The 576716-nt window shown below is 40.1% G+C and overlaps 7 protein-coding genes and 3 long non-coding RNA genes across 53 annotated transcripts in view; 6 read left to right on the top strand and 4 right to left on the bottom strand.

Annotated features, from left to right (window-relative positions):
- Positions 1–18056, bottom strand: part of ATP6V1A (ATPase H+ transporting V1 subunit A) — a 65369-nt gene extending 47313 nt beyond the window's left edge. Inside the window, exon 1 of one of the 4 annotated variants that reach the window (XM_025477319.3) lies at positions 17778–18056. The gene's annotated coding sequence lies outside the window, so the exon portion shown is untranslated. The other 3 variants (XM_025477329.3, XM_049105179.1, XM_035710100.2) reach the window with 3 other exon arrangements.
- Positions 18057–18666: 610 nt separating this feature from the next.
- NAA50 (N-alpha-acetyltransferase 50, NatE catalytic subunit) lies at positions 18667–58823 on the top strand. Of its 5 annotated transcripts, XR_007407877.1 has the most exons (7): positions 18667–18978; positions 19368–19440; positions 41543–41679; positions 42073–42192; positions 42659–42725; positions 43729–57368; positions 58645–58823. XR_007407877.1 is itself a non-coding variant. In XM_025477346.3 (5 exons), exons 1-5 carry the CDS (start codon positions 18971–18973, stop codon positions 43904–43906), a joined length of 510 nt encoding a protein of 169 aa, XP_025333131.1. In that variant the 5' UTR covers positions 18678–18970; the 3' UTR covers positions 43907–46773. The 5 variants fall into 5 exon arrangements, 2 of the variants coding, with proteins under 2 accessions (XP_025333131.1, XP_025333139.1); XR_004811643.2 differs by lacking the exons at positions 18667–18978; positions 19368–19440 and adding an exon at positions 19910–20126 and having other exon boundaries at positions 41546–41679; XR_007407878.1 differs by lacking the exons at positions 18667–18978; positions 19368–19440 and adding an exon at positions 19910–20126.
- A 2798-nt stretch (positions 58824–61621) lies between these two features.
- Positions 61622–111946, top strand: USF3 (upstream transcription factor family member 3). 7 transcript variants are annotated; one of them, XM_049105175.1, is made up of 8 exons: positions 61622–61921; positions 64729–64783; positions 87901–88017; positions 90000–90064; positions 90575–90603; positions 92922–93004; positions 97033–97129; positions 99907–111946. In XM_049105175.1, exons 4-8 carry the CDS (start codon positions 90018–90020, stop codon positions 106362–106364), a joined length of 6714 nt encoding a protein of 2237 aa, XP_048961132.1. In that variant the 5' UTR covers positions 61622–61921; positions 64729–64783; positions 87901–88017; positions 90000–90017; the 3' UTR covers positions 106365–111946. The 7 variants fall into 7 exon arrangements, with proteins under 7 accessions (XP_048961132.1, XP_048961133.1, XP_025333157.3 ...); XM_049105176.1 differs by having other exon boundaries at positions 87901–88026; XM_025477372.3 differs by lacking the exon at positions 64729–64783.
- A 6904-nt stretch (positions 111947–118850) lies between these two features.
- LOC112678235 (uncharacterized) lies at positions 118851–119950 on the top strand. The gene is made up of 2 exons (XR_003147474.3): positions 118851–119253; positions 119655–119950. It is a non-coding gene; the product is annotated as an uncharacterized LOC112678235 (long non-coding RNA).
- A 5742-nt stretch (positions 119951–125692) lies between these two features.
- SIDT1 (SID1 transmembrane family member 1) lies at positions 125693–221122 on the bottom strand. 2 transcript variants are annotated; one of them, XM_025477403.3, is made up of 26 exons: positions 220913–221122; positions 191318–191439; positions 190003–190173; positions 181564–181609; positions 178252–178353; positions 177550–177633; positions 175772–175859; positions 174504–174575; positions 173997–174090; positions 163299–163342; positions 151325–151396; positions 149839–149984; positions 148899–148972; positions 147839–147905; positions 146090–146163; positions 144728–144851; positions 144401–144518; positions 141642–141778; positions 140892–141000; positions 137800–137814; positions 136672–136748; positions 133711–133757; positions 130394–130499; positions 130210–130320; positions 129287–129400; positions 125693–127642 (listed from the first exon to the last, which is right to left on the bottom strand). In XM_025477403.3, exons 1-26 carry the CDS (start codon positions 221105–221107, stop codon positions 127580–127582), a joined length of 2472 nt encoding a protein of 823 aa, XP_025333188.1. In that variant the 5' UTR covers positions 221108–221122; the 3' UTR covers positions 125693–127579. The 2 variants fall into 2 exon arrangements, with proteins under 2 accessions (XP_025333188.1, XP_025333196.1); XM_025477411.3 differs by lacking the exon at positions 137800–137814.
- A 12912-nt stretch (positions 221123–234034) lies between these two features.
- On the top strand, positions 234035–291692 carry SPICE1 (spindle and centriole associated protein 1). Of its 6 annotated transcripts, XM_049105170.1 has the most exons (20): positions 234060–234170; positions 235300–235469; positions 240388–240486; positions 243391–243438; positions 247774–247917; positions 252233–252335; positions 253146–253252; positions 255573–255685; positions 268078–268214; positions 268426–268563; positions 268927–269192; positions 270549–270680; positions 275292–275439; positions 276303–276527; positions 277325–277480; positions 282884–283374; positions 285753–285936; positions 288650–288752; positions 289718–289805; positions 290965–291692. In XM_049105170.1, exons 3-20 carry the CDS (start codon positions 240388–240390, stop codon positions 291016–291018), a joined length of 2736 nt encoding a protein of 911 aa, XP_048961127.1. In that variant the 5' UTR covers positions 234060–234170; positions 235300–235469; the 3' UTR covers positions 291019–291692. The 6 variants fall into 6 exon arrangements, with proteins under 6 accessions (XP_048961128.1, XP_048961127.1, XP_048961126.1 ...); XM_049105171.1 differs by lacking the exon at positions 235300–235469 and having other exon boundaries at positions 234035–234170; XM_049105169.1 differs by lacking the exons at positions 234060–234170; positions 235300–235469 and adding an exon at positions 234278–234422.
- On the bottom strand, positions 275288–296822 carry LOC125754219 (uncharacterized). Its single transcript, XR_007407876.1, has 2 exons — positions 296642–296822; positions 275288–275364 (listed from the first exon to the last, which is right to left on the bottom strand). It is a non-coding gene; the product is annotated as an uncharacterized LOC125754219 (long non-coding RNA).
- Positions 296515–422928, top strand: CFAP44 (cilia and flagella associated protein 44). 11 transcript variants are annotated; one of them, XM_049105150.1, is made up of 35 exons: positions 296515–296648; positions 303522–303626; positions 308955–309113; positions 309664–309823; positions 313498–313660; positions 317663–317765; positions 322990–323206; positions 324939–325053; positions 328983–329147; positions 331068–331223; positions 331627–331674; positions 332421–332520; positions 333039–333133; positions 336322–336531; positions 337161–337271; positions 341116–341277; positions 350319–350552; positions 358425–358570; positions 359168–359438; positions 362558–362613; positions 362772–362934; positions 364630–364760; positions 372160–372356; positions 374199–374373; positions 394458–394635; positions 400595–401086; positions 403396–403599; positions 404544–404739; positions 411874–411984; positions 413229–413359; positions 414387–414503; positions 415529–415730; positions 419362–419522; positions 420659–420793; positions 422425–422928. In XM_049105150.1, exons 2-35 carry the CDS (start codon positions 303527–303529, stop codon positions 422614–422616), a joined length of 5556 nt encoding a protein of 1851 aa, XP_048961107.1. In that variant the 5' UTR covers positions 296515–296648; positions 303522–303526; the 3' UTR covers positions 422617–422928. The 11 variants fall into 11 exon arrangements, 10 of the variants coding, with proteins under 10 accessions (XP_048961107.1, XP_048961111.1, XP_025333265.3 ...); XM_025477480.3 differs by lacking the exon at positions 296515–296648 and adding an exon at positions 296846–296962; XM_049105147.1 differs by lacking the exon at positions 296515–296648 and adding an exon at positions 297201–297425.
- Positions 422929–426424: 3496 nt separating this feature from the next.
- On the bottom strand, positions 426425–547917 carry BOC (BOC cell adhesion associated, oncogene regulated). Of its 15 annotated transcripts, none has more exons than XM_049105155.1 (23): positions 547535–547913; positions 499106–499186; positions 495407–495531; positions 492765–492855; positions 466826–467080; positions 461581–461756; positions 460648–460926; positions 445553–445699; positions 443208–443351; positions 441497–441790; positions 440876–441148; positions 439275–439585; positions 435440–435602; positions 434890–435000; positions 434171–434377; positions 433627–433808; positions 433060–433165; positions 432375–432497; positions 430051–430272; positions 429121–429356; positions 428833–428909; positions 428169–428362; positions 426425–427146 (listed from the first exon to the last, which is right to left on the bottom strand). In XM_049105155.1, exons 5-23 carry the CDS (start codon positions 466858–466860, stop codon positions 426959–426961), a joined length of 3468 nt encoding a protein of 1155 aa, XP_048961112.1. In that variant the 5' UTR covers positions 466861–467080; positions 492765–492855; positions 495407–495531; positions 499106–499186; positions 547535–547913; the 3' UTR covers positions 426425–426958. The 15 variants fall into 15 exon arrangements, with proteins under 15 accessions (XP_048961112.1, XP_048961124.1, XP_025333385.3 ...); XM_049105167.1 differs by lacking the exon at positions 466826–467080 and adding an exon at positions 481762–481821 and having other exon boundaries at positions 547535–547912; XM_025477600.3 differs by having other exon boundaries at positions 435440–435599; positions 547535–547912.
- On the top strand, positions 529060–546786 carry LOC112678345 (uncharacterized). The gene is made up of 3 exons (XR_003147523.3): positions 529060–529209; positions 543106–543203; positions 544263–546786. It is a non-coding gene; the product is annotated as an uncharacterized LOC112678345 (long non-coding RNA).
- Positions 547918–576716: the final 28799 nt, after the last annotated feature.

Below are 576716 nucleotides of genomic sequence, written 5' to 3'. Positions count from 1 at the left end.
AACAATGAAGCTACATATGTAGTACCTGAGTGAGAAATTCCTCTTATTTTTCTTATTTCTTAGATAAACTGGAGTGTAATAAAGTCCCTTGGTTTATATCCTAACTTTTTTAGGATGTAAAAGCCAAGAAGAGAGTCAAATGATATAAATATAGTAAAAAAAAGGGATCCCTGGGTGGCGCAGCGGTTTGGCGCCTGCCTTTGGCCCAGGGCGCGATCCTGGAGACCCGGGATCGAATCCCACGTCAGGCTCCCGGTGCATGGAGCCTGCTTCTTCCTCTGCCTATGTCTCTGCCTCTCTCTGCCTCTGTGTGTGTGTGTGACTGTCATAAATAAATAAAAATAAAAATAAAATATAGTAAAAAAAAAAGCATTTATTACATACTTTTCTTTAAAATTTATTTTCAAAAGCAAAATGCTTACCATTTTTAAAATACTCAAAGGAAAGTCTCATTTCTTAAATAGACTTATTTCCTCACAAATAATCTTTGACATACTTGTAATTAATACTATAATACATTTTCACATATTGTTATTTGTAAGTATCATCTTAAACTATTTCATTAAAGAGATACCATAGCTTGCCTAATAATTCTCCTTACTGGGTACTGAGACAGCTTCCCATTTTTTGCTATTCTTATCCTTTATACTTTGTTAGTATACTTTTATTGATTTTTAACTTACTGAGTGAGTAGGAGAAGCCAAACTAAGGCAACCAACTAAGTATCCACAAGGATACTCTTTATGCTAATTTCTCATAGCAGCAATTCTTATACATACACACTCCCATCTGGAAGTGATATCATATTTCATCTAATCTAAGATACTATCAATTATAACATACTCTTCTATTACACTCAAAAAATTACAGGACAGACATTAATTTCACAGTTGTTAAAATACAGGGCAAAAAAGTATTTCCTAGAAGCAATAATATATGGTATTAGACTAAATACAGTACAATAATATTTATACAGGAGGCCAGACTTGGCAACCTTCATTAGAATAAAGACTAAGAAATAGAAAAATAGACTTCTAAACTGCTAAAATGACAATCTACAGGTTTCAAGAAACCTTCATATTGTCTTACTGACACAACTTATGCACAAGTAAAAATTATTACATAATATTTTAGATCACTGAAGATTAAAAGCAACAAAATACCAAAAATTAGAATTATCTTTAAGATCTAACAACAAAATGAAGTATTCGTTTATTTGAAATCCTATACTCTACCTTCCAAACTCCAATGTATTTAATAATAATAATGAAATTTCTTTTGTTAAAAAGTCTGCAAGACCAAGTTCACAGTATAAAACACTGTCCTTAGAAAATTTTCTTCTGAAAGGATCCTTAACCTTCATGGCCTTTGAGCGCTGTCAGTGGCTTTTTTGGCTTTTCTTTTTTTTTTTTAAGATTTTATTTATTTATTCATGAGAAACAGAGAGAGAGAGAGAGAGAGAGAGAGAGAGAGAGGCAGAGACACAGGCAGAGGGAGAAGCAGGCTCCATGCAGGGAGCCTGACGTGGGACTCGATCCCGGGATTCCAGGATCATGCCCTGGGCCAAGGTAGGTACTAAACTGCTGAGCCACCCACGGATCTCCTTTTTCAGCTTTTGGATAGTTGTCTCACATAAACTGCTGACAGAGTGACTATACCAATTTAAAAAAAATGTCAGCAGTCATGTATGAGAATTTTCCCCTTCCAAAGTAATCAACCTAGAAATTTTGCTACTTAAAAAAAACAAAAACGAAAACAAAAACAAAACAAAAAACAAAAACAAAAAAAACTCTTGCTCAAAATACTTAGAATCTTCTCTTGAAAACTGCCTACAATTACCATATCACTTTTTTCAATGTTAATGAGAAATTTTCTGGATTGCTTTGCAAAGCAAATATATCACAAACAGCCAAAGTGGCCAAATATAAGCAAAACACATATCTGAGAACAATGTACTTAGGAGAGTCAGCATCAACAGTGTTGCAGTAAAAATGCAATACAAATTGCATTTGTATTTAATACATCTGCATTGCATTTAATACAAATTGTATTTGTATTAGAAAGTGATATTTATATATTCAAATGTCCTGTCATTTACTTCATGGATGGAATAGAAGAGATAGAAGGTTTACAAACTGTGCAGACACATTAGCCTAATGTTTAAAAGAAGTATCATCATAAACAGTTTCACCTTCAACTCAGGAATTCATAAAATCTCTGCAATGAAAATATTACCTAGAGAATAAAGAATGCACAGAAGTGGGGAAAAATGCTGCCTAATATAGGTGACAAAACACTTCACAACATGGATATAAAGGTATGACTTTAGTCAAAAGTTCATAGACATTTCCAATTCAGAGGGCAGGAAGTCTGCATTTCTAATGGTTTGTCTAGTATTCCATGATTAACTAACGACCAGGGTTTATTTAAGTAAAGTAGCTGTGGGGAGAAAAGGATTTAACCAGAGACAGAAATTTTCAACAGTATGGTTTGCTAAGGAATTAACTTCCAGTTCCTCCTGGGACATGCTCACAGTCTTCAATATTGTTCTTTGTCATACTTGTTACTATAGTCATTAAAAATCTGTGAACAGAGTTGTTCATTGTTCGTCTCCACCACCAGATTGTAAATGCCAGGGAAACAGGGACCATACCTGTTTCATTCGTTGAGTACTCCAATTACATAGTAAAGCCCCCTGACACATAGTAGGCAATTACTAAATATTGCTCAGTAACAATATTGGCAAAGGTTGTGTGGGAAATAAGCATGCTCAACCACTAAGTGAAAATTGATATAACCCCTTTCAGGTGCACCGATACACATTTTGGCCTAACGCCCAAAGGCCAAGATCTAAAAAAACCAATATAGCTGACACCAAAACTGAAACCAAATATCATCCCCATGGAATGACCATCCAATATAAAAACTTTTGTTATATAAAAACTTTTAACCTGCTCAGCAGGTTATTCTCTGCCTTCGGCTCTGGTCGTCCCAGAGTCCTGGGATTGAGCCCCACATTGGGCTCCCTGCTCAGCAGGGAGCCTGCTTCTCCCTGTACCTATATCTCTTCCCCTGCTTGTGCTCTCACTTGTCTCTCTCTCAAATAAATAAAATTTTAAAAAACAAAAACAACAACTAGGAAGGCACATGATGAGATGAGCACCAGGTATTATATGTTGGCAAATTGAATTTAAATATTAAAAACAAAAACAAAAACAAAAAATAAAAAAAGAAAAGTTGAAAATCTTGAAATTTTAATGGCTAAAGGCTACTAATGTTAGAACACCAACCAAATCATTCCACAAAGAATAGATAAAAATCTCTATTGTTCTGCCTGGCACTACTACTTAAAATTCTATAAACATTTATTAGCTCAAAAAGGCTATATGACACAGGCATAAATGGACAACTAACTTTTGACAAAAGTGCAAAGGCAATTCAGTGGAGAAAATTAGTTTTTTAATAAGTGGTAGTGGAACAAGTCTATATACAAATGCAGAAAAAAGGTACTTCAATCCATACGTTGTATCATATATAAAAATAAACTAAAAATGGATAGTAGACCTAAATGTAAACCTAAAACCATAAAACTTCCTTTGTGATCTTGAACTTGGTGGATTAGATATAATATTGAAAACATAATCCATAAAAGAACAAATTGATAAATTGTACTTTATGAAAATTAAAAACTTAGCTCTTCAAAATATCATTAGAACAAAAAGCCAAGGGATGCCTGGGTGGCTCAGTGGTTGAGCATCCACCATTGGCTCAGGCCATGATCCCGGTGTCCTGGTCCACACTGGGCTCCCTGTGAGGAGCCTGCTTCTCCCTCTGCCTATTTCTCTACCTCTCTCTGTGTCTCTCATGAATAAATAAATAAAATCTTTAAAAAAAAAAAAAGAACAAAAAGCCAAGTTCCAGACTGGACAAAAATATTTGCAAAGCATAAATGTATTAAAGGACATATCTGGAATATATTTTAAAACTCCCAAAACTGGATTAAAAAAATTAAAATGATGTGCAAGAGATTTGAACATATACCTCACCTAGAAAATATATGGATGGGGGTTGCCTGGGTTGCTGAGCAGTTGAACATCTCCCTTTGGCCCCAGGTCATGATTCTGGAGTGCCAGGATTGAGTCCCTCATCAGGTTCCCTGAGGGAGCCTGCTTCTCCCTCTGCCTGTGTCTCTCTCTCTCATGAATAAGTAAAATCTTTATTTTTTATTTTTTTTAGAGATTTTATTTATTTATTTATTTATTTATTTATCCCAAATAAAATCTTTTTTTAAAAAAGGAGAATATATGGATAGTAAATAACTACATGAAAGATGCTTAACATCATTAGAAAGATGCAAATTAAAACCAAAATAAAATGCTACTCCACACATAAAAGAAGGGCTAAACTTAAAAAGACTGACAGGAAATATTAATAAGGATATAGAATCAGAACTATCATATATACTGGTGGTAGGAATGTAAAATGGTACAACCACATTGGAAAACAATTTGGCAGTTTTTTAAAAAGTTAACACATACTACATATGATCCAGCTGTTCTACTCCTTGGTATTTACGTGTTAAGAAATGAAAGCTTATAGGAGCGCCTGGGTAGCTCAGTTGGTAGAGCAGGAGACTCTTGATCTAAGGGTTTTAAGTTTGAGCCCCATATTGGGTGTAGAAATTACTTCAAAATAATAAGATCTTTTTAAAAAACACTTTAAAATAAAAACTTAAAAAAAAAAAAAAAGGAAAGAAAGCTCATATCCAAAGACTTCGATATGGATGTTCATAGCAGCTTTATTCCTAACAGCCAAAGTGGAAAGACAATTCTAGTATCTATCAACAGATGAATGGACAAATTGTGGTATACTCATACAATGGTATAACAGCAATGAAAAAAATGAAACATTGAAATGCTGAACAATCTGGAAGAACTCCAAAATAATTATGCTAAGTAAAAGGCAGATGGAAAAAAAATGGTTCTATTTAGGTAAAATTCTAGAAAATGCAAACTAACCTACAGTGTCAGAAAAAAGAGGAGTGGTTGCTTGGAAATGGGTAGTGGGGAAGTATGGAAGGTAGGGATTACAAGGAAGCAGGAGGAGAAACCTTTTGGAGTGATGACATTTCACTATAATGATTGCAGTGATGGTTTCACAGGTACGTGTGCATACATCAAAACATCAAACTGTACACTTTATGTGCAAGTATGTCAATTATATCTATAAAACTTTTTTAAAAAAGCACAAAGTATTAGCAATATGACTACGGTAAGGTATAAAAGTTTATATACTACACATCACATTCATTTTTTTTACTTATCAACTAACAGTTATAAAAGACTACGTGGGTTATGAAACTCATAAGAGAATCTTAAGCCCAGGAGCATCACAGGGGGAATTGTTTTTTTTTTAAAGGTTTTATTTTATTTTTTAAGATTTTATTTATTTATTCATAGACAGAGAGAGAGGCAGAGACACAGGCAGAGGGAGAAGCAGGCTCCATGCAGGGAGCCCGATGTGGGACTCGATCCCGGGTCTGCAGGATCACACCCCAGGCTGCAGGCGGCGCCAAACCGCTGGGCCACCAGGGCTGCCCCAGAGGGGGAAAAGACAGGCTTTTGTCTGTTTGTTTAGAATAAGTTTATGTGGCGGCTCTTGATAAGACTGTTCTGAGCACACTTCAAAACTGTAAAGTTCAGCAAGTCCTGGGAACCTTTAACAGCTCAGGAGTACAGAAGTCAGATATGTCTTTTTTTTTTTTTTTTTTTTTTTAAGATTTATTTATTTATTCATGAGAGACACAGAGAGAGAGGCAGAGACCTAGGTAGAGGGAGAAGCAGGCTCCTCGCAAGGAGCCCGATGTGGGACTTGATCCCGGATTCTGGGATCACGCCCTGAGCCAAAGGCAGACGATCAACCATTGAGCCACTCAGGCGTCCCAGATACATTTTTAAAGTTCTTCCCCGTCTATGCTTTCAGAACAGGACTTAATGGCAATATCTTGGATGAGGATTTGGGAAATCTTAACTCTATCTTGAATGAATTTTTGAAATATGAGGTATAGAAATGTTTGTCTTCAAGGTGCAGGCTAAGCTCTAATATCTTGGATATCAAAGTTGCTATGGTTCAATGACTCATTTGGAAGATAAAGGTTGAGGGAGAGTTATTGTCTATTGTTTTATACTGCTCTAATTTGGAAGTAGAAATAGTTCACAATAAAGAACTGATAGACTGTTTATCTGTTTCTTTATAGGTATTTCCCCCCACCCTCATTATCCAACAGCATCTTTGGGTGAGGATGAGATCATATTTAAAACACACACACACACCCCCCACTGAACAACAGCAAGTACTATATAAATCTGCATTCAAGCACTGTAGGTACATTACACTGAGACCTGAGCAGGTTCTGTATTTTAAGTGTCTGCTTTGGACCACATTAAATAATTTGGTGTTGGGACCCCTGGGTGGCTCAGTGGTTGAGCACCTGCCTTTGGCTCAGGTCATGATCCTTGAGTCCCGGGATCGAGTCCCACATCGGGCTCCCTGCATGGAGCCTGCTTCTCCCTCTGCTCTCTCTCTCTCTCTCTCTCTCTCTGTCTCTCTCTCTCTCTCTGTGTCTCTCTCGTGAATAAATAAGTAAAAACTTAAAAAAAAAATTTGGTGTCAGCCAGCCTGCTTTTTGATTTAATGATATTTTCGTTTCTTAAAACAAATGAGACAGAAGACTCTGAGCAGAAGTATATTTAAAACAATTTGTAGATGATGTAACTCAGCTGAATAACCTCCCCCCACACTGCCTAATTCTGCATTACCTAAGACTAGTAGGACTTACAGATTACTAGAAAAACCCATTTCTCACTAGAAAATATGTAATTATTCGCACATTTTAGCTATCACTCTCAATGGTCTTATTAACTGGCATTCTGAAAGCACTTACATAATTGTTATGGTACATAAAATTGGCGACTTTCATAATTACTAACAATCATAGCATTTTACTTTTTAAATAATACACATTGGCAATTTCAACATTTTGTTCTTTCAATTGTACACATTAAAACTTCAATTTATATATAGCATTTCAATGCATAAATCACATAAGCAGCACTTCAAATGATATCCAGAACACTTAACATTATTTGAAAGTAACAAGAAGTCCAAATGTCATACTTTGTTCTTATACTGACATTGCTACACTGATTAGATATAATGGATAGCCTATGCTATCACAAGATGGTAGATCACTCATAATTCAGGGATGCTAGAAATGTTCAAGGCATTTAGCTATTCAGCGTCCCAAAGACTCAAGCTAAATGATTTGGCAGATTTCAGGACAATACTAAGGATAAATCTGAACTTCTGTGCATTGCTAATTTGGAGAGTAATTTGACCATACCCACCAAATTTCCAAATGTACATATCCTTTGACCTAGTTCTTGCATTTCTAGGAATTTCCTTTATGTATACAAAATGTCCTGTTATCAGAGGCACCGGGGTGGCTCAGTTGGTAAAGCAGCTACCTTTGGATCAGGTCTTGATCCAGGATCCTGGGATGGAGTCCTGCATTGGGCTCCCTGCTCAACAGGGAGCCTGCTTCTGCTCCTCCCCCCACTCATGCATGCGTGCTCTCTCTGTCTTAAGTAATAAAATCCTTTTAAAAAAATCTTTTACTAAAAAAAAAAAAAAAAGTCCTATTATCAAAATATTATAGCCCATTTCTTATACCATAGTTTGGAAATGAACATTACTATAGAGACTAGCTAAATAACTTGTGGTAGTATAAGAGGCTGTAATATGTAATACTCAGCAGTATTAAGACAGATTCTCTGGAAAGATATGTCCTGGATTCAAATCCTGAGTCCTGGGCAGCTCAGTTGGCTAGGCAGTTTAGCGCCGCCTTCAGCTCAGGGACTGACCCTGAAGACCCGGGATCGAGTCCCACGTTGGGCTCCCTGCGTGGAGCCTGCTTCTCCCTCTGCCTGTGTCTCTGCCTCTCTCTCTCTCTGTCTCTTTTGAACAAATAAATAAATAAAAATCTTAAAAAAAAAATCATGAGTCCTATTACTTATGAGCCATGTGACATTGTTGGGCATTTAACCACTCCATGCCTAAACTGCTTCATTTGTTAAATGGGGATTAATATAGCACCTATCTCATAAGGTTGCTGTGAGGCTTCCATGAATGAATACAAGTAAAACATTAAGAAAAGTGCCTGGATCACTAATAAACTCTAATAAATGTTACATACAATGATAATGACACTGTTATTTAAAAGAATGCTGTAGCTTTAACTGCACGAATGTGGAAAGATCTCAAAAATAACATTGCTAAGTAAAAATGCAATGTCCAGAATAATATGAAAAGGTACTACCTTTATGGAAAAAAGGAAAAAGGATTGGGGAGGAGAAAACACACACATATAAGCACAAAATTTTTTGCTGCATTTGTACATGTATTATTCATTCAATTTGATTAAAAATATTACTGAATGATTCAATGAGTGCTAAAACAATTAAGCCAAGTAATAAAAACTACTATCTATACCTAACTGAACAAAGAGTATAGTAACTATATAATAATGGCAAATACTTATACAGATCTTACTCTGTGCCAATAGTATTCTAATCACTTTCCTTACATAATTCATTTAATCCTCACAACATTTAATGATGTAAATACTCTTATTATCTTTATTTTAAAGGTGAGAAAATTGCAGAAAGATAAAAGGAACTTCCCCCAAAGTCACACTGCTAGGAAGTAGCAGAGCCAGCATGTGACCCCGCTTGTCTCCAGTACTTATGTCTTTAACCTACTTGCTATGTTGCCTTTCAATATACTTGAGAATTACTTTTTTATTTACATATATTCCAATTCTTTTCAAAAAGAAATTTGTATACTTTGCAATAAAGAACATATATATTTATATATCTGTATATACCATAAGTTAATAATACTGGTAACAAAAGAAAACAAAAAGCATTGAGGTGAGAAATATAGATGCTTTAAACAAGCAACAAGTTAAACTCTAAAGCATCTGTCATTTTCTTTGTCTTTTTTTAATATTTTCTTTATTTGAGAGAGAGAGGGAGAGAAGAGGGGGAGAAAGAGAGAGAGAGAGAGAGCGCACCAGCAGGGCGAAGGGCAGAGAGAGAGAAGCAGACTCCTCATTGAACAGGGAGCCTGACATGGGACTCGATCTCCGGACTCCAGGACCATGACCTGAGGTGTCAACATATGCTCAACCAACTGAGCCACCCAGACGCCCCAAATCTGCCATTTTCTATCACAGCCTTGAACGATGTATTAATTTCAGCCTCTTAAAAGGACTGAAATAAAGTAGTAAATAATTCTCAATACTTTTAATTTTGCCTCTTTAAAGACAGTATTATGTGAGGGGCAGTTGGCTGGCTCAGTGGGTAGAGCATACGACTCGATCTCGGGGTTGTGAGTTCAAGCACCACATTGCCCTTAGAGCTTACTTTAAAAAAAAAAAAAAAAAAAAAGATAGTCTTACCTGAAGCTTTCCTAAGCAGATTTGCTCATGTAACTAGTTTTTTTTTTTTTTTTAAATTAACTAAACTGAAATGTGGACTTTTCCTTATTCTGTCATATGATTAAGTCAGGTGATACACCCCATATTCATGCAATATGCTCTGTATCTCCCAGGCATAAAGGATTTCTGGAAAACCTAATATCCACACCAAATCTGATCTGGTAATGTCTATCATTTCCCTGCACATTTTTTAAAAGATGTATTTATTTATTTTGACAGAGAGCACAAGCAGAGGGAGCAGCAGGCAGAGAGAGAGAGAAGCAGGGAGCTTGATGTGGGCCTCTACCATGACCTCAGCCAAGGCAGCTGCTTAACCAACTGAGCCACTCAGGCACCCCTCCCTGAACATTTTTAATGACAATTTCTTATTGGATACACAATGGTTATCATATACACACAATTAAGGGGAACTTATGGCATTATCAGGGTAATTTAAACACTTTCCCCTCAGACATCAAAGTAAGTAAGTCAAAAATGTATTTCAGATAATTGCCATTTCTGGTATTTCAGGCAGTGTTTTCCCCTTATTAATTCCTTCTTTGCCCTGTCAGAATGTTTTTTAAAATGTCAATGGTTTTGTTTTTTGTAATTACAGAAACATTACATGTTCATTGTAAAAATAAAAACATGTAATATTAAAAAGTGTAAGGAAGAAAGTAAAAATCACTTGAAATGTCCATCCAACCACTGAAATGGCCACTAAACATTTTGGTGACTATCCTTTCCTGCAATTCATCTAATATAGACATGGGTAAACAGGTAGTTTTACATGCAATGCTATTGTAGATACTCTTTTTTTCTTCCCTCCTTTTTTCTTTTGCTTATTTCTTCCAGCCGTTAACAGCTGTTTAAGCATATACAAAACTCAAAGTATTTTTTCAGCCATTTTACAAAAATGGCATCTCATTACATACATTTCTTTAACTTTGTCTTTGTCACTTAAGATACATGATTGAGGGGTGCCTGGGTGGCTCAGTCAGTTAAGCGTCTGCCTTCAGCTCAGTTCACGATTCCACAGTCTTGGGATCAAGCCCCGCATCAGGCTCTGTGCCTGCTTCTCCTTCTCACTCTGCCTGCCACTCACCCTGCTTGTACTCGCTCTGTGTCAAATAAATATAAATCTTAAAAAAAAAAAAAGATACATGATGGAGATCCTTTCAACTCATCAGTATAGATTTAAGTCCTATTTTTTAATAACTTCAAAAATATTCAAGATATGCTTGTGTCATGATTTATACAATACTCCTATTGATAGGTATTCCCTTTGTTCCCAGGTTTTTGCTACTATAAAACATTGCTGCAAAAATATTCACATAAGTGCTTGCATATCTTTATTTCTTTTTTTTAAAAAGTGTATTTATTTGAGAGAGAGAGAGAAAATGTTTGCTTGCACATACACATGAATTGGGAGAGGGGGAGAGAGAGAAGCAGACTCCCCACTGAGCAGGGAGCCCAATGCGGGACTCAATGCCTGAGCCAAAGGCAGATGTTTAACCCACTGAGCCACCCAGGTTCCTCCAGTTTGTCTTTATTTCTAAGAAAAAGATTCCACAGAGTGAGACTGCTGGATGGAAGAATGTATATTTCCAATTTTAACAGATACTGTCTGATTGTTTTCTAAAAAAATCGTAACAGTTCACATCTCCATGAGCATCCTATTAGAAAATCCTATACCACAGATCCCTACTAGCAGTAAGGTTTACCACTTAATTTTTGTTAGTCAGAAAAGAATACTTCATTGTTAGCATATTGATTACTAAAGAGTCTCTATGTCTTTTTTTACATTTATTCAATGTTTGGATTTCTCTTCTATGAAGCTCTGGTCATATGCTTATCCATGTTTCTACTATATGAACTTTTACTTATTATTAACATAATAATTCTTACAAATGGTAACTCTTTAGCTGTTATACATATTTCAAACACTTTTTTCCCAATCTGTATTATTTTGTCCTTTATCTTTGCCACTGAAAACTACCACATCTAGGGGGCACCTGGTTGGCTAAGTCATGATCCCAGAGTCCTGGGATAGAGGCCAGCAGGGAGCCTACTTCTCCCTCTCCCTCTGCCAAGCTGCTCCCCCTGCTTGTTTGTTCTTTCTCTCTTCTCTCTCTGTCAAAATAAATAAATAAAATAGTTTTTAAAAAGTCAAAAAAAAATTTTACTGTGCTCATATAAGCCTAAAAATATATCTGCACTGATAAAAAATTTGAATAATTTAGTTATCTGACACATTTACAATTAAGATATTCAATATTCAGATAATTAAGAAATCATTATTTAAATATCTTAATTCTCCATATCAAATTGAAAAAAATTCTGCTGCCCAAAGCAAACTATTGATTATAAAAATTCAAATACACAAAAGGTAGAGTAATAAATTCTAAATCTTTAATCTCTTAATCTAGATATAATCATTTATTTTGATGCATTTCCTTCCAGCTTTTCATATACATATATATAAAATCACTACTACACAGTATTTTTATCATGCTCTTTTTTCAGTTTTACAAATATTTTCAGAATTAGTCTTCTCCATTTTACTTCTAAACACTCCTTTTTAAAAATTTAAACAAATATAACTAAAACAAAACATGAAATCCGGCATTTTTCATTGCTCAAACACATTTGGAACTCTTCTGCATCAGACCTGGCACTATTCATTTTATTTTCAATGAAATATGCTTATTTTTCAGAAAAGAAACAAAACATTGTATGTTGTAGGTATAATTTTTTAAAAAGGTTTATCACCAAAAGAACAATAGTTTTTACAATTGATAGCATTAGGATTCAAAACTTAAAATGTTTTGACACCAAAAAAATAGCACTGGTTAAATCTGAAAATACCTATGAATATCAATTTTTAAAAACGGCCTAACTGTGGTTGTAGAATTTATTAAATAGAACTAACTACTAACTACAAACAAACATAAAGGAGAGTTTTAAATAAATTAGTCATGGTTATTTTTACTCAGCGCAAATAATTTTTTAAATGGCTTTGAGGGACACCTGGGTAGCTCAGTGGTTGATCCTCTGCCTTTGGCTCAGGTCGTGATCCCAGGGTCCTGAGACTGAATCCTGCATCAGGCTCCCCACAGGGAGTCTGTTTCTCCCTCTGCTTATGTCTCTGCCTCTCTCTGTGTGTATCTCATGAATAAATAAATAAATAAATAAAATCTTAAAAAATAAATAAAAATGGCTTTGATAGTTTCAAGTAAAATGAATCTATACCATGAAAATATACATCCATTCCAGTTGTTTTTGTAAATACACACAAAAAAATATGTGTATATATGTATTCACTATATACAGAATATGTATACACTATATGCATAAAAGAACACACTTATACAAACCAGAGTCACTTTTGTTTCACAATAGGAAAAAACTATTTGTAAGACTTTTAAAATCTCTACAGAAGGAAATTAAATGGAAAACACTGACCAGTTTATTTTACCAAAATACAGAAGTTGAATTAAATTCAATAATCTCTGAATAAAATCTTCCCTTAGAACAAATGAGTAATGATTTTTTCAGGATTAAGGTGAAACATAAACTCATGATAACTGTATTTCAATTATTGTTTAATTTACTGGTATTTTCCGATATAAAACCACTAATCTTTGTGAATCATCAATTTACAATTTTTTTTACTCCAGTTCATCTCCCCATTTTATCTCTACATTCCCCTTTATATGAGGACAAAAATGAGATATAAAGGAATTTAAAATAAAAGGCAAAATTTGTAAACATAAGCATAAACAAGTCTCTGTTCTATAGAGCTGTATAATTTTAATATATTTCTATAACCTAATGTAGGAATAAAAATTTAGAAATGGAAGAACTACCTCCTTAAGTTAATTCCACATATTAATAATCATAAACTTTGGAAAGTCTATAAAAAATATTAAGTCACTGGGACACCTGGTGGCTCAGCGGTTGAGCATCTGCCTTTGGCCCAGGGCGTGATTCTGGGGTTCTGGGATCGAGTTCCACATCAGGCTCCTTGCACGAAGCCTGCTTCTCCCTCTGCCTATGTCTCTGCCTCTCTCTGTCTCTCATGAATAAATAAAATCTTAAAAAAAAAAAAATTACACCACTGCAATTGCCAAAATAACAAGACTTATGTTGAGATTTCTAGCTTATATTGATAAATCTGTTTTAGAATCTTTGCCAAAAGTACATTTTTCTGACTCCTCTATTTCTTGGTAATAGCCTCATTTCAAATTCTACTCATTTCTCCATACCCCATACCTGTTCCTCAATTTATTTATTTATTTATGATAGTCACACACACACAGAGAGAGAGAGAGAGGCAGAGACATAGGCAGAGGGAGAAGCAGGCTCCATGCACCGAGAGCCCGACATGGGACTCGATCCCAGGTCTCCAGGATCGCGCCCCGGGCCAAAGGCAGGCGCTAAACCGCTGCGCCACCCAGGGATCCCCTGTTCCTCAATTTTATAGGCTGCCTCAAGTCTCCTTTAAAAATTCAGTATATAGGGCAGCCCGGGTGGCTCAGTGGTTTAGTGCTGCCTTCAGCCCAGGGCGTGATCCTGGAGACCCGTGATAGAGTCCCACATCGGGTTCCCTGCATGGAGCCTGCTTCTCCCTCTGCCTGTGTCTCTGCCTCTCTCTCTCTTTCTCTCTGTTGCTCATGAATAAATAATAAAATTTTAAAAATTCCATATATAAAACCAACTAGATATGAATAAAGTTAACAAAAATTTACAAAGTATATACTAGGTCCCCCGCCCCCTGCATTCATGATCTAATTTAATAGCACCTATGGGATAACATTGACTATGAGAAAACTTAAGCTTACATTAACTGTCCAAGGTCACACAGCCTAAATAAGTGGTAGGGCCAGAACCTAAACCTCAGGACTATCATGACTAGGAAATGTATTCTAATATAGTCTATACTATATTGCTTTACATGAATACCACTTAGTTTTTAAAATACTTTTACATAGATTACCTGGGGTTTATCTCACTTGAACTCACAATACTGTTGAGAGGAAGATTCCCAAGTATTAAATCCTAAGCCTCCACTCCCAACTTTACTTTAAAAAAGAATATAACTAATGTGGCAAGGCTGAATGATTATCCTCTGATTTTCATTCTACTGCTCTATCAACTTGTAGCCTATACACAACCACATTAATGACAACTCACTCTTCTTCCCATCCCTTCCATTTATGATAACCATACCTATTAGTAAACATATATGCTGTGAAAATAAGCTGGTCACTGTATTAATAAAGTCTAGATGTTTATGTCTATTCTTTTGACCATGATTTGGATGGATATTATTACCAATTTATATTTGAAAACTAATACCTAGTATACAACCTTAGAAGGAGCTATGATTTGTAAGAAGTTTATAACTAGTTTGATCTTCCTAATTGTCAAACATTCATTCAAAAAACAAATTACTTCAGCACCCTGGTTCTAAAGACATAGCAGCAGAGGCACAATTCTTGAACTCCTAGGAGCTTTATGGTTTACCGAGGAACAGCCAGCCAACAGTAATCATACAATCTGCTAGAAGTAAAAACAGGAAAATAGAAAATAATGTGTGTGCTAGAGGACTAAGTGGCTAGTTCTGCCAATAGGGGGACAAAGCATTCTTGGTGGTGGTGATAATCTATAAAGGCAGAGAAATGTTAAGAAAGATGTCAGAGTAAGCCCACAAGAGGTGTCAAGGACCTTAACACAAAAACTCTTGTGGGTCATTTGCTGTTGGGACTACAACACAATTCCCTAATGAATGTTAAGGTTTCTCAGTGTAATACTCATAAACTGATAAAAAGCTAGCTTCAGGGACGCCTGTGGGGCTCAGTCGGTCAAGCCTCAGTTTAGGCTCAGATCACGATCTTAGTGTTGTGGGATTGAGCTCCCCCACTCCTCTGGCTCTGTGCTCAGCATGGAGTCTGCTTATCCCTCTTTCTGTGCACCTCCCTTACCTCTCTCTATCTGTAAAACAAACAAAATCTAAAAAAAAAAAAAAGCTAGTTTCAGAAATGGCTTCCTAGCTTCAAATCACTTGTTTGTGTATAAATTATGCTAAATAACATTAAAGCTCTTTTTCACATTCAACTTTAGTAGCGATTTAGTCACCAATTCCTGCTGCTAATTTCATTAGTGGTATAAGCTACTCTTTCAGAGTTCCCTAAAATTGGGGAAATTGTGAAGTAAAACTGCAGACTCATTCACAACCTCTTTCATACTGACATTTTCCCCTCTAGTACTCAATGCTCTTTAGCTGGTTTTCTCTTTCCTACTTTGGTCTCACCCAGACAGGACTGGTTTGGACTTCCAGGGCTCTTAAAAAAAATGTGTCGTCTTTGGTGGAATGTCACCTGGTCAATGAAGGAACACTGCTTATGTTTTTCTCCCTAGAGATTGTACAACTTCACTCTGGAGCAAATTAATGGATGAAACTATGTTTATACTGGTAGCAGGCATAACTACATAAGCATACCAATAAATTAGGACAATATCAGAAATTGCTGAAACTGTAAATCCAGGATACTGGTCTTGTTTATTACTTAGGGGAAGCAAGAAACATTTTTAAAGTTATGTTTTCTAGCGAGGAGCATCAATAGCTCAGTTTTTCTATTTTGAACTTACTATAAAAATATTTTGTTAAATTAATATTACACGAGAAACTTAACTTTTTGTTCCCCTTAACAAAATCAGTTTATTGTAGAGAATTTGGATGATACAGAAAAACAAAAACAAATAAGTCATATCCACTACTCAAAGATAAAGATTCCATTTTCCTCACTTTTCAGCCAGCTTTCTAATGGATACTCTTATTACATTAGCTAGAAAGCTACCAGGTTTAATAGAGAATCCATGACTTTCCAGATTTTTTAAAAGTGTAATTTAAATTTTAAAAATCAAATTTGTAATTTCTGTAAGGCATTTCAATGTAAAAGAACCAGGGGACTTTCTGAGTTTGCAGTATAAATAAAAGAGTTTAACCTCAAAACTGAAAAACACTCTTCCCTTAAAGCATATTGTTTGGGGTCAAAACATTGGTTACAACATTACACATGAAATGGGAGTACACTGGGCTGGGCAAAAACCTAAGCAAAATAATGTTCACAATACACTATTCATCTAAATCTGAAGAAATCAGATAGGGAAACCTAAGGAGGATGTGCTAGTTACTATAAATTTACCACCGGTCAGGGACTTGATTGGGAATGGCAATTAAGCAGGATTTTAGGTAGACACGACAATAGAGAATGTCAAAGGCTGAAAATATGAAGTAAGCGATATCTCGACTTAGCCTTCTTACCTCTAAATTTAAGGTCAATTACAATTGATTTCATTATATTTCCTGCTCAATCGGTTTCTTAAGAATTACTTCCCTGTCGGGGAAACCCAGTCACTTTTCCATAAGCTAGTCTGGGTCTCCTGCAGAGCACGAAACCGCAACACCATCATCTTTCAACGCCTCCCCATTCAATGGAGACTGTCGCATTACCCACACCTCCTGTTTTGAAGCTAGTGTATCTTTATTATTTCAACCGTTTTCTCCCTTCCTGTAGCGTAAAATCAGACAACAGAAAGGTAAAACGGCTGCCTCTACTCTTTCAGGCCCAACCAAAGTATATGAACATCTACAGAACGCCTCACACAGGGATGCCAGATTGAAAACTCAGAATTACTGAGAAAGCACATTCGGAGCAAGCTTTAACAGTGACTCCGCAGTGAGGGCCCCATCAGTGAGAGTCTCTCCCAAGCCTGTCTCACCGGAGACGCCTCTGCCTCCAGGGTGTTTCCTACCTCCCAGCTTCCCAGCCCAAGGCTGAAGATAAAGACGGAGCAGGGCCTCTGCAAAAAAAAAAAAAAAGGGGGGGGGGGGGCTTTGGGGAATAGGACCTGGAGACTACCGCGGACCCCGAGAAATGGCTGAACCAAACCCACTACCCGAAGCCCCAACGACTCCGAATAGGCAACCATAGTGGCCGCAGTCACCCCCAACCCTGGGAAAGGTGGACAGCTCACCCCTAAGTGGCGGGGGCGACCCCAGTGGGGGAAGCGAGGGTCAGGAGAACTGGAGAAAAGAGGTCCTAGCCAGTGCAGGATGACAGCAGGGAGGAAGCCCCGGACAACGGAGGCCGCCGTTCACACTTTCCCTTCTCTTCCTCTTCCCACCCCTTCTCCTATTCCCACCAGTCGCCGGTTACCGGTCACCGCTCACCTGCCGGGGCGCGAGGTGCACAAACAGTACCGACCACGGACCAGAGGCTCTGTCACTGCGGGAGGGGAAGTCTTCAGCTGCAGCGGGGGGCGGGCCTAGGCAGTCACGTGACCTCGAGCTCCGCCCAGCCGCCCCCGGGGCGAGCGTGCCGCATCCTCGGCGCCTGTCTTTTCGCGAGTCCTTCAAACATTCATCTCCTTGCGATGAGGTCGGAGGAAGAACACAAAAAACAAAACCAGAAAACTTTCACAAAGATTGTGTCGTAAAGTGTAATACAGAAGGCGTGCGTGAGTGAAACGGGTTAAAGTGCATTTCCAAGGAAGTGACGTTTCGGCTGGGATCCAGGGACCGGAAGTGGCGAAGGCGTTCTGCCGCCGGTAAAATCCCAGGCTTCAGCCCAGGCGATCACGTGACCTCAAAACTTGGATCGTGCCGGACTGCAGCCAAGTTATCCGGCCGATTGCTCGTTACGTTGGTCTTAAAAAAAAAAAAAAAAAAAAGTCTCATTTGTTTGAGTCTTCCACAGATGTCTTTACATTTAGAAAAACCATCTTTATAAAACCGTATTAGGAGGCGGGAGCGTTTGAAGGTCATTCTGGAAATTACCAACTGGAAGAACAGGACGGGGCCGGGGAAGGTTGCTCTTGCTGACATGGGAGAAGAGAGGGAAGGGTGGAAAAATCCGGATTTTACCGCCGGGGCCTACCGGGCACGCCCCACGAGGAGGTGTCGTAAGGGATGGGAGGAGAAAGGTGACGCCAGAAGCCACAGCCCAGTAGGAAAATGGAGGTCCTGAGGTGGAGGGGGAGGGGCGCGCGGAGGGCAGCAGTGCGGCTGCGCGCGAGGCGGCCGGCGCGCCGGCGCGCAGAGGGGGCGGGGTGAAAGGTCACAGCGCGGCGGCGGGTCTGGCGGCGGCGGCGGCGGCGGGAGCGGGAGCGGGAGCGGGCTGCCCGGGGCGCACGTGTGGAGGAGCGGCGGCCCAGCGCGGCGGCGGGACGCACCCCCGCCCCCTCCGGAGACGCAGGGCTGCGCTTGGCTCTCGCGGCCTCCGTCACCCGCTCAGCTCCCTGCCCTAGGCGGGGAGGCCGGCTGGTGGGGGTTGAGCGGCCCGAGCTGCGGGCGCGGAGAGCTCAGGTCGGCGACGACAACGGCGTTGGTAGCGGCGGTAACGACGGCCTCAGCAGGCGGGGAAGATGAAAGGGTGAGGAAGGGCAGCCGGGCAGGGCCCGGCGGGCGAGGGCGAGGGCGAGGGGCTGCGGAGAAGGGGAGAGAGTCTGGGCCGAGACGCGGCGGACGGAGGCTTCGGGGCGCCTCTGCTCGGCGGAGGGGGCGGGTGCTCGGCGCGGGGCTGTTGGCGGGCTCCGGGGCCAGCAGCGGCAAGACCCGGGACGCCCAGCACCGGGGCCCCGAGGACGCGTGTGGGTCGAGCGGAGACTAGCAGCCGGCGGGGGTGGGGGTGGGGTGGGGGGGGGCACGGCTGGGCCACCCCCGCCCGCCCCTCCGCTCCCCTCCGCTCCAAGCCGAGTGGTCGGGCTGCCCTCTTGAGATCCAGGCTCACCCCTGGGACCTGCGATCTTTGACACCTTCCAGCCGTGTTCACGCTTGGGAGCAGCGCAGAACCTTCTGGAGGGAGAAGGAATTGGAATAAAGAGCATGGAGATGAGTATGAAGAGCTAGTGACTCAACTGGATTTGGGTTGGGTCAGGGCGCGTGGAGGAGGGGGAGAGAGCGTGAGCTCTGTAGTCTTGGGGTGCCAAAATGTTTAAGGAAGTGTTGTTGATCAGTAGGTGGAGCTATTGCTCCAGTGGTGTGCTCTTGCCCCTGTGCGGTGGGGGGGTGGGGGGGCCCTTGGTTCCTACTACCAAGCTTTTTTCAGGTGATAGCAAAACTAATATTTCTTTTTTCACAGTTTCCTTCTTGGATAAAATCAGAGACTATTTTGGCTCAACTCTTTTCCACTTGGATAAGGTGTCCCCTTACTGTTAAAATTATATACAGTTAAAATATTAATTACATAACACGACGTCTTAAAATAATTTCCTAAATTAACCGTTTTGGACCTCTCCTTTTATCAGCGTTAAAAGCTCTCTGGAAGAAAACAAAACAAAACAAAAAAAGCTTTCAGAGATGTCTGAGGGTTTTTGTTTGTTTTTTGTTTTTTGTTTTTTTTCTATTATAGCAAGTCAAAGACTTGGAACTGTGTTTTGAGTTAGTGAAGCCTTTCAGATGTTCAGCCTTTTGAGAATAAAAGCCAGTCTCTGAAATAATCTCATGCCGCCTAAAACAAGGCCCTCGGTGTGTGTACGTGATTGGGGTTGAAGAGGTCCAAGAAAGGTTAATTGGCTGTAGGTCTGTAATGTGATTCCTTAACTCTGATTTTGCTTTAAATATTGGACATTCAGTCTACTGTTGAATTGTCTGTTTCACGTTAAAGCTCAGAAATGAAATTTTCATAGTACATGCACTACAGAACATCGAGTTCTAAAGAGTTCCAGTCGGGATACTCTTTAAAGTATGGGAAGTATTTGTAGCACTTGAATCACGATCTGGGAAGTTTGACTATTATTATATATGACCCAACATAATTTAGTGGGGTTTTTCTTTTTTCCCTTGAGCATGGATGCTTTCTCTTACTGGTTTTTGTATTCTTAATCAGCACACAGTGTTTCTCATCTTGTTCTGTTAGAATACTAAAAATGAGGCTGAATAGTTCTTACAGTTGAGGCTCTACATGGGTTTATAAAGGAGGGCTTCCAAGAAGTTATTCTGGGTGTTTAGATCCAAAATCTTTGGTCTAGCTCAGTCTTGCTAGGGTGTAATGTTCTTTCGGATACCTACCTTGGCAATAGAAATGGGGTCAAACAGTGCTATTATTCACAATCTACCTTCAGTTAATACACTCATGAGGCAATTATCTTTTTATTTAAACTGTGATTTATATGTAACAACACGATGGTGGCAAATCCCCAGAAACAAGTAACTGGCCAAATCTAGAGGAAATTAATAGTTACTGAATTTATGCCGCAAGCCAGCAACCATCCCTAAAATGAAGAGTCCTTACGTCTAGTTCCTATCATTTTTTATCGGGAATTTAAAGTTATGTTCCTAATGTTAAAAACTTTTAAGATGATTTCACAGGAATAGTCCCTTTAACTTCCCAGATGAAAAATTACTAGATAAAATGGGACTTTAAATTTTTTTAAATTTCTAACTCTTGTATTTAAGGCACGGAACAAATGAAGACAATTGACATTATTTAAAAGATTCTGAGGTCCTGGGATCCCTGGGTGGCTCAGCGGTTTAGCCCCTGCCTTCGGCCCAGGGCATGATCCTGGAGTCCTGGGATTGAGTCCCACGTCGGGCTCCCTGCATGGAGCCTGCTTCTCCTTCTGCCTCTGCCTCTGTCTCTGTCTCTCTCTCTGTCTCATGAATAAATAAGTCCTTTAAAAAAATAAATAAAAATAAAAGATTCTGAGGTCCTTAAGTTCAAAGACTTGTAACACATAGTGTGGTTAGCGTTATAGTCCTGACTCTTGATTTGGAAAGGCCTATGAAAATGAAACCGTGGTCCTGAGTATTTACTAGAAACATGAAGAACATCTACCTCTAAGTCGATCTATTTAAATGTTTTACGTCATTGCCTATATTCCCCATCATTTTCAAACTTTTTAAATGTACTATTTTATCAGATTTTTCCATGTATTTATATTTATACTTTGTTTTTATTAGTAGTAGCAGTAGGACATTTAATAGTGTTGGCATGTACTTGCCTTTCCACCATAGCAGATAAATTTCCAGTTTTTCATTACTGCATGTATTTATATGCATGGTCTAGAACTTTTGAGGGTATATTACAAGATGTTATTTCCTTTGCACTGAAGCTGCTTGTTTTTATGGACCAGGAATGTTGTAGGTTGAATTTGTGGGTAGTAAGCTGATCATTTTTATCTAGTATTCCTCTCTAGGGAAGGTGATATTCAGGCAAAAAGTTACAGCCATGACTGAGATGGCAATATAGTATGATAGAAAGTAAAACTGAATCCGTTTACCTTTGAATTGTAGCAAAGAGGTGTAAATTAGTTCTAATAAAAATGTCTTTAGGATGCCTGGATGGTCAGTCTGTTGAGCTTTTGACTCTGGATCTCAGCTCAAGTCTTGATCTCCTGGTTGGGAGTTCAGACGCATGTCGAGCTTTAAGCTGGGTGAGGAGCTTACTTTAAAAAATAATAGTCTTGGGATCCCTGGGTGGCACAGCGGTTTGACGCCTGCCTTTGGCCCAGGGCGCGATCCTGGAGACCCGGGATCGAGTCCCACATCGGGCTCCCGGTGCATGGAGCCTGCTTCTCCCTCTGCCTGTGTCTCTGCCTCTCTCTCTCTCTCTCTCTCTCTCTCTCTCTGTGACTATCATAAATAAATTAAAAAAATAAATAAAAATAAATAAAGTCTTTAACAAGATGTGAATACATGTAATGTAAAGATGGGGAAGTAGATAACAATATAAATACAGTATATAGGACAGTCTAGTTATTAAAATAGAAGATTCTGCAGTGAAAAGAAACTATGTTGAAGAACTAAGAATAATGGTTATCTCTGACAGCATATGACAGAAGGAGCACGAGAGTTTTCTGAAGTGCTAGAAATACTCTCTTCTTTGGGTATTGCTTGCATAGATGTATAACTACGTAAGAAAAGTTATCAAGCTGTGAACAAGATCTGTGCTCTTTACTGTACAAATTCTGTACTTCAATAAAACAGTTTTTTTTTTTTTTTAAGGTTGTATTGCTGTTTTTGTAGGGGGGACAGACGGTGAGACTGAAGGAGAGTTCAAGAGCTTTTGTAAATCTCCAATTCATACTCCTTCTGTAAAGCCAATAATTTGTGGGGCATGGATTGAGATACTGTATTTTAAAAATACTTTGTAATGTTCCCTTGCTTTGTTGAAATGAATTCACACAAAATATAACCTACCTGTACCATGATTTTTTTTTTTTTTTTTTTTTTAGAAAATCAGTATAATGATGTAACCAATATAAAGGAGAACTAAGCTATGTTTATATCAATATGTAAATGATCGGGTACAACTATACCATAAATCATAATATCTAGATGTTTGTATCTGTCTGTAAATAAAACCATTATATAATTTAGAAAGTAGATCTGCTACCAAGATAGGTGTGTGCCGTGGTGACTAATGCTGTGTTGCCATCGATGTGATTTTTTTCCCAAAACTGTGGACAGCTGTTGGTAAAGTTCTGAACAAAGAATAATCATAAATTTCTGGGTTGAAAAAGATTTTTAAAGGTTATCCATATAAAGCATTATTTTTCAGAGCCAGTGTTTTTCCAGACCAAACTAATCATCTATATTAAATTTCACTTGGCTATGTTTTCCATTTTGGCCTGTGGAAATCCTTTTGACTTCTGATTTTCTCTTATGCATATTAGCTATGGCCTCTAGCCTCTGTGCCATCTGAAAAGATACAACTTCTCAATTTATTTGAATGGTTGTCCTTTTTTTTTTTTAAGCACAGTCTGCAGAAACCATTTAAATACCAGTTGTAACCAATGGAAACTTTTTCATCACAGAAATGAATACTGTATGTATTACAGTTTAATTACTAGAAAATATGTAATTTTCATGTCATTAACACTGCTTTCTCTTGATCTGAACTCTCCTATCAGTTCTATATATATATATACATCTCCTAACTTATTGGAAAAATGTTAATCCTGTCCTGTCCAATACAGTAATGACTAGCTATAGTAGGCTGTTGAGCAGTTGAAATGTGGCTTGTGTTACTGAGGAAGTGAATTTTAATTACATTTTCAATTTTAAAAATTGATATTAAGAGTCAGTTGGACAATTTTCACATGTTTCGAACAACCTGAATATGTGAATCTACTATAAAGTTTATGAAATGTAAATATAGATAAAATATTTCAAAGGAAAATTAGCATCTGAATTGAGATTTGCCGTGTAATACACACTGGATTTATTCTTTTTTTTTTTTTTTTAAGATTTTATTTATTTGAGAGAGAGAAAGAGCATGAGCTGGGGGAGAGGCAGACTCCCTGCTGAGCAGGGACCCCCCCCCCAATGTGGGGCTCATCCCAGAAACCCTGGGTGCCTGGCTGGCTTAGTCAGAGGAGCATGCGACCCTTGATCTCAGGTTGTGAGTTCAAGCTCCATGTTGGATGTAGAGATTACCAAAAATAAGTAAACTTTAAAAAGGCTTAGTATGAAATAAATATTTTTTAAAAAGATGAAATTAATAATTTTTATTTTGATTACCTTTTGAAATGATTTCATCTGTTTCTTTTTGGCTTGTTAATGTAGATACTAAAATATTTAAATTATGTATGTGACTTGGATTGTACCTGTTTTGGACGGTGCTGTGCTAGACCCTGAAAAAAAATTGGTGTAAAACATGATCTCTTTCCTTAGGATCCAATTCCCAGAAGGTGTTTCTAAATAGTAAATTTGCAAGCCAACAGATAGTGCGTGTCTGGTTATACCTCTGTGGTGAAGGATTCTGAGGAACTCTTGGTCTTAGATTAAAATACGGTAATTCAGTTACCTTGTTTACCATAAAGGAGAAAGCATAGTTGGAAATATTCGCTTGTCTTTGCTCAGCTAGTGCAACCTGTATTCTGCCTCTATCATTGCTAAAGCTGTTAATGGAAAACCTTATTTTCTAAGTCCAGAGGCTTCTCTCAGTGCTCAATAATGCTGCAGTGAATGCTTGTTTACAAAACTACTTGACACACATCTTTCTTTTGAATAATTCCCTAGAAGTGAATTTTTTTGGATCAGAAGGTACTGGCATTTTAAAATCTCTGATCTTTGTTGCCAAATGACCTCTAGAAAGATAGTAGCAATTCATACTGCCAACAATGTATGAGAGTGCCCTTTTTTCTTCTCCAAGGGCTGATGGGGAAGGGTAGGGACACTTAAACCTTAAAGAAATGAAGGAAGACATTACAGCTTCCATTTCAGCCATTGGTAGTATAATTTACCTTCTGGGATGAGTGGAATACATTGAACATTTATTTGTAAAATGGTAGAAATAACAGTTTCTTTACAAGTTGGGTTTGAGGACATAATCACATAATAGCTTAACTCCTAGCTTTATAGTTTTACTTGCTGGTTAGATGGTGAATGGTATCCACACCCACACCCACACCCCCGTTTTTTGTTACTGTTGGGTTTGATTACTTGGTGAAGTTGGACATTTTCCAGTTTCACTAGCCATTTGTATGTCTGTTACTTACCTGTTACTTGTGTAACTTAACAGTTTTTAAGTTGGATATTAAGTGTGTGGACTTCAAATTGCAAAACAACTAAAGGTAATTTTTTCAGAAAATGGGGTTGAGACATTCAAATTGAAAAGATTTTATTTATTTATTTGAGAGAGAGAATGCACACAAGTTGGGCGAGGGACAAGCAGACTCCCTGTTGAGCTTGGAGCTCCACTCAGGGCTTGATCTCACAACCCTAAGATCATGACCCCGGCTGAAATCAAGAGTCAGTTGCTTAACAGACTGAGCCACTCAGTATAATTTATCTTCTTAAAGGAGACTTTAACACAAAAAGCATTGAACTAAAAGCAACCACATTTTGTAGTTCAGCTGTGACAATCCAGCTAACTAATGTTAGTTAGCAGTGTGGTCACTAATAGGTTTTTTTGACCTCCGGGCCTTCGTTTGTCTTTAGAAAGCACAGCTTAAACTTGAACTGGAACAGCCAAAAGTTGAAATTCATGTGCTCATTTTAATCTGCTAATAGTACTTAATCAGTATTTAATCTGCTGATAGCTTTGATGAGTTCTCAGATTCCAAAAAAAAAAAAAAAAAAGAATGATGTCATTGATTATTAATATCAACCATGACTGCTGTGGCATGTGTGTCACATGTTTGCCATCCCTGGTCTCTTATTATCTCTCTCTCTGATACCAAGAAACAAAACTTTGGAATCCTATTTGAACTGTTCTCTTTTAAGGTGCTTTCTTCATTGCTTTTATGTCTGTCTGTTGAGACCTGCTCTCCCATCCTTCCCCCTAATGGCACTTTTACTTTTTATAGCTACCTAGTACATGTCTTTCAGGCAATGGATTCTCACTTAATACTATAAAAGCTCTAAGATAGCATCCATAATGTACTAATGTATCTTTAGGTATAGCATCTTTAGTCTGCTAATGAAATAACATTATGGAGGTGAACCAAGAAGGACAGAAAGCTTGGTGGGTTCTAGAATCTTTGAAGTTTTATATGGCCAAAAAACAAGGTAGAGGAGAGAGAGCTACACCAGTGGCCACAGCTAGGTGATGAGAGTTTTATATGTAGTGCTATTCTAATTTCATTTGGGAGGTTATGTATAGCTATTGAAAGATCTTAAGCATTAGAAGTGAAGTGATCAGGGGATCCCTGGTGGCTCAGTGGTTTAGCGCCTGCCTTTGGCCTGGGGTGTAATCCTGGAGTTCAGGGATCGAGTCCCACATTGAGCTCCCTGCATGGAGCCTGCTTCTCCCTCTGCCTTTGTTTCTGTGCCTCTCTCTCTCTCTCTTTCTCTCTCTCCCCCCCACCCCCTGTCTCTCATGAATAAATAAAATCTTTTTTTTTTTTTAAGAGATCAGATTTGTGTTTTCAAAATATTATTCTGACTGCATTGTGATGGCTTTGCCTCCTTAGCTCTAGGTTTTTTTTTTTTTCTTCCTTCATTAGGCTATTCAAATTTGTGTTGAAAGGATGATTTGAAGCATACTGCTTAGAGGGGGGTATAGGAACAGTTTATGAAGATATTTGGGGAGCAGAATTAACAGGAATTAAAGTGGGATATAAGAGTACATAAAAAACTAAATTTTTGTATTGGATGGGACTATTCATAAAGATAGAGGATACAGGTGGATGTTCTAACTTCCTGAGGAGGATAGTGAGTTCATTGTGTTGAATGTGAGATTTCTGTAGAGATAACTAGTAAGCAGTTTGAAATGTGTGCTTGGATTCCGAAATTGAGAAGTAAAAGCAACATTTAGGTGGTAGTAAGGGAAAAACCTTGGCTGGGAAGGAGCTCTCCTAATTGAACATATGGATGGATGACCATGGAAAATTTTTTCAAATAATTTATTTTTAGGTTATGACCTTAAGTAGATTATATCTAATGTGTGTTTAGCATTTCTGGTATCCAAGCAAATAATTGTTGAGATTTTTGTGCAGTTGACGCTTGGACTCACACAGCTTGCAGAGCTAATCCATCCACCACCACTTTTTTGATAACTGCTAAACTTCTAGAACAGTGATTCTCAACCAGGGTCACACCTTCCATCCCTGGATATCTGGTAATGTCTAGAGGCATTTTGGGTTGTCACAGTGTGGGGTGGGGCATTTAGATGCTAGAGATGTTACTAAATATCCTACAGTGCTCTGGAAAGCCCCTCACAAAGAATTATGCAGCGCTTAATATCGGTAGTACTAGGACTAAGAAACCCTAAAATCTAGATGAGATGAGAAAGAGCCCATCAGTTAAATTAAGGGTCTAGAGAGTCTTGGAGTAATTCATCAATTCCTTGAAATATTTGAGGTCCTGCTCTAAGTCTTACAGTTCAGTAGAAGAGGTAGGGTATAAAAAATAAATGCTTACAGCAGCACAGAGGTGCTCTGCCTTGGAAGGGTACTAACAATATGATACAGTTCAGATGAGGTGGAAATCTCAGCAGGATGACAAGTTAAGGCCTCATGAGCAATTAGTATTTAAGCTGTGCTTTGATAAATTCTCAGTGGACTTACTTTTAAGTTAAGGGAATTTAAACTTTAGAGGAATCACTCTTTGATGTAATTTACTTGAAGGCAAGAGTTTAGAACCAAATTTACTGCTAGCTAAGAAAAAATAACGTACTCTAAGCCCCTGGAAATTTTTTATCAAAGGGTCACGGGCATACTTTGATCCTTGCTAAAATACTTAAGTTTTATGCAAATCTTCTTTATCATTAGTATACGTTAGATAAGTGTTCTAGGTTTGGTATTTCTCTCTTAATAACCTTGAGTAAAGATGACTCCTTTGAGGGGAGTCATGGTATGGCTGATCTTGCAGTATAATGAAAATTTGTAGATTTAGGCCTGGTTCTGGCTTTATTGGTAATTGGCTGTATAACCACAGGTCCATTTGTCTGGGTTTCAGTTCTGTCATCTGAAATGAAGAGGGATGGACCCAGAGGCTTCTAAGGTCCCTTCCAGATCAAACACTATGCACAAGAAGTTGCCACGCAGTTAAAATTTTGTGCTACGGTGTATTAAACTTTAAACTTTCTCTCTACAGTATTTCATTTTCTCCTTTTGCAGTATAACTTAAAAAGTCAGACTTTGTAGAGAAAGACCAACTTTTGTGTAGTCATACCTCCATCTTGTGGCCCTTCAGAATATTACCACTAAATTTTGTTTTTATAATTATGGCTATAATTGACATTAACTTTTAATAGCTAAACATTTGAGGGCTTATTATCTGATGTTGCTGTGCTAAATCTTAAACGTGTGTTATCATTGTATCACAGTGCTTATTTTAAGCCACAGGTAAAGGTTTTCTGCTACCATATTCTAAGCGTGAAGTTGATAGATTTGACTGAGTAACATTAATCTTGTGGTGCTGATACAAAATAAATAACTAATGGGCTCTATAAAGTAGAAGGCAAGTAGCTGTGTTCAGATCTAAGAACTTGGTATACATGGTCACTTTTGCAATATCAGTTTTCCCCTTTGACATCCTCATTCTAAAATCTTTGGTATGAAGAAACTTTGGGATTTATTATAGATTTGAAAAACAAGGAAAAAAGACATGCCATATGAATTTACTTGAGCCAAGAGAATAATTAATTTCTTTAATTACTACTGTATTCAGTTTTTTACAGGTAGGGTTGTAAGTGGATACCAACAGGAACCTGGGACCAGGCAGATAAGATAAAAGAATTTTTAAAAAAGAGCAGAAATGTAGGCTTTATGTAAAAGCTTCTGATATAAATATTTGCAGTCGGGGATCCCTGGGTGGCGCAGCGGTTTGGCGCCTGCCTTTGGCCCAGGGCGCGATCCTGGAGACCCAGGATCGAATCCCACGTCGGGCTCCCAGTGCATGGAGCCTGCTTCTCCCTCTGCCTGTGTCTCTGCCTCTCTCTCTCTCTCTCTCTCTCTGTGTGTGTGTGACTATCATAAATAAAAATTTAAAAAAAAATATTTGCAGTCAACTTAAAAACAGTTGAGTCTAATAGATGTGGCAAATACTAATGCTAAATTAAGATAATTGTTAAATTGCATTAAAATCTGGAGCACTAGGGTGGCTCTGTGGGTTAAGCATCTGACTCTTGATTTTGGCTCAGGTCATGATCTCAGGCGTGAGAGATCAAGCCCCATGTCTTACTCAGTATGGAGTCAGCTTGGATTCTCTCTTTCCCTCTGCTCCTGCTCCTCTTCCTGCTCCCATGTGTCCTCTGAATCAATAAATAAACCTTTAAAAAAGAATAAATTACAATGAAATCTAATCTGAAGTAAACAGTGTAGTGATTAATAATCAGTTTTCAAGAGTCAGGCCAATTTGAGTTTAAGACTTAGCTCTCAACACTAGCTATGCCATAAACCTTAAAGCTGTAGTGTAATATATAGTGTGTTACTTCCATAGGGAAAATGATTTAACATTTTATATGAAATCTCTATGCCCATCTTTAGCCTCTCTTTCCCTCCAGAGTTCTTGGATATGGAAATGTACCCATATGCAGTGGGAAGTTTATTTATTTAGGTGGATGCTAAATTTGTGTGGTTAACATAAGAGGCTTTAATTGTTAAAGATTCCATGGTGGGATGTGGAAGTCTGAGTTTTTAACTGACAAAGTGATTCTGGTATATAGGCAGATTTGGAATCCATTCTTCCATTCTTAGATTTTGTGACAATGCTTTTCCAGACTTTTTCCTTAACTCTTTTGAAAATTGTTTCTTGGGTTTCTTTATGGGCTCCTCTTTGTTTACCCTAAAATTCAAGTGTTTCTTTTAGTAGTTGTGTTTTTAGATGTTCTAATTCACTGTGATTTTCTTGATAACGTGATATGTTCACATAATCAGAGATACATATTATGCAATATTTGTATTACAGGAAATAGCTCTCAGAGTGATGTGTTAGAAAAGGGAATTCTTCCCTCATGAGTTAAATTAATGCAAAAAACTCTGGATGCATTCCCCCTACTATCTAATTGTTTTCAGCTACCTAACACCAACATAGCTTTTAGTCACATTAGGTAGCATTTAAACTACATTGTATAAATAATTTTTTAAATGATCATTCTTACCTAAAATGCATTTGACTGTAGTTTTAATGGGGGGAAAAAAAAAAGTGTCAGGACATGTAGCCATTTACACCAAAGACAACGACTATATAACAGGCTGCCCTGTGACTGAAGTTAGAAGAGGAGGTCTGTACCAGAATGGAAGGCTCATTCTTGTCTAGATCTGGTTCAACTTCTTTTCTGCAAACCGAAGGCTTGGTACAGCTGGAAATTGAGGGATTGTCAATTGTTAAAGGTTTGAAATTCTTGCCTTTTGTGTTTTTCAGATAGTAGAGATTAAATTAAGTCTGGCATCAAAGTGCTTTCTACCATGAGTTTCAATATCAAAAATAGCATGTCTTTGTCCTTTTTCAGCCAAAGTTGCTACAAAACTTAAATGCAAAGTGCTACAACTTGTAGTACCTTATGTAATAAGTAATGTATGTTTGTTTTATTTTTTTGTTGTGGAAATTTTCAAACACCTATGAAAGTAAATAGTGCATTGAGCCCTCGGTGCATTCAGTTCCAATAGGTGGTATTAATTTTCATGGTTTTTCATCTTTGCCTGATCATTACTTTCCCTTTTTGCGGTTACTTCAAAGGAAGTTCTTGATATGCTATCCTATTCTATCTGTTAATACTACAGTATAAGTCTTTATCATGGAAGACCTTAAAAAAACAAACATAATACTCTTAAACCTAATACCATCTTATGATCTGATACTCAGTTTGTATTTGCTTTTTCTCATTTGTCTTATAAATATCTTTTTCAAATCAAAATTCAAAAAGAGGTCCACACATTTTAATTGGCTGAAATGCCTCATCATCTCTTAATCTGACAGTTTCTCCTCCTTTTTTAAAAAACTAACTTTAAAATCGTTTTGTAGTTTTTAGATTTACATTTGTGAAGATGGTACAGAGAATTTCCAGTTCCACTATTAGTAACAGGTTACATTAGTGTGATATGCTGTTAGAATGAAAAGGCAAGCCATAAACTGGGCAAAAATAATTGCAAGTTATATGTCTGTTAAAGAACTTGTATCCAGAGTATATAAAGAACTCTTACAATTCGATAAAATAAGTAATCCAATATAAAAACAGGAATTCTTATTAGTTAATGTAAACATTTTAGGTTTATTCGCAGGCCTAAAACATGGGCAAAAATCTTGGACATTTTATCAAAGAAGATGGACAAATGGCTAATAACCATGCAGAAGGATGCTTGACATTAGTCATTAGAGAAATGCAAATCCAATTTGATTATCACTTCATACTACTAAAATGGTTATAAATAGAAAGACAGTGAAAAGTGTTGGTGAAGGGGCACTTGGGTGGTTCAGTCTGGTTAAGCGTCCAACTCTTGATTTTGACTCAAGTTGTGATCTCAGGGTCCTGGGATGGAGCCCTGCATCAGTCTTCATGCTCAGCAGAGAGTCTGCTTGAGGATTCTCTCTCCCTCTGCCCCTCCCCCCTGCTCTCATGTGCACACACACTCTCTCAAATCTTTTTGAAAAAAGTGTTGGTGAGGATGTGGAGAAACTAGAACCCTAATGCATTATTGGTAGGAATGCAAATGGTGCAGCCACTTTGGCAAACAGTTTAGCAATTTATTAGTTTTCCATTACTGCTATAACAAATTACTACAAACTTAATGGCTTGAAAACAAATCTATTAGCTTAGTTCTTGAGATCAAAAATCTGAACTGGTTTTTACTGAGCTAAAATTGAGGTGTTGGTAGATACAACAATTTTAAATAGTACCCTCCCCCCAAAAACAATTCATGTCTACTTGGAACGTCAGCACATGGCCTTATTTAGAAACAGGGTCTTTGCAGATGTAATTAAGATGGCCATATTCCATTAGAGTGGACTTTAAATCTGATGACTAGTGTCCTTAAAGGAAGAGGAAGGAGGACATGCACACAGAACACCAAGTGAAGGTGGAGGCAGACATTAGAGTGATTACCACAAGCCAAGAAGTATCTGAGGACACTAGGAGCTGGCAGAGGCAAGGAAGGATTCTATTCCAGATTCAGAGAGCATGGCTCTGCTGACCTGATTTTTGACTTCCAGCCTCTAAAACTTTCAGAGAATAAATTTCTGCTCTAAGCTACTCTGATAATTCTTTAAGGCAGATCTGTGAAACTAATACAAGATGTTTCTTCTAGATGTTCTAGATGAGATTCGTTTCCTTAGTTTTCAGCTTTTTAAAAAATATTTTATTTATTTATTCATGAAAGACACACAGAGATAGGCAGAGGAAGAAGCAGGCTCCCTAGGGGGAGCCCGATTTCAGGACTCAGTCCAAGGATCTAGGGATCACAACCTGAGCCAAAGGCTGGCCCTTAACCACTGAGCAACCCAGGCATCCCAGTTTTCAGCTTCTATAGGCCACATGCATTCCTTATTTCGAAGGAATAACTAAAGAGAAAAGCTAAAAGAAAAACTAAAGCTTATGTTCACACACAGACTTGTATACAGTATTCATAACAGCATTATTTATAATGGCCATTGAAGTTAATATTAATACTGTAAAAATCAGGTGGTGAATGGATAAACAAAATGTGGTATATCCTTACAATGAAATCTTGTTCAGTTGCTGACGTGTTACCTCATGGATGAACCTCAGAAGCATTATGCTGCGTGAAAGAAGTGTAGTGCAAAAGATCACATTTATTTTATGATTCTATTTATATGACATGTCCAGAAAAGACAAATCTATAGAAAGAAAGTAGATTTAGTGGCAGACTTTGGGTAGGAATTTACTTCAGATTTGCACAAGAGATTTTGGGGGTGTGATGTGAATGTTCTAAAACTGAATTGAGGTGATGGTTACACAACTCTGTAAATAGTCTAAAAACACTTAAAACAAACTCAGATTGTTTGCAGTTGTACTAGTTTACAATAAACATTGTATCCAGGGCAGCCCAGGTAGCTCAGCGGTTTAGCTCCGCCTTCAGCCCAGGGTGTGATCCTGGAGACCTAAGATCGAGTCCCACGTTGGCTCCCCGCATAGAGTCTGCTTCTCCCTCTACCTGTGTCTGTGCCTCTCTTGGTCTCTCCTCTGTGTCTCTCATGAATAAATAAATAAAATCTTAAAAAAAAAAAAAAAAAGAACATTGTATCCATAATAAATACACTTAAAACCCAGTTAGAGAACCCAGTTTCCTTTAAATGGGCAAAAGATTTGAACAGCTCCTTTACCAAAGAATGGGAAACAAATAAATGAAAACATGTTCAACATCATTTGTTATTTAGGGACATGCAAATTAAAACCACAATGAAATATCTTTACACACCTCTTAGGATGGCATAAATTTTTAAAGGTTAATAGTGCATATGCTGAATGCAGAACAACTAGAATTCTTACACATATATGACCCAGCATTACATCTCTTAGGTATTTACTCAAGAAATTTTAAAAACTTATGTTCACACAAGAACCTATAGAGAAATGTGTATAAAACTGTAGATTTTGGAGATTTCAGCAAAAGGATAAACTGGTAATATCCATACTATGGAATACTACTTAGCAATAACAAGGAAAGACTGGTTGATACAACAGTGTGGTAAATCTCAAAGACATTATGTTGAATGAATGAAGCCAAGCAAATGGCCTTGTATTATGTAATTCCATTTATTTTATTTTTTTTTTAAGAATTATTTATTTATTTATTTATGATAGACATAGAGTGAGAGAGAGAGAGAGAGAGAGAGAGAGAGAGAGAGAGAGGCAGAGTGTGTCACAGGCAGAGAGAGAAGCAGGCTCCATGCCGGGAGCCTGACGTGGGACTCGCTCCCGGGACTCCAGAATTGCGCCCTGGGCCAAAGGCAGGTGCTAAACCGCTGAGCCACCCAGGGATCCCCTGTAATTCCATTTATGTGACATTCTGGAAAAGACAAAGATAGGAGAAACAGAAAACAGATTGTTTGCCTGGGAGTGGGGGTAGTTGAACTACAGAGGGTCATGAGGGAGATTTGGGGACTTGATGGAACCATTCTGTATCTTGTTCTAAATCTTGATAATTATCATTATACATGTTTGTCAAAACTCAGAACTATAGAGCAAGAAAAGTGAATTTAATTTTATATTAACTTGAAAACATAGAAGCTAAGAATGAAAATTGATTCCCCCCCCCAAAAAAAAAAGTCCTGAAAAATAGAGGAACAACCAAGAGTACATGTAGAAAATTTGTAAGCTGGTAGATTTGAATAGACTACATCAATAATTGTATTAAGTATGGACAGACCAAATGCTCCAATTGTCATTGCTTGCTTTGGCAGCACATTACACTAAAATTGGAATGATTAGCATGATTCAGTGTGATGACATTTTCCCTTTTTTTCTTTCATGCTCTTTTTTTTTTAATTTTTAAAGATTTCATTATTTATTTTTGATAGCCCATGTTTCAGCAGGGGGTCTGAGGAGAGAGGGAGGGCTAGGGATAAGTAGACTCCATGCAGCAGAGCTTGAAGCCAGAAGCAGGGTTCATCCCATGATCCTGAGATCATGACCTGAGCCAAAAACCAAACCAAGAGTCACTTGCTCAACAGACAGCCACCCAGGCACCCCTGGTACTATTTTAATAAATAAAAGTAATACATGCACATTTGTAATATTTAGAATGAAGAATTGTGTAATAAAAAATACTCCAGTTGTCAGATTAAAGGAACAAAACTTAAGTATATGCTGTTTACAAAAGACTAAATACAAAGAGAAGTTGAAAGTAAAAGGTGGTAAAAGATACATGATGCTGCATTGATTAGAAGAAAGTAGTATGTCTATTGATGAACGAAGTAGATTTTAAGATAGGGAATATTATAGCATAAAGAAAGACATTTCAAAGTGATAAAAGGACCAACTCATTAACAGTCCCAAATATTTATGTTCTTAATAATATAACTTGAAAATACATAAAGTGAACATGGACAAAACTGAAGAGTAAGAAGGAATACTTCCAAACTTTGTTCAAGGTCAAACATAATCCTGATTGATAAAGCCTAGCAGATGTATTACAAAGAGAGAAAACCAGATTCCTCAGAATAAGCTTTCTTGAGGTAACATTCAAATAAAAGAGGTAAGAGTAACCTGCAGCCCAGGTTGGAGAGGCTATCAACAGAGAAAGCCGCAGGTGAAGCAGATTTGGGGAGGAAGATCAGAGATCTGGTTTTGGATATGCTTAATCTGAGGTGTCTACTACAGACGCTTTGAAGGTGGCAGCGTTAAAGCCATAAGATTATGAGATTGAGGTCAACTAAGAGAATAAGTGTAGATAGAGAAGACAGCCAAGTACCATCTTGATGTGCATGCCCCTCATAAAATTGATTCTTCTTCCTCTCCAATCCCAACTTCCACATTTACACAAAGCACACTTGTAGTTTTATGGTTTTATTTTTTTTAATTTTTTTTTTAGTTTTATGGTTTTATTAACACAACTGTGACGTGCATGTAAGCTGTCTATATTCATTTTCTTTGCTGCGCAGCCTGGCATTGGCATTGGTAGCTCTGATGGCCAGCTGGTTACTCTTTCTACAATGGCTTGCTTTCTGGAGGAGACATTGTGAGCAGTCCCTGCACAGTAAAATTTATTGGATGTTAATAGCACTTCAAGCTTCTTGACATTATGGACTAGGAACTTCGGGAAGTCACTGGACAGCATGTGCCTTGTTTTCCTGTTGTTCTTGTAACCAGTATTGGGCATCAAGTTCTGGCCCTTGAATCTTCTGCACACCCTGTTGTCAATGCCTGAGTTTTGGCCTGTTGTGCTTAATTTTGACATAGCAGTTTAACTGGTGTGCCATGAACTTCTTGGTCCACTTGTTAATGATCGTGGACTTTACCAGAGGTCTGAGGGTGGCCATGATGCCCAGTAGAGGAAGAGACGGCTGTCCCCTTAGTAGGAGCCCCAAGGAAGAGAGCCACAAAGTACACTTAATTTTACCAAATCAAACTGCCTGTAATTTGGGGAATACACTGTTGCTATTTTGTTCATATTCTACCTTCTACTTAGAATTCATTTCTTTCCTTCTCACAGCACAAACTTAGTCACCCTTCACATCTGTTCCCAGGATCACTTTCATTCTAGTACTATTTTTGTACTTCATGTGCATGTGCTATTACTAAGACATTATATTTATATATATATAATTATATGTATGTATGTAATTGTGTGTTGATACATATGTAATCAGACACTATTTCCTACTAGGTATAAACTCCTTTGCATTCCAGGTGTTAGCGCATAGGTGTTCATATATTTATTGAAATAGACCTGATTTATGCTTTGAATAGGCAACTATTCATAAGAACTTTGAAAATTATAGATTCACAGATAGAACTCTTGGACACCCTGTTTAATTTTGTAATGGAGACTTTGGAATTCCTTTTGACTTACTGTAGATTTTTTTTAACTTCTAAAAGCTTGTTGGTTGTTTGTAATCATGTTCTCATTTTCTTGACATTTCTACTTAGCACTCTATGTTTATGCCTTTGATATTTACACATTCTTTGCTAAATTATATTTACAAGTTGCTATTACTCTGATATATTTAGAATATCTACATCTTAAAATAATTCAGAAGTGATCAAGATGACAGAAGTATTCCATTTCAATCAGACATATCATGTTCGTGAAAATGAAAACTGTATTGAAGGTGAATTTTGCTGACAAAGATATTTAATAGATACTTCTTGAACAGCTTCCAAACAGTATTCATAGTATCCCAATTTTGTTTTGAAATCTATATGTGTATATACATAGAAAATATAGAAAGAGTATATGTAGAACCTATTTCTGGTAGTAGTCTTATAGGATATTTTCACTTCCTAAGTCATTTCTATGGTGATAAACTTTTTTTTTTTTTTAAATCAAGACCTGTGGGGTTTCTTTTGTTTTGTTTTGTTTTTTAATTAGGCAGGGAAAGATTAAGCTGCCTATTCCGTAATTGATTTAATACAGTGTTCTTTATTTAGCCTTGATCTGCCTACTCTAATGGAAACTTTTTTAGTCGTGAATTTTTATTAGATTTAACCTTGCACATTGTATCATAACCATCTTTTCCTTCTCTTAAAGTTTAAAAATACTTGGTTATTGTCTTTTTAAGAATTCTAAAGATACTAGAAGCCTGGCAATAACCTAGAGATCTTTTTAGTTTTTATTGATTTTTAAGTAATCTCTGCCCCAGCATGGATCTCAAACTCACAACCCCAAGATCAAGAGTTGTGTGCTCTTCCAACTGAGCCAGTCAGGCGCCCCACCTGGAAATCATTTTTAAACTTTTTTTTTTATTTTTTTGAGATCTTTATTTGAGAGAGCGCACGGGAACCGTGGGGCGGGGGGAGTGCTGTTAAGAGAGGGAGAAGCAGAATTCCCCACGGAGAAAGGAGCTTGACATTGATCTCCATCCCAGGACCCTGGAATCATAATCTGAGCTGAAGGCAGATGCTTAATTGACTGAGCTATCCAGGCACCCCCATTCTTAAACTTTTAAAAACCCACGTTGTTTCACTTATAATTTAGAAACTTGACTTCCCTAGGTTAAGTTTTTCTTTATTGTTGTTGTTTTTTTTTTAAAGATTTTATTTATTTATTCATGAGAGACACAGAGAGAGAGAGAGAGAGAGGCACAGGCAGAGGGAGAAGCAGGCTCCATGCAGGAAGCCTGATGTGGGACTCGATCCCGGGTCTCCAGGACCACGCCCTAGGCTGAAGGCTGGTGCTTAATCGCTGAGCCACCCGGGCATCCCTTTATTGTTGTTTATAATTTGACTTTATAATGTAGTTTTTCAGTGACTTTTAAAATATAGAATCTCTTTTTTAATTGCAATGGATAATTTTTAAGTACTGTGCTCTAAATATAATAAATACTATATTTTATTTCAAATAAATTACTGTACCCAATTTGGGGTGCTATACCCAGTTAAAAAGTAGTAGTATGCCAAGTAAAATAAGCCAGACAGATAAAGACAAACACTGCATGGCATACTTATATGTGACATTTTTAAAAAAAGTCAAGCTCATGGAAACAGTATATAAGTGGTTGCCAGGGTGAGGGGAATAGGAAAAGTGCAGACTTCAGCTGTAAGATTAATAAGGTCTGAGGATCTAATGTATATAATTGAAAATTGCTAAGAGAGTAGAACATAAATGTTCTTACCCACCGCCCCCCCAAAAAAATGCAAGGCCATAGATGTGTTAATTAACTAAATGGTAGGAATCCTTTTTCTAAAAAAGGAATAGGCAGTGTAGGTGAGATGTGATCCCTGTACTGCTTTCTTTTCTTTTCTTTTCTTTTTTCTTTTCTTTTCTTTTCTTTTCTTTTCTTTTCTTTTCTTTTCTTTTCTTTTCTTTTCTTTTTTCTTTTCTTTTTTTTTTTAAGATTTGTTTCAGAGGGGTGAGAGGGGCCAAGAGAGAGGTAGAGAGAAAGTGCTAAGCCAACTCAGTGCTCAGCAAGGAGCCTGTTGTGGGGCTTGATTTCATGACCCTGAAATTGTTGATGTGAGCAGAAACCAAGAGTCAGAGGCTTATTAACCAACTCTGCCACCCAGGCACCCTGTGTTCCCTGTATTTTAAGGGTTCTGTATTTTACAGCATAACAATATCTGCCGATAAAAGTCTGTGAGTGGTAGATGGTGGATAAGTGAACCTAAGTAGCTATTTAACCAGAAAGGTTTTGGGTAAAATGTTATTTACTTCAGCCTTAAGGGAAAGCCAGAGTGTGCTTTAATGAAGAGGAGAGTTGTTCTGTGAGATATAATCTAGTTAAAGAGGACCCGAATCTCACAAAAGGAATTCATTTTAATTGTGAAATAATACTTGAGAGACCGTGTTTACCTGTATTTAATGTATCTACAAATCGAAAGAAAATATAACAAAGAAATCTTTATATTTTTTACTATGATTTTTGCATCTTAAGAACTTGTGTGGCTACTAAGAAACTGTGTACTCAGATTTTAAGAAAATATACAAGATAATGAAAGGGTAGTTGGTCACAGTAAGTAATAAAAAAACAGCATAAAAATGAAATAATGGAGTCAGGAAGGCTAAAGTTCCAAATGAGTATAATCGTTTATATTCTATTTTCTGATCATCTGAATTGTGACGTTTCAGAGAATTACCTACCATTCTTTTTTTTATTTTATTTTTAAAAATATTTTAAGTAACCTCTGCACCCAAGAAGGGGCTTGAATTTACAACCCTGTTATCAAGAGTCCAATGCTCTATTGAACTGAGCCAGGCAGGCGCCACCCCCAATTTTGATCACAGATTTTTTTGTATGTGCTTTAAAGGATTTTTTAAATTAATAAAAGCTATTTTATATGTTTATATATTGTATATATTTGGAGTGTGTGTGTTCCCCCCTCCCCCGCCCCCGAAATGTGTCATGCATGCTTTATTTAACGAGTTCCCTGATGGGGACTATGTAGGTTTTTCTTTTTTACCATTATAAAAGTGTGATGATTAACATTTTCGTTTAGTCATTCTCCAGCAGTTTTTTCAAAACCTTCTGCATATGATGCAAATGATTGATTAAGGTGCGTTGTTTGCATTTCCCTGCTATTTACTAATGCCATTATGATCTGGAACTAGCACCCAGTGAGTAAGACTCACCTTTTCTAGCTACTTGGATGACGACAGATTATTTTGTTTCTCTCTCTCTTTTTTTTTTTTTTTTTTTTTTAAGATTTTATATATTTATTTGAGAGAGCGCAAGCAGGGTAAGAAACCAAGGGAGAAGCATACTCCTCCTTCAACAGGGAGCCAGACGAGGGGCTCAGTCCCTGGACTTCCAAGATTATGACCTGAGCCGAAGGACGCCACTTAACTGACTGAGTCACCCAGGCGCCCCGTTTTATTTTTCAACTCATTTTTTAGTTTGATGTTTTCTCTGAAGGATTTTATAACCTACTGTTGTGATTTTTAAGAAAGACAGTAATGTATGCAAGCAACTCGACTAATGATATTGCTAGTGTTAATAGGGGAAAAAGTTGTATATTTGTTCAGATTTGTCTTTCACATTTGATCAATCTTTAGTTTATGGTAGTGATATTGACTTGAGCTATTAAAAAATCCTTTTGTTGATGGCATTATAGGCAACACAGCTTTGTTACTATGAGTCTGAATCTTTTAAGCCTTAATTCCTTGTCCCATGGAACAAATTGTTTTGATTACATATGGTTTATGTTGCATTCTTGGTAAGTAGTTTTCAAACAGCACCCTGCCCTGTCTGGGTTCCTTTGTTTAATTTCCAGAGATTTCTTTCTTTTTTTCTTTTTTTCAAGATGTTATTTTTATTAATTTGTGAGAGACTCAGAGAGAGAGGCAGAGACAGAGGGAGATGCAGGCTCCTTGAAGGGAACTCAACATGGGACTCAGTCCCTGGACCCAGGATCACGCTCTGAGCAGAAGACTGATGCTCAACCACTGAGCCACTCAGGTGTTCCTGTTTCCAGAGATTCTGCTCCTGAAAGTGGCATGAGACCAGGAATCTGGATTGGGGGGGGGGGGGTGTTTTTTGTTTTTTAAGATTTTATTTATTCATGAGAGACACAGAGAGAGAGAGAGAGAGAGAGAGGCAGACAGGCAGAGGGAGAAGCAGGCTCCATGCTGGGAGCCCGATGCATGCGGGACTTGATCCCTGGTCTCCAGGACCAACACCCCCACCCCCACCCCCACCCCCACCCCCACCCCCGGGCTGCCCGGAATCTGGATTTTGAATACCACCCCAAGTGACTGATATGAGTGGTTCCTAGTTTAATTAATACAATATACATAATTTTTGTCCGTTTGGATTATTTTCTTAATAAATTTCTAAAGTAGGATTACTTCCATAAAGAAGATGTAACTTTCAGGCTTTTTTTTTTTTTAAGATTTTATTTATTCATGAGAGACACACAGAGGCAGAGACACAGGCAGAGGGAGAAGCAGGCTCTATGCAGGGAGCCCGACATGGGACTCGATCCCCGGTCTCCAGGATCACGACCTGGGCTGAAGGCGGCGCTAAACCGCTGAGCCACCGGGCTGCCCCCTTTCAGGCTTTTTGATACATAGTACTAGATTGTCTTCCAGAGATACTCTATTTACATTTTCACCATTTTCATTTGCCACCCCCTTGCCAATATTTGGTATCATCAGTCCTTTTGATCAGTAATAGATGTCTAAATTTTTCTGAACTGTAAACTACAAGGAAAATTCTGGGATTTATATAGAATATTAGTCTGGCCTTTTTAGTAATTGTTTACTGTATTTATCTCTAAATGTATAAAATTATATGAAAGCTGTGAATTGAATCTGGATGGAATGGCCAGCAGAATCTTATAAATGGTAATCTGCAGAGGATTATAAAGTCATTATGAAAGGCTGGATTTATCAGTCATGAAGAAAAAAAAAGCTTTAGTACTCTTCTAAATGTGTTCATCTTAACAGATGAAGCTAATTATATTTTATTGAGTACATTTTGGTTTGTTCCAGTAGCCGGATCGAGCTGGGAGATGTGACACCACACAATATTAAACAGTTGAAGAGATTAAACCAGGTCATCTTTCCAGTCAGCTACAATGACAAGTTCTACAAGGATGTGCTGGAGGTTGGCGAGCTAGCAAAACTTGGTATTATACAGTTTTTCTCCCTTCATTTGTTTGTTGGTGTTCTTGACCCTAGTTTTTAACATTAGAGCAGAATTAAATGATTTAATCCCCTTATTTTACAAGTAGGAAATGGGGGGTGATTCAGATTCTTAGCAAAATCTCAGAGAAACCAAGACGATATTTGAGTTTTAAAAGAAAATGCTAAATATCTTCTCTTATTTATTAGTGTGTCTTTTACTAGAAGAGGCTTAAATCCCTAAAAAGAAGTAGGAAATTTTTGAAGCTGTCGATATTCAAAGTAGCTGATAAAATTTAATGGCAATAACAGTTATTTAGTTCTTATAGAAGGGGGGAGATTGAATAAAATGTGTTATTCTGTCTTTGAACTTTATATTTTTATGTTTTCCATGGCAGCCTATTTCAATGATATTGCAGTAGGTGCAGTATGCTGTAGGGTGGATCATTCACAGAATCAGAAGAGACTTTACATCATGACACTAGGATGTCTGGCACCATACCGAAGGCTAGGAATAGGTAAATTTATTTTTTTTTTATTTGTTTAAAGAAGCATAAATACATAGTTACTGTTTCTGACCCAGTGAGTCAGACTGTTTGTATTGGGAATATTGAGAAAGAGTTGCTGAATTATATAAGGTAGGAAATAACTTTAATATATTTCGGCTAGAAGCGCTATATAGATTTGTTATCAATGTCCCTTTTGCTTTTTTTGTTTTCCTTTTACCTGTAAAAATATATAAAATACATAAAAAACTTTTATATACAGGTAAAATATATATCTGTATATAAAAGTTGTTTTTCTGCTAGGAGTTTAAAACATCTGTAGATAACGTTGAGAGAAAAAATTTTTAAAAATCAGGTTGTCTAGTGTTTACCTCAGATTCTCTTAGGACCCAATAAATGTTAAGATGGCAATTAGATATATAATGTAAAGATTGATTTTTATGAGATTACTTATTTGTTTGTCTTGTCTTGTTAATAGGAACTAAAATGTTAAATCATGTCTTAAACATCTGTGAAAAAGATGGCACTTTTGACAACATCTATCTGTAAGTAAAATAATATTTAATGTCCTTAAAGATTTTAATAGATTGGCAATAAAAATCTTTACTAGAAACTTTAAAATCTGGTTAGTTATTTCATTGTCTTTTGGAAAAACCATGGAAGTTTAATGGTTATGTTTTGTTTTGTTTCAATAATAGATATGGAATCTGACTTAAAACATTCTCATTTTGCTTTATTATGTTGGAATGGGAGCTCCAAAATCACAGAGATGAAACCAAGATTAAAACTCAAGTGTTCAGAATTGGCGAATTAGTATCATTAATACTACTTTTCTCATGCTGTTTGCTCTCTGGGTTTTGTTTAAGGTTCTTAGTGCTATGTTCATTAGTAGTAGAATTCAGTAGTTAAAATCAGAGAGTACCTAGCTGATATTTCTATCTTAAGAGAACTCAAATTAAGAACCAAGGCTATATCACAAGGGTATTAAGATTGTTCTCATTTTAACTTTGTCGGTGGGAGAGATTATATAATGCTGTTTTAAGGAGCAATTGAGAAAGCTCAAATTATTTATTATCAAAATCTGGCATTTTTTAAAATAAATCCGTGAGGATATATTCAGGCATTTGAAACTCTAGTTATATTATTTTTCTGTATTTTTTCCTACATGTGTAAATATGGCTTTTGAATTATCCCTATGGTTATTTACCCATTTTTAATTACAGGAATCTTTTTTTCCCCTTGAAATGAAAAATATTATGCTAGCCTAAGGTACTTTGTCCTTTGCTGATTGTAAAAGTAAACACTATTTCTGAGTCTCCTAACCTCAACCAGCTGTCATGCAAATGTAGCAGGTTAATAGTATACATTTGTCATCAAAGGTTTTTCTGAGATGAATACTGACCTTTGTTGATTACCAGTAATTATGAGAAGAATCTAACAAATGTGTGCAGTATTCCAGCTCTAACCAATTGGAAGCTATTTGTGGAGAATACACAAAAGCTGACAAAATCTTATTTATTTTTTTTCTGATACCCTTCTATATCTCAGGCATGTCCAGATCAGCAATGAGTCGGCAATTGACTTCTACAGGAAGTTTGGCTTTGAGATTATTGAGACAAAGAAGAACTACTATAAGAGGATAGAGCCCGCAGATGCTCATGTGTTGCAGAAAAACCTCAAAGTCCCTTCTGGCCAGAATGCAGATGTGCAAAAGACAGACAACTGAACAAATTAGAAATGAACTTTCTTGCACTTGCTTGTCGCCAAATAAAAGAGAGGCCCATTGATTTTTTTTCCCCCCTCTTTCTTTTCCCCCTCCTTCCTTATTCTTGTTTGTCCTCCCTTCTTTCTTTTTCTTTCCTCTGAAAAAGGTTTAATACTTCCAAGGACTTTCAAAATTAATCATGTTTGGATTGTTTTTAGTTTTCTTATTTTTGTGAGGTGGTTTGATTGTAGAAAAGAGGAGGTATAGATATGTTTGGTTTCACAGTTAAGATATATATGGTCCCAAAAAATTGGGTGTCAGTGTCAATTTTTTTTTTATGTCCTGCTTTCACATTGAAGGGCAGAGTCTACAAAAATGTTGTATATATCAAAAGACAAAAAGAAATAGCAGCAATATCTTGTTCTCTAATTCAAAGACAAGTTTAGTGTGTTTGTGGTACTTTGGGTTTTTCAAGACTGTGGGATACTAATCCCTAGACATTGCCTTCACTCCACCTTTTGTCCTTCTGAGTGTTATCTCAGGAGTTGGACCATTGTTATCCTTGTAAGAAATACTAAGCTTATCTTGTTTTTTTTTAAGCAATTATTTCTTTATTCCTTGCTGAGGGTGGGTGGGACAGTTTGGGTAGATAGTGTTTTACTTTGGTCTCAGTATTTGAGTTAAACTGCTTTTTGCTAATGAATGGGCTGGTTGGTAGCAGGTTTATTTTTCCTGCTGTTGATTGTTCTTAGTGGCATTAACTTTTAGAGTGTGGCTGGTGAGATTAATTTTTTTTAATATCCCAGCTAGAGATATGGCCTTTAACTGACCTAAAGAGGTTTGTTGTGATTTACTTTTTCCCCCCTGTCCTTTTTCATCAGTAAACTCACAATAGTTAGTCTAACCTTAAAAATGGGAGTTGATGTCCTTATAGGTCAGTACCCCTAAATAAACCTGAAGCAGGTATTGTCTCTTGGACATACTAGAAAACACCTAAAAGGAAGCTTAGAAGAACTCGTGGCACAATAAATGCATTTAATGTCAGCTAATGCAGACTGTTAAAAGTGTGGCCACTGAGCATTTGATTATATAGGAAAATATATCTAGACAGTATTTTTGAGAATAACATAGCTGTGCTATTGCTTATCTGTTGGAGAACATCCCAGATTTGCTTATTTTCTGTGCCTATGATACTGAGTTTAAGGATTTGGGGGAGGGGAAATTGTTCAACATTTTGCTTCTATTGTTGGAAAAGTAGAAGTTCAGAAGTGTTAATAATGTAAATGTCACTGTGACCTCCTCTACTGACAGGACTGGTTTATGCCAGATCATTTTCTGGCACATAGGGAGTGGCTTGGACGGGTTGGTAACTTTTTGTAAGATAGGAGACATCTGAAATTTTCATGTTTTCTTCTATAGTCCCATATCCAATATTTAAAATTTTCTAGATTGCCAATACCAATGGCCCATGAAATGTTCTCATTAGACTTTAAAACAATGCAGAGGGCTTGGATTTTCTTGTCATTTGACTTTAAAAGGAAATTTGATTCATAATATTTATCCTCATGTAAATTGTGGTAATAGAAGTCTCATCTCTCCAAATATGTTAAATGACAAAATTATTTCACACAATGTTTATGCACATTTTATAATCCTAAGTTCTATTTTGAGAATGTGAAAGTACAAAGTACAGTAGATTTCAGCAGTCTTGAGTGCCAAGAGTAATACAGGAAAAGGAAGATAGTTGAATGAGTTTATAGAATTTGAATCTTAAGGTAGTAAAAATGTAGAAGGACCATGCTGGTTTCTTGGGTATCAGTTTCTTAAGCAGTCCAAATATAAGCTTAGAAGAGAAAGTTTAGTATTAAGCACCTTTACCTTCATGGATAAGCTTCAGCTTGCTCTTGCCAAGAGAAGAGTGCTTGAGTTACACAGAAGGCATACTTAGTTTGAAGAATTCAGCCTTTTTGTAAACTTCCAGATATCAAAATAGATTTTGATATATAAATGAGTTTTCTGAGATGACACTGCCTCTATTTCTATAACCATTTCACCTGGACTATCTAATCAGTCCTATGAATGTATCCCTAAATGTGGTTATTGAAAACTGAATAGCTGCCTCATGACAATTAAGTACATTATTTAAGGAGGGGAAAAAAGTTAAATTTTGAATTGAGTATGTAGGCTCCATATTGTTACAGTTTCTTTTTCCACATTAGACAATGACTTTATGTCTAAATTGTGTATGTTTGAAAAAGTTAGTTGTCCTACATCAAACTTGTTTGGAAAGGATTAATTGTCCTACATCAAACTTGTATTAAGTAATTCCATCCATTTAAGGAAGAGGAGGATGTAAGAAGCAGTAGAAGCTGGGCACTAGTTCATATGCCTGTGAGTCAGTAGAGACTCAAGTAATGTCCCTTGTTGAGTTGGTTATTTTGGAACATAAAAATTGTTGAGGTAAAACAATTCTATTAACTGGAAGATCAGAGGATATATCGATCATATTTTTTAGGACAGATGGTTTTTACTATGGGGTAAATAGGTAAAAAAAGTCCTTATGGTAATTGCATTTAGGTCCTAAAGAAAAGAATCTGCAGAGAAATCTATGCAATATATAATTTGTCCAAATTAGTTTCTATTTGGGGAAAGAAGTTCTAAAATATCCCAAAGCAGTTTACTCATCAATTGAAAGTCCTCCAAAAATAGAACTATTGGGAAACCGTGGTTTGTGGGGTGGAAAAGAAAAGCTCCCTCAGTTTTTTGGAGGGAATAACTTTAAAAATACTTAAATGGCTAAGTTTACTTGGTGCAGTTAAAAATTAAACTTGTTGATTTTAACATTGCTGTTACATCTGAAATAAACTTATGTGATGTTCTAGTAGTAATCTATGATGTCTGGTAAATGTCAAAGAATACCCTGCACTGTGTTGAATCCTGAGATCAACAGTTATATGTAGTAATTGCAGTTATATGTAGTAATTGTTTACTTTGGTCATACTGTTTTATTTACTTTAACATTTCTTTAAGATCTAATGTAAAACATTGAAATAGGCCAAATGCAATCAAGGCCTCCTCATTCAGACTTTTTGGAACTTGCTAGGAATACTGCTAAGTATCTACAGTTCTGTCCCAGTGAGAAAAAGTAAGATCTAAAGAGGAGTCTTAACTGCTGGGAAGTTTTAAATGTAATTGTTAAAAACAACTGACACTGTAAGCTGTGATCCAGTTAGTGTGCATTGAGTACAGGTAATGTATTTTCAGAGTTTTTTTCTTTTTGTTAGCAGTGAAGGAGTTTAGTAGTTGAGTAAGTTGGGAATGGCTTAAGTTTTTTCTGATTATCAAAGAAACAAGAATTTAAAATTTTATTAACAAAGTTAATTCAGTATCTTGGAAGTGTTGTAATTAGAATTTTGCTTATTCAGGGAACAACAGGTGATCTTTGCCCAGTGTGTCTCAGTTATCAGTATGTAGCACATCCCAAAATTTAGCAGCTTAACCACACATGTGTATGGTCACCCGCAGTTTCTGAATCTGGAATCCAGGAGCATCTTAGCTGAATGGTTCTGGCTTGAGGTATCATCAGGTTGCAGTGAAACTCAGCCAGTGCCACATCATTGAAGGCTTGACTAAGGCTGGAGAAGCAATACTTAAAATGACTCCCTCCAATGGAGGGACTCCGTTTTTTACTATTTGGGTGTCTGTACAAGGCTACCTGGGTTACAAGTGGTGTCTAGCTTCCCTGAAAGCAAGTGATACAAGAGAGTAGCAACCATATTCTTGTATGACCTATGTCCAGAAGCAACACCATTTATTTCTGCCATATTCTGTTGGCAACCCAGACCAACCACTTTACCATCCTGCTACAGTATGGAAAGGCAATACACAAGGATATGATTTGCAGGAGGTGGAGATCAATGTGGACCTCCTACAACATCATACTTGGAGAAAATGTTGGGTTTTATTGTCATGCAAGGCAAAGTAGTTGGAAAGCTTCTGTTACTCTCTGAAGGGTTTAGTTTCCTAAATGAGGGTTAGAAAACAATTTACCATTCAGAGTGTAAAAGAACAGAAAGTGAGCTTAAAAAGTTCTGTTCTATTGGTTGAGTTTGGCTAGGTGGAGGCATACAGTAGTCTATCTCCCAGGTTGTGCTTTTCTAGCTGGATGTTTTGAACATTCCTGAGTGGAGTACAGCAGTAGTAAGGAGTGGTGAGCCTCTAATAAGAATATTGAGAGAATAAATCATGGCCGAGGGTCCTGAATTGGATTTCCCCTATTATAAGCCTATACTGTAGGAATTTAGTCCTAGTTTATGATACAACCAAGTAACAGACACGGGAGAAAAAGGACTTGAGTCAGATTTTACAACCAAGTAACAGACATGGGGGAAAAAGGACTTGAGTCAGATTTTTAAGTCCAGTTACCTTGATAGAACGTTGAGGGGAGTGAAGTCAAATAATCAGTTACTGGGACAAATTCTCAACTTTTCCAGTTTTCTAAAACACTTGATTTCTTAGGTAAGAAAATGTTTTATCTAGAATCAAAGTCTACTCAGAAATAGTTGAGAGCATAAAGTTATTACGAAGCAGTCACTACTTAACAACATAGAATTTACTTTAAAAAAATTATTATCTTTACACTCAACGTGGGGCTCAAACTTAAAACCCCCTGAGATCAAGAGTTGCATGCCCTACCAAGTAAGCCAGACTGGCACCTTCAGCATAGAATTTTAAATCTTGAAGAATTAATGGCCTGTTGTATATTAATTTATGGTGAAAGCTTAAATCCACCATTTCAGAAGCTATCAGGAGGGAATATTTTGCAGTTTGTGAACTCTGATATTCCTGATTTGCCACAGAGTTCTCTATATAAAGATTTGAACAATCTTTTGGCTCCTATTTGTCATTCGCAATCTCCTACACTAAAGTATATTGAAACTGTTAGATTCCACACACAGGTGAAATTTGTATATATAACAATAAAATCTGGTAGGGTGAGGGCTGTATTACAGCACCCTCAAAGCAGTTTCACAACTCTTTGTTTTTACCATGTTCCTGTGTGAGAAAGTTACCTGCCTTTTGCTGATATAAAAGTTATAAATTGTTCCTGAAAATTAATATTAAGCACCTATTCTAAGCTTCTAGGAATATGTGAGTAAGCTAGGCAGATTAGAGGGCCTCTTTAAAAGGAAGTAAAAGTCTAATTATTTAGAATTCATGTCTTAAGTAAAGGCTTACCTCTACTAAAATAATGAGCAGAGCCTCCAAGGATGTTGACTTCAACTTTGGAAGGAACTTGGTGGAGACAAATATTCCCTACATTAACTTGCTTTCTCATAACACTGGTTTGAGTAAAAACAATATCTAATTCCCATAGAAGGACTGGGACTAGAGTTATGAGAGGGAGTGGGAAAGGAATATGCAATAAGCCATCAAATTTACTTTGTAGAGGTTCCACTTGTCCCCCTGGACTCAGGCTATCCCAGTCTAAACTTCCTTGAGGAAGCTACAATTTAGAAACTGGACTAGCTCAAAACTGGCATGTTTAAAAAACAAAAACAAAACAACAACAACAAAAAAAAACTGGCATCTTAGCCAGAGATGTCAGGCAAATTAAGAATGACCTTCCACACAATTTGACCTTTTGCATCAGAATCCAAAGCATAAACTTCTGCATCCATAGGTCTCCATCATTTTGGTTTCTGATCTATTTTTTTAAAAGATTTTATTTGTGACAGCATGAGCAAGGTGAGCAGACTCCCTACTAGCGGGAGCCTGATACCCCAATACCCTGGGGCTTGATCCTGGGGCTCCAGGATCATGACCTGAGCCAAAGGCAGATGCTTAACCAGTCGAGCCACCCAGGTGCCCCTGGTTTCTGATTTTTAACATTTCTTCCGCTGATGATTGATGTTACGAATGACCACCTACTGGGGACTTTATTCATTTATTTGACATATAAGCAGATCTATGTGACCTTTGTTTACATTTTGTGCAAGATTTTGCATAACCTTATTTACGTGGTTGTGGTTAAAATACTGTTAACTCCTGCAGTTGTAACTACCACAACTATGCAGTACTTACTGGCTTCCCCTTTTATCGCCAAACCCTATCTGCCTACAAAGAATTGTCTAGGATCTTCCCTCTAAATCAAAATTCATCTAATATGTAACCTGGGGCAAATTTAGGGCACGGTTCCTAGATTATTGTCACCCTTTAAAGTTTAAAAAATAAAGTGCTTCCTAAAACATAGGGCTAAATTACACTGCCTTACATGACATTTGGTCAAGGAGTGTACCCACAATGGGTCAGGCTCTAACAATAGAGCAGTGAAAATAACGGGCATGACACCCTACCCTCATAATCTTTAATAGTCTGGTATAGTGAACAAACATTTGAGATGCCATGGGGTAGTATGTCGGAGTGGGAGGTATAATATATTTTACAGAATTTGGGGGAAAACATTTAAGACAATTTAACTTTGGTTCTCAATACAAAATGACGTTAATATTTTTTACATCTAAGTAAAAAGATAATCACTGTAAATGCCATAAAGCTTTGGAGTTGCAAAAGCCAAGATATCTTAGCAGTATTTTGATACAGAACCAAGTAAATTTAATAAAAGCTAGACACAAGAAGCTCCTGGGTGGTACAGTTGGTTAAGCCCCTGACTCTTGATTGCAGCTTGGGTCATGATCTCAGGATTGTGATGTCTTGCCCCACGTTGGACTCCACACCCAGTGGGCAGTCTGCTCAAGCCCCTCCCCACTGCTCTCTCTCAAAAATTAAAGCTAGACAAATATCAGGAGCATCTGTCAGCACTCACCAGCTAGAAAATGGAAAACTATCACAAAGGAAAAGGAGTAAATTAGTAAAAACAAGTTATACAAGACATGAAGTTCCTTTGGAACTTAATGAGGGAATTGATGGAAGAGAAAGTAATGGTATATACCACATTCATGGGTGTAAAAAGTATAAAGTGCGTCTAAAAATGTCTGCAGAACAGTGAAGTCCAACAATATTCTGGCAGGTGTATCCCTCGGGGAAATTACAGAAATCACAAAGTTTTTAAAAATACGGTCAGATTTAACAATTACACATGTCTGTAGTAAAAGACTGGAAAATATATTAAATCAACTCTAAGGAGCTCATATTTAAGAAAAACATTGAGATCTTAGTAATTTACCAAGCAGACTATCAAAAAGGAAATATAATTAACAATGGGAAAGGGAATTCTAATAAATAGGCAGTTTATTAAAAACCACGGCTTTATTTTTGCCTGATGTTGAGAATTTGAAAACATTTGTGTCCTGCCAGGCCTAACCCTACTTCCTTGCACTGGATTCATTCATTGCTTTAACATGTATTTAAAGTTTACCATGTATCAGGCACTGATCAGTGCTCCATACCAAGTTACCTTACTTAATTCACACAGCAGTCTCTGGTGATAGGAACTTTAGCTTCATTTAATAGCTTCAGAAACAAGCTTAGAGTAACTCTCAAGGTCACAACTAGTTAAGGGGATGAGCTGGGATTAGTGTACAAGTTTTATGACTCCAAAGCCCAACCCCTAACCACTCACTACTTCATTTTTTTTTTATTTTTTTTTTAATTTATTTATGATAGTCACAGAGAGAGAGAGGCAGAGACACAGGCAGAGGGAGAAGCAGGCCCCATGCACCGGGAGCCTGACGTGGGATTCGATCCCGGGTCTCCAGGATCGCGCCCCGGGCCAAAGGCAGGCGCCAAACCGCTGCGCCACCCAGGGATCCCTCACTCACTACTTCAGATTTGGAGAAATACATCTTAATGGTATGACCAAATTAAGGAAAGCCACTTGTATAATAATGTTCACAATGAATAATGGGAAGCAGCCAGAATGCTGAGTAATAAGATTAAAATACAGTATGTCAGTATTACCTAGCTTTTGAAAATAATATGATCAAAAGTGAAAGAAGGCAAGATATAAAATTGCACACAACAAAGAATAGATGGGACAAATAACAAACCAAGATGAAACTTTAAATCCAATCACAATCATGGCATTGAATGTAGATAACCTAAATGCTGATTAAAAGGCAAAGATTCTTCATACTGCATATTAAAAAACAACAAAATGCTCCCTATAAGAAATCCACTTTAAACATAAGTGAGGGGTTTCCGGTGGCGTCGGTTGTGTCTGACTTTTGGTTTCAGCTCAGGTAGTGATTCTCAGGTTCCTGAGCTTGAGCCCCACCTTAGGCTACATGCTCAGCACTGAGTGGAGTCTGCTTGAGGTTCTCTCTATCCCTTTGCCAACCCCCCCCCCCCCACACACACACACACTCTCACTCTCAAATAAATATCTTTAGATATTCTTTAAGACCTTTTTTTTTTTTAAGAGGGTGTATGCGTCTATGTGCAATGGTGGCAGGGGTAGGGGGATGGGGGAGCCGTAGGGAGGAAGGAGCAGAGGGTGAGGGAGAGAGAGATTCTTAAGCTGCTCCATCCTATGCCTGGACTCAGTCTCAGGATCATGACCTGACCTGAAATCCGAATTGGACGCCTAATCCATTGAGCCACCCAGACCCCCCCAGCAGGTTCACTTTTAAAGACAAAAGAGTGGAAAAGATATTCCATGCAAACACTAATGAAAGCTGGGTTGGCTAAATTAATACCAAGGTAGATTCTGGAACAAAATTGATTTCCAGGGATATATATGATAAAATAATCAATTGGTCAGGAGAATATAATCTTTAATGTGTATAAAACCTAGTAACAGGGCAGCCCGGTGGCGCAGCGGTTTAGCGCTGCCTGCAGCCCAGGGCGTGATTTGGAGACCCTGGATCGAGTCTCACATCGGGCTCTCTGCATGGAGCCTGCTTCTCCCTCTGTGTCTCTGCCTCTCTTTCTCTGCATCTCTATGAATAAATAAATAAAACCTTTAAAAAAAAAAAAACCTAGTAACAGCTTCAAAATACATGAAGCAAAAACTGACAGGTGAAATAGACAAATCCACAATTATATAGAGATTCCAAACTGCTGGTAAATTATAAGACAGGTAGAAAATAAGTAAAATTTAGAAGAATTGAATAACATTTTTAACCAATGAATTAACATGTATGAAATATTTCACCCATCAACATCAGAGTAGACATTCTTTTCAAGTGCACAAAGATGGTTCTCCAAAATGGACCGTATCTTGGGCCATAAAATAAGTCACAGTCCCTTTAAGAGAATTAACACCATGCAAACCATCCTCTTTAACCACACCAGACTAAATCAATAGCTAAATTGTCAAGAGTGAACCTATCTGGAAAATCTCCCAAATACTTGGAAATTAAACAACATGCCTCTAAATAAGTCTTAAGAAATTGCAAGAGAAATTAGATTTCGAACAGAAGGAAAGTGAAAACAATATATAAAAACTATGAGATGAAACTAAAGAATTGCCTAAGGGATTGTTTATAGTATTAAATGTATTATTAAATAATTTATTAATGTATTAAAACTCTTGAGGAAACTCAAGAATATAAGATTCCATCTTAAGAAACTAGAAAAAGAAGAGCCAGTTAAACCTAACATGAGCTGAAGGAAGGACATAATAAAAAAGTAGAAACCTGTAAAATTGAAAGCAAGAACAATATAAAAAAAAATAAGGGGCACCTGGGTGGCTCAGTTGGTAGAGTATGTGACCCTTGATCTCTGGGTCGTAAGTTTGAACCCCACATTGCACATAAAGTTTACTGTAAAATTTTTTTAGTTTTAATTTTTTTAATAAAGATTTTAAAATCTTTAAAAAATCAAAAGCAACTTATTTGAAAAAATAAAATTTATAAACCTTTCTTCTAGCCATATTGACCAAAACTGCTCCCCGAGACACACAGAAGACAGAAATTACCGACGTCAGTAATTTAAAGACAGGGCACATCACTAAAGAACTTACTGAGAAGATAATGGTAATAAAGGCATATTGCAAACAACTTTATTCAATAAATTCAACAGTTTAGATGACATGGACACATTTTTTTTTTTAAGATTTATTTATTTATTCATTCAGAGAGAGCGAGAGAGAGGCAGAGACACAGGCAGAGGGAGAAGCAGGCCCCACGCAGGAAGCCCGATGCGGGACTCGATCCCGGGTCTCCAGGATCACACCCCAGGCTGCTGGCGGCACCAAACCGCTCCGCCACCGGGGCTGCCCTGGACACATTTTTTGAAAGACGCAAATCGCTGAGGTCACTCAAGAAATAAAGTCTAGCAGTTATACAAAAAGTCAAACAATTACCATATGACTTGGCAATTCCATTCCTACATATATACATAAAAGAAATGAAAACATGTCCACACAAAAAACTTGCACATGGATGTTTATAGCAGTATTATATAGTAGCCAAAGAGTAGAAGCAATCCAAATGGGCATTAACATGAATGAATAAATAAAATGTTCCGTGTCTATGCAATGGAATGTTACTCAGCCGCTGTGGATAAATTGCATGGTATGTGAGTTATAACCAATATACATATCAAATATTTTTTTAATTAGTAGCTATAAAAAATTGTAGTTAAAATCCTTCCCACAAAGAAAATTTCAGGCCCAGATGTCTTGTGAATTCTATCAAATATTTAGGGAAAAAAACAACACACTTTTCAAGAAAATGGTAGAGGAAAGAATATTGCCTAACTCATTTTATGAGAACAGCATTATACCAGTTATTGGTTATCAGTATACCATAACAAGAAAACTACAGACTAATATTCCTCAGGAAGACAGGAAAATCCTTTAAAAAAAAATTAGCAAATCAAATCCAGAAATTTATTAAAAAGTTTTATCCTGATCAAATAGAATTATTCCCAGGATTAAAAGGTTAATTTAACAATTGAAATTCAATTGGTATAATTCATCATATTGACAATTTTTTTTTAAAGATTTTATGTGTTTCTTCATGAGAGACCCAGAAAGAGAGAGAGGCAGAGACACAGGCAGAGGGAGAAGTAGGCTCCATGCAGGGAGCCCAACATGGGACTCCATCCCAGGATTCCAGGATCACGCCCTGGGCTGAAGGCAGCGCTAAACCGCTGAGCCACCCAGGCATCCCATATTGACAAGTTTAAAGAAAAAAATGTGATTATCTCAATAAGATATAGAAAAAAGTATTTGAAAAAATTCAACACTCATCCATGATAAAAAACTATAAAAAGTCTACAGCTACCATCATACTTAACCAAGTGAAAAACTGGATTTTATGCCTTTGGGAAGAAAGCAGGATGACTGTTCTAACTTTTCTACCATAAGGCAGTGGTAGCCCTAACCAGTCCAGTAAAACAAGAAAAAGAAATAATGAGCATGCAAATTAGATAGAAAGAAAGAAAATGGTCTTTATTTGCAGATGACTTAATGAAGTAGAAATGCTATAACTTTTTTAAAAAAGCTACTAGAACTCTGTATGTTGGCAAATTGAACACCAATAAAAAATAAATTTACTATTAAAAAATAAAATAAAATTTAAAAGCAAAAAAAAAAAAAAGCTACTAGAACTAATAAGGGAGTGTAACAAGGCAACAGGATACAAACATCAATTGTATTTTCAGCTATAACAATTAGAAATTGAAATTTAGGGATCCCTGGGTGGCGCAGGGGTTTAGCGCCTGCCTTTAGCCCAGGGCGCGATCCTGGAGCCTCGGGATCGAATCCCACGTCGGCCTCCCGGTGCATGGAGCCTGCTTCTCCCTCTGCCTGTGTCTCTGCCTCTCTCTCTCTCTCACTGTGTGCCTATCATAAATAAAATTAAATTAAAATTAAAAAAAAATAAAAGAAATTGAAATTTAAAAGATAACATTTAAAAATTGAAAGAACATTTGCAGTAGCATAAAATATGAGATATTTAGGGATAAATTTAATAAAATATATGCAAAAGCTGGATATAGAAAGCTATAAAACACTTCTGAGAAAAATGTAAAAGATCCAAATAAATGGAGAGAGATAACGTTAATGAATCCAAAGACTCAATATTAAGTTGTAACTTCCCAAATTGAATTATACATCACCTCCATCAAAATTTTAGCAGGATTTTTTTTAACTTGACAAACTTGAGTCTATATGGAAATGCAAAGGACCTAGAACAGTTAAAGTAATTTTTAAAGGAACAAGAAAATTGGAGGACTTACACTATTTGACTTCAAGATTTATAAAGCTTCAGGGATTAAAATAATGTGATATGGGTATTAAGATTGACAAATAGATCACTGGAACAGAAGAGTTCAGGAATACAAGCATACGTACATGATCAATAGACTTTTGTCCAAGGTAGAAAGGCAACTCAAGAGCGGAACAATGGTCTTTATAATTGGTGCTGGAAAAATTGAATTTCCCAATTCAAAAACATAAACTTTGATCCATACTTTCACAATATGCAATTAATTTAAAATGCACAATGGATCTAAATATAAAACATAAAGCCATAAAATTTGCAGAAAAAAATAGGAGAAAAGGGCAGCCCTGGTGGCGCAGAGGTTTAGCGCCGCCTTCGGCCCAGGGCCTAATCCTGGAGACCCCGGATCAAGTCCCACGTCGGGCTCCCTGCATGGAGCCTGCTTCTCCCTCTGCCTGTGTCTCTGCCTCTCTCTCTCTCTCTCTGTGTCTCTCATGAATAAATAAATAATCTTTAAAAAAATAGAAAAAATCTGTGTGACCTTGTATTAAAGATAACTTAGATATGACACCATAAGTATGACCTATAAAAGAAGTAATTGATATTTCGGACTTAAAATTAAGAATTACTATTTGAAAAATTGTGTTAGGAGAAAGAAAAGACAATCCATAAAGAATATGTATCTAGAATATATAAAGAACTCTTGAAACTCAATAAATAACAATAACAAAAAAACAATAAAAATAACCAAAGATTTGAAAGCAATTCACAAAGGATACACAAATGGCTAATAAGTACATGAAAATATTCTTAATATATTAATAATTAGGGAAATGCAAATTATATTCACAATGAAATACCACTACAAACCTATTAGAATGACTAAAATTTGAAAAGAATCACCATATTAAGTGTTGTCAAGGATATGGTACAATTCAAATTTCATTCTCTCCTGGTGGGAACATAAAATGATACAACTTTGGAAAACAGTTTGGCAGTCTTTATTTATTATTTTAAATTGAAGTATAGGTGATATACAATATTACAATAATTTCAGGTGAACAACATAGCGAATTGACATTTATATACATTAAGAAATGCTCACCACAATAAATGTAATACCATCTGTCACCACCATAAAGTTATTGCTATATTATTTCTATATTTTCTATGCTGTACTTTTTTTTTAAAGATTTTTAAAACTTATTCATGAGAGACACAGAAAGAGAGGCAGAGACATACGCAGAGGAAGAAGCAGGCTCCCTGCAGGAAGCCAGATGTGGGACCCAATCCCAGGACCCCAGGATCACAACCTAAGCCAAAGGCAGACACCCAACCACTGAGCCATCCAGGTACCCCCTTATGCTGTACTTTTCATCCTTTTGACTTCTTTCATCCTTTTGACTTAGATTTCAAGAGATGACCATTCGCTGGAAATTTGTACCTTTAAATCTCCCTCTATTTCTCCCATTCGCCCACTACCTCCTCTTTGGCAACCACCAGTTTGTTCTCTGTATTTTTGAGACTGTTTCTGGTTTTTGTTGTTGTTTGCTCATTTGATTTGTTTTTCAGGTTCCACATATGAGTGAAATCATATTTGTCTTTCTCTGATTTATTTTACTTAGCATAATACCCTCTAGGTCCACCATGTTGTTGCAAATAGCAAGATCTCATTTTTTTTTTTTTTTATAACTAGGTTTGGCAGTTTTTAAAAAAAGATACACTTACCTATGACTGAGCCATCCCACTGGCTATTTACCCAAGTATTAACCAAGGAAAATGCAAGGAAATGTCCCTAAAAAGATTTGTGCACAAATGTTCTAGCATCTTTATTTGCTTTTTGTTTTGTTTTTTAAGATTTTATTCATTTATTTTTGAGAGATAAGGGGGAGGGGAGCAGATTCCCTGCCCAGCAGGGAGCCTGGTGCAGGGAGCCTGATGCAGGGTTCCATCCAAGGACCCCGGGATCATGACCTGAGCTGAAGGCAGATGCTTAACTGACTGAGCCACCCACTCACCCCTAGCATCTTTATTTGTAATAGTTAAAAATTGCAAACAGCCCAACTGTTCTCCAATCTGAATATATATATAATGTATCCATACATTTGAATACAACTTAGCAACAAAACCTAAAAAATTATTGATACACACAACGAGGTAGATGAATCTCAAAAAAAGGTATGCTTTTTTTTTTAAAAAGGTATGCTTAATGAAATAAAGAGTTTACATTGAATGATTCCATTTACATAAAATTCTAGAAAATGAAAATGAATTATAGCAAGACGCAGTTTAATGGTTGCCTGGAGAACAGGATGAGAGCAAGAGGAAGGAATTAATAAGGAGCATGAGGAAATTTGAGGACAGGATGGATATATTATTTTTGATTGTTGAGATGGCTTCAAAGGTGTATAACTATATGAAACTTAACCAGTTTGTACATTTTATTTATGTATTCATTTTTAATGTGAGTCTACACATTCAACATGGGACTTGAACTCAGGACCCCAGATAGTCACATGCTTTGTGGACTAAGCCAGTGAGGGGCCCCATCTTGTACATTTTAAATATGTTCAATTTGTTTTTCGTCAGTCATACCTCAGTAAAGCTATTTTGTTTTTGATTTGAAAGTCACAGATGGGTGAAGATATTTGCACAACACATACCTGAGAAAGGACTTTCATCAAGAACATACAACTTTCACAACTTAACAAAGACAAGCATCCTGATTTTTTTCATAAAAAGATTTTAGTTATTCATCACAGACACAGAAAGAGGCAGAAACGTAGGCAGAGGGAGAAACAGGCTCCCTGTGGGGAGCTGGATCCCAGGACCCCAAGGTCACAACCTGAGCCAAAGGCAGCTCAACCACTGAGCCACCCAGGTGCCCCAGGCCTCCTGATTTAAAAGTGGGCTGACGATGTGAACAGTACCAAAGATGCAACTGGCCAATAAACCGGCAAAAATATTCTTGACATCACTAGTTATTAGAGAAATGCAAATTAAAACGAGAGGAAACCATGTCATACCCGCTAGAACGGCTAGAATTAAAAAGACTGACAATATCCAGGGTCGGCGATGATGTGGACCCTCTGGAATCTGCATACGTAGCTGTTGAAAATGCGAAATTTTGCAACCACCCTGGAAAAACAATCGGGCAGTTTCCACGGGAAATACGGAAGTAGATGTCAGGAGATGATCACTGGCTTGCATCTCTGCCATGGACTTCAGAAACCTTCTGTAAAGAAGACGCCAGCTTGGAGCCTCTCTTGCCCAGGCTGCAGATCCGCGGCCCGGGCGCCAGGCGAGACCCCACGGGCCTGGCACCAGGGGGCGCGGGGCGCCCAGAGGACGCGCGCACCGCTCGGGGTCGCGCCCCAGCAGGCCCCGCCTCGGGTGCCGGGGAAGGACACACGCTGCACAGCCCCTGCTTTTGGGGACACGAAGCAGGTGGGTGGAGCAGGGCCGAGAGCAGCTCTTTGCAGCCCGAGCCGCAACCCCAGACCACGCCCTCCGGCTGGCTGTCAGCGCCCCCTTCCCTAGTCCTACATCCCCAGCAATAGAGAAAAGGAGCTGTTAGGAATTGAAATTGCGGATGCAAAAGCAAGGGGCTTGCAGGTCATGCAAACAGCCTTTCAGAGCCATGGAAGGGCCTTAAGCATGTGGGTGAAAACCAGAATCACCTGGACTGTGTGAAAAGTGGACTTGGCCTGGAGGCAAGGAGACCAGTTTCGCTTGACCACCGTGTTTTATCACTAGTATATGTTCGTCAAACACATAGCAGCGAGCCCGAAAATTGGGCTTGTGCAATTATTTGATGTCATCATCCTCTCATACCTAGTGCAGCAAACCAATGCTGAAAGCACAAAGCCAATAGAAAGATCTATGATTAGGACTTCAGCTTCAGTTATGAATGAGGATAAAATAAAAAAGCTGACATTTCAGATCTTTTCAAACAGAAATTCCTCTTATTTGTCACTTCTAAATTGTGCTAGAAAGGCGTTAACGTGTGTTGTTTTTAACAGTGATCCAAAGAAACCCTTAAGTTCTGTTATTCTTGAACCGTCAAAACTGTGTTATGTTACCTTAGGCTTGATAAATTGCAGTTGTTTAGAAAAATCACACACCCCCTAGACGTGATATTTATTAGCCAGAATAGTTTCTTAACATGAATACCTTCTATTCTGATCACAATGGAAATTACTTCCCAAAGCTGGACAAATCAATACTATATAATTTCATGGAGGTGCTATTAGCATTATTAACTACCAGGTTCTGAGCTGTAGGATCTTTTTCAGCTGCAGCTTTGATTTGGTTGTACTAAGTCCATCCAGAGACTAATTAGAACTACACAGGGCAGGACAGATGAAAATTTTAAAGCACCAAAGTGCAAAAGTTCCACAGTTTATAAGCAACGTTAAAGGCTTTCTGTTTCATCAAACCCTTTAAACCGCTGTGCCAACATTATGCAGCTACTGTTTGACTTTACACTTTTCTTCTCAGTTCAGGGTCAGCATCTTCTGCACACTTGGGCTCAAGTAATCCCCATTATGCCATGTTCTGGAAGTTACCTGGTCCTGCCCATGGACATCTCTAGTATCTGGGACCTTTTCCAAACCTGGTAGTGGAAGCGCTTGGAAATCCTCCACCACCACTAGGTGGAGGACACCTGTTCCAAGGGTGGGAGAGGCATGAGATACGAAGAGAAAGGAGGAATAGGTTCCAGGGCTCCCAACCCATCCGGGAGGTAGGGGACCCTCAGGTCCCCTGCTGCTCTACACCTGTCAGCTCCAGGTCTCCAGGAGCGCCAGCTTGGGGCCCCAAACCCCGCCCCCCAATGCCACATACTGCAACCCCCCGCCCCCCAGGGGGGCCCCAGGACACTGCTGAGCACCGTCATCTGCAGCTCAGAGGAATCCGTGCTTTGTTGTAAGTGAAGGATGACAGGTTACCACGACCTACAAATTCGAGCACCGTCAGCTCGGCAGGGATCCTCCAGGGAAAGGGGCAATCGGGGACGTCTGCGTTCCCTTCTTTCTGCCCCGCTTCCCGCGACCGGGGCATCATCCTTCATTCCCCTCCCTGCCCCGTAAGCTCAGAGGAGCTCTCTAATCGTTCTTGAAAGCCTTGCACGCCCTCTTTCCCTTTCAGCTTTTCCAACTTTCCAAACTACCGAAGGACGCGCGACGAGCAGCGCGGAGAACAAGATACAAAGAAGTTTTTCTTGTTAAAACACCTCCTTTTTCCAGGTTCTCAGGGCGGCCCCTTTAAGGAACCAGGCCCACCTCCCTCCCAGGCACCTACTGGCTTCCTCTGCTGCCCATCACTCTACCTTTAAGAATATTTCCTGTTCCTTCAACCCAACTTGCGCACCTCCGTCCCCGCCGGCCCTCCCCATTGGGCCGCGCGCCCGCTTCTCCCTCCGTCTCCTCCCGCCCTCTAGCCTCGCGCAGAGGCGTCCGGGCTCTGATTGGCTGCCGCGGCAGCCTCCCCGGGGCCGGATTGGCGGGCCGGGCGGCAGGGGCGGGCGCGCGGCGCAGCCAGCGTAGGCTGTCCGCGTGCCGAGCGGCGGCCGCGGGAGGGGCGGGGAGGGGCGAGGGGCGGGGGGAGGGGGGCTGGGAAAGTTGAGGCCGCGCTGCCGCCGGGTCTCCGGCCTTGAGGGCTCGGGCTCGCAGCGGCGGCGGTGGCCGCAGGAAGAGGCGGCGGGGGCGGGGGGAGAGGAGGGCCTGGGCCCGCGCTCCCCCAGCCCCAGAGGAGCAGGCGGCGGCCGCGGACGGAGAGGTTCGCCCCGGCGGCCGGACGCCCCTGCCGTCCCCGCCTGGGACCATGACCCGGGCGGGGGGCGCCGCCGCCGCCGCTGCCGCCGCCGCCGCCGCCGCCGCCGAGGCCGAGACCGCGCAGCCCGCGGGTGAGTGACTGCGGGAGGGGGGCGGCTGACAGCCGGGGCGGGGGCCGGGGGCGGGGGCCGGGGCTGCGGGGGCGGCTCCGGGGGGCGGCCCCGGCTCCGCTCCACCCACCCCCACCCCCCGGAGCCGGAGACCCGAGCGCGGAGCCCGGCGGGGCGCGAGCGTGGGCTGCGGCTGCAGTGCCCTCCGCGACCTCCGGCGGCCCGCGCCCCCTGCTGCCCGGCCCGGCCCGGCCCGGCGGGGGGGACTCGCGCGGCCGCCCGGCCCCCAGCGGCGCGCGGGGCGAGCGCGGCTCCTGGCGGCCCGGGCGCGCGGGGCTCCGGCCGGAGGGCCTCCGCCCGCCGCCCGCCGCCCGCCGCCCGCCGCCCGCCGCCCGCCTCCGTCACCCCCGTCTCCTTGCCTTGCTCCCCGAGCTTCCTCGGACCCCGCTGGTCGGACGCACGCGACCCCAGAGTCCGAGAGTCAGGCTTGCGTCTCCTCTGTGCGAGCCTTTCCTGTCCTCTGGTAGGATGGGTGCAAGCGGGTGGCCAACCCTCGGAACCCGGCTCCAGGTTTCTTGGCTCTTTTTCATGTTTCACATTTTGATGGTTGGGTTTTCCCTCTGCCCACCCCCCACCCCCTCCCCGCCCCGTGGCTACGTTGGGAGATGGTCCTTGGAGTTTGCGGACTTTGTCAGGAAATACGAGGCTGCGCGAACCTGCGTGTGTGCCACGGGCTTCCAACTTCTGTTCTCACACCATTTTTACCTTTAAGTAGATATAGTGAGTGACCTAACACCCTCCCCAAAAATAAGACAGTTGTGGCTAACTTAAATTTCGCATAAAGAAGACAGTTGCTTACCTATGAGCAGAGTACAGATTTCTCGAATACACACTTTGTGAGGGACATGGACCCTGAGGCATATTTCATGCCTTTGCTTTTTTCCTTTAAAAACAAGTGACCAAACAAACCAACCTGCTTTTTAAAGGATCAACAGGCTGTCATACTCTCTAATCACCTTTTTTTTTTTTTTTAAGATTTTTAATTTATTCGTGAGAGATACAGAGGGGGAGAGAGAGAGAGAGAGAGAGAGGCAGAGACACAGGCACAGGGAGAAGCAGGCCCCATGCAGGGAGCCCGATGTGGGACTCGATCCCTGGGACTCCATCCCTGGGACTTGATCCCTGGGACCCGATCCTGAGCCTGACGTGGGACTCGATCCCTGGGACTTGATCCCTGAGACTCGATCCTGAGCCGGACGTGGGACTCGATCCCTGGGACTCATCCTGAGTCCGACGTGGGACTCGATCCCTGGGACTCGATCCTGAGCCGGACGTGGGACTCGATCCCTGGGACTCGATCCCTGGGACTCGATCCTGAGCCCGACGTGGGACTCGATCCCTGGGACTCGATCCTGAGCCCGACGTGGGACTCGATCCCTGGGACTCGATCCTGAGCCCGACGTGGGACTCGATCCCTGGGACTCGATCCTGAGCCTGACGTGGGACTCGATCCCAGGTCTCCAGGATCAGGCCCTGGGCCCAAGGCGGCGCTAATCCGCTGAGCCACCCCGGCTGCCCCCTCTCTTATCATCTTAATGCGTTTGTTTGTTTTTCCCACAAACACTTGTTTAACGTAGCACAGAGTTGTTGTATGGGATACATTTGTTTCCCTTCATTTGTGAAGTATTCTGACCATATTTGTTACAAAATAAGCAAAATACTTTGTAGTCCTTGCACATCTGAAACCAGGACTAGTATAATGTCTCTAGGTACTGCAAGAATGACTACTTGAATCTCACATTTTGCTCTTCATATGTCTCTTGTATATGTAGGTATTACATCCTCTCTATATTTAGGAGAGAACATTTGTAAAAATCCATCCATGGATGTAGCCTAGAACATTCCTTAATATGAAAGCATTTCACTGCAGGGATGTAAGGGCAGCATGGGATGGAAATGTTTTCTAAGTTAGTTGTCTGTAGGACATCATGGAAATAAAACTCTTAAGTTTCACACCGTGCAGTCAATGAACCAGTCATGTAAGAGAAATTGATGGGTTGTTTTCTGATTTTCGGAGATTAGCATTGTCAACAAGGGAAAAGAAACACTAAGAAAACAGAATGTTTAACTCAGGTTGGAAGATAAGCTTCAGTAGGTAATCAGCTCAGAATTGTTACTTATAAACAGGAACTGAGATCAAGTGTAGACTTAACCATATCTGTCATGCCTTATACTTCTCTATCCTCAAGCCCAGTGGTTCTGAATCTGGACTATCGAGTAGAATCACCTTGTATGCTTTTACATTTTAACATCCTTGCCGCTCCCCTCAAAGATTCTCTTGCTTTTGATACGGGGTAAGCCCTTGCCGGAGGTACAATTTTTAAAGATTTCCAGGTGTTTCTGTTTAGCAGTCATGGTTGAGAACTACTGAGCCTAGAAGTGTCCAAGCTGCTAGGCTTGTGTTCTAGGCTCTGTTAAAATCAGGCCCTCACTCATGCGTCCACTTTTTACCCAATGCCTTCCAAACCTTTGGACCTTCTCATGGTCCCACAACTATGTGGTTCAGATCTCTGCTTTTCTTAATGACATTGATCTTTGCAACCCTAGTTTCAGGTTTGATTCTATCTCAGATGTTTCTGTTGTAGCTTTCTCCCACCTTGACTTGCATTGAATTCATGTATGGATGTCAGTGTCTTCCATATCTTTTCCTGATTTCTTCAGAAGATTGATTATTTTCTCCTCTGTGGCCCCATAACATCTTGTACTTATTTCTGGGTTAATGCTAATCACGTTGCCATAAATATGTGTTTCTCCACTCTTTCCACCAGACTGCTGCCTCGAGCCTCCATGTTGAGCAACTCTACTTTGTATTTTTTCTTTAAAGTAGGTTCCACACCCATTACATTGTATTTTTAAATACCAGTGCCACATAGCAAAGCTAGAACCCCCAACATAGGAACTGTGTTCTCTTCGTCTTTGTAATTTTATTTATTTTTAAAAGATTTTATTTTTGAGCAATCTCTACAGCCAGTGTGGGGTTTGAACTTCCAACCCTGAGATCAAGAGTCGCATGCTCTATGACTGAGCCAGCCAGGTGCCCCCATCTTTGTAATTTTAGACCTAAGGTAACACTTGTCATTACTAGGGACTTAGTAAATGTTTGTTGAATGAATAAATGACTGTCATTGTTATATGGCTGTATAGAGACAGCCCTATACATCTTTACGTAGGTTAATTTGACATTGAGTGATTTGCTATTAAATATTCTTATGTCTCATACTTACATTAGGAACTCGTTAGTGGAATTTAAGTAATTACAGTTGTGGCAGATCCCTTAAACTTGTAATCTTCCTTCCAGTATGTGTGGGGATATACAGTCTTTTACCCTGAGCTCTAGAGGTTGACTCTTGTTGTCCATAAAATATTTGTGGAACTCTCACTAAGAGAAAGGCTTTTAACTGTCCAATTGGATAATTTTTCTTTTTCTCATTAAAGTTTCCATATGAGTACAATTGTACTACTTCAGAAGGCCAGATCTTTTAATTAGATTAGTAGAGCATGATAAGTTACTCCTATTAATGTGCTAATACTGTGTTTTAAATTCAGTTCATCAAGTATTTATTGAGTGCTTACCATGTGCCTAATACTCATAGGTGCTAAAGAGAATACAGAAATAGTAAACACGGAGAACTCAGCTCTTAAGAAGTTTTTAGACTTATAGAAAGGATTGGAGAATACCATATCAAATAATTAAGGGACTGAACACAGTATTCATTAGATGCTAATTTAAACATAAGTACCCCAAATCTAATTTTCTATCCACTATGGAAAATTAAGAAAGACCAGATATTCTTCCAATAGACATTTATTACTCCCATATATTGAGTAATAATTGTTGAGGATACAAATCTAAAAGATGTGGTTTCTACCATTTAGAAGCCTAACAGGCTAGTGGGAAAAACCAGTAAGCATGTAGATTATATTTCATGTTAAGACTTTGTGGAATATTATGTCAGGATGTTTGGGACTAATCTCTAGGGATCAGAGAAAGTTTCAAAAAGGATAATTAGGAGTTTTCAGTTGGAAGGTTGATCCGAACATTCCACACAAACTAACAGGTACAAAGGCTGGAAATGAGAGGGAGCATTTCTTAATTAAGGTGCTGAAAATAGATGGGTATCAGTGGAAAGTGCTATGTTAGAGAGTATGGACTTTGGAGTCAGACAAACTTTTATTCCCAATTGCTTTGAGCCCTTATAGGTCTTGCCTGTGTGGGGTAGCAGTAGTCTACTGGTTACTTCACTGCTAGTGTTAGTACAAAGAGGCACCCCAGGATTCTTCCAGTTTCCATCTGTGCGCCTGTACTTTCCCTTTTAACTATTGCCTGGCTCTGTGTGGAGCCCCAGATAACCTTACCTCGCAATTAGTGAAGCTGTTACTGGGTCTCTGGTTGAAAGCTTTCTCACCTTAGCTATTATAATTTCTTACAGCAGGAGTCACGGTGAAAGGAGACAGGGAGAAGAAAGTTGAGGTGTAACCATTAGAGGAACCACTTCCACCTCCACTATAATTTCTCTTAGGTTATGAGCAATAGAAATTGCCTTTGGCTAGAAGCAGAAAATTTATGGGTAGATTTATGGATAGATATTGGGTATGCTCACAGAAGTGAGGAAAAGCAGAATAAGCAACCCTTGGAACGGCCTAGGGACAGCAGCTTCTAAGATTATATGGGCCTATGGGGCTAACTCAGCTCTAGCCACCTTCCTGCCTTGTATGGTCTTATTGGTCATCCCTGGGCTAACCCCAGAGATAAGCTCATGTTTGATGGTCCTGTCAGATCTCAGAAATCAGGCAGAGAGGTTCTCCAAAGGAAAACTTAGGTATTGTTGTCATAAAGCCAAAAACAACAGATATTTCCTATAGAGTTCATCGGATTTTGATAATGTGGAGATCTTTTGCAAGCAGTTTAATAAATAAAAGCCAGGTAATGGTGAGCAGAAGAGTGGATGGTGAGGAAGAAGGGACATTGAGTATGAATTACTTGTTCAAGAAGCCTGATGGGTGGGAGGGAGAAATAATGGGAACACATAGAAGGTGTTGCAAGGTCAGAGAAATTTTTTTTTGCCTTTTAAATGAAGAAAAAAAAATGGAATAAGAATGTATTTTAATGGAAAAGCACTAACAGAGAAGAAGTTAATAATATGAGAGAGAAGAGATATTACGTAACAAGATTACTAAGAAGTGAGAATGATAGAATCCAGAACAAAGGTAGTGGGTTTAGTGTTAGCTGGAAATATTAGGGAAAGTTTTAGAGAGGAGGATGGACTTGCACTGGGCCTCAAAGGGTTAATAGCATTTGAAAAAGCTAAGCAAAGTGGAAAGGTCATTTCAGTGGGCAAATAGCAAGATTTAGCAAAAAAATGAACAGCTGATAAGGAGCACAGGGAAGAACCTGTCTGGAGGGCAGAGGAGGGAAGGGTAGATGGCATGATTAGCTTGATAGTCCTGCTCCTGTGTGTGTGTGTGTGTGTGTGTGTTGTATTAAGTGTAAGTGGATGAGTGAGACTGGCCAGTGAAGAAGGTGGTGTTAGGTAGAGTCATGAAACCTAGGACCCAAGAGTTTGGATTTGAAACAGTAGATGGTAGAAAATAGTACTGTGGATTCCGGAGCACGGGAGGTACATGTTGAGTACCATGAATTGGAAATATTACCAAGACATTGAAATATGAAACCATGGAAGAATAGGTGAAAGACTGGGAGCTAAAAAGACTTGGGGACGCCTGGGTGGCTCAGTGGTTGAGCATCTGCCTTTGGCTCAGGGCCTGATCCCGGGATCCTGGGATTGAGTCCCACTGAGGATCCCCTCAGGGAGCCTGCTTTTCCCTCTGCCTATCTCTCTCTCTCTCTGTCTCATGAATAAAAAAAAAAAAAAAAAAAATTAAAATTAAAAAAAAAAAAAAAAGAGCCAGACATGTATAAAACAGGGCCTAATCTGAGATGGTAGGAAAAAACAGGAGGAGATGAGCATTGTGAAAAGAATTGAAAGGATTTGGTGAGAAAGTTTGTAGATTATTTTTGGGTTTAGAGCCAGGTTAAAGTTTTGGTGTCATTGACAAAATGGAGAAATTGGAAGAAAGTCTCTTAAGAGGCAAAGCAATTCAACATGTTGCAAAAACCTGTTAATTGGTATTGAAATGAAATGTTCTGAAGAGAAGTTGCCTAACCAAAGGTTTGGAGCAAGATCTGTGTTGAAAGTTGGCTTTATTATAAAAAAGTAATGCCTTTTACACAGAAACTGTTTGAAACTATGTAGAGAGAAAGCAAATAGAAAAGCAAACAGTATGGAGCCTTGGAAGTCAAAGTGAGAGACAGGGATTCGTGTTAGAGAAAGATGATGCATAATTGGGGACAAGGAAGGGAACGTAGGAGAGAAAATGTGGGGAAAAAACAGCAGCAGCCTCCAGTCCTGCAGAGAGGAGGGGAAGGCAGAGAAAGACCTCTGATGTGGACAACAGTAGTCCTCATCTCTAAGAAAGCAGTTTTGGTTGGTGGAAACAATCAGAAGACTCTGCCCGGGGTTTAGGAAGGATTGGCCAATGAAGGAAAGATGAGAAGCTTCAGAGGATAGAAAAGACAGTGAATTCTTATTTAATAAGCTCCATAGTTTGGAAGCAAAAGAGAAATGGCTAAGAAGAAATGAAGTGCTAAAGAGAAAGGAATCAAGTATAGAGTCCCACCATAAACGGAAGAGTTAGCTTTAGGATGTTCTGGTGGGCTGAAGGGACAGATGCACGGGCAGAGGTCTCTTATGGTATATGTAGGATACAGTTAAGGAACTCACACTAGGTGACTCCGTCTTCCCAGTGAATTAGGGGGGAAATGGAAAAAGGCAACTATTGTGTAGTGAGCTCTTGCTGTGTACCAAACACTTTGCTTGATCTATTAAATGTATTAACATGTAAACTCACAACAGTCCTCCCAGATGGTGGTGATAGTCTCTCAGTTTTAAATGTGAGGATGCCAAGACTTTAAGGAATACTTATTTTTTTATGGAGGAACTTAAAACAATTATTATTATTTTTAACTAATCTCTACACCCATCATGGGGCTTGAACCTACAACTCTGAGATCAAGAGTTACACACTCCGTGGACTGAGCCAGCCAGGCACCCCAAGGAATACTTACTTTATTTTTTCTTAAGACTTTATTTATTTATTTGAGAGAGTGAGCACATGAGAGAGAGAGAGAGAGAGCACACATGAGTGGGGGGAGGGGCAGAGGCAGAGGGAGAAGCAGGCTCCCCACTGAGCATGGAGCCCAACATGAGGCTGGATTCCAATCCTGAGATCATGACTTGAGCCAAAGGCAGACACTTAACCAACTGAGCCACCCAGGGGCCCCAGGAATACTTACTTTAAAATCAAATAGCTAGTGAATGTCAGCTTTAAGATTTGATTCTAGGTCTGATATCAAAGGCTATTCCCATTCACCTATACCATTCATTCATTAATATGAGGTAGCAAGTATATATGGGGGTATTATAGTGATTAGAGTGACTTTGCCTCAGAATTACTTTCGGGGCCTTAAAAAATTCCTGCACCCTGCCTCAGTCTTTCACTCCTTCACCAACATACTTACTGATTACCTACTATATTAGCATTCTCCAGAGAAACAGAACCAATAAGATACATATCACAAGATGAGCCCAGAGCATCATATAGTGCAAAAAAGTAAGGAAGCACTAAAAAAAAATGAGGGTGAGAGAGAGGTGAGGGTATGTGAAAAGGATATAGGAGCCAGCCTGAAAGAGTCCCCAATGACCAGAGCTTGAACAATTTTAACAACAAAATAACTGTAGCATTCTATTTTGACACAAAGGATAAAATATTTCCTTGACTCCATACTGATATAAATAAATGATTGAATAAATAAATTGGGGGAGAAATCTCCTTTGCAGAATAATTGTAAAAAATATATTTAGATACTCCCTTCTCCAAGAGGTGGGTATTAGTTCCCTTCTTGTTGAATGTGGGCTAGACTTAGTACCTGCTTCCAAAGAATAGAGTATGGAAAAAGAAGAATAGTAATGTAGCAGTAATTACTCGAGTCTTGTTAACAGGAAATTTCAGGAGGAAAGTTGGTGTGGGAGACTACATCTTTTATAACTTAAATCCTTTAATGTGATCTAAGTCGTTTAATTTAGGGTGTTTTATTTATATAATGAAGAAATCTAAGGCACCTGGGTTGTGTGGTTGGTTGAGAGACCGACTCTTGGTTTCCGCTCAGGTCATGATGATCTCAGGGTCATGAGATTGAGCTGTGCATTGGGCTCTGCACTCAGCAGAGTCCACTTGAGACTCTTTCTCCTTCTGTCCCACCCCTTAAAATAAATAATCTTTAAAAAAATCTAGTTAAGTAACAAAAAGAATTAAAAATAGGAAAATAAGAACACATCATTATTAGTGTTCAAAAGCTGGGAAGAGTGTCATCTAAAGATCAGAAACATTGAGGAATTTATGAAAAATGCAGTGCATATGGGATCAGGTTGATGGCAAAACCATACGGTGTGGAGAGATCTGCAACCCAATATGGACATAAAGGGGAAACAGTAGGAAAGTGAGTTTTCCCACTGCAATTCTGGAAAAATCCCAAAGCTCATAGACTGTGGAAAGTAGGAGAGGGTAGAGGTTGACTGTCTTAGTCTGTTCAGGCTGCTCTAACAAAGTATAGACTGGTTGACTTGTAAACAAAAGGCATTTATTTCTCACAGTTTTGGAGGCTGGAAGTCCAAATCATGGTGCCAGCATGGTTGGATTCTGGTGAAGGCCTTCTAGATTGCAGACTACCTACTTCATGCTGTATACCCTTACATGGAACAGGCAAGCTTTCCGGGCCTTGTTTCATAAGGGCACTAATCCCATTCACGAGGACTTTGCTCTCACGACCTCAACATTTCCCAAAGGCCCTGCCTCCTAATACCATCACCTTGGCGGTTAGGATTTCAACATATGAATTTTGGGGAGACACAAACTTTCAGACCATAGCAATGGTCAAAGGTAATTAATTAGTAGACTTCAGAACAACCATAGCAGGGCAATTAGAATACCTAATTACAGCGCTTACTCACAGGGCTAAGCTACTAGCACATATTTGTATGAATTGAGGGTATCTCCATCATGGACTTTAGGGGCAGAGAGAGAATCAGGGTTATACTTTAGAGAACTTCCAGTTTTCACTGTGAATGTGGTGCTCCTTTCTTCAGAAGGCACTCATCTAGTTGTTTACCTCATCCATCAATGTGTGATAATTTTGATAGCCAGAACTCTTATTTTTTTTTTTTTTAAGATTTTGTCTATTTATTTGACAGAGAGAGCTTGCACACAAGCGGAGCGAATGCCAGGCACAGGGAGAGGGAGAAGCAGGCTCCCCTCAGAATAGGGGGCCCAATGCAGGATTCCATCCCAGGATGGTGGCCTGAGCCAAAGACAGATACTTAACTGACTGAGGTACCCATATGCTCACCCAGAACTCTTTTTTTTTTTTTAATATTTTATTTATTTATTCATGAGAGACACAGAGAGAGAGGCAGAGACACAGGCAGAGGGAGAAACAGGCTCCATACAGGGAGCCCAACGTGGGACTCAATTCCCGGTCTCTAGGATCAGGCCCTGGGCTGAAGGCGGCGCCAAACCGCTGAGCCACCCGGGCTGCCCATCAGCCAGAACTCTTAAACTCAGCATGGACATTCATGGCAGAGAAGACTAATTTTTACGTGTATTAAAGTACTGATTCTTAGTAGTAGATACACATTAAAATCAAATAGGGAGCTTTCTTTAAAAAGATGATTTCTATAGTGCCTGCAGAATTGAGAACCACTTTGTTAGGGAAACCAGCTTCATCTGCCAATTCAGTTAACTGACTCTCACTAAATATTTTTTTTTTAATTTTTATTTATTTATGATAGTCACACACAGAGAGAGAGAGAGAGGCAGAGACACAGGCAGAGGGAGAAGCAGGCTCCATGCACCGGGAGCCCGACGTGGGATTCGATCCCAGGTATCCAGGATCGCGCCCTGGGCCAAAGGCAGGCGCCAAACCGCTGCGCCACCCAGGGATCCCCCTCTCACTAAATATTTAAGGAAAACCACTCTTTCATCAAGAAAGAGTGACATCAAGCTGAACAGAAGGAGGAATTGACCTTTGAGAAAACAAATTGAATATAATAGACAAAAGATAACATTTTTGTCCTAAAATATCCTAAAAAATTCGAGAGCATGTAATCTCCATAAAATAGCAATGAGTGCTATGAAAAAGAAATGAGAACAAGAAAGTTTTTGGAAATTGGAAACATGTTTTCTGAAATAAAAACTTCGGTAGCAGGCTGAATAGCAGCATAGTTATAGTAGATGACTAATGAACTACATAATGAAACCAAGGAGTTCTTCTAAAATATGGTACAAGAAGACAAAGAAGAAAATTATGAGCTATTGGACTTGCAAAATAATTCTAGAACTAACGACTCTAGAGCTAAAATTCTACACAATTGTAGTAAGTATCTGGCATGGGAGATGGGCAGTGGACAGTTGGTGGGTAACATAGAGTATGTTAAAACTTTTAGTGGGAGGGGAGGAGATCATACTGTTTTAATAGGAAGAAAGTATATTTAAATTTTAATATTAAGATACTTTATCATAAGCAGTTCCTTTTCTCTCAGCTTTATCCTCTCAGCTTTGCTTTTCTTTGTGTACACTTTCATCCTTAAACTGGCGTCTTTCTTTTGCAAGATGTCTGTATTTGAAATTATATGTTTTCTCTTTAAATTGGAAAGGGAAAGAGCATAGCTACCCGCACCATCAAAGAAAAGTCCTGAAGTTTGTTATGTTTGGACCAATTTGAGACCAGTCACTGTGCCCAGAAAAAAAAATCACTTGCCAAGGCCTGCCAGCCACTACCACTGAAGCACAAGGGCTGATTTAGAGGTACTTACGTAAGTGAAAATGGGGGGATTTCATGAAGTGGAGAGGAGAAAATACCAAATAAATGTCCACTGTAGTATGTTTCTCAAAATTGTTAGGGAGATTCATAAATCAAGCAGATAAAGTAGGAAAACAGGTATTGAGGAAAATAAAGTATGAGGCAAGGAAAAGTAAAAAAATGGTGGTGGGGAGAGAACAGAATATGACCATCAGGGACAATATTTACAATAAATATGACTGGAATAAATTCTCTCTTTTTTTTCCTTCTTTTTTCAAAAAGGCTCTTAGATGGTATAGAACCAAATCTCCAGGTGACTTCAGACAAATATAAAACAAAATAACGCAGGAAGTTTTAAAAAGAAATATGCATGCTCTGGGGGCGAATGTTGAGTAGAAGAAAATGCACAGTAATTTTTTTTTTTTTTTTTTATTCATGAGAGACACAGAGAGGCAGAGACATGGGCAGAGGGAGAAGCAGGCTCCATGCAGGGAGCCCGATGCGGGACTCGATCCTGAGAGTCCAGGATCACACCATGAGCCAAAGGCAGGCACTAAACCGCTGAGCCACCCAGGGATCTCCATGCACAGTAATTTGTTATCAAAATTTATTCCAAAGAGCAAACATTGACTTTTAAAAATATTTAATATAACTTTTTACCTAAGGAGATAATAATACACACTCTTCTCAAATACTCATGTAACACTTAACAAAAATACATCACGTAAGAGGACGGTAAAGAAACTCTCAAATTCTAAAAATTAGATACTTTTTGAAAAAAGTTTATTTAGGTAACCTCCACACCCAAATGTGGGGCTTGAATTCATTACCCTGAGATCAAGAACCGCATGCTCTACTGACTGACCAGCCAGGCACCCCTAAAAATTAGGTACTATTTATTGCCAATCATAATACAAGGGAACAGTTCACATACACACATATAAATTAACAAAGGTGGAGCCAAAAAAAGAAATACAACTACTTGGAAAACTTTATTTCAACTCAGGTTGAAGAGGATGTGAAAGTTGAAATTACAAGGAAGAAAAAGTCAAGATAATAAAAAGCAAATCACAGAAAAAAGTATAAAGGATTCATGACATGTGAAAGGGTATTCAGTCTCACTAGTCATCAAGGAGATGCAAGTTAAACAATAATAAGATATCTTGTTGCCCTTTGGACTGAGAAGAGCTCAAAATATGTTGATTGCAGTCTTTTTTTCAGGATAGTCTTTAGTAGCAAAAATAATAAAAGAGGAAAAGGGAAAAAATGAGTAATTGGTCAATGGAGAACAGCTAAATAAAGTATGGCTCTGTGCTACATAACACTATGTACATATTAGAAAGAATAAGGTAAATTCATATTTACTTACCTAGAAAGATGTTTATATTTCTAACTAAAAATAAAGCATGTTTCAGAGTGACATATATGGAATGATTTCATTTTTATAAAAAGTTTATGTGCATGTGATAATATCAAGAAAATTGGTATCAAATTGATTCCCAACTAGGAGAGTAAAACGGAATAGATGGTGGTGGGGACTTTAATTTCTTCCCCACAAAAAACGGATGTAGTTTTTTGTTTTTCAATATAGTATTTTTTAAAATAATTTAAAATTTAGCTGAAACTACATACTATTTAGAAATTAATGACTATTCGGCGATTGACAAAATTGTACCTTGAGTAAATATTATAGTCTTAAATACATTTGTTAGAAAGACTGAAAAGTTAATTCATACTGTAGAAGAGAAAATGCATACATGTGGCAGAGGATTAAAATTCTATATAAGGATATACAGTAGGTTTTTCTCATGCCCTTTCCCCATTCCCCTTTTCAAAGGTGATCCTTCCAGAGAAATTCTGTGCATTTGTAACATATACATATATATTCTCCCCATCCCAGAGGATAGGTATTATGTATGTTTATAGCTTTTTAAATAAAAATATATACATATAAATATATATGTATATGGGTGTGTGTGTATATATATGTATATTTATATATACTATATGTAAAATACAGTTTGCTAGGGCTGACATAAAATACCACAGACTGGGCAGCTTAAACAAGAAATATTTTCTTGTAGCTCTGGAGGCTAGAAGTCCAAGATCAAGGTGTAAGTAGGTTTGATTTCTTCTGAGGCCTCTCCTCTTGTAGATGGGTGCCTTCTTGGAGTGTGTCTTCACTGGGTCATTCCCATGTCTGTGTGGTCTGTGTTTTAATCTCCTTTTCTTTTTTTCTTTTTAAAAAGATTTTATTTATTTGAGAGAAAGCGTGAGCAAGAGAGAAAGCACAGGAGTAGGGACAAGGAGAGGGAGGGAGGAGCAGACTCCCCACTGAGCAGGGAGCCCGACTTGGGGCTCCATCCCAGGACCCTGAGATCATGACCTGGGCTGAAGACGGAAGCTCAACTGACTGAGCCACGAATGCACCCCTTAATCTCCTTTTCTTATAAGGACACTAGTCATACTAAATTAGGGTCCACTCTAATGACCCATTTTAATTTAATTACCTCTAATGACCCTATCTCCAGATACAGTCACATTCCAGGGTACTAGGGTTTAGGACTTAAACATGAATTTAGGGGAGACACAATACAGCCCATTTTATAATTATACATATATACATATATTTTATTTATATTACACATATGTACAGACATACATATATATTTAGAGTGAATATTTAGACATTATGATTCAATCCAATTTATTTAAAGATTTTATTTATTTATTTATGAGAGAGAGAGAGAAGCAGAGACTCGGGCAGAGGAAGAAGCAGGCTCCATGCAGGGAGCCTGACATGGGACTTGATCTTGGGTCTCTAGAGGACCACACCCTGGGCTGAAGGCAGTGCTAAACCGCCGAGCCACCCGGGCTGCCCAATTCAATCTATTTTAGATTGAACCATCTGACATGTAGTTTCTAGAGGGAGAAAAGGTCAAATGTGGGCAATTTCAGATGATTCAAAATAATACTGACATATTTAATCATTCTTTTAAAAAAGATTTTATGTATTTATTAGAGAGTGCGGGGGGAGGTGGGGAGGAGCAGAGGGAGAGAATCTCAAGCTGACTCTGCTGAGTGCAGACCCAGCCCAGGGGCTCAATCACATGACCCTGAGATCATGAACTGAACCAAAACCAAGAGTTGACGCTCAACCAACTAAGCCACCTAGGCACCCCTCTTTATTTATTTAGCAGTGAGGAGGGGCAGAGGGCGAGAGAGATTGACTCCCAAGCAGACTCCCAGCTGAGCGTGGAGCCTGATACAGGGCTTGATCTCACAACCCCGAGGTCATGATCTGAGCCAAAACCAAGGGTCAGCTGCCTAACTGCCACCTGAGTGCCCCCAATCATTCTCCTCCTAAAAACAAAAAAGTTCTTTTGATGAACTTTTGGGGTGTTTCCTTGTCCTTTGCTACTTGAAACAATTTTATAAAGAATGTCCTTGGGGTGCCTGGGTGGCTCAGTGGTTGATTGTTTGCCTTTGGCTCAGGGGGTGATCCTGGGATCCTGGGCTCCCACAGGAAGCCTGCTTCTCTTGCTGCCTCTCTCTGTCTCTCATGATAAATAAATTTTAAAATCTTAAAAAATATATCCTTGAATAATGTCCCTTTGCACATACATGAATATGACTTATATAGTAAGTTTCTAAACATTGTTGCATCAGAGAGGTACATGTTTCTGCATCAGAGAGGTAACAGATATGGGTCCACAGTATGTCAGGAGGAGTTGATCCAGGTACTCTGCCACAGGCCTTCCATCAGCGGCAGGGTGACCTCAGCAGAAAGAGACTGGAGCCTTAAGGACAGAAGCAGATGCTGGGGGTTGGGGAGAGAATGTAAGCGATAGTATTGGGAGAGGCATTACCCACATCAAAGGAACCATATTGAAATATTCTCAATGGATTGTGACTAAAAATGACTACGGGACTTTTATTGTATAATTGTGATCAGTAAAGTCATGGGATCCACCCTAAATTTTACCCAAGGAGCAGGATCACCCCATAGAGATTTATATTGGCAATGGAAGGTATTTTGTAGTTATTGCATTTTATGTGTCCTGCTCTTTCAGTGTTACAGTTACTAATATGTCCTGTATATATGTAATTGTTTGGACTTAATAGGTAAATGTCTGGAATTAAACCACCAGACTGTTAAAAGCAGAGGGGTGTTCATACTTCATATACTTTGTGCTTTTAAAAATTTTTACAAAGAGCAAGGATTACTTTTACAACTGAATTTTTAAAAGATTATTTATTTTAGGAAGAAGTTGGGGAGGGAGAGATAATCTCAAGCAGACTCCCCTGCTGAGTGCAGAGCCTGATGTGGGGCTCGATCCCACAACCCCTATATTATCACCTGAGCCAAAGTCCAGAGTTGAACACTCAACTGACTGAGCCACCCAGCACCCCGAGTTTTTAAAACTTAATGCATGAAATCTAGATATAATTTCTTAGCCAGGAGTGTTTGTAGTTTGTATGGATAAGAGCAAGAAAAGGATCTAACAAATTCCAAACTGTTTACAGTGGGTATTCCTGGAAAGCATGATTGTAGAGCAGAATAACTTTTCCATTTAACTTTATAGATTTCTGTACTCTTTGAAATTTATTTATTTATTTATTTTTATTTTAAAGATTTATTTAATCATGGGAGACACAGAGAGAGAGATCTCGGCAGAGACACAGGCAGAGGGAGAAGCAGGCTCCATGCAAGGAGCCTGATGTGGGACTTGATTCTGGGCCTCCAGGATCACACCCTGGGCCGAAGGCGGTGCTAAACTGATGAGCCACCCTGGCTGCCCTGAAAATAATTTTTAAATAAATTGGTTGCTTGTATAGTTTGTAAATAAACATTTAAAACCTTTGGCTTATTTCTTTTTCTTTGAGGGACAGTTTGATTCAACTTCACAGAGAAAGCTCCAGGGGCAGGACTTTGTTCATTTCCTTTTCTTTTATATGTTGTAGTATCTCTGGGTTGGCATTTGGGAACCACCCTGACTAATTAAGCACCAAGCATGGATGGTGATACGAGTGACAGGAAGGAGCCAACAGATAATGTTAGAGGATGTAAGATGTCTGTAATGGCAGAAGAAATGAGGACTTCTGATAGCAGTTACACAAAGCAGAAGACAACATAGCACACTCATAAATTTATAAGTCCTCAACTACCCACCATGATGGAAAGCAGCTGCTGAAACCAAACAGAAAGGAAGGATTCTTTGGGCTCTAAAAAGCACCCTGTGCTGTCTCTGAACTATATAACACAGATGTGCCAGATTTCATGATATAGTGAGTTGAACAGGTAGACCAGGTAATAAGACATTCTAGGTAGAGGGTTCTTAACTTAAAATATGCTGAAGGTGGTAAATGCAAATAATAACTCATACAGCACAATATGGAAAGCAAAGATGCCTAAAGCATTAAATAAGAAATTAGAGCATATGTGTCCATAATGTCAAACATAAAAACTATAATCACGATTTTGTATATTTAATGACAGAAATGCTCACCTCAAGTAAAGTGTAGAATGCAAAATTGCTTATGGTCTAACATTTGTAAAAAATCAGTCTTATGCAGGAAAAAAATCCATAAGAAATATATAAGAACATCAGCAATAATTCTTGTGAATTCTGGTCAAGTGATGTGATTGAGAGTAGTTTCATTTTTTTCTTTATGTCTGGCTTTGTTTTCTAGGTATATGTTCTTTTTATTATAAGGAAAGTGTTAAAAACTGTTAAATAAGCAGTTATAGAGTATAAAATTATATTTATTTCAATTACATTAGGGATATAAATGGCTGTGATTCAGACCAGAGATTTAAGCTTAGTTATGTTATCATTTCCATGGATCATGCTCTAGTTCAGTGGGTTAAGTCATTTTGATTGGAGAGAGCTAAGGATTTGCTAGAGATCTCAGATAAAGAAATAGAACACATTTAAAAACTGCCTATGTAGGCATTCCATAAAGCATTATAAATAATTGTAAATACTTAAGAATACATTAAGCAACAATAAAATGGAATTAAGTATAGCAGTTAAAAAGATTTCCCACAAACTATGGACAAATTATGTTTAAGCAATGTGCCAAAAAATGTTTTCAACTAAGACCTTTTAATTCTAATTTGAAAACTTGATGCTAAGAGTTAGATTTTTCTTCATTGTATCAAAGACAGAATTTAATCTTTACCACTAATTTGGTTCTTGGTGGAAAGAAAACACAATTTGCCCCTGAACAATTAGACCTACTTTAAAATGCTAGTACTTATTTTTGGTAGCTTCACATTTCCTCTGTAGTAGGAAAATTGGGGATGATTGGTAATGAGATAGAATTTTATACTGAAAACAATTAGATGTATAAATAGATTTTTTTAATTAAAAAATTTAAATCTTCATAAATTCTGGGTTTTTTAAATTTAGGAAACGGAGACATGGAACTGTACAATGAGAAGGGGGCTGTCTTCAGTGGGGGATGGGAGCAGTTAAAAGTCCTGTCAGGAGAAAAATCACCCTGAATCCACTGATTCCTGCTATTCCATGCCATGAAAATAGATTGAAACTGGTCCTATGAATAGCGAATCCAGGCTGTAAGAATCTCAGATTCAGTAGTTTACACTCTGGGTGTTTCAGAGCTTCACATAATAAACTGATGAAAAAGATGAACGAGAATTTCAAATTACCCAAAGAGATTTGCATCAAACAGTTTCTTTTCCTTTTTAAACAGAATGATTGAGATACAGTTCACATACCATAAAGTTTAAAGTGAAATTCATTGGTTTTTAGTATATTTGCAGAGTTGTGAAACCATCACCATAATCTAATTTTAAAACATCTCATCATCGCCAAAAGAACAAACACTCTCCCTATACTCCCAGACCCCCTTAGCAGACATTCCTCATCTTCCTCAGCTCCTGGCAAACACTAATTTACTTTCAATCTCTATAAATTTTCATGTTCTAGAATTTAAAGTAGATGGGATCATACAATATGCAGTTTTCTGTGGTTGGCTTCCTTCACATTGCATGAGGTTTTCAAAGTTCATCCATGCTGTAGAATGTATCAGTACTTCTTTCCTTTTTATTGCTGAGTTATATTCTGTTGTGTGAATATATCACAATGATAAAGTTCATATGCATTTGGATTTTCTCTTTTTCGAGATGACGAATATTCCTGCATGAATCTTCATGTACAAGTTTTTGTATGTGAACAATTGTTTTCAGTTATCTTGATAATATCTAGGAGTAGAAATGCTTGGTCATATGGTAACTATGTGTAACATTTTGAGGAACTGCCAAATTGTTCCATAGTGGCAATATATGAGAGCTCCAATTTCTCTACATTTTCACCAATACTTGTTATGGATTGTCATTTTTATTTTAGCCATCCTAGCATATGTGAGGTCATATCTCACATGTTTGTTTTTTGTTTTTTAAGATTTTATTTATTTATTTGAGAAAGAGAGCATGAGCAGGGCAGAGTGGAGGGAGTGCAGAGGGAGAGGGAAAAGCAGACTCCCCACTGAGCAGGGAACCCCATGCTAGGTTGGGCTCCACCCCAGGACCCTGAGATCATGACCTAAGCCAAAGGCAGATGCTTAACTGACTGAGCCACCCAGGTGCACAATACGTGGTTTTTATTTATATTTTCCTAATGGCTAATGTTACTGAACATCTTTTCATGTGTTTATTGGCCGTTTTTATATTTTCCTTGGAGAAACATCTATTCAGATTTTGTGCCCATTTTTAAATTGGGTTGCCTTTTTTTCTTTAAGATTTTTTTTTTAAGATTTTATTTATTTATTTATTTATTTATTTATTTATTTATTTATTTATTTATTTATTTATTATAGACATAGAGAGAGAGAGAGAGAGGCAGAGACATAGGCAGAGGGAGAAGCAGGCTCCATGCACCGGGAGCCCGACGTGGGACTCGATCCCGGGTCTCCAGGATCGCGCCCCGGGCCAAAGGCAGGCGCTAAACCCCTGCGCCACCCAGGGATCCCTAAGATTTTATTTATTTGAGAAAGTGAGCAAGTGAGAGAACATGAACAGGGGACAGAGCTGGGCGAGAAGCAGGCTCCCCACTGAGTAGGGAGCCTGATGCAGGACTCAATCCTAGGACTCCAGGATCATGACCTGAGCCGAATGCAGACACCCAATGAATGGAGCCATCCAGGCGCCCCAAATTGGGTTGTGGGTTTTTTTTGGGGGGGGGGTTGTCTTTTAATTATTGACTTGTAAGAGTTCTTTACATAGCCTATATACAGTTTCCTTATTAGAGACATGATTTGTCAATATTTTCTCCCATTCTATGGATTATTTTTTTCACTTTCTTGATGGTGTCCTCTGAGCATGAAAAATCTTTAATTTTGAAATCTAATATATTTATATTTTTCTTGTGTCGTTGTGCTTTTGGTTTCATATCTAAGTTTTAAAGTGTTAGCTATTATGTTGAGCCATGATATGATTCTTTCTTTCTTTCTTTTTTTTTTTTTGATATGATTCTTTCCAAGTTAATTTTTGTATGTGTTATAAGATAGGGATCTAACTTTATTCCCTTGCATGCGAATATCTCATTGCCCCAGCATCATTTGTTGAAAACGTTATTTGTTCCCCCATTGAATGGTTTTGGCACCTTTATTGAAAACTACTTCGCCACAAATATAAAGGTTTATTTCTGGGCTCTTAATTCGATTCCATCGATCTGTGTGTCTTTCTTTATGCCAGTACCACACTATCTTGGTTACTGTAGATTTGTAGTAGTTTTTAAAATTGTGAACTCTCTTTTTTCTTTTCAGTCTTTCTAAATAGTGCCTGACAGTAGAATTCTACTTCAAAAATTTAACACCTGTCTAAAGCAGATTATTTGAATATTTTGTTTTATGAGAAAACTATAAATCAAGTTGCTTTTTATTTGCATATGGCCTCTGATTGAGGTTTTATTTTCTGTGAGCAGGGGCCTTATGAGAAAATAAGTTTTCTGGGCTAGATATTACCACTATATTGTTCAGGACAATAAGATATAAATTGAAACAGAAGGAATATAATAGTTGAAGACATGGTTTTGCTAAAATGTACCATACTGTGTTTTCTTTTCTTTTCTTTTCTTTTCTTTTCTTTTCTTTTCTTTTCTTTTCTTTTCTTTTCTGTTCTTTTCTTTTCTTTTCTTTTCTGTTCTTTTCTTTTCTTTCTTTTCTTTTCTTTCCTTTTTTTTTTTTTTTTTTTTTTTTTTGCTGCATGGGGTAGAGGAGGTAGAGAAGCACTATGAAAATAGTTAAGGACTTAGTAGAGTCAGATAGTATTAAATTAGAATCCTGCCTCACCATTTAGCTGTGTGATGTGGACAAATTACTAAATTATTTCAATGCCCCTTACCTTATAAATTGAGATGAGGTTGTGTGTATAAAATAGTTATAACATTATTTGTCTCAAAATAATTTTTAAAGTGTTTATGAACAGAGCATTGATTAAATCTGGAGATGTCAAACATTTTATATTTGTAGCACAATTTTTTGCTTTCCCTTTTTTCTCTTTTTTTTCCCTTTGTTTTTTATCTATATTTTTTATTAAGGTATAATTCATGTGTCACAAAACTCACTCTTTTAAAGCATATAATTCAGTGCTTTTGAGCACATTGACAAAGTTCTGCAGTCATCTCCACAATCCAGTTCAAGAGCATCATCCCTAAAAGAAACTCCTACCCATTAGCCATCACCCTTTGTTCCCTCTCCCCACTCCTGACAACCACAAATCTACTTTCTGTCTCTATGGATTTGCTTCTGGGCATTTCATATAAATGGAATTATACAGTATGTGACCTTTTGCGTCAGGCTTCTTTCACTTAACATAATGTTTTCATGTGTTACCCAGGCTGTAGCATGTATCTGTACTTTATATCTTTGTATCGCTGCATAATATTCTCTTGTGTGGACATAGCACATTTTACATATCCATTCGTTATTCATTGGGCATTGGGCTTGTTTCAGTTCACTTGCTATTATGAGTATTGCTGCAACAAACATCTGTGTACAAGTTTTTGTGTGAAGTTTTTTTCAGTTCTTTTGGGTATATACCTAGGTAGCATCGCTGGATCATAGAGTGATTCTATGTTTTACCTATTTGAGGAACTGCCAAACTGTTTTCCAAAATGATATCATTTTACATTCCCACCAGCAATCTGTGAGGTAAAAGTACACTTTTGAATATAAACATGTATTTTTGCCAGTTTTATTAAGGTATCATTGACAAATATTGTATATATTTAAGGTATACAGTGAGAAAACATCTGATATCTATTTATACATTATGAAATGATTACCACAGCTAAGCTAATTAATATCCATGCACTACTGGGTATTTACCCCAAAGATATAGGTGTTGTGAAATGATGGGACACCTGCACCCCAATGTTTATAGCAGCAATGATCACAATAGCCAAATTGTGGAAGGAGCCATGATGTTCTTCAACAGATGAATGTATAAAGAAGATGTGATATATACACACACACACACACACACACACACACAGACACAATGGAATATTCCTCAGCCATCAGAAAGGATGAATACCTACCATTTACATCCACAGAACTGGAGGGTATTATGCTAAGTGAAATAAGTTAGTTGGAGAAAGACAGTTACCGTATGGTTTCACTCATATGTGGAATATAATAGTGAAAGGGACCATAAGGGAAGGGGGGAAAACTGGGGAAGAATTACAGAGGAAGACAAACCATGAGAGACTCCTAACTCTGGGAATCAAACAAACGTTTGCAGAAGGGGAGGGGGGTGTGGGGAGTACCGTAATTGTGTGACAGACTTTAAGGAGGGCACATGATGAGATGAGCACTGCGTGTTATACTATATGTTGGCAAATTGATAAAAACAAAAAATAATTATAGTTTAAAAAACAAAAAAAATCAATAAATAAAATAATTATAGATTCAAAGTTACAAAAATGTTATGTACTATTGAATCCATGCACTAGTGATGTTCTTTCCCCTAGTAGTGACATATATCAAAACTAGGAAGTTGACATTTGTTAACCAACTTTTAAATTTATCTTCTTTTAAATGATTTTTAAAATTCCCTGTGCTGCCCAATATGGTAACCGCTAGCTACATGTAACTATTTAATTTAAATTACTTAAAATTACATAAAATTAAAAGTTAATTCCATGGTCTCACTAGCCACATTTCAAGCATTTAATAATACCCACATGTGATCAACGGCGACCATATGGACAGCACAGATACAGAATATTTCCACTTCACAAAGTTCTTTTGGAAAGCCCTGATCTAGACTGTGTTCTTCCTGAGGGAAGACTTGCCTTTTTCATCTTTGTAATTCCTACACAGTGTGGGCATTCAATCCATACCTATGATTGAGTCTAGTCCTCTCCTCTGTTTTACATGTTAAGAAATTTGGGCCCTAAGTGGTAATAAATAAAATAATACCTAGCTTTTGAGTAGCAAATCTAGAGAGCTCATTTCCCTAATTCCAGGTTCACTGTTGTTCTCATGTGGATTCATTGGTTTGTGAGCTTATTGATTTGTATCAGTTTTAGAGGAACAGTATTAAAATAATGCACTTCTCAAACTTTATAGTGCAAAAAAATCAACTAGGAAGCTAGTTAGAACATCATATTTCTGGACTTGTCCTTTCTAAGATTACAATTCATTAGGTCTGGGGTGGGGCATAGGAATCTATATTTTATTTTATTTTTTGGAATCTATATTTTAAACATATGCTTAGTACTGTGTGGTAGTAGCATAAGGAAGCTCAGAAAAGATACAAAAGAACAGAGAGCCTAGAAATGGAACTGCAGTAATAATACACATTTGATTTTTAATAAAGTAACCATTGAGGAAAGGAAATCCTTTCAACAAATGGTGTTGGGACAACTAATCCTATGGAAAAAAAATGAATTTTAACCCCTACCTCCTGCCTTATATAATATGGATCATTGATCTAAATATGACAATATCATAAACCCTGTAGAAGCAATCATAGGAGAATATCTTGGGGATGAGTAAAGGTTTCTTAGGCACAAAAGGAATCATCATAATTAAAAATTGGTATAAGTTTTACTTCATCAAGAACTTTTGCTTACCAAAAGACACAATTAAGAAAATGCATAGGTATACCACATAATGGGAGAAAATATTTGCTGCAAATTATATTTCAGACAAAGGACAAATATCCAGAAGATATAAGTGACTCAGTATATATATGAAGATTTTCTATAAGTCAATAATAAGAGGATAAACAGTCCAATTTAAAAAACTGGCAAAAAGATATGAGCATACAAAATAAGACCTACAAATGGTCTTGATATGCACATTAAAAAAGTATTCAATATTAGCAGTCATGTAGGAAATGAAAATTGAACTATAATGAGATTCTACTATATACCGACCAGAATGGTTGAAATGAATAGGCAGGCAGACACAACCCAGTGTTGGAAGGATTTGGAGGAACCTGAACTCTTAATTTTGGATGGGAGTGCAAAATGGTAGTGTCACTCTGGGGAAAGTGTGACAAACCTTCTTATAGAAGTCTTTTTGAGGGGACACCTGGGTGGCTCAGTTGGTTAAGCATCTGTCTTCAGCTCAAGTCATGATCTCGGCTCAGGGTCCTGGGATCAAGCCTTGCATCAGGCTCTCCACTCCGGGGCGAGCGAGTCTGCTTCTCCATCTCCTTCTAAGATCTCTCTTGCTCTCACTCTCTCTCAAATAAATAAAATCTGCAGAAGTCTTTTTTGTGGAGATACTTTTTTTCTCTTGGGTAGATCCTTAGGAGTAGAACTGTAGGGTATATAATAAGCATTTCCATTCCTAGATATTTACTCAACAGAAAGAAAGACTATATCCATGAAAAATGTTACACAAGAATGTTCATGGGTGGCCAAAACTTTATTCATAGTGGCCAAAACACAGCCCAGGTGTTCATCAACAGAAAAGTGAGTAAACAAACTGAACTATAAACTCCCACACAATTATACATTGATACTTAGCAAAAAAAAGGAACAAACTGCTGAATAAATTTCAGAAACATTATGCTTAGTGAAAGCTTGACACAACAGAATCCTCAGTTAATGCATTATAAAGTTCAGTGCTGAAAAAAATGAGAACACTGGTTGTCTTTGTGGGTGTAGGGGAAGGTATCGATTAGGTAATGTCATGAGAACTTACTCCAGTGATGGTAATGTTCTGTACCTTGATAGGAGTTGGGCACACAGGTGTGTGCATTAGTCAGCACTCACTGAATGTTAACACTTAAGAATTGTGCATTTTACCATGTGTAAATTTTCCTGCAAGGGTCAAAGGCAGTTTTAAAAGTTGTGATTTTGATGCAATTGATCTCAGAACTATGCTTTGAGAACCGTTGGATTTAACTAACTTCAGAAATAATTCTTTCTTCCTATAAAAAACAGTAATTCATAGATTACTAATTAACATTTTGAAATTTTTCTTTAAAAATTCATGGTGGCGGTTTGGCCCCTGCCTTTGGCCCAGGGCACGATCCTGGAGACCCGGGATCGAATCCCACGTCGGGCTCCCGGTGCATGGAGCCTGCTTCTCCCTCTGCCTATGTCTCTGCCTCTCTCTCTCTCTCTCTCTCTCTGTGTGACTATCATAAAAAAAAAAAAAAAAAAAAAATTCATGGTGGCACTTTAAATATTTTAAAGTATTTTGTAGCAAGATTCGTATTTAATTATATAAATATTGTATTAAAAGTAACATTTCCTTATTAGGAGGTTAATGAATCCGTGGATAAAGATGTATGGCAATATTATATAGTTTATTATTTCAATAAGTGTTCTTTTTTAATGTGAGGAATGCAATTTTAATATCAGGAGTAATGTATGGAAACAATTGTGCATTGATAGATGTAATTGAATTGGTTAAAATGTGGTTTGAGATAGATCTTTATAGTGACATTGTGTAAACTGGCTGATATACCTTTCAGGTAAATCCCTGCCTCCCACCTCCCCCCACCCCCATGCAATGAATATGTTTACTTATGTGATAGGCCTCTAGTATTACTTAATTTAAGATTCTAGATGTTAAGAAGATTGGAACTTCATGCATCTTAAATGGAACATGAAGCTACAAACTTTCAAAAGTGCTCCAGAGGAACAACTAGAACTGTGACACAAATGACCAAATGCTGACTCATGGATATACAGGAAATCTGACCTTATGGGTTTATAGGTGAAATTATATGTTCAGCTCTCTTGACACATCCCAAATAATATGCCCCCTTCCCCTGCCCACCCGCCCCCAGGATAGGCTATCAGTCAGATGCCTGAAATTCCACCAACTAAAGATACCTGCCTTTCTAAATTTTCCTGATAGGAATCTCCTGGGGGCATTCATTAAATTTCAGTCTCCTCCCTTAAAGATTAAAATACGTCCCTTAGTGACTGATTCAGTGGGTGGGGTGGGGGATGGGCTGACAATTTGTAGTTTTTAACTAGCACCTTGTTGAAAATACAGATTCCTGGGCCCTACCCAGCACTTCTCCTTAGGGAAGAAGCCCCCAAATGCACATGTTTCAGAGCCTATAGAATGCACCAATCTAAAGGCTGTCTTCTAGTGTCACTGCCCTCCGGGGAGACCCTTGAGTAAATTCTCAGTCACTATCACAACAGAGAAGAGGGAAGTAGGAAATTGAGGGAAGATAATTTTAGAATTGAGGTCAGAGCTTAGCGTAGGACCCAGGTGGAGTAAAGTAAGAACTTGAGGGGCAGGGAGCATGTCTGAGAGAAAAGAATCTCCTGGGAACCATCCAATGGCTATAGGTACTTGCTACCATTTTTTAGGGGGGTGGGGCACATGGGCAACCCACTGGAGAGTGACTTTTTATAGCAAGTACATTCATTAGCTCTCAAGTGGTAGGGAGAATTCAGGGTCCTTCTGTATGCCACTAAAAATCTGCATGCCATAGGTTGCCAGACCTTGTTTTTATGTGGTGCTAATGGAAACCTAGCAACTATAAACATCCACTGATTTTTCTCTTGTGTAGTAAGAAGAAAACAGAACTTATAGACCATCTTCTGGCAGAAGATGATAGATTTGGATCAGAGACGGGAGGCGTTGGAAGCCAGGAATCAAAAGTGAAAGAAATTCTGCAAGCCTTTGGGTGAGAAAGGTGACAGGGATTTCTTTATTGACTCATATATCCCATGTCATCATTATGTGTTTATCTAATGTGAGTGTGTTGCTTATAGGCAGATGTGTGCCATCCCAGATGTTAGGGAGAAGGTGAAATAAGCTGCTGGCAGTGAGTCTTGAGTGCACACTTCTCCTTGGGCTGCTTCAGCCAGTACTTCTGTCATTAGCTTGTCAGCATTCACTTCTACTTATTTTCCAGGACCCTTCCTCCACCTTTCCAGGGCCAAAGCTACACCTGAAATACCTTCGTTATTATTCATAGCTAACATTTGTCGAATTCTTTTTGCTGCTAGGCACCGTGCTGCTGTGTTCCCCCTTCATTTTTCATTCCTTTCTCAAAATAAGCCAATGGTCTAGATGCTTTGATTATGATCCATTTTGTAGACGAAACATCTGAGTATCTGAGATTCCAAGAGGCTATCTAGCTTGCCCAGAACCTCACAGCTAGGAAATGGCAGAACCAGATTTGAAACCCATGCTTTCTGTTTTTCTTTCTCATTTATTTATTTGTTTGTTTGTTTATTTATTTATTTATTTATTTATTTATTTATTTATTTATTTATTTATAAAGAGAGAGCCTACATGCAGGTGCCTGCACACTAGAGAGTGGGAAGAGGGGCAAAGGGATAGAGGATCCCAAGCAGGCTCCATGCCTAGTGAGGGACCTACATGGGCTCGATCCCACAACCCTCAGATCATGGCCTGAGCTGAAATCGAGAGCTGGACTCTTAACCACCAAGTCACCCCTAAGCTCATGCTTTCTGACTTCCAATTCCACACTCCGAAAATGGGAAACTGCACTTGCACCTCCTTCAGTGTACCAGAACAGGTATCCCAACTGGACAGACCACTTTTAAAAGGCTGTCAGTCCCTGAGATCTAAAAGCATTCAGGTTTTCATTATGAAATTCTTGAAAATCAGAGAAGAGAAAGAAATCACCTATAATTTTGTTAGCCTTACATAACTATGACTAATTTTTTCATGTATTTGCATTCATGTATTTGGCATATGAATATATTTCCCTATAATACGTATATTCTTTAGCATCCTGACATTTTTTTTTCAATTTTTAAAATTTTTTTTTAAAGATTTTATTCATTCACTCATGAAAGACATAGAGAGGCAGAGACATAGGCAGAGGGAGAAGCAGGCTCCACGTAGGAAGCCTGATGTGGAACTCCATCCCAGGACTCCAGGATCACGCCCTGAAGCAAAGGCAGATGCTTAACCACTGAGCCCCTCAGGGCATCCTGTATCCTGACATTTTATTTTTATTTTTATTTTTTTAATAATAAATTTATTTTTTATTGGTGTTCAATTTGCCAACATACTATCCTGACATTTTAAATACAAATAGAATTTTCATACTTCTACCCAGAGTTTAATGACTCCTGAAGGATAACATAAGACTTCTAGCAGTTTGAGAAAGGCTAGCAAACAAATGAATGAATTGAGTGAGTGGCTGCTTCCATGGATAGAATATTACATGTTTGTGTGCCTGTCACTTTTGTTTTTTCTGTGTTCAGAGAGGAGGACCATTGTTCTAGTTTAAATTCTGTAGAACACTTCAAACAGTATCATGAACAAAGAACATCCTCTGCCAACTCAAGTATGTTTTACCTGTCTTTCCAGGTCTTGCACAAATCCACACTGCCTTTAAACCTTTCTAGATTTCTAACTGCATAATGATCTTTTTCTATTCCAGTCTTCTCAAGCACTTTCTGGATACACCTCACATTTGACTTTCACCATGCTCTCCATCTGCTGATTATGTTTTTTGTCCTGTTTTCTTATACTTTTTTTCTCTCCACGACAGCTAAGCCAGTGCTTTTTCATGATGTCACTTTTATTTTTTAGCATTTTGATATTCAAACCAACTTACTATTAATCAATTTCTCTAACATATTAGTATAACTTTAAACTTTCTGGTGGTCTTTCCATGCCTTGTAGGTTCCTATCACTGTAATCATGCCAGAAATGACAGAGAATGAGACTCCTACAAAAAAACAGCACAGGTATGTAGTTTTGGTCCCAAAATAATATAGTTTGGGCAAATAAGCAGAATGAATCCCTACTTTGCTAAATAGGTAATCCTTAGGGAACTTATATTTGGTGCCTGGAAAACTGTTACTCTTCAGAAATATGTGTGGATAAATAAATACAGATTTACAGAAAGGAGTATAAAGTTAAAATTTACCTGTCTTTAACTAGTTCTTTAATTACATTTTTCAAATAGTTAAAGTTTTTTCAGTGATTAATTTACTTGCCAACCAATGATTTCTGGGTGTGGAAGAATAGAGAATTAGTTACTTCTAGAAATTGTAGATTCTAAATTTGTATCAATTTATCTGCAGTTAGGTTTTCACACCATAATATATATTAAGAAAATGTTTCTTCAGATGGTTTCTTGTTAATACCACAAATACAAATTCATAAAATTTATTTTTATGGTTCTCAAAATAAAAAGTGGTTAAAAATATATTCCCATAATTTTCATGTTCTTTTATCTGTACTTTCTGTTTCAGAAAGAAAAACCGAGAGACACACAATGCAGGTAGAAACAACAATTTAAATTTTATTTGATAGCACTTTTTGCACTCAAAATGAAGGCATACTGTAGTTGCTTGTAAGTTTCTATGTTACAGGGCAGCCCCGGTGGCGCAGCGGTTTAGTGCCGCCTGCAGCCCGGGGCGTGATCCTGAAGACCCTGGATCGAGTCCCACATCGGGCTCCCTGCATGGAGCCTGCTTCTCCCTCTGCCTGTGTCTCTGCCTCTCATTCTCTCTCTGTGTCTCTATGAATAAATAAATAAATAAAATCTTTAAAAAAAAAAAAGTTTCTATGTTACAAGCATAGAATCATGATTCATGATATTTTAGGAAAATGTTCCTTACTATTTTTGTTCCTTTATTGTTTAATTGACATAACGCCCCTCAAATCTCATGAAGATGGCCTCCTTCTTACTATCTTCTGATTCATTGTCTATTTAGATAAATTAAAGATTAATATGCCCCTGGAACTAGTGTTTTAAGTGATTTCACTCACTGAAGAACTCCAGTTCTACCTCTTCCAAATGGAACAAAGAGTATGTGTCTTTGCAGAAATTCCAGAGGTGGCTGGTTGCCTAGAGGAATAGGGGAGAGATGAGCAGCAGGCTGTAGATATTAAAGGTCCTTGAACTGTCAACAGTCTTTTTTTTTTTTTTTAAAGATTTTCTTTCTTTATTCATGAGAGACATAGAGAGAGAGGCAGAGACATAGGCAGAGGGAGAAGCAGACTCCCTGTTGAGAGCCTGATGTGGGACTGGATCCTCGGAACCTGGGATCATGACCAGAGTAGAAGGCAGACGCTCAACCACTGAGCCACCCAAGTGTCCCGAAATGTGAACAGTCTTAAATGAAGTTGTGGAGTCCTCAATTATAGGAAAAAATGTAGAAAAGAAAGATTTGATTTTATGTCAGATATCAAAATTATTGGCCAAAGCTGGATAAACATAGAAGTAGTTGTGCATGCTTTTAAAATTTGGTACATTTTAAAACATTTTATTTTTTAGGGGCTATAGTCCAGATCTAAAACAAAATATTTTAGAAGTTAATATCTATTACTCTATAAATGATATCTTTCTTTCCTTAAGGAAAGGTCCCTGGGGAATTTTTGTCTATGGAAAGAGGTGGTGAACACTGTTGGAATTATTGCTGGTCCCCAAAATGGGAATTTCCTGCTTTTGAATTCCCCTTTATCACTGTGGGTAGAGTCTTAATGTTGGGTTTTTTTTTTTTTTTCCACCTCCACACATTTAAAATCCACTCTTAGATAAAAACAAATACTATTGTTAGAGAAGTCAGAAGAAAAGTGAGTTATACTTTATTGCTTTGCTGTCTTTTGGCCAAATGAATTTAATCTTTCTTGACCATAGAAGCTAAATATTTTTATTGGAATCAACTCAGATGGTGTCATAAATATGTCCTGATAGTAATTTATTTTGAGAGAGTAATTAGATATCATTGAAAAGCTATCTTTACTGCTAGACTACGAAGCAAAAAGTATGTATTTTACAAAACAAGGCCTGCCTATGGTCAATATGCAAGATCATCCTCTTAGAAGTACTGGCATCTTGTAAGAAAGGAAGGTTTCAGAACCTTTCTGAGAGAAAATAACCAAGACTATAATGTTTCTACTTATAGTGTCTTATTGAAAGTATTTAGATCATCTTGTACTCTCTTGACCCTTCCGTATGATCTTTAAAGTCTTAGCATGTAAACCCAGAATACTTGCTTAATTTGATTAAGATGTTGTCAGTTGCTCAGTTTCTTAGATGAGAAAAATCCTATGTGGCCAAAATGAATAGACAAAGCTCTGTAGAAATTTTGAGGCATAAATAATAGTTATTAGTTCTATATGAAAAATGCCTTCTAATCATCCTGAACAGTGTTTTAAGGTTCTGGAATCTAACTAAGTAGGTCTCACTTGCTCATGTAAAAAGGCAGCTGCTTAGTAACTTATCCTGTAAGGGGTTCTCAAATTTTAGTTATCACTAAAGCATTAGAGTAAAATCTCTAGTAATTACTTGAGACACAATAATGGCTTAACAGTAATGTCATGTTAGCAACTTCTGTTTATATTTTAACTTAATTATTATAGATCACGTTTTTAAAATGCTAATAAAAGTATCACTTATGTCAATTCCTATAGTACTAGACTTAAAATACGACATTCTTAGAAATCTAATTGTAGTTATTTGTCTTCAGTAGAAACTGTTTGATAAAATTTTGTTAGGGATTTCTTTACCTAACATTTCTTTACTCAAGGAAAAAAACGAACTTTGGCAGTGGTATCATGAGGTTTGATAAATGGATTTTCTCCCCTATCTAGTGGAGAGGCATAGAAAGAAGAAAATCAATGCTGGAATAAATAGGATAGGAGAGCTGATCCCATGTTCCCCTGCCCTGAAGCAGGTAAGAAGTCCACTCATATTTTCATTCATTCCTTGTGAACAGATAACTCCCCAAGTTTTTTCTTTGCTCAGAGTGATTATTTTTGTTTCCTTTCCTTTATGGTATATAGTTAGCTACATGCCACACATACATGCTGGTATATAGTTAATAATTGCTTCAATGTGTTTTTTTTTGCTTAATTTTCTATATATCTATTTTTAATTTTTCCCATACTTATAGCAGTCTTCTAGTGGAGCATTCTACATGATCAAAAGGATCATATAATTTCTAGATCTTTAAGGTCTTGAGTTTTTCAGTCCCATGATTACATTTATTTATGTGCTATTGTGTTTACCAGGCATTTCTTTTATTTTTTGTCAATCATATTTTTCATCTTTAAATTCTTACCTTGAATCTTCTAAAGATCTCTATTTCATTCTCTGTGCCCTATCATCCTCCAGTGGTACATAAATCTCAGCTTATTAAAGTTTTGCTTTAATAAACTTGAGGGAACAGTTTTCCCTCAAGAAGATAGCTTTTGTTTTCCTCTTATAATGAGGATAAAATGTGCTCACTGAAAACAAAACAAAATAAAATGGAAACAATATGGAAGGCATAAAAAAGTTTGAAAAATAAATTGACATTCTACTCCCAAGTCATAACTACTATTAAAATGTTGTAAAAAAATAAATTAAAAAAATAAAATGTTGTTACACATCTCTTCAGACATTGCTTTATGTATATATATATGTATGTGTATATATATATGCATGTGTATATATATATTTGTAAAGCAAGGAATATATATTTATGTGAATACATACATATATATATATATATATATACACACACAAAAAAAAATACACACACACAAAGTGCTGTTTTATGTTCTTTTGAAAGATTTTATTTATTTATTCATAAAGACACAGAGAGAAAGAGACAGAGACATAGGCAGAGGGAGAAGCAGGCTCCATGAAGTGAGCCCAATGTGGGATTCGATCCTGGGACTCCAGCATCACACCCTGAGCCAAAGGCAGACATTCAACCACTGAGCCACCCACGTATCCCCCAAGTGGTGTTTTATAACCTGTCTTGTCATTTTCACTTACTGGTATATAGTACATCACTTTTAGTTATGGATAGTTTTCCTCATAAGATTACCTTTCTTTTTGATGGATATATAGTTTTTCATTATAATGGGATATCATAATTTGTGTTAGCCTTTTTTTTGTGCATGTGTGTTAGCTTTTTTCAGTTAATTTTTAATTAAATTAATATACATGAAAATTAATATATAAACATAACAGCACTAAAAAGCTTAAAATGACAATTAGTGTCTGACCTGCTTGCTTCCCAAGTCCAGTACAACAACTTAAAAGCATCCATTCTCAGCTGCTTCTTCGGGTATTCACTTTTATATTTTCAAATAATATGCTTATATTACTATATCTTCATTTTTCTATTTTAGATTTTATCTATGGACTTCCTATCATGCTTTTCCCCTTTGCTTCCCTAGTCTAATCCTCCAATATAATTCTACTCCAACTTTTAATTAAATCAGTATTCAGTTTTTATGTTTTTAAGACTGAAAATATTGTGTGTGGTAGGCCAAGGAGTACTATTATTATGTTTTGTGTTTTGGGGGTTAATAATTGCCTTGTTATTTTCATTTGCTTATCATATACCTATCTTGTTATTTATTTATTTAAATTTTTAAAATTTATTTTTAATTTTTAAGTAAGCTCTTTATCTAGTATGGGGCTTGAACTCACAACCCTGAGATCAAGAGTCCCATGTTCTACTGACTGAGCGATCCAGGCACCTCTCTATCTATCTTTAGTTCTTTCCACACTTTCAGTAGTCCCATGCTGACTGAGCCATCCAGGCATGGCACCTCTCTCTGTACCTATCTTTAGTTCTTCCCGCACTTTCAGTGGTCTCTTTAGAGTTTCTACATAGTCAAGTGTACCATGACTACCATTTTCTCTTTTTCCTTTGAGACTTCTGGAACCTCTGCCCTTCTTCAGTCTCAATTGATTGGTCTTTTCCAACTCTTCTGTTTTTAATTTCAGCTCTCATATTTTTAATTTTCAAGAGTCTTTTTCTTATTTTTTTTTGTTCTTTTTCATATTACATATTTGGTTATGAATACAATACAATATCATGTCATTTCTGAGAATGTTGTATAGGTTTTTAAATTTTTTTCTTTTTGTTTTTGTTTCTTCTGATTTTCTTTTTTCCATTTTGTTTTGATGTTTTGTCTTTGATTTGGAGACTTTCCTTAACTGTTTAGTGATACTTAGCTGTTTTCTTATATTCGAGAATGAAGCATTAAAAAACTGCTTGGATAGGCTTGACTTCGGTGCCCTAACTTTTGAGTGATTAAGTAGTAGGCTAGTGTTGTTGTTTTTATGGCACTAAAAAATATCAATATTGGTAGCTTGTTTAATTTTGGGAATAACTATTAACTTTTATTTTCCAAAGAAGAGTCCTTCAGCCCCTTATCTAGAAGTGGAAAGGGTGGGAAGAGGCGTATAAGGCTGGTTGCCATATTCTGGGACCTGGGTCAGGGAAGGGGTGCAGGAGAGTCTCATGCTTTAGCAGGCAGAATTTTACTTTACCCTCCTGTCTTCACTGAGTTGCTTAATCTTGTCCACTTCTGTGCCAAACATCCCTGAGGTCAAAATTCTCTGATTCAAATTTCACAGAAAATAAACTTGTCTCCTGCAGTTGGGGCAAGAAGGGGAAGTCATCCAGCTTCATAGGGTGTGTGTGTGTGTGTGTGTGTGGGAGGGGGTTAATTTGTATTACTGCATAAGAAGAATCTTTCTACTGGTCCCCTCAATTTTTAAAAATGATTTTATTTATTTGAGAGAGTGAACAAAAGAGTGCAAAAGTGGGGACAGGAAGAAACAGACTCCCCTACTGAGCAGGGAGCCCAATGTGGGGCTTGATCCCAGGACTCTGAGATCATGACCTGAGCTGAAGGCAGATGCCCAACTGACTGAGCCACTCACTGTCTATTTAAAGGATCCATGTATCAGCATAGAACATTTCAGGACGGATACACAAGTAACTTTAGGGCAGTTGCCTCTAGAATGGGTCTAAGTCTAAAATCTTTCCATGGCCTTGAAGGCCCTTTCTGGTCTCTTCTACTACCACTCTTCCCCCTGGATACTTTACTTTTGTTCCACTCACCTCACCACTGTCCCTCCAATATACGAGCACAGCCCCGCTTGGGGGCCTTTGCCCTTGCTGATCCTAAGACCTGGCCCCTCTTCCTCCATCTATCCAGGGGGAATACTTCCTTGTACTTCCTTCAGATTTTTGCTTTGCCTTACAAGAGAGGCCTTTTCCAACCTCCATATGCAAAATAGATTATAGTACAATGTCTTAGCTTGGGCTCCAATAAGGAAAATAGCACAGACTGGGTGGTTTAAACGATAGAAATGTATTTCTCACAGTTCTGGAGGCTGCAAAGTCTAAGATCAAGGTGCCAGCTGATTCAGTTCCTGGTGTATGCTCTTTTCCTGGTTATATTCTTGCATGACAGAGAGTGCGATCACTTCTCTCATGTCTTTTCTTCTAAGGGCACTGATCTCATTCATGAGGGATCGATCTATCTGCCAAAGGCCCACCTCCAAATACCATCATATCAGGGATCAGGGTTTCAACATGAATTACAGGGAGACAGAAACAGTCAGTCCATAGAACAGAATGACCTCTGCCATCTCTCTGGCCCCCTCTTCACCTTGCTTTATTTTTTCTTCATAGCACTTAGCACTACCATCTGATTTTATATATATATATGTATATATATAAAATTCCTGAAGGTCAGGAATTTTGTCTTTATTTTGTTTATTATATTCCCCAGTAACTAGAACAGAGCCTGACACATAATAGATGCTCAATAATACTTAATAAATGAGAAATGAATAGTAGGAGCATTTGATGATGAAATGCTGGTGATGAAAACCAAAGCTTTAAGTTTCTTCTGGCAAGTTCTTACTCCTCAGTGAAACTTTTAAATGGTTAATTCTCTCTGGCAGAGCAAGAATATGATCCTGGACCAAGCCTTTAAATATATAACAGAATTGAAAAGGCAAAATGATGAACTCCTGCTTAATGGAGGAAACAATGAACAAGGTAAAGATTTTAAGATTCTTTTTGTTGTTTTTTTCCGTGTTCAGGTCTTTGTGTGGCAGGACAGTTTATATGAGGATAGAGAAGGCTTTTTTGACCCGAGACATTATTAAGATTGTATATTCTGTGGGTCTGAGAGAATAGTGCTACAAAATAAATTCATCTTAGTTTACGTCTTTCCCCTACTCTGAGCAACTCTAATCTTGCAGGCATACAGAATTCTGATTTTGGACTCTTCTGTGTACTTCATGTTTGCTTAACTCATGACATAAATAATGCTGGAACTCTCTTATTCCACTTGGATCCTCCAGCTGGGGGAATCCCATAAGAGGATGGAGGGGAGAGTCCTGCTCAATGTAACTTAAAAACAAAATAAATATATGCCTGGGCCAAGACTTCACTGTGAATTAGCTCAAAAGGTCAAAACATTCTGTTCATAATTGTTTATATTGCATGGCATGTGTGCATCAGACTGCCTTATCCTTTGATGAAATTTGGTTTTTGTTCTTCATTATTTTTTTTTAGTTAATTGCATTGTAAAAAACTTAATCAAGTTTAAGTTGATTAAGTTTTTTTTAATAACAGCTTTTACACCCAGGCGAGTGTAAAGCTCAGAATGGTAGACAGTATGAGTTGTTCTTTATTTATGGCTCTGACAGGAACAGAGAAAGAATTTCCTGTGACAAGTCAGTAGGTCACCTTAAGAGGAACAAAGGTAGAATTTACTGGGGTGGGGGCAGGGTTGGGTTGCCTTCATTGTGTATCTGGAAGGTTAGCGTTCAGAATTCTCTTTGCTTACTTTAGTTAGACGACAGCTCATCCCTTCACCCAAGTCAACTCTCTTTCACAATCCAGGCCTTGTTTTATGATGCTGGTAGGTGGGTAGTTTCATAATACAGGTTTGGTAACCTATCTGAGGCCCCACAGAAGGGATGTGAAGGCTAGAATGATGTGTAGACTTTTCTAAGGAGAGCTCCTTTGGTTTCACAGCCCAGAGGCTGAGGCAGTCAGGTTGCCGTAGGGAAAAGGGAACCTGTTAGAAAAACACAGGTTGCATGGGGCTCAGGACAAGAGCAGGTAGGCCAGCTTGAGGCGGCTCAAGTTTGACTACGCTGTCACCTCTGCCACCATCCTTCCTTTGGTTCTTTATTGTGCATCCGCTCTCTTCTCGTTTCTTCCCCCAGCAGCTCCCTCATATACTTACTGTCCATATGACAGCCTGGGCCGTGGTCCGAGCAGTGGCCTGGGGAGTTAAGCCCAATGGGGTTGAATCTTGTCTTCACTTACTCATTTAGTATCTGTGGTGATTTACTTACCCTCTTTCCGTCTCAGTTTCCTTATCTTAAAATGAAGATAATCTTAGCATGTGTGTGGCTGACTTTCGACACATTTATGTGATCATTCCAAGCCTGTTTCTCACACTTCAAAATAGTGATGACAGTAGGTAGTTCCCATCTCATGGTTGTTATGAGGATGAAAAGAAATAATATAGTAGCAGTACTTAGACTCGAGCTGGCATAGAGTAAATGTTACCTGTCATTGTTGTTGTTATGAAATGAGATGAAGAATGAAAAGTGCCAGGTGTGCCAGATGACAATAGTCATCATTATTATTTGGTCCATAGTAATTGTTCTTTAGTCTTTCTTTTTCTTTCTTTCTTTCTTTCTTTCTTTCTTTCTTTCTTGATTTTATTTATTCATTTGACACAGAGAGAGAGAGAGCACAAGCAGGGGAAATGGCAGACAGAGAGGGGGGGGGAAAAGCAGACTCCCTGCTGAGCAGTGAGCCCAATGTAGGGCTTGATTCCAGGACTCCAGGAGCATGACCTGACCCAAAGGCAAACTCTTAACCAACTGAGCCACCCAGGCGCCCCATGTCCTTTACTTTCTGATGTCCATGACACATCGGCATCTTCTGTGTCTCTTAGTTTAAATAATCTGCTAGTCTCAGCTCATCCTTGTCAGAACAGAACTTTTTATTCCAGGCCCCCACACAGGGCATTAGCTTTGAAGATTGACTGCCATTGGTGGAAGGAGAGGGGAGAGTACAACTATGGCAAGACAGTAGAATTGTAGGGTCACAGGCATAAATACCAGCAGCCAAGGCTGCTGCAGTAGTAGGATCCATGGGTAAAGTTCTCCCCCTTAAGAAAGAGTAAGGTTGTGACAGTAGTGTATATACATTGACCCTACCAAGGAAAATTCAAGTTCCATTATTGACACTTTCTTTGGTGCTCTACTAGATTACTTTTTAAACATTCCACTTGGGCTCTGTTATTTCAAAGAGTAAAATAGAAGCAAGTTTAAAACCATTTTTAAAGAGATTATCTATTACCACCTCAAGGAAAGTTTGAAGTTAGAGCATTTAAATGCTATTCTATTGATATTCAGTGTGATTTTCCTAACATGTTACCATGATATAAGTATGTCTTTCCTCTTTTTTCTTTTCTTTCTTTCTTTTTTTTTTTTTTTTTTTTTTACTTTTGTGACTGTGCTATTGGCAATTTTTGAATTGGGAATTTTGAGATTTCTACATTGTAATTTCTGACCTTTGGGTTATTGACCTTAATGATACATTCTTTAAAAAGGATGGGATAGAGGCTTAAGATATCATTGTAAAAAGGAGAAAGAATTTGCTTTAGAGAAGAACTGAAAATTCTCAGTTGAGGTGTTTAGAAATACTAGAACTAGAATTCAGTGGTTAGCACACAGCATTTTCTTAGTTACTATTAATACTGACAGTAACAGGTAATTGTTTCACTTTTATTTTTAATATTGTAGCTGAAGAAATTAAAAAGCTACGTAAACAACTGGAAGAAATTCAAAAAGAAAATGGCCGGTATATTGAATTACTAAAAGCAAATGACATATGCCTCTATGATGACCCCACGATCCACTGGAAAGGAAATCTTAAAAACTCAAAGGTCTCTGTTGTTATTCCCAGTGATCAGGTTCAAAAAAATATCATTGTTTATTCCAATGGGAGTCAGCCTGGTGGAAACAGCCAGGGAACAGCTGTTCAGGGGATAACCTTTAATGTTGGTCATAATTTACAAAAGCAAACCGCCAATGTGGTGCCAGTACAGAGGACTTGCAATCTTGTGACTCCTGTGTCTATTTCTGGAGTTTACCCTTCTGAAAACAAGCCATGGCATCAGACTACAGTTTCTGCATTGGCTGCCAACCAGCCTGTTCCTCTTTGTCTTCCTGCTACCATTTCTGCTCAAAATATTCTTGAACTTTCCACCTCCGAAAGCGAATCGAGTGTGCTTGGTGCCACCAGTGCCTCATTGATCGCTGTTCCCATTGGGCCTGAACCTCCCCAACGTCGTTCCTTGCACACATGTCTAAATGATCAAAGTTCTCCTGAAAATAAGAATGGGCAAGAGAGCCCCAAATTAGTGAAGAAGACAGTCTCTTGTGCCACAAGCATCCCCACCGCCTCCTCAGCGACTGCCACGAAAGTGCACCATGGAAGCAAGTCCTGCCTGAGCGTACAGGATTTCAGAAATGATTTTCAAACCACCTTTGTTGTTTCAGTTACCACCACGGTCTGCTCCCAGCCTCCCAGATCTGCAGGTGATTCTTGTCCAGCGAGCATTAGCAAGGGTGCAGACTCGGCAAGTGTTACCGCAGTGGTGGCCCCTCCTGCCCCCGGAGGAGGGAAGACCACCACTCCGATAAGCACTGTCTCTGCAAACCCTTTGGACAATGGTTGGACTCTTTCTTGTTCTTTGCCTTCTTCAAGTGTTAGTGCTTCAGATTTAAAAAACATTAATAGCCTTACCCGAATTTCCTCCGCTGGAAACACACAGACCACGTGGACTACTTTGCAACTGGCGGGAAACACTATTCAGCCCTTAAGCCAGACACCTTCTTCTGCTGTGACTCCGGTATTAAATGAGTCTGGTACCAGCCCTACCACAACCAACCACAGTAGACACGTCGCCACAGGCGTCAACTTGAATAATTCCTTTCCAGCAGATGGGCAGGCAGTTGAGCAAGTAGTTGTAACCTTGCCTTCTTGTCCATCTTTACCTATGCAGCCACTGATTGCCCAGCCACAAGTTAAATCTCAGCCTCCAAAAAATATCCTTCCATTGAATTCAGCAATGCAAGTGTTTCAGATGGCTCAGCCAGTTGGGTCGGCTGTTAATGCAGCTCCAGCTAATCAAAATGTTATCATTCTTCAGCCCCCCAGCACTACCCCATGCCCAACAGTGATGAGAGCAGAGGTTCCCAACCAAACAGTAGGTCAACAGATAGTGATCATACAGGCAGCTAATCAGAACCCCTTGCCGCTCCTCTCAGCTCCACCTCCTGGTTCTGTTCGACTCCCTGTCAATGGAACCAGTGCTCTCATAGGGTCTAATAATTCAGTGCAAAATGTTTCGAACCCACAGACTTTTGGAGGAAAGCATCTTGTCCATATATTACCAAGACCTTCATCTTTATCAACATCTAGTTCAACACAAACTTTTTCTGTCACCATGTCAAACCAACAACAGCCTCAAACCATTTCTTTAAATGGACAGCTCTTTGCTTTGCAGCCTGTGATGTCCTCATCAGGAACTACAAATCAAACCCCTATGCAAATTATCCAACCCACCACCAGCGAAGATCCAAATACCAATGTTGCCCTGAATACATTTGGAGCTTTGGCCAGCCTCAATCAAAGCATATCACAGATGGCTGGGCAAAGCTGTGTACAGTTGTCTATTAGCCAGCCTGCCAATCCTCCAACTGCTGCAAATAGTCAGACCACCCCAGTCAACTGTGTTTCATTAACAACAACTGTAGCATCTCCCATGACAACTGATAATTCAGCCACACTACCCAGTACTTACAGTCTAGTAACTACTCCCTCAGTGAACACTGTAGCTTGTTTACCTAACGTGAGGTCAAAAAGGTTGAATAAGAAGCCAAGTGCCAAGAAACACTTAGGAGCTAACAAGTCAGCATGCCCCCTGAACCCAGTCAGAGATGTGAGCAAGTTAGACTGCCCCAGCGCTGAAGCCACTGCAGAGCCATCGTGTGCCGATGGGCTGCTGGAAAGCCTCCCTGTTGTGTTACCATCTGTCACCGTGTCCCAGGCAAATAGTATAAGTGTTTCTGGCTCACATTCTTTGGATGTTCTGAATTCTGAATCAGTGATACCTGAATCTGTACCCAAATCTAAGTCAGCAGAAGAGACTAGCTCACCCTCCCAAGAACCTGTAACAAGTGAACATTTTGTAACGGCCCCAGCAAAATCCAAAGATTCTGCCCCCATTTTGCAACGAGAGACATCTCAGGATAAGCCACCAACTAGTTTGGCATTGTCAGACGCTGCCAAATCCTGCACTTCGGCCAACGTGTTGATTCCATCTCCAAGCGATCCCCACATTTTGGTTTCTCAGGTTTCTGGTCTGTCATCTACCACTAGCACTAGCACCGACTGCGTTTCTGAGGTCGAGATCATTGCTGAACCTTGCAGGGTGGAGCAAGATTCCACGTCTGAAACAATGCAAACGACAGCTCTCTTAAAGGGGCAAGGTTTGACTGCATTGCTGTCTGGTCTTGCTAAAGAAAAAGACCCTCAGAAACTCTCTCTTTCAGTCCAGGTGGACCATCCTGACTTTTCTTCTGACAGTTCTAAAATAGTTGATTCAAGTGTCGAGTTACATCCCAAACAGGACCTCTTGCTGATGAACAGTGATGATAGAGATCCAGGGCAGCATCACTCCTGCATCCCTGATCAGGAGGTTATTAATGGTTCCTTGCTTGGCAGCAGGCAGGCTGACTCTCCCATGTCAACCAGTTCTGGCAGTAGCCGCAGTTTCTCTGTGGCGTCCATGCTTCCTGAAACGACTAGAGAGGATGTCACCAGCAATACGACAACTAATACTTGTGACAGCTGTACCTTTGTAGAGCAAACTGATATAGTCGCCCTTGCAGCAAGAGCTATTTTTGACCAGGAGAACCTTGAGAAGGGAAGAGCTGGCAGCCAGGCTGATATGAGGGAAGTTGCTTCGAAGCCTTCTGAAGCGTCACCTTTAGAGGGAGACCAGCCTTTCAAAACACAGATATCTAAAGAGGGGGGCACGGGACAGACGGAAGCAACACCAAATGAATTTAATTCTCAGGATTCGATTGAAGCGACTGTGGATCGGCCCCTTGGAAAACCAAGTTGTTCTGTAGGAATTAAAACATCAAATGCCTCTTTACAGGTTTCGACTTCTCAGCCACCGAGCATCACCAGTTTGAGTGTGAACAATCTTATCCACCAGAGCAGCATCAGCCATCCCCTGGTCACCTGTGCTGGTTTATCCCAGACTTCAGAGCAAACAGCTGTTCCTGCAACGGTTAACCTGACTGTTGCCTCCAGCTCCTACACCAGTCAGCCTCCTGGACCAGCTCTGATGACGGAATATCCCCAAGAACAGCTGAATACCATTGCTGGCACCATACCAAATCCACAGATTCAAGAGCCACTCTTAAAGCCAAGTCAGGAAAGCCGCAAAGACTCTGCTAAGCGTGCTGTCCAAGACGACCTTTTATTGTCTTCGGCTAAACGTCAAAAGCATTGTCAGCCCGCCCCGCTGAGGCTTGAAGCTATGTCCCTGATGAGCCGAACCCCAGACAGCATTTCTGATCAAGCTCAGATGATGGTCAATCAGCTCCCTCCCAATTCGGCAAACTCTGTTGGGCCTATTAGCAACCCAGCACACGGAGATGGCCTTACACGACTATTTCCACCTAGTAACAATTTTGTTGCCTCTGCACTGAGGCAAACGGAAGTCCAGTGCAGTTCTCAGAATTCAGTTGCTGAGCAGCAGCAAACCCAGGCCAGTCAACATCTCCAGGCCCTGCAACAGCATGTTCCAGCCCAGGGGGTATCTCACCTGCATAGCAACCACCTCTACTTAAAGCAGCAGCAGCAGCAGCAGCAGCAAGCAGGGCAGCTAAGAGAGAGGCATCACTTGTATCAGCTGCAGCATCATGTACCTCATGCAGAGAGCTCTGTCCACTCTCAGCCCCATAATGTCCACCAACAGAGAACTCTACAACAGGAAGTCCAGATGCAGAAAAAGAGGAATCTTGTTCAGGGCTCTCAGGCCTCTCAGCTTTCCTTACAACCAAAGCACCACGGAACTGACCAGTCCCGACCCAAGAGTGGGCAGCCCCACCCCCACCATCAGCAGATGCAGCAACAGATGCAGCAACACTTCGGAAGCACCCAGCCGGAGAAGAGTTGTGAAAACCCTTCAACCAGCCGGAACCACCATAACCATCCCCAGAACCATCTCAATCAAGATATCATGCACCAGCAGCAGGATGTGGGAAGCAGGCAGCAAGGTTCAGGGGTTTCTTCGGAACATGTGTCTGGGCATAATCCAATGCAGAGGCTTTTGACATCAAGAGGCCTAGAGCAGCAAATGGGGTCCCAGCCGAGCATCGTGACCAGACCTTCAGACATGACCTGTACTCCACACAGGCCGGAGAGGAATAGAGTTTCAAGTTATTCTGCTGAGGCACTTATTGGAAAGACGTCTTCTAATTCAGAGCAGAGAATGGGCATATCAATTCAGGGTTCCAGAGTTTCAGATCAGCTTGAGATGAGAAGCTATCTTGATGTCCCCAGGAATAAGAGTTTGGCCATTCACAATATGCAGGGTCGCGTGGACCACACGGTTGCCTCGGATATCCGCCTTTCCGACTGTCAGACCTTTAAACCAAGTGGAGCCAGTCAGCAGCCCCAGAGTAATTTTGAAGTACAATCTTCAAGAAATAATGAAATAGGTAACCCTGTATCATCATTGAGGAGTATGCAGTCCCAGGCCTTTCGAATTAGTCAAAACCCTGGTCCACCGCCAATCGACCGCCAAAAGAGATTACCTTATCCAGCAGTTCAGAGTATCCCGACAGGAAATGCCATCCCACCAAGGGACAGTGAGAATCCATGCCACCAGAGTTTCATGCAGAGTTTACTCGCCCCTCACCTTGGAGATCAGGTCCTTGGAAGCCAGAGGTCCCTCTCAGAGCATCAGAGGAACACACAGTGTGGCCCCTCCTCTGCAATTGAATATACTTGCCCCCCGACTCATGAAAGTGTCCATATTAGAAGAGAGAGTGAGAGTCAGAACAGGGAAAGTTGTGACATGTCCTTAGGTGCAATTAACACCAGGAACAGCACCTTGAATATTCCTTTCTCGAGTTCTTCTTCTTCAGGAGATATTCAGGGTCGAAACACAAGTCCCAATGTTTCTGTGCAGAAGTCCAATCCCATGAGGATAACTGACAGTCATGGGACCAAGGGCCACATGAACCCTCCAGTCACAACCAACATGCATGGGGTTGCAAGGCCAGCTCTACCCCATCCGTCTGTGTCTCACGGAAATGCTGAGCAAGGGCCTCCCGTACGTCCGACTAATTCTTCAGTTCCCCAGCGATCAAGGCATCCCTTGCAAGACAGCAGTGGTTCCAAAATTCGTCAGCCTGAACGGAATCGTTCTGGAAACCAAAGACACAGTAATGTCTTTGACCCAAGTCTCCCCCATCTTCCTCTGTCTACCAGTGGCAGCATGATCCTTGGACGCCAGCAACCCACTACAGAGAAGAGAGGAAGTATCGTTCGTTTCATGCCTGATAGCCCACAAGTCCCTAATGATAATTCAGCGCCTGACCAGCATACACTATCACAAAATTTCGGTTTTCCTTTTATTCCCGAGGGTGGCATGAATCCACCAATAAATGCTAATACTTCTTTCATTCCACAGGTTACTCAGCCTAGTGCCACTCGAACGCCAGCTCTCATCCCTGTAGACCCCCAAAACACGCTACCCTCCTTTTATCCCCCGTACTCTCCTGCTCATCCTACACTGTCCAATGATATTTCCATCCCCTATTTCTCCAATCAAATGTTCTCAAATCCTAGCACCGAGAAGGTAAACAGCGGAGGCTTAAATAACCGATTCGGATCAATTCTGTCTCCTCCCAGACCTGTCGGTTTTGCTCAACCAAGTTTTCCTCTTCTCCCTGACATGCCGCCCATGCACATGACCAACTCTCACTTGTCCAACTTTAACATGACATCTTTGTTTCCAGAAATAGCTACGGCTCTTCCCGATGGCTCGGCAATGTCACCTTTGCTTACGATAGCAAACTCCTCTGCCTCTGACTCTTCCAAGCAGTCCTCAAACAGACCTGCCCACAACATAAGCCATATTCTAGGTCATGACTGCAGTTCAGCTGTTTAAATACTGACAGACTAAATGTACATGTATCTGCTGAGATTGCAAATGTATTGGTGTGTGCATGCACAGGTAATGCACATGGAGAGGGAGGCCGTGTGTGTGTGTGTGTGTGTGTGTGTGTCTTTGTGTTTGTATAATCAATTTCCAGTTACCTTCTGAATGTAGGGAAACTACGTCAGAGATGATGTGAATCCTGGGTTGTCCAAAACAATTATCTCTCCTTTTTAACTGCACAGTGTGCTTTTTAAAACTTTCCAAGCGGAGTTACATTTTCAAGTTTGATTTGTAATCTTATATTCCCTAAATGCTAGTCAGCTGGAAGTTGGGGGGGGGGTCCTTTTGGCATGTGCTGGGTAGTAGGAAAGAACCTGGATTTTAAACTTGATTGTTGATTATTTATTAAATAGATACTTGAGATAGTCAAATTGCTTTCCAAAAATCCAGACACTTTGATACAACACAGTGGCTCATCACCAAATGTTTGGCCAATGTCAGCATCTAGAACGGTTCCTTACCCATGGCAGGTGTTGCATTAACATGGAATGGATGTCCATGGTTAGAGTCAAGCAGTCAGCAAATACATGAGTTGTTGAATCAGCTTTCATTTCCAAGGTTTGGTTTAGGTAGAGGCTTCTTTCTTAATTATGACAATTCATTGGTTTTCTGAATTTAATGTCTTGTCCTTCAAATTAGAGAGCCATTTTATATTTTAATGTGCCAAGATGCTGGAACACAAAGGTCTTCCTTACTTAGCCTTAAAAATAGCAATCTAAAAAAGCAAAGTACATAGATGTTCTCCATTTTGCGCTTGCATTTTGCATCAGGTCATAAAGATAGAAGCAGTTGTATTGCGAAGTTTTGCTTGTGTCCAGTTAAAGATGGTTGTTTCATCAATTAAATTTTGTTTTAGTGTTCTTTTTTCTGTTTATTTGATCTTGAAATAGTTTCCTTTATATTTGTTTAATCATTAGGAACTGCTCAGTAAATAATGTGTTTGGAATCTACACAATTATTTGAGCCTTACTTTTTAAATATTTCTGAGCAGGGTCTTGAGCTCTGTCAGTATTTTCACTTACTGATATTTATATTTAAAATATGGCATTGTATGTTACATTGTTACCCTCCTTAGTAATTATAATGAGAAGATGAATTTGTTCATTATTTTTCCTGATGGTAGATGTGAAACGGTGCTTCAGAAAATTGTCTATGTATATATCCGTGGGTGTGAATGTGTGTGTGCGTGCGTGTGCACGGGTTCACAGACATAGATTTTAAAGTATAAATTGGTCCTTTAAAAATTGGCCTGCCATCTGGAAATGGAAATTGTGACCTGAGACCTGCTGAAGTATTGGAAAACTTGACATAAGGGTTTTTAAAAGCCCCAGAGGAGTGAGTTGTGTACACACACACACACACTCACACAGAGACAGATACATTGAATCTTAAAAACTTAAAACCTATGAAAACAACCATATATACTCATATTCTCAAACCTATTACTCTTTGTTGTTATATTCTGGGCCAAATAGAGGAACGAGTGGGAGAGAGAAGTATAAATGATGTTGTCTGCTCTGTTAATAAAATGAACCCAAGGACCAGCATTTTATTTTATTTTTTCCTCCTTAAAAATGCCTCCTCAGGCTGGGTCAGAGCAGTTAACTCTGGCAAATACCTCTTGTGAAGACTCAGTAAAAGGGTCACGTGTGCCTCTTGAACTGTCCTTACCAAACCTTCCTCCCTCTTCCTCCTGCCCACCCAGCAGCCTCCTGGGGGCAAAAGAGAAAAAGAAAAAGAATTGCAAACAGGAAAAGCTTCTGTATTTTCTCCTTCAAATTGGTCATGGTGAAGAACAGGAGTTACTTAAATAAGACCACAGAAAAACACAGTAGTTAAAAGTCTCAATTGGGAAAAAAGTGAGATTCATGGCCTGTTTTTTAATTTTCTTAACTGGCTTTTAAGTTACAACATTCAGATTTTTCTCTGTACTTGAAAGGCCCAACCTGCCAATTTCAAGAATAGTGTTCAATATGCTTGGCTATTCATCCTCCCTCCCTCTGCTCTCCCTGTCGCTGTCGGTCATTCTGTCTCTCTCACATACACATCCAGACGCACGCACGCACGTACAGAGAGGTAGCCACTGCGTTCTGAGGAACTGGGCACCGTTAGATATAATTAGAACTACGGTAACAAGCCAAGGAGAAGATCAGTTTGAACACTGCAACAGGAAGGCCTCAGAGCCTGGTACTTTCAGGTATTTCTCTGTTGCACTGATTTTCCTTTTCTGCACAGCCCTGTTCAGAGGTAGCATCTGCATATTTCAGAGCTTTCATTCCAAGCATGTAATACTTTGATCCCAAATGAGCCTCTACCCCTAAGTAAGGCTTATTTGACCATCTCAAGAAAGATGTGACCACCTGCCAATTATTTGGCTCCTGCTTACATGTAGCTCTAATTATCTTACAGACGTGCATGAATATGTAAGAGATCACTGTATATATGGACTCGATTCTGAAAGTGTTCGAAGCCTAGTAGTCTTACTTGATTTAAAAGCACGAGTGTATGAGCTTTACCAGCAGTATATTAAATATTTGATAATCAGAGCTACATGATTTTGGGGAGGAAATTTATTATTTAATATCCAACAATCTCGATACAATTTTTGGCTAAAGTATGGCAGGAAACAGTCCGTGTTGGTTATAACAAATTTAATGTTATCCTTGGCTTGCTAATATATGACTGTAGAATGTAAAACCATTTCCACAAATAATTTTGTAATTTCTGGAAATACACAAACATGTATAAATGTATGAATCATAAATGAGTCATTAATTAAATTATTTCTCTTTTAGTGTTACAGATCACATAGAATCAATTAGAGAAAGTGGTTGATTCCTCTAAATATTTAATGCAGTAATTCCTAATGAGGTGAAAATTTCAGATTCTCATGTATAATTTTTAATGTGTGAATCATGGAAAAAAGAAATCAAGTGTGATGTCATTTGTTTTTTTGGTACATAGCAGTTGTTTGGGGGTATTTTATACCATTTCAGGAAATTTATTTTTATTTAAATTGTAAGACCTTTTGGAGGGACCAGGGATGGCACTTTTTTCCAAAGGTGGAAAAATACTCCACAGTGATCATGCTTTATAAAATTTAACATTTTAGAACTGTGGAAAAAGAAGAATGAGGAAGGAATATTCTTTTATAGCAGTTTCCAGTTACATATTAGGGTGAACTGCAATAAAGATCAATTTTTAAAAATCAGCCTTGTTTTTTCCCCCCTGATCAGCCTTCTTAAAATACACAATTAATTAAACATTTTAAAGATAATTAATTTGTCTTGCTCTTGCCTTCTAACATCCATGTCATAGAGAGGCTAAAAATTCATACCTCCCCCCCAAAATGTAGAAACACATTTTAATGGGAGTGAAATTTTAAAAATTTGAAAAAGCACCTTCTTAACCTTGTCCTTCCTTTGAACCATAGGTACCTGGGCTCCTCTTTTCTTCCACCTGCTCCGTGTCAAACAGGTGGCAGGGAACCTGCTCATTTCCTTAGGATGATTCCTCCTCTGCCTTGAAATGTTTACTGGGCCCATTGTGATAGTGAGGCATGCTCCTAAATCAGTGATTCCCAATTCCTGGCTTTGGGAACCAATATATCTCCTGTTCTATCAAGGGACAGCATGATTTCTTGACACAAAATTAGTTCAGAGTTGATTTAAAATATTGAATGTGCCATACAGTTCTGCTCCTTGTTTTGATGAACTTGGTTTTTTTTCCCCCCACGGAAGAGTTTAGGAAGCGCAAAGGTGGTACCAAAATCAGATGGCTTTGGGTTGATACCTTTAGGAACCTGGAAGTCATAATTCTGTTGTCTGTATAAGTTCTACCTTTGCCCGGAGAGAATCGCCTATGGCTGTGTATATCCAGAGGGCAATAATAATAAGCCAAATAAACTAGTGTGAAGTTAATCTGTGAGTGATGACTTTATGATACTTATATGCAAATTAGAGACCAGAAATTCGTTTCTTCTCGAGCTACCGTTTTGGCTAAATGCTCCCAACAGAAAAGGGTCCTTTTTTTTTTTTTTTTTTTTTGACTTAACCATAGTCTCCCTGCTTTCTACACTTTCTGTGTGAGCCTGACAGTGTTTTAATCCAGAGTCTGTGGGGGACAGACACCAAGTTTAGACTGAGGCAGTCCAGCATGAGGACCTTCTTGGACATAGAGCTTCTAGTTCTGCCCACGTGCCTCTATCCTGGCACTGCACTTTACCTGAAACTGTGCCTCTGGTCCTAAGACCAGTCATTGGAACACATCACTCACCCACTCCTCTGTTAAAAAGCAAAGGGCCAGCCAGAATGGTACATGCTGTGTCATCAAACACCTAGAAGACTAGAACAGCTGATATTTCTCACGGTTGCCTTATCATTCTCTGAGCCATCTTCAATGCAGATCTTGTAAAAAAAAATATGTACTAGTTAGAAGCATAACTCCTTTTAAACTCAGAGCTTGTAGGTGGTGGTCATTCAACATTGTTTCCATATTTGCCCAAACCTTATCAACTGTAGGGCTGTGGTGCATGCATGTGTTCTTAAACATGAGCCAACCTGGGTTGAAAGTATTGGATCTAATATTCAAATTGCTGTTGTTTTGGATGATAATCTGTCATGAGAGATCTCATGAGACATAGAAGATAACTCTTGTGATTTAACACTTTTTTAAAAAAGTGATCCTAAGTTGTGGGTTTTTCAGGTTTTTTGGCTCAGTTGTGTGTCTAGCTCTCCACCATACTATGTCATAGGAACTTAGAGTTTTCTCCATCTAACTCCTTCTTCACTTCTCTGGATCTCTTTATCCCCAGCCCTTAAGTCTTAAAACCATTTTCATCTGTGAGGTCATCGAGGCACTGGACTTGACTATAATGGTAACCTTTAAGGGAGTTGAACTGTTGATCTTCCAAGAAGAAAGGGACCAGACAGTGTTGCTTAAAATGCTGCAGTTGTGTTACTGTGAAGAAAAGATTTGCTTCCACTTTCAGCAGGCCATATATATATATTATATATATATATATATAATTTGTATATATACACATTTTGGTAAAAATAGGTGGAAAAATCTGAGAACATAATTACCTTCACAAATTATTTATAGATACACTGGGTGAGAGGCTTACTGTAGGGCAGTCACCAGAAAAAACCTAACTAGTCTTTCAATAGTGTAATATTTGGATCTATTCCCATGCCAGCGATGTCTGCTGTGTACTGTGTCCTATTACTGTAAATCACCTGGTTTATAATCCTAATGGGAACTAATTTGTTTTATAATGGAATCCAGAGCAGATATGTATAATACGATCAGGATTGTCCTACAGTTGTAAATAAGAATAGGTCCTGTTTATTTTGACATCTTTTTACAAATGCATTGTATTAGGGTGTGAATATTCTGAACCATGCTCTTGTTTAAAGTTTTGAAATTTTTATTGGTAAATGTAACATTTTAATGGTTGTAATAATTATTTGTATAGATATGAATATAGTATTTTATTTAAGAAAATAAACTTTGCATTTTTGCATTGTGAATTCTGTTGTTTCTGATCATTGCATATGCCGCCTCAAACCTGGTATTAAAATGACTTGTCTTGCCTACCAAAGTTTTCTTTTCAAGTAATCTTTCAATTTTACCAAAATGTCTGAAAATGATACCATGACACATTTCCCATGGGAAGTGTGTTCCTGGTCAAAGAGTCAACCTCAAATAAGTCATAATTATGACCAGTGCCATATTGTCAGAGCAAACCATACACCTTTGTACCTATTGTAAAACGCAAAATTAAAATTTTAGATCTAGAGGTGCCTAGGTGGCTCAGTAGGTTGAGCGTCTGCTTTTGTCTCAAGTCATGATCCCAGGGTCCTGGGATGGAGTCCGCATTAGGTTCCTTGCTCTGTGGGGAGCCTGCTTCTCCCTCTCCCTCTGCCTCCCGCTCCCCCTGCTTGTGCTCTCTCTGTCAAGTAAATAAATAAAATCTTAAAAAACATTTCAGATCTAGAAGAGTACTGAGAGATGATTCAGCTAAACTCACGTACTTTTGTGGAGGAAACAAGCATAGACCTTTGGAACAAGAAATGGGTCTTTTTTATAGCTACCCACATCAACTTGGTTACATATTTTTTAAAAAGATTTTTATTTATTTGAGAGAGAATGCATGGGAGCAAGGGGGAGGAAGTGGAGGACGGGAGGAAGCAGAGGAACAAGCAGACTCCCATTGAGTGCTGAGCCCAACGCAGGGCTACATCTCACGACCCCCCGAAATCATGACCCTGAGATCATGACCTGAGCCAAAATCAAGAACTGGAAGCCTAACCAACTGAGCCACCCAGGCGCTCCCAACTTGGTTACAAACTTCAAGCATGAAGTTTGAGGGAGAAAACAAGTTGCAGGAGAGCTTGAACAGCATAAGTGATATAAGTTTAAATGCCTAGAAATCAATTTATTTTTTAGGGATACCTACAGCTGTGATAAAAATGATAAATTAAGGAAATGATAAACCCAAAGTTCAGGATAATGAGTGCTTCTTAGGAAAGGAGGGAGGGGAATTTTATCAAGGAGGGATACTTCAAAAGCACTGGTATGTTCCATTAAACTGAATAGCAGGTACTCAGGTGTTTATCTCACACCTGAAGTGTTCGTTTTATGAATGAATAAACTACATCCTAATATTAAAATGGGTAAAATGAGGATGTTAGAGATCATTTATTCCCATATATTAATAAAGCTGTTCTTTTAAAGGTCTTTCCAAAAAAAATAATAATAAAGGTCTTTCCAATAAATAAATAAATAAATAAATAAATAATCTTTCCACTTCAAGCCCAAGTGATTTTAGTGGAAAATTCCTCTAAATATTAAAGGAAGAAATAACACTGATCTACCCATACTCATGAAATAGAGAAAGACGGATCACCTACAAACTTTTTTTTTTTTTTAAAGGAAGTCTAGTTCCTTTTTTTTTTTTTTTTAATTATTTATGATAGTCACAGAGAGAGAGAGAGAGGCAGAGACACAGGCAGAGGGAGAAGCAGGCTCCATGCACCGGGAGCCTGACGTGGGATTCGATCCCGGGTCTCTAGGATCGCGCCCTGGGCCAAAGGCAGGAGCTAAACTGCTGCGCCACCCAGGGATCCCTACAAACTTTTTTTAGGAAGTTAACATAACCTTGGTACCAAACCTGTACAACATTATATTATAGCAAAAGAAAAGTATAGGCTGGGGCAGCCCAGGTGGCTCAGTGGTTTAGCACCGCCTTCAGCTCAGGGCGTGATCCTGGAGACCCGGGATCGAGTCCCACAACAGGCTCCCTGCATGGAGCCTGCTTCTCCCTCTGCCTGTGTCTCTGCCTATCTCTCTCTCTCTCTCTCTCTCTTATGGATAAATAAAATCTTAAAAAAAGAGAAAAGTATAGGCCAATATTCTAATGAACATGGATGTGAAAATTCTGAAGAGAATGTCAGCAAATTACATCTAGTGATATAAGGAAAGAATTGTACATCATGACTAAATGGGGCAGGAACACAAAGTTAACGTTTTACAATCAATTCATGCACTCATGGTCTCAGAATAAAGGAGAAAAAACATATAGTAACTCAAACATTTGATAAAATTCTGAATCCATTCATGGTAAAAACTAAACAAAATAAGAAGAGAAGGGAGCATTCTAAGTCTCATGAAGCATATCTACAACCCAAACAAAACACCAAAGCACAAACCAACAAAGCTCACATTATACTTAATGATTTGCCCCTGAAGTTAGGAACAAGACAAGGTGATCATTATTTAACAATCTATTCAACATTTTATTGATGTTGCCAGCCGGTGTGTTATCAAAGAATAAAGCTACTCACCCCAAACTATACAATGTTGCTGGCAGAAATTAAAGGATATGAATATCAAATCATTTTTGTACACCTGAAACTCATGCAATATATCAATTATATCTCAATAAAAAATTGAAAACTTACTTTAAAAGCTCCCACACTTAAAACAGTGTGATACTGGCACAAGGAAAGACAGCAGACTGATGGAAGGAAACAGAAATTTCAGAAATAGATTACATATTATAGTCATTTGATTAATGACAAAGGTACCAGGTACATTTCAGTGAGTAAAAGGTGGTATTTTCAATAAATGAGCTGTAGCAAGTGGATATCAGTATGGAGGGGGAATCCTGGACCTCCCTATTTCACACTATATGCAAAAATTAATTTGAACTGGGTCACAGACCTAGATGCAAAAGGTAGAACCCTACAGCTTCTAGAGTAGTTGTCCTTAAAATGTAGTCCCCAGAACCCGGGGGCTCTCTGAGACCCTTTTAGGGAGTCTGTGAAGTCAAAGTAATTTTTTTGATATCACTAAGATGTGACACGCCATAACCGTATTGGCATTTGCACTGATGGTGCAAAAGCAATGGTGTGTGAAAACACTGGTGCTTTAGCACATATCAAGGCAGTGGCATCACTACTGTGCTATTAGCCATTGTATTCCTTAAAAAATTTTTTTGAATATAGTTAACACATGATGTTATATTAGTTTCAGTTATAGAACATGATGATTCAACTTCTTTTTACGTTAAGCTATGCTCGCCACAAGTGTAGCTTCCAGCTGTCACCATACAACCCTGTTACAGTATCATTGACTCTATTCCCTCTGCTGTACCTTCCACCCCCGTGACTTGTTCATCCCATAACTGGAAGTTTGTCTCCCACTCCCCTTCACCCACTTTGCCCACCCCCACCCCCCTCTTCTCTGCCAATCATCCATTTGCTCCCCTTAGTTATAGATCAGATTTTGCTTTTTGTTTGTTTATTCATTTGTTTTGTTTTAGATTCCACATGAGTGAAATTATATGGTATTCGTCTTTCGTTGTCTGACTTATTTCACTTAGCATAATGCCCTCTATGCCCATCTATGTTGTCACAAATGTCACAGCCTCATCCTTTTTATGGCTGTGTAAAGTTCCAGTGTGTGTGTGTGTGTGTGTGTGTGTGTGTGTGTGCATCAATCGTATCTTCCTTATCCATTTGTCTGTCAATGGACAGATCTCTTCTATATCTTGGCTATTGTAAATAATGCTGCAATAAACATGAGGGTGCAAATATCTTTTTGAATTAGTTCGGGCACTCTTTATTGAAGAGACTCTTTTCCCTTTCATATATTCTTGTCTCCTTTGTCATAGATTAATTGACCATATAAGTGTAGGCTTATTTCTGGGCTCCCTGTTCTGTTCCACTGATCTATGTGTCTATTTTTGTGCCAGTACCATACAGTTTTGATCACTACAGCTTTGTAGTGTTTCTTGAAATCTGGAATTGCGGTATCTCCAGCTTTGCTCTTTTTCTTTGTTCTTCTTTTTCAAGATTGTTTGGGCTGTTCAGGATTTTTTGCAGTTCCATATAAATATTTGTATTTGTTTTGGTTCTGTGAAAAATACTGTTGGTATTTTGATAAGAGATTATATTGAGTATTGTACTTTAAATTTTTTATTTATTTGAGAGAGAACATGAGCAGCGAGCAGGAGCATAGGGAGAGATTGGAGCAGGCTCAATGTGGGGCTTGATGCCAGGACCCTGGGATCATGACCTGAGCCAAAGGCAGATGCTTAACTGACTAAGCCACCCAGGCACCTCTTAAATTGTTGTACTTTTAAGCATCATAAACTCACAGTAAAAAAAGAAAAAAAAAAAAAAAAGAAGGCCACTTTCACTTTAGAATGTCCTTGATCAAGTAATACAGATTAGTAATTTTGTTAAGTCTTGGCTCTTAAGTACAATTCCTTTAATATTCTTTTTAAACATTGCATTAATACTTAGTATTCTGTAAGCACATGGAAAGCAAACGTATTGCACTTCTGCTGCAAACTAAAGTTTGTTGTAGGAAAAAGTACTAGTCTTTGGATTATGGAGTGAAATAGTGGCTTTCTAGTGGATGGAATACTAGTTTTAGCTAAAAGAATTATTGAAATCTATAGTTATTCAGACCTTGGTTTCTGGCAGACATTTTTTCAAAAATGAATGAAATGAGCTCATCACTATATCTAGTACTATGAGCTTGAAAATTTTCCATTAAGACCTTTCTGTTAAAACCATTGATGGTATCAATGAATATATATGTTTTATTAATAATTATATAATTAATGTGCAAATGTTTGGAAGATTTGTACAATTCAGTGAACCAAGGTTTTCAAAACGACCAAAGCATGCTGTTTAAAGATCCATCCAAATTGCAACTAGAAAAAAAACAAAAAACAAAAAACAAGTTGCAACTAGACCGGGATGCTTGGGTAGCTCAGCAGTTGGGCACCTGCCTTCAGCCAAGGGAGTGATTCTGGAGTCCCGGGATCAAGTCCCACATTGGGCTCCCTGCATGGAGCCTGCTTCTTTCTCTGCTTGTGTCTCTGCCTCTCTCACTGTGTCTCTTATGAGTAAATAAATAAAATTTAAAAACAAACAAACAAACAAATTGCAACTAGACCAAGGGATTTTAATGTTACAAAACATGGCAAGTTTACCGGTGGTAGTTTTAAATTACATTAAATAATTAAATTATTAGTTTTAAATTAGTTGCAACTAATCTTAGGGAAACTACCAATTGTTGAGCTTTGGTAGAGTATTAAGGAAGAATATCTGTAATTACTTGGAAAGGCTGCTCCCTTTTTATTTTTTATTTTTCCCCCTTTTCCAACTACATATTTCTGTGAGGCTAGATTCTCTTCCCATGCTTCAAGCAACACACATACTGCAGCACAGTGAAGGCAGAAAGTGATATGAGAATCCAGCTATCTTCTAGTAAGCCAGACATAAGATAGATTTACAGAAATGTACAACATTGCCATTCTTCTCACAACTATTTTTTGTTTTGGAAGATGTAGTTATTTTTCATAAAATATGTTCTTTGTGTTCTTTTGTTCTGTAATGCGCTTATTGTTATCTTTAAATGACTTGATAAATGTTTGTAAATTTCCCATTTTTATTTCTAACATGGTAAATATTAATGGTAATATCAATGACTATAACTCATAAAACCTCTTTGGGATCCTCAATAATTCTTGAGAGTGTACATAGGTCCTGAGACCACAAAATTTGGGAACTAATGTTTTAGGAGGAACCTTAGAAAATATGGTCTGGCCATATCCATAAAAAAGTTGTTGGATGAGACTTCATTAAAAGTGAGATTTTCTCTTCAGCAAATCACACACTGGCAAAGATTATATATATCAAAAATAAAAATACTCATAAGCCGATTTTAGAAATCAGCAAAGAACGAGAAAGAATCATTCACATAAATGGCCCAGAGGTTTATGAAAAGGTGCTCAACATCAGAAGTCACCAGGGAAATGTGAAATAAAATAAAATGAGATACTATTACTCTCTCACATAGAAGAACTAAAAATGAAAGAGCTGACAAATGCAAATGTTGGCAGAAATATGGAATAATTGGAACTCTCATATTGTGCTGGTGCGAGTATATTGGTGTGACCACCTTGGAAAATTGTTGGCAGTATCCTTTAAAACTAAAAATTTACCAGGGGTCCCTAGCTGGCTCAGTTGGTAGAGTGTGTGACTCTTGATCTCAGGGTGGGGAGTTTGAGCTCCATGTTGGGTGTAGAGATTACTTAAAAAAATAAATAAACTTTAAAAAATCCACTAAAGACTTACCTACCCTATGATTCAGCAATTCCATAGTGTACCCTGTATGTAGCCTGGAAGAAATGTTTGTATAAGTTCACAAAAGACATGTATAAGAATATTCACAGAAGCTTTTTTTACAGTAACCAAAAATTGGGAATGACCCAAACATACGTCAATAGGAGAATGGATAAATGAAATATCATATATTCACAAAGAGAAGATATTGATACATATGGATGAATCTCACAAGTTCTATTGAATGAAAGAAGCCACACAAAAAGGAGTATACACTGCATAATTCCACGTATGTGAAGCTCAAGAACAGGCTATACAGCAAAAAGCCAGAACAGTGGTTATCCCAGGGGCAAGGATTTCACTTGAATTAGGCACTAGGATGTGGGGAAAAGTTTGTATCTCTGGGTGGGTGCTGGTTACACTACTGGATATGTGTGTGTGCAGGTGCACATACCTGCGTTCCTTAATATATTTTATATGTGCCTAAATAAAAAGGTCAAGAAAAAACTATCTATGGAAGTCCGAATTGATGTTGGTTTTCTCTTGATAAATTTCTTGAACTGGTAAATTCTATTTTTTTTTTTAAGATTTTATTTATTCATGAGAGACAGAGAGGAGAGAGAGAGAGAGAGATTGGCAGAGACACAGGCAGAGGGAGAAGCAGGCCCCATGGAGGGAGCCCGACATGGGACTCGATCCCAGGTCTCCAGGATCAGGCCCTGGACTGAAGGCGGCGCCAAACTGCTGAGCCACCCGGGCTGCCCTTGAACTGGTAAATTCTAAACGCTATTTTACTGTCATTCTTTAGGAAAAGCAAAAGCAATGGCAGGATTTTGTATCTGGCTCTGTTACCGGGCTGCATGACTTTGGGCAAGCATGGTCATCTTTGCCTCGTAGTTTATTTGTTGGAACATTATCCATCCTACCTCACAGGGTTTGTATCAAATAAGGGACAAATAAGGGTTTGATATTTGGAAGTGTTTTCACACAGTTGCAAAGGAATATTCGAATGTAAAGTGGTAATTATGTTCCATGACCTTCCTCATTTCCACCCACCCTACCCAGGACACTGAAATGCAGGGAACGCTAGAATCCGGTCTTGTTCAATGTCAGCAGCCCCTTTGACCTCTTCTTTCCATGAGACATGAAGGAAATAATGCTAATTTGCTGCCTACACAAATTCAGAAGTTCTGGTAGGTTGGTTCACTGGTATCAATGTGCCACCAGTGTTCACACGATCAAGTGAACTGCAGATTTGGGGGAAGAAAATGAAAATCCAACTTTTTAAACTACGTTTGTGCTGGACAGGTCTGGTTTTGTTTTTGTACATTGCTTAATCATATTCAGATCTGTGGTTTGGAAAGTGGCTGAAGCCAAATTGCAGTGGTGGGGAACTTACTGTTTCAGGGAAGCTTTCTGGGAACTCATGATTCAATTAGGTTAAATCCTTTTTTTTTTTTTTTTTAACGTTGCTGAGTGGCAAATGTGCAAAGTCACATTAAATACAAATAATATATATATGAAAGGAGACAACTTATTATAGGTTATATCACTGCTTCAAACCAAGTCATGTTCTTTTTCTGTCTTAATTCAGGACACATTTAGAAGCATTTACCACTATTATCACTGTACTTCCAAGGAGAATTCTGATGCCCCAGTTCAAGGTAGGCTGGTTCCTCTGCCTCAGTTTGGCAAGATGAAACCACTCCGCTATGGGAGGTGAGAGCTGGGCCCGGTCACTGCGTATGAAGATGGTTGAGCCACTGACAGGAGCAGTAGATTTCGCCTGAATCTGATCTATTGTGCTGGCATAGATTCGTCTGAGAGGCAGCTGTGGAGCACTTTCTGACTTGAATGTTTTCTAGGAAATAAAGACCTACTACGTTCTTATGCTTTTGCTTCATTGTTAACTTTGTTTCTGAACCAGCAGGCTTCCGGTGGACACCTGACACCCTATGGTACGTGTATTTTAATTTCAAATGGATCTTTGGGCCTGTAGCCCTTTGCCAAGTACAATCATTGAATTTATAAAACAGACTTTGGTTTTTAACTTTACAAGCTCAGAGATGGAAGCAGCAGTGGTCCCATGAGTCCATCTGTTCTAGTTGTAGAGAGCCAAAGGGATCCAAAGCCCCGATTTTATCGGTTGGCTTTCCTAAAAAGCACAGTAGGTTTCATTGTTATTCAGGCTTACATAACAGACACACATCTTCTGAATTTTGCTGGAACCTTCTCTGTTTTGTTAATAAATTCAATAGTTACATAATTCTAGGCTACGTGGTTTGCATCTATAATCCACACATAAATGAGAGTTGAACCTTCCATATGACACAATCCATCTTCTCTCTCTCTGGTCTCTTTACCTAAGCTACTCGTTTCGGACTGTTAGCCAGGTTCCTGCACCATCCACTTCATCTAGTGAACGGTGACTTAAGTGTCAGTTTTCCATCTGGCAAATGTAGTAACAGTGTCCACTTCTTGTGGGGTGGGGGTGGGGGGTTCAAGATTAAATACGGTAATACATATAACACTCTTGACAGGATGCTATGATGACAAAGTTTGCTGTTTTAACGATCAGTTCCCCTGACTCTAATGTTCTAAGGATAGAGGTGGGAAGACAGTTTCCAACAGCAAGACCCCATTAAAAGGGCATATGGATAAGCTCAGTCTCTTGCTCATCCTCTAGCAAGAATGGGTTGTTGTGGTTCCTCAGAATTAGGGAGTTGGAGCAATTTTTGTTTCTTCAAGAATGGACTGAGATGATCCCCACCCCAGCTCTCTCTCTTTTCCTGGATCTCTGTTCTCCACTAGCATTGACATTGGACTTTCATTTTTCTTTTTCTTTTTTTTTTTAATTTTTATTTATTTATGATAGTCACAGAGAGAGAGAGAGAGAGGCAGAGACACAGGCAGAGCGAGAAGCAGGCTCCATGCACCGGGAGCCAGACGTGGGATTCGATCCCGGGTCTCCAGGATCGCGCCCTGGGCCAAAGGCAGGCGCTAAACCGCTGCGCCACCCAGGGATCCCGACTTTCATTTTTCTTATGAAAAATTGGAGGTGGTCAGTTCCAGGTCTCTCCCTATTTTTCTGACTTTTCTCCTTTCATCTGAGGAAGATACATGATTCTCCTCTTCCGGGCATGACAGGGCAGGCTGTGAGAGTCCAAAAGGTCATGGGATTCCCTCTTAGTCCAAATATGACATTCTAAAATACTGCCCAATTTTATAGCCTCAGCTAAGTGAACCCCAGGACCTCTTCATTTGGCTTTCAGTCTGCCTGGAAACAAGCAAACAACATCAAACCCACAAGGGCACCACATCAAAGCTTATCCCTCCCACTTGAGCCTAGTCTCTCTTTCTTACAGGGTCCTCACCAAAACGACATTCTGGTAGGCTCTATCCATCATGTGAGCCACCAACGCCATTGCCACTTGAACTCTCTCTCCCCTCTAGTTTACTCTTTCCCCTTCGTTATTCAAAGAAGCAGCTATCTTTCCCTCTGCATCTCAATCAAGTCTTGATTTACCCTCTTATTTAAAGCCACTTTCCACATTTATAGCTTTTAGGGATGGTGCAGGCCTGCATCTCATCTGTTGCCTTCCACTTCCATTTTCAGAGAACACTACTGCTTGAACCTGGCCTTTAACTGGATCTCAATTGGGTCTTCCAGGTTTACACATCTTATTCCTGCCTCATCTCAGTTTCCCTTCTCTGTAGTGCTCCACTCACCTACTTGTTACGTTGTTCTAGAACTCAGAAAGTCAGTTTGGAATTCTCAGACATCTTTGGTGCAGTATTGTCAATAAGCCTCTTCCTTCAAAGTTACCCATCCCTGAAGATAGCACCCACCTCTCTGATGCTGAGCAGGGTCCCCTCTAATTATTTTATTTCTTTGTGTAGTAGGATTGGGAACCATACAGGGAGAAAGCCTGCACCTCCCTGAGGGCATCTCATCTCTTCTGGGGACCCAGAAAATATTCTTTCCAGGAATTTGATTGCAGGGGAGATGCTATGTTGTATCAGCAGCAAGTTTCGGGCCTCACAGCTGGTGATAAAAATTGCTGATACCTATTTGGACTTTTTTCTGCTTTGCATCTAATGGCAAGATTCTCAGAAGGCCACTCTCTTGTTGGAGCTCTTTGCCCACTTATAATTGACAAATTGTAATGATGTACTTCGTGTCTATCTTTCCCTTTGGACCACCGATCCTGTGATGGAAGAGACTGCGTGTTTTGCCCACTGTTGCATCCAGCTCCTCACATATTTCTTGATTGACTATTAGCTGAAGCAGTATTTTGGATTCTCTTTAAGCGGACAGAGAAGAGGTGAGGAAGAAGAGGTTAAAAGAGAAATGGATCCCCTGAAAAGAAGGTTACTTTATCTGGTATCCTATGTTGAGAGAAGCAGAGACAACCTCAGGTCCGAATTTGTCCTCTTCCCTGAAGGGGCCTGCCTATGACTGGGTACTACTGAGCCTTATGAAAGACTCAGATAGGCAACATAAAAAAAAAAAATCATAAAATGCAAGTCAACATTTTTTCTGTGATGGCCCCCTAAAATTGAGGGCTTTTGAGATATTTTGGGTAACCTTCGGTTTAAATGATTTAGAGTCCTAATTCATGAAGAATATGGGAAGATAGGGCAGACGAGGGTCCCAGGAGCTAGCTATAGTGGGATTGGGTGTCAGACTTCTCTTGTCCTGACTTGAAAATCTTTCACTGTTTAAATCTCTTATTTTCTAAATCAAAACTATAATGCGGGGGCACCTGGGTGGCTCAGTGGTGGAGCGTCTGCCTTTGCCTCGGGTCATGATCCTGGGGTCCTGGGATGGAGTCCCACATCTGGCTTCTCCCAGGGAGCCTGCTTCTCCCTTTGCCTATGTCTCTGTGTCTCTCATGAATAAATAAGTAAAATCTTAAAAACAAAACAAAACTATAATGCTGTACAAGAGATAAAACACCTAGACTGTATTTAGCCCTTGACTGAGATGTGATATGACTTCAAGGCTATTCTATGTTAAAATATGGCAGCTAATTATTTTTCATCTCCAGTGAAATGGGAAAATCTGAGATGACAGAACCTTTAAGGTGATGAAAAGGATGGAGGAGAAAGCCAACAATTTTTTTTTAAATTTGAAGTTCAGGGGAAATTACGAAGTCTCCTACTCTAGGGGTATTTAGGAAGAGGGTAGAGCCCGTTTCCCTGAGATTGTGAGAAAAACAAAGGGCAATTCTATGTGAACAGTGGCAACCACTTAGTCTTTTTTGTGTTTCAATAAGAACAGCAAGACCACACTTGTAGGAAAACTCTAAAAATCTGCCTTTGGAGTTCACAGAGTGAACAAGTCTCTTCTTACAGAGGAGTCCCATCCAAGCCAAACTATTCCTCTGGCCTTTTAGAAACTCATGGAGAAGGCTGGTCTGTGAGTCCTGTGAAGCTTATTTGAATTAATGTGTGTTAAGTCCTACGATTTAGCAGGCACTCTATCTCACTGGCGATGGTGCTCTAATGCTAAGGGGACAGGAAAACCTAGTCACACAATATATCTTGTCTCCGTCAAACAGCATTAAAAACCACCACACAGAGCCTACCATAAACTGGACGGAATCATGCTAAGTGAGGGTTTTACATCGCTTCAGGCAGAGGCAGATCCTAGCTTCCTCATAATGCTTTTCCTGAGTTTGACCAGTGATATTGGTCATTTCAAAACCTGGGTGACCTTCCCCTGCTTCTTTCTGGGGCCAGTTACGTTTCCCACAGGCCGAAGCCCATCTTCATGCAGGGCTTTCCCTACAGAACATCTGGTTATGGGGCAGGAGGTGGAGGGAGCTGGTGGGGAACATCTGCACATGGCATTCCCTGAACCACAGCAGTAACAGCTACTCCACAAAGGAGAACATCCAGGTTTTCTTTAAGATTTCCAGGGCAGAGATGGCGGTAATGAGGTGTGACCCACTTAGCTGGATTTTCCACTTGGCTGTAGTTTTGGTAGTGATCTCTCTCTCTCTCTCTCCCTCCTTCTCTTTTTAAAAAAGATTTTATTTATTCATGAGAGACACAGAGAGAGAGAGAGAGGCAGAGACACAGGCAGAGGGAGAAGCAGGCTCCATGCAGGGAGCCCGATGTGGGACTCGATCCCAGGACCCTGGGATCCCGACCTGAGCCAAAGGCAGATGCTCAATGACTGAGCCACCCAGGTGCCCCCAGTAGCGATTTGTCCTCCGGGTTGGAGTAGGAGCCTTAAGAGCCAGAGGCAGTGACAGGCAGGGTAAAGGGCCAGGGCCTAGACGGTTCCTCTGAAGGTGAAGAGGTCCCCCAACCCCTTCTGGGCTTCCTGGCACTGATGGCAGGAAAGGAGCAGTGGGGTTCATTGGCCAGGCCCTAGAGGAGAGTGGCCAGCCCCATGGAGACACCTGCTCTTGCCCTGCCACCCCACGGGGCTCAAGGGGGGTGCAGAGGGGACAGTCTCCTCCTGCCCGCCACATCGCCACCTGTGTCACCCCCACAGAGCCGGCGTGGTAGGAGAGGATCAGAGACTTCCAGCGACTTGCCCCGGGTCACACAGTGAGCACGTGAACATATTTGGACTAAAATCAGACTCCGGAATCTTTCTCAGACTCCACGGTTCCTTCTACAAATAATGTTTATCTTGGTGTCTCCCTTGCGCCCAAGTTTTCCAAAGATCTCCCAGAATGAGAAACATTTGGACGTTCGTTTAGGTCCCTGACACATGCATTTCGTGACCCCGGTGGAACATTCTGGTGGCTGCTCAGGGCTCTGAAGGGGGCAGCTGCCACTTCCTTGGCCCTGGGAGCTGGCCTGGCGATGGCCTTGAGGGGACAGTCCCCTCCCCACGGGGACTCTGGCTTTCCACTGGCTTCTCCTGCTGCTAAAAGAAGCCCGGGCTGATGCTGAGCCTGGCGGCCCCAGGCGGGCCTGCCTCTGCGGCACTGGTCACCGGTCACCTGTCTCTGTGCGCAGCCTTGCTCCCGGGCTGCCAGGCCTGCCGCTGCCCCCGCTGGCCTGCCCTCCTTCCCTCTGGGCCTGCCCTGCCAGCAGCCTCTTCCAGGGGCTCTTTGCTCCCGTTACCCTCTTGCTGAACTTGGCTTTCAGAGTTCCCTTCCCTTCCCTTCCCTTCCTTCCCTTCCCTTCCCTTCCCTTCCCTTCCCTTCCCTTCCCTTCCCTTCCCTTCCCTTCCCTTCCCTTCCCTTCCCTTCCCTTCCCTTCCCTTCCCTTTAAAGAGCAAAGTCCATGAGCCCAGGCAAAAGTTGCGTGGGCCCTGTGCCACCTGTGGACGAGGGGCCATTCTGCTGCGCAAGGGTCTGGTCCCCCACCCCGGTCCCCCAGCATTCGTGTCAACCCCACGGATGCAGTCGGGTGACTTCCTCATGTCCCCCGGCCGTGACCTTGGCACCGTAGGAAGGACTAGCAGCAGGCACATCTACAAGTGACAGCTCTAGGAGCAGCCTTGCTCTGGGGTTTTAGTCCTGCGGCTGAGAAGAGAACTGACCACGATGCGTGAGTGCACAGCACAGTACAGACGTGCTGGGAAAATTCAAGAACACCGCAGCCCGTTTTAGAGCCCCCTGTCCATTCCCAAGGACACATTTCCCAAATAAGCTACTGAACGGGTAACGCATCTCACAATTTATTCACTTTGGACCACAGGGCCACTTGAACAGACTTTGTCCATATTTTCTTAGGGTATCTTTCTTTCTTTCTTTTTTATATTTGAAACCAGCAGTGCATTAAAAATAAAAGAATAAGGTCAAATAAACCATAGTTAAATAGATTTGAAATTGTTTTAGGTGTTAGACTAACACAACCATTTAATAGGTGGCCTTCAGATGGCCTATGGAAGCCAACAGTTTTTGAGGAATAAAGAATAACAGAAAGCCAAATATAAATTTGGGGGCGTTTAAGAAAAAAGCCAAACCATGAAAAGCTTCATTAAAAGCATCTCTGTGGGGAAAAAAAAAAAAAAAAGCATCTCTGTGTTTTTAAACTTTTCAAACTTCCAAAACTGTGATTTTGAGCATTATGCAAATATTTTAGAGACAGAAGAATAATTTTTTTAAAGGATGCTCAATCCATTTCTCTAATGAATGATCAGGAAAGCAGAGGTGACAGGTGACTTCAGTTTCACAGGCAAGTATATGTGCGTACACATTCGTAGGTCTATTTTCTGATTACATCTTACTCCAGGTAATAAGGGTGCTTGGTTGAAATGGGGCTGTTTAGGGGAGAGTGAAGTGGGACGTGGAGCTTTGCAACACCCTCCTGGGGAGAGAATGAGAATCAGGTGCAACCTGATAATCCTCAACCGTCCTGCTCTTTGCAACTGGAGGATGCGTAAAATGTTCATATGGAGAGTTACTTCTAGAGAATTTGCAGGGAGAAAATCTGGAGCCCCTGATCTGCATAGAGTGACAGGTAGGAGGCTTGGTGGGTGGTAGAGGGCCCCCCAGTGCAGTGCTGCTGGTTAGGGCAATTACTTCTTCCCCACAGGTGATGTGGGCACAGAATTGAGCTCTTGACATTGGAGGCAGAAGGAAGCGATTTCGCCTTTGCTGGATTTGCCCCAGGAGCTGACGTCCTGAGGGGGAGGTCTGTTTGCTTGATGCTGATGTCACCAGTGTCTTAGGCCCGTTGGTCATCTCCCTCCTCCAGCTGCTAGAAGAGTTTTTCCTGTTTCCCCCTCAGCCTCGGAGCTGGTGGGGTGACAGCCTTCCCAAGAAAGCAGAGCCTGAGATGTGGGGTCAGCACACAGTGAGATGAAGACACTAAGAAGTAGGTAAGCACCCAAGCCTTGGTCCCAGAGACAGTTACCTGTTAGGACAAGTGTCCTAACAGAGAGAGCCCAATCCTGAGCCCTTCTAATGGGGTCAGGAACCTAGGGGGCGGGGACACATCCGGCATTCCTTCCAAGGAGGTGACTAGCTGGTCCTACTAAACCCGGATGGGTAGGGTGCTGGGTTCAGCCGTCCACCAGACTCTGAGCAATCTCCGTCATCCCTGGACCTCGGAGAAGTGAGCTGGTGCTCTGGGATGTCTAGAGCAGCAGATGTTGTGGGGCGCAGGGGTCGCCCACCTGGTGTCTGGGCAGGAGATCTGGGCTGCTGGCCTCTTTGGGCCTGGAGGCAGCTGGACAAAGAGTGTAGCGTCGCTCTGCCCTTGCTGGCAAATCTCAGGTGAGGGTGGGTGGGTGGGGGTCCCAAGACAGCAAGTTGACGTTGATGCAGCTTTTGTCCACATCTAGCTCAGGGCTGCAAATGGAAGGGGGGGTTTCTCTCGACTCTTCAGGGCTTGCTCTGTCCATACCCGCGGGTTCCCCTCTGCCTCGCTTTCTGCAGGCTTGAATCTCCCTCCAGCCCCACTCCTCCCTGGTGAATGCACGCAGAGTTGACTTGACAGAGGCAAGTGGAGCGTTTGGCAGTGGTGACTTTGCTGCAGCCCCCGTATTTTCATGAAACAGCACCAAGATTGATTGCTCCCTCTCCCTCTCTGAATGCTGGAGGCTCAGAAGACAGGGATCTGGTCTCTCCGGACCACATCCAGGTCATCATCCAGGGTTAACAAAACCTGGAATGAGAGGGGCAGAGGCTGAAGGGAATGCACAGTCACGGCCACAGTCAGCCCCTACTTTCTTTCTGACGCTCACACAGGCTGACCCGACAAGCGCCCTTACTTGCCTTCCTATCCCCTCCGGCTCTCTGCAGCGCGGCGCTCTGTACAGGCAATTAAGCTCACACAGCTCATTTATTAATCAATTCAGATGTTTATCAAGGGTCTATATGTGCTATTCTAAATACCAGAGATATAGTCTGGAACACAAGAGACAAAACTCCCTACCCTTCTGGAACTCTTACATTGAGAGGCAGCTTCAGACATGAAGCAAATATGTGAGAACAATGTAGCAGGTTAGTGACACATGCTAAGTACCTATAGCATGTCAGTGGGGTGTGCTAAGTACAGTGTCCTAGATCATAATATGTAATAAAAGCAGTGATGAAAATTAAACTGCGGGGGGAGCATAGGAAGTATGAAGGGGGAAGGAAAAAAAAAAAAAGAAAAGTGCTGATAGGGTGGCCAGTGAGGTCATTACTTAAAAAGGGACATTGGGCTCAAGATCCAGAGGGAAGGAAGTTTGTTGCATAGAGTATTGCTGTACGAGAAGTGCACACCCCCTCCTCAATTATTAGTTCCCTCTACCGCCACTCTCTTCGCGTGGAAACTTTCACTCTTTTGTGGTCTCTGTCTCTCAAAAGAAATTGTTTATCAAAAATAAAAGTGAGGAGGCACGAGGTTTATGGGGCTTGTTGAACTTCCCCAGCTGGCCACCAGGGGGCAGCCCCGCTCCACTCCGGTGGTTGCGCGGCGGCAGCGCGGAATCCGAGTCCCAGGCACCGCAGACTTCGGAAAAATCTAAATGAGGCTGAAAGGATGCCAGTGAGGGGATCATCCAAGGTTGTTGGGCTATGGATGTATAGCTCCTGAAAAAGGTGTCTGGGCCTCAAGAAATGGAGGGATCACAGGAGAGGTCTGGGACAGACTAGTTAGAAGCAGCAGAGGCCTGGCTGCTCTCCGGGGTGCTCTAGGAATTTGTAAAATATTTGTAAGATATTCAGTGAGACTGGAAGAGGAGGAGGAATGTGAGTGCCGCACGAGAGGGAATAATAAAATATTACTGAAATTTGAGTGCATGCTGAAAGGGACTCCTGGGGCGATTCAGGGCATGGGAGTTCTAATAACCAATTCAGTCCAGGCGTTGTGCCATTTAAGAAAGGTCATTTTGTCACTCTGTCCTAAAATATTAGAGTAAAAGGGAAATGAAAATAAATATCTAACAGAAGGGGATGCCTGGGTGGCTCAGCGGTGGAGCGTCTGCCTTTGGCTCAGGTTGTGACCCCAGGGTCCTGGGATCCAGGCCCACATCGGGCTCCCTGCATGGAGCCTGCTTCTCCCTCTGCCTGTGTCTCTGCGTCTCCCTGTGTGTCTCTCATGAATAAATAAATAAAATCTTTAAAAAAAGAAATAAAGAAAGAAAACCTTAAAAAAAAGATATGACTGAAGGACACAATGTAAAATAAAATCTGTATATTGAATTACAATGAGGAATTGGAAAGGGAAATTGGAAAGAAATACAAGGGTAAGGAAGAGGGGGAGAGAGAAAAAAGTATGGGATGTGAAGAGAAGAAATGAACAAAGAGGTATTTATAAACTCACCAAGAATGAGAAAAACAGGGCAGTGGCCGAGAGGAAGTGCCAGACGTCATGGTCATCAAAGAAATCCAGCAGGATACACTCCCGGTTCTTCTCCCGGGACTCTGCTGGGGTTCCCTGGAGGAAGGTGAGGCAGGAGGTGGGTGAGCCTTCCCACTGTTCAACTGTTTAGAGGGCTGAACATCCAGGAAAGCTACCCAAATGCTATAGGATGCCCTGCTCCAAAAATGAGCTTCCAAGAAAACATGAGTCCACACAAAAACTTGTACACCATGGTCCCAGTGGCATCCTTCACAAGAGCCAAAGAGTGGAAATGATCCAAAGGTCCATCAATCATGACAGATGAAAAGTGCTGCATGCACACAACGGAGTACTATTCAGCAGTAAAAAGTAATGCGTACTGATACGTGCTACCACCTGGGTGGATGCGTAAGCCAGACTCAAAGGCCACAGATTGCATGAATCCGTGTACATGAAACGTCCAGAACAGGCAGGTCTCTAGCGGCAGAGTAGATCAGTGGCTGCCTATGGCTAAGGTGTTAGGGAGAAATGGGGAGCGACGGCTAATGGGCATTCCTTCCAGGGAGATGCAAATGTTCTAGAATTATGGTCATGAAAAAAATAAAAAATAAAAATGAGATTGTGGAGATGGAGGGCCGAGCTTCCTCTCCGCTGGGTGTGTCCCTGATTTCCTAGGCCTCAGCCCTCTGCTCTATGCCCTGGATTTCTAAGCACCAGCAGCTGGGTATTTGTTTAGGGCCGGGGATTAGGAGAAGATACACTCATTTAACCTGTTTGCACACGTTAAACACCCGCTGGGAAGAGGATCGTGGTACAGCGTGAGGATCACATGACATACAAGGAAGATCAGGTCAAAAAGGCAAGTGGGAGGGAGACACTGTTTGGAAAGGAAACGGCCCTCTTACCTCCCAGGTGCTGAGATTCTGGAAGAAGAAGTACAGGGCGGCGGCCCACATCACAGCAGTGGCCACGATGCAGAAGAGCGGGATGGGCAGGAGCTTCTCGGAGCTGCGAAGCTGTGGGGGGAAGCGGGTGCTGCCAAGCTGCTGGCACGGCAGCTGGAGGCCCCAGGGTTGCACCCCCTCTTACCTTCATGATGATGTAAAAGGCCAGATAGAGCAGCAGGTTACAGATGAAGATCCCCAGCATGTAGGAAGCAAAGTCCCTGGGCCGATAGATCAGTCCAAAGAGGGCGCTGAACATAAGGAGGAATTACTTGCAGCCATAAAGGGGGCACTGGTAACCTTCTTGGCTTTTTCACCCTCCCCACTCCATTTTGGGAAGGAGGGGAATTAAAAAAAAACTTAAACATAAGTAAATTACTACACCTCCTTCAGCCCTTGCATTTTTGATGATTATAGGGTTCCCAGAAGTAGATGCACCACAACCCGCTTTCCCCTCTAGTGGAAATAAAGCTTTCTTTCCCTTTGCCTTGCAGCTTTCCATTATCATAAAGAACACTGCGATGAATAAATGAATACCTGCAGACATTATGCTTTCCTTTTCTTTCCTTTTTTTTTTTTGGCATTTAAGATTAATTCATTAGACTAGATTACTAGAAATAGAATTATCTCCGATAATTGGCTTGACAACACATTATCACATTTTTGCTAGCCGTCTGTGGTTTTTAAACGGAGTCTATTTTGGTTGGGGCTTAGCATTAGCATTTAGCATGTTCCAAATTTCCGTTCAGTTACAATAAAACTCTTTATCACACAGCCCTTCCTATGTCCTTGTTTTGGAAAGCTTAGTTTTGGTAAAGAGATACACGCACAAACACACACACATAATTGGATTTGTATCCTCTCCATTCTGATTCACTAATTTGTTTCCGATTTCTAATCTTGGATCACTGTGTTTCTGTTTTAGAATATGTTAGATTATTTGGTTAGGCTAGTTTAGACTACCCGATAAGGTAGCTACATGTGGCCGTTTAAATTTAACGAAAATTAAATAAATTTGAAAATTCAGTTCCTCAGTCACACTGGCCACATTTCAAATGTTCAGTGACCGGGATCCCTGGGTGGCGCAGCGGTTTGGTGCCTGCCTTTGGTCCAGGGCGCGATCCTGGAGACCCGGGATCGAATCCCACATCGGGCTCCCGGTGCATGGAGCCTGCTTCTCCCTCTGCCTATGTCTCTGCCTCTCTCTCTCTGATGACTATCATAAATAAATTAAAAAAAAGCAAATGTTCAGTGACCATACTTGGCTAATAGCTATCGCATGGGACAACGCAGTGTAGAACATTTACATCATTCCAGAAAGTTCTGTTGGATAATACTGGACTAGTCACTGCCTCTCCTTCCTTCCATTAATCTTCTTTTGCAGAGACCTTTAGAAATTTTGTGTAAGTAGGCAAATAATTTCAGAATAAAACCCTGTTAACTTCATTCCAATTTTAAGTCGAAATTTATGCATTGAGAACTAATATCCTTACAGTAGTTAACCTTCCCACCCAGGGGACAGCATCTCTCTTCCTTCACTTAAATTTTCCTTTATGTCTCCTAATAAGGTAATTACATTTTCTGCAGAAAGAGTCCTCCTGTCTCTCAAAATTTATTCCTATTTGATGTGTAAAGCTGTTACTGATGAACTCTCTTTTTGTTCCCTTTGTATTCCAACCAACTTTGTTCTATACAACATAGGAAATTTCCTCCTCCCAGAATTTGAATTCTTTAACATATCAAAAACCCTTGTATACTTTTTAGCATTTGCCACGTTTGGTTTATCATTCTCTCTCTCATTCTGTATGTGTCTGTGTACTGACATATAGATATATACATCTCTCTATATATGTACAGACACACACACACCATTCCTCTTCATGACCGTATGAGTGTGATTCCTTTTATTTTTATTTATTTTTAAAAAATATTTTATTTATTTATTCATGAGAGAGACACACACAGAGAGAGAGGCAGAGACACAGGCAGAAGGAGAAACAGGCTCCATGCAGGGAGCCCCATGTGGGCTCGATCCCGGTTCTCCAGAATCACACCCTGGGCTGAAGGCAGGCACTAAACCACTGAGCCACCCAGGGATTCCTGATTCCTTTTAAAATAACATTCAAGATTCATATTAAATCACTCCATGTCTTATAATGTCCACAGAAAACTGAGGATGGAGGAACAGAGAGGAAGGCAACCTTCCACCTGGTCATGACAGTGCTGGTGTGTCATCACAGCTCATTCATCCCTGTAGGCCTTGGTGCCATTCATGCTGTCTTGTGAGCGGATTGTGTGTTTGGTTTTGGTTACACGAGAGGCAGGGACAAGCCAGGTGATTGTGAGCACTGGGGACATGGTGATCGGTTGCTCCTTACCAAGCAGTTGTCTAACCCTTTTCCCCTACCAGCACCCAGCACCCTGTCTTACAGTCACAGGATGGTGGGCTCTGCCCTAAGAGAGTAGCACCACAGGCCACCACCAAGAATCACCCACCTCGACATATCCCTACATAAAGGCGGGGTCCTTCACAGCTGTGGACCTTAGCCGGAGGTAATCCCTGGGTGATAACATTATGGGAAGATCTTTCCAGAAGCATGTGTCCCAAAGAAGCTTCGAATTCTCATGACCAGATTCTGGTTTCCTCTGAAGGTGTGCCTCTTTTCCATTCCTTTCATGTCATAAATGGGGCAGGAGTAGGGAGTCATCTTTCTATCAAAGGTCACTGACCTTTTTGGCACATCAGCTAAGAACCACTAATAAAAGCGATTAAACTTATTGATATTTTTGAGGGATTAATAAAATGTCCCATTCACATTTTAAAGTTGAGAAGAGGTTGCATAAAATAGTTACAGGTAGCAAAATAGATGTCTGCTGTACTGTTTTGTTTTGAAGCCATTTGGGAAAAAAAGGCCAAGGTGATAATGACGGGAAAGAGGAAAAAGAAGGATATTGATGTGGCAGGAAGATTGAGACCTACGGGGAAAGAAATAAATAGGAAAGAGACTTGTACACACACACACACACACACACACACACACACACACACACACAAACACAGAGTAAGAATGGGAAATGTCCCCTGGGTAGCCTTTATGGAGAGTTCTACAAGAAATTAAAACTATGCTTCATTTGTGCATCTACTGGCCTAATCCCTATCATCTGTCTACGAGTCTATCCACATAGATAACACATTTGATGTTGGTCTTGTTGAGCAGCTGAACTCAATACCTCAGTGTGTTGAACTCAGTGCTTTAAGAGAGTCCACTGTTGGTACACAGGCTTCCTAGTGTATTCTTTGCAGGAGGAAAAATACCTTTCTTTCAAGTCCTAGGGCAAGCGCAGTCCTCCACTCTCCTTAGTTTCAGATTTCTTTATAAAAATGACAGCCAAGGGAAACCAAGTCACAGTGTTACAGACATCAACAAAGAGAAAGACATGTCTTCTCCTAAGACTACTTACAAGGACCAGTTAACCAGATTTCCCACGATGAGCAACACCATCCTGTCCTGGTGAGAAAACATCAAATGAAAGGCTGCGCGTACCACTTTTCTTTTCACCTACCATAGGGGAGGCATCAATTACAGGAAAACAACTGTCTGGTGGAAGAGTTTCCTTGGTTCTAAGAGAGTAGTCAGTGCTCACAGTCAGACACTAATCCCCTACGAGAACAAATGGCAAGACCTATTCAGTCTGAGGACCATGAACAGACATGGGTTTATTAAAGAAAATGTGAATAAAGTAGGACTTGTAGTATTTCCCTACAGGCACCGGGACCCACGTCCTGGTGAGTAGGTTGGTGGTGCGTGCAGGTGACTTGGGAGGTAAAAGCATCTGCTGCGGGGGTTCCCCTGCAAAGTGCTACTCCGTGGGCCATGAGGCAGCTCTTGGGACTCAGCTGTGAGGTGCTGGTTTCCTACCATTACTCTGGCTCCAAGGAAGCCCTGCAACTCCCAGGCTCCCAGTTTCTAAACAGCCTCAAAACAAAAGATATTGGTAGTGGGGAAAATAGGAAAGGTCCATCTCAAAGGAAAATTCCTCTGCTGGAGATTAATTCACAATCTGGTCCTGCACCTTCGTGTACCACTTAAAACTCTTAGGTGGTATCTGATGACACTTTAATTTGCATGGTCTCGTTGACTATCTAAAAGTGGTGATTCTCTTTATGGGTGATCCATCCGGTTTGGAGGAAATACTTTCGTTTAAAAAAATTAATTCATCTCTTAGAAAGGCTAAGACGTTGACACCATCAAATATCAGTGAGGATGTGAAACAACAGGAACTCTCATTCATTGCTGGTGGGAATGCAAAATGGTACAGCCACTTTGGTAGATAGTTTGACTGTTTGTTTGAAAACTATACTTATAAAAAAAAAAAGAAAACTATACTTATGCAATACGATCTGGAAACTGCACTTCTCGGCATTTATCCAAAGCAGTTTAAAACATGTGCCCACACAAATACCGGCACATACATTTTTTTTTAAGTAGGCCTCATGCCCAGCACAGAGCCCAGTGCAGGGCTTGAACTCATGGCCGAGAGATCAAGACCAGAGCTGATATCAAGAGTCAGACGCTCAACCAACTAAGCCACCCAGGCACCCCTGCACATAATTTTACTTTATAGCAGCTTTATTTGTAATTGCCAAATTACGAATTGTCCTTTAGCAGATGAATGTATAAGCAAAATGCAGTAGTACATCCAGACAGTGGAATAGTATTTAGTGCTAAAAAAAAAAAAAAAAAAATAGCTACCAAGCCATGAAAAGACACAGGGACATCTTGAATGCATATTATTAAGTGAAAGAAGCTAATCTGAAAAGGCTAAATTCTATATTATTCCACCTATCTGACATTCTGGAAAAGGCAAGACTATGGGGATAGTGTAAAGATCAGTGGTTGCTGGGCATTGGGGAGAAGGGAGTGTGGGAAGAATAGGGGGTGCACAGAGGATTTTTAGGGCAAGGAAACTACTTTGTATGATATTAAAATGGTGAATACTGTTGTTATAAATTTGTCAAAATGCAAAGACTCTACAACAGCAGGAGTCAGCTGCAAACTATGGACCTGGAGTGATTACGAAGTGTTAATGTAGACTCATTGACTGTACTGAATGTACCGCTCTGGTTGGGGGTTCTGATAGTGGGAGAAGCTGTGCATGTGTGGGGAAGGGATTGATGGGAAATCCCTATATTTTCTGCTGAATTTTTTTGTGAGGCTAAAAAACTGCTCTAAAAAAATAGTCTATTAGGAAAAAAAAAGATAGCGTCCATCACTTAATGTAAACAAACAAAACATTAATTGCTCCTCATGGCTCACAGATAAGACATGCTTCCCTCTCAAAATACTTACAGGTCCTCCTGGATTTTTAAGTTCTCATGTGAATAAAACCCGTTAGCCTCAATCCCCTCAATTTTTAGTGCCTATAGCTCCTGCCCATGCTCTAGAGGGCTAAAACACTCTCCTATTCCTTTATGTAAGCATTCTTTGATCAGAAGCTGTCAGCAGGTACTCCGTGAACTCCTGGGTGCCAGGCCCGAACAGCAGCACTAGCTCTGGCCACCGTACTCTGTAAAGGGCAGGGTAGTGGCTCATAGGACGTATGTGGCCTTCCTAAGCCGGCAAGCCAACATATAGCTGGGACCAGGGCCCCAATCCCTCTGCTCAGTGTAGGAATGTAGATATATTGAAAACAATGATGGCAAATTTTTAGGACTTTATATTTCAACCGTTGAGTAATAACCACAATTTTGAAAAAATATTCTTGCTCACTGTGAAAATCAGTGTATAAAAATCAAACAAATGTATAATGTAGAAATTATAATCATGAAATTATAAATGTGAAATGTATAATTACATTAAAATTAAAAATTTATGATTATATTTATTATTATTATGAAAATTTATAACTAAAATGATAAATTACGAAATGTACAATTTCGTAAATTCTTCACGAAAGTAACTGGAGCGACAGATGTCCCAGTGAGCTTGGGACAGGACTGGTTTATGCATGCTGTCCTGGTGCTATTATTGTGTGAGTGGCCCTTTCACTTCCACAAGTGAAATAATCGGATTTCTTTGGATGATTTTATACAGGGATGCCCGGCCTTGATCCTTCCCCAAGGCCATGGTCACTGTTTTGTGGCTTTCTATGTATACACACACATATTTTTTCTTCATACGCTAGCAACATTTCATGTAGAAAAATAGATCCATCACAGCTTGTTTTTTTTGTTTTGTTTTGTTTTTTCATGCGCGAGAAGAAGAGTAAGTAACAAGCTTCTTCCCCCTAGCTGGACCTCAGCCACCTGGGCCATCTGGCTCTCTTGAGTTAGGGAACCTGAGTGTCTGGCCCGAGCCTGCCCCTCCTGCTGCCCCCTTCCTCTCTGGGAGAAGGCCAAGGCACACAGGAGCACGCACGTACCATATACAGCGGCCGGCTGCACTGCTGCACGAAGTCCGTGTAGAACACCAGAGCGGCCCGTCGAAAAATCCCCAAATCTGTTGATGACACAATCGCATGGTGAGGCTGAGCCAGAGGTAGCACAAAATACTCCCATACGGCCCAAGCGTTTAGGGTCAAGATGATGCCGTCTTCACTTTATAAAAATGATGCTTTGCACCCAACAGGTCAGCAATAAAGGTTTGCTTTTTTTTTTTTTTTTTAATTTTTTTTTTCTAAAGGTTTGCTTTTTAAAAAAACGGGCTGTCCCATGAGGCTGCAGAAAGGCAAGTGAGGTGGGCACGAGGAACAAGCACTTAGGCAACAATCTGGGCGGCTGGCCAGCCCTTCGGTGGGCTCCTTCAGCTGAGATTCCCTCTGGGTATCCTCTGGTCCGGTGGCGTTTCCTGCGGAGCAGAGCTGGGGTGGTGCCCCTGGAACTGCCTTCAGACATCTGGTCTCTCTAGACGCTGGGGAATCTCAGCTCGGAAAAATTCTATTCTACTTTTCTCTGGTTATAAGTCAGTCAAAACTGAACCAGGGGGGACTGAGGTCTACTAAGCACGATCAGAAAGTCTAAAATTGTACCGAAACTGTAATCAAGGGGACGTAAGTGAAGATGGAGAGAAAAAGAGGATTTTTAAAAGCAATCCTTCAAAGGCATAGTACGAAACGCAGCAGGTGTGGGGTGCAGCTGTTATGCCAACAGAGTGAGGGTCACGGGGGGCTGCCTTTCTGTGGACCGTCTACCCAGCAGACATCACAGGCCAGGCTGGGGTCTGCTCGGAGCAAGCGGTCCAGCCAGGGGGGACCCCAGCTCGGCTGTGAATGCTATTCCTCTTCGTGTCTACTCTTGGGGTCAACATAACAGACTCCCCTCAAGCAGATATAGGGAGGGATGGAGGAGGGAGCCATGGGTCCTCGCAACAGCCCCTCAGAGGTGCAGGCCAGGCGGGGCTGGAGTGTATCCCTGCCTCTGAGCCCCTCTGGGCCCCCCCACCCCCCAGCCAATCCTGCCCAGCCTGGAAGGGGAACGTTCAGGAGCAGAACTGGCAGGTCACTTGGTTAAGAAAACAGCCTCGGGCCCTGGGAAGGGTGGCCAGACATTACCTGTCTCAGACACGTCTGAATCAGTGGGAAGCAGAGAAGAAATGAGAAAAGAAAATGATATAAGAAGGTAGTCAAACAGGTAAACCGCTGGTCATTTTATTTTTCTCTCAATACGATGACTTTCATTTTATTTTCTAATTAAAAAAATAATGTTTATTCATCATAAAGAACAAAAGAATCTTTCCACCTGTCTCTCATAACATTCGATGTCAACTACTCCTCGAAGAGGGAACCGGAAGTCTGTCTGTCCCTATCTCCTTGGGGCACCACTGGCAACTTCAGTCCATCCTGTCTTGTCACAGGCCCTGCCGCCCTTTGCTCGGGCTCTCTGCTGGCACAGTCATGATCTGGGCAGGTGGCTCATCTGTCTGCCTATGGAATGCTCTGCTCCATCACTGCTGCCTTTCCTGTGGCCACATTTATTTTCAGGTGTGGCCTGAGGGTCACTGACAGGGGTGTCTGTCGTCCTAGGAAGCAGAGGCAGCTTATAACATGGGCAGAGAGCCCATGGTGTTGGCTCTGTGTGTTGGCTGAGCCACTGTCCACTAACCCAACTTCCTGCCTTTGGACTAAATTTAGATGTGATCATTGTCACCATAGAACAGCACATTTTCCTTTTGATGCTGGCAAATCTGTGACCACTTGGGGAAGACCCTGGGTAAAGAAATCGAAAATACTCGGTTATGCTATGCGCTGGCTGTCCTCCATTTCTCCTTGCCACATCTCTGTCCTGTACCATGACCCCGGGGAGGCCGAGTGAGTGAATCTGCTCACTCTCCAGGGATTTGGACAATGGGAAACCACAGCAGGGGACTGGAAGGGCACAGAAAGGAGAGTGAGCTCGGAGTATTTATCCACCTGGTGACCTCCCTGGGAGGTTGCCTCAGACTCCCCGTGTCTGTCAACTAAAGGTCACTGCTCCTTTCAGAGTGACTGCCTCTCCTTCCACGTTTTGGTCACCACTCCCTCTCTGTCCTTTGGGCTAATGGATAGAAAGCTTCTCTGCTCCTGACCCCAGGTTGCCAGCTACCCCTTTCATGCTCCTCTACCCTGACCTTGCCCTATGAATGGTCCCTCTGTGATTAAATCCTCCATCTTTGTGTGTGACATCTTTTTCCTGTTGAAACCACCCCTCCAGACTATTACATGGTCCTAATAGAATACATCACATTTCTCCTTTTTAAGAAAGTAAACTAATACAGTATGGCAAAATTGTATGGGGCAAAAGTTGTATAAATATACTAAGAGCTCCTTTATGTATCATTAACGGTCACCGCTGTTACACATATCTGTATTCAAGTTTATTTTTCTAACTCTGGGAGAACCTGACAACAGCCAGAACAACTGTCCTTCAAATTATTTTCCTTTTCAAGGCTGACGTTTTTTGTGTTTAAAGATTTTATTTATTTATTCATGAGAGACAGAAAGAGGGGCAGAGACATAGGCAGAGGGAGAAGCAGGCTCTCCATTGGGAGCTCGATGCGGGACTTGATCCCAGGACCCCAGGATCACGACCTGAGCTGAAGGCAGATGCTCAACCACTGAGCACCCAGGTGCCCCTTCAAGTTGACGTTGGATGATGATTTCACTCACTTTTGAGTCTGGGGGTTGGGGCATGACCAGAGCACCACACCAAATGCTCTACACAACCAGTTAATAATGCTTCCACTGGGCAACTTGAAGATGCATGGGCTGTGTTAATGCCAAGGGCAAATCTACTGACTGTGCCCAAGGGGAAAGGTAAACTGCCCAAATAAGAAATTGTTTTATTCAGTTTTCTGATCTTAAAGCTACTTGTTTATGTAAAATCATACTTAGACCTGGCCATATTTTAAAGGCCTTTACTCCCCAGTGAGTAAGGCGTCTGCCGGGTGAGGGAACTACTCCTTCTCCTTCTGGGCCACATTCTGAATTCCCAGACCCCAGAGTCCCCTGCCCAGATGGACTGGAGTCTGCTCACAGAGCCTGCATAGCCCCTTCCTCAGTCTACCTTCCTGAGGGCAGATGGCACTGCTAGAGTGGACATCTCTATGGGCAAGGAATGGCCAACTGAATGTTGGGCAAGAATGTTTATGTACACACCTGGGAGACCCCTTAAGATGCAGGACAGAGCCAGAGTGGAAAGAAAAGAGGGTCAGGGGCTGAGGACCAGCTCTCCTATACATCTATGTTCTGGAGTGTTCTTCTGAGGAACTGGCAATTTTAAATTTGAACCTGAACCTTCCAGGTTGTAATGAAGCATATTTTATTTATCAGTTTATGGTCGTCCTTGCTTCCTCCTTTCTTCCCTCCCTCCCTCCCTCCCTTCCTTCTATGTATTTAAGAGTTTCTTTTAGTCTGCTTTACAACTTTAAAATTTTTATCCACACAATATGTGGGTTTTTATTTACAATCTTGCTTTGGACTCTGCAAATATTAGGGATGGGCCTATGTTTGTATATAATTCTTTTTCTTGAAATACACAAAAGAATATTTAAGTCTGACTGCCTGGCTCTTAACAGGACTGGGGAAATTTAAATGCTCTAAAACGACTCAAATCTGTTCGCACATATAACAACTGGCAGCAGCAGATCAGAAGCTGAATTCCATGGAGCACTCAGTGCTCTGATGTGATATGTTCACATTGCTGGGGGTTGGAAGGAGTTCAGCAGGTGTCCTGCCTGTTAAGATGGATAAGTCTCAAAACATTCCAGTCTCAGATTTTGGGAACAATATACAGTTCATTCTGGACAACCACTTAGCCTGCTCAGAGAAATGCTCCCTTCAGTTGCTACAAACTGAAAACTATTTCTGTAGGTGGAACGAGTGGCGTGATGACTGACACCATTCCTCAAACACACTTTCAAAGTTCTGCTAGGTGTAAGGCACCGGGATTTGGAGCTGGAGGTCTGCCTCAGTCTGAGGTATGGCAAACTTAGCTTCCTGGTTGAAAAGAGAATTAGTGGCAATAAATAGCTCATTGTATCCTCTACAGGAGACTCAGAGCACGTGTTCATGTTGACCAGCAACACTTCCGTTTAGGGTAAGCAAAGACAATGCTTCCTCGGGGTAAGTTCATCAGTGTGTTTAGTATAAAGTAACAGGTGACTCACCTATCTTGAAACGACCCATGTAGTAGATCTGGGTGCTGAGGGCCAGAGACGCCAGGATATGAATTGCAGAGAAGATGACCCAGAACCACAGGTCATTTTTTCCAAACACCTAGGAGTAAAGATGGAAGATACCTTCATCTGGGGTTTTCCCCACATAACTGACGAAAATCATCCCGTCTCTCATGTACGCATAGAGTCAAAAACCAAGCTGTGCATGCATTGGGGTTCCCCCCAACTTTTGTGAGCCCACTGCACAAAAACGAATGGCTACCTGGCCAAATGAAGATGGGAGAGGGAAGGAACGGGGAAGGCACCGGACAACAACAGGTAAGGGGCAACAGGTCTGGGGCTGGGGGCTAACGCTCTTCAAATAACTGCACACAACCGACGTGTGTCCCTGCAGATTTAGCAAGTGGTGTCTATTAAATGTCTCCTCTCTCTCTCTTCTCTCTCTTTTGCATTAGCTTGTACATCTTTATGCCAATCCATGGCAGTCAGGTCCTAGCTTGACAGTGAAACTCTCCAGGGGTAGTTTTACAGGTGCCTATTACATGATTAGAGATGACTAGCTAATTAAGCCAATAAAATACCATGAATCGACCCACGATGGCCCTGGTATCAGGAGCCAAGGATTGTGATTAATTCAAAACTGTTCCCATGAGGTCCAACAAACAAACAAATAAATAACAAAAAACCTCCCCAGGGGGCACCTTTGGAGAGCCGGGCTGGGGGCCGTGGGGAGGGACGCACCACTCCGAGGACGGTGAGTGTGATGACCACTGCGAAGGAGGCGTAGGCCGAGTAGGCGCTGGCATTGATGTCAGGGTGGCGGGTTTGGTAGAGCTTCAGCATGCACAGGCCCGCGATCATGTACATGAAGGAGGTGTCTGAGGGCACACAGGAGGAGCCGAAACAATCAGGATCCAGTAGGCCACAGACAGTTTCTCTTTGGCCTGGGAAGCCCCTGCCTTCAGGCCCTGGAGTAGTTGCTGCCCTCAGACAGTGTGGAGACCTCCACCATGGCAGGCTCCGCAGGCACATCCCACACCCCACATGTACACACTTCTAAACCCCTCCAAGGCTGCTCCTAGCTCGCAGAAGAAAAGCATCTGATTGATGACTTGATAAATAACTATCCTCACTCACAGGGGAATTTGGGTTTAAATGCTGGTGTTGAGCAGCTATAACAGGAGCCCATACTGGGTGACAGGGCACTGTGACAATCAAAAGAATCCTAGGTGAGCGTGGAAGGGTCTTATCAGCGTCCTGAAATATAACCACGCTGATTGCTGCTCGTCTATAGCTTTATAGCCTAGGGATGGAAAACAGCTGGAAACTAAATGTGGCTTAGCTGCATGAGAGGTATGGAAATGTTAATTAAAACAACCAGGCAGAGTGAAATAAGTCAATCGGAGAAGGACAAACATTATATGGTCTCATTCATTTGGGGAATATAAAAAATAGTGACAGGGAATAAAGGGGAAAGGAGAAAAAATGAGTGGGAAATATCAGAAAGGGAGACTCCAAACTCTGGGAAACGAACTAGGGGTGGGGGAAGGGAGGTGGGTGGAGGGTGGGGGTGACTGGGTGATGGGCACTGAGGGGGCACTTGATGGGATGAGCACTGGGTGTTTTCTATATGTTGGCAAATTGAACACCAATAAAAAATAAATTTACCAAAAGATAAAATAAAAAATAAAACAACCAGGCAATGTCCCGTATTACTCAAGACTGTAGCAAAACATTTGAATGTCTGACAATAACACTTTAGTGATGATGTAGGGAAATGGGAGCTCTCAGACAACTAGCAGGAGTGGGAATTAATAATCTGTAGAAATCTGGACGTTTTTGGTCAAATGGAAGATGCGTAAGCAAGGCAACTCCAAAATTCTACTTCTAGGTGTCCCAGGGAACCCCTCTCACGTGGGTGCAAAGAGAAGTATGTAAGGGTGTTCACTGCAGCAGTGTCTGCCGCAGCACATCCTGGAAACATCTGAATAGTGTTTGATAGAGGGACTGATAAATGTAGTCTCATATTTTTATTATAGAAGATGACAATGCTTAAAAATGAGTGAACTGTATGTCCTTGATTCAATATTGATAAATCTTGAGAACATGTTGGATGAAAAAAAAGTTACAGAACATAGTGTGATAAAGTAAATATCAACTCACTACAAATGTAGTAAAATTATAAAAACAAACAAATATCAAATTTGTTATAGCTGTTGCCTCTGGGGAAGGAGGCAGGGGAATAAGTTTGGAAAGCAGTTCAAAGAACCTCACCTTTATCACAGCATTTTATTTCTTAAAAGGTAGATTTAAGGCAAATATTTTTAAAATGTTGGCATTTGTTCGGCAGGGTGACTCATACTGTTCTCTGTAATTTTTTCTATTAAAAATGTTTCTAATTTAACAAAAATTAAACCTGACGGAGAATTTCTGTGATGTTCTGGGTTCACGGACAGAGGTTGGAGCACAAATATAAAAATGACTGTTTCTAAAATTTGTATCCTCGCATGTGGAGGTCACTGTTAATTGCCTACTACCAGCATCAGCTCTTCCCTTCCTCCTCCCTGACCGCGGATCAGTACTAACTCAAATATCTTAGCCCCATTTTCAATTCAGAAATGCATGCCTTTCCAGTCTATTTGTTTAAGCAAAGCTAATTCCAACCCCTGGTTCCATGAATGGGTCTCGTTGGTCTAAAGATAATCTCCCTCTTTTGCTGCCATGATTGCCAACCCATGCTTGAGCCAACCAGCATCTAGGGAATAATTCTGGAATGGGCTCAGGACTATTGTAACTACTGAGATGTGGAATTATATTATGGCGGGGGGGGGGGGGTTGACAAAGAACTTCCTTTGCTCTTAAATGAAGGCTCCTGGAAACCAGCTTGCTGCAGCCACCAAACATCATGAAGTAGAGACAGGAAGCCAGGACCTGCTGTAGCTACTTTTGTCATCATGAGTTTCCTAAAAGCCTCAGGATAAACATCAGCCTACAGGCTGAGGACAACCCTAGGGATCACAGAGAACTGGACCCAGAGCCACCTGATAAGTCACCTACAAGCTTTTTATATCTTTGGATTTTCAGAAGGCAAGCCGATAACTGTCCTTATTATTTGGCCCAGTTGGACCAGGCTTTCTATTATTTTCAACCCAAAGCAGTCTAGTTGCTAAGTTAGGCCAAATTATACTAAGGGAAATTACCAGATGTCTGTTGGTGGACATTATCTGCCTTGCTGCCTAACGCTTAGCCCAATGCCCACCTGCAGATCTAACCATGGGATCATCATTCAATGTTGAGGCTTTTCTAGTCTGAAAGGTGGTCAGAGAGAAAAGATGGTACAACATGTGGAAACTAGGCCCTGTGAGGAGGTGCCCTCAAATCACTTTAGCTCACATAACATTTAGCTCACATATCATTTAACTCTTGCATGCATTTGGGGAGGGCCCCAGGACAAGACTCCTATAACTCAAATCTGTGTGATTGATGAAAATTCTAATTACCGAATTGGAAGTTGGAGTAATTAGGGCAGACATGGTAACATGCACTGAGCACTCCTTCCATCATCAATGCGATGCCCATTGCATAGAAAACACCAAAGTGTTTAGGAATCCCATACTCCTGAAAGGGGAGAAAGTGTGGTCAGTGGAGAGACACCAATTGGTGATAGAGGCATAGAATCTGGAAACCCAAGCTTCTGGCCTCCTGTTGTTCATTACACACAATCCAACACCACACCATCAAGCCAGATGTCCCTCCCCTTGGCAGATACTGTTTGGAACCATGACCCTTCCCAGCATCCATGTCTGATTTACCCGCCCTCTCCTCACCATGGCAAAGATGTCCTTGGCTTCCAGGGCTCTGCGATGGAGAATGTCCCGGCGCAAGACTATTAGCAGGAAAAGGAAGCCCAGGAGCACATGGCCCAGGTTACTGAGAATGTTGTTGAAGGCACTGCGGGATGAGAGGGAAACCATGAGAGTGGCCAGGCGATCCCAGAGATCAGAGAAGGAATGAATGAATGTATGAATGAGTACTCTAATCATTCCATGTTTTCTGCCCAGCCCAGCCTTTTCATCAGACTTAAGGACTGGTAAGTCATCAGAGATCATCTTTAACCTTACTCCTTTATTTTAGGATGCCTAGCCTGTGATAATGTGTCTGTTTCTTCTCTGAGATGCCTGACTGGCTTCCCTAACACTTACTCAATCCTCTCTTATCCTGATGGCACTGGCATGAAATGAATCCTGGGAAACAGTTGCTCCAAAGATGGGCAGTTTGGCCAAGAGTTTCAGCTACACTGTCACAGGGAATTCTCATAGATGGACCCTCATAGACAGACCCATGCTATGTGTGTTGATATTCAGCTTTGTAACTGTGAAGTGTCAGGTGGTCATAGCCAGCTGCTTTATTTCAAGAAACTGAGGCTGGTTTAATTCTGGAACAAGAAGCCTGGCTTCCAACTGCCAGGTGAATGCTCTTTCCATTTTTCCATGTTCTGGTGGGTAGAGCATAGCCTTGGAGGCAGCAGGCCAGGTTTAGTCCTGACATCACTAACAGTTGAGGGACTTTCCAAAAGTCCTTCCTTTCGATGCCTTAGCATCTTAATCTGAAGATGGGAGTAAGGATAATGCTATTTATTTAATGAGGTTGTTTAGTGGCTTAACATATGAGCATCTCATGCCCATGGAAGAGTGTCATCACAACTAGGATCTGATATTTTATTTTATTTTATTTTATTTTATTTTATTTTATTTTATTTTATTTTTAAGATTTTATTTATTTATTCACAAGAGACACACACAGAGAGAGAGGCAGAGACACAGGCAGAGGGAGAAGCAGGCTCCATGCGGGGGACCCGACATAGGACCCGATCCCAGGATTCCAGGATCACATCCTGGGCCAAAGTCAGGCTCCAAACCGCTGAGCCACCCAGGGATCCCCTAGGACCTGATATTTTAAAAAACAACCCTGCCCTCTTCTCAGCTGGTTACTCTTAGGAATGTTTCGTGAGGCCCCTATACAGGAATGAGAGGCACATATCTGGTCTCAAAACTTCTTGATTTCATCCCTCTTTACCCTTGACTGGGGTAGTTTTCCATGGCTGTCTTTAGTATTTTTAAAAACGGACATCACATCTCACAGAAAGGAATCTCTAAATGCCTCCTGGGCAGCCAGAGGACCGGGCTCACCTCAGGACACCCAAGGGGTGAGCACAGAGGAAGTTGTAGTAGCAGATATCCTGATTGCCAGTGACATTCGCCACCTGCAAAATCAAGAGTGAGAAGAGGAGATGCAGAGTTTCTCCATCTGTTGAGCTCAGCCTGAAATCACAAAAGACAGGCACTGCACACATTGATTTCCCACATAACCAGTGTTCCTTCTCAGCAGGGACGGGTCATTGTCTGCCACCTTCATATAGCACAGGCTTATTAGAACTGTCATGATATGTTCTATTTTCTAGATGCATTTGGGAGGGTATGGAGCTGTCCCATTCTGTGTGTGGAAGTGATAACCACAGGACAAGGAGACCTGAAGAAGTAAGTGTTCAGTTTATTGCCATCTCTATCATTAAGAACCTTCCTAGACCATAGCACAGCTCTATCTTCCGACAGGGCCCTGAGGTACTCAGAGAATATTGGGATTATAAGCAGTGTGCCCAAACCTTATAAAAGTCCTTGTTCTCATTGCATAGTAAGTATGGAATTGGCTAAATATTGGCTAAATGGTGCCATAAGACCATTGGCCTTCAAACTTGGCTGTACATTAGAATTGCTGGGGGTTTAATTAATATTGATGCCTGGTTCTACTCTCAGAAACTTGGATCTAATTTGGTATAGGATACAGCCTGGACACTGGGATTTAAAAGCTCCCCAGGTGATTTGGATGCACAGTAGTTTGAGAGTCACTGCATTAGAAACACCGTCACCCTTATGCTTTTAAAGTAGGCTTTCTGTATGTAATAAATGCTAGAGAAGGTCATTATGTGATCTGGACCCTAGGGTTCTATGAAGGAGCAATGAGGATTCTCAGGCTGCTTTAATTATCTCAGTTCATTTGTTTTTACTTTATTTTTGTTCTTTTTTAAAAGATTTATTTATTTATTCATGAGAGACACAGAGAGGCAGAGACACAGGCAGAGAAAGAAGCAGGCTCCCCGTGGGGAGCCCGATGCCGGACTCAATCCCTCGACCCGGGATCACGACCTGAACCGAAAGTAGATGCTCAACCGCTGAGCCACCCAGGTGGCCCTATTTTCGTTCTTATTTTATATTTTCTTAATTAATAATATCTTATTAGTTTTGTAAAGCTGTTTTTAGTTTTGCAAAAAAATATTTACCCTCAATAGAGGTACAGGCTAAATTAGACACTAGGTTTCTTTGTTTTGGTCTGGAACTTTATTTATTCTATTCATTACCCCTTGATATCAGAAGTTCAGCCTGGCAAATAACAGATATATTGATAGATATTATGACTGAATAAGCCTAAGGTAATAACTTCAAATTGAGTTAGAATGATACAAGAGGTCCCAGGCCCTTCTGTGATAAAACAATTGGGAGCTAGGTTTAAAGGTCCGTCAAAGGGACACCTGGGTGGCTCAGTGGTTGAGCGTCTGCCTTTGTCTTGGGATGTGATCCTAGGGTGCTAGGATTGAGTCTCGCAACAGGATTCCTAAGGGGAGCCTGCTTCTCCCTCTGCTTATGTCTCTGCCTCTCCCTCTCTGTGTCTCTCATGAATAAATAAATAAAAAAAATTTTTTTTTAAAAAAGGTCCATCAAAAACGAAGCAAAGGAGAAGTCCAACAGGAACTAAAATGGGAAATTAATTACTGGACTGAGCTCAAGTTATATATATATATATATATATATATATATATATATATATATATATGACACCTGCAGTACGAAAGCTGGGGTTCTAGGATTCTGGGCAGCACTTACTGTCTGGTAGGTGATGACCAGCTGGATCACAGGCAGTGCATAAAACACAGCGATGGTGATGATGTTCCTAAGCAGGCAGAAAGAACCGGAAATAGTGATTTCCAAATTAACAATGGAATCTTGGCTCAACTTTTAAAAAAAGAATCCTTCTACCCCATAACTCTTTAGTTAATTTGTAAAAGTAATTAGAGACTGATTACACAGTTCCTGTCTCTCCAGCATCCTATTGCTGCAATCATTAGTAAACCTAAAAATAAAACTTGTTTCTGCTTTACTCAAATTATGGATGAGGTCCATTGCTTTAGGATATTGTCTGATTAAAAGTGATCAGAGTGTAAGTAATGGGAGATGGATCACATGAAGGAGTGTGGCTCTCTCAGAGACCTCTTAGTTCCAAAACTATGATCCCACTCTGAAATTCCATGGGGCGCCCCCAGGCTCTTGCTTGCCTCAAATATTTGTATCCAAGTAAAAGGGAATCCTTCCAGAGGAAAGGAAGGGCGTGAGCTTGAGGGGAGGGGGGCCTCCTGCCAGGCAGATCAGCACCTCGACTTGGAGAGAGGCTACCTCTGGGTGCTTGACCACCACAAGTCTATTTATCCCTGGCTGGGGTATCCTCTCTCAGGGTGGTTTCCAGCTCCTCTGAGATGCTGTAGACCCTTAGTCCCTGAAATTACCGGCTCTTCTAAGAGCAAGGCCGGGTGAGAAGATGGAATATTAACATATTAAGAACATAAAGGCTCAAGAAAAAAAAAAAAGAACATAAAGGCTCCAGTTTAGTGTGTCTCATGGAAGGTAGTGACACGTTATTGTTATGTTGTCTTTCTGGAAATGGATTTGGTGTGCTCCCTAAGCATATGGGATTTTACTACCATTCTCATTTTTACTTCATTTGTATTTAATTTAGGGATGGCTGCCTTTTGTAGTTCATTTTTGTTTTTCTTATAGAACGTGACATGAATTATTAAATGGAAACTGGTGCCATAAGTGATTGTGGCTTTTACTAAGAAAACTTTCATTTTACTTAAAGGAACCGTGGTCCTAGTAGTCATCTACTCACCAAAAATAAATCTTATATTTTTTGCTGACAATTCTCCGGTCCTTCCTGGACAGATCTGACAGGTAAAGGAACATCTAGGATACCAAATAAAAGGAGAATGCAAGACTGTACTTGGCTTTTTTTTTTTTCCCCAGAAAATACAAAGGAAAGCTTTACAAAATTTCAATCCAATTCCTCACTTAGGGATTAAAATTATTTAATAAAACTTTTCTTTCCATTTTTTTCCCCCAAGACACCTTAATAAAAATCCAAGTATTTTCTCTGAAATTGTAAGAATTGGCTGATGCGGAAAACCTATGGGGGGTGGGCAGGGTCTCAACTGCTTCTTTTATCTCAGGAATTGGTTTTCAGTTTTCAGAGATGTCTACTCTGTGGTCCTCGAATGATAGGATTGAAACTGGTTACTGGATACAACACAATAAATATATGCTGGAAAGAAACGAGCTTTACTCCTGAGGCCCGGTGTGTGCACAACCAAGGACTTTTCCCGGGTATACCCCTAAGCGAATCTTTTCTTCCATCTGCTGGATCCCTTCCTCCTATATGGTCCTCAGTCAGCCACTTCAGACCCTGGGTGTTGCTGCTGTTGTTTTTTAAAGTTTTATTTACTTAGGTAATGTCTACCCCCAACGTGGGGCTTGAACTTACAAAGAGATCAAGAGTCCTATGCTCTTCCGACTGAGCCAGCCAGGTGCCCCCGGGCCCTGAAAACCCCCGAGTAAATGCTCTACTCTCCTTGATGATCTCACTTTCTCTCTCCAGAGAGAACTGCTAATTAGCAGGGTATTGCTTTTAGCCTGTAGTTATGTTTGATCTCAAAAGCCCTTAGGGAAGTCCAGTTTCCCTTGAAAGGAAAATAAAATAAAGGAAACTGAGGCTTGCTGGAGGTGTATTTGCTGAACTTTCAGTGCTTGTCAAGAGTATGACCAGGCTGGGGTACCTTGGTCCGGATGACGTTCTTATCACTCTCAATGTCTGGCATGGTGTCGAAGTCACTCTCCTCCACGGAGCTGTCTGTGTCTGACTGGCACGTGTGCCCACCGTCGGAGGAGGACACCTGCCTGCCAGGGCTGGAGCTTGATTCCTCTGAAACAGAGAAAACTCATCTGCCTTCCAAAGCTAGGAAAGACCCATGCAGCCCATTCCTCCTCTCTGCAAAAAGCACAGTGCTGACTCATTCTTGAAAATGTTGTGTTGGTAAAAATGAACTCCTTACCCACAACACATGTTCTTTCTCTCAATTCCTCCTCAATGGACTTCTAATTTTCCCCTTCTCCTATTCATATATTTAAATTGTCTATGTCTAGGGCCAAATACATATCAAGAACATAAAGGCATCTGCTCTGTTAAGTATTTGGATGCAAAAAAATAAGATTATGCTTATATGTCATGTTTCATATTTTAAAATATGAACATAAATATATAAACATATACATGCACAGTTATGTATAGCATCCACCGCATATACGTGTAAGCACACACATATCCAGCAGCTATACATTGCTCGTGGATCAAGTATTAATACAGTGAAATCCCCCACATGCCATATCTATGATTACATAATGAGAACAACACTCTTGGGGAGAAGAATCCTTGTGTTCTCGTGAATGTTTCCCAGAGCAGATGGGAATTTGTGCAGCTTGATAAGCACATGAGCTGAGCCTACCTTCCGCTTTATTGCTTCTGTTCAGATAGTTAAAAAAAAAAAAAAAAAAAAAGCCCACAACAAACCCAGTTCTTGCAGAGCCAGAAATAAGTAGCCTGCACGAAGCCCACATGCTTCTCCAAGTTGCAGCACACCAGAGCAGGAATAAGGACTCCCAGCCCCTCTGCCCTGACATTTTAAGCGAACCATTCATAGACCCACAGGAATTCTGTCTTTCAGGCCGCACAATGAACACGGGGGGCTGCCGTGTGAATGACTAGGTTCAATTATGAAGTTGGCCAAAATGAGCAACTGTCAGGCTACAGCCATGTTCACCTGCAGCAGAGCCTTAGTCTTCTGATCGCCCTTACTCCACTGAAACCTGAGAATGAAACAGCTCGTCAATCGATGTCGGGCCCCCTGACCTCGACTCTGACACACTGTTCGTGCCCCAGACTCGGGCTGGGTTTGAAGACACCCCCATGGGGACCTTGGGAGTCAATGGCAACCATGGTAGGGCATTCTGCTCACATGTGGCTAGCACAGAAGAACAGGACTGGAGACAGAGCTGGAAGGAGCTTTCCAGATCACCCAACCAATGCATCTTATTAAAAAAAAGAACAAGGAAAAAAAAACAAAAACAAAAAGAAAAACAAGGACAATCTTACATGATGACTGCCTTGCCCACTCTCACAGCCAGTAGGGGCTGGAGGACCCTTTGTAGCCTACTCTCTGGAGAGTTAGGAAATACTTCAATGAATGGACTCATTGTAGGAAATACCTATTGCCCCGTAATTGCTTCCTTCAGGGGTGCTGGCAGCAATGGGACGTGATACCGCCGTATTACCAGAGCCTGTTAAAAAGAAACACAAAGAGGCAATGCTTTATGTCCACTTGCTGGGTAGTTTGAAGCATCAGGCCACATTTTAGGCTTTATTGTTCTTCTTACTCTACTACAAGACGCGCTAGACTTGACCTGCAAGCCAAATCCCGTCTGCCACCTGTTTTTGTACGGCCCTTGAAGTAAGAATGGTTTTCAATTTTTTAAATGGTTGGGGCAAGAAATCGAAAGAATATTTCATGATAAGGTAAAAATGATATGAAACTCAGAGTTCAGTATTCATATCTAAAGTTCTATCTAAACACAGCCACAGTCATTGGGGTACATCTGTGGCTGCCTTTGGCTATAGCGACAGAGTTGAGCAGTTGTGACCGAGACGTCTAATGTATTTGCTCTTTGGCACTTTTTTTTTTCCTTTGGCACTTTTCAGAGAAACCATCTTCTGGTTCCTGCCTGATGGGATTGCAGAATCACAAGAACAAAGGAGCACAGGTCCTGAAATCACTTTGAGGAAGGCCGCCACTGAACAGAAACATAGAGATAAACTTCTCTGATGAAAGCCCTGTAATTTGAAGGTTTTCCTTTTTTTTTTAAGATTCTATTTATGTATTCATGAGAGACACAGAGAGAGAGGCAGAGACACAGTTAGAGGGAGAAGCAGGCCCCATGCGGGGAGCCTGATGTGGGACTCGATCCTGGGACCCCAGGATCACGCCCTGAGCCAAAGGCAGACACGCTCAACTGCTGAGCCACCCAGGGGCCCCAATTTGGGGGTTTTTTAAATAGCATTTAGCAATACCCTGACTATTGGCAGGCTGAGCCCAGATAGAGAGGAAATTACTGCACTCCTTGGAGCAATAAATGATGACAACTGAGCTAAGGATATGGAAAAATATGAGATATTTTGAGATTTCTGGATCTGTTGCCAAATGTTTGTTGGCAGTGAGAGAGAAGCAGAATAAGATAATGCTCCTCAAACTTTTCCATTGAGGTACTCCTTGTAGCAGCACCGGGAGTGAACTCGTTCCTCTGAGTCTGGCGTTGGCATCTGGAACCATGCCACCGCCAGCAGCAGAGAAAAATATCTCCCAACCATCTCCTTGGTTATCAGAAGAGATGCTACCATTGGCTTTGTCCGCCTCTGAGGATGAGGCAGGGCTGAACAAGAAGAGGGGAAACCACGACTAAGTAGGGTTTCTAGGCCATCTCTCGGACTCTGACTTAATGCTACGGTATTTCCAGCAGCCACACTCGTCTGGGGAGATGCATGAGAATATTTCTTCACTGCCTCCTGAGTTTGTCAAGGATCCTGGATATTGTCAGGCTGGTGGGAAGTTCGATATGGCCTCTCTCTTCTGAGGTGAGACTGCCTGTAGCACATGCAAGCAAGACACACTGTGAGTTAACTGGTCGGTCTCGTATACTGTTGCAGGGAAATACATGTTCAGTGAAGACACATAACTGAGGATATTCTATAACATCCTCACTGTGAATACATTTCCATTTCTTCATAGAAAATACAGTTCGTTATTACACTCATGCTCCAGGACGTAACACGTAAAATGGAACCAAAGCCTCCAACAGTTCATCATTTGTCACAGCCAACCCTTCTCATCCAGTGCTTAGCCTTCCTCCCACCGGTGGGTAGTGAAAAACATTAAAAAACAATCTTATTTGTGGGCTTTATCTGTTTTTTACCCTTTGTGTGTTCACTTTCTTCATGAAGAAAAAGAATTAAATCCCGAGTTCAAAATATTTAGCCAGGTGATGAAAGACGGCCCCTGGAGACTCAATTTCCTTCTCCTTTTGGTAGCTTAGCCAAGAGTTGGCTCAGCTGGAAGGCCCCAGCAAGGCCTTTGGCTCACACAACATTCCTGGCAGGCAAGGTTGTTCCCAGGCCCTCAGAATGCAGACTCCCTGGCACTGTCCCTAGGCCTGGAGATTCTCTGATATATTTCTTATTACTTCAAGAAAGCAGACATTCCTTGGCCTTTCTTGGGCTCACCCATAAATATGGAACATGGTGTCGATACTGTCTCTGCTCTTCATCCAACTTCAAGGCAGAGAAGTAAGTTATTTTCAGACTTCAAAGTTTGAGATACTATATTTTTGTGTGTGCAATAGTAGTGTCAGATGGAGATGTTGTGTATGATTTGATTGACTCTTTGACCTAGGACAGACTTGGCCATAGTTCCAGCCCAGAGCTTTGCTGCCTTGACTACTAACTATAACAAATTCCAATTACTATTCTCACCACCACTAGTACTGCTACCATAACTCATGTTCCCATTGCCGTTACTACTGCTATGGTTGCTGATGGTATTACTACTACTACTGCTACTACTACTACTATACCCCGCTAGCGTTCACTGAAACTTCAGTGTATGTCAGACACCCTTTTAAGTTCTTTACAAGAATTTACTCTTTTAATTTTTTAACGGCCCTATGAGGTAGGTACTATTATCATCATTTTAAAATAACAAAAGGAAGGCATTGAGAGATTGAGTAATTTGCCCAGAGTCCTCCAGATAGAGAGTGGTTCATTGTATTGGTTTCAGTTAAAACTTTTTTCTTTTCTTTCTTTTTTTTTTTTTTTTTTTCTAGAGAGAGACAGAGTGTGAGTGTGAGTAGGGGAGGATCAGAAGGAAGAGAGAATCTTAAGCAAGTTTCCTGCCCAGCATGGAGCACAGCATGGGGCTCAATCTCATGACCCTGAGATCATGACCCTGAGCTGAAACCAAGAGTCAGATGTTTAACTAACTGGGCCACCAAGGTGCCCTAAAACTTCTTCTTTTTTTAATATTTAATTTATTTATTTGAGAGAAAGAGAGAGAGAGAGAGCATGAGTAGGGTAGTGGTGGGAGGGCAGAGAGAAAGGAGAAACAGCCTCCCTGCTGAGCAGGGAACCTGATGTGGAGCTCAGTCCCAGGACCCAGACATCATGACCTGAGCCGAAGGCAGACCCTGTAACTGAGTGAGCCACCCAGGTACCCCCAGAAGTTATCTTCTTAATTGAAAAATAATACAGGGATTTTCCTTCAAAATATGAACAACTGGCAGCAAGGGTATTACTTTTATGGAATGTCCAAGAATATCTTTCAAAAGAGACAAGAAGTATAAGACTTATTTGCATCTCTACTTTAATAAACTGATACTTTAAAGAAGTATCTAAGCACAGCATTTGCTTTTTAGGTTGTCTGCTGCTGCTTGCTGATGATTCTCTATTGGGTCATGTTAGTCAGTATCTTCCTTCCGTCTAGCTCACTGTGAGGAGTCTCACAGAAACCGTGTCGTGGTCTCATCTCAGGTGATGTGGTCTTTTCTATTTTTCTCCTTTCAAGCTTAAGCTCCCTCTTTTTAAAACTTTCTATTCAAGTATAATTAACATACAGTGTTATATTAGTTCCAGGTGTACAACGTGATTCAACAATTCTATACCTTACTCCGTGCTTATCGTAAGTGTACTCTTAATCCCCATCACCCATTTCACCTGTCTCCTCACCTACCTCCCCTCTGGCAACCAGCAGTTTATTTTCTGCATTTAAAACCTGTTTTTTAATTCATCTTTTTTTTTCTTTGTTCATTTTGTTTCTTAAATTCCACACAAGAGTGAAATCATATGATACTTGTCTTTCTCTGACTGACTTATTTCACTTAACATTATACCCTCTAGATCCATCTATGTTGGTGCAAATGGCAAGATTTCATTCTTTTTTATTTATTTATTTATTTAATTTATTTTTTTTTCATTTTTTCATGGCTGAGTAATATTCTTTCTTTTTTAAAAAAGATTTATTTATTTTAGAGGGGGAGTGAGAGAGAGAGAGAGACAGAGAGCAGGGGAGAGGGACAGAGGGAAGAAATCCTGCTGAGCATGGAGGTAGACTCAGAGCTCCATCTCACCACCCTGAGATCATGACCTGAGCTGAAACCAAGAGTTGGCCACTTAAAGGAATGAGCAACCTGGGTAATATTCTTTTTTTTTCTAGTAGGAGAATTTATTTTATTATTATTATTATTATTTTTAATAATAAATTTATTTTTTATTGGTGTTCAATTTGCTCCCTGGGTAATATTCTAGTATATATATATATATATATATATACACACACACACACATATACACACACCACACACACACATCTTTTTTATCCATCATCTACCTATACACACTTGGGCTGCTTCCATAATTTGGTTATTATAAACAATGCTGCAAGAAACATAGGGGTACATATATCTTTTTGAATTAATGTTTTAATTTTCTTTGGGGATTACATGGCAATTCTATTTTTCAATTTTTTTGATAAACCTCCATACTGTTTTCTACAACAGCTGCACCAGTGTGCATTCCCACCAATAGTGCATGAGTGTTCCTTTTTCTCCAAATCTTTACCAACACTTGTTATTTCTTGCCTTTTTGATTTTAGCCATTCTGACAGGGGTGAGGTGATGTCTCATTGTGGTTTTGATTTGCATTTTCCTGATGAAGAGTGATGTTGAGCATCTTTTCATGTGTCTATTGGCCATTTCTATGTCTTCATTGGAGAAATGTCTGTTCATGTCTTCTGCCCATTTAAAAATTGGATTATTTGGGGTTTTTTGGTGTTGAGTTATATAGATTCTTTTTTTTTTTTGAGTTATATAGATTCTTTATATATTTTGGATATAATCCCGTATTGAATAAATCATTTGCAAATGTCTTCTCCCATTCAGTAAGTTGTCTTTTTGTTTTGTTGTTTTGTTGGTGGTTTCCTTCGGTGTGCAGAAACTTTTTATTTTGATGTAGTCCCAATAGTTTGTTTTTGCTTTTGTTTCTCTTCCCTGAGGAGACATATCTAATGTCACTCAGGCTGATGTCAAAGAGATTACTGCCTATGTTTTCTTCTAGAAATTTTATGGTTTTAGGTCTAACATTTAGTCTTTAATGTATTTTGAGTTTACTTTTGTATATGGTATAAGACAGTGGTCTGGTTTCATTCTTTTGCACGTAGTTGTCCAGTTTTCCCAACACCATTTGTTGAAGAGACTGTCTTTTTCCCATTGCATATTCTTGACTCCTTTGCTATAGATTAATTGACTATAAAAGCGTGGGCTTATTTCTGGGCTTTCTATCCTGTTCCATTGATCTATGTGTCTATTTTTGTGCCAGTACCATACTATTTTGATTACTACAGCTTTGTAGTATATCTTGAAATCTAGGATTGATACCTCCAGTTTTGTCATCTTTTTCAAGACTACTTTTTATTCGGGGTCTCTTGTGGTTCCATATAAATTTTAGGATTATTTGTTCTAGTTCTGTGGAAAAAAGCTGCATCTTGATAGGGATTAAACCTGTAGTTTTAAGGTCTCTCTTTTTAACTGTTAACCTATGTCCTCTTATAAAGGTGTAATTAAAAAAAATATCAAATGTGTAAATAGTAAGGGAAGAATGACACTAAAATCAACCCAGAATTTTTGGCATTTTGGGGTTACTGAGAAGCCCTCTGCTATGAGAAGTAGAAGTGCGCATAGGAAAATGCTTGAGGCTGAGTGAAGTAAGTCAGTCGGAGAAGGACAAACATTATATGTTCTCATTCATTTGGGGAATATAAATAATAGTGAAAGGGAATATAAGGGAAGGGAGAAGAAATGGGTGGGAAATATCAGAAAGGGAGACAGAACGTAAAGACTGCTAACTCTGGGAAACGAACTAGGGGTGGTAGAAGGGGAGGAGGGCAGGGGGTGGGAGTGAATGGGTGATGGGCACTGGGGGTTATTCTGTATGTTGGTAAATTGAACACCAATAAAAAATAAATTAAAAATAAAATAAAATAAAATAAAATTTATTTATTAATAAAAAAATAAAATGCTTGAGTTTGGTTATGTATGGTAGGAGGTTGAAATGGTTTGTGGGAAGCAATGTTTTTGTGGGTGTAAACACAGGAGAAAAATCCCCACAATAGCTAAAATTAAAGCATACGAGTGAACAAAAACAATCACTGTTATGTTAGTTGAAACCTCATTAAAGCAAAAGCCAGCTGTGTGAGTCTGTTCAGACTTGGATGTGTTACTGATTTCTGTACTCAGCTCTGGCTTGTTAGTGAGCAAGCTGTGGTTTTGATGTATCACTAGCTGCTGTTCTCACTCTGAGGCATCTGCAACACCAGTGGTTCCATGATGGACAAGAGCATCAAGATTGTCATGGGCAATACCATTGCCAGCATATAAAGATGTTTTACCTCTGTGGATGTCTACAGGCACAATTTAAGTATGAGACTGACCAACATTGGATAATAATATTCTACTAATGTTTCTAATGCCTAAGGCCTTCACCGAATGCAAAAAAACAAAGCATTATCTCCCAAACTTCAAATATAATTGTTGCTCCCAGAAGGGGCATTATATTTATATTTAACTCTGTGGTGTTTAGAAAGAATTAAACACAGAATATCAGTTTATAGGACAGGCCAAGCAAGATGTTCTGGCTGGGAATAAGCAAACATAACAAAGTTGTGAATGAGCTCATCTTAATGAAGAAACTTGTTCAGGCATCTTTTTTTCTGAACATGAACCCTTTGCCATCTGCTTACTTTACCAACGTTGAATAAAACACGCTTGCATGCTGGCTTTTTATGGCAAGTGCTCAGTGTGAGGAGAAAGACTTCCCTTCGTTTTGCACATGTTTGAATCTTTCAGGGACTTCATATTTATAACTGTCCTGCCTTCTTCTGTCTCTGGACTCAGGAAGTTGGAAGCTGAAGAGGGAGTCAGAAATGATGTGAACTCACTGCCAAAAATTTCGGTTTATGCCAATGGGCTACCTATCCCCAAAGTCTTAAAAGTTGAGGAGGGAGTTCCAGTCCAAGATGGCAATGTGGGAAGACACTGAGCTCACCTCCTCCACAGACACACCGAATCTACACCTATTTATAAAGCAATTCCTCCTGAAGAACTGAGGACTGACTGAGCAGCTTTTGCACAACTAAAGATAGAATAGCAAGAAACACAAAGACACAGTAATGGAGGGCACTATGGGAACTGCAATTGGAGGGATAGTACTGAGGGACCAGGAGCAGATTTGTCTGTCTTGGGGCACAGACAAAAACTATGGTTTAAAAGTGCAACCAGAATGTAAAAGATCCAGTCTTTGAACTCCACCAGTGGTGGGAGAACTACTGCAACTCTCTGCTGGGAGGGGCTGGCCAGGGCCTCAGGTCACCATCCCCCTCCACCTGGATAGTGCACAGGGGAGCAGGGGCCAGGTGTCAGAGCTGGCCTGCCTCCTCAGTGCACATTGGTTTTAGGGCTTCTCTCTTCAGAAAGCTAAATAAACTTTAAATACAAATATACATATGTATATAATGTATATGTGAAGCCTTTCTACTCTATTAAAATTCGCCACCAATATTAAGCTTATCTATCAAAGAGAATGTGAGGAAAAAAAGCAAAAAAGACAGGCATCCTGAGTCCCCAATGACAAGTTGGGTAAAATCTCCTCTGTTTTGGCATTCCTTTTAACCTATCACTACTCCCCAATTTCAGCAATGAAGAGGAAAAAACACAAGTCATGCTCACCTGGTCACTCTCATTGTCCCCACCCCACTGCCATCTTCTTCCCACCATCCTACTGCACTGAATGAAATGGGCTGCTTCTCTCTGGCAAGAGTTTTCCCTGCCTCCTCTTCTTGTGGTAGCCTCTGACCTCTCCCCTTCTCTAGCGTCACAATGGCACATGCAGTGGGATGAGATAACAAAAAATAAGCCTGGAGGTATTTAAAAAAAAAAAAAGTTGAGGAGAGCATGAAGAAAACCACTAAAATAAAATTTCTGTCAAAGAAAAAGTGGCAGGAAAAGTCAAGGAAATTTGGAAGAAGAAGAGGCAGGACTCGAGTTTGAGACCCACTGCCACAGAGACTGATGATGGCCTGTGCTCCTTGACTCCTCCAAACTCACACCATTGGCCTTATTCCCTCTGGACCCTGCTCTTGGCCAAGAGCAGGATTCGTCAATGGTTCCATCCAGGGAAGGATTTGAATGGCCATTTGGTTCTTCAATCTAGCAACCTGTCAGGTTTGTTTAGTTCTCTCTCACTTGAGAAAATGACCTTCTGGTATCACCAGGTTCCATGCTGACAGCTCGTGTGGCCCTGGAAGCCTGCGAACACGCCCCATTCACCTATCTCTCGTGCTGTAACTGAATTTCTATATGGACTCTTGAACAATGATGGGAAATGTGGGATTTTTCCACTGACAGAGGAAATGTGTTTAGATCACAGGGCCTTTCCTAGCAGCCCTCAGACTACCACAGAGGCCCCTGTCTTCAGTACTAAGTGGTGAGTGGAGAATATGGTGTCCGGCCCAACATACCACAGTAAAAAAACAAAAAAACAAACAAAAAACCCAAAAAAACCCCCAAAACCCTTCGTGGCCTGAAGCAGCTCTTTACCAACACTATTTCAACTTCAGCTGGCTCCACAGTCTTTTTTTTTTTTTTTTTTTTTAAATTTTTTTTAATTTTTATTTATTTACTTATGATAGTCACAGAGAGAGAGAGAGGCAGAGACACAGGCAGAGGGAGAAGCAGGCTCCATGCACCGGGAGCCTGATATGGGATTCGATCCCGGGTCTCCAGGATCGTGCCCTGGGCCAAAGGCAGGCGCCAAACCGCTGCGCCACCCAGGGATCCCTGGCTCCACAGTCTTATTTCCGTCTTTATCTCATGAAGTATGAAAGATAGCTCTTTGTTTTATGGCACAGTTGGGGCCAACGTCAACATTTTTCCAATAGAATTTAAGAAAGACCGGCAGGCAAATGAAAGAAAAACAAACACCAGGACGCTGACAGATCTTCCAAATGAAGCCTTCCTGTTGTCACAGAACTAACACAGGGCTGCCCCCCTCTGCTGGCCGGTAGGACCTGGCTCCAGATCTTCCACCTCAAGCGCACGCAAAGTGAAAGCGTGAGGCCAAGCTCCTCGGATGCCTAGGTCCACACTACTTTGGGTGGACCCCGTGAGGAGTCTAATGGGATCCTCCCCTTTCAGACGCTGCGCCTAGCATCTACTCTGGCTGCCAGCCCCCAGGGCATTTCCGGTAGCTCTGAGCACCCCTGAACTTCTGGTGGCCCCCACAATCACACTCACCCTGGCCCTTGGGTGACATTTCTCTATCCTTGCTCCTCGGCAAAGGTCCCTCCCCAGAATGTCTCACATTAGCTTTCAGAGACTGTCCCTCACTTGCTTCTGTCTCTTGCTCCAGGCTGGTTTCTCAATGCTCCATCTGATAGGCTTAAAAGAGTCGCTAACTGGTTCTTTCCTAGGGTGGAATGTGTCTTCTCTGCTCTTGTCCTCAGCACCTGGGTCTTGTCTCACTTGTCATGTGCATGTTTCCAGTGTAGCCTGTCTGCGTAACAAAGGCTCCTTATTTCTTCCCATTTCAAAGCCCTTTGTGGTGAAGCATCCCATTCCCTACTTCCTAACTAAGCTGGGATTCTGTTCAGGTAACCTCATCTGGCAGTCTGTGTGCTTAAGTCCGATATTCTCAATTGGGGGTAGAGATGGGGAGGGGTGGCATTTTGCCCCCAAGAGGACAAGTGCCAATGTCTGGAGACATTTTTATTTGCCACCAGGAGGGAGTGTACTACTGGTTTCCAGTAGGTGGAGGTGCAAAAGGCAGTTAAACATCCTATAGTATATGGGTCAGCCCTAACAACAAAGAATTATCTGGCCTGTAATGTCAATAATGTTAAGTTTGAGAAACACAGGTCTTAGAGGAAGATGATCTCATCTTAGCTCTGTAAGTAGGCTTGATCCATCTGTAGATAAATCTACTCCTTTGCAGCGACTGATTTAACAATAAGCAAATAATCTGCTCTACGCCAGTGAAACATGAGAAGTAATGGGAGCTTCTGAAAAAGTCCTTCCTTTTGGACATTGTGTGGTGAGAGCGTCATCCTAATTCACCTCGCCGCCAGCACTTGGAAGCAAAGCAGAGTCAAAGGAATGGTGGGGAAAACGACCAGGGCCACTAGACTCAGTCAACCCTGAAGCCCACCCCTCTGCTCAGCCTACAAGGAGAGGAGCCTCTTTATTGTTTAAGCATGTTTTGGGATCTATTTTGCTGTTATTTGCAGCCACGTAAGTCCTAACTGATGCATCTTTACTCTTTCTTCCTTTCTCCTCACCTTCCTCCTTCCCTCACTGCCTCCCTCCCTCCCTTCACTTCATTTCCTCTTTCTTTCTATTTTTCTTTCTCTTTCTTTCTTTTTCTTTTTTTCTTTCTTCTTTTTTTCTTTCTTTCATCATTCATTCATTTTTGCTTGTCACCTGAAGGGTACCTGTAGCTCCTAACTAATTTTCACAGCCTTCTTGATCTTGGACAATGATCTGGCTAAAGTCTCACCTCTTTCTACCTACACTTCACTGTTCAGGAAACTCTTCTGAACACGAAAATTCCTTTAATAATCATTGCAATATAAACATGTTTTCACTCATACAATAAAAATAACAGACCATCATTTCACAAGCACCAGTTGGATCTGACATATCAGGCTTTCTAAGTTCAACTAGGATCAAAATAAGAGCAACACTTGGAGAGCCCTAGAAGAAAAGGATGAGATCCAGAGAGAAGACGAATTTATTTAAACAATTTATGAATACAAGGGAAAGTAGTACTTTGTATTTTAAAGATACTAGAGTGAGTGTCCTTTCGTAGTCTTTCATACTGCTAGTTGGATGTTATCAAAACCAATTGCATAGGTGGCTGGAAAAAATAAACATGCTGACATTGTGAAGAAACAAGTCAGAGGAAGGCTGGAGAAGCAGCCCTCCAGCACAGTGAGAATGTTCCTGCTGGGTGGGTGGGGGATCAATTTGTGTCTTTCTAATATTCTGTATTAAGTACAGAAAAGACAGAACTAAACATCTGCTGCATGTGACTGAAAAATCAAGTCTTGTTTCATCGTTCCTTTACCAAATAATCACTCTATGCCAAATAATTCATGAACACTGAGTAACTCACACTGATTTAGAGCTCAAAAATGAGGACATTTACAAAAGGTATACACTTCCAGTTATAAAATAAATACGTTCTGGGGATAAAAGGTGTGGCCTAGTGACTGTAGTTAATACAAATATTGTATATTTGAAAGTTCCTAGGAGAGTAGATCTTACAAGTTCTCATCACAAGGAAAAAAAGTTGTAACTATGTGTGTTGATAGATGTTAAGTAGACTTATCCTGGTGACCGTTTTTGCAATATATACAAATATCAAATCCTGTGTTGTGCACCGGAAACTTATACAATGTTACATGTCAATTATTTCTGAATTAAAAAAATAAGGACATTTAATATTTTCTACGTTTTGATAAAAAGATCAGGTAATTGAATTCCTTTGTTTAAATTATCAGAGTGGAGGAAAAGACATATTACAATGGTCAAATAATAATCAGTTACTCCGGATTTCCCAAAGTTATTATACTCTTTATTATACTAACTAGTCTCAAATATTTCAGACTTAATATTTAAGCCTCTATCTCAATTTGAGAAAAGTGAACTCTGTATCAGAGCTGACACAATAAATTCTTATTATTGTTCACAAGTCAGTTTTGGGATAACAGATGTGAACAATTTACATCCAAGAAAAGATTAAACTTAAAAAAAAAAGATGCATGGCTGATAAGTGGGCTATGGGTAACTGCAAGGAATACTGTGAGCAAAGGTTCTTAGTATGAGCTCCATATCTCAGTAATTATCAACTACGAAGGCTGGTTCTCACTAGCTCTGCTTTCTCTAAAAAGTGCAGGTTAGATTACTCTGTGGGATAGGAACCAAGGGAGGCTTTGGAAATTACAAAAAGCAGAGAGACAAAAGAAGTACCAAATGGGATGTTGCCACATACTTGATATCTTTTGAATTTGAAACCAGCAGTTTTTCTTACCATCACTGGAACCAAAGCTTCCACGGATGGATTTTCTTTGAAACCTGTAAACAAACACACACACGTTTTTAAGAAGACAGTGAAAACCTCAGCATTTTACATTTGTTCCGTATAGACTTTGGTGCAGAGTTGTCTGCTAGGATCTCTTAACAATGAGCCTTTGCAATAAATAAATAAATAAATAAATAAATAAATAAATAAATAAATAAATAAAACAAAACAAAACAATGAGTCTTTGCAAGTGGAGAAACTGTAATTCTGATACGTTGCTGGCGAGACTGTAAAATGGTTGTGCCACTTTAGAAAACTCTTCAGCAGTTCCTCAGAAAGCTATACATAGACTTACCTTATGACCCAATTCCACGCCTAGGCATGTATCTACATACATAAATTCATTAATTTATTTTCGGATTCATTTGTTTTCATATAATTCACATATCATAAACTTCATCCTTTCGTGTGCACATTTCAATGAATTTTAATATGTTCACAAAACTGTACAATCATCACTATTATCTAATTCTAGAACATTTTCATAACCCCCTAAATTAAAAACCTATTAGCAGTCATTCCCTAATACCCACTCCTATACTTTCTGGAATCCATGAATCTACTTTCTGTCTCTATGACTTTGCCTATTCTGGAAATTTCATATAAATCATACTATAAGGTGTTCTTTTCTTATTGGCTTTATTCATTAAGTGTAATCTTTCAAGTTTCATCTATACTCCAGTCTTTTATGACTGAGTGATGTTCCTTTGTATGGATACATCATGTTTAATTTATTTGTTTACACTCAATGGACATTTGGTTGTTTCCATGTTTTGACTGTTGAATACACTGCTATGAACATTTCTGAACAAGTTTTTGTGTGGACATATGTATTAAGTTCTCCTGGATATACCTAAGTATGGAAGTGCTGGGTATGAACTAACTCTATGTATTTTTTTTTCAAACTTTTCTACAGAAGCTTTATAACAGGAACTATTATTCCAACTAGTATTGTATAAAGTTTCAATTTCTCCACATCTTTATCAGCTCTAGCTGTTTTTCATTAAAAAATATTATTGCCATCCTAGTGGATAAGAAGTGATATCTCATTGGTTTTTTGATTTGCATTTTCCTGACGGCTAATGATGTTGAACATCTTTTCATATGCTTATTGGCCACTTGTATATCTTCTTTGGATAAATACCTAATCAAAGTCTTTGCCCATTTTATTTTTCTTTGTATCATTGGCTTGTAAAAATTCTTTATATAGTGCGGATACTAGACTCTTATCAGATATATAGGTTGCAAGTATTTTGTGTTGTATTTTCATTTCCTTGACAGTGTCCTTTAAAAGAACAAAAGTTTGGCAAATCGAACGTCAATAAAAAATATGTGTATATAAAATTTTTTTTTAAATTTTTAAAAAGCACAAAAGTTTTGGGGCCCCTGGGTGGTGCAGCTGGTTAAGCACCTGACTCTTGGTTTTGATTCGGGTCGTGATCTCAGGGTCGTGAGACTGAGCCCCTTGTTGAGCTTCATGCACAGTGTGGAGCCTGCTGGAAATTTTCTCTCCCTCTCCCTCTGCCCTTCCTACTTTTGCTCCTCACACTCTCTCTCAAACAAAATAAATAAATCTTAAAAAGAAATCATAAATGTTTTAACTTTGATGAGGTCTAGTTTATCTCTTTTTTTTTTCTTTTGTTATTTGTGCTTCTGGCGTCCTAAGAAACTATTGCCTAATCCAAGATCACAAAAGATTTACACCTAAGATTTACACCAAGATTTGTTTTCTTCTAAGAGTTTTACAGATTTGGCTCTTATATTTATGCTCTTTGATTTGTTTTGAGTAAATTTAAAAAAAAGATTTTATTTTTTTATTTTTAAAGTAATCTCTAGACCCAATGTGCACCTCAAACTCACCACCACACAATCAAGAGTTGCATGCTCTTCTGAGTGAGCCAGCCAGATGCCCTTTGAGTTAATTTTTTCATATGGTGTGAGGTAGAGGTAAAACTCTGTTCTTTTTCAGGTCAATACCCAGTTGTATCAATATCATTTGTTGAAAAGAACATCCTTTCTCCATTGAATTGTCTCAGTACCCTTGTCAAAAATAGATTGATTATAAATGTGAGGTTTTATTTCTGAACTCTCAATTCTATTCCATTGATTTATATGTCTTTGTAGAATTTTGATTATATAGTTTTGTAGTAAGTTTTGATATCAGGAAGCATAAGAATAAGATCCCTAGTTTTGTTCCTTTATTTTTTTCATGACTACTTTATTATTATGGATCCCTTGCATTTCCATATGAATTCTAGGATCAGTTTGTCAATTTCTACAAGAAAGTCAGGTGGGACTTTGATGGGGATTATTTTCAATCTGTAGATCAATTTGGGGAGTATTATCATGTGTTTCAGTTTCTATTGCTGCTGTACTAAATTATCACAAACTTAGTGGCTTAGAATGATAAAAATTTATTGCTTTACATCTCTGGATGTCATAATTCCAAAATACATCTTATGTAGTATCAAGCAGAGCTGTATTCCTTCTGGAAGCTTTTGGGGGATTACCCTTTCCCTTCCTTGTCTAGTTCCCATAGGCTGCCTGCATTCCTCAACTCATGGCCTCTTCCTCCAGCTTCCAAGTGCACTGCTCCAACCTCTGCTTCCATCATCACATCTCCTTCTTCTGCTCTTGACCTTCTTGCCTCCCTCTTACAAGGACCTTTGTCATTAGATTATACCCACATGGATAATCCAGAACAATCTCTTTAACTTTATGACATCTATAAAATCTCTTTTGCCATGTAAAGTAACATGTTCACAGGTTCTGGATATTAGGATGTGGACATCTTTTGGGGGCCATTATTTTACTACACCAACTGAACAATATTAAGTCTTCCAAACCACAAACAGGGGATGTCTTCCCATTTATTTAGGTCCTCTTTAATTTCTTTCAAGGGCCATTATTTTACTACACCAACTGAACAATATTAAGTCTTCCAAACCACAAACAGGGGATGTCTTTCCATTTATTTAGGTCCTCTTTAATTTCTTTCAAAGATTTTAAACAAATCTTTATTTAGTTTGTTAAATGTATTCTTTTTTTTTTTTTTTTTTTTATGATAGTCACAGAGAGAGAGAGAGAGAGGCAGAGACACAGGCAGAAGGAGAAGCAGGCTCCATACACCGGGAGCCCGACGTGGGATTCGATCCCGGGCCTCCAGGATCGCGCCCTGGGCCAAAGGCAAGCGCCAAACCGCTGCGCCACGCAGGGATCCCTGTTAAATGTATTCTTAAGTACTTTATTATTTTAAAAATATCTTTATTTTATATATAGAGTGAGCGGGGTTGGGGGTGGGGAGGCAGAGGGACAGAGGGAATCCTTAAACAAATTTCCCACTGAGCGCAGACCCCAATGCCGGGCTCGATTCCAGGATCCTGAGATCACGATATGACCTGAGCTGATCAAGAGTCAAACACTCAACCAACTGAGTCACCCAGGTGCCCCAAATATGTCATTGTTTTTGATGCTATTGAAAATAAAATCGTTTTCTTAATTTCATGCTTGGATTGTTCATTGCTAGTGTATAGAGATATAACTGATTTATTTTTTTTAAATATTTTATTTATTTATGAGAGACAGAGAGAGAGAGAGAGGTGGAGACACAGGCAGAGGGAGAAGCAGGCTCCATGCAGAGAGCCTGACGTGGGACTCGATCCTGGGTCTCCAGATCAGGCCCTGGGCCAAAGGCAGGCACTAAACCTCTGAGCCACCCGGGCTGCCCTATTTTTTTATTTTTATTTTTATTTTTTTTAATTTTTATTTATTTATGATAGTCACAGAGAGAGAGAGAGAGAGGCAGAGACACAGGCAGAGGGAGAAGCAGGCTCTATGCACCGGGAGCCCGATGTGGGATTCGATCCCGGGTCTCCAGGATCGCGCCCTGGGCCAAAGGCAGGCGCCAAACCGCTGCGCCACCCAGGGATCCCTATTTTTTTATTTTTTATATCAATCTTGTATCCTGTAATCTTGATGAACTCAGAGTTCCTTTTTGGAGGTGATGAGAATTAGATAGTGGTGATGGCTGTTACAACTGTGAATATACTAAAAACCATTGAACTGTATATTTTAAAAGGGTGAATTTTATGGTCTGTGAATTACATCTCAGTAAAACTAACGCTAAAAAAGCGAGATATATCATTTGTGAATGTCTATCAGACACTGAAATGTGAATTACTGTCTTCTCACAAAATGAGCCTCTTTTGGATGTGAGGTTGGACTCAGGGAGGAGGAAAGTTAGGGAATATATGTGCTTGTGTTCTTTCAGTACGTGCTCTTATTTACTTCCAGATGGCAACTCTAGAAGTTGCACACTCCTGATCCTGCTATGTTTGGTGGAAGAACTTCTCTTCATATCCCTTTTGTTCCTAGACACAGCAAACTCATCCCTGCCTCAGGCCCTTTGCTCTTGTTCTCTGCCTGGGCCACTCTCTCCCCACGTCCTTCATGGCTGGCTCCTTCTTGCTCTTAAAGTCTTGCTTCTGAGGGAACTTCCTTGCTGAACAAACCAAATCTAAAGTAGTTTCCCCAATCTAATCATTCTCTATCACACTATAGAGTTGTTTTTTACCCCTCCTGTCACTAGCTGAAATCATTTGCTTTATTAATTGCATGCTTGCTTATGTGTTTCTCCTCTGTACAATATAAACTCTATTAGAGCAGGGATCTAGACTGTCTGTTCACCACTGCATCCCTAAACTCTGGAATGGAGCCTGGCACATAGGAAGTGATAACTATATATTTGTTGAATGAAAAAGGCATATCATTAAGGAGAGCAATTAGAATTTGGCCCAACTGTTCTAGGCTCTGGTAAAGTCCCTGTTTTTTAAAAAAATTAAGTTTAAAATTTTAATTCCAGTATAGTTAACATACAGTGTTTTATTAATTTTTTTTTTTTGGAGAACCTATTTTTATTCCTGGTTGGGACCCTGAGTCTCTCTTCTCTCCATGTAGAAGGGTACAGCAGTGTCAGGGCACAATGAGGTCAGTATCTGCTCCTCACCAAACCACCCCCACCAGCCTCTGGGCCACTGCTCTAATGCCAACTGATGAGGAGCTGAGCCAGCCAGCTTTCCTCAGGACGGACGATGGCTTCATGAGAAACACAAACATATTCGCAGTAAAATAAGGAATCTATATAATAATATAGGGGTTCAATAATTCTATACATTACCCAGTACTCATCATAAGTGTACTCTTTAATTCCCAAGCCCTATTTCCCCCATCCCCCCACCCACCTCCCTCTGGTAACCATCAGTTTGTTCTCTATAGTTGAGAGTCTGTTTCTTGGTTTGTCTTTCTTTTTTCCTTCCTTTGCTCATTTGTTTTGTTTCTTTAATTCCAAATATGAGTGAAGTCAATGGTCTTTGCCTTCCTCTGACTGACTTATTTCCCGTAGCATAATACTCTTCAATTAGTGCTTTTGTACTTTTTGGGTAAATACCCAGTAGTGCCATTACTGGAGGAGCCTCCATACTGTCTCCCATAGTGCCTGCACCAGTTTGCATTTCTGCCAACAGTGCATGAGGGTTCTTTTTCTCCACATCCTCACCAGCATTTGTTGAACTCCCCTTTAAAAACAACCTTAGTGATATTAACTGGCAAGCAATTATATGGACTCATAAAAGATGATGTGTTTGTGCTAACAGGTTTTACCCACACTGTAAAGGTTGGTAGATTGCTGCTGTAGGTTTTGGAACTGATAAAACTCTTCAGTAGAGGAGTTAAAGGATTTAGAAAGCTAGGCGGAGGCAGGCAGTATCCAGTGAGCAAAGGAGAAAATAGTAAATGAGAACTATGCCAGACTGATTACAAAATGGCTACACTTCCTCTTGTATTCAGCTCCTTAAATCAAAAGGCGGAGTCTGTATCTTCACCTCTTGAATCTGGACTGGCCTCATGAATTGTTTTGACTAATAGAAAGGAGAAGTGATGCTATGCCACTGCTGAACCTACGTGTTAAGGAGGCCTCGCACTCGGGACACCTGGGTGGCTCAGCGGTTGAGCGTCTGCCTTTGGCCCAGGGCGTGATTCGGGATCGTGTCCCGCATCAGGCTTCTTGTGAGCAGCTTGCTTCTCCCTCAGCTTGTGTCTCTGCCTCTCTCTCTCTCTCCGTTTCTCATGAATAAACAAAATCTTTAAAAAAGAAATAAAAAAGGAGGCCTTGCACTCTTCTGCTATCTCTCTTGGAGATACAATAAGCCAGGGCCAGCCCCCTGGAATTTGAGAGACCAAGTGCAGCTGAGGCTGGTCTAGAAGAGTCAGCGCCTAGCTGACCTGCCAGGTGATTGCACTCTATGGCCACACCCAACTGAGATCTCTGAGCCTACTCTGGAGTGGCAGCAGCATCCTGCTGATTCACAGATTTGTAAGTAAACTTAAATATTTATTGATGTATGTCATTGGAGTTTTTGTGGTTGGTTTTTATGCAACATTATAGTGACCATAGATAACTAATACAAGAATCATAGAAGGATGAATACTCTCAGGATTATGCAGTTTGAACTCAGTGTCTGGCAGGGTGTTTGGGAGAAACGAGTAAGAGAACCTGTATCCAGTGTTTGGCTCAGTGTCTGCACATTGATTGTAGTGGCTCCTTAAATACCTGTTGGATGGATTGTGGCTGGGAATGAGAGGGGAATGGTGTTTAGGTTCAAGCCAGTGCAGCTAATACATTCGATTCTTAGCTCCCTGAGGTCAGGCGCCATGTCTCTTATCCATGTTTCATCTTGATTTCATAGCATGCACTGCAAACCCCATATTTATTAATAACAAAATACAGGGAACTCATCAAGCAAATGGCTTTATGCTCCAGGACTAGCTTCATTTGGTTTTGTAGAAAACTTTGTTATTTCTCCTCAGCTCAATGAGGGAAGAGTTCTGTTAGCATTTTTCCTCAGTCTATCCTCTCATTAAGAATGCCAAATAGTTCTTATGTCTCCAGATTTCTATTTTAAGTTTCTCTATACTTGGAAAGAATCTATGCTTGTGCAATTGACTGTAGCAAAATAATCTGGCAGAGGTTTCAACAGAGCTTTATACCACAACTTTCAAAAACTGTGCTTGCTTCTGTAGACTAAATGACAATGTTAGGGAGATTGATATCCAGCTCTTAATTTTTTGTCTGTATGTTGATAATTGTGTGCTAGTTAACTAAAGAGGTGAACTTTTATTTTCTGAAATTTATATCATCAGGAGTAGAGACAGTCTTCCTAAGAGAGGCAGAAGAGATGAACTTCTTTGATCATGATCTTGGAGCTCATCAGAGTCAAAATTAAGAGCTTTTTGGGTCCTTTTCCAATAGAATCCATGCTGGGGTGCCAGGCTTTTGGTTTGGCCTCCCTGATCAGGACTGCCCTCCCTCACATGTCCTGACCACTCCAGACCCGTCTTAAGCATACCCAGTCTGCTTAAGAGGTAAGGCTCTAGAGCCATGCTGCCTGGAAATCTAGACAAATCTCAGCTTCCCCATTTACTGGTTATGAATTTTTGGTCAAATTGCTTCACATCCCTATGCCCCAATTTCCTTAACCATGAAGTGGTGATAATACTAATACTTGTTGTAGGGCATTAAATGAGATAACCTGGGACATCTAGGTGGCTCAGGGCATGATCCCGGAGTTCTGGGATTGAGTCCCACATCAGGCTCCCTGCATGGAGCCTGCTTCTCCCTCTGCCTGTGTCTCTGATTCTCTGTGCGTCTCTCATGAATAAATAAATAAAATCTTAAAAAAAAAAAGACATAACTTGCTCAGAGAGCTCAGCACAGTGCCTGTTAATGGTCAGCTATTATGATCTAGTAAATTAAGTGGGCCGATAATCAGATACTATTTATACTTCCCAGATATAATTGCCTATAACCTGGAGTTTTTGTTTTTAACTTTTATTAGAAAATAACGTCAGATTTAAAAAAAAAAAAAAAAAAAAAAAAAAAAAAAAAAAAAGAAAATAACGTCAGATTTACAGAGAAGTTGTAAAAATAAGAATATAATATAGAACACCTATACACCCTTTATTTAGATTCACTTATTGTTAGCATGAAACCCCATTTGGTTTATCATTCTGCATGTGAATAATATATATGTGCATGTATATACACACATATACATGATACACATATACACACATGATATATACAATTTTTTAACCATTTGAAAGTAAGTTGCTTATGTCATGAACTTTTATTCATAAGTATTTCCATTTTTTTAATTGAGCTACCCAGGTGCTCTTTTTTCCATTTTTTAAAAGTAAGTTCTATGCCCAGCATGAGGCTCAAACTCATGATCCTGAGATCGAGTCACATGCTCTACTGACTGAGTCAGCCAGGTGCCCTAAATAATCTCCAAAGAATAAAGGTATTCTGATATTCTCTGACCTAACCGCAGTATCATTGTCAAAGTCAGAAAATTTAACATCAATATGATACTCTTATCTAATCTGTCTGTATTACAATTTTGTTAATTGACCCAATAATGTCCTTTATAGTATATTCTTCTAGTAAATGATCCAATCTGAGACCAGATATTGCCTCTAGTTGCGTATATCTCTTTCATCTCCTTCAATCTGGAACATTTCCACGGCCTTCCTTTGTCTTTGAAGACACATTCCTTTTTTTTTTAAATCTTTTTTTTGTAATTTTTTCAAGATTATTTATTTATTTATTCATGAGAGACAGAGAGAGAGAGGCAGAGACACAGGCAGAGGGAGAAGCAGGCTCCATGCAGGGAGCCTGATGTGGGACTCGATCCCGGGTCTCCAGGATCACACCCCAGGCTGCAGGTGGTGCTAAACCGCTGAGGCACCCAGGCTGCCCTGAAGACACATTCTAATACAATGTTTGTCATTTTGAGTTAGTTCAATTTTTCCTCATGATTATTTTCAAAATATGCATATCTGGCTGGAATATTGCATACATGGTGTTGTGTCCTTAAAGTGTCCCACATGGAGGCACACAATATCAATCTTACCCTCACTCACTTTAATTTTGATCACCCAGTTAATCCTATTCTGAGTTTCCATTGTATAACTACTATGTTTCCCTTACAACTCTAAAGAGACTTGTGGGGATACTCTTTATAGCAGTGTAGTACCTTGATTCTCATCAGATTTCCCTCTTAGTTTAGTATCCACTGCTGATTCTCTCTCTCTCTCCTCTTTTTTTTTTTAAAGATTTTATTTATTTATTCATGAGAGACCCAGAGAGAGAGGCAGAGACACAGGCAGAGGGAGAAGCAGGCTCCCTGTAGGGAGCCCGGTGTGGGACTAGATCCCAGAATCCTGGGATCACGCTCTGAGCCTAAGGCAGATGCTCAACCACTGAGCCACCCAGCCATCCCTCCGCTGATGATTCTTAATTTGCCCTATGCAAAATGATGATTTGCCAATTCCAGCATGCCCTCCATATTTTCCAGTAAGTTTTTGGCATTCTGATGTAGGCAAGAGTGCTTCCTTACACTGTCAGCATGTGCTAATGGCTCCCTTCCCTAATGCATACCTCTTTTAGTGACTTTGGATTTATATATGGAGGTACTTAGGTCCTTCCTTCTTCCCTTTAACAATTTGGATTCATGAATTTCTATTTTTCTCAATGGTTTATAATTCATTATTCTTAATTATTTTGATGCTCAAATTGTGCCAGGTATGGCCAGCAGTGGTCCCATGGTTTTAAACTTCAGTTTCTCAACTGAAAAGCTTTGTAAAGGTCAAGGAAGAGAATTATTTTTTGAATCCTGGATCGGTCTGTATCACTGAGACAGCTGTATTACTGTGGTAGCCATGAAGTTTTTCCAGTGATGCTGTGAACTTGCCCAGCACTGTGAAAATTCTTTGCTGGCTTTGTTTTCTTTACATGTTCAAGACAGGAAAGAACATTTGTTTATTGTAGGCCTTCTGCCATTCTTTTATAGTCGTTTCACAGAGACCACAATAAAGTACAGAGTTCTCAGGGTTTGTGCCTACTCAGAGGTGCAAGGAGAAACTGGGGCTCTGTTTATTACAGGCTCAGAACTCTTGGGAAGGGAAATGGTCTTGGTTAAATTACAGTACAATCATTTCCTTTTTTTCTCCCAAGGGACATTTTCTTGGAAAATTGATGCTTCAGTAGTAAGAAAGCACCAGGTAATGCAGTATCAAAGCACATCACTTCTGCTATTTATTATACTTCAAGATTTATTTTAGATACTAATTTACTTGTTAATGGAATATTTAAAGCTGTTAATGTAATATTTAATACATTTTTCCATGTTAGGAAGAACTCATTTCCTAAATTCCATAGGATTTACAGCATTATCTGGCCCAAAAAATATCCGTGCTTTCTGTTGAGGTTTTATTGACTATGCACTTACTCTTTGCAGGACACTGATGTAAACACTACAGTTATACAATTTCTAGGAGGTAAATTATCATCTCATTTTGATAAGTAGGAGGGCACACTTATGTCCTTTATAGCATATTCTTAGCACAAAGTGCTATTATAGCATATAGCTTAGCATAAAGCTATATATTTATAGCATAAAATGCCAAGGGCACACAGTTGGTGGTTGAGGTAGAGTTGAATCCAGTCAATATGGCTTTAAAGCCTAATGCTCTAATCCCTATGTAGAGAAAGGCAATGGGAGTTAACATTTTTTCATACTCTTGACCTACCTGATATAATGAACAAACGCAACAAGCAGGCATCCCAAGTAGAAGGAGAAGAAGATGAGGGAACTGAGAAGGATGGATTTTACATAAACAGATCCTGAGGGAAGAGAAACAACTTTGGTCAGGGTATCCTCAGAAGAAAAGAGGATTATGTTTGGGACAGGACAGCTTCAAGGACCCATCTCCATCACACACATTCTAAAGTCCTAATATATTTCCATTCAAAGTAGCAAAGCTGTCACCCAGCCATTATCCACAAATGGCCACCTTTCACAGTCAGGAGTTCCCAATGGAAGCTAGGAAGGGACTTCCCATATACAACTTCACAACTGAGTTCCCTCTCTTTCTGGAAGAGATTTAACAAAACACTTTGATTCTATCTTCTATCTCTAGGGTATATGTCAGTTTTCTTATGATGTTTCTCTGGAAGGATGACATTAGCATTGATGTATATGACTGACTTCCTGATGCAGGAATCTTTCTCCACCGAATTGTAGTGCCAATACTGACCTTTAATGGAAGGAACAATGGTCACTTTAAGGTTCTTTGTTCGTTGTAAATTCCAAGTTTGGTTCTCCTTTCCTGGTAAGAAAAAAAAAAAAAAAGAACAAGGCATAATAGATCAGATACTTTGTTCTTGGCCTCTTATTTGAGGCCACAGTTGTTCAAAAACTGTCCACAATTAGCTCTGGTTGTTGAATTTTCTTGTAGCAAGAACTACAGGAAAATTTAACTCCCAAAGCCACAAATCTAATACCCCTTTTGGCTAAACTTTCAATTTGGTCTCTGCTTGGGTGCCTTTGGTAGTATTGAAGCAGTGAGACTGCAGCCTCCTTTCTTGAGTGAAGAAGGCTTGACTCATCCTTTGCTATCCATGTGGCTCAATATGCCACAGACATCTGAAGAAAACAGCTAGAAAAATAAAAGCTGTCTCATCTCTTAGTTTGCATTATCTCAGCCAGTGAAAATTTGTTTTTTGTTATATAGTCATAGAAGGATTTGTAGTTTACCAAAGAACAATGCATACTGGCAAAACTCCAGACTATATATTTAAGAAATTTAAGAATACATAAGCAAAAATTCCACCTACCTGGAAAGAGAACCATGTTATACTCAATAGTAAACACCCTCTGTGTTGATCACATGTGGCTTATTAGCTGCTGGGGGTCTATGTTTTCAATCAACAGCCTATTTTATTCCATTCCCACGGTAGTTCTTGGGTAGTTACCCATAACCATTTGTACTATCCTCAAGAGCTCACACACAATTCCTTGTCATTGGATAAATTGTCCCACTTTGTTTTCTTACCATCTTGCCAGGTATAATTTTGGCGACTGAAATTGAGAACTCTGAATTTTCCTTGTACATCTTTGTGGAAATGATGACTACTGATAAATACAGTAGCTCCGTTACTGCTGGCTACCAAACCCATCTTAGAAAGTGGACCTTGATATGCTGCATAAAATCATTATTTCATAATAGCAAATAATGTGTTGAGTAAAAGGCCAACTGAGTGAATATAAGTCGCACAGTCTGAGGGAGCACAAGACTGAAAAGATGTGCTAAGTGATGCTACACTAAGTGACATTTTGTAGTATCAACAATAGCTTTAGATTTTTCATCTTCTCTCTTACTTTTTTCACATATCTCTCAGACTCCTGATGACCTTCAGTGAAAACCGGAGATAAGAGTTGGGGGCCCCTGTGAGGTTTTGGCTTTCCTTCTATTCCATTTCATTAAGTTTTTCTAAGTGACAAGCATTCCTCACTATCTCTTACCCTGGATAAAGAAAGATCCTCCACAGGCATAATCTTCAGGCTTTATCACAAATACCACGAAGAACTGCTCGCCTGGAAAATCCTTCTTCTGCATAAGACATAACAACATGTGATGTAGCAAGAAAGGATAGCAAAAGGGGAGTACAACCATGGTGGTGGGTATGGGAGCAGTAAGAGAGGAAAGAGAACGTTCACCCCTGTCCCCTAAGTTCTTAGAAAGAATTTTCAGATAACCATGACCTACTTTAGATTTTATCCACAATAAAATAATTATTACATACAAAAATTCAAGTAAATAGATACCTTATTCTAATTTCAATCTATCTTGTGTCCACTTAGGTGATTAGAACTGTAATAGGTCCCATATAAAAAATATGTCAACAGCCTATGTTTAATAATTAATATTTGTATATTATAATTTTAAAATTAGCATACCTTAGAGTATTTTAGGTTCACTATATTGAGTTTTTATTATTTAAAAATCCAATGATAGGGGTACTTGGGTGGCTTAGTTAGTTAAGTGTCTGTCTTCGACTCAGGTCATGATCTCAGGGTCCTGGGATGAAGTCTGCTTCTTCCTCTCCACGTCCCCCTCCTCCCCACTGCTCATTCTCACTCTCTCTATCTCTCCCAAATAAATAAAATCTTTAAAAGATAAAAAATAAGACCGTCTAATGATAAATGACTTTCCAAAAGTCACACAGTCACAATTGATTAAATAATGTAGGTTAGGGATGCAAGGATTTAAGTGAGGAGACCTGAGGTACAGTCCTGGCTTTAACTTTCTCTAAACGTGCTTCTCTGTGTCCCAGACTCCTTATTCATGAGTGAACAAGAACAGATATTTGGCATATCAAAACTGAGGCACTAGGAAATTAAAGCCTAATAGAACTTACTACATTTGATAGCTAAATTATAATTAACCTTTCTTCATTCTTTGTTGCTCAGTAAACAGTAACACCTTACTCTGGAGAATAGACTAAGTTGTAGGTAACTAAAGTAAATACCACCCTAAAGGTGGTAAAGGCAGGGACAGAATCTCTTTGAAAATTTACTGACAGGATATACATTCATTTTTTGCCATAAAATTGCTATTGAAATAGTTTAATTACAAATGACAAAAGGGCAAACCCCTATGCACATGTGGTCCATATTCCTTTGAACCTTTCCATTCTGGACAGAATGGAAGTCCTCTTTGGGTTACTGTTATAGGTATACAGAGCATTAGAATATGTTCAGTTCTTTTAAATAAATCAAACTTTACACTAAATTGTCATCTCCCAATGAGTAGATTGGCATCTTAGCAATCTGTCAGATATATGTGCCATCACATCATGGGTCCCCAAGACTTCTGAAGGGGTATGGGGTACTTGGCAGAGGAGCATTGTCTACCACGGCCTATGCTTTGATTTCAGGAGTAGCAATCTTTATTTTATATATATATATATATATATAATTTATTTATTTGAGAAGAGAAAGCATGAGTGGAGGGTAGAGAGGGGTAGATGAAGAGGGAGAAGCAGACCCCTTGCTGGGCAGGGAACCTAACTCAGGGCTTGATAACAGAACCCCAAGATCATGACCTGAACAAAGGGCATATGCTTAACTGACCAAGGCACCCAGGTACCCCACAATCTTTGTTCTAAAATCAATCATAAAAGAGAGAGATCCAAGGCACACAGTGGACGATGATACCTTCTGGATGCTGGTCAACAGGTAACCTGACTATGAACTGTGTATTGTCATTGACAATAGTGACCACAGAATAGATGTCTCACCTGTAGTGTGATGGCAGCTTTCTTGGTCATGGACTGATAGACACCATTAAATTCCACATTGTGGTCGAGGTCATACACTGGGCACTGTAACGTGCATGAGGGATAAAAAAGGAAAGCATCACTAAAGCCATATTACACACACCACCATTCCACCTGGATCATGGAGCGAGAAGTTTCTTACTCAGCCAGAAACCATGAAAAGTTTTCTTCAAGAAAAGCCATGAAGCATTCCTTCTAAAACTTGGTGCTTTGTCTTCTAAATCTTCTAAAGTGCCTTCTAAAGATCACTTTATATCAGAGAGAACTGAAGATTGTCTCAAAGTATATAACACCTTTCCCATTTTTATTAACACATGAGACAGAAAGGGCCTAATATTACAATAAAAATTTTAAAGCATAGAATAAACAGTAGGTTTCTATGTTTCTTGTGCAGCCCACAATTTGGTCTTCCATATTCTTTGTCATGATCCTCCCTTCTTTCCTTTGTTTATTTTGGTGAGGAGTCAACTATTCTCTATCTCCCCAAATCAGTATCTCCAAACAGATAACCCACTTGTGTGCACAAGATATTGTTTTTATTATTTAGCAGTTTTGCAGGAGATACAGAGTAAGAGGATGAGATAGTCCCCACCCTGCTCTTTCATTTATCCTGGGACAATATAATGCTCCATATTGAAAGGTCGACAAGTTATTAAGACTCACCATGATATTCTGGACTGAGACAACAGAACACGGATAAGCCATTTCAGACCCTACTTTAATAATAACCGAATCCACATCATCAGGAAACTTGTATAGAAAATACTGAGAATAAGAGAAAGAAAGAAAAGATTTGTTAATATTAAGAAATCTTTATAGTTGTGAATTCAAACTGGTTTTACATGAATAGGATTGTTTCCTCTAATATTAGGCACAAAGTTCAGATTACATCTCCATTAAATCAGTCAGCCCCTCATCTCACATATATTGAGCCCTGTGTGCAGGGCTCCGGGTTCTGTGCCAGATAATAAGCATACAGCGGTGAATAAAACAAGGTAGTCATTTCACAATGTCATTTCATTTGCTAGCATTTCTTTCTCAACTATACTTTCCTGCACTTCATTCCAGTTTCTGTTTAAGGAGATCCTTCCAATCCTTTGAACTACGGATATTCAAGATGTAACATGAGACATTTACTTCGATGTGGTCATTTTGAAATAGGAAGCTCCACTTTGAAAAGCAGATAAGCCTGTTCTTCAAGATTCTTAACCACCTTCCTATAGGCAAAGAATTATCACTGGACCTACCTGGCCCACAGACTTCTTGCTAAAGAATCTCTTTCCTGGTTGGAATATAGCGAGACAATATTTTCATTCAAAGATCAAGATCAAGCACTACTTCTAGCTCCCTGAAATATATTCACAATTTTGAACAGGCTGAGATATCTTTAAAATTATTTCTCAGGTATCATCAGAATCAGGAAGCATTTATAATAGAAAGAAGTTAAACCATTTACCTAGATTAGATTATGAAATCTACTGTTTATTAACCCTGAGTTTGAAATATGTTGCTAACAAATGAAGAAAGGAGACTCTTGTCCAATAATTATAAATGTGGTAACTGGTTGAGAAGCTTGACATCAAGATTTTGAGGACACTAATCAAAACAAGCTCAACATCCTAGAACTTTAATACATATGTCAGTTTAAAGGAGACGCAAAACCTGTTAAAACCTAATTTTGTATTCTAACATCCTTTTTATTAACCTTATACCGAGAACCAGAGCAATAAAAATAGAGTGTTTTTCAATAATCCAAAGCCTTCTGATTGGGGTAAAAAATAACCTCAAGATTAAAAAGTGTCATTAACGCTGCTGTTTGGAAGTCTGTTCATGCCTTGTAACAGATGGCAACACTCCCAAGAGCCCACTTCGTTTTGACCTTTCATTTTGAAGCTTGATTCAAATACATATAACACAGGGTTCTTCCAAGGGTAAATGCTCTGGAATTCTCAAGAGGTATTTGGTTCTTAGGGAACCCAAATAAATGTTTTTGATCCTTGCCCGGATAATCTACTTTTATCAAAAAGAAGCAAATGACAAGTACCTAAAGCAATGGCTGGAATTTAGGCCAGAAATCACCATCTTGAGTCCTCATTACCTACCTGTAACCTGCTTCTGTAACCTGCTTCTATCTGATAATCAAGGTTCTGTGAGAATGTATAATAGTTTGGGTGAGTTTATATAATTAGAAAATGTTTCCTACAGTTGAAAAGGATATAAAATTTAGGCCAAAAAATGGGTACAGTTAATAGTAAGGTCAAACTTTCATAGATATCAAAAAATTTCTGTTTTATTATTTTTTCTAAGGATGCTTTACTTTAGTTTGAGATTTATATACAAACTGCTTAGATTTTCACATTTACATACCTTTTTAAAAATAAAAGGGAGCCGTAACATATAATCATCACTGATTTTCAACAAACTGAAAGTGCACTTTAGCATTCAGTTCATTACTATATTTAGCATAGCACTATAGAGTACTATTAGACTAGACTGTAGTTGAGGTGTAAGTTTTTCCCTCCCTTTTTAGATATCTCCTTTTGCACCTAGCCACTAGTGTTTTCAAATATTTCTTTTCTTTAATTTAAAATTAGCATATAGTGTATTATTAGTTTCAGAGATAGGGTTTAGCAATTCATCAGTTACATGTAAAACTCAGTGCTCATTCCATCATGTGCCTTCCTTAATGTTCATCACCCAGTTACCCCATTCCCCCACCTACCTCCTCTCCATCAACCCTCAGTTTGTTTCCTAGAGTTAAGCGTCTCTTATGGTTTTATCTCCCTCTCTGATTTCAAATATTTCATGAATGAAGTGGCCAATAAATGTTGAGGGCAATAGATTGTGGCCCTGTAGTCCTCTTTTGTCACTGGATGGCAGTATGTATACACTGTGGAGGCTTTCACCGATGGGAAATTTAGCTCTCAAAAGATGTGTGGGAGTTGGCTCATACAGGTATGGAGAGCTGATTGCTCACGTCTCTTCCCAACTCTGTATTCAAGGACATCATGTTGGCAGCTTAGGATTGGCCATATTAGAGGTATGTTCACCACAGAAATGGGAAAATACTACAAATCAGGAGTTTCTCTCCGGGAACTGGTTGTTAAGTATTTACCAGCACATAAATGCTTGTAATAGGTTTACAACAGTATCCATATATTATGTTAATCCCAGTTTTAGCATATCCAAAATAAAAATTAAGTAGCCATTTATGATCTAACCTGTATTACAGCCTGCAGAAGATTTACAAAAAATATCAAGACATTAAACAAATCTGTTATAAACTTGCTATTGCATACACTTTACTCTTTCAGAAGCTATGAAGGAAAAAAGGAAAGTAGCTCAAAGTGTCAACAGAAAAGCAACTTAAAGTTTTCAAATATTTATTCTGTTTATGATTTGGTTTAGTAGAGAGCACAGCACAGATATCTAATTCTTCTCATGTCAGCATTCCTGTTCTCTCTTTATGACAAGAGTAACTAATTTATTCTATCCATTACACTGCAGAAATTAATATGTTATTTCTAGGTCAATTAATTATTTGTGTACCTGTTTTGTGTTTGGCCTTCCACTCCCTGCCACCCCCTCCCCTGCCCCCTGCAGCACCCATTTCTATTATAAGGTCCATGAAGGTGGAAGTTGCATCTTTTTCTTCTTCACCTCATATGTCCAGCACCTACCACAGTCTAACACTGTCTTTGATGCATAACAAACACACAATTTGCTAAAAATTGAGTCAAGGAACATCTTCCAAAAAATGTCATGCCTCCCATTTTGCACCAATTAAGGTGATGAGATTAAATGTTGTGTCTAAAATCCCAGTAATAATATGAATAACATGCCAAAAATACAAATATATCTCAAGTTGTGAAAAGTCAACGGTAACACCATGTTCTGACTCTACCTACTACCATGGCTTTTTTGGGTGCATTGTCAACAGGTAGAATCATGATAACCTTGAAAATTTTCGCTTACCTGAGGTTGAGAGGGGCTGGCAGTGAAGTGAAAGGCAACATTTGTCCTGAGAAACATAAGTGGGAGAAAGGAAAGGGGGGAAAGTGAGAGAAAAGCTAAGTTAGTAACCAAAATCTATAATCTATCTATCTATCTATCTATCTATCTATCTATCTATCTATCTATCTATTTATATTTTTAAAACTTTTATTTTATTATTTTTTATTTGAGAGAGAGGGAGAGTACAGAGGGAGAGGGAAAAGCAGACTTCCTGCCAAGCAGAGAGTGCAACATGGGGCTTGATCCCCGGACCCTGAGATCATGACCTGAGCTGAAGGCAGACACTTAGCCAACTGAGCCACCCTGGTGCCCTGCAAAAATTATTTGTGTAAAAGAAAATCATCCTACAGTAGATGCAAGGAAACCCTTACCTTTTGTGAAAAGAGTTCTAGTCCCATCAAACTGACAAAGTAGACTGAGGACTTGGTTTCAACTCTCAAGAATGATCAAATTGGGGAGGGGTTCAATTTTAGGTCTTTATATACCCATCAAGTTGTACCTATAAAAGTAATTACTTTGTTTACTTTTGTAGACACTTTTGCCTTTGGATTCTCTTAAGGTTTTATAATCAAGCACAGGGTTTGGGTGTCAGAATGGGCTAAAAGAGAGAGGAAAAGAAGGCTTGAGATCCTTCTGGATAACGTCGGTGACACTTCAGAATACTTTGGATGTATCTATGGCAAAAGATCATTATTTTAAATGTGGTGAATGCATAATCACCATGGGAGGGGCCCTAGGGTTAGAAGCATACACTTCCTGCTCCCAAGCACTTCTCCAATTGCCTGGCACACTGGCTAATATTCCTGTCCAAGACTTCTTCCTCTTCTGTTTACACATTGCCTTCTAAGGCCATCCTCCTTTAAAATGCAAATACCACCAAAAGAATATAATGTAGTTGTTTTCTCTCCAGTTAGTAATTTACTGTGAACTATTTTATTAGATATGTTCATTCTTCTGTGGAAGACAGCAACAATCCAGCACTGAGGACAGGAGTGTGGGAAGCATGTACTTGCAGCAGAGAGTGCTGGCTGCCATGAACATATGTAGAACAGGTTAAAGAAGCCAGAAAACACAAAGACAAATTGGTCTTCTCCAGAGTTTTGTAAGGGCTGCTTTTGGGCTTTTGCTTTTTCTGGCTCCTGCCTCATCTTTGGCTGTGAAGGTCACTCACTCAAGCCCACTGCACTCTCCGTGCTGGCACCTGGGGGATTGCATGTCCCCACCCCTCCAGGGTGGCCTGCATTGCAGGGAACCCAAAACTGAACTTCTCCTGGGGCTCCTTCCCAGCTTCATCCCTTGGTGCTCTCTAAAGAGTCTTTCACTCTGCTGCTAATTTTCCTTTTATAAAAGTTAAAACCGTTTTAAAAACTTTATTAAAGATTCCTTTATAAAGGACATGTCAAAACATTTAACAAGAAGTTTATAATTGGAGGCGTTGTTTAGAAGTCATAAAACTTAAGCACTATTTCTAAATTTAATGACCAGCAATTTTAAGCTGTTGGCAGACGGGGCTCAGAATTTAGCAATGGGGGCAAGTTTGATGTGTCTACTCCCAACAGAAGTTGTCAGAGTCAAGGACTGTTTCTGTCGAAGCGCAGTTGAAAACTTGTGGCCCTAAGTCAGCTAAAGAAGCCAAAGTCAATGTCAAACCCAGTTGTGTGTTTGTTCCTGAGATTCCACGGCCAGGGTCAGGACCCGGCGCTGTGCGTGGCTGGACAGCACCCTGTCAGCAGTGTGGTGTCATCTACTGTTACCAGGGCAACACGGGGCCTTCAACTCTGTTCCTTGCCAGGTCAAGGGAAAGAAAAAGACGCAGATCTTCTTGGCTAGCAACAGACAGCATGAGATTTCCAGATGCAACCAGTTTTCTTTGGCCAGAAATTTCTTTCTATACTCCCCTATAATTTGAATTCCAGTTGTAACACTGAATGTATGGGCATCAATATGATTTTTTTCCCTTGTTCTTTGCATTTTCTTTACCAGTATAATACATACAAGCTTCAAAAACATTATTTTCTTTAAGACTATCACATTTAAGTCCTTTCTTTGTCATAGAGCCAACAGGGTATGCAAAATAAACATGGTGTCTGTTGCCGATGAAACATTTTGCTTCCTTCCCCATGGGCCCTGACGCAGGTTGGGGAAGGTTTATCTTGCCAACCGTCCTTAACAGTGTTGTTAACCAACAGGACAAAGCTAACTGAGACTCCCACACACCTTTAGAGAAAAAAAGTATAAATTTTTCAATCCATTTGTTTAAAAAGATTAAGCACAGGAAACAAATGTTTATTCGATAAATAAGAAAAACTCAAAGCTGATATTATTCTCTTGCTCTGCTTAGTTTGTGGGACGGGGGAAGAGAAAAGGACCTGATGGTGTCCAGAGAGGTGAGTGTGCAGATAAGGGAGACAGGAGAAGAAGAAGAGGAAAGAGGAGAAATCCATATGGGAGAGTCATAAAACAGAAGGAAAAGAAAGGGGGGTGGGTAGAGAGGGTGGGTGGGAAAAGAGGCAGAGACAAGAGCAAAGCGGTTTTTTGGGGTGAGTACTGGAAAATACTGTGAGATTCTCAGCATCTTCTTTATCCTGTGATAGCCAGGCCCTGGCACAGAGCCCAGTGTGTGTTCAAAACCCCCACTTTGTTTGTTGAAGGAAATTATGCCCTATTATTCACTTGGACTATGGACTTCGGAATATCATTCCCTGTTATCTCCTTACTGCCATCTGTTATGAACTCCCTTCGCTCACCCCAACCCTTCCAGCAACCCTCTGGCTGTGAATAACCTTCCACCTCATCGCTCTGGTTTAAGTATAAACCCTGCATGCATGTGCTACCTCCTATCCTTTCTCTCCTTCTCTGGGACTCTGCTTCTATAAAATCCAACAGTCCTAGAAATTCTATACGGCCTTGGCTTATAAATATGCTCTCATCTCAACCATTTTCAAAATAAATAACAAACAAAAACACCCTGACAAAATGCCTCCCTTTTTCCTGTATTTCGCTCCTTCGGTGTCATTCTACCTCCTCCCTCTCCTTCACAACCCAGCTTCTTAAAAGACTATTCTCCTTCATCCCTCCTTCATCCTTTCCTCTTCCCACTGCTGTCAGGATTATTTCCCCACCATCCCCCTCAGGTTGCCTTTGCTAAAAGGTAAGAGTCACCTCCTAATTGCTAAACCCAGCGACTTCACTCTTAACTTTACCTCTCTGTGATGCTTGACCCTGACGACCACTCCCTCTATCTCAAAACTCTTTCCTTCCTTGGGGTCTGGAACACCTGCTTTCCTGGGTTTTCTCTTACACATCTGCTGTGCCTACTCAGCTTCTTTTCATGGCTCCTATTTCTCAGACCATCCCTTACATAAGAATGTTACCCTATTCTTGACCTTCTCATTTTCCTTAGCCACATATTATATATAATATATATATATAACTATTCAATTGCCATAAAAATCCCATATATATTCAGTTGCACAAAAAATATCAGTGAATCTCAAGCACCTGGGTGGCTCTGTCAATTAAGGGTCTGCCTTTGGCTCAGGTCATGGTCTCAGGGTCCTGGGATCAAACCTGGCATCAGGCTCCCCATCCCCCTCTCAAATAAATATCTAATTTTTCCACCTCCAGTCTTGTCCCCTTCAAACCCTCCACACAACTATTACAACTTAGACAACTACTAGGTTTCTTTTTAAAAAAATATTTTATTTATTTATTCATGAGAGAGGCAGAGACATAGGCAGAGGGAGAAGCAGGCTCCATGCAGGGAGCCCGACGTGGGACTCAATACCCGGGCCTCGGGATCATGCCCTGAGCCAAAGACAGATGCTCAATCACTGAGCCACCTAGGTGCCCCAACTACCTAAGTTTCTTAACACCTTTTCCAAGCTCCCCTGACCCCATGATTAGGTGCCTGCCTGCCCCTATAGCGAGGGGCTCTTCCCTGCCTGCAGCTTCACACTCTGCAACACAGAATGCTAGGGCACTGGAATTGGGGAAAGTAAGTGGTGGCAAAGCTATGTGTGTGTGGAGGTGGGTGAGGGATAGTTAGATGGCAGGGAGTAATGTTTTAAGTCAGAATTTTATTTTTAAGACTTGATTGAAATAAATAAATGCTTTATGGAATTGAGAAACATATTTAGGGCAACATAAAAATTCGGAGGACAGTTTTAAACACAAAGTAGAAATAGCATATTATAGTGGGAAGAGCTCAGAACTGGGAGTTAGGAGTAGAATGATTTTACCCTGATTTTACCCTTTCCTAGCTGTGTGTCTAGATAAGTCACTTAACCTTCCTGGACATCAGTTTGCTCTTCAGTACAAATGAGGTCAGCGGATTCAATTTCCAAAGTTCCTTTCATTCTTAAAATTTACAATTCTAGAAAAAAAAGTCCTGAAACATGTTTTCATATACCTTCTATCTGCCACTCAAAAGCATACAACAGAAACTGCCATGTTAGGACTTTTGAGTTGATTTTTCAGCATTTCTCTCAATCTGTAGACTTCAGATCTCACCACAATCCCTAGATCCTGCCTGTTACCATCATCCTCCAGATTTCTGAGTAGCCAATCCGGAGCCAAGGTGGAAGAGATGCATATATATTTCAGTTACCAGCTCTTCTCAGACTTATCTTATTCTCATAAAAGTCCTAGTAACTGTGTGCATTTTGAAATGCTCTGAATGCCTGGTTGCTGAGGTCAGGTCACATTATTCGAGGTGGAAACAGAAGACAATGTGAGGGAATAGATTTGCAGTTCCACCAGCATGCATGTCATTCATTAACACTTGCACAGAGTTGTGACCTTATGATTTCAGTTTCACAGAATTCAGTTCTCCAAAGGGTCTAATTAGCCTCACAGGAAAACCAGCCCTAGAATTCAAGTTAAACTGCTACCAGGTGACAGTGACAGGTCAAAGACACAGAGACCAATCAGTAAATATGAGGCTTCTCCAAAGTTCAAACTGTACTCTTCAAGTAATGTACTTCCACCTCCTTCAAATATATCACCATGAGTTCCCATATTGTTTAATATCATAAAGTATTAAAGTATTAAATAAAGATTTATTTAAATAAATAAAGTATTAAAATAATTAAATGTAAGCACCATATTTAGAAATTGCTTAGAGGTAGTGGTTCTCAACTCTGGCTACACATTAGAATCACTTGGGAAACTCTAAAAATGTATATTCTAATGTTCAAACCTCCCTTCTAAAACTCTCACTTAATTGATCAGGGTAGATTTTTTTCTACCAGAGAAACTTTTTCTGCCTTTTCCCCACCCAGGGATGAGAGTGAGGTTTTGCTTTGTTTTGTTTTTTGTTTTTTGCATTTCAAATTATCATGTTACTTTTTTTCTAAGCCAAAATTAATGGAGAGACTTGGATAAAATGCTGTGACTACTTCTCCATCCTTCTAGCCATTCATTCACCTGTCTGTCCATCCACCTCTTAGGTACATATTGCAAGAGCTGCAGAGAAGACCAAGATAAATATCTGATTCCTATTAGCAACTCCACTGGCTATAGACCCCTTTAAAAACTGCCTTAGAAAATGTAAGGTGAGCTTTACAATAGAACAAAACATTCTGATCAGAAAAACAAGCTGCAAAAGTAATATATACTATTTTAAAATATTATGATTTATTTTTTTTAAAGATTCTTTTTTTAAAATTTTTTTTAATTTTTTATTTATTTATGATAGTCACAGAGAGAGAGAGAGAGAGAGGCAGAGACACAGGCAGAGGGAGAAGCAGGCTCCATGCACCGGGAGCCTGATGTGGGATTCGATCCTGGGTCTCCAGGATCGCGCCCTGGGCCAAAGGCAGGCGCCAAACCGCTGCGCCACCCAGGGATCCCCAAAATATTATGATTTAAAAAATTAACCTTCCTATTGAAGTGTAACAAACATACAGAAAAAAACCACAAGTATAAGTATATATCTGAATGAATTCTCACCAGGTAAACAGTAATACACTCTCCAAAGTCACCACTGTCCTGACTTGTCACATTACAGAATAGTTTTGCCTATTTTTAAACCTCATATAAATGGAATCAAATACTATGTATTCCTTTTGTCTGGCTTCTTTTGCTTGAAAATGTGTTTGTGAGATTTGCCCATGTTGCCAGCTATTGTAATAGTTTGTTCCGTTTTACTGTTGTGTAGTATTCCATCAGATGAATAAGACAATTATATATCTAGAAGTTGGATTTATAATAAGTAGGAGTGAGATTACATTGGTGGGTCTTTTCAAATGATAGAAATTGGTAGGTGTAGTGAAATCTCTCATCATAGTTTTGCATTTCTAATAGCTAGTTAAGATTGCGTTTGGGGACCATTTTGGATACCTTCTTTGGTAAAGCGTCTGTTCAAATCTCTTTCCAATTTTTTTCCAATGGGCTTGCCTTATTTTTAAAAAGCAGTTATAAAAATTATACTAGTCATTTCAAATAACTGATTTGTGTTTTGTTTGATTTTTGTCCATTGTTGATTTATTCTCTATTTCATTGTTTTATGCTTTTATTTAATTATTTCCTTTTACTTTCTAACTTCTTGAAATGGCACTTACCACATTGATTTCCAGCCATTCTTTTCTAACATACACATTTGAAACTATGCATTTTCCTCTAATCAGTGCTTAGTTGCATCCCAGAAGTTCAGATATGTTGTATTCTCATTATCATTTGTTCAGAATATTTTCTTTACTCATATGTTACTTAGAAGTAGACTACTCAATTTCCAAACATTTGGGGATTTCATAGACATCATTTGTATTTGATTTCTGTCTCAATTCCATATACAGGATTTTAGTTAAGTTTATCAAGATATATATTAAACCTTGGCAATTTTGGTAAATGTTGCATGTGCATTTGAAAAGGTTAGGCATTCTATCATTTTGAGATACAGTTTCCTAAATACATTAATTGGTTCAAGTTTGTTGATCATGTTCATCTGCTTTTTATATCCTAAAAGGCCAGATAGTAAATAGTTTAGGCTTATAGGCCATAATGTCTCCATACTCACCTTTGCCATTGTAGTAGGCAATGAATGGGCTGTGCTCCTATAAAACTCTAGTTATAAAACCCAGTTGCCAGTCTGTGGGCCATAGTTCACCAATGCCTGTTCTATCTCATATATACATATTCTATCTAATATTAGATAGATATTATATATATACACACATATACATATATATTCCTTGGGTAAATATGAACATCGATTCCCTTTCGGGGACTCTTCACTCTTTATTCCAAAGTTTTAGTGAGAAGTCTAGGTCACAGGATTGTTTTCTCAATTTTTGCTCCTGGATCTCCTCATTTTTTCCTCAGAAAACCTATTTGTTCCAGTGAAGCTGAGTCTGGACCTATGGGCACAGAGATTTGGACACACAAACTTGTGCACACCTGGGTGCCAGTCTCCATTCTCAGCGGTATCTAGACACAGGGGTGCCAAGATTATTGCCTTGGCAATAGGAAGGGTGGGTGATAATGGGGACAGTAGCCAAGTCTTTTAGTCAATGGCTTGTCTTTTTGTTCTCTTAATGATACATTTTGATGAGTGCAAATACTAATTTTAATAAACCAATTTAATGATATTTTCTTTTAAAATTTATTTAAAACACTGAGAGAGGAGGAAGTGGTCTGAACCCTTGAGAAGCCTTGATCTTAAGAGAGAATGGGGCAGAAAGTCCCTGAATTTAATGGTCTTATTAAGGAATGACTTTTCTGTTTAAATTTTTGCACAGATTTATACAATATTTTACAAAAGTAACCTCTGGAAAAGAACAGATCCCTTGGAGACTACTCTTCCAACTGAATTTATTCTATGTATGTCTAATACGAACAATTTGAGATGGTGTATCCCAATTGATTTTGTTTCAAAGGGTGGTAACACAAGAAGGAAGAAATAGTCATTGGTTTTCGCACAAAGGAAAAAAAACCACAGAACACTACTTTTTATCTGTATACATTCCTAACATGGGAGGAGAAAACTGGAATAGCAGTAAGGACAAGAAAAATAGGTTAAGGGCTTCCTCAGAAGAAAAAGAAAACTTCCTTCAGGAGAGTGGCACTCATGCATGCATAATATAAAAGTAACCAGTCACCAGAGCCTCTCCCTTGGACTACAAACAGGCAGGGTCCTCACAAAGATCTCTGAGAATAGCACACCTCTGAGGTTAGGCACTGTTCCCCTCTGCACCAGTCTCTATTGCTTCCCTATTGCATGGATTGCATCCTGATGCCCAGCTATGAGCAGGAGAGTTCAGAAGGTGGTAAGACAATATGCCAAGTGGCCAATTTCCTTCTTGAGTGCTGACTTGGAAGAAGGGAAACTGGATTGAACATGCCCAAGCACAGCAACAGCAGACAGATGAATAGAGAAAGGCCCCCATAAGTCCTGCTTACTGTAGCTGGAAGTGCTTGATCTTGGTAACCAGCAGTTTGTACTGGGCACCCAGTGGTGCCATGGATGCTACATCCACAAATATCAGTTGCTCCAGAGGTCCTGTTTCATTGGTTGCTTCTGAGGGACACAAAGTACGGCTTACTTCCTGGTAGTTGTAACTTCTCTGGTATCTGTAGCAGCCAATGAAGGACAAACAAGAAAACAAGAGAGAGACTCAGTGAACAAGCAAGGAAAAAAGCCGATCTTATTTCATTTCTCTCCAAATTTATTTTCAAGTCCTTGTGTTTTAAATTTCAGACTGGACCTTCTGATAGTGATTTAGTCTTTGGCATAGACTTGCATGATGTAATAACAGGGACTCGAGGACTCTTTAGTGCTGACCGGTTCACTTTGATTGTGTCTACATTATATTAAACCATCTTCCTAATTCAATGAGGAAAAAAATACCAAAATTTGAAGGGGAAACTGTCCTGATAAAACAACCAGTTGATTTCATATTTCCACTCTTTGAGTTTTTGCTAAATGGAACATTAAAAAAAAAAAAGAAAGAAAAAAAGAAAAGAAACAGAGCCCAAGTCAAGACTATGAGAGTTACTATTTTCAATCCTCAAATTACTCAGCCACTAAAAATGATTTAACACCCTGATATGTATCTATGTCTGAATGCCTCCTGGTTTTTTTCTTATCTTATACAGTTTCCCCTGCAAAACTATAAACTTCATGAGGGCATGAGGGCATGTTTTCCTTTTCTCCCACTGTTGTATCCCTAGTTTCTAGCACTTTGTAGTACTTAATAAATTCTATAGAATGAAGAATGCTTACTCTCTGGGCATTTTGAAGACTGGAAGAAGGGTTACTCATATACATTGACTGCTGAACCTAGCCCTGTACTCAGCGGATGATCCACTAACCAAGAGCTATGGAATATTCTGGATGGAATTAAAATGCTAAAAGTTCTTCCATGTGCTACACATCTAGGTAGAGTGCTTATCTGAATTCAAGAGTCAGGGTGCCTGGTTGGCTTAGTTTGTTAAGCATCTGACTCTTGATCTCAGCTCAGGTCTTGGTGTAAGGGTTGTGAGTTCAAGCCCCATATTGGGCTTTATGCCCTGTGTACTTAGAAAACAAAAACAGAGGATGGAAACTGAACAGCTTTGGATGGGTTGGGCTATGTGCTATAGCCATTATTTGCACCTATGATGTCAACATTCCAAAAGACTGATTTCTCCTTTTCCTAGGGAAAACACCAATTAAAGTCTAGGTCATTGGAAGAAAACAAATGAAGTGAAGTTGTCCAGGAGAAGATCCACTTACAGTCCTTGGAAGAGCAGAGGAACCTGCCAGGACAGCACCCCTTTCTGCTGGCGAACCACGACGAGGACTGGATAGTCGAGGTTCTCTGAGGAACTATTCACATATACTCGCACAGCATTCACCTGTGAGCCAGGGCAGAGAGAGGAGTAAGGCAAATAACACATTAAATACATGTGCATGCATGTGCACACACATACACACATCAGCTGCCATCTGACACGATGTTCTGTGAAACCAGATTCTGGAGGCTTCAAATTGTAGGCTGACGAGTTCAAATTGGACAGTCAATACAAGGTTTTGAGAATAAGTTCAGAACAGAAAAAGAAAGATATTGATGTCTCATTTGAATATAAATGCTATAGTTACAAATATCTTTTTTGGGGATTCCTGGGTGGCTCAATGGTTGAGTGTCTGCCTTCGGCTCAAGGCGTGATCACAGAGTCAAGGGATCGAGTTCTGCATTGGGCTCTCTACTCCATGGGAGCCTGCTTCTCCCTCTGCCTGTGCCTCTGCCTTTCTTTCTGTGTCTCTCATGAATAAATAAATAAAATCTTTAAAAAAACCCAAAAACAAATATCTTTTTTTTTTTAAAAAAAGGACCTATAAGCTCCTCGGTTGCTGACAAATTTTAATTTTGGTTTGGAAAATCATTCTGTGCTTCAAACCAAAATGTTATTGCCACGTTTTATTAAAGCCTAGCAGATGGCCTGATGCTCCCCTAGCAACAGATACCATAGGGGCTGAGTATTCTTCTCTTTGCCCTGCTCCAAGGCATAAATCAGTCCTTGACACAAAATGCCTTTCTACATCAGCAGCTCCATGGCTCCTCCTGAATACACATATCTACGCAAGGGTTTAACACTGTCATGGCTGTTTCAAAGACAGAAGATTGAACTGTGGCCCGGGATCTACATGGTTCTGGCGTTTTCTTTCATTTTTTTTTTTTTTAATAATACCAGAGACTACAAAGAAAGAACAAAATAGGAAAAAGACATGGTAAGAAAGAAAAAGTAAAACTTTAACTTTCACATGATATTTCCTCCTCTGCTGTATTAAAACCTTAATATTCTCTTGAAGGCTTCTTTGTTAATTAGAGGGAAGAAATGAAACAAGGAAATCTTGCAGTTAAACCCTGAAGGATCTCTACAAAATGGAAATTGAGAGGAAACAGAACCACATGGATACCATATAATTACTATTTGGTTCTCCTATATCAGTTTTCATTAAACTACTTTGACTTTTTAAAAATTGAAATAATAAAAGAGTAATTTATTAATTTGATAAGAAGCACTTGCTCATGAAGGAAACATTTTCTTGTGCCTAAACTCTACCTGTTTCCTTGGAAATTATGCTGCAGCTGATAATTGCCAATACCCTACCTCTAATGCAGAACTTTTTCCTAAGTTCTGGATTTTCCATGGGTACCTCAAACTCAACCTGTCAAAATGGAATCTATCACTCTTTTCACTCTTAATTTCTTCTGAATTTCCTTGCTCATTGAATGGCCTCTCCAGGAAGCCATTAGATTAGAAGCCATGAGAACCATTAGATGAGAATCATCCTTGATTCCTACTTCTTCAGCCTTCTTAGTTAATAGGGCTTTGAGTTCTATTGCCTCTATGTCTTTCCTACTGTCCATATCCAGACCTTCCACTCCACCCACAATGATGTTCTCACAGTTCTCATAGTTCATCTCCTCATTGACAGTACCTTATCTAGTCTTCTTATCCCCAGGGCTGTGCCCTTCAGATTTCAGTTTCATCTTGTCATTGTCCCATAGGGCAAGACTTTCAGTGGCTCTGGGAATTTTCATATTTACCCCAATTCCTGGACTTGCAATTGGTATCTTAAGTAAGAGGTGGGAAGTCTTGTGGACTTGAGCCCTCAACCTATGAGATCTGATGCTAAATCCAGGTAGAAGTGAGCTGAACTGCAGGACACCCAACTAATGTCACAGAATTACCTTATGTGTGGAAAACCCATATATCTGGTATCTGATGTATTGAGTGTGAGAAGAAGAAAATGGAAGTGAGTTTTTCCTATAGACAACCACAGAAAGCATTTTTTCCATGTAGTCCAATTATTTTTTTCTTGGACACTTCTTCCATCACTTTTTAAAATTGAGATAGAATTCACACATCACACATTCTTAAAGTGTACAATTCAGTAGTTTTTAGTATTTTCACAGAGCTGTACAACTATCACCAGTATTTATTTCCAGAATACTTTCATTACTCCCAAAAGAAGCCCTGTACTCATTAGTAGTCACTCCTCATTTCCTCCTTCCCCTAGTCCCTGATAACCAGTAATCTAATTTTAGTCTCCATGAATTTGTCTATTCTGGACATTTCATATAAATGGAATAACATATGCCCTTTTGTATTTGGCTTATTTCACTTAGCATAATGTTTTCAAGATTCTTCCATGTTGTAGCATGTATTTATACTCCTTTTTTTATTGCTAAATATGTTCCATTGTATGCATGTACCACATTTGTTTAAGTATTCTTCAGTTTATGGACATTTTGGTTGTTGCCACTTTTTGGCTGTTACGACCGATGCTGCTATGAACACTTATATACAAGTTTTTGTGTAAATATGCTTTTAATTCTTTTGAGTGTATACCTATAGTAGAATTATTGTGTGACATGGTAACTCTATGTTTAACTTTTTGAGGAACTGCCAAAATGTTTTCTAAAGAGATCACCATTTTACATTCTAGCAATTTACATTACTGGTAATATATAAGAGTTTCAATTTCTCCACATCCTTTTCAACACTTGTTACTGTTTTCTTGACTATAACCATCTTAGTGGGTGTGAAGTGGTATCTCATTGCAAACCATACAGTATTTTAACTATTTATCTGCCTGGCTCTTTTAGGGAGCTGTAAACTTCACCTTTGGTGTCCCTAGTGTTAACAAAACAAATTAGCTCAGAAGCAAGCTCACTTTTGAGGTTCATGATACAGACACTCATCAGCAATATGCAGCACATGATTTTAGAGCACACTTCTAGTCTGGCTTAAATCCATAGCAGTCAGAACTGAGATAAAAACCTAAGTAAAGCTGTGAACTTTAGCTTGTTTGCTCCCTTTTCATTACCTAGGAATACAGCCTCCTTCTTACTTCCTAGGTACTCAGTGCCAGAAGGGATTTCCCTCCATTTTTTTCACACTTTAAGATAGATTCTCAAATGTTAGTGTGCTTTTTGGCATTTGAATCCCTCAAGCCCACCCCTAGCATTTCTGATTCAGCAGATCAAGAATAGAAGCTAAAAATACGCATGCTTACCAAGCATGCTGGGGGGTTCTGATGCACATGGATTGGAGCCTACACTTTGGGAAGTACGTTCCAACAAAATCACCTAGTAGATGATTCCATTTGTCAGCAACTTGTCAACTGCCCATTATTAAGAAGTGCACAACCATAGCACCACCAAACGTTATGAGTATGTCTGGAAGCTGGTGTCTTATGGGACTGAAACTGGGCTAGTAGGATGGAGATCTGTAGGGAGCAGAACAGATATATCACCCACCATATTACCCCATTCACTGTTCATTGCCACACCTAATTTTATTCCTTGTCTGGCTCTTGTAATCCATTTACTTTCCTATTATTTAATAATGGTCTTACTGATTATAATAAAAACAAACTCAGAGATACTGACATAATAAATTGCAGAAAAATATATTAGAGTAGGAGGCAGAAGACATTGGGCAGTTTTTTGGCACAAATAGATAATGCATCACCGCAGGAAAGGATAAAGAGTCTTGTCCACATTTTGCTTTGCTTTTTCAGAGGCTAATGGGCAGCTGAGAAAATTGGATTACATTTGCAGCAGTGAAGTAAGCCATGTAAAGGCAAAACTAAATGAAGGACAGAGCACTGACCATGCATGATGATGGATCGTGACACCTTGTAATAGACCATTCTTAAGAGCTAAGATTTTCCCTCCTGTTGCTTCTTCCTGTTGTTGTGAGCACTCAGTAATCCTGCCCCTTACCCATGGGGGATGTGTTCCAAGACCACCAGTGGATGCCTGAAACTGCAGATAGTACCAAATCATATATATATATATATATAAAATACTTTCTCCCACACATACATACCTATGATAAAGTTTAACATATATTAGGCACAGTAAGAGATTAATAACAGTACCTAATAATAAATTAGAACAATATAACAATATGTAGTAATAAAACTTATATGAATGTGGTCCCCCTCTCTCTCAAAATATTACACTATACTGTACTCACCTTTCTTTTTGTGATGATGAGAGGATAAAATGCCTATGTGATGAGGTGAAGCAAGGTGAGTAATGTAGGCATTGTGACATAGTATTAGGCTTCTACAGGCCTTCTGATCATACATCAGAAGGAGGATCAATTGCTTCTGGACTATGGTTGTCCATGGGTAACTGAAATTGTGGGAAGTGAAACCACTGTATATATACCTTATTTTCTTTCTATGTTTATTATAAGCAAGGAGTTGCATTATGGCTAAGAAAGAATTATTTAAATACTTCCATTTCTGATATTATACAGATTTCAATTATGAAAGGTCCTAAAGCTTCAAGACTCTCTTTTTAATCTTTCAGCATGTATCAGTAGGGAAAACTTCAAAATTATAAGTAATATAATTCTGTTGCATAAAGAGGATGAAAATGAGTTTAATTTAAAATCTTGTTTTGTCTTGCTAAATTAATAAGGCTGTAGGCTCTTTTACTTGGAACATCTGATTATAAATCAGAGGTTATTGGTTTCCATTATTAAGCATAGCGCTGTTTTCCCATGTGATCTTGAAAAACTGAGTCTGACTGTAAAATAGCTAAAATAGTACTTGCTTTTCCTACTGTGCATTGTTTTAGTAACTGTCTTATATTCACTAGGTGTATATTTTGGGAGTGCTTAAGTTATTTGGTCCTTCCTTCCCTCTCTCTTTCCATCCTTTCCTGCTACCCGTCCATGTTCCTTCCATCATTCATCAAACATTCCCACAGTTAAGAGCTATGGGAGGTGCTGTGGGTATACTAAAGGCAATGCTGTCCTTGAGGAACTTGTGATCTAGTCAGAGAGAAATGATGTTATCACCAACAGCATAATGTGATGACATTGTGGTAGCAATGTGAACAAGTACTGTAGGGTACACAGAGGACAAAGTGGTTACCCATCCAGAGGAGTCAGGCAAAACAGAGAGAGCTGGTCAGTCATTTCCCAAACTATAATTAAGTTGGTCTTTCCACATAGGTCCTGCCATTGCCTGCCTGGTGCACATGACCTTGACTCATCAGAGAAACTTATATCTGGGAAGGTGCTCAAGAAGATAATCTAGTCCAAAGGCATTATTTACAGAGGAGGAGCCCAGGACACAGAGGTGATGTGACTTCCCCAAGGATACTCAGCTGTGGAAGAATGAAGCTTCTGGCATCCCAATCTGCACACAATGCTTGGTCAGACCTGGCTATCACCACTATTTTAAATCCCTGATTCCATTGAATATCACTATGGATATGGGCTTTTCCTACTATTTCACTGTGAAATTTAAAAAAAAACAACTATATAAACACCATGAATAAAGGAGAGAGACAAGCCATAGAATAAGGAATGTTATTTGTACATATATAACAGACAAAATATCAATATCTTGAATACATAAAGAGCCCTTAAAACTCATAGAAAAACACAACCCAATAGAAAAATAGGCAAAGGATATAAGCAGCAAAAGATGAAGAATGACCAAAGAACATGTGAAAAGATGTTCATCTCTTTACACTCATCAGAATGGTAAAGGTATGTAAGTATGACAATACTGTATTTGCAAGGATGCAGAGAAACAGGAACCCTTGCATATTGCTTATGGAAATGTATTTAGTACAACCACCTCAGAGAGCAAGTTGGCAATCTCTACTAAAGCTGAAGATGAATTCATATTACATTTCAGCATTTCCACTAAGTTCATACACAAGAAGAACTCTCTTACATATGCCCCGTGAATGATGAACAAGAATGAAATAAATAAACTGTAATTGGACTGATACAAATCACTCTGAAGAAGGTAAGTTGAGAAAAAGAGCAGGCTGCTGAAGGATATATACCGCATGATCTCATTTACATAAACTTTGTAAACAAGCAAAACAAAACTATCTATCTCTACATCCATCCATCTGTCCTCTTCCTGTATTAAAATATACATATGCAGAAGTGATAAACACCAAATTGGAGACAATGGTTTTCAAAAGCTTTAAAGGAGCTGAGATTCCACCCTAGTTGCCATAGTTTCATTGATCCTGATGGAAGACAGACTTCTGGGTTAGGGACAAAGGACTTTATTCCTCTCGTCACAGCAAGCAGCATGAGCATCAGCATGTTTGCATCAGTTCCTCTTGAAGGTGATGTGGATGGACCCAGATGGCTGCCTACATACACACAGTGGGTTGCAAGACAGAAGAGGAACCATGAGCTTAGGGAACACACCTCTTTTATAATGGGCAGTACACCTGCCTTACTTTGCTTCAAAGAAGGACACTGTCTCTACCATCTGGGGATGTTTGCTATACAAATATCCTTGAAACGATACTATTGGGAAAAAATCCAGACAGTGCCTTCCTATAAGATGTGCAGAAATCAAGAGACCCATGAAAAACGGTGTCCCCCAAAATGGTTCCTCTGGGGAACTAAGGACAGATTCTAGCTGCTTTAGGATGAATGTTGCTCATTCAATAAATATTTGACTCCCTATCCTGTGCCAAGCATTGTTCTGACATATATTACAAAGCAACGTAGACACAGTCTGCCCTCCTTGAGATCACAGTTTTGCATGTGATATGCCAATTAAATAAGGAATTGCATTAATATTCAAGTTCCTGTGGCAATGCGTGGCATAGGGTGGGGGCAAATAGGGAATTCTAATTGTCCTTTTGTTCCTTAAGCTGAGTTGTGGGTACATAGGTGTTTGTTACATTATTTTCTATACTTGTTTATATATCTAAAATATTACATTATAGTAATAAAAAGGAAGCCTTTGTATTTTGCCCGTTTCTGAGTGACAACCCTCCTTTTATGCAGTCTTTTTGTTGTTCAGGGTTGTGGCAAACAGTTTCCAAAACACTCTTACTGCTCTCATGGTTTATTTTGCTATAGTCTATCCTTTATTTTGGTGCTTCACCTGCTTTATGCTAACTTCATCGATTACAGTCTCTCTCTCTCTCCCTCTCTCTTTCTCAGCTAGCTGCAGAACTTTGCATTGTGTTTGGTCTAATTAACATGGCTCATTTCCCCCATTGCTCTACCCTGGAAAAGAAATATGGTCAGGGACCCAGATGAAGCTAGTACTGCACTGCAGGCTAAGATGCTAGCCTAGCTTCTGCATTAGATGTATTTGTTTCCTAGGGCTGCCGTAACAGAAAACCACAAACTGGGTGGCTTAAAGCAATAGGATGGTATTCACTCACAGTTCTGGAGGCCAGAAATCTGAAATCAAAATGTCAGCCAGGCCACACTCCCTCTGAAATTCTGGATAGAGTCCTTTCTTGCCTCTTCGTAGTTTTTGGTGGTGCCCATCAATCCTTGGTACTCCTTGGCTTACAACTGCATCACTCCAATCTCTGCCTGTCATCACATGGTGTTCCCTCTGTGTATCTCTGTTTCTCATGTGGATCTCCTTTCTGTGTATGTCTGTATCCAAATTTCCCTCTTCTTCTAAGGACTTCAGTTACACTAGATTAGGGCCCACTTAATGACCTCATCTTAGCTTGATTACAGCTGCAAAGACTCTATTTCCAAATAAGGTCATACTCATAGATTCCAGGGATTAGGACTTCAACATATATTTTGGGAGAACATAAGTCAACCTGAACATTAGATGTGTAGCATTATTAGGCAATAAAGTCATTCTCTAAAACTCTGAACCTCTCCCAGACCATCAGCTTATCTCCAACTTCTACCCAGCTGCCAAGACCCTTCATGCTGAGTGAAGCAGACCTGCTGGGAGGGTCCCTTAGGTGATAGGAGCCTTGCAGTTCTGAATCTCTTTCTTGTTGGAGGTTAGAAAGGTCTATTAAATGACACGTTCCTCTCCAAATTTTCATAACTACCATAAGGAATGGAGTTAGTTCAGTCACAGGTTATATCTTTTTTTTTTAAGAGACAAGCATTAAAATAATTCCTATAGTTATTGATGTGACTGTTTAAAATTCCCTCTGCCTGATTCAGCCTTAGAAAACCACCTTCTGTAAATGTACGCCATAATGAAGAAAAATACGTAGACCTAGGTTTTCTGTCTCTTTCACTAACACTACACTATCTGGGTGATTTTGGACAAATCACGTATATTCTCTGGACCTCAGTTTCCTCAACTGTAGACTGGGAACAGTCACACCCAGACTACCTACCTCCCTAGATAGACTATAGGCAACAGTATTCTGTGACCTGCAGAGCACCAGGCAGAGCTGTCCCACCTACGCTTTGGGTTGGGCAGTGCTTTTCCACTCCCACACATTCACTAATCAATCAAGTTGTTGACTGTTTTCCACATGTGGAGACACTCTTATAAGCCCAATCACCCCTGGCAAAGGAGAAGATTATACGGTCATCTCACATAGGATATTAATTTCCTTTCAAGTTTGGCCTACAGCTTTCCTGGAACAGCTCATTCATCCCTTGAAAAGAGCAGCTTACCCCTTGGGAGCTATTATTCCCTAAACTTTTAGATACTCAGCATTTTGCATCCAAAGTACTTTTCTAAGAAGCATGTTTTACATACCTCAACTCACGAATTTCATTATGCCAGTAACAATCTACACATAAATATAGCCATATAAACTTTCCTCTTTAGGTTTATGATTTAAGTTTTATATTAAACATTTCAGTTCCAATAAAAACATGGGAAAACATTAAAGAGAGGAATAATAATTGGCAGGCCAGGAGTATAGAACAAAAAACAGTCTAGATTCTAGCTACTTTGGGATGAACTTTGCTCATTCACTAAATATTTGACTCACTATCCTGTGCCAGGCATTGTTCTGGCACAAGAGATATGTTACTAAGCTATGTGGACATAGTTTGCCTTCACTGAGATCGCAGGTTTGCCCATGGAATGCCAATTAAACAAGGAATTGTATTAATATTTAAGTTTCTGTGGAAGTGCATGACATAGGTGTTCAGGGTGAATATTTTCCTAAAGGATGAGTAAGAATTAACCAGAAAAATGCAGAGCAGAACAAGAGAAATGTCTAAACAAAGGGAACAGTGTAGTAGACATAAGGAAGGAGGGGGAGAAGGAGGAGAAACCGAGAGAGAAGGCAAGAAGGAAGTTTGAAGAATTAAGAGAAAATCAGTTTGGCTGAAGTTGAAGGCATATGAAGGACTATTATACGTCCCAAAGAGTCTTAAAATCATGTGAGAGATTGGGGCTTCACTCTAAGGGCAATAGAAAGCCTCTGGAGGGTTTTAAGTGCCATCACCCCATTGTTATGGCCATTGCTGGAAACCAGTGTTGCCTCTGTTGCTGCTGAACACTGCTTCTCTACATCACTGACTCCCAAAGCAAAGTCTGGGAAAGGCAGATCTGATTGGTAATACCAAGGCCATGTACCATGCCTGAATTTGGGGTGTGTGTGTGAGCAGGTGCCGTTGTTCTACTTCTGTACAAGAAGGAGCTCTAGCTCCAGTGAAGACTCATAAAATGAGGATTTCCCCCAAACATATAGGAATGGAGCTCAGATGTTAGGCAGTCAAACCATGGCCAAGTTCCACTACACTTCAAAAGCCTTTTACATGAAACACCAAGACTATTCTATAAAACAAGTGTTCCATAGGACACACTTTGGGAAATGCTGTCCTACATATTTTCTTCACATGAATAGGCGTCAAGGCAAGTATACACTGAAGACCTTAACTTAACCAGATCTCACCGTTTAACACTCACAAAACTTATGGACTGTACTACCCAATTTTATACTCAATTATAGAATTTCTTCATGTTTTATAATATTTGGTAATTGTTTCATACATTTGCTCTCTCGGAGGATTTTATCTGTGATATATTTGGAATCCAGCATATATCTGATATTTAGTACAAACACTACAAAATATTTACTGTTGTTATACCAATGGAGATAGTCCAGCTAAGCTTATAGCGTTCAACAAGTACTAAGAAAGCACCTCCAGGATGTTGGGGAAGTGGCTGTTCTTAATTCTTCAGCATTATTTCTACAAATATTTCTTTCTCTCCATTTGTCTTTTTCATGTGGGCCCCCTATTATGTTGACATCATAACCAGGTTTGCCCTCCCAATTTCTTAATTTTTCTGTTGATATCCTACATCTCTTTAAGTAGATTCTCCAGTTCTGTAATTCATTTTCATTCTAATGTCCAACACATTGCTGAGGTCTTTTTTTTTTTTAAGATTTTATTAATTTATTCATGAGGGACACAGAGGAAGAGGCAGAGACACAGGCAGAGGGAGAAGCAGGCTCCCTGTGGAGAGCCTGATGCGAGACTCCATTCCATAACCCTGGTTCATTCCATGAACCTGAGCCAAAGGCAGATGTTCAACCACTGAGCCATCCAGGTGCCCCCCCATTGCTGAGGTCTTTATGTAAACAGTGTTATTTTTAACTCTGAGATTTCCAGTTGGCTCATCTTCATAACTGTAACCTGCTTTATTTTAATGAAGCCCTTCTATCCACATCTCTTCCACTATATTCGCTTTGCTTATTTTAAAGTCTTATTCTTCTGATTTATTAGTTGGGCTACATCTGGTTAAAGGCTATCCAGTTTGATTTCTCTCATGTAGTTTCCTTGCAGATGTGTGCTATTTTCTTCTGTGAGCTTGAACTCCTGGGGGTATCAGCTACCTGGGGTAGTACTGAGAACCCCAGAGTGGAGGTGCTAAATGTGAGGAGGGTCTAAAGTAGAAAGAGGCTAGAAGAAAAGCCCCCTAGGGTGGACAACCTCTGAGTTGACCACACCCTTTTCAGCCCCACACAGGGGTCTAGCCTGTCCCCTGCATCTAATTTTACTTCTACTCCCCACCTACACACTGTTCTCATTGCAATCGGCAGGCCTATGCCTTGTGAAGGGAATGGTGGGGAAGGAGGGAATGCTCAGAATCAGCAAGTCCACGGGCACAGTGGTTATCCTATGTACTCCAGCAGGCCCCCACGGAGCCCAGCCAGCCCTGGGCTGGTGCTGCTGGTTTTCTCCCTTACAAGGGCAGTAAGGCAGGGCAGGTGGCAATCCACGTAGCCCAAACCGAGGGAGGCAAAAACGCACAACAAAAAACTCTCTCCTTCAACCTATTCCTCACCAGGGGCCTCTTAATTGTGGGCTGCCATTTACCTCTCGTTTCAACAGCTAACCATCTTCTGTCTCTCCAGGGTTTCTCACAGATTTTGCATTAGTTCCTCCGAACCATGACTTCCTCCAGCTTTAGGCATGTCCAGTCTTGGTTCCTGGGAGACAACCAGCAGCCATGCTGGTTCCTCATCCTCTCAGGTATTGGGGTCTGCTCATCTCCTGTGCATGATTCCTTTTTCTCTTTTTCTCCCTACATCCCACTTTATACTCCTTCTCCTTACAATTCCTTCACTCTAGGAATCCCTGGGTGGTGCAGCGGTTTGGCACCTGCCTTTGGCCCAGGGCGCGATCCTGAAGACCCGGGATCGAGTCCCACGTCGGGCTCCCGGTGCATGGAGCCTGCTTCTCCCTCTGCCTGTGTCTCTGCCTCTCTCTCTCTCTCTCTCTCTCTCTCTCTGTCTCTGTGACTATCATAAATAAATAAAATTAAAAAAAAAAACCAATTCCTTCACTCTGGAGTACAAGTGGAGGAGGTTGAAGAGGGAAAAACAATTATTTTATGGTTTGAGGCAGAATTCAAGGATCCACTCCTTATATTTTATTTATTTATACGCTGAGTGGTCACACTACAGGCAAGTTTCTTCTAGAGCTATTCTGAGACCTACTTACTTAATGCTCTCAAGCTGGGATGGCACTAAAAAATTATTGTTATGACTGTCAGAGTTTTGATGTGACACTTATCAGCAATTTTTTCTGTAGTAGTATTTATTGGCAGACCAGTGCCGTTTATAGTTCTTTTTTTTTTAAGATTTTATTTATTTATTCATGTGAGACACACACAGAGAGAGAGACAGAGACAGAATCAGGCTCCACGCAGGGAGCCCGATGTGGGACTCGATCCTGGGTCCCCAGGATCACACCCTGGGCTGCAGGCCAGCGCTAAACCGCTGTGCCACCCGGCTGCCCGCCGTTTATAGTTCTAAATAAGTATTGTCAGGATATAAATATTACTTACAGGAAATTGCTTTCGAAACAAGACAAAACTGATCATCTGCAAACATCTTCCTCTTCAAAATCCTAAAAGAAAATTTCTTGAAATAAGCAGAAGAAGCCTCAGGAAAGGCCATGTTTAAGAGATTAAACTATTTTTAATTATGGAGTGAACATGGTGGCAGAGATGCTATATAGTACTCAGATTCTTCTCTGAGACTCATATTAGATGTTCCTCTTTAATGGGCTTAGATAAGAGCTCCAGCACCCTTTTTCCTCCCTGCCATATCTTGGTCCCTGACAACCTATATCTGGACACACATAGCTGTCTTTGAACAAATGCCCTAGCTTGAGAAGACCTCATGAGGACCTTTGGTGGCATTGACTTGGGGGCTACCCAGCCCCTACTTCCTCTACTCCACTAAACTGTGTGTTTTGTGGGAGACAAGGCTGCTGATGGATGCCAAAGGAATTAGATATATGACCTATGCTTGGATAGTTGGATGCTTCCACTTGGTACTTAAATTTTTTTAAATATTTATTTATTTATTCATGAGAGACAGAGAGAGAGAGGCAGAGACACAGGCAGAGGGAGAAGCAGGCTCCATGCAGGGAGCCTGATGTGGGACTCGATCCTAGACCCTGGGATCAGGCCCTGAGCCAAAGGCAGACGCTCAACTGCTGAGCCACCCAGGTATCCCAACCACTTGGTACTTTCAATGGTGACTAAACAATACAAAGATGAAGGGAAAGTTTAGAATTCACTGTCAATGCTGACACCAGTAGGGTCCATGCCAGCAGGGTCCAGGGGTGACCATATCTAATGGCAGAGCAGGTGGTAGTTCTCAGTGGGTATCTTTACAAAACCTTTCTGCATCATGACAGTTGCCATAATTTCCTGGAGCTTAATTTCTCTTGGTTCCTAACCATAGTCTGAGCCTGGCAACTCAAGTTTGTGAGCTACCCAATGTCCTTCTAAAAATTACTTTTCTGCTTAAGTTTGCCAATTGATTTCTGTTGCTTGCAGCTAAGAACTTTGCCTGACCCCCAAGTCTGCTTTCTTTTTCTACCTCACTCATACCCCATAGCTATTTTAGAGCCTCACTGTCCACAGGCCTCCCCAAACCATCTCTGCATGCTCAGACTTCATTTTGTTTGCCTCTTTCCTTATCCCCATGTTGTGTCCTTTTATTATCCGGATAAACATTGTCTTCGTCCTAGAAAGTTGTACTTGCTCTACTCTGGTGAAGATAGTATGGGGAGAGAGTGCGGACAAACACAGAATTTCTTGTTGCAAATATTGGAAAGGACAAAAAAAAACCTGTGAGTATTTTCATGTCAATTTTTAATATATGCTTCCAGTTTAGATAATTATGAATTATTTGTCCATATCAGAACAGTTAAATCTAGAAGAACAGAAACAATTGGCTAATCCTGTTTGCTGAGGCTTATCTTCATGGCTGTTTAATGAAGATCCAGAAATACCAGTTCTCAGCATTAGCCCTGTCTTCCAGTGACAGATAGGCTAACTGCTTGGGTCTCCAAGCTGCCTGGTATCTGTCACAAAGGAACCCAGCATTGATGCAAATAAAGCATAAAGGAGATGAAGATTGGCCCTCTGGGTCCACAGGGAGTCCGAGTAAGATCACAGTTGGTGGGTGGCTGCTGCTCTGTGAAACACTGAAGCAAATCTGCCAACTTCTCAGTTTTTTTTTTTTTTTTTTAACTTCTCAGTTTTATTTAATGCCAATCCTGCTGGCTTGATTCACACAGACGAATGGATGCTTGGACAATTCCTGGGCTGGGGCTGAGGGGCAGGGTGGGGTGGGGGGGCGACAAAAAATGAAAACCTGTGTAGATTTTCATTAATTGTAAGGGAATCCAACATAAAGTGTGATCAAATGACCTGACTGAAAGTGCAATTGTTGTATTTTAAATTATTTTTTATTGTTGTTGGTAAGTATATAGATGTGCTTTTGTGGGAGGGAGAGTGGTTTAGCAGAAATATCTTGAGGAAATATCCTCAGGAGCTAGTTATGTTCCTGGCTTTGCTTCAAACTAGTTACGTGATTTGGAACATAAGTAATTAATTAATTATGTAAGTAAGTAATTTATTTCACTGGCTTTTAGGTCCCTCTCCTGTTAAGTGAAAAAGAGATGGGTGATTTAAAAGGGTTTTTTTTTAAGCTCTTAAGTTTAAAATACAATTATCCATTTCCATCCCAATGGTTTCAAGGGATATTTTATGTATTTCTTTTAGTGATAGAAAAAAAGAACAGAAAATGGAAGCCCAATTACACTTCTGTAGCTAAATATACTTGACAAGAATATCTTGTCGCCATGAATAAAGAAAATAATGGCACATGAAGTCAACAGAAATACAGGCTGACTTCCCAAATAGCATATGTTCTTCATCCTCCACCGTTGGTATTATTAAAATTCTATAGCATAATTTTAAAAATCGAGAGACCAGTTCTCTAGTAACTAAGATTACCCATCACGGCTTTGAATTTGGAAATATGGAAAAAAACATGTTGTCTGAAATGAAGAAGGAATGTCTTTGCCAGTAGCAAAGCCTCAAACAACCTGAGGAGATCAACCAAAGAGGAAGAAATCTGATGGGCCAACAGCGTTCGTAAAAGGTTTGAGAGACAAAAAAGATGGGGGGAGCAGAGAGATATAAGATACACAGAAAAAACTAGCAAGAAGAAAATGTTAGAGATTAGAGGTAGTGGCAATAGAATCGAAGATTGGAAACAGAAATAAGAACAACGAGCTCCAGGTAGAGAGCTGCTTCAGATTCTCTGATCCAAGTTGGGATATAAATGCACACACACATATGTAACACTATAATACTAAAAACACAGAGTGGTCTTTTCCACATCATGCTGGAACAATAGGATACCACATTTAAAAATACATATGTATCTAGACAGAGACCTTATCCTACTCACAAAATTAACCCAAAATGGATCATAAACCTACATGTAAAATTCAAAGCTATAACATTTCAGAAGATAACCCAGGAAAAAATCTAGGTGACCTTAGACTTGGTGACAACTTTTTGTTTATTATTTATTTATTTATTTATTTATTTATTTATTTATTTATTTATTTATTTAAGAACCAAGTGTTATAGGGGCTGGGAGTGGGGGTAAGTGGGAGGGGGAAGGGGTGGAGGGGGAGAGAGAGACTCCCAAGCAGGCTCCACACCCAGGGCTCTATCTCATAAGCCTGAGATTATGACCCTGAGATCATGACCTGAGCGAAATCAAGAGTCGGATAGTTAACCAACTGAGCCACCCAGAGCCCCTTTACATATAACACCAAGGCATGGGATGATTCATTAAAGAAAAATTGGTAAGTAGTACTTTCTTAAATTAAAAATGTCTGCTCTGTCAAACAGCACTCTTAAGTGAGTAAGAAGATAAGGCACAGACAAGTAGAAAATAATTGCAACACTTATATTTGATAAAAGACTCGCATCCAAAATCTACAAAGGATTGTTAAAACTGAACAAAAAGGAAACGAACAATCCAATTTAGAAATGAGCAAAAGATCTGAACAGATACCTTACTAAACAAAATATACAGGTAGCAAATAAGCATATGAAAATATGCTAATATGCCCTTAGGAAATTGCAAATTAAAACAATGAAATACCACTATACCCCTATTAAAATGGCTAAAATGCAAAGCACTGACAATACTAGATGCAAATGAGGATGTGGAGCAACAAGGACTCTTTCATTGCAGGTGGGAGTACAAAATGGTGCACTCACTTTGGAAGGCAGTTTGACAGTTTCTAAGAAAGCTAAACATATTCTCACCATAGGATCCAGGAATTAAGCTCCTTGGTATTTACCCAAAGGAGTTGAAAACTTATGTTGTACAAAAATCTGCACACAAATGTTTCTAGCAGCTTTATTCATAATTGCCAAAAATTGGAAGCAACGAAGATATCCTTCAATAGGTGAATGGATAAACAAACTTTGGCACATCCAAACAAAAGCATATTCTTTAATACTAAAAAGAAATAAACTATTGAGCTATGAAAAAAAAAACCCATGAAGGAACTTTAGATGCATATTGCTAAGTGAAAGAAGCAAGTCTGAAAAGGCTACATACTGTATGATTCCAACTACATGACATTCTGGGAAAGGCAAAACTAGAGAAACAATAAAAAAGCTGCTTCCAGGATTTGAGGGAAAGAGGGAGAGGTGAATAGGTGAAACACGGGATTTTTACGGGGATTAAATGAATTATCCTGTACAATCCACTGAATGGTGGATACATTATGCATTTCTCAAAACCTATGGAACCATATAACACCAGGAATGAACCATAAAGCAAACTGTGAACTTCAATATATAATAAAGATCAAAGTAACACCAAAGCTATATCAACATTGGTGTATCATTAGTGTAGCACGCTAATGCAAGATGTTGGTAATTAATTATAAATAAATTAATTGATGCTTAATTTTTTCTAAACCTAAAACTTCTCTGAAAAATAAAGTCTATTTAAAAATATATATATAAAGGAAGAGTGAGGAAGCATACAAAGCTGAAAAACTTTTGTGTCTCGGGATAGGTAGAGGGAAGGGCAAACCTTTACACTCTTAATCGTCCAATCAATTGTAAAGTACTACAGCCAGGGGATGCTTTTACTTAGGACTACATGCTACTTGATGATGTTAGATAAACTTTAATTTTGCCACCATTTTCAGATATAGAGTATTTTATTTAAACACTTATGAGTTTAACCAAAATAAGTGATCTATACTTATAAATAAATGAATACTTTCATAATTACATATAGACACCCTGGCTAGTCTTTGGATCAGCTGAAGAAGGCTGGGTCCCAAACAAACTTCCTTAAAATTATGAGCTGAGAACTAGCTCTTGAAAAGGTTTTTAATGGAACAGAGGGAAAATTTACCAGTTCTTGGGAGCTATGGCAGGGAAATGGATTCCTATAGCTTTCCTATCAGAAAAGAAGGCTTATATTCAACTTTCTTTGGACACATTTTTCAATATAAGACACCTTCAAATCAGTTTCACTCTTCTTATCCAACCCATTAAAAAATCACTTACTTAATCTTTTTTTTTTCACTTACTTAATCTTGTGCAAAATCAACATCTGCATATCCTTCTTCCTAATAGCAAAATCAATTTATTTGCCTATTGTCACTTCAAATAAACTAAGGGATGAGACAAAAGCGAATTTGAAGTAATTACTATAGCAAATTCTTTCAATTCATTTTATTATTAAAAACATTTAATATATAATCTACATTTGCTATATAGCACTCAGCTTTGCTTTTATCTCTCCAGGAATGGAGCACTATCTTTTGATTGGTAAATCAACTGCTTCTCCTGTATAAACAATTTTTACACATGTTCTTAGAAATTTATTATATATGAAAACCAAAGGATCTTAGACTGAGGACATAGGTGTTAAGTCCAATAGTTGTTCTTACTGCTGACCTTAGCCTTTAAGAAGAATACAAATCCTTAGATTTTGTTTTGGTTTTGGTTTGCGTAGGAACTAATGTGCTAAAGAAAACCTCAAACTTTCATTTTCACAATGTACAATAAAATAAACAATATTCAAAAAAATTTTAAGCAAAATAAAAAAGACTATGATTTTATTGCCTGGCAGCACTATGGTATGTTTGATATTTTCCTTGGCAAATAAGCAGAAAAAATGGTGAGGCCCCAATTCGAATAGCTCATTAGATGTCCCTTTAAATCATTAATGCACCATCTTGGTGTATTGACATGGGACTTCAGTTAGTTCCAGAGTTAAACAATGTAGGAAGAGCTGGCTAACAAACTCTGGGTGCTGCATGGCAACGTGTAATAATATCAATCCATTTGAAAGGAAGAAAGAAATCTTTCTTCTGGCATCTTCTTGCAGCACAGAAGTTTCATGGTATCACAAGTATCAAGTCCTTGATCTTTTAGATTCAAGCCAACAGTGAGAAATGACATAGATAAGGTGTTGAAACCAAAGAGGGAAAAGAAGGATGACTGAAAATCTCTACTTTTTTTTTCTTTTTTAAATATGTAAATTCAATTAGCCAACATATAGTACATCATTGGTTTCTGATGTAGAGTTCAGTGATTCATCAGTTGCATATAATACTCAGTGCTCATCACATCACGTGCCCTCCTTACTGCCCATCACCCAGTTACCTCATCCCCTCACCCACCTCCCTTTTAGCAACCCTCAATTTGTTTCCTACAGTTAGAATCTTTCATGGTTTGTTTTCCTCTCTGATTCCTTCCCAGTCAGTTTTCTGTGCTGTGATTTATTTTCCCTATGATCTTCTGTGCTGTGTCTTATGTTCTACATATAAGTGAAAATCCCCACATATTGTATAAGATACCTAAAATACCCCCCACAGAAAAGAGCATCACAACAGTAAAATCAAAACAAAACAAAATAACAACCAAAAAACTAAACCCAAAACTATCATAAGCCTATTGACATGGCACTCAGGAAGAAACAAAAGGAATATGAGAAAGAAACTAAATGGAATTGGAATACAAGCTTAGCACATGTGGCAAAGGTGGAGGGAACAAAGCAAAACAAAATAGAACAAACACACCTCCAGGTGTGAAGAGCCCTAGGGGAAACTTCTCAAAAGAAACGAAACAAACAAGCAAAGAATAGTTTTTCAGAAACAATAATTTCAAGTTTCATTTATTTGCTTTTATAAGACAAGGAGTTAGAAATGATATTTTTGGCAAGAAATTTCTCCTACTTGTCTATAGTTAAGAAAAACATTACGAGCACCTGAGTGGCTCAGTTGGTAGAGTTTGTGACTCTTGACCTTAGCACCATGAGTTTAAGCCCCACACTGGGCATAGAGCTTACTTTAAAAAAAAGTAATAATAAAGTTGTACACAGGGATCCCTGGGTGGCGCAGCAGCTTGGCGCCTGCCTTTGGCCCAGGGCGTGATCCTGGAGACCCGGGATCGAATCCCACATCAGGCTCCCGGTGCATGGAGCCTGCTTCTCCCTCTGCCTGTGTCTCTGCCTCTCTCTCTCTCTGTGACTATCATAAAAAAAAAAAAAAAAAAAAAAAAAAAATAAAGTTGTACACAAGTATAAGGCATTCTTTAATTACACATAAAAATTACAATCTTGCACATGGTAAAAAAAAAAGGCTCAACTTCGTGCTTGAAAAAATATTAAAAATGTAGTCTCTTATCTGTGGGGAAAATAAAGCTCAGGGAGGAAATAGGTTTTGCTGAAGGTACATAGGTTATTAAAAAGATAAAAACACACATTTTCTGGTGTCCCACTCAGTGTTCTTCCCCAATAGTGCTCAGTATCTTGGTTGTTTGTTGTCCTTGACTTAGGAGAGCAAAACATGTTTCTTTTGAAATATTAAAAAAATACATTAAAAGTACATTAAAGACCATTAAAATACAGACAGGTTCGGAAAAGACCACTAAAAGACCAGAGACAATGTAAAGTTTACCATATTTCAGAAACGCCTAGCAAAACCATATATTTTTAAAAATATGAGAACTCTACAGTCCAAGATTTGAAATGGATAAAATTATGAACCTGAATTCAGACACTCATATATTCAAGCCTCAGTGATTGCTGATGTAATTTGTTTCACTATTGTGGTTTTCAGTTTCTCATGAATAAAAAAATAATGATATGCTTATCTTTTTAACTATAAATTCAAAACTGAGGATTATTATCACTGGTCTAGTGACAGAGCTGCCTCTCTAGATGATCTGGATAATGGGTTACAATAGATGCCCTAGATGATAACTAATGATGTCATCTTCCCTTGTGATTCCCTAAAAGCCATGAAAATATTATTTATTTTGCTAGTGATGGGGAAGTATAATTCTGCCTCCTCAGTTATAATATGTGGGGTTTCTTTGTTTGTTTTTACCACACCACCAAGGGATTCTCAGACATTAGCTGGGTGTCCCATAATTCAACTCAATTCTGACACTTTCTACTTGGAGATAGCATCAGATTCCACAGGTTAAAGGATCAGTTCTACAAGACTGCCCTTCCCCACACTTCTTCCTGCCTTCAAATGCCAATCAAAAAGTTCAGGTTGGGGGCACCTGGCTGGCTCAGTCAGAAGAGCATGCAACTCTTGATCTCCAGGTCCTGAGTTCAAGCCCCAGGTTGAGTTTAGAGATTACATAAGTAAACAAACAAACTTTAAAAAAAGTCCAGGTTGTCATCTGACTGACCAGGTATAGATTAGAGGTTCCAACAACCCATCTGTGGATTTAATTAATTTACTTGACTAGAAAGAGGCAGACTACATAAAATGGGGAAAAGGACCTATGAAATTTCTCAGAAAGAAAGTCATGTTTGATCATTTCACAAAGATAAGAGAAGAAAGCTAGGAAACCTATCCAGGTCCATCTTTCCCTGCTAAAGTAAGAAAAATTCATCTAATGTAAAGATGAACAATAGATAAGGACTGCAGTTGAATCCCAAACAAAGTTACTGGAAGTAAAAGAGACTAAGAAGCAGAAAAAATCATTTCAGATGGTGAACATATGCCAGAAAACTGTACCTATAAAATAGGTAGAAAGTATAGCCTAATATTTCAACATTAAAAGTTATGAACATTTAAAAATTATAAAAAAGCCATAAATCAGGGTTTTAAAAGTTCAGAAATGAAATCACTGGAAAAATGAAGTTTTAAAAAATCAATAGCAGAACTCAGGGTAAAAAAAGGGAGATAAATTTTAAAATTGTCATAAATGAATATTTAATTTGAAGGAGCACAGAGATATAAAAAAAATACTTCCATAATATCATAAGGAAAACAGAAGATGGGAAGGAGAAAAATAAATTAATCTGGGCAGGATATAAAAAATAATTCTAGAAAAGTTGGTAGATATAGGAAACAATAAAGAAGGGCCAACATAAGTATAAAGGGAATTCCTAAAGAAGATAAGCATTTGAATAAATGAATGTTAAAAACTCTAAGGAAAATTTCCTGAATTAAATAATCATTGAGGTTACATATTGCAAGATTATATCACATACCTGGGAAAGCCTGCCCTACAGACATGGTCTGGTAAAACTACTGGATTTCAAAGAAAAAAGGAAAGGGAATCTTTTAGGATTATGAAATTACTTGCAAGAGAAAGAATCCCTTTTATCATCACTTTTGCCAGAAGCCAAAGAAAAATGCTTAAAACTCAAGGAAAAAAACCCTATAAGCCAAGGGTTTTATATTCAGCTAATCAGACTTGCAAGTACATGGCTTTGGACAAAGTGTTGTGAACATGAAAGAATTGTAGGAGATACCTCCTAGATAATAAGCTTTAGACAATCAAACAACTGGAGGACATTAACATAAGTCTAGTTGTGAACTTTTAATTTGTAGATACCTGTAGAACTAAGACTAAATGTTTGTTGTAAGGAAGATAGCCTAGCTTGTAATGATATATGCTTTGATAATGCAGATATGAACAACTAATCAAAAATGGGGCAAGAATGGGGACAATATTTGAAAAGTAGCACAAGTTCATTAATTTCTCTAAAGGTATTAACTAGGGTTTAGATTTGGGAGTTGTAAAAAGAGATGGAGGGGTGCCTGGTAGCTTAGTCAGTTAAGCGTCTGCCTTTGGCTCAGATCACGATCTCAGGGACCTGGGATTGAGCCCCGAGTCTGTATCCCTGCTCAACAGGGAGTCTGCTTCTCCCTCTCCCTCTGTTGCTCCCCTGGCTTTTGCTTCTCTATCTCAAATAAATAAATAAAATCGTTTTTTTTTTTTTTTAATGAGATGGAGAAGATACCAGCTAATTTCAATATTGCTCATCATAGAGAACTAAGAGACAAAAACAGAAGAGGCCAATGGCATTATATAAATATATTAGTAAAAAGGTAACCATTGGAACAACAAAAAACTGCTTTATTTTACAGGCCATAATTTTTTTTTTTTTTTTTTTTTTTTTTTTTAGAGAATGCACCAGTGTGCACACACACATGAGGCAGGACGAGGGGCAGAGGGAGAGGGAGAGAAAATCTTAAGCAAACTCCATGCTCAGAGTAGAGCCTGATGTGAAGCTGGATTTCATCACCCTGAAATCATGACCTGAGCTGAAGTCGTGAGTTGGACGCTTAATAGACTAAGTGACCCAGGTGCCCCTGGGCCATAAATTTTTAATGGTTACCAATATAGGAAGAGAGGAAATGAGGTGCAGGAAACAGGGGTAGAAGCTAGACTTCTGTTTGTATTGTTGTGGGTTTTTTTTTTAATGTGATTTTATCAGTCTGTGGGTTTTCTTTTAGTTCTTTTTTTTTTTTTTTAACATGTTATTTCTTTATTTGAGAGAGGGAGAGAGAGAATGGAATAAGGAGGAGCAGACAGAAAAGGAGAAGCAGACTCCCCGCTGAGCAGGGAGCCTGATGTGGGGCTCCATCCCAGGACCCTGGGATCATGATCAGAACTAAAGGTAGATGCTTAACTGACTGAACCACCTAGGTACCCCAAAGCTAGACTTCTTTGAATATATCATGTTATACAGATTTTTATTTGTTAACTTTCAAACAAAATTAAGAAGCATCCCTGAAATTCAAAAGTAAAGTGAAGCAAATGAACCTAGTAAGTTGATAATATAACTGCATTGAAAGGATAACATAACTGCACTGCTACCTTACTTTCAAACACAGTAATTTGACTCAACATCAATCATGAAATATGCCATAAGGTTAAAGGAACTGTAAAAATAACTCTCAAACTGTTGCCAGTAATCTTATTGTTGGTAATGTTGTTAGTATTGTTATCTAAAACTGCTGTGTGTATATTGTGGGTTAAAGCAAATGAGTAAGTCAATATAGTCGAGAACCAGGGTTTTGGGCATAGGAGAAAGGAAATCGATGTGTAAGATGGATAAGGTTAAGTAAAAACCCTGTATTTCTGAAGTACTAGTGTGAATTCATGATACAAACTGTCCTTTAGCTCTGTGTACTAAAAAGAATTAGAAAAAAATTACCAATCCATTAGCAATAGAGGCCTCTTGGTTTCATACTGTGGTCTCTATTTCTTACTCAAAGGACCCTGACCTTTCTAATTCCATGTTGGAGACAAGAACTGAACCTGATGAGCTTAGAATAACTGTCCATGCCAGAAAGCAAGGAAGATGTCAGAGAGTGCTTGTATTTTATCAAGATAATTCAGGATCCAATTCAAATTGTCTTTTTCTGGCCAATAAAGAATCTGCACTTAAGTTTAGTAACAGCAATGGGTTAACACACATAAAATATGTTTAAATTCATGAGCTCATACTTATGCTAAATGAAATCTCATTGGTCATTATAATAAGATGCTAAAAGACAACTCATTATTTTGAAAATTGGTAAATAAAGGTGAAGAATGAAGTCTTTATCCCATGTCTGTTTCACAAACAATAGCTTAAGGTACCCAAAGAGCTGATGAGGAAAGATTTCTTATTATAAGAGTATTCCAGCTCATGAATGAGAAAATAAGAGATATAATTAAAATATCATTACTTTGTTATTCCTAATGAAACTAGGCAATTATGATCCACGGTGGGTATCATCACAAAAAAAGAGACAAGCAGGTATTATATGCCTCCTGGTAGAAATATATACCACCGCTTTTGACGCAGTGTTGTCAATAAAGAAATCAGATACGTTTTTCTATATGTGAAAGGCCTTTGTCCTTTCTTCCTGTTGAAGTTCTTTTTATCTCTTATGACCTTTTCAAGCCTCATATCCTCTAGCAAAGCTATCTGTGGGATGAATGAGTTCTCTAAAGTCTTGTAGGACTTGGAGCAGTGCTGTCCAAGGAAAATATATGACTCACATGTGTGCTTTTAAATTTTCTTGTAGCTACTTTAAAAAGTACAAAGAAACAAGTGGAGTTAATTTTATTAATATATTTGATTTAACTTAATATATCCAAAATAATATCACTTTAACATACAATCAATGGAAATATTAATGGCACATTTCTACTGTCTTTGAGATCTGGTGTATATTCTACACTTATGGTACATCTCATATTGTGACTGGCCACATTTCAGGTGCTCAATGGCCACATGTGGACAGTGGCTACCATGTTGGACAGCAAATACTTACAGAATCCATTATATAACTTAGCACATGACTATCAGGTCTAGGCAGGCAGAAGATGGGTTCTGCATGAAATTGGATCCCAGACTGGAAAATATCAGCCTCTAAATATCCTTAAGACACTTTGATGTAGAATTTTCAGAGCCACAGAGGAAAACATGGGAAGTAACTGCTATGGACTGAATGTTTGCATCCCCTTCTGCCTCCAAACTCATACGTTGCAGGCTAATCCCCCATGTGACCTTCCAAAGTCATCAGGTCATGAGGTTGGAGCCCTCATGATGAGATTAGTGCCCTTAGAAGAGATAGGAGAGAGCTTGCTTAACCTCTCCGCTTGCTGGGCCACGGGAAGATAGAGCTATAAGAAGGCACTGTTACATACTAGGTAGTCAGCTCTCACCAGGCACCAAATCTGTTGATGCTTGGATCTTGGACCATGTAGTCTCCAGAACTGAGAGAAATGATGTCTGTTTTTTAAGACACCCGGTCTATGGTAGTCTGTTCAGCCAGATAATGTAGTAATGAGAGAATTTTCTCCTCACAAACAAGCACCAGTCCAGTTCATTAGGGGAACTGGGAGACCAGCAGATGAGGCTTCTCTGCCTCAGTACATAAAGAACACAGGGGGCGTGCATCCCAGACCCGGGGAACTGAGGGTAATCCTATCACAAGTTTTCATTCTTCCACGTAATCAGTAAGGTATAGTTAGAAGTTACTGCTCAAATATCCTGATATATACGTCATTGTTCCCAAGAACTGGATAGGCTTTTTGAATTTGGACCCAAAATGCAGTATAACTGGTTCTAGGTAGACAACTACTGGTTGATGTGAATAAAGCCAAGGGCATTTATTGTTTTATTCCTTGGGCATAAAACAAGCATATGTCCTTAAAAGATAAATGTCTCAGTTGAATAAACAAAAGGAATATTTCCAGGGAAACATTTCAAATTAAAAGATCTATGGTGAACAATGAATTCTGTTGCTGAAAGCCTCAGAGAACACTTCTTGTTGCATGGTAGTTAGATTTTTATTTAAACGCTTCTTATCAGCATCTAGCTCAAGTATAAACATCTGATTATTGCCACCACCTGTCTCTACAAGAGTATTCTCATTTCTCAATAAACCTGCTTTTGTGCCCTCTGTCCTAGTCAAACATATGCCTGGTGACTTTCTCAACAAGGTGATTTCCTCCTCGTTTATTTCCAGCCCTGTAGTGATAGAGGACCCAGTTTACGATAGTGAAAACTCTCCTCCTCTGAAAAGGAGTCTCCAGATACTTCCCCTCCAGAGAAATAAAATGAACCATGATCTCGCCTAATCTGCAACTTCAATCCTTATATTCATTATTTTTGTAAGCAGTCGCTCCATTCTTCCAGTGATTTTTTTTTTTTAAGGGCAACTTCCTATTTACTTTACTCTGCCTAGAAGACATATGAGACCTTTCCTGATGCTGACCTCAGCTAATTAGCATGACACATGCTTGGCTAAATAGTTCCTTGAGACCAGTGTTTGGTACAGGAGATGCAGTGGCTGACAGGAAAGATTAGGGGCAAAGGTTCCCACAGCAGCTTCCTCTTCTCACCAAAGCCTAAATTGGGAATAGCCTTTCTCCACCAAAGTGAAGAAAAAATAATGGCAAACATAACAGTAGCTTGAAGAGAAAAAGAAAAAAAGATGAAAACTCAAAAAGCTATACTTTTTTTTTTTTTTTCTAAACCCAATTCTTTGTTGCTTCGAAGAGGTATAGGTGGGAGGTGACCCCTGCAGGAGAGGGATCCCTGACCAAAACTTGGGTCATTAAGGGAAAAAGGTCCTGGCCAGCCTTTTGACCTTGGGTTCATAGTTCTTTATTTAGTAGGGCCCTTCAATGAGTTTGGGGTCTGTGATGGAGGCAAAACTGCTTCTCACGAATAACAAAAATTTCGAGAGTGGGGGAGGCCAGCATTTGGGGTGGGGAGTAGCCAGTAAGATGGTGATAAACCAGAGCCTAAACATAGTGCCACCATCTTAAATTGGTAAATTGTTATAACAGCATTGCCTAGATTTCTGCTTTAATCTATCACCTACCCTATGCTGCTCTGCAAACCCTTATGTTACTCCAAACATTCAGGAAAATTCTGCTATACCTAAAAGCATCGTATTCATGTTTTGGAAGGTGGGGCTGCCAGTATCCAACATGGGGCAAACAGGACCAAGAAGAGAAGAGGCCATCAAGAGAAACAAGAGTAGGGGCACCAGGGTGGCTCAGTAGTTGAGCATCTGCCTTTGGCTCAGGTCATAATTCTGGGGTTCTGGGATCGAGTTCTGCATTGAGCTCCCTGCAGGGAGACTGCTTCTCCCTCTGCCTATTTCTCTGCCTCTCTCTCTGTGTCTCTCATGAATAAATAAATAAAATATTTTTAAAAAAGAGAAAGAAACAAGAGCAGTTAGATCAGAAAAATATAATCTCTGATGAAGTCAATGGGAATACCAGCTGGAGGGAGAGGGGAGTAATCCCCAAAGTAAGAGGGTTGAGGTTTCCACTATCTTACTTGCATACTAAAGAGATGTCTCAAAAGCTGTAAGATTTAAGGACAGCTGGTTCATATTATTGCATGCCAGTATTAAAATAATTAAGATACCTGAGTTATCTGCTAGTCCCACAGTTCCCAACTGTATTTCTCAGATTAGTGAAATTTTAGTGACTACTGGGGTTGTCAACTTTTTATTGTATCATGCAAAGATATTTTAAAAACTAAGTTTCACCATTGTTTCATAAAATAAGAGATATGTAAACATGTAGACAGGTAAAATGGAAAGGGAATGATGTCACTTACCAAGGCCACACACCCCATGCCTATAGAGTTAGGATTTTAATCTAAGCCAATCACCCTGAGACCCAGGAGGCCTTGGGAGGAAGTTTATGGGCATTTATTTCATTTAACCCTATATCCCTGGAGAGTGAGTCCTTAGAATACACACACACACACACACACACACACATCCATTTTATAGAGGGGAGGGCTGAGGCTACTAGCGTGCTGCATGTGCACAAAGTGAGTTGGGCAGCCAGTCCGAGTTTAGTCAAGTGCCATATGTTAGCCTAAATACAGCATCTAAACTGATTCTCTATAATCAGACTTTCTAAATAATAGCCAAATAACCATTCTCAAAAAAGAAAAAAAAATTCATAACAATTTCATAACAATTGTTAAAAATGTTTTTATCTGGAATGATCTCACACTTCCAACCTAATAAAACATATACTTTATTTTTAAAAAAGATTTAGTTATTTATTTTAGAGGAAGGGTGGGGAGGGGCAGAGAAAGGGAGAGAGAGAGAGAGAGAGAGAGTCCCAAGCAGACTGTGCACTGACCATAGAGCCTGAGGTAGGGCTCAATCCCAGGACCCTGAGATCAGGACTTGACCAGCTGAGCAACCCAAGTGCCCCCAAAAGTATGGATTTAGTTTTATTTAGTTTTAGTTTACAATTTCCTTAAATCTTTCTTCACTTATTCACTTTTCAAAAATATTAATAAACCTTCCATGTGCCAAGCACTGTGCTAGGTGCTGGAACACGGAGATGAACATGACTCTGCCCCTGTCCTCAATATCTCACACTTTTCTAGGAAAGTCAAGCAGGTGACCCAGCTGCAAACAGTGCACCCGTGCAGTGGCAGAGAAACTCACCAAATACTAAGGGTGAAAAGGTTAAGTGATAGTTAAAAAATAGCCGATGTATTTCTAAGCTGAAGTGCAAGAAATACTAAAGCCTGATGTCAGAACTTACTTTGTGCATATCATCTGAGTTTCCTTACCAATGATTTGGAGGGGAAACTGATAGTACACCCCAGAGTTCATGAAATATTTCAGACTTATTCTGAGCAAATTACAGGGCTAGGGACACAACTCATGTGCCATGTCAGCTGGTCCATACTACACACTGGAAGGAAGAGATGGAATTGGGGGGATGAGAACTGTCCCTCCCACTTACCCAGGATAGAATGGCTCTGCACATGGTCACTCTGCCTACTTCAGGACATGCAACCTGAAGGTCAGCAGAGGACAGGCCAGGGTGGAGGGCTCTGCTGCCATGGTGACAGCAGCTTTGTGCCAGACTGGAGATGGGGAACTTGCTCAATACGCACAGCTGGGAGATGTCTGGGAGTGGTGATGGGCACATTGGTCCACCCTGCTTCATACTACTCCAAGCTACCAGGTTTCTGAATTCTGATTTTAAGTGAGAGTTAGAGAGGGAGGCATAAGGTGGTATCTCGAGTTATCTGATTCTGGACTTTCCCGAGGGACTAGGGAATGCTGGAATAGTAAGGGGTACACATGCACATTCACATGGGAAAAGGATCCAGAGGAAGGTGCACTGGGGGAGTCTTCTCCTTTCTGCATGCCCCAGAAGGTACCATATTAGAGGGGAAAAAAACCTACCCATGCATTTCTCCTACATTATATAATCAGAGTATATATATATATGTGTGTGTCAAAGGGATAGTTGCTGGGGCAGTCATTTCCTCCCGTTGTCTCACCTCGATTCTTGTCAGAAATAGGTCTAGAACTTTCACACAATCACCCATTTAACAGCAAAACCTCCACAGATCAGCTGATGGCTGCAGTTTGCACATCTCTGGCCACGTCCTGTGGCTTCTCGGGAGCACATACGTGTGACAGCGGTACAGAAACGCAGGAGGTGACTATCGAGCACTCAGAGGCTCTGCAGCTCGCGTCCATCCTCACACAGTCCTATTTTCCATTCTCAGCAGCTCTCCCTCCCCGTGCGCTACGAGGTAGAGGAGTCTGGAGAATCATCCAGATGAAATGAGGCTCCTTCTCCGCAAAGGCTTAGGAGCAGAGAGGTGCAGTCCTTTCCCTCCGCAGCCCTAGAAATCTTGAGTTTCCTTAGAGAAAGGCGCGGCAAGGGGGCCACGAGCCGCGGAAGGTGCAGGGAACCTGTGTCTCTGCAAAGCCCCGAAACGCCAGGGGACCAGGCCAGGGAAGGTGCGAGAGGAACCCGAGTCGTCGGTCCCCGGGCGGGCTGCGGAGGATGCGGCAGCCGGGGCAGGGCAGTGATTGCTTTGAAGGGCAAAGGGCACGAGGGGTCCTCTGGTCCCCGAGCTCAATTCTCAGGGAGGGGACCCCCCCCCCCCCCCGGCAGCGGCGGGGCTCCGATCGGGCAAGTTCCCGGGGAGGAGAGCGAGCGTCTTACCTGGCCGGGCTGGCTGGTGTAGTTGAAGGAGTAGATGTTCTCGGTGCTGAGGCTCACCACCCCGCCGTAGACGCGGTCGAAATCGGCGCCCCTGGCGGGGTCGCGGGGGTCGCGGCGCGGGGCGGGGGGGCCCGCGGCCCCCGAGAGCCAGGGCAGGAGCGCGCCGAGCAGCGCGAGCCCCGGGCCGCCCCGCATGGTGGGCGCCGCGCCCCTGGCCGAGCTGAGCCTCCCCGCGGAGGGGGCGGGCGCCCGTCCTTGCAAAGCCCCCCGCGGGCCCGGGGGCGCAGCCTGGAGACGGCCGATCAAACGGCGCCGCCGCCGGGGGTCCCCGCGGGAGGTCGCGGGCCGGGGGCGCAGGGGGCGCGGGGGGCGCGGGGGGCGCGGGCCTGGGGCGGCTGCTGGGCTCTCCCGCTCCTGGGCGCCGGCCCTCCCCCTCTTCTCATTTCTGATAACCCCCCGCTTACCCAGCCAGAATTGCAACAGAGCCCTTCCCTTACTCTACCTCCAAAAAAATAATAATAAAAATTTCTCAAAAGGCATCGGAGACGCTCCAAGCAAGCGTTCCCCGGTCTCGAGGAGTCCACCTGAGCAGCCACCCGGCAGGAAACGCAGCCCGTGTGGAGGAGATGTGCGCCCTGGCTGCGAGCGAAGAAACAGAAAGCAACAGAGCCTGTCCCCAAAGAGGGTGCACGAGTTTGCTTTTCCTGTCTGCTACCTGCAGAGAGCCCCTGCCCGTTGGAACGATGGCCATGAACTCTCAGGTCTCCAACAGAACTCCTTCCCTCCCCGACACCTGTTTTATTTCCCCCAGCATCTTCTTTTCTCAGGGAGAGCCTCCCCCCCTTCCGAGTTCTCTCTCCCTCGCCCTGTGTGTGTACGTGTTAAATATGCACAAGTCATAAAAACAGCGAATAGCTGGGGGAAAGGAGGCACCTTCGAACACCGCCTGAAATCTGGCTCCGGAAGTTGTCAAGGACGATTTAGAGAGCTGGATTTCTGCAGAGGGTGCTTTTTTTGTTTGTTTGTTTGTTTGTTTTTTGTACCCCCCCCCCCCCAACTTCTTGCCTACTTTACCCCTGCAGTGACTTCTTAGATTCTGGGAGAATCGCTGGGGTTCTGAATGGTCTTTCAAAAGAGGGAAACCACAGCCCATCATTAAAAGGAAAGATCCTTCTAATAAAAGTGAGGGGATTCCATTGAAACTGTTGAAGAGGCAGCTCCAGGGTGAGGTGGGAAGAGGATCCCTGGGAAGCCCTTGCGGGATCATCCGACAATCACAGTTCAGGTGCGGAAGAGAACTGACTGATTTCGGCTTCAAGTTATTCGTAAACTAGAAAATAATATAATTGCGTTCAACTTGAAGGAACATTTTAAAGAGAAATCGGAAGAAAAGGTCCTGTTCAAAGAGTTAAAAGATTAAAATCCTAGCATTTACCATTCAAAGGGAGGGATTTAATTAATTAACTAATTAATGATTTAGAGAGTAAGTGGGGGAAGGGCAGATGATGAGGGAAAGAGAGGATCTCAAGCAGGTTCCACATTTAGCCTGAAGCACCACTCAGGCTGGATCTCACCACCCCAAGATCATGACCTGTGCAAAAATCAAGAGTTTGAGGCTTAATGGACTGGACCCCAGGTTGTTGTTTTCTTTTACCTCTTTGAGTTCCTATAATTTATTAAAATATCACAAAGGAGTTCAATACATTTGGTATAATGTTTTATTTTTTTAAAGAGTTTATTTATTCATGAGAGACACAGAGAGAGGCAGAGACATAGGCAGAGGGAGAAGCAGGCTCCCCACAGGGATCCTGATGAGGGACTCAATCCGTAAACTGGGATCACAACCTAAGCCAAAGGCAGATGCTCAATTGCTGAGCCACCCAGACATCCTTGGTATAACATTGTATAACAGTGCAGTCATAAAACCATGGAAGAGTGAGTTAGAGATTCTTTATTAGGACAATTTTCACTTTAAAACAACGTTCTTGAAAATGTATGGGCATAAGGACAAAAATACTAATTCAAAGAGGAGTCTCGGGGTAAAGTTTAAAGTGCAACTCATTGTTTTGAGAAATAGAATAATTTCATACTGAATTTGAATGACATTAAACTGTTGTATTTAAAATGTCTATGCCTCTTTTTAGAATTTTTTTTAAAAGTTTTTTATTCACGAGAGACACAGAGAGAGGCAGAGACATAGGCAGAGAGAGAAGCAGGCTTCCTGTGGGGAGCCTGATGTGGGGACTCCATCCCAGGACCCCAGATCACTACCTGAGCCAAAGGCAGATGCTCAATGGCTGAGCCACCCAGATGCCCACCTCTTTTTAGAATTTAACAAAATTTCATAAGCTTGAAGTTTATAAAGTCTTTCAAGGTTAACTGGCCTAGCCAGTTCAAGCACTCTTTACAGCTATAGGGTCATGGAGTCCTACTCAACACCACAAGAGGTGAGTAATTGGCTTTTTCACACAGTAACTCTCTTGGGGGCAAGTGTCTCATTATTAGAAAACTATTTCACTTTCTAAATTGAAATCTGCCTCTTTTCCACTCACTGGCATGGGTTCTGCCCTCTGGAGCTAGGAATAAACTTAATCCTTCTTCCACATGACAACCTTGTGGGTATTTGAAGGAGCTATGATCCCAACATTAAGAACTGAAATTAGAAGTGATTAGAACAGATCCTTCATCTTAGCAAAGAACTCAAAATATTTATTTTAAAGCCACTACAGATTTTATATATACCATTTTGAATTATATACTACAAATTACTCTATACTACGATCTAATCCTCATTCTGTTAAATGACCTTGGGTAATTAACCTCACAGGATCACACGGTTCCTATAAGGAAAAGAGAAGGGGAAGAATGTTTTTGAAATTGTATTAGAAAGTTTAAGATGTTGTATGACCAAATATTGTTATCATACGACTCCTAGTTCAGCTAAAAGGTTAGATATGGTCCATCAACTAGGCTGGCTCGTAAAATATATACAAAGCCACGCTTTTATTGTGAGAGGCTGAATATATGAACAGACATTGCATAGACCATATTTGATAATAGACCTCTGACCCCAAACTCTGCAGCAACCAGTCCAGGGAGCCAAACCACAATCTCTGCAGCAAACGGCCCAGAACAATCAGGACGTGGTCAGTGACTGCCAACTTCCCCAATTTTTGCCTTTGCTTCCAATTCAAGATCAATCAGAGGAAGCCAAATATGCTCTACAAACCATAAAAATGCCCCACTTCTAGTTAGTCTACTCGCAGCTTCTCTATGTCACCAAGATACCATCAAAGTATTTTTAAAACCTTGTCTTTTTTTCATTATAAAGCTTTCCCAGTCCCCTGCCTGCCTTTGAGTCTTGGCCAAACACAGACGATGGTGGCTTGCTATAGCAAGCTCTGAATAAATAACCTCTGTTTTCATTTGAGTGGTCTTTTTTTTTTTTTTTTTTACCCCCATAGTTTTCCTGAAGGTTCCAAGGAGATATTGTCTGTATTGCTTGTCACCATAACCCCAACCTTTAAGCAGGTGCAATACACACCACGACATTTGTGCCTTACCACTTGCAGTGCTGGGTATGTGTTGACGTGGTAAGTGAGCATCACGTCTGAGCTCTGCTTTCTTTTAAGTTCTTTGGCTATCTAGTCTCAGCTTGATACCTGGGTTTTGTGATTGGTTCTCATTTGTTTGGCATCTTTGGTGGAATCAGGTCATTCCTTTCATTGCTTTTTCTCTCTTTTCTGCTTCTGTTTTGTGTTATGCTGTCCAAAAATATTGTTTGCTATGGAGTAGAACACTGGACCAGCATTCTTCTGGACAAACATTGCTTTGGATTGCCTATAAAACTAGGCTATCTTTGTTTCAGTTGTTTTGTCCTTAGAGTTTGGCTTTGATCCACAGAGAACATGCTCTCTGGGTTTCCACCTCCCTGCAGGTGTAGGTTGTTGGGTCTGCATTTGGAAGCAACTGCCTTCAAGTTGGGATTTCAAGACTCAAAGTGCACAAGCATCACTTTTGGCTGCCAGCTCTTATAGGCCTGACTAAGTCTAATTCTTCTCTTCTTTTAGAGAAACCCCTACTTCTTATATGTCCATTCATTACAATTTTAATTCTTGTACCTATGTTTCAAATAGTGTAACAAAGGATGACCTGGGGCTTCAGTGGCCATTCTGTGGAACATTGGGTTTGATCAAAATTGTTTATTTGACAGGTACTTTAAAAAAGAAAAAGAATAAAGATTTCTCAGATCCAATGGGCTCCCTTTTTGACTGGTTTTGGAGGTCTTCAGATGAGATTGTGTTCAAAAGTTCCTTCACTAAAATGTTCTTTGGTCAAAGCTAATGAGAAATTTGGCAAGCATTTCCATAGTAAGTCCTCCCTGTCCAACCCTCCACTTGTCTTCTTGTGCCCAGCTCTCCCACTTCCCCCTTATCCCTCTAACGTCCCTTCTTCTGCATCTCCTCCTTCCTCTTCTCCTTGTCCAGACCCATCTTTCCCCAGCAATTCTCTAAAACCTCCAAATGTTGGTTGTCTCCAATAATCTATCCCTCCCATAAGCCAGGTATGCAGAGATCCGAGATGAATTAAGAGCTATAATGAAAGATTTCCCAAAACTCAAGCAAGACTAGCCAAGATTCACAGAAGAATTTGTAATTCTTTTAGTGCACATGACTCAGGGTTGCCTGACCTATGTTAACTTGTATGCATATTGATCAGAACCTCAGATGCTAAATCCTTATTACAAAAGTTGGTTGGACCAACCTGAAGAGAGACCTCCACAAAAAACCTCCTTAGGGTCAGAAAAAGGCCGGAAAAAAAAAAAAAAAGTCAGAGTCTCCTAAAAGCCATACCTGAACATATTTAATAAAAATTGATTGAATCATAATTCAATCATGCAAAAACAAAAGATGAAACTACAGGAGACTTTGGGATAAATAGAAAATATCCTCCAGAAACACTAATCTTTCTACATTAAATTCTGCTGTCTTTACCCAGCCTCTTTCTTGGAGTAAAGTTAGAACCAAAGTGGTAAATATTTCAAATAACTCACAGATTTGTCCCTATCTCCCAGTCCTTAAGTACAACTCTTGGGTCCTTGGTGGAAAAACAACTCTTCCTGTTTTGCGATACCACATATACAAATGTATTAGGGAGAGATCTGCTTTGCAAATAGAACTGTGATATTAAATGCACACCAGAGGGACTATTTCTTGAGATTTCAGAGGATGTATCCATTCCTAATCAACTTATGTCTGTTTATCACCTTTCCTTTTCCACTCTACTTGATGTGTACTCCAGATACAGATCTTGACATTGTACTTGACTCTTTATGGGCTAAAATTTCTATCAACATAGGAAAAATAATTGGAGCAGAGTCTATTAAAGTTCAGATAGATCTTATCAAACTGTTACCCAAATTTCTACAAAGTTAGAAGCTAGAGCAGGGCCTCAAATTTATAGTCGAAGGCCTTATATCAAGAGTCCTTTTCATAACCTGCACTAACTCTTGTTACATTATTGTCCTGCCAGTAAAGAAACCAAATGGGCAAATATATTGATTTGTTCAAGATCTCAGGACACCAATACAATTGTTATCTCTCCTCCATTAGTACTTAACCCAAATTCCATCCTGTCATCAATTCCCCCACAAACCACTTCCATCCTTGTAGTGGATTATTGCTGTGCCTTTTCTGGGTGTATTCCTACATTTAAGAGTCAATATCTTTCTGCCAACGATATACTACATGGATAGCTAGGCCTTAAGGGTTCACTAACTCCCCTTCCTATTCTTAGGTCCTTAATCAATAACTAAAAGGTCTCAATTTCCCTTGTGATTCATTTCTGATGTATAGGTGATTTTCTACTTTGTTCAGAGAAGCCTGTAGCTCTCAGCCTTGATAGAAAAAAGGCAAAAAAAAAAAAAAAAAAAAAAAAAAAAGGCACAATGTCTCAAAAAGATAAATACAATTTTGTCAAAACATAGTACATTATTTAGGGCATGAGCTGTTTTAAGGAGGGAAAAACAGTCTCTCATAACAGGATAAAGACTATCCAAAACTCTCTTAGATCCCTCACAAAATTACAGCTAAGATGACATTTAGGTCTAACCGGATATTTCAGACAATGGGTGTAATTTTTTTCTAAGACTGTGACACCTCTTTATGAAATGGCTAAGTCTTTAGTAAGATCCACTCTCTTCTGGGAGCTCAAATGTTCCACAAGTCTTCTTTAATTTGAAGAAGGCTCTCCGACAGTCTGTTTCCCTAGACATCTCTCACAACAAAAGAAACCCTTTTGTTCTGGGGCTTAAAGCCTTGGAGTTTTAATTCAACTTAATGGACACCATCAAAAACCCATCACTTACAGTCGCCTCACCCCCATTCCAGTTGCAAAGGCTGATACCCTTTGTGGTATAGCAATACTGCCACTGCAAAACTTGTCAATGCTTCTGCAGAATTAGTTCTAGGTTCTGTGTTGATCTTATGGTTCCTCGTGTAGTACAGACTTTACTCCGCACTGAGAACACACATCTTTCAGCCAGTTGATTAACTGCTTATGAATTTCTGTTGCCCTTTCCCTCTTATGTTACTATTCGTTGCTGCAACACTGTGAATACTACCACTCTTCTGCTCTGAAGAAGAGGAACCCCGTGATTGTCTTACTTCAGTTAGGGGACTTTCTGCACTTTGCTTAGCTTTATTGGAGACTCACATTGAAAATCTTGACCTAATATTTGTTCATGGGGCATACTTCAAAATTGAAACGGGAGTTATTAGGCTACCTCTAATGCTATAACTAATCCAAACTCTCCTTTATAGGATGGTTCCTTACCTGGGGTAAAGTTAGTCCATATGGCAGAATTTGTAACAGTTATGAGAGCTTGTCAACAGTCAAAGACCTGAGAATCGATAAATATGTATGCAAACAGCAGGTATACTTCTGGAGTAGTGCGTGATGCTTTAAAACAAAAAGAGTTTCTGCTGGAACCCCCAACAAAAGCGGACAAGGTAAGGAATTTTTAGATACACTTCTACTACCCAGTGAGATGGCTATTGTAAAGACCAAGGTCCATGCTAACAGAGATAATATAGTAGCTAAAGGAAATTCTCTAGCAGATCATTTTGCCAAACAAGTTACCCCAAAAGATAAATCTCTGGATTGAGTCAAAGAGGCCATCATTAAATACCCACATTTAGCCCCTGATTTGGAAATGGAAGAATAGAAAAATGTAGCATATCCTTCACTGAGATCATCCTCTGCTCAAGATGGCCATTTGGTGGCACCAGATGATTTCAAATGGATATGAGCTGAATTTCTCCATAAAAATACTCATCACAATAAAGACAAAATGCTTACTATTTCAAATCAGCATTGCTGGGAAAACTTTAAAAAGACAGTGGAGATTATTTGTGCACATGTGTTACTTGATCATATCCTGGAAAAACTGTAAAGATAAGGCATGGTGGGAACCAAAGCCTCAAGGACCCTTTAAACACCTTCAAATGAATTTTATTCAGTTCCCACTCTCCACAGGATTTATTTTTAGGATGAGCTAAAGCATTTCCTTGCTGAAAATCTTTGGTGTAATTTTTTTCAATCTCTGAAATGCTGCCTGATTTTATGTTTCCAACCTGGGGTATATCAATTTTTCTATCAAATGACCAAGACACAATTTATATGAATCCTTTTAAAAGAATTTTGTGAGGCATTATCCTTTCTCAAAAACTGTACTGTCTTTACCACCTACAAACTTCTGGAAAAAATTAAAAAAAAAAAAAACAATGGCATCTTTAAGTTAAAATTAGCAACACTTTCAGAAATCTTTGAACTCCCTTGGCTATAGGTACTCCCACTAGTCCATAGGGCCATATGATCCATTCCCTCAGAGATAAATTGGTTATGTCCCTATGAACTGTTAACAGGAGGCCCATATATTTAGAAATTTTATGCCTGATATTAGACACTTCTCTGTTGAATGGAGATGTGACAAAATGTTGCAAGGGAGTCATGTACTATATCCATGAACAAATTAAGGCCAGCTTTCCACAACTCTTCTTAAATAGTCTTTTTATGGGGCACCTGGGTGGCTCAGTCATTTAAGCCACTGACTTTGGCTCAGGTCATGATTTCATGGATCATGGCATTGAGCCCTGCATCAGGCTCGCTGCTCAGTGAGGAGTCTGCTTGAAGATTCTCTGCTCTGCCCCTCCCCCACTTACACGTGTTCTCTCTGTAATAAATAAATAGATATTAAATAAGCTCTTTATGATCATCAACCAGGAAATTTCATCTATTAGAAGAAACATGGGATAAAAAATGCACTTGAACATCACTGAAAGGGATCTTATCAGGTGTTATTACAAATCTTGCCAAGATTAAAAATAACCAATGCCATTAAAAAATTGAAGCAGTTGTGGAAACAGAGTCTCATGACATGAGAATAAGAAGATTGTTTATTTGGAGCTTAATATAGGAAGGATTTCAGCCACCATCTCTTGCATTTGGTAAAGGCTCAAAGACAGGAGGGCAGTGAAAAAGATTTATAGTGAAATAAAGGGAAGACTTCAGAAACATGGATTAGAAGTTGGAATGTGAAGCTGGAATTAGAATAGTAGAAGTGGGACATCTTATGATTTGGGGAGCACATCTGGCTTATATATGGACCACCCAGAGAAATCTATATAAACAGCTTTTTGAGTGTAACTGACAATGAACTTCACATATTTTTTTTTAACTTCACATATTTAAAGCACACATATCACCTGCGTTAGATATATACATATCTGTGAAACCATTATCTATATATACCTTACTCTAAAATTTCCTTCCTCTTTTGTATCTCTCTCCTGCTTCTTCTCTGCTTCCTTTCTATTCCCAAGTAACAAGTGGTCTGTTTTCTGTCACTGTATTAGTTTTCATTTTCTAGAGTCTTATGTAAATGGATCCATACAGTATGTGCTCTCTTTTTGTTTGACTTCTTTTGCTCAGTATAATTACTTTGTTAGAAGAATCTTAAATTTTTTTTGCTAAGAATTTTTACACCTACATTCACTAGAGATATTCTGTAGTGTTGTTTTCTTTCTTGTAATGTCTCTCTCTGGTTTAGTTATCAGGGTAAGAGTGATCTCATAGGGAATTGGGAGATATTCCCTCCTTTTCAATTTTTTTGAAATAGTTTGTATAGAATAGGTGAAATTTCTTCCCCACATGTTTGGTAGAATTCACCAGTAAAGCCATCTAAGCCTCTATTTTTCTTTGTGGGAAGCTTCTTTTGTTTGTTTTTTTTCTTCTGAAATTTAAATTTCTGTAATTGATACAGAGCTATTCATTTTTTTCTTTTTTCTTGAGAAATATCATTTTTTTCTTGAGAAAGCTTTGATAATTTATGTCTTTTAGGAAAGTTGTCCGTTTTATCTGTGTTATCAAATTTATTACTATACAGTTGTTCAAAATACATTCTTTTAGTGTCTGTTGAATATTCCACCTCTCTCATTGCTGATATTGGTAATTTATAGGTAATTTTCTGGATCAATTTGTTTAAAGGTCTAGCTGATTTTCTGCCTACTTGTATTATAAATTATTCACTGAATGGCATTGAGATTTCTGACTATAATTGTGGACTTTTTATTTTACATTGCAGTTGTGTCAGTTTTTGCTTCATTTATTTTGAAGAGCTCTTATTTAGTGAATGATTGTTTAGGATTTTTATATATTTTTGATTTAATGTCCTCTTTGCCATCGTGAAATTACTTTTTTAAATCCCTGGTAATATTTTTTACTCTGAAAATTTGTTCCTCTAATACTGATTAGGCCATTCTAACTTCATTTGACTAATGTTAACATGTCTTTTTCTATCTTTGTACTTAAGACTTCAGTTTTTATATTTAATGTATGTTTCTTCTAGTAGGCAGCAATAAAAAAATTAATCTGATGATCTCTGCCTTTTAATAGGGGTATTTAGTCCATTTACATTTAATGTAATAATTGATATGATCCTGTTATTTTGCTATTTGTTTTCTATTTCTCCCACCTGTTCTTTGTTTCCTTTTTTGTACTTTTTGTGCTTACTTTTATATTAGTCAGCTAATTTTTAGTATTTCTTTTGTAAACTCTTTATAAATACCTCTTTTAGCCATAAGTTATTTTAGTGATGGCTTTTGGGTTTATGATATACATCTTTAGCTTATTACAGTCTACCTGCAAGTAATATTATACAAAGGATTGTTTTCCTTTGCTTGAAGTATTTACTTCAACACTTCTCCTGGTGAGGATCTGCTGGTGATAAATTCTATCAGTTATGTGTAAAGGTATCTTTATTTTATCCTTATTTTAATTTTTTTAAATTTTTATTTATTTATGATAGTCCCAGAGAGAGAGAGAGAGAGAGAGAGGCAGAGACATAGGCAGAGGGAGAAGCAGGCTCCATGCACCGGGAGCCTGATGTGGGATTCGATCCCGGGTCTCCAGGATCGCGCCCTGGGCCAAAGGCAGGCGCCAAACCGCTGCACCACCCAGGGATCCCTATCCTTATTTTAAAAAGCTATTTTTGACAGATATAGAATTCTAGGTTGACAGTCATTTTCTTTCAATATATTTAACTATTCTGTCTCCTCACTTGCAAAGTTTCTGATGAAAAATATAATGTTATCCTTATTTTTGTTTCTCTTTCAGTGCTTTAATTTTTTTAAATCACTGTTTCTGAGCAATTTAATTATTATGTTTGTTTATTTATTTATTTATTTATTTATTTATTTATTTATTTTTGGGGGGAACTTTAATATGGTTTTCAGGCATCTTTAAGGGCACACTTAAACTTAGTGATCATGAATTTAAAGTCAGGATGGTTGGGTATTTTTCTCCTTCCAGTTTGAGTTGCAAAGTTGCAGGCACTTAGTAATTAGTTTTGCTATGGCCAGAATTGTGGGTTTGCCCAGTATTACAGTAATTCATAGAGGGGTAGGGAGTTGAGTATGTGTGCAAGGAACGGTTATATTGATTGACCAGCGAATGTATCTACCTCAAACCTTCCTAATTAGAGTGGAAACTATTAGAAGGCAGTTCTTCTTTTTTTTCCCCCAAAGATTTTATTTATTTATTCATGAGAGACAGAGAGAGAGAGAGGCACAGAGACACAGGCAGAGAGAGAAGCAGGCTCCATGAAGGGAGCCCGACGTGGAACTCGATCCCGGGTCTCCAGGATCATGCCCTGGGCTGAAGGCGGCCCTAAACCCCTGAGCCACCCGGGCTGCCCTAGAAGGCAGTTCTTTGCATCTAGAAGGTGCTGAGTATGTTTGCTGATCTCTGTATGGATAAGTCTTAACAGTTGAAAAATAGGGACTAATGGAAGTTGTCATATTGGAGCAAATTAACTCCGTTTCCAAACAAAATGCTTTGAAAAGTCCTTAATAGGCCTACACAGCTCTTCCTGTCCTGGCTCTAGCCTCTTAAGCCAGCTTCCCTTACACCAAGCTCTCCGATCTCCAGATACGCTCAACTTCTTCCAGTTCTTTGCTCTTGCCACCGCAGCTTCGCCTACGTAGCTCCCTCCGCAGGAATGTTTTATGCGTCCCTGGTAGCGGACTCATCTACTTTCCAGCTTTCCTGAGTAATTCCTATAAATATTCCTTTTTTTTTTTTAAAAAAGATTTTATTTATTTATTCATGAGAGAGAGAGAGAGAGAGAGGCAGAGACACAGGCAGAGGGAGAAGCAGGCTCCACACCGGGAGCCCGACGCGGGACTCGATCCCAGGACTCCAGGATTACACCCCGGGCCAAAGGCAGGCGCTAAACCGCTGAGCCACCCAGGGATCCCCTTATAAATATCCTATAAATTTAGTGTCTAGTAACTTCTAGCACTTGTCATAGTCCTAATTTTACATTTGTGTCGTTGATGGCTGTTTGCTACTATACAGTAATCTTATTGAGGACAAGAATCTTGCCTGTTTTTTTGATCCCGCAGGATCTAGCATAGCCTATTGGCACATTGGTAGGCGGTAACACACACTTTTTTTTTTGGGAAAAAGAAAAGATTAAGAAAGGTGAAAACAAGTAAATGTTATATGTGAAAGAAAAAGATCAAAAAAGGCGAAAACAAGTAAATATTATATGTGAAGCCTATTGTGAAAACAAGTAAATATTATAGGTGAGAAAAAAAGATCAATAAAAGTGAAAACAAGTAAATATTATATGTGAAGCCTATTGTGAACACAAGTAAATGTTATATGTGAAAAAAAGATCAAAAACGGCTAAAACAAGTGAATATTTTATGTGAAGCCTATTGTGAAAACAAGTAAATATTATAGGTGAGAAAAAAAGATCAATAAAGGTGAAAACAAGTAGATATTATAAGTGAAGCCTATTGTGAAAACAAGTAAATGTCATATGTGAAAAAAAAATCAGTAAAAGTGAAAACAAGTAAATATTATACGTGAAGCCTATTGTGAACACAAGTAAATGTTATAAGTGAAAAAAAGATAAAAAACGGCTAAAACAAGTAAATATTATATGTGAAGCCTATTGTGAACACAAGTAAATGTTATATGTGAAAAAAAGATCAAAAACGGCTAAAACAAGTAAATATTATATGTGAAGCCTATTGTGAAAACAAGTAAATATTGTAAGTGAGAAAAAAGATCAATAAAGGCGAAAAGAAGTAAATATTATATGTGAAGCCTATTGTGAAAACAAGTAAATGTCATATGTGAAAAAAAGATCAGTAAAAGTGAAAACAAGTAAATATTATACGTGAAGCCTATTGTGGACACAAGTAAATGTTATATGTGAAAGAAAAAGATCAAAAAAGGTGAAACCAAGTAAATATTATATGTGAAGCCTATTGTGAAAATAAGTAATTATATGTGAAAAAAATCAATAAAGGTGAAAACAAGTAGATATCATAAGTGAAGCCTATTATGTGTGAAGCCTGTCGACAACTTTGTTTTAGGGAATTCACGAGAAAGTGGCGAAGGCTTCACGCCCACCGCCCGCAGCGCGGCCCCGAGCCTCGCGCCTCGCGGGGAGCCCAGGGCTGGAGCGCGGCAGCGCAGGTGCCTCCCCGCCCCCGGGTTCCCGGGACGCCCCGAGTCGGCGCCTGCGCACTGGCCGCACCGCATCCGGGCCGGCGAGGGGCGGGGCCTGGGTAGCCTAGGCAACGTCCCGGAAGTGGCGGGCTGCGCGAACCTGTGGCGGGCCGGGCGGCTCTGGCGCCTGGAGGTGGTTTAGTGGCGGCGGAGGCGGCGGTCGGCCGACGGCAAGGCAGGTGGCGACGGCGCGGCGGAGGCCTGCCGCCTGTGCCCCCTGGTCTCCCCGGGCCCCGGCCCCTTACCCTGGTGTGTGGCGCCCCGGCCCTGAGTGCGCTCCTGCTGCCGGCCGGGGGCGGGGGGGGGGGGGGGGCGGAGCCTCCCGTAGCCGCCCGGGACGCTGCAGACTGGCGGGAGGCCGGGGCGCAGGGAGGGCGGCTTCAGGGGGCCGCATGCGCAGGAGGGGCCGCCCGAGAGAGCCTTGGGGGTGAGTGCGAGGCGGAAGGGTGTTGCACGCCGCGCAGAAAGGATGGCGGGACCCACAAGGGCGGGCGACCCTTGCACGGGCGGGAGACGGAGGCCGGCGGGCCTCCGAGGAGGGCAGAGGGCCCGAGGGCCGCGGCTGGGCCCTGGATTCCTCCCTGCGGGGGAGAGCCACGGTCCTCTGGGGCTGAGAGCTGCCCTCTGTCCTTAGATCCGGGTAAAGGATTGACTGCAGGAGCAATGTAGGGAAGGAGGCCCTGTTCCCCTCTAGCCAGAGAGGATTTGCTAAATCTCACCGTAATTCTCCTTATTTGGGGACCTCCAGCGGCTTCCTGAGGGTCGCTTTAGGATTGTGTCCCAACTGCTGTAGCTTAGAGGGCCTCTCTAAGGGTCTGTCCTCTCTGTCCCTTTGCATCCTCTTTCTAGACTCTCACCTTCTCGGTTCTGGTCCAACTGAACTTGTCAAGCCCTTTGCAAATGCCTTTACTCCCTCCCACCAGGAAGATTGTTTTCCCCTTTTCGCCACGTCTAGCTGGTTTTGATGAAGAGGGGGGGAAGGATGAGAGAGGGTTATTCCAGGGAAAGAATGCACAGATTCTGGTATCTGATTGGCTACGAGACAAGAGGGATCAGAAGGTGATGCTAAGGTTTCAAACTGGAGCAACCAGAAGGATGGTCATTCTGTTTGTTCCACTGAGCTTACCGGTTATGTAGTAAGGACTAGAGGTTGGTAGGGAGGGGACGTGGGTGATTAAGTTGTATTTTGACTACACTGTATGTGAGATGTTTGGGAGATGTATACAGAAGGCAGTTGGAAATGAGCACTTTGGGGTGTTGGGGGAAAACGTGAATCCTTGATGATTTGGGGCTCATTTCTACAGTGTGTCTATATGCCCAGGGCATTTGTAGCTTCGTTCAATGGAAGGAGCGAGATCACAGAGGGAAGATGTGAACTCCCTCTAGGTGATCTGGAAAGGAAGCCGCATGAGAGCTGGCCCCATATTAGACCTGTCTACTGTTTGATCTCCAGTGCCTGGCCAGAGTCTGGCAGGTGAGAGATTCTCAACAGCAATTACTGAATGAAGAGAGAGAGTGTCCAATGGAAAGATAAGAGGCTTGGGATAGGACTGTGGAGCTTTTTGATTATGTGGTATCTGAAGAGGGACCAACAGAGCCTGCAAAGAAAGGGAGAGATGAATAGGAGAGAAGCCGGGAGAATGTCGTGGAAGCCAAGGGAGAGGAGGGCCTCCAGCAGTGGGAGTCTATAGAGTTGGAAAGGGCTTTAGAGGTAAGAAGTCGCCAACACTTTCATCCTTTGGGAAGCTATTAATATTTTGGATTTTCTCCAAACAGGCCTAGATTTTCTGGGCTGTGCCGATTTTGTACTCCTTAGTACTATGAGAATATCTCTGCAGCCTCACACATCGGTATGTAAGCTGTAGCTCCCTGATGATACCTGATTTCTGTAAATAGGTCAAAATACCTTTGTCAGACTACGAGGTCTCATCCTGGGTTAAGAAAAGATATGACCGCTCGTATTGGTGCTGTTCAAGAGGACACTTTTCAGGGCAAGGGTGGTTCCCACGTTACAGAAGTTAGCTGGTGAAGGGGAATCCACGAGTGGGACAGCAGCTTAGTTCTCCGTTTGTGACCTCAGCACACGCAGGCTGGAATTTAGAGTTGGCCACTGTATTAGTCTCCTACGCTGTGTAACAAAACACCACAAACCTGGTGGCTTAAAACAGTACTCCTTTATTACCACATGGTTTCTGTGAGGCAGGAATTTGGACATGGTTTAGTGGGGTTGTGTGCTTAGGGTCTCACAGAGGCATGATTAAGGTGTTGATGGTCTGTGTTCTCATCTAGAGCCCAGCTCGGGAAAAGTCCGCTTCCAGGCTCACGTCCCTTTGGTTGTTGGGAGAATTCATTGCCGCTTATGGCTGTATGCCGAGGGGTCTTTTTACTGACTTTCTGCTGTGGGCTGCCCACAGTCATCTGAATTCCCAGCCTTATGGCCCTTTTCATGGGCAGTCACAAGTGGCGATTGGCTTCTTCAGGGCCAGCAGGAAAGACTCGTTCTACTCTCGTAAGACAGAGACCCGTAAAACATAATGTGAAAACAGGAGTGACATCTCCTCACGTTTGCCTCGTGTTGTTGGATAAAACAAATCACGGGGGGAAGAAAACCCAAACAAGTCCATGGATCCTATCCAAACTCAAGGGTAAGGGATTATATGATGGCATTTTCATTGTGGGTAATCACAGCCAGCTTTGCTAGGCTAAATTGAAGTTAAAAAAAAAAAAAAAAAAAAAAAAGGAAACTGGTGTGTCCTGTCTTAGTCCATTCAGATTTCCATATCAAAATACCAGAGACTAAGTAGCTCAAAAATGAGAAATTTTTTTCTCATAGTTCTGGAGATTGTGAAGTCCAGGATCAAGGCTCCAGCATGGTCATGTTCCAGTAAGGGTCCTCTTCCCAGTTCACAGCCAGCACCTTGCTGTGTCCTCAGATGGTGAAAGGGATTAGGGATCTCTCTGGAGCCTCTGATGACAGTACTGGCCCCATTCACGAGGGCTCTGCCTCCCAAAGGCCCCACTTTCCAAAGCCCTCACCTCCTAATACCATCACCTTTGAGGATTAGGATTCAACATGAATTTTGGAAGGACACATTCAGACCATAGAATATACATTCATTTCATCACTTTTTTGTTTTTCAGTGAATATGGTTTTATTTGGACATAACATTTTCTTATGCTAAAATTGATAACTTCACATTCCCATAAATAATGCTCAGGCATTTGTTCAATGTTTGTTAGTTTTTTTTTTTTTTAATTTTTATTTATTTTATGATAGTCACAGAGAGAGAGAGAGAGAGAGGCAGAGACACAGGCAGAGGGAGAAGCAGGCTCCATGCACCGGGAGCCTGACGTGGGACTCGATCCCGGGTCTCCAGGATCGCGCCTTGGGCCAAAGGCAGGCGCTAAACCACTGCGCCACCCAGGGATCCCCGTTAGTTTTTTTTTAAAAAAAGATTCTATTTATTTGAGAGAGAGAACAGGAGCAGAGGGGAGAAGCAGAGGGAGAGGGAGAAGCAGGCTCCCCCAGAGCGGGAAGCCCAACAAGGCTCAGTCCCAGGTTCTTGGAATCACAGCCTGAGCTGAAGGCAGAGACTCAACCTACTGAGCCACCCAGCTGCCCCTGTTCAATTGTTTCTATTAATTTCTATATCTCTTTGCTCAAGAAAAGTTGTTTGGATACATTTATATTTGTCATCAGAAGTCATCATTCGCGTACAAATAGCTATGATTTAAAAGATACTGCTTTTCCTAAATTTCAGATACTGTTATATTGAGGGCCTCACCTATATCTAGGGCCTCAATAGTGGAAGAAAGAAGTATATGGGCCTTTTTGATTGTTCATAAACTTTTGCATACTTCAGATTCATGGTTGGATTTTTAGAATTGAGGCTGGGAGAATTTCAGCCTCTGAATAAGTATAGTATTTTAAATAATATAACTTGAATTATTTTAAGAGTAATATGGGTTCATTGTAAAAAATTTGGAAAATCTATAACCAACCAGAGATGACTCAGTGTTAGTGCCATTTTCTAGGAAGTGCATTATATGTAGTCAGACCTGTTTTTTTTTCTTTTTTTTTTTTCAGACCTGGTTTTGAATGTCACCTGCCAGCTGCCCATTATTATTTGTGTGACTTTTGAGCAATATAATATACTTAATCTCTCTAACCCCCTTTTTGTCTCATTTGGGAAAGGACTAATAGTTGTCACTGACACCATAGTCATTGATCCTAAGCAGAACTTAGTATGTGCTAGGTAGGGGTTCTTGGCTATTTATGTCTTTAATTAGTTCCATTTTACAATTATAATTATAATTTTGAAGCACAAAAGTTTTAATTTTGATGGAGTCTGCTTATTCTTTTAGTGTTCTATCTAAGAAACCATTGCTTAACCCAAGGTTCATGAAGATTCACACTTATGTTTTCTGTTGGGAGTTTAATAATTTTAGCTCTTATTTTGAAGTTGGTGATTTATTTTTAGTTAATTTTTATATATGTTGTGAGGTGGAGATCTTGATTCATTCTTTTTCATATAGATCTCCACTTGTCCCAGCACCACTTATTGAAAAGACTTCTTTCCCTATTGAATTGTTTGTTGGCACCTCTGTTGAAAATAAACTGACTATAAACGTAGGGGTTTGTTTTGGACTTTTAGGTTTTTCTCTTCCATATCTTTTGTTTATTTGTTTATTTTTATTTTTTTAAAGATTTTATTTATTTGTGAGAGAGAGAGAGAGAGAGAGAGCATGAGTAGAGGACAGATGCAGAGGAAGAGGGTGAGGGGGAAGCAGATTCCCCACTGAGCAGGGAGCCAGATGCAGAGTTCAATCCCAGAATCCCAAAATCGTGACCTGAGCTGAAGGCAGATGCTTTACTGACTGAGCCACCCAGGCACCAAATTTGTTTATTTTTAACAAAGATACTCTATTTATTTGAGAAAGAGTGCACTCATGTGGAAACATGAGTCGAGGGGAGGGGCAGGAGAGAATCTTTAAGTAGACTCCCTGCTAAGCATGGAACCTGATGCGCTGTATCTCTTGACCCTGACCCTGAGATCACGACCTGAGCCAAAACAAAGATTTGGTTGCCCACCCAACTGAGCCACCTCTATTCCATAGGCACTCCTCTATTCCCTATCTTTTAAAATGGTATTTATGGTTCTACCACTTACTTTGTGACCTTCACAGTTGGTTATTTCTTCATCCCTTAGCTTTCTCATCTGTAAAATGAGTAATAAATAGTAAATGCTTACTGGAATTACTGTTAGGATTAAAGGAAATACTGTGTGGGAAGAGCTTACTTAGAACAATACCTGACTTGTGTTAGCTATTGCCGTCATTATCACCATCTCCACTGTCCTCATTACCATCAACACTGTCTTCATAATATGACTTAAGTGTTATTCTCTGACTCATATGTGACTTACCTTTTTGCTGGATTGTAAACCCTGAAAATAGATAACATGTTTGAAGAGTCAATGTGATTGATAAAACAAAGCGAAGAGAACTGAGAAGCTCATGAAAATACTCGCATTTAGATGTTTTTTGTTATAGTAGACCAAATCATTTTTTAAAAATGTACTTAAGGAAAATACTACAGTCTTTGTTTCAGGATAATTTGGAATAAGGGGTCAGCTTCAAAGTTCTGTAATTAAATTTAGGTGTATAATGAAGTTTTGGAATGGGAGTCATGTACATATGTCGCTTGTTAAAAGTCACATATATGTATTGTAAAATTCTAGTGTACAGGGACTATGAGCCTTTTTCTAATTTTGTGTAATATTTCATCCAGTGTCTGTAGCATTGCTATTTTAAGAGTGCCAAGCAAATATTGGCAATTTCTAAATGCTGGTTTAGTATCAGTAATCACCGCTATTTAGTATTATGTGGAAATATACTAGAAATGTTGTAACTCATTTGTTCTCTAAAATTTAGCCATTTTTATCTTAGGCAAGTAAGCTAGTGATTTTAAGTGCTAGGATGCTTAACAAAAAGCTATAGCTCTCTTTGCCTTTTTCCTTTTGTTTTCAGATTGTTAGCCAATGACTGACATTTTCTCTGTTAATTATTTAGTTTGTAACTAATGACAAAGTTTATGCCCGTTGTCGTTGCTCTGTGCTTTATATCATAATTTGTATTCCTGGAGTTCTTTATTAAGCAAATATACATAAGTTATTAACTTAGAACCTGTTTTATCATAGTTATCAGTACAGCTTTTTAATTGTGAAGGGAGAGAACCAAGTATTTTGGTAGACTGTTCCTTTCATTATGCTTACATTTTTCTTCTGACCCTTGAAAGTTTATTTTCCTAGATGTCTTTGTCCTTATCCAGTGAGATGTAATTACCACTTTTTCTTGTATCTTAAAAATTTGATAATGATTATTGCTTCTAGATGTCACTTGTCAGAGTGAACCGTTATGGTCCCCGGGGAGGAGGAAGGAAAGTGCTGAAAGTAAGGAAGAAGAAAACATCACTGAAGCAAGAATGGGATGTAAGTCTAGATGGGATAATAAACCTGTAAGATTGCTCTGGAGGGATAGATGTGATGACATGGCCCTAGTCACTCGATCCAGGGCTCTGAATGTAATAGGGTGGAATGGGTTTCTGGGCATGTTATATCCCAGGTCTTGGAGGGAAGAGCAGAATCCTGTGGGGATCTTTTAGAATCCACATGTCAAGTTCGTAACTTATATCTCCTTTGAAGAGGAAATCTTAAGAAGGCGGGAAGTATGTTTTTAAAAAGTACGGCCTCCTCCACTTTGAGAACTCACTGTTTTAAGGCAACTGTAGCTAAACTGTGTCACTGAAATCTGAATTTTTTTGTACTTTCTTAAGATTTGCCTATAGCAACCAGTGCTATCATAATCATGTGAGTGGCATTTTTGGCTGAAAAGTGGGTAATTCTTGCTCTCTTATTCCTTGAATTATTTCTTTTTCACCTCCAGAAGCTGGTCAGTTTCAGTACAAAGGTTCTCTTTAGAAGACAAGTCTCAAGTACCTGGGACATATGATTCCTGGCTCCCATTCTGATTACTGTTTGGTATTATCAAGGGTATCTTTATCTTTCACAGCTTGGTACTTTAGTTTGAACCATTGACACTTTAGGTGTCTTTACTTTCTGTTGTGGAGAGCAACTAGTCAGGGACTACTTTGGATCTCAGAGTTTCTTTTGGACTTGGAAACTTCTGAGCAAACTGAGAGCCTTTTTGAAGTGGCTCAGGGGGACTTACCTATGTTTATATTGCTTTGTTGTCATCTGATTGGCTATAATATTTTTAAAAAAGATTTTATTTATTTATGAGAGAGAGAGGGAGAGAGAGAGAGAGCATGGAACTGGAACCTGATGCGATACTTGATCCCAGGACCCTGGGATCATGACCTGCTGAAGGCAGATGCTTAGCTGCTTAGCTACCCAGATGCCCCTAGCTATAAAATATTATAAGGGTGTAATTCCAAGGCAGTGAAACTTATTAAAAGGAAAAAAACTGCATGTGATAACTTAAAAGTTGTCCACTTCAGAGTGGTTACTGTGGGACATTTAGTATTTATTCTGATATGCTATTGCTCAAAACATAATGGAAACCCACCATTGAAATTACATTTCCCTCATTTGTTTTTTATTATCTCCAGTGCTGGAAAAATCTATTTTTTGTAGACTGACCTTGGAAGTAGTTTTAAGTCATTTGGAGTAAATGGTACATGAAGGAGGAGAGAGCAAACTGAATAATACTATTTTGATAAAAATAGTGAGATGTTCTTTGAAATGGCTTGTAAATGATATTTAAAGGTAATTTCAAGAAAATAGTTTTAAGCAATAGTAACATTAATGAAATTATATTTTCTTCCAAGACAACTAAGTCTAAGCATATCCCTTATATGCCTGAATTTTATTATGATTATTAAAAATGATTCTTAAGATCTTATGGTTATATATTGTGGTTTTCTAAGTTAATATGAAAGGAATAACAGTTTTAGTGTAGAAAACCCCTGAACTAATTTAAACTATGGCCAAAAAGTTTAGTCTTTGAATAAATCAGAAGTTATATCACCAGACCCAGTTCCCTGTCTTTCCATTAGAAGAACCCTAACTTGTTTTATTTCCTGCCTTACCAAATCTGTGTAACAAAATGGCTGAAGTCATTTTGGAGAGAGCCAAATTGTAGGGCAGCTACTTCAAGCTGCGTAGACTACGCATTGCACAATTCTAAGGGATGCTATTTACATGGACCAGGGTAATAATGGAGTTGTGGGGTGTGGAAGACCTGCCATGTTGGTTTAGTGCCTTTTTACGAAGTGACTGTTTTCACATTTGATGAAATTATACAGTGCCCTCAAACTTTATCCCTTATTATGTATGAAACATTCTATGCTTAAGTTGTTTGCATGCACACAAATTTAACCTCCCTAAAGTAATCACAGTTTTATATTTTAGGACTCTTTAGAGGTGCCTCATTCCCTGGAATGCAGCTTGAAAACTACAATTTTAGTTAAACTTACTCATTTTGAATTATATACTACCCTGTTTTATTCCTTGTTTTAACATAATATATGCCTGCTTGGTAAATTTAGTGCTTATTTTCTGTAAGACACCTAAAAATAGCCTGTTATTTTTTAATAAGACAACTAAAAATAATCCATATTAATATTTAAATTGAGAATACTAGTTCCTGGACAGGAAGTCTTTTTGGTCCCAGGACTTTGAAACCTTTCAGCCATTAAAATCCATTTTGTACTCATACCTAACCACAGATAAATGAACAGTGTAAATTCATAGGTATGACATAACTCTCTGAGTGAAAAAATATGGTAAGAGGTTTGAATAATAAAACTAGCATTTTATTTTAATTAAAATAAACACATTTCTTTTATATATTGTAAAAAATAGAAATAATTTCATTCAGTTTAAAATAGCAATTTTATCTTGCTAAAATGTGATGATTGGACAAATCCCTTAACTTTTCAAAGAAAGGTTTCTTAGAGGTTAGCATGCTTAGTTAAGTACATAATCCTTTAACTGAGGCCCATCTGGCATGTAGGAGAAAAAAAGTACACAAGGCTTAAACTAATAAAAGAAGGCTTTTGAGAGGTTCCTTGCTGGCTCAGTCAGTAGAGCATGTAACTCTTGATCTTAGAGTTATGAGTTTGAGCCATAGAGATTACTTTAAAAAAAAAGTTGAAAAATTAAAAAAAAAGGAAAATGAGTTTATCAAAAATAAACTAAAATTGATTAAAAAATTTTTTTTCACCTAGTTTAAAGAAATTTTTTTCCTGCAAGAAAATTACCCAAAGAAAGCGAATAAATATTGAAATCCTATTTTTTTAAAAAAATCTGGTATATACTAACATTTTATAAGTTTTTTTTCTTTTTTTAAAAGAAAGTTGCTCTATTTTGCAGAATACTGTGAATGATCTAACAGTTCATCGGGCAACTCCTGAAGATCTGGTAAGTTTAATATCAAAAGATATATTCAGTGTTTCATTTGATATTTGGTTCCTGACCTTCAGAATAGAAACCAGGGGCGCTTCCTGGAAGTTGGTTAGTTATATTTAATCTTGCTTCTGTCTATATAAAATTGAAAAGCATATCACCTGGACATCCTGATTTTACCTAGGAATGTCACTTAGCATGTATTACAATTTTATTAGATAGACTTGGTTTATAGTTCAAGTCTCTCTCTTCTAGTATTGCCCTGTATGTCTTTTGCTATCTATGTAAATCTCTAAACTTATTTATTGATATGTCCATCTGCAATCATACTTTAGTCTAATGTACTAATTTATTTCTTGAATATGCCCTGTGTATTTCCACATTTGAGCCTTAATTCATGCAATTTTCTTTACTTAGAACAGTTTCTCTACCTTCTTGTCTACCTGTCCAAATCTTACTTTGCTTCCTTATCCTAGTTTAGTCTTACTTTTAAAAAGGTTTCTGCTATAGATTTTTTTAAAAAGCAGCTTTATTGAAATATAATTCACATACTATAAAATCCGCCCTTTTAATGTGTATGAGCCATTGGTCTTCAGTATATTCATAGGGTTATGTCACCATCATAGTTTTCTAATTTAAAACATTTTCATCACTCCCTGAAAAAACTCTGTACACATTGACAATCACTCCTTAGGCCTTCATTCATTCCAACACCTGGCAACACCTAATCTGCTTTATGTGCTATATGTGCCTGTTCTGGACATCTCACGTAAATAGGATACAGTGTGTGTCTTTTTGTGTCTCGCATAGTGTCTTCAAGGCTCATCTGTGTTGTAGTATGTGTCAATGCTTCATCCCTATTATTGCTGGTACTGTTACATTGATTGTAAGGATATACCATATTTTTTGTTTTTCCATTTGTCTTTTGCTGGACATTGGATTATTTTCACTTTTTGACTATTATGAATGAGGCTGCTATGAACATTCGTATACAAGTTTCGTGTGAACATAGGTTCTCAGTTCTCTTGTTGTATACCTGGGAGTAGAATTGCTGACTCATGTGGTATCTCTACCGTTATCTTTCTGAGGAGCTGCCAAATTTTTCAAAGTGGCTGCACTATTTACATTCTTACCGGCAGGCATGAGGGTTCCAATTTTTCCATATCCCTTGCCACATGTTATTACCATATTTTTTTGTTTTAGTTTTCCTAGTGAGTGTAAAGTGGAGTCTCGTGTTTTTTATTTTCCCTAGTGACTAATGATGTTAAACATCCTTTTGTGTGCTTATTGGCCATTTGTATTATCTTTTTTGGAGAAATGTCTATTCAGATTTCTTAGCCAGGGGATCCCTGGGTGGCTCAGCGGTTTGGCACCTGCCTTCGGCCCAGGGCGCAATCCTGGAGTCCCGGGATCGAGTCCTGTGTTGGGTTCCCAGCATGGAGCCTGCTTCTCCCTCTGGCTGTGTCTCTGCATCTCTCTCTCTGTCTATCATGAATAAATGGAAAATTAAAAAAAAAAAAAAAGATTCCTTAGCCAGATAAAAATTAATTACTTGTGTTTTTATTATTTTATTTTATTTTTTTAAAGATTTTATTTATTTATGTGAGACACACACACACACACACACACACACACACAGAGAGGCAGAGACACAGGCAGAGAAGCAGGCTCTATGCAGGGAGCCCAATATGGGACTCGATTCTGGGTCTCCAGGATCAGGCCCTGGGCTGAATGCAGCACTAAACCGCTGAGCCACCCGGGCTGCCATACTTGTGTTTTTATTGTAGAGTTATAAGAGTTCTTTGCCTAATCTGGATCCAAGTTCCTTATCAGATATATGATTTGTCAATATTTTCTCCCATTCTTTTGATTGTCTTTTCATTTTCTTGATGATATCTTTTGAAGCACAAAAATTAAAAAAAAAATTTTAAAGAATTTATTTATTTATTCATGAGAGAGGCAGAAACACAGGCAGAGGAAGAAGCAGACTCTCTGTCGGGAAGCCTGATGCAGGAGTTGATCCCAGGACCCCGGGTTGATGACCTGAGCCAAAGGCAGATGCTAAACCACTGAGCCACCCGGTGCCCCCCAAATTTTTAATTTTGATAACTCCAGTCTATCTGTTTGTTCTTTTGTCAACTGTGTTTTTAGTATCATATCTAAGAGACCATTGTTTAACCCAAGGTTTACAAAGATTTACTATGTTTCTTCTAAGAGTTTCATAGTTTTAGCTCTTATGTTTAGGTCTTTGATCCATTTTGAATTAATTTTTGTGTATAGTATGAGATGGGGTCCAACTTCATCTCTAAATGGATAACCATGTACCATTTGTTAAAATGACTATGCTTTCTTCATTGAATTACCTTGATACCCTTGCTGAAAATCAATTGTCTGTGAACCTAAGGGTTTAGTTTGGGCTCTCAGTTTTATACCACTGATCTACATGTCTATCCTTGTACGACACAACAATGTCTTGATTTTTATAGTTTTGTATTAAGTTTGAAGTTTTCTGAAGCTGCCCAACAATTAGTATCTCCTCTAAACTGTTGTCGTACTTGCTAGGTACATGAGGCATAGCGTATGTGCTGTCTAATGCATTTCATTTATCTTTATTTGTACATTTGGCCTTTGAACAATGTGGGGGTTAGGGGTGCCAACCTCCTGCATAGTCAGAAATCTGCATATAAGTTTTTACTTCCCCACAACTTAACTACTAATAGCCTACCATTGACAGGAAGCCTTACCAATAACATAAGTAGCTGTGTGTTATATGTATTATATACTGCATTCTTACAATAAAGTAAGCTAGAGAAAAGAAAATGTTATTAAAATCGTAAGGAAGAGAAATACACTTACAGTACTATACTATAGTTACTGAAAAAAATCCATGTATAAGTGGATCTGTGCAGTTCAAATTTGTATCAGCAAAGGGTCAACTGTATGTGCCCAATCTCCCTGGGCAGATTTTTAATGCTTTTGAGGGATAAGGGCTATCTATCTCTTGTATGTCTTTGTGGACCTAGGAATCTTAATCCTGGTAGATACTCATTAAATATTTTTGAGGTTAATAATGATGCCCTATTGATTTAAAATTTTTTTGTTATGAGAAGTTTCAAAGTTACATGGAAATGGGGGCAATAGCATAAAGATCTCCCATGTACTGTTCACCCAGATATAATAGTTAATAAATTTTGCCATAGTTGCTTCATTTTTCATACCTTTTCCTTCCTTCACTGTTGCATTTTAAAGCAAATCCCAGATAACATGGCATTTTGTGCCAACATATTCAGTTTGTGTTTTAAAAAATACATTTTCTTATGTAACCACGATGCCATTATCACACCTAACAAAAGTAACAATAATTTTTTGATATTGCCTAATTCCCAGTCTATATTCATACTACCCCAGTTATCTCAAAAATATCATCTTCATTTGTTTTTTGTGTTCAGAATCCTTACACAGTATTTGGTTGTTGGTCTCTTAATGGACTGATTTCGTATTTACATGGTAAAAACGCAGCAGTATATTTTATCAGATGCCATATAGGTTTTGTTCATGTTCATTGTTCTGAATACTAGAGTGCTTGTAAAGCCAATATCTGCTCCTATTCCTTAGCCATCTCAGTGAACTCCTCTCTCTCCTCTGCTCTTAAACTATGGCTCTTATTTCTCCTTCAGGAATTCCACTTTTCTGGAGTTATACATTTCCAGTGACCCACTTCCAAATGTAGCCATTGCAGGGCTATAAAAATATTGCATTGTTAGTTTTTGGTAGTGATGTGAGTACTATGAAATGGGTGTGTTTTTGCCACAGATGGGTTAGTGAGCTTTGTGCCTTTTTACATTGTATTCAGTGTGTATGTGTTGGTGTACGTATATGTGTGTGTGTGTGTGTATGTAATTGTACATGTACACACGTGTAAATGAAAAGTTTAACAATAATTAACTTCCTTATATATGATTTACTCTTAACATTTTCTATTCTATATTCTTTTTTATTTTAAAAATGTTGGTTGACCCACTGATTGATTTTACTGTCCATTAAATGAATCCTGGTCTGTAGTTTGGAAAATAACATTTTATTGGATAGTCTTGTACAAAGGAAGTAGAAATTAATATTTTTTCATTTTGTCTTTTTGCTAGGTTTACTAGTTCTAGGATAATTCTTTTTTTTTTTTATCACTTTTTAAAATTTAGAAGATTGAAAATTTTGGTCATGAATATGTATGAATATACACATTTGGACCAGAAAGAAATTTTTAAAAGATGAACTAAATTAGGTGGTCCCACCATCTGAATAGGCAGCTTCTTTGTTCCTGAAACATTCTTTTATATTTTTTCTTTTGTACAGATACGTCGTCATGAAATACACAAATCAAAGAACAGAGCATTAGTACACTGGGAACTCCAAGAAAAAGCTTTGAGGAGAAAATGGAAGAAGCAGAAACCAGAAGTTTCTAATCTTGAGAGAAGGAGATTGTCTATCATGAAGGAGGTATGCTAAACTGCATTTTCTTTAGAGTTAGAGAAGAAAATAGTTTTCTCTCTTTTCCCCCAAGTTTGATTCACATTGGAGAGACTCTAGTATTATGACTGTGTCCTTATATGATGGATCTACACATGGACTCTGAAAAAAGGAGCAGAGTGATGATTAAAGTCTAGTTTGGAGGTTTGAATTCCTGCTCTGCAAGTTACTGTTTATGAAACTTGCCTGATTGTATTGTTATGAGATTTCAGTGATACATACTAACTGACGAATATAGTCCTTGGCACATAATTAGTGCCTTATATACATATATAAACTGCTGTAATTATTTTTCTCAGCTCACACACACAGTGCTATTAGATTGATTACTCTGCAAAAAAAAAAAAAAATGTACTTGTCCAACAAGTTAGTTAGTAAGCCACTTGTCTTTACCTTAACCTTTTGCCAGATGTAGGGTATTTGGATAAGTTATCAGATATATAGAAATAAATAATATGGCAAATAAGAGGAAACTACAGCAAAAACCTTTTATGGATGAAATCATTGTGAAGGAAATATACTTTGTAGTGTTGCTTCTTGTTCATTATTGCAGCTTATGGCACCTGTCTGGGTGATCTTTAACTGCAGCTGTAGATTACTCTGTCTTTGAGGAATTCGTTAGTCTTGTTAGTGAGGTATAAAAGTCCTAATCTTATATATCATCAGGAAGAATTCTATCTCCCGAATAAATGTTTACATGAACTTGTAAAAAGACCGGGGGGTTGAAAGACTATGGTTCTTTACAGATAATTATCTTTTGGTAATCTTGGGCAAGGTATGTGTATTTGAATATTAGGTAATAATTCTCAGTGACCAGGAAAAAAGGCAGCCCCTTTGAGGTGGCTCTGGGCTTTTGTTTCCCTTCTCTAGTGGCTCCTGCTCATGTCCTGAATTGCTTATATGAGAATGGATGCAGTAGAATTAGGGATTGAAGGAGGCTGGTGAGAGAGGATGAATGAAGTCACTCTGCCTTCCCACCAGTGCCATTCCTCAAGCTCTGGAGTCTGCACATTAGTTCAGTCAGTGTTGAGATTGTCCATTTAAAAAAAAAACACCATATCTGGACTCAAAAATACCTATACTCAGATATTCTGATTTAGTAGATCTGTGATGTGACCCCACTTAGGTACTTTTCAGACAGTTTTTATGTACTTTTAATTCATTGCCTGGGTTGAGACCCTCTGCTGTTAGTAAGAGCAAGTATTTCCATTAACAGTATATTTTGGAGGTTATCCCGTGTCAGTATTTAGAAATCTACCTTTTCCTTTTAATGGCCAGGTAATATACAAATGTACCACAATTTATTTTTCCAGCGCTTTATTTGTGCCAATTTAGGAAGTGTATTGGAGTATAGTTTAGGCCTCAGGAAAAAAAGAAGATCCCAAGATATAGTGGTTTAAACAAAATAGGAATCTATTTCTCTCTATGAAACTGTTCAGTGGTAAATAGTGGTTGGTACAGTCTCTGGGGTCTTTTATTCCAGGGCTTCTATCTCTGAGTAGAGAATGGCTATTCCAGCTTCCTACGGCTGTATTCCAGCCAGCATGAACAGGGAAAGAGAAAACATGCTACTCTTTTTACATATCACCCAGAAATTCTGGCTTATATCCCACTGTCCAGAAATTCATCACATGACCATTCTTCCTAGAATGATGGTTAGGAAATCTAGCTAGGAACTTGGCTCTTACTTGGGAATTCTTTTGTTAAAAGGAAAATGAAAAGAAAGGAGATTGGTAGCAGATCTGTCACCCACAGATTGTTACCGGCCTTGTCACCATAAATAATACAACGAATATCCTTGTATATGTTTTTAAGTACATGTAAAACTATATTTGTAGGATAAATTCTTAAAAGTGGAACTGCTGTGTCAAAGATATGTGTATCTTTTATTTCAGGGTTACTAAATCTGTAATGTCTCTATTAAGGGATATGATGGGATTGAATGATGAAGCCTCCTTGGGCATATTCACCTAGGTGGTATTTTTATTACCAGTACATCCCCCAGAGCTGGACTCCTAGGCGAACAAAGTTAAGAGAAAAGCTCTTTGGCTAGCATAATCATTTGCTGTGTGATGTGTTCGTATCATGGGAATCAGGCAAATGAGGGTCCAAATTCAATCAGAGAGAGGGAAAATTTGATAAAGATTTTATAAATTCTGAAAGTATAATAACTTCCCAAGTTTCTCTGTAATTTCCTCTTTCTTTTTTTTTTTTTTTAATTTTTATTTATTTATGATAGTCACACACAGAGAGAGCGAGAGAGGCAGAGACATAGGCAGAGGGAGAAGCAGGCTCCATACACCGGGAGCCTGACATGGGATTCGATCCCGGGTCTCCAGGATCGCGCCCTGGGCCAAAGGCAGGCGCTAAACCGCTGCGCCACCCAGGGATCCCTAATTTCCTCTTTCTATCTGGTTTTTATTACCAGAGAACAAAAGTGCTAGGATAAAAAGTTTTTCATAATGTTTTTGAAGAGACTTTGGCTGATCCTTAGCAAATTCAAGATGTGTACCAGTATTCATAAGTTTGACTTTGCACTCCATGAACCCATCCGGAGAAATAATGTATACAGATGGGCTTGCAGAGATTGGTTTACCTATCAAGAGGGTGAGGTTTATCAGAGAGGAGTGATAAATCTAGAGAGTGCAAAAGAAAGCCAATACACTGATCTGTGGTCTCTCAACCCATCTGCCTTAAGAGGGCTGGGCAGAGACTGACAAAGTGCAACAGGGCAGTGGATTTCCTGGAGACCTCATTGTAATTGACATCAGGTCTTGATATGATAAAATTACTCCTCTGCAGTCTGCTTCTGTCAGTTTTATCTCTTTATTTTGATGGAAGGTCAGTGATTTTTTTTTTTAATAGTAACTCAAAACTGCTATTAGGAAATATCCTGTGTGTAATTTTTCTAGTTTAAATGATAGATTATAATGTTCCATTTACTCTCTTGCATAAACTTTAATTGCATGTACTTGGAAGATCGCTAACCAGGGATAGAAATCTGGTTCATGGGATACTATAATTTAAGTTGTAACAACATTTTAAATATCCCTAGAATGGTTTTCATTGTGTCCACATCCTTATAACACCTCTTTGAGGTTGGGGAAGGTGTGGTATCCTCATTTACATATTAGAAACCTAAGTTAAGGTGGTTGGATTTTGCTTAGTATCCCTTGACTGGGCCTAGGATTCCAGTCTTCTGGCTCCGAATGTACTCTTTGCCTTATATCATTCCAAAGCTTACTCTTTGTGGAAGGAACAAATTTCAAGACTTGATTCTCACCAACTAAGCCAGCCAACCTGATTGGCCACAGCAGAAGAAAGGGAAGAAGTCAGAATGTGACTCTTGTTATTTTTCTCAGTGTCCTGAAACAATAACTGAGGTCATAGTATATACTTGTTTCCATGGGCTAGAGATTCTGGTAAGAGCATTTGTTGCCAGATGCTTTATTGTTTTGAATCCATATTGGAAGCTGGGCAGATTCCAATTTTGTAAACTTCTTTCAATTTAAGAATGCCATCTGGTGGTGGTGGCTAGAGTTGACTTGCCTGCGTCTCCCTGCTTGTAATTATGAATGTTGAATTCTAAGTTGAAAAGTGCTTACTCAGAGGCACTACTGTAATGGTATTTTTTGAGTTCTCACTCCTCCCTCTAGGATAAAAATCCAGCTTGTTTGTAAACAGACAAGCATCACTTTTTTGTTTGAGGCCCCAAAGCTCCTCTTACTTCATATTCTCTTAAGTTGTTGATCATGATCCATTAGTGGATTATGAAATCACTTTTTTTTTTTTTTTTTTTTTTTTTGTGAAATCACTTTTAAAGGTTGAAACACCTCTGAGTTTATGGCTTGGAGATTTATATCTTTAATCAGTGTTTTTCAAACTGGATCACAACTCTTTAGTGGCTTGTGAAATTGAGTTAGTGTGTTGTAGCCATTATTTTAAAAAATAGAATAGAAACTAAAGAAAATATCAGAACGGCTCTCAAAAAGTTAGGTTAAGTAAGCTCTTATTTTGTTATACATTTACATTTACATTTGTGCGTATGCTGGGTCACAGTTTAATAATAGATTTCATGTTTGGATTGTAGGGAAGCATATGAAATCTACTAATTATTGTAATAGCCCCATCTACTGGTACTTAAGGATATTGCCACTGAAGGATTTTAGGAAGATAGTGGCCTATGGTTATTCTGTGTGCCTATGTATGGACTTCTACTTTGTGATTTCAGAGTATATATGGATTTTTTCCTGAATAATAATCTTTATTATTAACACATGTCCAGATTCTTTCTGATCAATACCAGATGCAGGATGTTTTGGAAAAATCTGATCATTTGATTGCTGAAGCAAAAGATCTGTTTGTTGATTTTCCCCGTAGGCGCACAGGTATAGTATTTAAATCAAACAAAAACTTCTTTTTCTTATTAACCATAGCCTACAATTGGCTATTTGCAAGAAATTTAAATCTTTTTTTTCGGGCATCACATTACTTACGGCATGAGTAATCTAGAGTGGATAGCATGCAGGAGTTGTTAGGTACAGATTCGTTATGATTTCTTTGCTTTTCACCAAGAATATTAACTATTGCAAATTACTGAGCTAAGCAAAGGTGAATTGTTATTGCTTACTAGTATATCTTGTGGTGCAATGTGTAAGATTTTGTCATTTAAAATATGACTTAATTTCCAGTTTATTAATATTACCATATAAAGTATCTGTGTTTATATGTAACTTGAGTGAAGCTTAATTTGAAGGCCAAAGGTACTTCAATCTCTCTCTCACAGAGACTTTGCCTCTTGTCCAGTACATAGCATTATTCATTTTAATGTGTATATAATCCATTGTTTACTTTAACCTCTGAAAACAGATCATTAGTTTTTAGTTAAGGTTTGAATTCTGGCTTAACCATTTGTTAGTGTGATTCTGGCCCATTTGCTTCAAGTCTCTGAGTTTCAGTTTGCTGATCTATGAAATAATAATAGTAACCTCATCAGATTTTCTGAGGGTAAAGTGACTTAATATATGTAAGAGCATTTAGAACAGTGCCTGGAATACAGTAAGCATTATGTAGGTGTGAGCTGCTATTATTATTTAAGATTTACATGTGATAATATAAACCTGTGGCAGTGTATAGTGCCTGTGAGGTCAATTTAACTAAATGAAGTAAAATCATCATGATTTCTTTCCCTTCTGCAGGGTTTCCGAATGTAACTATTGCTCCTGATTCCTCTCAGGGTCCCATTGTGGTAAATCAAGACCCTGTCACGCAGGCCATTCTTAGTGAATCTGTCATGGAGCCTCAGGTAATATGCTGTCTTCATAGCCATCATGCTTATGGTGAAATTAAGTTGATGTAGGTATTGTGGTAAACATTTCAAAAGCTTAAATATCAACAAATACCAAGTATGGTTGCTAGAACTGTTCTTAAGCATATTGCACTTTTGGGGAGTAATGATTGTATCAAACAAGACAGGACTGGGCAGTAATAGCTACCATTTACTGAGTACTTATCTACAAGGTGGGTACTATCATTACCTCCATTTAGCAGATAAAAACACTGAGGTTCAGAAAAATTAAGTGCCTTGTCCAAGATCACATAGCTAGTTAGCATCAGAGATGGCATTCAAATCTAGGCTCCATCTGCCATAATGGAAACACTCTTTTCACTTCTACTTTATTTTTTTTTTTATTTTTCACTTCTACTTTAAAGTCATGTGGATATGTGTTTATATTCTGTTAGTACTAGCTTTGGATCTTGAGTTGATTTCTTAAGGTATCTGAATTGGCACAGAGTTTTTTTGTTGTTATTGTTAAATGGAAATAGAATATACTTACTATAGTTATTATGAGGATCAGCTGAGGTAAATAATGTAAGGCGCTTAGTGTAATTCCAAATACTAGTTCTTCATTAAATGTTAGTCCCTTCTAATAGTGTGTTTACAAAGTATCTCCCCAGGAAACTTGGAATTTATTGACCAGTTACATGGGAAAATTATATTACAGTAGTAAAATGTTAATTAGCTATATCCTAACCTAATTAAACTCTTAATCAAAATGTTTAGAATTTTGAGATGGGAAACATTTTTTAAAAGCTCAGAAAGAATTTAATATTAAGAACTCAATACCTATTTAATGCAATTTCCTAAATTATTTATATGTTTTAAGAAAAAAAGGAGAATCATCAATGAGAAGGATGTTCCTGGGGAATTACAAGGTCCAGAATCATTAAAAAAAAAACATGTTAAGTATACTGTTTTCTGCTTACAAAGGCAGTTAAATAGAATGTTACATGTTTTCAATAGCCAAAAGCCATTAGCCATCTCTCTAGCCAAAAGTCATTTTGTTTGGCACTTATTAAAAATGTTAGTTTTCAGATAATCATGGTCTCTGTTGTGGGGATTGGGAAATGCGAAGAGCTGGAGTTAGAGAGATGGGGGTAGCTAGATAATAAAGGGCTAAGGAACCAGAAAGTGAGAAGAGAGCCACCAGAAGACTTTAGGAAGAGTAGAGTCATGATGAAATCAACTGTAGAGTGGAAAATGGGTTTGAGAGCGATAAGAATGATAGGAGAAGCTTGGAAACATGACCAGTTTTGGACATGTTGAGTTTATGTATATAGGATGACTACTAGGAATATCTTTTAGGCATTTGGATATAATTGTCTAGGACTCCTGAGAGATCTGGGTGAAGATAGAAATTTGGGAATTCACAGCATTTGACTTGTAATTGCAACTTTGGAACTAGATACAATCATTCAGAAAGGGAGTCAGATGAGAGGAGAAAAGGTCCAAAGGGAGGACCTTGAGTCCCATCAGATATTAAGAAAGGTAGAGGGCAGCCCCAGGGGCCCAGTGGTTTTGTGCCACCTCCAGCCCAGGGTGTGATCCTGGGGACCCAGGATCAAGTCCCATGTCAGGATCCCTGCATGGAACCTGCTTCTCCCTCTGCCTGTGTCTCTGCCTCTCTCTCTCTCTCTCTCTCTCTCTCTGTGTGTGTCTCATGAATAAATAAATAAAATCTTTTTTTAAAAAAAAGGGTAGAAAGAAAAGAACAAATAAAGGAGATTGGAAAGGAAGCGTCAGAAGGATAGAAGAAAAACCAGGGAAATATGGTAACTTGGCAGTTAAAGGAAGAATGTATCAAAAACATCTTGAAGAAACGAAAGGAGTGGTCATTAATGTCCAATGAATCAGAGATAAAGGAAGGCAGAGACTGAAAAATACCTGTTTGATTTAAGAAAAATCAAAAAAGAATGTTGACCTTGTAGACAGCACTTTGAGTGGAATGGTAGGGCAGAGGCAAAGTTGGAAGGTATAGGTAGTAAATGAGAAGTGGGGAATGGCTCTTTCAAGTAGTATGGTGATGAAAGAGCGGATAAGATGAGAGATTGGTTCACATTTAAATGTGGATGAGTTAAAGCCAGTACAGAGTGGTTGAAGATGCAGGAGAGAGAAGGGGCCCTTGCTACAGTAGAAGGAGGTAAAAGGGTTTAGGTCCTAGAGCACCTGTGTGGATGTTAGCCTTAGAAGGAGGGACCTTCCTGTTACAATGACAAAAAGAAACAAAGGATGAATGTACATATAACCAACATGTGTTTTTATTTTTATTGTTATGTTGAGATAGGCTCTTAATGAAGTAGATGATGATGAAGGAGGAACTGTTAATAGCCAGTCAGAAGAAAGTGAGAATGAAGCAGATAACTCTCTAAACTCTCAGTCGAATATGAATGTAGACAGGTATGTATGTATGCCATAAATATCCAAAGTGCTTCCCTTTTTTCCAAGGCCATTTCTTTTGCTTCCCAGCTTTATTGAGACATAATCAACATACAATATTGTGTAAGTTTAAGGTGTACAATGTGTTGATTTGATACATTTATATGATTACCATCATGGCGTTAGCTAATACCTCCATCACATCACCTAATTACCATTTCTTTTTTTGCGGTGAGAACATTTATGATCTACTCACTTAGGTTTCAAGTATATAATACAATATTATTAGCTGTAATCACCATGCTGTATATGAAGTACAGCATGAAGTTATTCACCTTATACCTGGAGGTTTGTACCCTTGTACCCTTGTGCTTATACTATTTCCCCATTTCCCCACCCTACAGACCCTAGTAACCACCACTCTATTCTCTGTTTCTACGAGTTTAGTTTTTATAGATTCCATACTTAAGTGATGTCATACAGTATTGTTTTTCTCTGACTTATTTTACTTAGCATAATGCCATCAAGGTGCATCTATGTTGTCACAAATGACAAGATTTCCTTCTTTCTCATGGCCAAATAACATTCTATTGTGTATGTATTTATACACACACACTATATCTTTATCCATTTATCTTTTGACAGATACTTAGGTTATTCCCATATGTTGGTTATTGTGAATAATCTTGCAATGAACATGGGAGTGCAAGTATCTCTTTGAGGTCCTATTTTCATTTCCTTTGGTTATATACCCAGAAGTGAAGTTGTTAGGTCATATGATAGTTATATTAATTTTTTGAGGAATTTCCATGCTGTTTTCCTTAGTGGCTATACCAATTTATGTTCCCACCAACAATTGTGCAAGGGTTCCCTTTTCTCCACATTCTCGCCAATACATTCCCACTTTTTTGATGACCGCCATTCTATGAGGTGATATCTCATTATGGCTTTGATTTGTATTTCCCTGATTAGTGATTTTTTTTTAAAGATTTTATTATTATTTATTTGAGATAGAGAGGAGAAGCAGACTCCCTACTGAGCAGGGAGCCTGATGCAGAGCTCTATCCCAGGACCCTGGGATCATGACCTGCTGAGCCACCCAAGTGCCCTTGATTAGTGATATTAAGTGACTTTTCATGTACCCTTTGTCTACTTGTATGTCTTCTTTGGAAAAATGTCTCTTCACTTCCTCTGCCCACCTCTCCCCAATCCCCCCACTTTTTTTTTATCAGATTTTTTCTTTTTTATCTTGCCATTGAGTTATATGAGTTGTTTATATATTTTGGTTATTAACCTCTTATCAGATATATGATTTGCAAATATTTTCTCCCATTTCTGTAGGTTGCCTTTTCATTTTGTTGACCATTTCTTTTGCTGTGCAAAGCTTTTAGTTTGAGTAGTTCCACTTATTTATTTTTGCTTTTATTGTTTGTGCTTTTGGTGTCAGATCTAAAATGTGTTGTGAACCAATATGAAGAAGCTTTTCCCCTGTTTTTTTTCTCTAGGAGTTTTGACCATGTCAGGTCTTATGGTTAAGTCTTTAACACATTTCCAGTCAATTTTTGTGAATGGTATAAGATAGGGGTCCAGTTTCATTCTTCTCTGCCTATGCTTTTCCAATTCCCATAAAGGTTCTTGATCCTTTATGTGGTTTATAATATTTTTCAATTATAAAGATGCTTCAGTGGATAGCCTGTACATATGTATTTTTGTATTATTAGATATTTACATTAAGAGTAAATTGCCGGAAGTGGGATTTCGGGGTTAAAATGTACATATGTGTGTGTGTATATATGTGTATGTGTGTGTGTGTATCTGAATTTATTGTTCATCTTTTTGCATGTGGATCTTGAATCATATTCTGAAATTCTTTCCTAAAACTGGTTTTAGAGGAATTCACTCTTGTTTTCTTTGATATGTGTTGTAGTTTATTTTTTACATGTAGTTCTCTGATCCATGTAGAGTTTATTTTGATATTTGGTAAAGCTTATTATTTGGTATGAGATAGGAATCCAGTTTTTACATTCTTCTAAATGGCTATCCAATTGCCCAACGCTATTTATTAAAAAGATTGTCCTTGCCCCGCTGATTTGAGATTCTGCTTGTGTGTTCATAAGTTACCATGTATACTTGGATCTATTTCTGGATTTGCTATTCTAGTCCACTGACCTTGTCTGTTGAGTTATGCTCCAGTACCACACTGTTTCACTTAGAGAGTTTGTGGTGTTTGAATAGACTTGCCTCATAGCTGTTTTTTAATTTCAGTTTTCGTAATGATTTTTACGTGTTTATTTTCCACGTGAACTTTAATGTCAACATATCTAGCTTCATAAAAAAGGCTTATTGGTATTTTTGTTTTATTAATAAATCAAACTAGACAGAACTGACATCTTATTATATTGGGTTTTATTATCCAGAACAACGTTTTTCCGTTTGTTGGAGTCTACATTTTTGTTTTTGCAGAGTGTTTTAATGTTTTTCTTATATGGATTTTGCTCATTTCTTGTTAAGTTTATTCCTAAGTATTTAATGTGTGTTTTTTTGGGGGGTTATTCTTTTAAATGAGATCTTTTCTTCCATTACACCTAACTAGTTGTGTTTATGAAGTCAATTGATTTCATGTGTTATCTGGATATTCTGCTGCCTTACTGAATCTTGGTTGATTTGGTGTTAGCATATTGGTTTTCTAGAGTTTTCCAGGTATTCCATCATGTTTTCTGCTAATAGATATAGTTCTATGTATTTTCTAAATTTTATATCTCTAGTTGGTTTCTTTTGTATAATGTAGTAGCTATAGGACAGTATTAAATGAAAATGGAAATAATGAAGAAAAAAAAGTAGTGGAAATAGTGGGCATCTTTGTATTCCTGATCTGTGAAAATGAGCAATGTTTCCTCTTAAGTAAAGTGCTGGCTTCAGAATTGGGGGTTTTTCTTTTTTTGTTTTTGTTTTTTTAATCTAGTGCTAAGGAAATATCTGTCAATTCCTATTTTGAGTTCCTTTAAAATCAGGAAGGAGTGTTGACCTTTTCAGCATCTGTGGAGATAATCATATGAGTTTCCTGCTTAGATCTATTAATATGGTGCATTGGATTATGGATTTCCCAATATTGAACTATTCTCGCATTCCTGAGATAAATTTCACTTGGCCATTGTGTGTTGTTTTCATTATTGTGGTGTTGGATGTTGTTTGTTAATATTTTATTTAATATGTTTTCAATAATATTCATAAGTGATATTATCTATAGTTCTTTTAATATACAATATCAGGTTGAGGTAACAATATTATACTTGATTTCATGAGAAACATCTGGAAGATTTTCTAATTGTTTAAGTCCTAAGACAATTTCTAGTATTGGGACCATCTGTTTTTCAAAACGTTTGTAGAATTCCCCTGGGAAACATTTGAACATGGTGCTTTTTTTGTGGAGAAGTGTCATAATAACTTTATTTCTTTATGGAGAGTGGATTATTTAAGCTTTCTGTTTCTATTCAGGTCAATTTTGGTAAATTATATTTTCTTAGGAAAATTTAGGCTTATCAGTGTGTTTCCATAGAGTGCAAATAATCTCTATACTTCTAAAAAATGTCTTGCTTTAGTGTTTATCTCCCCCTCTTCATTTCTTTTTGTCCCCCCCCCCCTTTTTTTTTTTAAGATTTTGTTTATTCATGAGAGACCGAGAGAGAGAGGCAGAGACACAGGCAGAGGGAGAATCGGGCTCCATGCAGGGAGCCTGACGTGGGACTCGATCCTGGGTCTCCAGGATCAGGCCCTGGGCTGAAGGCAGCGCTAAACTGCTGAGCCACCCAGGCTGCCCTGTCCTCCTTTTAAAAATTAGGTTAGTTAGTGGTTTTTCTATCTTATTAAATTTTCAAAGAACCAGACTTTTGATTTACTAGTTAGAGCTACTGTTTTTCTGATTTCTTCTTAACAATTTTCACTTATATCTTTATGTGCTTCTTTGTGCTTGCTTTTTGTTTATTTTGCTTTTTATACTATGCTTTCTTTTTCATTTGGAAATTTAATATATTTATTTTTGTACTTTATTTTTAATTGGTAAACAAGTTTAAGGTTCTGATTTTATGCTCATTACTGCATTAAATATGTAACATATATTCTAATATGTAGTGTTTTGTTATTTTAGAAATTAGGTAATTTCATTTTATATCTTTTCTTTTACCTAAGAGGTGTTTAATAGAAGGTTTTTTAAAAAAGGTTTCCAGATAGAAGAGCCTCATTTTTTTTAATTTCTAGTTTTATTACATTCAGAGTGTGGTTTATAATATTTCCACTTGTGGAACTTAATCATGTTTTCTTTGTGACCTAATATATGATTAAATTTTAGTGAATGTTCTTTTGTGTGCTTGAGAAGAAGATTATTCTATATTAATAAGGTATAAAGTTCTATATGCACAGCCATAGTAATTACTTCATTGATGATGTTTACTTCTGTGTCTTTACTTATTTTTGTCACAATCTTATATTGAGAGGAGTGTATTAAAGTCTCTGTTAGTGTGTTTCTATTTTTCTTTGCATTTGATGTTTAAGTATATTTGATTCTGTTTGGAGTTAAATACCTCCATCCTTATACAGGTGATTGGTGTGCTTTTTGGTACATGGATATCCATAAGTATTGTTTCTTCATTATGAATTATGGCTTTAGCATTATAAAGTATCCTTTGTCACATTTAATGCCTTTTGGCTTCAGTTCTACTTTTTTGATATCAGGAATGAAACCTCTGCCTTCTTGTTTCTAATTGCCTGGTTCATCTTTGTTCATTCTTTTATTTTAACTTTTCTGAATGACTGTGTACTGAGTCTATCTTTTGTATTCAACATAGAGTGGATCTTGCCTTTTTAGCCAGTTTGAAAATCTTTTTTTTTTTTAATTGGTGAAGTAAGCTTGTAATATTCTTGATATGTTTGATGACAGCTTTGTCATATTTTATTGTTCTATGTGTATTATACTATAATTACAGTTTTCCTTCTCCATGTGATGCCTTCTCTGTTCTCTTAAAAATTTCTTTTGGTATTAGGAAGTTTGTAATTTTGTTGTGTTTGGTTGCCTTTGTATCTACCTTCTATAGAGCCTTTTAGTTCCCTGTTTTCTTTAACCTTTTATTCTCAAGTGTATTGGCTTTAAATGGTGTGTTTGATTTCCACTTATTTTCTATGCAATAAATAATTTTTTTTTGCAATAAATAATTTATTCTATATTCTCATTCTTTCCTTTTTCTCTCTGACCTTCTCTTTTAGCTTCATTTTTTTTTTGCTTTTACAGGACACAAAACATTTACATGTTATTCTTCCCTGTGTATTGCCATTTTTGTTTTAGTCTCAGAGCTACAGTTAAATATATTAAATGCTCATCATCAGTTCTCTTATGATGTTTCCCTAGTTAACAACTCTTTTGTTTGGATCTCTTAGACAAAGCATATGCTGTAGGGTTTGTGAGTTCTATTCTTTGAGTTCTTAAATGCTTCAGAGTTTTTCTATAGCCTTGATATATGAAGGACAGCTTGGCTGGATATAAAATCTTTGATTGATACTTAGTTTCCTTAACTTTCTTGACAATGCTTCTCCACTCTTGGCTTACTTTGAATGTTGCTTTGAGGGGTGCCTGGGTGGCTCAGTCAGTTAAATGTCTGCCTTTGGTTCAGGTCATGATCCCAGGGCCCCAGGATTGAGCCCCACTTTGGGCTCTCTGCTCACCAAGGAACCTGTTTCTCCCTCTCCCTCTGCCTGCCTCTCCCCCCTGTTTGCTTGCTTGCTCTCTCTCTCTCTCTGTTAAATAAATAAATGAATAGAATCTTTAAAAAAAATGAATGTTACTTTGACAAGTCTGATGCTAGAATAATTTTCTTGCCCTTATAAGTCATTTGGCATTTTTATGTATTGATTTCCTTTATATTTAAAATTTATTCTTTTTATCTTTAAAATTTAAATATTGCTAAACTGTGTCTTTGAGTTTACCTTTCCAGCTCAGTTTTTCTAACATAGTTCGCTTTTTTTGTGTATAGATACAGTTCTTTTCTTTCTTTCCTTTTTTTTTTCTGAAAGTGTTCCTGGGTTCTAGTTTCAGTATTAGTTTGATATCATTATTTTTTTTCTTTTTCAGAGACTCCTTTTATATACATAAAAGTGATGTTTCTTGTTTTCTATTTCAGTACTTTCTAACCTATTTTATTCCTTTTTTGTATTTTTTTGTAATTCTTCAATCTTCCTTATTAATTGTTTATTTAACAATTATCCATTGGACATATTGTAATTTAATCTTTATTTCTGAGTTTTCCTTTTTCTTTGTATTCTTTCCTGAAATCAATCAATTCTTATTTTGTTTCTTCCTTGGTTTTGTCGATATCAGGTCTTAGTTTTGGAACTTCTGATTCAAGATATGTATCTCCAAATGCTTATTTAAGTATATTTAATTCCATTTAAAGTGTTTTGTTATGATTTTCTTCTGCTTTTTCTTGGGAGGGGAGGATTTTTTTTTTTTTTTTTTTTTTTTTTTTTTTTTGAGAGAGACAGAGAAAGAGAGTAAGCAGGGGAAGGGGCAGAGGGAGATGGATAAACAGACTCCCTCCTGAGCTTGGAGCCCATCATGGGGCTCAATTCCAGGACTCTGAGATGATCACCTGAGCCAAAGTCAGACACCTAATCAACTGAGCCACCCTGGCATCCTGGGAGGGGAGAAATTTTTTTAGATGGAATATTTCAATTAAATTTTTATTTTGTTATATTGTCTTTGTGTGGATATAGACTATTTTAGTTTGTATATTTTGTGGAGAGGTTTGGGAGTTCGAATTAGATCTCTCAATTATAGTGAAGCACAGTTATTTTAATGGATGCTTTTTTTTTTTTAATCAGCAAGTGAAAGTTGGTTTGTCCTCCAATAAAGTTCTTTTTTGTCTCCCTAGTTAAGCATATTAAGATAATACACTTTTTTTTTTTTTTTTCTTTTTGCCTTCAGCACTCAGCCTCCTAAGAACTCTTCTTTCTTCCTGTTCACATCAAGAAGTGATGCCTTTCCAAGACCTACTACCTTGGGTTCTACACATTTCTTGGTAGTATTGTGACTGCTCAGGGTTGGGGTTTTTTGGTTCTTGTTTTGTTTTGTTTTTTCCTTCCTTTTTAAGTATTTGCATACTTAGAGTGGACTTTTTTTTTTTTTTTTTTTTCTGGAGGTGATTTTGTCACCATTAGGCTCTCTGCTTTCTCCTTTGTGTAGTCATTTTCAATTGCCTTTACTCCCTGCTAGGGCTTCTGACAGGAGCTCAAGAAGTATCTTTGCTGGAATTTAGTGTGTATTTTTCTACTTGTAGGTAATTTGAAGTTAGTAGTAGTCTCTGTCTTCCACTAATGTAGAAGGTGTGGGGGTATGTGTTATGTGTTATTCATGCTCTTCTTGTTACTCTGTCTAGTGGGTTTTGGAGGATGTATAGAATGATTCAAATTTAGCTGGTCACTATTTCCTTTTTTTTTTTTTTTAAGATTTTATGTATTTATTCATGAGAGATACAGAGAGAGAGAGAGGCAGAGACATAGGCAGAGAGAGAAACAGACTCCATGCAGGGAGCCTGATATGGGACTTGATCGCAGGACTCCAGGATCACACCCTGAGCTGAAGGCAGACACTCAACTGCTGAGCCACCCAGGTGTCCCTGGTCACTATTTCCTTAAGGACATTTGGAAACATATATCATCTTTTAAGCATCTTTTCTTTCAGAACTGGAATATAACTAATCTTGTGCAAAATTGTTTTTATTCTTTACATTTGAATCAAAAATTTTTTTTTAAATTTGGTCAGGCAAGGTTAGTTTTCTCTCATTAGTTGTGTGAATAGGTGGTTTCTAGTTTTTGAATTCCTCAAGTCTCAAAATGTTACTTGTTAACTATTAAACATGACGTATCAGAAGATGCATTAGACTTGGGATCTGGAGGCTAAGCCTTTGATTATTTAATACTTAGATATATCTGAAATAGGTCTTTATTTCCTCACTTATAAAATATGAGGGGTAGAACATATGATCTCTAAGGTGCCTTCTAGTTTCAAAATTTCTATGAATATATGTTCCCATGTGACCTAAAACAAATTTATTCTCTCACAGTTCTGGAAGCAGGAAATCTGAAATCAGTTTCACTGGACCAAAATCAAGTTTTTGGCAAGGCTGCGCTTCCTCCAGAGGCTCTAGAGAATCTGTTCTTTGCCTCTTGCAGGTTTTGATGGCTGCTGGTCTTCCTTGGCTTGTGACAGCTGCATCATTATAATCTCTACCTCTATCTTCACATCACCTTCCCCCTTCTGTATGTTAAAGTCTTCCTTTGCCTCATTTATTTATTTATTTATTTATTTATGATAGTCACACAGAGAGAGAGAGAGGCAGAGACATAGGCAGAGGGAGAAGCAGGCTCCATGCACCTGGAAGCCCGACGTGGGATTCGATCCCGGGTCTCCAGGATCGCGCCCTGGGCCAAAGGCAGGCGCTAAACCGCTGTGCCACCCAGGGATCCCCTTTGCCTCTCTTTTTATAAAAATATGTATGATCACATTTAGGGCCCTCCCAGGATAACTCCAGATCCCGATATCCTTAACTTAATCATACCTGCAAAGACCCCTTTTGGACATTTATTGGGTCCAGGGCTTAGAACATGGACGTATCTTCAGGTCCTACCACAGTTCACCCAGTGGCCCACATGCAAAATTTATATTCATCCCCATTCCAGTATTCCCCAGTTTCTCAGCAGGAACTCAAGTTCAAAAATCTCATCTAAATGTCATCAGCCCAAACCAAATCTTATCATCTCAAGCAGGTATGGGTAAGCTCTGAATAAGATCTATCCTGGGCCATATTCCTCTACGTATGATCCTTTAGAATTAGAAAACAAATTACCTGCTTTGAAAATGCAATGATGGAACAACCATAGTGTAATAATTATAGATATTCCCATTTGAAAATACAAGGAAGAAAGGGGTCACCAGTCCTAAGTACCTTTGAAACCTTAGCAGGGTTGGGATGCCTGGGTGGCTCAGCCGTTGAGCATCTGCCTTTAGCTCAAGGTGTGATCCCAGAGTTCCGGGATGGAGTCCCACATCAGGCTCCTCATGGAGAGCCTGCATCTCCCTCTGCCTATGTCTCTGCCTCTCTCTCTGTGTCTCTCATGAATAAATAAAATCTAAAAAAAAAAAAAAAAAAAAAAAAGAAATCCAGCAGGGCAAATTCTATTAGGCTTCCAAGCCTGGTAATAATCTTCTCTGGCTTAAGGCTTCACCCTTTGGGCCCATGGCTCCATCCTTTGTGCCTGTGGCTCTGGCCTTAGCCTCTGTACCTGTGGATTTGGCCTCTGTATCTTCAGCTCTGGCTTGAAGTCATTCTTCCTTTTCCTTGAAGTCCATCTTTACAGCTGAGTAATTTAATCAACCTGTTGGCTGACTGTAGAATTTTGGGAATCTGACTTGTCCTTCATTTTATCCTATTTCTGTCTCTTTCAGTCCAAGCTAGCATTATTTCTGCTGGTATAACATTCTCAAAAGATCTTATGGGGGGCAGCCCGGGTGGCTTAGCAGTTTAGCACCACCTTCAGTCCAGAGCCTGATCCTGGAGCCCCGGGATCCAGTCCCATGTTGGGCTCCCTGCATGGAGCCTGCTTCTCCCTCTGCCTGTGTCTCTGCCTCTCTCTCTTTGTGTGTGTCTCATGAATAAATGAATAAAATCTTAAAAAAAAAAAGACAGGAAAAAAAAAAGACCTTATGGGTATCCTTTGTATGTTGTATGCCATTAGATAGGAGGCCCTCCAGAGATCTTCCTTGGATAATCCCATCTATGTTGCTGGTTTGTGCTGAGATCATTGAGGGGATCCATGAATCAGATGCCTAATCTCTTCAGACTAGCAAAACACTGTCTAGCCATACACTTGTTCTTCTCTCCAGAGCATGCTTTCCTAACAGTGTCTCCTAATTTGAGCATCTTTTGCATTCTGAGCAGGCTGAAAATTTCCCAAATCATCAAGTTCTGGGTCCTTTGGCTTAGTAAGTTCTTCCCGCAATGTAGCTCTTTCCTCCTGCATTTCACTCTAAGCAGCAGTAAGAAAGTGCACTTCACCTTCAACACTGGGTTTGGAAAAATCTCCACAGCTAAATATCCCACGTTCATTGCTTACAAGTTTTTTCAACACAACTCAGCTAAGTTTTCTGCCAGTTTGTAAGAAGGGTTGCCTTTCTTCCAGTTTCCAATAACATATTTCTCATTTTCTCCTGAGCCCTCATCTTTAATAGTCATATTTCTACCAGTGTTCCGTTTATGTCGATAGAGGCTTTCTCTACCATGCTCCTCACTTCCTCCTGAGTTCTCAGTGGAAGAGTCTGTGACATCCATATTTCTACCAATAGCCTATTTAAATATATATTTTTTAATATTCACCTAAATTTTTTCTAATAACAACCAAAAAATTCTTCCATCCTCACCCATTATCAAATTTCAGAGCTTCTTTCACATTTTTAGATAGTTTGTTACTCTAGCCCCTCATATCTAGGTACCAGAGTGTATATATTAGTTTTCTGTGGCTACTATAACAAATTACCACAAACCTAATGACTTAAAACAGAAATTTATTCTCTCACAGTTCTGGAGGCCAGAAATCTGAAATCAGTTTTACTAGACAGAAATGAAGGTATTGATAGGGCCTCATTCCATCTGGGTATTATAGGGGAAAATCCATTTCTTGCCTCTTCCAGCTTTTGGTGGCTGCTGGCCTTTCTTGGCTTGAGTTCACGTAACTCCCGTCTCTGCCTCTATCATCACAACACCTTCTCCCTCTGGTGTGTGTGTCAGAATCTCTTTATGTTTCCCTCTTAGAAGGATGCACTTAATTGCATTTAGGGCCCACTCAGATAATCTAAGGTTAGATAATCTCTTTATCTCAACATTCTTCCTAACGTAATCATATCTACAAAGTCCCTTTTTAGTCAGATACGGTAACATTCATAGGTTCCAGGGATTTGGTTGTATCTTTTGGGAGGCTGTTCTTAAACCTGTCTTACGTAGCACTGTATTATTTTTCTTGTTGTCGCATAACTTGACTCTTAAAAGTATAAACATTAGAGACAGTAATGTAAATTCAGACTGGTTTGGACTTTCCTAACTTGTACGGAAATCTCATTACAATACTCTTCTTAGGATTTATCCTGAAGGTTGGATTTTGAACTAACACTGTTTTAGAGAGGATTCTTTCTGATGCATTGGATGATGCATCTGATGAATGGATTGTGTTATAGGCTTTTTGCTAAATATATTTTGTAGCAGCTAATGTGCAATGTGCTATCCATAATTTGCTCGAAAGCAACTCCCTTAGGCTGAGCTTTGTGGAGCCACCAAATAAGATTTTCCCTTTCCTCTTTTTTTTTTTTATAACAGCTGTATTGATTTATAGTTTACATACTATATACAATCCACCCATTTAAAGTATAATATTCAGTGATTTCAGTATATGCAGAGTTATACAACCTATAGTCAATTTTAGAACATTTTCATTACCCAAAAGAAACCCCATACCCTTTAATAACCAAACTCCATCTCCTCCCAAGCCCTTCAGCCCTATCCAATCTGTTAATCTATTTTCTGTCTCTATAAATTTGCCTATTCTGGGCATTTCATATATATAGAATCATTCAGTATGTGGTCTTTTGTGTCTGGTGTCTGTCACTTGATATGTTCTCAAGATTCATCCATGTTGTAGCACATATCTCCACTTCATTCCTTTTTATGGTTGTATGGATGTAGTACATTTTACTTCTCCACTCATCAGTTGGTGGGCATCTGGGTTGTTTCAGCTTTTGTGTTACCTGCCTTTTTTAACTCTCAGTCCAATTGAGAAATAGACAAGGGAATCAGGTGTTGGAGATTAAAATATCAGCCTTATCAATGATAAAGATGATTATAGCAAAAGGCTTAGTTCTTTAACTCCCTATATGCAGATCTTCCTCCCATTCCTTCTCCCTGCTCCCAGAGACTCAGGGCAGAGTCTGCTCCTGTCACTTTACTTCAGGGATGAGCAGAGACTGTGTTCTGAGGATGGCCTTCTTCACAGGAGAGAGAAACCAGAAAGGACCAAGCCATGTACTTTCTCTGGGAGAGAGAGAGGAGAATGGGGTCCATACTGCAAAACTTCAGAAAGGGCAAATTGCTCCTGTGATTAGGAGCCAGAGTAGATAGGAAACTGGGAGGAAGATGGAATGATTTCTTCTAACACTAAGAAGTCTGGCATTTTAGCTTTCTGTCTTAACAGCTAAAGCAAAATATATTTTTCTTTGATTATGAATTATTAAAAGTGCCACCAGTCAAACATGTAAACAGTTGAACAGTTTAAATGAGAGCATTTATTAATTCTAAAATAGCTTGTTGTCCCATAATTGATAGGCTTCTCCACCAACTAAAGGAAGATAATTCTGAGTTAATTAATAAGCTGTGGACTGATATTCAGCAGAAAATAGCAGCACAGTCACAAACCCCTTCAGGAACTCCATCACCTGCCCCTCCATCAGGAGAACAAAAAGGTTTGTTCCTCCATTGTCTTATTTTGCAGGAAATAGTGACTTGTTTTATTATGTTGTTTCTTAAATATAGTAATTTTTAAAGGAGTATTATTTGAGTTTTGACTGACTTTACCAAATTGTATACTACTGATTGATCTATTAATTGAAATGCTTTAAACTTTTTTTGTTGTTCACTTGAGAGTCTTTTGGAAATATACATATATTTTTTCAGCTGCTCTGAATGCTACTGGTGCTGTCAAGAGAATCCATACCAGGGTTCAATCTGAAGAATCTACTGCAGCTCTAGACTCAAGCTATGTTGTCGGACAAGTGCTGAACTCAAGGAAGCAAAAACAGTTGTTAAATAAAGGTTCAGTCCCTTAATTTACAAAGATGAATTATTAAACACGTAACTTGATACAGCTTGCTTAATCTCTTAATAGAGTTTTTTTCCTTAAACTCATCCATTTGGAGCCAACTAATTAAGGCTTTGTTGAACAGTATCTAAGAAATGCCTCAAAATACAACAATGTAACTCTATAAAAAATCCTTCTAATACATTCATTATAGATAGTGTAAACCTGATTTAAACTGTATGAATTCTTTTGTGAGAAAATGGTGATAATTTCTATAAAAAGCTTTTATAAACTGAATAACAGTCAATGATTTTTCTAGTAGCTTGCTGGCATAATTTTTCCTGGTCTTCTAATAGAATGACTTCTGTTATTCTCAGTGAAAAGAAAACCGGATTCACATTCTTCTTCCAAGCAAAAGAAGAACACATTAACAGCTAGCACAGCCTCTACCGACTTACCAAATAGCAATAATTCCAGCCTGGATGTCCTCAAACACATGATAAATGAGGTGGAACATGAAATGGAAGAATATGAACGGTGGACAGGACGTGAGGTCAGGGGACTGCAGAGTAGTCAGGGTCTTACAGGCTTCACTTTGTCACTGGTGGGCTCCCTGTGTCGCCTGGTTCGGTACCTTAAAGAGGTAAGAGCAAGAAGTTATTAGAGTCTCTTCTTCAGAGTGGTGGTAGAAAATTTTTTTTTCCCTCTACACTTAGTTTATTGCAATTTCCAAATGAAATATCATCAAATTCAAATAGATTTGTATAAAATACCTCAGTTTTAGATTATCTGCAGTAAAATTTTCTCCTCTTAATTTTCCTCTACATGCTGATTTATATATCATCAATTATAAATGATGTTGATTTTAATATGTTGATTTTAATTCATAAAATATAATTAGTAAGGTAAATCTACTATAAATTAAGTTGTGTCTTATGCTGACATTGGATATTATGGCTTGCAGTATTAAATTCAGTAGTACTGTTAAGTTTGTCCTCACTCTTGCTTTTCTCAGTTTCCTACTCCCACTGTGGTTCAGTTTGGAAAGTGGCATGACTGCAATCTAGACACAGACTGGAAAAATTCTTCATATTATCCGTGTGGCTACTTGGGCTTTGTCTGAAGTGGGAGATCTTTTGTTGCTGTGAAAATAATTTATAAGAGAAGCAAGAATTGTTTCTTTAATTCATCAGTGAATAATCAGTCTTCAGAATGCTGTGGAATTAGAGTTAGCTATACATTTCATCTTTCAAAAATCATTTACACTTTTATTTACTTTTTATATATTTAAATTTGTTAAATACAACAAAAAATGTTCAAGGAAATTTTATTATTAAAGTAGTTGATTCATCACTCTAATTCAGATGTTTCAATTTCTCTGGAGCTATCTTCCTAAAATTACTTTTTAGTGAAATATTTATTGTACTATCAGACTTATGAAAGTCTTACCTTTCTTCTGCCCTTAAGTTAGGAGTCTCCAGAAGTGTACTTTTGGCTCTCCGAAGGTATTACAGGTTTAGTAGCATCTGCTGATCACCATTCACATGGTATGAAATTCAAAGAAACAGAGGGATATAGATAAAAATTCTGATTCTTACCCTTAATTTCCATTTAACTGGTTTGCTTCCTTGTAGCCAGCTATCATTACCAGATATGAGTGTATTCTTCTAGAGATACTCTGTTTGTATTCAAACAATATGTATATGTACTTCCCTCTACTTTATTCTACAAAAATTGTATTTACTTCTGTATACCATTTTGTTTATTGTGTTCTATGTAAAGAAGGGAAAAGGACACAGCATTTCATTTTAATGAAATATAAAGCTTTTAATACAAATGTGTAATTCTCATTACTGTCACAATATACTTTGTAAGTATTATTTTCTTTGACGGCTTTGAGTAGAAACTCTTAGTTTTCAGTATTCGATGCTTTTGATGGGAGTTTATTTTTGGGAGTTTTATTGATGCAAGTTGACTTTTTTTTTTTTTTTTTTTGTAGAGTGAGCTCCAGCTGCGTAAAGAAGTAGAGACAAGGCACCAACTGGAACAAATGTTAGGTGATCATCGAGAGCTCATTGATGCTCTTACAGCTGAAATTCTTTTTCTTAGAGAAGAAAATACTGCTACCCAGGTACTTAGAGGAAATCCCAAACTTTTCTTTTCTTTCTTTTTTTTTTTTTTTAAAGATTTTATTTATTTATGAGAGGCACAGAGAGAGAGATAGAGAGAGAGAGGCAGAGACACAGGCAAAGGGAGAAGCAGGCTCCATGCAGGGAGCCCAATGTGGGACTCGATTCCGGGTCCCCGGAATCATGCCCTGAGCTGAAAGCGGTGCTAAACCGCTGAGCTACCCGGGCTGCCCAATCCCAAACTTTTCTATGTTTAGTAGAATAAAACATTTTTAAGAATATATAGGATTCTCCTTTAGTTGTCGTTGGTTAAGTTGGGCTAATGTGATTACTTATTACTTCCTTATTATCATCAATGGTAGCTTTTCCTGAACATTTATTATACTGGAGGTACGATAGTAGAAACTTGGACTACAAATAGAATATAGAATATGTCTACTAAGGGGATCCCTATATCAGCGGTTTAGCGTCTGCCTTTGGCCCAGGGCATGATCCTGGAGTCCTGGGATCGAGTCCCACATCGGGCTCTCTGCATGGAGCCTGCTTCTTCCTCTGTCTGTGTCTCTGCCTCTCTCTCTCTCTCTCTCTCTCTCTCTCTCTGTGTCTCTCATGAATAAATAAATAAAATCTTTGAAAAAAAATATGTCTACTATCATTAAGAAACATACTATTTAGTGGAGCAGAGAGAATCCACATTTAAATGGTAACTACCAATATTATAGTAGTTTATCCAAAATAAATGAATGAAATAAATAAGTGAAATAAATGTTGTGATAGCTACTTTTAACTTCAAAACAGCAGAGGATACCATTTAGGAAGCTTCCTGTAATCATATGCCATTTAAAATTGCTTGCAGTATCTTCATATTTATCAGATAAGTCCTCTTTGCTGCTTGTCTGGATAATTGCTCCCTTTTTTTCTTTTCTTTTTTTTAAACATACACAGTATTATTTCTAGAAACTAATCTTACTGCCTCAATACTTCATTAATTATTGTTTATTTGTGCCCTTTTGGTACTCTCTGGATATTGCTCTCATTGCGCTTACACATACATATATATCTGTTTTCAAGACTGAGCTGTTTGAGGGTTTTAGTCATCTCTGTTCTCCAGTGATGGTTATTATTACTTTTATTTATCAGTCAAAATACATTGGAAAAGCAATAGTTAGTAGGCAAGTTGTGTTGTATAAACGGACCCTAGATATAAGACATGCAATTTTTTATTGATCTATATGGTTCACATAGCATTTAATTCATCCTTTTAAAGTGTACAATTCAATTGTCTTCAGTATATTCAGAGTTATGCACCAGCACAACAATTATCTAATTCCAGAATGTTTTCTTCACCCCAAGGAGAAACCCCAAACTTGTTAGCAGTCGCTCTTCATTCTTTCCTCCCTTTAGCCCCTGGCAATTACAAATCTACTTTGTGTTTTTATAGATATGCTGAATGTGGATATTTCATATAAATGGAATCATGCAATATGTGATCTTTTCTGTCTGATTTCTTTCACTTATCATAAAGTTTTCAGGGCTTAACTATGTTGTAGCAGGTGTGAGTGCCTCATTCCTTTTTATTGTCCACTAATATTCTCTTATATGGTCTATACCTCGTTTTATCCATTCATCAACTGATGAATATTTGAGTTGTTTCTGCCTTTTTGCATATTATGAATGAATGATGCTGTTATGAATACTCATGTACAAGTATTTGTGTGAACATAGGCTTTCAATTCTCTTAGGGAGATGAGCAGTTTTAAAATGTACTAATTGGCCCAACAACTATTGATTTGGGCCTGGCACTGTTCTTGGTGTAGAAGATACAGTAGTGAACAAAGAAGAAATCTTTGGCCTCATGGAGCTTATATTCTAAATAAACCCTAAAAAAAAAAAAAAAAAGTGAAGTACATTGTAAGTTGGATGGTGATATGTACTGTAAAGAATAAAGTGGGTAAGAGACTTAGGAAGTACCTAGGGTGGGGAATTGTAATTGTAATTGGGATGGGCCATGCCTGTTTGAAGAGGAGACATTTGAGCCAAGCCCTGAAGAAGGTGAGGAAGTGAGTGTGCAGAGAGCTAAGAGAAGAGCAGTGCAGGCAGAACAGCAGGAGCAAAGGTCTTGAAGTGGGAGCATGGCTGTTGAGCTCAAAAACCACTGTATTAGAACGTGGGAGAGGGAGAAGAGTAATAGACAAGAGCCGATAGATAAGTCGGGTCATTGGGCATACAGGCCCAATGGGGAAGGATTTCGGCTTTAATGCTGGATAAGAAGGGAGACCACCGAAGGGTTTTGAGGAGAGAAGAGATGTGATGTCATTTAGGTGGTGGCTGTGTGGAGACTAGATCGGAGATCACCTCCCTTTCTCAGTTCATGGTGCCTTTAGTATCTCAAGACGCCTCTAGGCCAAAAGAAATACCTAATGGTTTTGTTTATTAAGTAGTTAGGTTCAAATGACTTAGTTAAGTATTTAAGTCTTAACAACTTAAATGATGTTTGAAAATACCAAAATATCAATATTGATAGAAAAAGTTCATCTTTATTCATGATTAAATAATTATTATTAATGGGATATGTATCGCTGTTGGGTACTGTATAGCTTCTCAAAGATTGGAATCAGAGAGGTAAGATAGTGGAGGAGTCAGGCTACCCTGAGCTTGCCTCCTCCCTTGAACTCAGCTAGATAAATATCAAATCATTCTGAACACCTAAGAAATTGATTAGAACTTAGAGAGCAAAGGTCGTTCTTAGAAGAATGACCTGTGTAAGGTAGGAACTGCAGAGTTTATTCATGGGAGGAAAGAGCCTGTGTGTGCTCAAAGGAGGGAGCCCTGACTACAGGGGCTGTAGAAAAAGAGAAGGAGGAGAGAGAGAAATGGGGCTGGGGTGGAGGGTGGGGGAGAAAGAGTGGAAACACATGCAGGAGACTGCACAAGAAAACTATTCTGCAAAACCATTGATAGAAAGGAGAAGGTTATAGTACTGCCAGTTTTCTATAAATAGCAGAGCACAGATTCTGAAGTTTCAGAGGTCTGAGACATTGCAGATTTGTGTCTGGGGAGCTGACCAAGTGCTCTGATGGGAGAGCAGAGCTGAGCCCCAGCAGGGGACAGTCTGAGGATCCCCAGTGTCACATGGGGAGAAATGGTTCCCCTGCCTGGAGTGCATTTAGTAAAATGATAGGGCCTTTCCATGGGTACGTGACCCTGTGGGCACCATGGAGCTGTCTCACTCACCAGTATAGGATCAAAGAGCCGACAGAGGACTGCAGACCTTGAGGCCAGCTTTGTATTGCAGTTTACCATAAACTCCCAACCGCTGCACAGTCAGGCAGCTGTCTTCTGGGATAAGCGGGCACTGGCCATAGTGCAAGGAGACCCTCCCCCAGAACCTCGGTGCCTGTCTGTGCTGTGGGGGTCTCTGAAGTGTGGGCTTTTAAGACCCAGCTGAGCCTAAGATAAGCTGTGAACTACCTCAAACCGATTCACTGATACCTGCCTGACAGATGTTAAACAGCAGCGTGTTCTTCAAAAACTTTAAATGTCCTTTGGTGCCCTTGTGAGTTCACTATTGTGCCCCAAGGTGCTTCAGGCTTTTTTTGGGAACAGGCTATAACTAGACTCTAGGTGGTCAAACACAGAAGCAGAGTGTTATTTATACACAAGAGTTATTGAAATAATTCAGGTGAGACATGGCAGCCTGGTCTATCTAGGTTGGAAGTAGGATAAGTTGTGAAAAGTGACCAAATTATGAGTATGTTTTGAAGGCAAGTAGTAGGATTTGCTGATGGTTGGATATGGGGCTAAGGAGAGGATGTGAGAAGAGTCAAGAACTCTTGATTCCAAAGTTGCAGACTGAGCATTTAGAAGGATGGAGTTGCTGCTAATGAGGTGAGGATGTTCAGGGAGAGTTTGGTTTTATACATGTTAAATTTGAGAAGCCTATATGTGAGTTCTAGATGGAGATGCTGAGTGGGCACTGGAGATGAGTGTGGAATTTGGGAAAAAATTTGGACTGATATGAAATTGTATAGTATTCTTCATTTAGTAGTCCCACTAATAATCCTTCTGACTTCTGATATCTGTTTTTATTAAATGCCTGTACATTTTGGATAAATATATGCATATATATACATACATATATGTGTGTGTATGTATGTGTGTATAATATTTCCTATCTCTGTATAGATAATTTTTGTTAACATTATTTATATACATTACATAAATTCTTACAGGGTCATGTTTATCAGTTTAAATGCCTGTAAAATATTCTGTTAAATTTCCTCTACTTGATATACCTGTCTCTTGAGGTAGCTTGAATCCGTTGATACCATTTATATAAAGAGGTTTTACAGATCAAAAGCCCTGTAAAGAGGTTAATTCTTATTGTTGTAGCAGTGTATTTATTAATTAATAATATTCCATTATACATTTACCCATTCCTCTGTCATAGGACTTTTAAAACATTTATGATTATGTGTTCTTACAAATGTGGTATTCTATTTGAATGAAAATCCGAAGTTCCTAGAGTAAAGTAATGATATAGTTGTACATGTCTAGGTGATGGTCTGATGTCTGATATGTCAATGATGTTATTTCATTCTTTTTTTCTCCAGGCAAGACTTCAGCAGTACATGGTCACAACAGATGAGCAGCTTATATCACTCACACATGCCATGAAGAACTGTCCTGTGATAAAAAGCAACAAAGAAAGTCAGACATCAGAAAGGGGATCCACGAGTAGAAAAATTATAGATAATCTAGGTAAGCGTGGTCTTATTATCCCAGGTTGGTATTAAAACACAGAGTAAACAAAACTATAAACTTATATATTATTGGTCATGTATACATATATAATGTCAGGTGACAATCGCCATCACTATTTCCAGCTAAGATTTATGGGGTATCTGCTCTTTGCCAGGCATTTGTAAAGTGTTTTATGTGTATTATCTCATTTAGTCCTCATAATAGTCTTACGAAGTACGTATCCTTGTTATCTCTACTTTCTCAAAGAGAAAACCAAGGCTTAGCAAGATCACACCACTAGAAAGTAGCAGAATTTGCTTCCTAGAGTGGGGCTTTAATGCCAGCACTTTCGCCAGGTTCAGGAGGAATGGAGATGGTCTCGGAAACAAAAAGAAATATTGAGTTTTAGAAATTCGTAACTTCTGTTCATTTGTGATGATGTTTGGAAAACCTTTCTTCATGTACCATCATATGCCAGAGCCTGAATAGGACATTTAGGCTTCACCATGTTTTTTGCTTCCAAGTAATACTTTGATGAATGTCTACGTGTGGCAAGTATCTTATGCACTTTAGGAGTGTTTTCTCAGGAGGGATTCTAAGAAGTGGCTGACAAAAATTTAAGTTACATGAGAGAAACTCACTGGCCAGTGCAGGTCTCAAGGACTAAAGGCTGTCAGTGCTTTTCTCAAAAAAAACAGCTTCCTCTTCCCTGTGCTGGGCCCTTGGGAGTCTTGCCTGTGAGTGACAGCTAAAGGAGGCGAGGGCCTCGGAAGTGAAGGCTCTAGAATCCGTGTGATTTTGCTTTCTGTGGAACTGCACATCAGTGTAAATACCTGCAATGTGTCCACACTTTAAGTGCTGATAGCCTCTCTCTTCTTCAGAGGGTCCCATTGTAAATGCTAATGTCTCCATGCCATTGGTGTTCAGAGGGGAAGAAGTGGCGGAATTTGCACAGGAAGACTTGCCAGTTAAACTGTCTCAGGTGCCAGCTCCCCCGGACAACGTGACTCTGACTAACAGTTTTCCAGCACATGTATTTGAGCCCGCTGTGCTGTTAACACCACCCAGGCAGAAGAGCAGCTCCGGATTCTCCCCCTTGCAGGACGGTAAGCAGGCTTCTTCTCAAGTTGTGTGGCTGTTGTTTTATGCTTTTATGTATGTATCAGGTTGTGTCCATTGTTTCCCAATAAGCAGAATTCTCGAAGATACTGAAGCCAAAAGAGAATTTTTCAGGGTTGTTTATATCACGGGTGTTATACCTGTGGTGAAATTTCATTATGTATCTCTTCTGTTAGACATTGTAAATATTAAATCAGATCAAAGGATCAAAGGCCTCAACATTAAAATGTGCAGTAAGGGAAATTCTTTTCTCCCTATGGTCCAGGAGTGTAGGAAAGGGTAAGAAATGAGGAGATTATAGTCCAGAGAGTAATGAAAGCTTAACCAAGGAAAGGTAAGAACTTGACTTTTTTAAGGATTTTGTAAATCAGATCTGGTTGTTAACCTCTTTCTCCTTGAAACTTTTTAGCTTAGCCAGTTGAGGTAAGTTTATAATGAAAGTTGATAGACAAAAAGAGCTTTAGGGTTGCTCTTTGTAGGACACAGAGTTTAAAATAAAATTTTGAAAATTTATTGTTAATCCTTGGCTCGGCGATTTTTAACTTGGGGGCTAATGGATGGCCTTCAGAAGTACCATGGAATGCTTTATTGTTTGGAAAATTGTGTTTATTTGTCCACCTATGAATTTTTCTGGACCTATATAGCCTTTTTTTTTCATTTTCAAAACAGTTCTTCAATCAAAAAACTACCTTAGACTCTCTCTTCCAGTGTTTTTAGAAAAATGTTATTCAGTCCTGATTTGCATACATTTTTCTTTCTTTTTTTTTTTTTTTTTTTTTTTAAGATTTTATGTATTTATTCATGGGAGACACAGAGAGACAGAGACATAGGCAGAAGGAGAAGCAGGCTCCCTGTGGGGTGCCTGATGCAGGACTCCATCCCAGGATCCCGGGATCACGACCTGAGCCAAAGGCAGACGCTCAACCATTGAGCCATCCAGGTGCCCCACCATTTTTATTTCTTTAAATAGTGTACATTCTCACATAGGGAAACAGAATAAGTTTTATTGTCATTGGAACTTACAAATTTGGTCAGATTTTCTGTACCTTCTTTTCAATAAAGGACATGAAGAGGCTGTAAGGATTAAAGAAAATGACAAGTCCTTGTCATTATAAAATTTGTTTTGGCATTTATTATGTGATTATAAAGTCTGAAAGATTTTGTGGTAGGGAGACAGTGCTAGGCTGAGGGTCAGAAGTGCTAGAATGCTGGCCCATTTAATGACTAGCGGGGAGGCGGGGCTAAGACCCTTACCTTCTCTGCATTCATTTTCCTAGCTCCAAAATGAGAGATTTTTCTTTTATCTTTAATATTCCTCTAGCTCTACAGTTCTGTGATTTGGTGTTACCTCTTTAGAGGCTAGAGAGTATTATTAACTCTGGCTAGATTTAGGATTATATGATTTCAGTTCTGATTTCTGTTCAGGTTAGATTTTCATTTCTTAAAGTAATCTTTCAAATGTTTACTAATGTTTATTAATACTAAATGTTTTAGTATTAATAAACTTGCCTAATGATTTCTTTGAGATATTATAAATTATTTTCCACTGGTGATAGTAAGAGAGCTTGAAGTTCTTTTTTTTTTTTTTTTTAAGTGCTAGGCATGGAGCCCAACATGGGGCTTGAACTACTTAAGACCTGAGCTGAGATCAAGAATTGAACGCTTAACCAACTGAGCCACCCAGGGATCCCCCTCCCTTAAGTTCTTTTAAGGAAACAATTACCATAAATATTCTTACTCTGATTACAAGTAGACTAAATGTTCACTAAAACAAATTATTTGGGGACTGTTATAGACAACCCTTTGTTAGCAGGTTTGCAATGAAAATAATTCCACACATTTCTTTTAGAGTGTGCAGATAGAACAACCTTCGAATGTGTATTCTTAATTGGTGAAGTTTTATCATCGTATTTTTAACATTTTATTTAGAATGCTCACATATAAAGAATTGTTCAGTTAAGCTGAACATGTAGATAAAGGTGGGAGATACATAAGGCTCTTTATCAGCATTTAGTTATGCTCTGGAACAACTCTGTCCAATAGAACTTTCTGTGATCATGAAAATGTTCTATGCTCTATTCAGTCTGATAGCCAGTAGCATCAAGGGGCACTTGAAATGAGGCTAATGTGACTGAAGAACTGAATTATTGATTTCATTTAACTTGAATTAATTTGCATTTGAATTTGAATAGCTGCGTATAGCCAGAGGCTGTCATAATGGACAGCATTGCTCTAGAATTTCCTATGATACATCATTTCCTTTAGGTACTAATTGACTTCTTAGTTTTATAGCCATACTTTTTGAAAGAGTAGTTTATGTATGCTGTTTCCATTTTCTTATCTCTTATTCATTTCATTTTCAAGTGTCAGTTGTAATTTATATTTTCATGTGGTTAAAAAAAGCCGCATACAAAGGTCTCTTCCTCTTTCATCTTTAGACCTGCCCTAAGAGAGAAGCATTTTTTCGCAATTTGATTTCTGCTTCTCTTGTGGTGGTCTCCATAATTGACATAAAATATTTTTTATATTTTTTCTTAAATGTCAGCTTTACACAATAATTATAGACTGTCCTTTATTAAATAAGAAGGTTTAATTAACATTAACTCCTACTTCCCTTCTCTATCTAATTTGGATGATTATATTTTAATTTTTAATTCTTCTGTTGCTTAACTTTGTGACTTCAAATACTTTCTCTTCTTTGTTAACTTTATGCAGCATCTCCAGGCTTGCCGCTGGGAAAGATGGGGATACCAGCTCTGCTTTCCTTTGCTTCCACTTCCCACCTTCAGTCAGCCTGTCTTTCCTTTTACCAGATCCAGTTGGGTGACATTACATTGTTCCACTACCACAATAGTGTCTTCTGTGTCTTGTCTAGAGATGGATACTGAAAATTGCAAACAAATGACTGCTTTTTGTTTCTCGATCTATTATTATTAGCTTTGTGCCATAGGAAGGAGAAAGTTCTCAGTATAAAGATCAAAGTGAATTTCCTTTATTTCACTTGGTCAGTTGCTCTCTTATTTTATACTGACTTTCTCCTTCAGTTTTTGTTTTGCTTGGAGTTTCAAATTGCTTTTACCCTCTTGTTTACACAAGAATGATGTGCTTTAACTCTCTTGTTTACATATGAATAATATCTTTTGGTCCTTTAGTTATAGAGTCCGTGGCATGGAGTCCACCTTCCTTCCAGAGATACCTTCCCAAAGCTCTTGACCCCTGCTCCAGTCTACACTGCTCCCTGGGCCCACTGCACACCTCTTATCCTGGGACTTGCTAATGTCACACTCCTGGGTTGTATCTACTATTTCTTGGATCCCATTTTTTCCCTCTTCTTTGATTTTTCTCCCTCAAGTTTCTGAATGAAATCATCAGAATGGGTGTATAGAAGGTAAACCCTAAGTTCTTAAAAATCTGAGAATATTTTTACTTTTCTATTACACTTGGTTCATAATTTGGCTAGATATAGAATTTTGGTCCATAATCTTTTACCCTGTGAAACTAGAGGAATTTTTCTACTGATTTTTAGTATCTGTGTTGCAGTTAAGATATATGGTGTAATCTCTAACTTTTATTTCTTTGTATTTGACGTACTTTTTCTCTGTGGGAGCTTTAGGATTCCTTTGTTTTTATTCTGATCTTGCATAGGCTGTTTTAAGTATGTCTTTTTTCTCTCCTTGCACTATGAGGCACCAGTGAGATCTTTTGGACTTGAAGACACATGACTTTCTGCAGTTTTAGAAAGTTGTATATTGACCTTCTGGATCATTTTCTTATATATTTAGTTTTATATCTTCCTTATATTCTGGAAGATTTTTTTCATTTTATATTCAAGCCTGTTTTTTAGATTTTTAAAATTTCACCAAATTATATTTTTAATTTCTAAGCAAGAGCCCTCTCTTATTGTTTGGTTGTCCTGTTTTTATTGATGCTTATTACAAATGCATTATCTTCCAGAAACTCTCTTCTGAGTAACCAGTTAGAATTTTTTTTTTTAAGATTTTATTTATTTATTCATGAGAGACACAGGGAGAGGGAGAAGCAGGCTTCCCACAGGGAACCTGATGCGGGGCTCCATCCCAGGACCCTGGGATCACGACCTGAGCCAAAGGCAGGCACTCAACCACTGAGCCACCCAGGTGCCCCCACCGGTTAGAATTTTATTACATATCTTCTGTATCTGAATTTTCCTTTGCTTCTTAGTCTTTTGTTCTGTTTTCCTACCCTGGCTTTTCTCTTTTGTGCTGTTGATTTTCCATACATGTCTGGTGATCCTTTATTGCCCATCATAGTTATGAATAAATGTCTAGAGTGAATGTTACAGATGGTTGGCATACGTTTTCTTTTCCATGGTGTAGGTTGGTCTAGGTCTGATTTCCCAATAGACTTTCCCTTCAGCAGTTGCTTTGTATATGTGGACCTGCTCTGTAAACTGCAGGCTTCCTTGTATGGTATGTAAGTAGGATCCAGAGGTTCCACTGGGGCTACCATATTTGCTCTCCCAAGAGCTGAGGTTCTTTTGCTTTTGAGGATGAATGGGGCAAGTAATGAGCACAGCCTGACTGACATAACATAAAGTAGATGAACTTTCAAGTTATTCTCCAATTTTCAATACTGCTTCTCACTTTCTCCCTCTGTATGGTCAGCTTTGAGCTAGCAGCCTTTCTAGGAAAGACCTAAAAGTCTTTCCCCCAGGAAGACTGACTTTCATCTATAGCGTCCTTGTAATATATACATGGTCTGAACTGTGGCTTCTGTTCAATTTCCTTCTTTCATACACTTTCCCACTTTTAGTCTTCCAGAAATGTGTTGAAATATCTTATTTGCTAATGACTGTCTTCCTAGACAATTATCTTTACTGATGTGGGTTTATTTATTATTTATTTATTTCCTTGTCCGGGAAAGAAGGCAAGTCTGTAGTCTTGAACTAGGAGCTTCTGTCTCCCCAGTTCTTTCCCTATTGGGTCATTTTACCTAAACTACTCTTGCTAAGGGATCTAATGGCTTCCAGGTTAGTGACTCCAGTGTACTTTTCTTTTGTCTTTGTGTTTCTAGGTCTTACAGTAGTATTATAGATGGTTAACCACTCCCTCTTGGTTTCTTTCATACCACATTCTTATAATATTTCTCTAAGCTATCTGGCTGCTCCATTTCAGTCTGCTTTGCTAGCTTCTCCTCCTTTATACAGCTCTAGATGTTGACTTCTTCCTCTGTTGGTGTTGGTTTATTTTCTCATTCTATTCTTTTTCTCTAGATAATCTCAGCTAATTTCATTGCTTCCAGTACTTTCTATATGCCAGTGATTTCCAGTTTTATTAGCCTAGATAACTCTCTTGAGTTTCTGACCCATGAGTCCATCTGCTTGGAGGGATATTTGGATAAATCATCAGGCACTTAAACTTATCCTGTTCAAAATGGAACTACTGATAACGTCTCTTCCCCCAAATCTGTTCTTATCTTCTCCATCTCTGTAAGTCGTATCATTACCCACACAGTTGTTTGTGCCATCTTGATCTGTGTGTTTCCTTTACTCCCCACTTCCAGTTCATCACTCCTAGTTCTCTTGCCAAAATTTCTCAAATTTATCTACTTCGCTCCATCCCTATAGCCAACATACCTTCATCAGAGTTATCATCATCTTTCTCCTAGACCACCATGATGGCTTACTGGTCTCCCTACTTCCTTTCTTGGATCTTCCAAGCAACCACAGCATTTAAGAAATATAAACTGGGTCATTGCCGGATCTTCTCCACATTTCATTGCTCATGGATTAAATTATAAAATTCCGAACATGGCTTAAAAAGTTCTGTAAGAAATAGTTTCTGTACACCTCTCCAGTCTCCCTTTTTCCAGTTTTTCCTTGTTGCTGTGTTACACTAAAGTGGCCTCATTTCTTTCCTCTTTCCTATTTTGGGGTGTTCTGTATGTTATTCTCCCTGCCTGTAATGTTCTTTGCTCACTTTCTGCCACATTTGTGATCATTTCATTTTTAAGTTTTACTTCTTCAGAGATGCCTTTTCCTCACTATCTTCAGTTTGCATTAGGTATTCATACTCCCTCCACCCCCAGGATTCCCAGATATGAATTAATACATGTATTAAAATGTTAACTTGGCAGACTTTTTAACAAGGATACTGATAAAGCCTTAAGTAATATAAATGTCTCTGTATTTGATTGTTTGAGGTGGCATTGCTGGTATATTCCCTCCTAAAATAATTTAGGCATTCAGGAGTCAAACCCTTCTATTGAAATATATTTCAGACTACCATGATGAGTAATGAGAAGATTGTAGTGCCAATCTGTAGCTAAATGATGCATGTTTATTCTGTTTTAATTTTATCTACAGTATTAAGGAGAACTGTTCAAACTCGTCCTGCCCCACAAATTCCTCCAACTGTGGAAATAATTGAGAAAGAACAAAATTGGGAAAAGAACACCTTACCTACTGGCACAGACAATCAGAATTCAAACGAAGAGAATCACCTCTTCACTCAGAGGTGGAGGGTGTCTCACATGGGGGAAGATGTGGAGAACAAAGCCCAGGCTCCTTTTGTTGACCTTTCACAGCCCTTCTGCGGTTCCCATTCAAACACTCAGCAGGCCAGAGTCCCCGAGTTCTCAGAAGAGCCTCCAGTACTAGGAGACGGGCAGCAGCTTAAAACAAATGAGGCACTAATACAAAGAAAAGACATCTTGACACGAATTGCTGAGTTGACACTGCAGAATTCAGCTATCAAGGCACATCTGAATAATATTATTGAACCAGGAGGAGAGCAAGGGGATGGACTTCGGGAACTAAACAAACAAGAGACAAGTCATGTGAGCAACATGACTACAGTGAGTACCAATGAAGGGTTGATTAGGGACATTTAGGAATTTAAGGACTTTGCTGGAGCACTGTAAGGGCTGAATATGAAGTGATCCTGGATATCTTTGAGGCTGCTACTAGAAGGCTTATGCTTTGTCATGTCCTCATCACAATATAAGGAAAAGTTATTTATCAGTTATTTACCACATGCAGCAAGAGGACAATATAAAATAGAAAATGAGGAAAATAGGACACAGGTAAAATATGGAGGAAAGCTGAAATAAAGCTGGGAATGAAGTTATAAATATAAAATGTAGAATTAGTATGAGTTGAAAGTCTGCCACACAACTACATTTTAATTGAAAGCATTTTTTACTCTTACAGGGACTCCTACAAGAGAATTATGTGTAGCTGGCCCTCAATTCATAAGGAGTTAATTTTTAAGGACACAGAATGCATTTTCCTATAGAAATAATGTTTTAAAGGGTTATTAAAGCCATACTTTAATATTCATGTGAATCATCTGGAGATATTGCTAAAATGCAGTTTCTTAGTGAGCAGTTCTGAGATAGTACTTGTGCATTTCTGATAAGGTGCTGGACTGATATTTAAACTTTGAATAGCAGAAGTCTTCTTATTATAGTGCAGGAATTTTGGAAGTTAAGTAAACTGTAGGCTAACCTGGTAACAAATCTTCATTTCCTTTGTGGGGAGAAAAGGGATTCTGAATTCCAACTGGGGAGTGTTTAAATACAGGTTCTCATGCTGATCCCAGTGATGGGAGAGACTTCCTTTTACCCCTTAGTGAGCCAGAGTGGTTCCTGTCAAGGTTCTAATAGGAAATGGAGCAGTGTTTTAGCAGTGGGAAGGAGCTGAGCAGGTTTATGGTTTAAGGGTTCCAGAGGTGAACGCTTCTATAAAAGGCTTTACCAATGATAGATTGAGGGCTTTCATGAGGAAGTTTAGGAAGGGGTTGGGGATGGGAAATAAGGGCTACCTCTGTCAGCACAGGGTCATGGGAAATAAGGGCAGTATAATGAGTGTGGAGTCACAGAATAACCTTCAGAAGGGCCTGCTAAGAGAGGAGCCAGGAAGGAGTATTAGGAGTGGGAAGCAGCCATTGGTATAGATGTAAGTACAGATTGCCTTAATTTTGAGTCATTGGAGGCATTTCTGTGTTTGCAGTTTTGACAATTATTTGAAACAGGTAACTAACTCTTGGTTTTGAAAAGGCAACAGAGTTAAAAACTGAGCTTGCCTACTTTTCTAATTAGTATATAAATCAGGCTAGTGAGGACAATCTATTATAATAGATCTATTATAATAGATTGTCCTCACCACTTCTTTGTCATGATCAGAATTACAAAGTGATCTTTAATTTAACTGTTTTGCTTCTATCTTTTTTTCACTAATGGGCATAGGCTGCAAATTAGTGATTTCTATTAGGAATTGTTTTTTCCCAAAAGGACATATGTAACTCAATGAAAAAATCAAGAATGACACATACATTCCTCTCAGGAATTTTCTTTTTTCTTTTTTCTTTTTTTTTATATTTGATAGTCACAGAGAGAGAGAGAGAGAGAGATTGGAGAGAGGCAGAGACATAGGCAGAGGGAGAAGCAGGCTCCATGCACCGGGAGCCCGACGTGGGATTTGATCCCAGGTCTCCAGGATCGCGCCCTGGGCCAAAGGCAGGCGCCAAACCGCTGTACCACCCAGGGATCCCATGGATTTTGTATTATAAGGAATTTTCATATTAAACTTATGTTATATTCCTTGGGTGGCTTTTTTTAACTTCACTTCTCATATTCCTTTCCAGTCATCTTCTTTCTCAAATTAGGTATCTGAGGCCAACCATGGCTTGGGGAAGCTGACCCCTGGTTAAAAAGAATGATAAGATTCCCAGAAATCTTTGCCAAATAATTCATGGTACATGCATGATGATTGGGATGATAGAAGCATCTCTCAAGTACAGCAGATCCCTTTTTGTACATTTCCATTTAAACCACAGATCTATCATTAATAGACCTGTTTCTTAGAAGTTGGATCGTTAGCAGAACTGTCTTTGCTAATGTGATCTTTTGTGTACCTCAGCAAACATGAAGAGATGTCTGACATCTCAAAGCAGGAAAGCTTTGTCCCACAGACACTCTCTCTCTGTGGACAGAGGGACTAGAGGGCTTACATGGTACCAGTATCAGGAGGCTTAGTATCCCTTTACTTGAGTCCTAGTTTTTCCACTAAATGACTTGTAGATTTTATTCTTTGCCTATTATTCAAGTATACATATAGTAAGGGATGCGAAGAGTAACTAGCTGGCTCTTAGTGGAAGAGTTAATTTTTACAAAAAGTCAAAATTATGTGGATTATTTTTAATGTGGAATTTGTGCCCCCTCCCCCCCTTTAGACTTTTCCAGCAGCACAACCTCTAATACCAAGTAGCATGGAGGAACGGATTGCAGAATTGAATCGGCAGAGTATGGAGGCTCGTGGAAAACTCTTGCAGTTAATAGAGCAGCAGAAACTTATTGGTTTGAATCTTTCCTCTCCAACAGTATCACCCATTCTGTCACCTCTCAGAGCATGGACTGGTTGGTCACAAATTCATAATTTCAAAGTCAGATACATGAGAGTTTTCATTTTCTTGATTTTGCAAGTATATATTAAGCTGAAAGAAATCTCAAAGCATATATTTCAGTGCTTTCAGTTTTACATAGAAAGAAACAGACCTAAGTCACAGAAGGCCAGTCTCCTGGTAGAAAGCTGTTCCATGGTGCCTGTAGTTAATCTTTGGTGTATGAGTTCCCACGTTGCCCAGTGTGTAAATGCAATTCATTACAGCATATGATTCACTTAGGACATATGCAGTGGCTGAATATAAAACATTAGAATCAAAATGATAATTTGGAATTTCATCAGAAACAAATTACAAGTTATTTTGTTAAAACCAATTAAAACATTTTCATTTGTGAATTAAACTTTCCATTCTGTTATTACATATGGAAATGGGAAAACTAGAGGGGATTCTGAGTAATAGAATCGTAACCAAAAAATGAGTTGTCATAATATATTTTTTAAAATTTTTATTTATTTATTCATGAGAGACATAGAGAGAGAGGCAGAGACACTGGCAGAGGGAGAAGCAGGCTCCATGTAGGGAGCCTGACATGGGACTCGATCCCGGGTTTCCAGGATCAGGCCCTGGGCTGAAGGCGGTGCTAAACCACTGAGCCACCAGCGCTGCCCTAGTTGTCATAATATTTACATTCAAAAAGGCATTGAAGAAATGAAGTAGATCTTAAGTTGTTCTTTGGCAAAAATTGAATTACTAAGACCCTCAAGGAAGAGAGCTGCATGCAGGCTATAGAGAGACTAATTTTGGCCCAGTATAAAAGAAATTTCTAATTGTGAGGAATAGAAAATAATTATATCAGTAAGTGATGTGTTCCCTGAGGTGCTCAAGTGTTGGTGTTTTAGAGGGATTCATCTGTCCTGAGGCTGGTTGAAATAGGCTGTCTTTAAGGTATTTGCCAATAAGACTTTAAAAACATTTTTTATTCCAGTATAATTAACATACAGTGTTATATTAGTTTCAGGTGTACCATATAATGACCCAACAATCCTACACATTACTCAGGGATTACTTAGTGTATTCTTAATCCCCTTTACCTGTTTCACCATCCTCCCACCCACCTCTCCTTTGCCAATAAGACTTTTTCTCTCAGTTACAAATCATTTCTTTTTTGAAACTTCAGACCTAGAAAGCAGACTTTTTTTGAAAATTACTGGAAAATGACTGATTATGCAGTTCCCCAGGGCCCTTTCTCTTTGTTTATCCTAGACTTCTTCAAATGACAGCTTTGTCTGCTATTTTTCATAGTCATGAAGCCTAGAGGCAACTTCTGATTAGAATAAATACATTAAATTACCCAATACCTTTGAACATCTATTACCTGCCACCCTGCTCTGGGCCCTGGGGAAACTGCTTCAAACAGGACAAATCCCTGTCCAGCATTATAAGATAATGTTAGTGCTAAAGTACAATGAAGAAGAATAAAGCAAATCACTCTTAAGAATAATTTTGTAATTACATTTAACATCTTCTATTTCAATTGTTCTTTAAGGTTAAAGGTACTTTTATTTCTATTATCTTATTTAGTTCTCCACACACCCTGAAAGTAGACAGAGTTCATATTATAGCTATTTGATACATTAGTAAACTGAGGGAAAAGAAGTTAAGTGATTTGTCTGAAGTTCTAAAGCAAACTGGTAAATTTGCAACCTGTGTTCTTTTCATTCTAGGTTTATAAGATATTCCTTTTTAAAAGTAAAATTCTTGGTTTCATGGGTACCTTTGTGAGCTGTGATGATAAAGATATAAAAAATCATATGCCATGCAAAACCTCTTTTGTTTTCTAGGGTAATGGAGGAATATGTTATACAATGAAACATGGTTTCATTACCCACTAAAGCCCTGGAAATCACAGGTGTTTAGTAGCGATTCATAGGAGCCTCTCTGAAACTGCCCAGAATAGACTTTAAGTCTTTGATTAGTAGACAGTAAATATTTCTTAATTGATAACCTACTTGTGAAATATTGAAAATGAACAGTTATACTTGCCAATGGCTATATAAGCTCTTCAGCCAACTTTCCCCTCTTAAGTTAATGCCTTTAGGAATCTAATAATAGATTTAGAGGTTTTATTTTACTTTATTTTTTTTAAAGATTTTATTTATTTATTCATAGAGGCACACAGAGAGAGAGGCGGAGACACAGGCAGAGGGAGAAGCAGGCTCCATGCAGGGAGCCCGATGTGGGACTTGATCCCGGGTCTCCAGGATCACGCCCTAGGCTGCAGGCGGCGCTAAACCGCTGCGCCACTGGGGCTGCCCAGATTTAGAGGTTTTAAAGTTTAATTGAATGACTTAAGAAATTTTCCTTTTTCTTAAAAACTTAATTTTTTTGAAAATTTGTAAGCTGCTTTTGACAAAAATCTCAAGTTTTTTAGGGCTAGCTCTTAATTTCTGTTTATCACTTCCAGATCTGACATGATACTACTTGTCTGAAGGTTCTGGCTTTCTATGAACTGGCATGCTACTGAATTGACACTAGTAACTAAAGCTTCTTGTCTCACAGTTCATTTTGAAAAAAATTCTTCAAGGGTGTCTGTGGGCCATAATGAAAATATAGAAAGAACCTCCAAATTTATAATGTGAAATTTGCAGTAAGATAGAAATCAAGTTAAATTTTTACTTTTATTTTAATGAAAGATAATGAAACTAATATTTGTTTTTATATTTTAGAAGGAGGAAAGAAGACAATTGAGGTATCTATTCCAGGAGCAGAAGCCCCAGAAAGCTCAAAATGCAGTACTATCTCTCCTACCAGTGGGATAAATACAAGAAGGTAGGGTTACAATGTGCATAGTTACTTAAAGAAATCAAGAATGTGGTATGATTCATTCTCTTTGTGAAAGTACAGGGTATCTGACTTAGGTTCAGACAGACCCACTTCTGTAGAGAAATAAAGTAATTGGAAAAGAGAATTTCTGGGGAAAAAGATGAGGAGTGAGGAACAGGCTTTATGTAGAACAGCGTGAGTTGGCTATTGACAACAAAAATAAGATAATAAAACATAGAGCAGTTTATGGGTTATAAAATTACAAGGTAACATATGACAGGGCAGATAAATTGACAAGTGGTATTTTTTCTCTTTGCAGTAAATGAAACTGAAGTTCATTGAGCTAATTGTGTGGTTTGCCTAGAGGGGTCACATGGTTGGGAAATGGTGGCACTGAGGACAGACCTGGCTCTTGAGTCCACACTCTACTCACCACTACACTGCACTGCTGTTCTCAGGCTCTTTACTCTTCCAGCCTGGCTCTTCTCCTACCCCTGCACATGCAGATTTCATCTTTAATGTTAAAAAATGGTGGATATTATCATTATACACTTGTCACAACCCATAGAATGTATAACAAAAGGGAGAACCCTGATGTGAGCTATGAATATTTAATTAATAATATATCAGTATTATCAGTTGTGATAAATGTAGCAGACTGATGCAAGGTGTTAATAATAGGGGAAACTGTGTGGGGGAGGTGAGGCTTATATTAAAGCTCTCTGTACTTTATGCTTAGTCTTTTTGTAAACCTGAAACTACTCTAAAAAAGGAAGTCTATTAATTAAAAAAAACAAAACAAAAAACTTCGGTTGGTAAAGATATGTTACAAGTAATTGACCTCATTTGGACCTAACTCAGCCATTCTTTTTCAGGCTCTTGCCAATACTGAGATCTGTCAGTCTTATATAATTTTTGAAGGTTAATGATGGTAGATCACTCTCCCACTCTCTTTTATTTCTCATGAATAGATCATCAGGGGCTACTAGTAATTCTTGTTCTCCATTAAACGCCACCACAGGAAGTGGGCGATTCACACCTGTTAATCCAAGAGCAAAGGTATGTGATAAAATGTAATTGTGAAATGTGTGTAGGAGTCAGAAGAGTGGAGGGGAAAGTGGCTGGTTTAGTGATTTCCATTCTAATCAATTATTCTTGTTATCCTAAAGGTGACATAAAATTCTCAGAAGAAAGGAATTTCTAATTCACCTTTCCTAGAAAAAAAACATTAAGCCAAATAGTTTCTTTTTTGTTCTGGGATAGCTAAGGAATAAGATAAAATTCAATAGGATTCCATACCCTGGAAATTACTTGTTTCATGCAGAGCATTCCAGTAATGCAGCAGGACATACAGGTGTGCCTTGAAGTAGTAGATAAACTGAGATATTGGTTCCCTCAGTGCTTGCTGTGGCTGTGTGAGCCACTCTCCTTGTCACTTTACCCTAGTAAGCTGTATCTGAGTGTGCCACTGGTTAGAGAAGCTGTGGGTAATCAATGTCATATATATTCTTCATGAGTTCTGATTTGCTGTAGATTAGACCAAATAGTAAATGCTTCAGTAAATATTGAATATTTATAACCCAGATTAATTGATAATCTCAGATATCCCAATTATCTAGCAATAGATGATTTGTCTTTTGCGGTTTCTTATATCCTAAACAATTTTTTTTAAAGATTTATTTATTTGAGAGAGAGTGCAAGTGGGGGTAGGAGTAGAGGGAGCCAAGAGAGAACCTCAAGCAGACTCCCTGCTGAGTGCAGAGCCTGATGTGGGGCTTGATCCCACAATCCTGAGATCATGACCTGAGCGGAAATCAAGAGTTGGACACTTAACCAGCTGAGCCACCCAGGTGCCCCTGAAAAAGTTTTGAAGTAGATTATTTTATATAATTTGATAGTTTCTGAAATTTAGTAATAAATTTAATATACTATGATCAAATAGCTTTGTTATTTTAAAGAGTTGTACCTATAATACTAGATTTATCCTTTATTTAAAAATTAAGTTTCCTCTATCAGTAAGGGGATTTGTTGATCAGGGAATCAGTTATTTGGAATGACTCTTAGAGAATAAAAACTGCCAGTAGCAATTTAATTTTCGGTACCATTTGATGAACTTGGATAATTTTGGTTGTATGTACTTGGTCTAAATAATTGTAAACCTTGATGGGCTTATGTTTCTGATTACTTTCTAAATCCATCTTGCATCTTTGTTCAACAGATTGAGAAACAGAACGAAGAAGGCTGGTTTGCTCTTTCTACCCACGTGTCATAAGTAAAGATAGTTGTACAGATTTTATTTTCAGTAGTATATTCTTGAGCTTCCACTCCCTTTTCCCGGCTCCTGCTTTCAAGTTTTCATGTCCTTTTAGATAAAACCTGCAAAGTTCTTGTGACTGAGTACTTAAGAAACAAAGAATAAAGCAACTATTTAAATCTTGGATCTTTTCAAAGAAATTTCCAACAACTAACAATGTACAACATGTTAATAAAATTTTGACTATAGGAAAGTTGAAGTTTTATATTTTAATAACTTCATAAATATTGTAAAATTTTTCTGAGTAAAACATTTTTACCTTTGTCATCTTTTTTCAAGTTTTTTGGTCTAGTATATCTTAAATGATGGATTCTATTTTTTTTCTGAAGAATTAAGTCGTTTTGCATATAACATAGTAAAATGGCATTTAGTCATTAAAGTCTGGTTTTCAGAAAAATTTAACATTCCCTTTGATTTCATTTTGGGAGGGAGGTCACTATTGTCTGTGGCTTTTTCCATCAAGTGGAATGTACAGCTTTAAAAAGTAGGTGTGGGAGCATTTGCTTATATTTGCTTATGCAGTTCAGAGTGGTGTATATATTATAAAATTCTTCTATAGTCTTTAAATGTGAAAATGTAATCAATAATGGTAGTATATATCAAATAAATAATGATCATAGCTCATTTCTAAATGCAGTAACATTGATTTATTGGTATATTTAGTGTTTGAAACAGAAATGGGTACTGAAGGTTGCTGTCAGCTTTCCAAGCCTTGAATCTACTACACATTCAGGGTAGTTTTCTTCAAGGCACCTGTTTAAAAAGCAATTTTAGACAGACAATGGTTTTTATTTTAAAATTGCTTTTTAAATGATCTCTGTCTTTTCACTGTGGGATAGGAATTCTCAACCTGGTATAGTAGGGAGTAGGGCAGGGAAACACATTGAAACTACTTGGGGAATTTTCTCAATTCCCTCCTCCTGCAATTATTCCTATTCTATGGAAGTGTCCTTTGCAACTTTTATTTGCTCCTCTTCATTGTGGTGGCAAAAATAAAATTTTTCTCTGTTATCATTGATTATATTTACATGAAGTCATCTATATTCATTTGCATTATTGCAGATTTTTCCATCTTTATTGCACTTTTTTGAAACTTGGTATTTAATAAATACTATCCCTGTCTGGAATATAAAACCATTTTAATACCATTCCTAATATTATTGAAATGTCAAGTTATCTGCTTGGTTTGTGAATACATTCCTTTTTAAAAATTTTTTTGAAGTTTTTATTTAAATTCCAGCTAGTTAGCATGCAATGTAATATTAGTTTCAGGTATACAATATAGTGATTCAGCATGTACCTACATCACCGGGTCCTCCTCACAAGTGTGCTCCTTAATCCCTATCACCTATCTCATCATCCCCCCCACCCACCTCCATGCTGATAACCATCATTTTGTTCCCTGAAGTTAAGAATATGTTTCTTGGTTTGCCTCTCTCTTTCTTTTTTCCCTTTGCTCGTTTGTTTTGTTTCTTAAATTCCATGTGTGAGTGAGATCATGTGGTATTTGTCTTTGACTGGCTGACTTGGCTTAGCATACTACTCTCTAGTTCCATCCACGTTATTGCAAATGGCAAGATTTCGTGTGAATGCATCCTTTGGACTTATCTTTTTCTTAATATTTAATTGGTTGGCCCTTTCCTTTTTTCCCTTATATTCCTTTAAACTTTAAAAGCAATGATTCTCAACTTTGAGAGCATTGAAAAAGACCAAACTGTTTACTTGGGGAGTGAGCCCTTGACATGACATTTTAAAAAGCTGCTTAAGGTGGTTTAATGTGCAGCCAGAGTTGAGAACCAGTGCTCACTGGCAACCTGTGGAACTGATAATTTAAATATCCATCCTGCTAATACTTGTTTTTGTTGGTAAGCTTCAAAAGTAGATTTAAAAAACTTCAAGAATAATAGATACAGAGAAAAGAGCTTGCTGTCTTAGGCTTTCTAAAGCAGTGCTTCTCAGCTTTGACTGCCATTAGACTCACATAGGGACCTTCTAAAGTTCCCGTAGCCCAAGTCTCACTCCAGACCAGGTAACTTAACACTCTGGAGGCAGGGCATATACAGCAGCATTTTAAGAAACCTCCTCAGATGATTCCAGTACATCTACTCAGATGACTCCATCAGTTAAGTTAGCGAAGCCTGGGAAACATTATGAAGATATTTATCATCCCCAAATCATAAATTGTGCATGTTGGGTTTTAATTACACTACTTTGGGCCCTCTTTATCAGCATTCAGAGCCAACTGCACCAGTGGGTCTCAAAGTATGAACTCTGACCAGCAGTGTCAGGATCACCAGGGTACTTGTTAGAAATGAAAATTCATGGGCCCTAACCTAGATCCATTGATCAGAAACTCTGGTGTCTGTTTTAATAAGCCCCTCGTGATTCTGATGCATGCTCCAGATACAGCATTGCAGAGGGGTGAACTCTGCTATATTTGATGATATACTACATTCATATTCACTTTTCCAGTTCAAACTCAGATTACTTGTATTTCTTGTGTTTAGACTCAAGATTTTGGGTAACATAGGACTTCTCCAAAATGCCCTAGGGGTGCCTGGGTGGCTCAGTCTGTTAAGCAGCTGCCTTCAGCTCAGGTCACAATCCCAGGGTCCTGGAATTGAGCCTGTCCTGGGGTTCCCTGCTCCGCATGGAGCCTGCTTCTCTCTCTTTCTCTGCCTTTCCCCCTGCTTGTGTTCTCCCTCTCTCTTTCTCAAGTAAATACATAAAATCTTTGAAAAATAGTAAAATTTTAAAAATTCCCCAGGAAACTGCTAATCAGTTGCTAAACTTTAATAAAATTGGCAGTTTTCCATATTTATTGCTTGGGAGAGAAACTAGAGTGATGATCAGATCCACAGTTAATGATACAATCATTCCTGTGCTGTATAGGGAGACCATTTAAGTTAGCAGAATTTAATAATTATTTACAGTGCCAGGCACTGTTTTAGCCACTTTTCATGAGTTTACGATACCTTTATGAGGTAGATACTATTCTCCTTTTGCAGGTGAAGAAACTGAGGTACAAGGAGGTAAGTATCCTCTCTAAGTCACACAACTTGGACATGGGGGCCCTGGGATGGGACATAGGAAGTCTTTTTACAAAGGCTGCACTATGCTGCTATCTTATAGTGAGCATGGTATGGAAGCACCATAATTATAACAGCAATCTATTGAGCCATAGCTGTGGTGGGCACTGTGCTGAGCTGAAGTATCCCCAATATCTCATTAAGGTCTCAAGTAAAACAGACATGTTTGAATGCCACCCACTTCCCTTTTCTAGATGAGGACATTGAGCTCTGGTGGTGAAATAATTTGCTTAATGTCAGAGTATATGAAGCAAAGCCAGGACTCAAAGCTCTCTTTTTTAGAGAGCATGTGAGTGGGGGAGGCATAGGTGGGGGCTAGAGGGGGAGAGAAGGAGAGAGAATTTTTTTTTTAAAGATTTTATTTATTCATGAGAGACACCCAGAGTAAAAGAGAGAGAGAGGTAGAGACACAGGCAGAGGAAGAAGCAGGTTCCATACAGGGAGTACAACATGGGATTCGATCCCGGGTCTCTAGGATCATGCCCTGGGCTGAAGGCAGGCGCTCAACCGCTGAGCCACCCAGGGATCTCAGGAGAGAGAATCGTAAGCAGGCTCCATGGGGCTTGAGATCATGACCCGAGCCGAAAGCAAGAGTCCGATGCTTAACAGGCTGAGCCACCCTCTTTTTAAAAAATAATTGTTGAACTCTTCCTAACTTAGAAAAAAATAGTTGGTTTAGTACAGTGACTATGGCTGCAAGCACATAATGGCATAATAATCCAAAGCTTGGATTCCAATGCCATTTTTGCCATTTGGGCTGTGTCCCTGGATAAATTAATTATTTTTCACATTTGAGAGTCAGACATGTTATGTAAAAATGTTAAGAACAAGACCTAACTCACAAAAAGCATTCAGTAATGATGACTGCCAGTTTTTTTGGTGTGCGAATAAATACACTATTTCCTCTGTGTTTTTTGAGATATTACGTAGTGAATTTTTTGTGGTTTTCTCAGATTAACACTTGGACCCAATGCTTTAAATTTAGAGGTACTTCACCTGAAGATGTTTGGAAGTGAAAAAAAAAAATGTTGAGAACATTGAAAATATAATATGCTGTTTAAAAATAAGTTTATCCTATGTTTCCTGACTCTTCAGACACCCTGGGTATATCATTTAATAACAGTGAAGGTAGTGTTTTAGGTATTAACTGCATCTAAATTTAAGGAGAATAATTCATTGGCTTTTGGCAGATGAAACTACTATCACAAGACCCATTTCTATCATCTCCAAAGGTTCTTCCTGTCTCTAAAGTATATCCCTCCCTTTGCCCTAGCCCTGGGCAACCAGTGATGCGCTTTTTGTCATCATAGATTTGTTTACATTTTATCTAAAAGGAATCGGACCTGGGACTGTTTTGTGTCTGGCTCTTTGACTCACCATAACTGAGATTCATGTTGTATGTATCCATTTCTTCTTTTTACTTCTGAGTAGTATTCCATAGAACGGATATTTATCCATTCACCTGTCAATGGCCATTGAGTTTCCAGTTTTTGGCTATTGTGAATATAGCTGCTATGAATATTATGTCCCCCTTTGTATGGACGTAAGTTTTTGTTTCTTTTGGGCATGGAATGTCTTGGTATATGCTAAACTTTTAAAGAACCTTCCAAATGATCTTCCAAAGTCGTGCTATTTTACATTTTTACCAGCATTATGTGAGTTCCAATGGCTGCACATCTTCCATATTGGGTGCTGGCAGTTTTTAAAATTTTTTGCATTCTGGTGGGTGCAGTGTATGTGTACTCTGGTGTGCCTCTCCCAGAGCACTACTGTGTTTACTGGCCACTCCACACCTTTGATATAGTGAAGCAAGTATTCAAAGTCCTTTGCCCATTTGAAAAATTAAGTTGTCAGGATTTTCTTTTTTTTTTCAAGATTCCATTTATCATGAGAGACACAGATAGAGGCAGAGACACAGGCAGAGGGAGAAGCAGGCTCCATGCAGGGAGCCAGATGTGGGACTCCATCCCAGGACCCCAGGATCACACCCTGAGAGGAAGACAGACACTCAAGCCCTGAGCCACCCAGGCGTCCCCACCTTCTTTTTTCTTAATTCTAAGAACCTTTTTATGTATTCTCCATGCAAAGTTCCTTGGTCACTTATTGCAATATTGTAGCCGGTTTTTCTTAAAGTTTTTATTTAAATTCCAGTTCGTTACCATACAGGGTAATAGTAGTTTCACGTGGACAATATGGTGGTTTTAACGCAGTGTGTGGTAGCCAGTGACCTCAGGTACTTAAGCTTCCAGTACCGAGGGCGGCTGCAGCACAGCGCAGCCCAGGGCCAGCTGCAGGGCCACGAGTCCGTGCAGGAAGGCCTATACCTGCTCGCCGGGCCTCGGGAGTCCAAGGCTCCCACGACATAAAATCATTTCCTCGTAGAAGCCAACAGGGGCAACAGCGGAAAATAACGAAAGAAAAAAGGCTTCGTGGTGTATCTTTGCGGATGATCGTGTGCGATCACGGCCCCTTTAGGCTAATTTTCAACTTACCGGGCAGGTAGCTAAGTATCCAAAGGTCCTTTCGTTTACCAATATAGAATACTTGGGATAATTATAATATAAGCTTGACACAGACGCAAAGCGGGGTCACAAGCTGATGGAGTGTTGGGCTCCTCCGTCCGGCCGCAGCCCGGGCCCCGCCTGGAGACCCAGGGCTCCCGGAGCCCCCCCACCGCCCCCCCCCCCGGCGGCGCATGCGCCCCGCGGCCCAGCAGGCTCCGCCCCCGGGAGGCGGGGCGGCGTTGCCTGGCGACCGCGGGACGCGGGGACGCGGAGCCGGGGCCGCTACTGACCGGCGACGCGCGGCGGCGGGTGAGTGGAGCCTCGCGGCCGCCGGGTCCAACAGGTCCAACGGGTCCGCGGGCCAGTCCGGGAGCGGCCGGCCCCGCCTGACTTCTCTTAGGCCGGGCAGCGTCGGCCGGCACGGAGCTAGAGCCTGTGGACACAGTGGGCGGGTTCCTGGCTGCAGCGAGCTCCGCATCGGCCGGGGCGGGGGGGGGGTGGACCCCAGGAGAGCCCGTTAGGCGGGGCTCAGCCCGAAGCAGGGAGCCTGCTGGGGAAGTGGCTAGGTGCCGGGGCCAAGCAAACCAGCTCGCCCCACACTTGTGGGGTTGGCCCCTCTGCACCTTCAGCTTCCTGATCCCTAAAAGGAAAGCTGGCAATGCTTACTTCGTGGGGTTCTTGTTACAATTGAATAGGATATTGCAGGCAAAGTAGGGAGCAAATTCGTGGCACTGCAGTAGGTGCCCGGTAAATACTTGCGGCATCCAAGTAGGTAAAGTTGCACACAGGTGCTCAGTGTGTCCAGCCCATCGTGAGTTGTCCCAGGTGGCCACTAAGACTTTTGAGAAGCAGAAGGGGCTAAGGAGGGAGTAGGAAGGGGGAAGTGACAGGAGATGAGCTCAGACCCGAAGATGAGGGATCTTTGTGCCACGTCAAGGACACTGAGTCCTTTATTTTATTTTATTAAGATTTTTATTTATTTTTGAGAGAGAGGGAAAAAAAGAGAATGAGCAGGGGGAGGGGCAGAGGGAGAAGCAGACTCCCCGCTGGAGCCAGATGGGGGCTCCCTCCCAGGCCTCTGGATCAGAACCTGAGCTGAAGGCCTGTGCTTAACCCACTGAGCCACCCAGGCGCCCTGGAAGCTGAGTTCTTATTCCTGTGGCAATGACGAACCATTAAAGGTTTAAAAGAGGAAGAGTAGCACGCTGAAAGCTGTGTTTTGGAATTACAAGAGGCAGGGTAGAGATGGACTAGAAAAGGCAGAGACAAGGTATGAGATGAGGTTGTGGTAATGGTACAGGTGAGACAACGTAGCCACACGAGGGTGTGACCGTGGGAGTAGAGGGGAGAGGATGAATTCAAAAGTCTCAGTAACTGTTCGCTTGGCAACGGGACACAGAAACCAATTGCCTCGGTGAGAGGCCGAGATTCAGGGTAATTGCTTTTTCGTCTGTAAGTCGCACCTAACTCCTAGAGTTGTTTTGAGAAATACATGAAACAGTGTGTGCAGACTCCTTAGAACTGTTTGACACATGGTAAACATTCAAAATACACAGACTATTATCAGTCTTTGCACAGTGGTGTTTCACATTGTTAAGTGAAAACCGAGCATCTGTTTGCAAGGACCTTCGCTGAGTCTTAACACGGCCAGCTCTGGCACACTGCAGAGATGGAGTGTCCGAGTTTGTGAGGCTGAGGACTGACCCTGGAATCTGGGGAATGAATCTAAGTAATGTTGCTTTAGGGACCACTCTGTCTGGCAACAACACGTGCCTTTGCACCACTGTGTACTATGATTTTCTTTTTCTTTATGCTTCCTCAGGGTTGACTCAAAACTTGAAAGCCTATTCAGTGAGTTGGCTAACAGAATTAGCCATAGGCTGGATCAATTAACCTGACTCTAATAAAAGTACGTTTAAGGTAGTTCGGGACGCCTGGGTGGTGGCTCAGTGGTTGAGTGTCTGCCTTCAGCTCAGGGTATGATCCTGGGGTCCTGGGATCGAGTGCCACATTGGGCTTCCTACAGGGAGCCTGCTTCTCCCTCTGCCTATATCTCTTCCTCTCTCTCTTTGTGTCTCTCGTGAATAAATAAAACCTTTTCTTTTTTTTTTTTTTTTTTTAAAGGTAGTTCTGCAAATAGACTCCTAAACCTAGCTAGTTCAGTTGTATGAGATGGGAATGGTTGAGAACAAAGTATGGTGTAGTTATTCTGGTTGGTTACAACCAGAATTATGATGAGTCAGTCAGTATATAATGAGCCTACCCCCCTCCACCCCCAGAAGATAATGTAATATTAGGCTGCCTTAAAGGAATACAGTGTTCCCAAAGGGTAGAGTAACAGTTCATCTCTTTTGGAAAATGTCTGGATCCTTCAAAGAAAATACAAAATCGGGAGAGATATTTGGGAACGAACTTCTTTGAGCTCTCAGGATACAGAAAAGAGTTGAAACCTGGTTAGTGAGGAATAATTGAAAGCATTGGGATGCTGTAGCTAGGAAAGAGAGGATCTAGGGAGAAAAGTAAAGCAGCTACAATTATTTGAATGGTTATAAGTACACAAGAAAACGTTGTAAATGTCCCCAGAAGAATAAGGGCAAAATGGGCCCAAGTTGCAGGGAGGCAGATTTCACTGTGTATAAAATGAACTAAAAACTACAGCTGAGCATTAACAGAATGTGCTTTCTCGCTTACCTGAAATGTTTAAACCGAAGCCAACTGATCGTCTTTTGAAGTGTTCCATTCATTTACTCAGGAATGAATACATTAATCCCTTCAACCAGTTTACATACTGAGTGCCTATGTGCCAGGCACTGTTCTTAAAGCTCTACTGTATTAACTCAGTGAGATCTCTGAGCAACCTTTGAAGTAGGTACTGAACTTTGCAGAGGAGACTACCAAGGCTCAGAGAAGTTGAACACCTGTGTAACACCTCACAGGAGTATAGTAAGGGGAACCAGGCTGTAAGCACAGTCAGTCAGACGCTAGCCAGTTCTCAGCCTGACCGACACACCAGACTGCTCTTCTAATGGTGCTGAGCTCGATGTTGATGTGCGGCTCTCACTGGGTGAGAGGTTGGACCTCTTTCAACTCTCTGAAGATTCCATGGTCACATTTATTGAGCCCTGGCTGTATTGGAGAGAATTTGTAGTAATTATGCTAAAAACAACTACCATTTTTGAGTACCTACTATGTGCTTTATACAAACCCCTGGTCCTTAACCCCAATTTCTTATCTTTGGCTGCACAAAAGAATTACATAGAGTGTGAGTCTGAGAATGGTATGCTATGAAAGTTTTCCAAAGGGCAGCTGGTGTTGAGAACTATGGGTATGAAAGATCACATTTGAATACTTTTGACTATGCCAGACAACCTTATTTATCATCATTTTACATATAAAAGGACTAAGGATTCAGGGGTGCTAGAGACTTGGCTCTTGGCCACACTAACCTTGATCCTGGCCAAACTAGGATATGAACCCAAGCCATTCTGCAAAGCCTTAGCAGGTTACAACTTTCCAATCCTTTTATTCTAAACAATCTTAAACCTAACCAACCAACCAAATAAAAACCACCTTACTCCATCTCATCATTTATACTGCTAATCCCCAGAAGATCAGGAGCTCCTCCCACCTTACCTTACCTCAATTACATTTCACAGGTTCTTCAGCCACTCTTTCTGAACCAGGAAAGCCGAGAAAAGATCTCAGTATTTTTTATCCAGTGTTGCTAGTTCGGAACACTCGGAAAATTCCTTGGGTTCTAGTATTTTCTCTCATACTGCACACAACCTGATAGTAACTGTGTTTGTGATATTAAAATTTATTGCATGGAAACATTAGCCACTTGAGGAATATATTGTTTATAATAGCATGGGATAAAGAGTATACTTTTGTCTTGACACGAATTTACCTTTGGTTGTGGTTTAAACCCTTTGTTTACAGAATGATGTCACCATAATTGTTACCATAATTATTTACTGTAATTATTTCTTATTCATTTTATAATACACTTGTAAGTAAATTTATTAGGTCTTACAAGCTCTTTATTAGAATATATATGCTATTAATGTTGAGTTACAATATGTTAAAAATAAATGTATTTGGAAAAGAGAAGACTAGAAGATAGAAAATAATCTCATGAAGCTTTTATTGGTAGGAAGCAGAAAAGAAAAACTATAAGATTGAAATCATTGAAAGGTAACTGACCTACCATTGCTGGCTTTGAAGGGGACCATGAGCCTTGTGGCCTCTGGAAACTTAGAACAACTCCTGACCTATGGCCAACAAGAAGATAGGGACTTTAGTCCTACAACCACATGGAACTGAATTCTGCTAATAATCTAAATAAGCCTAGAAATAGATTTTTCCCCAGAGCCTTCAGAAATAAAAGTAGCTCTGCCAACACCTTGTTTTGACCTTGTGAAACTCAGAACCAGTTGAGTGTGCCTGGATTTCTGATCCACAAAAGTGTGAGATAAGAAATGGGTGTTAGTCTTTAGTCAAGACTTTCAGATCATCCTTGTTCTGGTCAGCTTCAGATGTGGATCGGTGGTTTATAAAAGTTTATTCTGAGACTATATTAAAAGAGAATTGTCAATTTATTTTTCCTGGATTGTAAAGCATTTAAGGCCAAGGGCTCTCTATTGCTCATTTTTGCATCTTCTGCAATGCCTAGCATAATGCCATTTGATATAAGTGTGCTCAGTAGTTTTAAGAATCGAATTGGTAAATTTACATTATGAAGAACCTTGAAAGGGAGGGAGAAAATGGCATTTGGATATGTTTGTAGCTATCTGAAGAAGTTTACCCACAGTATGTGATAATTTGCAACCACGCTGCAATAACTGAAATTACCCTGTGATATCGATTTTTAAAAAATTATTTCATTATTATAATTATTTCATTATTTTAAAATCAGTGACTTGTATAAATGTACAAAGCAGGTCTGCATATCCAAACTGGAAGGAAAAGGAAACATACTGGATGATAGAATTTGGATTTTAAAAGATCTTGCTACAAAAAAAAAAAAAAAAAAAGATCTTTCTACTTAAAATTTTTCTGTCATTTGATTCCTACACGCCTCTCAACCCCAGTGGGTGTATATTTACAATCAAGTGAAGAAGGAAGGAAGGAAGGAAGGAAGGAAGGAAGGAAGGAAGGAAGGAAGGAAGGGAGGGAACGGGAGAACAACTAAGGAAAAAAAAACCAGACAAACTTTTTAAAAGGTAAATCATCATCCCTGTAACCCAGAAAAATGGCTTCCAGGGTGCTAAACAGTTTAATAACATAAGTGCCATTTTAGTGCCATCTTTCTTGATAATAATAGCTTTTAAGAAAAACATTTGGACCCTGCACTATTGTCCCCCAAATCAAGACAGGGCATCATTATGACGTCACTGCAAGAGAACAGATGGAATGACCCCCAAGGTCCAGATGAAAGGACCTCTCCACTGATCACGTAGTGTGTATCCTATCTGGTTTTGGCATCCTAGCCTTTCTTTAGAGACCAGGAAGGGATAACAATACATTAGTTCAATTAATTCTCATAGCAGCCTTGTAAGTTGTTTTTATTTCACTCCCATTTACAACTGAGGAGTTCATGTAGAGGTTATGTGGCCAAATTGTGATTCAAACCTAAATCAAAACACAAATCTGAGTGAAATAGAACTGTGGTTTTGTTCTGCCTGCCAGCCTTGCCATAGAAGGATGTTGAGGATATATTGTGGTGTGAAGAAGCAAACACAAGGAGGACATAGCAGGTGCTTTCAAAGATGAAGAGCTGCAATAGAGAGAGGACAGGGAAGACCTGCTGTGTCACTTCCCTCCTTAAAACCTTCCAGTGACTTTCAATTGCCATAGAAATTAAGTTGTAAACTCCTTAGCAAAAGCTTAGAGACAGTTCTATAATCTGCTGCTGGCCTCCTCTTAGCCGCCCATTTCACTCTCCTACTCTCACAACAGACTGCCTTCAGCCCTTCACAGACACAGCTCACTCTCTCAACTTCCCTCTGCCTAACACACACTGTCCATTCTAGGCCTGGCCGACTTCTACTCATCACCCTTGTCTCAAATACCTCTTCCTGAGCTTGAGGACATGGGTTAAGCATCTTATTAGACATGCCCACAGGACCCTATTCTTTCCTTTTTGTAGCATTTATGATATTTTAATTGCTCATTTAATATTTTTCTTTTTTAAAAGATTTTATTTATTTATTCATGAGAGACACAGAGAGGCAGAGACATAGGCAGAGGAGAAGCAGGCTTCCTGCATGGAGCCTGATGTGGGACTCGATCCCAGGACCCCAGGATCAGGAGCTGAGCCAAAGGCAGATGCTCAACCACTGAGCCACCTGGGTGCCCCTAATATCTATCTTTCTAAGCAACAAGCTCCACAAAATTAGAAATCACATCTCTAGTTCAGTACCATAATTTAGTGCCTACTGTAAGACTTGATACATAGCAGGTGCCCTGAACAAATATTTAAAAATCGAAATTAATTAGTAACACCAGGGGAATTAAATGATGGGAAGAGGAAATGGAGGGAATGAACCAAAGTAAGGATGGCAGGGGGTTAACTTTAAAGATGGAATACTTAGAGAAAAGATGGACTGGAATGGCATTTCACTGCAGGCTTCTGGGAAATCAGATGGCACTGCAGTAACTTGGCCTAGAAAAAGGGACTGACTATATTCTGCTGTTGTGCGAGGTCTCTTGGCTGGTGGCTATACCTCCTGCTGGTGAAGTCATCTCGGTTACTCTGCAAACATACAGTTATCAATACACATGCTGTTTGGTGCTTGTGGAATTTGTTAGGAGAAAAATATCTGTAAATGATTTTTATCTCACAGCTGTCTCAATTTTGTGCTTGCAGAGGAAATGAAAGAACCAGGTGATCAGGATTCTTATGGGGAGAGATTAGATAGATCAAAGAGTCCTGGGAAGCGGTCTCTGAGCTCCTTGAAGTCTGCATCAAGATGTAAGTAAAGATAATACACACTTAGGTTTTTATTATTAAATTTAGGTACAATTACTTTTAAAGAGTACTTAAATTTGTATAACAGAAATGGTTTACTTTTAGTTTATTACTAAATTCTAAGTTCTTTGAGAGCAGAGACTGGCACACAGAAGTTACTGTCAACTCTATGTTGATAATGACCTCTCTGAACATCTGGTGTTGCTCTCTCCTGTGAGGTCTACAAAGTCTTTAATGGACTTTTCTAATACAGTGTAGTAGAAAGAGATGGACTCTAGGTATGAGCTTGGGTCTACTGCTTAGAGATGCTTCATCTGGGATAGATTATTTCACCTCTTTGAGCCTCAATTTTCTCACTCAGTAAGCTGATAATTGTGAGTTGTTTGAGGATTAAATTGGATAACATATGGAGGAATATCATATACTGCAAACAGAACAGAAATACCCAGAAACTAAAACCAAAGACATTACAAAAAGGAGATAACTACAGGCCAATATCCCTGATGAACGTAGATGCAAAAATCCTCAACAACATGTTAGCAAACCACAGTCAAAAAACATTGAAGAAATCACTCACCATGATCAAGTGGGATTCGTTCTCAGGATACAAGGGTGGTTCAATATTTGCAAATCAATTAATGTGATACGCCACATTAACAAAATGAAGGATAAGTATCGTATACCTTAATAGGTGCAGAAGAAGCATTTGCTATCCAAAATCCAACATCCATTTATAATAAAAACTCTCAACAAAGTGGGTTTGGAGAGAACATACCTTGATATAATAAAGGTCATATATGAAAAACCTATGTCTAACATCATATTCAATGGTGAAAAATAGCTTTTCCTCTTAGATCAGGAACAGGATGCGATGTCCACTCTTGCTGCTTTTATTCAACATAGTACTGGAAGTCCTAGCCACAGCAATCAGATAAGAAAAAGAAATAAAAGACATTCATATTGGTAAAGAAAGCGAACTGTCACTATTTGCAGATGACATAATACTATACAGAGAAAACCCTAAAGATTTCACAAAAAAATATTAAAAATAAAAAATGAATTCAGTAAAGTTTCAGGGTACAAAATTAATACCCAGAAATCGTTGCATGCTATACACTAATAACAAAGTAGCAGAAAGAAAAATCAAGAAAACAATCCCATTTATAGTCACACCAACAGGAATAAAATACCTAGGAATGAACTTAACTAAGAATGTGAAAGACCTGTACTCTGAAAACTATCAAACACTGATGAAAGAAATTGAAGAAAATACAAACAAATGGAAAGGTATTCCATGCTCATGGATTAGAAGAATTAATATTGTTAAAATGTTCATATTACCCAGAGCAATTTACAGATTCAATGCAGTTGCTATCAAAATACCAAAAGCATTTTTCACAAAAATAGAACAAAAAATACTAAAATTCATATGGAACCAGAAAAGACCTCGAATTATGAAACCAATCTTGAAAAAGAACAAAGCTGGAGGTATCACAAGTCCAGACTTCAAGATATACTACAAAACTGTAGTAATCAAAACAGTATGGTACTGGCACCAAAATAGACACATAGATCAATGGAACAGAATAGAGACCAGAATAAGCACATGTTTACATGGTCAATTATTCTATGACAAGGAAGCAAGAATAGACAATGGGGAGAACACAGTCTTTTCAACAGATGGTGCTAGGAAAACTGGATGGCTACATGCAAAAGAATGAAACTGTACCATTTTCTTACACCATACACAAAACTCAAAATGGATTAAAGACTTAAATGCAAGACCTAAACCATAAACTCCTAGAAGAAAACATAGGTAGTAATTTCTTTGGCATTGGCCATAGCAACATTTTTCTAGATATATCTCCTAAGGCAAGGGAAACAAAAGCAAAACTATTGGGACCATTTCAAAATAGAAAGCTTTTGCACAGCAAAGGACACTGATAACAAACATGAGAGGCAATCCACTGAATGGGAGAAGATAGTTGCTAATGATGTATCCAATAAGGGATTAATATCTGAAATATATAAAGAACTTATACAACTCAACACCAAAAAAATCCCAAGCATCCTGACTTAAAAATGAGCAGAGGACCTGAATACATATTTTTGCAAAGAAGACATGCAGATGGCCAATGGACACATGAAAAGATGCTCAACATTAGTTATCATGAGGGAAATGCAAATTAAAACCACAATGAGATATCTCCTTGTACCTGTCAAAATGGCTAGACTCAAAAAGGCAAGAAACAGAAGTGTTGGTAAAAAAGAACCCTTGTGGTCTGTTGATGGGAATGTAAATTGGTGCAGCCACTGTGGAAAACACTATGGAGGTTTCCTAAAAATTTAAAAGTGGAAATACCATATGATCCAATAAATCCACTACTGGGTATTTACCCAAAGAAAATAAAAACACTAATTTCAAAAGATCTATGCACCCTCATGTTTATTGCAGCATTATTTATAATAGCCGAGATATGGAAGTGACTCAGACATTCACTAATAAAGGAAAAAGATAGGGAACATGCGGTTTTCTATCTATGTATCTATCTATCTATAAATATATATATTATATATATTTATATAAATTATATATATATAAAATGGAACGATACTCAGCCATAGAAAGAGGAGAATTTGCCATTTGCAACAATATGGATGGGCCTAGAGGGTATTTTGCTAAGTAAAATAAATTAGAGGAAAACAAATAACATATAATTTCATTTATATGTGAAATCTAAAAAGAAAGCAAATGAGGGCAGCCCGGGTGGCTCAGCGGTTTAGCACCGCCTTCAGCCCAGGGGGTGATCCTGGAGACCTGGGATGGAGTCCCACGTTGGGCTCCTTGCATGGAGCCTGCTTCTCCCTCTGCCTGTGTCTCTGCCTCTGTGTGTGTGTGTGTGTCTCTCATGAATAAATAAATAAAATCTTAAAAAAAAAGAAAGCAAATGAATAAACAAATTAAAAGCAGAATCCGCTAATCATGTGATTACCATAGCTTCAAGGTATAATTTTCCTGTCTTATTTAAATTTTATGAATTTGAATGTTTCTAACCCTAACTTTTGCCAGTAAAGTCCATTCTGAAACAAAAAAACTACATACATAAAAAGCAGAATCAGACTTTTAAATACTGAGAACAAACTGATGGTTGGCAGAGGCGAAGGGCATGGGAGGATGGGCAAAATGGGTGAAGGAGAGTGGGATACAGGCTTCTAATTAGGAATGAATAAGTCACAGGAATAAAAGATACAACATAGGGAATATATTGTCATAGGATTTTAGGGTGACAGATGGTAACTAAACTAGTAGTGAGCATAGAATGATGTATAGAGAAGTTGAATCACTATGTCGTACACCTGAAATTAATGTAACATTGTGTTACATTATACTCAACTATACTCAAAAAAAAAAAAAAAGCAGAAGACAATGTGAAGAATTGTGTAAAAGGATTTTTTAAAGATGGCTTGCTCTTTCTGATGGGGCATTATGGTGTTAGATGTCTGTTGGAGTCTGGAATTTTCTACTTCTAATCCTAAATATAGTTTCAGAAATATAATTTTGATTATTCACCTAGAGGAGACCTGGGCAAATCAATTCATTCACAAAATTTACATTAAACTATTTCAATGAATCTGAGACCTATCTGTAATTTCTCCACATCATGTTTTATTTGAGATATTTATCTCCTCTTGCTTGGACTCTTACAACAAAGATTTCTACTCAAGCCTTCCTGTTCAAGTCTCTCTCCATACTACCACTAGAATTATCTCTCCAAAAAGGATTATTATATCACTGTCTTCAGAAATGTTAGTTTGTTCTCTCTTGATGTTCTATTTCCACTTTTCTCCATTTTCTATTTTCTGACACAGGATTACCTACTTTTTGGTCTCCAGTCCTTTGCAGCATTTTTCTGAATGGATGGATTTAATAATAATGGCCCTTTGTAGCACTACCTCAGGGTCTCCCTTTCTTATACTAGACTCTTGTAGGGGCAGGACTGTTAACTGTGGTCTGGCCCTGTGCTCAGCTCATAAATTCACACATTGTGATTCTTAGGATCCCAAAAGGTAACATGAAGCAATTTGCTGGTATCCTTTATCTTGGTGCTGTGAGAAGAGGTCTCTTTTCTGATTTGGCCACATACCTGGTAGCTTCCCCATTGTCTCTCTCTCTCTCTCTCTCTCTCTCTCTCTCTGTTTTTGTTTTTGCCTGGAGACCTTGTCCTTTTCTCAGGCTTGTTAAGATATGAGCAATATGGAATATGGAATTCTCATGCAGAGTCCATCAGTTTCCTGGTTTTCCACTGAGCAGAAAGATTAAAGTTGACTCTCCCCATATTCAACAAGGGGTTTCTGTGTAGTCCTATCAAGAAATCCAGGCCAAATGTATCAGCCAAACCATCCAGAATTTCTCACAAGGATGAAGGATTCTTAACTACCAAGACATTGACTTCTGATTCTTATGAAAGGACTAAATTGTTGCTGGTCTCATGTAATAAACTGAGAAAGATTTTGGTCTCTTTTATTTTCAGAAATGTTTTGTGTACACTTGGTATTATTTCTTCCTTAAATGTTTGGTAAAATTCGCCAGTGAAGTATGTTGGCCTGAAATTTTCTTAATGGGAAAATTTTTAATGAATTCAATTTCTTTAATAAACAGAAAGTTGTTTATTTCTTCTTTTGTAAGTTTTGTAACTTTGTTTCATAGAATTTGTACATTTCTTTTAAATTGTAAAATTTGTTGGCATAACTCTAGGATGTATTTTCATTCCTGATGTTGGAGATTTATATTGTCTCTCTCTTTCTTCTTGGTTGGTCTATCTAGGAGTTTCTCCATTTGGTCAATCATATCAAAGAATAAGAATTTGGTTTTGCTAATTTTCTCTATGTTTGTTTACCTGATTTTTAATTGATCCTTGCTTTCATTTTTATTATTTCTGTTATTTATTTTTATTTTCCTTTTTGCTTTTTCTAGATTCATGAGGTAGAGCTTTAGGTCATTGAGTTTTGACTTTTCTTCTTTTCTTATAACTACACAAAAATTATGAATTTCCCTCTAAGCATTGTCTTAGTTGCGTCCCACAAATTTTGACATATTATATTTTAATTAACATTTAGTTTGAGATATTTTAAAATTTCTTTGTTGATTTCTCCTTGACCCATACATTATTTTTAAATGTTCTTTGATTTCCAAATATTTGTAGGTTTTCCAGATATCATAGTTTATTTTTAATTTATTACTGTTGTGATCAGAAAATGCTAGCTCTTTTGGAAATAAGGAAATGTTTAATTCAAAATGTAGAAATTACTAAAACAAATTACTCTTAATAGCTGCTGTGAGAGAGGGTAACAAAGCTTTAGAAGATGCCACAGATGAAACACTTACTGAAGGGGGAGGAGAATCATATTTAGAGGATGATGATTATTCTATGGAACATTTGGAAGGAAGTTCAAGTTCATTTCAAGATGACTATGTGGAAACCATTAGAGGTAAGCATTATTATTTTTCTATCAATAATAGTAACTGTTTTATTTTTTATTTTTTAATAGTAACTGTTTTAAAGTCAAGTTGCCCAAATTGAACAGTTATAAATCTATAGAAATAAAAATTTGCAGGCTGTGTCAGGGTGATAAAAGGAAAAGTATGGAACATATTTTAATAGGGTGATTTAGCAGCTCTGGAGCTATACTTTAGGTTTCTGAGGATCACATACAAAACCCTCATATTTGGTTTTCTGGGGAGTAGGATGGTCTAAGGAATGCTCTATCCCAGATTAGTGAATTATAATTCTCCCTTGGAACTAACTAGTAGTTCCTCTTTGAGACTGCAGAAACCATGACCAGAGATCTGCATTTACCCTGATGCAAATAGACAGGTTGGCTCTTCCTCTCATGCTCATTAGTGGGTGGCCTCCTACTAGGCCACTGGTAGTACTTACTGCTAGAGTACTGCAGGCTAGGTACATGCCTCTTGCCTTTGATAAATACAATTTAGGATTCACTAGATGACCTTCTTAGTTAAAATATTTTAATTTTTTAGAATCTCAGTATTTGGAAGCCCCTGCTTCAGCCTCAGAAGGGGCAGAGGAGGAAGTTAAGAAGAAAATCTCGGAGAACTTCTTCTACGATTATATGGAGCTTGTTTTGATGCCTTTTGTGACTCCGGATTCGAACATACCACTGGATCTCCTCACACTTGTGTATCCACTCCAGTTACATGTATATGATTTTTGGATTTCAGTTTCTTAGGTCAGGGGTCGGCAAACCAGCCCATGGACCAAATCTGGCCTCTAGTCTGATTTCATGAATAAAGTTTTATTGGAACACAGCAATTCTTATTCATTTACATTTTGTCTGTGGCTGCTATCACACTACAAGGGCAGAATTAAGTAGTTATAACAGAGGTCACCTGGCCCACAACGCCTAGACTATTTACCATCTGACCCTTTATAGAAAAAGTTTGCCGATCCCTGTCTTAGGCAATTCCAAGAAGTTTGGCCTTTACAGAAGTTGAAATCTTAATTTATACTAAGCTTTTGTTGATGCCAAATAACCATAATGAGAAATGATGCTTTTCAGGCTGTCTTTTGTGAGACATGATGTGAAGGAAACCAGAAGGCCTCTTATCATGGTTTACCACCTCTATAAGCCTGACATCCCTTTCTCAATGGCTACCTAGTTATAATCATTGGTTTCTTAAACCACAGATGCCATTGTCAGGCAGTAGTACTTACACATTATTTATCAGATGAATATCAGAAGACAATCCTCAGGAAGTAGGGCACAAAATAACACATTTTAATTGGTCTGGAGAATAAGAGTCTGTGAAAAAATTTAAAGGTGGGAATAAATCAACAAAAGGGTTTAGGATCACAGTACAATGTTGGTTTGTGATGGGGATAGTTGGGAGAAGATTTCCATTAATGCCCTTGGCTGGCAATTTAATATGTTTGGTTTCAGATGGGTGGTGGTTAGGACTACATGGCCTCAACCACTGCCGGGCCTCTTATACAAGGTGTGCTTAAAGAGGAGGGCAGTGTACTTCCTGACTCAGTTTTGGTTTTTATATAAAAATAGAACATGTTATTATAGTTTTCCGTTTCAATCCCAGGTATAACTAAAACTAATTCAACCTGAATCTTTTAACTTGAAGCTTTTTCTCTTAAGGATTTTTTTGCATATGTGGTCTTTGGATAAGTTGCTGATAAAAGTTAGACTATTGCCTTTCTTCTATCCTGTTGTTTCAAATGAGGTACCTTATCAGAGTCACTCGGAAGATTTTCCTAAAATACACATTCTCTGATACCGTTCCTGGACCTACTGCATTATATCCATACGGAGAAGGACTTGGGCACTTGTAGTGTGAAAAAGCTTCCCAGATACTTTTGATTGTGTTGCCCTCTTTCAGCCCCCAGCACTGGGGACTTGCTGCTCCGGGATACAGGGGTTTCTGTACCAGAGAGATATGCCTAGATTCCAAATAATAAGAATCAGAGTGACCTTGACTTTTGACTTGATATATGAATTGCTTCTGTTCGTACTGGATGAGTAGCTGTATAAACTATAGACCCTTCGTGAACACTTTCAAAATCAGGGAAGTCACAAAGTCGCTTGTCCCATTTTTGGATAGCTTACATTATTAGGTCTTCCAGGCCTTGAATCAAAAGCTGCCTCTCAGTAACATCTCTCATTAGACAGGTCTTGCTCTCCAGGGATGGAATAGATAAAATCTCTATTTCTTTATGAGAAGCTCCAAGGAGAAGTCAGCTGTCATGTATCCCCTGCATACTCTTTTATACTTCAGTAATTATACTGAGTCTACTTCAATTTTAGAGTTTGTGTCTTGTAAATCAATCAAGAAATATGTCATTTATTAAATATCACCTAAATCATAGCATAATTTCTATAAGATGTATTTAAGCGCAATCTTAAAGTGAGAGTCCTAGATGCCCACAAACACATGGTGAAGGCCCTGAGTCTCTGATAGGAAATTCAGAAGATTCAAGTCAGAAGAGAGAATAGGATAAGACAGAAAGGAGTTGAAGGTACACCAGAACAGAATTTAACATCTTCCAAGGTCTGGTCAATGGCTGCCACTGTCTTCTGGAGTTAAAAGAGAAGCATCAGACTCTAGCTATACATTAATTAACTAATTCGTCCAACAGACATTTATTGAATGCCTAGGTAAGCCTCAAGGCACTGTATTCAACATTCTAGGAAATAGAGATGAGCTGGGAGAAGAAGCAGGCTGTGATTTGAAGGGGAAGAGTTTGGGAAGTTACCGTCTCAACCCATTTTGCATTGGAGAGCAGCAGCAAGTGAAAGAGAGTTGCTCCCACCCCTAATTCCAAAATTAGAGATGATAATATCAGATAAATGATCACATATCTGATTCCCAACTGCCACCCAAGTTAGTGAAAAGATGGTAGCCTACTTCTACTCTCCCAGCCATAGACCTGGCTTTTAGCCCTCCAAAGTGTTACACTGACACCTGGGAAAAAGAGAAAGGAGAGAAGGAAGGAAAGGTGAGAATAGCAGTTTGGGGAAAGGGAAAAGGAGCATAGGTGAAGCCTCCTACCCCATACCAGGATTTGTGAGGGTAAGGACACTGTGACTCCCACTGTTTATTTGCCAGGAGATCTCTGATAGTTTCCATGAGGCCCGAATAGCTTCTGCAAAATCTTTGGATCACATATCCATTTGTACTTCTACATAACGTTCAATTTTAAGTATTTATGTCTTTATTAAATTGATGAAATTCCTTTTTCTTGAGCAGATCAAAAGCCCTGAAATGTGCCCTCTCTTTTTCAATTTAACTCTTAGGCAATGAGGTAGGTATAGTCATGTCTAGTTTGTTGTAATTTGTATATACTTCACAATTAAATTGCATTAATTAATTTTTTCTTTTTTACAATTGTAGATATTCTTTTTAAAAACTCTGCATAGTTTCTTTCTCTAAAAATATGCACTTAAAAGTAAAGGTAATCCTCTAAAATCAGAATTTATATTTTAGATCAGGGCTCAAAAAATAAAGATTTCTCTAATGGTCCTTTAACTTTTGTGTTCAACAGTGAATTCTTAGAAAATACAAATCTATCTACGTAAGATATGCGGTAATATTTCTTTTGCAAACTATTTTTTATAGATTAGTCTTATTTAATTATTACATTTATATCATATTAATTTAAACTTGAATGTACTAATAATGTACATTTAAAGGATGTTTTATGAAAATAGATTATTTTAACCTGTATTTTTAATTAGTGCAGATTTACTGTATAGCATAAATGTGCATGTACACACACACTCATCTACACACCTACACACACACACACACACACTACAAGCTCAGAAAGGAAATGTTAGCATATTTGTTATACATACTTCTACACTATATATTATTTTGTCCATTTTCTTGATCTGTTCACATGAATTAAATTTCAAGTACATTTATGTGGATTTATTATGTTAGTCCCATTGTCACTGGGTGTGTCAGAATTGCATAACATTCTTTCAGAATTTTAAACATCTTACCTTTCGACATCAAGGAAGAGGCCTATATAATACTTCTACTTTTATAAAATTAACCTGCTTTGAGGATTTCTTTAGGAAAATTAAGATATCGACTAAATATGAGTATGAGAATTTTCGCCTAACTTAAAAACAAAGTTGCATTAGTAATAACTAAAAACTCTGAGTTTCAAAGTAAAACTCAACTACTTCAACACTGAGCCTTTATCAATGGGCACAGATTTTTAAAAATATATGTATTTCATTACTTTTCCTGTATCTTGGATGCTTACTTTATTTATTTATTTATTTTTTTGGGATGCTTACTTTATTTCACTTCTTTTCCTTAACAATCTTCGCTCAGTCATTCCTTTGGTTATGACTGCAAAAAGCGGGCCAATCTACAACTTCTGGACAGCAATACTGTGATGTACATAGCTGGGAACCAGCTGATCCTTCTGAATTTGAAAACCAAGGAACAGATCTACCTGCGAAGTAGCAGTGGTAGAGGAATTGGTGTCATTGGGGTATGCTGTTAATGTCTTAGGAAAAAAAAAAAATCCACTATCTTTTTTGTATTTGTTTCTTCTGTGGACCAGCCAGGCTGTCAGGTGCTAATATCATGCGCAGTATTCCTGCAGGATTACATGTGATGCATGTCCTTATTCTACGGAATTTTCAATTCAACAGTTACAACCACTCCATTCATCGACATTACCTCTGTGCAGTGTAACAATATTATGCTAATGATGCTATCATCTCATATTGCAGATAAGGACACTGGAGCTCATAGAGGCTAAGTGGCTTCCCACAGTCATGCAGGGTTTTCATGTTGAATGCTATGTTGCCATTCTGCAAAAATATTCAGATAAATAATATAAATGGTATTTCAAATAATAAATAGAGATAAATGCCAGATAAGATGTAGTTATAGAACCAAACGTTAGGAGATCAAGCATAGATTGTACATTCAATAATTTTGAGCAGTCGACAAAAGGACTTGAATGTGAGGTGGGGGTTGTCTCTTCTTCCTTCTTTCTCAGGTGCCTGCCTCCAGTCATCATCTTTCTTGTATCATTTGCCTCTACGTCCTTAGACTTTTCATCTTAGCATAAAAGTACACCAAATCAACTTGTTCTCATCTTGAAAGGCCCCTCTCTAATCATACATTCTGTGTACCCACTGACTCTTCCCTGAAAGCCAAGCTTCTGCTGTCTTTTCCCTGCCACCTTACTGAAACTGCCCTTACTAAAGTGACCAATGGCTCTCTGAGTAGCCAAATCTGAAGAATACCTTCCTAACTGTAGCTTACTCGACCTCTCTATAGCAGCTGGCCCCGCAACTGAGTTTTTATAACTTTGACTGTTTTTTTTTTTTTTTTTTTTTTACTCTGTAGCTCTTAAAAGTTGATGTCCATAGGTCTGCTCTCACCAAAAACAACCTGAGAAACAACTCTTTGTGTCTTTAGAGTCATGAGAGGGGTGCCTGTTTAGATGAGGCTGTGTGAGACAGGGAAAGGCGCACAAATATGCAGGATTTGGGGCTCATACAAGCAGTACTTCCAGAGCAGATGCACAAAGGGTTTTTTAGAAGGCTCATGATCTAAATAGAAATCTTCCCTGCTCTTGCCTGCCTGCCAGGTGTGAGCAGGCCAGACAGAACTGGAAGGTGCAGGGCCCACATCACCACACCCTGCAGAGGTGGAGGGCTTCCAGCAGAAAGCCTTGATGCAGCTCCAACAGAGACTGGGCCAAGCTGGCACAGAGTAGTGGGAGATACTTTAGATTAGATTAGATGGGACCAGGTAGGGTATTTAGATTAGAAATGGAAGTGAGGGGAGAGGTTTTGAAGATTCTTGCTCTCATAAGCAGAACAGGGACATGAATGGGAATGGAGAAGATAAGGAAAATCTGAGATCCACAAATAGATCAACTATGGAAACAGGATATAGTGAAATGGGAGAGTGAAGATGGTCTCATGATTATTTCTTTCTTGTTCAGCTATCTATACATAGCATGTGTTCATGATAAAGTCCCTATACTCAACAGGAATTAATTAATTAATTTTAACATTTTATTTATTTGAGAGAGAGAGCAGGAGTGGGGCAGAGGTGAGGGCGAGAGTACGGGTGGGAACAGGGACAATCAGACTCCTCGCTGAGCATGGAGTCTGATGTAGGCTCGATCCTAGGCCCCCAGGCCCCTGAGATCATGACCTGAGCCGAAGTCAGAAGCTCAACCAAACTGAGCCACTCAGGCGACCCAAACAGGAATTTATTATATTACATTGTGTATCCAACAGTACTCAGAACATGCAGGGATTTAAATGAAGAAGGGCTCATGACCTCTATGAATTCCAAGAGCTGAAAATCCATCTAAAGAGACAAGACTCATTTTAAAAAGTGAAAAACCAAAATCGTAGATACATACATGGTATGGTGGCACTGGTCATGTGCAAATATCCAAAGGCCCAAAGTGAGGGTCATGGGTTCTATGGAGGGAAGTCAGTGAGGGGCCACCCTGAGGCATCGTGAGCCCTGAGATCCACATTACCTGCAGAGTACTGAGAAACAGGTAACTATCACATCTTTTTCTCTCACTTTATGGCCAATGGTAGTTTTGAAATTTCTATTTTGTTATACAATAATTTGGTCTGAGGTCGGTAAGTAGAGGTGTACTGTGGTCAAGAATGCTAATCCTAATCCTCACCCTCCTGGACTCTGGGCAGTTGTATGTCCATGGTTTTTTTCTCCATGTGTGCTAGAGCTGTCAGCACCTGGATAGTGGCTAGGGCCTTTCCTTAACTGTCCTTATCACTTCATTTTTTTCCTGAAACTGTTATCTGTTTGTAGGTGAGAAGTGCTCTTGCAAGGCAATCAGAAGCCTGTGAGAAATGTGTCTTAGGGGTAAATCAACTATCTTTCAGAAAAGATCGGGTGAATCTGTATGTTGAGTATAAAGTCAATGCTTCTTTGGTTCCAGGTCTCCACTAAAAATAAAACACCAACCTCAACTGCACAGAGCTTCTGACCTGAAAGGGCCGAAACTTTTTCACTCATTGTAGACAAGACCTAGGGGGTAAAAGATTTGCCTGAATTCCCATCCAGATTTCCGTGACCACATGTCCTTCCCAATATTCTTCTGTAAATGAGCCTCTGGAAAGATGTAGTCGTAACCTGTTTCCCCCTAAGTCCTATGTAGCTCCTATTTTTAAATTCCACTTTCTCCTTGGCTCCAACACCTGGCTTGAATCCTACTTCTCATATTTGCCAGCTGTATGACTTCAAGTTATTTCACCTCTCTGTGCCTATTTCCTCATCGATATGGTGGGAATGATAATGGAATCCGAACTCACAAGGCTGATGTAAGATTTAAGGGAATTAATTCATATAAAACTTACACAGTGTCAGGGGGCACATAATAAGCAGGCAATAAGTGTTATTCTCTCATCGAATGTCCATTCTATAAACCCAAGCTTCTTTCAAGTTAAAGTGATGGGTGTCTACTTGAATGGAAGAGGGCTCAGCAGAAAGATGGCTTATTATGGGTCTTATGGCCCCATGTGCGGGAAGAAGAAAAAAAGCTACAATGGTATCTCGGGTACCAAAACCACAGTGCAGTCTGTATCCCCTGAGGAAACTCCTCTTCCACAGGTAGCAAATCAGGAGTAGCAAAATGGTAACTGAAAATAGAAGTTTATAAAGCACAATTTGTGTCTTAGTTTATTTTTATGACAGCCTCTTTTTATTTTTAGGCTCTCCATTTACTCTTCCTGCACATTGGCTTATCAATGAACAAAAATAGCAGGAAGAAACATAGAATTCTACAACAGTTATAAACCGCTATCACTTGAAATACTGACACAAATAGTTTACCCAGGACATTTTTACTATATTTTCCTCTGCATCTGGCTTGGAAATATTGTAGCTTTGTCACTTCTAGTAAGTTTATATCCACTGGTGGTAAATTTGCCCAAGGTGAAATTTTTTTTTTAAACTGAGATGTAACCTATTCTGCAAACATGAATTTTTTTCTGTACAACAATTTAGACTGGTTCATATGTGGAGGGTAAACAATTCATCTAACTTTGTTGTCAAAGAGTGTTCCCGGGGCTGGCAGCATCGGCATCACCTGGAACTTGTTAGAGATATAAGTGCAAATTTGGGGGGCCCAGTCCTGATGTACTGTCAGAATCTCTGCTAGTAGGGTTTGCCTTCTGTGGCTTAATAAGCACCCCCCCCCACCATGGTTCTGATGGATGCTAACAATTGAGAACCACTAGTCTAGCTCTTCTGATGGCAATTAAAAAGGTAGAGGTAGAGATAACAACAGCAAAACTTAAAATGAGTATTCCCCTAGATTTCTACGTAAATCACATCCAACACCAAGTTCTTCTCAGATGCCTAATTTTTAGTTTCCTATTAGAGTGGATCCTAATCGATTATAAAATCACAGATTATAAATTCTGCATTCTTAGCACCGTTTATGAGAAAACCCTCCTTTTACTACTTGAGATTTTACTTCTTGTAGGTTCATCCTGATAAAACTTACTTCACTGTAGCTGAAAAAGGAGTTTTCCCAAAGATTATCATCTATGAATATCCTTCTTTGAGGCCCTACAGGATCCTCCAAGGTGAGCCCAGTACATACAACCTCTAAAACATTCCATGTTCAAGGTTAGCAACATTGAGGGTCTCCCAAAGACACAGAACTAGGAGGAGGTAGACAAGAGATTTATTTAAGGGAATTGGCTTATGCACTTGTGGGTGGCGGCTGGCAGGTCTGAGGTTTGTAGGGCTGGCCAGCAGGCTGGACATTCTTGGGCTGGGGTTGATGCTACATGTTCAGATAGAATTTCATCTTCCTCAGGGAAACCTCAGTTTTGCTTTTAAGGACTTTCAACTGATTGAATGAAGCCCACCCAGATTAAAATAACCACACCTAAAATTAATCACTGCAGTTCTTTTACAATTTTGTTTTCCATATAATTAATTTTAGGAGTTAGTTTTTTAAGCAGACTTTTTTTTTTTAAGATTTTATTTATTTATTGGAGAGAGCAAGAGAAGGAGTGGAGGGAGAGAGAGAATCAGACTCCCTGCTGAGCAGGGGAGCCCAATGTTTGGCTTGATCCCGGGACTCTGGAATCATGACCTAAGCCGAAGGCAGACACTTAAATTACTGAACCACCCAGGTGCCCTAAACAGATTACTTTTCAGAGCAGTTTTAGATTTACATTAAAATTGAAAAGAATATTCAGAGATTTCCCATAGTCCTCTTCTCACCACATGTGCATAATGTTCTCCAATATCAACATCACTACGAGGTCCATTTTTCACTGAGGACCAGTCTCAGTACATCACAGTCCTTCAAAGTGCACATGTCCCCTGGGGTTTACCCTTGATGTTGTATTCTAGAGGTTTAGATAAATGTACAAGGATGTATACCCATCATTATAATCTCATACAGTGTATTTTCACTGCCCTAAAAAATCCTCTGTGCTCAGCCTATTCATGACTGCCCCCACACTGGCAGCCATCGAGCTTTTTATTGTCCCCACAGTTTTGCCTTTTCCAGAATGTCTTATAGTTGGAATCATAGAGTGTGTAGCCTTCGCAGGTTGGCTTCTTTCACTTAGGAATATGCATTTAGGGACGCCTAGGTAGCTCAGTGGTTGGGTGTCTGCCTTCCACTCAGGGCTCATGATGTTGGGATGGAGTACCGCACCGGGCTACCTGAGGGGAGCCTGCTTCTCCCTCTGTCTGTGTCTCTGCTTTGCTCTCTGTGTCTCTCATGAATAAATAAATGGAATCTTAAAAAAAAAAAAAAAAGATATGCCTCTAAAGTTCCTCCCTGTCTTTGCATGGCTTGGTAGCCCATTTTCAACTATTCTGTTGTCTGGATGTACCACAGTTTAAGGTATTCATCTGCATATTGAAGGGCGTCTTAGTTGTTTCCAAATTTTGACAATTATTAATAAAGCTGCAGTAACCAACTGAATACAGGTTTTTGTGTGAACGTAAATTTTCAACTACTTTGGGTATATACCACAGAACATAATTACTGGAGCCTATGGTAAGGGTATGTTTAGTTTTGTTAGAAGCTGCCAAACTGTCTTCCAAAGTGGCTGCACCATTTTGCATTCCTACCAGCAGCGAGTGAGAGTTCCCATTACTCCCCATCCTCACCAGCATTCGGTGTTGTTAGTGACTTGGATTTTGGCCATTCTGAACAGGTGGGTAGTGGTATCTCAGTTTTTAAATTTGTGTTTCCCTGATGACATAGGATGTGGTGCAGCTTTTTATATGTTTATATATTATCTGCGTATTTTTGATGGGGGTGTCTGTTAAGGTCTTTGGCCCATTTTGTGATTGAGTTGTTCATATTTATTGTTGAGTGTTAAGAGTTCTTTGTATATTTTGGGTAACAGTCCTTTATTGCATATGCCTTTTGCAAATATTTTCTCCCACTTTGTAGCCTTGTTTTGTCATTTTCTTGACCTTGCCCTTCCTAGAGGAGTTTTTTATTTTAATGAAGTTTGGCTTATCAATGATTTCTTTCGTGGATCCTGCCTTCAGTGTGGAATCGAAAAAAGTCATCACCACACCTGAGGTTACCTAGGTTTTCTTCTATGTGCTGGGAGTTTTACGTTTTTGCATTTTATGTTGAGGCCTATGATCCATTTTGGATTTTTGTGAAAGGTATAAGGTCTATGTCTACATTAATTTGTTTGTTGTTTGCATATTTGTTGCCTATGGTTGTCCAGTTGTCCCAGCACCATTTACTGAAGAGACTGTCTTTGCTCTGTTATATTGCCTTTATTCTTTTGTCAAAGATCAGTTGACCATAATCCTGTAGGCCTATTTTTGGGATTTCTATTCTGTTCCATTTATTTATTTATCTTTTCTTTCCCCAGTGTTACACTGTCTTTATAGGAAGTTTTGAAGTCAGATATTATCAGTCCAACTTTGTTCTTTTCACTTAATATTATGTTGACTACCCTGGGTCTTTTGCCTGTCTATATGAACCTTAGAATCAGCTGTTGATACCCACCAAATAATAATCTAATTGTTCTTGCACATTTTTAGATTCAATTTGCTAATATTTTGTTGAGGATTCTTGCATCTGTGTTCACGAAAGCTACTGTTCTGTAGTTTTCTCTTCAACAAACTGTTATTTGTAATATCAATTAAGAATAAGAAAAATAAAAGTGTTCTTCATCCCTTTATGTAGATCTGAGTATTTGACCTTTCTGTTTGGAGAACTTTTTTTTAATATAAATTTATTTTTTATTGGTGTTCAATTTGCCAACATATAGAATAACACCCAGTGCTCATCCCATCAAGTGCCCCCCTCAGTGCCCGTCACCCAGTCACCCCCACCCCCCACCCACCTCCCCTTCCACTTTTTTTTTTTAACATTTCCAGCAAAGCAGGTCTCCTGGCAACAAATTGCTTCAATGTTTGAGAAAGTCTGTAACTCACTTTTGAAGGATAATTTCACAAGGTGCAGAATCCTAGGTAGGTGGGGTTTCTTCTCCCCGCTTCCTTTTCTTTAGATATCTCAGTCCATTCTTCTTGCTTATATGGTTTCTGATGAGAAGTTGGATATAATTCTTCATTCTTCTCTAAATAAGGTGTTTCCCCTCGCCCCCGGCTTTTTGCAGGAGTTCTTCCTTTATCTTCATTTTTCTGTAGTTTTCTGGGCACTATTCTAGTTGGTGTTCTCTGAGCTTCCTGGATCTGTGGTTTGCTGCCTGATATTAATTTGAGGGAAATTCTCAGTCGTTACTGTTTTAAATATTTCTTCTGTTCCTTTCTCCTTCTCCTTTTGATATTCCCATTACACATACATTACACTTTTTTATAAATTTATTTTTTATTGGTGTTCAATTTGCCAACATATAGAATAACACCCAGTGCTCATCCCGTCAAGTGCCCCCCTCAGTGCCCGTCACCATTCACCCCCACCCCCCTTCCACCACCCCTAGTTCGTTTCCCAGAGTTAGGAGTCTTTCATGTTCTGTCTCCCTTTCTGATATTTCCAACTCATTATTTCTCCTTTCCCCTTTATTCCCTTTCACTATTTTTTTATATTCCCCAAATGAATAAGACCATATAATGTTTGTCCTTCTCCGATTGACTTATTTCACACATTACACCTTTTTGTAGTTGTTCCATAGTTCTTAGATATTTTGTTCTGTTTTTATCAGTCTTTGTTCTCTTTGCTCTTCAGTTTTCAGAAGATTCTATTGATGTATTCTGTAGTTCAGAGATTATTTCCTCAGATGTGGTCAGTTTACTAATGAGCCCACCAAAGACATTTTTCATTTCTTTTATAATGTTTTCTTACCTCTAGGATTTCCTTTTGGTTCTTTCTTAGGATTTCCATTTCTCTGTTTACATTGCTCATATGTTCTTGCATATTGTCTACTTTATTCATTAGAGCCCTTAGCATATTAATCACAGTTGTTTTAAATTCCCAGTCTGATAATTCCAACATCTGTGCTATCTGGTTCTGATGCTTGTTCTGTCTCTTCAAATTGTGTTTCCTTCCTTTTGGTTTGCTTTGTAATATTTCCTTGATAGCCAGACCTGGTGTAGTGGGTAAAAATAATTGCTGTAGAGTTATAATTGCTTATAACTTGGTGGTAAGGGGTCGGGGGAGGGTTAGTATTTCTTAGTTCCATGATTAGTTCTCAAATTTTGAGTGAGTCTCTTCCTCTGGAGTGAATGTCACAGTTGTTTCTCAGTAGTTATCTCTTTATTGGTTGAGACAGGTTGGCTAGAGGGGGCTGAAGTTGGGTATTTCTTTCCCCAGGTTAGTTAGGCCCTGGTTAACTAGTTTTTCCTGAGGGCAGGCCTTATTAAGAAGAACTGAGCGTTCTGGTGTATTTCAAGATGGTTCCTTTTCCTCTCTCCCTACTGAAAGTCTGAAGCATTTTCCAGGTATTTACTGTGGGAACCTGGTCAAGCTCCTGGGGATAGATCTCACAATATTGTTGGGGCTACCTTGACTGGGTACCCCTGGAGTTTTTAACTCTCAGACTTGTCCATGCTGAACCTCCAGCAATTCATCAGTTATAAGTGTTCAGGTTTTAGGGATCCCTGGGTGGCCCAGTGGTTTGGCGCCTGCCTTTGGCCCAGGGCGCGATCTTGGAGACCCGGGATCGAATCCCACGTCGGGCTCCCGGTGCATGGAGCCTGCTTCTGCCTATGTCTCTGCCTCTCTCTCTCTCTCTCTCTCTCTGTGACTAACATAAATAAAAAAAAATTTATAAATGTTCAGGTTTTATTACCCTTGGCTGTTTCCAGTTGGGAGTTCCTGATGTGGTAAGTCGCAAATACACCTCACTTGTCAGTATTTCCAGTGTCCTTCCCTCACTTATGAATCCAAGGAGAGTTGTTGATTTTTTAGTGTGTTCAGCTTTTTATTTGTTGTTATGGAATAGTGACTTCCAAACTCCTTACATGCATAACCACAAACCTGAAGTCCTCGATTTTTATTTGATGAATTTTTCAGTGGCAAATTTTAAATTACAGATTGACTTCTTTCTGCCATCTAACATGATTTTCTATCCCCTCCTCCACTTCATAAAATGAAATGTATTCTCGGTGTTTTTCTCATGTAAAGTGTGACTAAGATTTCTTCATTCTCCCTCATCATGTCCTGTAATTCATTTTAAAGCCAAGAGTGATGCAGGATTTTGTTTTGTTTCTTTGGGGACTCTTGGCATTCTTTCATCAGTACTTATAACCAAGGATGCTCGCTTGCTCTCTTTCTCTCCTTTTTTTAAAAAAAAAAATTGAAAATGAAATAAATGTTGCCTTTGTCCATTAGACTCCCATTCATCCTTTCAGATGGGACTGAGCTGGCCTATGCTTATGTGGATTTTAACTATGATGGTACCTTGCTAGCCTCTGTTGGCAGCAACCCCGATCACACACTGATCATCTGGAATTGGAAAGAAGAACAGCCCATACTGAAGACAAAAGCTTTTTCCCAGGAAGTTTTTAAGGTTACCTTCAATCCTGAAGATGATGAGCAGCTTACTACAGCGGGATCAGGCCACATCAAGTAGGTTGTGTGACTGGTACAGGTGCTGGTTCATTATCATTAAGGATATTGTCTAAGGGGATTGGCCAGCTGGAGACATTTGTGCTTATGTTAACATTAGGATAATTTTTAAATGTGTTATCTTCAAAACTAACTGTAGTGCTGCTTTTCTAATTGGATATGGGGTTTTTATTACTGAAAACAGTATAGATAAAAAGAATAACTTTTAAATATTGCCTGCTGCCTTCATATAGGCTTTAGCACCTAAAAGGGTTTGTATAACTCTTACTAACATGGAATATTGAGTTTTCAGATCCACCGTTACATTTGTGGTATCAGTATTGTATGATGGATAAGTCATTTCGACATCTCTGAATCTAGTCTTCATCTGTAAAACAAGAATTATGGCAATCATTCCTAATGCAGGACCCTCAATACTAAATTGTAACAGAGCCTACTCTTGATCTCAAGTCTCTAGCTCTAAATTCCATGTCCTTTTCACTCTAACATACACAGCTCTACCTTCCAGGATGGAATGATTTTGTCCTTTTCTGTCTTCATTCTACCCTGTCTTAGGCATTAATTTAACAACCTTCTACCACCACCTCTTAGCAGTTCAGAACTAGATTTCCAGTGTCCTTTTCAAGAAAGACATTTTTATCCTGAGTTTCCCTTCTTCGGATTTAAACCTGGTTCTCTTCTTATTCATTCACTAGAAATATAGATTAATTGAACAAATTTTAAAATGGAAATTTGGGGGAAATCTCAAGTAATCTTCTGCTAGCTATAGGCTAAAAATGTCCAATTCTTTACATTTTCCCATCATTTAATAACGTGCATATTTTCTTTGCACTGTATCTTTGGAGAGAGAGCTAGAAAGAGAGTAATTTCATGAGTGAAGTGCTACAGAAGAAACAGAGTATTTGGAAATGTATGATCAGAGGACCTACCATAGCCTTGAAGAAGGAGGTTTGCTATTTAAGCTTTTGGCTTCATACTATTGGCTTGTTGATGCCATTCATTATCTGTTTTATATGTATTTGGAGGGCCAGATTCTTTTTTTCTATATGTTTTTCATCATCTGTTCATTTGCTTAGACTATTAATAAGAAATGTTAGTAATAACAAACATTTATTCATTGCTTTAATGTGCAAGGCTCTGTTCTAGGAGTTTTTCAACAATTTTATGAGGTAGATGCTACTAATATTCCCATTTTATACATGAGAAAATGAGGGCACAGTGTTATTAAGAAAATCATTCTTAAGTTACATAGCAAGTAAGTTAGAATTAAAAAAACTTTTCCATCTAAAATGGTACTATAGAACAACTTTCTGCCCATATGGAAATGTTCTATGTTGTCCAATCTAGTAGATACTAGCTACACAGAGCTATTGAATACTTGAAAATGGCTGGTCTGACTGAAACACTGAGTTTTAAATTTGATTTAGTGTTAATTATGTTAATTCTAAATTAAAACAGTCAAACTTGTCTAGGGTCAGCTGCATAGGACAACATGACTCTAAGATTAAATCTCCACAAAGGCAGGATTTTATTTTGTCTGTTTTGCTCAATTCTGAGTTCATATTGCCTAGAACTTTGCCTGACAGATAGTTGATACTTGATACATATTAGTTAGGTGAATGAATAAATGAAATAACAAATGTGATTCTGAAATATGAAAATATTTGGGTGATAATAAAAATAAATAAAGCCTCTTAGAGGTACATCCAGTCTCTTTCTTATTTATTTTCAGGTTCTGGGAAATAGCTCTAACATTCACTGGTCTCAAGCTTCAGGGTTCATTGGGTCGATTTGGCAAAACAGCCACAACGGATATAGAGGGTTACATGGAGCTCCCAGATGGGAAAGTGAGTATAGCCACTATTGTATAATAGTAAAATTGTTTTCAAAAAAATATATGAAAACACATTAGACATTCTAAAAAGCACTGCCAGGGATAGCTGGGTGGCTCAGCGGTTGAGCGTCTGCCTTTGGCTCAGGTCGTGATCCCACATCCCAGGATTGAGTCCCACATCGGGCTCCCTGAGGGGAGCCTGCCTCTCCCTCTGCCTGTGTCTCTGCCTCTCTCTCTCTCTCTGTGTCTCTCATGAATAAATAAAATCTTAAAAAAAAAAACTGAGGTGGACACTTGACAGGATGAGCACTGGGTGTCACACTATATGTTGGCAAATCGAACTTCAATAATCAAAATTTTAAAAAACACAAGAGGAAAGCTAAAAAGCACTGCCAATGTTAGTAATAATGGAGACTATAATTGTAAATATGGTGGACATTTAATTTTGCCTCTTCAGATGATCAATTTTAATTTAGTTCCAGGGAATTGTCATAATCCACATGTTAATGTCATTGTTTTGTGTTTACTAAATATCATACACATATATATAAAGTATGTAACCTTTTTAATATACTGACATAGTGACATATTGTCACTTTCTATTATGTCATGGAGTTGCAGTGTTTATAAGGTTTATCTTTCCCTCCTCTTTTGTCATGATGCTCCAAGAGGACTTACTGGCTCAAGGGTTGTATACAATCTTGTGGCTTTTGTTTTTATTGTCAGATTATTATTTAGGGAGATTGAGCTACTTTACAATGGTGCCTACAGATGCACTGCGACTTTAATCTCCTAGTTTATTCTTTTTTTAATTTTTTTAATTTGTTTTTTATTGGTGTTCAATTTACCAACATACAGAATAACCCCCAGTGCCCGTCACCCATTGACTCCCACCACCCGTCCTCCTCCCCTTTTACCACCCCTAGTTTGTTTCCCAGAGTTAGGAGTCTCTATGTTCTGTCTCCCTTCCTGATATTTCCCACACATTTCTTCTCCCTTCCCTTCTATTCCCTTTCACTATTATTTATATTCCCCAAATGAATGAGAACATATAATGTTTGTCCTTCTCCGACACTGTTAGTCTATTTTCTCTCTTCCTCTTACAAAATTTATGGGCATATTGCTCATGGATGGATGAGTTTTCCATTAATATTGGATCAATTTTCCACTAATGGATTCAATAATGGATCAGTTTTCCATTAATATTGTATGTGGCTTCTTTTTTTTAATTTATTTTTTATTGGTGTTCAATTTACTAACATACAGAATAACACCCAGTGCCCGTCACCCATTCACTCCCACCCCTGCCCTCCTCCCCTTCTACCACCCCTAGTTCGTTTCCCAGAGTTAGCAGTCTTTACGTTCTGTCTCCCTTTCTGATATTTCCCACACATTTCTTCTCCCTTCCCTTATATTCCCTTTCACTATTATTTATATTCCCCAAATGAATGAGAACATATAATGTTTGTCCTTCTCCAACTGACTTACTTCACTCGGCATAATACCCTCCAGTTCCATCCACGTTGAAGCAAATGAAAGATGAATGGATAAAGAAGATGTGGTTTATGTATACAATGGAATATTACTCAGCTATTAGAAATGACAAATACCCACCATTTGCTTCAACGTGTATTTGGCTTCTTTTCAGGAAAAGTTATATAGTATTACTTGTGAACATCTCAGTTATAAGTAAATGCCAGCATACAAATATTACTTTGAGGAACCAAATGGACTAGTCATTTACCTAGTAGATATTCTCACTTTGGAATCATGTTGTATACAAAGAATAAAAAACTTTGGATGCTGTTAAATATATACCCAAACCTATAAAATGATCATAGATCATTTTAGCTTCAAATTCTAAATACCATAAGAATTAAGCAGATATAAAGATTATGAAAAACATACCACATGGGGCGCCTGGGTGGCTCAGTCAATTTAGCATCTGACTCTTGGTTTCAGCTCTTGGCATGATCTCAGGGTCCCTGGATTGAGCCTCGGATCCAGCTCTGTGCTCCGTGTAGAGTGTGCTGGAGATTATCTCCTTTCCCTCTCCTCCCCCCCTGCTCTCTATATCTCAAATAAATAAATAAATAAATAAAATCTTTAAAGAAAACACAACAAAACATGTCACAAGATCTATCTTTAACAGGTTTAGTAGGGTTTGTGTATATGTAGGGGAGAAAAGAAGCCATTTTAAAAAGAGAGACGCCAAAAAAAAAATTAAATTGAATTAAAAATAAAAAGAGAGATGCCTTTTCCTTTTAAAAAGGAAATGTTTAGAGTTAGGAATAAATATCCTATATTTGGAGGGCTACTTAGGGAAGAACATTCATGTTGGGAAAGGGTGGGAAATTAGGTTGAGAAGTAGAGTTGGGCCCTATGTATAAGGCATTTTAACAGCTGGGCAGAGCTATTACACATCGGAAGAGTAGAGTTGCAAATGAAGTTGTATATCAATAGGGTCACAAAAATGCCAAACAAATTGGGGGAAGGGAAATCTGGAGTCAAGGAGATAAGCCAAGAAGGAAGATGTTACTTTCATTTCATTATTAAGGACAAAAGGAAAAAGAAAGCTAGACGCGAGTGACCTTTCAGAAGGACCAGCCTGCCTGCCAGATGGTGGCTTTGGGTGGTTTTGTCACTGGATGGAAGAAAGCAAGTCTAAATAAAGACTATCAAAAGTGAGCTGAGGTCTAATAGTAGGTGAAATAGGTAGAATGGATAGGATGAGTAGACTGGGGAGACAGAAAGACTGAGCAAATTAGTCTAGATGAAGGACATGGGATGCGGAATCCTGGAGCCAGCAGAAAAGAATTAGATCGGAGCTGCCCAAAGAATATTAGCCTACACAGAAGCTCTGTGGAAATAGGACTTCCTGGGTCAAATTCCTTTGTATCTAGGAATTCCTCTCAGTGATTTCCAATGGACACTTCTATGTTAAAGTTTCCTAGGGGTCCTAGAGATAAGAAACTTGTTTGATTTTTGTTTATCCAAGCATAGGCCTTGTGAGGCATGTTAGGACAGGAACTTTCGAGCCAGGGTTCCTGGTTTCAAATCCTGACTGCTATGGGTACTTTGTGCAAGCTACTTAACTGTTCTGTTCAGCGTTCCCCTTTGTAAAATGGGAATAATAATACTTGGGGCTCCTATTGGCCCATATGATTCCTTTGTGTGAGTGAGGATAACTGTCTTTTCCGGGAAAGTAAAGTGCCCAACCTGTGTAACTGTACTTAGTACCCCCAATAAATGTACCCCTTCATATGGGTTCTTAGGATTAAATAATGTATGTAAAATGCTCAAGCAGCACTTGGCAGAGTCAATACTTAATTAGTATGGCTTATTATCTAATACCAGTTAAGCCACCTAAGAACTAGTGTTTGGTGGTACATACTCGGGGAAGCGCTGGATTAAATGGATTAATAGGAGCTGGTCCCAGGTGATTATTCTTGTTTGAAACTGGATAGTATTATGCTATAATCTTCTGAGTTCACTAATGGCCTCATAATATTTTAAACATCCTGTGACATTTGATATGATCACTCTTAAAAAGTAGACTGTCGCCTATCAAGTTTTTAAACACGTCTCTAATTTTTGACCTGGTAATTCTGTTACTGGATTGTGGCTTTAAGAGATGTACAAAGGAAGCTATTACAGTTATATTTGAAAAATTACCAGCAGTGTACAGCCTAATCACAATGATGTAAACTATGCTGGGATTTCATATCATGCCAGGAAATACATTCAAACGTGATTAGTGATTTTTTTTTCTCAAGTAATGAATTTTTATTTCTAGGTTTCTTATTTTTCTATATTTATTTTTTTTACTTTTATAATCAAGAGATATGCTCTTTAAAAACAATTCTCACCTGCTATTTGAGGCATAAATATCCACGTTTGTCTGATTTAATGAACATTCCTTCCTTTCCGCATACCTGCCAGGTGCTCTCTGGGTCAGAGTGGGGCAACATGCTGTTGTGGGAAGGCGGCCTCATCAAAGTTGAGCTCTGTCGAGCTGCAAGGAAGTCTTGTCATCAGGGTCCCATTAACCAAATAGTGCTGGATGAGGGTGAAGTTATCACCATTGGGGCAGATGGATGTATTAGGGTAAGTTTTCTTGACGCTTGGTCAGTAGCACCCACATCAAAACCTTCCCTGTTGGTTTGATCAGATTTTTCTTTCTCACAAAGGTCACTTTATGAAAGAGATGAGGAGTCATTTGCTCCCAGGCCAATCCATTTTAAATAATGCTTTCCTTGTGGTAAATATTTAAATTTGAGTCAAAATTAATTTACAACATCTTAGCCGTGCATTTTCTGAGGGGACATTTTGTTGTTTTGATTCTGTTGTTGAAATAGTAGTTTCAGAACATGAAAACCTATTTTAACAGAATATAAGCTGTGGATACAGATGACCTTTCAAAATACACAGTATGAATGGGGAGTTTTCTAGCCAAGGTGCCAAACATTTCTTATTTTTGAGGTTATCAATTAGAAATATGCTCAAAAGTGAGCTGATAGGGTTTGCCCGTGGATGCTCTCCTTTCCTTGCTCCTGACACTGGTGAGCTCACTTGTCCTCACCTATGGACACTGTCCTGTCCATAGTGTGGGCTAAGCTGGAACCCTGCTTCAGCATCTAAGTGCTCCTGGTTGTCCCCCACATTCATATATACATACCCTGCTGTTGCTGGCAAACCTGGAGGCTGGTGATTTGCCTCGTGGTCCTCATGGTACATATTCCTACTAGCACTTTTCATAAGAAAGTGGTAATATTCTCTGGGCATTCTATAGGAAGTATTGTTCTGAGAGGTAAGACTATATTTTTAAAAATAGTCTGGTCATTCTGTTGATCCCTACTGAGCTTATGATGTCTAATACACTATTTAAGCCATCTCTCTCCCAGGCTGTCTTCTTGCCATTGGCTTTTTGAGACCATGTATACATTTTTTTTTTACATTTACCATATTAAAATTATTTTGTTAGATACTACTTACTGTTCTGGGAAATGTTTATGTCCTTTTGTTTGTCCTAGTATATTCGCTATTCTTCTAAGATATATACCACCCCAAAATGTCAAAATACCAACTGGAAGGAAACCTCAAGAGAAAAGAAGTTAAATACTTCACAGAGGGTCCCTTCATGAAAGCACTAATTTCTAAACTGACTTCTTTTAAAAATTTCACGCTAATCTCTTTAGTCTTTTACAAAGTAAATCTCTACATCTAATCCTTTAGGAAAAACTTACCCCAACTCCCAGGAATAGTCCAGTCTATGATCTGGGCTTCTTCCCCATGAGGCTAGTCTATGGGATAACACCAACCCTCCCCAAAGGCTGAGTTACTGAGTCTGGGTTAACAGGGTGGGGTGTGCTAATTGATCCATCCAGGGTGGGCTTTAGCACTTCACAGAGGAAGTCCTTCTCAATCTCTTTGCCTTGTGAAATTGTGCTTCTTCACGCTTCCCATAGCATTTTCTTCTCTTGTCCTGGAACAACAATCCTTACCTGAATGGTACAGTCTAAATCAAGAACGAGACACATTTTCTCATAAAGGACCTCATCTACATCCATTTTCTCTGCTTATAATGAAGAAGCAGAGAAATGTTGAATGATTCATGTTGAATCATTAAGAAGGCCCATTTCCCCTTTCCAGGGGCCCACTGGTAAAATCAAAACAGGGCTCATTATAGTGTCTCCCTGAACAACTGAACCATTTACTCCTTACAGACACTTTATATGCAGAAAGACCTGACAGATACCTTGACATAACGTTTACTTTAGGCAAATTAGAATTCTTACTAGGCTGTATTTTCTCACTAATCTCTGTACATACAAAGGAAATTTGTTATCCCCATAGTTGGGAGCAATATCTCAGGGGACATATTTTGGCTGGTGTTCTCATTACACCAACTCACTGATTTGCATGAAACAAGAAGAAACAACTTTTGGGGGAAAAAATCAGGGCCTTTTCTTATAGAAAATATAAATTCAGAAATTATTGATTTAAAGTATCTTCTTTATTTATAAGATCTGGGATTTTGAGACAGTAGACACTGCTGATTCTATTGATGAGACTGGATTGTTAGAGATCGAGCCCATTAATGAGCTTCAAGTAGGCAAGAATGTCAAACTCTTCTCTATGATAAAAATGAATGAAATTGGAAGTAACTTTTGGTTGGCTCAGGTAAGTTGTGTTCTTGTCTCTTGGCTCTTTTAAGTTACCTGGACATAAAATTAAAATAATAACATTTATTGTGACTGTAAGTCCATTTTACTATTAAGACTACTATTGATATGTCAACCAGGAATACCTGAATTTTGGTATTTAGTTGACCTATATTTGATACACAGAAAACCAATTAGCATTCTTATTATATTAAATTGACTACATGTATTATGAATATGTTTCATTTATTGTGTATTCTAATATATATATATATAGAAGTTGCTTTTGTTAAATTTCAATCATACTTTAAAACATGTAAGCTCTTGGTATTATTGTTTTCCTTTAAATCACGGGAATAAAATTCCTTTCATTTGATATAAGTTAAAAATAATAAACTAATATTAGGTATTTAATTTTTTAGGATGCCAGTGGAGCCATATGGAAGCTTGACCTTAGTTTTTCAAATATTGTAAGTTGTCCATTTTTCTTATTTTTCCCTAATTTTTATAACAAAGGTCTATTATTCTCCTTATTTAAAAGATACTTTTTCTTTCTTCATATTTGATCATTGTTCCCATGAAAAACTTGTCCAACATGTCCTAGTCCTGAGAATGTATTATCTCCCTCTCTGCTTTTGCAAAAAAAAGGAACTATCTCAGCAAAATTTAACCAGAAAAGTGGCAATAGCAATGCCTAATGTTATCTAGTGCTTTACAGTTGCCATAAACTTAGTGGTATTTTCATTTCTATCATCTCCTGTCCTCACAGCTACCCTGATAAACAGGTAGACAGTTGCCATCACCTCATTTTACTGGTGAAGAAATGGAAAGCCTTCAAGCCAGTACTGTTTCTCCTAATTCTAAAGTCCACCACTCTTTCTAGCCCATTTTGCTTTTTTTTTTTTTTAATTATTATTTTAGAGATGGGGGAAGAGCAGGGGGAGAGGGAGAGGGAGAACCTCAAGCAGGTGCCATGCCCAGTTTGGGGGCTTGGTCCTACCACGCTGAGATCATGACCTCAGCGGAGACCAAGAGTCAGATGCTTAACTGACTTCAGCCACCCAAGTGCCCTAGCCTATTATGCTTTTAAAAATTTCTATTCAGATAAAATCACACATGTGTTATTAGGCTCTAGTTATATTTTTAAAAACTTGACCTTAATTTGATTTTAACTAATCTTTGAGATCTACTAGGATATCTTTATTTTTATTATCAGACCCAAGATCCAGATTGCCTCTTCTCCTTCCATTCTGGAGCCATCGAAGCCTTGGCAGTCTCTCCCCTCACTTACCTTATGGCCACTACTGCCTTGGATTGTGAGTAGGAACTCTAAATGAAAATAGATCTGTGATTTTTTGTTTTCCACACAAAATTTTATATGTGTTTGATGAAAAGCATTTGAGAACTTTTCCAAAAGGTAAGTCTCTTGATGCAAGTGAGGTGGGTTTTTGTGTAGGGCAGAGGAACTGAAGTACAGCGCCTTGGTTGTTGTGAAAGTTTGAAGGACGTAGTCAGTTACTCATGAAGATGCCATTCATTTTGGTCTTATCCACATTTGTGTTTTCCCTATTTTTTTCACCTTGTTTCTTCCTTCTTGATGCATGGCGAATCTTTTGTGGGCTGTGCAAGGTGAAATTAATCTGAGTCAGTCATCAATTGTTTGCCTTATTGTCCATGCTTACAAATTACCTGCTTGAGGATATATATGTAAATTTTTGACTAAAGAAAGCCTAATAGATTATTAATTGATTTATTTATGAAATTTCTTGTTATAATGTTTAACATGTTAAATGAGCAAAAGTTATTTAAGAAAAAAAAAACTATCTTTCTGTAGGCTCTGTTCGAATCTATGATTTTGCCAGCAAAACTCCTTTGGCTCAGATGAAATTCAAACAAGGAGGTACTGCCCTTGCTTGGGTGCCCCGACTGGTGAGTTAATGATAATGAACTTCTACTGTAATCTATTGGTAAATACGGTATATCAGTGCTATTTCTTGGAAATATGTCTTATGACTCGACTTTAGAGAAGGATAAACAGTTTATTCACTCAGAATGTGATAGAAATCGTATCATGACCTTGCTTTGTTGTTTTGGTCCTGTTTTAATGAAACTCTATTTTTATGCCATCTGCAGGTTACTAATTCTTCCATGTTATAAAATAATTACTCAACAGAACTTTGTGTATCTCTCCTTTATCTCACTGTGATTTCATTTCTTCTATTTATATTTACAGCAAGCCTGATGCTGGATCTTTTCTAGCTTCTGGGAATAGAGAATGAACAGAAAGGCAAAAATACCTGCCCTCATACATCTTACACTTTAGTGGGAGAGAGGAGGCATAAATGCACAATAAAGAAAAATAAATAACATATGTGATATGTTAGATAATGATAAGACCCATGGAAAACAATCTAGGCAGAGATAGGGAGTTGTTCTAGTTATCTATTGCTATGTAATGAGCTATTATAAGATGTAGTGGCATAAAATAGCAGTCATTTTATTTTGCTCATATACTCTCTGGATTGGGAAATCAGACAGATGACAACAGGAATGGATTGTCTCTGGTTCATCGTGTCTGAGGCCTGGAATCACATAAAGGCTTCTTTATCATCAGTCTGGCACCTGGGTTGAAGGCTGGGTTGAGCTGGGCTGTCAGTAGGAGTACCTCTCTACATAATAACCTCTTCATGTGGCTCGAGCTTTGTCACAGCATGATGGCTTCACAGCAGTCACACACTTCTTATATGGCAGCTCAGGGCTCCAAGATCTTGGCCTGTTCCGATAAACAGGCCAATGCTGGTGGCCTTGTAGGACCAGCCTGGAAGTCCCATGATGTCAGCTGTACCGTACTCACTTGAGTGAAGCAGTCACAAGTTCCACTCAGATTCAAGGAGAGGAGGGACTTAATTGCCATCTCTGGGAGGCATGCCAAAGAATTTGCAGCTATGTTTTAAAAATATCATGGGAGTATTTGGAGAATGTTTTATCCTTGCTGTTTTGGGTTGAAATCAAAGAGAAAATGTTCCAGGGCCAAAATAAAGGCGGAAATGGCTGGAATAGAGGAGAATTTCATGATGGAATCAAGACCAGAAGGAGAACTCTGGCTAGGGAATAGAGGTAGGACAATGATAAGGTTAGAACAAGGAGAAACCATAGAGTGTTTGTCTTCCTGAATCTGACTCTTCATCCCCCTTCATTTACACTCTTACCTGAAGTGTTTAAAATACAGCCATGTAATTAAATCATTTATTCAGATGGTTGTGCAATGTCCATAGAATTGTTTCCTTTTTCAGCCTCCTATGCAAGTAATGATCATTGAATAGCACGCTAGAATTGAAATGCCCCTTCTTTATACCCTCTTGCTTCTCTAGAAAACTCCGTATCTTTATGACTTAGCTCAAGTCAAACATCCTCTCCTGTGCATAGCACTCTGTGGGACTCTACCTTCAGATAGAGCTAGGTACTCCTTTCTCTGTGATTTTTTTAATTTAATTTTTAATTTTTATTTATTTATTTTTAAAGATTTTATCTATTTATTCATGCAAGACAGAGAGAGAGGCAGAGACACAGGCAGAGGGAGAAGCAGGCTCCATGCAGGGAGCCTGACGTGGGACTCGATCCCAGGACTCCAGGATCACACCCTGGGCTGAAGGCAGGCGCCAAACTGCTGAGCCACCCAGGGATCCCTGTGATTTTTTTTTTAAAGGATTATGTATATACCAATTTTATGACCCTTATCACAATGTACTATGATGAATTGCTTTGTCTCTTTCCAACCAGACTGCTCTTCATGGGTGACAACTACTCTTTATTCTTTGAATTTCTAGTGCTTCTATGGTAGGTTTAGACACACAGCAAGTACTGAGTGAACAACATTCAACTGGAGTTGAATGGAGTATGGTTTTCCTATTACCAAGACTCTCCTAATGACCTGGGCTCAGCAATGATCACTCTGTTCTAAAGAATATCAAGGCTCTCGCCTTTTTCATAAATGCCTCCCAAGACAGCAGATTTATTATATTCAGACATTGCTAGATTTCTTTCTCCAGCCCAGACTTCTCTGAGCTGCAGACTATATGTCCTCCCCATTTTGAGATCTCCAGGGGATCTCAAACCCAATATGTCCAACACTAGATTCATGATACCCTGCAGGCCTCCACTCAGTCCCCTCCAAAATGATAATAGCAACAACAAACCACACATGCACTTGGCTCCCTTCCACTGTTTCCTATCTCAGTAAATGTTTCAGTCATCTTTGACACCTCCCTCTACCCCCCTCCCCCATATTCAGGTGTCACCAAATAGGGTCATTATAGCTCTCTCTAAACTATGCCCATATCTCTCCTCTCCGTGATGCTACCTCAGACCAAGTGACCACAATCTCTTTAAAGGTCTCCCTGCATCCTATCTAAGCCATCTCAGTTCTGTTTTGCAGCTAAGATGACTTTTCTGAAATAGCAAATCTGATCATGTCAGCTCCTACACACACACCAAAACCCCCAACTAAAAACCTTTCAATGGCTTCCCATTGCTCTTGGGATGAAGACCATCCTTAATGTGATATGTAAGCCACTTTGTGACCTAGGGCTTGCTTATCTCCCTCTTTAGCCTCTCTTCTGCCACACGACCTTTGCACAAGCTATGTCTTCTCCCAGAAATACTTCTCCCATCTTCCTGAACTTAATTTCTGGATATCCTTCTGGTCGCAGCTCCACCATCTCTTCCCTAAGAAAGCCCTCCGTCTAGGTCCACTTTCTTTGTTTAATGCCCTCATAGATTGTTTCTTTCCTTTAGCATTTATTTCTGTTCATATTTTACACTCATCTGCGTGGTGTCCTCCCACTAGACCTAAATTCTATGAAACCAGGAACAAACCGTTTATGCTCACCCTTGAGTTGCTGGTGATAGGTGCCTGGCACTTGGTAAACAGACATTCCACCAACATTTGCTCCTCAAGTGTTTGAATTGCCATTATTTACTCAGAAAGTAGTATAAGGAATTACCAATGAGCAGTCAATGTTAAATCATTTGGCTAAATAAAATACAGAGTTATCTGTTATGTAATACCTTTCTTAATCAACTAATTTGGAATTTGTTACATTTAATTTTTATCCAAGGTAAGCTACAATGGAGCACAGATTATCGTAGGATTCGAAGATGGCGTTGTTCGAGTTCTTGAGCTTTATGATCCAAAAAGGCTCACAGTTTTTGCAGGACGGAAGAAAGTATCTGATGCAGATATTAGTTTGAAGCAGGTTTTCAAACCCCATACTGCTCGTGTCACTGCTTTAGCTTATGAACGTGATGGAGAAATTCTAGCTACAGGGGTGAGTGCTACATTTCCTTTTGTTTCCTATTGAGCTTTCATGGTTAAAATTACCTTATTCATCTTCCTATTTGATGATAACTTATGTGCTAATGTACATTTTAGAGAAAAATCCATAGTTTGCTTTCTTTATGTTCATATTCTTTCAGTATAGTCTGTGCATGACATTTTAAAATTTTCTTAAAAATTGAGTTTTAATGCTTATTTAAAATGAATAGAAATTTTCAGCTGGGAGTTATGATCATGTTTCATGTATAATCAATACATAAAACCTAGGCATGTTCTTATATAGAATTGCCATAAGTGAAGAGAATAACCATGTACATTTTTAATGCATTAATAGGTGAGCATATTACTTTGTGGAATTTTTTTTTGTGAGTTAATCTATGGACAAGTACAGTGATCATTTTTTCAGAAACACATCCCGGAACACTTGGTTTGTCAAATGTTCCCATGGGGGAAATAAAGCAAATATTTGAAATAATTTTCCAAGAATAATCTGAGATATGATTGTTGTGAGTATAAATATACATATTTATATGTATACTATAGCTTTTAAGTGCTGCTCTGTACTCTGTGGAATAGATTTCAAAAAACCCCATATTTGTTGGATATTTCTCTTTTTCTTAGAGTGAAGATCAAACTGTCTTCTTCTTTGAGGTAGAAAAGGATTATAAGCCCATAGGGTATATTACTACTCCTGGACCTGTTTGCCAGTTAATATGGTCTCCAAACTCCCATGTAAGTAATTCTTATTTGTCTTTGTGTGTAAATCTCAACTACTGTGTAATAAAGTGATCTGGATTAAGTCCTGATCTCATTTGATGCCTCTAATTTCCCTAAGTTTAAGCATAGGATAACCCAGTCATCTGAATGTTGATTGAATGTCTAAACCAGGTGCTGTCCTGGGTTCTAGGATAATAATACTGATTGAACTGCACAGAAGTGTTGTCAGAATTATTGAAATAACATCTATAATCTGCTTTAAACTCTTCTAAGGAAAAGGACTGTGACAAAATAGTATCTAGAAAAAACTTTAATTAACAAAGACTCATATTTTCATCCTTGCTAGGCACTGATGATGGATTTAATAAGCAATACAAAATAATATCTCTTGAAAAAGAAAAAAAATACACCTATTTAAGAAGTTAAATAACTGTCACAGAACAATACAAGGTTTCACAAGGGAATTTGTGACTAAAATATCAGTATGGCCATATGTGCTGTGAATGTAGATTAGGGAAATCTCATGAAGGGAATAAGTTAACATAAATTGTTATTTTGTATTATTTTACCTTAATCTTGAGGAAATGGTAGGATTTGGGTCCTTGGAGAGAAGGGTGAGTGCAGGTGGTTTGGGTGAAAAAAAAAATGAAAGCTGCAAAGGGAGCTCTGTGTTAAAACATGAACACAATGTGTGATATTATGGGCATCCTTTAATAATTTCTCAAGATTCAAAGCCAAAACACCAAGAGTTAGGAATGGTGGGTGGAAGGGGGTGATTGTGACTACAAAAGTGGCATATTGAAGAAGATCCTTATGGTGATAGGATAGTTTTGCATCTTGATTGTGGTGAATGGTTCCATGCATCTACACATGTGATAAAATGACATAGAACTATACACAATTCTATATTAATGTCATTTCCAAGTTTCGATATTGTTGTATAAGAGGTAGCTTACCAATGGGAGAAACTAGGTGAAGGGTATATGATTCCTCTCTCTACTATCTTTGCCACTTCCTGTGAATCAATAATTATTTCAAAATAAGAAGCTAGAATTTTTTTAAATAGACATAAGAGACCAAAATCCCTAACATAATTCAAAAGTTATTTCAGGCAGTGCTGCTAGTTAGTGCTTATATTTCTATTATTTGGGAATTACTAATGTCAAAATAAGTTACCCCCATTTCACAATATGTACGTGTATTAAACCATCACGTAGTACACTTTAAACTTATACAATGTTATATTTCCGTTTTATTTCAATAAAGATGGGGGACAAAGGTAAATTACCATGTGTAACTGATAGGCTGCATATTTCAGTCATCCAACTAGCCATCACTGTCACCTTCCACAAGCTCTCAATGGTCAGATCTCCTGCCTTCCTGGAAGCACTAAACTTCTGTCCACTATTTATAATTTGTGTTTCCAATAAGGATGCACCACATGTACACACAGAATCACTCTGCCTCCCGCTGCCATGCGGGATGAGCACTGGGTGTTATGCTATATGTTGGCAAATTGAACTCCAATAAAAAATTTTTTTAAAAAAATGAATCACTCTGCCTGCTGTGATTACCACCATGATCACTCTGGGCAATAGTGTGAAGTTGCAGAGGAGGCAGATGAGAGGCAGGTGGATCTTTTGGGCAACTGTGCTCCAGACATGTGACCAGAGTTTGAAAGACTGCAGACAAGAACTATATAGGAGGTAGAATTGACAAAATTCGGTGATCTTTTGAATTTCTGGGGATAGTTTTGAGCTGTCTAAATGAAACACGTGAGTTTCCCTAAGACATGTTCTTTTGCCTGCCTTGTTCTGGGACCACTGTTCTCTTCTGTTGCTCTAACCAGAAAATCCTGAGAATCATTCCAGTCTCCTCCCTACCTCTAACCACCCTGCCCTTCATTGGTTCACCAAGCTTCTTTGATTATGCATCATAAACATCCTTGCTTCCTCTTTGATATCCTAGATGCAGACATAATACTACACATAAAAGCATTCAGATAAATGAAAATGAAGTGAAAAATAATGGGCCATTTGGAGGAAAGTAACAAACCCCATTCCCACAAAGTTTAGAGTTACGTAAATGCTTTAAGGCAAAGGCCCAGCAGAATGTCAGGCTCACTTTTCTGCATTTCCCTTTTCTCTGGGATCATATCCCCTCAAGTCCTAATTGTTCTTGTAGCTTTGAACTTCAACTTTTGTCTCCTCATCTTTGCAAGAATCCCTAAAGCTCTAGGACACAGCATTCTGTCTGGCTTCTAAGTCTCATGTAAACTGTTGGTGATTTGTCCTTAGGAGGAAAAGCTGCAGAGGAATCCTTCACCTTCCTACTACCCCAAATAAAGTCCCGTTACCTCTGCATCCACCTTCCCTCTTCCCTTTATTATGATAGAGATGCCCTCTCCCTTCCCAAAAGTCCCATTCCGTCTCCTGTCCTTTGGGTTGTACTCTCTCCCACTTTTTTCAAGATTTCATTCTTCTTATTTTCCCTTTTCCATTGTATAAATGTAACCTCACCTGTTTACTGGACCATTTCCATCAATATTTAAATATGTTCAAGTATCTCCCATGAACAAAAAGTAAATTCCTTGACTTTCTGTTCTTCTGTAGTTACTGTCACATCTTTCTCTTCTGACTTTTCCAAGAGGATTGATTATTCCTATGGACTCTTAACTATTTCTAGGCTCATCACTCCACCAAATCATCTTCTGTAAAGACACCAGTGATATCCATTTAACATTTTCAGTTCTTGTTTTTCTTGACCTCTTGGCATCATTTGACTCTGTTGACCCTTACTTTCTCTTTGAAATATCATCTCCCTTTGACATATGTGACATTCCTCGTTCCCTCTTCTACATCTTGCCATTCCTTTTCAGCCTCCTTCACACAGTTGCTGAGTATTGTTTCCCTAACGCTCTGTCCCAATCTCTCTTCTCACTCTTTCTCTTGATTTAGGTGATACCACCCAAGCCCATAACTCCCTTGTAAGTGAAAAATGTGCCATAGGATATTTATACATGATATTTCCTTTGTATAGCATACTCCCTCAAACCTTCCCCTTACTTATTGTGTAATTGTCTTTACTCCTCCTCCACATTGAGGCTTAGATACCATCTTCTCAGCCTCCTTTGCTCTTATGGCATCTCTGTAACACTTGTTGCAGTTATACTTTACATTTATTTATAGGATTTGTTAAATGACAGGCTCTCTTGAGGGAAGTAAGCTCCTTAGCACCAGACACTGTGTTTTTCTTTTACAATTTTACCCCTAGCCCACCACAAAATGCCAAATACAGAGCAGATACATAATAAATAATTACAGAATGATATAACTGAGTGAAGAAATATTTTGAATAATGGGTCTATGGAATATCAAGATGGGGACTTCCCATACACGATTAAATATGTGATTTTGGAGATCAAGAGAGTGATCTGGCCTGGAGAGTAATTAATTTGGAATCTAATTGTGCATGAGTGGGAATGAAGTGTTAGGTTGGCTGTAAGATTTCCAAGGGAATGTTTATGGAGTGAGAAAAGAGGGAACAAAACAAAAACCTTGGGAACATCCACATTTAATGAACTTGGGCAGATAAAGAATGATCCACCAAAGGCTGCTGAAACTGGATATGCCATCCACACACTGCACATTTTCCTTGGCAGTCCCAATTTTAATATTCTGCTTATTGAGCTAACATATTTCAAGCTGTATTTTTGGCTCAGAAAACATGTTGCAGCATCAATAAGAAACAAATCCTAAATCTAATCTTAACACTTAACTTATTAATGATAATAATAGGTGTTAATAATTCTAAAACTTCACCTAAATGTAAATGATATGTTAATCCTTCTTTTTTTTAGCCTGACAGTACTTTACTGATTATCTGTGAGAATGGCTATGTTCTTGAAACTCCATATCCAACCATAAAAGAGGAAGAGGAAAATCGTGATGTTGTTTCCTATGAAATCAAAGACATGCACATAAAATGTTTTCATTTCTCAAGTGTCAAATCTAAGACTCTGGTATGAGATATCCTTGAAGCGTTATCTTCTAATAAGTTTTTTTTTTTCTTGGAATATAATGTCTTTTTGTCTTCAAGTTTCTATTTAAATTCCAGTTAATATGCAGTGTAATATTAGTTTCAGGTATACAATATAGTGATTCAACACTTCTATACATCACCTGGTGCTCATCCCAACAAGTGCCCTCCTTAATCTCTCACCTATCTAACGTATTCCCTCCTTCATCTCCCCATTGGTAACCATCAGTTTGTTCTCTGTAGTTAAGAGTTGGTTTCTTGGGAGTGCCCAGGTGGCTCAGTCAGTTAAGCATCTGACTCTTGATTTCTGCTCAGGTCATGATCTCAGGATTGTGAGATAGATCTCGCTGGGCTTCATGCTGGGTATGGAGCATGCTTAAGATTCTCTCTTCCTCTCCCTCAGCTCCCCCCACCCCCCACCAAAGAGTCTGTTTCTCTTCTTTCCCCCTAGGTTCATTTGTTTTGTTTCCTAAATTCTATGGATGAGTGAAATAATATGCTATTTGTCCTTAACTGACTTACTTCACTTAGCATAATATTCTCTAGCTCCATCTACATCATTGCAAATGGCAAGATTTCATTTTTTATGGCTGAGTAATATTCCACTGTATAAAAGTGCTGATGAAATAGAAGAAGACGACATTTACTCTGACTTTGGAGAGCTGATAAGCTGGTAGGAAGCAGCTGACTGTATTAGAAGGCAGTAATGAGCAGATACTAAGATCACAGTACAAAGAGAATAATTTTAGGGGTGTGGAGTGAAACAAATATATGATTTTGATGGAGGGGTGAAAGGGGATCAAAGATGACTACATAGAAGGGACATTTATTACCAAAAAAAAAAAAAAGAGAGAGAGAGAGAGAAGAATTTTTGAGAGGATGAGAAAGGAGAGGAAGGCGATAAGGACTGGAATAACATCCTGAGGGAAGGCAGAGTTGTAAGAGTTTCTGGTGTCTTCAGAAAATGAAGAACAGAATGGAATATCTTCAGAAAAAGAAGAATGGAAAATGAGGAACACAGTGTGTTGGAGGAATGTGGAAGAAATGTGTGACCAACCCTCGGGCTCCTTAGATACCATCCAAGAGGTTTCAGTTTAATTCTAGACAATTGAGATCCATCGTGGGCCCTTTGTCGCTATTCTGTTTTCCCCACCTGTTCTCTGAAGAAATTTTTATTCTTGGTGTATAGCTGACACACAATGTTACGTTACTTTCAGCGGCACAACATAGTGATTCAACAGGCCTACACGTTATGCTGTGTTCACCACGAGTGTAGCTGCCACCTGTCACCATATGGCACTTTTATTCCTGTGACTTACTCTGTAACTGGAAGCTGGTATCTCCCATGCTCCTTTTTTGCCTAACCCCCACTTCTTCCCATCTCGCAACTATTAGTTCTCTGTATTTAGGGGTCTGATTCTGCTTTTTGTTCATTGGTTGGTTGATTTGTTTCTTTAGATTCCACATTTAAGTGAAATCATATGGTAATTGTCTTTCTCTATTTGATTTATTTCACTTAGTGTAATACTCTCTAGGTCCATTCATGCTGTCCGAATGCCGCATCTCTTCCTTTTTTTTTTTTTTTATAGTGGAGTGATGTTTGTATGTCTACTACTGCCTCTTTATCCATTCCTTCATCAACAGACACTTGGGTGGCTTCCATATCTTGGCTGTTGTAAATAATGCTGCAGTAAACATGGGGGGGGGGTATATATTTTTGCATTAGTGTTTTTGGTTTCTTTGGGTAGATACCCAGGAGACATGATTGGATCATATGGTATTTACATTCTTAATTTTTTGGAGAATCTCAACACTGCTATCCACCGTGGTTGCACCAATTTACATTCCCACCAACAATGCACAGGGGTTCGTTCGTTCGTTCGTTCGTTCGTTCGTTCGTTCCTTCCTTCCTTCCTTCCTTTTAAATATTTTATTTATTTATTCATGAGAGAGAGAGAGAGAGAGAGAGGCAGGCAGAGACACAAGCAGAGAGAGAAGCAGGCTCCATGCAGGGAGCCCGACGTGGGACTCGATTCCGGGTCTCCAGGATCAGGCCCTGGGCTGAAGGCGGCGCTAAACCGCTGAGTCACCCAGGCTGCCCCAGGGGTTCCTTTCTCTTCATATCCTTGCCAGCACTTATTTCTTGCTGTTTTGCTTCTAGCCATTCTGACAGGTGTAAGGTGATATCTCACTGTGGTTTTGACATGCATTTTGCTACTGATGAATAGTATTGAGCATTGTTCATGTGTCTGTTGGCTGTCTATATGTCTTCTTGGAAAAAAGTCTATTTAGGTCCTCTGCCCATTTTTAAAATTGGATTTTTTTTTTTTTGGTGTTGAGTTGTATAAGTTCCTTATATATTTTGGCTATTAATCTCTTACCAGCTATATTATTTGCAGATATCTTCCCCTATTCACTGGATTGCCTTTTGTCTTGGTTTCCTTTGCTGTGCAAAATCTTTCTTCTTCTTCTTCTTTTTCCTCCTCCTCTTCCTCTTCTTCTTCTCTCTACTTCTCTCTACTTCTCTCTTCTTCTCTCTTCTTCTTCTCTCTTCTTCTCTCTTCTCTCTTCTTCTTTTCTTCTTTCTTCTTCTTTTTGGTGTAGTCCTGATATTTTATTTTTGCTTTTATTTTCCTTGCCTGAGGAGACATATTTAGAAAAATCTTACAACCCATCTCAGAGGCATTACTACCTATGTTTTCTTCTAGGAGTTTTATGGTTTTATACCTCACAATTAGGTTTCCAATCCACTTTGAATTCATTTTTACATATGGCATAAGAAAGTGGCACAGCTTTTTTTTTTTTTTGCATATAGCACTCCAGTGTCCAGTTTTCTCAGCACAATTGTTGAAGAGACTCTTCCCCATGTATATTCTTACTTCCTTTGTCATAGATTAAGTGAACATATAAATTGGGCCTATTTCTGGACTATTCTGTTAAATTGATCTATGTCTATTTTTTTTGTGCCAGTACTATTCTGTCTTGATTACCACAGTTGTAATATATCTTAAAATCTGAGACTGTGATACTTCCAACTTTGTTTTTTCTGTCTCAAGACTGAGTTAGCTATCTGGGTCTTCTGTGGTCCTATATAAATTCTAATATTATTTATTCCAGTTCTATCTATAAAAATTACAGAATTTTTAATAGGTAATTTTGATAGGGATTGCATTGAATCTGTAGGTTGCTTTGGGCACTATGGAAATTTTAATAATATTAATTGTTCTAATCTATGAGCATAGAATATTTTTCCGTTTGTTTTGTCTTCAGTTTTTTTCATCATTTTTTATAGTCAGAATATAGGTCTTTCACCTCTTTGGTTAATTTTATTCCTAGGTATTTTATTCCTTTTGGTGTAATTGCAAATAAAATTATTTTCTTAATTTCTCTTTCTGCTAGTTCATTCTTAGTATATAGAAACATAACTAATTTCTGTGTATTAATTTTGTGTCCTGCAACCTGACTGAATTCATTTATTATTTCTAATTTTTTTGATGAAGTCTTTAGAGTTTGCTATGTATAGTATCATGTCATCTATACATAGATACAGTTTAACTTCTTCCTTGCCAAAATGGATGTCTTTAATTTCCCATCTGATTGAAGTGGCTAGGACTTTCAGTACTGTGTTGAATAAAAGTGGCAAGAGTGAATATCCTCATCTTATTTCTGATCTTAGAGGTAAAGTTATTTCACTATTGAGTATGATATTAGCCATAGGTTTTCACATATGGTTTTTATTATGTTGAGGTATTTTTTTTCTCTAAACTCACTTTGTTGAGAATTTTTATCATGAACAGATGTTGAATTTTGTTAAATGTTTTTTCTTCATCAATTGAGATTATATGATTTTTATCTTTTGTTCTGTTAATGTGTATCACATTGACTTGTGAATATTGAACCATCCTTGCATCTCAAGGATAAATCCCATTGCTTATGGTGAATGATCCTGATAATGTATTATTGAATGTGGTTTGCTAATATTTTGTTGAGGATTTTTGTATCTATGTTCATCAAGCATTTTGGCCTGTAGCTTTCTTCTTCTTCTTCCTTCTTTCTTCTTGTCTTTGGTTTTGGTATCAGGATAATACTGGCCTCTTAAAATGTACCTGGAATCTTTCCATACTCTTTCATTTTTTGGAAATAGTTTGATGAGGAGAAGTAATAAGTCTTAAATTTTTGGTAGAGTTCACCTATGAATCCATCTGGTCCCAGGCTTTGTTTTTTGGTAGTTTTTAAAAAATATAACTGATTCAATTTTATTTCTAGTAATTGGTTGTTCAGATTTTCTCTTTCTTCCTGATTCAGTTTTGGAAGATTGTATGTTTCTAGTCATTTATCCACTTCTTCTAGGTTGTCCAATTTTTTGGCATATAATTTTTCACAATATTCTCTTATAATTCTTGTATTTCTATGGTGTTGTTTGTTACTTTTTCATTTTTGATTTTATTTATTTAGATCTTTTCTCTTTTTTATTGATGAGTCTGGCTAAAGTTTTATCAGTTTTGTTTTTCCTTTGAAAGAACCAGCTCTTGGTTTCATTGGTATTTTCTATTTTTTAAAAGTCTGTATGCCATTTATTTCTGCTCCAATTTTTATTATTTCCTTCCTTCCTTCTTACCTTGGACTTTGTTCTTTTTCTAAAAGTTCTTTTACATGTCAGGTTAGGTAGTTTATTTGAACTTTTCCTTATTCTTGAGATAGGCCTGTACTGTTGAAAAATTTCTTCCTTAGAATTGCTTTCACTGCATCCCAAAGCTTTTGGAGAATTGTTTACATTTTTGTTTGTCTCCCATGTATTTTTTTCATTTCTTGTTTGATTTCTTCATTGACCCATTGGCTGTATGTTTGGCCTCCATGTGTTTGTAGTTTTTCCACTTTTTTTCTTGTGATTTCTAGGGTTTTTTTTTTTTTTAAGATTTTATTTATTTATTCATGAGACAGACAGAGAGAGAGAGAGAGAGAGAGACATAGGCAGAGGGAGAAGCAGGCTCTCTGCAGGGAGCCTGATATGGGACTTGATCCCAGGACCCTGGGATCATGACCTGAGCCAAAGACAGATGCTCAACCACTGAGCCATCCAGGTGGCCCATGATTTCTAATTTCATAGTGTTGTATAGTGTTGCATAGTGTTGTGATTGCAAAAGAAACATATGATTTCAGTCTTCTTAAATTGACTGAGACTTGTTTGTGGCCTGACATGATCTATCCTGGAGAATGTTCCATGTACAGTTGAGAAAATGTATACTGTGCTGTTTATGAATGGAATGTTCTATATATATTAAGTCTATCTGGTCTTATGTGTCATTCAAACACACTATTTTCTCATGGGTTTTCTGCCTGGATGATCTATGTTGGATGTAAACGAAGTGCTAAAGTCCCTTACTATTATTGTATTGACAATTTCTTCCTTTATATCTCTTACTATTTCCTTTGTGTATTTAGATCCTCCAATGGTGGGCACATAGATATTTGCAATTGTCATATTCTCTTGTTGGATTGATCCCTTTGTCATTATATAATGTCCTTCTCCATCTGTTTTTATAGTCTTTATTTTAAAGTCTATTTTGTTTGATAGGACTTTTACTACCCCAGCTTTTTTTCTGCATTCGTTTACATGGAATATCATTTTCCATCCCTTTACTCTCAGTCTGTATGGATCTTTAGGGTTGCAGTGAGTTTTTTGTAGGCAGCATATAGATAAGTCTTTTAAAAAATTATTATCTTTTGATTGGAGAATTTAGACCATTTACATTTAAAATAATTACATATGTACTTATTGTCATTTTGTTAATTGTTTTCTGGTTGGTTTTTGTAGTTCTTCCTGGTTCCTCCTTTTCTTGCTCTCTTTGTTTGTGATTGACAGTGTATAGTGTCATGCTTGGGTGTTTTCCTCCATTTTTTGTGTATCTAGTATAGGCTTGTGGCTACTATGAGTTTCATATGTTGCATCCTAAGTATATAGTAGTCTATATTTAAATGGATGTCATTTAAGTTCAAACACATTATAAAAAAAACTTATTTTTTATACTCCCCCCTCCATATTTTATGTATATGTCATATTTTACATGTTTTAATTCATAATTTTTTCCTAATTATGGCCTTTTTTTTCTACTTAAATCTCTTTCACATTTTTGGAAGGCCAGTTTAGTGATGATAAGCTCCTTTAATTTTTCTTTGTCTGGAAAACTTTTTCTCCTTTTATTCTGAATTTGATAACCTTACCAGGTAGAGTATTCTTGATTTTTGTTTTTCATTTCAACACTTTGAATATATAATACCACTCCCTTCTGGCCTGCAAAGTTTCTGCTGAAAAACTGGCTGATAGCCTTATTGGGTTTCCCTTGTACATAACTTTTTGCTTCTTCCTTGCTACTTTTATAATTCTCTATATATCCTTAACCTTTGACATTTTAATTATTATGTGTCATGGGTTCATCTTGTTTTAAACTCTCTGTGCTTCCTAAACCAGGATGTCTGTTTCTTTCCCTAGATTAGTGAAGTTTTTAGCTACCATGTCTTCAAATGAGTTTTCTGCCCCTTTCTGTCTCTCTCTCTCTCTTCGGGAACCCCCCTATAATGTGAATGTTTGTTGGCTTGATGTCTAAGAGATCTCTTAACTTATCCTGATTTTTTCCCCCTGCTGTTCAGTATGGGTGCTTTCCATTACCCTATGTTTCAGATCTCTTCTCCATTCTTCTGTATCTACTACCCTGTTGATTCCCTCTAGTAGTTCTGCCCACCCACTCACTTCAGTTATTGTATTCTTCATCTCTGATTCTTTTTTATATTTTCCACATCTTTGTTGAAGGCCTACTGAGTTATTTTACTCTTTTCTCCAGCTTGGTGAGCATTTTATGATCATTGGTTTAAACTCTTTATTAAACCTATTGCTTATCTCCTTTTAATTTAGTTCTCTTTTGGAGGTTTTGTCTTGTTCTTTCTTTTCTTTTTTTTTTTTTTTTTAAAGATTTTATTTATTTACTCATGAGAGACAGAGAGAGAGAGAGAGAGAGAGAGAGAGACAGGCAGAGGGAGAAGCAGGCTCCATGTAGGAAGCCCAGTGTGGGATTTGATCCCGGGTCTCCAGGATCAGGTCCTGGGCCTAAGTCGGCACTAAACCACTGAGCCACCTGGGCTGCCCCTTTCTTGTTCTTTCTTTTGGAATGTATTCCTCTGTCTCTTAATTTTTCTTGACTTTCATGTTTGTTTCTATGAATGAGGTGGAATAGCTACTTCTCCTAAATATGAAGGAATGGTCTTGTGTGTGGTCTCCCCTGTGTATACTTGGAGATGACTTCTGGCTGGCTAGAGCTACAGTTGGTGTGATTGGGGGTTGCAGGACATTCTGTACTATGGCTGACCTGGTGAGATGGCTGGAGCTAAAGTGGGTGCAAGTTGCGGGGGGGAGGTTCTCGGGGCTCTTCATGCAGTGAACATCCTGGCAGGACACCTAAGACTGAATTAGATGCAGGTTTGGAGGATCTTGGAGCTCTATGTGGAGTGGGTGCCCTGGCAGGCTAGCTGAAGCTTAAGTCAGTGCAAGCTGGAGTGTCCTGGGACGCTCATCCAAGGGGTGACCTGATGTGGTGACGAGTACAGGCCAGCACAGGCCAGGGTGTCCAAGAACATACTATACAGGGATGCCGTCAGGCCAGCTGATGCTGAAGTGGATATAAGCTGGGGAGTCCCTGAGCTTTTCATATAGAAGATACCCTAGCAGGACAGCTAAAGTGGAAATGGGTACAAGCCAGGGTGTTTAAAAGCATTCCACACTGAGGGCACCCTGACAGGACAGATGAAAGTAAAATGAGTACAAGCTGTAGGGTTCCCTGGGTGTGCAGCACAGGGACTGTCCTTGAGGGGTAATGGAAGCCACAGCTGATGGAGGCCTGTGTTGTGTACATGAGGCAACCTGGTGGGATAGCTGGGGCCAAAGCAGGCATCAGCCAGAAGGTCCCAGAGCACTGTGTTGGGGGTGCTCTAGTAAGCTGCCTGAGGCAAAACTGGTGTAGACCAGGAGTGTTCAGGGATGCTTTGCACCTGTGTCACCTTGGTGTGACACCTGGCACTGTAGTGAGCACTATCCAGGAGTGTCCTGGTGTATAGCTCCCTGGATCCTCTTTCATGGGATTGCTGGGGTTAGTGGGGGCTAGGTGCTTAGGGCTCACTGATGTGGTAGGCCGGGGAGGGTGTCCAGACCTTGATTCCCCCATTTATACTCTCATGGAGGAGGGCGAGCATAAACAATGGTGCTCACCAGCCCTTCTGACCTGCAGAGATTTCTAGCAGCTCCCTGCCTTTTGGTGATTCTAAGGTTGGTTCTTTTACTAGTTGCTCTCTTAAACCTTGGCCTTTTTATCCTGTGTCCCAGGGCAGGCAGATCTGCTCCTGCTCTCTCAGTACTTTCAACGCCCACTGCAGCTCACAGCATTTGGGGATGGAGGTTCCCTTTATTGCTGTGTCTTCATTTCTGTTTTCTTGTACAGAAGCTGTTCAATCACCCCTCCCACTGTGAGATTGTGAGGAGGGGTTGCTGTGATGAGATCATATAAATTAGGAGGATAATTATGAGGGATAAAAAAGAACAAAGAGATAAAATATGGGAGGTAGGGATCCCAGTATTAGGTGGCTTTTGAAATAATCATTTGAAAGAAATGATGGGGTCTAACTCATAGTATTATTAAAAATAGGAACAACTTTCCTCAGGAGTTATTTTGATCTACCTAACTTGTGGGCTGACAGTGATAGCCTCTGGGAGAAACTTTATTTAACTTCTTTATTAGAAAAAAAATAAGAAAATAAGTTTTATAAAACTAGGATTGAAGGGGGGAATACAGAAATTATTTGAAAATGTTAGTGATAAAATACATCTCCAAATTGATGATCATTTTTAAATGACATTATTTTACATCAGAGCTGTGAGTTTTTCTGGGACCCTATCTTCCTTCCACTTTCTTTGAAGGAACCACCACGAATGAATGGTTTACAGTTGTTTTTATATCTTCTTAATGTCTCTTGAAAAAGCGATTTATAGAAATAGAAAAGAGAAAGAGACTAAAGGAGTTGAAGGAGAAGCAGAAGGAAGAAAGGAGGAAGCAGCTAGCAGCAGAGATGGGAGGAAATGGAGAAAAGGAATTCCACGCAGAAGAGGAAGAGGTAGAGGCAGAGGAGCCATTACCTGAAATCTTTATTCCATCAACCCCCTGTCACATCCTCTGTGGATTTTACTCTGAGCCGGGGAAGTTCTGGGTTTCTTTGGTGAGTAATATTGTAATACATTATTTTTATCTCAGCCTTAATCAAATATAGTTTATAATCATGATTTTCCAGCACATTCTTACTTTCTAACTCTTCTGGTAAGACGGTTTATTAACTACTATGAACTGGAGGGTATTATGCTGAGTGAAGTAAGTCAGTCGGAGAAGGACAAACATTATATGTTCTCATTCATTTGGGGAATATAAATAATAGTGAAAGGGAAAATAAGGGAAGGGAGAAGAAATGGGTGGGAAATATCAGAAAGGGAGACAGAACATAAAGACTGCTAACTCTGGGAAACGAACTAGGGGTGGTAGAAGGGGAGGAGGGCGGGGGGTGGGAGTGAATGGGTGACGGGCACTGGGTGTTATTCTGTATGTTAGTAAATTGAACACCAATAAAAAATAAAAAATAAAAAAAAAGAAAGTGTAAATTTTGAAGAATGAAAGTGAATTACAATTTTTATATTATCTTAATATCTCTTTTATGTCTACTTATATCTGCAATTATCTATAACCATCATACATGTTCCGGGAGGTCAAAGGGGAGAAGAATAAAAGATAGAAGGGCAAAGGGTAAAGGTTCTTCCAGTCGATTCTGCTGTTTTTAAAATTTTAAAACTAATTGACATTTTGAAAATAATGGCCACACTATCCTGTAAACTTTTGCTTGCATTTTGTTATTTGCAACTATGCTGTGTGGCCATGTGGAAGTCTGGGAGGATTACTCTTTTTAAATATATATATTTTTTTATTTGAGAGAGAGTGGAAGTCAGAGACAGAGTATGAGCAGAAAGGGAGGGTGAGGCAGAGGGAGAAGCAGACTCCCTGTTGAGCAGGGAGCCTGATCTGGGGCTCCATCCCAGGACTCTGGGATCATAACCTGAGCTGAAGGTAGATGCTTAACTGACTGAGCCAACCCAGGTGTCCTGAGGATTATTGTTTTTAGATGGTCACATTGCTATTATGAATAAATGGGATTTGACTAATAAGGAAGAAGAGAAAAATGGATATCAGGGAGACAAACACCAAGAACTGTCACAATGTTGTAACATATCCTCTAATTATATATTTTCCTATCATAAAACATTGATCAATTGCAAAGCAAGATTTCCTTCATTATAAATTTGTCACAAATTTCAGCTCCATTAACCAAAAAAGTAATAATTGACATAAAAGTAATACAGGCATACCCTATTTTATTGCACTTCACAGATACTGTTGATTGTCACAAATTGGTTTGTGGCAATCCTATGTTGAGCAATCTTATTGGCATCATTTTTCCAACAACATTGGCTCATTTCATGTCTCTGTGTCACATTTTGGTAATTCTCACAGTATTTCAAATTTTCTCATTATTATTTGTTATGATGGTCTGTGATCTTCGTTACTATTATAATTGTTTTGGGGAGCCATGAACCATAACCACAAACTTAATGACAAACTTAAAGCCACAAACTTAATGACAAATATAGTGTGTGTTTTGACTGCTTCACTAACCAGCCATTCCCTTGCCTCTCTTCCCTCTCCTTGGGCCTTTCTATTCCCTGAGATTAAAAAAAATATATTGAATTTAGGCCAACTAATAACCCTACAGTGGCTTCTAATTGTTCTGAAAGCAAGAGTCCTATGTTTCTCACTTGAAATCAAAAGCTAAAAATGATTTAAGCTCAGTGAGGAAGGCATGTCAAAAGCCAAGACAGATCCAAAGCTAGGCCTCTTGGGCCAAACACTTGGGCAAGTTGTGAAAGCAAAGAAAAATTTCTTGGAGGAAATTAGAAGTGCTAATCCAGTGAACACATGAATACTAAGAAGGAAAAACAGGCTTATTGCTGATAGGAGAAAGTTTCAGTGGTCTGGATAGAAGATCAAACCAGCTACAACAGTCCTTAAAGCTTAATCCGGAGGAAGACCCTAATTCTCTTCAGTTCTATGAAGGCTGAGAGAGATGAGGAAGCTTTGAAAGAAACATGGGAAGTTAGCAGAGATTGGTTCATGAAGTTTAGGAAAAGAAGGAAAGAAGCTGTCTCCATAACACAGAAATGTAAGGTGAAGCAGCAAGTGCTGATGTAGAAGCAGCGGCAAGTTATCCAGAAGATCTAGCTAAGATAATTCTTGAAGGTGGCTACATCGAACAAGAGATTTTCAATGTAGATGAAACGGTCTTACTGTGGAAGAAGATGCCAGCTAGGACTTCCATAGAGGAGAAATCAATGTCTGGCTTGAAAGAATGGCCTGACTCTCTTATCAGGGGCTAAATGCAGCTGCCAACTGAAGTCGAAGCCAATGCTCATATACCATTCTGAAAATCCTGGCCCTTAAGAATTACATTAAATCTAACTCCCAGTGCTCTATACATGAAACAACAAACCCGGATGACAGTGCATCTGTTTGCAACATGATTTACTGAATACGTCAAGCCCACTGTTGAGATCTGCTCAAAAAAAAAAAAAATTCCTTTCACAATATTACTGCTCACTGACTACACATCTGGTCACCCAAGAGCTTTAATGGCAACATACAATGAGATTAATGTTTTCAAACCTGCTAGCACAACAATCATTTTTCAGCCTGTGGATCAAGGAGTAATTTAAACTTTCAAGTCTTATTATCCAAGAAATACATTTTGTAAGGCTATAGTTGCCATTGATTGTGATTCCTCTAATAGATCTGGGCAGTCATTTGAAAAACTTTCTGAAGGCATTTACCATTCTAGATTCATGGGAAGAGGTCAAAATGTCAACATTAATAGGAGTTCTTGGAAGAAGTTGATTCCAACCCTCATGGATGATTTTGAGGAGTTCAAGACCTGAATGGTAGAAGTAACTGCAAATGTGGTAGAAATAGCAAGAGAACTAGAATTCAGAACAAGAATTCCCTTGAATATGGGACTGAATTGCTGCAATCTCATGATAAAACTTTAACAGATAAAGAGTTGCTTCTTTGGATGAACAAAAAAGTGATTTCTTGAGACGGCATCTGCTCCTAGCAGAGATGCTGTGAGGATTGTTGAAATGGCAAAAGAGGACTTAGAAAATGACATAAACTTAGTTGATAAGCAGCAGCAGGATTTGAGAGGATTGACCCCAATTTTGAAAGCAGTTTTGCTGTGTGAGTAAAATGTGAACTAACAGCATTGTGTGCAACAGAGAAAGTCCTGAAAGGAAAAGTCAGCTGATGCAGCAAACTTCCTAACAATGAAGTTATTCTTATTTCAAGAAATTGTCATGGCTGCCTCAACCTTCAGCAACCACCCCACACCCCACCCCCAATCAGTCAGCAGCCAACAACATTGAAGTGAGACCCTCCACTGGCAAAAAGATTAAGACTTGCTGAAAACTCAGATTATGGTTAGAAATTCTGGGCAATAAAGTATTTTTAAATTAAGGTAGGTACATTGGTTTTTTAAGGCATAATGCTACTACACACTTAATAGACTATGCTGCAGTATAAACACAACTTTTATGTGCACTGGGAAACCAAAAAATTCATTTAACTCACTTTATTGCAATAGTAGCTTTATTGAGGTGGTCTGGAATCAAACCCACAATATCTCCAAGGTATGCCTGTATGTGAAAGATTACCGTTAATTCATAACCAATCCCAGATCTTTGGCCAGACCAGGACACTGAGCAGCCAAGGACTGTTGCTACAAGGAGTAATGAGCAATTAGCTTCTCCCCTGTTCCACTTTTCCTAGAAATACATCTTCGTTAGCAACTTCTAAAGAGGCAAGCAGAAAGAGGATAGAAAATAGTGATGGAGGCACCTTAGAACTCCATTTATTAGTGCCTTTACCTTGATTTATTTATTATTTTTTAAAAGATTTCATTTATTAATTCATGGTAGACACACACACACACACACACACACACACACACACACACACACAGAGGCAGAGACACAGGCAGAGGGAGAAGCAGGCTCCATGCAGGGAGCCCAATGTGGGACTCGATCCCGGGACCCCAGGATCACACCCTGGGCCAAAGGCAGATGCTCAACCACTGAGCCACCCAGGTGTCCCTTGTCTTTGTTTTATGAAACCATTGTTTCTGGCTACTATTGTGTGGGGTTTAAGAGTGAAGGGATAAGTAAGACCTGGTTCCTGCCCTCAGGAAATTTCTTCATTTCAAGAAGGAGAGAGGCATAGAAACAACTGTAATACAATGTAATAGAGTTCTAGCATCCTTGAAACACACAAAAATTTTTGTATAACAAACACATTTAGTGCTTATTCTTCAGGTTGCCAGATAAATACTACATGACACAAACTTACACTAGGTATATTTGTTTTTTTTTTCTGAAATTCATATTTAACGGAGCATGTTGTATTTTTATTTGCTGATTATGGCAACCTCTTTATTCTGTACCAGACAGCATTCAAAGTGATTTATTAACCACCCTATAAAAGAAGTCCTCTTATAATTTACGTGTTCCATAAGAAGAAACCAAGGCATGGAGAGGTTATGTAATTTATCCAGGGTCATATAACTAATGAGAGGTGGAACCAGGATCTGGACTCCAGCAGTTTGGGTCTAGAGTCCCTGCTTTTAACCATTAAACTCCACCAGCACACAAGATTAAGGTCCAGTTTACAGAGGTAGTGACACTGAGTGCTGAATGCAACTATTTGCCAACTCTGCCTACAACCAAGTAGACGGTATGGAAAACTGGTCTCACTGTGAAGTCCTGACCACAGTTCTCAAGAACACGCTCACCCTGCAGGCCCCTTCTACCACCTAGCCATGTTCACTTGGCCACTTTCTAAATTTCTGATTTAATTCTTCCTTCACATAAGCTGCATGCTCCCTCACTTTCTAATGATAACCTCTTCTCACATTTCACTGAGAAAATAGATTTTCCTTGCCTTGTCTCCAACAGATCCAACACCCTAAGGGGACCAACCCATACAAGTTTTGTCTGCTTTGCCTATTACTCCAGTTGATGAATGGTCTCCTGCGACTGTCTAAGGACACTTTTCCCAAAGGCCTCTTGATCTGACCCCTCTCACATCCTTCAGTATTTTATTCCTGCAATAAACCACCTAATCTGTATCATCCACTTCCCTCTGTTTACTAAATTCTTTTTTTAAAAGATTTTATTTATTTATTCATGAGAGGCATAAAGAGAGAGGCAGAGACACAGGCAGAGGGAGAAGCAGGTTCCATGCAGGGAGCCGACGTGAGACTCGATTCTGGGTCTCCTGGGTCACGCCCTGGGCGGAAGGTGGCTCTAAACCACTGGGCCACCAGGGCTGCCCTGTTTACTAAATTCTTATCATCAGCACATAAACATGCTCTAGGACTTAAAATTTTTCCTTAAACCTCTCTTTCTTTCCCTCCCATTCCTCCTTTTAGAGATGATCCTAAAGGTCATATTATGCACCTTCAACTTCATATAATTTGATATAAATTTATTCTTCTAAAATTCCAAAGAAAAAAGATCTTAGAGCACGTTAATGCTGTGTATCCTGCCCCTCCCCATTGTCCTGTTTTCTTTATATATGTATATTTGTATCTTTAAGGGATATTTTATTATAGTTTTATAGTGCTGATATAATTCTGGTTTATCCTTTTTATTACTGTTAATTCCCTTCTATTTCTTTGTAGTTGAATCTTCTGCCTAAAATATATATATGTGTATGTGTGTGTGTGTGTATATATATATATATATATATATATATATATATATATTTAGTGTATATCTGCTGATGACAAATTCTTCATTTTGGGGGCTCTTGAGGGTCTTAAATTGCCTTCATTTTGCCTTTTTAAAAATTATATTTTTTGCTGGATATCTTCAAACTTTGATATCTTTTAATCCTCTTTTGCCTTCCATTCTACCAGCTGCGTCTTTTTATTGTTGTTTCTTTGAAACTTAGTATGTCTTTTTCTCTGGCTGATTATAAGATTTTGTATTAAAGCGTTTAATTTCCTCATATTTATCTTGTGCTCATAGCATTTCTTGAATGCCAACATAGTTTTATTCAGTTTTGGAAAATTCTTAGCCATTATCTACCACAGTATTGTTTCTGGCCCATCTTTTTACTTGTTTCTTCTGGGATTCCAGTTTTATGTACATTAACCCTTATCACTATGTCCCATATGTATTTTACAAACACACCAGTCTATTTTTTTGTTGTTGTTGTATTTTCCATCCTTCTTTTCTCTCTCCTGCTTTGGTATGACTACTTTATCTGGTCTCTGTTCCAGCTCCATAACTCTAGCTGTGTCTAGTTGCTTTCAAACTAATCTGTTGAATTTTTAATTTGTCATTTTGTCAGTTCCAGAATCTTATTCCATTATTTTTTATAGATTCTAGATGACTTAAATTTTCCATATTGCCTTCACATTCCTTAAATAGATTAATCATGATTATTTGAAGTCCATCTTGTAAACACATCAACCAATGTCTCATGACTTTTTCTTTGATCTGCTTGTCTTTTTAAAATTTACTTAAATTCAATTCAGTTAATATAGCATATTACTAGTTTCAGAGGTAGAATTTAGTGATTCAACAGTTGCATATAACACCAAGTGCCCTCCTTAATGCTCATCACCCAGTTACCCCATCCTCCCATCTACCTCCCCTCCAGCAACCCTCAATTTCTTTCCTATAGTCAAGAATCTCTTATGGTTTGCTTCCCTTTCTGTTTTTATCTTACTTTACTTTTCCTTCCCTTTCCCTATGTTCATCTGTTTTGTTTCTTAAATTCCACATACGAGTAGAATTGTATGGTATTTGTCTTTCTCTGACTCATTTCACATAGAGTGATATCCTCTAGTTCCCTCCACATCATTGCAAATGGTAAGATTTCATCCTTTTGATGGCTGAATAATATTCCATTATATACATATATCACATCTTTATCAATTCATCTGATGGACATCTGAGCTTTTTCCACCCTTTGGCTATTGTGGATATTGATGCTACAAATATTGGGGTGCATGTGCTCCTTTGGATCACTATGTTTTGTATTCTTTGGATAAATATTGAGTAGTGCAGTTGCTGGGTTGTAAGGCAGTTCTATTTTTATTTTTTAAGGAACCTCCATACTGGCTTCAGGGTGGCTGCCATTCCTGCCTGGAATGCACCAGTTTGCATTCCACTATAATCTGTTTGGCTTTTGGTTTTCAATCAAGTCTTGTCTTAACTAGTATGCCCAGTTTTTTAAAATTTAATAATTGACCTTGTATGTGAAAAGCTATAGCTTGAGAATCTATATGTCGCCATTGTCTCCTGGAAATTTATTTTTGGTTCTGGAAAGCAGCTAGAAATCCTAGATTACTTTCATCTACTCAGTGATTGAGACTCACTCAGGTAGTGTACAGTGTTCCAGGATTGCAATGGAAAGCCTGCTGGAAGGTTTATTTACTGTGGCTCCTCCTCCCTGGGGGGACCCTGCAATTTCTTTCCCTCTCCCTAAGTGCATGAGACAACACATTGCTCTGCTGAGCTTCTAAACCTCTCAGCTGCCACTTACAGAACTGGCAACTGCCTTAGGGGAAGAGCAATGCCCTAGACTCAAAACTAGTTCTGAACACCATGACCCATAAAACCCTTTACTAAACACTAAATGCAGAATAATACTTGAAATAAAAAGAAGGTAGTCAGAAGAGATATCTCTTCCACTTTTAAGCAGAAGCAAATTATTGTAAGATGTTTTATTATTGTATAATCATATAGTTGCATGTAAAAAGACAATGGAGATACTTTATAAAACTTTATAATCATAGAAATCATATAAAAATAGATGTTTTGAGACATCTATTTTAGGTTTTAAAATTTGAACTAATAATAAAAAAAAGTCCTCATGTGGCCATATGTATCTTATATTCAAATACTACCTTTTATGTTCTTTATTTCTTTTCCAGGGTGGCTATGATGCTGGTTTTCTATATCACTGTGAGTTCCCCCCATATGACAAAAATAGTGCTATCACAGAAATGAAAAATGAACCTTTTGATTTTCGTAGTCTTGAAGATACAGAGGATAATCCCATCCAAGCTATCACTTTCAGGTGAACTGAATTTCAGAAAGCCTTAAAAAAACCATATCCCATATGTGTGTATATTGTTGCCCGTCATGAATATTGTTCATTTTTAAAGATCTGTCCAAATGGAAAGGCACTCAAACATTTTCTAGTTAAATCAATTGAATGAATAAATAGAATCAAAGCTAATTCTGAAACTGTATTTCAAGTCCCTCTGTCAAATATTCTGTCCGAATTTCTGTTTATCACACAATTGTTTTAGGGATTTACTTTCTGTTACTTAGGAGGATGCTACTGCATGGTCAGATAATAAAGGTTAAGTATTAAAATGATTCTGGACAAATCACAAATTGATTGATTATTCCTTTATTTGAGAATTAAACATATATGCCAGTCATTCTTTTGAAGATCAACTATAATAGCTCCAAATTTCAAACTGGCTTTTTCCCCCCTTCTACCCTTTTGTATGAGTTTGCTAAGGCTGCCATAGTTCGTTAGGGCTTCAAAATAGGAGTGGGGAGCTGCACAACGTAATCCATGAGATCTGTGTTATTAAAGTATAGTCATTTGTCAGTTAACTTAAATATTTTCATATTAACATGAAGAACAATTTATGTTTCATAGCATTCACCAAGATCTAATGTTCTGTGGAATGCAAGATGGAGCAATTCGAGTCTATATCTTAAGTCAGAATAATCCTTCATTGATGAATATGGTGGACTACTGGCACTTCAATATTCATGACAATAATTATGGATGTGTTAAAGGCATCTCTACTAGTTTTGATGACCGTTTCTTGGTGACTACTGGGGCAGATAGTAATATCTTTGTTTTCACCATTTTTTCTGAATTTGAGCTGAAGAAATCTATCAAAGCCAAAGTGCCATCTCCCAGGGTATGTAACCGACTAATAACAATGATAAAAAATACTTTAAAATAGTGATGTCAAAATTACTCATTCTTTAAAAACTGAAAACTCTTTAGACATATTTACCTTATAGTCTATTCTTGCTGTTAGTATTATAATTTTGGCTTTCTGGTGCCTCTGTTATTAAATATTAAAGTCACTGAATTCCCCTATAGCCCTAAAATTATAGAATTTCTCAAGTCAATTTTTCTATATCAATCAGTTTCTTGATTTAAATTTCTTTGTTTTCAAAATGTACATTTTTTCCAGATATATATTTTTCATTTACTCACTTATTAAAGGGACATATATGAGATGTACACCATAATTTGTGTTTGAAAGGAGTTGTAAAAATACTAGTCTTTAGTATTAGAATATGATAATGTAGATTATGATCAAACATTAAGTTAAATTATTCTATTCTTAGGCAGAATGTATTATCGGCTTTGTAATGAAGATTGCTAGTTAATATCCCCAATGATATCCATTTGCCCTACCACATGACTTGAAGTTTCTATTATCAAAGTGGTTCCTTTGGGGAAAAAAATCACTAATAACCATTAGAATTGCTCCTCAAGAGGGAATTATATTAGACCGTAGTTAAAATTCCTGTGAATACATTGGCATCCCATTTAATAGGTAGCCCACTTCTACAAAAAGTAGGGCAGATTTGAGCAGATAAATTTTCATTTCTATTAATAGAAGCAAAATTTGGAGAATGGACTGTTCTCTAAAGACCTTTAGCTCAGGAAGAATTATAGAAGGGAAAATTATGAAGAAGAAAATCCTTTTCTTTCTACCTTGCCAGCTCTCTCTATGGAAATCTATCTTGGACAGAAGAAATCCATTCCACATTTGTATAATAGCATCCTTTTATTTATGACTTCAATAAATATTTCTTATGTCATTGATGCAGACTTTGTTTTTAAGAAGGCAAAATCAGAAAGAAATGAATCAAGAGAGGACTAAGCTCTGCCTACGTCTAAGCTTCTTCCTTTAGAATCTGCTGGGAAGTCATTTAAAGTACAGATGCCTGAGCCCTAGCCAGGAGCAGTTAAATCAGAATATCTGAAAGTGAGGCCAAGGTAGCAGTATTTTATAAAATATCTTACCCTCTCCCCCAGTCTCAGGCCCTAGGATTCTAAGGTACAGCCAGGATTGAGAACAATTGGCCTGTATCTTGGCACAGTTGGCAGCAACTCTGTTTAACTCAAATTTATTGAGCTGAGGCTGGGGTAGTGGGCTTGGTATCAGCATCAAATCCTGGAGACCACACTGCTAATGGAAAACCAAGGGACTTGGCTCTGGGCAATAAAAGAATAAAAACATAAAATTCAGTATAATACCCTCCAGTTCCATCCACGTCGAAGCAAATGGTGGGTATTTGCACTTGACGGGATGAGCACTGGGTGTTATTCTATATGTTGGCAAAGAACACCAATAAAAAATAAATTTATGAAAAAAACCATAAAATTCAATCAAGTTATGTCCTAAGTGATTAACAGTAATTACAATGTATTAGCCATCACTGTTTTTTACGCTGGTCATGTCTTGTGTCTTAGAAAATTGATCAAGTAACATGTTGCATGTAGCTTACTCTGGATATATCTAAACCCTTCTGCACATCTAAACTTAGATGGAGTTGGTCAAATGAGGGAACATCTGGGTTATGCCTTTTTTTTTTTAAGTAGTTTTCTTTAGGAACTGTCAGCATGTTGTTGTTGAAGTGTGGAGTTGTAACTCTGCGTGGACTATGGACAGTCAACAATATGTACTTAAAAGTTGCACTATTGCAAAACGGGTGTATTATCCAGGTACTCGTACACTATTTTTTTGTACTGCTGGTCCTGTACCAGAAACATTTTCTTTTATTGTTACTTGCTTTTTAAACTTTGTTTTAGCCACTTAAAGAAAATTCTGCTTATGGCACAATTTGCCTCAAATCCATTCCAAGTTGTATATTTGTTTTCCAATAAAAAAATTACAATTAAAAAAAAAAGAAACTCTCTCTGTAGAAACTCTCTGTAGAAACTTCACTTTTACTGAAGTTCTAAACTTTGGGGCACCTGGCTTGCTCAGTCAGTAGAGCATGTAACTCTTGATCCTGGGATTGTGAGTTTGTGCCCTACGTTGGGTGTAGAGATTACTTTAAAAAAAAAAAATCTTAACAAAAAAGTTCTAAACCTTGTCTTACAGAAACATATGTAGATATATTTCATATGTGTAAAGACTAGTACTGTAATAATACAACTTGGTGAAAAGAGACTCCTTATTTCTTTACAATGAATGACAACAAAATAGATCTGTGATGAAAAAGAATAGAGAATGAACAAGTTCACTTTTACTTAAGAACTGATTAGCTAGCAACCTCAGACTTTATTTGGTTCACTGGATTATAATTCTTCTTCCTTAAATTTTATAGCATTGCACCTGAATAAGCAAAGTACTTTTAAATGATTTACTTCATAGTTCCCTTAAACTAATTTATTTTCTAAAAGGAGATTCATATTTCTGACTTCATCTTTCTTTCTCAAGGAGGGGAACTATACTATTCTGTGCATTTCTCACTGTATGTCTTTTTTAAATAAGGTCAAGTGAAATGCTTAAAGTTTAAAAAAATATTGTATGTCAACTATACTAAAATAAACTTTTAATTTAAAAAATACATTTTAAACTCTTCCTGTATACATAGAGTACTTGGGGAGAATTATGCATATATGAAAGGGCATAAGCTAAAAAATAGCATTTTAAAACAAATGACCTAGAAAATTTTTGTGTTTATTCTTTGTTGGCAATGCATGATATTAGCAATTCACATTTTGGAGAGGAATTATGGTGATCTCAACATTTTGCAGACGCATTAAGTTTCAAGACTTTTTCTACCTACCTGTTTAAAACAGAAATAAGTTTAATCAATTGCAATATTTTCCCTTAGTTTTCTCTAGTTTATTTCTTGTGAAAATACTTGGCAAGCCTATAATTATTAGAAATTTATATTAGATATTAGATATTTTAAGAGAAAATATTTTAAGAGAAAATATTTTAAGAGAAAATATTAGATATTTTAAGAGAAATATGCAATTTAACCATTTCTCCCCTTTCTACAGTTTGGAATTGAAGCAGAGCCAATTCCAGAAGATATTGAAGATCCCAAATCCTATAGGTATGGGAATTTTTGATAAATACTCACTAGCCCTAAACTGTTGCAAAATGGCACTTTTTAGAAGCTGACCAAGCCAAAAGAATTTCCAAGTTATTGAGTCCTTGTTTCTTCTTACGCTGTTTCTCTATCTCATTATCCTTTTCAATATCTGTTTTCAGTATTGAGAATGCTAGAAGAAAAAGAGAACACGACAAGTTAATGAAAGAAGTGGAAGAAATAAAGGCTGGGAAGAGAGAAAAGCTCAAAGCTTTGAGAAATGAATTTTGGAAACTTCTAGAAATGAATCAAGAATTACCAAAGCATATGCAGTTTAAGCGAACAGTAAGCCTCAAAGAAATTTGACTTTAATTTTTTAAAATATACACTATTTTTTTCGATCAAGACTACTATTTTGCTGATAAAGTAGGAAACTTAAAATCATCCTTAAGGTCCCCTTTTATCTGGCTAGTGTATTGGTAGCAGCTAAAATACTGTAGAACTTGACACACAGCTTGGTTTGGATACAGAAGAGCTTCCTTACATAAGGTTTACTTCCAGATTTAGCTACCTCACTTTTTTTTTTTTTTTTTTTGATGGGGGCGAGTAACAAGTAAAATATAAATACAGGTTTGAATCTGGTTATCAACACTTACTTGTACCTAATCAAGATACACATATATTCTGATTCTCTGTGATTCTATTTCGATAATTCACTGAATTCATCCAAAAGATAGTACGCGATAGATCCACAAATTTTTAAAAGATGACTTAGTGTAATTGTAGCTATGGGGACAATCAACAAATTGTTTAAGCTAATTTTGTATTATTTTTTCTCTTTTCTGACTTATTACAAAGCTCCATCTACCTGCTAGTGATTTTCTTTTCATTATATACTTCTTCCAAAGTGGAATTGCTGTCAAGAATCTAATCAAATAAAAAGCCAGAATTTATCATCCTGACTATACCTATAATTTTAGAGGCATCTAGTCAATTCCATATGAAAAATGCTCTAGTGAAATCATAATGGCTACCTTATATTGTTTAAAAGACCAACCCATAATGGTTAAAAGATATTGCTATTTTACTAAGAAAAAAGGTTGACATTTACAGAATATAAGTAACATAATTCAAAATAAAGAACGCCTGAGGTGGGTTCTATAGCTAAGCATTTTATATACATCACTACTTAAAACTGAAACACCCATGGAGGGCAGCCCAGGTGGCTCAGCGGTTTAGCGCTGCCTTCAGCACAAGGCCTGATCCTGGAGACTCAGGATCGAGTCCCATGTCAGGTTCCCTGCATGGAGCCTGCTTCTCCCTCTACCTGTGTCTCTGCCCCTCTGTGTGTGTGTGTGTCTCTCATGAATAAATAAAATCTTAAAAAAAATACTAAGATATTCCAAGATTGTGTTGTACTTTCCCTGCCCCTGAAACACCCCTGGAAAGATAATTACTACTTATAATTTAGTCTGAAAGCAGGCACTGATATTTTTCCAAGAGAAAAGGGAAAAAAAAAAAACCATTGCTCCCCTAATTACCCTTATGGGAGAAATAGCCCCCTTGCCAAAGGACATCCAGCTAGAACTTGGTGACCTTAAAAAAGACACCAAAGACTTAGCTGTCTTTCCTGGGTGGGGCCACGTGGGAAGGGGTGCCATGAACCCCTACCCTGTGCCTCGCTGGTTATGTGCCACTGGTTGCTTTAGAGTGGTAGAAGTATTTTTTTTAACCTCTATTTTTTTTAACCTCTGCACACTCTCCAAATATTCTGTTATCGTTCATTGTTTTTATGTGGGAAAATCCTTTAATATAGAATTTTATTTGCAGTATTGTTAATTATTTCTGAGAACTTTTCTCCATATTTTGTGGAAATAAAATTGTTATTTTTTTCTAGAACAGTTTGTGATATTTGGAAGAGAATTATGATGCAAAGTGAAATTAGGTACAAAACTTAATCTGTATCCGGGTATGAAATAGGATTGATAATGTACAGTGATAAATGTACCCATTTTGATGAACAAACCCACTTATTTGCAGGATTTTGATGTGGATTCCAAAATTCGTGCTGAGATTGCCAGAAAAACAGCTTTTAAAATTCATCAAGTGGAAAAGGAATTAGCTTGGGAAAAAGAGAAACATGAACTTGGCCTCATGAAGCTACAGAATAGGTAGGATTTGTATTTCCTACAAGTTAGGATGTTTGAGAACATATATTTGAATGAAGTTGTTCACAATGGCTTAATCAAAATGGTCAGGTAAGAGGTGTCCTGGAGTACCTACTAACATTTGAAATCTCAAGGAATCCTCTTGTCACTGCTACTGATATCTTCTTGAGCTTTCTGGGAAATTTAAATCTGGGAAGTTTAACAATTAGATTTTTCAAAGCACTACCGTGGCTCAATTGGTTAAGCATCTGACTCTTGATTTTGGCTCAGGTCATGATCTCAGGGTCATGAGATCAAGCCCCATATCAGCACCATGCTGGGTGTGGAGCCCACCAGCCACTGTGGAAGACAGTATGGATGTTCCTCAAAATTCAAAGACAGAACTACCTCATGATCCAGTAATCCTACTATTTGGATATTTACCCAAAAAATACAAAAAAAAAAAAAAACTAATTCAGAGGCATACAAGCACCCATATGTTTATTGCAGAATTAGTTATAATAGCCGAATTATGGAAGCAGCCCTAGTATCCATGGATAGATGAATGAGTAAAGAAGGTGCAGTATCTATACAATGGAATATTATGTAGCCATAAAAGATAATAAAATCTTGCCATTTGAAATGACATGGACACCTGGGTGGCTCAGTGGTTGAATGTCTGCCTTTGGCTCAGGGCATGATCCTGGGGTCCTGGGATTGAGTCCTGCATCAGGCCCCCCAGAGGGAGCCTACTTCTCCCTCTGCCTATGCCTCTGCTTCTCTCTGCCTGTGTCTCTGCCTCTCTGTGTCTCTCATGAATAAATAAATAAATAAAATCTTTTTTTAAAAAATGAAATGACATAGATGGAGACAGAATAATGTTAAGCAAAATAACTCGGAGGAAGACAAATACTGTGATTTGTTTGAATTTAAGAAACAAAAAAAATGAGCAAGAGAAAAAAACAGAGACAAACCAGGTAACAGACTCTTAACTATAGAGAACAAACTGATGATTACCAGAGGGGAGGTGATTGGGTGACAGAAGAAAAGGGTGATGGGGATTGAGGAGTGCACTTGTCATGATAAGTACTGGTGATGTATGAGAATGCTGAATCACTATATTGTACACTTGAAATTACTAGAACACTGTATTACATATACTGGCATTTAAATAAAAATAATACAATAAAATTGTTTTTAATTAAAAATTAGATTTTTTACAAACTAAATTATGTAATATTTATTCTGTTTTTGACAAATTATATCTAGTTAACACATGAGCATGCACATATTTTAAAAATAAAAAATGAGATAGAATTAAGAGATGTATAATGGAAGACAACTTCCTGTCCAGTCTCTCTCATGTACCAATAGGACTCCCCAGAAGAAATTGTGCCTTTTTTTTGCCTTTTTGAGATGTAATTTACATTCAGTAAAATGCATAAATTTTAACTGAATAGCTTGATAAATTTTACAGTTATATATCACATACATCCACTGCCCAGATTAAGAATATTCATGGTACTCTGAAAAGTTCCCTTGTGGCCCCCTTCCCGGTAAATATTAACTCGCCAGAGATGAATGTTTATCATGAGTTTTGTCTGAGAATTTCATACAATTGAATTCTGCAACATGAACTCTTTTGTATTTGGCTTCTTTTACTTAGCATCATGCTTTAGGTTATCTATGTTGTTGCAGGTAGCAGTAGTTTATACTTTTTCATTGTTTTGTAATAGTCTTCAATGCTCATACCATGATTTATTTATTCATGCTACTGTTGATGGATATTTGAATTGTTTCTATTTTTTTGAAATGATGAATAATGCTGCTATGACCATTCTTGTGCATGCTTTTTGGTGGACATAAGAACTTATTTGTTTGCAATATAACCAGGAGAAGAATTGCCGGGTCATAGATTATATGCATGTTTGGCTTTACTAGATACTACGTACTAGGTACTAGATACTATATACTAGAACCAAAAATGATTCAACCAATTTATACCATGGCCATTAGTGTATGAGAATTCCAACTGATCCCCATTGTATCAGCTTCCTAGGGCTTCCATAACAAAGTACAACAGACTGGTTGGCTTAAAATAACAGACAAAGAGGCTGGAAGTCCAAAATCAAAATGTTGGTTGAGTTGGAGTGGATTTTTTTTTTTTGAGGAGAGATATGTATTTTTATTTATGTATATTGAAGTATAATTGACATATGAGTTTCACGTATACAACATATTGATTCAACAATTCTATACATTACTTTGTACTCACCACAATAAGTGTAGTCACCATACATTATCACGATATTACTGACTATATTCCCTATTCCCTATGCTGTATTTTTCATCTCATGACTTATTTTATAAATGGAAGTTTGTTAATATCCTCTTTTTTAAGTAATCTCTACACCCAATGTGGGGCTTAAACTCACAACCCCGAGATCAAGAGTCACATACTCTACAAATTGAGCCAGCCAGGTGCCCCCATTAATCTCTTCTTAATCCCATTTGTCTATTTTACCCACCCACCCACCATCCCTTCAGTATGTTCTCTGTATTTAAGAGTCTGTTTTTGTTTGTTCACTTGTTCTGTTTCTTAAATTCCACACATAAGTGAAATCTATGGTATTTGTCATTCTCTGACTTCACTTTGCATAATATCCTTTAGGTCCATCCATGTTGTTGGAAATGGCAAAATCTCATTGTTTTTTTATGGCTAATAGTCCATTGTATGTATGTGCCTGTGTACACACACACAACACACACACACACACACCCCACACACATACATGTATACAAACCACTCTACCCATTCATCTATCAGTGGACACTTGGGTTGCTACCATAGCTTAACTATTATAAATAATATTGCAAAAAGCATAGTGGAGAATATATCTTTTCAAATTATTTTTGTGTAGTCCCAACAGTTTATTTTTACTTTTGTTTCCCTTGCCTGAAGAAACATATCCATAAATATGTTGCTAAGGGTGATATCCAAGAGATTACTGCCTATATTTTCTTTTAGGAGTTTTATGGTTTTAGGTTTCACATTTAGGTCTGTAATCCATTTTGAGCTTATTTTTGTATATGGTGGTAAAAAGTGGTTGTTTCATTCTTTTACATGAAGCTGTCCAGTTTTTCCAATACCATTTGTTGAACAGAGGGTCTTTTCCCCATTGTGTATTCTTGTCTCCTTTGTTGTAGATTAATAGACCATATAAACATGGGTTTCTTTCTGGGCTTCCCATTCTGTTCTATTGACCTATGTGTCTATTTTTGTGCCAGTACCATATTTTAATTACTACAGCTTTGTGGCATATCACAAAATCTGGGATTGTCCTACCTCCAGCTTTGTTGTTTTTTCTCAACAAAGTTCTTTGTGGTTCCATATAAATTTTAAGGTTACTAGTTCTAGTTCTATGAAAAATGCAATTTGTTAGTTTCTTCTGAGACCTGGGAGGGAGAATCTGTTCCATGCCTCTCTCAGCTTCTGCTGGTTTGCCAGCAGTCTTTGGAGCTCCTTCCTGTTAGATGCATTATCCCAAACCTTCTGCCTTCAAGTGGTGTTGTCTCTGTGTTTTTTCACATAGTCTTCTCTCAATGCATGTCCAAGTTTCCACTTTTTATAAGTATATAGGTAATGTTGGGTTAGGACCACTCTAATCTCACTTTAACCTGATTACCTCTGTCAAGACCCTATTTCCAGAAGAGATTATACTCCAAGATACTGGGAGATTTCTAAGTGTCTTTCTGGCAGATACAATTCAACCCATAACACTCATGCTTGTCATCACTTAGTATTGTCACTTCTTTAAATTTTAGCTATTCTGTAGTAGTAGCTCCATGTGATTTAAATTGGCATTTACCTGATGAGTGATGATTTTAGCCCCTTTTCTTATATTTATTGGTTATTTGTGTATTCTCTTAGGTGTTCAAGTTCTTTGTTCATTTTTAAAATTGGGTTGTAAGAGTATTCATATCTTCTAGGTAGGAATCTTTTGTAGATGTATGACATGTATTTGTGATACATGTATATATATGATGTGTGATGTGTGTGTGTGCATGCATGTAAAATATCTTTAATCTGTGGCTTGCCTTTTCATTCTTTTAATGAGGTCTTTTTTAAGCAGAAGTTTCTAACTTTAATAAAGTTCAATTTATCAATATTTTTCTTTTATGGTTCGTGTATGCTATAGGTAAGGAATCTGTGCCTATTCCCAATTCATGAAATAATTCTCCTGTGTTTTATTCTAGAAGCTCTATTGTTTTACCATTATCTATATTGATTTTTGGGGGTGGTATAAGAGGGAGATCATGTGTCATTTGTTTCTATATGGATATTAAATAGACTTAGTATCATTGTTGAAAAGACCATGCTTTCCTCCTCAGATTGTAGTGATAGGTTTGTCATAAATCAAGTATTTATATGTATATAATATATATGTATATGTGTGTTTATATATTCATATATATTCATTTCTGAAGAACTATTCATTCTATTCCATTGGCCTGCCTTTGTGCTAGTATAATGCTATTTTAATTATTCTTGACACCTGATATTATAAATCCTCTGGCTTTGTTTTTCATCTTCAGTATTGCATAGGTCCTTTGCAATTTGTCAATTTTCACCAAAAACCCTGCTAAGATTTTGACTGGAATTACACTGAATCTATAGATCAACTTTGACATAATAGATTTTTAAAATAAGTATTGAGTATTTCAACCCATAAATATGATAGATCTCAAAGAGAATCCACTTTTCATATCTCTTCTAGTGGTTATAACCATACATGTAAATAATGTATTTATATGAATTTATTAATCATTATTTATGGTTTCCTAGTATCATAGGTAGGATTTTGTTCACTCTAATGTGCTCATGCTTTCCTCTACTTCCTGAACTTATAAAATATAATAACTGCTTTAATGTGCTTGTCTGCTAGTTACATCATGTGTGTTTTCTGGGTCTATTTCTATTAGTTGAAAATTTTTTCTTTATTTTGGTTATGCTTTTTGCTTTGCTGAAAAACTTTGGATGCCAGACGTTATGAATTTCACATTGTAGGTACTGGGTATTTTTTTTTTTTTTTTGACACTTTTAAATACTCTTGAGCCTTGTTTTGGGATTAAGTTACTTGGAAATAGTCTGAGTTTTTGAGGCTTGCTTTCAATCTGTGTTAGGCAGATTAAGTCTAGGCAGCCCTTAGTCTAGAGTTAATTTTTCATCATTACTAGGACAAAAATCCTTCTGAGAACTCTATCCTATGTATTATGGGGTTTGTGGAAACACAAGCTATTTTAACTTGTGTGAGGCCCAGGGATTATTCTATCTGTTGTCTTCTGGTGATTCTTTCCCCAACCTCAGGTAGACATATCACATGCATACAGGTGATCAGTAATCACCTGAAGCCTGGAAGAGAGACATCTGCAGACCTTCAGAGCTCTCTCCCTAGGCAGCAGTTTCCTCTCTGGTACTCTGCTCTGTGACTCATGGCACTGATATTAAATACCTGAATATTTGAATTGTGGAATTATATCTAGATTACTACCTACCAAGAGATGGAAGTAGCTAAGAAGTTCTTCTCAGGAACTATATATTTCAATATAATATATCCTATGTTTGGCTTTAATGACTATTCATATTATATTTGTTTATATATATATAGTATGAATTCATACAAATGAATATATTATGAATCTTAAACCAGTGAGGCTCATTGCCCCAGCCTGTCTGCTTCTTTCATTTGTTTGCGTTCCTGTGCTCTGCTGGAGCAGGTAGTTTTTGGTGAGGCCAGGAATCCCTGTTCCCAGGATCGAACATACTTGCAGCCGTTGTCTTTGGGACACTCCCCAGAAGCTGTCAGAATCAGGGAATATGTGCCTACAGCTCTAGGACCCAATTTGTCCATCATCCCCCTTGTCAGGTGGAACCTCTTCTTCCTCAATCTTCTTGCCTTCAATTGCTTGTTAATTCCCTGCTTTCCCTCCCTCGGCTTTATGTCTTCACTAAACATACGGAAGGAAATAAGTTACCTTGCTATCTGATCAGAATGGGGGAGAGAATAAAGTTGTACCACTGGGTACTACCAGTGTTTTCATCTCCACTAATTTAAATAGACCAAATGTGATAACTCTTGCTTGAATAATTTGCATTTTTCTGATTATTGATGAAGTTAAGCATTTATTTTCATACATTTATAGTTCACTTATATTTAATCTTCGGAGAAAGAGTCCATGTTCAATTTCCTTTGAATTCTATTTTTCCCTAGTTTTATTCACTGTTTCTGTGTTTTTCTTTTATTATATGTATTGCAAATACTTTCTCACACTTTGCTGTTTATCTTAAACTTTGTTTACATTTTTCTAACTATGCAGAAGTTTAAATTTTTGTTAAAGATTTTATTTATTTATTCATGAGAGACATGATGAGAAGACAGAGACATAGGCAGAGGGAGAAGCAGGCTCCCCATAAAGAGCCCAATGTGAGACTTTATCCCAGGACCCAGAGATCACGCCCTGAGCCAAAGGCAGACATGCTCAACCACTGAGGCATCCTAGAAATTTTAAATTTTGATGGAACCAAAACCATCCATGTTTTCCTTCATGTTTTTTTGTTTCATTGAAAGATTAAAATTTAAAGAGTAATATTCCAGCAGGCAGGAAGATAAAGGGAGTTAAGTTTTAGAGTGAAGAGAAAGATACTATGCTCTGCGAGAAAAGGCAAAATTAGAATTAGTAAGGCATTTTAAAAGAAGAAAGTGTTCAAAGGATTGGATTAAAAAATAGAAAGATGAACTAGGAATAATTACTATATACACAAATTAAATTCCAAAATTAAAAGATTGGAGAGTAATTATGAACTAGTGCCAAAAAAATAGCAACAATTAGCCATTAATTGATAATGATTAAATCTCTGTGGGCTGTAAAAGAAAATGAACTAGATAGTAATATGAATTCCTGAATTGAATATTTTTTATAGAGACAAATATGGTCATGTATATGAGCTATATGATATGTATATATATCAGATTATATATATAAAAGAGCTATATGAGATATTAGGTGGATTACATTTTGTCAGAGTTTGATGTGATCCACTCACCATTAAATTATAGTCTGCCTGAAAATTTTTCATTTTTCTACATATTAGCAAAAGAGTGGCATTATATGATTAATAATGGGTTGTGTAATGTTTTCATTAGAAAGAAAATTCTACTTGTTCTTTAACCAAGTCCTATGCGACTTCTATCACATCCTTGTTGGTTAACGCATTGTCAAATTTTTGGATCTAGCAATATCATTTATAAGCATAGTGTATAAGTGGTCTTATTTTGTTACTTAATCTTGCAGAATTATTAAAATAGTATAAATGGTTAAAATGGTGACTAGTGTAAATACTTGTTCTATTTTTTTTTTTCAGATTTCGTGAGTCATTGGAAAATGATATTATTGTGGTTCGTGCCATACAAAGTGATCACAAGATATCTTCCTATAGACTTGTGAAGCCCTCTAAGTACTCCAAGTTCAAAAGAATAAGTCTAACAGAGAGAAGAACAAGCAAATTGGAGAGATCTGAAAAAGAGGGAGCTGGAAGAAAGGATAGCCAGAAAGATACAGGTAGCCTAAATAACAAGAAGGCTTCTAAATTCTTACTTTAATAAGTTTCTTTTTTTTTATTTTTTATTTATTTATGATAGTCACACAGAGAGAGAGAGAGAGAGGCAGAGACATAGGCAGAGGGAGAAGCAGGCTCCATGTACCGGGAGCCCAACATGGGATTTGATCCCGGGTCTCCAGGATCATGCCCTGGGCCAAAGGCAGGCGCCAAACCGCTGCGCCACCCAGGGATCCCTTACTTTAATAAGTTTCTTTTTTTATTTTTTTTTTTTATTTTTTTTTTTTTCTTTAATAAGTTTCAAATAGGTTTCAAATAGGTAGAACCTTCAGATCCTTTTTTGATGGCTTGAGCTCAATCTCTTGCCTCCCTTTCCTTATTCCTTCGGAATAATAATCAAGAGAGATAGGGCGGTGTGGCATGGCTGAGAATGGGAAGCCATGTTCCTCCAGCAAATGCTCCGCACCAGCTCTTCAATGCGTGCTGCTAAGGAAAACCCACCCTGGTTATGTGACTGAGTGGGTTAGAGTACTTGATGCTGCTGATTTCTTCCAACATCTATTCTTAAGTCTAGGATTTCCCCAGTTGCTAGTTTCTAGGCAGTGTTTCCTTGCAGATTCTTGGACCCTAACCCAGAGTATGGGGATAGAATGTGACATTTCAAAATATTGTCCAAGAGCAAGTGCTTTAAACAGAGCGATGAGCTTAGAATTCAGGTGTGAAAAGTACCTCTTAATCTCTGTGACCTGCCTCTTGTAACTACCCACGGGGTGACTGCAGATGAATAGGAGGAAGACAAGAATTCTGGGAATGACTTGGAGAGCCCAATCAAAAATAAATCAAGGGGGGCACTGCAGCTAGTGCCCATGATACAGTACTGACATTAATGCCGCTTTATCCTCTTGATTGAGAAAAACTTAATGGCTCCTTTCTGCCTCTGGGATAAATTCTGAAATCATTTTCCTGGTATTTAATCCTTCCACAGCATATCCTTATTCTGTTTCCTATTAATAGTGCATTTTCATACTGTTCTGCTAGTATTTTTAGCCTATTGTCTTGCTCACTGCTCTCTAATTATGCCTGATAGTTTTATACGCAGGCTCCCACTGGAGGGACCAATTCCTTCCTCTCTTCTCTGAATTCTACCAATTCTTAGAGATCCCAGATTGAATTACACTTTTGTTATAAAGTCTTTCCATGATCACTCAAGCCACACTAAACTCCTGCTTTTCCATATTACCATATATTTGAAATGAGAAGTGAAATCGTGAGTTATAACCATATGACCATCTCATATTATTATTTAACTTTTTTCCAAAGTATATCTCTCCATAGCTTGAACATAAAGTAAGAAATTGCCTCAGTAGATACATAACTCTTAAATCATAGGTTTGATTGCATGTTTCTGACCAGTTTTTTAATTGGCCCCAGACCACTGCAGTTGGTGAATGTCACCTCAAATTATACATGTCAGATAGGACTTGCTTGGTTTCCCCTTCCCCCACTATATCACAAATATTCCAACCATTTCCCAGTGTATCTTATCTGTCAGTGGCCTCTCGTGATTTATCTTGTTTTTGTCTTATCTTGCCAACTTTTCAATAAAGTCCTTTGGAGCAAATGCTGTGACTTAGGTCTCTTTATTTTGGTATGCTAAAAGACTTATTTTGGGGTTGAATTGATGGTCATTGTTTAACAAAATGAATTACAGATTCATTATATCCTGTTTTTTAAAATGGGGCAGGTTTAAAAAAGTTTGAGAATTTCGTTTTGATGTTTCAAGAAGATGGAAAACAAACAAACAAACAAACAAACAAACAAACAAACATTGACTCTCTGTACAGGTGGGAGCATTAGTGTGCCAGAAGAATCAATTATAGAGGAAGGGAAGAAATTTCGGCCTAAAACCCTAAGTGAAATTATGGTGGAAAATCAAATTGAGAAAACAAGGAAACTTATATTAAAAGCTGAAAGGGCCCAGCTTAAGATTCAGCAGCGAAAAAAAGAATGGGAAGAACTGTAAGTGTGTGTATTTTTGTTTTCTTTCTTTTTTCCTTCTTTCTTTCCTTTTTTCTTTTTTTTTCACCCATACGCTTTCATCTTAACATGAGTTTCAGGATATCTTTGAAATAGAAACAGAGATGAAGTATTGAAATCGGATCAGCTGGGTCTTTGAGAGTGGTGATACCTTAGTGGAACATCCTTAGGGTTTGGGGCCCAGGAATTCCATTTTGTGAATGCAGTCAGAGATTTTTAAGGATTAAGAAATTCCTATCTATCCAACCATCAGGTTATTTTTCTTTATGCTCTAATATCTTATAATTTTGACTTTCACCTTTAGGTCTCTCATCAACTAAAGTTGACTTTTAAAAACTCAGGCATGGGGTACTTTTATTTAACAAGCACATTGTTTTTTTTGTTTGCCACCTACATGTGTTTAATGAAATGTTTCTTCATGTCTTTTGCTCATGTTCAAATAAGATTGTTTGCTATTTTACTGTTAAGTTCTGAATTTCTTTTTATATTCTAGATACAAGTCCTTAGTTGTTTATGTGGTTTTCAAGTATTTTCTCCTAGTCTATAGCTTGTCTTTTCATGTCCTTAATAGGGACCTTTTGCATAGTGCAAGTTTTTAATTTTGTTAAACCCAATTTATCATTTTTTTCCTTCTGTCAATCTTGTTTTTAGTGTTGAGTTTAAGAATTCTACCTAGCCCTAGTCCCCAGTGATTTTCTACTATATTTTTCTTTCTTTTTTTTTTAAAAGATTTTATTTATTTATTCATGAGAGACACACACAGAGAGAGAGAGAGAGGCAGAAACACAGGCAGAGGGAGAAGCAGACGCAGGCAGAGGGCGAAGTCCCAAGGCGGGACTCGATTCCAGGTCTCCAGGACCACACCTTGGGCGGAAGGTGGTGCCAAACCGCTGAGCCACCGGGGCTGCCCTATATTTTTCTTTAAAGTTTAATAGTTTTACATTTTACATTTAAGTCTATGATCCATTTGGAGTTCATTTTTGTATAAGTTTTGAGATTCGGGTGTTTTTTCCTACTTTTTGTTTTGTTTTGCCTGTGGATTTGCGATTGCTCTAGCACTATTTGTTGAAAAGGCTCTCCTCCGCTGAATTGGTTTTGCAATTTTCACATTTGTCAGAAGTCAATCTGAGCATATTTGTGTGGGTCCAATTCTGGGTTCATGTTCTGTTCCATTGATCCATGCGTCTGTCCCTTTGCTAATAACATACAATCTTGATTATCGTAGCTATGTAAGAGATCTTGAAATTGGTCCTCTCATTGTAGTCTTTTTTTTTTTTCCATATTGCTTAACTATTCTAGTTACTTTGCCTTTCTATATAAATTTTAAAATAATTTTGTCTACACTTACAAATAAAATCTAACTGGAATTATGATAGAAATTGTGTTAAACCTGTGTATCAGTTGCGGGGGAGGGGGGTTGACATATTTATTATGTTGAATTTTGTAATCCATGGACATGGTATGATTCTCAATTTATTTAGATCTCCTTTGATTTCTTTCATCAGTGTTTTGTTTCTGTATAAAAGTCCTACACATATTTTGTTAGGATTAGACACTTTTTTGGCAATTGTAAATGATAATTTGCTTTTGATTTTGGTATCTATGTGCTCATGTTCATTGTTAGTATAGAAATACAATTGGTTTTTGTGTGTGTGTGTTTATCTAGTATCCTGTGGCCTTGCTAACTGTCATATTCTGACCATCTTTTGGTAGGTTCCTTAGGATTTTCTGTGTAGACAATCTTATCATCTGTAAATAGGGACAGTGTTATTTTTTCCCAGTTTGTTTGCCTCTTATTTCCCTTATTTTCTTGTTGGACTGGCTAGAATTTCAAATATAATGTTGAAATAGAATGGAGCTTCTAGAATTTGTTCCTGATCTTAAGGGGAAAGAATTCAGTATTTGAATGGTATATTGGTTTTCATTCTTCTGCTTGAGGCTGCCTGTTTGAGGTTGATGTTTCACTGACTGTATATAGTAGGGTTATGTTTTTTAATCTATTAATCTCAGTTCTTCAATTGGTATATTAAGACCATTTACCCTTATGTAATTTACACATGGATTTACTTATATATTTATATATATAATTATTGATAGTTCAGGCTTATATCTGCTATTTTATATTTTGTTTTCTGTTCTCTGTATTTTTTGTTAGTTTCAGAGACAGAATGTATTGATTAATCAGTTGCATATAAAATTTATTGATTAATCAGTTGCATATAATAGTCAATGCTCATTACTTCAAGTGCCCTCTTTAATGCCCATCACCCAATTATCCCTTCCCCCTGCCAACCTCTCCTCTAGCAAACCTTCAGTTTGTTTCCTGGAATTAAGCATCTCTTATCGTTTTCTTCTCTCTCAATTTTCATCTTATTTTATTTTTCCTTCCTTTCCCCCATGTTCATCTGTTTTGTTTCTTAAATTCCACATATGAGTGAAATAATATGGTATTTGTCTTTCTCTGACTGACTTGTTTCACTTAGTATATTATCCTCTGGTTCCATCCATGCCATTGAAAAATATGGAAAGAGCCCAGATGTCCATCAACAGATGAATGGATAAGGAAGATGTGGTATATATATAAAATGGAATATTACTCAGCCATCAAAAAGAATGTTCTCGGTGTTTTTTTGTTTTTAATTTTTCATGATTTCCTGTGGTTTACTTGAATATTTTAGAGTTCCAATATGATTATAATGTTTTTGAGAGTATCACTTTGAACACCTTTTTTAGCATTTTCTCTGGGTAGTACATTATGTATTCACAACTTACCACTGTCTACTGGTATTGACATTTTATCAACTTGAATGAAATGTAAAATTACCTTACCTGCCTTCAAGTCCCTTTACATATCCCACTGCTTCACACATCCCACTGCTTCTTGTTTCCCTTGTTTATAGAATAATTGTATAAATATTTTCTCTATATACATTTTATTCTCTTGATTTTTTTTCTCAACTGGCTATCCAGACTATGTTGTTAATCTCCAGATATTTATGAATTTTACAGTTTCTTTCTTGTAGTTGATTTCTAGTCTTATACCTTTGAGGTTAGGAAAGAAATGATATGATTTCAAGTTTTTTCAGTTAATTAAGACTTGTTTTGTGGCCTGCTGTGATTTATCCTGAAGAATGTTCCATGTGCATTTAAGAATGTGTATTCTGCTACTGTTGAATGGAATGTCTGTAAATATTTGTTAAGTCCATCTGGTCTAACTTGGTATTTAAGTCCAATGTTTCCTTATTGATTTGGGGTTTTTGGGGGGAGGGTCTGGATGACCTAGTTTTGTTGTATGTTTGGATTCTTTCTCTTTATGTTGTTTGTATCTGTTAAAGGTTTTGCTTTGTGATGACTATGAGCCTTATATAAAACATTTCAATCTATTTTAACCTGATAATGACTTAACTTTGAACATATGCTAAAGCATACTTAACTCCCCCCAACACTTTGTTTTTGATGTCACAGTTTGTATTTTCTTACTTTATATATCCATTAACAAATTATTGTAGTTATAGTTACTTTTAATACTTTGCCTTTTAACCTTTATACTAAATTTATAAAATATTTACTCACCATCATTAAAATATTAGAGTATTCCTAATTTAACTTTATATTCGCCTTTATCAATGAAATTTATACATGTTTTCCTGTTCCTAGTCAGTGTCCTTTCACTTCAGCTTGAAGAACTGACTTTAGCATTTCTTGTTAGGCTGGACTAGTGGTGATGAACTCCTACAGCTTTCATTTGTCTGGAAAACTCTTTATTTGCCCCAATGCTTAAGGGAAAGCTTTGCCAGGTAGGTTATTTTTGGTCAGCAGTCTTTCTTTATCATACAATTGACACATTTAGTGTCCAATTTAGTGGAGTTTTTTATATATTGAGGTTTTCAACCATTACCACTATTTTCTAATATCATAGTCCCCCCCCCCAAAAAAAACCCCACTCATTAGCAGTCACTCTCCATTTCCCCAAACTCTCATTCTTAGCCCTAAGCAACCACTTTTTTTTTTTTTTTTTTGAAAGAGAGAGCATGGGATCCCTGGGTGGCGCAGCGGTTTGGCGCCTGTCTTTGGCACAGGGCACGATCCTGGAGACCCGGGATCGAATCCCACATTGGGCTCCCGGTGCATGGAGCCTGCTTCTCCCTCTGCCTGTGTCTCTGCCTCTCTCTCTCTCTCTCTATGTGACTATCATAAATAAATAAAAAAAATTAAAAAAAAAAGAGAGAGCATGAGTAGGAAGGCATAGAGGGACAGAGGGAGAGGGACGGAGAGAATCTTAAGCAGGCTCCACACCAAATGTGGACATGGGGCTCGATCTCATGACCCTGTAGCTGTGATTTGAGTTGAAATCAAAAGTTGGACACTTAATTGACTGAGTCACCCAGGTGCCTCTTAAGTCTAAGCAACCTTTTATTTTTTTTTTTGTCTACAGATTTGTCTATTCTAGACACTTTATATACATGAATTCTGTGGTCTTTGTGACTGGCTTTTTTTTTTCTTCGTATGACTTTCATTTTCATCCATGGTGTAGCATGTGTCAGTACTTCACTCCTTTTTATGACCAAATAATCCATATCACATTTATATGTCATCAGTTGAAACACATTTAGGTTATTTCCACTTTTTCACCATTATGAATAACGCCACTGTTAACATTTACATAAATTTTATGTGGACATGTGTTTTCAACTCTCTTGGGTGGATACCTAGGAGAGGAATTGCTCCTTTAATATGCTAACTCTGTTTAACCTTTATTTTTTAATTGAAGCATGGTTGACACACAATGTCAGTTTAGCTTCAGGTGTACAACAGAATTTGACAACTCTATATATTATGCAATACTCATAAGTGTAGCTACCATCTGTCCCCATACAGTGCTATTACAATACTGTTGACTATATTCTCTATGCTGTACCTTTCAGCCCTGTAGCTTATACATTTAATAATTGGAAGCCTGTGCCTGCCATTCCCCTCACTCATTTTGTGCATTCTCAAACCCTTCTCTTTTTTGGTAACTATGGTTTGTTTTCTGTGATTATGGGTCTAATTTTGCTTGTTGTTGTTTGTAGACTTGTTTTTTAGATTCTACATAGAAGTGAAATGATATTATATTTGTCTTTCTATGAATTATTTTATTTAGCATAATGCCCTTTAGGTCCATCCATGTTTTGGAAATGGCAGGACCTCATTCTTTTTTATTGCTGAGTAATATTCCATTATTATTTCTTTTTCTTATATGATTGCTGTGGTTAGGACTTCCAGTATTATGTTGAATGAAAGGATGAGAGTCAATCTCTCTTGTTCCTCATCTTAGAGGAAAAGCTCTCTCTCTTTTTTTTTTTTTTAACCATTGAGTTTGAGGATAGCCATTTGGTTTTTTCCATATATGCCTTTATTGTTAAGGTTCCCTTTACACTCACTGTGTTGAGAGTTTTTATCATGAGTTGATATTGGATTTTGTCAAATGCCTTTTCTGTACATATTGAGATGATTGTATTATTTTTATCCTTACTCTGTAAATATGATGAATTAAATTGATTTGTGAGTATAGAAGCATCCCTGCATTCCTGAAATAAATCCTACTTGATCTTGTTGATGTCTCTTTAATGTATTGTTGAATTCAGTTTGCTAATATTTAGTTGAGGATTTTTATATCTATATTCATCAGGGATATTGGCCTATAGTTTCTTTTCCCAAGTTTTTATTTAAATTCCAGCTAGTTGACATACAGTGTAATATTGGTTTCAGGTGTAGAATTTAATGATTCAACATTTACATTCAACACCCGGTGCTAGTTACAAGTACCCTCCTTAATCCCCATCACCTATTTAACCCATCATCCTACACATGTCCCCTCTAGTAACCATTGGTTTGTTCTCTAGGTAAAAGTCTGTACCTGATTTTCTTCCCCACCCCCCAGTTCATTTGTTTTGTTTCATCAATTCCTAGCCACAGCTATCAGACAACACAAAGAAATAAAAGGCATCCAGATCAGCAAGGAAGAAGTCAAACTTTCACCGTTTGCAGATGATGACGTGATACTCTCCACATAAAACCCAAAAGACTCCACCCAAAAATCGCTAGAACTGATGCATGAATTCAGTAAAGTCACAGCATATAAAATCAATGTGCAGAAATCTGTTGCATTTCTATACGCCAATAACAAAGCAGCAGAAAGAGAAATCAAGGAAACAACCCCATTTACAGTTGTACCAAAACCCATAAGATACCAGGGAATAAACCTAACCAAAGAGGTAAAAGATCCGCATGCTGAAAACTCTTTAGTCTCTATAACACTTATGGAAGAACTTGAAGAAGTCACCAAAAAATGGAAAAACATTCCATGCTCATGGATTGGAAGAACAATTATTTTTAAAATGTCTATACTACCCAAAGCAATCTACACATTCAATGCAACCCCAACCAAAATACCACCGGCATTTTTCACAGAACTAGAACAAACAATCCTAAAACTTGCATGGACCCACAAAAGACCCTGAATAGCCACAGCAATCTTGAAAAAAGAAAAAAGCAAAGCTGGAGGCATCACAATTCCGGACTTCAAATTATATTACAAAGCTTTAGTGATGGTACTGGCACAAACACAGACACGTAGATCAGTGGAACAGAGTAGAAAATCCAGAAATGAACCCGCAACTACGTGGTCAATTAATCTTCAACAAAGCAGGGAAGAATATCTAATGGAAAAAGGCCGTCTCTTTAACAAATGGTGTTGGGAAAATTGGAGAGCACCACGCAGAAGAATGAAACCAGACCACTTTCTTAATTACCACACACAAAAATAAATTCAAAATGGATTAAAGACCTAAATATGAGTCAGGAAACCCTTTAAATGCTAGAGGAGAACGCAGGCAGCAACTTCTTTGATCCTGGCTGCAGCCAGTGTTTTCTTATTAGATATGTATGGAGGTACACTGTACAAGGCCAGCATTACCCTGATACCAAAGCCAGACTAAGACATTACATAAAAACAGAAGTATATGGTATTTGTCTTTCTCTGACTTATTTCACTTAGCATAATACCCTCTAGCTGCATCCATGTCATTGAAAATGGCAAGATTTCATTCTTTTTGATAGCTAAGTAATAGCCCATTGGGTCTGTGTATGGATGGATATATATGTCTCACTTCTTTACCCATTTATCAGTGGACATTTGGGTTCTTTCTCCATAATTTGCCTCTTGGTGATAGTGCTGCTATAAACATTGGGGTGGAGGTACCTCTTCAAATCAGTATTTTTGTATCCTTTGGATAAATATCTAGTAGTGCAATTGCTGGGTTGAAGGTAGTTCTATTTTTAATTCTTTAAGAACATCCATATAGTTTCCAGAGTGGCTGCACCCATTTGCATTCCCACCCACAATGTAAGAAAGTTCCCCTTTCTCCTCATCTCACCAACATCTATTGTTTCTTAGGTTGTTAATTTTAGCTTTTCTGACAGGTGTGATGTGGTATGTCATTGTGGTTTTGATTTGGATTTCCCTGATGATGACTGACGTGGAGCACCTTGGCATGTGTCTGTTAGCCATCTGGATGTCCTCTTTGGAAAAATGTCTGTTCATGTCTTCTGCCCGTTCCTTGACTGGATTATTTATTTTTTGGATGTTGATTTTGATAAGTTCTTTATGGATCTGGGTACTAGCTCTTCATCTGATATGTCATTTGCAAATATCTTCTCCCCATCCACTGGTTGCCTTTTAGTTTTGTTGCCTGTTTCCTTCACCTGTGCAGAAGCTTTTTATTTTGATGGAGTCCCAATAGTTTCTTTTTCCTTTTGTTCCCCTTGCCTCTGGAGACGTATCTAATAAGAAATCACGGGCTGCAGCCAGGATCAAAGAAGTTGCTGCCTGCGTTCTCCTCTAGCATTTGAAGGGTTTCCTGACTCATATTTAGGTCTTTAATCCATTTTGAATTTATTTTTGTGTGTGGTAATTAAGAAAGTGGTCTGGTTTCATTCTTCTGCGTGGTGCTCTCCAATTTTCCCAACACCATTTGTTAAAGAGACGGCCTTTTTCCATTAGATATTCTTCCCTGCTTTGTTGAAGATTAATTGACCACGTAGTTGCGGGTTCATTTCTGGATTTTCTACTCTGTTCCACTGATCTACGTGTCTGTGTTTGTGCCAGTACCATCACTAAAGCTTTGTAATATAATTTGAAGTCCGGAATTGTGATGCCTCCAGCTTTGCTTTTTTCTTTTTTCAAGATTGCTGTGGCTATTCAGGGTCTTTTGTGGGTCCATGCAAGTTTTAGGATTGTTTGTTCTAGTTCTGTGAAAAATGCCGGTGGTATTTTGGTTGGGGTTGCATTGAATGTGTAGATTGCTTTGGGTAGTATAGACATTTTAAAAATAATTGTTCTTCCAATCCATGAGCATGGAATGTTTTTCCATTTTTTGGTGACTTCTTCAAGTTCTTCCATAAGTGTTATAGAGACTAAAGAGTTTTCAGCATGCGGATCTTTTACCTCTTTGGTTAGGTTTATTCCCTGGTATCTTATGGGTTTTGGTACAACTGTAAATGGGGTTGTTTCCTTGATTTCTCTTTCTGCTGCTTTGTTATTGGCGTATAGAAATGCAACAGATTTCTGCACATTGATTTTATATGCTGTGACTTTACTGAATTCATGCATCAGTTCTAGCGATTTTTGGGTGGAGTCTTTTGGGTTTTATGTGGAGAGTATCATGTCATCATCTGCAAACGGTGAAAGTTTGACTTCTTCCTTGCTGATCTGGATGCCTTTTATTTCTTTGTGTTGTCTGATAGCTGAGGCCAGGACTTTCAGTAATATGTTGAACATCAGTCATCCCTGTCATGTTCCTGACTCTAGGGGAAAAGTTTGCAGTTTTTCCCCATTTTGAGTGATATTTGCTGTGGGCTTTTCAGATATGGCATTTATGATATTGAGTTATGTTGTCTCTATCCATAAATGTGAAGAGTTTTAATCAAGAAAGCTTGCTCTATTTTATCAAATGCTTCTTCTGTATCGGTTGAGAAGATTTTATGTTATTGTCCTTTCTTTTATTTATGTGGTGTATCACATTGATTTTGCGGATACTGAGCCACTCTGCAGCCTAGGAATAAATCTCACTTGGTTGTGATGAATAATTCTTTTATGTACTGTTGGATTTGATTAGCTAGTATCTTGTTGAGAATTTTTTGTATCCCTGATCATCAAGGATTTTAGCCTGTAATTCTCTTCTTCAGCAGGATCTTTGTCTGGTTTTGGAATCAAGGTAATGCTGCCCTCATGGAATGAGTTTGGAAGTTTTCCTTACATTTCTATTTTTTTGTAACAGTTTCAGAATAGGTATTTAATTCTTTAAACATTTGGTAGAATTCCCCTGGGAAGCCATCTGGCTCTGGATTCATGTTTGTTGGAGATTTTCAGTTGCCGATTCAATTTCTTTGCTGGTTGTGGGTCTGTTCAGGTTTTCTATTTCTTCCTGTTTCCGTTCTGGTAGTTTATGTTTCTAGGACATTAATATGTTATTAATTTCTTTTTTTAAAAAAAAGATTTTATTTATTCATAAGAGACACAGAGAGGGAGGCAGAGATACAGGCAAAGGGAGAAGCAGGCCCCCTGCGGGACCCCGATGTGGGACTCAATCCCAGGACCCCAGGATCATGCCCTGAGTGAAAGGCAGATGCTCAACCACTGAGGAACCTATGTATCCCCAGAAATTTATTAATTTCTTCCAGATTGCTCAATTTGTTGGGATATAATTGCCATAAGATTCTCTTATAATTTTTTGTATTTTTGTGATGTTGTTTGTCATCTCTTATTCGTGATTTTATTTATTTGGGTCTTTTCTCTTTCTTTTTTGAGAAGTCTGGCTAGGGGTTTATTGATTTGGTTTGTTCTTTTCAAAAAACCAGCTCCTGGTTTCTTTGATCTGTTCTGCTGGTTTTATTTCTATATCATTTATTTCTGCTCCAATCTTAATTATTTCCCTTCTCCACTGGTTTTAGGCTTTATTTACTGTTCTTTTTCCAGTTCCTTTAGATGTAAGGTTAAGTTGTGTATTTGAGACTTTTCTTCTTGAAGAAGGCCTGTATTGCTATATACTTTTTTCTTATGACTGCCTTTATTAAATCCCAAAGGTTTTGGATGGTTTTATTTCCAGTTTAATTTGCTTCCATGTATTTTTAAAAGTTTGTTCTATAATTTCCTAGTTAACCCATTCATTCTTTAGTAGAATGTTCTTTAATTTCCATGTATTGTGGTCTTTCCAATTTTTTTCTTGTGGTTAACTTCATGTTTCATTGTACTGTGGTCTGAAAATATGATGGTATGATCTCAGGCTTTTGGTACTGGTTGAACACTGATTTGTGGCCCAGTATGTGATCTCTTCTGGAGAATGTTCCATGTGCACTTAAAAAGAATGCATATTCTGCTGCTTTAGATGTTCGGAATATATCTATTAAGTCCATTTGGTCCAGTGTGTCATTCAAAGCCATCGCTTCCTGGTTGATATTCTATTTAGATTATTTGCTTGTTGTTGTGAGTGGGGTGTTAGAGTCCCTTACTATTGTTGTGTTATTATCAGTGAGTTTCTTTAAATTTGTTATTAAGTGATTTATGTATTTGGCTGTTCCCAAGCCATGAGCATAAATATTTACAGTTGTTGTATCTTGTTGGATAGACCCCTTTAGTATGATATAGTGTCCTTGTTCATCTCTTATTACAATCGTTGGTTTAAAATAGTTTGTCTGATATAAGTATGGCTACTCCAGCTTTTGATGTTTGCTAGCATGATATATGGTTCTCAACCCCCCCTCACTTTCAATCTGGAGGTGGTTTTGGGTCTAAAATGAGTCTCTGGTAGGCAGCATAACAATGGGTCTTGCTTTTTTTTAATCCATTCTGATACCATATGTGTTTTGATTGGAGTATTTAGTCCATTTACATTCAGAGTAATTATTATTTTAAAAAAATACTTTATTTGACAGATAAGGAAAGAGCACAAGTAGGGGGAGTGGCAGAAGGAGAGGGAGAAGCAGGCTCCCCACTAAGCAGGGAGTGCAATATGGGGCTCAATCCCAGGACCCTGGGATCATGAATTGAGACAAAGACACTTAACCAACTGAGCCACCTAGGTGCCTCAGAGTAATTATTGATAGATATAAATGTAGTACCATTGCATTACCTGTAAAGTCACTGTTCCTGTAGATTGTCTTTATTCCTTTCTAGTATTTGTTGCTTTTGGTCTCTTTTCTGCTCAAAGAGTCCCCTTTAACATTTCTTGCAGAGCTGGCTTAGTGTTCATGAACTCCTTTAGTTTTTGTTTTCTCTTGGAAACTCTTTATCTTTCTTTCTAGCCTGAATGACTGTTTTGCTGGATAAAGTATTCTTGACTGCATATTTTTTCCACTTAGCACATTGAATATATATCACATTCCAGTCCTTTCTGGCCTACCAAGTTTCTGTAGGCATATCTGCTTCTAATCCTCTGTGTCTACCCTTGTAGGTTGAGGACCTTTTGTTCCTACTGCTTTTAGAATTCTCTATTTTTGTATTTTGCTAGCTTCACTGTGATATGTCTAGGTGTTAGCCTGTTTATGTTGATTTTGAGGGGAGTTCTCAGTGCCTCTTGTATTTGAGTGCCTGGTTCCTTCCCCAGATTAGGAAAGTTCTCAGCTATGATTTTGTTCAAATAAACCTTCTGCCTCTTATTCCTAGTTGTCTTCTTCTGGAATCCCTATGTTATGGATATTATTGCACTTTATGGAATCACTGAGTTCCCTAAATCAACCTTCAATATCTAATAGTTTTCTTTCCCTCTTACTTTCAGCTTCATCATTTTCCATAGTTTATCTTCTCTATTCTAATTCATTCTTCTGGTTCTTCCATCTTCACTGTGATGATTACATCTAGTTGTTTTCCATCTTAGTGATGGCATTTTAAAAATTTGGCCTGACTAGTTTTTAGGTCTTTTATCTCTGCAGGAAGGGTTTCTCTGGTGTCTTCTATGCCTTTTGCAAGCCCAACTAGTATTCTTACGAATGTTGTTCTAAATTCTTATTCATATATCTTATTTCTATCTGCTTTGAGAAAATCCCTGGGTGTGATTTCTTCTGCATCTTTCTTTTGGGGAGAATTCCTCCATCTTGTCACTTTGTATGTTTCCTGTTCCTGAGAGTAACACTATATTAAGAAGGGATCATACAATATCTAGGACCTGGCACTTCAGAAAGTGTTTCTGGTGTATCTATGTGCACTCTGCTGTTGTGTTTGGGCTGCTCTTTTCCCCCCTTTTTCTTTGGAATCGGGCTTATAGATTTTTGTTAGTCTGTTTGGTTTTTTTGTTATTGTTGCTCCCTTTCTTTTTACCTCTTTTTTTCAGAGAGTGCTCTGGCTCATAGTCAGATTTGCCTAGTAACCACACACTTGCAGGGCACAGGGGGGCGGGGTTTGGTGTAAGTGGGTCCCACCTCCACTGCGGGTGTTGAGTTTCTCACTGAAGTCTGACTATGTTGGTGGCAAGGGAGAAAATGGGGCCACCCCACTCTCTACTCCCAGGACAAGGAATCTGGTGCTTGACACTGAGAAGTCCTCACAAAAGAATGAACAATCTCCCTTGTGTTCCAGGCTTTTGTCAGATCCCTACCCTTACCTTTTCTGTGCTTGGCACTATTGGCATGCCTGACACCACAGGTCTCCTGCCTTTTATCTCTGGTGCACAGATGGGATTTAAGACTCCAAATCTAATGACGTGGCATGATACAGATCTGCTACCCTCCGCTAGGAGAGAGCCTTACCATGTCTGGTGCTGTTTCATCCCAGAAACAGTCACGCATCTGCACAAATGCACCTCTGTGTGCACCTATATCCCATGCAGGTGAAGGCCTGCTTAATGGCACATGCAGGGTTTTTTTTTTTTTTTTTTTCTTGTCCTTGGAGAGACAATATATCTTCTTTCAGATGTATTCCAGGAAGGGGAGCATTCTCTCCCAGTGTGATGCAGGGGATCCCTACACCATGCTTTCTGCTTCCAGGCCTGTGCATTTCTCTTCCCCAGGAGCATCCACCATGGCTCAACTCTGGTGAAAATCACTCACTTCCAAAACCTTAGTATTTGAGCTCTACACACTCCTTGCAAAAATGTGCAATACCCAGTTTCTTTCAACTCCCCAGTCAGTGGTTTGGGGCAGTGGTTTGGGTTTTTCTTGCATGAACCCAATGTGCTATTCTCTCTGTCCCCCTCCCTTTCTCTCTCTGCAGAAAGGGCTCCCTCCTCACTGTGGCTTTTCTCTCCCTCAGTTCACATCTACATGCCTCATATTTGCCACAATCACTACTTCTGGCCATGAAGATTATTCTCCCAATCCTCAGACTAATATCCTAGGTGTTCCAAATGATTTAATGTCAATCTAGCTGTGTTCAAGGGGTGAGGCAATCCCAGAGTCGTCCTACTACTCCTCCATCTTAACTCCTGTCTCTAGATGCCTTTTTAAACGAAAGCTTTAAACTAATCTGCTCATGGTCCCTCAGCCCCATTGCAGTTCAGTGTCAGGAGTGTAAACTAATCTGCTCATGGTCCCTCAGTCCTATACCTCCCATTGTAGTTCACAGTGTCAGGAGTGGTGATTCCCTTTGTTACTGTGTATTCATCTCTCGTTGTTCTTTGTGTGGTCTACCTTTTGTTGTGCAGAAGCTGTGTTGTCAGCCCTCAGTTATTCTTTGGAAGAAATTACTTTATAAATAGGTATAGATTTGGTGTGTCTGTGGAAGAGAGGAGTTCAAGGTTTTCCTATGTTGCCATCTTGAGTTCAGGCTAAGCTGAACTCAGTTGTCTTTCAGACCTTTGTGATTGTGCAAGCCATCAAAAATCATATCATCTCAAGAGATGCAGGAAAAGAATTTGACAAAATTCAACATCTACTCATGATAAAAATTCTCACCAAACTGGATATAAAAGGAACATACCTCAGCATAATAAAGGCTACTTATGACAAACTGACAACTAATATCATATTCAGTGGTGAAAAGCTGAAAGCTTTCCCTCTGAAATCAGGAACCAGGATGTTCAGTCTCGTTATTTCTTTTCAATATAATTGTAGAAGTCCTGGCTAGAACAGTTAGGCAAGAAAAAAAAAAAAAACACATCCAATTGGGAAAGAAGTGCATCTGTCTATTTGCTGATGACATATTATATATAGAAAATCCTAAAAACTCTGCCAAAATACTGTTAGAAATAATAAATGATTTCATTCAAGATGACAAGATATGATAAATATATAAAAATAAGTTGTGTTTCTATATATTAACAACCCTCAGAGAAATTAGGAAAACAATCCTGTTACAATTGCATCAAAAAGAATAAAATATAGGATGCCTGGATGGCTAAGCGGTTAAGCTCTACTTTTGGCTCAGGGTGATCCTGGAGCTCAAGGATTGAGTACCACATCGGGCTCCCTGAGGGGATCCTGCTTCTCCCTTTGCCTTTGTCTCTGCCTCTCTCTCTTTGTGTCTTTCATGAATAAATAAAATCTTAAAAAAAAAAAAAAGAATAAGGGATCCCTGGGTGGCGCAGCAGTTTGGCGCTTGCCTTTGGCCCAGGGCACGATCCTGGAAACCCGGGATCGAGTCCCACGTCGGGCTCCCAGTGCATGGAGCCTGCTTCTCCCTCTGCCTGTGTCTCTGCCTCTCTCTCTCTCTCTCTGACTATCATAAATAAATTTAAAAAATTAAAAAAAATAAAATACTTACAAATAAATTTAAGCGTGGATATGAAATACCTGTACAGTAAAAACAATAAGACATTGATGAAAGAAAATTAAAGAAGGAGATATAAATAAAAGACATTTCATGCATGGACTAGAAGACTTAATAAATCTACAGACTCAATGCAGTCTCTATCAAAGTTCCACAGAAATAGTAAAAGCAATCCTAAAAATTGGGTGGAACCATAAAAGACCCTGAATAGCCAAAGCCATCCTGAGAAGGAAAAACAAAGCTAACCTGACTTCAAACTATATTACAAATCTATAGCAATGAAAACAGCATGGCATTGGCATAAAAACAGAGACTCAATTGATGAAATTGAATAGAGAGACCAGAAATAAACCTATGCATATATGATCAATTTATGACAAAGGACCCAATAATATATAATGGAAAGGTTAATCTCTCCAATAAATGGTGTGGAGAAAACTGAACTACTACATGCAAAAGAATTACACTGGACCAGTATCTCACACAATATGTGAAAATTAATGCAAAATGAATTAAAGACTTGAATGTAAGACCTGAACCCATTAAACTCCTAGAAGAAAACATAGGTTGTAAGTCCCAATTGGCGGGGGGGGGGGGGGGTGTTCTAGCAATGATTTTTTTAAGGCTTGAAACCAAAAGCAAAGGCAACAAAAACAAAAATAAACAAGTGGGACTATAGCAAACTAAGAAGCTTATGTACAGTAAAGGCATAAAAAAAATAAAAGGGCAACTTAGGGAATGTATTCACAATCTTATATTTGATAAGGGGTTAATATCCAAAATATAAAAGAAGTTTTACAACTTAATAGCAAAAGAAAAAGATTTAAAAGTGAACAGAGGACATATATAGACATTTTTCAAAGGAGACTTGCAAAAGGCCATTAAGTATATGAAAAAGTGCGGAACATCACTAATCATCAGGGAAACACAAAACCACAATGAGGTCACCTCATACCTGTTAGAATACCTATCATTAAAAGGACAAGAGCTAACAAGTACTGGCAAAAATGTGGACTAAAGGAAACTTTGTGCACTATCTTTTTTTTTTTTTTTTTTTTTTTTTACTTTGTGCACTATTAATGGGAACATAAATTGGTGCAGCCACTATGGAAAACAGTATGGAGGTTCCTCAAAAAAAATAAAAATAAGACTACCATATGGCCCAGCAATCTCACTTCTGTGTATATATCCAAAGAAAACTAAAATGGTCTTTGAAGAGATGTCTGCACTCCCATGTTTATTGCAGTGTTGGTAACAATAGCTGAGATATGGAAACATATCTCCGAGTCTCCATTAATGGTTAAATGAATAAAAAATTATGGTACACATATATACATGGGAATATTTTTCAGCTTGAAAAAGAGAGAAATGTTGCCATTTGCAACTACAAATGGACTTTGAGGACATTATACTAAGTAAAATAAGTCAGAGAAAAACAAATGCTATATGATTTTCCTTATGGGAATCTAAAAAATCTGAACTCATTGAAACAGAACATATTGATGATTGCTAGAGGTGAGGAGTTGGGAATGAAGGTGGTCAAATAATACAAACTCCTATTTATAAGATAAGTTCTAGAGATGTAATATACAATATGATGACTAGTTAACAATTATATTATGTATTTGAAAGAGAATAGTTCCTAAAACTTCTTGTCACAAGAAAAAATTGTAACTGTGGACAGATGTTAACTAAATTTATGGAGGCAAACATTTGTAATAGATACATGTATGAAATCATTATGTTGTATACCTTAAACTGTTACAATATTACATGTCAATCATGTCTCAGTAAACTGGAAAAAAAATAGGCATTTGATATTTTCCAAAAATATATATTGCTAGATTTGATTTGCTGGTATTTTGTTATGGACTTTTGTGGGGTTTTTTTTAAATGAAGAATACTGGTCTCTGGTTTTATTGTTATGTGATATCTTTCCTGGTTTCTTACCAGGGTAATATTAGTTTCATAAAATGAGATGAGAAGTTTTCCTGTCTCTTCTATTTTCTGAAAGACCATGTAGGCTTCATATTGTTTATTTCTTAAATATTTAATCAAATTTGTCAATGAGCCAACTGACATGGAATATTCTTTGAGAGGTATAAATACAAATTCCAATTTTTCATGGATATAGTGCTATCCAGATTTTATATTTTCTCTTGGATCAATTTTGATAATTTGTGTCTTTTGAGGAATAAATTTATTGGCACACAATAGTTCATACTATTGATCTTTTACTTCTACTTCTGTAGTGTCTGTTGTATTGTCCTCTGTTTTATTCTTGACATAGTGCTCGCTTTGGCAGCACATATACTAAAATATTCTTGACATAATTAATTTGTATCTTCTCTCTTTTTCTTGACCATTCCAGCAAAAGACATCAATTTGATCTTTTCAAGGAACTAACTTTTGGTCATAGATTTTTAGAAATATTGCTTGTCAGCTTTCTATGTCACTGATTTTTCTGTTCTACATCATTTCATTTATTCTAATTGAGTTTAGTTAATTCTTTTCTTTCTTGCTGCTTAAGTTTTAAGTTTAAGCTGTAAGCTTTGATTTTATACTTTTTAAATTGTAAGCATTTAAAGTATAAATTGAAGTATAAATTTAAAATATAAATGAAACACTGAACTTCATTAATTTTATAAGTTCTGATATATTTTCAGCATCATTTAGTATAAAATATTTTCTAATATCCCATGTGATTTCTTGCTGATTGTGATTTTTTAAAAAAACATTTATTTTATTTGCGAGACAGAGATAAAGAGAGCAAGCAAGCACACGTAGGGGAGGCACAGGAGTGGGAGAGACAGAAACTCAAGCAGACTCAGTGCTGAGTGCAGAGCTGGATGCAGGGTTTGGTTTCACAACCCTGAGATCATGACCTGAGCTGAAATCAAGAGTCAGAAGCTTAACAAACTGAGTCACCCAGGTGCCCCCGTCGTTTATTTTTAAGTATGTTGTATAATTACCCAACAGTTTACATGGTTTAAATTCTTATAAATTTATTGTGAGGTGAGTGGGCCTGCATAGAATCTATCTTCATGAAAATTCAATGTGTGCTTCAAAAAGAATATATTTTCTTGTATTCTTTGGTGTAGTTTTCTGTAAATGTCAGTGAGGACTGGATAATTGCTGATAATGTCTAGATCTTTTATTTTTCCTACTTTGAAGGCATGACTCTTTCAAGGTCTCTACTGAATGTTCCCTCCCTTTAATAAGGTCTCTCCAGCTGACGAACTCAAAGGTGATTTCCAGCCATGTGTAAACTATGAGAATTGTTTGCCTTATAGCTTCCCAGTAATTGTATTTTCCCCAGATATTCCTCATTTATTTTCATGATGTTTCACACTACACATATACAGGTTAATACTTGGCCAAAAACACCAGACAGCCCTATGTGAATTTCTAAAGATATTGTTTTGTGTGTAGCTCTGATATTTTTTCCACAAAATTCTAACCACTCTGGCCTCTCTGAACTCTATCTTTGTAATTAATCAGTGAGATTACTGGACTCATATTTGGTATCTCATCCCTCTTTTTCAGTCTGATAATTTCCTCCATGGAAATAGAGATAGTAATGATTAGTTATTTTGTTTCGCTTCTCACATGAATTATAGCCCTGTGCTGCCAATTATTCAATATCTGAACACAGTTGTTTCATGTTTTTTTGTTGTTGTTGTTTAGTTTTCTTTTGTAGCATGAGGATAATTATGGACCTTGTTTCTCTCATATGACTGGAGCCAAAGTATCTACTTGCTTTTTCTTTTTCTTTTCTTCCTTCCTTCCTCCTACCTTCCCTTCCTCCCTCTCTTCCTTCAATTCATCCTTCGTCCCTTTACTTCCTTCTCTCCCAAACAATTGTCAATTAGTACATTAGACAACGTGTGTTTCCTCTGTTATTGTATGTGTTTGTTTTCCTAAAGGGCTGACTGTAAGCTATGTGCACATGTTCATGTTGACTGATAAGCTTCACTTTAAAGAATTAGGTAGGTTGGATCCTCTTAGGTCTGTGCTTGGAGCCTCCTAGGATCTCTACTAATAAGATCATATCCAATCCTTTTTATAGCCTTCCCCTGGATATTCTGGGCCACAGTTTTCTCTGGTCTGATTTATCCTTTAAAATTGCTATCACCGATTTGCTCATAGCTTTCTATCTTATTTTCAGCCTTCCTGATTTATTCCCTTTAATATCTCCATACCATCATTTCCATGGAATTTGGAGAGAGCAGGAGGCAATCATTTTTAACTATAATGCTTTTTTTTTTGAAAAATTTCTGATACTTATGTTGTTTAAAAGAAGGTAAATTAACTTTTTACTGATTACCACTGTTGCTTGATGTCAATTGAAGGAATAAATAGTCATCTTAATATAAATCACTTAGAAGTGAACCAAAGCCTTAAAATGATTCCAATTATTTCAGCACTGTCTGGTAATTAGTTTTCACTTGTTTCATTATTACTTTGTTTGAGGTGCTTTAAAAATACAGAGGGTCCCCAACTTATGATGGTTTAACTTATGATTTTTTTGGCTTTATTTTTTTTTAAGATTTTATTTATTTATTCATGATAGTCACACACACACACACACAGAGAGAGAGAGAGAGAGGCAGAGACACAGGCAGAGGGAGAAGCAGGCTCCACGCAGGGAGCCTGATGTGGGACTCGATCCCGGGTCTCCAGGATCGTGCCCTGGGCCAAAGGCAGGCGCTAAACCGCTGCGCCACCCAGGGATCCCCTTTTTTTTGGCTTTATAATAGGGTGAAAGTGATTTGCATTCAGTAGAAACTGTACTTTGAATTTTGTTATTTTCTCAGGCTACAAGTATATGCAATGTAATACTTACTTTCTCATGATACTGGACAGAGCAGTGAACCACAGCTCCGAGTCAGCTACACAGTCATAGGGATAAACTATCAATACACTTACAACCATTCTGTTTTTTACTTTCAGTACAGCAGTCAATAAATTACATGAGATATTTAACACTTTATTGTGAAATGGGCTTTGTATTAATTTTTCCCAACTGTAGGCTAATGTAAGAGTTCTGTGTATGTTAAAGATGGGCTAGGCTAAACTTAGGTGTATTGAATGCATTTGCGATTTATGATATTTTCAAGTATGGGTTTATTGGTACATAACCCTATTGTAAATTGACAAAAGTCTGTAGTCATTAACTTAAAAAAAATGCTTGGGGTTTATGGACAAAAGTACCACAGACCCAGAATTATACTTTTGCTTTATGACTGAATTTGATTATATACATACAGTAGACAAACTAAGTTTATTGTTACATTTGTGTCTGGGTTGCCTATTTTTCTGATAGGTACAAGAGTAAACCGCAGGATGATTTTGAAGATCCCAGAGATGTTCAGGCCATCAAAGAGGCCCAGCTGTATATGGGAGACTTCAATCTGAAGACAGCTCCAGACTATAAGATACCTGAGCACATGAGAGTAAATGCTGCCAAGAAGGAAGAGGAACTGGGGCACCTAGATTCCATGGTACTTACCCACAGCTTTCATGACAATAAGAGGCACCCTGAGTTTTAGTGGAATTCTGCTGAAATCAGCCATTTCACTAGCTGGTTTGTAAGGAAATATAGAAATTTAGAAGTGGAAAAGAGCTTCATGATTATTTAAGACGCCTCCTTTTTACAAATGGGGAAACTGAGGCCCATTGAGGACAAGAGATTGATTGGTCTGTGATTTTTTAATATGGTGGAACTTGCCTTCAAGTCAATTACTTGCCTCAATACATTTATGGGTGAAAATACTATATTTTATAGACTTGAATTTCTGAATTCAGACATGCATGGCCGCCATCGATTGCCAAAGACTTAGGGAAAAGGCTATTATTTAGCCCCTTTTTTCTTCAGGACTTAAAATTTTGTAGGTGTCTCAATAATAATCAGTTACCTTATTCCTTTTTAAAAATATTATCTGCTTTCTGCCAAACTGCTTCCCTGATTTCTCATCTCTGTTTTCTTACTGAAGTCTCCTCTCCGTGTCATAGTAATTACTTAGTTTAACTGACAAGTGACTTTTCACACACAGAGGCTCAGAAGGTGTCTGAGCTACCATTTTGAGGAGAATTTGGTACATGGCCATGCAGTTTGCACATTGCAAGGCATCACATTGAAAAGAGTGCCAATCACACCACAGATATAGTATATTAGAATATTTTATAATTTTCTGACAAATGGAAGTAAAGTGTCTTGTGGAAAGAAAGAGTCTTGTTCAATTTCACCAAAGCTGCAGTACATACCAGCAGTGCAAAGGATCCTGGTATGGCAAATTATATCCATAAGTAAATTTTTATAGCTTATAGCTATGGCTTTTTGTTTAGGCAGACATTTTGAACATTTTCTTAGTGACCATTTAGATTGTTTATCTAGCTGGTCATCTCAGGCAGTTCTTGTTTCATCAATCATATTCCATCCATAATCATAGAGAATTTTTTTTTACCGTAATTTGCCAGTCATCCATAATCTAGCTAGAGGATAGACAGGTATGACGTCTTGAACTACATTACACTGAAATCCATTTTATTAAAACAGCAGCAAAAATAACATAGAATGTACTATTCTACATGTCAGATCAGAATTCTGTTCCCATGCCTGCCACTTAATAGCCATGTAAACCTTTCTGGTCATGTAGATCTCCCTAAGCCTTGGCTAAATTGTCTGTAAAGGGGTGTTAATTCCAATTAACAACAATAAAACCTATCTAGTCTACCTCATAAAATTAATGTGATGGTCACAGTTCACAAATGGTCATTACTGTTGTCACTAAATTAAAAATCTCTAAAGTATCAAGTTTAGGGGAAATAGCATATTACATATCCCCCTTCCCTGTGGCTAGTGTTTAGGTATGCGTGGTATTTGGAAAACTAAGAAGAAACTGTTGGTGTGTAAAGGGGGTTCCTCAAAGAAGTGAACCTTACAGTCGTTGGGCTGGCTTAGATTTGTTCTTTTAAGCTTGATTGTCAATCTTCCAGGTGCTTCAAACAGGTCCTCCATTCACATAGGGCTGGATTTTGAGCTCATATCTTACTGCTTTAAGTGTTTATTCTTAAGTATGTAAAACATCTCTTCTATTTTGTTACAGTGTTCTTACTTCATAGGTAGTAATCATGCAGGTAAGTTTTGTAAGACTGCCTAAAGAAGTGCCTTTTTTTTTTTTAAAAAAAAGTATAACATTCAGTATTAGTTTCAGGTATACAATATAATGATTCCACAAATCTTTCCATTGTTCAATACCCACCACAATAAGTGTAGTCACCATCTGTTACTAAACAACATTAGTATAATCTCATTGATTATATTTCCTGTGTGGTACTTTTCATCTCTGTGACTTATTTATTTTCTAATTAGAGGTTTGTACCTCTCAATCCCTTTTATCTATTTCTCCCATCCCCCCATCCCACGTCTGGCAACCACCGGTTTTTGATCTGTATTTAAGAGTCTATTTTTTTGTTTTTTTCTCTTTGTCTTGTTTCTTAAATTCCACATGAGTGAAATCATACGGTATTTGTCTTTCTGTCTGGGTTATTTCACACAGCATGATATACTCTAGGGCCATCCATATTGTCACAAATGGCAAGATCTTATCCTTTTTATGGATGAATAATATTTCATTGTATGGATATACCACCTTTTTTAATCCATTTATCTGTGGATGGATACTTGGGATGCTTTCATATCGTGGCTATTGTAAATAATGCTGCAGTAAACATTATATGTTTTCAAATTAGTGTTTTGCTTTCTTCAGATAGGTTCCCATAAGTGGCATTGTTGGATCATATGGTTGTTCTATTTTTAATCTTTTGCTAAACCTCCATACTATTTTCCACAGTGGTTGTATCAATTTTTACATTCCCACCAACAGTGCATGAGGATTTTTTTTCTCTACATTCTCACCAATACTTGTTATTTCTTGTCTTTTTGATACTAGCCATTTGACAGTGTAAGGTGACATCTCATTGTACTTTTGATTTGCATTTCCCTGATGATTAGTGATATTGAGTACCTTTTAATATGTCTGTTGGCCACTATGTATGTCTTCTTTGGAAAAATGTCTATTCAAGTCCTCTATTTTTTAATTGGATTGTTTTTGGGGGGTTGAGTTGTATAAGTTCCTTATATTTTTTAAATGTTAACTCCTTATTGGATATATAATTTACAGATATCTTCTCCCATTCACTGGGTTGCCTTTTGATTTTGTTGATGGTTTCCTTTGCTGTGCAAAATCTTTTTATTATGGTGTAGTCCCAACAGTTTAGTGTTGCTTTTGTTTCCCTTGCCTTAGGAGATCTATCTGGAAAGATGTTTCTATGGCTGATGTTGAAGAAATTACTGCCTAAATTTTCTTTTAGGAATTTTATGGTTTTTAGATCTCACATTCAGTTCTCTAAACCATTTTCAGTTCATTTTTATGTAAGGTATAAGAAAGTAGTCTAGTTTCATTCCTTTGCATGTAGCTGTCCAATTTTTCTAGCACCGTTTGTTGAAGAGGATATCTTTTCCCCCATTGTATATTCCTGCCTCCTTTGTTGTAAATTAATTGACCATCTAAGTGTGGGTTTGTTTATTTCTGGGTTTTCAATTCTGTACATTGATCTGAATGTCTATTTTTGTGTCAATACCATACTACTTTATTGCATCTTTGTAGTATATCATGAAATCTGGGATTATGATACCTCCAGTTTTGTTCTTTTTTTCTTAAGATTGCTTTGGCTACTTGGGGTCTTTTGTGGTTCCATACAAATTTTAGGATTTTTGTTTTAGCTGTGAAAAATGCTGTTGGTATTCTGATGGGGATTGCATTAGGTTTGTAGCTTGCTTTGGGTAGGATAGATGTTTTTTTTTTTTTAGGATAGATATTTTTAACAATATTCTTCCAAACTATGAACATGGAATATCTTTCCATTTATGTCTCTTCAATTTTTTTCATCAATGTTTTATAGCCTTTCAGAATACAGATCTTTTACTTCCTTTATGTAAGTTATTCCTAGGTATTTTATTCTTGTTGATGCAATTGTAAATGGGATTGATTTCTTAATTTCTCTTTCTGATACTTTGTTATTAGTGATAGAAATGCAAAATAATTCTCTTTTTTAAAGATTTTATTTATTTATTCATGAGAGACACAGAGAGAAAGCAGAAATACAGGCAGAGAGAGAGAAGCAGGCTCCCTGCAAGGAGCCCAATGTGGGATCAATCCTGGAACTCCGGGATCACTCCCCGACTTGAAGGCAGAGGCTCAATCACTGAGCCATCCAGTCATCCCAACAAATATCATGCAACTTTGCAGGATTAATTTACCAGTTCTAGTAGATTTTTGATGGTTTCCTTATGATTTCTCCTATGAATAGTATCCTGTCTACAAATAGTGGCAGTTTTACTTCTTCCTTACCAATATGGATGCCTTTTCTTTTTCTTATCTGATTGCTGCAGCTGGGACTTCCAGGGCTATGTTGAGTGAAAGTGACATCTCTGTCTTGTTGCTGATCTCAGAGGAAAAGCTTTCAGTTTTTTTTTTTTTGCCATTTAGTTATGATGTTAGCTGTGGGTTTTTCAATAAGGCCTTTATTATGTTGAGATATGTTCTCTCTAAACTTACTTTGTTGGGAGCTTTTTTATTTTTACCATGAATGGATATTGAATTTTTCTACATCTGTTAGTTTTTCATTCTTTCTCTGGTCAATGTGATATATGACTTTGATTGATTTGTGAATAGTGAACCACCCTTGCATCCCTGGAATAAATCCTACTTGATTGTGGTGAATATTTTTTTCAATATGTTGTTGATTGTGGTTTGCCACCCAGGCATCCCTCCCCTCTTTTTAAAAAAGATGTAATATTTTATTATAATCCTTTTGTATTTCTGTAGAGTCAGTTGTTATTTCACCTCCTTCACTTCTGATTTTATTTATTGAGTCCTCTCCTTTTTTCTTGATGAGTCTAACTAAAGGTTTATCAATTTGGTTTATCTTTTAAAAAAGCAGCTCCTGGTTTTGTTGATCTTTTATTGGTTTTGTTTGTTTGTTTCTATTTCATTTATTTCTGCCTAACCTTTACTATTTTATTCTTTCTACTAACTTTGGGCCTTTTTTGGGTTCTTTTTCTAGCTCCTTTAGGTATAAGATTAAGTTGTTTATTTGAGCTTTCTCTTGCTTCTTGAGTAGGCCTGTATTGGTATAAACTTCCTTCTTATAACTGCTTTTGCTGCATTCCAAAGATTTTTGACTGTTTTTCATTTTTTTAAATTGCTTCTCTGATTTCTCAGTTGATCCATTCATTGTTGAATAGCATATTATTTAACCTCCATGTATTTGTGTTCTTTCCTTGCAACTGATTTTTAGTTTCATACCAGTGTGGTCAAAAACAATGAATGATATGGTTTCCATATTTATAAATTTATTGAGACTTGTTTTGTTGCCCAACATGTGATCCATTCTGGAGAATATTCCATGTACATTTGAAAAGAATGTGTATTCCATTTTTGGATGGAATATTTTATATATATCTGCTAGGTCCATCTGGTCTAATGTGTCATTCAAAGCCACTGTTTCCTTATTGATTTTCTGTCTGGGTGATGTATCCATTGACGTAAGTGGGATGTTAAAGTCCCCTACTACTATATTATTACTGTCTATTTGGAGAAGTACCTTTTGATCCTTTTTTTAAGAACCTGTATATTTATGCTAAGTAATTCTTAATAGCCTTTGGACCACTTCATTGCTTAATTATACATAGGATTAGGTTTGCATGTACCTATAGGCTCTGGTAAGAGTATTTTGGAAATAAAGACTTGGGAAACAGCTGGTAATGATGGAACAATGGGTCACTATGTCTCCTGTAGCTTGAGACAGCGGACATAGTTTGGCTTAAATACATGAAGAAGGAACCAAGAAAGTATCCTGGGGTCTCTCGGTGAGCATGATACTGAAATTGAGGATGGTGACATTGACTGCACAAGAAGTAACAGGAATAATGTGGCCAAAATGCAGAATAAAAATAGGCTAAACTTTAGTTTGGCCCTAAGTGGGCAACCCTAAATGTGTCTAAGCCAGTGGAATTTGAATTTCCATCAGGGATGGGCAGTTATGTGTGTGTGTTCCTCACCAAAGAATGACTTTCCTCTCTCTAGGCTCTGGCTGAGTACAAGCCTTCAGGAAGGATTTTCCCTGGGTGGTCAGAAAACAGCAGGACTGAGCCCTACAAGGCGGCTGAGGGATACCAGAGGTCACATCCAGACTATTTTCTTCTTTTGGAGAGGCTAAATGGGAAACAGCCTAAAAGCTAGAGTTAAAGAGTGACTTAGTAGTAGTAAATAGGAATGATTAGATAAATTTTATCATGGATTTTTGCTAGGCATACCAGTCAAGGGACAAAAATCATATTTCAAACTGTTCTTTGTGAGTGGGCTGTCATTTTTTTCCTTCTGTTCTTTTTATCAGGCCCATTCAAAGAAAAAGAACATGAACAAATGTATTATCTCTCTACGAGACCTTAAAGTGGCTGTCATCGAGGAAATACAGTGCCTGGTTCAAGAACTGAAGACCATCCAGGCAACTCTTCACATATCCAAGCACATTCCTATTCCTGAAGTCCCACAGATATACCCAGAAGAAGTTCCAGAAAAGAGATTTCAGTATGATGAAGAAATTCTCCTAAATTTTAAGCAACAGCAGATTCAGGATGAAAAGTCCCACCAACTGGAACAGGGAGAGTCTGCAGGCTCAGCTGGAGGATTCCTTAAACTCTCTTCTAGAAAGGATGGTGATTTGACAACAGATTCATTGTCTAAATCATCAAAGGCATCAGCATCCAGTGCAGACACTGCAAAGTTATCAGAATTTGAAAAAGTAGATCCGATTGATGTAGAGCTGGAGATTATGAAAAGGGACGAGATTAAACACTTATACATGCAACAGTATTTAACCAACAGGGTAAGGGATGAAACTGCCTTTTTAAAGCTGAAAGAGAGAAGAGCAGGGAAGAATTAGATCTACTTTCTTATTTATTAATTTAAATTTTCTCTAAGATAATCTTTCCCAAGCCCTGACTGGCCCACAGCTCACTGAAGGCTTAGCTTCCTCCCCATCCCTGGCCTTCTGATAATTATTGTGCTCTGCCCAAGAACTTCAGAGCTTTTAAATGTTTTGCTTTGGGCAAAGCTAAGAATTAAGAGCAAATCCGTATTAATTGGTATCTAACTGAAGTCTTGGTAAAGGGGAAGCAATGGAACATCTTTCAGATGTTCGATGGAACATAATGTTAAAAACCCAGAGAAAATGGGGCACCCTCTGCTTTTTTACATCCTCCTTTCTCTAATGTGTGATTTGCCTCATTAGTGGGAATGTTCATGGTGATGACTGGCTTCAAAATTGTTCTGGAGCTGGAATGGCATCTATTTTTATTTCTAGGAAATCAGACCAGGTTGGGGCCAGTTGTAGAGGTGCTCTGAATCTGGAAGGCAAAGGGCCTTTGCTGGATAGATAGCTCCCAGCTGCCAACTTTGTAGAGTACCCTTCCTCAGTGTCTGCCCAGCTTCACCTGTAAAGACACTCTCTATAGCTTCCAAAATGTATTCTTCACTTGTTATCTCTACTTTGTCAGCCTTGCTTTCTCACTCTTCCTGCTCCTCCCCACCCCTAACCCCCACCCTCATTCTGAATTTTATATTTGCCTTCTCCTTTGCTATTTCCTCCCACCTGCAATGATTTCCTTTCAAACGTGAGTCATCATGCAAAACTCAGCCCAGTTCCAAATCTCCTGTCCATATTACATACTTCTCTTTTTTCTAAACTCCAATTGCACCTATAAGCAGCACCTCATGTTTTCCACTTATCTTTCTTGCTGTTTTATGTGTGCTAAGTTTTTTTTAATTGAAGTATGACTAACATATAGTGTTAGATTAGTTTCAGATGTACTATATAGTGATTCAGCAACTCTATACATTACTTAGTGCTCATATGCGTTCATTTTGTCTTGCAAATTAGGTTACACAGTTCTTGAGAGAAAGACCACATAAAATTGTCCTTGGATTTCCGGGCAGTGTCTAGAAAATGCCAGACGTGTAATATTTAGTAAAAAGTTTGATCGATTTAATTGTAACTAATTTATTTATGGTATCAACATATTTATTGTTCATTCTTTGTGCAAGAACAGTGCTAGTTAGGTAGCAGGGATGCAGTAATACTCAAGCCAGGCATACTCTCTATCCTCATAAAGCTTATAGGCTATCAGGTGAGTGAGAGCAAAACAAGTGTGAGCCTTACAAATTTCAACATCTATGTGGTACAATTTTGGAATGGTGTTACACTGAAAAAATATAGTCCTGCCTCAAAAGAAATTTAAAAATAATTCAAACTTGTTGAACAAACATTGAAGAGGACCCCACTTAGTCTACAAACATACATAAGTAAAAGTTTAATTTTTTTCTCATTCTCAAATTCTCTAACAGTAGCGTTCACTGTCCCAAACCCACAGATCGCTTCCTTTTTCTTAGCCACAGGCTGGGCCCTCCCTCATTATGGGTTTTTGGTTGTTGAGGCTTCCCATCAAGCACAGCCTAATGAAAAATTTGGAATGGTTTGTCTTCTACCACTGTACTAGTTTCCTCAGGAGAACCAGTCCTTGGGACTCTTTTTTGATCTCTTCATTGTCTTTGGGATGGGATGAGGAAGAAGCTGTGCCAAAATCAGAGCAAAACCAAATATTTAAAATCATTGGGATGGCAGTGGGATGAGGTCTAGGCCCAGGGCTTGGGATACTTCAATTTTATCCCAGCCCTGTAATAAATTAAATCACCATTTGAAATGTTTGAAAATTTTCAAAATAAGAAGTTGAGGGAAATATTTACTGCTTCCTGTATGAAAGGCAATGTAGAGATACTGTGGGGTAAAGTGGAGGCAGATAGAAACACTACACACAAAGAACTCATAGTCTCTGAGTTAAACCGTACCATAGAGCAAGAAGGGCAGTCTCGATTGATGGCTTAATCATGGCAAAGAAATAGCTGGCAGGGCTATAGTTACAGAATCCCTAACACTTTATGTAAGTAAATTTCATAATATTGATAAATTGATTTATAGAACTACGCATCCACACATGTGAGCCCATATAATTCATTCTCCATAATGACAGTTTAATGAGAAAATGCTTTTACCTAAACAAATCAGTATTGTTAGATAATCTTAAAAATACTAATCTGTTCTTAAGTTCTAACATACACTCAAATCTTTTTCCACCACAGATCAAAGAACTGATTGTCACTTTTGATGCAGAACTCCGTCTCCTGAGGCATCAAAAATTGAAACTAGATACTCAGATGAAATTATCTGACCTTCATCATGTCACATTATTTCAAGAAATGCTTCTCCTCAAGAATTTTGAGAAACAGGAGAACATACTTCAAGAGCGTGTTAATTCATTAGACAAAGAAGAGCAGGATATGCAGGTATGAAAGGGCAGGAGAAAGCTGGCCGGGCCGGCTGTGTCCTTTAGTTATGGAGAGGACTCGATTCTTTGTTTCCTTCTTCATCTTCTCAGCTTAGTTTCCCCTGTTGTTCTGATCCTCCTCTCATCCTTTGTCCCTTATCCTCCCCCCACCTCCAATCCCCTCTTACTCCTGCTGGCTCGGCTCTTGGTATTCTTGATCAGAGAGAAGCGAATTAGGTTTTATGGTGAATTTGATCTGATGTTTTGTAAGGTGGGTGAATAACTTTTCAAAAGTGAGCCTTCTATTTAGTTTACAAATTTCAAAGTACATTTTAATTGTCACTAGCTATCCTATAAAGTTGAGTTTTGATTATATGTTATCCTTCTGAACATACTTGGAAAAGAAGTTGACTAGTTCCTAAAATGTGATAGTTTCATGGTAATATTTGAGTATCAGAGGAAAATAAGTTTATTTGTTATATATGTGTTAAATTTAAAGAGATAAATTATACCACCCAACTTTTGTCTTGAAACAAGAAGGATTCCATCAAATAGATATTACATACTGAATAGTAGCATCATTTTTAAGGTATATCTGCTGCACTAGGAGATGAGGTGTGTTTTTGTTATATATTCATATGAAAAACATCTTTTGTTTTTGAGGCCACACATACAAAAATATTAACTGACAGTAAAAATTTCATTTCATTTAGATTTTTTGAGGAAGCTAAACATTAAAAAGCTGATCTTATCTGATTCTGAACTTAACTGATTTTTACAAAAGAATTATAAAATTTTAATCGAGTAAATGGATGGCTCTGCAAACATTAGAAATGTAAACTTCTATTAAGAAGGTTAAAAAATGTTTGTGAACTGTAACCTTACCTTGTATAATATACATTGTTCTCTGTACCTGGTTTACCAGAAATACTTTGCCACCTATTCCTGTTTTTGTTCATTTAGTGGAAAATAAGTGAAACTCTTAAGGAGATGGAAGAGAAAAAAAATGAAATTGCCAAGTTCCAGGACCAAGAAAAAGCACTCTATGCTGGTTTCCAAGCAGCCATTGGAGAAAACAATAAATTTGCTAATTTCCTCATGAAGGTCCTAAAAAAGAGGATTAAGCGGGTGAAGAAAAAAGAGGTTGAAGGAGATGCTGGTTTGAAATTCTTTTTAACATATGGTCTAATTTTTTCTCACTAGCATGAAATAGAGAAATAACTAAGGATGTATTTGACACTTTTTGTTCCTACAACATAGACAGAGGGTACTGTGGGTTGAAGGGGAGAGGATATAAACCTGTAGGTCTCTAACCCTGTGGAGTTAATTTTTGTGTGTGTGTATCTGGTCCAAGATAGTTTAGGGGTAGTTTCATGTAAGAAGCACATCTTCTCTTGTGTTTATTTGCCAACTGGATGTCCTCTTTGGTAAAATATCTCTTCATGTCTTTTGTCCACGTTTGATTAGGATTTTTACTTTTGTCCTCTTGAGATTTAAGCATCCTTTGTATAGTCTAGGCATTAGTCTTTTGTCTGACATGTGCTTTGCAAATATTTTCTTCCATCGTGTAGCTTGTCTTTTCATTCCCTCAGCAGGATCTTTCACAGAGCAAAAGGTTTTATTTTTGTTGAGGTCCAATTTATTAGGTTTTGGGGGTGTTTTGGATCTTGTTTTGGTGTCAAAGTCTAAGAACTCTTTGCTGAGCTGTAGGTCCCAGAGTCTTAAAAGTTATTATAAAACTGCAGTAACATGAATGAAAATGAAAACCCAACTTATCAAAAAATGTAGAATCTGGCTAAAGCAGTGTTAAGAGGGAAATTATAGCACTAAATTAGAAAAGAGGAAAAGTCTCAAGTCAATAATTCACACATCTCAAAACCTAAAAACATATGTTCAGAATAAATCCAAAGTGAGCAGAAGAAGGTAATAGTAAAGATAGGGGCAGAAATCAATGAAACTGAAAGCAGAAAATAACCTTAAAAAAATCACTTAACCAAAGTTATTCAAACTTATCCAGTTTAATCCTCAAAAAGACCAAAATGACAAACCTCTAGCAAGTGTCTAAAAAAAATAGGAAAATAAGAAAAAAGGTACTAATATCAAGAATGCAATAGGTGATATTACTATAGACTTTGCAGGTATTAAAAAGATAACAGGGAACCACAATGAACATCCCCACACACATAAATTTGGCAACTCAAAAAAAAATTTTGGCAACTCAGATGAAATAGACCAATTTCACACACAAAAATATAAATTATCACTAGTCACCCAATATGAAACAGATAATCTGAATACTTCCATAGATATATTAAAAACATTTGAGTTTGTAATTTTAAGACTCCCTTGAAGAAATCTACATGTCCAAATAGATTCACTGGAGAACACTACCAAACATTGAAAGAATTACTACCATACACATTATTTTCCAGAAAATCAGAGAAGACTTTCTAATTCATATTGTGAAGCCAGTATTTTCCTAAAACTAAAACCAGACAAAGACAGTACAGAAAAAGAAAAAAAAAAAAAGCAAACTGCAGACCATTGCATACACTTTCAGGATTACTATGTCTTCTTGATTAGGTGGACACTTTTATCTTTATATAAGTTCTTTCTCTGTCTAAAGTAATTTTCTTTGCTCTAAAGTCTACTATATCTGATGTTAATATCACCAGTCCTGCTTGGCTCTGATTGTTTGCATGACATATCTTTTCTCTCCTTTTACTTTCTATTTGACTATGTTATTATATTAGAAGTGAACTTCTGGTAGACAGCACATGGTTAATGTTTTTTTTTTTTTTATCTATTCTGTCTTTTAATTGGTGTATTTAAACCATTTACATTTAATATTATTAGGTCTTAAGTCTGCCATTTAATTGTTGTAGGTTTTTTTTTTTCTATTTTCGATCTTCTACATTTTCCCACCTTCCCATGGGTTACTTGAAAAATTTTTGTAATTCCATTTTAATTTTACCTAGACTTTTGAGTGTATCTCTTTGTATAACTTTTTTAGTGGCTGCTTTATAAATTACATTATATATACTCAATTTATCCAGACCACCATTTTACCAGTTTAAGTCAATATAGAATACTCATCTGTCTCTACATCCTTTTATCTCCTCCATTCACAATATAATTGTCTTGAACAGTTCTCCTACATATATCTAGAACCACATGAGACAATGTTATATTTTTTGCTTCAACCACCAAATATAATGTAAACACTCAAAAGGAGGAAGGAAGCCTATTATTATATTTACCCATATTTTTGCTTACCATGTTTATTTTTTCTTGATGATGTCCCAAAGTTCCTTTATAAAAAAATTATTTCCCTTCTGTTTAGAGAATTTCCTTTATCCATTTTTTTAGGATAGGTATACTAGTGGCAACTTTTTTTTATTTTCCCTTAATCTGAAAATGTCTTAACTTCCTATTTCAAAAAGATATTTTTACTAGGTATAGGATTCTAGGTTGACTTTTTTTCTTTCAGCATTTAAAAAATATTATGTTACTTCCTTCTGGCCTCCATGGTTTCTAATGAGAAATCCTCTGATATTCAAATTGTTCATCCCCTATAGGTGAAGTATCACTTCTCTCATTGCCTTTCAGACCTCTTGTCTCTAGTTACCAGACATTTGACTATGATATGTCTTGGAGTAGATTCTTTGGGTTCATACTGATGGGAGTTCACTCCTTTAATCTGTAGGATAATGGCTTCTGCCAAGTTTGAGAGGTTTTCAATCATTGTTTCTTCAACGCTTTTAAGAATGTCCTCTTTACTTCTTTTGGGACTCATGTCATGGATGTTTGACCTTTCATTATAGTCCCATAGATCCCTGAGACTCTGAATTTTGGGGTATGTTTGTTTTTCAGTTTTCTTTCTGTTTTTCAAACTGTATAATTTATTTTTTTAATTGAAGTTTGATTTGGCACCATATAGTATAATTCCCAGTGCTCAACTCATCAAGTGCCCTCTTCAATGCCTGTCACCTTGTTCTGTCCTCATGTTTACAGATTCTTTCCTCTGTTCCCCTCTGTTATGCTATTGAACCCATCTACTGAGTTTCTATTTTAGTTATTGTATTTTTAGTTCTAAAATTTCCATTTAGTTCTTTGTATTTTCCGCTTGCTTAAAGTATGTTCATAATAGGATATTAAAGAATTTGTATCGTGGCTATTTTAAATACTTTGTCAGATAATTCTAACATTTCTGTCATCTTAATAGTGACATTTATTCATTATTTTTTTCTCATTCATTTGGAGATCTTCCTGGTACTTGATATGATGAGTGACTTCCAGTTGAAACCTGGAAACTTCAATATCATTTTATAAGACTCTGTATCTTATTTAAATCTTCTGTTTTTTTTCTTGGCTTTTTCTAACACTGCTTGGCCAGAGAAAGTGGTGGGTGGGTACCTACTTCTTATTGCCAGGTGGAGGTACTCAGCCTTCACTGTGATTCAACGGAAGGAGGACCTCCTTTTTCTGGAATTCCAGTTCCCCATGTAGTGTCTATTGACAACATAGTGGGGATGGCGTTGGTACCTCTGGGAAATGGTGAAAGTCCTGACTCTCCACTAGGGCTCTTCTTTTTCCCATTTTTCAGTAGGGTTCTTCTGATGTGACCTTTGTGGGAAGAGGAAGTGAGTCTTAGTTATTGCCAGGTGAAGGTAGAAATCCGGGCTATCCATGTGGTCTTCACAGATATCTTGGTGGGGATTTGGGAGCAGGGCTGGTTACCAGCCAGCAGGAACAAAATGTCCTGGTTCCCTGCTTGGCTTTCTCTGATACTGTCCTGGGTGATGAGAATGTTGGGTGCTTCACTGCAGCTTTGCAAGGGTGGATGTCTAGGTTGGCCTTTACTGATGGGGATGGGAGTGAGACCATAGTTTTTTTTTTCCCTGTGGTTTTTGGTTAGGATATTGTCTATAAGTCTTGTCTCATTAGGCTGCCTCTTTCTTGGCCATTTGGCCAGAGAGAGCAGGGTCTTGTTTCTCTGCACCTACTGGTGTTTCCAGGTTGCTAACTTATTCATTTCTAAGTCTGATATATATAGGAGGCAAAAGGAAGACCCAAAAAACTCACCATAGTATTGTTCCTCATATTTGGTCTGCCTTCTTTCCCTTTTTCAGATTCTTATGTTAGTTTTATGTACAATGTCCATATTTTAGCTGTATTTTGCAGGAGGAATAAGAAAAAGTAGATCTAATTTGTCTTCCTGAAAAGAAATCTGTGTAGGAATTTTAAAGTCTAATTTTAAACTTTGGTCATTTATTTCATAAGGTGGTACAGACCACTTAGAGTAATTTTAAGAGATACATTTAAGAAATCTAGAGAATATGAGGTCCATATCTTATTCTTAATTTGATGTTTCATAAGATAGAAATTGCCAATTGGTGATCTATGGTTCATAGATGGCTTCAAGATGTTTTAAAAGAAAATAGGGTAGAGTTGTGAGGGAGAGGTCTACAATCCTATATCTGAAACTCTTGGGGGGGCAGATGTGTTTTAGTATTTTTTATATTTTATAGAATATTTTATATATGGTACTGTTAAAGAAAGAAAACACTCATGGCACTTGTTAAAGAACAATAAGGCAAACTTTGTTCAGGGGCATCACTACAATAGGATTTTATAATAGGGGAGAGAGATCAGCTCAACTCTGAGTACAACAAGAATGAGTAGAGATTTATAGCCAAGGAGCAGGGTGAGAGTGAATGAATGAAAATTACTAAGAGGTAGGATAATTTGTTAGACTGACCTAACAGAATTTTTGCTAAAGATTAGCCAGAGTGAAAAGATAGTGAAGGTAAGGATTAAGGAGGAATCTGGCTGGATATCAAGGGTACAGGATTTTTACTAAACTGACTCAGCAAGATTCTTGCTAAAACTGGACTAAGTGGGTCAAGGACTGAGCTCATGGTTCCACTACAGGTCAGAAAGAGGACTCACAGGAGCCTGACTCAAGTTTGGACAAGGATAGAGTCTTTGTCAACTAACATCACCAGGAGGGTTTAATGTAAGATCTCTCAATCAAACTCCTTATTTCTGCAGTAGGACACAAATACTCACACTAAGTTGGTTAAATAAATATAATAAATAACATTACTTCAGATAAGTTATGAAAATCTTTTTTTTTCAAGGCACTATGATTTAGGAATTGTGGCCCTATAAAACCAAGTATGTGTTAAGTGGGTCACAGCAGAAGTGGCTTGGCCGCTTGGTCTCAACCCTCTTTGAGTCAATGCATTGAAATTAATTGCACAACCTTCTTCAGGCATTTGAGTTTGTGGTGTCTGTGTCCTCAACCATTTATTTATTTGCTTGTTTGTTTTTACTTGGTTATTTTATTTTATAGAATTTTATTATTTTAAGATCCTTTTTGATTGAAGTGTAGTTGATACACAATGTTACATACATTAGTGTCAAGTATACAACATATTGACTCCATGACTTCATATGTTGTACTGAGCTCTCACCACAAGTGCAGCCACCATCTGTCCTCATGTAACACTATTATAATACTAATGACTGTATTCCCTATTCTGCACTTTTCATCTCATGACTTACTCATTCCATAACTGGAAAGCTTGTGCCTTCTACTCCCCTTCACACATTTGGCCCATCTCTTGGCCCCTCTCCCCTCTGGCAACTGTCCACTTGTTTTCTATGTTTATAGTTCTGTTTCTCCTTTTTTTTTTGGTTGTTCATTAGGTTTTTTTTTTCTTTTTTAGATTTCCTATGTAAGTGAAATCATATGGGATTTGTCTTTCTCTGATTTATTTTACTTAGCATTATACCCTCTAGGTCCATATTGTTGCAAGTAGCAAGATCGTATTTCTTTTTTGCAGCTGAGTAATAATCCATTGTGTGTGTATGTGTGTGTGTGTGTGTGTGTGTGTGTGTGTATACACACATACACAATGGCTCCTTTCGTATCTTGGCCATTGTAAGTAATGTTGTGATAAACATGAGTGCATATATCTTTTTGAATTAGTTTTTTCATTTTCTTCGGGTAAATACCAAGTTGTGGAATTACTGGATCATATGGTAGTTCTATTTTAAATTTTTTGAGAAACTCCGTACCATTTTCCACCTCATATTTGGTCTGCCTTCAGAACAAATATGGTATCAATTTACATTCCCACCAACACTGTGTGAGGGTTCCTTTTACTCCATATCCTTGCCAACATTTGTTATTTCTTGTCTTTTTTATTCTAACCATTCTGACAAGTGTAAGGTGATATATCTCATTGTGGTTTTGATTTGCAGTTCCCTGATGATGAGTGATGTTGAGCATCTTTTCATGTGTCTGTTGGCCATCTGGATGTCATCTTTGGAGAAATGTCTATTCATATTCTCTATCCATTTCTTAATCAGATTATTCTCTTCTTTTGGAGTTGTGTAAATTCCTTATATATTTTGGATGTTAACCTATTATTGAATATATCATTTGCAGATATCTTCTCCCATTCACTGGGTTGACTTTTTGTTTTGTTGGTGACTTCCTTCACTCTGCAAAAGCTTTTTATTTTGTGTAGTTCCAATAGTTTCTTTTTGCTTTGTTTCCCTTGCCTTAGGAGACACATCTAGAAAGATGTTTCAATGGCCGATGTCAAAGAAATTAACGCCTATGTTTTCTTCTAGGAGTTTTACAGTTTTAGATCTCACATTTAGGTCTCTATCCATTTTGAGTTCATTTTTATGTGTGGTATAAGAAAGTGGTCCAGTTTCATCCTTTTGTAGGTAGCTGTCCAGTTTTCCCAGCACCATTTATTGAACAGACTGTGTTTTCCCCATTGCTTATTCTTGCCTACTTTGTCATAGATTGACCATATAAGTGTGGGGTTATTTCTGGGCTATTTTGTTCTCTTGATCTATGTGTCTATTTTTGTGCCAACGCCAAACTGTTTTGATTATTATAGCTTAGGTAGTATATCTTGAAATCTGGGATTATGATACCTGCAGTTTTGTTCTTTTAAGATTGCTTTGGCTATTTAAGGCCTTTTTTTTTTTTTTTTGGTTCTATATAAATTTTAGGATTATTCATTCTAGTTCTGCGAAAAATGTTATTGGTATTTTGATAGAGATTGCATTGAATCTGTAAATTTCTTTGGGTAATATTGCCTTTAACCATTTTAAACTCTTCTAAAAATATTGACTCATTGCCTGCCTTATCTATTATATTCCTAGTGACTAACTTATTCTTTAAAAAACCTTCATTTTTAAAATCTGAGACTTAGATTAACACAGGAACTTCTCTGCTTATTAAAATGCCTTCTTCTCTATTTAGATGAAGATGAAGATAGCGATGAATCAAGTGAAGAAGAATCCAGCTTAGAGAGTGGTGAAGATGAGTCTGGATCTGATGATGAAGTTTTTGATGATTCTATTTGCCCAACAAGTAAGTTGGATAAAAAGCATGTGTTCTCTGTGAAGTGTGAATATGAACTGATAACACTGAGGAGATCCTTTTTTTTTTTTTTTTGTCTCTCAGTTGTCTCATAATAAAATTTAAGGGAAGCATGTGAAGTTGTATGGAGTATAGTTGAATGAATGCTTTTTTTTGGCTCTCTGGATCATTTATTTTCTTTTCATTAGGCAGCCATTTTATGAATGACAAATAATTTGCAGATAACTCATAGTTGGTTCAAAGTCAAATTATGCAGAAATAACAGATTGAAGTGTGTGTATGCATGCATCTGTGTATTATTTTTTTTACAAAGTTTCTCTTTTTGACAAACCAATTTAAATTTTCATATTTAAAATCCTTTTTGTGAGGGTACTTTGTGCCAGGTTCTTGGGGATGCTTAGCAATTTATATTCACTATTTTCATTGGTAAAACCAGTCTGACACAGCCAGACCAATATTTTTATAGTCTCAAAAGATGAATTGTCCAGTACAGAAAAAATAACTTCATTTTGATGTGAAATTTATTTTTGTAGCCACCTTATATGGATTTTAAATCAAATTTTAAGGTTTAATTTCAAATAAAGTTTTAATCTTGTTTTAATGTTGTAAACAAGAGTCTTTCTAAGATCATATGTATAAGTGAAATAGAGCTCAAAAGATTATAATGCAACTTCTTATTTTGCAGCAAGATTAAATGGCCTGAAAATAGTCTCACAACTAGTTTAGTGGTAGAACTAGGGCTAGAACTAAGGTTTCTAAATTCCATTGCAGTACTCTTATTTTCACATACTTTATCTATTGCTTTGTGGATGAATGTGACTGTGGCATGATATAGTGGAAATTAGTAGAGAAATACTGTACCTGAATCCCGCTGTGTCATGTATCAGCTATGTGACCTCTCTGAGACTTTGGGTCCTCAACTATAAAGTGGGAAAAATAGTTCATACCTTGCAAGAGCCTAGGAGACTTGACTGAGATGAGTTACATAAAGGGCCTAAACAGAAAGCCTGGCTCATGGTACTGCTCAGAACATCAATGCTCGTATCAGAATTACTATCATGATTACTTATACTATTAATTTTTCCACCTGGAATGGTGGAGCCCTAGGTGGAGTGAAAGTGTGCTAGTGAACTCACAAATGGTCATTAATAATTTTGAAGCTCCAAAATCCACTCTTCTAATATTAGTACATTCTATAACAATGGGGCTTCTTTTAATTTTGACTGTCTTTTCAGATTGTGATGTGGGTCTTTTTGAAATGGCCCTTCAACTTCGAGAGAAAAGGTTGGACATCGAGGAGGCCTTAGTTGAAGAAAAGAAAAGTATTGATAACCTCAGAAAAGAACATGATGCATTATCCAAAAAAGTATGATGGTGTGCTTACCTATTTATCCCCTCACAGCTACTGTACTGCTGTTTCATAGCAAGACATAAGTTAGGCCTTCTCCCCAGAGAACAAACATTTAAGTGTTAAAAGTTTTTCCTCTTCAAGCATAGTGGTGGGGGAGGCTGTTGACTCTTTTGAAGATTGGACTCTCTTTACCTAAATCATTGATCTCCAAACTTTTTATTACATACTTCTATAAGTAAAGAACAAAATGTGGAGCATGTAAGTCCACAATATATGTATATTTATTTATAGATTATATTAATGAACTATTATACTAATATATTTTGTATATTAGGAAACAGTCACAAAAACAGAAATGAAAAAGAATAAGATAAAAATAAATAGAAATAGAAACTGATCTTTTTTTCCCTCTGTGCCCTAGTAGATCACTTTATTGACCCTCTGGGGGATGTGCATCCCATGTTGGAGAACATAAAGCTAAACTTTTGGTATAATTATGCTGATGGATTTGATTTCTGCCTTATTTGCTCATTTCCTCTCTTAAATCCTTTTTCCTAGGGCAACATAGTTTAATTCATATTCACAAATATTTTTGATAAATTACTTCTCCTCTTGCAGGTAGGAAATGATTTGGAAAACTTTCAAATTTTTAAGATGAAGAATGTGCTTTATAAGTACTGTAGTTAGTAGTTTTGCTGCTTTAAAGGACTTTTTCCTTTTGTTTTTTGAGGTCATTTATGACCAAATGAGATTCCCACCATCTTGACAAAGACATTCCATGCTGAGAGCTGCTTTCCATGCAGAAAATGAAAGGGAGATAGAACATGTCTTCTGAACTCCTATTCATGAAACATTTACCACTCTGGGGACACAGGAATGATTGAAAAAGTAGTATGAATCATGACTTAGCAGGAAGAAAATAATACACATTCCTGGGCTGCAAACTGGGATCATTCATTTAATCACAGCCCAACAGAGCAGGTCCCACTCATCTCCCAAGATGTCCTCATTTATCACATTTATCACATGGGGATTTCCACAGGTAAAAATTGTGGCAACTAACCTAAATGCAGCGGAGGAGGCCCTGGAGGCTTACCAACGAGAGAAGCAGCAGCGGCTGAATGAACTGATGATTGTGATTCCACTCAAGCTCCACCAGGTGATGAGTCTGGAGAGGATGTCATGTCACCCCCCACCCCCCAGCTGCCCCCACCATCTGAGCAGAAGAGGCACCACACCCAGGCTTTTCCAGAAAAGATGGGAAGAAGTGTAGCCCTTTGCTGAGATTTCTACCTGAATAATGACACTCCAACTTTTCTTATCCATTCTCAGATTGTTATGAAAGAGTAATAGTCAAATATATATATTTTCTGGTGGCCCGTTACCAATTCCAAAGTCCAATTAATTATTTCGGGTCTGAGGAAATCAGGAGCCTATGATTAAATTTTTTATATTTATTTTTTTCTGATCTCTACACCCAACATGAGGCTCAAACTCAACATGAGGCTCAAACCCTGAGATTAAGAGTCACAGTGCTCTTCCAGCTAAGTCAGCCAGGTGCCCCAAGGAGCTTATGACTTAAGAATGGAATGGCTTGGAAGTTGAGGTCTTGGATCTTACACACATGTTCCTTTTCACACCATCTTCAAATAGACATGAACTAATGATGCAAGAATTATCATAATCTCTGCTTGTTTATGAGGGAGGGCAAGAGAAAAGGAAAATATCCTTTCTCTTTCTTCCCTCTTTGTTCACTTCCACACTCATTAGAATTACAGCTTAATTAAAGTGCAGAGGTGCATTTCATACCCCATTTTGTCAGGTAAAGAGAAGAAGCTGTATTTTAGAAGACAAAGATCAGCCTCAAATATATTTTGTGTAATCTGATCCAAACTGGATTAGCCATATGTAGCAATTTGCCTAATACGCCCACTGTGAAATGCTTGTTCCATGAGTATGCAGCAGATATCATGGTCTGGGGGTAAGATTTGCTGTCCCTACAGGTACATTATGTGGCTTACTATCTGAAGGCAACTGCTGCTTTTTACTCAGTGCTGGGAAATGATAGAAATCCAAAGGCAATCACCTAAATAAGGGACAGAAAAAGAAGTGCTTCCCATGATCTTACATTTAGTTTGATCTTGGTTCTGTTGTTTTGTTTTTTGTTTTGTTTTGTTTTGATAGATAGAGCATGTGGTATTTGGAGAAATACCTAGTGATCTTTCTGGAACCCTGGTCTTTTCTAACCAATCCTTGAGCCGGCTGCAAGAACGAATCACACAGCTCCATGAGGAAAATGCCAAGCAGCAAAAACTCAACAAAGAATGCCGGGAGAGGCGTAAACAGCTTATCCGAGAAAAGAGAGAGATGGCAAAAACTATAAGCAGTGAGTAACTAAGCGCACGGGCCATCTCGTACTATCTATTAATAAGGGAGGGAACCATTAAGTGACTTTGAAAGCGGTAAGTAATCACAGAATCAGAATCCACTGAGAGCAAGGAATCTCCTTGTCATCTTCCTAGCTACCAGCTCTGCTGATACCACTGAATGGTCACCCTCTTCTTTTAAAAGAATAAATTTCTTATCACAGAAACTAGTTATCTTAAGTTTAAAAGGTTTTATGCAGGATGAAATATAGAGTAACGTCATAACCTATGCACTAGCCACCACGCTTAAAAAACCCCAAAACATTGTAGATACATCTGACGCCCCTTCTCTTCTTGGTACTGTCCTGCTAGCCCTTGCCCAGGGTCACCTGGCAGGTGAGCACACATGCATATATGTATGTATCCACACACAACGTACGGAACTACTTTGCATGTTTGTAACTGTAATATTATATTATTTTGCAGTTCACTTTATGAAACCAATTTTTGAGAGGTATCCATATTGCTATAATTTATTTACTACTACAATAGTCCATTATAGAACTCTGAAACAGTTTGTTTCTTCAGTCTTCTCTTGATGGTTATTAAGGGTGTTTCTAATTTTTCACAGTAACAGAATTCTAGTAAGCCTCCTTGTACACATCTCCCTGTGCACGTGAGAAGGTGAATCCCCAGGACTGGGGTGTCTGGGTTGGAGAAGGATGTATGCACTTCTGGTGCTCCCGTGTATTGCCAGGCTGCTCTCTGAAGTGGTCGTACCATTTTGTCTCCACACCCCCCTCCCCGCCACTTCCCTGGCAGTGAGAATTGTCTAGGCTCCCTATTCTAGGAATATTTGATGGTGTCAGACTTTAATATTTTTGCCAGGCTGGTGGATGTTAAATTGTATTTCACTGTGGTTTTTATTCATATTTCCTGGATTCTGGTGGGATTGAACATCTTCACATACATTTATCTGCCATTTATTTGTGTTTCCTTTTCTGTAACTTGCCTATTACATACCTAACCAATGTTTTACTTCTATTTCTTATTAATTTTAGAAAATTATTTCTATATTCTTTTACGGCACTTCAAGTTTCTTCTAGTTTGTGACTTGCCTTTTATTTTGTTAAGTGTGTCTTTTGGGGATGTAGACATTGAAAATCTTAATATAGTTAATTTTATTTATGATTTGTGCATTGTATCTGTGTGTATGTCTTGTTTAAGAAATCCTTTTCTGTTTTGAGATCATAAAGATATTTTGTCCACAGTTTCCTCTATTAGTAGTGTTTTTCATGTTTGCATTTTTAATCTATCTGGAGTTGTGGATATTATATGATGCACAGTATAAAGATTACTAGCCTTTAAAATATATTTTGAATATTTGACATATGGAACACAAACGTAAGTTGTGAAGTTTCCAACTTTAAAAACAACAATATTGCCAACACCTTAGCATCTACTTTAATATCACACAACTGTACAATAAAAATGCTTAAAATGATACATTTTATGTTGTATATTTTACCACAATTGAATAAAAAATATGTATAATTTAATTTGAAAAAGAAAAAAAATGGGAAGCCTATTGTGGTCAACTAGTTAACCAATCCAAGTTGCTTGGAATGTAGAGGCCAGTTTCCAGTTTGTGTTGATGTTCTGGCTTCATGGGTGGCTGGGTTATAAAATTAAAAAGAAAATACACATTAGGACTGCATGTTTAAGTAACACTTATTTGAGACACAGAGTTTTCTCAGGTGTAAGCCTTGAGGTTCCAGTGTTTCTCATGTACTTCACATTCCTCTGGCTTCTGTAGGCCATGAATGTTGTTTATATTTGAAAGTACTAAAAAAAAAAGTATTATTCATCAAAACAAGGAATAGACCAGTATGAACACAAGGGAAGAAGTTTGTTTCAGTTTGGGTAAACTCTTAGTTTGGGAAAATGTGTGAAGATGAAGTATTCAAATTTTCAGAGTGTTAATAGAAATAAAAGGGAATACTAGTTCCACATGGTATAAGTTTTATTCAGCAACTTTCAGTCCTTTCTCCCCCTCCCCTGCCGCCCCATTTTCTGGAAAGCAAGTTGTGAGTCTCGTTAAAGATGGATCTCCGAAGGTGATTTAAGAATGACTTCCTTTTCTGTTAGCCAAAGAACAAAGGCTTAGCAGTAATGAGAAACACCACAGTTCGCTTGTTATTGCCTCTCTCCCTCCAAAGACCTAGTGAGCAAGAAGAGGAGAGTCGAGAACATGGTGGTGGGAAAGGGGTATGTTCACTTCATTCCAAGGAGAACACAGCTCTCAGCCATGGAGAAGGCACATGGCAAACATTCCAGAAGGCTTTATGTGCCCAGTGAACACTAGTTGGCATAATCAAGTCAGGAGAAGGGTGTTAGGCTGACTCCACAGGGGGAATGGCAAGGACCAGAGTCCATGTCATAGTACATGAAGTTGTGATGGAGAGGACACTAGCTGGAGGGAGTTAAGGTTCTTACTGAGAGGCCAAGCAGGCAGCCACAGACTAGCACACATTTGCAAATAATCTTAACCATCATTTTGTTTTTGCGTCACTGATTATCATGGTCTCCACATTAGATAAGTCCATGGGGACTGCGCTCACATAGAATACAAGTGAATAGCCCCTCCTTGGATCATGCACAATAGCAGCCATACCAGTTATACTATTATTTTCAACTGCAACAATGACGTCAGAATACAAACTTCCACACCATTGCATAATTGTATCATCTTATACTTTAGGGCCTCAGACTTCACTTGGGGGACAGTCTGGAGACTGAGAAAGTCTTGTTGCAAGGTTACATTTTCTTGGGGACCTCAGACCCCACAAATGGAATTTCCCCCAGATGTTACTGTGTTTTCATGTTGAGGAAAGACAGTAAACAAAAGTAAGATATATTGCATATTAGATGGAGAGCGTTGCTAAGAAAAAAAAAATTAACAAGGGACTGGAAAGGAGAATGATTGGGTCCGTAGGAGCAAGGAACTGCTCCCTGGAAATGTGCCATACCTGGTAAGGTGTGTTCTTTCCTGGTTAGAGGGCAAGGACCTGCTCTTGGTTACCCCTCAGAACTGAGTGTATTGGTATGAGCCTTATACCCATCTTACAACTTGCTTTCAGAAAATGTGCTGGCAAGAGCGATCCATATGGCTGTTTGGGGAAGAACATTCCAGTCAGTGGGAACTGAGATGAGAGTGAGCCTGGAATGTTTGAGAATCAGACTTTAATTTTCACTTGGAGTACGATAGAAATTTCCTCTAGGTGCCTGCTTTGTTCTTAACACTAGATGTTATAGAGATCAGTAATAAAAAAAAAATCTGAAGAGTTCCTAGCTCAATTGGGACCTGTTAACAGTCTGAGGAGGGGCACCAGCAGAGCATGGAAGCTATCGGGAAAGCGGAGTCTGCTTTACATAGGATTTTCAAGTAGATGAAACGATGACACAGGAATGGGCATTTTAAGTGAGGAAAGGAGCAGGTGAAGAGTCACAGAGGAAAAATCAACTGGTAACATAAAATCTTTACCATCCTCTTGCAAAAGCTGTTCTTTGGAATGTTGTTGCTACTCGTATTGTTCATTTAATATCAATGGGAGCCACTGAACGACCTAAGACAGTGATTTCTTCTTTTAGAAATGGAAGAAACGGTCCGCCAACTAATGATCAGCAAGTTTGGCCGTGTGATCGACCTAGAAGCCCTTCAGACACTTTCCGTGAATACTACACTTGAAGAGCTAAAGATCAGAAAGATTCGAAAGGAGCTACTGAATGCAAAGGAAATGAAGATGTGGGAGGTATGGCTGAGAGCACAGGTGATGCACCTTGGCTGAACATGGGCTGAGGCAAGAAATGCTGTCAGTGGTTCCTGTGAAGCATCGGTGCAGCCGGAGACGAGTCTGTGAGCCCTGCTGGGTTCCCCCATGATCTTAAGCCTGTCTCAGCATTCTTATCATTCACTTAGTTGAAGGGACTTGCCTGTCTTGGGGTGAAAGCACCAGCACTAGGTTTTGGGGTCCTGGGTACATGGAAATATGACACAATGGCATGGATAATGACAAAGATTCCACTTTGAGATCTACATTAATATACAAATAAATGCTCTGACAGTGTTAGAGATGGAATCACTCACTATGCCCTGAGATCCCAACTGTAGTATTCCCTATAGCTTTTGCATGCTGTTTGTATCTGGAAATTAGAAAATCTCTCTAAGCAATAGATTCTATAACCAGGTATGGACTCTTTAGCTGGTAGGGTCCTAGAAGATGTTAATGCCTACATTGTTCCCTGAGCTATAAGATGAGACGGTGCCCCAGTTAGAGCCAGATTCAAAGATAGGAGCTTTTATAAAGGTTTTATAAGCTCCCAAGTCATTGTGACACCTCCAGTTTTTGTCTGACCTCATCAGTGGATGGGGTGGGAAGGAGGTTCGTAGTGTTATCTTGTCTCATGTTTGCTTATCCAAGATTTTCAGGGGCATGCTGGAGATAATATGTACAGTATAAATTTTTTTTTTTGGAGCAGTAAGAGAACAAAGACAACCCACTAGGAGGTATATGGCTGTTCAAGCTGGCTACTTGAGAATCCTGGGCCAAGACTGGGGAAAGAACAATATATGAAAGTTTGCTGCTTAAATTAATATTCTTCCTTTAAAGTAATGAATAGCAACATTCGCTATGCATACTGATTTCATTCTTCAACAATGAAGCACTTCTATGCCTATCTTATTTTTACCTCCTTGTATCCTCGAGCATACCTACATTCTTCTTTTCTCTAATTGAGCCAGAGCCAATGCAGTTGGCTCTGGTTGCATTTTCATATTGATTTCTATTTTTCCATATGCATATTTGCTGAATGGTTTGATCAAATCTGGACATGTATTTTTCTGTTTCTTCTCTTACTCAACTCATTTTGCATCTTCCTGCCTTGGCAGGAAAAGATTGCTCAAGTGCGATGGGAGTTGATGATGAAGACAAAGGAACACACCAAAAAGCTTCATCAGATGAATGATTTATGCATTGAAAAGAAGAAACTTGATTCTCGACTGAATACATTACAGAACCAGCAGGTATGTTTCTTTTCTTCAGACCGTTTGTCAGAGTTGGGGAAGCTCTGTAAAGTTAGCTATTCACAAGAATAACAAGTGCTAGTATTTAAACAAACCTTGATCCTGGACCTCTTCCAGTCCACCTGGGTCCCTGAGGACATGAAGTTGCCAGTACCTACTTTATAAATGAGCCTGAGGGGCTAACTTTATTGTATGCCTTTTTGGTACCACGAATTTACATATGTACTAATCTACGGAGTTTGCCTTAGCCCTGGAGAAGTAAGGTTATTTAGGTACAAATGACACCAACATAATCCCTAAATCTGGTGTCAAAGACCCATTCCTAATATTTATTTCATTTGATTTAAAGTGGGTATCCGTAATTGTAGGATCTCATGTTACCTTATTAAAACACTAGTTACTTTTTATGGCTTTTAAATTTTTCTTATATAATATTTATTGAGCCTGACATAATACATAGTATATGGTGGATAACTCTTATTTCATACAGGTTCACCTGGTTTAAGGTTCACCTAGGTGAGGTGACCTCTAGGAACCTAACACATATATGACATTTTAAAATATGTCATATTCTTACAATGGTATTTGCAAAAATGCCCATTGTTTCCCTTTTCTTTGTTTTCTTTAAGCGTCCTAGAAATGGTCTAAGTTAAGGGAAAGTTAAGGTGACTTCAAAGTGACTAGCTGAAGCGATGCTATGAGCTGATGCATGGGTTTAGCTACAAGTAGTTAAAAAACCTTTGGAGAGTAACTTGAGGAAAATGACCCTTATTTGTTTAACAAGAAGTCTGGAGGTAATGACTGATGGTTTGGGGTTTAGTGGGTCTGTAATGCCAGGGCTAGTATCTCTCTGATTCTCTCAGTGATTCTTTGGTGTTTCTTTCAAAGTCACATGATGGCTGCCTCAGCTCTAAGCAGAGCAGATACTACATTGTTATATTCTTCTCTTAAATGTGCGTTCAAAGCTTTTTGAGCCTATACTTATGGTAACATGCTTCAGGAAGGTGCTGGGTAGAGTGGTAAGAGCCACCTATCTCTTAAAGGCACAAGATCTTTCAAGAAAGACCTCAAACAGGCATTTAGGTTGAACTATATATGAAACTGCCTATTTTTTCAACCTAAAAACGAGTCTCAGATATAAACTTAAATGGTTCAATCTCATAATCACAGTGATAATGTGATGGATGTTCTGAAAGACCATAGAACAGGAAATCCTAATCTAGTCCACAGGACAAAGGATGCCTAAACGTGATGTCTGAAGCATGAGCAGAAGTTGGCTGGACAAAGGGAGGGACTGGATGAGGAAATAAAGAGATTTCCTTTTTGGAAAACAAAATATGGGCTGCATAGAAAAAGGCGGTACCTTGTCCTTTATGGTTCCAGTGCTGCGCCCTCTACAGTAGGAATGATGGATAGCTAGCTTGATGGGATTTTCATTTTAAGAGCTACTCATTAGGCCAGAAGGGCAACATTTCTAATGGTAGGATTTCAATGGAAGAATTGAAGGCCCCTTAAAATAAGGAGTAAGGGGTGTTTAAGTTGACTGTAAGATAGGCACCCCTAAAGGAAGAATGGGGAATCTTTCACATTCCGAGTGATGCTGAAAGCAGGGAGGTGTTTTCTTTCAACAGGGCAATGCCTTCCAGGGCCCTCGGAAAGCAGACATTGTGGCAAAAGAGAAGGTCGCTGAACTGATCCAACTCCAGGCAGAAAGGATTTTGGCCTTAAAGGAAGAGATTGCTCTCTTGCGTAAGAAAGGTGGTCTTATCCTCCCGCCCATTCAGCCTCCACAAGAGAAGGAGATGAACCCCATGGGTCTTTAAGTTTGCCTCTTGCTGAAATCCATCCAAGATTAATGACACAGAACTTACCGGAAGTTGTTTCCTTGCCACCTGCAGCAATCCTATTGTCTTAAACTTATTTAAAAGTCTAAGACCAGATCCAGTCATACAGTTTTAATAACTTTTCTCCAATTTGATCATCTTAGAACAGACTCTAACACCCAACATCTATTTCCTCTTGAACTTAACCATTTTAGGTTTGTTTGGAATCCACTGGATTGAGTATGGAGCCTCAGAAGGCCGTATCTCAAAACTGTAAGAAAGCATCTGCAATACATCTTGTTTTAGGAAATATGTCTCTTGTTTATCTGAATTTTTAGCCACCGGGGTGGGGTGGGGGGGAATCTGTGAGAAAATTTTTTTTACAGGCCTTGGAAAATAAACTCTCATGTTCAGTGTTCTCTGAGAGAACAAAAAAGCACAAGCTAGTCTGCCAACAGTATCTTAGACTAAGATGCAAATCAGAATTCTGACATTGTTAACTTCACAGAGCAATTACTTGAGGGCTCAGGATGCAGGAAATGTGGAAAGGGCAGTTAGCTTTGGACTGGCAGAAAGCAGGAGACTACCCAGCTTCCTGAATCACCCCTGGCTTCAGCAAAGTCCAGCTATGAATGGAGCAGAGGACTGTGTTTGGCAAAAATGGTCAGCAAGGAGGCTTTTCTCTAAAGGTGTCTGCAGCTCTACCAGTATTCTAAATGTTCCCAGAGTTTCTCATGTCCTATGCATTTTCTTTCGGGGTCTAATGGGAGTCATTCGTTGTTTCTGATATAGATCCAGAAGTATTGACAGGTTATGTCACTCTGAGAGACCGTCCCTAGCAATCACTCTTGATTGTGCATAACATTTTAAACGGATTGTCCTTTTCGTTTGGGGGTAACTGGTCATGGGGATTTATTGCTGTACCCATTTAGGAATGATCTCCCTGATATTTGCATCCCTGTTTGTTAGCAACAGAGCTTAGCACTTTAGATTCAGAGTTCCTTAGGTCAATATGAATGAGCTTCTTCCCTGAACCGTCCCACAACAGAACCTCGTCCCAGAGAAGGAAAGGTGAGAAAGGCGATATTACATCAATGTAGAAAGTGACCCAGCAACATCAAGTCTTTCCGTGACTAGCCTGCTGATGTGTCCCTGCCAGATTAGAAAGGACTTCCTTCCTTTTGAAGATTCTTTCATGATCCTATTTAAAAGATCTGAATAGTTTGTGCCTGTTAGCTTAAATCTCTGGTGTTGTAGTAGAGGTATGTAGCTTCTCTGCCCTATACTATGTGTGTCCCCCAAGCATTTAAAAAAAATGTGATTGTCATAGCTTTGAGGGTTGCTTATTTATTGCTGCATGAATAGTTATCCCCAAATATTACATAAAACAAGGACTTACCTCACCCGGTTTCTGAGGGTCAGGAATCTGGGAGCAGCTTAACTGCCTGCTTTGGACTCAGAATCTCACGAGGTTATGGTCAAGCTGTGAGTTGGGGCCACAGCCATGTGCAGCTTGGCTGGCACTGGAAGGGCTACTTCCAGACTCACTCAGCTGTTTGGCAGGAGGCTTCCGTTCCTCACTGGCTGGCTACCGCAATGAGCAACTGCCTGGATAAAGTGGTTGGTCTCCAGGGAGACACCATTTCCTAGGTGGTAGTGGGAGCCGGAGGAAGTTACGTAATCTTCCTGGGCTTCATTTTATTATCTAACAAATGGAAGGATTTGGATAAGCTCTAAATCTCTTTCCCATTTTGAAATTCTGTGATTCTAATTGCAGCAAGAATGACTGTAGAGTCTATGGAAGGGCCACAGCAAAGATTCTCTGAGTTTTTCAACTCCGTTTTTTTTTTTTTTCCCGATTGGTTTTACAGTCAGGATATTTTTCCCCCCAGAATTGAGCTAAGACTAAATTCACCACTTAAGTCCACAATATGCAGGCCTTCATCCTGTAGGTTTGATAATATATAGTTATATATAGTTAACACTCAAGTTGTTTTTAATTTTGAATTGGACAAGACCTATGGATAGCTTTAGTTTCATTTCTACTTGATTCCAGATTTAGTCTTAAGTTTGTAGTTAAGTATCAGCCTTTCCATTCACTCCTGCTCCCCTGATCAAATTATTTTCTGCTTCTAGCTGTGTCTTAGAGAAAGCTGCTTTACTTCTGAGAGTAAGGCCAAAATTGGTCTACACTCAGTTACCTCTGGGTCAACTGCTAACATAATTTGGCTATTTTGAACTCTTGTCCACAGTATCATCAAAGCCCAATACTGGAAGAAAAAGAAGCTGTAGAGTAGAGGCCCTTCTGTCACATTTACTCATTGTTGCCAAGTCTGGCTGTCCTGTGGAAAAGTCTTTTGGCCTTGAGCTGGGCTCTGTACCACCATTGGCACCTGCCTACTAGCTCTTACTCTTCCTTCGGTAAATTATACGGCCTTTGCATGGCTGAATCAGGCTTTTAAAAGGCACTGTAATAATCCGAGTCTAAAGAAATATAAAATACAATGAACTCGAGTATGTATTTAATTTTCTAGGCTAAAATTTAGAGGCCTGATACTTTTCCTCTTTTCCTTCAATTGGCTAAGGTAAATATGTATATTCATCTCACTTAATGTACCTTAGAAGTGATTTTTCTTTCCTAAAAAAATTTTTTTGAGAGCTAAAACCATTCAATATTGTTACGGTTCCAGGGCTGTGCAGAAAGCAATTTTACATATCACTTCCATAAAGTTCACCAAAATTCACTTTGACAACTACCTAGGATTATCAAGGAAGAAAAGACAAGAAAAAATACAATGAAATTTAAAGCCAATGGACTATGAGGTGAGTTACAGCGCAGCTCCAAGAGGCCCTGGATTAGCGGAGTTAAGATTGAGAGTAGTTGGCCCTGTCCCACTCCTGAAGTGACTTTTAGGTCCCCAGTGCAAGGTCGTGGCTGAAGTTACATCTTATTTCTTCTATCATTTCCATGTTCCTTACAGTCCTTCATTTTATTTCTTAAAATATTAAGTACAACCTTTCTGAAGATCATGTCGTACCCCGATGAGAGCTCTTTTTCCAATTTAGCTGTTGGACAGAAAGAGCATGTGATACAAGCTAGGCGCAGGCTCGGTATCTCTTCTGACCAGTAGAGGGTGCACTTGGCCTGGAATCTTGTTTCTCCCACTGGTGACTAGCCTGTAGCATCTGCCTCCATGACTCACTTTAACCAGACTTGAGAGTCTCCAGGGGCATTCCATCTGTAACTCACCTTCGCTGAAATCTCACAACATATATTTTTCCCTCCTGGGAACAGTCTGAATGTTAGGGCTTTTCGTTGCAAAGCTTCAGGCCCCAGCTAGTGCCAGCTGCACGTATGAAGGTTGATCCTGTGGTTGTATGGACGTAAGTAAATGTTGATTTTAAACAACTAGTGAGTCAACTCCTCTGGCAGTGCTGATCTATCTTTGGAAAAAAGGAAAGTGAATTTTATCAGGCACCACATGTGCACGTGCAACATAGCATTCAACTAAATGATATTTTGGAGATCTTCCACACATCTCTCTATGACCAAAGCTTTACCTCAAGTCCATTCAGTAAGAGAACTGCGAATCTGCTTCTCCTTGCCTACTTCATGCTGAATCTCTCTTGACCAAAACGGTTACCAACGTAATACTTAAAGAATTAGACATCCGCTACCTCTTCCTGATCTCAAACTCTTGACAGAACTGGAAAATGTCACAAGGGGAGACTTTTCTTCAAAAACTCAAAAAACTGAATCCTAAAACCTATAAAGAGGATGCTGACTCATACATGACTAAGTTGAACGTTACAGGGAAGACTAAACATTTATTTAGAAATTACAGTGTTTGTTTTTACAGAGATAGGTTGCCACAGATCATTGATTCTGGAAGGTTTGTTAATGCTAATAGGACTATACACATCTTAGTCTATTCTCACGGGCATCTTCTGAAAACGTTTCCTGTAGTACCAGGTCTGGCTGTCTTCATGAGTATCTCCAGCCTGAGATCCTGTGGCTTTTCCCTCCTTGTCCCCAGTGTAGACAGTGTACCTAAGGCTCGTCCTCTCATCAGCTTCTCTGGGGGCTTTCTGCTGCCTTCTCAGTCTGTTCGGACCCGTCTGTTACTCTTGCCAGGCTGAATCCTGTTATTGTGGCATCTTTGATTTCCCTCTCATACCTCAACTGGGTAGGATTCTCTGCGTCTCTCCAGAATTATAAAAACACATATACATTTATTTACAAGTGCATAAATATATAAATATGACTATTATAGAAAAATAAATACCAATTTTCTCTCTTTTTAAAAACAATATATAGTCTTTCTGGGATATTGGTTTCTGCCTACATTGTAGGAGGTGGTGTTTCAAAAGATATATGCACCGGTGGGCTGGGGGAGAGCCGCATCCCAAGTTCCTGCCCTGTGTAGGCCCCTGTGGGGTGCTGGGAACGCCAGTCTCCTCCACCCATTTGGCAGGAGTTAGGACTGTCCACTTCTTCAACTGGTACAAGGCCCAAGCAGCACGGGGGCCCTAAGGAGGAGAAAAGTGGGAAACATTAAAATCCAGACTAACCAGGAGCCGTTGCTCAAGAGTACTGGGTTAGACTTGCCCTAAAGAAAAGACAGAAACACAGGACTATGGCAAGGGCAGTTTGCTCTGACATCTCAGATATATGGGATGGGCCACTAGTACCCATGTCCCACCACAAAGACTCGCAAACACTAAGCACCTATACCCTAAAGCAGATGAAGTCAGCTGAGCCCTTGAAATGTGGAAGAAAGCCCTGTTATTTCCAGATTTAAACTGCTACTCTACCCTTCCAGTATGATTTCTCTGGGCATCATCATCCCACCCGAGGGAGTCCAGTTTTGATGATGTTGGGGTCTGGCTCTAGGAGGCACCTGTCTTAGAATTTTATCTCCCAGAGACAGGGTCTAGGATCTGCATGCGAATGGATACATGCCACAGAAGCTAAGAAGCATTAGCCAATTGTCCGAACCAGCCTGTGCCTCCAATCAAGCATCCACTGATTGATTTCCAAGAGCCTGGCACAAAGGAACACTGTAGGATGGGCAGTGTGCATTGAGGCCCTTGGAGAAAAGGTTCTGTGGAAGCACAGAGTTATGACAATGATGTGAGAACTAGGCTGCTTAATGACTGATATCATCTTCCTAATTAAGAGACAAGACCCAACACAGCAAGGTATTTGGGGTGATTAGAGAATACCTCTTGGTGTGATGAGAGGCAGCAGGAATCTGTGAATGGTCATGAAATGCTGAGACCAAAAGGTTTGCTTTCTCTGAAATGGGGGTGTGTCCTTTTCTCAGCTATTGAGGACACAGCTTGCCATGCTAGAGTTGGACCCACCCAGATTGCCCCCATGGACCTGCCGGACCAGGTCTCTCACTCCCCCATAGAAAAGCTGTGGATGGCTCTAAACACCACCTTTGAGGAAGGTTACCTCCCCCTCTCTAGGCCACTGCTGGGTTGTGGACGCCTCCCTCATGTCAGCCCCAGTCTGTTCAATTTCCCGACCTGCCCCTGGCACCAACCTCGGTGAAAGAGAGGGTCCCATGTTGCTTCCAGCCCAGGACTCGGGGGTACATTCCTCATGACTGACTGGCCCGTGGCCGCAGGCTGCTCCTGGAGGTGGTGGCAGTCTTGGTGAGGCTGGAGCAGCTGGTGAGTTGAGTCATCAGGCAGCGTATATAAGAAAGAGCCCTCATCTGGACTGGACCTAGGACCCCTGCAGGCATGAGACCAGATGGAGAAGTGAAGTGGAGGCAGAGTAGGTCTGTATCCCCACTACCCTGGCTGCTTCCCTGTCTCAGGGCATCAGAGCCAGTCAGGGCTCAGATGGGGCAGGGACTGCTCCCCTTTGAACCTTAGGTGTCATACCACCACTTCCATGGATAATTCTAGTCTACTTCCTGAATGCATGAAAGGATGTGCAGTCAGGTATCTAGGAGACTATGGACAGAGCCAGCTGAAAATGGCTGCTCTGGCCTGCCAAGTGAGGAAGGACTTCTAACGGGCCAACCCAGTCCCCAATGCAGAAAGCACGTTATAATTGCCAACACACCTCCTAAGGAGGGGAGTCCAGTGGAGCAGGTTGTGGGATATGCCTCTGTGCCTCACCCTGTCCCTCTCAGTGACTGAGATTGGGCTTAGGGTAAGCTCTGGAGCAGAAGGCAGGGAGGGGAGAGGCCCAGTTACCTGGTAACCTGGTGACTGGTGTGGTCATATTCAGTGCCAAGAATGGTCTGCTTTAGCAGGCTGCTGGTGTCATCCTGCTGCTCAAGAGAAAGAGTAACAAAAAAGTCACATCGGAGTCCAGGTAACTTTCCTGTTCAGTGTTCAACAGAATGAGCTGTTCCCAACTAAGGAAGCCAGACCCAGTAGCCCAGGATTAGAGGCTGGAAGGAAGAAGGCCCCAGGAGGCAGCCCCAGTACTCCCCTGTGCTGGCTCGCACCTATTTGCCCACATTCCCAGGGCTGTGTTACCTGCTGAAGCACCCCTGGGCAGTGTTGCTGAGGTTTCACGCCTGGGTAGCCCATGGCAGCTGTAGGGCAGCCCCTATTCACATGGATCCCATTGGCACAGGCCCGTCTACTGGTGCCACTCAGGTAGGGCTGCCCATTGGCTTGGTGGCCTGGGAGTCCTCCCAGTGGTACCATAGTGTATTGGCAGGAGGAGGACAGAAGGGCACTTCGAGGAAAACCCAGGTCTGTTGTATGTTCTGGAAGAAGAAGGACACAGGTATGCTCAGGCCCAGGAGGTCCAGGGCAGCCTCCAGTACCATAGAAATCTCAGAAAACTTCTGACACTGCCCCAGGGATGAGAATGTTCTCAGTCACCCATTTCTCCTACCATCTAGACTCTTCTGCAGTGTGGAGAGGGGTGAGGAGATATAGCAGCACAAGTTTGGGGAAAAGAAGTGGTGAGTCAACAGAAGAAACTATTTAAATGAGGCAAGTTGACGAGATGTATTGTCGTTTGAAGCAGAGATGAGTGGATAACAGGGAAAGGGAGAAAGCCCAATGCGTCCACAGACCCAGAGAAGTGACAGGGAAGAGGTGGGGTCTATTTTCAACATGAACGTGTGGTCAGAGCAGCAGCTTCAGACGTTAAAAGGAGTTGGAGCCAGATAAGTACTGGGTTCCAGAGACGCAGAGGCCAGAACACTCTCCACTGCATACTTTCCATTTGCCAAGATCCATAAACTGGGAGGAAAGGGCCCAGACTTGGAGTATTTTTCTCTCTCTCTCTGAGCCCTGTGGGGAACCTGGGAGCTGACGCTCTAGTGAATGTGAAGCAGGGCACCTCTGATCCTGCCCTGGGTGAAGGCCTTGTTGGCAGGCTGGGAGGCCCCTCATCCCCACTAGGCTCCTTCCCTTGGTGCTGAGGTGGTAGGCGGGGGAAGGGTCACTCACTTTGCTTAGACCAGGCCCTCCACAAACAGAAGGGGATGAAGGCGACAATGATGAGGACGATAGAGCCCAGGACGACCCCAACAATCAGGTAGGGCAGGTCACTGGAGCGTGCCACCATGGCCCCGGTGCCGACCGGCCGCTCTATGGTTTCAGGGGGTGGCAGCTGAGGTGGGGCCAGAGTTGGGGGTGGGAGACGACCAGGCTGACCAGAAGACTTCCGAGCTGTAATTGTGGACAAAATACACCTCAGTATCTATTCTTCGACATCTCTCTCACAACAAACAGAAAACACCAACAACAAACCTGATTCTATGGGAGTGGGAAATGGGGTCAAACTCACAAGGCAGGGCCTCAGAACTCAGTAGTAGATGAGTGTGGTGTCCAAGCTCAGCACGAAGCTGGCCTCGAATGGCAGATTTGGCATGGTCAAAGAGAGCGGAACCTTCTATTTCAAAATACACTCTGAGATGTTTGTGAGTCTAGCACTGGTGTCAGGCTGCGTCTTCTGAGCGGGAAAGGTGAAGGGCTTTTCCCAAAGAAAGCTAGTGAACTTTTGGAAGACAGTCTTTAAAAAAAATGCACGAAACCAGCAAAAGAACTGGGAATGGCAGAGTTTACCCATGGATTTGCTACTCCTGGGAAAATTAAGGGATGCAAAGGACTAGATCTGAGCCTGGCCTCGGGGCAGGAGTGAAGCGGAGGTAGGGGACTCTGGGAGAGGCGGTAACTGCGAGACACCAATTCTGCGACAAGATGGCAAGCTGTCCTCTGGGTCGTGCTATTACCAGGCTGTGTGTGACCTGTTCACTCCTGTTCATAGCTGTCCTCTACCTCGACTCTGACAGCACAGCCGGTGATTTCCCGCTACCTCTCCCAGGGCTGCTGCTTACATTTGTCTGCCTCCTCAGAACTGGGAGGCCTCCTCGTCCCTCTGGGGCCACACTCTCCCCACTCTGTCCTGCGTCCTGATGGCTGCCAAGTGCCTATGTCCACGGCTCTTCCCCCCTGGGAGACCCGCTTCTCCCTCAGGGTCTCGGGAGAAACAGCCCCAGGAAGTCTCTGAGTGGCCTCGCCTTGTTCCTTCCTTCCTCCTGGGTTCTGCTGTTCTTCTGGCTCCCCCATTTCAAAAAAGGGCAACATCATCCATCTGTCCTTTATGCTAGACTCCCTTCCCTCTCCCCCCGGCCCGATGTGCTAGCAGTCCCTGGTCCACCGACACTTCCTCGAAAGAGTCTCCAACCTGTCCCTTCTCCTTGCCTGGACTTCACAGCTCCCACGCGCTCCCCCTGCCCACTGCTGCAGAGATTCCTGTGAGCTTCTCAACCTCACAGACACAGGGTCCTCGATGATCCAATGCCCACAGCCCACCCATGCCCTTCCCTGGGCATTCCCTTTCTAGAGGCCACATCCTCTAACCACCTGGAGCTATTTGCTGGCTGGCCCTGTCCCCAAGGATGGTCCCTCCTTGGTCCCGCCTAAAGATTCAAGCCTTCCAGACCAGTGTGGAACCTTCGTGGTCTCTGCTCTCTGCCCTGGGCACTCGGTGTATCACTTGATAGGGGACTCTGGCTGTGCAGTATTCTCCACTGGACATGACAAAAGAGGGCTGGGGTGCACAAGGAGGCACTTAGTATTTGCTGAATAGGTGACTGAAAGCTGCACAAAGCCAGAGAGACAATGTTGCCAATGTCAAGAAAATGCATTATTTTCTCATCTCCCTTCCTATTCTTTTGTGATCCTCTCCTGATTAAGTTCTCTGCAACATTCTTATGTTATACATTTTCAGTATTTGCAAAATGGAGATGGTGATATCTATCCACTTGACCAATGTGCAAATATTAAGTTATTATGTGAAGATGTTTAACATGTTTTAGTGCAGAGAAGGAATCCGGGCTTGTAGTCGATGAACTGTGCCCAAAGTGTGCTCCACCCCTAACTCGCTAAGTGACCTTGGTGGAGATACATCATTTCCTGATGCTCAGGTCCTTTTCTATCTCTGGTTGGTTTACTGAATTTAACTACAACCTCATTGTAAGTACCAAATGTTACAGGAGCATAGTGTTTATAGAGAGTTCTGACATTAAGAATGGGTTCTAATCCATAAGTTCATCATGTAGGAGTTAACTCCCCAGTTCCTGGAAGCCATCATGATGGCAGCCCTATTCACACTTGAGGCACAGGCAATGAGCAGAAGATGACAAACGGGTACTTGGAAAATAAGGAGTCTTCATGGGGAAGAGATATCAGCATGCTACATGGAACAGTGACTTTTCCTAGCTGGCTAAAAATAGCAAGAGGAAAGCAGAGAACCTAAAGACAATCACCTTTGGTTTCACAGATCATCACGTTGCTGAACTCACTCTCCCCTCCCTCATTGAAGCACTGCATCTTAATGTCGTAGGAGGTCTCTGGCTGCAGGTGGCTGATGGAGTGCCAGTATCTATCCCCTGGAAGAGACAGCAAGGAAGTCACATATAGGAATACGCATCTGGTCTGCCTGGAACCTTCCCAGTCAGCCTCGGACAGGGGTGTGTGTCCAGGCTGGTGCCAGGAATGCAACAGGATGCCCTGGGCTGGAGAAGCACTGGAAGAAATGTTCTAGGTGCCGCCCAAATTCCTGTCGTCCCATCTCCATGGGAAGGAAGCATGTGGACTTATGATCTCGATGACCCCAACTGTAGCATGTGTCAATGATATGTGCACAGATGCTTTATGTCACGCCAGCCCAGGTTTTATTTTTTTATATTTTTTATATTTTTAAAAGATTTTATTTATTCATGAGAGACACACAGAGAGAGGCAGAGACACAGGCAGAGGGAGAGAAGCAGGCTCCATGCAGGGAGCCTGAGGCGGGACTTGATCCCAGGACCCCGGGATCATGCTCTAAGCTGAAGGCAGATGTTCAAACACTGAGCCACCCAGTGTCCCCAGCCCAGGTTTTATACTTTCACCAACACCTAGACCCCCATTGTTAACAGAGAAAACCGTATCACCCAAAGTGCTTCTTACCTTCCACCATATCCTTCTTGTAGTCACTATCATTGTCACTGTCTGTGGGTCGATAATAGATATAAAAGCCATGGATAGGGGTGTTGTTGTTACTTGCTGGGATATACTATGGGGAATGGAGAAGAAGCAAGTTGACAATGGAGTAGAGAAATCATGTGAGCAGAACCACTGGTGGACAGAAATTTGACACCAGCTTAGAGTATAAAAATTCACAGAGGGAGCCTGACAAATATTTCTGACAAGATCTCCAAGGCTTTCTTGGGGAAGGCTGTGAAGATCACTTGTTATTTAGCCTAAAAGTCCCCCAGCTCTTAGAGACTAGAAACAGTTCTCCAAAGATGTAAGTCCCCTCTGAACCTGCCTGGGTACTGTAAGGATGAGTCTCTTGGCTCAATTCCCAGGTATGGGGGTTGGGTCGGGGGCAGGGCAGGGGGTGACCACTTAAGGGAAAGGGTCTTAGAAGGGAGAACAGAAAAGTGATTCCTTCCTGCCTGCTGCAGCAGCCAGCCTCTATCATCTCGAAGCTCAGCCCCACCTCCCCGTTGCACTCTATGCGAGGCCACTCACCATCCACTTGAGCATGATGGTAGTCTCGTTGACAGCATCGGTGAAGGTGATGTAAGGGCCTGCCACAGGCCTCTCGTACACACGGCCACTATAGCTTGACACCACATATGGCCGGGAGGGGGCACTGGGCTCACTTTCCCCCAGCATGTTCAGAGCCCTGACTCGGAATTTGTAGGAGGTGCCTGGTAAGGGAAACTCACTTGAACCCAGGAGCTGGAAAACTCTTCTGACCCACCCCCACCGAGCACACCCAGAACCTAGAGGGATCTTTTGGGTAGCTCTTCACCAAATACAAGTCCCCAAAGGACACAAGAACTCCCATCTTCTTCAGAAAGGAGCCACAGAAGGGACAGCTCTGGACCTCTTATAAAGAGAGGGAGGGGAAGGAAGGGTTTGTAGGCTGGAAGGAACACAACCAAAACCATCCATGTAAGCAAGGTGGCGGGTGGCAGACCGGCAGACAGAAGAGCCCTCAAAGCTTTAACTACTTCCAAGGGGTTGGGGACAGATGGGGAATCAGGTGGGATAGTGGCCAGACCCCTACCTTTCTCTAGGCCAGTGATCTCCACCGAGAGCCGGGAAGGAGGGATGGCACTGGTGGCCAGAATCCAGTCCCCCACTTTCTTTAGCTTCTTGTACTCTACCCGGAAAGACTGGATTGGGAAGCCACCATTTCCACGGGGAATCCATGTCACGTACACTGATGTCTCAGAGGCCATGGAGATAGTGGGCCTGTCTGGAGCTTCTGGGGCTGTAGGAAACCATCCATGAGGGAGGATGAAAGTAGAAGGGACACAATAAAGTGGTTGAAGTGCAAATGGACTTGACCTGTTCCTGACTGGGGCCCATTCTTCCCCCCAGCCCTCTCCCTCTGGTGGCTGTATCAGATCTCCCAGGGCTACTGGGGTCACCTTCTCCCAGAAGGAGCCCTTGAGCTAGGACCCCTAGAGGCCATGCTTCTGCAACGTCACACTATGGAGCGCCTACAGTCTGTGGCTCCCTCCTCTGTGCTGTCAGGACCCACAGGGTTTAGCAATCCCCTATCCACCTTGTCAGACTACCATGTTTTCCTTGAAAAAACTCCAATCTATGTTTTCTTATTGGGGTTAGCTGGATGGATGCCAGGAAAAATGTCACAAGGCTTCCTGGACCCACAGAACAAGACCCCATTCCACCTGCAACAATGAGCCTTCTGAGGCAGAGGACTTGGTTGCAGTTCTGACTCCTGCTCACTCCCACCCCTCTGAGCTGCTGGGGACCTACGAGAGAGGCGACCATGGTCTGGCTGGCTGCTGCTCTGGGGGTTGGATCCTGGATCATCTCTCTGGATCTGCTGCTCCTTGCTGGCCATGATTTCAGGTTTGGGCCGCCGTCCTGGATGGAAATGGGTTGAGACCAGCAAGTATGGGGGCGTGTGTTAGGTCTGCCTTTCCAGAGTTCTTTCTGCCTAAGACTCTGCTGAGGGGTCTGACAGGGTGATGCAAATAATATAGGATATTGGCAGTGTGGTCTGATCCCCAGTTCTGCTTAACCATCACGGTACTGAGCCTGAGCCCAGCATGTATGTGTGTGTGTCTGTGTGTGCGGGGGCATGAGCACAAGGTGGGGAGGGCAGAGAGGCCAGCTGGCAGCTCTCCTGAGGAGACACAGGACCTATGCCTGGGCTCATAAACCATGGGGAGGCAAGAGCTGACAGGACGATAAAGTTCAAGGTAAATGGATAGGGCAAGGTGAGCAGGGCTTCCCACCTGGGCCTGGCAGGATTTGCTCAGGTCTATAAAACCCCAAGATGGGGGCAGTGTTTGACCCTTACCAGTTCGGAAGGTGACCATGGCTGTCTGGCCTTCGCCTGCACAGTTGTAAGCTGCCATCTCCACTTCATACAAGCTCCCGGGGTCAAGTCTGGTGAGGGTCAGGCGGTGTTGGCTGGCTGCAATGCTGGAGACAGTCCAATTGTCAGAGGAGTTTGTGACCTGCTGGAGAAGACAGCCGGTATCAGAACTGGCATCTCAGCTTGGAGCTAATGGTGGCTGTGGTTTGCATAAAAAGCAGAGTGGAGGGACGCCTGGGTGGCTCAGTGGTTGAGCGTCTGCCTTTGGCTCAGGGCGTGATTCCGGGATCCCGGATGGAATCCCACATCGGGCTCCCGGCAGGGAACCTGCTTCTCCCTCTGCTTGTGTCTCTGAGTGTCTCTCTCTCTCTCATGAATAAATGAATAAAATCTTTAAAAAAAAAAAAAAAAAAAGCAGAGTCCACCAGAGCAGGAGGAAGAACCAGTGGGCTGGGAGCAGAGGGGTGGTACTGCAGAGAGCACACTGGTCCTGCTGGCTCTGGGACTTCCATCCTTGCTGGGACAGTGAAGTAGGCTCTGTGGTCCCTCATCTAGCCATCCCGTCAAAGAAAATTCGGTGGGGAGGTCAAAAGACCTCTTATTACTGAGAATTTCTCGAAAGATGTCCTCTCCGTATTTCTAAAAACTTCCATATTTAACTTTTCTTCCCTCCTTGCTCTTTTTAAACCAAATAAACACAGTCCCTTCACAGTTTCTATTCTGGGATGATGATTATGATGATGAAAGCAGCAGCACCAATACAGAGTCTTGGTCGCAGAAGCAAGCACTTCACAGGCTCTCTAAAGACCTTTGTGACAATAGCCCAAGAGACAGGTGTTAGTTTTGTACCCACTTCACAAATGCTAAGGCCTGAGGAAAGGAGTAATTTGCCTAGACCTACATTGCTAATAAGTACAAAAATCATGACTTGACTCCAGAGAGCACATTCCTAACCATTCGTGACTTATCCTAGAAAGAAAAGGAATCTGGGAACCTGAAAATCTTGGGTTTAAATCCTGATTGTGTCTCTTACCAGCTGTGTAACCCTAGAGCAAGTTCCCTGACCTCTCTGATCCTCAAGGTTTTCAAATCTAAGATGAGTCAAAGAAAAGCTCTCAGCTTCTTCTGAAGGTTAAACGAGATGATGTATACCAAGCGTGAGGCACTGAACGTGGCACACAGGTTCCCAGCGAATGCCTGGCCCCTTCTCCCGACTTGCCCACATCCTCCACTTGGGAGGTTTCTGCCATTCCAATCCTCCTCTGCTGCTCCTGTGCTCACTCCTTGCTTCTTGCTTAAAAACTGTGGATGAACAGTAACTAATTCTGGATTAATCCTTAATGGCCCCAAATTCTTGGCTCTTTTAAAAAAAAATACATCCAGGTTCCGTCCTCCACAAGCAATGCCTAGAAGCTTCTTCATCTCACCTACCCCACCTTTCAGGACAAAAGGCTTAACTGGCAACAGTGCACATTTTACACAGTCTGCTGGGACCTAAAGCTGTGGTTTGCTCAAGAATTAAACAGCTGGTAGGAAAACCTCTTATCCTCAAGCAAAATATTCCAAAGTAAAACAAAACCTACTATTCAAGGGACAGAGATGGTCTGGGCTCATTTATGTCAGACTTCCAGGATTTGTTCCAAGGGGAGAAGTTTTTACAAACTGAGAATCCTCAGTAGTACTAGAAACCCAGACACAGTAGCCCAGGGTCTGCAGATGTATCACGAAGTGAAACTGGCTTCACGAATGTGAAAAAGTGAAAATGATCTGAGTGATTCCCAGTCTCCTGCAAAAGAAGGGGGCTGCAAACACAGTCCAAACTGATTTTTCACTTCGAAATCCTTTCTTGTGTGACAATCCTTAAGATTTGCTAGTTCCTCAAGAAAAGCACTGCTTGCGAGGTATCATTTCTGCCCTGGCCATGTCCACTGAGCAGTCCTAAGTGCCCCACAGGCCGGAGTCTAACTGAAGCCAGACCCAGCAGGGGCACAGTTCCTCACTTTCCCTGTACCCCTTTATCCTCTGGCCCGCCTGGCGCTGGCCTCACACTGACACTGGGCTCTGAAACAAAACTAAGAAATAGCACGGTCATTAGTCACCGTCACACTCGCACAGGGTGAATGTGGCCCCCCGCCTGGCATTTCCGGATCGCCACGCATGGCCTTTGCCAGCCTGCCTCTTGGTGAAGCGGTTTCATGGCCACCTACTGGCCTGAAAAATATGATTCTTGTTCTCATTACTGGTTCTTGTCTCCCAGGGACCATGAGCATTTGGCCTGCCCTGATCTCTGTCTACAACTCTGAGATGGAGGTGTCTAGTTACAGAGAGAAACGAGGATTAGGACCGGCCCTGCCCCATAACCTGGGCTGAACAATGCAGCTTTTTGTTAAAAATATATTTACCCCCTTTGCTGGCTGCCTATGAAGAGGCCAGCAGGCCAAGTGTTAGTGAGAGACTGCATCCCCACCCCCAACCCCCTACCTAGGAGGCAATTTTGCCTCAGGTGTCTTTCTGACGACCCAGTGGGTCTATGGACTTGTCCTGAGCCAAGGTCATAAAGGGAAAGATCAGAATGAGAGAGGCTGGCAGGGTCCAGAGCAGGGGAAAGAGCTACTGCACAGCTGACATGCTGCTCCACACAGGGCTGATTTGGTCTTTAGAGGGGGAGAAGAGCTGATAAATACTTTTACTATATAAAATATAGCATGTATACACATTATCAAATAACATTTTTTAAAAATCCATTTAAGAACAATAATTTTCAGGACACCTGGGTGGCTCAGCAGCTGAGCTTCTTCTGCCTTTGGCTCAGGGCGTGATCCCTGGGGGTCCTGGGATCAAGTCCCATATCGGGTTCCCTGTATGGAGCCTGCTCTTCCCTCTGCCTGTGTCTCTGCCTCTCTGTGTCTCTCATGAATAAATACATACTCTAAAAAAAAAAAAAAAAAGAACAATAATTTCCTGTTGCCTAATGGACTTAGGAAAAAAAAAAGCACACATCTGGGATGAACAGAAATGCTCCTCCAGGACATTTTTTTAAAGGAAATCTTATGTCCTTCTCCCCTGGAGGGTAACAGCAGGTGAGCACACAGCCTCGAACAAGGGGGCCGCCTGCGGGCCCTGTCCTGCCTCAAAGGACACTGTGTCCAAGAGGATGGGCTGGCCAGCTGGCTCTACACCCTGCCAGAGCCAGAGGCTCCCTCCCTGAGAGCTCCTGAAACATCCACCTGGACAGGCCTCCTTCTGTCAAGGAGAAATAGCTGAGGTCTGAGCAACACGATGTGCTTTCAGACCCCACGCCTGCTTGTCCAAGCCGAGCCATGAGGAATCCTGAAAACTGAGGGGGTGTTTTATAGCCCTCAGAAAAAACACTTGTTCATAAATATTTGTTTTCCTGGCCCCAGAGCTAGCTTGCCATACAGAGTTCCTGCAGGTATGTGCCCAGTAGAGCTTACTTTGGTTAAAAAACAAAACAACAACATCAACAACAAATGACAGAGAGAAAAGGGGAGGGCAGGGGATGGTTAACAGGGAGATTTGTTAACTATGCCCCAGGATGAGGAGCTGGTGGGGGGGGTGCCAAGCTTCTGGGAAACCAGTGCACACAGGAGCTGAAGTGACACACACTTTTCCTGGGCCTCTGGGGGTCCCACATGCCTCAACTCACAACCATCCTCCTGGGAGGTGGTAGGAAGTAGGGCAGAGGAGGCCAAAGGTCAAGGTCCAGGCTTCAGGAACTTGGGGGGAGATGGCCAGCGGCCAGAAACCCCTGCCCAGACTCACTGAGAAGAAGTCTGCACAATGCCAGGCACCGTACCTTGCGGTGTTTCACCACATAGTAGAGGATCGGTGCACGGCTACCACCCTCATGCCGAGGCCGCCACACAAGCTCATATGAGTCCGTCTTGGAGGTCCGGGGGGAGCTGAGAATGATGGGTGCTTCTGCAGGAGCCACCTGCCCCTCCTTCTCTTCAGGGCACTGTGGGGAAGCTGGCTGCACCGATGTCGGCGGCTTTGGGAGCCCTGGGTGCCCCCTTAGCATCTGGTCAGGGATTCCGGGTCTGGAGGGCAGCACGGGAGGGGTGGCAGTGTCCAGCTTAGCATCCCGCCATGGCCTCAGGGTTGTGCCTGGAGGACCAAGAAGGAAAGAGAAGGGAAGGTGGACAATGTCGTTCCCCTGGTCACTGGCTGCATTGTTGCCCCAGGGAGAAGGCAGAGGGAAGTGAGAGATAGGAAGAGCCCACAGCCCAGAGCCTGAGATGACCATCAGCCCAGTCCACACGCAGCCAGGCTCTGTGGGAAGAGAGAGGGCTGTGTCACTGCCCCGCCAGGAGATGGGCAGCCCGGGGCCCTGTGCCCAGGCTTTTTGCGTGGCCAAGGGTGGCAGGCAGGCAGCTCTGCAATCTGTTTTCCTGAACCCCTACGCTAGCCTCACCTTGAGTGAATGTTCTGTTTACTCCTGAGGAACCTTGCACCCTCCTCCTCCTTCTGTCTGTGTTGGGGGAGGGGACACATCCCTTCGCTGCGGGGTCTTAACACCATGCAGTCTGGGCCTGTTCCTACACCAGGCAGCAACCTGCCTTGCAAGATGGAAAGCCAACTGTAACGCCGCTGAGAACCTGAGAGGCCAGGAGAGGCAACACGTCCTTCAGGAAGCATCTGCAGAATCTGCCAATGTTACTTGTCCCTCCACCTGACATCCTGAACCACAGAAGGCTGGCATCTGATCATGTGGATTCAGCATTATTTGGGGTCGTATTTTTATCAAATAATTTCCTTGGTGAGTTTGGCGTCCTCCATGAGGAGGTTGAGTCTTTGTTAATTTTCTGTGCACCCCCCACATTACCTAGTCCGGTGCTGAGGACATAAGTAACTGCTCAGCCAGTACAGGTGTCAACTGAAATGAATCAGGCTGAAAGGGATGGATTTGCTTTTCACAATGGTTGTTAAAACCAGGTGTCATGGAACCCTACGAACCTAGAGATTCCACAAAATAAAAAGCATTTGAGAAAATACAACAGTAAAGGGGTACCTGGGTGGCTCAGGTGATTGAACATCCAACTCTTGATTTTGGCTCAGGTCATGATCTCAGGGTCATGGGACTGAGACCTCAGTTGGCTCCACACTCATCACTGAGTCTGCTTGGGATTCTTTCCCTCTCCCTCCTCTTCTACCCTTCCCCCTACTCACATGTGCTTGCTCCCTCTCTCTCAAATAAATATTTGTAAAAATAAAACAATTAAATGGATCGCTTTCACAAGTGAAAGTGTACACACTTTGACCTTCTAATAAGTTAACGTAAACTTGAACTTACAACTAAAAATCACTTTTACCTCTTTTATATATTAGGGTTCTTAGTCAAGGAAAAGGCTCTGTGAATGTGCAGCTGCGATGTCCAGCCTTTCGGGCTACACTCACCTGGCCTGGCGGTTCTCAGCTGGACCACGGCATGGGCGCTTCCGACTTCATTCTCAGCCATGCACTGGTAGACGCCTTCATCCTCAGGCCCTACGCTAACCACCCGCAGGGCCCTGCGGGACAGTCGGAGGCGCTGGCTGGAGGTGAGGGGCACAGCGTTCCTCAGCCACAGCACAGAGGGCGGGGGGTTCCCACGCACCTCACAGGTGAGCTTGGCACTCTGGCCCCACGGGATGACCAGCTGGGACAGCTCCATGGTGACCTCGGGGGGTTCTGCCGGGAAACCAGAGCAGGGGTGAGAAAGGCCAAGTCTTCCTACCCAGGACCACACAGGCTGGGGAGGGATCTATAGTCAGGAGTGAGTCCCTCCTTTCCTGTGAGTATTGGTAGAGGGAAGGAAAGGTCCTGTGCCTCGTCTGTCAGTCATGACAGGAAAGGGACTAGAGAGGGACATCAGGCCCATACACCGAGGCCCTGGGACCCAAGCATCCCAACTCTCTCTATCCTCTTCCATTACACCCTGGGCATGGGACCTCTCACAAGGCACCTGAGCCTTGGGGTTATGAGTTTCTAAGAAGACCACACTGACCAAAGAGAAGAAGGTCTGCAGGAGACACTCACCAAATACCTGGACGTTATACAGGATGACCGCTGCCCCAGGCTCCCCAACTCCGTTATCGGCCATGCAACGATAAGTCCCTGAGTCCTCCTCACTGGTGGCATCGATGAGGAGGTTGCTTAGCAGGAAGCGTGTCTTGTTGTAGCCGGCGACACTGGACCCATCCTTGGCCCAGGTGACCCGTGGGGGTGGGATCCCACTGGCCACACACTCCAGAATCAGACTCTGGCCTTTGGTGACAATGATGGTCTGGGCCTCTGGGGGGTAGATGATGCGAGCAGCCTCAGCAGTAGAGCCTGGAGGAGCCGAGAGGTGAAAGGCAGCGTGTGGGACCAGACTCAGTGCCGAAGATCCCCTCCGCCCTGCCTTAGGTGGCCAGGTCCCAGGAGGCAATCCCAGACCATGGGGACTTGGAATCAAACAGCCTTTCAGGGGTTTACAACCTACATAAAGTGAGGCAAGTTACTTAATTCCCTTGAGCCTTGGTTTCTTTATAAAAACAAGGCCCTCTCTCTGCAGAGAGCTGTTGTAAGAGATGTGGTAACATACTGGAATATTGACACAACACACATTTGAATACGCACGTCAGCAAAGAAAAAGATGAGGGGGGTGGATGCAGGTGACTTTTCCTGCTTGCACTCAGCAAGTGCACCCCAAGTCTGAGGATGAGCTAGGAGACAAGGATCCATGGTATCCCCCACAGCAACCAGGAGTCTCAGATCTCAGCATCCTTCATAGTGTGAGCACCTCGCTGCACTGAGAGGGACCCACTGTGTAAAGAAATGCATTTCTCGCACAGTAGTAGTACAGGTCCCCAAAGCAAATCAACTACTTCGTTGGCTGCTCAGCTAAGGAAGGAGAGATCTTTTCTCAGTGCTGGTGGAGAAACAGCACAGCACTTACTGGAAGGCAAGTTGCTCCCCAGCAGTCACCTCCCTCCACGCTCTGTGTGATTCTGCTTTGTGTGCCAAGCAGGGGCAGATCCTGGTGTTACAAGACCTGAGACATCTACAGCTTGGGAGGCCCTCTTGAAGAAACAGAATGTGAAATTACACAGAAAATTCTGTGAGTGAGGGACTGCTGTAGTTTGGCTTCATTAGCTTCACGGTACATCTGCCTCTGGTGCTGCCTCTAAAACCAAGCTCCACGTAGGCTGTCCCTCCACTGAGTAAGCAGGAAGCCTAGAAAAGTGCCTGGCACCCGGAGATGCTTGGCAAAGGCAGATGTTGTTTTCATACAAATGGGGGAGTGTGTGGGCCTCCACGGACCATCACCAGAGGGAGGTGTTGGGCTCACCGCAGCGGTGCAGACAGTGTAAGCACAGCTGGGCCTAGGGCCAGGCAGGCTCTGTGGCCTCACATAGGCACAAGCACATCATCGTCTTTCCTATGCATGTGCTGCCAGCTGCTGAGCACAGGCCGTCTGGCCCCAGCAGACACATCCCAACAGATCTCCACTCTGAAAGTCTCCCAGGGAAGGAGAGCTCTCAACAGGCAGGAGAACGGGACTAGCAAGCACAGCTACCCCAGAGGTAGGCAAGGGATATGTGCCACTAGAGGGGAGAGGACCCCCCCACTCTGTCTGAGTCCTGGTTACTCCCACTGCCCGAGCCCCCCAGCTCCCACCCCCACCTGAGAGAACGGGCTTGGAGCACAGCCTGTGCCCCCCTTCCTGTGTCCCCTTCCATCAGTGAGACACCCCCTGGCCCCTTACGGCGCACGCGGAGCCGGTCACTGGAGCCCGAGGTTTTCACTTCCTGGGTCACCGGGTTGTAGGCAGCACACTTGTACATTCCCTCATCCTCCTGGCTTGCGTTCACAATCTGGAGGTTTCCTGACGGCATGATCAGGTAGTTATCTGAGAAAAGGGCAGGGTGAAGGGGACATGGGATGAGTCTGGCAGCAGCTCCCAGTGGGCAGGACGACAGGAACCATGAGTCGAACACCTGAATCCCAAGCAGCCCAAACTGGAAATGCTTTTCTCCCTGTAAAACCTCAGATCAAGCGGGACAGAAATGCCGAGAATAGAACTAACCAATTAGCCGGCAAACCAGCTAGCTAACCCACCTGAGCTAGTCCACAGGTCTCTGGATGAATATTTTATACTTTTAAGGGAGCTGGAGGAGGGTGAGAAGGAAGCAAGATTTGGGGTCTGCTACACCTGGGCTTAAGCTCTGGATCTGCCGTGCGCAGTGTGATTGCGGCAAAGCTGGTTAAACCCCTGAGATTCTGCCCTGCCTTCAGCTCAGGGCGTGATCCCAAAATCCAGGGTTCAAGTCCCATGTCAGGCTCCCTGCAGAGAGCCTGCTCCTCCCTCTGCCTGTGTCTCTGCCTCTCTGAGTCTCTCATGAATAAATAAATAAAATCTTATTAAAAAAAAGACACGAGCCACCTCAGAGCTGCTGTAAGGATTGAGGGGCCCGTGCTGTACACGTGGGAGATGAGATGATCATTCCTGCAAGCCACCAGGAAGGAGAGAAATGAGTTTAGAATTCCCCATGAGTCCCTGTCAGGGTCAGAGCTCTGAGCCACCTCACTACTGGACTTCTGCAAGCAGGGAGGACTATTCTAACTCCGCCAACCACCACCTTCTCCATGAATGTCACTGAAACCCTTTATCTGCATCACTGGTTTGCTAGGCTTTGTCTGCTTCAGGACCAGAGGTGCCATGGGGGTGGGGCCCCAGGGCTGTATTCGGCTTCTTTCAACAAGAGACAGATTCATGGCTTCTGGACACCCCACCCCATGGTGTTCAGCTTCCCGGCAGGCAAAGCACTGGCCATCAGCTCTGAGCTTTCTGGTGGTGCAGCCTGCCCTGGGAGTCCTGCTGTCTCTGAAATCTAGGTTCAGGGAGTCTGGTGCCTGCCTGTCACTGGGCTGCCCCCGGTATGAGCAGCTTAGGCAAATGAACCGACAGAATGGGGGGTGGGGGGACACCCTTGACTCTTGTGGGGCTTCTTCCAGAGGCTGCTGCCAAGCTTCTGCTAGGGACAATGGAGATTAATGCTCTAGTCCTCTCAGATTAATATTCTATTCCTCTCCAGTTATTTCTGAGTGGCGGGATTAGGAGTTTTACCTTTCAAAAAATAGTTTTCTGTATTTTCTACAGTGAACGTATATATTCCTCATAGGAATATAGGAACATATATTCCTTTCATGGCCAGAAAAACTTAATGAAAATATTTAAATATCTACAGGATATTTGTAAAGGAATAGATCTTGAGCTATGGGTTCCGTCAAGCAGGGTCTACTTGGTCTCCAGTGAAGGGTCAGCTATGGGAAGAAGCTGATTTCATCTTGAAAGGCACCCCTTCTCCTCCCAGGCACTCTGTGGCCCAAAGCTTGGCCTTCCCTGGCCCAGCTGTCATTGACACCGCAGCCTAAGCAGGAAGCTAGGACAGCTGAGACAGCCGCATTACCAGGAAGATGGGAAGAGGGAAAAACCCAAGTCCCACTTGAAACATTCCTGTGCTATGTGGGAAAGGGCTTTGCCTCCCACCAGGGAACACTACAGCTCCACGAACGGCTGGGTTCATCAGACAGTCTTGCTGTGTGTAGCAGGGAGCACACACATGGGAGGCTCCAGAACCCTGTGCTGACAGCCTCGATCAAATAGTGACAGCTGAGCAACATCTTCCAGAGCCTCAAAGGATGAAGAAATTCCTCTCAAAAGGGCAGGGGAGGGGGATCCCTGGGTGGCTCAGGGGTTTAGTGCCTGCCTTTGGCTCAGGGCGTGATCCTGGAGTCCCAGGATCAAGTCACACATCGGGCTCCCTGCATGGAGCCTGCTACTCCCTCTGCCTGTGTCTCTGCCTCTGTGTGTCTTTCATGAATAAATAAAATCTTAAAAAAAAAAAAAAAAGGGCAGGGGACCTCCATTATGGAAGCAAATCCCTTTAGGACCTGACAAGGCTAAACAGCAAGGTAGAAGACAGTTGACCAGTGTGAGGAGGGGGCCACAGGCATGCTGATGGGGAGGGGGTGGTTGAAGAGGCGGAAGCCAGAGGTGGTCAGCCTCCTCCCTGGCCTCGGCCTCTGGGCTCCTCCTTGCTCACTCACCTCTGGATGCCTCTAGCCACTCTTGCTTGACACTGTATCGGACCTGGGCTTTTGGATGGCTCTCTGGAAGGTGGCAGGCAATGACTGCTGTGTTCCCCTCATCTACTTCAATCACGTGTTGCACATCCAACTTGAAGTCCTGGAGGTCTGTAGAGAGAAGGGAAGGTGCCAACTGGGCCTCAATGAAGCAGAGAGACAAAGCAACATTTTAGAGTGGACTTCCGCCTTGGTGTCATGATAAACAGCTGTAGGGGCCTCACCCCGAGGGGCTTCCCAGTGGCTGTCCAAATCCTTCCTCCAGCCTTCTGTTGTCTATAGGAGTTTACAGGATGCAATGTGTAGCCTCCATTAGTGCATCAGAGTTCAACTTGATATACAGAAGCTGGAGAGTGGGGACATGTATAGAGAATTCCATGAGGAGATGCCTGTGACACAGATCAGCCTCTTCTGGGACATGGTGGCCAGTTGACCAGGCCCATTGGCCCTATGGAACTTGGCTGGAGATGGGTCAGCAATCAAGGCATAAATGTCCTGGCACAACTCAGCTAAAGGAGACTGAAGGGAATGATGAGAGCAAATTGTGATCTCTGGAGTCACAGAAAAGATGTGAAATATGTCTAATGAATGTGAAGTAAGAAATACATGCTGTTTGCAAGTGGCATGGCAAAAACAAAGAAGTCCTTTGGTTCTTCTCTGACATGCATAGTAAAGTGACAGGCCTGAGATTCCACTCAGTTATCAACCATTGTTATAACAGGAAGGCTGATGCTACCTGGGAGCTATGTTCTCCTATCATGGCTAATCCTTACTCAAAGCTGGGGTGGGAGATCTGTGGATGCTCTGAGAGCTTTCTAAGGGAAAGATGGGTCTCCATAATGTGGCTGATGGCAATGGAATATGGGAGACCTGAGGGTCTTGACACCAGGCTGCAGAGTCTAGTAGCATGATGGCCATCTTTTCTGATTTGGCTTGGTGGTAAGACTAGGATCTAAAATGGTAGAGGATGAAGATCCACCTGGAACAAGAGCAGGATGTTTCCCAGATAATCTAACAGTTCAAACCACAAAACTCTCTCCAAAACTAGAGCCAGAGCCCTGATGTTGCTGAACAAAATTGGACACTTGTGCAAAAAAGATTCCAGATTTGTTTTTTAGGACTGTAGCTGAATCTAATAGAAGTAAAATGAAAGGGGAATAAGATAAGAAAGAGGAGAATATTTACCTGGATGCTCCTTCATAAAGATACCTAGAAAGCCCTCGAGGCACCCTGTCTGAATGCTGACCACACAGTGTTCAGCTCAGCTCCTGAGAACGGACGCCATCAGAGCTTTTACTGCAATTCCACTGCAAGACTCCACCTGCCTGTGTTGTTTCCCCTGGAGACCCAGAGAAGGCAAGAAAGCGACAGGAGCAGGCAGGAATCAAGTTTCTCACAGTAGATAAGAGGTAATTACCAAAAACAAACTACTGTCACCATAGGAGAGCCCAGGGATCAAGGCAGGCAGTGAGGTCAGGTTTCCCACTTAATGGAACTTTCCAGTAGAAAAGCCACACCAGAATAGGAAAGTCCTTTTGTTTCTATGAAAGGATTATTGTCCTTACAATACTAGAGTACGAACTTTTTAGGGGCAAGTCTTATTTGTTTATGTGTCCTCTGACCCTAACCAGGGCCTGGCCTAACTAGATGCTCAGTAAATGGTGAATGGCCGAATGAAGGACTATCTTAGAAGTTAGGACCCTCAAATCAGTTACATAGTATGGTTATTTTGAAAACAGACTGCTTCTTGAGAAGCTATTTCTGGAGTCATGGAAAAGGTGCGAAATAGGTCTAATGAATGTGAGGTAGGAAATACATGCTGTTTCCAAGTGGCATGGCAAAAACAGACAGGCTGCCCAATTCATTTCTAGCACTCTCTTTTACCTTCCCGGCTGAGTGATACCTGTGGGGCAAGGTGATATCTCGCTTATGGATTCTTTCCTTTGAGTGTGTATAGAACCTTCTGGGCTTTTAAAGATTTATTTTATCATTGTTTAATTTTATATATGTGATATCTGACTCCAATTAAATTGTAAATTCCTAGGGGCAGTATACTAATTTTACACTCCATGCCCCAACCCCAAACCCCATGGCATGATATTCAGGATATAGCAAATGTTCTCTAAATCCTTGCTGAATGAATGAACAATTTGGAAGGTTGAGCCCAACGCCAGCTTCATAGGAGTGCAATCTGTGTAGTTCCATGTGGCCCGGAAGGGGAGGCCAGTGCTTGGTTTAATGCTCTATCACCGTCTTCAAATTCTTAATGTTTGAACAAGACTCCACATTTTAATTTTGTATTAGACCCCCAAAATTATGTAGTCCAGTCCTGGCTGAGCTTTTCAGCCAAGACAGCGGATGTGTTTTTTTCTCAGAGAGGAAGGAGATATGGATGACGGAAAAGGGCGGACTGCCTGTCCTTAGCGTGTTCTGGCTAAAGATTGTGAACTGGTTTTCAAAAGCAATGCACTTAAACAATGCAAAGGCCTTAATCCTCCTCTGCACAGTGTGTGCTGTACCTGCCAAGTCAGGAGGCTCCCCACAAAGCGAGCTGTGAGCGATTGTCAGCTCAGGGGCATCTGGAAAATTCCTGTCACCAAGAAGCAGTCTCTTCCACGGTCCAATAAATTCTAAAACTACTCCACCAAGAGTTTGAGTTTTTTTTTCCCTCCTCCTTTGCTTTATTTCATTCCAAGGAAATTTGCCTCAAGCAAGGATACACTTAAACCTAACAGATCATTTTACAAGAAAGAGAGGAGTTTGGCACCAGAATGCCATCTCCATGTTAATGGCCCAGGCTCTTGCCCCATTGTAATTGAGAGCTTATCCAGGCACAAGGCACACACTCTCCAGCACCCACCTCACGGACCCAATACTACAAAACATAACCCCCTCCCCCTCTCTGTCCCTCTTGGCTCCTTCTGTACCCTCTGACAACTGCTAAGCTGGAGACAGAAGGCTGTGCAGTGGGGGAGGCACAAAGCTGGGCACTGGTCAGCCATGTGGCCAGACTGCCCCTTTGTTCTGATGCCAACATGTGCACAACAGCCCATGTGGGCTGGACTGAGGACACCCCAGCTGGGCATCCTACTGGCAGGCCTGCCTTCCTGGCTTCCAAACAAATAAGCAGTAGTTCGTTCCTTGGCCCTGTCCCCTCCCTGTTCCTCCTGAGCTTGAGCCTTAGCTGTTGCTTCACTAGACAAACACATCCAATTTGGCTGCTGGAGCAAAAGTTGAGTTTCACTAAGGATCAAAGAGAGAGTAACAAAGTGATGATGGATCTGAAAATCAGAGCACCCTCTCTCAAGTGTTTTTAGGCAGAAAAGAGACTGGGGAGGGGGGCGGGCTGGAGATGTGTGATCAGTAAAGGCCTAATCAGCTACCCTATGAGGCAAATGCAGAGATCTAGTTGGCTGCGAGTGAAGGAAACCAGCCTGTTCCCAGGCCCCTTTGTCTGCAAAGCTGGGTTCCTGGCCAGTCCCGGGGCTGCTCAGGGTGCCTCACTGGGACTAGGGGGCAGGCCCTTCAGTTCCAAATGGGGTTAACAGGCTGCACCCACAGAATGATGGATCGGGTTTCATGGGGAAATGGTTTGAAGGGACACCTGCCCTTGCCTGTGGGCTGGAGTGTTTGAGAAATCCATTAGAGGAATGTTTTTGCAGCTTTAATCCTCTTACCTTCCCCCAGAGCCCTCTTGTGCATCCTTTCTTTGTGTATTCTTTCGACTATTTTATTAACTTGTCTGCACTAATCAAATGCCAATAGGACCACTCTTGTTTCTCAGCTCTCAACAGGCTAGAGCTCTGGTCTTTGGGGCCATCTCTGAATTTACAGAGTCTCCTTTTGGGCTTTCCAAGAAAGCCCAAACAGTTTGGGCTCCATGCAGAACCCTTCCCCAGTGCCTTCCTTGTAAGCCCTCAATTTCTTAATGGAATATGTATCTTCTGCTACATCACTTCCATGGGACCCGTGGAAACACGGACGTCAGGAATTTGTTCAGACACAAATCGTGCGGTGCTTTGGTTTTCCTCCTCGCATTTATAGGGAACAGCAGGCACCTGCCTTCTGAGCCAAGGGAAAATGGGAGGAAAACAAGAACTGTGAGGAGCACGTGGCTGCCGTCACCAGGGTCACATGCATAGAGGCAAGTTTTATCATAAGCCCTTTGAATTTCTTCTCACCTTGTAGCCTGGATCCTTCTTTTAGCTCAGCAGATCTATGAATTAAATTACGGTATTTGGTGTATGTTCACAAATTCCCACGACACAGAAGTATCAGATCTTAATTATAGGCTCATCCTCCCAGTTTTCCTAGAATTTACACTTCCTGTTACAGGGTGCATTGCACTACAGTAGAACGCCCCCTCTGTAATCCAAAAGGAGTTTCACGGAGTTTCCCCATTTGGTCCTCCTCTCCCGGAGACCTCTCTTAGGCTGCAAGTCAAAGTTCAGTTAAGTAAGAAGTAAGACAGTGCCTTTGGTTGGAGGCTGCCTGGAGTCACCAACATCTCCATCTCCATGAGCTCAGCTGAACAGTCCAAAAACAAAAAAAAAAAGTCATTTTTCTACTCATCCAGGTAGTACTTATGTATAGTCAGTTCTGTCCTTCTCTCTTGCCTCAATACAAGCCAGTACCCATCTGCTGAGGTTTGGACAGGATCCACTAAATTGTGGGGGCACCACATGGGTGGAGCTCACTTGGAAATGCTGTCAGGATGGCTCAATAGCCTCTTGGCCATTGGCAAGTTTCTGGGCTGATAATTCTACTCCCTAACTCTCATGGCCTCCAGGCCTCACTGAGTCAGTCATTCATTCAGCCAGGAACTACAGAATTATCTAGTATGCTAGGAACTACAGAAGACACTATGAAGACAAAAATATAGTTCCTAACTTCAGGGTCCTTTACTCTGATAGACAAGACAGATAAAAACACCACAAAAGGCAGGGTACAATAATTTCCAAGAGTAGTATCTGCAAGTTTAGTCTCCACTACCTTCACCAGCATTCCAACCTAGATCAGGTCACCTTGAGCTCCAGAGCAACTTAGAAATGGCAAAGGGGGTTGGCAGAGGGAATATTTGCCTCCTTCTGCAGGCCAGGAGAGTGGATAAATATGTTTGCTTTTGTTAGTTTTTTTTTTTTTTCTGCTTGTCCAATTGCACAAATAATTTTGGCTTGAAAACTCTCTCCTGAGAGCCATGGAAACATGGCATAAAATTTTTCAAATATACTTTCCGATGAAAACAAGACATGCTCTTTCTTATTTAAATAAAAACAGTTTCCATGGGGGTAAAAAAAAAAAAAAAAAGGACTCTTGCAGATGCCAAACACATTAGTTGTTCAGTCTTGTGTTTCTTTCTTTCCCCTTGAGTTGAGCTGTGGGAGAAAACTGAGATGAGAGAACCAGGAGGATGAGGGCAAAAGATCAAAGACAAGACCAAAGGTGGGCAGGAGGGGAGAAAGGGCATGAAGGGAAGAGTGCGACAGGAAGAAGGAAAAATAAAAAGAAACTAGTTTGCAATGTCATTAAACGATGTGCAAAAAACTGGCCTAATGCTTCAGGAATTTCTTGGCTTGAATCATTGAAAATGTTTTTTAAAAAATAAGAGAACACGAAACGTGATTAATCCTTGAAGACAAGGCAAGGATGGGAGCCATGTCTCTACTGAGTCTGGCAGCCAGATGAACAGAGAAGATGTCTGTAGACCATCTCATTTATCTGACTTCACTACTGCAATGAGGTAGGGCTGGTTAGCAGAACTTGGGAGTTTCTTTTGGACTTGATGAAGGAATGAAATGGTTTGAAAAAATACACTTAAGAGAAGGGGAAAAAAAAAGATTTACTTGCCAGCAACCCACATCATACATATTTCTCTGATCAACCAAATATAAACTATAAACTTAGCAATGGGAAAATTAATGTGAATCCTGGTGGTCTGGGATCATGAGAGCCAGAGCTGGATCCTGGCAGAGTCTCTGGCAGGCTGGCAGCCTGTACAGGAAGAGGGAGGGGAGAGAAAATGTAGGCCAAGGCACTCAGGAAGAGCGGAGAGGAGAGCTTCAGCAGGGTCCTGACATGCAGAACCCTGGGTGGGAGGCACGGGTGCTGTCCTAAGGCCAGCAGGGCCCACAGTGGTTCCACTTTTTCTGCCCACACACTTGGGAACTACATATTCCTACAAGCAGTGGTGGCTACTAATTGATGCAAACTGCCCGCCATCTCCAATGGTGCCCTAACAAGTCTCTGGTAGGACGTGGAGTCACATTCCCTGACACCTCCCTTCAAAGTTTCTAGGGGTTCCTCCAAATATCTCAATCCCTTTTAAGCAGCCCTTTAGGCTTCTGACATCCATCAATTTTTCTGAACCCTCCCTGAATCCATTTGTATCTGTTTATATGCTTGCTTCAAACTTTTTTACTTCCTTAAGCCTTTTAATCTATCAGGATTTGGTGAAGAAATCTTTGTTCACCTTTTGCATGCTCCTTTTGACCTTCTCGACTTCAAACACATCTTATCCGGGAGTCTTCCTCTTTCTAGACATTCACTGAAGGCCTACTGTGTGCCAGGTCCTATGGGAAGCTGTGGGGTCACAGAGATGAATGGCAGCAGCCCCTGCCCTCCAGGCAAATGAGAGGGCTACAGAAGTAAACACAGGGTGGTAAGGAAGCCAGGAAGAGGAGACTCCACTCTGGGCTTGGGAAGTTGAGGGCTTCAAGAAAAGACTCCTAGAGGAGACACTCGAGGCTGAGAAGGAATTTGTTATCCCAAGGGAGATGGGCACGTTCTGGGAAAGGGAACGGAAAGGATGGTATTGCAGGTAGATAGGGCACCATTCCAAAAACAAGGGGAAAGTGCAAGACAACAGATAAGGAAGTGGTAGATTTTGAGGGGTCTAGAGTGAGAGGTGAGGCTGAGAGACGGGCTTAAGCGCCACGCTACAGCCCGTGTCCTGTTCTGTGATTCCCAAAGTCTTCACATGTTTCTAAGTTAAGGAGGATGGTCACTCAACATTAAACATGATTTTCCCTCAGGAAAGAAAATGGCTGTTTTTGCCTCAATCAAGGTTTTTTCCCCCCTTTGCCTACATGTTTTCTCGCTATTCAGTGAGTAAGTCCTTTATCTTTGATGTGAACACTGAACCACCTGCAGGACAGACTTGCTGTTCTATTGTTCTCAATAACAATAACCTCAAGGTTATTACCAGTCCAGGAAGGGTTGAAAGTCTAAGAACAAGGTCAAGGTAGAAATTCCTAAGCTTTTCCACAAAAAAAGGGGGGAGCCAAGGGACTCATCTGCTCTCTTAATTTTTTATTTTAAAGGAACCATCTTACATCATGTTCCTTAGAGGGCTCCAGTGATTTCAAGTAAGCTAATCAATGCTTCCCTCACCTTCCTGAGCGAAGTCTGCTCTGGCTTGTTGAAATTATAGGTGGTACCAGCTAAACACACTATGAGGTCTCCCCTTCACTCTTCGAAGATGGACCTAAGATTTTTACTTAAGCATGTGGCTGTATGTGCAAAGAACAGATTGAGGAGGGGAGAAGGGTAGGAGTTGTAAACGTGTCCTTGGTAGAAAATACACCATGGATTTGAGGTCTTCTTTTGGTAAATTCTGACCATCACTAAATAGAAAACTGGAACTGTCTTTGGGGAAGACAGTTGCTGCCATGATGCCCTGAGCTGAGCTCATACCACACATTTGTCTGGGTACTTGCACCAGGCCTGATGGGATTAGGTTGAAGATTTCACCAGAATATCAGGGGAAGTTCTTGGGAGGCATGAACTTCTGCCTGTATCCAGTAGAAAACAGAAAGGGTTAATAGGACCTTGGTTTAATACTAGAAGGCATTCCTTAGTCATTTCCTATTTAGATATTCAAGTTGCTTAGCTCCTTTTGGGTTTAAGCTGTTACTAATTTTCTTGTCTAACTGGCAAAGTAAAATAAAACTTACAGTGTAAAGCTAAATCTCACACTTAGGCTGATTCTCCCTTTCTGACTGAGGACACCCCCCTGTAGAGCCACCAAGGGTCTCTCTCTCCCGCTCCACCTGGCAGTACCGCCAGCCTGGCCTCCAGCTGCGGACCCCCCTTCCCCTCCTGGGCCAGCTCAGGACGCCACCTCTGTTTCCTCTGGTTCTCCAACTCTTCTTCCTGCCACCGCCCATTCACTGCAAAGCAAAAGGCTTGCACGGGATTCCTTCAGATGCCTAAGCTAACAACAAATGTTTTTCCAACTTGGAGCGTATCATTCCTTCTTGTTTTGTCAAGGAGTCACTGGCTGGCTGAAGGAGACAGGTGGAAAGGAGTGGCATTGGAGAAAACTTTGAGGCTTCCTTTATTAATCACAGAATATACACCCTCAAAAGGAAAAGAGAAACAATGAAAAATGGGGGAGAGTTAGGGGAGAATCCGATGGGGTAGCAAGAGAGAGACAATTTATCTGGTGGCTACATACAGGATTTAATTGAACTCACCATGGAATTACCTCACTATGGAAATTAGACTCACGATGGAACTATCTGCCCCATCTCAGAAATTGCACTAGGCTTACATCTAAGTACACAATGCTAAGAGCTAAACTTAGTTGTTGAAGATCTGAGAAAGGTATGAGAGAACTCAAGAAATGAGAAATAAAGATTGTCTCACACACATTCTTTAAGGCTCAACTCCCAAGTCTTCCTCAATTCCCTGAAATTGAAATGAATCCCCGTTAGCCTGAGCTCTCAGGAAAATCTGTATCTCTGTTGGAGACTGACTTGCTTTAGGGCTACTGCGTTACTGCAGTCAATCTTTTCCATGAGATTAAGAGCTCCTCAAAGGTGAGGGTTAGGTCTTACTCTGCTCTGCTGGAAACTCTGAGTATGTTCCTAATTCTTAGGACACCAACCTCCAAGACATCTAAACACTGAACTCACTGCTGGAGAATGGGTGCTTTGCTGTTTGCCAGTGGGACTCCCTAATCTCCAGTCTGCTGGCTTGCTCTATGAATTTTGGACTTTCCAGCCTCCACAATTATGTGAACCAGTTCTTTAAAATAAATCTATATTTTGCCTTTATTAATTTCTCTATATACATATGCAGGATGCTTCATTTGGTTATACTTTTTTTTTTTTTAACAAACTGAAGGTTTGTGGCAATCCTCCATCAAGCAAGTCTATCAGTGCCATTTTCCAACAGCATTTGCTTATTTTCTGTTACATTTTATTAACTCTTGTAATATTTCAAATCTTTTCATCATTATTATATTTGTTATGGTGATTTCTGATCAGTGATTACAACTCACTGCAAGCTCAGTTGATGGTTATTTAAGCAATAAAGTATTTTTAAATTAAAGTGTGTACTTTTTTTTAGTTGTAAGGCTATTGCACATGTTAAGAGCTACAGGATAGTATAACCTTAACTTTTATATACAAGGGTATATAGGGTACCAAAAAATTCACTAGACTCACTTGATAGTGAGTCACCTGGAACCAAACTCACAACATCTCCAACGTACACCTGTATGTATAACTAGTTCTGCTCCTCTGGAGAACCTGACTAAAACACAGAGAAAGCTATAAATATTTTAGTAAAGGCATGTCCACAGTGGTCCTTTATGGCTTATTCTAGTTCACAGTTTGAGCCTATAAGACCTCAAGGAAGTATCTGGTAGGAATTAGAGGTGGAGGGGGCTGAACAAAAAAAACCATGGCTCCTTCTGTGGAATCACCATGCTGAGGGCCCAAGGTCAGCCCAGCCTGCCAGTACAAATCAATGACTACCTGGTTAGAGGAATGAGCAGTGGTGAGCCACCAGAAGCATAAATGAGCAGCTCTGTGGCTATGGGGACAAGAAGCAATGCAGTGACACCATGGCTATCCTCCAATGCAGCCAGGAGTTAGGAGTCTGGGTTAGAGATCATGTGTATACAAACTGCTGAGAAATTCACAGGAAATGGGTTAGTTCTCTCTTCCCAACAAGCCAGCCCTCTCTTTTGGCTCTGGCTAGGAGTGGAAGCTTTGCCATTCCCTGGACTTGTTCTTCTGAAGGCTGCTCCCAGAATGGAGCTGGGCAGCCCAGAGCTAGACACAGGCCCTAGAGCCTCCTGCAGGAGGACACTCCACAAATGTTCGCTGACCAAATGGGTGGAATGTATAAAGCCTGAAATTTATAAAGTGCTTCAAAATATTACTATCCCATCATTTGACCCTCAAAAAAACCCCCACAAAACCAAACAAACAAAAAAACTATGATACTGATGCTATAAATTATCACTGTGCTCATTTCATAGTTGTGGCAATCTGAGGGACTGACTTACCCAGAGTCACATCAAGTCCTAAGGGCAGAGTTAAAACTTCAACCCAAGGGGTTTTTTTAAGTCTTTCTTTCCCCTCCATAATATTAGTTTGTTTCTTCATTTTATTCATGGGTTAAATTCTGTTACCTTCTGACCTTCCTCAGAGTCGGGGTCATGGAGACAACTGGCTAAGGGGAGCTCCTTCCTCTCCCGAGGAAAGAAAACTCGAGAACCATGCTTGATTCTTAGGCCTAAAGGCCTTAGGGAGGAGTTACAGATCTGGTCTCAATTAAACCAGCATAAGTTTAAGACTTCACATTAGCTTGAGAACTAAAGTTCCCAGCTATAGTACTACCCAGTTACCACCTGTTTTATTTCCAACGACAAATAGGACCTAGGGATGATAGGATAATTAGGAGAATAATTTTAAAAAATGGAAAAAAGTTAAAAATGAACAATTACGTAGGAGTTCATTTGAATTATTAGAGGTAAGGGATCAAAAACAGTTTTCACATCGTATGCCAGCTCTGCTAAATTGTGATTCCTTGCTGGGCTGTGTTGAGAACAATTGTAAGGCTGAGTCAGAGTATAGAAAAAAGGAATATGGTGTCCATTGGCAAAGTCTGCTGTTGGTTCAGGTGCAGAGAGTGGGAACATGTGGGCCATGTAGAGTGGTTGGCCTCCTGGTGTAAAGCTTAGAAAAAGGAGTAAGGAAGAAAGGAGATCAAAGTCAAAAGTATTTTGAAAAGCAAGAGTTAGACAAGGTGGTCTGAAGTGAGGCATTAGCAGCAAGAGATTTACCACAAATAAAGTTTGGGTTCAATAGGAGAAAAAGTTCTGTGTGGAGGAGAGTGGGATGGACACCTCCACAGAGAGTGAAGACAGCAGTTATCCACATGTGCTCCATTTGACCTGAAGACCAGAAGCCAATGTCCACAGAGAGGGGTGAAGTCCAAGTGTACTCCCAGCCCCCAGCGTCTAAGTAAAAGAGGTCTGAGGTCTGGACCAGGAAAAGTTCTTCTAGAGGCCTCCTTCACACCCTTGAATCCTCAAGCCAGGTCTAAGACCCCACCATTGGAAGGTCCCGGTGATCCAGGAGTCCACGAAGACACAGGAGGTAGCACCTTGCTAGGTAGGCCAAACAGTGGGCGCTTTGTCTGAGGGTGAACATCTGAGCGCATGCAAAAATGGCCAGAGGAAAAGGAAGCCTTAAGTGTTGAGTGTGGGCGGGTGTGTGTGCGTGTGCACAGGCACGCCACGGCCCAGCCTTGCCTCTAAATTCAGACCATGCCTCGGTAATCCCTTCACCACTCAGCCTCCTTCCATCAGCCAACCAGCAAAACACAGCCCCCATTCTGCTCAGGAATGTGCTTTCGGAAACTTAATCTAACTGCTGAGTCTGGGCCAAATCCCCCATGGCATTAGCCCAAAGACAGCACCCCGTTCTGCTGCCTCTCCTGCCTTCCCGCCGCCACTGGCGCCTCCTCCTCTGAGCTGGGGAGGCTGCAGTTCCACTCCATTGCCACAGCCCCTGAGCCAGCTCTCCTAATTTCCAGCACTTCTCCATCCCGCCAGTCAGCTCCAAACATTTCACTTCTGATTCATGTCTCTATGACAAGCCAACAGATCTTGGCTTTCCAGCAAGATGCACTAGGCTTCTGCACAAGCCACTTCTCTCACTGTGCCTTCTGGGATACAACCAAACCCTCCCCTTTGTCCTCACTGTCAACTATAGATCCCTTCAAGTACCACAGAAAGAAGTGGCCAGGAATTTCTTTTTAAATAAAGGCAAAAAAAAAGGTCTCTCCTCACACAGACACATCTTGAAGTAGAAGGTGGGCTCCAACATAAATCTACACTCTAACTATCCTTTCCTGCAAAGAAAAGGTTCAGCCTGGCTCCTGATAAGGCCAAATGAATAGTTATGGAGTTTTCTGGGTCTTCACAGACACGTGCTGGCTATTTGCAGATGAGCAACCCTCCTAGATGAGCAGCAAAATCCTTTAAAGGCATGAATGCTACTAAAAGGCACTTTTTTTTTTTTAAGATTTTATTTATTTATTCATGAGAGACATAGACAGAGAGAGAGAGAGGCAGAGACACAGGCAGAGGGAGAAGCAGGCTCCATGCAGGGAGCCCGACATGGGACTCAATCCCGGGTCTCCAGGGTCCCACCCCAGGCTGAAGGCAGCGCTAAACCACTGAGCCACCGGGGCTGTAAAAGGCACATCTTACTTGTAATAATGAACCACTGAAAGCAACCTAATGGTCCAGCAATAGAAAAAGGGTTCAGGACATAGTGTAGAGCCACCCAGGGGATATTTCAGGACCATTGGTAACCGTGATCCTGCTCTGCTTGTGGCTGGGGGCACAGATGACTAGTAAGGGGCATGGGGGGAGCTTGCTAGAGTGATGACTGCCGGGGTTGGTTATACATGTGAAAGATGAATCAGGTTGTTGACTTATTAGTCCACTTCATATACTTTGCTGAATTATACTCAACAGAAGAAATATGGTCATATGGCCAACAGAAAATGCTTACCACACAATGCTGAGAGGGAGAGAATATGGACAGAAACTATATATTCAGTAGATCACTACGAAAGCGTAAAATATGGGCATGCCTTATGTTCAGTGAAATAAGTCAGGGAAAGACAGATACCTATGATTTCACTTATAGGTAGAATCAAAAAAACAAAACCAGGGACACCTGGGTGGCTCAGCGGTTTGGTGCCTGCCTTTGACCCGGGGTGTGGCCTGGGATCGAGTCCCATATTAGGCTCCCTGCATGGAGCCTGCTTCTCCCTCTGCCTGTGTCTCTGTCCCCCCGCCCCCTCTGAGTCTCTCATGAATAAATAAAATCTTAAAAAAAATAAAAATTAAATTAAATAATAAATAAAAAACAAAACAAAACCAAGCCCAGACTCACTGATACAGAGAATAGAGTGCTGACTGCCGGAGGGGAGGGAGGAGGGGTGGAAAATGGATGAAGGAGATCAAGAGGGACAAGCTTCCAGTCATAAAGTCAGTCATGGGGATATAATGTACAGCACAGGGAATTCAATCAGTGATAGCGACTGCATGTAGCGACAGAGGGTAAGCAGACATATCGTGGTGACCATTTCACAATGGAGACAAATGTCAGATCGCTATGTTGTACACCCGAAACTAATACTGTATGTCAACTACACACTTCAGTCAAAAAAAAAAAAAAGGAAGTACAGGTATGGATGAAGAGTGGAAGGGTATACTCCAAAATGGTAAATGATGGTCATGGGATAATGGTGGGCTGAGGGGAAATGGTATTTTCTATAAATTCTATACTTTCTATGATTTTCGTTACAATTTAAAAATAGAAAGAGGACTATGATGGCAGGAGTGCAGCTCTGACCTCAGCCCTTCTTGTACGATGAGATGATCCCTCCCTACCCTCTACCTTCCCCACTTAAGTGCCAGTACCCTCCTGGCATCCCGCAAGCACAGGTAGGGGGGAGGGCCGGGCTGTGGCCGAAGGCCTGCCTCCCTCACTGAGCATGTGCTCCTGCCACCAAGGAAAATGGCTCCTATTGCATGAGGAGGCTCAGCCTGGCCCCCTGGGGGGACAGCTGAGGACCCACCCTGCCTTCTCCCTTCTCTGAGAAAAGGGCAGGGCTGATTGACTGTTTTCCAAGAAAACCAGAACACTGCCAGCAGCGTCTGCTCTGTTCTCTCACAGAGTGAAGTTCCTCCAAGGACCTGGGAACCATGGGGGGAGGCAGGGGTCCCCCCTCTTTTCTACTTCCTCATCTCCCACCACTTTCCTCCTGGACTCACGCCTCATACACCCCAGGGACCCCAGTCAACCTTTAAGGAGTATTTCAGAAGTTTGCTGTGTTAGGCATGACCCCTAACACAGGGGAGTAATGATGATGGTGACATGAAAGTCTGAAGCAAGGCTGTCAGGGGTTAGGGGACCCTGCTAGGTCAGGAGGGAACAAGGCTCCAAGGAAGAAGACGTCATTCTTAATAGTTCCTGGCCGTAGACTCATATATAAGAACAGATATTGGAGCTGCCCTGCAGCCTTCAGAAGTTTATTTCGTCAGTAGGTCTTGTCTCCCAGATGTACAATGGGTAGAAAACGAGGCAATGTGTGTTTTGCACGTAATATATGCAAGTGGTAATTACGTATTAAGGGTAGTATAAAGTCTTCTCTGAACATCCTCCTTGGACCAAATTGTACCCCAATCTTGTCCTCTTTTCTGTTCTCTTTACTCTTTGTCACACAGTTTTCTTTTCATTGTGTTCTATTATTTATACCCCAGGCCTTTGGATAATGCTTGCCCCTCAGACAGACAGGAGGCCAAGCATGGAATGGGCAGGTCTGTTTGGACTGCACATGGCCTTGTAAATGCTCTGACCATAACTGCCATGAGGATGGAGTGCAGGGGAGACAGTAAGCAGCTGGCACAATCACACCTAAAGTTAAGGGGAAAGTAGAAAGGCATGGCATGGCCCAGCTCTGGCGCCCAGAGAAACAGTTCAAACATGTCGCGTCCCCCTCCTTCTAGATACTCACTCCAGACATGGTCCCTACTTAGAGAGCAGCTTCCTAGAGGCACAATGGTCCTCCACCATTGGGGACCACTAGGCAACTACCACTCTCTGGTTTGGAATTTCAAATTTGAGGGCCCCCTTTTATGTTAGGACTACTGACATGGGGTAGGAATGGTCTGGGGAAGAGAAAGAATGGGAGAGTCGAAGAGAGAGTGCACTGTGGCAGAGAAGCAAAGGAGCAGCACTCACTGGCTAGTGTCACAGTGGCTGGCACACTGGCCACGGCCCCTGCAGGCATCCGGGCCACACACTGGTACCGTCCCACGGTGTGGTTATTGAGGGCAGTGATGACGAGGGTGCCGCGGGTGATGAGGATGCCCAGGGCATCATCTGAGCCATTCAGCTCTCTCCCATTCAGGCGCCAGGTGGTGTTCATCCATGGGGGTTCCACGACACAGCCCAGGATCACAGTTCCTCCGAGCTTCTGGACGGTGGAAGAAGGCTGGACAGTGACCTGAGGGATCTGGTCTGGAGGAAGAACAGCGACATAGCAATGAACAAACACCCCCGATGAAAGCAATACATGAGCACCCACATGGCCTTCCAGAGCTGAGCAATCCAGAGGGGTCGATCTTTTTCTGAAGAACGCTACTGTCCTTGGGTCCATTCCCCAGCCTGTACTTGTTCTCAGAAGGCAGACTGGAGTGGCAGCAAGGTGTAAAGGCAAGAGCTCGAGCATTGGAGTTGGACAGGACTGGGCCCAAACCCCAGTGCCACTGCTTCTGAGCCATGTCACTTGAGCCTTTTTATGTCTCTTACCTATAAAATGGGGCTAATGATACTTGCCTCCGAGGGCTGCTGTGAAGCTTACAAACAATGCATATCAACTGCCAGCCATAATCTCATATAGTAAGTGCTCAATTAAAGGCAGTCATTACTATTCCTCCTCCTCTGGTATATATTTGAAATACTAAAATACAACCACTATGAGGCTGCCAAGATGATTTCTCATCTTATTGGATGTATCCCTGAAGGCCAATGGGAATTAATTATTCTTTGAAATCCAGGAAAAGGAAGGCCTTTTTAAAGGGTTACTAGTGAATGTGTAATGCTTCCATTTGACATGGGCAGCAAAGTGTTTTATAAGAGGGGCAGGCTGAGAAAGGGAAGGAAAGCACTCACTCAAGTCAGCAAAGCAGCCTGCTGTGGCCAAGAGGAGGCAAGCAAGGGTGACCTCACGCCTTTTTTCTCTCTGAGTCGTCATCATCCCATGCAGCACGGTGTCACCAAGGGTCCAAGCCAACGTCCCATAAGCCACTGGAGTCACTTCAAGAGGTACTACAATCCCCCACACCACTCTGTTGTGAGAAAGAGAGAAATGGCCCTGGTAGTGAGTGAGGCTGCCTGCCATAGGGCCTGGCTCTGTCCCTTCACCCCCTGCCTCTACTACACATGCTGGCAACATTCAAGATGTCAACCTGAACAGTGGCTGGAAAGCCAAAGAATACTCTCATTTCTTATCTAAAAGAGGCTTCTTTTAAGTAGTTCCCTTGAGCTAGAAGAGGATTTTACTGTGGTATGAGAGCCAGAGCCTTGCCCCATGTACTGGCAGCAACCAGGGCCTGTTAGAGGGTCTGGGACCTGCAGCCAGGGCCAAGGTCCAGGCCGTGAGCATCTCACACATTGCTGGGAAGGATGACCTCATCTTTATCACTGGCTTGCAGGAGGCCAGATGTCCATGGCCACATGGCATGCCATGTCACCAGTACCAGGCTATTGTGGACATCACCGTCATGTGTGTAATGCATGCTGAACCCCTTGTTTAGGCAATGTTACTAGTGAATCCTAAGGTCACAGAAATTCCAAGATCTTTTCAAATCTCTGTACTTTTAACCATAATAGAAGCCTCTTCACATTTTTTTTTCTATAAGTGCTCTGCACCTGGTGGGAGCTTAACAGAATTAGAATCAGGGTGATGTAGAATAGTGAGGCATCTCAAAGGTGGCTCAGAGGTTGGGCGTCTGCCTTCAGCTCAGAGTGTGATCCTGGAGTCCTAGGATCGAGTCCCAGGTCAGGCTCCCCGCATGGAGCTTGCTTCTCTCTCTGCCTGTGTCTCTGCCTCTCTCTATTTCTCATAAATAAGTAAATAAAATCTTAAGGAAAAAAAAAAAAAGAACAGTGAGGCCTTTTAACAGTGAGTTCTAGAGGAAAACTTCATTAATAGATTTATAAACTAATTCCAAAAGCAAGTTTTGGTGTCCTCTCAATTTTCCAGATACTTGTTTTAATTCCCTACTTTCCCCCAAAGAAGTAACGTATTTATCTAGAACACTGCATGAGTTACCGATTTGAAAGATTCTAGGGAACGTGACCACAACAAGCTTCAGTTTCCCCAACTCTAAGAAAATTGCTGACACCTGTTTTGTCCCTGCCCCCGGAAAGGGAAGGGAAGGGAAGGAAGTAGGAAGCACGAAGGCAAGAAATGAACATAAAGTAATAAAAGTAATAAAGGGCAAAAAGAAGACAAGCAGACAGAGAGGACAGGACTGTTTCTGAGCACAGGGTGGCTGCAGAGGTGTTTTGGTTGTAAAGTCCACAAAGGTTTTACTGAGGAAATTCAGCCCAGACCCCCTCCTGCTTAACGAGGACCAGCCAAACAATTACTGTTACTTCTGCACCCTTGGTAATTTATAGGATTCAAAATGGAAACAGACCCCACTTTTGCTGCCAGCCACCAACTCGCTTTTATAAGCAAACAGGAGCAAAGAATGTATCTGGGGAGGGAAAGGGAGTGAGAAGAAGCAGGTATCTAAAGGGGGAGAAAGGAGTTAACTCCTTCACCCCCACAACAGAGTTGTAAGCAGATACCATTTAATGACCCCAAAGCAGGTCACAGGAAGTCTCATTCACAAAATGCAGAACTAGGACAAATACAGGGAGGAAGAGGCATCACTGTAGGTACGATACATCTTATTTAGCAGCTGGGAAGTTGGAGTTGCTTCCTGGGCCAAGTTACCTAGTGAGCTTTGTCTAGAAAGAGAATTCCAGAGACATACATTTCTGAGAATTCTGTTATAATGGTAAAAAAGATGACTAAGGCTTAACTGGAATTCCTACAAACAGTGTAACTTTGTCCCATTGTGAAACGAATGAGGTACAATTTCAAAGTTGAGTGAAGGCAACAGTAAAGTCTGTTATTTTTCTTGGCAATGCAAAGTATGTCCAGATCCTTATTTTCCATGCATTTTCTCAGAAAAAGAGGAGAAATGAAGAAAAAAAATCAAAAACAGAGTGGAGAATAATTTCCTGACATGAATTCCTCATTGAGGCCTAGGTACTTGCTATTTTTAAGGGTTATTTGGATAAGAAAAAGAAAAGAAAATGCATCTGAGAAATTTAACTGCTGACATACATGCTCCCACTGAAATAATCTCTACCAAGCAGACATTTTTGAGACTTTCCAAAAACAACAACAACAGAATACACTTCTGGGGTTGAGACCAGTGAGAAATTATAGCCTCGGAGTATTTATTTTGTGAGAAAATTACAAACAACTGAGAATCCATAAGCAGCAGGAGGCAGGCAGCTCCACCTTCTCCCAAGAGGACTGGCTGGAGCACAGGAGGCCACATCTCCTCCCTGGTCAGCCAGGGCACTGCAGCTGTCTTGGAAAGAAAGGGAAGCCTTCATGGTCTTAAACACAAAACACACCCTTTGGATATCCTATGGCCAGTAACCAAGATGGATGAAATAGAAGAACATGGGATCTAGCAGATACCATACAGAGACTTATTTCTGAGAGCATGCTAGCATTCTTTCAGTGATTAAAAAAAAAGATCTGACAAAGCTTTTAGTTCCATTGGTTGAGGGGGCCTGGCCACATCATGAGAAAAGAAGTATTTCTGACCCCAAGTTATTATTATTATTATTTGCAAGTTTTCAATTCTGTAGAGTAAGATTCACTTTCCCCAAAGATCTTTGAAGGCAGAGAGGTTTTGCTCATAAGAGGTGATGCCAAGTGGCTGTGGGAAGGGGTAGGGGTGAGTGCTGGCAGCCCCCTGACCTCAAGAAACAGGGTAGCACTCCTGCTCAGAAGAGTGGCATCGCGGGAAATCTCTGGGACACAAGTGAATTTAGTCCTCAAAGGGCTGAATATAGGAGTTTAAATAGACTTAGGAGAAGAGTTTAAGAAAGGTCATTTTTACTTAAGAAGTTGTACTTTTACCCACAGACCTAATTAAAAAGAAAGATTTTAAATTAGGAGGGACCTCAGAGAAAATAAAATAGCAGCTTAGGATAACACCTATGGGTATCGAATGTTATAAATGAGGAAAGTAAGGAGCAGAGAGACTAAGTGATCTGCAGAAGGTCTCCTGGCTAATTAAGAGAGATTTAGGGCTCCAAGTCAGGTCTTCCGACTCCTCATCCCGGCCTTTCTCTACTTTCCAATACTGCCTCCCAGCAAACCGTTTCTGAAGTCATATTCACCAAGTGCGTAGAACTACTGTTAGGATTAAGTTTGGAATATTTTTTAATCTATTTCCTGAGGCACAAAAATAATGTAACTTTCTCTGAGGTTGCCGGGTGGCGCAGCGAATTAAGTGTCTGCCTCCTGGTTTCTGCTCAGGTCATGATCTCAGGGTCCTGAGGCTGCGCCCTGTGTCAAGCTCTGCGCTGGGCGGGGAGTCTGCTGGTCTCCCTCTCTCTGTGCCATCCTTGCTCGCACTCATGCACGTGCACTTTCTCTCAAATAAATATATATATATATTTTAAAAGAGTACCTTTCTCTTTGGTTTTCTTCATTCTTTTAGCATTTGCATTCAAATCTAGGATAGTCTTACTGCTCTTCACACAATCCCCTTCAGTAGAACCTTCTGCAATGGTGAAAATACATTTGCACCATCAGCGCCAGTCACTGGCCACCGGTGGCTACCAGATACTTGAAGTGTGGCTAATGCCACCGAGGAACTAGATTTTTAATGTATCCACACCGGGCAACGCAGGTCTACACTAATACGTGGAACATCTACCCAGACCACTCTGAGGTCAAACAGGAGAGAATAACAAAACTTCGATGTTAACTGTGAGCCATGCTGTAGCTTATGCCTTAACCACATGTTGCCGGAGTATCTACTAAAACATTATGTATATTGTGATTTCACTATTATCAGGTAGAAAAAACACTCCTGTGACCTACCGTCGAAGGCCCGATGCAAGGCCCTGTATCACAGGATGCGTTCGGGCAGCCCGGGGGGCTCCGTGGTTTGGCGTGATCCTGGGGACCCCGGATCAAGTCCCTCCCCGGAGCCTGCTTCTCCCTCTGCCTCTCTCCCGCTGTGTGTGTGGGTCTCCCATGAACAAATAAATTAAATCTTAAAAAAAAAAAAAAAATGCATCCCGCCCCGAGGAATGTTCAGTCATCGAGCGCCCGGCAAACGCCCACGCGCTCCCCACTTCCCAGCATCCTCCGCAGCTGGCGGCGTCATGTGACTAGCGCTGGCCAATCAAGCGCAGGCAGCCCTGTCACGTGTCAGCTGCGGGCTCCCGCTGCTAAGAGCTAGGGAACCAGAGCGCGGCTCCCGCTTCTCCTGTCCCCCGTGCTGCGGCGCGTGTCCCGGGTTTCGGCCGGCGCTGGGACGAGGTGGAAGTCAAGGCAATCCAGGGCAGGGGAAGAAATAAACCGTTGTTGCACAAAACCACTGAAACGTGGGCGATTCCTCTCCTGTAAGGACCTCAGCGTTCTTGACTTTAAGACCTTAGCCCATCAGATCAGTAATTCAGGTGCAAGTGGGAAGTGGCAAGTGAGAGCAGAGGGAGGGGCGCGTTTTCAATATGGGGTCTGCAGGAAGGGCTTTCTGGATAAAGGGTTTGGATGGCCTCTTGGGATAAGTAGCTGCAGGGCTGGTGGGGAAGGCCTCTCTGGAGGGTGGCGCATCAAGCAGCTTGGCTGTTACAGGTTTATCTTGAACGGTGGTCTGCAGACTTCTCATTTCCGCCCCCCCCCTTTTTTTTAAATTCATTTAAATTCAATTAACATATAATGTATTATTGGCTAGAGAAGTAGAGCTCAGGGAGTCATCAGTCTTCCATGATTCCCAGCGCTCATCACATCACTCCAGTTACCCAATCCCCTGCCTCCTCCCCTCCAGCGACCCTGTTTGTTTCCTATGATTAAGAGTCCTTATGGTGTGTCTCCTCCCTCTCTGATTTAGTCTTAAGTTTTTCCTCTCTTCCCTATGATCCTGTTTTGATCTTGCTTTCTTATGACTAAAATATCCTGAGCCAATATCCCCAACACATTCACAGCTATTCCTAAATTAAATGCATGGGCTGCCGAACTAAAATGTAAAAAGAGTAGGTAAAAGTGAAACCATGTTTTGATGACATGATAATCATGATTGTTTTAGAATATAATTAAAGCTAATACCTTAAGACAGAAAGACTGGTTAGGGTTAGATGCATCAGTAAGGATATGGATGTAACCTCTTTCAAACGGTCTGCTTGAATGTTGATTATTTTGTTGACTTCTCATCAGGTGGGATTCCATGAGCGTTGTTTTTATATTTTCTTATGTGGCTTGAAGAGGGTCAGCTCTGCTGTTTTCTTCCTGTTAGCACGTGCTTGGATACTGCATACTCTTCAGCCCCCATTTCTTTGCAGCGATCTCTTTAAGCCACTTGTCCTTTTGTGAGCATTAATTTTTAAAAGTAAATTATATAATCTGTAAATCCACTTAACAGAGAACAGGAAAACTGGGGAGTGAATAAGCAAGTGAGTTCTCTGCGGTCTCGCAGAAGAGATCTCTTGCCATTGTTGGGACACATCACTTTGTCATATACAGACCAAAGGTACCACTGTCAACCCTAATATTAAATACCAGGAAAGCTGAATTTCTTTCCTATCCCTTTTTAAGACAGAAATTAACCTTAAAAGCCATCTCTAATATTTTCTTCTAGTACTCCAGTGACATTTATTATATTTTCCCTGTGGAGCTTGTGCCCCATTTTGAAGACTTCTAGAATGAAAAGTGGCAAGGTAAGAAACTGAGACTGGGTCATGCTGTGGAAGACTAGGGAAAAGAGTCTGAAATGACCACCACAGACAGCGGAACCACTGATGGTTTTTGAGAAGGGAATATATAATCAAAGTGGCATTTGCCCAACCTGGGCTTCTTATTCACTGAACCCAAAATTTATAACAAGTTGCTAACCAACATGGACAGAGCCTATTTCCACCCAGGTAGGTGAACTCCTTTACCATCCATGGATGGGGAAAGGCGTCTAGACACAGCATGTGGGCTCTGGGGAAGAATCCCCCAGAGAGAAGCCACCTCTGCTTTCTGAGTAAAGGGAAGATGTGGTCCCTTGATTTGCCCATTGAACAAATCTAATCCTCTCTCACCTCCACCACTTGAGGAAAAAGTTACTGAGGAGTCACATTTCTTTGTTACATAAATCCCTTCCTTAAATTTCTCTTTAAGGAAATTTAAAAATCTAGCCATGAAGGGCAGTGTGTGGGGGGGGGGGGAGGGGGGGACAAACCTTAAGAGAAAAGGAAAATCACTTTCTTTCTTCTACACTCCCTTCTCAATTCCCCCACCCTATTCCATATAAATTCAATTTGACAACCCTGCTAATTGGATAAACGCAGCTCCTAGAAAGCCATTCCCTTTTCTTTTTTTTGTTTTTGGAGGGCTCAAAACAGGGTGATTGTGCTGTTCTTTAACACGAATTCCATCTGCTTTATTTCTCTCTCTCCATTCACCACTCCTCTTGAATATTTATGAGGCTTTCCCTCCTCACAGATCCACTTTCCACCCCACCTCCATCCACCTTCCTCTCTCAGCCTCCCCATATCCACCCTCTGCCTCCAGCCTCCTCTCCCTTCTCTCAGAGCCGGACAAAAACCTTCCAAATGCACCCCCCCCTGCTTTAGATAAACACAGGCAGTGTCAAGTGTGAGGGGTAGGGGGAGGCAGGAGGGGGTTCAACTGCCAGTCAAGCCTCCCGCCTTCAATGAGGCCCAGGGGCCCACCCTAATCTGCTGCATGCTTGCCATATGGGGGCTGTGTTGCCCTGGGAAACACTAACAGGCAGAACGGAGCTTAATAGAGTCCATATTCATTGTAATGCAGTGAGATGGCTCAAGGCACCACTGCCCCTTCGGTCCAGTTTCATTCTTCTGCTTTCCTCTTTCTTTCTGGTTTTCCTCCCTTTTTCTTTCTTTCTTCCTTTCAAAAGGAAAGGGTCCCCAGAGAGCTCTAACCTGGAGATGCCTGAGCTGGCAGGAAGGCTGGGCTCTGGGGTTAGGAAGGACAGTGCTGGGGTAGGGGCTGGAGGTGGTGGGGAGAGGTGAGAAGTGAGGGCTTCAAGGGGAGCCAGCTGGGGAGCGGGGTACAGTACCTGCAAAGGGACATACTGTATGTGTGCAGGTGTGCACAGGCTTGAATCGAGCGTGGTGGAGTAGATATGGCCTGTCAAGGCCTTGGAACAACAGAAAATTTCGTATTTTAATCAGTTCTCTAAGCCTAGTATCCCAACACAACCCCCAATCCCAGTCAAGTCAAGGTCATTTTAAAGCCAGTGCCACCTAATTCCCTCAGGTGTCAGGCCCTTGGCCAATTCCCAGCTCTTCACAATTGCCTTGAAAAGTCACAACAGTATGAAACCACTTCAAAAATCTCTATAGGGGCAGAAGACCCACCAGCCTGCCACACTGGGGCCTATTTCCTCCTCTAGCAGGCTGGCACTGAGGAAGAGGGGACAGTTGTAGTTTGCCACAGCCAAACTAGGGCATATGAGGCCCACTGCATGGACGGAGTGGGCTTTCTAGAGATTAGGCCTTGTCATAAGTATATGTGCTGGAAATGAGACTTGGGGCTCTCAGACATCTTGGGGATCCCAGAGGTGATCCTTTCCCAAGGCCTAAAAGGAGGGCAGAGAATGTAGGAGGGGAAAAGAGTACATTCCTCCCAAGTTCTCAGAAAAAATAAAATTGGTACCCAGAATACAAGTCCTCAAAGAGTAAATCCCTATGACTGTCATATCAGTTTCATAAGTTGTAAAACAAAGCTATTTGTTCTGTGACTGTAAAAGTCACAAATTTAAAATCAAGATAGAAAATAAAAGCAAACCAAAGCAATTAAAGCTTTCATGTACTCTCCTACACCTAACACGTTAATCCCAAGGTGTCTGGCATGTGGAAAGAGACCAGTAAATGGTTGCTAAAAGAATGAAACCTGTATGTGCTCCTATAGTTTTACCACTACCGACCAAGAACTTGAAACTCTTTACCCAGCGGACAACTACAGTCAGGGTTCAGATGGGTGACGTACTTTAGCAGAAGCATAATGCTGCTGGTAAAGATACAGCAATGCCCCTGCCATAGTGATGCCAGGATCTGTTACAAGGCCTTTTTGTTACCCGCATCAGCCAATGCCGAAGTCAGATAAAACTTCTCAAAGCAAGGCAGATACTGGTGCTTGGTGTGGTTTACTTTTGCCCTCCAAACTTGATATCTTCCACTTGCCTTGCTCTTTCCCACTAATATGCATCCAAAATCTGTGGTTTCCTGAGCTCCACCCATGGGAGACCAACTATAGGGAAGTATATAAAAGTTCTTAGAAGTTTTCTTTACTTCTGTTATCTTGATTTTAAGGCTCTATTACCCAGCAACACTACAGGAAATGTACAGTGGGTATTTTAAGAGCTAGGTAGAATTTCAGTTCCTATTTGGAAAACCTAAATAGCATTTGGTTATCTGAAATGCTACCCAGAAGCCAGCCTCAGCATTAAATCCATTTACATCCATTAGAGACCCATTAAAGGGAATAATACTTTTCTGAGGACTCCAAACCAGAGATGAAGACACACAACTGAGCAGGGTTGTACAGGACTCAGAGCACTTATCCTCCCTTTAGAAGAAGCCTGTCCCTCCAACTTCATTTTTTCTATAAGGTCTTTCTCCCAGTTGTTTGACCCCAGCATTCTCCAGGTGTTTCAGAGAAGTGCTCCACAAGAGAGTGAATGGGGACGCCCGGTGCTTCACTGCCAGCCAGTCCTGAAGCACTCTGGGGGCTCAGCAGAGAAGTCAAGCTCTTCCCAGGCTTCCCTGCAATGAGCACTTTGGTCAGTCATCTTACCACTGATGTGCCTGATGTGGTTAATAGCCAACTCAAGGAAAGTGGGAACAGCTTCTCTGGTCTTGAACAAATACTTGCCTTTCATTTCAATGCTCAGAGGACACTCGCTAATGATGTATTTATACAAACATGTACTCAAATTTACCTACTCCTCTGGTCTTGCCTAAATATGATCAGTCATAAGGACTCAGAGAAGCCAGAGAAACACAATGCAAGCCCCATGTCACTTACAGTTTTCTAGTGGCCACATCTTAAAATCAAGTGAAAATAATTTTAACATCGATCAACACAATATATCCAAAATAACATAATTTAATTATAATTAATATAAAATTAACAAGGTGTTTTATATTTTGTTTCATACTAAATCTTCTCAATCTAGTGTGTATTTTGTATTTACTACACATCCCAATTCGGACCGACCACATTTCAGGCACTCAACAGTCACATGTACCAGTGGCCACTGCTGCTGGCCACCATGGGTCTAGAGCCCTTAGGTGGCTCCCTGACCCACTCCTCTCCCCATGCAATCCACCTCCACATTGTCACCTACCTTCCTTCTAGAACATCAAGCTCAACCAATCAGTAAAGATAAGTGGGTAGCCACCACCTATTGAATAAACATCTCCTCCAGGCCATAATTCATAATACATATAATTTGGTTTTTTAAAAAGATTTTATTTATTTATTCATGAGAGATACACACACACACACACACACACACACACAGAGGGTGGGGGGCAGAGGGAGAAGCAGGCTCCATGCAGGGAGCCTGATGTGGGACTCAATCGCGGGTCTCCAGTATCATACCCCGAGCTGATGGCAGCACTAAACCACTAAGCCACCGGGGCTGCCCAATACATCTAATTTGATATAAGCCTCTCAGTGGTCCTGTGAGTAAGCCAAACCAAGCACCAGTATCTGCCTTGCTTTGAGAAGTTTTATCTGACTTCGGCATTGGCTGATTGGGGTAACAAAAAGGCCTTGTAACAGATCCTGGCATCACTATGGCAAGGGCATTGCTGTACCTTTACCAGCAGCATTATGCCTCTGCTAAAGTACTGTCACCCATCTGAACCCTGACTGTAGTTGTCAGTTGGGTAAAGAGTTTCAAGTTCTTGGTCGGCAGTGGTAAAACTATAGGAGCATTATATATGTTTCATTCATTCATATACACTTGCACTGTGTTTCTCTGGCTGCTTTGAGTCCCTATGACTGATCATATTTAGGAAAGACCAGAGGAGGTGAATTTGAGCATGTATTTGTATAAGTGGATCATTAGTGTCCTCTGAGCAGTGAAACGAAAGGCAAGTATTTGTTCAAGACCAGAGAAGCTGTCCCCACTTTCCTTGGGTTGGCCGTTCTGGCTCTTAACCACATCACACACATCAAGTGGTAAAATGATTGACTAGAGTGCTCATATAATATGGTCAACACATTTTATCAATGAAGAAATTAAAGTTCAGAGTGATTAAATATTTTGTCCAAGATTACACAGCTGGTAAATCACAGTTGGGATTTGAACAGCTTCTAACTCAAAATTTTTTGGTTCTTTTCACTCTACTGCTTTAAAGAAATTATAGCATAATAATTGATGGATTGTTAGTTAGCCATTAAAAATGATAATTATAAAGATCAAGTAGTAACATGAAAAATATGTAAAAGAAGTTAAAAAAAAAAAAACATAGATCTCATTTTGTAAAAAGCATGTAAGCAGTTAGCTGAGGCCTAGAAAGGAACAGGAAACAAAAGCAGCTGATTTGAAAATGTGAAGGAAGTAGGGGTGATTTTTTTTTTCCCCTTTTGAGGTTGGTTAAAAACAAGCAAATGAGCTAACAGACCCACCTTCCACAGCTCCCCAACTGAGTATGATTAAATACAGTCCAAACTCCTTCACACAACCTTCCAGGTCCCTTATAATTGGGCTGTAGGTGACCTTTCTCAGGTCTTCCTCCTGCAAGTTCTAAAATCTGGGCAAGCTGCATTTTTCACCCTTACTTCTGCCAGAACCATCTCCTCTTTCTCCCTTCATTCCACCAGAGGAACTCTCATAACTACCCTTCAGAGCTTACCTAAAGTGTCACGATATGCCGCCTCCGGTGACTATTCCTCATCCGTTTCCCCAGGGCTTTTGCACATCTACTGTAACATTTCCACAAGAATTTGTGTATTTGATCCTGTGTGTGTCTGTGATGGGTCTCTGATCTCCATCCTCCCACCCTAGACTGTAAACTTCCTGAAGGCAAGGCCGTGTTGACTTTATCTTGGTAACCCTAGCATCTAGAAAAGCCTTGGTGCATCACAGGGGATCAGTCAATGTTTGCCAAACTGAAGGGTTTGTTCAGATTAGAAATTTGAGATTGAGCAGAAATGTTCATCTAGCCCTGGACCTATAGGAGGAATGCACGGAGAAAGACTCACAGTTACTGGGGGCGGAACCAAGGGGTTTTTCTAGGGGCAAAGGACTACAGCCATGGCCTTTATTTTTCAAAACCAAATGGCCCTTAGATCATTGTAGGCAGCCCTGGGAGGGCGGGCCAAGCTGTCTGACAGAAGTCAGTGCCTCTGCAGATGCTCCTGTGGCTTGGGGCTTCATTCAAGGACCTTCTTTGTTTTCCTTCTTATCTCTCTTCCCAAAACAAACACCCTACTAAGCTTGAGACTTGGGCTTCCTGCAGCCACTGAACTGTAAGGAAGGTAATCTAGGAAGATACTGAGAGTAGGTATTATATGGCATCAATATGACCCTAAGTGTGAGGCCAGGCTGGAAGGAAAGAGGCATGGAAGAAGGATGGCTGGGAAGCGGAAGAGGGAAGAGAGCAGAGATGCGAGAAAGGCCGCTACATATGCTGAGTTCCCACTCTTGGCCAAGCCCGGAGCTTTGGGCTTCATGTGCCCCATCAGTTTTAATTTTCACAAACCAGGAAGTGTTATTGTCCCTGAGAGGTTATCAAAACCCTCTCTATGCTTTATCACATAAGGATTTTAGGGGGCATCTCAAGGTTTTATTATAGACTTGCCTTTTTGTTAAGTGACAGTGTTGGAACTCAGCAGGATCAAGTACTGAAAAATCATAAGCCTTGGGGTTTAGACATGAGCTCTGCCACTTCTACCCCTCGTGAAGTAGGCAACTTTGGGTAAATTAATCTCTGAGTCTCAGTCTACTCTCTGTGAAAATTAAATTGATAATACCTCATTTGCTGACCTGCTAAAGAGAGCTAATGCAGTTGATGTGAGAGCAGCCTGGCACACGGCAATCAGGCAATAACTGGGGGGACAGGTGTCATGGAAGCCATTGACTGGAGGTCTAATTTCATACAGTGGCACTGCCACTGAGTGGACTCTGAGATTCATGTACTTTAAGACTTCAAGATGTTGCATTTTAAGAACTCCTGATACATGTGATACCATCTCTTTGTTTGTTCCTTCCATGCTGTAAAAAATTAAGCAAAGGCCTGATTTGCTGTATTACACACATGCATCAGAATTGAGAAACAGTCTTTGTTGAAGAAAAAAGAAAACAGTAATACCTACATTCTCAACAGTGTTTTACAGAACTTCACAATAGCTCTGTGGCATAAGAGATCCACGGAGAGTGCTATAGTATTCCCAAGTTTCCACCAAGACTTGGTTTCTAGCCTCTTACTCTCTACCCAACACTAATCCATATTTACATCACTTAAGCTAATAACTTCTCCCACCACCTCTCCCTCACCCTGTTTATGCCCTCTCTCTGCACTCTCTTGATGATGATAATGACGATAATGATCCTAATTTCTCCGTAGTGTCTCTACATGTTCAGAGAGAAAAGGGAAGAGATCCCCATCAGACAATAGGCCATTTGGGACAAGAAGTTATGAAGAAGATGTGTTTATAGAGAAGAAAACATTCCCCTGATCCCTCTGACCCCTACTCCCAGCCCAGCCCCAGAAAGGAGCTCACCTCTGACCCTGTCAGTAAAGGAACAAAGCCACCTGCTTCTATCCACCTACCTGCTTCTAATTACAGCCTATGGTCAGGGCTATATCCACACAAGTAAACAATGAAGTAAAATGGTAACATAGTGACTGGAAAGGAAACAGGAGCATCCACTCCCAAACCTTCTGGTGGTCGTGGTTGACAAGAGCCCATGTAAGAGGAATTAGAGTCTGGATAGACAGCGGGGATAGGGTATATAAACAAACCTGTCTTAGGACCTGAACAGCACTTAAAGCAGATCTTAACAGCTTAGTGTCCTATCTCCTAGGACAAAGGAAAAATGATCCTGTTTAAGTGATGAGTATGTAAACACAAACCTTATTACCTATCCTAAGCAGGCTCAGGGGAAGGCTGGGACTCAATTCTATCTGGAAGTAGCCACTGAAAGCAATGGAGCCCTGAGAAGAATGGGAAGTATAATGCCTGGAAGTACACCAGAGAGCAAGCACTGCTCAGTCTCAACGTACACAGAACCACAGAAATAGCTTCTTCCCCAAATCATCCAGAAAGGGATCAGGCTTTGCCTCAGAAGTACAGGAAGACAAACAGGGGCAATCTAACCTACTTAGTGTTCCTGCGGAGAGGAGCATGTAGCATAGCTGGCAACCCCAGGTTCATGATCGAAGCACAGGGCCCTGAGGTGGACGAGGAGCAGTATTCGGGTCAGTTCAGCAAACCCACACTGAGTAGCCCCCAGGTACCACACACTGGCAGAGGGTGCAGCCTCCCATCCTTGAAGAGCTTGGAACCAAGTCAACTCTCTGCTTTGACAACATCTTTCTATTATACCAAAATTTAAATGCATCACGGCTTCAGGGAAGGAGCAAAGATAAACCACAGATTTTACTAAGTACAGGCAAGGAACCAGAGGCCTTAGGGGTTTGATAAATGTGTCACACACTTGAGCATGCACGCACGCACACACACTCTCAGGCCCTGCTCAGCACAGAAGGCTATTCCTCCAATGCAGCCCCTTTCACGAGTCCTAAAAGAACCCTCCTTTCTATCTAGGTTCATCTGCAGCATAGTCCTAGAAGATCAAAGACATCAGTAAAGGCAGGAAAGAGGCTTGGAGCTAACAGAGGCCAATGAGCTCTTAAGTCTCAGCTTTATCACTGTCACTGCTCACTCTGTATCAGAACTTGTTTGCAAAGCTCTCTTCTGGACACATAGTAGGTATTCAATGAATTTTTCCTAAGCTGTCAAGACCTGCTTCCAAGATTTTTTCCAAGTCTATTTGGTTCTTGGAATTTGCTCTGATGAACTCCCAAAGGCGTTCTCACTGCAAAGCAGAGCTTCCTTGAATTGGGGAAGGTGGTGCTTGAGTGTCTGATATCTGTTCCTATCTCCAACCAGGATGTGGTTCTTATTCAGTGGAGGTGGTGGGCAGGACGCAGGTCTTTCCTGTTGTAGCATCCAACAGCATGAAGTGGGTGGGGGTAGGCTTGCCAAGGAGGGGGTAGGGAAGAAAATGTGAGAGGTAGGCACCTGAGGAAACTCTTCTGTTCAACGCATGTCCCTGGCATCTGCTGTGTGTCAGGCAGTGGTTAGGAACCCAGCTCTTGTTCCCCTAGGGAGTTCTGCACTTCCCCTGTGGAGGTACCATCACACTGTTTTTGGCCTGCCTGGCTACTAGATCAAAGGCTACAGGAATCAGGAATGGTGAGACTATTCACAAGGGCATTGTCAGCATCTAAAACAGTTCTAGGTACTCAGCAAATACCTGTTGAGTGAGCCAATAACAACCTGAGGCACAAAGATGAAGGTCAGGGCAGACAGAAGAAAGAACTATAGTCATCTAGTCAAGGAGGGAGCTTTTCCTTAGAAGCTGGCCATTTAGGAAGCTGAATTGAAAAGACTTTGATTTACTTTGTTAGGTGAAATAATCACCACTAACTCCAATTAAGCTGTCACCTGCAATCATTTTCTGTGTCCCTTCCTCCTGATGATTAAACAACCAATGGTACCAGGCCCATACCTACACCCTTCACATGACTCAAAGCTGGTCTCGGGTTCTGTGACCCAGAATGAATGAGGAACAGGCTGCTGCTTCTAGGTCTATCTGGATCTAGGGTTGACTCAAGCAAATGCTGGGCAAAATCAGCCCCAAACCCCAAAACACCAACACACACACCATCCCCTAACAGGCTCATGCATGCTGACAGGCAATTTGAAGCATTCTCATGAAAAGCTAAGCCTTGGGGCCAAACTGCTGAAGTCAGGACCAAGATGGGAGATCAGGAGCTAGGGCTCTTCAGTTGGCATCTGACGGCACAGTGACATGAACAAGATCTCTCCTAGACCTTCCTGCAAGCCAGAAACCCTTCCCCTGAACTTAGAAGAAACCACTTTGATGTAGGACAACAAAATCTATATCGCACACGGGAATAGTGGAAGAAAAAAAAATAAATTAGGTTAGTAATTCATCTAGAATAATGACTGGTACAAAGTAGTAGGCTCGATACAGGAGAGCAAGTTATTAAATTTTCATAATTCCCTTCAGGGTTACTTTTAGGAATACTTTCATTAGTCTGATCATTGTTGCAGGTTTATTCCTAGTATTTCAACAAGAGACCTTAGAATAGGTAGTTATCTCGGGCGCCAGACACCCCCACCTGTGCTCTCTGGGCATGTGCATTCACCTCTAAGACAGACCCACATGCACCCACGCGTGCATGCACATGTGCTCACACAGCAAACAGCTCCAGCTGCTCAGTATGCTTTAGAAGCATGACAGTTTACTTTCTTTCCCATCTGACCTCATGCAAACCCACTTTCTTCACCACCTCCCTGACCCCCCGCCAAATACACATATTTAGTCCACAGCCCACCCCCACTCTCAATTACAGAGCTCTTTCAAACCACTGAAAACTTAAAATAAATACCAATTTGGAAACCTGAAGCATGCTCTGGTCCATCTGTGTGCCGGCCCCTACCTTCTGCTGGAAGCCCCCAACCCCATCTCCGGTCAGCCCTCCCCAACTTGTAAAGCACAGTGGCCTTGGTTGCAGGGCTGGCACACGCAGAGAAAACAAACACATGGAGTCATGCCAGCTGGGTCAGGCACCACTATTTATAGCAGGAGCAAAGCGTGGGGAATTGGAGAAACGTAGTGAAGGGTCAGGAGCAGCAGGGGTGGGGATAATTCTAGCCTGCTGTTCCAGGGCTCCAACAGCTGCAGAGAGGATCCCCTGCCGAAGCGCCGCCACTCCCAGGTGCAAGCCATCCTGGGATGACTAATACCATTGCCGCGCAGGAGGGGAACTGAACACCTCTGAGGCAAAGCGCCTGCTAGCTTGCTCATTTTTGTATCCCCAGCATCAATCACAATGCTTGCACATAGGAGCAGCACAATAAGTATCTGATGATTAAATGAAGAGATGAGCTCTTCTCTTCCTGACTACCCCCATAGGATTATGCCACAGACGACTGAGAATAATGGGTAGAGGGGAGGTTAGTGAGGAATGCCTAAAATGGCTCTTTAAAAACCTAGTGGTTGTAAAAGTGCGACAAGCAAAAATAACTGAGGGAAATGTTATGTTGAGAAAAACAAGTTCGGTTTCTTTACTGCAGGCCTTTTCAGAGCCTTTAATATGCTGTTATGCACCGTGAATCACCAAGAGGGGGACAGAATATGCACTGAAGTCTAAACTCACTTAACCACAGGCCTGGACTTACTTGACCACAAGCCTGGACTTATTTGACCACACTACACTTTTTCCTCAGAGTACCATTAGTGAGGAGAATTTCATCAAATACACTTTGGGAAATGTTGGCCTAAGAGGTTCCTGGAAAATATCCCAAAAGCAACTTGTAAGACAGCATGATTCCATTTTTGTAATTTAAAAAATTGCATATGATGTGTGGCATATACTTATTCGGAGGCCACAAGACACTTAAATGTTAACATCATTTATCTCTAAAGATTAGGGGATTTGTACTTTTTACATTAAAAACTTCAGAAATATTCAAAGTGGTTTGATATGTAGTTATCACTTTTATAATTAAAAAGACAAATTTTTAAAAAAGTGACCTCCAAATAGCATGTCATCACTGTTCTTTTATCTTCCCATAGGCCTCAGGACCTCATTTCCCAACAACCCTGTGGACCAATAAAAAGGCTGTTCTTTGCTCCATTATCATATCCAAAGAGATTCCTGTGTCTGTCTGTTAACATTCAGAAACTTAGGCTTGTAAGGAACACCTCCTCTAATTCCAGGATCTGCTGCTTCCATACAATATGGACAAGTGTTACGGGAAAAGTAAACATATTTAATATTCTGTTAACCTTTACAAATCTGAAATTACTTTGTTTAGTAAATTGTACAAAGTATCCATTTAGAAGTTAGTTTGCTGAAATTATCATGTTGGGCATATGAACATTTAAAGACTGCCTTTTTCCCTAACTTGCTTATTTCCTAATTTAACTGATTTGCAAATGTAATTAAAAGTCATTGGGACGCCTGGGTGGCTGAGTGGTTGAGCGTCTGCCTTTGGCTCAGGCCGTGATCCTGGAGACCCGAGATCGAGTCCCACATCAGGCTCCCTGCATGGAGCCAGCCTGCTTCTCCCTCTGCCTGTGTCTCTGCCTCTCTCTCTCTCTCTGGGTCTCTCATAAATAAATAAAATCTTAAAAAAAAAAAAAAGAAAAGTCATTGAGATTTAGTAAATATACCAAGTTTTGTTGCGATACGGGATTAAGGAAGATACTTAGAAGAAATCATCAATCTTAGTATCAAAGTACCTGACCATTTGTTGAGCTACTATGTGTGAGATAATGTGCATGCATTGTTGTCTAACCTCTAAACAAGGCTATGAATCAGGTGGTATAGTCATCCCCATTTACAGATGCACCAATTGAGGCTCAGAGAGATTAAGCATCTTGCTCAAGTAAAGAGTCCAAAGCCAGGGCTTTTCTGCTTGCCCTGTTGGTCCTGATGTCCTTGGTCACTTCAAACAGATATACAATGACCTGCTTTCCAAAGGAGGAACTATGAAAGGCTGAAAAAAACCAGAGTCAGTCTGAGTTAGAGTCATGGACTAGCTACCATGTTTTGGGAGGGACTGGTTTGGCAGGTCCCACAATGCATTCTGCATTCAAACTCCTAAAGATGTGTTGTCCCAAACGCCACTGAGAGTCAGTCCTGATGTCTGAGAGCTCAAATCCCATTCAAAAGTTGGCAGCAGTGTTTTGAGTCTGGATCCAAGTTATATGCACCAGCATGTTAGCAAGAGACAATAAAACTCTTCCATTTCCTAACCTGGCTTCTCTCTCATCTTCCTTCTGTTCTTACACAAGCATTAGATTGAAGGTTGCCAACTCCGGCTGCACAGAAGAATCATCTGGGGACACTAAGACAGACCAATACCCGGGCAGCACCTCAGACAAGTATAAACCCCAGTTCAGAGGTGGAGTCAAGGCATCAGTATTTCAAAACTCTTCCCTGGAAACAGCCAAGCTTGGGAACCACTGGGCGTCTCTGCCTTGGATTTAAGGCCCATTTTGATAAAGAAGGTCTATCAGAAATCCTTTGGCTACACCGGATGCCATGGCTGGGATTGAGAATTCTGTATAAGAATGTTCCCTACTAAATTATTTTAAGGAAACTCTTGTAATTTTTAATGCTAAAACCTTTTTTTTTTTAATTCCAAAAGTTGGACTATCTTTAAAGAATAAAAACATTTTCTTAAAGCTTCTCTCACACTTCCTTAGATATTTTCTGGACTTTCAGATTCCTAGCTTTCTTTTCTTCGCACAGAAAGAAAAACCCAAAGGGAGGCCATCACTGCAAAGAGTGCCTACTTTGGGGGCCAAGTTAGCCTCGGCAGTAGAAAAGGAGATTCAAACAGGTCCTTGGGCCACAGGTCCTTGTCAGACTGGGGCCATCACCACTACTTCTGGGGCCTGGGAGGTTAGCAGAAGACAGGAAGTTTTTCAAGCACATGCTCATTTTAGTGTTTGCACGTCCAAAACCTAAAATGGCAGCAATGAGTCCTTTAACAAAGGCAGGACAGTCTCCAGAGGCTCATAGACCACCAGGAAGTGGGACAGGTGTTGACCATCCAGGGTCCCCACATCCACTTAACACCATACTGGACAGAGGGCTTTGGTTCCACTGGAATGGTCTTTTTGATGCCCCAAAGGGTTAACAGCTTAACCGCTAGCTTCAGGCCTTCCCCAAAGAGGTCCATTTTCAATTCGGTCCCTACCAGGGAAGGAGACAGCTCCCCACCCGTGCCTCAGAGACTTGGTCTCTACCCCAGCCCCTCCCCCTCCATGGCCCGCCCACTCCAGGAATGAAGCTGCTGCTGCCCAACATATACCCAGACTGGTTTCATCTCCTTCCAAATCCATTTTGTGTCTTAACTTCTGCCAAGAATAAAAATTAAAACACTAACACACACATCATGCATGTACGGGAGGGGAGGACAGGGCTGGAAGTTAAACTGAAAAAGACCAGGCAGGGAGTGGGCAGGGCAGGTCATTGATGAAAGTCAGGGCTTGGAGACTTTGGCTGGGGTCCGTTGTGGGCCTTGGCCCACCCTGCCTGAGGCCCCTGCTGGCTACACCCAGGGTCGAATTTGAGGGGAAGTGTTTGCAGCATCTGCCCTCATGTTCCTCCAAAACCCCATTTCATATCCTTTAACGTCCCCAGCTCTGCCCAGAGCGGCACAGAGTAGCAGAACTGCCCAGCACTGCAAAGGCTGGAAGCCGACTCCCTTCCCCATGCTCCAAGGAGCCTTGTTCCTTGCCAACACCACAGTGAATAAAAAAAATAGCACTTGGAATGACACGCAGGCCTGGTGGTGCAGGCGGCTTGTGGGTTGTCTGTGGCCACCCAGAGAAACGGGTCTGGGGCTGGAGCCTCATTCTCAAAGCCTGCTCCACCACACCCACAGCCTGCAGGCTCCAGAATCTGGGGGCCAGGCAGATAGCAGCCCCTGTCCCACCCTCTTTTGTTCTCTCTTGCTGCCGAAATTTTCTTCCCCTCTTTCTAGGCAACAGCAGGAGCCCCTGCACACTAGAATGATAAAGGCTAACCCTTCATGCATTCAGGATCTCCCAGGGTTCTGAGAATCACCTCCTGCGCAACTCTGAATCCCACTAGCTGCCCATTTTGGGTGAACTACTCCCCAAATGGTGAACTAAGCGCTCGCATGACTTGCACCTGTCCAGATGGAACCCGCCCTGTCTCATAGAATCACCTGCCTTACAAGTCAGTCAATGCTTATTGAACACCCACTTAATACGAGGTCTTCAGAATCCAAAGACAAAGTTCACGCTTTCTCCAAGAGTTCAGCATCTGGTAGGGAGGAATGCAAAAACATCTCAGAGCACCGTGCAACAACTGGGAATCAAACTCAAGTGCCCCAGGCTGGTGGTCTTTCCTGTCTATGCTACTGTGCAGATGGTGGGGAGGTTGGATCACACACGTCTTTTGGAAAGAGCAACCTGTGGCATCCATCCTTGTCCCATCTGGCATACAGTAATGAAAACAAATTGATATTAAAGAGCAAAACAAAACACACTTTGTCCTGATAACTGTTGAATCTGGGTGATGGGTAGGTTGGGGTCATGATACTATTCTTTCTACATCTGCATGTTAGGGTTTTTAAATAAACAATAATAAAACGGGTGTTTTTTTGTTGTTGTTGTTTTGCTTTTTTCCCCAAAGGATAACTAGACATCTCAAACCTTCCCAATCCCATACTAACTTCCAGAAAATACTACCACCACAGTCACCACCACCCATTCACCCACATACCCAATGTCCTCTCAGTTAAGCCAAACAGCATTTTCAAAAGCAGGCTTCAGTGAGTGCCCTGTTTCTGGTAGGGAAGGGGTGTTCTCTTTGACCTTGAAAGGCCCCCTGGTATTGGGCCCAAGAGGCAGCCCCATCTCAAATGGGACTGCTGGCCACAGCCAGAAGAGACCTACAGAGCTACCCTCCTAGCTCTCTGGAACTGGGACCCAGAGCTAGTTGGCAGCCCCCCATGCCCTCTGTTTCCTTTTTGGGGCTTCTGTGTCCAGGATGGGCCTTCCCCAGGGCCCAGAACATATCTCACCAATAGCACGCCCCCAGCTTCTCTGACTTTCCTCTGACTGGAGAACCTATCCAGTGCAGAAGCCCTGAGGTCCAGGTGAAAGACCAGTAAGCAAACGGGCTTGGACTTCTGAATCTATCATTTTTCTCTGGGCTTCCATTTCTCTACTATAAAATTCCCAACATAGGCAGCCCAGGTGGCTCAGCAGTTTAGCGCCACCTTCAGCCCAGGGCGTGATCCTGGAGACCCAGTATCGAGTCCCACGTCGGGCTCCCTGCATGGAGCCTGCTTCTCCCTCTGCCTGTGTCTCTGCCTCTCTCTCTGTCTCTCGTGAATAAATAAATTTTAAAAAATTCCCAACACACCATAATTGACAAAACTATTTTTAAATAGCCAAGTGCTCCAAGAATAGGAAGGATTTCTAACTCGCAGGTTATTTCAAGCCAAATTAACAAGGATGATAATGGTGAGCATTTAGCACCTACTCAGAGAGCACTTTTCTAATGAGAGAATGTGGATAATGCAATTCACTGTGAACTAACCTCTTGTTTGGATTTCAGAGATAGTCTAGAAGTGTCTTGTGGGCAGCATGGAACAGAGCTCAGTAGTGTGTTGACTGACCAACTGAAAGGCCACTATTTCACGGTTTTGAATGTGTTTGGGGGCCTATGCCTGATGAAGCACGAACAGCAAAGCTCTCAAGCAAGAGTTACTGCTGGCTACTTGGAAGGAAACCATAAGTGACTCAAGAGGGGCAGTTTGTGACCCTCGTGAATCTCAAAGGGTGGCATTCTTTACACTAGCGAGACAGGTCAGAACCCTCATCCTCGGACAGGGATACACACCCGTGTTGGCTGAGACGCAAAGAAACAAGGTCTGTCTGCCTTCCCCCCATGCAGACCAAAGGTGTTAGTACTGGCATTTTTGTTAAATGTGGGGAAAATTAGTTCTGTCTGCCTAGGAGTCCATCAAAATTGGGCACGCGTTCCTCTTTACTTTCTGACTTTGAAAGCACATAGACGTTGGTTAGTAAGGGGCTTCCCTCTTCCACTATCATGGAGGCTGGCTTTTTCTAAAGAGGGGAGTAGAGCAGCAGTGGGTCAGATCCAGACCTTGCCCTGGTTTCTGCATATTGTTCTGGAAAGTACTAGAGGAGACCCAGACTGCACCAGAGACTTCCTTCCACCAACACTGGATGAAGCTCCCCAAATCAAGTAGGGCCCAGGCTGTGCTATCCTGAGCATCGCATGCTGACAAGCAACCACAGTTTGAGAGGTTCTGGAATGATCCCCACTGTATAAAATGCCATTCTTTATGCTAAAGAGGATTTTTTTAATGCATTGATTTATAAATTTATACTTTGGTAAAGATAAAGGTTATTTATAAAATCAGCCTGGGCCTGGGTGGCTGAGCTTAAGGTTAAGCGCCTGCCTTTGGCTCAGGGTGTGATCCTGGGGTCCTGGGATCAAGTCCCACATCAGGCTCCCTGTATGGAGCCTGCTTCTCCCTCTACCTGTGTCTCTGCCTCTCTCATGAGTAAATAAAATATTTTTAAAAATTAAAAAAAAAATAAAAAATAAAATCGGCCTGCCTGAGATTTCCTCCATACACAAATTAGGAGGTGGGGGGGGGGGGAGACCCAAATGCTCTGTCAGATGACATATTTATCTCTTGGTTCAGGAAAAGTGCCCCTGCTCCTAGACACTCTTTACCTGGAAGTATCTACAGGAGCGGGTCTGGGATTCTCTCTCAGGACTCTCTGTACCTCCTGTGGGGACAGAATGTTAGGAGAGACACAGGGCTAAAGGCTGCATTTGGTGAGGAACATGGGGCCCACACTCACATGGTTCAGCACTTCTCTGCTGTCTGCCTCTCTGGGTAAACCAAGGCAAGGGTCAAGGCCTCCTCTGTGCTGATGGTCAGTGATCACTGTCACAGCCTCCTAGGCTCTAGAATTAGATTCCAGGAGACAGGGGGCCAGGAGGCCACACTCTGATTCCATAATTAACAAAGTCAAGGACAGCTTGCCTGTGGAGAGTGTCCTCTGAAGAGCCTGAAGAACTTTAGGCACTCCAATGCAACATCACTGCAACCAGCTCACCATCTCAGTGGCAAACTTGGGCCAGGTACTATTTGCCTCCACTTGCCCTGGGGACAGCTAGGCAGAGCCAATATATGGTGACCTGGGGCTCTTCAATGAGTCACAGATTGGGATGGCCTGAGCTCTTTAGTGTCACCTATCAGGATACAGCCTGGACGGTCGCCTGGGTGAAGAAAGAAAACCGGAGGAGGGGGTATGGACGCGGGCCATCAGCATGGAATTTCCATAGTCCAAAAACTGACTTTCCAAGGGGGCCAATGAGTCTTCTTCCTCCTTCACACTGAACTCTGACATACCTGGCTGGCGTCCTTCGGTGTGAGAAGGTACCAGCTGGCCCTAGCTCTGTGTTTATTCCAAACAGGAAGCAATGGAACCTGGAGCCTAGACCTCAGTCCCTGTTCCCCAGGATTGTTTTTTTTTTTTTTTCTCCCCAGGATTGTTAACTCTCTGCACCTAGTATGCATCCCTTTCCTTAGCCCCTGGAACTTCTCATCCTGGTTCAACTAGATGCTCCACAGGACCCCATTCACAGGCACTTTCCTTCCCTTAGCTGGGGCCTAGTTTTGAGGAGCTCCCTCCACCGGCTTTCCTCCTAGCATCCAACATCATCACTTATGCCCCTAGGGCCTCCCTGCCGGGAGTGACTGGTGAATGGGATGAATACTGAGGTTCCTGCCTCCAGCTTCCAGGGAGTCCTGGCTTGCAAGGCTGACTCAGGAAAACAGCGCTTCTGGGCAGGGAAAACATTCTCAGCTGCTCTGCTCCCTACTGGTCTTCCTCTCAAATGACCACAATACAGGCCTCAGTGCTCACACTCAGGGCTCAGCACGGACAGCGGACAGCCTTGACTTCAGAGGCTTCGGGACATGTGGCCGGCCAGCGGATGTGAGTGTGAAGGAGTGCTGCCTGCCTGGGGAAGGCTCATGTCCCCACCCTCGACCCTGCTCTGAGGCAAGTAAAACAAACGACTGAGGAGGAAGACAAACAGCCCCATGTGCTCCTCCTGTCTCTATTTAGGAATGGGATGGGGAGGTCTGCACAGCTGATGCTTCCAGATGTGGAACCACAACACAGGCAGCTCCTGACAGTTTACCAGCCTGGGCTAAACTCCAGTAGCACCAGGGCCAGGCATACTCATGGGGAGACGAGGAAGGAAGGGGACTCACGGGTTCTGGTCAAGGGGGTCCCGGCACAAGGCTTTTACTCCAGATGGACACGTGCATATAGGGGAGGGAGGGGGGACAGAAGGCCATGTTTAAGAGGAGCCAACCTGGAAACACTATATGCTGTGTGATTCCAACTATACTGTAATGGTGAATAGTCATGCATCTGTCAAAACCCAGAGTGTGTAATACAAATAGTCAACCTAACCATGTACCTTAATAGTCAATGTAAACCATTTAGTTAATAACAATGTATGCAAAAAAAAAATAACAATGCATGCATATTGTGACAAATGCACTGCACCAACATCTGAATAGTATGGTTGGAACAGGCCTGGTGTGAGGAGTATGTGGCAACTCTGTATTTTTCACTTAATTTTTCTATAAACCTAAAATTGCAAGGGAAAAAAAAAAGCTATCAATTTTTAAGACTTAAAAAATAAAATGAAGGAGGAAGCTAAGGCCTTCAGCTCCCTGAGATGCTGTAGATGTTGGGTCTGGGGATCCCAGTAGTGTAATTTCTCAGGCACATTTGTTGTCCACACAAGACCTCCTGGGATCTTTATCCCTATTTTTATTCTTCCTTAGCTTCTAAATCTAGAAGCAAGTCAGAAATGACTGAGATGCAATTAGAAGTCAGCTCTATCCTCCTCTGGGCAGACGTCCAACCATGCTGTCCCTTGTATGTAGCTGTCAGCTCTCCGGCAGTCTCTCCACAGAGACTATCTCTGTGGCCTGTATGCCTAGCATGGGGCCTGACTCCATTAGGCCCCCATGCGTGTGAGGAACTGAAGTATTCTCGAATTCATCAAGTTCCTCTTGTCCCTGGTTTATGGTTCCAAACCCCGTTCAACAGAGCTCCAATTCCACTCAGGTCACCATGCTACTGGAAGGGAGCAGCAAAATGGATTGTCCAGGCTCACTCAGGAAATCCCAGGTAAGCAACGAGAATGTGGAACTCGGTGGAATGATAGAATGCGCTGGGCTTCTCTGCATCTCCTAGCCAGCCTTAGCACAGGGCATACAGACATGTTCCACGAATGCCTCTGAAGTGAGCGGTGAGGAAGGGCCAGAAGAGGCATCCATTCTTATGCACCTTACAGGTGCAACAAGTGGCACACCTGTGGACAGTCCTGAAGTCAGTCACCTTGAGGACAAAAGAACTGGGCTAGATCTGTCGTGGCCTAGCACACAGCTCCCTGGCATTTCTGAAACAGACACTCAAATGTTACTAGAATTCTCTGCACTACTTTCCCACATGCTCCCATATACATATACCCATTTTTCTTACATAAATCCGTAAGTAATTCTTTCATTTTGTTTAAAACTCATATTACACCTCTTTTGAAATTCAGAAAAGCCCTGCAGACTAGTGGGGGAGAAAATGAACACCAGTTACGTATCAGACTCTATTCCAGGTACAGAAAAGACAGTGAGGGGGAAAAAAAAGTGCCTGGATTCAGGGAGCTTTCATTCTGGAGGAGAAGGAGGCAGTAAGCAAATGGACAAATGGATACCTGTCAGCAGGTGATAACTTTGAGGGAAAATAAATTAGGCTGAGGGGAGAGAGAATGATGAATTGATAAAAGGCAGCTAGGTTCAGGTCAGTTGCAGGAGGCAAAGCCAGTTGCTCAGCTGGTTGCAAGAGCAGCAAGGAGGACAGGGTGGGTGGGATTGGGGGTGAGGGGGAGTAAGGGCAGACCTGCTAGGCCTGGAGCTGACCACACTGAAGGCTTTAGGGTTTTCTCTGAATTAAACAGGCCCCCTGGAGAGTTTGGAGAAGTGACCTCCCCAGGCTTCTCCACGGGAAGCTGAAACTGACTTCTCAAAGTGGACAGACGTGGGGCAGGAGGGAGGGGCGTCCAGGTGGAAGCAGGCAGATCCCTGAGGGAGCGACTGTGACAGTCTGGGTGGTAGAGGACCAAGGTGGTAAGAAGGGGCAGGACTCTGGATACGGTAAAGCCAGTACTCTTTGCCAATTTAAAGTGGAGTGGAGAGAAGGAACAGAGTCAAAGAGGACACCAATGTTTTTGGCCTCATGGGTAGAATGGAAGACGCTGAAGTGCAAAGAAGCCGAGGAGGAGGCTGGGTGGAAATTCTCTTCCTACTGACCAGGTCTGAGGACACCTAAGGGGGCAGTGGGCAGGGCTTTGTCCCACTGCGGGCTCCCCTCTCATTCCCTCGTCCCTTGAGCAGTGGGGGTTTCATGAGCACAGGCTTCCAGCTGCCCAGCTTCCAACAACCCCTTCTATTGAATGCTCATGATGTGCTTCATAAATGCATTATAAGCCATCTCTTGTTTCTCTTTACCACCCTAAGAAATTGGGATTTCAGAGTCTAGGTAACTAGCCCAGGGTCATAGACCTAGCAATTGGCAAGGCCAGGATTTAAACCCGGGCCTTTCTGGTTCCAAAGCCCGCACTAACCAGGATGCCACACAATCTCCAACCTGGAAGTGGCCCTAGAAATACTGTTTCCTCTTGAACAAACTTCTAATAAGATTCACCCCAGAATCTGTCCTCTCACAGGGGACATTCCAGACGCTCCCCCAGACTCCTCTGGTCCTCCTCTCTCAGGAAGAATGTTAACCAGGATCCCCCCACCATGACATTTTTTCCTCTCCCAACTCCCGCCAGACCCTGAGACCCCCTTACTGCCTCTTCCTGTATGAGGGGGAAAGAGCTTGTCCAGAGCTTGGGAAGGGTTTCTGGCAATGCGATGAACTGCCTCCGGTCCAGGCCCCTGCCCTCAGAAAACAGACACAGCCACAGAAGCAGATGCAGCCCATATGGCCACACTCTGACCTCTGGCCAGTTCCCTAGCAGGTCTTATCTCCTAACTCATCCTGGGCGAGCACAGATGCCAAGGGGCTTGGGTTCTGATGTGAGCAGAAACATTCTGAATCAAAAGCAGTCTCTTGTGTTCTCTCTCTGCATCCTAATAGTGCTCTGAAAGGCAGCTTTGTGGGGACAGGGAAATAAAGGCTCAGAGAGTTTCTGTGACTCCTCTCAGTCACCTAACTGGCTGGTCACATAATTGTTCTTAAACCCAAGTGTCCTGTGTTGTCCCTCACTCGCTGCAAAGAACCCCCTGGCTTCAGGCTGTCCACATTTGCTAGAGAAAAACAAGGAACTGTGGGCAGCTATGAGTTTTCCACAGCCAAGTCTCCACAACTGTCCTAAGCCAAGAGGGAGAGGTCTGTTTCGCTCTCCTGCAGGTAATTGCCTGTAGAACTCTTCCTGCTGGCTGTCCTGTGAGGATTTGCCTGCAAGGTACCATCTCCTGTCAGTTACCTGTCTGTCAAAGCTCCTGCCTCCTTCCCCAGGCTATTTTTGTGTGCAAGCTGCCACTTCTCCTGACCAGGAAAAGTATTTGCTGGGCCAAGCGCCTTCTCCCCCTCTTCCCACTGAGGGCACACAGGACCTGCTTGATCAGACTTGCGGAAACCTGAGGAGCAAGTGAATTCAGCTGGCATCTACAGCGGACGCAGAGACTCAGACAGCCAATTCAGATGATGTCCTGGGCGGAGTGGGGCCACGGAAGAGGCAGGAGACATGTCCTGAGATGAGACCCAGCTGGAGGCGGCTTTCAGAACCATCTGCAAAGTCTGACTCGAGCTGTGCCACAAAGCCTGGCTGCCCGTGTGCTGCTGCTGTGCCAGTCAAAACCTCCCAGCTGTGGTCCCAGTTTTCAGTTCCTGTTTCCTACAGCAAGTCTCATAAAGGCCCCCGCTTGCCCCTTACATTTGTTAGTTGCAATAGAAACAGTCCTCCCTGCCACCACCGTCCTCCACAAGCTTCTTCTTAGCAGGAGAAATTGGGCATTTTTTACCCGCAAAACCCGAGTTCAGGAGTCAGCAGTTTTCTGATGGAATCTTGGCTTTGCCACCTAACCAGCTGTGAGTGCAGAACAAGTCACGACAATTCTTTAAGCTTTGGCCACTTTTCTGCAGAACAGGATCATACTGCCTGTCTCCACAGAACTGCAGAGGGAGAGTGCAAGGGTAAAGCCTGGAGGCTTAGCACAAGGCCCAGCACACGGTCGGTGCTCATTAACCGGCAGCTATCATTCTCCATATCACCAGAAGGACAGAAGAGGCAGGCGGGGCTGCCTCCTTGGCACCAGGGCTGATTCCAAGTGATGGAATCATTCTCCCCTCCCGTGAAGGGTACCTGCCGCTCCTGCGTGCTCACCCTCTTGAGGGAGCCTTGCTACATAAACACGAGGCTCTGCCTATAAAATCAGGGGAACAAAAATGAAACCCTGCACAATACTGCCCTCAGCAACCTGTTCCATTTTTTTCACCAGTGCTCAAGACCTTTGTGGTGTTTCAATGATGGGGCGGGGGGGGTGGGGGTGGGGGGCTGGCTGCCAACCTTCTTGTTCCCCTTTGGGCAGGAGAGCTGAGCTCCTCCACCCCTCCTCTCTCCCATTGTCAAAGACCACCCAGTGAAACTTGCTGGCAAGCTGCCACAGTCCAGACAAGCGAAAGCTGGGCCTCACCACCACCCAGCCTCCATCTCTGCAACACAAGGCTACAGAATGAAAAGCACCTGACCATGGGGCTTTCACCTGGAGCTGATGCAGCCTTCACGATGGCAGACCACCAGTGGTGTCAAGGAAGGGTTGCAGGTGATTGCTGGGAAGGCCTGTACATTGGAAGAGTCATTAGAATCTAACTCTCGGCTATAACACAGTAGATTTTTATGTAACTTGTTCACTACAAAACATCCATTCATAATGAGAGAGGTAAACAGCCATGAATTTTCACTGCTTCATGTGGTCTCCCTGTGCTGACTGGATTGTGAAATCCCCTTCACGTGGACACAGGTACATAAAAAGGAAGAGCTATGGTAACACCACTGTGGGATGATAGTCATTAGAGAGCAGAAAGAGAGTCAAGTGGTGGGGATGATCTGTGAAATAATTAAGAGCAGCCTCTGCTTTCATAGAAAAGTAATAAAGCTAGAAACCCCCAATTTTCCTCTCCAATTAACTGGGACCCATACATAATAAACCTGCTGAGATTGTAATGTTAGGTAAACTCAGACTAGTAAAGGCACCTGGCTGAGACTACTCTGGAAAAATACTGGCAGGGCTGGGGAAGGTTGGGGAGGGCTCTATTCCAGAGTTCAACTCCAGCCCTGCCTGGTGGGAGGTGGTGGGGGGGAGCACCTCCAAGGTCAGCCAGCTGCAGAGGGGCCTTCTTCCTCTTACCTGTAGCTCTCATCCTGTGTAACAGTTGCCTCTCAGCAGCCAAGGAGGTTCCTGGGCAACTGGAGAGCCCAGCGACTTTTATTTGTCCCTAAAATAAATGACCCCTCACCAGCAACTCTGGAAATGATTTCAGAGTTAGCAAACCTGGTGCACACAGTAGAACAAAGGACAAATGAAACTGAGAGGTAAAAAACCGAATTCAGGATTTTGTTTCTAAAATTCTCAGCTAAAATCTGACATGGGTGAGAAAGAAAAACCAAAATCACATGTTTCTCCTCCCACTGCCCCCAAAGCCATTCAGTAACTGGTTTCAGAATCCTAAGACTCAGATTTCTGAGATTCTGTACTCACTGCAGAACTTCCAGTTTTTCACTTTTCTAAAATTAACAAAACTACTCTGAACTTGCAATCTCCTGTCTCAAGTACACTTGAGCCTATCATCCGCTGAAGAAAAGTACATTTTCAGGGAGAAAATAAAGAACACATATAGGCAGAAGTCAAAGAACAGTTCAGTCCTACTAGTCCCATCTCTGTCTTTAAGACTTAGTCTGAGATACTGACTCTCCTCCCTCAAGAAGCCTTTATTTTTTTTAAAGATCTTATTTATTTATTCATGAGAGACATAAAGACATAGGCACAGGGAGAACCAGGCTCCATGCAAGGAACCCAATGTGGGACTCGATTCCGGACCCCAGGATAATGCCCTGAGCCAATGGCAGACGCTCAACCACTGAGCCACCCAGGCTTCCCAAGAAGCCTTCCTTAATTGACCCCGTCCAAGTACTTTAACACTACAGTTTGTATTGCAGTGTTCCCTTTAGTAATGGAATTCTGGATGGCGTAGGCTCTGGTATTGATCCCAGGCACACAGCAAGTACCCAATAAAAGCTTGTTGAAAGGATGAAGGCTCCAGCCTACACATACATCATCACCCTCGTCTTGTCCAATGCTGTCCAAACTCATTTTAGAGAAGAACAAACATTCCTTTGCCATACTTTTTGCTGCTCAGCTCCTTTTGAGTTATTATTTTTTTAATTCAATCCTACTTATCCTGGCCATATTATGTACTTTCCTGTTTCTTACCAGGAGAACTAGTTGAGACTTTCCTCAACATTTTCTCTGGCAACCAAATGAAGTTGACTGTGTATTATTGGCTCTGATCTTTCTCCTATGATTTCCTCTGACTGCCCAATAATCCTGTCCCAAACATCAAAGGCCTTCTTTGAAGATAAGGCCAAATTCACCATTAGGAAAAAGAGAAATTATTTTCTAACTTTATTTCAAAAGTTGGGATGACACAGAATCCCTCTGGGTTTTGTGAAATAAACATTGCCCAGTAGAGCAGATCACAAGACATTCGCTCTAATACCGTTAACAGAGACATAAACACAAGGCTTTCCTCACCCAAACCCAAGCCGGACTCTTCTACACAGCCTCAGACTCCAAATCCCATAGTAAATGGTTTGTATCCAACATGTTGAATGGATTTGCCTCAAGGAAAGGAGGGTTCGAGGGTTCACACAGTCACAGAGGTTATCACAGGCTCTGACTAAAAGAGTGTCTGAACCAATCTGTTTGATCCAGATTCCACTGTCAGACTCTTCCAATGCTAAAGGATGAGAAACACTGTATCCTCAAGAGGACAAAACATGAAAAAAAAATATAAAAAGACCGATCCAATAGGCCAGAGAGGTATTAGATTGTGGGCAGAAAAGCTCACCTGCTTCTTCTACTTCATTGCTGCTACCCTCAGATGGTGTGACTGTTGACAAGACTTCATGGGTCATGGGTTCCAGAAGTTTGTGCTGAGACTGGGGAAAAAGAGAAGTGTCTTATCTTTTGAACAACAAAATAAACAGTTCTGAAGTACTGGCTTTTTATAAGGTGCCTTGCTATAAACCATAGTAATTCCTTATTAATCCATTTTATAAATAAGAAAACAGAAAAAGCAGTTTTTCTAAGATCCTAGGCTTCCTTAAATCTCTAGTTACCTGGTCCCTTGTAGAAATGAGAGGAACCATGAATTAAGGACAATGATTACACTGAAGCCTAATCTTACAAAACCATTACCTTTGCAACCAGCAGCCCATTTTCATCAATATTCATCATATATCTCTCAAGAACATATTATTAGCAGGACTCATACAAAGTAAGGTGGGCTTATAGGAAAGGGGTTTAGGGTGCTAAGACAGCAAGCAAGGAATGAACCCAGCATAAAATCAAGGGTTAGCTACTAGCTAGGTTTGGGCTGGAGCAGAAGGCTCCTGCTAAGGTAATATTATCATAAGATGGGACAGAGCCACATGTGAGAGAGCTAAAAATTTGGGTTGTAAAGTTAAACTGTTTTTAAGCTGGGTGCTGAGTTGTTTATGGGACGGATGGAGGATGGGCAGTGTGGTGATAGGTAGCCAGTGGGGAGTCTAGCCATGTGTCAGCAGCAATTGTCAAGGGCATGAAGCAGCACGGTAGTAGCAGGCATGGAAAAGATGGTATAGATGGAAGAATAATAAAAGGTAAGGGCAGGAACGACAGGGCAAGCTTCAAAAGGGAAGCTAACACAGTGGCAGTGCAGCCACGACGATCAATGAGTTAGTTTGGTGGTTTGAGTCCGTGTGAATGGAGTCCTCGGAAAAGCCAGGGCTTCCACCCAAATTCCCTACTCCTCATCTCAGTGCCACTTGAGATGGATCCTCTAAATCTTATTTTCTGCCTTCCATCTCCCCTTCTCTACCCATACCAACCCTGAGGGCTCCAAGGAGGCAAAGCCCTATTTAGGGAGGCTTTTTGTAAACACAGATACCTAAATTAAAAACACCCACTTCCATTCCACTCTCCCCCCACCCACTGCCTAGGTCCCAAATATTTGATTCGGCCTCATAAATGATAAAAATATTATACGTGAAGGCCTCATGTGGGAGCACTCTTAGGATTTAGGTGAAGTAGATTGGACACATCTGTTCTCTGTGAGTCTTTGGACAAAAATCTCTAGATGCTTCACTGTGGATTACAAAAATGTGTATACTTTTATCACAACTATGTGAAAAGTATGTATGCACACAGATGAAAACAAAATCAAGTTGTGTTATAGTATGGGAAAAAGGGTCATTAAAATTTTTTTTAAAATTATTAATAGATGCTTGTGCAATAAATAAAAATGAGGGGGAAAGGGTTTAGTTTGGGGAATCATCCTTTAACTAAGCTTATTCCCTCAGGGGCAAGAAAGATCCCAGTCTAGGGTCTGATGTACTAGAAATATTTGATAAAGTATAGAGATGACAAGAAATTCTAAATGATAAATATTTTTTTAAAAATGTAGCAAATCACTATCTTTCCTCTGCCTCCCCAATTTCTACTCCCATCCCCTTTCTCTTATTTCCCCAGAAAGCAGACTCTAAGTATATAATATCTTTTGGTGCCAGTTTAATACTTCCTTACTCAAGAGGTCAGAATGTACTGGATATCAATTAACTGATGCATTTGGGTCTTCAGCTTCTTCCCAGTTGTTTTGAAAGACAAAGAAAACTCCGTTTTCATTAACCCCATCAGTGACTTCACTGAAGTCTGAACCCAGACCCTCTAGGATCTTGTGGAATACTGTGACCACCAGACTCACTTGCTCTTCTTGCTTAAGCCCTGGAGGTCTCTGGAGAAGTCAATGGAATTATTTAATGAGTAAAATCCCCTACTCCTTCTTGGGGAATGGAAATCACAGATAAGTTGCTGAAGAGAGCTGAGAGCCCAAACATTTGAAAGAGCACTTCAAAGAAAGGAATATCTCCAAATCCATTTGGAGGATGGAAAGGAACACCCCCTTATCACAAGTTGGCCAACCAGTCCACAGCTAAGCAGGGTCTTCCATCCCCCACCCCTATCTGTGGTCAAGGAACCAACCATCGTGGCCTCTGGCAACCTTGCCAGAGTAAAGCCAATGTCTGTGTCTTGGGCAATTTCTCCTGAGGAAATGTCTCTTGTAATGTTACTCCTCTTAGATCTCTTGAAAGAGGATGAAAGGGCCAGTGTCTGACATCTCAATCCTCAGATTTCATAGGAATAGACAGCCTCCAGTTTCCCAAAGGGCCAAACTGAGAAATAAACGGGGGTGGGGGTGGGGGGTGGGCACAGTCAGCAAAGTGGTAGAATGAGGCAACTCTTCTTTCGTTTTTTACCTCTTCCATAAACTCACTCTAAAACTCACCTGGCAGGAAAATCATAACTCCACTGCTGTTTCCACCCTGCCTCCGTCCCACTGACCCCAAGGTGCTTCAAGATTACCATGGGAACCTTCTGGGTTTCAATTATGAGACCATTAAAAAGTGCCAATTATAAGACCTCAGAAACGTTCCTGGGAAAGCTGTTACACACCTCAAAACGTCCAAGCTCTTGCCTCAGATTCACTTAAGTTCAGAAAATAGGTCACCCAGATGGATAGGTGCCCCAGCCCGCACCTGAGTCCAACAAGACTGTGTTATAATATTGTCCATGCTGACCTGGAGGAAATGGAGATTGATTTATTGGCTGTAATCAGAGGGGTGAAAAAAAACCATCACAGAGCTGAGCTGTGTGGGGCCCAGTTGTGGAAGAAATCAAAAACATTTGTGCACTGAAAAATTTTGAAAATTACATTTATTCCGTGTCCAATGTTTGCAAAGTTCTGAACAACAAAATACCAGGTGACAAATGTGAGCCGGGTACAGGGAATTTGGGGGTGGCACAAGGGCCTGAAACCAAAGCACACTTTTCACTCAGTCCACTCAAAGGAACTCTGAATCAAAAACTTCCTCGAGCCCATTTGAACTGGCTAGGAATGGATGGAGGAGCGGCAGTACACCCCACCACACCCATAAAGTGCTTGTTTAGGATTGCCGGCATGTGGTTTGGGTATTCTTAGCTCTCCTGCCACATCTCTGGAAGAACACCTTTCAAGTAACCCTGCCACCGCCATCCCCCAAACAAAACTAAACAAATCCCCGCGCTCCTCCTGAAGTCCTCCAGGTCCGATGCCCGGTGCCCCTCGAAATCCTCCCATCATCTGGAAGACCGAACTTGTGGCACCCTGAAAGTCAAGCGAGGCCTTCAACAATCCAGCAGGAGATCCCGCCTGGGCTCCTGGCCCCTCCCTACCGGCCCTTCCCACCTGTTCCAGAGGTTCACTTCCCCACCTCTCAGTTACACAAACAAATCTAAGAGCACAACTCCAGGATGCTGCGCGCGCGAACACCCCCCCCACACACACACACACACGCTCTCCGGCCGCTCCCCCAGCCCCACTGACACCTCTGGACACCCCGCTCTCCGCCTCGCCCCTTGCACACACTCCCCCTTCCCGCCCCCCGCTAGAGATGCTCCGCAGGGGGCTGTTTCCCTCCCCGGCCTTCGGTCCCTCCTTCGGTGTTTTCTCTTTCACCCCCTCCCCCGGGGGTGCCAACCGGTGCTGCGCGGTTCCGGGGCGCCGCTGACCCACTGCGGGCTTCTCCCCGCGCCCGGCGCGCGGAGCCGGGGCACCCGTGTCAGGCTTCGGGCACGTTTCGGAGGCGGTCCGGGCCCCGCTTCCACCGGACGAGCTTCCGGGAACCACCGGCCAGACTGCGCCGCAGGGAACCAGACGCGGCGGCCGGGGCCCAGTGGCGGCAGTCCCCGCACCCCGCACCCCACCTCGCCCCAACTCCTCCGGTCCCTGCACCCCGCGGCCCGCCTCGCCCCAACCCCTCCGGCCCCCGCACCCCGCCTCGCCCCAACTCCTCCGGTCCCTGCACCCCGCGGCCCGCCTCGCCCCAACTCCTCCGGTCCCTGCACCCCGCGGCCCGCCTCCCCCCAGCTCCCCCGGCCCCTGCACCCCGCCTTGCCCCAACCCCTCCGGCCCCCGCACCCCGCCTCCCCCCAGCTCTCCCGGCCCCTGCACCCCGCGGCTCGCCCCAACTCCTCCGGTCCCTGCACCCCACGGCCCGCCTCGCCCCAACCCCTCCGGCCCCCGCACCCCGCGGCCCGCCTCGCCCCAACCCCTCCGGCCCCCGCGGCCCGCTTCGCCCCAACTCCTCCGGTCCCTACACCCCGCGGCCCGCCTCGCCCCAACCCCTCCGGCCCCCGCACCCCGCCTCCCCCCAGCTCCCCCGGCCCCTGCACCCCGCGGCCCGCCTCGCCCCAACACCTCCGGCCCCCGCACCCCGCCTCCCCCCAGCTCCCCCGGCCCCTGCACCCCGCGGCCCGCCTCGCCCCAACACCTCCGGCCCCCGCACCCCGCGGCCCCCCACGCCCCAGCTCCTCCGGTCCCCGCACCCCGCCTCACCCCAGCTCCTCCGGCCCCTGCACCCCGCGACCCGCCTCGCCCCAGCTCCCCGGGGCCCTGCACCCCGCGGCCCCCCACGCCCCAACTCCCCTGCACCCCGCGGCCCGCCTCGCCCCAGCTCCTCCGGCCCCTGCACCCCGCGGCCCGCCTCGCCCCAACTCCCCTGCACCCCGCGGCCCGCCTCGCCCCAACCCCTCCGGCCCCGCGCCCGGCGCGCCCCCCTCGGCCGCGGTCCCCGCCGGAGCCCGCGGGCCGAGCTCCCGGACCCGCTCCCGCCGTCGGCGCTCCCTCGGCGTCGCCCGGCCTCCGACCGGCCTCCGCCCCCCCCCCCCCCCAACCAACACAGAAACACAACTTTTTGTGAAAAGAAAACAAACTTGAGCGACGTGACTCACCCCCGGTGCAGCGGCTCCTGCGGAGGGCGAGCGGGGCCCGCGGCCGGCCGGAGGGAGCCACCCGGCGCCGCGGCGCACGGCCACACGCCCCGCACCGCGACACCGCGGGCTCACCGAGCCGGAGGGCGGCCGCCGCGGGAGCACAAAGGACCCCCGGCCCGAGCGGTTGCCGGCCGGGGAGGGCGGGCGCGTGCGGGCGCGTGCGGCCGCGGCTGCGGCGGGCGTGAGTGCGTGTGTGTGCAAGGGCGAGTGTGCGTGCGCGCGCGCCGGCTGACACCGCGGGCCGGGGCTCAGGGTCTCTGCGCCAGGAAGCGGGGGTCGCGGCGGCGGCGGCGGCGGCAGGAGCACAAGGCAGGGGACGCCGCGCCCGGCGCACCCGGTCCCTCCATATGGAAGACGCTTTTTTGGATGAGTGAACTCGCGAACAATTCCTTCTTTTGCTTCTCCTGCCTAGGAGCCTCCCATTGCCGCGCGAGGCGGAGGAGGAGGGGGAGCCGAGGAGGCGGGGAGGAGGGGGGGAGGGGGAGGAGCAAGCCGGGGCAGAGAAAAAGTCTTGGAAAGGAAAGGAAGCTGGAAAAAAAAAAAAAAAAAAAAACACCAGACCAGTCCCCCAAACTCCGTTTTCTCCTAACGCCCATTTTCCTTCTGCTGCGCTCTAGCCCGCGCTCTTCCCCCACTTCTGGCTCCCCTTCCGCGGGCAGTGCCCCCGGACCCCTCTCCCCCTTCAGCCGCACCCCAGAGCCTTGCTCGCCAGCCTATCCTCCTCTCTCCCCGTCGCTCGCTCCCCCGAGACTGTTTCTGACACCCCAGTCTCAGTAGTCGTCCTCATTCGGCAAACTATCGGCTAAATCACTAAAAGCAGACTTTGTCATTAAACGTCCCCAAACTGGGGCAGCGGTTGTCAAAGAAATTGGGAGGAAACCGGTCTCGGCGAAGCCCCGACGCCACCTCCCCCGACCCACCGGGTGGGGATGGGAGGGAGGGTTGGCCGCGTCCTGCGCTGACAGCGCCCTGACCTCCATTCATCATCCCGGGATGGAGAAGCAGGAAAAGCATCCGAGGGGGGAGAGAGGGGGCGGCTAGTGGCCTAAGAGAGAAGTTGGTTACCTCCGCGTGTGCGTGTGTTAAACGCCTCTGCTTAGTGATGGGCGGAAAACAATTTAGCGGTTCTCGAACTTGAGCGGCCTCAGAACCTCCCAGAGGCTTACTAAAACACGGATTGCCGGGCCCCGCCCCCAGTTTTCTGATGGAGCAGATTCTAGGGTGGGCCTGGGGGTTTGCATTTCTAGTAAGTTCCCAGGTGACCGTGGTGATCCTGACCTAGGGCCACACTGTAAAAACACTTTTCAACGGTATTGAGAAGCTAAACATATACTGACTTACTGGCAAGTTGGGTCCTCTCCTTCTTCAGGGATGAGACCTAGATGGCGAAGCCTCATTCAAGTCCACACCTTTATATTGCAGCTGAGGAAAACGAGACCCAGAAAGGTTAAAGTATTTGTTCAACGTGAACCTCAAGTTTGTGCCCAAGTGGGAAGGAAGCCACCTCAGAATTGATCAGCAGGCCAAGAGTGGGGGAGGAAGGTGCTGCCTCTTTTCTGCGGCAAGGCAGCTGCCCTGGGAGTCAGGAAGCCACTGTGTGACTTTGAGAAAGTCACATAACCAGAAGGTCTCTAGGCCACAATTGGATTTTTTAAGTTTCTCATCAGTAAAAAAGGACATACTTTACGCTGAGTATATGATTTTAATCGAATCTGAATCAAAAGATGTTTAAAGGGGCAACATAGGGGACACCTGGTTGGCTCAGCAGCTGAGCATCTGCCTTCAGTTCAGGGCATGATCACCGGATCCTGGGATCAAGTCCCACATCAGGCTCTTCGCAGGGAGCCTGCTTCTCCCTTTGCCATGTCTCTGCCTCTGTCTCTCATGAATAAATAAAAATCTTTAAAAAAATTTTTTTTAAATAAAGGGGCAAAATAAATATTTCATTCAATATGTTGTACTGCTGCTTTTTTCATGTATTTGGTGATTCAGGCAGCCAGATTTTCACTGATTTATCTGATACTTTCAACAATGTATGCCTGGATTCTTGGGGCCTGTCTTTGGGGCAAAATGAAAAAAGGGATGATCCATCTTCAACAAGAAGGTGAAAAAGACACTGAAACTCCCTCTTGGAACTGTGTACCTATACTCTTTCCTCTTCTTTCTTCTCCCGTACCCTCCCTCCCCACTTTCCTTCTCTGGTACTAACATTCTCCCCAACCCCACCCCCAGCATTCCCCAAGACCTACTTTTCTCCCCAGCCAATGACCTTGTTAGCTTCCACCTTCTTCTTGTCCTCCTCCTGCGGCACAGGACTACAAGGCCTGGAGTCTACCCTGGATACAGAACTCTTAATTCCCCCAAGGGAATAGGTTAGCAGCCTTGCACCGCAGTGAAATAGTCCTTCTCCGCAAGCCCCAAGTGGGGTATCCAACTGTGTTTTTCAAAGATGACTCCAAGTAGTACCATTCCCACTGGCAATGTGGGGTTCTAATGCAAACACCATGCATGAAGTTCTTAGATCGATTCTTCTGTATTTCTATACATACTATTTGTTGCTCAACATCTCAAAGATGTCCCTTCCCCTTCACATTGTCTTCTTCCTCAGACTTTCTCTTAGGACTCTCCATTCCCTCCATTCTTATTTTTGAATCTTTGCTCCAGGCTCCGAGTCAACAAGTCAGAGCACAAGCAGAAAACAAAGATCACAGTCCCCTACCAACGCTATGTAGCCAGGGTAAAGGCCCATGGCCTTATACTTCCCTCCATCCGAGTCTGTTCATGTGGCTGCTCATCTTGCCCACAGAGTTTAGACAGAATGCAGATCACAGCTTAATTTAGAGGGTTTAATTCTGCAACAGCATCAAGCATAGTGTTGGCACCCCAGAAGTGTTTATTGTTTTTATGGCTCTTTGTATTAACAATTATGTTTGTTATTATTACTTCAGTAAGAACACTGTTATCTCTGAATTCTCCCCCTTTGCTTGGAGCAATCCTTGTCTAGTTCCTCCCTTCTCTCTCTGTTAGTTTCTCTATCCTAACCCTCCCCACCCAACACTAGCTCCCAGCCATCTCAAAACAGAGTCAAAGCTTGCAGTAAGGTGCTTTCTGCTACTCTCCACTCTGTTCATGGTGATTTCCCTTTGGCATCTTGCTTTCCTGGGGGCTTTCTTGCCTCCATGAAGGAGGGAGCATTTAGCATGAAAGTGATCATGACATTTATTACATTGGGAAGGAGCAGGCAGGGACTGTATATAGGTCTACATAAGTCACTATATAGAGTGAACTGGAAGGAATCCCAGTGAGTGAAGTGAAAAGAGGGGTGTCCCTCAGGTGCTGCAGACACACTACCCATTACAGCATAAACAAGAGAACTCCTTCATTGTGAAGCATATCTGGAGAGGATTGTACTGAGAAAAATTACTAAAATGTACACAGAGAAATAGGTACTAATTTTCCCTCTTTTAAAATAAATCTGTCTACCTGAGTATATACTATATTTATTGAAAAAAATTTAGAAAATACAGAAAAGCATAAAGAAGGGGAAAATCATTTTAGACCCACTTACCCCCGGATAACACTGTTAACCCATTGAGGTATTTTTCCTGATCATTTTCCTCTTGTCATTGTTGTTGTTTTTTTTTTCTCATCAGTACAAATACATACTTTGTCTACACTGAGTATATGATTCTAATTGATCAGAACTGGAAGATATTTAAAAGGACAACATGACCAGATACCTTTATTCAATATTTTGTACTTTTTTTCTTATGCATTTGGTAATTTAAGCAGGGGCCAGTTTTATTGTTGATTTATCTGTACTTTTGTATTTTACAAAATTGTGTTTATTGTATATAGAAGTTGTTATCCTACTTTTTAAATTTAACGTTCTGATATAATTAAATCTTCTCCAAAATTTGCCTTTAACAGCTGTGTACTATTCCATCAAAGAGAGACATTGTTATTTATTCAACCATTATCCTATTGTCATATATTTAGATTGTTTCCATTTTAATTATGATAATGCATCAGAGTTAACTAAACATGTTGTCATAAATCTTTATTTACAATTCTGATTATTTCCTAAGGGTGAATTCCTATGAGTAGGAGCTTTGGATCAACAGATATAACATTTTAAAGGCTTTTGGCTGGTATTGCAAAATTGTCCTCTAGTGGCTCCAATGTACATTTTCATCTCTCAGATCTCAACAACAATGAGATCATCAAGCACAAGGCCCCAAGTGGAGACTTGATTGAATTATCCAGTTTGGATGACTGCACTAACCAGATAAAGAAAACAACTGCCAAATATTCACTACACTGGAGACAACGCTCAAGTGGGAAAAGCTGAACAACAATTGCTTGCTATGTGAGCTCAGTTATATTCATGATCTTATGTAACCTTTCCAATAACCCCTTGAGAAATAAGGTAACATTTACTGAGCATCTACTCTCACAGCCTCTGTACTCAGTTCTACGTGTACACTCAGTCTTGAATCCCCGCAACAACCCTTCATTGTAGGTTTGATCAACTCCAGTTCCAGTATACAGATATGAAAAATTAAGTAACTTGCCTAAGTTCCCCCAACAACTAAGTGGTGGTACCAACGCCTAAACCTGAGGTTTTTCCAGTGTAACATTTCCTATAACTATTTCAGGAGGTATATAGGCTACTTATGGGGTAAGAAAAGCATATTCAGAAGATACTTAGGGATCCCTGGGTGGCGCAGCGGTTTGGCGCCTGCCTTTGGCCCAGGGCGTGATCCTGGAGACCCGGGATCGAATCCCACATCAGGCTCCCGGTGCATGGAGCCTGCTTCTCTCTCTGCCTCTCTCTCTCGCTCTCTCTCTGTGACTATCATAAATGAATAAAAAATTTTTTTAAAAAAAAAGAAGATACTTAAATTTTGTCAAGTCATTAAAGATCTTTTCTGGGCTTCTGAATGGCTGATTTTTTTAAAGGCATCCAAGTTAATTCAAGGAACTAAGGTATTTTATACACTGTAATTGATAGAAAAGTCTAAGGACTGTATACCTTAAGAGAATGGAGCGCTGATGTAGGAGTTAAGATTAAAGACTAGATACTAAAATTCATAGTATCAACAGTAGTTAGCAAATTGGCTTTTGTATACATTCCTATTCTCAAAGCTAATGTTTGGATAAAGATTTTTATCTTGATCAGAGGTGCTAGAAATAAAATATTGTATCCAGCTTGCTGGTTTCAAATTCTAGCTATTGAATGTATAAAGCTTTTAGTAATGAAGGGAATATGCTCATTTTCAAAATAAATACAAAAATTAATTTGTTACTAGGAAAATTAGCTCTCATTTGCTTGTTAGTGGGCCATTTACTAGTTACCTGAGTTGGCCTACCTTTCAATGCTGAGTATCACAAGGGCTGTCGGAGAAGTGTGCACAGTTGCTCCAAAATATTTGATGACTGAATGATGAATGAAAGTATAAGATTGACCTCTGCAACAATTAGTAAACAATGCAAGACAGCATGTAATTAAACCCTAAATTGCATGGTTTGGGCAGGATTACAGGTGAGCCTGGTACAATGCCATCTACTCCCCATACAAGTTGAGCTGGCTGGGATTGACTTCCCTAGTCCAGTGCTGCCAACTTGGGCATTCCTATGCGCCGGGTGTTCTGCTGACTTTAAGGGATCAGTCTTCTGAGCCCCCTGAGGCTGCCTAATGGATATGGGTACTCTAAGGGGGTGGATGACATTAAATAAAAGGGGAAATTGTGCAGCAAAGCAAATCTGGGTTTGGATACAGTCTTTAAACAAGCCAGCAAGCTTAGACATTCTGAATCCCAGTTCCTTCATCTGTGAAAACTGGAAATATATCTGAAGTATCTCTCTCATTATACGATTGTTACTGGGTTATCTGATACAATCATACCAGTTGTTTATGGCTAGCACCTGTTTTGAGAGGTCAGGCAATGCCCATTGCACTTTTAAAAACATAACCTTTGGTAGGCACATTATAAATGGCAGTTATAGTAGTAAGAGTCTGAGTCAGAGGTGAATCAAGGACAGAGAAATGGAAAACAGGACAATGCAAGGCCATTTTTGTGACCCGTGCTGCATGCTTGATTTTGCACACTCCTTAAGTCCCAGACAAATAGAATTTGTTGACACTGAGTTCTAAGAGACTCCATTTTTCCCAAGATATCAGATTCTCTGAAGCAAGCACAGGCCCCATTTAGTCCCACGTGAAACCTCTACCTTCTACAACTCTCTCTGTTTGCTCTCCTCCCCACCCCCACCCTCTCACGTGTTAGGCTGAGAAACTTGGATCCTCCAGCTGTTAGATATTGTGCAGCTGACGGCAGCCCAGGGCAGCAGGCAAGAGACTCCAGATGAAAGCCAAAACTCAAAGAAAACTGGACTTCAGAGCTTTGATACCAAACAGCCTCTGTTAAATTTGTTCAGTCGGCCATTAACAGGGAAGGAGTTTCTCACACGTCCTGTAAGGGGGTTTGGTGATGGGGTGCTTCTATGGAGGGGAATAATCAAGGTTCCAGAGCCCAGGCAGGACAGAATCAAAAGCCAAACTGCTGTTGCAAGTTTAGAGAGGTAATGTGCTACCTGGTTGTGCTCTCACTGTATTCTTTTCTTTCCCTCTTATGAGGTACCGGGGATTCACTGGGACTTTGGGCCATAGTGACAGAAAACCAACTATGTCCCAGCCTATGTCACCCGTCCCATTTCTTTAGAACAGCCCTTACAGTGGAAGCCCAAGAAAGGAAAAGGAGTTGAGAGGAAGACAGAGATACTGGGGCTCCCTACTACCTGTCCCACTCAGATTCAGATACCAGTTTCATCTTCTTTGCCTTCTATTGGTTCATCAACTAGGAAATGAAATCATCTGAGGTTCGATGGGCCCAATTTGACAAGTGCCTTACCTATGAACCTCTGCCTGGAATAAAGAAGGACAAAAATTAATCATAGTCCACCCTACTGACTTCCTCGTTTCTTTAAAAGAAACAAAACACCAAACCAAACCAAAAAAACTCATAAACCTTGTCTTTATTATTCAGGACAGATATAGACAGGATGTCACATTACTCACTGCCTTAAAGTTCTTTAGTGGTTCCCAGCTCCTTTGACATAGGGGACAAGTGCTCCCTGCTGTGAACCAGCCCACCTCTCCAGCCCGGCTCCCCAGTGGCTCACCGACCTGCACCTTATGCTCTACATCTCTTTTCTCTCCCTCAAGAGGTCATACTTTCTCGTGCTTCCCAACCTGACCAATTTCTGTCCCTCTGACTCAAACTCTTATTTATTCTTTAAGACTTCCCGCTAGCATCACCTCCTCTAGGAACACTCGCTGAATTCTCCCTCCCCAACTCCAGTTGTCTGCCCATTGCACTGGAGTTGAACCCTCTCCCGTCCTTTATCACAGCATCCATAATGGGCAGTATAGTTGTGATTGTGAGTCCATCTGACTTCCCTCAGCTGGAATACCCCCAAGTGGAAAGGCAATTCATTTCAACTTTGTACCCTCAGTGCTTAGCATGACACTTAGCACATATTGGGTATCCAAAGTATAAATATATCAGATGGATGAATGAATGAAGAGTTAATGAATCAAGTATCTCTGTCACAGCAGTTGAAGCCTAGTCAATCTATGTCGTCTGGAAAGCTGAAAGGATACTAATAACCAATACTGCACCTGGGGTAGAATTATAGTTTGAATACCAAAACCAGATCCTTGCCTAAAGCAACTATTGACTGATTTGTCTTAGAAACAAAGTCGGATGGCCACCATATGGTATTCTGCATTTGGATGCTAATGGTGTATCTGAAAGGACAGCATATGACTGACTTTCAGCTGTATTTTGTTTTAATTTTTATTTTGAGATAATTATAGATTCCCATGAGTTGTAGGAAATAATACAGAGTTCCTGTATACCCTTCACCTAGTTTTCCCCTAAATATAGCACAGTATCTAGCCTAATTATAGTAGTGTATCTTAATCAAAGATGTCTTAATATCTTAATCGAGTTTGACACAATCATCAACCTTATTCAGATTTTGCCAGTTTTACTTGCACACTGATTTGTGGGTAGTTGTGTTTTGAAATGATTTGTACGTTATTGTGTCTGTGTGGCTAAGCCCCTGAATGTCTGGCCACAACCATTAAGAGTCAGGATTGTGCCCAGTTGGCCCCATAAAGAAAGGGCTTGAGTTTCTCCCAGAAAGCTTACAGCAACAGGATTCATTCCTCATCCAGTCTCTGCTTTACACCCTCCCTCTCCTGAGATTCGACTGTAGAATGTCTTATTCCTCCTATGACAGGACAAGAAAAGACACAGTCTTCCTGGATGATGAGTTGGAATAATTCCATTCACCCTTCTCTGCCATCAGCCAACACAACAGAGTAGGCTACATATTTTGCAGAGTCTAAGTACAAAATAAAAATGCAGGGTCCCAGTCAGAAATGGGGAAGTCAGCCCTTTTCCTCCCCAGCTGCTTGAAGCTCGGCCGCCATCATGAATGACACAGTAACTATCTGGACCAGGAAGTTCATGACTGACTACTTCAGCAGAAACAGATCGTCATTGATGTTCTTCATCCTGGGAAGGCAATAGTACCTAAGACAGAATTTGGGGGAAAACTAGACAAAATGTACAAGACCACACCAGATGTCATATTTGTATTTGGATTCAGAATCCATTTTGGTGGTGGCAAGACAACTGCCTTTGGCATGATTTACGATTCCTTGGATTATGCAAATAAAAATGAACCCAAACATAGACTTGCAAGACATGGCCTGTATGAGAAGAAAAGACATCAAGGAAACAGCGCAAGGAATGCAAGAATAGAATGAAGAAAGTCAAGGAGACTGAAAAAGCCAATGTTGGTGCTTGCAAAAAGTGAGTTGGAGATTGAACAACAGAAAGAGTAAAGATTCTGCAGTAGCTTTATTTTCAGTGATTGTGCAGATTTTTCATGAGAGGATTAATAAACTAAGAACGTTAAAAACCAAAACAGAAACAAAACACACACACACACACACACACACACACACACACACACACACACACACACAAAAGGAATGGGGAAGTCAATCTCCCTTTCTTATACCCATAGCAGATGGCCAACCCCTAACGGGCTGTAAAGTGCATACCAAGATACCCTAGGAGATGAGCTATAGGCCCCTGCCCAGATGTCTCCTGAGAGCACTGTGAAACTGCCAGGCTTGGGGGGAGGGGGGTAGGAAGCCACTGCCTCATCCTTCCCTGAGATGCAATGGGTTACATGCCCTACACCAACCCTCCCCACTTACGCCTAGGCCCCTATCAGAGGCAGAGGGTGACTGAAGCCATGGAGCAAGTATCGGGTGGGGAAAGCCAGGGCACTAGGAGTCAAGGGAGTAGACAGCTGAGCCCCTATCCCGGGTAGGCAGTGGGAGGCAGGATGACATGTGAGCTGAGACTCCAGAACTCCAGTGCATGTTCTACTGCCCAGTTGAACTTCCCTTACAAAATACAAATTCAAAGAGAAAAATGTCAAGATAGTAGCCCCAGAGATTAAAACCAAGTGTGGGACCTGAGGGCAAGTCTCTGTGTAACACACACCCATGAAGTTGCCTGAATATACCAAACTCAGAATTCATTAATTGCATTTGTTACTCTGTAATTGCCTTAGTCCAGACCCTTATCATTTTTTTATGTGGAAGATTGCAAAAACCTCTTTATTAATTGTCTTGCCTCCCATCTGCCTCCATCACTGGTCTGTTTTTCATATTACCAATGGAGACGTCTTTAGAAAAGTCAAGTTTGATGATGCCATAGCTTTCCCTCCACCTGCACCTCACCACTTTTAGGATGAAATCAAACTCGTAAGCAAAGTGCATTAAACCTTTCACTCCAGTCCTGAGCAAGTATCTCCTCAATGTGGTCTGTCTCCTACCATTCCCCACCCCTGACCTTGTTCCCCTGACCTTGTTCCCTCCCTTACTTTACTCAACTTCTTCAGAATGTTCCAGGATCATGTCTCTAGGCCCTTGCTGGAGCACCTTCACTGCCTATTGCACCAAATTCCTATTTGTCCTGCAAAACTTAGCTCAATTGTTAGCTCCTCTGGTCTTCTTTGCCCAGCGCAATAAAATAGGTGATTATCCAAGGGCTCATATATCACTTGGTGTTTACCCTTATTATAGTACCTACTGCATTGTTTGGTAATTAACCATTTTATGCTGTCATGTTTCTCAACCATAGGAGATGTCATTTACACTGTGGTGTATTTTCAATTTTCCTCAACTGATGTGATCCCCTTGAAACCCCTAGTTACCACTGTATTCCTAATACCTTGCACAACTTCTGGAATAAGATAGGCAGTAGATAGATGTTTTCTAAAGAGAGGAAAAACTGTAGATGCCACTGTATAGTATTTCTTACTCTCCCAGCTCTGGCCCCACAAATTCTCCCCACTTTCTTAGCTGTTTGATGTCTTAGGAGCTAATATGGTTTGACAGCACAATCTGATCGTGCAGGCACAGGCGGTTTAGGTGACAGAAAATAACGATTTGACCAAATTTGAAGCAGTGGCTGTGTACAGACAGTTTTGGTCCCTCAGATTGGGGCCTTTGATATTAAACACAGAAATGCTGATAGTTATCTCCGTCAAGAATGACCAATTCATAAAGTTACCATGCAGCATTCTGAAAAATAAACAGAAATGTTTAAATATACAAAGCAAGAAAAAATGTTTTATGGACGCAGAAAAACAACTTACAAGTGCATAACATGGGGGCGCCTGGGCGGCTCTGTCGTTTAAGTACCTGTCTTCAGCTCAAGTCATGATCCATGAGTCCAGGGATAGAGCCTGAGTCAGGCTCCCTGCTCAGTGGGGAGTCTGCTTCTCCCTCTCCCTCTGCCCCTAGCCCCACTCATGCTCACTCTCACTCTCTCAAATAAATAAAATCTTTTTAAAAAAAATACATAACATGCAGTTGTTAAAACTTATAAAACTATACTCCACAAAAAAGAATTTTACTGTATACAAATTTTTTTACAAATCAGTTATGGTGAGGGAGGCTCTACAATGTAATACAAATTGTAACAACTGAACCTAAATATAACAAACTAATACAATGATAATGTAGAAGAACTAACCCAAGTTTCTCTGGAAAACAGTATTTGACTACATATTATAAGGCCAAAAGAAAAACAAATACACAAAAAAGGTATTTTAGTAAATTTCTTTTCTTTTTTTAAAGAAAGATTTTATTTATTTGAAAGAGAGAGGGACAAGAGAGAGCATAACCATGGAGCAGGGAGAAGGAGAAGCAGGCTCCCCTGCTGAGCAGGGAGCCAGAAATGGGGCTCGATTCCAGGACCTTGGGATCATGACCCGAGCCAAAGGCAAAAGCTTAACGGACTGAGCCACCCAGATGCCCCAGTAAATTTATTTCTCAAAGGGATATGGATTAGCAAATCTGAAACTACTTTGTGTATATAGTAAGGGTGAACAAATAAGCACATTGTGGAAATGTAGAATGTATGCAGAAATAAATACATTGTAGAAATGTAAAATTTCATTGTAGAAATGAAAGCCAGGCTTTTCAAAGTCAGAGGAAGAAGTTACAAATAAGGAAAAGGGAAATATTAGAATGAAGGCTGTGTGTTAAATAAGAGTCAGAGGTAGCAGTATGAACTCATGGTTTTAAAAATATATATACAGAGAAAAGTACACAGAAATAAACATAGATGTGTATAGGCACCAAGTACACTCCTTGTATTCACACATACATTTCCTAGCTCTATCTGCTGAGAGGGCCCAAAAGCAATGACATTCCAGCAATAGTGTGCATACCCAGCACTCAAATTGTGATTTCTATATACCATTCTTCAGTAAAAGGAATTAGAAATTCTTCAAAAAGTATTTGATTCTAGGGCTAGGACATTTGGAAAAATACAAGATCAGCCAGGAATATCTTCTGTTGTCAACAAAGGAAGGAAGTACTCAATAAAGGGCTGGAGTATACAGAAAGGGCAGAGAAGCCAACCTGCAGCTAAAGCTGGCTACAATTTCAGCAATAAAGTAACTAGCAGTTTTATTGGATTATAACCAATAGACCAAAATAAGTATACCTGAATCCATACTGATATAAGTAACTGAATGAATGAATGAATAAAATAGAATAAAAGCAGAAACTCCTCATTATAGAATAATTCCAAATAATAAATGAGAAGGAGTTAGGAAAACAGAAAATCTTTATTAGAACATCACATTAATATTCTTTAGGGTGCTACAATCAGTGGGCAAAAGGTATTTTCATAGTCTCAAAATATCACCCCAAGATATTAATCACAAAACTTTTAACTGCCTTTACTTTGAACAAAGAGAGTAGATACCACCTCAACAAAGTGATTCATGTTGACATCACTAATAATAAGATATATTAATACTATGTCCCCCTAGTATGATACATTGAGAAAAACATATCACTTCTGTGCTATTCTTGCCCCAAAATGGAAAGCATCAGACAAACTGAAATTGAGAGACAATCTACAAAATAACGAATACTCTTCAAAAGTGTCAAGATCAAGAAAAAAGGAAATGTTACAGACTGAGAGCCAATGAGACATGACAACTGAATGTAAGATGGGACACCAAATTAAGTTCTATAACAGAAAAATATAGTAGTGGAAAAACTGAGGAAATCTAAGTAAGTTCATAGTTAAATTATTTTGAGAGTCAATAAAGATATTACAGGTGAAAATACTTCTCAAAGGGTAAAACACTTTACAAATATTAATTTTAATTTCACTGTCCCAACACAATGAAACATATGGCATTTTTTAAATATAAAAAAACCCCACAAGGCACAAATTTTTAGAAACAGGTAATTTTTGTAAAGTGGTCACTTTTTTTAAAAAACCTAAAACATATTTTTTTCAGCACTTAGCTATGTAATCAGATGTGAGATGTAACAATTCTTTTCTATAGCTTCTTTAGCAGTGAGCCCAGTCTGGTTGCCAGGACCATAAAAACAGAAGGCTGTTGATCATTAGTCTGTGTAAAACAGAGCACTTGGGCATCTCACATGGAACTCGCTTTTTAACTTGTTTCAAGAGGTGGCGCACAGAACTGAAAAGGGTATTGTATGCCTGAATGAGTGCACCAAAACACCAGGCCAGACTGGGGTGTGGGCACCCACTTATGTGTGCAACTGCCTTTTTACCTAATTAATCCTCTCCTTGCAAGCCTGAACGGGGCCTGTGAACTTCACATTCCACTGGTAACTGGAACTCTGGGTCCTACAAAACCTGGAGGCTTTAATGGAACATTATTTGTTCAGGGCCCTTGAAGCAATGATATCTAATGGAGCAGAAGCAAAGAGAAAATGCCCTGAGCTTTAGTAAGAACAGTTGATTTCCATCACAGACCTGGCCCTGTCACTCCCCTGCTTAGAAACCCTGGAGGGCTCCCTTCCTGGATGGAGTCCAAACTCTTCTGAACCAACCCTGGTCTCATCTTTCCACACACTCTTGCCACTCCCACCTTCTCCCCACCCCTCCCAAATCTCTAGGCTTGTGCTTCTCAAAATGTGGCTTACAGACTACCTGTAAGAAATAAGCTGATGGTATTTGTTTAAAATACAGATATCCTTGTCGGACCTCAGGGCCACTAAATCAGAAATTTCTGAGTGTAGAGACCTCAGGACTCAGTATGTTAAAACTAACTCCTCCAGCAATTCTTATAAACACAGAGTTTGGAGATACTGGTCTAGCCATATATAAACTGCCTGTTCCTTGAATTCAGCATACACTTTATTTCTCAGTCCCTGTGCTTTGCTCTTCTTTTCCTCTCCATAAACTTACTAAAGCTTCCTTTATTGAGTACTTTTGGTACGGTAAACACAGCCTGTACATTAAAGCTTCAAGGCCTAACTCATGTTTATGGATTATCTGATGCCTTTCCTGATCCCTTTCAAGCAATCAACAGAATTAACTGAGTATCTACTAAGCATCAGGTTCAACGTGCAAAAAAGGAAATAGATATGAACTAGATTCAGTCTCTGTCCTCAAGATGCTCAGTCAGAGTAACGGAGATCTTGTGTCTCTGTGTCCCAGAACCGCAGCACTGGAAGAGATTGAAGTGGCAGCTAGTCCAGATGGGGAGGCTCTTTATGGCATTAAGATGCACAGGCACCATAATAACTGTAGTTCATTGTGTGCCAAGCCAGCAGTGCTTTTCTTTCTAAAATGTCTATTACAAAAGGAATGCTAACGTGCTTTTCTAAGACGTTTGATTTGGCTACAAGTTTTACAGAAGTAATACTGAGGTTCTGATGTATTCCATTTCCTTCTCTACGTCTTAGAGAAAGCTTATGGCAGAACCAAGTATACAAGAACTCCAAGTGTGTGTTAGCATGGGGTGCACACAAAATAGGTCCTCACTAAATGTGCACCGAGTGAATGAATGAATCAGTGAGTGATCAATCTGCTTTATAATCTTCTAAAAATAATAAACCACCTCTGACAGCACTAGCCTGCAGCATGAGTCTCTGCTCTAATACTGAATATCCCTCACATTCTGGAACTTTGAGTTTACCCTCCCTTTTTTTCAGTCCTTTGTTCTCTTTTCAGATCTTTAGCTTTAATTTGTCAAAACTGTATTTCCCTCTATTTTTGTGAATTAATTTTTTTCTTCCTAGGTCTGTCACTTGGTACTTTCAAAGTTTCTTCTCCTCTCACTTTATTTCCCCCCCCCCTTCTCCCCACCTCCCTCCCTGTGTCCCACATCCTGAGTGTGAAGGCAGGCAGGATTAATCTAGCCAGGAACATGATGTCTGAAAGCCATGACAGATGCACTAAAGTGTTTAGCGGTGATAAAAGGCAGCTCTGATGGGCTCTGTCAGGAATCCCTCAGGAACACGGAGGGAAATATTTGCTAACCCCTCTCCTGGCTCCAGGCCACCAGGCCTCACAACAGGATCATACCTAGAAAAGTCGAGGGAGAAAAGTGGTAAAACAAGAAAGTCTCCTTCCCCTCTTGGCACCCCACTCAAGAGACTTTTAACTAGAACCCAAATTCTCCTTTCTTCATCTTAAAGGCCCTGGCTTAAAACTGTGAGTGGCCACAAACTTTGATTTAAACCTTGGGTAGCTGAAAGAATACTGTAAGGCATTGGGACAGAAAACCATATAACCTACTTCTGGCTTGCAAAAAGAAAAGATGAGTGATAGTGAACAAGATCCCTTTAGTGCTGTGTTTAATCCAACATCCATGCTGTGTGTGTGTGTGTGTGTGTGTGTACACAAAACACACAAGCATGCCTGTGCATTTAACTTCTATTTCCCCTCCAAGTACATTCAAGTAATAATTTCTGAACTCTTATTATATGCCAGTCACTCTGGTTGGTTATAGAGAAACAGGGCAAATAAGGCAGGTCTTTGCCCTCAGGAAGCTCAAAATGCCTTTGGTAACAGATGCTCTAAAAGAGGCTTAGCCAGTGTTCTGGGAGAGTCCAGAATTTGGGGAGTTGGGAGAAAGGCATGGGGACAGAATAAAAAATAAATGAAATCTTCCAGAAAGTGGTAGCATCTTAGGTAGTAACCTAGGGAGGTTAGCTTTGGTAAATCAAGGAAAAAGAAGAAAAAGACTTCCAGCTATAGAGATGGGAAGTAGGAACATTCTAGGAGGAAAAAGCAATCTGATAAGTGGCATATCAGCAATCTGATAAGTGCTCAGGGAACAGATTAATAGGAAATTTCAATGCTAGCAAAATTTTAGGTTTTGTTTTGCAGTCAATAGAGACCACTAAAGAGCCTTTCCTTTTGAGCAGGAAAGTGACATAATTTATGTTTTATAGAAAATCAAGTTAGAATGACTCGTTAAGTAGTTACTGTAACACCCTAAGTGTGATACAGCAAGAGTCAGAACTGGATAATAGAAATGGGAATTAAAAGAATAGGAAAATATGATATTAGTTTCTAACTAAATTGTGGCTTTAGAGAGTAATGATATTAAGACAGAAAACTTTGGTTCAGGATGGTTGACTGGTCATGTACATTTATGTCTTTACTCCTAAGAATATATTAAATGATACTGAAAAAATAATAAAGTTATTAATACTCTTTAACCAAGATGGAAAGTGGGGGCATTTGGGCACAACAGATTTCAAATATTTATGGAAGACTAAAAGCAGATAAAAGAGTAGTGACCGGTGAAGCAGTGTGGAAGAAGCAGACCTGAGAATATACACAGAGAAAAGTTGGTCTGTCTATAGAGCCCTGGAGAAACTCAAGAGCTGAAGAGGCCAAAGCCTAAGTATAGGGAGAAAAAGCAAGAGTCTAGAGACATGACAGTCAACTTTCAACATATCCCCACTAACTGTGTACAAAAGTGCCAGGCAGTCAGGCACCAACAAATGGAAGGAGGGATAAATCTACTCTAAAGAAACAGAACAAACTATTTGGGAAAAGCTAAGGGAACTATTATGGAAGTTGACACCTCTGGCATTTAGGGAATCTCAAAACATAATGGCCTGTTTACTCTCTCCTCACCACTGGTGTGAACAGCCTCTTTTGATCTGTTCTACCTGCATACACAGAGCTCACAACCTGTCTGCCTGCTGCCTTATATGTAAGTGAGGAAATAAACATCTTAAAATATGAATAAGAAACATGGAGATAAACTAAAAGGAAAAGAGTAGAAGTAGGAAAAAATACAGAGAATGAAAACAGAACTGTAACAAGAAGGTACAAGTTTTGCTTTATTAATGCCATGGTTCTCAAATCATTCTAAGAATACAATAATTTGTAATAGCTTAAGTCAGATAAGAGTAGGATAGTATTTAGAAACACTTAAAACTATGGATACCTGAAATATCAATAATAATAATAATAATAAATTTATCTTCTGGGTTAGAAAGTAAAATACAGAGGAAATCTCATAGAAAGTAAAATTTAAAAGACAAACATATATAAGAGATGAGAAAAAAGACAAAACATCACTCCAGTTGTTCTAATATCTGATTAATAGAAAGATAAAATTAAGAAACAGGAAAAAGAAAAATTATAAAAGAAAAAATTTCACAGAACAGTAGGACATAAGTCCTCATATTTAAAAGTCCCATTAAGGGATGCCTCGGGGGCTCAGTCAGTTAAGTGTCTGCCTTTAGCTCAGGTCATGATCCTAGGGTCCCAGGACAGAGCCCTGCATTAGGTTCTCTATTCAGTGAAGAGTCCGCCCTCTCCCTCTCCTCCTGCCAGCTGCTCTCCCTGCCTGTGCGTTCTGTCAAATAAATAAAATCTTAAAAAAAAAAAAGTTTTAAAAGTCCCATTAAGTACCAAGCATAGTGAGTGAAAAAGATGCTTGCCTAGACATCTATTTGTGAACTTTTAGAACATCAAGGTGAAACAGAAGTTCCAAAAGCTTCCAAGGAATAGAAATTGAATACTTAGGGATGCCTGGGTAGCTCAGGAGTTGAGCATCTATCTGCCTTCAGCTCAGGGTGTGATCCTGGGTCCAGGGATAGAGTCCTACATCAGGCTCCCTATGAGGAGTCTGCTTCTCTCTCTGCCTATGTCTCTGCCTCTCTCTGTGTCTCTCATGAATAAATAAATAAAATCTTTTAAAAAAATTGAATATTTATAAAAAACTAGAATCATACATGGGATAGAAAACGTATTCAAAGAAATAACAGCTGAATGCTTCCTTAATATAGGGAAGGAAAGACACGTCTAGTTTAGGAAGCAGAGTCCCAAACAAGGTGAACCCAAAGAGGCCTACACCATGACACATAACAATTAAAATGTCAAACATTAAAGATAAAGAGAGAATTTTAAAAGCAGCAAAAGATGAGCAAAAAGTTACATATAAGAGAAACAGCATAAGGTTATCAGCTGACTTTTCAGCAGAAACTGCAGGCCATAAGAGAGTGACATGCTATATTCAAAGTATAGAAAGGTAAAAACTTACAATCAAGACTACTCTACCTTAATAAAATCTTAAGAAAAAAAAAAAAAGGAATACTCTACCTGGCAAGATTATCATTCCAAATAGAGAAATAAAGGACTTCCCAGAATAACAACAACAAAAAATTAAAGGAGTTTACCACCACTAAACTGACCTTAGAAGAAATGTTAAAGCAACTTCTTTAAATGAAAAAGAAAAGGCCATAATCACACATAAGAAAATCATGAATAAAACATTGTAAAATATGACCATATATATATATACATATACACACACACACACATATATACACACACACACATATATAAAAATTGAGATGAAGAGTAAAAGTGGAAATTCCTTTAGAATGTGCTTAAATTTAAGTGACCACCAACTTAATATAGACTACTATATACTTAAGATGTTATATAAAAACCTCGTGGTAACCACAAACCCAAAACCTATAATAGTTACACAAAAATAAAGAGAAAGGCAAATACAACACCACAGAAAGTCATTACAGAGAGAGCAAGAGAAGAAGAGAGGAAAAGAGAATTAACTACAAGAACATCCAGAAAACAAAGTGGCAATAAGTACACACCTATCAATAATTATTTTAAATATAGTCTAAATGTGCCAACCAGGAGACATAGGGTGATGGAATGGATGAAAAAACAAGACCCATTTATATGCTGCCTACAAAAGCCTCACTTCAGACCTAAAGACATATAGACTGAAAGAGATGGAAAAAGAAGAGCTGGAAAAAGATATCCCATGTAAATGGAAGTGAATAAAAAAGAGCTGGGGAGGCAATACTTATATCAGACAAAATAGACAGGATACAACAATTATGAATCTCTATGTGCCCAACACTGGAACAGCAAAATGCATAAAGGAAACATTAACAGACATAAAGGAAGAAACTGACAGTAATATAATAATAGTAGGGAACTTCAATACCTCACTTACATCAATGGAGAGATCATTGAGGCAGAAAACCATTAAGGAAAAAGGTTTTTTTTTTAAGATTTTATTTATTCATGAGAGACACACAGAGAGAGAAAGACAGAGACACAGGCAGAAACAGGCAGAGGGAGAAGCAGGCTCCATGCAGGGAGCCCGATGTGGGACTCGATCCTGGGATTCTAAGATCATACTCTGCCTGGTGAAAGGTAGGCGCTAAACCGCTGAGCCACCCAGGGACCCCAGAAACAGTATTTTTGAATGACACATTGGACCAGATGGACTTAACAGATATATACAAAACATTCCATTCAAAAACAACAGTATACACATTCTTTTCAAGTGCACATGTAACATACTCCAGGACAGATCACATGTTAGGCCACAAAACAAATCTCAATAAATTTAAGAAGACTAAAATCATATCATGCATATTTTATGACTACAACAATTTGAAACTAAAAATCAATCACAAGAAAAAGACTGGAAAAAAGAAACGTGGAGGCTAGCCAACATGTTATTGTACAATCAATAAGTAAGCAGAGAAATCATAGAAGAAACTTAAACAAACATGGAGACAAATGAAAATGAAAACACAATGGTCTAAAATCTTTGGGGTACAGTGAGAGGAGAGAGAAATATACAGCAACACAGGCATACCTCATAAAACAAGAAAACCTTGAATAAATAATTTAACCTTACATCTAAAGGATCTAGAAAAATAAAAACAAACAAAGCCCAAGATGAGTAGAAGGTAGGAAATACCATAGATCAGAGCAGAAATAAGTGACATGGATACACACACCAAATAAATAAATAAATAAATAAATAAATAAATAAATAAATAAAACCAGGAGGTGGTTCTTTGAACTGATAAACAAAACTGATAAACCTTTATCCAACTCATTAAGAAAAAAAGAGAAAGGAGACAGACAAATAAAATCAGAAATGAAAGAAAAGTTACTACTGCCACATCAGAAATACAAAGGATTTTAAGAAAATACTATGAAAAATAACATACTAACAAACTGGACAACCTAAGAAAATAGATAAATTCCTAGGTACACAATCTTCCAAAACTGAATCCAGAAGAAACAGAAAAGCCTAACAGACCAAGTACTAGTAATGAAATTGAATCAGTAAAAAAAAAAATTACTGTCCAGCACCAGATGGATTCATGAGTGAATACTACCAAATGTTAAAGAGTTAATAGCTATTCTCAAACTATTCCAAAAAATAGAAAAGGAAGGAAAACCTCCAAGTACATTCTACGAGGTCAGCATTATCCTAATACCAAAACCAGACAAAACACTACAGAACTACAGGGCAATAAAACTATAGGCCAATATTCCTGATGGAAACAAATGCAAAAATCCTCAACTAAAAATCAGCAACCCACATTCAACAATATGTTGAAAGATCATTCATGATTAAGTGAAATTTATTCCAGGGATGCAAGGATGGTTCAATACTTGCAAATCAACTAATGTTATACACCACATTAACAAAACAAAGTATAAAAATCATATGATCATCTCAATAGATGCAGAAAATGCATCTGACAAAATTCAATATCTATTCATGATAAAAAACACCTCAACAAAGTGGATTTACTTATTTTTTTTAATTTTTTTTAATTTATTTATGATAGTCACACAGAGAGAGAGAGAGGCAGAGACATAGGCAGAGGGAGAAGCAGGCTCCATGCACTGGGAGACTGACGTGGGATTCGATCCTGGGTCTCCAGGATCGCGCCCTGGGCCAAAGGCAGGCGCTAAACCACTGCGCCACCCAGGGATCCCAACAAAGTGGATTTAGAGGGAACATATACCAAAATAATAAAACCTGCATATGAAAAAGCAATAGCTAATGTCATACTCAATGGTGAAAAACTGAGAGCTTTTCCTCTAAGGTCAGGAACAAGATAGGGATGTTCACTCAGTATTTTTATTCAATAAGGCACTAGAAGTCTTAACCCCAGCCACCAGCCAAGGAAAAGAAATAAAAGGATGAAGTTAAACTGTCTCTCTCAGCAGAAGACACAATACTATATCTAGAAAACCCTAAAGACTCCATCAAAAAACTATTAGAAGTAATAAATGAATTCAGTTAAGTTGCAGGATTCAAACTTAATACCCAGAAATAGGCTGCTTCTCTATAAACTAAAAACAAAGTAGCAGAAAGAGAAATTAAGAACATAATATTATTTACAAATTGTATAAGAAATAATAAAATACCAAGGAAGAGACTTAACTAGGGATATGAAAGACCTATGTTCTGAAAACTAGAAAACACTAATGAAAAAAAACTGAAGATGATACAAATAAATGGAAAGATATCCCATGCTGACAGAAGAATTTATATTGTTAAAACGTCTCTACTCCTCAAAGCAGTCTACATATTTAATGCAATTCATATCAAAATACCAACAGCATTTTTTCACAGAACTAGAAAAAATACTACTACAATTTGTATGGAATCACAAAAGACTCTGAATAGCCAAGGGAATCTTGAGAGAGAAGAACAAAGCTGGAAGAATCACAATTTCAGATTTCAGAATATTCAACAAAACTGTAGTCCTCAAAACAGTAGGATACTGGTACAAAAAATAGACATATAGATCAAATGAACAGAAGAGAGGCCCCAGAAATAAACCCTCACTTACATGGTCAAGTATTCCATGACAAAGGAGGCAAGAACACAGAATGAGGATAAAACAGTCTCTTCAACAAATAGTGCTAAGAAAACTGGACAGCTACATGCAGAAGAATGAAATTGACCACACCATACACAAAAATGAACTCAAAATGAACCAGAGACCTAAATGTGATACCTGAAACCATAACACTCTTAGAAGAAAAATTGGAGGCAATTTCTTTGACATTGGCTTTTTTTTTTCTAGATATGTTTCCTAAAGCAAGAAAAACAAAAGCAAAAATAAACTATTGGGACTAGTCCAAAATAAAAAGCTTTTGCACAGTGAAGGAAACCATCAACAAAACAGAGAGGCCATCTACTGAATAGGAGAAGTTATCTGCAAATTATACATCTGATAATGTGTTAATATCCAAAATATATAAGGAACTTATACAACTCAACACCAAAAAACCCAAATATGATTAAAATAGCCAGAGGACCTGAATAGATATTTTTCCAAAGACATATAAATGGCCAATAGACATGTGAAAAGATGCTCAACATCACTCATCATCAGGGAAGTGCAAATCAAAACCACAATTAGGTGTCATCATACACTTGTCAGAATGGCTAGAATCATAAAGACAAGAAATAACAAGTGTTGGTGAGGAGACGGAGACAAAGGAACCCTCATGCACTGTTGGTAGGAATGCAAATGGGTGCAGTCACTGTGAAAAACAGTATGGAGGTTCCTCAAAAAAATTCAGAATAGAACAACCATTTGATCCAGTAATTCCACTACTGGGTATTAACCCAAAGAAAACAAAAACACTAATTTGAAAAGATATACATACACACCCCCATGTTTATTGTAGCATTATTTATAACAGCTTATAGAAGCAACCCAAGTGCCCATCCATAGATGAATAAAGAGATGGTATATTTACACAATGGAATATTACTCAGACATTAAAAAGAGTAAGATCTTGCCATTTCCAACAACATGGATAGAGCTAGAGAATATTATGCTAAGTGAAATAAGTCAAAGACAAATACCATATGACTTCACTTACATGTGGAATCTAAAAAACAAAACAGACAAATCATAAACCAACAAAAAGCAGAGTCAGAGTCAGACCCATAAATACAGGGAACAAAAAGATGGCTGCCAGAGGAGGTGAGGGGATGGGCAAAGTTGGTGAAGGGGATTGGGAGAAACAGGCTTCCAGTTATGGAGTGACTAAGTCACGGAGATGAAAGGTCCAGCATAAGGAATATAGCCAGCAGTGTCATAATAGTGTTGTATGGTGACAGATCATAGCTATACTTTTGGTGAGAGTAACATATAAAATTGTTGAATCATGTTGTACATCTGAAACTAATGTAACATTGTGTGTCAATGATACAAAAAAATGAGCATCCGATTAGAATCAGCATCAGATCTCTTTTTTTTTTTAGCATCAGATCTCTTAACAGAAATCATCCAAATACAATATACAGCAATGCCTTCAGATTATGAGAAAGATTGTTTTTAACTTGTTCTACACCTTACCAGACTATCAATTAAGTATGAAGGCTGAATAGAGACATTTTCTGATCCAAAAAACCAAAAAATTTAACTCCTGTATACTTTTTCATACAATGTTATTTGAGGAGAGAGAAAGGAATATATGGTACTCAGAAAACAATGGATCCAAACTACATCAGTGAAGTCCCAGTACGACAGCTATGTAGTAGATTTAAAAAGCAGCCAGCCTAAATTAGAGCAGGAGGACATATCTAGAAGAAATACCTTCCAAGAAAAAAAAAAGTGGGTGGTATCAGAAGTAATGCTAAAATGAAGAGGTTTTGCTAAATGCAACTTTAACAGAGGCAAATAAAAAAGAGGGAAATCCCCCAACAAAGGCATTTAGAAACTCCAGAGAAAAATCAAACAACTAAAAAAGTAAGGCAATTTAATCATTGTGAGGCACTTAGGACTACAGTTAATAATTATTACATAGCCATAATACTGTTAATATAGCTTATTGATTTAAAATCTTTAGGGTCAGTCCTCATATAAAGGATAGAAGACAATGTTGGCTGAAGATAGAATATAAACATTACCAACTTTGACAATGTAAAAGTAAAAGGACAGAGGACAGGAGCTGGGAGATGGAGAAAGGTAAGGGTGCCAATATCCTATTTTCAAAGCAGGGAGTCAAAAACCAGTTTGCAGGTGACAGAACTACTGACAGGTATTATTTACAATGGAAATAAGCAGAAGTGGCACATCCTAGTTATTGGCCTGTCATCCAGGAGAGAAGGTTGGGGGAGCTCCTTATGGGGTGTGCATTCCAGGGAACAGATCTCTGCAGCATCTTCCAGCACAGGGAAATGCTATCTCTAAGAAGTGATCTACCTCTGCAAACTCTGAAGGCCTAGGGGAGTAGAGGCTATAGAATCAAATCTTCAGGGACATCAGTCTTGATGATCCCATATTATGTTTCAGGGTCCTAATATTTTCCTGATTTTAGCGTAGCAGACCTGTCTTTGCTGAGCACTCTAACATTGCTGGAGCTCTGCAACTTTAACTATGAGATTTGGTTTTTGTTCATCCTACTCTTAGCTGTACCTTTGTAAGCTACCAAAGAGGCCTTATGGCTCTCACATTGTCCTTTTTCTGCTTACTAATGACCCCATTTCTCATTAGCCCTCTGCAGGCAGTCAACACATCTTTGCAGTAACTGGAGACCCACTGTCTTTGTAGACACTTTGAAACCCCAAGGTTTTTCAAATACTTGACCCATCCCACCTGCCATGGCATCTCTCTACATGGAGATATTTTTACCTTTTGTGAAATCTTCAGTGCCTGAACCACCACTGTGTGATCATCCATGCCACACACATCCCTTATGATGGTGTCCTCTTGCCCACTGGTCATTGAAGGAGTAAGCCTCAGAATGCTATTTACTGCACCTCTTCTTGCATCACTTCTAGTACCCCTATGTTAGTTTAGGTCCTCTGAGGAACAATGCCAAGATAGGATAAAAAGTGCAAGACATTTATTAGGGAACATCTGTGAAGGAAAACGTGGAGGGAGACAGAGGAGGCTGACAGATAAGGCACAGGTCTGGGAAGGAAAAAAGGTTGGGCAAAAAAAATCTTAGATGATGTGCAGTCTAAAGAAGTTTCAGCAAAGCTGATGGCCAGTTTTTGGATGAAAGCTGCCTTTCTGAGGAATGCCACTTCTCCCACGAATGGGCCTGGCTTCATATCCCTGGTATGCTTACATTGCAGCCTCTGTATATGGATATGGATTTCACAGCATGGCAGCTGGGACCCTTAGTCAATAACTCAGACATCTGAAACATGTTTTCATGAAATTCACAGATGGTTCTTCTTGTGGATTTTTTTTTTTACCACGTGTACATTTTACTTTAAAAAAGAAGATAAAGCTGATACAAGCATATTGTCGTAGCAATGGGAATAACTAACAAGAAAATATTCAGTAGTTCTTTCCGTGGAGCAAGGCTACATTTCAGAAGGGTGGGAGAAGAGACTGGTACTTTTTATCAGTGTCTCTTTAGTACTATTTGTTTTTTCACCCACATACCTTCTTTACTTTCATTTTCTTTATTATTAAGAAACTGAAAGAACAGAAAGAGAAGTCAGGAAAAAAGAACTGGGGAGATAAGTTTTCTTCTGAAAATAAATTAATATTATTTATTAAACACCTTATTATCACTAATCCTTGGGACATTTCCAACAGGTAGAAAATATTATCCCCATTTTACAGATAATGACACCAAGATTGAGGATCAAGTTTTAGGTCAAGGATTTTGCTAAAGACCACATAGCTAATAAGTGGCATCAGGATTTGAACCCAGGTCTAGATTCATGCTCTTTCTACAATAGGGACAAGGCGGTTGATGGATGGAGGCCATGTGGGGGTGAGCCATAGTCTGATCATTGGCTCATAAGGCCAGCCTAAACAATGCCTTGGCCCAACAGGGTTCTCAGGGATCAGAGGGGCCAGTGTTAGTCATTGTTTAATTATACTATACATATTTAGCCTTTTAAATCTTTTCTGAGAAATCATTTCATTCTAACCCCTTAATCATCCTTGATTATCATCCTATAATAAAACAGTGGGGAGGAAGATGCCTGTGGCTCAGAGTCTGGGCCTCTCTAGAGCAGGACTGGAAGCTGGATGAAGTCAGCAGCCTGTTTTCTTCAGAGGTGGACAGAGCACACACATACTATCTGCTCCGTGCAGACACCCTGAGCAGGGACCAGCCCAGAAGGCAGCCAGCGACTCCCTCTGTTTATCCTACAGTCTGAAAGAGAGAGACTCTTTGCAGACAAGTGTAATCTTTCTTGATAAACATATTAGTTTTCTGTCTCAGCTCAGTGGAGACTCAGATCCGTAGGTCTGTGATACAAACTCTAATAATATTTTCTTTTTCTATGGTGACTTCTCCTGGATTGGTTTAGACAGTAGAGGAGAAAGTCAGAGGGGGCCAGTGTCCAAAAAACAGCAGTCTTTGGCCTCAGGATAAGTGAGATCACAATGTGATATTCTACTGCCATCAATGGGCAGGTGACTGCCAAGAAAGCCAGCCTTATGTCTGAAGAAGTTTTGCAAAGGGAGAGTGAGGGACAGAGGAGCAGAGTCTGGAGTCAGTAAGTGTCCTGGGTGAGTTGACAGGTGTTTGACTGATACCACCTCATTTAGCACAACTAACTGCTGCTGACCCCAGCACCTCTGAGCCAGGGGTTGATAGTAATAGTAACCACTTTGCAGGACTAAATGATAAAAGGCAAATTAAGTATTTAGCCAGTACCCGGCAAGCACTCACTGTATGTTAACGGTTTCTGTTAAGAAACCTTCTAGTGTACTATTTTATTCTCAGAGGCTGAACTTATGTTGATGGGACTTTTGAAATAGATGAGTTCTGAATTTGTATGCAATTAGATCTACTAATTTTTTCCTTTCTGCTTTCTTTCTTGACTTTTTTGCTTTTTCTCTTATGATATAAATATACACTATATTTTCTTAGAGTTTTTTTTAGTTTCCCTTTATTGTTTATGTTTGCCTCTTTAATCCACATGGAATGCATTTCAGAATATGGTATGAGGTAAGGAGGTAATTTTTTTTCCAAATAAACAATTTTCCCAAAGCCATGTATTGAGATACCACTTTTATCTTATACTGATTTATTTACACATATATTTCAGTTTACTTTTTTAAAAGATTTTATTTATTTGAGAGTGCAAGAGAGCACAAGTGGTGGGGAGGAAGGGCAAAGACAGAGGGAGAAACAGGCTCCCAACTGAGCATGGAGCCCTACCTGGGGCTCAAACCCAGGATCCTGGGATTATGACCTGAACCAAAGGCAGATGTTTAACCAACTGAGCCACTCATGCACCTTGAGTTTATACACTTTGAAGCAACTTCTATTCTAACATTCCTTAGTAATTTAAAGTTAATAACAGAAGATTTCTATTTAATAGTTAACCTTTTAAAATCCTGCTCAAATTATCAATGCCTCTGGAATGGACTCCATATACTGCTGATGAAAGAGTAGTATAGGTCAACTTTCTGGAGAGAAATTTGGTTTTGAAATGTTTATCTACCAAATAGTTATTACACTCCTGGCAACCTTTCCTAGGGAAAAGTAAAAAAGTTCAGGCAAATATTTATGTATATATGTATATTTATGTATTTACGTATAAAGCTGCCTATGTTGCCATTATTTGTAAAAGCAAAAAGCTGGAAACATTGTTTTTTGAAGAGTATAATTATGCATATTATATTATTTATAGAATGGAATTAAATCATTAAAACTGTATTTTTGAAAAAACACAGAAAATGCATTTTTATATTAAGTAAAAATACAGTAAACAAAATTTTACATATAATGTTAACTCATTATGTTTTGGAAAACAAACTTTAATCACACTGGTCTTTAACTTCCTTGAACAAACTCTTTTCAACCTCAGGAACTTGGCACATTCTGGTTTCTCTCCTGGAAAGTATTTCCACCTGTTCTTTCTAAAGCTGGCTCTTTTTTATATTTTAGATCTTTGCTTAAATGTATCATTTCAGAGAATCTTTCTCTAACTAGCATATCAAAAGGAGATCCAGATGCCCTCCCTAAGTCTCCATGTTTAAGTATCTAATTATACTTTCCACGAGTGAGTTGTCTTTTCATTTAGAAAGTTTACACCCTAACATCTCAGACTATATTTTTCTATTTTGTCTGCAAAGTGCCCATTCATGTGATCTGAACACAATGAATATGCACTGTATATTGCCCAGTCCACTCTTCTATTTCCTAAAGATTTAAATTTGTATCCTTAAAATAATCCACACACAAAAGAATGAAACTGGACCCTTATTTTACACCACTTACACAAATTAACTTGAAATGGATCAAAGATGTAAATGTAATACCCGAGACCATAAAACTCCTAGAACAGAGAGAAAAAGCTCCTTGACATTGGTTTTGGCAATCATTTTTTGGATATGACACCAAAAGCACAAGTACCCAAAACAAAAATAAACAAGTGGGACTACATCAAACTGAAGAGCTTCTTTCTACACAGGACAGAAAACTATCAACAAAATGAAAAGGCAACCTAACAGAGTAGGAGAAAATATTTCTAAATTGTATATAAGGGGTTAATATTCAAAGCATATAAGGAAGCCATACAATTCCATAGCTAAAATACCCAAAAAACCAAAAACCACACAAAAAGTCTGATTTTTAAAATGGGCAAAGAATCTGAAAAATTTTCCAAAGGAGATATACAAATAGCCAATAGGTACATGGAAAGATCCTCAACATCACTAATTATCAAATCATGCAAATCAAAGCCACAGTGAGATATCACCCCACACCTGTCAGAATGGCTATTATCAAAAAGACAAGAGATAACAAGCATCGGTGAAAAGATGGAGAAAAGGGAACCCTCGAGCACTGTTGGTGGAAATATAAATTGGTGCAGTCACTCAGAAAAACAGTACGGAAGTTCCTTTAAAAATTAAAAATAGAACTACTGAATAATCCTACTTCTGGGTATATATCTGAAGGAAATGGAAAAAGAAGAAAAGAAAAGAAAAGAAAAAAGAAAAGAAAAGAAAAAGAAAAAAAGAAAAGAAAAGAAGAAAAGAAAAGAAAAGAAAAAGAAAAAGAAAGGAAAAGAAAAAAGAAAAGAAAAGAAAAGAAAAGAAAAGAAAAGAAAAGAAAAGAAAAGAAAAGAAAAGAGAAAAGAAAAGGAGGGTGCCTGGGTGGCTCAGTTGGTTGATCAAGTGACTGCCTTGGGCTCAGGTCATGATCTCAGGGTTCTGGGATCTAGCTCCACTGCAGGCTTCCCTGCTGAACAGGGAGTCTGCTTCTCCCTCTGCCCCTCCCCCCTGTTCATGCTTGCTCACGCTCAAATAAATACTTTTAAAAAATAAAGGTGGGATCCCTGGGTGGCGCAGCAGTTTGGCGCCTGCCTTTGGCCCAGGGCGCGATCCTGGAGACCCAGGATCGAATCCCACATCGGGCTCCCGGTGCATGGAGCCTGCTTCTCCCTCTGCCTATGTCTCTGCCTCTCTCTCTCTCTCTGTGTGACTATCATAAATAAATAAAAAAAAATTTAAAAATAAAATAAAAAATGAAGGGTATGAAATCATTCTCTTTAAAAGATATCTACACGCCTGTGTTCACAGCAGCATTATTCACAATAGCTAAGACACAGAAACACCCTGTATCTGTCTAGAGATGAATGGGGCAAATGTGATAAACGCACATACACACTGGAATATTATTTAACCATAAAAAGGAAATCCTGCCATTTAAGACAATGAGGATGATGAATCTTAAAGGCATTATTATGCTGAAATAAGTCAGAGAGAGAAAGACAAATCAGGTATAATTTCATTTACATGGGAATATAAAGAAACTGAACTCATAGGAACTGAGAGTGGATTGGTTGCCTAGGCATAGGGGTGAGGGTAATGAAGGAGTAATAATGTGTGAAGATGGTCAAAGGGTCCAAACTGCAAGTCAGAAGATGAGTAAGTCCTGGGGATCTAACATACAGCATGGTGACTACCGTTAACAGTGCTGTATAGTATACCTGAAAGCTTCTAAGACAGTAAATCTTGAAAGTTCTCACAGAACACACAAGCACACCCAAAAATGTCACTATGTGAGGTGATGAATCTCTTAACTAACCTTATTTTGGTAATCCTTTCACAATATATACATGTATCAAACTACTACACTGTACATTTTAAACTTACACAATGTTATATGTCAATTATATCTCAATAAAACTGGGGGGGAATAGCATCTCATTGTGTAGTCATCGCTGCAGGGTGAACTGTGCACAGAAATAAGTTGCTGGTGATCAAACTTAAGGCAGATGTAAACATAAAACAGTGAGATATTTCTAGAGGGTATGTGTCAATAGCCAGGGCCCCCTCTACCACCTGTATTCCCTTAAATTCATGTCAGAAAGAGGATGAGTGTCTGGAGAGAGTGAAGTCAAGCTGCGAATCAGAGCCATATGCCACTTCTCTTCTAGGTAGATGGGCCCTGAGGTAATTGGACCCAGGTGCCTTGGAGAGGGGGGGGGGGCCCAGAGCTTTCAGGGTGTAATCAAGCCTACTTAACTAATGATTATAAACAGCCCGTGTCCTTCGCTTGTCAGAGTTCTCTGGGCCTCTAATCTGACAAGACTCTGCAGTCCCTCCAGTCAAACCAATTCCTCCTATCCCCCTGCTGTTCCCACACCCCAGTTCCCATTGCTTTTGTCCTTCTGCTGCTGAAGGGGTACTGCTTCAATTCCTCTTTCCAGCCCCAGAGTGAATCTGGTGAATCTCTAGCCCATGACACCCAGTATCAAGGATTCCCAAAGTGCAGCTCCAACTAGGCAAAGACGCAGAATCCAGGCCCTCTGCACAGGTGGGGTTTCCCCACAGTGGTCCTGGGTCCAACACAAAATCATGGCGATTACTCACCTGGCAAACTTCACAGTGACTGCCAAGCCCCCAGCACAATTCCTGGCCTACCATAGTTCATAAAAATCACACCAAAGACTTATCACAACCAATGCTTGACGTTCACAAGTACTTGCAGTTTTTACAATTGTGGCCAACCTTTAGAATCTATGAAATGTGAATTTCATTTTCTGGAGGCCCAAGTTTGAATTTGTGTGGCTAATCCATGGGGTCTAATAATTGAGCTAAGGCAACTGCTCAGCATCCAGATTTCAAAGCAACTTTGTGTATTTTCTTATATCACATGGGCAGTAATATGAACTCTCCATAACATTTTCAGTAATAGCCTCATTTGTGGGGGAAATTGTGCTTTAGACATCTACGAAAGTAGAGATCTAGGAGGAGATCCTTTTGATTTTACAACTCCAATTATGCTCCTTATTTTCTAACTCTTCCCCTAGGTTCTAAGATAAACCAAGATAAATTCCATGTCCTTAGACAAGGTTAACTTGGTGTCTTCGGGCTGTCAAAAGTCCGTAAAGAAGCTTGGAAGAGTGTCCATTTCACAGATCTTAGCCACAGAGGTGGGCAAGCCTGTGACATGCCTTCAAACTGTGTCCACAGGGTCACCATCCCTACCCCAAAGCAAAGGAAGCTCCTGTTGCAGCCTGCTCAGGGGTTGGCTATAGTCAACCTGGGGTTGGCCTCTAAGGACCCTGCCCTCCTCACGTGGGGCTGATTAACACAGGGCCTCCTCCCCTGTGGAGAGTTAATTAGAAATGTTACACTTCAAGAGGAAAAACAAGAGTAATGGAAAAGGCATCTGTGTGTGACCAAAGCTTAACTGAAAACAGGCTTTCTCTTCTCTCAGTCTGGGAAAGCAAGGAGCTGCAGCCAGGAAGAGAACAAGCAGAGATGCTCATCTGGGGATGGAATGACATGAGTGAGTGTGTGTGTATGGCAGGGTGGGGAGGGGGGGGGCGGGGGAGGGGGCGCATGTGAAGGGAGGAGCTCAGGGGCAGCGAAAGGAAAGGTTGGTATGAAGAATGTGGAATGAAGCAAGGCTGTGGTGGGCAAGTAGAAGAGGGGGAATAACCTTTCTACCTTCTTTTGGGGTCAGGCTATGGTGAGGAGGGGAGTGATGGAGGTAGGATAAACTCAGTTGTATCTGGTGGCCTCCCAGAAAACTGGGCTTTTGATTAATTAATTAATGCATTCCTATCCAGATAAGCCCACTCCTTCCCAGGCCCCCTTCTCATTGCTTCTCTTGGCTGCCCTTCTATTAGCCACAATGATCTTATTTTTATAATCTTTTTTTTTTTTTTCTGAAACCAAACTTACCAGGACTTTAAGTCCAAATGTTAGAAATAGAGACTCCTGGCTTGTATGTCTCAGTCTATTGTTTTCAAATACATTATTTCCATAAACTTTTACTGAGCCCATTCTGGACCAGAAATGGTACCAGGCACTGGAAATATAGTCATCATCCTATATACTAATGAAGGACAGATAAATGAACAATTGCAATACGAGGGGATAGAAAGATTCATGAAATCCCAGAAGGGCACCTGGCTCAGTTTTAACAGATGACATCTGAACTGAGTCTTGGATAGTGAGTAGGAATTGCAGGCACAGAAGATTCGATTCAAATCCCAGCACTTCCTCCCAGTTAGGGGAGCCTCAGTTTGGTTATCAATGTAATGTCTCTAGTCACACCTACCTCACTGGTGGTCATGAAGATTATATAACATAAACTAAAAAGTGCATAGCCCAGGCTTCTGGTTTCCCAGTCTCAGTGATCTTCACTTAAATTCTATTCTCTGTCAGCCCCACCCCGGACCACACTGCAAACTGCTCAGCACTCAACTGCTCAGTCTTTAAGATCCCAAACCAGGAACGCCGCTGTGCCTCACGCTCTCACTTCCCACTCTCTCCCATTCATGCCAGTGCTAAACTGGCTCTGTCCCGCTTTGGGAAATTCAGTCCCTTTATCTTCCCCTCCCTTTCAGTTCATCTGCCCCCATGACTTTGTCTTCCTCCCCACGAGGTCCCCACATTAGCCAGGAAGTGATTCTCTTTGGTCTCATCGATCCTATTGCCTTTTGGCTTACACTATGTATATCCCCAACCCTTGCTCAACTGCGTGGTCCTCCTATTCCCGCTCCTGGCATTTGAGCATACTGGAGAAAATCCAGACTGTGTAGTTCCATTACACTTGGATGTTTCCTAATCTCCACTGGGCCCTTGCTACTTCTTAGTTCTCTATTTATTTCTATTGAAATAAGTCAATGTATGTAAAGGGCCTAGCACTTAGGCTGAAACAGAAGCTCCATATGTTTATTTCTCTTTCCTCTTCCCCCAATTCCTTATCATATTACCAATGATGCCTAGTCTGAACCTCTTCCATTCTTCTTACATCTCTGATTTCCTTCAACCCTAAACCTTTTGCCATCTCACATAAGCTTGTTCCACTTTCCTAATTCCCAGCTTGTGTTTAATAATTCAGAGCACGTGGCCTCAATCTGCTGCCTGGTCTAGTCATATTGCAAGGTCTTGGTTTCCTTTTCTGTAAAATGGAAATTATAACAGAGATGATAAAAAGTACCCATGCCATAGAACTGTTCCAAGGATTAGACAAGATAGATAGCATGTGTTAAATGCTTAGGAAAGGATCTTTTAATGTTGCACTCAAAAAATGTTAGTTGCCATGATGGTGGTAATTTCTGATGCATTTCAAAGCTTTTAAAAAAAAAACCTTCCCTCTCTCAGAGAAATAGAGCTGGTAAGAACAAATCTGCACTTTAGATTCTATTCTCTCCCAATCCTTAAAAGACTTTCCTCTACAATGAACCTCTTACTGCTTCAATCTCTTCCTTTCCATTGGCTTCTACTTCTGAATCTGTAAACATGTCAAGTCTTTCCCATCCTTAAAAAATAAAAAATCATGTCTCAGCTCTATTATCTTCTCTAACTTTCTACATCTACTTCACAACTGTCAAACTTGTCCAAATGGTATTTATAATTACAGTATTTTTCTCTACCCTCCACACTTACCTGTAAATCTCCTGAAATCTGGCATCTACCCTCAGCAGTCAACAAAACCACAAATAGCTTCTTAAAGATCACTGACCTTTTCTTTACCTTTATCCTTTTCATCTCTGCAGCATCCTTTGATGTTGGTTACCCAGTCTTTAAGGAACTCTTCTCTTTTGGAGTACTTGGGTCTCTTCTTTCCTGGTAGTGCTCCCCGCCACCACCAGCACCCGTTGCTCCTGACACCCGTTTCTGTTTCCTTATCTGGCTCCTTTTCCTCCTATGAATACTTGAGTGTACATGTTTTTATGAATCAGACTATAATCCTCTTTTTTTCTTGCTTTATACTATCTCCCTGGACAAAGTCAACTGCTTCTATGACTAATAGTTGCCCTAATTATACCTCTCCAATCTTCATCTCATTAGCACAACTACTTTGAAAAATACTTTGGCATTATCTTGAAGAGCTGAACATCTGTATGCTATATGACCCAGCAATTCCACTCCTCAGTATAAGCCCAAGAGTAATTCTACACCTATGCACCAGGAGACACATGAGAAAAGGCTCATAGCTCACTGTTCAGAATAGCAAAAAAACTGGAAACATTTATATGCCCAATGACACTAGGTAATACAAACTGAATTTTTGCACAATGAAATGTTATATAGTAGTGAAACTTAATGATGCTCAGCTACACATAACATGTATGAATCTCAGTGACATAAGATTAAGTGACAAAAGCAAGTTCCAAAAGACACTATAGTATTAATTCTTTATAAAGTTCAAAAACAAGCAAAGTCAATTTATTTTTTATACAAGAATATATATGCAATAAAATATAAAACAAGGCAAAGGAATTCTAGACAAGGATTCACGATCACGGTTTCCTCTGAGGTGGAAGAATGGGATATGGATGCACACCTGAGTAGGTGTAGGTTACTGGTAATGATTAGATGGGCTAGAAGTTCATAGTGTTCATTATATTGCTAAAGGTAAAATACACGAAATAAAGTAGGGTTGTGCATGATCAATGATGAAAAAAATCTAGTTTTTAAAAAAGTTTTATTTATTAATGAGAGACACAGAGAGAGGAGAGAGTGGCAGAGACACAGGCAGAGAGAGAACCAGGTTCCAGGCAGGGAGCCCGACGTGGGACTTGATCCTAGGTCTCCAGGATCAGGCCCTGGGCTGAAGGTGGCGCTAAACCAGTGAGCTACCTGGGCTGCCCAAAAAGAATCTAGTTCTAACCTCTCTCCTAAACTCCCATTTCATTTTTTCGTCCTTCCTACTTGGCATTTTCATTTGATTATTTCAGTAGCTCTTGAAACTCAAAATGTGAAAAACTGACTTCACAGTCATCTTTAAATTTGCTGTCTCCTTAATCTCAAATTTTTATAAATGACCTTCACCTCCTCTGAGATAGTCTGGCCTATGCCTAGACTTCTAAAAGGCTCTTTGTTTCCTCTCATTCAGCTACTTGCCAAGTCTTACTTTATCCCCCTGTAACATGCATCTAAAAAGAGACAGAGCCAGATTTTGACCCATATTGTCTGTCACCACAGCCTATACTTTGAACTACCTATGTAGAGATGATACTGGATCAGTGACCCCTGGGCAATGACCTCTGGCACTGGCACCTGACAGTTTATATGCCCTTGCCATCAAGGAAGCTGAGGCACCAACCTGTTCTTTTCATAGCCTCTACCTTCTGTTGAGCTCTTGCCTCTCTAAATCCAGGCTGCTGAGCACTCAGACCCACCCCCCTGAAATCTTGCCCAGTGTTCTGGCTTTGACAAAATTTGCCAGGCCTGCTGGACAGCTCTTAAGGCCACCCTGTAGGGAGGAGGGCCACACTAGGCTCAGTGTTGGTAGGAATAAACAGCTCTTGTGAGCAGCTGGGATCAAGGTGGACCCAGCCAGATGGAATCTCTGGCTTTTTCTTTTCTTGGGCCCTGCCGAGCAGCAATCTCCAAGAGTGATCATAATGTACAGCCTCAGTGGGTTCTTACAGAAGCAATGGGGAGGATAGGCTGGGGCCCAGAGAGAGGAAGGGGGTCACAAGCAGTGTCAACAGCCATTTCTCTGCCTAATAAGAAGTGATTATTCCTAATAAGGACACAGCAGTTCCTGTTTACAGTTGTTCCAAACATCCCTCACACCACAACCCATTGCAAAATATGTGCCAAGGCCCAGCAACCTTTTCTGTTTGAGGACTCCTCTGACTTTACAGCTGTTAGGTCTGAAACTTTGCTGGATTCTGGCCTCTGCTCTTATGGAATAGGCATATTTTCTCCATGCCATGCCTCTTAGCCCAATGCTCTGCCTTCTTTTCCTTCTTTTGTGTCTACCAGCATGGCTCCCATTGTGGGCTTAAGCTCTGAGCAATGAACACATACAGATGTCTGGTGAGATCATTAGCATTTCTTCAGATGTCTTCTCACCGAACACAAGAAGTCTTCAAAATGCATAGTAGACAATTCCCAAGAGACTGCCTAGAGAGAGAGAAATTATGTAATTCAAATCCTACAGCTTCATGTCCTGTGAGAGATGTTTCCTGACTGGCTGTGCTGTGCCTGAGGAGGTAGATTCAGCATAGGAGATGAGAGGTCTCAGGATATAGAAGGAAGAAACCTTCTCTAAGAAAGTTTTCTTTCTTTAGGCAGTTTGCGGAAACCCTGTTTTTGTTTTTACTAAAACACTCAACACACAGTATAAAACAGGACTGTTTCCAATACTGCTGTCTTCCCAAGTTTTTTAAAGAGCTAGATTCTTGGTTACTAATTTCTTTTCCTCCCTTCTTACTCCCCTCCCCTTTAGCTTCTCCACCAAAGGGGCTTAGTTTCCACTCTAAGGACTGAGTGGGCCATTTAAAAGCACTTTCGATGGCGATGAAGGAATAGGAAGCTGTTATAGTATCCTCTGTGACAGGAGCCTGGGCTCTGTGGTTAGCCAGGTCGTGTGATGTCAGCTGTGGAGACAATTAACTCTGGACCCTCAGACAAGGAATGACATTCTCACTCTCCAGTGAGTGACTAAAATAGTTACCTCATACAGTAGTGTTGAGAATTAAATGAGATAATGTATGTAAAAAACAGCCCAGTTAGCATTATAATGATCAATAAATGGTGGTTATTATTAATATTGTGATCTCATTCATCTGGAACTCAGCCCCAAATTGGAAAGCCAAAAGGAAAAGGTTTCTGAGCAGCTAAAATTAATGTCTGTGGGCTGAAACAAAAATACTCAACTCACAGATGAGATTCTCTTTTTGAGCCTATTTAATACTGTATATAGAACTATATTAAGCTCACAGCAGATGAGGAGCAGCCAATTAAACAGGGAAGCATGCAGAGAGTACTCAGTGTGAGGGCTGAATCCCGATGACTGGTAATCAGAGCTACAGAAACAAGACGGAGAATTATAACCACACATTATTAAGGGGCACTTCGAACACGGTAATTCGTTGAGTATCCACTGGGTGATGCATCATCTATTGGGTGTAATGGGCATATTGTTTAATTCTCACAGCAGTCTTCTGCAGGGTGTATGTTTATCCTTGATATTACAAAGGTAAACATGAAGGTTCACAGAGTTTAAGAAATCTGTCACAAAGCTAGGAAGGGGGTATGACCTCAGAGCCTGCCTGCCTATAAAGCCTCCACATTTCTGATACTCCACACTCTCTCCCATATATCTTTTTAGGTCTCTAAAGGTCCCAAGTCCCACCATCTTTCCTTCTTTCCTTCCTTCTCTCCCTCCCCCTTCCTTTTTTCCTTCTTCTTTTCATCTACTTGATCATTGAATCAAGGTACTTTTTTAAAAAACCTTATTTTGGATGATTTTAGACTCACAGAAAGCTGCAGAAATAGTTCCCATGTAGCCTTCTCTCAGCTTCCACCAACAATATCATCTTACATAAGTAAAATCCATTATCAAAGTGATGAAATGAACATCAGTGTGATGCCATTAAATAGACTATAGACCTTTGGATTTCACCAGTTTTTGCATGTACTTATTTCTCAAGGAACTTGCAATCCAGCACATTTCTTATTAGAGCATAGTTTGTAACTGGCATTCTTCGAGTGAAATTAAGTTCACATGTAAGAAGAAAAGTTATATACCTTAGGGAAAGATTTCATGCCAAATCACGGAAATAAAGTTTAGGCGCTTAAAGGATAAACCCTTTGCTCTCTGAAACATTTAGCTCTTCAAAACAATGAATGTGCCAAAGCATTCTAGATAGCCAGAGGTGATCGTCTATGGTTACTCTGCAGAATACTGAGGAGTTGACGAAGTTCTTAGTGATACAGAAATCCTGTAAAGAATGTAGTCTTGTTCAAGGTCTCCAAGTTAAGCTATGGAGGTTTTTCCCACCATGTTATGTTACTCTTCAGTTTCCAAATGCATCAGGACACCATATTACACAGCGTGGGTGGAATATTTGTCAGTTTGGCTATCTCCTCAATTCCTTCCATGTGTGCCATGGAATTTCAGTGCTGGAGTCAGGCATTTCTGAATACATTTTTCCATATGTAGATTCACCACTACCCACCGAAGCACAGACATCTGACCTACTTAATGGAGTGTGAGATTGCTCTTTTCTTTCATCCTAAGAACATTTATGGTGATCAGAAGGGAGGCAGACTGCTGTGCTAATTCTGATCTAGGCATGTCCCAGGCCAAGAGAGCCAACTGTTTCTGCTGGTCTCTGGGTGGCACATCAGTCAAGAATGGAGCCCCTTTAAGCTCATTCTCCTCTCCATTTTGTTGCTGGTGTAGGAACCTTTGAGGCAGCCATTTTCTCGCCCAAAATATACAGAGAAAAGTCTCCCCAGTGCCATTTTAGAGAGATGTCCCACCAGACTTAGGTAGGTTTCAAGCTGACCCTGGCATCTTCCCTCTCAACTGCTTTTCTCCTCCATAATCTCCATTTGTGCTAGTCTCACCACCATCCTCTGGGAAGCTGAGACCTGAAATGTTAATGATGTTATTAATGCTGCCTTTTCCTTTGCCCCTCACATCTGTTCAGGGGTAGTGCTGTTGATTCCATCTCTTGCTCATCTCTCCTCTGTCCTGCTGTTTCCATCCATACTCACTTGAATCTTGGACAGGCAGGAAGCTGGCCACTTGCCTTTGCCACACTGTGAACTCTGAGGGGGCTGGGGGACTGCATCTTTGCCACCACTGTGGCTCTGGGATGGCCATCACGCTGGACAGATGGTTGGCCCTTCAGTGATATCTGCTGAGTGATTAACTCAGATGCTGAGTATCATTCCTGGGAGACTCAATCCCCAGGCAAAGCTCTGTTTCTTCTTTTAGGCTGGGCTCCAAGGCTGCAGAGGAAGAGGATAATGGGGAGGCTGGCCACGTGGCCTGGGGAACATCAGCCTCCCTATGCCTCTGCTTCTTACCGCTTCCATAGGCCACTGCTCCCTGCCCAGCAGCATTTTCTGTTCTGTTACCCTAAACTACCATGTCACTGCATTGGAACAGGTAAGAAAATTTGAATTGACAGCCATGAGTCCAGATTTCCTGTTATCTGTTCTCAGCAAAATGCAGTCACTCCTCATTCAGTAACTGTTCAGAGTTTCTCCTTTGTGTTAGGCACACTGCAGTTTTTCTTCCACCAGAATCTCTTCTTATATCTTCTATTGCTCACTCATTGTGTTTCTACAAGATATCACATACAAACTGTGTGTTTATCCATCATCATTGCTTTGAATTTCACCCACTCTATCCATTTTACCTGTACATGTATCAGAACTCAGAGACCAAAGTGGTAGCTCTCAGTTTTTAGGGCCAATTTGGGTCAGGGCCTTAAAAGACCACCTGGGATATCTGACATTCTGTGCCTCATGTCCCATCCTGAGATCAGTTAGATCGCTGAAAATACACCCAATACAATTACATCTTTGAGCTGCATTCTGGAGGATTTTCTTTGCCAAATACTTTCAAACTTCAAAAGCTGTCTCTAACACCCTGAGATTTATGCCTTATCTGCTTAAGAAGATAATCAGGCCACAGCTTGGCATTTTACAGAATACACACTGAACATACATCTGGGGTACTGGTTGTAAAATATGCTTGGAAGTCTCCAGACAGATTAAACTTTGTCACCGTTGGGTATTGGAAAGGTCACAAATTCCCATCAAGTGTGGCAGCCTGTGTCTGCCAAGCCTGGGACTTCCAGCTATGCTTTCATTCCCTGAAGAGACAGGGATGTGAGCTTGGGCTGTACTGGCTCTAAACCCCTTGAGCCTGGGAAATTAAGATTCTGGAAAGGACCTCAAATCTTTTTGTGTTAAAGGCAATGTGTTTTTGGAAAAACACAACTTCCTGTTTTTTACCCTGAAAGCAAGGTTTTTAAACATACAAATAATGCTCATAAAGTTTCTTAGACATCAAACAGGTCTTGCATAACAGTATTTTGATGATTGAAGGGTAAATAAATCAAAAACACATGCATTAAATGTCCCTTAAAATACACACATTTTAAAATTACGAGGGGAAAGTGCTTGACAAAAGCACCCTAGGTTTCATGAAGACCTCAATGTTTGAAAAATAGTTAGGACATTTGATGAATCCCAAACAAAATCAGGCTCTTCTATCTACAGCAGGATGCTGTGAGCCAGATTTCTGTTATTTCCAAGATAAATGGTCTGCCTAATCCTGGAAAAGAACGGCCCCCACCCCTGCAAGTAAAGCCCTGCAATGTGAGCCATCATCTTCAGTGGAGAAAATAGGAGTGACGTAATGGCCACAGCTGTGCAGTCAACCCTCTGGAGTGGCTTGATTTATAACTGCTTTGGGAGCCTCACAATATTACATCTCTTGATTTTGTGTACACATAATGTCTCAGCCTTCCCACTCTATGAATGTGTTAGGTAGTATTAAAGGTTTTTCCACTGGGGCATGTAAAACCTTGGCTTTGGGCCCAGCCAAAATTCAGCCACCCTTTGGGCATTATAATTGAGGTCTAAATAGAACTTGGCATCATCCTAGGGTCTCTCAATCAACCAACACTAAATGCCTACTAGAGCAAGCCAGTACTAAGATGGGGTGGGAGTGAGGGGGATGGAGGTTTCTCCAAGGGACATAAAAAAAAAGTTCAGAAACTCAGAAGATAAAGTCTCAGTTTCAAGCAGCTAATGATCTAGCTGCAGGGCTTAATCACATGGGAAATCATCAAATGCCACCAGGCAGATACAAATAAGGACTCCTAAACTAGGAAGGCTTTCATAAAGAGGAGAGGTTTTTGAGGGCTTTGGGGGATTAAGCTGGGTCATTCACTTGTGAAATGTTTACTGAACACCTACTATATGCAACACATTGGGCTGGTACTGGGGATGCAGAGGTGAACCAGACAGGCCTGGTTCTTACCCTTGGGCAGCTTGCATTTGAGTTGGGAAGATAGGCATCAAACAGCTAATTACATCACTTATCCTTAATTATAATTCTGAGTTCTAAAAAAGGGGAGGATAAGGGTACTGGGAGAAGCCGTAGCAGAGGCATTTGACCAAAGCCATAAGAGTTGAACTGTCCTAGAGCCTTTGTTAAAGTGTGGTTCACCACCAGCTTGTTATAAAGGAGACTCTCAGACCCCTCCCCAGTCCTAGTGAATCCAAATCTGTATTTTTAACTCAGTGCCAGGTGATTCTTAGAGCACATTAGACCTCTAGCAGTATGAAGATAACACAATATGCAGCAGAAGCAGAAAACTTGTGGGTCACACAAGTGTTTGACTATCCCAATTAAATGGGACAGACAGCCCTTTTTCCTGGATGATAGTCATAGACCTGAGTCCAATGTCGAGAAATCTATATCTTTTGCATAGATGCCGAAGGATACCCAAAGTCAGTTAATGGGCCACTCATCTTTGCCTTTCAGGAGGGCCTCTTTGTCTATCCGTATCTTTTTTTTTTTTCAGTTACACATCTACTGGGTCAGGATCCTTTCATGTTCCAAAATAGGAGATCTATTCTGTTTGGCATCAGTATTTCCCTCCCTCCCTCTCAGTGCTGGCTAATGCTTTCCAGATGAGGTGCGAGCAGCTGCTAATTGTACCCGGATCAGTCTTGATTTGTGTTTCAGTCAGCAAGGCACCTCACTAATGGGTCTGAAACTTGGCAGTGGGCCTGGGACCAGTGTCAAAGGAAACAGATCCGAAAGACACACGGAGAAAGGCAAGGAGACAGAGTGGATAGAAAAAGTTTAGAGGATGAAAGGAGGAGAGGAAATCAAAGGGACAGGAGAGAACTAGAGAGCATTTGGGGAAATCAACAGAGACTGATCTGAAAAAAAACAGAGGATAGGGGAGAGGGAGGTGAGAGGCAAACCCAGGAGAAAGGTAGGGGAGGCAAAGGGGAAAGAAGCAATGGCATCTGTATCTTTGAGAACCAGACTGCATTTTGTGATGTGATCCCAAATGCTGATGATGCCTGTGGTTGCTTGTGTGGACACTGTATATGGGGAATGTCAGATAGGGCAGCCCCCACATTTCTGCAGGCAGTAATCTGATGCCTCTCTCTTCTCTGTGGCCTCTAGCTTTCCAAGGGTTTGGCAGGGAGCACTGAACTCTGACAGCAGCCAGCAAGTGAAGGCTCAAGTTCCAAGTCTGACAGAGTTGTGGGGCCCAGACACACCTTGGCTTTATGAGCTGAGGCCTGAGGAAAGGCCTCTCCTGGCTTGAGCTCTTGGAGCCTGCTTTCCTGGAATTGAGTTGGAAAGGGGCCTTGTTAGGGGAAGCTGAGAACTGAGGCCTAAGACCTTTCTGAGTTATACATATTCACTGTACTTATTAAACACACATATACACCTCTAGAGGAAGAAAATCCACTTGCCGGTATGAATTCTGAATTGTTGCACATGCAAATTTGTGCAGGGAAAAGAGAGGAAGGGAAACATTATCAAGAGGCACAAGAACAGAAAACAGATGGGAGATTGCCAGTGGACAGGCTGAGCTTTGCTTAGGGCATCAGCAAAGTAGCGTCACACCCATCCCTGCCTCCAGCAAGAAACAAATAAACAAGCCTGTGTTGTGGAGAAAAAAATTAATACTTCAGAAAAAAAAAAGCATTTGTGTTTATATGTTCAAGTTCAAAAACCTGTAGACAAATGTTCTCAGCAACACTATTCACAACTGCTGAAAGATGGAAACAACCCAAATATCCATCAACTAATGAATGGATAAACAAACTGGTATATTCACATAGTGGAATATTATCCCGTCATACAAAGAAATGAATGCATGCTGAATGAATGCATCAAAAGCACTGATGCATGCTACAATTGTGATAAAACATGCTGGAAAACATTATGCAGAGTTAAAGAAGTTAGACACAAAAGGCCACATACTGTACTTTATTTACATGAAATATCCAGCAATGGCAAACCCATAGTGACAGGACATGGTTCAGTTATTGCCGGAGGCTGGGAGAGGGGAGCATTGGGTGGGACTTCTTACTGGGCATAGAGTTTCCATTTGGGGTGATGCAAAAGTTCTGGAACTAGAGAGTGGTGATGGTTGCACAATACTGTGGATATATTTAATGTCACTGAATTATGTACTTTAAAATGATAAATTTTATGTTGTGTTTTCCAATAAAAATGAAAAAAAAAGCAGTGAAATAATCATCACTTTGAAAATCTAAAAACAAAATCAAAACAATCTGTTTTTCCAAAACTTGTTTTACAGTTAGGTACTATTTTTGAGTCACATATTGGAGGTGCATTACTATAATGTATTTTCCTATGTCCCTGAAAGGGAAAGAGCGATGAAGAAAGGAAAAAGGGTGAGGAAGACAGGAGGGGGAACGTCAAAGAAAGCCAGTGACACAGTGTAGGACATAAAGGTGCAGGGCTGGCTGCTGAAGAAAAGTGGCCAGGATGAAGCGGGGAGAAATAAGCTGACGATCTTTCACCTAGGAGAGAAAGAAACCATGGACATAAGAAAGAAGACACAGAGAAGGCGCCAAATCTTTGAGTCGTGTCAGATAGCACTGATGAGAAACTAAGATAAACTAAAAGAGATTCTTAAATCAAAACAGCAGAAAGACAAACAATGTGAACTTCATTCTCTACCCATATGTCCCCCTTTATTTCCCGTGAGCTGTGAAGTGCCCGAGATCTGGGGCTGAGAACCTGAGGGAGTTCAGGGGGGGATAGATCTTTCCACTCTACAGGGCAAACCTTCCTAACTAAGCCCAGTGTCCGTAAATAACTGGTATCCTGCCCCTGTGCTCCCCATCCGGAGATGTGATGAAGCAGAGACTGGATGAGCCCCAGTCAGGGATACGGCAGGGAGAGCTGAGCACTGTGCAGGCAATCAGGCAAGATCATTTCTGAAATCTCTCCCGATTCTATGCTCTTGGATGTGAAGGGTTCTAAGCCACACACAGGTGCCTAACATAAGGAGGCTGGTCAGAGGATCAGTCCATGGGTGCTTACCACACACACGTGCTCTATTTGAAAGAGGACTTGTTGGCAGAACTTAGAAGGCCCTGCCTCATAGAGAGTTGTTAGATGAAAAAGACTGAGGTTGAGACTGTAACTTTTTTTTTTTTTTAAGATTTCATTTATTTATTTGAGAGAGAGAGAGAGAAAGAAAGAGAGAAGCAAAAGCAGGGGGAGAGAGGGAGAAGCAGACTCCACTGAGCTGGGAGCCCAATAAGGGGCTTGGTCCCAGGACTCTGGGATCATGACCTGAGCCAAAAGCAGATGCTTAACCATCTGAACCACCCCAGGTGCCCTGAGACTATAACTTTCTTACATTATTTCCAGGTAGTCTCAGGCGCCCTGAGACTATAACTTTCTTACATTATTTCCAGGTAGTTGGTATGTAAGGATTTTTTAAATTAATCTTTTAATTTGAAAATAGACATGAAAAAGATGAAAATAAAAATCACTCATAATGCCACCTCTTTGGTGAATATTTATGCATATTTACCTCTACTCAGCACACATGACTATACTGAACATACTGTTTCATGTTCTGGGGCTCAAGCTCATTTCTCTTAGGTCTCAGACAATATCATAATGACGTGTGGGTTCAAGAACTTTATGATAAAGACAAAACAGGGAGATAAGGGTGAGATGGTCATGTGGGACAGGCAATATGGTTTATTCTGCAAAAGAAAGCACAGAGTTCCATCCTATTTTCCAAAAACTATCAGTAGGAAATACTTAGGAGGAGGAGTATGTTGCACACAGGGATTATGCCTTCAGTCTCAGTCCTAGAATGAGGACAGCACAATCCTACAGACATAAGGCAAGAAATAAACCTTACTGTTATAAACACACATATGCACACAACATGCAAATGGTATAAGACGGCCTGCATTTTCTAAGGCTTCAAGGAAGGGCACCTGTGAAAGAAATCGGCTTCTGGAATCTGGGTTCCTTTGTAATGCGTATCTGCTAATGCATTTGAATCACAGGTGGAGTGCAGGGTTTTCCCAATGGAGTCTGAACTCCGGTAGACAAAGCTTGTCCTTGAACTGTATGGGGAATTTGGGGGATGTCTCACTTCCTACATAAGGAAGAAGCTCGTGAAGGGCCTACTGGTATTTTGTTCTAGGCAGAAGAAGATGGACATAGCAGGTATCCTGCTGAGCTCTGGTAAGCAGAAATCTGGTTTACAGAGAGGTCAGGAGGAAGAATTTAGGAACTAGGAAGCAGAAACTGCTTTCTGAACATTGGGATAACAGCCACTTACTTGTGCAAGATGCAGCTCAAGTAGGAGGTCAAGGCAATCCCTCCCCAGCTGCCTGCAATTCGCAGCCTTTATGGCTTTCTCCATCTCTTCAGGCCCCGCTGCAGCCCAGAAGTACACAATCAGTGGCTGAAGGGCACAACCAGTTCCCCCAAGATTGGGGTGTGGAAGGCACGATCTCTCAGGCTAAGAGGTAAGTACCGCACTGGAGCATCACATTTACATGATGGCACAGTGCCATTCAGGCCCTCCAATAACCTGACAACTATATGATCTTCCAGTGGTCCCTCACTGCACTCAAAACAAATTCCTACACTTTTATCATGGTCTGCAAGGCCTGTGGCCTGCACTACGACACTCCTCCAACCTGTCATCTTATCCCTTATGATGCCACACTTAACTCCCTTGCTTCCAGCCACAGGGACCTCCCTGTGGCACCCAGCACATTCCTGCCTGTCCCCAGGCTCACTGTGCCCTTTGCCTTGGACACTTTTCCCTCTGTGTTTACATCGCTTCCTCTGACACTTCATTCCAGCTCTGCTCAAATGTCACATCAGAACCACCAAAGCATTCGGACCACCTATCCCAAATAATATCCCCACTCCATTACTTACCGATTGGCAGTAGGCAAAAGTACTAACAGAGCCAGCAAAGAGAACAGATAGGGATGGAGGGAAGATATATATAAATACATATAGAAATATGTATTTAAAAATACATACATATCTTGTTTATCATTTGTCACCACCACTTGAATATAGGTACCATGAGAGCAGGGACTTTGTTTTGTTCACTGCTATATCCCTGGCACCTTAAATAATATCTGGCACTCAGGGTTCAGTGAACAGGGGCCGAATTAATGGATGGTCACTTTTTCTTTCATGCTGATTACCTTTACCTTTCAGTCCACAACTTAGAGCCATTTCTCTCCTGACTCTTGATCTCTCTACTTGCACTTAAGCCTCAAGTTAACTGCCACAGTTTCAAATAGAAAATGTCCTCAAACCATCTGAATCCCAAATCAGGGAAGAGTAGAAGGACTGGTCTTTAGAATTCCCTTGGATATAGCTGCTTCTCCTTTGGACGCAGCATTTTCTTCATCAATCCTGAGTCCCTGACTCAAATGAATCCCCTCTTCCCTCTACCCAACTCAGAAACAAGGGGGGCTCCCTTAAAACTGATTTTAGGCTAATCTTGTCTCACCTGTGTGGTAACTGATGCCCTCCCAATTTTTTTGTTTTTTGTTTTACAGATTTTCTTTTTCAGCAACCTCTACACCCAATGTGGGGCTTGAACTCAACCCTGAGATCAGGAGTTGCATGTGCCAGCCCAGCGCCTTGCTCCAAATGGTAAAGGACTCTATCACATATCCAGCTGGTGACAATGTAGGGCAGCAGACAAACATCTCCAGGCCTGCATCATCTGGGTTCTCACACCGAGCTGTTATCATGAGTATAATAAACCTACTCCATTCCTGAGCCCTCACTTCTAACTCTGCCCGAAGAATCTGTCTATGACAGAGATACAGTCAATGACACCGACTTGAGATGCCCTAGCCTCCTGGCACCCATATTCCTAGTTCTGATTTCTGTGGCTTCCCATCACTCTGTTCTTCTGGACCCAAGTAGCTCCATCATTTATTTTCCTCCAGCCCGAGCCCTGGGAGCACCTGATGACTGAGGCTAATATCCTTAGAGTGATCTTATGACCCAATGGCTTCTGGCCATTACTCTCAGTTTAGAACCTTGTGTGTAGGAAGGACACAGTTTCAAAATGCCCTAAAAATAATGAGATCAAAGATAAATCTTAAAAGCCTGAGTGGTGATCCTCAAGATACTTTGGTTTATATGTGGAGTTTGGGTTTGTATGTGGCCAGCTTCTTTGTCTTCTGGTGTTGTAAGGACACTTAGAGAGGGGCTGTTGCTTCTAAAAATTTGGATGCTGCCATCTTCAGAACTGCCCTTCCTGGCTGGTGGAGGTTTTCCAATGCTGCAGGAGGGCAGCTTTTCCTACTTCAGGTGCCTACCTGGGACTATGACCTCATCTGAAGGAAGGAGCTGGAACCCTTAGGGCTGGGAGGCTGTGGCTGGGGAAAAGGAAGGATGGAAGAGGTGGAGTGGCCTTAGCTTGTTATAGGTGCCTCATTATACACGTCTAAATTTGGCTCTCTCTCAAGCCTGCTCAACCAAGGAATGTGCATGCAAGAATTTTTTTTTTTTTTTTTTTTTTTTTTTTTTTTTTTTAGCTGTAATGAGTTTTGTTATACCTCCCATGCCAGAAACTTCTTTGAGGACAAACAGTAACATATGTAGATAGACATTACCTAGATGTCCAGCAAGACAGGACACTATGATATGCTAAGAGAAGAAATTCAAATGTTTATGCACATGTCACCAAAGCATTTTAGCATCTTCTTTTCACATACACTCAGTCTGCAGAGCTGTGGGCATGTTCACTTGCCCACTGCAGACAAGTAGATGAGGTGGACATCAGAGTACTCTAAGTCCTCTTGCCTAATACAGCCAGAAGTAGAGAAAATATGAATCTAGATTCTCACTCACTCCCTGCCCCCAATCTTTGATTCTTGGCCATTGTCTAACTTGTAACAGCCACATGATAAAGAACTTATTAACTTGTAATATAATGCATGAATAAGAAGGTAAAAAAAAAAAACTGCCCTTCCAACAGAAGGACTTTCTAAATATGAAACAAAACCTAGAAACCAGAAATGAAAAGATTCACATGTTTGACTACATCTAAACTAAACATCTTTGCAAGGTAAAAAATATTTGTTAAGCAGAATCAAAAGACACATGACCTACTGGGGGAAAATGTGTACCTTGTATCACAGATAAATGTTTAATTTTTCTAAGAACTTGGAAAATATCAACTAAAAAAACTACCAACCGAATAGAAGAAATAATAAAGGCTATTAATAGATATTTAATAGAAAGGAATATACAAGTAGCTCTGAAATGTGTAAAAGATGAAAAAATCTGGGCAGCCCCGGTGGCTCGGCGGTTTAGCACCTGTCTTCAGCCCAGGGCGTGACCCTGGAGACCCGGGATGGAGTCCCACGTTGGGCTCCCTACATGGAGCCTGCTTCTCCCTGTGTGTCTCTCTCTCTCATGAATAAATAAAATAAAATAAAAAAGATGAAAAAGTCTTATTCATAAGGGGAACTAATTAAAAATATACTGGCAGACCATCAAACTGACAAAGTCCAAAAAGTCTGATAAACTAAATTGGTGGGGATTTACAGAAATAGGCATGGCCATACATTGTAAGTGGAAATGTAAAACAGTATCTTTTATGAAATTTCCCAATACTTACCATAATCACAAGTGCTTATTTTTTATTCCCTTCTATGTTTATCCTAATATACTCTTTTCTGTGAAATGATTCATATACAATGCTATTCATCACATCATTATTGAAAAAAATAAAATTTGGAAACAACTTAAATGTCCATCAACAGAGGGCTAAATTATGATACCTTTATGCAAGGGAACAGTTTTTTAGCTCAAAGGGAATGAGCATGCTTTTTCCTGTGCTGATAGGAAAGATTTTTAACCTATATTAAATGGGAAAAAAAGAGAAGTACAAAAAAGTATGGCCATCTTTTTATGGAACAAAATGGGGAAACAGGTATAGATACTTGCTTGAATATAAAGTCGCTCCACAAGGATACATACACACAAATGACAGACAGATGTGAGGGAGAGACTTTGTGCATATCCTTTCAAGCTTCCTAAACTCTGTTCCAGGTGAATGTATTCTCTCTTTAAATAAATAAATAAATAAATAAATAAATAAATAAATAAATAAATAAATAAATAAAATAAATAATTTAAAGCAAGTTATCCTTGTTTCTGTAAAATATCAATTAATCCAATCATCAGCTTCAAAAATTAAAATCCTGGATAAAACCCCTCTCAAGAGATGCAGCAAATAACCTTTTAAAAATTCATCATCCTTAGCTGATGACTGGATAAGGGAGAGATGGTGTGTGAGAAGCCGGGTGACACAGACGCCACCCAGGAGCGCAGGGAGGTATGATGGGGAGTTTGGCAGGACGGGGAGAGAGGAAGCCGCAGAGGGAGAGCGCATCAGGGCCGGGCAGAGGCAGCAGTTGCTGAAGCAGCGGCTGCAAGTGGGTGAAAATGCCGCTACTGCCCGTTGGCCTTCACCTCAGGGTGTGCTTCAGACGCGACTGCCCTTTGTTACCACTGCTGGTTAGACTCGGTTTATTTTTCCATGGACTTCTTGGGGCTTCTCCTGTGTGTCAGGAATTGACAAAGGCTTGAGAAATTTACTTAGGAGACATGCAGGTCCTCTGACCCCACCAGAGAAAATAAACAAGTGTAAAGTGGTCCTTAAGGGAGGGTAAAATGGCTGCGACTTCCTGGTTTGGCGGATTATATCCCTAGTGTGAAGGGTGGACGTTCAGGGCGCATCAGCGTCACCTGTATGTGCACGTGTACGATAAGGCATGGGAATAATTCAGAATCCCACACAACTCACCCCAGTAGGTTTTGCTTGTTGATGACTGTTTCCCATTTTATACTTTAAACAAAACCTCCGTTGTTTTCAAACACATCGACTGCACGATGCCGGTTTTCTTACGTCACCTTCGCTCCCGCACTAGCTCGTGGCAGGTTTCGCCTCTTTGGAGTCCCACGGCTAACACGTCACAGGAAATCGCTGCTGAATTTACCGGGATTCACATGGCCGTCAGTTCCGGGTTAGGTTCGGCTGCACGTAACGCAGACCCGACCTACAGCGGCTCGAGCAAAAATCCGACTCCCGTAATAGAAAGTACAGGGATGGCAGGCCCGGGTCAGCGCAGCGCTCGCGGGGAATCGCCGAGGGTGTAGGCAGCTTCCGCACCTCGTGCACCCGGCCACATGCCTCACGGCGAAAGATGGCGGCCGGAAGTCCGCACTCACCGCCGGAAGGGAAGGAAAGGGCAAAGGGCGAGAGGCCGGAGCCGCGTGATTGCCCCAAGCCCGAGCCAGCAACCTCTGCCTGCATCCCATTGGTCAGAAGGGGATCACGTGGCCTCCCCTAGCTGCAGTGGATTCTGGGAGGCTGAGCGGTTTTAACCGAGAACCCCGCAGCATCCCTTAATAAAACGAAGCTTCTCTTGATAAGGAAGCGAGGGATGATGAGGAGCCGTATTGGTCACAAGCGCGTAAAGGTCAAAAACACATTTCCGGGCAGCCCGGGTGGCTCAGCGGTTTAGCGCCTGCCTTCGGCCCAGGGCGCGATCCTGGAGACCCGGGATGGAGTCCCACGTCGGGCTCCTTGCATGGAGCCTGCTTCTCCCTCTGCCTGTGTCTCTTCCCCTCTGTGTGTGTGTGTCTCTATGAATAAAAAAAAAAAAAAAAAGAAAGAAAGAAAGAAAAAGAAAAAAAAACATTTCCGACTCCGTGTCTCGTTCGCATGTTGCTCCTGCCTGGAGAGTGGCCGTGGTGAGGGTCCATTCTCTTGGAAATCCCAGCTGGTGCCATTTGACCAGACCCCCGGGGCTACGCCTTGCCTCCCTCCTACCGCCCCCCTCTCCCGGGGTGATGTTCTTGGCCTGTTCTAAGACTCTAACTAAAATACCTAATTACCCCCGGGGGCAGTACATTCCCTAGACTCTACAGGCTGCCTTCAGGGCTGGGAAATTTCCCAGGGGCAGGAATGGATGCAAATCCCTTCTCCCGCGTGCTCCGCTGCATCTGTAGCCTCCCCCGGCAATGCCGCAGTCCTCTGCCGCTGGTCTCACGGGATTGTGTCTATCGGTGGATTTCTTACAAACATCTGGCAGCACAGCCTTGCCCTCTCAGGCCACAGGCGTTCTCCTGGAGAGTCAGGTGATCTTTCCCCGGAGTCTAAGGAGGAAATTTGTGCTGGTCTCCTGTCCTTCTCTCCAAGCAGGGGAAGGCTGTTTATTCCACATAATTAATGGACAGAGAAACTGGGCCTAATTTATTTTACTCCTAGGAATGCAAGTCCGTTCTTTCTAGAGAAGAATGTGTGTCTTTGCCTCACCCAAGCCGACTCACAATTTCCCATAAGGAGTAGACATCTAAGCCAAAGGTGAGGGGAAGGAACAGTTCTCGAAACTCTGAAACTAAACACATTTTTAAAAAAGAAATCATGTTTCTGTTTTGGTCATTATCATCTTAAGTATTTTGTGTGATCGTGCAAAATTATTCAAAGGCATTTAATGAGGGCTGTGCATTGCAGACTGGATGTCTGTGGTATTTCATGATTTTCTAGTTCTTCAGGAAGTCAGTGTCTTTTAATTTATCTTGAATCAGGATTATTTCACTTGCACATCCTAAGCTAAATAGAGAAATGGCACATTTCAAATGCCTGCCCGCTGTATACAGAGTGCTAGGGACAGTGATGGATGACAAAGGCTGTGGCTCTGAGACCCTGTCAAACTGCATTTGCAAAATTCTTTGTAGAAGGGTTTTATGAATTCTTTAGAGCAGGTCAGCAGAACCTATCTCCTTCTCATTAATCCCTCACCAGTAATAGTCACGTGTCTATGTAGAGGTAAAAGAGAATGGAATGGGAAAAGCATGGCTTTCAGACTTAGGCATATGTTTGGATTCCAGCTCTGCTGCTCATACTGGAGAAGTGACCCTCAGCAAGTAATATCTGTCCTTGCCTAGTTTCTTCATCTGTAATCCTGCCTTATAAGATTGTTGTTCCCAAATGCAAAGCTCCTGACTCATGATAGATGGTAGTTATAATCAATAGATGAAGACTTTTGCAGTGTTTAACTTCCCTGAAACCTGCTAAATTCAAAACGAGGTGGGCATTGGCCTTAGCACTATCTCCCATGACATGAATACTGTTGTCATTGACTTAGCATGTGCCCTGCGCAACCCACATCCTCCCACCTACTCTTCCTAGAACAATTTCTCCCAGCCAGACATTGTCTCCTCTGGGAAACTTCCCTTGAATGCCAGTATTGGATTAGGTCCCTGACTGCTCCCATAACCCCTTGGGCTCACCTCTAGGGCACTTAACTGACAGTGTTCTAAATGTTTGCCTATTCTGGGAACTATGTTTTGCTTGGTTTTGACAGTGCACAGGTCATGGTAGCCGCTCTTTTTATTTTTTTTTTATTTTTATTTTTTTAATTTTTATTTATTTATGATAGTCAGAGAGAGAGAGAGGCAGAGACATAGGCAGAGGGAGAGGGAGAGGGAGAGGGAGAGGGAGAGGGAGAGGGGGAGGGAGAGGGAGAAGCAGGCTCCATGCACCGGGAGCCCGATGTGGGACTCGATCCCGGGTCTCCAGGATCGCACCCTGGGCCAAAGGCAGGCGCCAAACCGCTGCGCCACCCAGGGATCCCTAGCCGCTCTTTTTAAAACACTTAATTGAGGTATAATTTTAAGACCGTAAAATCTACTCATTATCAGTATACAACTGAATGGGTTTTCATTAATTTTAGAGTTGTGCAATGATCACCACAATCTAGCATTAGAACAATTCTATCACCCCAAAGAGACCCCTTGTGCGCATTTGTAGTCACCCCATCCCCTAACCCCAGGCAACCATGATCTTTCTTTCTTTTTTAACTGGAGTTCAATTTGCCAACATATAGCATGACACCCAGTGCTCATCCTGCCAAGTGCCCCCCTCAGTGCCCATCACCCAGTCACCCAACCCCCCGCCCACCTTTCTTTTTTTTTTTTTTTTAAGATTTTATTTATTTATTTGCAAGAGAGCAAAAACAGGAGCAGCAGAGGGAGAGGGAGAAGCAGACTCCCTGCACTGCAGGGAGGGGGGACGTGGGGCTCGATCCTAGGACCCTGGGATCATGACCTGATCGAAATGCAGCTACTTAACTGACTGAACCACCCAAGTGCACCTGATCTTTCTATCTTAAAAAAAAAGTCTGTCTTTTCTGGGCATTTCATATAAATGGAATCATATTCTATGTGTTCTTTTGCATCTCACTTCTTTTACTTAGCATGAAGCATTTGAGGTTTATACACCCTGCAGTCTATATCAATAATTTGTTCCATTTTCTAAGGTTTGCGTGTCAATGCATAGATACACAGAGACTGCATTCTGTGCACTAGCCACCTATGGCTAGTTCAGTGCTTGCAGATTACCGTAAAAGCTAAGGAAAACTTTGCTGCTTGAATTGAGTTCACAATGGGATAATATTAAAGTTAGTCTGACACTATTAATGCACACAGTAATGAGGGGGATAGACAAGAACACACAGATATCTGTGACATGTTTGGGCAATGTCAAGTCATTATCTGAAGAAATGTCTCAGTGACTTCTTATCTTGTCCCTTCACCGTATATGGATTTTTAAAATTCTGAAGTGAGAAACACCCCTCCCTTCTACATCCAGCTCTTTTGACATTACTTTCATCTCCTCTGTGTCAAAACTGAATGCTCACATTTGTCCCAACACAAGTGATAAACATTAAGTGATGATTTATTCACTTATTCAATAATTATGTATTGAGCACCTACTGTTTGCCGGCATCATTTTAGGAGCTTAGAATACTTGACTGAACAAAACAGACAAATATCTCTGCCTTCCTGAGGATGAATGTATTCGCATTTGGGTATCCACAATATATCAATAGTCTATAGATTTTGGCCCATGAAAGCCTTAATATGTTTTTCAAAACCATTAGACTTGAGGTCAAAGACATAAATAAACTACTCACATTGGAGGAAATACAGAATACTCAAAACATAAACAGACCAGCCTGAATAATAATGAAGGAAATGAAAATACAAACAATTTCATTGAAGTTACTAGAAACATTGTACACTTTTTAAGCCATCAAAAAGAAATAAAAATTAGTACATGTGATATAGATGGGTTAAGGAAAACAGAAATGCTCATCAATTGCTGGTGCCATTATAAATTGATTGGGTCTTTTAGAATCTGATTGCATCACTGATTCAGAAATTCCTTTTTTTTTTTTTTTTAATGAATGTCCAAAGGAAATAATTTAGGGAAAATATATATCAGAGCTATTAATCAAAGGAAAAAGGCTGGACATAGTCCAAATACTCCACTATTTGGGAGTAGACAAGTAGATAAAAAAATCAATTTGGGGGGATCCCTGGGTGGCGCAGCAGTTTAGCGCCGGCCTTTGGCCCAGGGCGCGATCCTGGAGACCCGGGATCGAATCCCACGTCGGGCTCCCAGTGTATGGAGCCTGCTTCTCCCTCTGCCTGTGTCTCTGCCTCTCTCTCTCTCTCTCTCTGTGTGTGTGACTATCATAAATAAATAAAAAATAAAAAAATATTTAAAAAAATAAAATAAATTTGGTATTGAAATGGTGGTTGAAATAAAAGCTCTTACCCACTAAAAAAATTAGAAGACTGCGCTCTGTGATATACAGAATACTTATACAAAACAGTTAAAACAAAGAACAAAAAAATATTATGGATGATCTTATTATAGTTCTATAAAGTATGTACCAGGAAAGAGCATAAAGTGGTACACATATTATTTGACAATTTTTTTATGCCATGTATAATGAATTCTTTAAAATCAGTAGCTACTCCTCCACCCCCCACTCCCACACATTGAAAAGTTTAAAGTCCTTGAAAAATACTATTCCCCACCCCACCCCCCAGCCTCTCCTTTTTCCAGTTCTTCACATCAGTAAATGAAAAGGACATTCTATTCTTAGGTGCTGCACCAGGCCTAGTCCTTCAGCACAGATTCTCCTGAGCTCTAGAGCAGTAGGATTAGAAAGGACCCAGAACTCAACTATCTACCCTTTCACTTTATAGAGGCAAAAACTGATGTTCCTAAAGAAGAAGGGTCTTGCTCAAGGTCCCCCAGATGTTTAGTGTAAGGATGACATAACGCGTGAGTCTCAATCACCTTCACCAACTAACCAGTCCCTGGTACATAGTAGGAATTCAGGAATATTTGTTAAATGAAATAACAGTTTCTCTTATAACAGGAAACTGATAAGCCCACATCCGGGGGTTTTGCCTCTCAGTACCCAGCTGAGAATCAATATCTGAGTATGAAAGATTTGGACTCATAGGGTAGATCCAAAAAATAAAACAAAATGAAAAACAAGAAAAACAAAATGAAAAACCAAACAAAAACCAACAAAGCAAACCTAAAGCAGTGTTCTGCCCTGGTGAAAGGCCACTGCCCAACCAAAAATACTTGGAACAGCCCTAATTTTCATGGGTGTGCCTACTGTTCTGCAGATCTAGGTCCTGGACCAATGAGAAGCTATGGGTTTATTTGGGTTTATTTTAGGCAGCCCGCTGTGGCATCTTCCTGTTGTGGTTGATGGCACTGTGTGGTTGGGCAAATGCTTGGACTCCAATTTGGACTAGAACACAATGCTCATTATTTTATTTCAAGAAGCAGAGCCATAATAGGAAGTTTATAGAGAAATTCTGGAGAAAGGTTACATCTCTCAGTGCAGAACTGGGGCAATATGGGAAAAACGAAGATGGCAAAGGGAATCTGGCTGCTTGAGTTTATTTTGGAGGAAGTCCGGGCAAGGAGGAAATATCTCCTTTCTAATAGATGGAGTGAGCATGGGCAAGCTACTCTGGTCACAGTTTCTCCAAGGCTAAATGACAATTCCGATTAACAGGTTCAGAGGAGGTAACAGATATGAAAGGATTTTGAAATATAAAGTGTAGACAAACAAGCCATTGTGACGATGGTGGTTGAAATAAAACACCCTGAGCAATAATTAAAAACACAAAAGCAATTGGTGTGATATAATTTATGACATGGAGAATGGGAAAAATTGAGTGCCAACTTCCTCTCCTGCTTTCCTGCTACCACTAGCCACAGGGGGGACTTTGGCCACAATGTACCCTCTCTTCAAGCACCCTTTCTCCATCAGCTCACTTCTCATTTGGGACCCTGGCACACCACTGTGACCGAGCAGAAAAGACAAGAGACAGATTCCAGCACTTGAGCATGGACCCACCAGATTCCTCCACACACTAGCTGTGTGGGCCGGAGAAGGCCTCCTTGTGTCTCTCATGCCCATGTTCCTCATTTGTAACAAAGGACAAACACCTGTTTCACCTACTATACAGGGTGTCTCCAAATCAGGTAACTTGTTTATAGAAACTCTGCACCAAACAACAAATGCCTTTTGTTGTCACTCTTTAGCCTCTTTACGCCTCTGTTTCTGCATTTGTGAAATAGTTGACAATGATGTGTGTCTCCACAGGTTCTTGTGGCTCTCTGTGAAGGCCCTCTGCATAAACGTCTTATATTAGAGGCTCACCCCAGATTTATAGGCTCCTATTTCTCTACCACATCCTGAAGTATTTATTCCCAATGTGACACTCTTTCTGTTCTGTTGTTAAGAGCCTGCAGTTGCTTGGTAAGCCAATACCCTCCCATGATTGACCAGACCACTCCTCTCTTTTTACCGAACCTGCTGCGGTGGGAAGCTGGGACCCACAGCTGACACAAGAGGACATTCTGGCCATGCTGATGGGAGAGAGAGAGAGAGACAGAGAGACAGACCCAGGACAAGACAGTCCGAAGAAAGTGTACCACTAAAAGCCCCAAGGACACCATGTGAGAGGAGGGGCTGTGTCCGCCGGGCCACTGTCCCATCTTCCCTCACAGACAGATAGGCCCTTCCATTCACGTCCACATGCATCTGTTTTCTGCCTCTTGAGTGGAACCAAAACTGGAAAACATCTGCACCAGTTTGGTCTGGGTGTGATTTATAAGGACTCCCCACAGTCTTCTCTCTCCCTTCGCCTCCTCTTCACCTCTGGAGCTTAGAGGTTTCATGTTGTGTTGTTTTTCTTTCTTTCTTTCTTTCTTTTTTAAACAGGCTTGTGTTTCTCGAGACTGGGTCACCTTGATTTATTATGCCCTGGACTCATTAACAAAAGACTCTGGGACAGGTCATTTATTTTCTGAGTGGTGATTTCCTGTCCTACTCTAGCCCGGCGCGGCAGGGGCCTAGTGGAGCACAGACTTAGATTAGCTGCAGTGTCGCCTTGGGAGAACAGAATCAAGCAAGAAGGTTCAGAGGGCAGAAAGCGTCTCTTTTCTTAAGAGCTCTCTCCTCACTTTAACAATTTCCTTCAGGGTCCCCTTTGATAGTTCTTTTTCTCCTCCCCCCTGGCAAATAGGACATGTTTACTGAATAAGTTGGGGGGGGGGGGGCTGCCTTCTTCAAGGAACAAACACTGACCTGTTTTCTCTTGACATCGTCTAACATTTATATGCATCGTTATGGACGATATTAGTGGGCACCCAAGCTGAGCATGAAAGACATGAATTCAACTTCATACACGCTGTGGTCAACTAGTTTGTCAGGGTCTTATTAAAATAATACACGCATGTTTGGGCACTAAAACCTGAGATGTTAATAATTTAGGGAGAGATCAAAAATGAAATTATTCAAGATTTTCAGATAGGCTCTTGGGAAGAAGATTAAAGAATTTGGCATTGCTTAGCCTGAAGTTCAAAGTCTGAAGAATGATTTATTAACTGTTTTCAGGTCTCTGGTTATATGTAAGAATGATGGTGACCAGCTGTTTTCTGACTTCATGAAAGACAGAATAAGAGGAAGTGGAATTAAATTAATGAAATATAATTAACCAGATAACAGAGTAACTGGTCACAGAGATGAGTAGTCATGGCTGAAGTCCATTGAGAAAGATGGGCTGTGTCTCTAAAGTTGTAATGCTTTAGCACCATTTTATAGATTAACAAATGGAGGCTCAGAGAGATTAAGCAATCTAGCTGACTCCACAGTGTATGGAGTGTATAAATAGGTCAGAGAAATAGCGCAGCAACAACAACATATTATAAAGTTCCCAATGGTCTAGATTGGTCTATGTTCAGAGACCAGGAGATTCAATTCTGCGGGCCTAAGACCTTGGGATTCTGTGCTATGCTTGGGTCTGAGCTGGGAGGGCAATACTCTTCATTCCCCCTCAGCCCAGGAGACGGAGACAGGCGGAGTAGGCCGACCCAGCACCACCATCCCTCTGAAGCAGTTTGAAGACTTCGGGTGAAGTCTGTGCACCGCTCCGTTTCTGTTAGCTTGCCACGGACTGCACTCCCAGACAAAAGCTTTGGTCTCGGGAAAGCTATGGAGTCGGTGGATGAGGATGCCTGAGGCTCGGGAAGGGCATCCCTACTGGCCACTGTGCATGTCTTCCCAAAGTTCACTCCGCTATGGAAAGGCCAGTTAAGGAGTTTCTAGAGTTTGCTTCACTTGTGAGGACTGGGATTTATCCAGGGCCACCAGAGTGACTGGACTCCTGAGAAATAGGTGGAGGTTGGGGAAGCAAATCCCTGTTGGACTACTGCCCTGCATACGGGTCAGTTTGAGAATGGCCATGACAGAGGAGCAAGACTATGAGAGAGATTTGCTGGATGGGAGGGATGGGTAACGTCTGCTGCACACTTATTCTGCCAGGCACTAGTCGAAGAGCCGTGACCCATGTCAGGTCAGTGTTTGCAGCAATACCGTGAAGTCAGTACTATTATTATCTTCATTTACAGAAGAGGAAACGAAGCACAGAGAAGTCAAAACCTTGCTGATGCTCCATAGCTAGGGAGAGTTGGAACTTGAATCCAGACACAGAGACAGTGTGATCCTGGAGGCTGTGTTCTCAGCTGCCATGGCCTGGGATAAGGTGCTCAGAGGAAACTTTTGCTCTAGGCTCACTTACTCAACAATGACATAGCTTCTTGCTGCCTGGTTTATAAGAAGTACTAACAATTATAAACACTGTTCTAATTTAGGGGTTTTTACATTCATTCTTCCTCCCTTCTTAGTGAACATTCACCAAGAAGCAAACATTCTATACTCCCCCACTAAGACCTTGGGTATTTAAGGGTTAATTCTTCTCTAATTGCTCAGTTAATTTCTTGGAAGGTGTAGGAGGCAGTAGAAAGGAAGGGCAAGTTTTTGTTTTTTGTTTTGTTTTGTTTTGTTTTTTGTTTTGTTTTCCACAGTAAATCCTACTGGAAGGGGCAAGAGGAGAGAACCAGTATCTGCTGAGCACAGACTTGAGCTAAATGTCTTCCCATTAGTTACTTCATTTCATCCCCCCAGCAGTTCTTTGAGGTAGGTGTTATCAGCACCGTTTTACAAATGAGGGAGGTTATGTAACTTGCCTGAAGTCACATAGCCTGTGCACAGAGGCCACAATCTGAGCCCCCAGTGCCACTCTCCAGAGCTGTACACAAGACACCATTTACCATCCAGTGGTAAACACAAGCCAACCTTGACAGAGGGCTCAAGAGGCTCAGCCAGGAGCACAACTAAGAGCCCAAGAGGAGGTGACGCTGGCAGCATTCTCTGAGCTCCTGCGAGGACTTCAAGCTCCAGTGTGTGGAGCAGCAAACTAGACAAACGAGAAGCCAATATTTCTGAGTTCTGCTCTGCCAGAGGCCTGGGGCACGACAAGATGGTTAATGCAAAGCTTGGCATGCCTGCCCTTCTTAATTTAGGTCTCCTCCCAGGAGGGAACCCAGAAGCGGGGAACATGAGAAAGGGATAGGGAAAATTATAAGAGATAAGTGAGAAAAGAGAATATTTATAGGGCTTGGAACATCTAATGGAAACCAGCTTCCTGATTGAGGGTGGGGGTCTCTGGCCTTGCCTGCAAGGGATTATTAAGCTTTTTCTTGTACATACCTGTGTGTGGAGAGGTGTCTAGGCAGAGAGAAAGGGCAGGTGAGTGCGGGAGACTGGGAGCGTGAGCGCCAGCCTGGAGGCTGGGGGAGGGCTGTGAGCTCTATGCATTGGACAGAAGCGAGCTGATATCCTCTCCTGGCCTCACTCCACCCCCACCCCCTGCCTTCATTTTAAACTGGAGCTGATTCAAACCTGCTGCTCTTGGAAAGAGGCCATCAGTACAGGCTCCAACAGAAAGATGATACATCAGGGGATATGAGTGTGAGTGAGTGGGGCAATCAGAAAGAATGAGAAAATGAGACAAGGGAATGGAAAAGGTGAATAAACAGGGGACGATGAAGGAGGGAGAGAGATGGAAAGATTAAAATGCTGGCTCACATGGAGAGCTTGAAGAGAAAGGAGTGATTGAAAGCCCGGAGCTGGAGCAAATTCAGAGCCGATCCTTGAGGGCCCTGTCTGCTCTCCCACAGATCCAGAGGGTTGTAATAAAGATGTGTCTGAAAATTTCCAGGGCTGTCTCCCATAAATCTGTGTTTCTTCTTAATCAAAGTCTTCTGGACCAAAAGTATCATCCAAAAATTATGTAAAGAACACTTAAAGATAAGAGAGTCTATCATCAATGGAAAAAGGGTGATAACCAAGGGCCAGACTCTGGGGACACCCATTTAGAAAGACAGAAGCTAACAAGGCACTTTCCAAATGCCAATTTGTTCTGAAGCTAAAGCCTTAAGCATCAGACCCTACCTTTTATTTCTAGCTCTCACTTAGGTTCTTAGATGACGATATGTCCATAAATCAAACACCAGTGTATTTAGTTGACATGAATTCAATGATATGTGTTAGGAAAAGGGGAAAAGGGAACAAAAGAAAGGCTACAGAGCCATTTAAATAGTGAAGATGATTGACCCATCTTTCAACTCAATGAACAATATTAGATGAGCTGAAATGAGAGATGTGAATCTAATTCTTCCTCTTGGTCCCTTTTGGTCTGGTCTCAGATGTATCTCATAATATGGGCTGATTTGTGTTTAAGGAAATAGGAATTTATCTTATAAGACATGATCCATTAAGTAAAAGTCCACTATGTTACCTTCTACCCAACTGAAGAAAAATACCCAACACACTATGTTGTGTTTGTTGAAAGATGGTATAATGATGGACTTTCTCAAAAGTCATTTTAATTAGACTTTTCTTAAACTTATAGTGCGGCCATTGAACTTCATTGTCCATTATAGTTGGTGAGTGTACGAAAATGTCGAGTATTTGGACTTGTAGTTGGTTAATGGACTGCTTTCTCCCAATTGTGCAGCAAGTATTGAGGTATATAAGATGAGAAAGGCTCATAGGCCCTTAAACTCTGGCAGAGCCACAAGAGGGTGCCAGTATGACCAGTGTGATAGAAAGTACCCCCTTCAGCTGCGTCCCTCCCTCTCATTTTATTCTGCGCACTCACTCCTATCTCTCAGTTTAAAATAAGTGGCTGCCTGGCTATTCTACAGAACTGTCCTATGCATTATAGCGGGTCCTATGCACCATAAGCATCTTACTAACAAAGACAAGCCTCTAATCCCCTAATTATCTCAAGGAGGTTTTCTCTTAAGCTCTTCTATCTCATTCAAATATTGACCTTCTTCATTAACTCAGCAACAAGTCTTCTGTGTCAGAAGGATTAGAGAGAAAGTCAGTTCAAAGATCATGCTAGCCAAAATGTCAACTTTCCTTTAAGAAATAATTATTACTACTGCTTTAAGAACTTCAGGGGGGGAAAAACCCAGACCCCTCCTCCCCTCAAAAAGGGGCAGGGATATTGTCTCCTTTGGGAAGAAACTTCTGACCAAATTATCAGATGGATTCTATCATAGACAGACAATCTCCTCAGACTGGCAGGTTACAGCTCTGTGGCAGCATCATCTTGCCCATGGAGGGATCTCTCTTTTAGAAATGAAGACTTTCCTTGCTCATCAATAGTCCACACACTCTTGTGATTTTTGAAAACTTCTATCCCACTAACTCAACCAGAAATTCCAAGACACTGGGCACAGAAGGGATTTCAAGAGTTTAAATCTCTTGGGGCACTTGGGTGGTCCAATTGGTTGAGTGTCAGCCTTCAGCAGGTCACGGTGCAGGGTCCTGGGATTGAGCCCCATGCTGAGCTGCTCATTGAGCCCAGCATTGGGCTCCTTGCTCCATGGGGAGTCTGCTTCTCCTTCTCCCTCTGCCCCTGCCCCCACTGTGCTCTCTCTATATAAATTTCAAGTGAATGAAAAAAATCTTTTTTAAAAAAAGTACTTATGTCTCCCTACTTTGACTTCTACATCAAACTGCTGCTGAGTCCTTATTCTTCAAGACCCATCAGGAGAGCAATAGTCAACCTTTCAAAGTAATGCTAGAGAAAAGATACTTTGGCACATCACGATTTCATGTCTGCTATTTTGGCACTTTTTAATGATGTTCCACATCTCCAGGCCATTCTTGAGATTATATATTCTTTTTGTTTGTTTTAGATTATACATTCTTTTTAGTTTTTACTTATGTCTCAGTGGATCCACTGCCCTAAAATGAAAACAAAAACAATGAGGGATCCCTGGGTGGCGCAGCGGTTTGGCGCCTGCCTTTGGCCCAGGGTGCGATCCTGGAGACCCAGGATCGAGTCCCACATCGGGCTCCCAGTGCATGGAGCCTGCTTCTCCCTCTGCCTGTGTCTCTGCCTCTCTCTCTCTCTCCCTCTCTCTTTCTCTCTGTGACTATCATAAATAAATAAAAATTAAAAAAAAACAAAAACAATGAGCTATCTCTATTTGTGTTTTTTTCTAATGATGAATTATAAAAGACATTTTCCACTATTCCTTCCATCCTATGACCAGTCCTCTCTTCTCCTTCTACTGTTGTCTTCTCATTTGCATGTGTTTTACACAGAGTGCTAGATATAGGCCAATCATTATGATGGTGTTAGTGCTAGTAGGAAAACATAACATAATTCATATTTTTCAATGGCAAGAACATTATGTGGGGCATTGGCATTTGAACTTCTTATTCTTACCACATGAATTGGTCTAAATGGAAATACTACTCTATTGAAATGGTCTTGCACGCCCAAATGTCAATGTGAATAATAGGTGTCACTACTCAAGAACTAGAAAATATCTTTCCCATGTACTATGTGGCCACAGATTTTCACGGCCTATGTTTAGGTCCTAGAGAAAGTTGATTGCCTTTAAGGCCAGTAAGTACCTCTGACTGTGGCAATTCATACTGTGGGAAACCCCAGCAGTACTCTGATCTTGGTATGCAGTGACTTAAAAAAAAAAAAAAGAATTCACTACCACTTCTACTTGGGTAAGTGACCAGCCATAGAAATGGGGGAAAACATAAGCAGTGGCAGATTTGGGGGTAAGAGATGAATATAGTTTTGGTCCAGTAATAGAACAGCTATAAATTTATTTAACTATATTTTCATCCAGTCAACTTTCCCCCATATGATTTAAAATTTTCATGGAAGCTTTTCCAGATTCTTTGCAGATAAACTTTTTCCAAGCATTCCCTATTCTACCAGCCTCAACCACTGAAGGCTCACTTTTGTCTAGAGACTCCCAAACAATCATGAGTGGAGTTGGAATGCTGCAGGAAAACTGGAGGTTTGTGAGAAGTGTTGCACTGAACATTGAATTTCCTCAAAAGATCCATCCCCAGACTTGTTCACACATTGGCTCTCACATCTGCTTCTCCTGTGTAGTCTCGTTAACTTAAAATTCTCTCACCTTCTCTTTGCATGACTGAGAACTGTTCATTCTTCAGGACTCAAGTTCATTTCATCTTCCTATGTGAAACCTTCCCTGACTGTGAGGTTCATCATAATTTTCCCTCCAATGACATGTACTACCTATCCTGTTCTTCTTAGGTTTCTGTACTATCCAGTACTCTTGTTAAGTTTCTGTACTGTCAGGCAGCCCGGGTGGCTCAGCGGTTTAGCACCACCTTTAGCCCAGGGCGTGATCCTGGAGACCCGGGATCGAGTCCCACATCAGGCTCCCTACATGGAGCCTGCCTCTCCCTCTGCCTCTCTCTTGAATAAATAAATAAAATATTAAAAAAAAGTTTCTGTACTGTCCAATACTTATTACTAGGTTTCTGGGTGTTTGAGAGCCAGTCAGCTAGGATTCCTTGTGGATCGGTTCCAAAACTCCCACATTAGAGAAACTGTGGAGTAATCATATTGGACATGAAGGGGATAGTGTGTGTGTGTGTTTGTGTGTGACTAACATGAGAATGAACAGCTGATATGCCCTTCCTCTTAGGCAGATATTTAGCAGAGATAGCACCCTTCTTTCCCTTCTTCTTCCTTTCTCTCAGAGGAAACCCAGACTTAAACCCAAGGAGGCAAGACTGGCCTAGACAGGGAAGACTGGGCTGAGCTGTGTAAGGTGTTTGCCATTTATAAACAAGTCCTGACATCCCAACTTGAGTGTTGGCAAACAATGTCATCAGCCCAGAGAAAGTTCTCAGAGATACACCAAGGCCCCAGGCTAAACTGCAAAGTAGGCAAAGCTCTTCCCTACCCCTCCACCCACCCCCGCAGTTCCCCAACATCCTGGCTACCCCAGCCCTCATACTGCCCTCTTTGGAACTTTCATCCCTGGTCTCTAATGGCCCTGATCATGATAAGGAACCCATATGATAAAGTTAGCTTTTCCTCCTTCTCAACAGGTACTGATCTCTTAAAACCAGATGTGGGTAATTAATTGGCTTTAGCTTTTTAGGAGACATTCTGGATTAAACTAGTGTAACTTGGCAAGGTAGACATTGAGGGGCTAATGGCTTTGTCCATCTCAATCAGCTACCCTCTCCTAACTGAAACTAGCCTTTGAATAAACTACCTGATCATGGATTCTCTGGCTAGCATGTGGCTTCCTTTCTCCTGGCCCTCCTTTTCCCCTTCTCTTCAATGGACCAAAGAATCACCCTTGTGGGAAAGAGAGAGAGGCTCAGAGACTATTGGAAAACACAGATGATCCCCAAACAGAGTATCTCCCAAATGTCTTATTAATGCAACTTCTTGACAATTATCTTTCAGAGGTTCCTGAAATCTTTGGAAGGGACCTTCACTGTCTAATCTTACATCCAGTGCAGGATAAACTTCTACAATGTCTTCAGTTGGCAGCAGACAGCTTTGGATGAAATATTTCCTCTGAGGGGAAGTTTAGTTCTTTCTAAGTCACTGTTCCATCGTCCAATAGCTATACTTTTGGAAAATTCTTTTTATATAAAGCTCTTTTTTATATAAAACCAGTTTTACCTTTTAAAAAAGGTGGAATATAAGGGCACCTGGGTGGCTCAGTGTTTGAGTATCTGCCTTTGGCTCAGGTCATGATCCCAGGATCCTAAGATTGAGTCCCACATCAGGCTCCCTGCATGGAGCCTGCTTCTTCTTCTGCCTATGTCTCTGCCTCTCTCTCTGTATCTCTCATGAATAAATAAATAAAAACATTAAAAAAAAACTTTAGAAAAACAAAGATAAAGAAAAAGTCTTGAAAACAATCAGTGGAAGAAGAAAACACCTTGCCTCTAGAGGAGTGAAGATAAAATTTATATAAATACATATAAATATGATAAAAATTATAAAAAAATTGTATCTGACTTCTCTTCAGAAACCATACACACAGGAGAGTAGAGTGAAATTTTTAAAATTTCAAGAGAAAAAAACCCCACCAACCAAGAATACTGTACCCTATGAAATTACCATTCAAAAGTAAAGGAGAAACAAAAACTTTCTAAGACAAACGAAGTCCAAGGGAGCTTGTCCAGTAGACCTGCCTTACAAGAAATGTTGAAAGAACTTTTTCAGGGAGAAGGAAAATGACATGAGTCAGGAACTGGTATTTACAAAAAGAAAGGAAGAATATTGGAAAATGAATAAGTGAAGGTCAAATAAAAACTTTTATTTTTCTTATTCTTTTTTTAAAGATTTTATTTATTTATTCATGAGAGACACACACACACAAGGAGAGGCAGGGACAGAGGCAGAGGGAGAAGCAGGCTCCATGCAGGGAGCCTGATGTGGGACTCAATCCTGGAACTGTGGGATCACGCCCTGAGCTGAAGGCAGATGCTCAACTGCTGAGCCACCCAGGTGTCCCTATTTTTCTTATTCTTAATTGCTGTAACAAATAACAGTTGTTCAAAATAATAAACAGCTGCAACATATCTGATGTATGCTTCACTCTTTCCGTGTGTGTGTGTGTGTGTGTTTATGTATAAGTGAAATGAATGACAACACTGAGACAAGAAAGAGGTGGGAGAAATTAGGAATATTTTATTATTATGAAGTGCTTATGCTACCCATGAAACAGTATAGTGTTATTTGAAAGTGGGCTTGGTTTAGTTGTAAATGTATATTGAAAAGTTTAGACTGACTACATTAAAAAGTTAAAAAATAAGCATAATTGATATACTAAGAGGGAAAATGGAATCATGTAAAAATGCTCAATTAAAACCACAAAAGGCAGAAAAAGAACAGAAGACAAAAATAGGAATAAAGAGAAAGGGCAAGAAATAGAAAACAATAACAAATATGGTAGATATTAATCCAACTATATCAATAATCACTTTAAACATCAATGGTCTAAATACACCCATAAAAAGACTGTCAGGATGGATCAATAATAAGACCATATTATAAACATATGTTGTTTATAATGAGTAGAAAAACTCACTTTCAATATAAAGACACATAAAGATCAAAAGTAAAAGGATAGAGAAAGGTATAGCCTATTTGCACCAATCAAATCAAAAGAAAGCAGGAGTAGCTATATAAATTTCAGAAAAAGGAAACTTCAGAGCAAGGAAAGTCATCAAGGGATAAAAAAGAGCATTACACAATGATAAAAGGATCAATTCCCCAAGAAGACATAACAAACCTTAATGTTGATGTGCCGAACAACAAGGCTCAGAATATGTAAGGCAAAACCTGATAGAACTTGTCTTAGTCCACTTGAGCTGCTATAACAAAAATACCATGAAGAGAGTATTTTATAACCAACAAATATTTATCTCTCACAGTTCTGAATACTGAGAAGTCCTAGATCAAGATGTGCACAGACTTGGTATCTTGTGAGAGCGTGCTTCTTGGTTCAGAGATGGCTGTTTTTCACTGTAATGTCACATGGTAGAAGGAGCAAAAGATCTCTTGGGGTGTCTTTTATAAACGTCCATTCATGAAGACTCTGACCTCATGATTAAATCACCCAAAGACCCACTTCTCAATACCATCACCTTTGGGGTTAGGATTTCAACATATGAATTTGGTGGTGGTGGTAGTGAATATAAGCGTTTAGTTCATTGCAGAAATACAAGGAGATGAATCTCCTATTATAGTTGGAGACCTCAAAACCCCTCTGTCAGAAATGGACAGATAATTAAATCTAAAAGAAGTAGGATAAAATAAATAATAAAAATTACAGCATATCAATAAAATTGAAAGCAAGAAATCAAAGGAGAAAAACAACAAAACCAAAAGGTAGTTCTTTGAAAAGATCAATAAGCCTCTACCACGTTAACTAAGAGAAAAAGAGAGAAGACACAAGTTGCTAAGATCAGAAATAAAAGAGGGGACATCAGCACAGATTCCATGAACATTAAAAGGGCAATAAAGGAATACTATGCAAAACTCTATGCCCACAAATTTGATAACCTAGAAGAAACAGACCTATTCTTTGAAAGAGACAATCTGGCAGTAGTCATTCCCGCCAGAGTATGAGAACTACCTAAAACCCAAATAGTGTCAGATTAAGTATCCATATTTTTTATTTGAAAGTACTGCCACCATCCATATTCTTCAAATTATATATCTGCACATAATAGATATTATATATTCAATATATTATACATATTCAAATTTTATATATATTCTGCATGACTGGGCTGTGGAGGGAAGAAGTGGAAACATGAAAGGCAGAAATGGATGGAAAGGTGAGGCCACTTTGGATCGTTGTGCCATCTCTCAGAGGCCAGCATCCAGGCCACCTCCAAGATGCAGCCTTAGGCCTTCCTGTACTACAGAGCCCACCCGATCTGCTCCACTTGCCCTTGAGTTCTGTTTAATAAATTGCAGCAAATATCAGTAATCAAAGTAAGAACAAAAACAAAAACAAAAGCTCTGCTGGTTGACAGTGAAAACCTGGACAGTTAAATTATAAATTAATGTTTAGGATGTTCTGGATCTGTAATAGCAGAAATTTTAATTAGGGCCCCTCAGTCCATGACAAATCAAATGGAAACCAAAAATGGTGATATAGAAGACCTAAATAACATAATTAATGAGGTAGATCTGATTGATCTGTATCAAACTGTACACTAGACACTATGCTGTCTCTTCATGAGCTATGTGGCATTCACAACTGACCATATTTTAAACCAAAGAAAAACATCAATAAATTCCAAAATGTAGAAATAGTGCAGATAACATTCTCTGCTCATGATGCTGTAAAACTGGTCTTAATAAAAAAAAAGAGATAATAAAACAAACAAAATTAAAAGGAAACAAACTGTGACATGCAAAATAAAAAGAAAACAAAGTTCTCTTTAAAATAAAGTTTATGTCAAAGAGAAGTAAAACTCAAAAGCACAGACTTCAGAAAAAAGTAAAAATTAAAAATCTAAAATAAAATATATTTTAAGAATCTACAGATAGAGGTTGTAAACTATAAAAAGAAAAAAAGAATAAAAATAAAAGATTCAGGATGATGTTTATCTCTAATTGAGTGAAGAGAGAAGGAGGCAGATGGAGGAGATGGGGGAACATTTATGTAGATACAGGTTATTGTAAAGACCATGTTAGGCAGTGAGTCCATAATTTTAAAATTTATCACATTAAAATAAACACACTAAACAGATAAGTAAACGAAAGAGGGCTATTCACTGACCAATGATGAAAGTGTGCCACAAATCAAGACAATGATTAATTCAGTTCTGTGTCACAAATAAATTTAGAAATACTATGTACCACAACTTACAGGATGCAATTAAAGGAGTGCCCAGAGGAAAACTCATAACCTTACCTATAAAGAATAATAAATTAAAAAGCTAAAAATGAAAGAAGTAACATCTTTCTCAAGGAGTTAAAAAAAGAGAACTGAATGATAATAGGGATAATAATAAACCTAAAGAAAGAGTAAATCAGGATTTAATAAAAAGCAGAAATTATTTAACTAAAGACGAAACAAGATGAGAGCACATTAAATCCAACAGCTAATTCCTTGAAGGACAAAATAATATACTTAATTTAAAATAAGAAAAGATAAAAATCACAAAGGAAACAATAACTGCAAATACAGGGGAAAATAAAAGAAAGAGAGATTACCTTTACTGAAGTTTTGGAGATAAATTTGAAATCTTGGGAAATAAATAATTTTCTAAGAATAAAACTTACTTAAAATGTTTCCAGAAAACAATTAGATATCACACAAATTATCATTTAAAAAAAACAGTAAACTTTTTGAAGAAGTATCACCCTCCCAACAACCAGAAATGACAAAGCACCAGGAAGCTACAAGTAATCGACTACACCATTAAGTGACAGGACATTCTGCTGCTCTTAAATTTTTTCCAGGAAATAGAAATAGAAGATAATCTCTGAGATAACATTACCACACAAACCCATGGATACATAGCATAGGCTAATCTTATTTATTAATATCAATACACTAATCCTAAACCAAGTATCAGTAAATAGAATGGAACATCAATGAAAAAGAATGATGTACTGTAATCGAGTGTGATATTCATTGGGAATACCTATGTGGCTTGAGAATAGAATGGCTTCAGAATAGAAAGACATTAATATTTAACAGTAGATTGAAGGAGAAAAAACTCATGACCATCAATCACTATAGACACTAAAAGGGCATTTGTTAATTTTCAACAAAGACCACAAACAATGAAAAAAACTCAATGAAAATATACACTTATGATGATAAGCATTGAGTAATGAAGAGACTTGTTGAATCACTGTATTGCACACATGAAACTCACAGAACACCATATGTTAACTATACTGGAATTAAAATACTTAATGAAAAAAACTCAATCTTTCATTTCTTAATATGACTATATGTTTGTCAGCCCAAAACCAGCATTATGGGTTACACTAGAAACATTCCCTTTCAATTCTGACATAAGAGAAAGATGTCCACAACTACCATTATTATTTAACATTGTTCTGGTTCCAGCTAGCCAATACATTTAATAAAATAAAGAAAATACAGGTTGTATTCATGTGCTAGGGCTGCCATAACAGTATGTCTTAGACCGAGTGACTTAAACAACAGAAATTAATTTTCTCTCAGTTCTAGAGGCTAGAAGTCCAAGATCAAGTATAGTAGAATCAGATTTGGTAAGGACTCTTTTCCTGGCTTGTACATGGCCACCTTCTCATTGTGCTCTCATATGGTGAAGAGACAGCAAAAGAGAAAAAGAGAGCCAGAGAGGGAGTGTAGGAGTTTCTTCTTATAAAAAGGACATGAATTCTATTGAATCAGGGCTCCTGACCCCTACCTATGGCTTCAGTTGACCAGAGTTACTTTATTAGAGGCCCTATCTCCCAATATAGCCCCATTGGGGGTTAAGGATTTGACATATTAATTTTTATAGAACACAAACATTCAGTCCCAAATAGTCATACAAAATGGAAAGGAGATAAAGTTATCATTATTGAGTCACAATATTATTGTATATCCCCCCAAACCTAACTGACTCTATTACAAGTAATATGAGAATTCAGTAAGGTGGTGAGATACAAACTGGGCACAGAAATCAAAGCGTTGATATCTATGTTTATATAACAGCAACCACTTAGAGGAGATAGAAGGAAACATCCCATTGGCAACAGCAGCAATAGTAATTAAGATACCAAGAGATAAACTTAAGAAGTGATGTGTGAGTGCTGAATGAAGAAAATATCCAATTGCTACTGAGGAAAGAAATGAACACTTTATCAAATAAAAAGCATCTGTAAAGGGAATCATCATAAAGATATTTATCTATTCTCCCTAAGTTCATCTATATATTTAATGCAACTCCAATAAAAATTCATACAGGGTTTTGTTTTGTTTTGTTTTTTTGGTGGGGGGTGGACAAGGACAGAAGCTGACAGATACTTCCTAAAGTTCATAAGGAAAGAAAAACAAGAATTGTCAAAAGAATTCTGAAAAACAGAGCAATGGAAAGGGCTGACTGCTGAGTGTGCGGAGAGACGGGTGCTCTCATACTTCTGAGGGTATGACTTCTAAGGACAGTTTTACAATATTTATTAAACTTACAAATGCACATGCCTTTTAATCCAGTGACTCTACTTCTAGGAATTTATCCTTCAGACATATGAACAAGATTATTCACAGCAGAATTGTTTGTAATAGCACGCAATTGGAAACATCCTTACTATCGTGGTCTGGTTAAATAAATTATGGACCCTCCACAAAACATAATACTCCGAGCCTGTGAAAAAGTAAGAGAAAGTTCTTTCTGGATTTATATGGAATGATTGCCAAGATATATAGCTAAGTTAAAAAAAAAAAGGCAGGGTACTTTTAATGAAGTATGCTATGACTTATGTAAAAATAAGAAAAAATAAAGAAGGTATACACATACATATTTATACATACATACATATACCTAAACTCACACACACATAAAATATATATATGTTTAGCTGCTTGTTTATGCATCTAATATCTCTGGAAGTATTTATCAGGAAATAGTAGCATTAGTTGCTTCCAAAGAGAGCTGTGCAGGAGAAGGGGTAAGAAGAGAATTTTTATCCTTTGGTGTCTTTGGAATTTTGATTCACATGAATGTGTTTATTTTAAAAAGTAAGTTAAATAACTGAAAAAGGAATTCACTTCTGATTTTTAGAAATATCATGGAGTTGAATGAACCTTTAAATTGAAGACCAGGAAATACAGCAATAGCAATTTTAATTTTTCTAAATTATGCATTCCAAATTCCCTTTCAGTTAGGAGTGATTGTGGGAAACTGAAGGGAGAGATGAACCACAGGACAGTAGGGAGACCAGGGGGAATGAGACTGAGAGTCGGGAGCCTAGGAGCCATCAAGAAGGAGAGAGAGCCAGAGAATCAGGGAGAGCTGGTGAAGCAGGAAGGTGAATGGGCGGTCTGTAAGTTTTAGGGCAAGGACGGTCAAGTGAGACATTCTTGCAACACATTGCTCTCCACTGGGGACATGAGTTTCAGAGCAAATGTCTCTGTTTTCACTGGCCTTTGAAATTATTGTGTGTAAATAAAAAGTTTATTTTCCTATTGAAATCTAAGGGTGTTCTCCTATGTGGAAGGAATTAACAAAGGTCTGAGAAATTCACTTAGGGTCCCTTTGCCATTCACAAGCAGTCTAAGTGCTTTATCTTTGTTCTTTGAAGAGGGTAAGACTCATTTAATAATGCCAGGAGGTGATAATTGAACACAGCATTTATTTCACTGTTTTGAGCCTCCCTTCACCACAAATACATCTCATTAATGGGACTATAATGATGTTGCCACCATTTCCATTTTTTTCAACCCAAACTATCAGACTCTTAGAGGAGCCCCCATTAGCAATCTGAGCACAACAGCAGCTGACTCTGGGAAAGGTTACGTGTCTCACTAAATTTTCTAAGGCTTGAACAATTCTGTCTCATAGAATGGTGGTGTAACACGGTAAGAAGGGAAGCTGGAGCTCAGTGAAGAAGTTCTGATGGTCCCCAGCTCTGGTTTATAAAATAATAAAAGTTTAATCTTTTGGGATACACAATTACCTCTATTGCCACCTGCTGGTAAACTTATGTCTCATTTATTTCAGTTGATGAAATACATTTTGGGATGCAGAGTTGGCTTTGCAGCAAAAGAACTACAGCTGCTTCAGGACTGGTCACTGGTTTGCAGATGCAGGAGCTGATGCGTGGGGAGGATGGATCACACCATGTCATGTCCCTCAGCACGTAGGACAGCGAATGGCAAAGACTGCACCAGTATGAGGAGAGGGACAGTCTCCTCCGGCAGTGCCACCCACCCTGCTAATTCTGTGTCTACTCTCTTGAGTTCATCTAAATATAGGGTGCTCGGGGCGCCTGAGTGGCTCAGTCGGTTAAGTGTCTGACTGGATTTTGGCTCAGGTCATGATCTCAGGATGGTGAGACAGAGTCCCCCACCTCTGATGGCTCCAGCTCTGGGCTCAGCAGGGGAGTCTGCTGAAGATTCTTTCCCTCTGTCCCTCCTCTTACTCATGGGCTCACTCTTTCTTCTCTCTCTATAAAATAAATAAATAAATCCTCAAACAAATAAAAATAAATATAGGGCTCTCTACCTCTCACACAGAAAAAAGACCATTTAAAAAAATTCAATGATTTTAAGAACTAATTTTTTAACAGCTTAATCAAACACAAACACACGCAGGCAGTTGCCTCACTTTTGTTCCGGAGTTGAAGCCAACATTGACAGAGACTTATTTATTCTACATGCAGACTTTCTCTTCCTTCTCTCACTCACATACTTTACCCTCTGATCCTTCAAAACCTATACTCATATACTCATACATGAACTATATGGCTAACACAGGCATCAGTGAACAATTTACACATTTTCTCATGTTTGCAATTGCATAAAATCCTTATGCTATCTGGAATCATTTAAAAAGTAGAAAAAATATATGGCCATTTTTCTTCTATGACCACCTCATGATATTAATCGATTAAAATGTTCCGCCAAAGTACTATAAGATTCTGAAGTAGCTTCTGTGTGCCCATTTACCCAGTGAGGGATGTTTGGGGTATTTCAAGTTTTTGGTGATCATAACTAGAATGGCTATAAACATGCACAGATAGGTTTTTATGTGAATATAAATTTTCTTTTCTCTATAATAAATATGCAGGCATAGGAATTGTGGGTCATATGGCTTGTGCATGTTTAAAAGAAACTGGCAAGCCATTGTCCACGGTGGCTTTGCCATTTTACCTTCATACCTGTGATGCGTGAGAGTTCTGGTTTCTCTGCATCCTTGTCAGCACTTGATATTGTCAGTACTTTTTCTTTTAGCCATTATATTAAGTATACAATGGTAACTTGTCATGTTGTTGAACAACTTTTTATGTGCTTACTTGTCACCCAGATATCCTCTCTGGTGAAGTACCTATTCAATAATTTTACCCCTTGACCACTTTTGTTTTGCATTGGGTTGTTTTCTGTGATGTTTTGAGAGTTCTAGATGTATGCTTTGGTGAACTATTCTTGAATCATCAAAAAATGGAAACATTTAGATTCTTTCAGTGCAAATGTATTCTATTCACTTATTGGTGATTCACATATGGAACGGAGTCTATAAACTAAACTTTTCTACAACTAGAACTGTGGGTATTTTGAATGATAAGGTACTCTCTAAGGAGGCCCAAGGAGAGAAAGCTGGTGAGCTGCCCAGATCAGATTCTAGAAAGATCCATTTTCCTTGGTGAATTCACCAAAATCTAGGGTTTAGTCTCTTAGGCTTTGAAGGTTTTAGAGCTGTGGCTGGCCAGTATCCTAAGAGCTGATCCCACTGGAGGACACTTATTCATGCTAGTAAAGCTCTAAAGAGACTAAGCAAGGCCAGGGTGGCAGCTAATGCACCAAGGCGGCCTCTGGTGCCTTCTTCTCCTATAGATTCATATGATAGTCGTATGTTTCCTTACTGAGTTTGGACTTGGACTAAGGGATTTAGGCACTTCAGTGGCTGTGATTAACTTTTCACTGGGCCATGATGAAAAAATAAGCAGAATCAAATGAGTTTTTCTTAATTGGCTTGATTTAAAGAGCTATCTTTTATTTGGAAGCTATGTTCTTTCTACAACTTTGATACATACTATATTAATGTATTTCCTTGAGGTACAACTATGGCTTGTTGGCCTAGCAGACATTCTGAAAGTGAGGAACTGTTGTTCTCTGCTCTAATGTCACCCTTATCTCCTGCTTTTCTGAGACTCTAGGAGGCACCTCCCTAACTTTCCATCTATATGTGTCTAAGTCAACTGGACTTGACATTAGAGGCTCTATACATTCTGACCCCTAATTTCCAATTTCATTTCAAGACACCTTGCTATGTGATTCTTCTCCAGGTAAACCAGTCTCCTGGTGTACCATGCCTTTTTTTTGGCCTCTGGATATTTACTGTCCATTCCTAGCCAACTTTGTCTCCTATACCTATCTTCCTCAGTGTCTTCTGAGACAGAAGTGGATGTTTACTCCTCTGGATTCCTACAATACCTATGTTCAGTCTCATTCCTAAAGTATTTCTCCTATAGTATTGTTCACTGTGGGTGACTTGGGTATGCTTTAATGGATGATCAGAGTACTCCTATCACATAGTAAGCTTTTAAAGGGGAAGAGTAGGGATCCCTGGGTGGCGCAGTGGTTTAGCACCTGCCTTTGGCCCAGGGCGCGATCTTGGAGACCTGAGATCGAATCCCACGTCGGGCATCCTGGCACATGGAGCCTGCTTCTTTCTCCCTCTGCCTGTGTCTCTGCCTCTCTCTCTCTCTCTGTGACTATCATAAATAAATAAAAAAATAATAATAATTAAAGGGGAGGAGTAAAGGCCCATTTTTAAAGAAATCTCAGCTGTCTCACAGCAAGGAGCACAGTGCTTTTCACGCTAAATGCTCAATTAAGATTTGCCAAATGAAAGAAGCAAATGAATATAGGAGAAATGGCATATTTAAATTTTTGCAACAGGAGTCCTTTTTTACCCACAGTTAACTATATATTTTGGTACTTGAGGGCCTTCTTATACACACCTCCTACATAAATATACTGATCAAGGGCTCCCTTGGGCTATATCCTCAGATGTATGAGTCTGTGAGTGGGGCCTACACACCAGCATGCCCAGGCAGAAGGAAAAATAAGCAGGCACTCCCAACTGGGGAAATCATTTGCAGCTCCTCCCATTCTTACTGGCTGAATCTTCTTATTTCAAACAAACAAAGAACTGGAAGCAGCAATTCAAGTGGCTGGCTATTAGCAAGTTCAGTTATCAAAACACAGACAGAGTATTTAAACATAAAAAACAATAAAGTCCCAAAGTCCACTTCTGACCTCTAACATCTCTGCAGCCAGAGCCTCCCCTAACATCTTCCTTTTGGACCCTCGGGGGGGTCGAGTGTTCTTATCACACGGAGGCTATTTCTACATTTTACTCGACCTAGAGCATTTTCATTAATTGTAAAGAGACTTTCCTCTCCTGTCTTTTTCTTCATATCCCAATACAAGGGTACATATCCAGGCTACAGCCTGGTGGTGTTTAGTCTGGGTTTATAAAATAAATTAGATCTATCATCTTCTCTGTTGTCTTCTATTTCTTTCTCTTAAAAAATGGAGTGCATTAAAATATTAGTTGCATAAATATTCTAATTATTTGAATAGGCTAGATAAAAAGAGATACTTTAATTAAAAAGCATTTTGTGCATAATAGAAGGTGTTATTAGTTCCCCAAGTCTCATAACCAAAGATTTTGTTATATTAACTAGAAATGCCTACTGAATTCGTTCTTGGTCTCCTAAAACACAGCACTAAACACCGTTGAGTATGATATTACCTATGTAATGAGAAAGGAAGGTAGAAAAAAGACCTGAAGGAAATATACTAAAGGGCTTGCTAGTAGTGACTGACTCTGGGTGCATAGTCATGGATAATTTTTCCTGCGTCTTTATATTTTGTATCACTTTTCCCACTTTCCATAATGAGCATTTGTTATTCTGATGATCTGGAGATGTGCTACATTTTAAAAATAAGATTATTAAATGTTCAGTAGGTAAAGGTTTTTTTCCACCTAATCTATCTTTCAGAGGCTTTGCTTTTTCCACCTGCGTGACCTTGTGCACATTGCTTAATTAACCCTTTGAGTCTTAGTCTCCTGAAAAAAAATGGGAAAAGAAGACATTCCTTCAAAAGTCTGTGTGAAGATGAAGTGAGAAAACGCAGGGAAGTCACCAGGCCCAGAGCTTGATGGCCTGCAGGTACCTAATAGTAGGTCATCAAAACCTGGGAGTAGCACCTCCCCCTTCTCAGACTAAAGCAACTTTAGGAGCCTATCTGGACCAGGATTGAAAATAGAATGACTCCACTTGCTTCCTGCCACTGTCATCGTCTACCCTCTGCATGATTTCTTGCTTTTCTTCAACTGTGCCTGAGAACTGCCTGCCCCAAATTTCAGAAGAGTAATGCAGTCCTAAGGGCAATTGCATGAGTGGAAATAATGGAATGATGTGGTAAAACGCAGGCACATGTGCTTTGGATTTGAAAAGTCCAGGGTTTAAATTTTCCTAATTTACTAACTGTGTGATCTCGGGCAAGGGACTTAAGTTTTTGGAGTCTTGATTCTAAATAACATCCATTGAGCCCTTATTACATGCCAAGCACTGAGCTGAGCATTTAACATACATTATCTCATTTAATTAACCTAGCAACCTGTGACGGGTAATTATTATTCCCATTTTACAGATGAACAAGTGAAGACTATACTTTCAGGGATCATTTCTATAGTTTGCTACAGATGAACAAGTGGTAAAGTAAGTTGCCTGAGGTCACATAGCTGATTACTGGTAGCTTTCACATTTTAATCCAGGTAGTCTGATTCCAGAGTCTCTGCTCTTACCTCCTTGGCTGTAAAGGTTCCCAGTCATTAAATGGGCATAACAATACAAGCTGATGGGCTCATTGCAACAAATGGAATAATAAGTGTGAGATGTCTGTGCATAGGAGGCACTCAGTCAAGGTCTGAGATTAGAGAAGACGCTCTAATCTTTTTTTTTTTTTTTAAAGATTTTTTTTTTTTTTTTTTTTTTTTTATTAATGATAGTCACAGAGAGAGAGAGAGAGAGGCAGGCAGAGACACAGGCAGAGGGAGAAGCAGGCTCCATGCACCGGGAGCCTGACGTGGGATTCGATCCCGGGTCTCCAGGATCGCGCCCTGGGCCAAAGGCAGGCGCCAAACCGCTGCGCCACCCAGGGATCCCAGAAGACGCTCTAATCTTAAAAGGTATTTAGGAGTGCATATAGAGGACTTTTACACACAGTATGCCTCATACCACTGGCTTCTCTCCTGTGCATCAGTGTTGCTACTCATGCATTGATCTCTTCCACACTCCTTTTCTTGACACCTAGTAGAGCATCTCTAGGAAAAGGCAACAACTTTAAAATATCCTTCAGATTTGCACATGATTTCTCTCACATACGGCAGTGATATTTACTTATTATTCCAATCCTGACACAATAATGGTGATCACTTATCAAGTACTAAGGAACTTACATGATTTATCTCAGTCAGCGTATCCCAACAAAGAATTATGAGTTAAGCTTTATTAGTCCTTTTTACAGATGAGGAAATTGTGACCCAGAGAAGTTAAGAAATTTGTCTGAGGTCACATGGGTAGTGAATGATGAAACAAGGATGCAAATCCAAATGGGCCTGGTTTTGAAACCTCTTTATTCAATCATCTTATTACTGTAGCCCTCACCACCACCCTTATCTCCATGTGTTTCACGTGTCTACCTGTATGGCTGAAGAATGGCATGAGGTCACTCTGGAATCAGGCTATTCTGGATATTTAGCAGTAGTTGCGATTTTCCTATTTTTCTTTGAGGCTAAAGAGACAGAATTCACTATGGTGAGGCTGAAACTGCCTAGTGGCCTAGCATCTTAGGGTTTGGATAAGCATCCATCAAATCCACTACATCCATTGTGAGTAGTCACTAGTGCTATTTGGCAAATATTCCATTTTCCTCCGTTCTGGGCACAGAGTAAGACTGAAAGTCCTGGCTTCTTTATGGTTGAATGGAGCTTTGTAACTAGGTATAGCCTTTAAATGTTGTATACATGTGACATGTGACATTTCCAAGCTGGAGCCCGGAGCCTGTTTTTGTGACTTCCCAGAGCTTTCTTTCCCCTTTGGTACAAAAACTGGCAACATTCAAGATGGCAGCTGCTCCATCAGCTTGTGTCTCTATGTAAATACAAAAAGCAAAGATCCCTGCCAAC

This window comes from Canis lupus, chromosome 33, assembly GCF_003254725.2.
Source record: "Canis lupus dingo isolate Sandy chromosome 33, ASM325472v2, whole genome shotgun sequence".
NCBI classification, from domain to species: Eukaryota; Metazoa; Chordata; class Mammalia; order Carnivora; family Canidae; genus Canis; species Canis lupus.
The sequence above is the reverse complement of the archived record's forward strand: the minus strand, read 5'-3'. Positions and strand labels throughout refer to the sequence as shown.

Bases quoted from the DNA above. Each gene is read 5' to 3' on its own strand.
- NAA50 (XM_025477346.3), top strand. The intron at 41,680-42,072 runs GTATTATACAGT...TTTCCATGGCAG, and splicing joins TGGCGAGCTAGCAAAACTTG to CCTATTTCAATGATATTGCA. The intron at 42,726-43,728 runs GTAAGTAAAATA...TCTATATCTCAG, and splicing joins ACTTTTGACAACATCTATCT to GCATGTCCAGATCAGCAATG.
- USF3 (XM_025477372.3), top strand. From the start codon at position 90,018: ATGCCAGAAATGACAGAGAATGAGACTCCTACAAAAAAACAGCACAG. The intron at 93,005-97,032 runs GTAAGAAGTCCA...TCTCTCTGGCAG, and splicing joins GTTCCCCTGCCCTGAAGCAG to AGCAAGAATATGATCCTGGA. The intron at 97,130-99,906 runs GTAAAGATTTTA...TTAATATTGTAG, and splicing joins TGGAGGAAACAATGAACAAG to CTGAAGAAATTAAAAAGCTA.
- SIDT1 (XM_025477403.3), bottom strand. From the start codon at position 221,107: ATGCGGGGCGGCCCGGGGCTCGCGCTGCTCGGCGCGCTCCTGCCCTGG. The intron at 181,610-190,002 runs GTAAGCAGGACT...TATGTTTCTCAG, and splicing joins ATCAAGCACTTCCAGCTACA to GACAAATGTTGCCTTTCACT. The intron at 133,758-136,671 runs GTACGTGCGTGC...TTTTCTCACCAG, and splicing joins GCAGCCGGCCGCTGTATATG to GACAGGATGGTGTTGCTCAT.
- SPICE1 (XM_049105171.1), top strand. From the start codon at position 240,388: ATGTCACTTGTCAGAGTGAACCGTTATGGTCCCCGGGGAGGAGGAAGG. The intron at 269,193-270,548 runs GTAAGAGCAAGA...TTTTTTTTGTAG, and splicing joins TGGTTCGGTACCTTAAAGAG to AGTGAGCTCCAGCTGCGTAA. The intron at 289,806-290,964 runs GTATGTGATAAA...TTTGTTCAACAG, and splicing joins CTGTTAATCCAAGAGCAAAG to ATTGAGAAACAGAACGAAGA.
- CFAP44 (XM_049105150.1), top strand. From the start codon at position 303,527: ATGAAAGAACCAGGTGATCAGGATTCTTATGGGGAGAGATTAGATAGA. The intron at 341,278-350,318 runs GTATGAGATATC...CTCTTGAAAAAG, and splicing joins GTGTCAAATCTAAGACTCTG to CGATTTATAGAAATAGAAAA. The intron at 359,439-362,557 runs GTATGTAACCGA...CCCTTTCTACAG, and splicing joins CCAAAGTGCCATCTCCCAGG to TTTGGAATTGAAGCAGAGCC.
- BOC (XM_049105155.1), bottom strand. From the start codon at position 466,860: ATGCATCTAACCCTAACCAGTCTTTCTGTCTTAAG. The intron at 443,352-445,552 runs GTGAGTGAGCAA...CCCTTTTCTCAG, and splicing joins GTGGCTAGAGGCATCCAGAG to ATAACTACCTGATCATGCCG. The intron at 434,378-434,889 runs GTAGGTCCCCAG...GGTTTCCTACAG, and splicing joins AGACCATGGTCGCCTCTCTC to CCCCAGAAGCTCCAGACAGG.